Here is a 411,898-nt window from a genome sequence, read left to right as displayed (position 1 = left end):
TCTTAGATTGGATATCCTTCATCACAAGGGTTTAAATTGACTTTGTCCTGCTTTGTGAAACTGGATGATTTATTTATACATTGTATAGAAAAACTGATATGGATGGATTATCTATTTTATGTTTACATTGTCTTAAGGCTTTGCATCCTGGGCCATACATAGACACAAAATGTGAAAAACCCTGCAGTGCACCTGGTATCATTGCATGAATTTTGAGAATTTCTGAAGTGGAATCTATCGTTTTTATGAAAATGTGTCTTTTATGCAGAGATGATTGGCACATGAATGGTATAAAGGAAGTTAAACTTAGGCAACTTATGGGTATTAGTGGGATAAACTTATGTAGAGAAGCATATTTTGATACTTGCTTTGTGCACCTAAACTTTGCCTCTTTTTTTCCCTACATAATAAGACTTATCCAGTCCCAGGACATTTTAAACAAACTGAAGTCATGATTTTGCTGATGTTTAGCCATAACAGTCCTCTTGCCATGCGGCCTTTCTTAGCTGCACTCTTTGCTCAATACCTCACAAGAGGGCTCCAGATTTTGCCTCAAATAATGTGTGTCAGACATGGAAAAACATCAGCTGCACAGTCTACAAAATAAATGTGTAGGTGTTTCTGTTTCCATGGTACGTTTGAGTTGTGTTCTTTTTGCTTTTAAAATTCAGTTGTGGGACGGATGAAAAGACCGTGAGGACACAAATGCAGTACATCATATTCCTATCCTGATCAGATTCCTGTCCAGTAAAAACAACTAAACAGGAACAACCTGATCCACCCTTGGCTTTGTTACTGACCTTATGCCTGAGGGAGAGGGAGTTTCAGCAGGCTGAGGAATTGTAGTGCACTTTTGCTTTGACCCCATGCAGGGGGTGCAGCTCTCAGAAGTTAGTCACAATGCAGTAAGTTATTCCAATCAAAAGGTATCATTTTCAGCTTTTATATTGACTTTATTTCTACATGTCAGGCTGAGGGAAACCCATAAATCACTCAAGTTGGTTTGTTTAATGGGTCTTTTTTTTTTGGGGGGGGGGGGGAGGGTGTTCTTCCTGTGTCACATAGCAGGTATATTTTGGTATTGCTGTGAGCTTAAACAACATTAAAATGGTGTACTGCATGGAATACACATTTCTAAAACCTTTCTTCTCCTTTTCACCTGGAATCCACAGTCCCATAGCTCTGGCCGCCAGCTCCTCCTGCTCTTCTTTGTCTGCTGGGGCCTGAAGAGTCCTCCTAGCTCTGTGTCTTCAGCTGCTGCTCCTCCTGTTGACTGGCAAAGCCTGAGAACCCTACCCACCCCACTGCTCTGGGCCTTGCTCCTCCTGCTGTTCTCTGCCTGGGTTTATATTCAGCTCACATGCATAACTTGAAAAATGACACAGACAGATATAGTTGGGCATATAACGCATTCCACAGTGTATAGATAGTGTAAATAATGCATAAAAACTACAGATATGGTCTACAGAAAACTTGGAACTGTGGAAACTAGATTTCACTTCCAATCAGGGCGCTTTAGAATAAACTAATCTGGTCCTGATTTACTAAGCTTTTTTTCCCCATAGACACAGAATGGGAGAAAAGTTTTAGTACAGGGGTATCTAACCTGTGGCTCTTGCCGTCCTGTCCCCATGGAACTGAGCACCATTGCAGAGGAGAAGAGGAAAGGGGTCGGAGCAGGAAGCACACACAGCAGAATAGAGCAAAGTTCTGCTCACTATTCCAGCCCCTTGCTTTCAGTCCTCGTAGTGGTGCTGACTGCAGCGGAGGCAGGAGAGAAGGGCTGGACCGGGAGGCAGAGGCCTTTCTCTGCTGTACCCTGCTATGCCTTCCCCTCCTGCCTGCAACCACTGGAAGCACTGGAAGACAAGATGAGGGGGCAAGGCTTTGGCTGACCACAAAGAAGAGCCAGTCAGCTCCATGCTTCAAACCCTCCCCATCCTGTCTACCCCCCACCCCACCTGTTGTCAGGAGTACAGGGCTCTTCTCTGTTCTGCTATCCAGAGGGAGGGACTGGTATGAACACTGCCTCAGATCCAGTGGGTCACTGCTCCCAGGACAGATCCGTTTCATATAGGAAGAGAATTCCCCTGAAGTAGAGATGCAAATCATATCTTAAAATGCTGATCAGTATCAGGCAATATAAGTTAAGTTCATACCTTGGTTGTTTTTATGTGCAATACAAAAATTGAAAAAATTATTTATATAACAGAAACCTTATTATTGGAAATACTGCCATAAGTGTATTTATTCACTGATATAGAAGAGGCAGAATTTGTTATGAAGGTCTCGATCTATAGAGAGATTTAAATGCTTGAGAGGTGGATTGTTTGCTGGAATCAGAGTGGTGAGGACATGGTCTGAAGACTGAGGGAGACAAATGGGGACAGGGTGTGGGGGAGGGATTGAAAGAGAGAGTGGGAGGATTGAGAGACTGGTAAAACAGGGTAGTGGAATAGGGAGAGGGACTGGTGGGAACAGAATGAGGGGTTGAGAGAGACTGGTGGGATGATTGAGAGAACTTGGTGGGGATAGGGTAGGGAATTGAGAGAGAAAAAGAGACTGGAGGGAACAGAGTAGGAGAATTGAGAGACTTCTGGAGACATAGTGGAGGGATTGAGAAACTGGTAGGCACAAGGTTGGACTGAAAGAGAGAGACTAATGGAAACAGGGTGGGTGGATTGAGAAAGAAGCAGATTGGTAAGGGGCCTGAGATAGAAATACTGGTAGGGTTGAGGGCAAGGAAGGGATTCCCCCCTCATCTCTTGAAAGTGTGATTCTTTGGTAGCTCCTGATATGTGAAAGGTTGGGCAACTCTGTTGTTTTTTTTTTTCTTTTAAGTAAATCCAGCCCTCTATCACAAAAACTTCAGTGTGGGTTTCCTTGCATTAAAACAAGGAGAATGAATATATAACTCAACTTTTGTTTAACATGCAATTAAGTAGCAATAGAAGTAGAGGAAAACAGTCACTTCAGAAGGAATGGACATGAGCAATCCCTGTTTTACAGATCCCTAAAAACTTGGTGGTAGGACATGAAGGGGTGGGTAAAAGGAGGCCTGGTGCTGGATTAAATATGGGATCTCAGTACACTCATCTACTCAGGATAGCAGAGAACCAGTGAGAAAGAAAACAAAAAGTGACTTGGATAAGGAGCGCTACTCTACAAGCACACAGCTGGCCATTCAGACAGGAATAATTGGACAGACCAGATATGCCCAATTGCTCTTTTTCTACCATCGTCTATTGTGTTAAAATACATCCATACGTATAAGGACAAACTCATTTGCATATCTTTTATGATTCTGTTTGGAAAGCCTTCCTCATGATATCCAAACTCAAGTCTACCGAGGAAAGCAAAATGAATGCTGCCTGAAAAAATGAGACTACAAACACACTTGCTTTATTGTTTTGGATTTTATTTCCTATTGTACACCACCTTGAGCTGCCAAAAAGGTTTTACAAATGTTTTAAATAGACAAATAAAACATTTATGTGTGTGTGTGTGTGTGTGAATAGGGGGCGACCATCCTTGGTCCCTCAGCCTCCTAAGTCAGACTTGTATATATTTACCAGGGGATACAATATAAATAAATAAAATACATGACAGCTGCTCTGAAAGCTTTATTATTTTCTCTCTATTTCTGATGTGTTCTATTGGAGGGCACATAGGTTGATGTACAGTTAAAAAGCAACCACTGAAACGTGACATTTTTTAATTAATGTAGCACGCATACTGCTCTTACCAAATGAGACCACAAATATTCTTGATAGGATCACTTTTTCGAAGTTTCATAATTTGCCCACTGAATTTTGAAGCTTTATTGTCTTGTAACTTTGCACTAGATATCTTCAGTCAGTGGACATTCAAAGCTGATGTGTCAACTGGCTTGAGCATATATTTTTGGTGTGGGATAATCTGTGACATTAAATAGTGAATTTGACGTTAGTTATATACAAAAATGTCCATGTCAATATCTAGGTGGTGCTTTTTCTCTGGCTTTGCATTTAAAATGCGAGCAGAGGAGAGATCTCTTTAAGCATACTAAAAGAACTGGGGGGGTGCAGGCATTAAACATTGGTTTTCACTTTTCGGTTTGTTTTTGGGGATTTTTTTTCCACACATTTCAGTTTGTGGAATGTTTGATTTGTTTCATTTGGGTGAAAAAAAATGAACCGAAAAAAAAGAAAATGGGGCAACCCATCCCTTACCTGGTCCAATGGGGATCCGCCAGTGAGGCCTAGGCGCAGGATGAAGCCTCGACCTTATGAAGGCTGAGATAGGCCAACAGCTTGGCATAAGTCAGAGCCTGGGCCCCGCTCAATGCCGAGGACTCAGTCTGGACCTAGGCCCAGCCTGGAGGCCTCAGAGCATCAATGACTGCATCCTCCTCTTTCTTCTTCTTTCTTTGTAAACTGACGCTGTCCACTGGGGTTGCACCGGAGTGATTTCCACCAGAGCAGGAAAGTGGGCCTGGGGGATCACTACCGGACCAGGTAAGTAGGGGCAGGGGGGATACTGGCTGTAGCATTTTTCCGGGTGAGGGATAGGTGGAGGGGATGGGAGGATATGGCAGGCCCTGTTTTCGTTTTTTGGTTCTTTTTTTTTTTTTTTTTTTTAAACGTTTGACTCGTTTTTTTCCATTCAAATGAAAGAAATCAAACTTTCCACAAACTCCAGCACAACTGCAGTGGATGGAATCAGTTTATAAAGAAAAGGATGGCTGTAGTTGCTGCTCTGAGGCCTGGGCCTGAACCCAGGCATCAGGACCCAGCCTCTGAGCCAGGCTGCGGCATTGGGCCTGGGTCTAGACCCTGGCCTAGGCTGAAGCCCAGGTATCAGGACTCATCCTCCAGGTCAAGCCCGGTTTGAATCCAGCCTCTGGGCCACAGCATTGGGCCTAATTCCAGGCCAAGGCCCTGGTGTCAGTATCTGGCCTCTGGGCTGGGTCCCAGCGTCGAGCCTGGATCCATGCAAAGGCCCTGGCTTTGCGATCTGGCCTCTGGGTCACAGCATCTGGCCTGGTCCTAGGCTCTGACATAGGCCTGGATCCAGGCATGGGCCCTGGTAAGAAATTTTCAGGGGTTTCAGGCGAGGCCCCTTGCATCAGCCCAGACCTAGGCCGTGACCCCTGCTTTGGGCTTTGGCCTATAACCTAAGCAAGGCCCTGGGGCTTTGGCCTAGGCTGAGGCGCCGGCATCACATTCGGACATAGGCCACACACCCCTGCTTTGGGCCTCATCCTATGCCCCGGTGTAGGCCCAATGCATTCTTTATAAACAAATGATAAAGGGGAATGGAACAACTCCCCTATGAGGAAAGACTAAAGAGCTTAGGACTTTTCAGCTTGGAGAAGAGACGGCTGAGGGGGGATATGATAGAGGTGTTTAAAATCATGAGAGGTCTAGAACGGGTAGATGTGAATTGGTTTTTGACTCTTTCGGATAATAGAAAGACTAGGGGGCACTCCATGAAGTTAGCATGGGGCACATTTAAAACTAATCGGAGAAAGTTGTTTTTTACTCAACGCACAATTAAACTCTGGAATTTGTTGCCAGAGGATGTGGTTAGTGCAGTTAGTGTAGCTGTGTTTAAAAAAGGATTGGATAAGTTCTTGGAGGAGAAGTCCATTACCTGCTATTAATTAAGTTGACTTAGAAATTAGCCACTGCTATTACTAGCAACGGTAACATGGAATAGATTTAGTTTTTGGGGTACTTGCCAGGTTCTTATGGCCTGGATTGGCCACTGTTGGAAACAGGATGCTGGGCTTGATGGACCCTTGGTCTGACCCAGTATGGCATGTTCTTATGTTCTTAAATGCAATGAATAAGGTTAGTTTCATTTGGGAGGAACCCCTGAATTAAACAAATTGCTCTTATTTGTCGTATTTTGCACAATCGTTTACCTCTGTAATACTAGACTTAGTTCAAGGTCTGAAGCTTTAGCTGATCTGTAACTTCTACTAGATCTTATCTGAAGAATGATATTTCTCCTTCCTTTATAAAGACCTGAAGTACAGTCTTCGTGCAGTCATGTTGAAGGTATAATCAGGCTGTAAGGGTTCTCTCCCTGAATGGCAATCAGGCCTTTTCTCTCTCTTTCACACTCAAGTTTCTTTAACTGGAAAGTGCTTGAATCAGATACTTCTTAACATACGAACAGGTGGGTCCAGAACATGTAGGTTATGTACCTCTACCAGCAAATGGAGACGGAGCAAAACTGACGTCATGGTACATATACCCCTGCACTGACATCAGGCTGCTTGTATTCTCCATCTCCAGTAGATGGTGGACGTGCATCTCCCTACTGGGATTGCTTAGAAAGTTTTTCAGAGGAGAAAAGAAGAAGGAGATTTATTATACCCTGCTTTCCTGTGGTGAGACCTTATGGTCCCTCCCTCAGTTGAGAATTCCTGAGATAGTATCTTTGGATTCCTCCCTCAGATGAGTGCCTTGGTCCAGTAGCTGTTTTTTAAAGCCGGCGTGAATCTAGCTGTAAAAAAAAAAACAAAACAGCTGAAAGGCAAGCGGGTGCAGGAAGCTGAGGGTGGCGGTGAAAGTCCTTGCCCTCTCCCCCCACAGCCGGAGACTGACCTTGTACTCAGCCAGGATGGAGAAAAGAGTAATAAAAAAAAAAAAAAGAGGGAAGAAGAGATTTGTAGGGTTTCCTCCTCCCTCCGGTCTCTGTGCTCGGAGCTGATTTGACATTTGTTCCCACCTCCAGGGGAGCTTAGGGGAAATGGGCAGCTGGTCTCAGGCCTTTCTTGTATGCTGCATGGTAGGCTGCGGTGGCATTTTCGTGCATTTTTTCCTGCGCATTAGGTTGCCCTCTGCAGTTCCGTCGGTTCGTGCTTGTGCGTGTGGCTGTGCGTCCAGTTGGGCAACCAATTTGGGCGCCAAATTGAACTCCTGGTTGGACTCCTAGTTGGGCGAATAGGAGGGGGGGGGTGTCTATCTGGGTGTGCAGGCACTTATTTATGCATGCAATCTGAGCGGCCTCATGGGAACCCAGTTTTTGGGTGCTCATCAAGGCACAATGTTGAGCGCCTAAATTTTGGGCCCCTAGTTTTTTGCAGCGCAAATATAGCTGGACCCAAGCTTCTCAGACGCCTGTTAAAGTGTACTGACAGACTGATGGTGCTTATAGCAAAGAAACCTAAGCGCCTTACCCTCTGTGCAGCTTCTCATACTCGGGCATCCCAGCCTGGTGTTCCCTCTAACTTGTGTCAGCGCTGTTTGGAGGCGCAGGGGGAATTGCCTTCATCTGATTTTACTAAGCCCAGTTCTTCCCAGCCTGCTGCGGGAATGGGAAAAGAGCTGCCAGAGGGGCTGCCCAACTTTGGAGCTTCCCTAAGTGGATCATCAGCAAAGCACAAGTCAGATGTCCCCTGGTTTTGGCATGGATCCCTCTGCTTTTTCTTGGGTAAAAGTGTTTCAAGGATTGTAGTCTTTTTCTTCAGGCGCAGTCCTCAGCACTGGCCAATCTTAACAGGTATGGGGAGGTAGACGGCGATATCCTGTAAGCCTGTTGCTGCAGTTAAGTGTCAGAATACGGCTCGATCTGCTGCTGGTCTATCCAATAGCGTCCCAGATGGCATAGATGATGAAGCCGATCCTTACTCCCTGGAAGATGGGTAAATTCCTCCGGGATTGGAGCCATTTAGAACTATGTTGTGGTTCTTTCATAGAAATGAGTTACCAACTCTGATTTCCCAGACATTGAAGATGCTGGGAGTACTGGGGGCTGAATCCACGTCTGAGCCAATGAAAGATCCTATTTTGATTTCTCTGCATAAAGCCTCATGTTTCTTCCCTGTTATGGAGGCCATTCAAGAATTGATTGATCTTGAGTGGGGCATCCCGGAAACTAATTTCAAAGGGGACGACTCTTGGAAGGCCTGTACCCCTTGGATCTAGCTGTGAGAGAGAAATTGGGCGTTCTGAAAGTGGATGTGCTTGTGTGAAGTTACCAATCACATGTCTATCCCCATAGAAGAGGGAGAGTCCTTGAAGGATGCACAGGATAGGAGAATGGAGACCATCCTCAAGCAGGCCTTTGAAGCAATGGCAATGAATTTGCAGATAGTTTCTTCTTGTTCCCTGGTGTCACACTCTTGTTTACTTCTCTCTCAGGAGGTCAATGAATCTGGTGTGAATTCTGGGCAGTGATGGAACCAGCAGCTGCCTTTTTGGCAAATGCAGGCTGTGATTTGGTTTGCACTTCAGCCAGAGGGGTGGCTTCGATAATAGAGGCCAGGCGTCAGTTATGGCTAAGAAATTGGTTAGCTGATGCAACTTTGAACTCTAACCTTACAAAGTTACCCTTTAAAGTCAGTTTTCAGGATATCTCTATTAAATATGCATGAGATATATTTGTAGGCACTGCCTCCACTGTATGCAAATATATTTTATGTATATTCATTAGGGTTATTCTAAAAACCTGCGTGGTTGGAGGGCCTCAAGGACCGGTTTGAGCACCATTGCACTAGAGCTGTTAAACTGGTTTAAAGTAAAATATAAACCACGGGACTGCAGCTGACTGCATTTAAGAGCTCTTAAAATGTTTGGCGGTCATACCATTAGCTAGTTAACACAATACTTGGGACCTGCTTATCAGGTAAGCTCAAGAGCTGCTCTACAGAAAACTATTTAAATTAACTGAATTTGTGTGCTACCACAATTGCCACTCACTGACTCCTTTCATGGCAGTCTCAGCATTCAGGCCAAAGATGGAAGGGGCACAGAAACTGTATTACCTGTTAGAAGAAAGTGTCTTCAGAACAGGGTTGAGGCACCCTGGCAGGGCAGTGTGGTGAAGCTTTCACTGCCACTGCTTGTTCTATACCCATTCTGTAGCTAAATGGAGGACTTCAGGTTCCAGTACCATCAACCCAGCACTTCTCATGAATAACAAATTAATCAAAATAAATTTAACAAGGAGGAGAGGGCATCAAAATAAGGATGGAACATGCTGGCTAGCATTCTTGGAAGTTCCATCTGAGTCTACTACTGGGTGTGACATGGCAGTGTATAGAACCATGCATCCATCCTCTCCAACAAGGTCTCTGTGCTGCTCACTTAAGAGATGTGCAAAACATTCTGTAAGAAAAAACTTTCTGCAGGACAGAGCTGAATATCCCCAGCCAATCTACATACCATGGGTGCAATATGAGATAAAATGCTGAGGGATACGAATCTTGAAGACATTTGTTTGTTTATATTAGTCAAGAATTTTGTAGACGTGAGGTCTACAAAATAAAACAAAGTAAAATAAATACAAAGTAAAACGTGAGGTTTTATTGTAACTTTGCTTCTTCTTCAATGTTAATGTTATAACCCCCTTGTTCCTTGTGAACCGATATGATATGATTTGTATCAGGAATGTCGGTATAGAAAAAAAAGAGTTAGATAAATAAATAAATAAATGACTATGAAAATCTCTCTGAAAAAATCAGACATATTTAGCCTTCAAAAAATTCAGTGTTTGAAATGTATTTTGAACTTCTGAACTGAAAGTATGGATTCTAATGATGCTTGAACAAAACCCAGAGTAAATTGCAAAAATCATCATCCTGAGCTTGCTATATTTACAAGAAGAGAAAAAGATGAAGTTCCTGTTAGACAGCACTATTTTTCCATATAGTAAGAGAGAAACAAACCAAACTATTTTAATGAAAAATCCAGCTAGGTTTGTGCACCAAGGAGATACTGCCACCATGTGGAGACCTAGATTTTCCCAGTTTATATTATTATGTCTTCTGAGCCCCACTTTAAGGTGGCAGTCATTACATATTTTATACTGTTTGTGATAATTGTATTGACATATAATATTGTGGATGTGATATTGTACTCCGCGTCAATCAATTGTTGGAGATTGCAGATTATAAAACATGCTAAATAAAATAAACAGGTATGGCAGAATAAAGCTGCTGCCAATGCTTATTTATTTAAAAATGTTTATATACCACTTTTACAATATAAAAATTAATCAAAACGGTTTATATACAGTACACACATAATAAAATAAAAAAAAAAACCAGAGCAGTATAGTATAAAAACTAAACAACAACAAAAACAACATTGGAAGGACAAAACTAATAAAAACTAAAATTAATATCCAGTCTTAGTATTCAGAGTACCAAACCACAAATATTGTTAAAAGAAGGGGAGAGAGAGAGGGGGGGGAGAGAGAGAGAGGTATTTGTATCCCTATGGGAGGCCCACCTAGTAACTCGAGGTGGGGATTAGGTATGAGTGTAGGGGGTTGGGGGCCACTTTCACATTCAACATGAGATGTACGAACAGAACAGTGGTCTCTTGTGAAGATTTGCTGGCCTTCGGAGTGAGGAAACTCCCTCCAAGATGAGATTTGGGCAATGTTGCTAGTTTTGAGAGAACATTGCCCAAATCTCATCTTGGAGGGAGTTTCCTCACTCCGAAGGCCAGCAAATCTTCACAAGAGACCACTGTTCTGTTCGTACATCTCATGTTGAATGTGAAAGTGGCCCCCAACCCCCTACACTCATACCTAATCCCCACCTCGAGTTACTAGGTGGGCCTCCCATAGGGATACAAATACCTGTCTAGGGAGTAGACACTATAGCATCTCTCTCTCTCTCTCTCTCTCTCTCTCTCTCTCTCTCTCTCTCTCTCTCTCTCTCTCTCTCCTGAAACAGGCTGTCCATGGGCTGCTGCACCATAAAAGCCTCATTTGCATGGGAAATGAGGCCCTAAGTGTGTTCTTCAAAAGCTAATTGAAATAGGTAAGTTTTTAACTATTTCTTGAATTGTTGCGAGTTTGAAATTTGACAAAGAGAATATAGTAAGGAATTCCAAATAGATGGACCTGCAAACGAGAAAGCTCTTTTTCAAGTGATGTCCAGCCATGCAAGACGGACCGAAGGGACATCCAGTGAGTTTTTATTTAGAGATCTTAAGGGTCGTGTTGGTTTATAAATTGCAGAATGGAGCACAACCAAGTTGAAGATGAGTTGTGTATGAGTGAATGAATAATGGACAGTTTTATAATTGGATCCTGAATTTAATGGGAAGCCAGTGAAGAGAATAGAGTATTGGAGATATATGACTTTTCAATGAAGTACCAGATAGTATATGATCAGCAGCAGTTGGAGGGGACAGATAGTTGAATCAGGTAAACCCAGATAGTAGATGGTGGGGAAGCAAAGCAGTGAACTACAACTTTTATGTTAGGTTTGTTTTTTTTTTTAATACTAATCTGGGTCAGAAATGCAAATGGCACCAGTTTGATAGTTTAGCAACAGTGTTATGAGCTATTGTGTGTGAGGAGTAGGTTCAGTTCCTTGTGCTGGTCAGGGCTGAGGATGCTGTGAAGGCAGCATGCACAGCCCTAAGGTTGGAAAACGTTTCAGCCACCGTGCTTCAGGGCTATGTACTGGCTGCCTATGATCATGCTTGAAGGAGGCTCCAGAAGGAACCGTGGTTCATGCTTCTCAGCTCCAGACCTATTGGTGCAATGGTTGGGCTAAATGTGAGGAGAAGAAGGAATACAAGAGGGGGAAGTGAGAGGAGAAACCACATGTAACTGTATATGAAGGTTCACAGTGTTGAAGACCAGTTGGGGCTGGTTCCAGTTAAGCTGGAACCACAAAGAAGCACATGCAAGACTTTATGGTAAAATACACAAACTATTTTGGCAAATAAATATTTTCAGTTCTCTAAACAGAGCAGAAAGTCTAATTGACCCAATAAAAAATATATTAATTCTATAAGGGCAGGTAATGTGATATCTGTAATGAGTGTGAGCCCCTGTACAATGGCATAGTTGGTGCAGCCTAGTAGATGAACTTACTAGGCCCATGTTGACAACTGGCAAACACACCCTGGTCTGGGAAAAGCTGGAGCTTCACCTATACCAGCCCTGTTCCCTGCAGGTTAAGTCCTTGGGTTCCAGAGGCTGGCAGGACTTAGGAGGGTCCCGAGAGCAGAGTGTCCAGAAATGGGCCAAAATGAGGGCAGGTGGCAATCAGACAGATACCAGGTACGGGCAGGGGGTCAGGCAGGAAGCAAGCAAGGTGTAGTCAGTGGCCTTAGCAGAGGACCATACCTGGCAAGCAAGAGGAGGACTGGAGACAAGGAAGAAGTAAAGCAGGAAGGTTGGACGAGGCAAGGCAAGGCAGGCTGGGCAGGCAAGGAGCAGGAAGCAACACGCACTGGAACACAGGAGGATCTGTTGCTGAGGAATGAAGGGAAGCATGGTAGGGCCTTATGTGTCCAGCTACGCTTACATCATCATCAGGAACTCATTGGATTTTCCCACCATAGAGTCATGTACATGCCCCTAAAGTCAATATGGGAGCGCAGGGAGCAGCATCCTGACAGCATACCTGCTGTCGATAAAGCAGTCGGCATCGGGGTGGGCTGGTGGTGTTCTGGAATAAGTGCAGCTGGTTGCGGGACATCTTGCAACTCGTCAAACATTATAATATCTTTCCCAATTGAAACTTACAAATATCTATGAAAACAGGTCTTCTAATATGTAAATATTTGGGGGATAAATCACTTTTAACAGCCTCATGCTCTGTGATCTAAAGCTTGAGTAATTTTTAGAAAAAAAACATTTTTACACATTCAGTTAGTCAACAGAGAGCAAGGCTTATGCAGCTCTATTTGTTTTCTTTCCCCTTGTTAACACCATGAAACAGTTATCATTAGAAAACCTTATAGTAGGTTATCACATAAAGAAAAACAGTTGCTGCCCTGTCATATTTAGATTTCAGCAGCTGATTAAGGGCTATGCAACTGGTGCACTCAATAAATATGTGGGAGACAGAGTAGGCAAACATACTTTGTAAAAAGGAGACCTTTTCGTTGTTTAAGTTTCAACAGCAGAGGCTCACCAAAAAGAAACAATCGTTAAAACCAGTGACTCTACTTATTCAGCAATGTCAAACCATTACAAAGTATTTGAAATGCAGAAAGAAGAGGTGTATGGTATGGGTAGGGACCTTCATTTTAAGTTTTTATTTTAATTTGCCTGGAAATTTCAATGTTAAAACAAAAAGGAAATCCGTGGAAAATGACTGATATAATACACAGGAGAAAAATCAGTGTAAAAGTCATTTTTCCACAGATTTCCTTTTTTTGTTATAACATTGAAATTCTCAGGCAAAATAAAATAACTCAAAATGAAGGCCCCTAGGTATAGGCAGGTAGGCTGAATCTTCAGTATTCTGAGCACTGTAAAAATAGAAATGCTGTGTCTGCACCCATAAAGGGAGATGGGTTTGACTAGCTACTGCTGCTGACACTGAGAGACACCCTTGAAGGAGACCTCCCTGCTCTCACATTACTGGAGGGGCATCCCCCCTCCTCATTCTTAGTTAGATTCATTGATATTAATGTCTTCTATCATTCGCTTATTTATTATATGCTCTTCCAGCAGAAGAGATCAAAGTGTGTTCCAGGAAGGCAATATAGGGTCTGCACTACAGCAGTTAACAATATAACAAGGAACAATAAAAATGAAACCGATACAATACTAAAACACCAATATCAGAGGAATAAAGAACAGATACTCTATTGAACATCAGTAACTAATGAAACAAGCAGGGAAGGGGAGAAAACCATTTGCAAGTAATCAACAGCAGAGTCCCAACTGAGTAAACCGACTGAGAGGCATTTCTATGAGAACAAGCTGTAAAATTTACTGGGAGAGCAGTCAAAAGGCAGTAGAGTGCAAAGGGTCTAAATCAAGGACAGGGGGAGAGAGCAACCTCCGCTAAGGGCCAAAGGCCTTAATGAATAACCAGGTTTTGAGTATTTTCCTGTAGGTCAAAAGATCTGGATAGCATCTGATGTCCAGAGGCAGAGAGTTCCACAGGGTTAGAATTGAGCCAACAAAGATCCTTTTCCTTGTGCTGATGAGTCTGATATCTTTGGGGGCAGGAACTATCAATCATGTTTGGAAGCATGGGTAAAAGGCAAGCCGGTGTCTATAAGGACAGTCGGTTTTTCAGGTAGGAAAGAACCAGGACCAGGATGTTAAAGATAGAGTGGTGAGAGATTGGTAACCAATATGTCTTTAAGAGAGATGTAGTTCAAATTTATTCATCAGGCTTATATTTCTCAAGGGGTGGCCTTTAAGGCACAAATCTCTCAATTTGATTTCTATTTGAAATGTACAACAGAGAGAGGTACCTTGACTCATGCATTCTGGTCTTGTCCAGTGATCACAGATTTTGGGGGGAAAATTCTGGATTATGTGGGAACCCTTTTGAGTTGTTTGATTCCCTGTTGTCCAGAACTGGTTCTTTTTGAGATGGGGATGTCCCAATCTGTGGGCAAGGAAGGGAATCAGTTTTTGTTACAGAAAATGCTGACACAAGGTAAGAAATTGATTCTGTAAGTGTGACGTGGCAAAGACCCACTGGCTTTTTGGCAATGGTATAATGCGGGCCATAATATGATGTTTATGGAATTCTATGGTAGCCCGAACTTCATTTAAATTTTAAAAAAGATTTTTGAATATTTGGGGCATATATATTCAAAGTCTATCCAGTAGGGCATGCAGTTTGATCCTAAATACGTTATGATGTCACAGGAAAATGTATAGTATAACAGTGTGTCTCAGACCTCTTAGCGTTGAATATCTAAGTAATTTTAGCAATGGGATTGTGGGGTGGTGAGGGGAGAAATGCATTTCAGGTTATTTTCTGGGGTCTTGATGTACCAGAGTTCAGGCATCTGGACCTCGTATTGTTTATGGCTAAGATCCATTGGGGGGAGGGGGGTTAGACTGTGCAGTATAGTATATATTTTCAGATATTATAAGAAGGCATTTGGGGTGAAATTGTTTAACTGTATACTTGACATGTTATACATCAGACATACTTTACGAAGAACATTTATTGGTTTGTATCATCTCTTTATTTAATAAACAATTTTAAACCTAATTTTCAACTGTTTCATGATGTAGACTTTGGATTAGTTCACATATAATATCCAGGCTGTTAGCACTAAAGACTGGAGATTGGGACAGAGAACTGTTCCTCTGTACTGAATTAGGAGGTTTGGGATTAATGACAATTTAAAAGGTGGAGCTATTGCAAGTCTGTGTAGTCATGGGAAGCAATTTTGGCATGGCCAAAATGGAGCTATTAGAAACATTGTTCCCTTGTCTTTTCTCAATTTGAGAATTGTCTTTGCTATTTAGTGAATTAGTCAAAATGTATATCACAGGCCTTTTTTCCAAGGAATGATAAATGCATTTATCAGCAGTGCTTGGTTGATTAGTTGGTCTTTTGGAACAATACTGCTGTAGTTTGTGATTGAATAGTGGTGTGAAGAGGTCTATTATCGGTGTCCTCAAAGCCTGAAGAGGTACTATAGGGTGTTGTTGTTGAGTGACCACTCGTGTTATTGAAGTTGATGGCTCAACCTGTCTGTTAGGATATTGTCTTTCCCTGAAAGATAGATTGCTGAGATTTGCATTTTCTTTTCTAGTGCTAATTTCTAAATGTTCAGTGCTTCTTTGCAAAGTTGGTAAGAACCTGTAATCCCTTGTTTGTTGACAAAAAACATTGTTAACTGATTGTCTGACCGAATCTGTCCAGTTCTGTTCTGCAGGCAACATTTGAACACCCAAAGGCCATTATAGATCGCTCTTACTTTTTAAATATTGACGTGAAGGGTTGACTTTTGCTTTGTCCAAATTCTTTGTGTGCATACAAAGTCAATGTGCACTTCTCATTCCGTTATCAATATTGTTTCTAGTTGTAAGGGATGCATGCTTTGTCCCAGAGCAAGGTTTGGATATGGACATGAGTGTCCTTCAGGTCTAACAAGGTCAACCAGTCTTGCTGTTGAAGGAGTAGGAGGATTGTACCCAATGAGTTCATTCATAATTTCTCTTTCTTTAGAAAAGCATTCAAATCTCTTAAGAGTTAAGATTGGTCATATATCTCGTTTTCTTTGGGATCAGAAAGTATCTGGAATAAAATCCCTTCCCTTGATGATTTGTTGGGACTAGTTGAACTGCAAGAGGGAATGTAGTTCTTGGGTTAGCACTTTTAGTTATAGATTCGACTGATGTTGATAACAGAAATACTAAAAGAAATGTTAAATATTACATCAGAAAACTTTTTTTTTTTTAAACTAACTGACGAAGAACTGGACTGTAAGTTTTGCACCTCCACCATCTGCTGGAGGCAGAAAAATACTGACGTACTGTAGGTGCACCTCACGGAAGGGGCGGAGTCAGTTTGGAACTTTTTCTGCCTCCATCTCCTGGTGAGTGGACAGAACCCAGGAATCTGGACTGATCCGGGTATGTACAGGGAATAGTGTTTCAGTGCTGAAGAATTTGCAGAAGCCGAATTGGGAAGGGTGTAGCACATTGTGTTTCTCAAGGTGCTCATTTAGTTGCTTGTTTACTACTTTTTCAAGGAGCTTGGCAAGGAAAGGGAGGATTGATATGGGTCAGAAGTTGAGTTCAGCGGGGTTGAGTTGGGTTTTTTTTTATATATGGGTTTGACTAAGGCTCCTTTTATGTCAGTCGGTACATGTCCCTAGGTTATGGATGTGTTGATGATGTCCGCGATGGGTTTGGCTATAATGTTTGGGATGGATTTTAGTGCTTTTACTAGTATTGCGTCAGCTGGGTGTGATGCGGGGTTAAGTTTACGTATGATTGACTCTATATTGGAGGAGGATATAGTCTCAAATTCTTCTAAGATAGCGCCTGGGATTTTGGGGAGAGAGATTTTATTTGCTGTGGTGGGGGGGAACTTGGCCATTATTTTGATGATTTTATCTTTGAAGAAGAGGGCTAGTTCGCTGCATTTTGTTTTGGACTCTTTGTCAGATATAGCGGATGGAGATATTTTAGTGAGGTTGGCAACACATGAGAAGAGGGCTTTTGGGTTGAATTGGAAATCGTGTATTTTCTTCGAGTAGTAGTCACAATTTGCATTGAGGATAGCTGTTCTATAGTTGTGTAGAGTGGTTCTATTTGTGGAGAGAAGGTTGGGGGTGTGATATATCTGCCATTTTTTTTTCGATTTTTCTGAAGGCGCGTTTAAGTTTTTTTAGTTCTGGTGAGTACCAGGTGTTTTTGTTATTGTGTATTGTTATTAGACACCCTAAGTGAACCATCAATCTTGCACCCTTCCTCTTACACATCTGCCTATCAGCAGAAATTCTGGCACGGCATCCCTCTCTTATTCTCCTCTCACCCTCTGCCAAGTCTTACATCCCCATCCCTTTGCCCTCTTGTCCACAGGCTCAGCATCCCTTCTCTCAATCCCCCTGTCCAACATCTGTTTCTTCTCTTTCCAGCATCCTCCTCTTTCTCCCTTCATACCCTGCTCAGCATACCAGAATTACCCCAATCTCTTTGCCCCCTTTTAGCAATGCCCATCATCCTCTCTACCTCTTACCTGCCCAGAATCCTGTCTCTCTCCTTTCATCCACCCAGCATCCTTCCTCCACATCTCTCCCACCCACCCAACTTCCTCTCTGTCTCCTCCTCCTCCCCCCTCATCATATCTATCCAGCATCCGTTCACTCCTCTCTTGTGGTGCTGTGCCTTAAAAGTAGATAGAGGGCACCTAGAGGTTTGCAGAGCTATTGCCATCCCCCAATATTTTGGCACCTTAGGCAATTACCTAGTTTGCTTAATGGAAGAACTGGCCTTGGCTGAAGCTGTGCTTTAACCTGCGAGTTATTATGATTACTTTGATTATCTGGAGGTAAAAATTTATGGTCCTTTGGGGATTACTTTAGTCTGATTATGAAATTTGAGATTTTTAAAGTTGTTTTATGATATGATTTCTCATTCATTTTATTATATGAAATAGGATTTTAATTACTGTATTAGTTTTTTGGTACTGTTTATTTACTGTGAAATACATATAATGTATTATTTCTTCAATTTCGTCTTCAGTTTTAATTGGAAGGATGGAGTATAAATAAAGTTGATGTTGCACCTAGGAATGCCATCTGGTGATCCACAAGGAAATAAAATTGGGGTAAGGCCAAAAATAATATGTTTTGTTATAAGCACTGCCAGCATATAAAATCACATTTTTTGCAATGCAGCAATGAAATGCAGTGAAGAAAATCTTCTGTTCCTTATATGCAAAATCAAGAAACTACTACCATGTGCACCACTATGTTTGGACATTACAGGAAACAGGCAAGGACAAGAATATATCTGTAACAACTTTCACTGAAATAAAGTACTTTGGAGATAGTGATTAGATTTGTTTATAGTTTGATAAAAAAAAATCTTATGAATGAGGAACTAATATATTCTTAATGTATCAGGTTCTGCATGCAAAAGAACACAATTAGTACCCACTAATTGTGGGTACTAATTGTGTTCTTGTGTACTCATTAAATAAAATAAATAAATAATGAATAAAAAAGATTTTGAAGAAGTAAAACAATGGCTCTAAGTCAAGAAGTAATTTCATTAGGTTATACCTTCATGTTAAAATTTCCTTGTAAATGTAGGGTAAAGAGGGGGTCTGAGGTATATATATTTTTCACTGTGGATCAATTAAAATCCTTCATTCAATCAAAAGTCCCTACCACCTCTTCTCCCAAAAATATATAATAAATGTACCTGGTCGTGCAAATTTCCATTTCTATATATAATTGTTTAATCTTGAATATCTCTCAGTATATTTCGGATCTGTCTTGAACTTATACTATATTGATTTATGGATATATAATGGAAATCTTTGATTTATTATTTGTTTAAGCTAATTTCAAGAATGTTTTATTATCTTGACTTCCATTTTGATTTCTGTATTTGCAAAATATTTACTCTTTTGTAATTTGAAAATCAGACAAATAAAGAATAAAAAAAAAAAAAAAAAAAAAAAGAAGTAATACAACCCAAAATACTATAGTGGTAATTTTTCTGCCCTTTTTTTTATTTAAGACTGTACATGTACATTTCTTTCCTAGATGCTGTGCATGACATATCCCATGTCCAACAATTATTGTACAAAAAATATGTAGAAAAAAGAAACTAACTATTCATACAATTGTTTGTGGATGTACAGCAGTGCAATTCTTCACACTGGAAATGGATTCCAGAGGCATATTCACTAAAATGTGGTAACCTGTGCTAATGTTACAACAGGACAATGTGCATATTAGTTGCCACAGGTTGCATTATTTCCAGTGGGGCCAATCCGCTAAATAACATACAAGTTATCTGCATTAATGTTAGCATGGTTAACTGCGCTTTAGTGAATACGCCTCTGAAGCAGGAATGAACTTCTTCTAAAATAAGAAAAGGTCTCTACAAACATTCATTAGACATAATTTTCAAACAACATATTCTCAGATGTTGTACTACCTAGTACTGTGTGCCCCTTGTGGCACTGCTACAGTGGAATAGACTTCATTATAAATTACACACACACACACCAATAATGTAATATGATGTAATCCTCAACAAAAATAAGGGTAACCAAGAAGTGTTCGCAAAGCACATCGGTAGCAAGGATTTTTTTCAGACATTTGCACTTATTTATACTTTTGATTATGTTTATGTTTCAGGTCATGTTTGCTTTGTGAAGTACCCAAGCATTAAAAAACAAACAAACAAACAAAAAAAAAAACAGGAACTGCATCACTTACCTCTTTGGAATGAAAGCCAGAAAGTGAAATGCTAGTAATTTTCAAACCAGAATTTAAAAACAGACTATAATGACAAAGCAGACCTAAGTTCAAGCTGTCCCTAACATATTATTCCATATGTACTAAGTGTTTTTCCCATAAACTCAAAATGGGAAAAATCTTTTAGTATATCAAGCCCCACAGTTGTAAGTGACTTTGCCAGTCCTTCTGAAATCTGCATCAGGTATTCCATCAAAGTGTAGAGCTGAACACTCTGCAGACTCTGGACATACTCACTGAAAAATACATGCGAGGCTGTGGGGTCACCACTGCTCCTTTTTAGTTGTATTACAATTCATCTTTAGGTGTTGACTCTATTTCTTCCTCTTCAGCCTCCGCCTCCTCCTCCTCCTCCCCCTTCTCTTCTATTTTCTCATCCTCTTTCTCTTCTTCTTCCTTTTTCTCTGCATCTTTGTCTTCATCCTCCTCATCTTTCTCGGTAGACTTTGTTTTTTTCTCCTCCTCATCCTGTTTTTTTTTCTTCTTCTTCCTGTTTTTCTTTCATTTTCTTTTCTTCTTCTTCCTGTTTTTCTTTCATTTTCTTTTCTCCATCCTAACATACATTAAAATAGGAATCTTAAAAAGCAAACACCATGAACCAACAAGAATAATGCAAAGTGATGCATTGCATTTTCATGTTTTAACTAATTCAACTTGATTTTTAGATTTTAATTCAAAGCCATATTTTTTCAAGTTATCTTGAAAGAGGGCATGCAGTGAGCAAGACTTAAAGTTTAAAGGTATGGAGGTGATTTTAAAATATGGGCAGAATCCTCCTTGCACTTCAATACTTTTCATCTGTGTTTGTCCTTTCAACTATGCATCTAACTTTGGCCTTCACCAGTTGACAAATCTGTCCAGCAGCTGACAGTCTGGAATTCACCCTCTCAGCATTGTAGGAAGAGGAAAAGATGGCAGAATCATGGCAGCGACTGATAGCTGTCAGCGTCCAACAAGGCTCTTTAGCTCACACAGGCCAACTTATTTTGGGGACCTTGAAGTTTCCTCGTGATTCTTTGGGCTTCTATTCATTCAGAACCAGAGTTGGGTTTTTCCACAACTTTACATACCCTCCCAACTCAAGCAGATCTGTCAGTACAGTGACAGTTTTTGGCTGGAGGACCATGTACCAGGGCTCTTTGCAGAACCCTGCAACCCTAGATCCTAAATCTGGTCACTAGGTGGCCCATATTCAGCCGCTGTGTGGCTCTGCTAGTTAGCCAAAAAAAACGTATCTGGCTAAATAGTGTTGTTGCAGTCGCATCACTGAATATAGCCAACTATCTTAAAATTAGCCAGATACGTTTATATGGATAATTTTAGGACAGCTGTACAGGACAACAAGAGTTAGCCAGATAAGTGATATGGCTAACCCTGAATATCTGAGTTAGCTGGATAACTTATCCAGCTAACTCAGCTCCTCTCTGGAATGCTCCTCACTTATCCAATCAAATTCTAATAGGACAAATAGTTATCCAGCTAGAATTTAGCCAGATACGTGGCCAAATTTTCATTTAGCAGGATAACTTCTTAGTTATAATGTTTGGACTGGATGTTCACTGAGTAAGGTGGGTCTGCTTACCTTTGTTACTCCCCAGGTTTCATTTCCAATTTCTTCAGCAAGCTTTTCATCATTAGTAATGAGGAAATTATCAAAGATTGTACCAGACTTCACCTGTGGGAATGTATATGGGCATTACTGGAATAATCTGCTCATGCATGGCTCACTTGAGCCTATCCCAAATAAAATGTAAAGTTCAGTCTTCTTCAAGCAAGGATGTACATATTCAGGCTAATTTTCAAACAAACGCGCATGTGCCCTTATGCACGCAAGCGAAGATACACTGGAATTTTAAATTGTGCACGCACTTGGGTGCATGTGTTTTTAAATACACCAACCACACGTAATTTTAAGAGGTTACACGAGCACAGCTAGCGTGCGTGTCTTCCATAGGACTTTGTTGGCTTTTACGCATGTATGTAAGCGGATTTTAAAACATGCTCACGCGAGGGACAATCCACTTTTTCCAATTAGTCCACCAGTTTGCCCAGTTAATATTGAGGTCTTCCAGACCCCTCTGATTCTTCATCCTCCATGCCTCCCAGTTGACCCAGACCCCTCACCCTGTCCTGTAAACCCTAAAACTTGAGATCTACAGATTTGCTCCTCATCTGGAGCAGCAGTAAAGTTACACAGATGTCAAACTAATGCATTGCTTAGTTTTAGGACTCCTTTATTAGTTGAACAATCCAATGTGGAAATTAAAATATGCCCTCTGAACTATGCCCAATTCAGGTCGAGTTTTGCCCAATCATGGGACTGCGTCACCATGATAATAGATTGAAACAGCTCTGAGTGCTGATATGCATTTAAGAAGACTGATGTTGCACCAGATTTTTAAATAACTTGCATAAAAATTAAGCTAAACATCTTGTGGATTTCCTAATTGGTGTCCTGAAGATTGTAATTTTTGTTACTTTAAATGGAAGCCCCTGATGCAGCCCCGTGATTGGGCGAAACTCTGCCTGAGTCGGGCATAGTTCAAAGGGCATATTTTAATTTTTACATTGGATTGTAGAGTCCTAAACCTATGGAGATCGGTCTTATTCTGTTATACTTGCCTCTTAACTGGACAAGGAAAATGAGGCAAAGGGGGGGATCAAACAGGAAACAGGAAGATAGACATAATAAATAAAAATCCACATATCTCAGTTCTACAACATTTCTCAACCATATCAATATTTGTTTTACATTGCTGAAGAGGCATTTGTGTTTACTCAGGATGCATGTGGCACTGTCCTGCAGATATTTACTCCTGAGCGTAACTTTTGCACATCTTTGAAATTTCTCAGAATAGAAGCTTAAAGTATTTGAGAAAGGTTAGTTGTTTGTAAGTAAGAAAAAACAGGGTCTGGAGATGAGCACAAGGGTTGTGTTCTGCTGGAACGTCTAGGACTGAGTACTTAACTGTTCATTTTTCTGCTATTTTTGTCATGTGTCTTACTTTATTTAATAACAAAAGAGCTTACAAAGCAGTCCATTCCTGTTATGTGGGCAGAGCAATCCCCCAAGCCTAAGCGCAATGGTCAGAAATTATCCCCAAACAACCATGGGTCAACTCTTGCATGTCTTTTTACTGACACCTTAAAAATGGCATCTGCCAGGTTACTTTTTTTTCGCACTATTTTTTTTGCTATGCCCTCTCATATAGTGCTTGAAATATGGAGCTTGTCTGTTTCATTATTCATCTAGGTGCTTTCTTTTATTGTTCACTAAACTGCAGTTTTGTTATGTTTGATGTACTGGATCAGAACACAACGTGAATGACTTAAATATTCATTTGAATGGTTATTCTAAACATCAATGTTTTATTTTTTTTTATGTTAAAAACTACCAAGTCCAGGACTGGTAAAGCAAAATTGCTTACCTTGTAATAGGTGTTATCCCAGGACAGCAGGATGTAGTCCTCACATATGGGTGACGTCATTCACGGAGCCCTTAAGCGGGAAAAACTTCTGGCAAGTTTCTAGAAGCTTTTGGTTTGGCTGCCTGAGGCTACTGAGCATGCCCGGCATGCCATGATATTCCCTGCCACAGGGGTCTCACTCCAGTCTTGTATGTAGCAATAAGCGTTAGCAAAATAAAATAATAAAGTCTGATGCCCAACTCCGCGGGGTGGCGGGTGGGTTCCGTGAGGACTACATCCTGCTGTCCTGGGATAACACCTATTACAAGGTAAGCAATTTTGCTTTATCCCAGGACAAGCAGGATGCTAGTCCTCACATATGGGTGATTAGCAAGCTAGAGGCTGAGTCATTGTCCATGCAGGTAACCGGAATGCTTTGTTGAAGAAATGAGTCAGCCGAAGAATATAGCAGGATGGATGTAGAAGGAGTTGGGATTAAACTGGAAACAAGTTCTTTAAGACAGATTGTCCATAGGCAGAATCCTGTCTTCCTTCCTTATCCAAACAGTAATGAGCTGCAAAGGTGTGAAGGGAACTCCATGTTGCTGCTTTACAAATGTCAATAATTGGCACTGAACGAAAATGTGCTACTGAAGTTGACATGGCTCTTACTGAATGTGCCTTTACTCGCCCTTGGAGAGGAAGGCCTGCTTTTTCGTAGCAGAATTGTATGCAATCTGCTAACCAATTGGATAGAGTATGTTTTCCCACTGCTTTACCTGGCTTATTTGGATCATAAGAGACAAAAAGCTGATTGGATTTTCTAAGGGATGTAGTGCGATTCAAATAAAAGGACAATGCACGTTTACAGTCCAAAGTGTGTAAAGCTCTTTCCCCTTGGTGAGAGTGAGGCCTTGGAAAGAATGTGGGTAGAACTATCGTTTGATTTAAGTGGAATTCCGTAACTACCTTAGGAAGGAATTTTGGATGTGTTCGGAGAACCACTCTGTCATGGAGAAACTTTGTGTAAGGTTCGTATGTGACCAGTGCTTGCAACTCACTAACCCTCCTAGCTGATGTGATGGCTACGAGGAAAATAGTTTTCCACGTGAGAAATTTAAGGTCACAGGAATCTATGGGTTCGAACGGAGAATGCATTAACCTTGTTAAAACCAGATTCAGGTCCCATTGTGTAGCTGGGGGCCGAATTGGTGGCTTAAGGTGAGTGAGACCTCTCATGAACCTAGTGACGAGAGGTTGTGTGGATATAGGTGCCTCTCCTATCTTATTATGATAAGCTGAGATTGCGCTGAGATGTACCCTGATTGATGATGTCTGAAGACCAGAGTCTGAAAGATGGTACAAATAGTCTAAAAGAGAAGTAGTGGGGCAAGTGAAAGGATCTATATGGTTCTGCTTGCACCAAAAAGTGAACCGTTTCCACTTGTAAGAATAATTGCGTCGTGTGGAAGGTTTTCGGGAAGCTATAAGTACCTGAGAAACATTAGTTGAAAGATTAAGGGATTGTAGGATTAAGCTTTCAACATCCATGCTGTCAGGGATAGGGATTGAAGATTGGGATGACGCAATCGACCCTGATCCTGAGTGATGAGATCGGGAACTACTCCCAGGCGAATTGGATCCTTGACTGACAGGTCTAGCAGTGTGGGAAACCATACTTGTCGAGGCCAATAAGGGGCTATGAGTATCATGGTCCCCTTGTCCTGTTGTAGCTTCACCAACGTCTTGGTGATAAGCGGTATTGGAGGATATGCATATAGTAGGCCGGAGTTCCAAGGGCGAGCAAAGGCGTCCTTGGCTGGGTGGTTCTTCTGTTTGTGCAGAGAACAGAAGTTGTGTACCTTGTGGTTCAGATGCGACGCGAAGAGATCTGTTGATGGTTGTCCCCACCGTTGGAAGATCTTGGTCGCAATGGAGGGATTCAGAGACCACTCGTGCGGCTGGAACTGGCGACTGAGTCGGTCTGCTAGGACATTTTGAATCCCCGCTAGATAAGTGGCCTGCAGGAACATTGAGTGGTGAAGGGCCCAGTCCCAAATCTGTGCTGCTTCCTGACAGAGGAGATACGAACCCGTACCTCCTTGTTTGTTGATGTACCACATGGCTACCGTATTGTCTGTTTGGATTAGCACAGTCTTGTGTGAAAGGCAGTCCTTGAACGCATGCAGAGCATAACGTATAGCTCGAAGTTCTAGAAAATTGATTTGATATGTGGCTTCGAGTTTTGTCCAAGTTCCTTGAGTTTGAAGAGTGTGAAGATGAGCTCCCCACCCCAAGGTGGATGCATCTGTAGTTAATGTTATCTGTGGGATCGGTTTTTGGAATGGTAGGCCCTTGCGTAAATTGTCCTTGATCGTCCACCATTGCAGCGAGGCTCGAAGTTGGTGGGTTACCTTGACTTGATAATATAGCGGTTGAATGGCTTGGATCCACTGAGATCGTAGAGTCCATTGGGTGAGTCTCATGGCAAGTCGTGCCATAGGAGTGACGTGAACCGTGGAAGCCATGTGGCCTAGCAGGATTAGAAACTGATGAGCTGTCACTTGTGGTTGAAGTGATATGTAGTACGCCAGCTGGGACAGCGTGTGTGCACGGTCCTTTGGAAGAAAAGCTTGTGCTAGGTTTGTGTTTAATTCTGCACCTATATATTGGAGTAAATGAGATGGGTGCAGGTGGGATTTTTGATAATTGATGAGGAATCCCAACTTGTGTAGTAACTGTATTGTGCAATGAAGAGAAGTTACTGCTCCTTGCTGTGACTGACTTTTTATGAGCCAATCGTCGAGATAAGGGAACACATGAACACCTTGTTTGTGCAAATGTCCTGCCACCACAGCTAGACATTTGGTGAATACTCGTGGAGCTGAGGCTAGGCCGAACGGCAAGACTCTGTATTGGAAATGTTGATTTCCCACCTTGAATCTGAGGTATTTGCGATGTGGTGGGAAGATTGGAACGTGAGTGTAGGCGTCTTGAAGATCCAGAGAACAAAGCCAATCTCCTTGTTGTATGAGTGGAAGCATGGTTCCTAATGATACCATCCTGAATTTTTCTTTCCTGAGAAATTTGTTGAGATTTCTGAGATCTAGAATGGGACGTAGGCCTCCGGTTTTCTTTGGAATGAGGAAATACCGGGAATAGAATCCTCTTCCCTTCTGATTTTGTGGTACATGTTCCACAGCTCTTGCTGTCAGAAGAGCAGATAATTCTTCTTGTAATTGAGGATTGTTGTCTAGATAGGAGTTTATTGGTGGAAACTCCTGAGGGGGAGATGTGAAGTCTAGTTGGTAACCTTGACGAACTATTGATAAGACCCACTGATCTGTTGTAATATTTTCCCATTGTGTGTAAAATTGGGAAATTCTTCCCCCAACTGGTAAGTGTGGATGAGGGTTTGGTAGTTGGCAGTGTTCTCTGGAACGGGTTTCAAAAACCAGAGGTTGAAGTTGTTTGAGGTGGTGGCTGAGGCCGTGCGGCTCTTTGCTGTCGCTGTTGAGGACGCTGTTGAGTTCTCGCAGGCCGTGGTCTGGTGTTTTGTGGATAATATCTCCTTGGCCTGTAGAATGGACGCTTTGTGTCTCTACGGGGCGGCCTACGTGGAGGATGAGATGATGTGTCCTGTGACAAAGAGGAGAGCTGTTTCAAAGTCTCAGAGTGATCTCTAAGTTGTGCTACAGCGTCTTGCACTTTTGTGCCGAACAAATTGTCACCCTGACACGGCAAGTCCACCAATTTGTCCTGAACTTCTGGACGCAAGTCCGAAGCTTTAAGCCAGGCCCACCTTCTTGCAGAGATTCCAGATGCTGCAGTTCTAGCAGAGGTTTCAAAGGCGTCGTATGCTGCTCGAACCTCATGCTTTCCAGCATCTAAGCCCTTTTGAACAATCTGTTGAGCTGCCTCCTGTTGAGACTGAGGCAGGGAAGGTATAAAGTCCTCTATTTGCTTCCATAAATTCCGTTGGTGCTGCGTCATGTATAGTTGATAAGCAGCAATTCTGGAATTGAGCATAGCCCCTTGATAAATCTTTCTGCCGATGAGGTCTAGAAACCTGTTATCCTTTCCAGGGGGAATAGAGGCATGCGTTCTGGATCTTCGTGACTTCTTTTGGGCAGATTCCACTACTAGGGAATTGTGAGGAAGCTGCGTTTTTTCAAATCCTGGTGCAGTTTGGACTAGATAGGTAGAGTCCACCCTTCTGTTGACTCCAGGAGTTGTGCAAGGGTGCTCCCAGATTCTTTGTTGGAGCTGCAGCAACACCTCATGTACTGGAATAGCCATATTATGCTTTGGGGAATCTACGAATTGTAAGATTTCCAGTGTTTGTTGTCTTTCGTCCTTTTCTGTTTGAAGTTGAAAAGGAATAGATTCTGACATCTCCTGGATGAATGCTGAGAACGATAAGTCCTCTGGAGGGGACTGTTTCTTTGCTTGAGGAGGAGTATGTTCAGATAGAAATTCCTCCGAAGAATGGTCAGATTGTGTATCTGACCATGTATCTGATATGGGCTTGTATTTTTGAGAAATTTGTACTCTAGATGGGGACATCTCAGATGTGCCCTGCAAGGGATCCTGATGATCAGGGGAAGTATCACTTACTTCCATCTCCCTCTCTATTTCTTCCTCTTCTTCAGATCCAACAGGCAGGGAGGCCAAGAGATCCTGGTATCGCTTCGTGAGGAGTGCATGTAGTTTCCTTTCAGTAGATCTGTCAGGGACAGGCTTGGATGTGTGTTTAAACTTCCCTGGTGCCTTTTTTGAGACAGGAATTAGACCGTGTACAGGAGGTGCAGTTGAAGCTATTGTATAGTGAGGTGCCACTGTAGATGAAGAAATAGGCCTAGGAATCCATGAGGATGCAGAGGTCATCGATGCTATCGATGGCTGCAGCGGGATCAACGATGAGGCTATTGATATGGAATCGATAGCCCGTGTAGTATCTGAGCCGGTCAGGATCGTTGATATCGGCATCGTCATCGAGGTCGATGGTTGTAGAGCCACGGAGGTGGATGGTGGCATCGGCATCGAAATCGACGTCGATGATTGTAGAGTCATGGAGGTGGATGGTGGCATCGGCATCGAAATCGATGGTGCCATCGACTGTATAGTCGGCATCGACTGGTCGTTCGGCATCGGCCCGATGGCTGGCATCGACTGTAAAGTCGGCATCGACTCGGTGGTCGGCATCGACACTGAGGTCGGAATCGGCGAAGACGCCGGCATATTTTCCTTGAAGACATCAGTAACTATTTGCTTGATTAAAGCCTGTAAGTCAGATACTGATGTCGATGGCAGCGATTCTGTAACGCTGGTCGATGACTTTTTTCGGCGTTTAGGCACCGGTTCCTCTGGCGGTGGAAGTGGAGGACTTACATGATGTCTTCGGTGCTTATGTGGCGGATGAATTTCAGACGCCGATTTTGTCGACGATGTCGACGGGGTAGGCGAGGAGGCGTCCCCCGATCCTTCGGCGAGGCGTTTGGTTAACAATAACTTTTTTGTTACGCCGGTCGGCGAGGATTTGGAGGAAGTTATCGGTGATGGCGGCGTTTTAATTTGAAAAATTTGAGCCATCTTTTCGTATCTGAGTTTCCTACCTTTCGCCGTCATTTCTTGGCACTGGGTACAGGCCGCGATGTTATGGTCCTTTCCCAGGCAGTGAACGCACTCGACGTGCGGATCTGTAATTGACATAGTCCGGTTGCAGGCCGGACATTTTTTGAACCCTGAAGTTCTGTCGGTCGACATCCTTCGATCGGTGTTTCTTTTTTGAAGAAAAAGTTATGGTGTTTGTCACCAGCCGGTGACAAACCGAATGAGACCCGGTAGGGTGAAAAAAGTTATAAAAAAAAAACTTTTGACGTTGTGAGGTAATCACAGGCTCCTAAGAAGAACGCGATGCAGTCAGCAGCGCGGAAAAAAGAAGACTGGAGTGAGACCCCTGTGGCAGGGAATATCATGGCATGCCGGGCATGCTCAGTAGCCTCAGGCAGCCAAACCAAAAGCTTCTAGAAACTTGCCAGAAGTTTTTCCCGCTTAAGGGCTCCGTGAATGACGTCACCCATATGTGAGGACTAGCATCCTGCTTGTCCTGGGATAATTTTTATTATCTTTTTGGGTGGAGACATTGGGGACCAAATGGATGACTCTCTCTACTCAAACATTTCATTATTATAAAATATACATTTTATGCACCATTATGGAGGGCAGCCTCCCTGATCCAGTGCCAGTTTGGGCTGGATTTATAGAATGGGTGGTTTGGTAACTATACAGCTGTTTGATCGTTTAAAAAATAACTCACACAAAATCATAATTACTATCTGTTACTATATTGTTTATCCCCTTTTTACACACTCAAACTTTGTATCAATTAGTTCTTATCAGAATCAGGTTTTAATTTGATAGTTACATACATAGATTTTTTGTTAAAGTATGATTGAGTGTTGGCATGGGTTTATAAAAGATTGTATGATTGGTTTCCAGCATAATATCAGCATTACACTTTTGGGCAGATTGATTATAGTTGCGTCATAGTGGTGTAATTGCTTCCAAGAGCTGCATAATTTCTCTTAATGTGAGAATCTCTCCTTGCTCATTAACTAGCTAATTTTAAAAGGAATGCGCGTAAGCCCATAAACGTGCATACTGGTGCACATGCGGAGACACGCTGCAATTTTATATTGTGTGCACAAGTACGTGCATCTCATTTAAATCCTCCTGCCGTATTTGTGCGTGTAATCTTAAGAGGCGGCTCAAGTAAATGTCTCGCGTGTATTTCCTCTAGGGATTTAGTAGCTTTTGCGCCTGTATATAGGCAGATTTTAAAACATGCTCACGCAAGGGAAAAAACAGTTTTTCAAATTAGTCTACCAGTTAGTCCAGTTGATATTGAGATTTTCAAGAACTCTTGGGTTCTTCATCCTGTAAGCCCCCCACTTGACCCCGAACCTTCACAGGAGAGGCAGGCAGTAAGCTCCCCACACTCAGCACATCACATGTCCAGTGGCATCGCTGAGTGCTGCGTTAATCACATGGCAAGCTCGAACCGGCTGCAAACAGACCACCAGGAGAACCAGAGAAAAAAAACATACCTCAAGCTGCCTCCCTGCACCACCAGCGCTGGGGAGAACAAAGAGGGACTAATGCTAAATGCTGCCGTTCCCTGCTCTAACTAAGTTCTTTCTTTTTTTTTTTTTTATAACTTTACACAGCAGAGAAGACTAAAACGGAACAGGCTTATCTGAAAGATGGTCCAGGCTTCTTCCGAGCTCCAAGGAGGTGAGGGAACTGGACCATCAGTTTTCATCTTCAAAGTGGTCTAAAGAGCAAGTTGGAGTGCCCAATCCCTGCCCGTGTAACTCTTCGACTGGGAAGGATTGTCCCACCAGGACCTGACAACCTCCGGGGAGAGACCAAAGGAGAACAAACTCCTAGGAAAATTATGGATTCCTCCTTTTTTTATTTTTTTAAGGTTCAGGACTGCAGGTTTTGTACCTCCTCCATCTGCTGGAGACAGAGAAATACTGACGGACTACAGGTGCTACGTTTCGTTATATGCCAGTGGCTGTGAAAGTTTTCTCTGTCTCCATCTGCTGGAAGGGAGGCAAAACCCAGGAGTCTGGACTGATCTGGGTACGTACAGGGAAAGTCAGTTTTTCTAATGGCAAAATGTAAATGGTGGAGTGCCCCATGAATTTGTACTGGGACTGGTGCTGTTTAAAACATTTATAAATGATCTGTTAAAGGATGCTATGAGTGAGGTGATTAAATATGCAGATGAAACAAAATTATTCCAGTTGTTAAAATACAAGCACACTGTGAGGAACTGCAGAGGGTTCTTGTGAGATTGGGGAACTGGGCATCTAAATGGCAGATGAAATTTAATATGGACGAGTGCAAAGTAATGCACATAGGAACAACATTTCCAAACTATAAGTACACAATGTTGGATTCTATGTTAGGCGTTACCATCCAGGAAAAAGATCTTGGAATCACTCTAGACAATACATTGAAATTCTCAGCTCAGTGTGTGGCAGCAGTCAAAAAAGCAATTGGAATGCTGGAAATAATTTGGAAAAGAAAAGAAAATTGAGACTATCATAATGCCTCTATGTCAATCCATATTATGACCGCAGTCTGAGTACTATGTGCATTTCTGGTCACCGCATCTTAAAAGTTTATTTTGAATAGGAAGTCTCCATGTGTCAAATGCTGCATACTTCAACATATTATAAGATCTGGTGACTGGGCAACAAATTGACCAATTTAAGGGCATTAGATGTAGTGTACTTGGATTTCAGTAAGGCTTTTAACATGGTTCCACATAGGTAATTTTATAAACTGAGAAGTTTGTTCTTTACCATTTCAACAATCAGTTTACACTATGCACATCATGAAGAAGTTCCTTATTACTGCCAGCCCTTGAAACCCATGAGCTCAACCTGCGGGGAACAGGGCTGATATAGGTGAAGCCTTGACCTCATCCAAGTTCAAGGGTATCCACCTGCTGTTGGCTAGGCTGTGTCAACTATGCCACAGCCAAGGGCTCACACTCCATGACAGAAGTCCATCTACTGCACTTAAAAAACATCGATAATTTTCAATTAAAATAACTGTTTTATGACTAGAATTCTTTTTAACCAGTAATGTACACATATGTTTACATACTTGCCAGAGATCAAGGCCGATGACACCAATGTTGTCAAATTTATAAACGTTGACTTCTGCAATATACTCAGGATTGTCAATCTCTGGGTGAATCCATGGGCCCTGGAAACTGGGGTTGTCAATCACTTTTTGTTTCCATTCACCCTAAACACAGGAGAAAATGCTAGTATTCAGTCCAATTTATAGTATTAATCATATGCATATTATCTAAATGCTGCTTGCGGATCTATATTCTGTAGAACATATAATATTCTTGGAACTCAGTTATAATACGGTAAATTAGTTTCACGATAAATTCTTGGACAAAGAAAATAGCTTAAAAACTTTGGGTAAAATGTGCTAACATTGAAGAGTTGGAAACACCAGCTGTGATCCAAGAAAGTAACAAATTTGTAGTCAAACTGGAAAAAATAATGCTCTCATTCAATTGTTTTGCATTTCAATAAGACTTCTACAGAGAATCTCACCCCATAATACTGTGGGAAAGGGGAGCTGCCTGCTCCTTTTTCTCCTTCTTTATACCCCTTCCCCAGACAACTAACCTGGGCAAAAATGTTCCCTCGCTGATAAGAGCTGGAGGAGAAGCCTCCTCCAAAAAGGGATCCCGTCGATATCATTCTAATGCCAGTAGGGGATGCTCCTCTAGTGGTAGCCATATTCCTTCCCCAGATCTCCCGCACATGATCTCAGCAATGGATTTGATTCCTGATAGCCCTATCACCATAATGCAAACACTGCAACTAAGCCATGAGGTCAATTTCAGGAGAAGTTTTTAAAAGTGAAAACTTTAAAAATATCACAGCTTCCTGGATCCTCCATCAATAGCAGTATTTTTTCCCTTTCATGGCACAGTTGAACAAATACAGAACTTGCAGTGGATAACTAAGGAAAGATGGAATGGAAGCTTCCAATGAGGCTGAATTCTCCCACACAGTCAGCATGAGGCACTTCGAGCAGCACAGGGATGGGCTCAAGGCAATCTGTTGCCTGAGGTGAGAGATGAGATGGCGCTATCCCCTCCCCTCCCAAAGGCATAGCACAGATTAAGTCATCGAGGGGCAAAGGGAGGTGTCTTTGTAGTCTGGCTCTTTCTGTGATTTCAAATGCTGAGGAAGGGGGAAAGCAGGAGTCATAGCTCCAAGAGGAGTTGCAGGGTGTCAAGGATATTTCTAGGAAGCTGGTAACCCTGCCACACTCCAGGAACTCTAAGACCTGCCTCCCACCTCCCATACCAAATAGCACTAACTGCTAGACTGAAACAAACCATGAAAAGGCAACACTGCAAATATTACATCAACCCCTAAAACATCACTATACCTCCTATTAGGAAAACTCAACAAGCCATATATATATATTCCTATATATATATATATTCCTACACAAAAACGATACCTTAACTAAATACCTCACCTCGGTCTGACACAGGCAGAACACAGACAAACCCTCAAATATAGAATAAATAGACCATAAAGTATAAAGAGAGATACAGTATATAGACAAAACTGAATTGGAAACTGCAACAAGCCAGATACTGTATTCAAAAAACAGAAACACTACTATTCTTCATAAAACATTAAACAATAAAAGCAAGAAATATAAAACAAAATATTTAAACCATACTAAACAAAAGAACAAATACTTAAAAATAGCAGATGAATAGCACATCCAATAATTAAAAACATATATTCTTTTAATTTACTGTTTTGAAAATTATTTTTGGTGTTTGGGAGACACATCAAATAATTAAAACTACTAAGGTTAAAAAAGAATTCTCTGCTTTCCATGCATGGGAATATTTGATTTCCAGTCATCCTAAAATTGCATGGATTAACTGGAGATAGGGAGGGTGCACAATCTTTCTCCTTCCTCCCACTCTCATACACACAAGCAGGCTACCTCTTTCTTACACACACACACAAGCAGGCTGCCTCTCTCATACACACACACACACAAGCAGGCTGCCTCTCTCATACACACACACAAGCAGGCTGCCTCTTTCTCATATAGACACAAACTAGGTTGCCTCTCTCTCATTCACACATACATACAAGCAGGCTACCTCTTTCACACACACATGCACACAAACATTAGCAGGCTACCTCTATGTCATACACACAAGCATGCTGCCTCTTTCTCACCCACACATACCGGAAGGCTATCGCTTTCTCTCATACATACAAACAAGCAGACTGCCTCCCTCTCTCATACAAATACACACACACACACACACACACACAAGCAGGCTGTATCTTTCTCTTTCACACACACAAGAGCAAACTGCCATCTGTGTCTCACACTCAGAAGCGGAATCACTCTCTCTCACAATTGTGCATTTTTTTCTTATTCAGCTGCCACCATCCTGGGCTCTAGCAGTAGTCTGTGTTCTCTTTGTCTTCCTCTGTGGTCCATGGCCTTTTTTTGCTTTCTTAGCCGCCATGAGCAGCCTTGGCCACCACCGGTCTCTTTTTGGCTTGTGGCCTCTCTTCCCACACTTTGACCGCTGCCGGCCTGAGCTCTGGTGGTGGCTTGCAGCCTCTTTTTTGCTTTCTCCAACGCCACCAGCAGCATCTCTTCTATGTCTTTGGCTGCCGCTAACCTGGACTCTGGTGGTCTCTTTATTTTCTTTATTGACTACCACCAGCAGTCTGCAGCATTTATTTCTTTCCTTTGGCGGTGGCTCGCAGTCTCTGTTCCCTTTCCTCAACCAATGGTGGCCATTCACATCTCCTCTGGGCCCTTACTTCTATGTGCACCAGCATGTGGAGAACCAATTTGACTGGCACACTAGTCACTCTATTGGCAAGGTGAAGTGGCCACCCAAGGAGTGTTTTGGAAGGCACTTTTTGTTGCTCCAAAATTTTGCTGCCTATGGTGGCCGCTTCACCCTGCCTCATTATAGAACTGTCCCAGAGCAGCAGACCCCAATTTGAAAACACTGAACTTTTTCAGTAAGCCCAATCTTCTTTTCCCATGTCCAATAAATGGTGAATAACTATACCTTGTACTTAGTGTTTACTATCATTGGTGACTCCCATTCACCATCCATTTCATCATCCCAGTCCTCTGGCTTTTTGGCATCTGGGTCAGGAATATGCTCTGCATCTTCCCAGTCCTACAAGGCGTATTAGTTAAGGCAGATACATTAACATTTTTTTAACATGCATGAAAATCCTGAGTAGCAGTATCTCATAAAGAAATGCTTTACTAATATGTATTGATGGAAAATCACAGTTACCACTTTTATCCTTTATTTGAGAAAACAATACATGCCATGCATCTTTGCATTTCTATTAGCTGTACCACACTTTTGGCGGTCCCTATTATTGGGGGCCAGGAATGCTGCTCATAAATTTTAAATATTTATTGTAGTGTATATCCTGCATTTACTTATTTCCACTTCTTGAAAAGTTATGTGCATTTTGATCCTAGATTTTAATGATGTTATATATTTTTTGAATGCCGGACATGAAAGCAGATTTTTATAACCATGTTTTAATATTCTGAGGATGTGTTTTCCCCAAACAAACCAAACAATCATAGAAATAAGAGTGGAGGAGTAGCCTAGTGGTTAGAACAGTGGGCTACAAGCCAGGAGACTAGTGTTCAAGTCCCCCTGTCACTCCTTGTGACCTTGGGCAAGTCACTTTACCCTCCATTGCCTCAGGTACAAACTTAGGCCTGGATTTATCAAAATCCACTAAATATTGCATGCGATAGGAAAAGGGGTGTGTTTTATGGTAATGGGCTGTTTATCGCAAAGTGCACTACCTTAGCGCTTCACATAGGTATTACTGCAGACTGCGATAACTTTTTCGCACTTTGCAGTACCACAATTGTTGCAATTCCTACCTAAAACCACTGGGGGGAGAGAGAGAGAGCGAGCGCCTAGCTATAAGGCCCTCATACTAGGTAGGTATTATACCTCTATACTAGGTAGCCTCCTATAGATGTATAAATACCTACCTAGTATGAGGGCCTTATAGCTAGTCTGTCTCTCTCTCTCTCTCTCAGCAGGTGTAGTTAAAATCCGCGTTAAAGCTGTGCGGCCCACTTGGCCAGAAATCCCGCCCCAATCTCCTCCCCTTTTGCTAATTTGCATCGCACCATGTGTTATGGTGTTTTCACATGCGTTAAAGGTACTTTTCGCATGTGAAAACGCCATATAGCACTTTGATGAATGACCCCCTTAGATTGTATTTCCCTATCTGAATATAATCCACTTAAGTGCTGACAAAAAGTGTGAAAAGCCAAATATAAAAAAAAAATCCTCTTATAAAAAGAAGGCTGAAGATTGTTGGCTGGAAAATCCTAACATTGTTTTAAGGTGAAATGCCTCAGATCACAGTACTGCTCTGTGTATTCAGGACCTAGTTTGTTTTTGAAGCTAATTTTTTTTCAGTTTCCTCCTGATCCTTTAGGTTTCCAGCTCAGTCTGAACTGGGATGGGATTTGGTGCCATAAACCTTCACCTGCAGTAAGAAAATATATTTCTAACAAATTCTTATAACCAGAACTTGCCAGCATTATAGTCATGATGTCAAATACAATGTAATTTAAATAGCAGTTTAAGTAGTGGCTCACTTCTGGTTTCTTGTCTTCAGGATCATCAATCTTTTCTCTTTCATCCCAGTCATCAGGTTGCTTTGCATTTGGATCCTTGATTTTCTTGGCCGGTAACATATTCCAGTCTTCTTCTAGACTACCAGACTCTACTTTCTCGTTGTCAATCTTTACTTCATAGGAGTTATCAGGACGGACAATCAGAGTGTACAGATGTGTGTATTCATCATCCTACAAAACAGAGAATGCTGCATTTACAGTGGGGCATCACAGAATTTGATAATGTTGCATCACCAAAGACTGATATTTTCTAGATTATTTGCCACTTTCATTGAACTTACTATTTTCACACAAATTCTATATGAAATCTGAGGGAATGTTTTTCTTCATAATGGACTTATATCAGAGGCATAGCTAGGTACTTAAAGACTCGGGGAATGGGTCCATGGGACTCAGGCCATACAGTTTCCCCCAGAGATTTTGATAATTATTATCCCCACATTGACTTTCTCACCCTCTCTCAACCCTTTCATTTTACTCGCCTCCTCTCACATTCTGCCATCTTCTTCAGTTTGTCTTCCTCATCCCACTCTGCCTCTTACCCCCAATAATCCCCTCTCATACTTCTCCCCATCACTCACCCCCAGTCATCCCCTTGCATACTCTCCCTTCCCTACCCTCAATATCCTCTTTGGTTCTCTATCATACATGGTCTCCTATCACACCCTATGGCTCTCTCATACCCCCCATCACCCCTCTTTCTCTCTTAAAGCCTTCCTCTTTCTAATCTCTGGATCTAGCTCTCTCTCACCTCCTCCCACCCCTATAACCATCTCTGGCTCTCTTCACCACCATCACCACTGCTGGGTCTCTTTCACAAAGACCCTTCCTCTCTGGCTTTCTCTTCCACTCCATTACCACCTGCTCTTTTGCACCCCCTTTCCCATGTATTGTGCTCCTGCACCCCCCCATACACATTCCCTCCTCACACATGATTCTCATGAACCTCCATTCCCTGGTTCTCTTCCATCACCTCAGACAGCCCAAGTTTGCTTTGTTGATTTCAGGGAAAGGAATGAAGATACTACATTCACTCCCTTTCTCATGTTCTTCCCAAGTATTCAACCCATCCTTATCTCTCCCCACATTTATCCTCTCACACCCCCAGCATTTTCCCCCTAGCCATCTCACCTCCTTAACATTTATCTCTTATCCCTCCCCATCAATCACTTACAGCTCTCTGACTGTGCTCTAGGACAGCAGTTCTCAATCGGTGTTATGCGACACACCAGTGTGTCTCCAAGCATCAGCAAGTGTGTTGCGCACTTCCTGGTCGCCACTGCTCTTCCCTCTCTCTCCTCACCCCAGCAAGTTCTTCAATGAACACTGCTGCTGTTTCTGTCCATGCTATCAGTACATTCAAACCCAGAGAGGAACAGCAGCAGTGTTCGTGGAAGCCTGCAACAGCAACTGTTATGCGTGCTGCCCACAGCAGCCACGCGGCCCTCTCACTTTCTCAGACTCCAGCTCCTGGCTCCTCTTCGCTGGCAGCAGTGGGCTGCCAGCTCCAACCTCGGGTTCTCTCTGGTCCCTCCGGCTCTTCCATGCCACCCAGTGTTGCCAGCCAAGATGTCCCTGTTCGTCGGGCCTCTCCGTGTGACCCACAGAGAGATGCCGCCATCAGCGCCGCGCCCCCTTCCTAGGCGCATGCATCCTTGATTCTTTTAAAGGGCCCGCGACGGAAACCTGGCCACAGACCCGGATGCTGATGTCAGACTCTTCAGCGTATAAAAGCCCAGGCCTCACTCCATAGCGTTGCCTTTGCAACAGGTTTCCTCGTACTCCGTGTACTCGATGTTGATCCTAGATTCGTCTCATCGTGTGTTCCTGTTTTTCCTGTGGTTCCCGGTTCCTGTTCTCCTTAGTTCCTGTTTCGTCTATGTGTTGGACTGACTCATTGGATTTGACCTCTGCTACGCCTGACTACTCTTCAGCTTCTCTCCAGCCCCGGACCTCCACTACGCCTGACTACTCTTCAGCTTCTCTCCAGCCCCGGACCTCCGCTACGCTTGACCACGCCTGCCTCCTCTGTGCCTTGACCACTGCCTTGATTGACTACGCCTGCCTTCTACGTGCCCTGATCACTGCCTTGAATGACTATGCTACAGATTATCCAGTGTCCAGAGTTCTACACTTCGGAGCCTGATGGGTCACCGAGGGATCACAGGGTGCCAGCAATAACTGCGTCGGGAGGACCCAGAGGAGGACATCGAGTCTGTCCAACAGTGGTTCCAACCTGGGCACAGGCACCAACATCCGTGAGGGCACTGGCCACTAGGGCAGCACCGGCACTGGTAGCAGAAGCACCTGCTCCCTGTTGTGCAAAGTGCATTCCACCACCAGGTTCACCCAACGCTCTAACTCTGTCTCAAAAACCTCCGATGAAAGGACAGGCTGAGAGGGGAAAGGCGAGGCCAGTCCTTCCTCGGGATGCCAAGGAGGGCCTGCGCCCAACACCGGAATCGGTGTGCACAGCCTCAGGCCACCAGACCCAAGGGAGGATGGCACCTCTTCTTGTCGGGACCACTTTGGGGGCAAGGCGGCAAGTGCCGTGGCCAACCCGAGTCCGGCACCATGCGAGGACAAAGACTGGTGACAGTGCTTCTGAGACTTCCCATGGTGCTCGGTCCGGTTTTTCCCCGGCAACGAGGACGAAGATCCAGAAGTCCACAACTTGGAGGAGATCAACACAGGCCGATCCCTGGCGTCCTTCTAGCCCGAAGGCCCAGGGGGGGAGGGGTGGTCACCGAAGGATCGAGGATGAATGGTTCTCACGGACCTTAGGAGTAGACTGTGTCGATGCTGGAGTGGAAGGATTGGACTTATCTGATCCGAATACCTTCTCCATCTTGTCCAGCCTGGCATGACAGCCTTTTGGGATCATCTGAGCACACAGGTTGTATCCTCAAACATTGTGCGACAACCCCAGGCACAAGATGCACACTTCATGCGGATCCGTTAAGGACATAGTCTGGGGGCAGTGGGGGTACCGACGGAAGCCCGACCCCTCCATAAGGCGCAGAGAGCTTGCAAAGATGCAAAGGCTGGCGGACACTGAAGGAGAGGAAAAACTCACTGACTGTCAAGAAAACAACCGGAGAGAGACCCAGCGCAGGAAGAAAAAACCACTTTGTGGAAGGCTTTCCGCAAAAAAGAGCACGAGCTCCACTACCGTGAGATGACAGCTCCGCGGAAAAGAAGAGGCTGATGGATAGTGGCATGCTGGGCACACTCAGTGTGCCAGTCAAAGTTATCCATGCCGGGCTCCATCTGATGATGTCACCCACATGTGAGGACTACCATCCTGCCTGTCCTAGCAGAAAGTGGTTTCCTGATAATGCTGTATGCTAGAATTTGATCATTTTAATTCATTCATGGAGTGCACTGTATTCACTCAAACTCTCAGGGCACAAACCTTGCATCTGATATCTTTGTTGATTAAGTGATTCTTTTGCTTGTAGGTGAAGATAACATGCACCTTCTTGGTTCCTGATCCACAGATATCTGGGCCTGAGAGACAAGATTCAGTAACCATTTTAACAATTTTTGAAACAGGATGTACCCCCCCAGCTCCCCCCCCCCCCAAAAAAAGAGAGAAATTGCAAGCTCTGTTCGCAAAAAATGTATTCTCCAATTTGTATTCTGCTGCTTCCATTTTATTTTTTAATCAGGAACCTAAGGCCATAAACAGAAATACTAAAGAGTTTGTGCAGCCATCATTATGTTCATCAGATCAGGACATAACCAAAGTAGGTTGTGCTAAATGTTTCAAGGGAGTCATTTAAAGCTTTTAAAGAATAATTACTTTATGGTACAGTGTGAGTGCTACTAATCTTTTCATTCATAGTATACACAGAAGGCACAGCTCTCTTTTATTTTGTGAGATGGTTCTGGAAATACTACTGCAGTAATCTAAGAGATGGTAAAGTTTAAACTCAGTGATGACCCCAAAGTCAACAGTTCACTTTTTCGATTATTACAGACAGAGTGTGTGGAGAGAACTATAAGATCCTGTCTTTTTCTCATCAGGGATAAAAGCTTCTACAAATCATCTATTTTTCTTGTAGACCAATATCTTTTGTTGTTTTCTAGTCTAAAAGAACTGAAAACTGCAAAACAATGAACAATATAATGATTTTTTTCAAACACTTTCAGAGATGTTTCAGGTAACTTACCAAACATGATGTAATAAGTGGAATCACCAGACAGGTCCTCCTGATTGAGATCAGCAGGAAATAATTTAATATATCCCCCACCACAGTCAATGTTCTGTTCATGCTTTACTGTAAACTGAATGACTAATGGCTGATCCTCATTACTAAAGGGCTCAAACCTTGCTGACAAAGCATAAAATCTGGCGTCTTGACTAGTTTGAATACCTAGAGAAGGAAAATCAGGAAAGTCACACATTCAGATATAGATACCTATACAAAGAAAACAATTTCATTCACTCATTTAAGCAAAATGTTTACTCAATAATGTACTTTACCTTGCAACAACTCCTTCATATTTAATTGACAAGTGGAATGCGGATTTGAATGTTAATTATGATTCTAAGACCTGGAAGTCCATCTGGGAACAAGCGCACCATAGTTCCATTTGAATTAATGGTGCGACTGCTGCATAGAACGTATCGTACACCGGAATTATTCTAGTCTATTTATTTGACTTCTGATGCCTTGTGCTGGCGGGAGTGCATGGAAATAGGCACTTACATGCAATGTGGTGGCATTTGCCAGGGAGTCTGATAATTCTGGACTCTAGTCATTCAAGGAATTGCGGATATATTGGGCTCCCCGGTGTATATTGCCCCCTCCACAGGTCCCTTGGGAAGGTGGTTTGGCTCATCCATTTCCCAGACTCATAGACCGTTGGTGGGCCAACTTTTACTGGCAGCTAGATTTACGATTGCCACCTTCTGAAAGAGTAACCCTCGAATAGATCATTGGAGGGCTCAAATGCGGGTGGTGGCTGATCTTTAACGCTTGCGCTATGCCCTTCAACATGATAGCTTTAAATAAACTATGATATGGGGAATTTATCATCAGTTTCTCACTGTTTAGTTTACTTGGGCAGTAATTGTAAAAGTTTTGGGAAGAAAGATTGCCTATTTCATGGTCTTTTATGAACTGCTTTTAACCAGAAGTCAATGCTTCTTGCTAAAGGATTGTGTTTTCTCTCTTTGGTTTAAGCCTTAAAACTTATAAATAAAGAGTTGAAAAAAAAATGTACTTTACCTTAAGAAAGGGTTATAATTATAATAGCAATTGCAGATTATGGCAAAAGATGCAACCCATGAACTGTCTTTATCTTGCACATGAGACAGACCTACTTCTGAAAGAGAAGGTCCGTAAGCAAGTTTGAGCGATCATAATTGGTCACTGGGGCAAAAACACTAAAATCATCTGCATTTTCTATAGATTCTCTTTTTTACCTTCCATGAGAAATCTTTTAGTGCAGTTCTGTGGAACCTCTTTATTCCTGATAAAACACACATTCTTGTGATATCACAGACACTCAGGGAATTCAATCTCCACCATTATGAACAAACTAGCATGAAACTAAAAAAAATGCACAGCACTACTTACATGTATGGGCTATATCCTTACTGCGCTGCCAATTGTTCAATTATTTTAGCACATTTTTCAATCAATAAAAATGTTGCATGTAAATAAAGCAAATGCAAAAATTTGCTTTCATTGGTTAATCAAAAATCTTTAAGTGTTCCAATGGTGAACAGAATCACCAGCTTTTCCTTCATTCAATAAATCTCTACTAGCTGGTTTCTAAAAAATATCAGCTTCCCTGTCTTTGATTCTTTCTTATCTTGTTTTTGCTCATATTTCTAATTCATTCTTCTTTATACAAATATATTTTATTTCTAAAATTTCACATTTTGGGGGGAAAAGTATAAAAGCTTTTGGGGGGAAATTTTCAAAGGGATTTTCTGTAGATAAATGGGTGTTTACCTGCAAAGAAAGCAGGGCATTCACCACAGGGGCTTTCTCTACTCAGCTATTGGGGCAAAGGCAGAGAGCTAGACAAAAGAAAGGAAATCTAGGTATCAAGAAAATTCCTGCAGCACTACATGTCCCAAGTTCCCCTTTGTTGAGGCAGGGGACGTGGAAGTGGGAGGAACCAGGCCCGAAGGTCCTGTGTTCCTAATCTAGGCAAGTTTGACCTAGATTAGGAAGAACCCGAATAGTTAGGGAGGAGCTGATTACAAAGAGGAAATAGAACCAGAGCCGAGGGAAGTATAAGAGGAGGAGGCTTCCGGGATGAGTGATAGAGAGGAGGTGGTGACAAGAGATTTACCTGGTGAAAATGAAGAACTGATGGCTATGTCAGAGTAAACTACATTGTTATGCTCGCCGCCCGCAGCAGCCCCGTGGTGCGGTCCTCTCACCTCTCTGCCCAAGATTCAGGCTCCAGCTCTTCGTCGCTGGTGGCAGTGCACCGCCAGTCTCTACTTCGGATTCCCGTTAGCACCTCCAGCCCTGCTCTGCTTCCCAGGACCTCCAGCCAGGATGCCTCTACTCCTCGGGCCTCTCTGCGGGCCTCGTGGAGAGACGCCGCCGGCAGCACCACGCCCCTCCTTAGGCGCACGCGCATCAGTGAATGATTTAAAGGGAACCTGGCCACAGACCCAGATGCTGACGTCAGATCCTTCAGCACATAAATACTCAGGCCGCACTCCCCAGCGTTGCCTTTGCAACAGGTCTCCTCGGTCTCCGGGTCCTGGTTTCCGAGTGCTCATTGCTGCAGTACTTGTTTGTTCGTGTTCCTGATTCTCCAAGTTCCCGGTTCCTGTTCGTCTCATCCTGTGTTTGATTGACTTCCTGGATTTGACCACTGCTTCGCCTGACTTCACCTGCCTGCCTTCTCCAAGCCTGACCACTGCTTTGCCTAACCTCGCCTACCTGCCTTCTCCAAGCCTGACCCCTGCTGCATCTGACCATGCCTGCCTGCTCTGTGCCTTGACCATTGCTATGTCTGACCACACCTGCCTTCTCCATGCTTTGACCATTGTTATGTCTGATCATGCCTGCCTTCTCTGTGCCCTGACCATTGCTCCGTCTGACTATTTTATTTATTTATTTATTATTTTTATATACCGACATTCAATCTCAATCGAGATATCACACCGGTTTACATTCAGGTACTGTAGGTATTTTTCTATCCCCAGAGGGCTTACAATCTAAGTTGTACCTGAGGCAATGGAGGGTAAAGTGACTTGCCCAAGGTCACAAGGAGCGACAGCAGGACTCGAACCCTGGTCTCCTGGTTCATAGTCTACTGCTCTAACCACTATTCCTCCTCCCTACGCTTGTTTTCTCTGTACCCTGACCATTGCTATGTCTGACTACGCTTGTTTTCTCTGTACCCTGACCATTGCTACTTCTGACTACGCTTGTTTTCTCTGTGCCTTGAACTTTGCTACGTACGACTTCACCTCAGACTATCTTGAGTCCAGAGTTCCACGTTGCTTGCTACACCTTCCAAATGCTGCCCGCTTCTACTCAAGCTTGACAGTAACGCCTCTGTCCCTATCCTCTGGACTCAGACTATTAAGGCTTCAGCTTCCTTTGCTCAGGCACCTTCAGTATCCTCCTGTTCCCTGGTGCTTGGGTTTCCGTTCCGCATCCTGTCCGGGATAGGATCACGCTGGCTGCTGTCTCTGAGCTGAACCAGCTACTTCTGATACCCAACCTCGAGGCCTGCCTAAGTCCTGCCAGCCCCGGCACCCGAAGGCTCAACCCTAGGGAAACGTGGGATGGTATAGGTAAAGCGCCAGTGGCCTCCAGCTTCAGTCCACTCCGCCTGCTGATAGTGGGGACCCGTAGGCCCTCATCTACTGGTTTCGTCAACCCCACCTCGGCCCAAGGATCCACTTCCTACGCAACATACATGGAGGGGGGTGTGGCAGCTGGAGCCGGTTCCTTTCTACCTCCTAGGGGTTGACTTCCCCCCTTTCTTGACTGGAGGATGGGTATCTCAGAAGGAGAGAGAGAGAGAGAGAGAGCCAAATAGCAGACGGATTCAACTGCCAGCTTCCTCCGTAAGAGGCAAAGCTGTTATAGAGTGGTGGCAGAAGTGGGATTGGTGGACCGCATGGATTGGGGAAATCTCCAGCATAACAAGGATCATTTCTATTGCTACAGAGCTGAGAGGGTCGGCAGAGGAACCATATACAAAAAATGCAAGAGATTTTGAGCAGAAGGTAAAGATGCCTGATCGGGGGAGGAGAAGCAGGGCGTAGACCAGTCTCCCCCCCACCAAGAAGGAAGGGAGAAAGACAGTGGAGCTAGTAACAGGTACCACAATGGCTGCGGAAGAAATCCTGAAATGGCTGACACACTGGCCACAGCAGCAACAGGAAGGCCTACAGCAGCTAGTCCAACACACAATTGTCCAACAAGCACAACAGCAGCAGCCGTTACTACACCTGCTGGAGGAACAAGCCAAGATGACTCACCAGATGCTGTTTCAAAGAGGGGAGCAAGAGGGAGGTATTGTACCCCCGCAGACTGAGAACTTTGGCAACACAGGTCTAGCTTGAGGGTTGATGTTAATTAATTAATTTAATGTATTTATTTGAAAATGTTTGTATACCACGCTTACACAGGTGGAGGTCTAGGCGGCTTACAAGCATAAAACATACATAATATGGTAAATAAAAATAAAACAAAACTTTAAAACAAAGAAAATATCAAATAAAATTAAAATAGGACTAAAATACAATGAGGGAGGGGGCTGACACTGATGCATTTCTGACAATGTTTGAAAGGACAGCCACTACATCCAGGTAGCCATGACCACATTGGGCCTACCAACTAGCTCTCTGCTTTACCGGGGAAGCCCTGAACAGGCCACAGATTATGATGTGCTTAAGGCTGCCATTAAAGACCGGTTGGAACTTTCGAAGGAATCATACCAGCAGAAGATTAGGGAAGTGAGGATGGGTCCAGGGGACAGGCCCCGATCTTTGACACAGCATGTAAAGTCTTTGCCTAACCATCTTTCCCGGTGGAGTAATGATGCTAAATGCGACTACCTTTATGATCCCGGGGAAAGGGGAATATACATCAAGGTTCCTCTCAACCAAGGCCTCCACCTGTGCCCATTGATCTGGGGATAAACCCAGAGGTATGGATACCTCTCCCAGAGCTATGGGTACCTAGATCCCCTTCCTCACTGCTGGCATTTGTGGTGAGTAGGGCCTCTCAAGTCATCCAAGACTTACCGTACATGTTTACATAAGTTGGCAGGTATCCCCGCCCCAGCTGCACCTGAACATAATTACCAACTCAAAAAATATCACTTAAATAATTTCAAAATAACATTCCCAACTCATAACAACATGAAAATCTACCATAAGACAAGTGGCAATTTTGGTATCATATTTTCTTAAGTGAAAAAATGGCTTGTTAAATCTCAGTTTTTCTATTCCTCAACCTTTCTCTCTGATTTTACCCAAGGCTGCCAATCAGGTGCTTTTGAAGTAATGCGGTCAGTTTCCCAAATCTTATTTAATTAATTTAAAACAGCAATTTATTCTAGTGAATCTGTTTTTCAAACAATGGTCCTATTTGACTAAAACTTGACCTACTGATCCTGATAAATTGAAATTTAAAAATGTTGCTGTAATTAGGAGACAATGCTGCTTTAAGAGCTAAGAAAACCAGCAGCACAACTCTAGCCTACTATTATTTGCATGTCTTCTTTCTCCCTGCTTCTCATGATACATAGAATATCTTATTCAATGAAGAATTTCTACACGATGAAAAGGGGGAGACAACCATTTGTGAGCTAGGATCTCAGAAAGCAGACTTTAGATCTGAACTTTTGCTTTTTATTGTGAGACATGAAGCAAAAATGTAAATGAACCATATCAGGAAAAAAAGATCATGCTAAAAGAACTGGAATGTTGGTGTCAAGTGATTAAAAGCATATCGGTATTTTACCTTTGTCCTTTTCTTCATCTCCATAAAATTTTCCTGCAGATAGTTGAAATTTACCATAATCGGATTTATGTTTCGACTCAATCCATCGTTTCTGCCATCCATCTTGGAAAAAAATTCACAATATTTAACTTTTGCAGTGCATGATTTTCCATTAAAGTATCACAGAAGGGGGAATGCTATAAGAATTACTGTGCTAATGACACAAATACAGGATTTTTAAAATATTGTTCCTAAACTTACCTCATTTTTTATTTGCCGCCTAGTCTGTGGGGGGAGCAAGAAGCCATGTCTCAGCTAAGTCCAGCAGGGGAAAAGACTGGTGTTCTGCTCAACAATGTTTTTCTCACTATTCTACTGTACAGGCCCAAGTATAAGGGTGTTAACTTGTATTTGTGACTGTCTAATAATTAGGCCAACATCATGACTTACACATATGTATACATAAACTCTCATTTCTTCTTTTCTTTTAGAAAGGATGTGCAGGTAAGAACTTTGTGAGGTGCTAATAACAGAACTGCAAAGAAAATCAATAGATATTCCACTAAGTCACAATGTATATTCAGTGGCACGGCAAAGCCACTGAACATACATTTATATGTGCACACTTAGCTGGATAAGTCTACTCGGCTAAATTTAGACCTGCTCTATTGGCATCTAAACTTAGATGTAAACTTATGCGGTTAACTCCAAATATCGGTAGTTAGCCATATAAGTTATATGTCTAACTCGCCCCTGATCCACCCAGTACACGGCTACTTTTTGTGTGTGTAACATTTAGCCATATAAGGGACTATATAAGCCGTACATTATGGTCCCAATATTCAAAGCGTGTTCAGTGCTATTTAGCCAGATAAGCAGGATTTATACGGCTAAGCGGCGGCGGCTGCTGATCGTAGGGGCATATTCAGCGGCTGCTACTTAGCTGCATAAGTCCTGCTTATCCGGCTAAATAATGCTGAACGCGCTTTGAATATTGGGCCCATAATATATTGTACAGACATACTTATAATATTGCCAACAATTCTTTAACCATTATATTGAAAAAATACAAAAAAAAATGAATATCACATACACTTAATTCTATTTATTTTGCACATTTTTAAAGTTTTTAAATTATAATAAATTGCAAAACATGTACAAGTAAATACAACATTTATGTAAGATATAATCCCCAAAATAATCTCATTCATCCATACATTAAAAAATTAAAATGAAACTGTCACAGAGCAAGAGCGGTCTATGGCTTTTCTAGAGCAGTGGTTCTCAACCTTTTTTTGGCCGGAACACACCTGACAGATGGTTCTCACATGTATGACACACTGAACATGTGACCATCACGGGGCTAAATGTAAACATGCACCCTGTATCCACAGGAATCCCCTCAACCCCCAGTAATAAGTGCAGAGCAGATCTAGGGCATTACCCTGTACAACTCGCCATACATAAAAGATATCACCATACATAAAAGATATCACCATACATAAAAGATATCACCATACATCGCCATACATAAAAGATATCACCCTGTACAACTCGCCATACATAAAAGATATCACCGTGGAATTTGCGGCTGGAGACGGCTCAGACGGGCGATCAGGCCTGCGCAATCGGCGCCGGCGTCCCATCGGGGTAAGGCCTGTTTTTCATCTTAACCCTCACCCGGCAGGACCGACGCCGACCGCGAGGCAAGGCAGGCTCCCTTCCTCCCTTGCTAACCACGCGGCGAGAAACCCGCCCCCGAAAGCCAGCCAGCCAATCGACAGACGGCTGCAAGGCAGCCAATAGGCAGAGGCACAGCGGCCCTTTAAATTAAAAACCTGCCAGACGCCACGCGTCGAACGCCACGCGTCGAAGGAGCGCGTCAAAGGGGCTGGCCCCTTTGTGCGCCCCTTAGTGCAGACCTGAGTGCAGACCACCACAACCATCTGGAGAACTACATTCCTTCTAACGCTTTCAATAGGACAAGTGTAGTAAGTACAAAACATCCCTCAACTCCAACTCGTTCTACTGCATGACCTCCGCAAGCAAAATTTGCTCTCCTCATCACCGTTAATCGGTACTTACACCCCAGGAGCATCACTATATCAGTCTAACATCACTACAAAGGACCACATCTAAAACAAGCACAGATAATCAAAACTAAACCAATCACATAACCAAACATGACTGTATCAACCATTCCCATCATCCACAACTTCAAGAGACTCACAACAAAAAAACAAGCTACACCACACTCGTTACAAAAAAGACTCATTCCTATCATCATCTCTCCTCTAAACCAACTACTCGGCCTCTCTCTCTTCACCTTATCACTGTTGAACGCACAGTCCTTGACTAAGAAAACTCACCTCCTGCATGACTACCTGCTGGAAACAAACACGGACCTTTTTGCAGTCACAGAAACATGGTTAAAACCAGAAGACATAGCTACTATCAACCAACTCCCTATGCACTCGCACAACATTTTCTCTATTCCTAGACTCAAAAAACGAGGAGGCGGTCTCCTCCTTGCAGCAAGAAAAACATTTGAAATGGAACTAAAAACTACTATATCATCGCAGTCCCTGGAATTCGCAGTATTCAAAGCAGCCCACCTACAAATAGGTCTCATATACGCTACCCCAGGATACCTAGAATCCAATCCTTCAACTCTAATAGAAAATATAACCAAGCACATCAATACCGACACACCAGCGATTCTCCTGGGGGACTTTAATCTCCACATAGATGTATCTCCTCTATCTCCAAGCTGCGAAACATTCCTAAATGCACTAAACTTCATGGGTTTCAAACAACTAATTAAAGAACCGACCCACAAAGCAGGTCATACGCTGGACCTCATCTTCATCAACCAGGATCTTTCCACCTCCTCCCACCCCACATGCCTCACTATTCCCTGGTCGGACCATAAACTGATCAACACCGTACTAAAAATAAACATACCTACCCCTTCAAAAAAGCAAAATAACACTATCCAATTCAGGAAAATATGCAGCCAGGAGACAATAAACAATAGCCTAACTACTGAACTCAACAATCTGGACCTCACTAACGCGGACTCAGCCATATTATCCTGGAACTTCATCACCAAAAAAGTGGCCGACTCTTCATGCCCAACCATCACCAAAACTGCCCTAGCTAATAAAGACAACAGAAAACCATGGTATACACCAAAACTAAAATCCTTAAAACAGGAGCTCAGAAAAAAAGAACTACTTTGGCGTAAAAATCCAACATCTTCCAACCTCTCGACATACAAGTCCACGATGCACCTATACAGAACATCCATCCTGCAAGCAAAAAAAGATTTTTACTCTCAAAAAATACACCACTTCATCTTTGACCCCAGAGCACTTTTCTCACTGATCTCGTCCCTCACGAAACCTCCATCGACAGCCATTTCAGACGATAAAGCGGCAAGCAAAGCAGAAGAACTGGCAATTTACTTCAAGAACAAGATCCCAAACCTACTAACGCAATCCAAGAACAACAACAGTTACACGCCAGTCTCACCACATATAACCTTCCCATCACAAAAGACATGCCTGAGAGAATTCGAAATGACTGCCTCCTTAGAAATAGAAAACATCCTAAAAAAAATGAAACCCTCCTCACATCCTCAGGATACCATTCCCATCAATCTCCTCATCTCATGCGCTAAAACCATATCCAAACCCATTGCACAAATCATCAATTGCTCCCTATCTCAAGGACTAGTCCCTGACTCCCTCAAAATGGCAATTATAAAGCCGCTCCTGAAAAAACCTAATCTTTCACCAGATATCCCATCCAACTTTCGCCCAATAGCTAATCTACCTTTCATTGCTAAAATTTTAGAAAGAGTAGCAAACAAACAACTCACAGAATATCTAAACGATAACAACATTCTCTCTCCAGCCCAGTTTGGTTTCCGTCAGTCCAGAAGCACAGAAACCCTCCTAATCTCCTTAACGGATTCCATATTACTGAATCTTGAAAAAAGATGTCCTTGTCTACTCATCCTCTTAGACCTATCAGCAGCATTTGATACGGTAAATCATAATACATTATTAGATCGTCTGTCAGACATTGGAATTAGAGATACAGCTCTCAACTGGTTCAAATCGTTCCTCAATAACAGACAATATAAAGTCAAGGTCAACAAGGAAGAATCTCAACCAATCACCTGCGACCTGGGAGTCCCACAGGGATCGTCCCTCTCACCAACCTTATTCAATATTTACCTCCTTCCACTTTGCCAACTCTTGCTCAACCTAAATCTCATCCACTACCTATACGCAGACGATGTACAGATTCTAATCCCTATCACGGAATCTCTCCAAAAAACTCTAGATTTCTGGAATACATGCCAACAAGCCATCAACAACTTACTCACAAGTCTAAATCTTATTCTTAACCAAAACAAAACAGAATACCTACTCATTTCTCCAGATGGAACTCACTCACTTCCCGGCACCAACCTCACCACTCAACTGACACTGTCACCACAAGTCAGAAATCTAGGAGTTATACTTGACAACCAAATGAATTACAGAGCTCTCATCAATAATATAGTAAAAGACGGATTCTTCAAATTACAAGTCTTAAAAAGACTCAGACCACTCCTCCATTTTCAGGATTTCCGATTGGTTCTACAAGCAATCATACTCACAAAAATAGATTACTGCAACTCTCTTCTAGTAGGCCTCCCCGCAAACGCCTTAAAACCATTACAGATGTTGCAAAACGCCTCGGCAAGAATCCTAACCAAGACAAACAAAAGAGACCACATCTCACCCATCTTAAAAAGCCTACACTGGCTTCCCGTCAATTTCAGAATACTCTTCAAAGTGCTTTCATCAATACACAAAGCAATACACAACCTGGCCCCACTGAAGCTCAAAATCCCTCTCCAACTCCACACCTCTACTAGACCAGTGAGACAAGCCTACAGAAACAATCTCCAGATACCACGAATGAAATCAACGTTAAGCAAAAGAGCATTCTCCACAGCTGGTCCCAAACTCTGGAATACGCTCCCGCCGGAACTCAAATCAGTGCAATGCCACATTATCTTCAAAAAAAGACTTAAGACTTGGCTCTTCCACCAAGCCTTTCCATAACATCAGTCTGCTGAACTATCTCTGCCAAGGTCCCCTTTAGGTCATTTCCAATCGAATTATAAAGAGAACTATTTATAAAGAGAACTATTTAAGATCCTCAGTTATTTTCAATAACCTACAAAAGAACTACACAAGAACCAGACAATAACCTACAAGAGAACTACACAAGAACAAGATCCTCAGTTATTTTCAATAACCTACAAGAGAACTACACAAGAACCAGACAAGTACCAGACAAGTACAACCCTAAAAATTCTTTGAACCCTCTATGAATACGCTAAGAACACCACAAAGAATTCTCTAAAGAATTATGCTATTCAACTTCAACTCCTTGGCAGTCCAAAACTCTGCCTACTCAGGCAATGTATATTATATCTCTTGTTATTAACCCCATATATTTATGAATACCCTAAGAATAACCTAAGAATACCACAAAGAATTCTCTAAAGAATTATGCAATTCAACTTCAACTCCTTGGCAGTCCAAAACTCTGCCTACTTAGGCAATGTATATTATATCTATTGTTATTAACCCCATATATTTATTTCCAAGTTATTTATACCTGTTCTTTGTAAGACATTTACTTGTCACTGTTATTGTTCAAAATGTAAACCGAATTGATCAGTAATTCTGTTACTGGAAAGTCGGTATAGAAAAGTTCTAAATAAAATAAATAAATAAAATATTCTGGTTCTGATGACATCTCAGTAAAAGCAAAACAAACTCCCTTTACTACCAGGCAAAATAGCCTTTCTTATGAAAAGACAGTAATTTACCACTAATGCATATCCTATTGAGAAAACACAACAAATAAGACTGATACAAATGCCTACATGCTAGTAAAATACCTCACCTCGGTCATACACCCTTCACCAAGTACAGAAAAACCACAAATTATAAATATGGAGACAGAAACTGGAATAGAAAACCAAAAAAGCCTCTCTGCATGCAGTGCGAACCTGGAGAAATGAAGAGAGATATATCGCACCTAACAGACTCTCAGGGTTTGCAATAATGCACACAAACTAACCCGCACAAAGTTACACCTGTTTTATGGAACACCCTATCAAAAAATACAACTATTAAAACAGGCCCTAAACACTAATACATTTCCTATTGGGAAAACAGAATAAGCCAAGCTGCTATAGAGCCCCACACAGAAATAATTGTAAAGCTATACTAAAAATGTTACAAAACAGCTGCTGAACAGAATAATATCCAACAATTAAAAACTCATAAAAATTATTAAAACATGTCCAAATATCAATGAAATATTTCAAGCACTAGTGTTCTCCAGCACAGACTGCTGTAATACCCTTTTACTAGGACTCCCGAATTAAACATTAAGGCCACTTCAAATACTTCAAACACAGCAGCTAGAATACTAACCAGAAAAAGGAGGAGGGACCATATAACCGAAACCTTGGCAGAATTACATTGGCTACCTATTGAACACAGAATTAAATACAAAGCCCTATGTACCATACATAAACTAATACATGATGAAAAATCAGACTGGCTAAACACAGCATTGCAAGTGCACGTCCCACACAGAAACCTTCGATCGGCAAATAAAGCACTCTTAGCCATTCCCTCAGTAAAAACAGCGAGACTAACTCAAGTGAGAGAAAGGGCCTTATCTTTAGCAGGCCCCACACTTTGGAACACAATGCCCCTCGAGATCAGGTTGCAAAGAGATCTCAAAACCTTTAAGAAAAGTTTAAAAACATGGCTTTTTAAACAAGCATTTTATAAAGAGACTGGAGAATGAGAATGAAAATATACAGGAATAGGCAGAAGAACACCAGCACACAGCACTATTCTAAGAATGTGCATTTTAATAATCTATGAACTCTACCTCACAATAAACGTAATTGTAAACACTAAAAATATGATTTTTACCCGTGAACCGTACCTTACAGGTACACTTGGTCATGACCTACTTCACTAAACAATTGATTGTCTAATAATTTATTGTAACTGAACCTTTTGTGGCACCTGTTAGAATGTACTATAGTATGCATCCACCTACATTAATTTATGTGCCTACATGTAAACGGTTGCGATGGTATATAACTTAGCGAAGGTATAGAAAAGAATTTAAATAAATAAAAACAGCAGACATCGCATAATACCCAATAATTAAAATGGCAGTCAATCAAGAAAAATACATTTAAAAAGCCACCTTTACTTACCCTCTCCAGCAACTCTCCTACTCCTTTCCCTTCCAGGCCAATAGCACTCACCAGAAGCAGCAATGGCTGCTGAGGCTCTGTCCTCACAGTCCTCTTCCTTAGTGCCCACAACCAGTCACTCACACACACACACACCCCAAGACCAGTCTCAGTCTCTCTCATACCAGTTATCTTCCTGACCGGTCTCTCTCTTAATCACACTCATGCTCTCTTATATACAAGCTCTCAATCACACACAAATGCTTTCGCACCCATTCACACCAGCTTTAACCTAGGCACCGATTCACATCCACAAGCTCTCACCCTGGCTTCCATTTACACCCACACACCCAAGCACCCATTCACACCCACACACACACAAGCTCTCACCCAGGCACCCATTCACACAAGCTCTCACCCAGGCACCCATTCACACAAGCTCTCACCCAGGCACCCATTCACACCCACAGACACACAAGCTCTCACCCAGGCACTCATTCACACACAGACACACAAGCTCTCATGAAAACCTACTTCTTCCTTCACTGCAGGGATGGGCTCCAGTTCCGCCGCGGCTTTACTCCGGCAGGCCTTCTTTTTTCGTTGCCACAGGGATGGGCTCCCGTGGTGGCTTTGGTCGGGGTCGGATTTCCTCTTTGCCACCACAGGGATAGGCTCCCGTAGCGGCCTTGCTTGGTCAGGGTCGGGTTTCCTCTTCGCCACTACGGGGATGGGCTCCCATGGCGGCCTTGCTTCGTCGGGGTTTGACACTGCCATTCCGCCCACCCCACTCCCGGGCTATGCAATGCCTGCCTCACCGGCCAATCAAAGGCTTCTTCCCTTCTTCCTACTCCCACTGGCAGATAGAAGGGAGGAGGCTTCTGATTGGCCTGCACGGGGGCAGGCAGAATGAAGGAGGCTTCCCATTGGGCAGTGGGGGTAGGAAGAAAGAGGCTTCCAATTGGCCCGTGGGGGCTAGAAAACAGGAGAAGGAAAGTACAACGGGGCAGTGGGACACTGGAAGACACGACACATCTGCCAGTATTTGGCGACACACTGGATGAGAAGCACTTTTCTAGAGGACAGATTCACAGTCTGGACACTAGTTTTTCTCTTGCACAACTTTATTTTTCAAATAATAAACATACTAGACTACTTACCTTGTAGTACTTCAGCAAAATACATCAGTAGGTCAGTTATGTTATAAAGAGCTACCTTCTTCTCCCCAGTGCCTCTCTTGCTCTCCTCTGAACCTATGCTTTACTCCTGCTCAGGGGAGACACCCTGTAACCAGAATGCCCTGTATTAAGGTAGACTGGGCCCAGATTGCTGGGACCGGTCTATTAAGGTGTTCTGAGGGTTTCTATAGGGCACTCTGTCACAAAAACCCACACATTCAAAAAGAACACATACTCAAGGCTCAAGCTAGCTACTTATCCAATCTACGTTCACACATTCAATTGCCCACACTAAAAAATGGCAGCAGGTTCATCTACCTATTAACTCCTGATCACAACAAGACTCAATCTCACATATAACCTCCACCTTCAAAATGAAAACTCGATCTTATAATTCAAAGAGGTGGCTTTTTCTTAAACAATGGAAATGTGGCACTTCAATAACATAAGAACATAAGAAAATGCCATACTGGGTCAGACCAAGGGTCCATCAAGCCCAGCATCCTGTTTCCAACAGTGGCCAATCCAGGCCATAAGAACCTGGCAAGTACCCAAAAACTAATATTCGACTTCAGTTCAGATCTCATCCACCTTTTGATAAATATCCCCAATCCAATTCAGATATCATCTAGTTTCTAATCATATCCTGACAAGGGAGCAAGTTTTGCCTCATAAATGAGGCTGCTTCAGGGGAATATCCATATCAGTTTAAATAAGGAACTGTAACACCATCAATGAGCACATCAAGGCCTCACAAGGAATAAATCAGTAAACTTCTCATTTATTTCAACTAAGAACCCATACTATTTAATGCAACACAAACACTGTTTCATCCATAATGAGGTCTTTGGTATCATCTCCAATCTAAATCATATTTGGCAGACACCCTCGGGTGCTGTTTCCTATTTTGGTACCAGTTCCTTGCCCTGCAGCCATAATTGTGAGCCAAACCTTACATCAGCCACTAAGAAATATAAAAGACAAGCAGACAAAAAGTGCAGCTGGCACCCCACTTCAAACCTGGTGAGTTTGTATGGTTGAGCACCCACAACAAACAACTCAAGAATCCTCTATCAAATTCTTACCGTGCTTCCTTGGACCATTCCCCATCATTCGTCAGATTGGACCACTGGCTTATCAATTAAAACTGCCACTGACCCTCAAGGTTCATAATGTGCTCCATGTCTCGCTCCTCAAACCTCTACTCTTGTCGTGGCCCTCACAATTCCCTCCTAAGCCAATGAAGGTAACATCAGGGGGGGGGGGGCACCAAATATGAGGTCCAAGAGATCCTTGACTCCAAGAGAATTCGGAAGAGACTCCATTACCTCATTTCATGGAAGAGCTTTGGCACAGAAGAAAACACCTGGGAGCCTACCTCCAAAATCCAAGCCCCCCCTGACTCACTAAAGAGTTCCATCAGTGCTTTCCCAGAAGCCTAAGCCAAAAGGGCTCGGGAGGGGGCTTAGAAGGGGGGGGGGGTTACTGTAATGCTCCAGCTAGTTGCAGGAAGGCCATGCAACTGGTCACACCTATCCCAAGCACTACAGATGCCTCGGGATGCCACCGGAATCTCTGTGTGGCTGGGACACCATCATACATCGGGCCTGTTGTGCTACACCTCCCTCTAAGAGTGTGCACATGCACTCATCCTGCCTTTCTAGGTCCCACAGCAGGAAAGTCCTGCCAGTACCTTGATGACATCAGCTTGGCTGGGTATTTAAACCCTGGTTGTACTCCAGCCCAGTGCCTCAGCAACAGATCCTCCTGCCTTGTAGCGTGTGTTGCTACCTATCTGTGCCTTTGCCTCATTGTCCTGCCTTGCCTCGCTGTTGTGCACTGCCTTACCCTATTATTTCACAGCCTTGTCCTATCTCTGTTATCTTCCCCATTCCACCCTGTCTGTGAATGGTCCCCAGTGCCTTGTCTTGTCATGTCTGCCTGTCTCTGCCTGATTCCTGGTTCTGACCTCTGCTATGGATACTGACTACTCTTCTAGACTGCCACCTGCCCTGCCCCAGCTTGGACCTTGACCTGCCTTCGTGCCACCTGCCCCGACCTTGGCCTGGACACAGATTGCTCACTGCCAGCTCTGACCATTGTCTCACACAAGCAGTTTCACTAATGGTGCATATTTCTTAACTGGAAATAGGTAAAGGTTTGTAGCTGATGCTTATGTATCTCCAGCTGCAAGAAAACTAAAGTAGAACTATGATTCTTTAATGAATGTGATAGGCCATAATGTTAAGATCTCATGGTGCACCATCACTGTCATAATGGAGGACAGTGTTCCTCTCTGGGATCTTATACTATACTGATTCCAAAGAGACACAAGCATCTATATAATAAAAGGAAGTTTTTGATCAGCTTTGGCCAAGGACAGCAAGGCGAGACATCTCCATTACACCAGTGTTTCCCAGCAATCTCCTGGAGGCACATCTAATCAGTAGAGTTTTCAGGATATCCATAATAGATATGCATGAGAGAGATTGGCATACTTTGCATATTCATTGTGGCAGTCCTGAAAATCCAACTTGTTTAGGTGTGCCTCCAGGGGAGTGCTAAGAAACACTGCAGTATACTGTCAGACAAGTTTCTCTCAATTTCCATCCAATGCTGGTATTGGTCCGTTTTATGCCAGAAGAATAAAACCTGAAATTGAGGTGGCAACTAGTAAGAGTAATAATCAGGTAAAGTCAGCCAGCCATCCATCTTCTTTTGCAACTTACTATAGACTCAATTTAATTCTTCTTCTTTTTTTTTTTTTTTAATTTCCAAGTAAATTGCCCAAGTATTTTATTTAGTTTAGATAAAGTGTTTCAGGAAACAAATAGGCATTACAGAGAAGAAATAATGTATTCTATGAAATGTATTATTTATGTATTTTATATAATAATTTTTACAAACCACCTTCTGGCCAAAAAGCCAATCAAAGCATTGTACAACACATTAACATTTTACAAAATTAATATTTTACAATTTTCAAACACATACAGTAAAATACATTATATCATATAAATCAGTCTAATAGATTATATGCACCTATACCAGCTGGCTACATTCTATGCCACTTCAACAAATCCCTGGAGTCTACGTAAGTCTGTAGCCATATGACTTCTCAGTGCCTTTGGCTTTAATAACCCAGAGTCCATTGCCCTGTGTGAGTTCCTGGCATAAAAGATCTCATTTGCACTCTCAGTTTTTTCAGAGACTTCAGGTTTTGTGCATCAAAAATGATTTAGTGGCTGATTATTCAAGGCTTTTATCCCATTCCATATATATAAGAAAATACCTTGATGAATCAGACCTACAGTAGTCAGCTTAAATTTATCAGCATATGGTAGCAGCTAAATATCTTAATTGGAAGGTCATTGGAAAACTAGACACTAGGCTGTGCTCTAGAAAGCTAATAAACTGCATCCATCACTCAGGAGCACTTCTTTAGTAGTCCTCAATGAAATGTTTTAAACACCATTTCACTATGTCTGGGACAGTAATATTCAAAATTAAATTGATTTAGCCTTTTTATCAAAACAATATTGGTTTTCCACAGGAATATGCTGCTTCATTATCTCACTCATTTTTTACATGCAACTCTACCCTCTCCTTTCTCTTTTTGTTATTATTAATATTACTATCATTATTTTATATTTATATAACCTGATGGCATGGACAGAGATGACCAAAATGTTCCTGGCTGGATCATTTCTGGATTAATCATCTGGGAAAAATCAGTTTATACAGACAATAGAATATCGGCTGTAAAGGGTTGTAAAAAAATTAATAAATTCCAAAATATGTCATCTTAAAACTCCCCAAAAGCAAAACCCACACAGAACAGCTCATCCATACCCTCTACCTCTTTTGCCATAATGAAAGAGCTCTATTGGAGGTGTTTTGTGTGTTAGGAAGGTTGAAAGCTCAGCTGTCTAATTGTGTAAATCTGCAGGTTACAGGTTTGAATCATAGGAGGGTAAAATGAACTTTTCTGCCCTTGGTGGGTTAGATAAAATAAGTAATGCCTCCTGCAATGGGGGGTAACAATAATTATTCTAAATGTGACACTCTTGGGGTGAAAGACTAAATGAATAATTGTGACAGTTTGGCTGGAAGGAAATCGGATTTGGGTGAGCGGCACCTGTCACCGTTGGCATCCACCTGCCACGCAACATGGTGCCGAGGCGGAACCTGACAGACTGGGCACGCTACCCACCCACGCACTCTTTATTATTCACAGAGAAGAACGCGCACATTACGCACACACACACACGGAGGATCGGGCGCACGGCCCCCCGCAAGCTTCTCGCCCGCAGCCCGTGCCCAGCTCTGGGAGCCGGGCGCGCGGCAGCCTCACGGAAGGATGCTCTCTCTCTCTCTCTCTTTCTCCTTACCTCCGTCCTCGAACTGTTCCCTGAAATACTGCGTCGGCTCCACGACACCCGCGGCCACCAGCGCGGCCACGATTAACCACTTCATGCCCCCCCCCGCCTCTGCCGCCGCTTCCTGGCGGACGGACTGTTCCTCTCTCACACGACGAGCGGGGGTCCACGTCCTCGGGAAAGCGCCGCGAGCCTCCTTGCACCGAACCGCCGACGTCGCCGGCCTCAAACAGATGGCTCCTTCCCATTGGATCCGGCCGCTTCCCCAGCGCGTGCACAGCGGCCAATCGGCACCGACCACGCATTGGGCAGCGCCAAAGAGGGAGCCAAGAGGTGAGAGGCAAGAGAGGAGAGAGCGACAGGAAGAGGGGGCGGGGAGGAGAGCATCAGGTAGGAGGGAAGCATCAGAGGTGAGAGCGTCAGGCAGAGAGGGAAGGCAGGGAGGAGGCCACCATCAGGCTGAAGAAGGGCGGGGAGGAGGAGAGCATCTGACAGGGGGAGGGCAGGGAGCATCAGAGAGGGCAGCTTATGGCAAAGGGAGGGCAGGGAGGAGAGAAGCAGCAGACCTGAGATCATGAGGCAAAGGAAAGGCAGGGAGGAGACCAGCATCAGACAGAAGGCGAGCAAGGGGGAGAACATCTGACAGGGTGGAGGGAAGTCTAAGAGAGGAAAACATCAGGCAAAAGGAGGGCAGGGAGGAGGAGAGCAGCAGGCAGAGGGAAAGCAGGAAGGAGGGGAGCATCAGAGATGACAGCATCAGGAAGGGAGAAGGCGGGAAGGAGGCCAGCATTAGGCAGAAGGGCTGAGAGGAGAACAGCCTCAGGAAGAAGATGAGGAGCATCAGACAGAAGGAGGGCAGAGATGAGCGTATCAAGAAGCGGGAGGACAAGGAGGAGAGCATTAGGCAAAGGGAGGAGCATCAGACAGTGGGGAAGCCTATGAGAAACGCGATTCATTTTGGTGTAGAAATCTTGTACCTCTGCAGTCACAGGAGCTGTCCAGATTATAGTGCTGAAGTGCGGTGAAACGCCCCTATCGGTCTGTCAGTAAATGTAAACCTGCATATATATATAAAATCATTCATCATAGAGAAAAGCTTCACGAACATCTCTTTCACCTTCCACTGGCCAAATAATGCATTTTAATAAACCTCGAGATTCACCGCCTCCGACCCTTGCCCTTTTTACAATAACAAACATTCTCCCACATAGGCATAAAGCAAAAATATCCTGCATAAGTTTGGATAAACTTCAAACTCCATACAAAAAGACCTACAAGGGAGAAAAAAACAGGAAAAGTAAAATATTAAATCTTAGATCACATGATTTTCATAATTCTATGCCAGAATAACTAAAGTAATAAACAGTTTAGCCATCTTCAGGATAATTAGTTATTACTGACCTAACAGTCAATCTTTTCGCCTTTTCAGAGTAATATAATATGAATTTATCTGAAAAAAATAACTTTTCCTAAACAAATCTCCTCAGTTATTATAAACATGTACATTTCAGACACACTTTTTGGCCTATACAAGTGTTTTGAAAAAGAAAGGCGCACTCTCTTAAAGAAATTGTCATATTCCTATGTAAATTTAGTTATTTTCTCCCTGAGGGAAATTTTCAGACGGTCTGCTTTAGGCAAAGTCTGTAGACAATTTTTTACCCTCAAATTTTGCACCAGGGTCAAAGAAAAAGTGTGCACATACTTTCCCTTTGAAACCTGCAGACTTTTGCACCTGCTTTAGGGCGCATCTAGATTGTATAAGGAAAATAATGCACTTAGCCTTGGAAAGAATCTATGTGCATTATTTTCTGATCCCTTGTGCTCCCTGGGAGTGCCTCTCCACATGCAGCTAAACGTGCAGATGTGGAGCGCTGCACCTACGTTTAGTCAAACTGAGAGAAGGCAATTTTCCAACAGCCAACTGATGCAGGTTGATGGCAGTTTACTCGTGCTAAGTGGCTTTGAAATTCATGCTTCCGTGAACACCTTCCCAAAGCCTATCTAGCCAATGTGCCAGATTCGGGCTACTATTTTGATTTCCATTCCAGAACTATTGAGACTCTAGCAGCCACCAACAGATGTGTTGCCAGGGACTATGCCCCTTTAATTGGCAACCCCAAAAAGCTGTCAGAGAAAAGTTTTCTTGATGTAGGACCTCTAATTGTATTCCTTTTGAAAAAGTGGCACTTAACAACTTTGAGAAATACTTTCTAGCATTTAATAGAAATGGATCTTTTAATTCAGGGAACAAAAGTAATGTTCACCTCCTCTTCCACCTTCTCCTCCCCAAAAAACCTGTTCCAACATGGATAGTCCCTTTTTCTGCCAGGATTTAAATACTTTAGCAACTGTCCAAAGTAGGAAAGTCAAATTTCGTACTTTTGTAATTAGTAGAGGAAGGGTCTTTAACACAACCTTTTTTTTTCCTTATATACATCCCACATTTTTACAGTATGGGCTACAAACAGGTTATCATTGCCAATGAAATTCTTTAATCTTAGACAAATTTACATGATGTCGTTTAATTTACCTCTATAGTAGTTGAATTTCTCTGTTTTGACCAATATCTTACTTTCCACATTCAGTCCCCAATTATAGACTGAGCTCAGCTGACATTCCAGAAGTTTGGCATTTTTTTGGACTCCCAGCCCTCCTTTTAACATATCCATAAATTATTCTTTTGGAAATTCCTGGACTATACAAGTTCTATATACAATCTAAGAATTATTTTCTGCAATGTTTGAAGAATTCCCTCTGGAATTAGTATTGGGAAAGTTTGGACATAGCAAAATTTTTAACACAACCACACCAGGGTATGGGGAATGCAGAATATCTTTACTAACATGCAAAACATTTTACTACTTATTAAGAAAGGCAAGATAATTAGCTTTATCGTGGGATTTTGTTGTGTTTATTTTGATTTAATGTTACTGAAAATAGAAAAACATAGTTCAGAGTATACTTGTTTGATTGCTGACTGATTATGTAATAGGATGTTTGCAAACATTTGTACTGGAGATTTGATTTCTTGATTTTCAAAAAAATCAGAGATTTTATACATCCCCCTGAATATCATTTATTAGGTTTATCCCTAAATATTTAAGACTTCCTTCAGCTCACAAACAAAAAATAGCTCCTATTTCTATCTACTTCTGAATCTTTCAAATTTATATTCAAAGCTATACTTTTTGTAGTTTGCTTTAAAAGCTGAAGCTATATCTGAAACTCCTATTTCTTTTAGTAAATTTGTCATGATAAATTATATATTGTTAAGGCCAGTGCAATGTCATCAGCAAACTGCTAATTTTACTTCCTGGGCCCCTGATTTTATCCCTGTAATATGTATGGCAAAAGGCTCCATCACCAAAGCAAAAATCGGTGGAAACAAGAAGCACTTCTGCCTTGTATATTTCAAAACATTAAATGGTTGAGTTTATCCCCATTGATTTTGACTCTAACTCTTTGTGCTTCATAAGGTTATGAGACACAAGTGGAAAAATGCACCTCTGGCTTTTCTTTTTTTTTTTGCTTAAATATATGCAACCTCTGCTAGGCAAATATTTGTTATGGTTTATGGGTTTTGTGGACCCTTGGCCTGAGGTGAGACTTGTTACCACCTGTGGGGAGGAGCCACACATGTCTACACTGTCAGGGGGCGAGGTCAGGTGCAGCAGGAGCTCTGGGAGAGAGTCTGTGGGGACATCCCGAGGAGCAGGGTGAGAGACACAGCACTGAGGAACCCCACAGTATACAGGTGGGACTGGAGAGCAGTACCTGGGCAGAGACCTCCGAGAGGGTGGTGCTAGGCAGGCCCGAGGAGCGGGAGCGTGAGGCAGGAAGTGCAGGAGGTATGCTGCTGAGGGAACCCTGAGGGGTGGAGCTGCATAGCAAGGAAGGTACTGATGCGATGACGTAGGCTAACTCGCGGAGCGGAAAAGCCTGAGTCAGGTCTCCAGGTAATAACGTAAGCAAACCCGAGAAGCGGGGAAGGTGTGGGTACTGTCACTGAAGTAAATGAAGGCACAGCCCCGAGGAGCGGGGAAGCGCAGACAGTCTCTGGTATAGAATGTAGGCACTGCCCTGAGCAGCGGGGAAGCACAGACAATCTCTAATGGAGAACGTAGGCACTGCCACGAGGAGCGGGGAAGGACAGACAGTCTCTGCTGTAGAACGTAGGCACTGCCCTGAGCAGCGGGGAAGCACAGACAGTCTCTGGTGGAGAACGTAGGCACTGCCTTGAGGAGCGGGGAAGCACAGAGATAGGTCTCCCAAGTGGTGAGAGTGTTCCCAGAGACAACCCCGAGGAGTGGGGAAGCCAGCGTGTAGGACTCCTGGAAGGCGCAGGGCTAGCTTGAAGAGTGGGGGAAGCCAGGAGACCAGGTCTCTGAAGAGAGCGCACGCATGCCCCCGAGGAGCGAGTACCTGAGCCAGGGTCCAGAGTCCAAGGAGGGTCCAAGTCAGTCACCACAGGTCCGAGGAGACAGGAGCAAGTAGAGTAGCGATGGAACTCGTTGCCAAGTCAGCTAGCAAGGGTCGAAGGCGGTGCTTAAGAACCCTGACCAAGTGATGTCATCAGTCAGGGACGCCCCTGAGGTTCCCGCCGTAGCATCTTCAAAAGAGGGCCCGGTGGTGCGCGCATGCGCGCGCCTAGGAAGGTCTGGAGTCAGCGTGGGTGGTGGCAGCGTCCCAGCCGCCACAATGAACCTTGAGATGCGTGGCGGTAGAGGCTAGCCCCCACCTCGAGCAGGCCCAGAGAGGCGAGCAGAGCAACACAAGACATGAGTAGACGCAGTCACAGCCGTCTGCGACCGACGGTCATAACAATATTATGTCCATATTTCCTGATCTGAATTACAGCTGCAATCACATAGTGCTCCTTTTGGCGCAGTTTGTATGTTATTTAGACACACCGGAAATTCTTGTTTGATGTGCCATTCGATTCTGTCACTATAAGATCTAAAGTTGTGGCAAGCGTTTTTGTTTTACTGCTGAATTTCTGTCTGTGTTGTGCTTCTGCCAAAATAAGATGTCCTTTTTTAAAATGTGATTACATTTACTTTGCTATACAGACTTTAGGTCCCTCCCGATGCAGTTACCCTGAAACACAGCCCATGTTGGGGGACCGATGGTTGTGTTTGAAATAATACTGTTGTGTTGATACATCCTAAGAAGTATTAAATCTTCCTTTTTGAACCTACCAATTGACTTGTGGACATCACTATTTGCCAACCTCTCCTTTGATTGTGAATCCATATTGATGGATGGCTGTCTCACCTGTGCTAGGCATACATAAAATAAAAACCCAGGGCCAGTGCTTCCATTAGGCAAACTAGGCAGTTGCCTAGAGCATCAAGATTTTTGGGGCAGCAAAATCCTGCCAGTGTGAATTCTAGAGGGATGCTAATTCACAGCCAATACTGTCAAAGAACAGAGCGCTGTGCTGGAGCCACTTCCACCAGTAGTTAAATTGGGATGGAGGGGTGAATGACCAAAGCTTTACCTAGGGTGCCAAATATGCTTACATTGGCCCTGTAAAAAGCAGGTGCTGTTTTTTTGTTTAACACCCTAGTTTGTGGGTTAAAAAATGGTTGAATAGATGATGCAGTAGATCAGGCTCAGAGTTATCCTCAATGATCCTTCTTACTGGACAGGGAAAACCCTCTCCCCTCTGTGGCTTGAACAGACTTCCCGTCACATCATACCTCCAAAGAATCCAAATCTCATGAAAAAGGTTCAGTTTGCACTCTGGATGGGTGGTTCCAATAATGCCTAATTTATTAAACACAAAACAAGGGTATACAAGTTTCATAAATGTCCACAATAGAGAGTTCAAACAGCAAGTAGTAAAAATAAAACACTTCAGCATCATGACAAAATCCAGCATGGGGAATTCATTCCTGACACATTTCACCACAGTTCATCTGAGAAAATCAGACACTTGTTCCATTTGAGACTGAGATAAATATTGACATTTCCAAGACAGGCTGTTCTCTTTGATGGGGCTCCAGAGTATAACAGTTATTCTCTCCATAGAAAATTGTGTCTCTCTGTACCAGGGAGCATAATGCACATTGCAAGCAGACTAAAAGTGGCCAAAAATTGCTAGATAAAATGAGCATGCATACACTGCAAGTCTCATCCTTTATACCAGGAAGATGTGACTCTATGACATCACCCAGGCTTAAAGGTACAATTATAATTGTACATTCTTTACCATTGAAAATGCAGCCTATTAGCTTCTATGGATTATGTAGAAGTTAAAGGATGAAAACATTAGTGGACATATGGACCATAAATGGGATCTTGGCCACATATACAATCAATAAAACCTGGCTCAACTCTATCAAATGCTTTTTCTATGTAAAGAGATAAGACATTATAGAAACAGAATATGATGGCAGATAAAGACCACATGGCCCATCAAGTCTGCCCATCCATACCTCCTCCATACCCCTTGCTTAGCTTTATAATCCCTTCCTCTCCATCAGAGTTTCTTTCTTGATTTCTGATACTGTCTCTGTCTCCACCACCTCCACTGGAAGTTTGCATCCACCATCCTCTTCATAAAGTAGTATTTTTTTTTTTTAGATTACTCCAGAATTTACCTACTCCAGATTTTATCACATGACACCTCATTCTAAAGCCGCTTTCCATTGGAAAAGATATGCCTCCTGTGCATTTAATCCTTGAAATTATTTAAATGTTTCTATCATATCTCCCTTTTTCCTCATTTCCTTCAGGATACACGTTTAGATCTTTAAGTTTATTTCCATCCATTTTATATTCTTTTGAAGGTAAGTCTCAGAATTGTACACTGTACTCCATATGAGGTCTTACTAGACATTTAGGGGTAGATTTTAAAAGCCCTGCGCGCGTAAATCCTGTCGATTTCGGAGCGGCCTCGGAGGGAACGGAGGCAGGCTATGCAGCTCGGTGCGCAGGCTGCCGATTTTGTGCAGCCTTGCGCGCGCCGACCCTGGATTTTAAAAGATACGCATGGCTACGGTTTCTCTTTTAAAATCCGGCATACTTTTGTTCGCGACGGTTGCGCGAACAAAAGCACGCGTGTATTTTTTTTAAAAATCTGCCCCTTACTGTATACAGATACAATATCACCTCTTTTCTTCTGCTATTCTTCTTCCTATCACTCATTTACTAGCTTTTGCTGTTGCCTTATCTTCCAACAGAGTTCAGGTAAACTGTTGGAGAATTAGTTTGTATTTGTTCAGCAGAAGAGGGATTTCAAGGGTCAGTCCACTGCTGAACCTGGAGGAGCCCATCTCAATGAAGTGCAGGTGTGCCTCATCTGTATTCACCATCACAGGTGCAAAAGTCTTTTTGTAAACCCAATGATCAAATTATTTTAATTTTAAAGCTGAATGACTCACCACAAGTACTTGGTAGGGACCTTTCCACTAAGGCTGTAAACAGTCCTTTCACTGGAATACCTTGAATAGTACAAATTCACCTGGCTGAACATCTGGCATTTTTAGATTGGGTGGACCCATTAATGTTGCAGTTCTTAACCTACTGATATAACTGTGAAACAAAATGCAAAATCAGTTCATCCTGGGCAAAGTCAATAACCACAGGTGATTTTGGCATGGAAATTGTAGGCATGCATATGGATAGCAGATTTTATAACATGCGTGCGTTGACTTGCTCATGTTATAAAATCGGAGCTTCCATGTGTATGCACCAGGAACCACGTGCACATGGATGCCCACACAGCCCTTTTAAAATTTACCCCAATATCTTTTCTACTGTTAATGTGCATACAATAGTTAAAACCCATTGGAATTGTAATACCTTCTTTGGCATGGCTATAAAGTCCATTTGCAGTCTCACAAAAGGGTCTCAAGGGGCTTTCAAATGTGTGGGTGCAACCTGAACCTTTTTCTACATTATGAACTGTGTAGGTTCTACAAATTTAAGTAACATGTTGTACAGCAACACCAGTATTGAGAATTTCATTCGTAACTTTCAGACAGAAAATCTAAAAAAATTTGATAGGCAAATACCTCTCACTGTATAGCACATAAAACAAAAAGAGGTAACAAAATGTAAACCACATCGGGTTAGCATTAACCACTTTTCTCAAGTAGCATGATGTTTATTCTACTAGTGGACTTAGCATCCGATATTGTGCACAAAGAGAGAGATTTTTAAAATGTTGCTTATGCAAAAATGCCCACATACGTATGCATGTGGACTGCACGTGAGCAACGCAGATTTAAAAAAGTCGTGAAGTATGTATATATATATATATATATATATATATATATATATATATATATATATATACCAGTGCATGCAACAAAAATAAGAGGGTGGAAAAGGGGCAGGGCATGGGCATTCCAGGGTGGTACCAACAGTTACACACATAACCCAATATTTGAGTTCTGGGGGCCAGCAGGTCTCATTAGCAGCAGTACATAGTGAGTTCATACAGGCTGGATCCAGTATCATCCAATCAGAATCATACACACCCAAAGTATACGAGCTGAAACACAGTATCCAATATACACTAACTCAATTCGATACTATAAATTTGACAAAAAATGAAGCACCTCGTAAATCAAATCACAAAATGATATAATGTTGCATCAACAAAAAAGCCAATCTATTTTTTTTTTATTCAGTGCAAGAGGATGTACTATGTTGAGATGGTTGCCTCAGGGACTACTGCATGAAAGAACTTCAAGTAGAACGATTCCAGTCAGTGAACAAACAGGTAATGCATACGGTACTCCTTGCAGAAGAGGACCAGAAGGCTCATCTGCATACAGCTCCCAGCATCCCCCGGGAGAGGAGTCCAGAGGTCACTGCAAGCGATCCAGGCTTCGAACTCCACAGCCCCAGCTTCCAGAGACCCCGCACCCTTTGCAGCAGGAGAGGACCGGAAGTGGGAGCATTGAGAGGAGACAATCATCTTGCTGGTGGCTGAAGAGAACTGGTAAGTACTGCTTTATGAAATTTTAGGACTTAAAACATTTGGGGAGAGGTGAAATAGTAGGGTATATTCTTTAGTGTTTGCATGTGTCTGAGATAATAAGCAAACCAGAGGGAGTGAATTCTGTCTGTCTTTCCATCCCTAGCTCATCCTTTGATTTATAGGTGAGACACTTTCTCATTAAAAATCAATCAGGCTCTTATCTATATCACATTACTGTACCAGTCCTTACTGAGAGTTTAATCATCCTCTTGTAGGTCACTACCAGATTAATAGTGAATACATCAATAAATTTAAAGGACTCTAATTGAACAAATTCCTATGGACAGAACAACCTAAATTTAACTAGGAGCTCAACAAAATTAAATGAAGGCAGCAGTCCAGCAGCAAGAGGGAGGACTTCCAGTCTTTTACATAAAGTGTCACATGTGTGATTTTTACCCACTGGTGAGAGATCGTATATGTGCATCCGGTGCAAAGAGCTCCTGGCTCTCAGAGAACGAGTCCAATCTCTGGAGGCTAGAGTGGCAGACCTGAAGGAACTGAGGCAGACAGAGAGGTATATAGATGAGACCTTCAGGGACATAGTAGCGGAGTCCCAACTCCAGTCTGGCAGTCCTGGTGTTGCCTTGGATCAAGAAAATCTGCTGGTCGGAAAGCATCACCATGGAGTAGCAGGAAGTGATCCTATAACAAGGACCTCCTCTCGAGGTGATGCATTGTCCTCTCACACCGTGAACAATTCTCCCAGGGCTACTGCCCAGAAGGGAAGGGTTAGGCTGGCCATTAAAGTTAGAAATGTAGATAGCTGGGTGGCAGGTGAACGAGGACTGCCTGGTAACTTGCCTGCCTGGTGCGAAGGTGGCGAACCTCATGCATCACCTAGATAGGATTTTAGACGCTGCTGGGGAGGAGCTGGCTGTCATGGTATATGTGGGCACCAATGGCATAGGAGAATGTGGGAGGGAGGTTCTGGAAGCCAAATTTAGGATTTTAGGTAGAAAGCTGAAATCCAGACCCTCCAGGGTGGCATTCTCTGAAATGCTCCCTGTTCCACGAGTATGTCCCCAGAGGCAGGCAGAGCTCCAGTCTCAATGCATGGTTGAAACAATAATGCAGTAGATTCAGTTTTGTAAGGAACTGGGTAACCTTTTGTGGAAGGGGAAGTCTTATCCAAAAGGATGGGCTGCACCTTAACCAGAGTGGAACCAAGCTCTGATGCTAACATTTACATAGAAACATAGAAATGACGGCAGAAGAAGACCAAACGGCCCATCCAGTCTGCCCAGCAAGCTTCACACATTTTCTCTCTCATTTAAAAAGGAGATAGATCAGCTTTCCCCCTAGAACAAGGGGGAAAGCCAATAGTTGCTCTGCGGTGCATGGTTCGGAGGGAGGTATCTTCAAAGTATACTAATGAAATAGGAGAATTAAAGCCCCCCCCCCCACCTGAGTTCTGGTGACATCATCTTCAGGCGACTTACTGGGCCTATTTCAGCCATGACCCTGCAGTGCACAGCCACAGGCGTGCCGAAACAGCGCACCCCTTCTGAAGAATTTCTTTGGAGATTATCTTCTTGTACCATATAGGAAAAAAAAAGGAAGAGTAAAATTTCTACTTCCTCTTCTTTGATTATTAGAGGCCCTATGGACTCCCATGTTACAAGGTCTCTCAATTTAACCCTGAGGGGTGAGAAAGAAGAGGTTTCATTTAGCTCTGGAGCCTTAGCCCAGGTTTATCTCTGCCTCCACTGCAGCTCTAGATGCTGTCTTTAGAGGGAGAGTCTTTAACCCCTGAAAAAGAAGGGTTTACCAGAAACTCGCATGTTGGTAAAGGATGTCTCATTGAACATAATTCAGAACAGCCAGTCTATGACTGTTAGCGTTGCTGATGGGGTAATGGTTCAGCCTTATAATGCTCCAATCCCGCCCCCTGAATGAGAGTTTTGAAGATTCTGAGGAGCCTTGTAATATCTTTTTTTAGTGGATGTTTGGAGGGTGGCCTCCAAAATGGCCTCCAAAATGGAAAGATCATGAAGGTCGTTTATGTTCATCTGAGAATGCAGTCACTATGTTGAAATCTCAAACAGCAATGGAGCAAGCTCTAAGAGCTTCCCACGTGAAAGATAGTCTAATCATTCACAACCGATTAGAAAATGTTGAAAACTTTCAACACGGGAAGAATTTACGTTTTTTAAATTTCCCTGTGACTAGATTGATTGCAGCTAATAAAATGTTTAAAAAGTATTTGTGTGAAATCCTTTTTTTTTTTTATGCTGAAAGGCTCCCAATGTTATCAAAAATTTATATTCTCAAAAATAAGAGGAATATTGATCTTGAGGAAGAGCAGATGGATGTGTTAACCTCTAGCTCTCCTAACAGTCCTAATCTGTCTGAATTCTTAAAGATTTCCCCAGATGACATCCCTCTTAGAGCAACTCTCCTGGTATCCCTTTGTGTAGCCCGTGATAAGTATGAAGTCTTTCAGAGATATTTTCTTAATAAATATTTATTTATTTTTAACTTTTCTATACCGATGTTCCTGTATGGAATACATATCACATCGGTTTACAATGTAACTGCAACATTCGCTTGGGAGCGATACAATGAACCAGGGGAATCATTTTAACAGAGGCGTAGGGGACTACTATCTATACATTTAACCATCTATTCATATAACAGCAGATATAAACTAGAACCAACCGTGTAGAATACTGATTAGGCAAGGAGAGAACCGAATTGCTAGCTTGCGAGAGAGATACGGTGGGAGGGGAGAGGATAGATTGAAGCAGGGGGATTATAAGGAATTCCCCGTTAAAATGAGGTTTCTGTGTCTCATCTGTTAGGCAACATTACAAAAAGAATGGATGGAAATGGATGTTCAGCCAAATAAATCATTTGATTGGCAGAATGCACCCAAGAATTTTATAATTTCTCTTTGATAATGGGAATAGGGCTCATGTCACCAGATCCCAGCTCTGGTTTAATTGAACTACAGGAGCAGGAGGAAGTTGTTGCATCATACAAAAGAAGGATATCATCCCTAAGGTTACAGATGGTAATAAGTATATAAATACATGAAGGTATTAATGAAAAAAGATTCCAGTTTCAATATATATCTCTCACCTGAAGGAATCCAATATGAATAATATGCAAAAGAGATTTGTTAAATCTTAATAAAAATCTTTAATTTCTTATTTCTTATTCTGTGGTCAGAAGGTACAAATATTTCCCGATGTTTCCTATGTAACAATGTCGTAGGAAGCAATTTCTGTTGTTGAGACAGAAGGTATTGTCCTTGGGGGCAACTTTCTTTCTCAAATTTCCTTGTAAGTATTTAGGGGTAGATTTTAAAAGGTGCGCAGGCTTCCCAGCGCGCGCACGTGGACACCCCAATTTTATAACATGCACGCGCCAGCACTCGCATGTTATAAAATCCATGGGCTGCGCGCACGTGTGGGCGGTGCACACAGAGGGACCTAATTTTGTAAAAGAACGCGTGGTGATGAAGTCAGGTCTTCCCCCATTCCCTCCCAGTCCGCTCCAATTAAGGAGCGGACTGGGAGGGAATGCGTGCGCACCTTTTAAAATCTACCCCTAAATACTTACAAGGAAATTTGAGAAAGAAAGTTGCCCCCGAGGACAATACCTTCCGTCTCAACAACAGAAATTGCTTCCTCTCCATCCGCTCCAATTAAGGAGCGGACTGAGAGGGAACTTCCCTACCCCCCTACTTAAACACCCTCCCCCCTCTCCTCCCCAGCCCTTTAACTCATCCTAAATACTTACCATTTTTTTGTTGCACTACTACTACTGCAGAAATAGTTTGTGTGCGCCGGGATAGCAGCCAATGGCCACTGTCCTGGCCGGCCTCTGGCCCGGCCCGCCCCCTTTTCAGGGCCCAACAATTATGCGAGTATTGTCACTTATTTGCGCGGCCGGGTCTTTTTGAAAATGCGCACGGCATGTGCAAGGACCGGCCACTCGTGTAATTGACACTATGGGTCAGATTTTAAGTATTACGCATGGGCGTAGATTTGTGCGCGCAACTCGGTGCGCACAAATCTACGCCCGATTTTATAACATGCATGCGCATGTTATAGAATCCAGGGTCGGCGCGCGCAAGGGGTGCACACTTTTGCACCTTGCGCGTGCCGAGCCCTAGGGGAGCCCCGATGGCTTGCCCCATTCCCTCAGAGGCCGCTCCGAAATCGGAGCGGCCTCGGAGGGAACTTTCCTTCCAACCCCCCCCTCAGTTAAAGAAGTTGCGCCTGCCTCTGGGCAGGCATAGGTTGCGTGCGCCGGCCAAGGGCTGGCGTGCGATCCCCTGGCCTAGAAGCCCTACGGAGGCCTCTGGCCCCACCCCTTTTTTCAAGCCCCAGGACATACGTGTGTCCCATGGCTTGCGCGAGTTGCCAGGCCTATGCAAAATAGGCTCGGCGCATGTAAATCCAGCTGGATTTACGCGCGCAGGCCTTTTAAAATCTGGCCCTATTTGCGTGCGTGGCTGATTTAAAATTTGGCCATTAGCATCTTACCAGAAAAATAGGTTTTATGTACTGATCCTATATATTTGAAACTTTCTTGAAGGATAAGACAGAGGAATAATACTCTATATTAGTACGTAACCATTTGGAAAGAGGCTGCAGATTCTAATATATAAGTAATCTCTCATCTCTTGATTGTTTATTTTTCTTTTAATGGATATTTCTTGTTTGCTTGACCCAATATTTGGTGGGCTTGTTCATATACTGGTGGATATAGTTGCCTTTTGAATTTATTCCTGTATGATGATGTGCAATGTCATGGTTTTCTTTAACTTTATTGGATGTAAACGATTTAAATTTAATAAAGATGCAAATTAAAAAAAAAAAGCATTGAGGCCAAATTAATGGCCATCATGGGAGTGCGTGCAGCATTGTCTTTTCCACTCTGGGTGTTGACCAGCAGCATCTTTCTGTAAGGCAAACAAATCAGTTAGGGAAACATTCCCTGGAACCTGTAAAGGAAGTGTCTGTAGAGTTTAGAGACAGGAAGCAGACAAAATAAAAAGTAGGCCAGTCGCCTTAGATACAGGGATGTCTTTATTAAAGGAAGAGTAATTCCACGGGATAAAACATTTAAGTGCCCGACTCAGGCCGAGTTTCGCCCAAGATTAGGACTGCATCAGGGGCTAAAAAACAACAAATGTTATAATCAATATATTTGAACATGTACACAATCTTTAATATTCTATATATAAAATATATTTAATAAATAAGTCAAATTAATTTAAAACTAAGTAAATGTTAATTATTCAACAAAGAAATTCTGAAAAACAGAATGGCATAGATAAAACATCTATATTGTATATGACACAAAATAAATATAAGGATAAATGCATATGAATCAGTTATGTAGAAAAATGAGGTCTAATTGCATGCATGTATTGAAAAATGATATATCTATTGTGAAAAAATCATAAAATGTACGAGTATTTATGTAATTACTGTCGGGATATGGGGGAGCAGATGAAGTTAAGAGGGGAATAAAAGAGAAAAAAAGGGGGTGGGGTTTCCTAATTGTACAAATCAATAGTTGCGATGCAATATCCAACTAAGGATATAATCAATTTGATCAGTGAAGTATATTAGGCTTTTATCTGGGTTAGTAAATGCCCTAAAACATTTCATTTGGATTAACAGTTTTAATGGGATATAAAGATATTATCTTACCCTGTTAGTAGACTACGATAAATCACAAGGTTTTCCTCACAAAAGGACTTGTTTTCCCATATATTTATAAAGCTGAGGAAAAGTCAAGAGTAAATAATTATCACAAATCAGATAATTGTATGGGAAACTGTATAAGAGGTGAACCATTTTCTCAAATGAATGATACTGGTTGAAGCCCATTGCGGGCAACAGCCTGTGCATAACGGTTTTAGAGGACTTACAAATCTGTTACTTATTCCCTTTTCTGATTAGGCTGTTGGTCCTATATAGTTGTGTATTTTTTGTGGCACAAGCAGGACTCATTAGCTCATGTTTCTCTTTTGACCAGATATAATTTTGGCCATGTGCATAACAGAAAGTATGGCTTTGAGATCTTGAACAAACCTGTATTTATCCCTGCCAGATGTCTGGATGGGTACAATGAGAGTACAAGTGCATCTCGCTTCGGATGGAAATCTGGTTTGACCTCTGCCTGGACTTCCGATATGCCTGACCACTTCCTGCCCCTGACCTCTGCCTGGACCCCGGATAGGCCTGACCTCAGCCTGCAGGGCTCCTCCCTGCAGGTAGGGTCAATCTTGCCTAGCCCAAGCTCCACAGACGTAACAGATCTGAGCAAGTTTGGTGGAGGAGGGAAGAAGGGGAGACTTTCTTTTGACTTTTAAACATTTTTTTACATTTTGTTCTGGATAAATGAAACAAAATACATTTACATTTATTTGAATTTATAGACCACCTAACACTGTGAGGCCTAGGCTGTTGCGATTCGGCTGTGGCAGGAGCCACGAGCCGCCTCTTACCTCCCGTGCCCGGATGCCGCCGATGTCGGGCCTTCATCGCGGCAGGAGCTGTGGCCTCTGCTCGCCTCTTTGCGGCCTGGAGGCCGTCCACCAGACTCCTCTTCACCATGGCAGGAGCAGCGGACTTCAGCTTCTTATTCGCGGCTGGAGCCGCCGATGCCCTCACCGCTCTGCGGTCCGGAGGGGCCTTCATCCCTGGTGACTTCCCATGGCTGGAGCCGCCCCCACCTGCTTCCTCAGCAACAGGGAGGCTGTCTCCTGCATCAGGGCCTGCTCGAGGCCCAGCTTCCTCCTGCTCCAGCTCCTGCACAGCAGTGGCAGTGACGCCACTGTCCAGGGTCCTGCTTCCTGTTCTTGCTCCTCCTAGGGGGCGAGGCCGTGCCTCTCTCCCCTTCTTAAAGGGACAGTGAAGGTGCAGTCCAATTGGCTCCACCTGTAGCTCCTCCCAGGAAGTTGCCTCTTCTGCCTTACAAATGGGCTCTGAGCTCATTCAGCCATCGCCTTGGCAAGGAGCGAGCCTCCTTGGGGCAGTCCTCCCTTGGACTGCCGTCTTCTGTTCCTGCCCGGCATCCACCGTCTTGGATGCCTCGTCCATGTTCCTGTGATGTCTTCAGTCTTCCTTGTCTTGACATCCTCCGTCTCCTGATGTCTCCATGACTGTGCAAGTCTCCTGAGGTTCCTGACTTTTAACCTCCCTTGCACTGAGTCCCGCCTCAGTGTTTTGGCTCGGAGTTCCGTCTCTAGGTACCTGTCTCAGATGTCTCCCTAAACTGTGTCCGGGCCCTTGGAGCTCCTTGCTCTTGACTCCGTCTCTTCAATGTCCAAGTCCTCGTCTTCAGTTCCAAGTGCCAAGTCGTCTCTCTAGCTTCAGTTCCAAGCCTTCGTCTCTTCAGAACTCCATTTCCAGATGAGGTTCGTCTCACCGCAAGGGCACACACCACTTGTCCCGCAATCGGGAGCGCCCCCTAGCGCTCTCCACCATCGCAGTGCAACATAGGCGGTGAACAAAATTACATACACAATATAATAAAAGAATAAACATGAGACAGCATAAAATCAATAAAACTAGATGACAAGACAAAGTAAATAATATAAAATAATCTAAAAGCTAACTTGTTAAAATTTAAAATAGATAATAAATGAAAATAAAAAGCAAATCTTTAAAAATCACTAGGCAAAAAAGGACAAAAAATTAACCATAAGCCAAATTAAATAAAAATGTCTTGATTTGTTTTCTAAATTTGAGCGAGTCACATTGCCTGATATCTACAGGAAAGGAGTTCCATAAAGTTGGTGCTGCAATAGAAAAAGCGCACTCATGAGTAATATGGAGCCTGGCTAGTTTGGGAGATGGAATTTCCAATAAGCCTCGCTGTGAGGAGCGCAGCAGGCTCATAGGTCGATAGAATTTAAGAATTGCATTGGCCCAATGACATGTTTGGTCATTAAGAAGTTTGTATACAAGCATTCCAAATTTATATTTAATGGTATCATGTCCGACTAGTTTGTAGTATCATCTGGGCCTCCTCAAGGGTCAGTTTTATCAGCTGCCCTTTTTAACATCTATATGTTTTTTTATGTGAATCCCTTGGTGTTCAATTCAGAATGTATGCCAACGACGTGCAGTTATTTTTTCCTATTAAAGAAAACATTTTGGCTACATTTTCATTTGCCAAAGAGGTTATAAATAAAATTCATCTTTTGAGGCATAGTAACCATTTAAAGTTGAATCCTAATAAGACCAAAGTTCTTTGTTTCTCTCCAACTAAAACATAATGAAATAAATAAAATATTTGATCATAATCTTTCCACTTTCTCTGTTCTAGGAAATCTCATTCCCTTTAAGGAATTAGTTTGAAATTTAAGAATCATCTTTGATGGCACTTTATCTTTTAAAGCTCAGATACAGCAGCTTCTTAGAGGGGGTTACTACAAGTTAAGATTACCGAGGCATGTTAAATTTAATCGTGACCTAGAGGATTTTCAAACTATTTTGCAGGCTTACATTTTAACATGCATCGATTACAGTATTTCATTATATTTTGGGTTACCGAACTCTAGATTAAAGGTATTGCAATTTTATAGACATCTGCTGTCCGTCTTATCACTAACATATTACTCTTAGTCTAAAGTTCCTTCCCTGGCTACCGGTTTTACAAAGAATTAAATTTAAACTATTGGTTCTAATTTTTAAGGTACTAAAGCGTGATGAGCCTGTGTTGCATGTCCCGGCTGTGGCAGGCCCTACTCAGCTCCGATGGCCGGGTCCTGGACCTGGCCCTTCCTCTTTTGCAGCTGTAGGCAGCCGCCTATGCGCTCGCGCTGCTACCATTTCCCCAGGTTCCTCCGGCTGCTCCGCGGCTTCCTCCGGTCCAGTCGGGTCTCCCCACGTGCGCGGGAGACACCACCATGTAGTTCCAGTTATTTTGCCTTAGTCGCGCGCACGCCTTCCCCGACTTTAAAGGGGCCGCAGCGGGAAACCTGCCCATGGCCACGGATGATGACGTCGCCGAGCCCTGCTACTTAAGGCAGGCTGTGCCATCCGGGCTTTGCCTTGGCAACAGGTCACCACGCTTCCTATCGTGTGCTTAGTTGCTACTCCAAGTTCCTGCTCCTGTGCTTGTTTGTTCTAGTCCTGCGTTCCTGTTCCAGTTCCCTGTTCTTCGCTCGTTCCTGACCACGCTTTGGATGAATTCCTGGCTTTGACCCTCGCTTATTCCTGACCACGCCTTGGATAGATTCTTTGGCTCTGACCCTTGCTCGTACCTGGCCTTGTCTCCAGCTGCCTGCCCTGACTACAGCCTGAACGTCACTTTGCCTCCAGCCGACTGCTTGGACTTGGCCTTTCTTAGGCTCTTGCCTACTTTCAAGCCCGGACTTAACCTGTTCCTGTTCACTAGCCTGCCTCAGCCTGTCCGGGCTTCTGTATCCAGGCCCTGTCTTGAACTCAGCTCCTTCGGACCCTGTGTCTCCGTTGCTTCCTGGCTCCCTGCCTTCAACATCTTTCTTGGGACCAACCATGTGGAGGCCTGCCTAAGACCAGACAGCCCCGGTACCCAAGGGCTCAACCTGCAGGGAACGAGGGCTGGTATTGGCGAAACTCCAGTCAGCCTCCACTTCCCGTTCAGCTCCGCCTCCCGACGATGGGGACCCATGGGGGCTTCCCCATGGGTAGCGTCAACTCCACTTCGAGCCAAGGGTCCACCTCTGCAACAGCCTGTTTATTTAAAGTCTTTATTGATCCCTTACTTACTGAGTTGGACATTAGGTTTTAGTGAGAAAAATGTTGCTAGTTTCCTCTCCCGGAGCCACTCACTCAGCACCCGTCAAGCATGTTTTTGTTTCTGTTTGTTGGAATCCTTTGCCCACAGAGATGAGAGAGATTAATGATGCAGTGAAGTTTAAAAGCAGCTTAAGACTTTACTTTGTAATTAGTCTGCTTTTCATTGTTAATATTCTAAGTTTTATTTTATTTTCATTGTGTCATACATTTGTATTTTACGACTGCATTATGTTTCCCTGTACTCCGCTTAGCACTGTTATACAATATTTAAATAAATAAATAACTCTTGTGATATTTAAGCCCCCAATCTTTTTTTGCAGCAGTCTGGAAGATGTTATTACAGTTTTGCATACATTTGCTCATGGCGCATTACTTAAAATGTTAAATAGGTCAAACTTATGAAAACTCTTATTTTAACCATGCTTTAATAAAATAAAAATTTTATATCTGGATGTTTCCATTTGTTGTTTTCTTAAATTATTTTGTTTCCATTCTTTCCCCTTTCCTTTATACCTTTTTTTCCTTCAACTTTTTCGTTTCACGTCTTCAGTTTCCTTCACTTTCTCTTCATCCACTCTCTACGCCAGCCTCTTTCCATTCACACATTTTCATCGAGTTTTTCTTAGCCATTCTCTTTCCAACCCCCACTTCCGCTTGAGGCAGAACGTTTATGCTTGGGAAGTGGCACCAAGAACCCTGTCGGGGGGAAGATGCCACTAACAGAACTCAGAACACTGAGGATTCGGGAAATCTAAATTGGAACATCTACCGGTATCTCACTGTCCCGCCAGCAAGCATCCTTAACCAGGGCACATGCGTACTGAGTTCCAGGCGCCGCCCTTCCGCCGAACACGCCTCCAGAACCCCTACGAATGACGTCACACGTTTTGTTGTTAATCCCGCTCCCAATATGGCGTCAATCATGGAAGGTCCGCTGAGTAAATGGACGAATGTTATGAAGGGATGGCAGTACCGCTGGTTTGTCCTGGATTACAATGCCGGCTTGCTTTCTTATTACACGGTAAGTGTGGGAGGATAGACACCAGAAACCTAATAAACAGCATCTTTCTTACTTTTTTTCTTGGCCTATTCGTGGCTCTTGTTGCTAGGCAGGGGTGAAGGATTTTTTTTATGGTGCGGACCGCCGTGCAGGGGTGGGGCTAGTGGTTGACGAAGTGAAGATCAGCCAGTGACAAAGGGGAAGACACGAGCTGTAGCCAATCGGAAGGTGACTGGGTGAAAGTAATATACGTGTAGCGAGAAAGCCACTGCAAAAACAGGAAGGTGGATTTTCGCTGCTCACTCTTGGTTAGAAGTTGCTGCGTGCTAATGATGTTGAGTTCTGTGCTACTATGTAGCGAATCTTATTCTTGATGAAAAGTTTGGTCTGACTTACAACTTTTCAAAATCTCTGCATTGTTTTGGCTGCGGCGGGTGGGAGAGGGTAGCAAATGTTTTGCACTGTGTGTGGGGGAAAAAAGGTTTATTGTTTTGGAAGACCAAATTGTAACTCTAGTGTTTTAAAACGAACAGTTGAGTGTCATTTCCATTGCATGGTAGGTAATGCTTGACTTTTTTCTGACATTTTAAAAAATACTCCATATTTTATTTAGCTGATGTCTGCTGCTCTTTCATTGAGCGATATAAAAATTGAGTGAGTTAGTGAACTTTAAAATACTTTTTGTCCATTCATAATATGTTGGAGCTTAATAGTTTTAATTTGTTGTTGGAAGTAACTTTTTTTTTTTTGTTTGTTTTGTTGTATCACTAAAAAATAGTTATACAAAACTATGTAAAAATGCCAACAGTGTTACTTCGAGGACTGAAAAATAATGGAAACTAAAATACGGTTCTTAAATATCATTGGAGAGTGTTTATTGTTCTTTTTTGCTGTTAAGAACATCACTGTGATAGCTGTACAGAAGTAAACACAATCCATCTTTTTTGTGACGAACACAAAAGATATGGGTACTAATTTTGGGATGACCAGGCCTTGATGGAGTTTGCTGTAGTAAAGACTTTGGAGCAGATAGGATAACCACAAGAAAACAAATTCTAATAGGGGATTTTACAGAAAGGGGTATAAAATTGGGAAATAGCCTTCCAAGGGTCTCATCCTGTAAGAATGGGAAGAAAAGTCCAGATGCTAACTAAAAAAATGTGAAAAGGAAGATGTAACTCCACATTATCGATTGGAAAGTGCCTGTAATTATCCCTTCTTTACTAGTAATATTGCCCCCAGCCTGTTCATTAAGAAGGTGATTGTAACAGGAAAGCTCCTGGAGTAGGTTTACTCTCATGCTACAAAAAGAATTCAAGAGAGAAGCAAGAAAGGGCCATTCCCTATTCAAAAATACCCAGTAGCCAAACAAGCCGATTCAGTAAAAGTTGTGGGTGAATGCACAGGCCACTCTCTTGTGCGGTGATTCAGAGGGGAAGAAGATGTAACTCCAGCGGAGCACACTGTCCTGTATTGGCCCGACAAGGAGGAAACAAACGATTAAGATTGCTTCATTTCATATCTTATAACAATCTTCACATTTAACCAATTGATCCAGACTGATGATTCAAACAAAATTCTCTGCTGCAGAAAAATGTCTGATACCTTTCTAATAAATAATAAAAGGCTAGGAGGACTTCTTTTTTTTCTGAAAGACCATTCTTGGGGGGGGGGGGGGTGACACGTCTGTTCATTTAATGTAGATAAACTGGTTACTGTGCTGTGAAAACTTTGTTTTTATATGATGTTACTAGGGGTTGTGCCCCTGTTTGCTTGCCAACCTAGCCAATGGACTTTCCACTCTAGGTCTCTTGTCTGTATCTTAAGTGGAAAATGCAAGGATTGGCTGGGTGCGGAAAGTGACTTTAATGAAAGGATGGGTGGGGCAAGAGCTAGAGATTTCTCAATTTAGCCCCTCCTTTTTTTCCCTCTTGACCGGTAAGGGAACCTCCCAAAAGAAGAAAAAGTGTTAACTACATCAAATAGTGTGTTTTTTATGACTCCATGACTTAGATGTGTACATTATCGGTGTTTTGTACTTGCTCTGTTGGGGGTGGAGGAAAGGGGAGCTAGGTGTCTGTGTGTGTGTGAAAGTGGGAGAAGAGAGTGGGGTGTATGTGTGTGGGGGAGCATGTGCACTTTTTGTTCTCCTTGCATACTCCGTTCCTCCCCACCTGAGAGGGATGGTGTATGTATTGTTGGAATGGAGTGGATGTGAGTGGTATTGGGAGGTGTGTATGTGAGGGAAGGGTAGAACCTAATCCCATTTTTTGCCCACCAACCCTCGCTCTTCTCCTCTGTACAAGTGTGGGGATGGAAGTGTATACTCTTTCTCCTGCTCCCCTTCCCCCCCTTGCTATTTTCCCCTTCTTCTCCCATGTACTTGTGTGCGATAGGGGTGCATTTTTGTGTTGTGAGAATGAGGGTATGTTTGGAAGAAGCACTCTTACTCCCTTGAAGTCTCCATAGATTCCCCTTCACTGTGTGTGTGGGGAAGGGAGGATGTGTGTTATGGGCTGGTGTACATATCAAGGGTGAGTGAGCTGGGTGGGGGTATGCAAATGTTCACGCTCCCCTTCACATTCTTCACTTTGCTTTCTCTCTACTCTCCCTCCACGCATCTCTTCCCTTATGCATGTGTATGTGTGGGATGACATGGCAGGGGAAGAGTTCTGTGTATGCATTATGGGATTGGTGTGTGTGTATCAGGGAGTGACTGAGGGTATTGTGTGGAGCTCTCTGGGAGTGACTGGGGTATGTTTGTAGGTGGTGTCAGACTGGGATTAGGGGTATGTGTTCGTTATTGGTAAGTGACCAGAGGTGGGGGTTTGTGTACATGGGAGATACTGTCAGGGTGGGGTGGCTGGGGCTTTGGTGTGTGGACATTTGGTGAGTGTCTGGGGGTGGAGGGTGTGTGTATGGGGAATGACTGTGTGTGGAGGGGTTGGGGGTTTGTATAGGAGGAGTGCTGGGAGTGGAGAGCATTGAAGTGTGGTTGGGGGTGTACTGTGTGTGTAGGGGAGTGACTAGAGATGTGTGCATGTGGGAGACGTTGGGGAGTGGCTGAGGGTATGGTGTATGGAGGTACCAAAGTGACAGGGGGTGTGGGGTTTTTGGGGAGTGACTGGGAATGAGGGTGCTACAGGGAATGCTTGGGGGCTGCAGATGGTGTGGAGCAGGGAGGGACGGGGATGCATCAGGAAGTGATGTGAGCTGGATTTGCGAGTGGGAGATCGAAGGAGAGTGACTGGGGGTGAGGTGTATCAAAGTATGACTGGGGGGTGCTGGTGGGGGGTCATTGGGGAATAACTGGGGGTAGAGCAGTGTCAGGGTGTGACGTGCGTGGGGACAGAGGTTGTGTTGTGCACTTCTCCCTTGTGCTATCCACTTTCTCCCATGTTCTTTCACCTCCTGTGTATGGGTGTGAAGACAGGGGGTTTAGGTGGGTGCTGTATGTTAGGAAGTGGGTAAGCTGTGTATTTAAAAATCTTATATACCACTTCTTTTCATGATTCAGATTCGGTGCAGTTTACAATGAAAGCATAAAATTGGAGACTTAGAACAGCAGCCAGAGGCGATGTGACATTGTGATCTCTGAGGTCTGTGCACTAAGAAAAAATAAAAATTCACTTTTTTTTTCTTTAGGCGTGGTTGCTCTGTGTGTGCAAGGCTTTAGCATAGAAATCCCCGAACTGATTCTATATGTGGTACTGGAAGTGGTCTTGGGGTAGCTAGAGAACAGATTCAGGCTGGACTTTGGCAGAAAGTTTGCATAAACTTTTATTAGTGACAGGAAAACAAAAGCAGCACTACTAATCTTTGCAGTTCAGCAACACAAAGTTAGTAGTCCAGCTTACAGTTCAGCAGTGTTTTCTCTCTAGGCTTCCTGCTCTCCCCTAAGCCTCCTGGGGCTGGCTACTTATACACTTTCAGGGAGCTCTGTCTGAACAAGGGTTCCCTGCTGTCTTAAGGTGGACTGGGCCAGATCTCAGGGGAAGAGCACTCCCTTCCTGCCCAACCCCCTTCACTCTTGTATATAGGTGTGTATAGAGATGGAGGCTAAGTGGGGTGAGGGTATGTTTGTGTGTTTCATTATGTGCATGGGGGAGAGGGATATGGATGTTGGGAGAAATCTTTGCATGTTCTCCTCAGCACCTCCTCCCGCTCCTTTCACTCTCCCGTTCTCCCCCCCCTTTACTCTCCCATTTCTCCCCCACCACCAACTACAATCCTCCTCCCAGCCCCCCTTTTTCTCCCACGTCTACTCTGGCCCTCCTGCCTTTTCACTCCACCACCTTGTCCCCTCCCACCACTGGCTCAGAGGTCATCTCCCAGCAGCCTTTCTGCTCCACTCCTTTCTCTTGTGCTGCTGGTGCCTCGTTTTATTTTTGCTTTTACTGCTGGCAGGGCCTGGGAATCCCCAGCAGCTGTTACCTCCACATCTGCTGCTGTTCTCACTAGCCCCGTGATTCGGATGTTGGTGCTCCTCCCTCCTGCTCTGGGTGATGTCATGATGTTGCCCATGCAGATTTGCGACACGGTGATTACCTGAAGCCCCAGTAATATTATAGTGTAGAGTGAGAATTGATCTTGATAATTTTGTTTCTTCCCCTTGTTTGGCTACACTCTCATTCAGAGCTGCTCTTATTAACAGATTCCTTAACTTTCTAGCGCTACACTATTTCTTCATACCATCCTATATGATTATGTCCACTGTGTTAAGTAAAAGCGGAGAAGCTGTGGCAGCAAAATCATCACTTTAGACGCTACTCCTAGTCTCAGACCCTACTGTATTGCCTACCTGATTTTGATCTTCCATAGAAACTTTGGGTTCTTATGAATTGTTTCTGGTCTGGCATTTCAACATCTGTGGGGGGTCTTGTGGATCCCCAGGTTCCAGCTCCAATTCATTTGAAACTATGATCCATATTGAAGAAGGCTTCAGAAGCTTCACTGAGCCACTAATCAGGCTATTGCTTGGCTGGATGACTGTGCCATGATAGATAAATTGTATAAATCAACTAGAAACTGATAAGTTGGTAAAAATGCAAATACAGTTTAAGGATTGAAGAGGCGAGACCACTTAGAACTTCTGAGAAGGTCATGGATTATCTGTGTAAAACAGAGGAGTAGAAGGAATTGTCCTCCCAAAGAACTTTAATTCATGGCTGAAAAATTGTTGCAGGATACATTGGTAATTGGGGGGGGGGTATCTGTGAAGGAGAACATTTATGACTTTCCAAGACAGGCACTGTGGCCCATGCCCTACTTATCAAAAGTGGAAGTGTCCAAATATTCTCAAAAACTAATGAACTTGTGGAAGAGTATACAGGAGAAACCCCCTCAAAAAGGACTGGATTCAGAGAACTGGCCTAGTCCTCCTTAAGCTTAAGACAGCAAGCAATCCTGGTCTAGGCAGAGCTCCCTGAAGGTGTATAACTAGCCAGCCCCAGGAGGGAATAGGAGACCCAGCCGAGAGAAGGAAGCCTTGAGAGAAAACACTACTGAATTGTAAGTTGTACTACTACCTTTGTGGTGTTGAATTGCAAAGAGTAGCAGAGCTGCTTTTGTTTGTTTGTTTTCTTGTCACTAACAAAGAAGTCTATGCAAGATTTCTGCCAGCCTGAATCTGTTTTATGGCTAACCCAAGACCACTCATGGTGCTATATATGGTATCAGTTTAGGGATTTCTATGCTAAATCCTTACACACGCAGAGAAACTATGCCAAAAGAATAAAAAAAGGGGGGGACATCTTTTTTTCTTGCATGGGCCTCTGAGATCACAATGGCACATCGCCTCTGGTCGCTGTTCTAATGATCCAGTCAAATGCATTTGAATACTGTGTGAACGGATATTTTTACTGCAGCTGTCAAAAACATGTCCTGGTTCCTGCAACTATGATCTCAGATTGCCTAATTTAGCAAAATGTTGCACAGCCGGGGACTAATGGAGCAGAGACTTATAATCAGGAGTGTTTGTGTATCAGGAGTAAAGTGAAGCTCATAGAGCTTGTAGGAGGGCCTTTTATATTTTTTCCTGACCTGGGACTTAATTACAATTTTGGAGTGGAGGAGTAGTCTAGTGGTGATTTATAAAACCGCTATATCTACTTCTAAGCGGTGAACAACAAAACACTCAATAAAATGAATTATTGTATATGGATATGCTTATGTATGTAAACATTTCACATTAAAACAAAATCAATAAACAATTAAAAATGTAAATACTTTATCTAACAGAATAACACCTGGATGCATAGACTCAAGAACACACTCATATGCAAGCAAGAATAAATGAGCTTTCAATTTCCAGAATCTCAATGTGGTTTCAGCCCGTAACTCAAAAGGAAGGGCATTCCACCATCCAGGGCCCATAATACAAAAGAAACTGGACCCAGGACCCTAAGTGAAGGGATATCAAGTAAAATGTGGGATTCAGATCTCAAAGAATGTCTCTGATGATAGAAATTCAAAACAGATGAAATACATTTTAGTGCTAAACCATGCAGAGCTTTAACTACCTTTGAACATATTCCTGTATTTAATTGAAAGTCAGTGCAGGTGTAATGTGCAACCACAAAGTTTATACCTGTAACCAGGGGAGCTGTGACTTCTGTGCACTGTCTATAATGCCTACTTGCTTGATTGTGACAATCCTGTATGTAAACCACTGCAGTAGTCTGTTGTAGAAATGACTAATGCATGAATTATGGTTCTAAAATTTGATTTGGACAAAACAGGCTTTATCTGCTCGAAGCATTTTTAACTTAGAGCATGATCTCTTTTCTACATTGCTGATTTGTGGGATAAAAGACAAAAGATGCATCCTGGATTATTCCCACATTGTGTCTGATTTACAACGTGCATTGGAGTCCCTTCAAAAAGGAAAGTTCCTGGAGCTTGTGCGAGGGGGAAGGTATAGCAAAATAAAGGACCTCAGTTTTATGTACTTTTTAATATGAAGCGATTCTCACATAACCATGTTTTAACAGACTGAAAACACGAAACCACCTTCCACAGTGACTCGTCAATCGAGGAAGAAACTGGCACCAAAAATTGGAGATCATTAGCCATGTGCGTGTGTTCGATCGTTCCATTCATTTTGGCGGTACACACGCTTCCCAAATGGATGACATGTGCATATGTAGGCAGCTGTAGACGTACGCGCCGGCTGTCAATCTGTTAGATATGCGTGTACTGCTGAAATTTGTTGACCTCTGAGAATATAAAACTATATTTTTTTTTGCATCTGACCCAGATAGGAAGGATTCAAATCACTGCAGAATAACAGCCGAGATCCCAAACTGCTTCAAGTGCCGCACCGATAAGACATGGTCAACCATATCAAATGCAGAGCCAAGTCAATCAGAATGAAAAAGGAACCAGTTCTTATATCAAATTCCTTCTGAACTTGATCAGTTAACACTGAAACTTTTATCCTTGTGATTTGACCCAAAACTGAATTGATATTCATCAAGGAGAGAATTATCAGCCAAATAATGAGACAGCTTTATAAGAACAGTCTTTTTTTTTTTTTTTTTTCTAGAATTTTAGCAAGAAAAGGGAGATTATTTTATTTTTATGTATTAGCTTTTATATATCTACATTCGTGGGTACATCATACCAGTTTACAATATAACTGAAGGAGGAAATTACAAAAAACCAGGGTGGGAGGAGAGGGAGCACATAGGAAGAGAGAAGGGACAAGAGAAGAGAGGGAAAAACAGGAAGAGAAAAGGAACGGTACCTAATGGGAAACATAATAAGTAGTAGAGATGCGATTCACATCGTTAATTTTTTTTTCGTGCGGCCCGATCGTGGTTTTGTTTATCGGCTGCGCCCGAGCCGATAAAACCACGACGGCCCACTCTCGGGCCGTCGGCTGCCACTAATAAAAATGGCGCAGATGTCCCTTTGCCCTTACCATGTGACAGGGTATCTGTGCCATTGGCCGGCCCCTGTCACATGGTAGGAAAACTGGATGGCCTGTGCCATTTTTAAAGAACCACAGCACCAAACAGTGGTCCCACTGATTCTGGTAACTGAGAGACAACAGTCTGAATTTTATCAATAAAAAATTGACCAATAGTATTTGGACTTAAAGGTAATCTTTGCATATTCAGATTTAAATGAGATGTCAAAGAATGGACAAAAAAAAAAGTTCCTTAGACTCATTAGGAGCAGCCTGAATTAGTTTTGAATAATATATTAAACCAGTGGGCTTTGAATCAGGGTTCAAATCCTGCTGCTGCTACTGGTGACCTTGGCAAGTCATTTCACGCTCTATTGCTTGAGGTGCAAATTCAAATTGTGAGCCTTCTGGGGACAGGGAAATACCTACAGTACTTGCATGTAATCTGCTTTGTTGATGGGCCTGAAAAGCAGAATATAAATCAAATTATATTATGAGATTTAGACAAACTTAAATATTCTCTGGTTTGTGGTTTTATGGGGTTAGCTCCATTGATTAAGATTTTTGCTTTGTATGTTCTTTTTTTTTTTTTCTACAACTAACCTTGAAATAATATTGCCCAGCTTTTACTTCCCCGAAGGAGATGCATTTGCAAGTGTAACTGTGGCATAGAAATGCTGTTTTTCTTTTCTTCCCTTGCATCTGATCAGGTCGCCACTCTGTTGCCTTCGGGTTTTGTGTTGCCTCTCTTCAGAGGCTGAGAGGACTTTGTCAGCAAATTCCATTTCTGCTTTCTGGCAGGTTTGTAAAGTCTGCTTGTGATGGGATAACTATTAGCAAACTGCAGAGAGAATTCACTTGGCAGTTAGAATAAACACAATCCCTCTTTGTACTAATTTTTATTCTTTTCTACGAAGATGTTGGAGTTCAGTTTTTGAAAGTTGCTCCTACCACTGTGACGCTCAGTGAATCGGGAAATAGCTGTAAATTCTCATCAGAACCCCAGGGTTGGCATTACTCTGTCTGTGCTGTATTCAGACTTTAAATATAGCAAAAGTTCTTAATTTGTTAAAAAAAAAAAAAGACTTTGTTATCAAAAAATAAGTTAAAATAAAATACAAGAAATAAAGTATAGTGTGGTAGATGAGAGAATAGATATAAGGGGAAAGAATAGAGCTGAAGACCAAGTCTGTTGCTAACTTGGACAGTAAGGGCCGGATTTTAAAAGGGTTATGCGCGTAACCCTTAAAAAAAAAACAAAAAACAAAACAACAAAAACCAAAAACCCCTGTGTGCGCCGAGCCTATTTTGCATAGGCTCGGTGGCATGCATAAGTCCCGGGGCTTGCAAAAAGGGGTGTCGGGGGCGTGGCCAGGGGGCATGGTGTCTACTTGGGGGTGTGGCAGTGTCCCCACACAGCGGCCTGTGTCGGGGCCTGGCGCGCGTAAGTTACGACTGCCCGGAGGCAGGCGTATCTTCCCGGATAAAGGTTAGTAGGGGGATTTAGGTAGGGCTGGGGGGTGGGTTAGATAGGGGGAGGCAGAGGGAACAGGCAGCGCGCACAGGGCTTGGCGCGTGAAAGGTGCACAAATGTGCACCCCCTTGCCCGTGCCAACCCCGGATTCCAAAAGATACGCACGGCTACGCGCGTATCTATTGAAATCCGGCGTACTTTTGTTTGCGCGCGCGTAGATTTATAAAATCTACCCCTAAGGGTGATATCTGTCATCCCCTATCTGCGTAATTGCAGTCTGTAGTGACATAGCTGAGAGTACCCAGCATCCAGAATGCAGGGATCATGGATGGCAAGGTGGGGGGTTGCATGTATCACGCACAGTTAAGAACAAGAAAATATATGGCATTCGCAGATCAAATGAAAATCAGACCAGGACCAGGCACTCATACAGTTTCCAACAACTGAAATGTCAGAGGGATTAATAAAGCTTGTTAACCTTTTGTGTGTCTGGTCTGTTTTCATCTGATTTAAGATCAGCCATCAGGCACTCAATTTCCAAATCCCATTTTTATAGCCTGCAGTTTACAGTAGAATTTCCCATTTTGTGCTGCGTGCCGACACAAGACTGAATATTGTTTTTGCTGGAGAGAGCTAAGAAAGCTTCCTGTTTATGTTCTTAATAGGACTAGTTTAGCATCATTAACTGAGGTAGTTGTGGTTTGAATGGTAGTTTCTGAGCTGGCAAATTATACAGAAACAGCAAAGTACATACTATTTTAGTTAAGCAGACTCTGGGGCATAAGCACAACCATCCAAGATGCAAAACTCATTTTAGCATAACCTCTGCAGTTTCCAGTACCTTTTGTGTGTAAAATGCTTCTATAGGTTTTTCTGTAGTAATCAAAATAACAAACTTGTGGCCAGATTCATTAAAAGTACATCATTACCAAAATCAAGTGTATCTTTATTAAAATTAATTACTAATGTTGTAGCTCTGTGCAATGTACAAATAACACTACACACGATTACAAACAAACATAAGAGCTCGCACATAAATATGTCTACTAAAGAAATAATTTTGTTGGCATTATCAGAGGGTAGAAAAAGAGGCTAATTGTTCAGATAACTTCAGAAGTAAGCCAGCCTGGAAAAAAAGCGGCTTTGAGCATGGACCTAAATGTCTTCACAGAGTCCGATTGATGCAGTACTTCTGGAAGCGAGTTCCATAATGTGGGAGCTGCAACTGAAAAGGCCCAGTCTCTTGTGTCAGTAAGATGAGCTTGTTTTGCAGACCCAATGCCACGTAAACCTCTTTTTTTGAGGACCTGAGAGTCTGAGTTGGAAAGAGCATTGGAGCAGGGAGATGCCACACCATTAACCAGTTTACAGAAGATCATGCTGAGGTTATATTGACTTCAGTAGTGGATGGTAAGCACAGGTGCAATATGTTCTCTATGGCTTTTACCAGATATTAATCGAGCAGCTGAGTACTGAAGTCATTGCAATGGCGTAGAACGGACCCAGGTATCACAATAGTTTTAGTGGCAGAATGGATGCTTGAACAATTAAATGGAAGTCAGGTTGATCTAGTACAAGTTTCCACCTACAGAGAACTCATTAACCTTCTTGGCACATTCTGCCTTTCTCATACTCTTCTTCTTGGGGCCAGGACTCTACTACATGCTTCACTTTTGATTTTTTTTTCTGCTACTTTGAAATTGAAATAAGTTCTCCCTCTTACCTTCTTTTTCATGGCCTTCCTGGGTCCTCTCTCCTACCCCTCCTATTCCTTTTGCTCCCTCCTTTTATAGCTCCTTCTGGACACTTGATCCCAGCTTTGGCCACTGGTGGGAGTCTTCAAGAGAAAATTGGCATGGGGCGTGCAAGCTGCTGCCCGTTCACATGCTCAGCAGCAGCCCTGTCCTGCTCAGGGTTTCCGTGGTACCAGGGAGAGGGACCTCCACAGGGTCTGGGTGCATGCCAGTTTTCAGGGCTGGTGCTGATTGGTTCGTATTGCTGAAGGATAGCAGGGAAGGTGGATGAGGCTTTGGGTGCTTAAGTGACACTTCGGCAGTGTGCGTGAGCGAGCTGCTGTGTATTTATAGGAGAATGTTTGGCTAGGTGTGCATATGAGAAAGCCAGAGCAATTTTCTACTTTTTATTTATTTTTTTAATTTATTCTTTTAGTTTTTCCAATATTTGACTATTAAACGTCAATGAAAAAGATATTAGCAAAAAACAAAGACAAAATAGAGTGAGAATCTTAAATTAAATATACATTCTAACCAAACTCTCTGGTTAATTTGTCCTAGTATAACATTAAATATCTGTACCCTGATCATAGATTAACATGAAGTATACAATACTTAATATCCTTTTTGCTATGTAATATGGGGGGGAATCTAATTCAAAGGAGCTCTCCTGAGGCATATAATAAAGAAATAAGGAGGGTAGCCCGTACTTATTTATTGCGATGACCCCTTAGCTTGTGGTGGTCTCTATTAAAGCTTTTGCATCTAGAAAAGACTTAAGATCAGAAGGTTCATAGTATGTATGTATGTGTATATATATATATACACTTTCATAATGCACTTACAGGGATATCTTACAGTAATCTGTGCACTAACTTGTCTTGCTTGTGGCACAAGACTTAGAAATTATTTCCTTTTCTGCTGTGTACATTTAACTACATCTGGGAATAACCATATTTTTTTGACCGTAATATACCTCCTGCCTAATACGCAGAAACAATTTAAGAACTAAATCTCTATCAGAGGGGAATATAAACTTCACAAGCAATGTTCCACGTTTTACTACTTGTTCATCTCCAGATGGTTGTTCCAGCAAAGCGGGTAAGTTCAGTGGCTGAGGTTCTGCTTCACCGTTGCGTTCCCGAGATGGGGGTTCGTCTTCTTTATTAAAAGCTTTTTTATTAATAGCTTCCGGCTCTATTTTAGATATTGTAGATATTTTCTAAACTGTTTATGTGGAGTGACATATTGAATTGGGGGAAAATTCAGAACCCTCAGGTTCAAATACCTGATCTACTTTTTATGCATGTTGTATTTGCTTTGGTGGGTAAGAATTGAATTTTCCCGCAGATAAGCAGGCTGAATTAGCCATGCTGTCTGGGACGGCCAAGGCAGAAGAAGAAAGAAGTCCCCCAGACAGCATGGCTAATTCAGCCTGCTATCTACAGAAAACACTGTTTATGGTAAGCAAACTTGCTTTTAGTTGAAATTATTATATTTTTATAATAGAAGCTAGCATCAAGCAGACACATCATTCCCATTAAAAGCTGAATGGTATGGTAAGACTATGGATGTACTCATTTAGTTTTTTGTTTAACATAGGTGAAAGCAGGTCAAAACGCATGTCAAGGCAATCTGTGAAGTAAGGCCCAATAGGTGGTATTGCAGGAGTTTAAAAAAAAAAAAAAAAGCACATAGGAATTTGGTATTTAAAGTGACTAGGTGGAATATGTGAAATTAGGGATGCAAGGGTTAGTATTTAAAGTGGCAAGGAGCAGTGTTTCTGCACAGCAAAACCAGTCTTCTAAGGGCCAGCACATGTATCTTGATAGGCGGGTTCTGTTCACATTTCTGGACTGTAGGCTGCATCAGAGAACCAGGTTTTAGTGTTTTCTGAAAACTAGCAGGCTAGGCTAGGTTTTTAGTCTGACCAGTGGTAGGGAGTTGTTTGTTGTTGGCACTGATCTTGAGAGAGTTTTTTTCTTTCTGGTACTTGAAGTGCAACTCTTGTGTGTTGGCACAACTTAGGTGGGCTTGTAGCTTTGATTTTTGTATTTTTGCCTGTGCTTATGTTACTTCAAAACTAAGTCATCCAGAGTTTTCATCTGCCTCACTCTGTATCTGAAAGGTTGTATGTGGCCCTTCTGATTTAAAAAAAAAAAAAAAATTTTTTTCTATATTAAATCCGATATTTTCCTGATCTGAGCAAATCTGAAGTGGTGCTCGTGGCCATTGAACGTGACGGTGTGATTGATAGACAGATTCTGCCATTCCCAGCATTTGGCGAGTTTCTTTTCTCTGTGTAGTTGCTTGTTTGTATTTTTACTGCTGCTTTCTGTGTGTATATACCGGATCTCAGTTCTGGCGGTCTGAAAGAAAGCCAACCGGTTCCTAATCCCTCCAAGCCTGAGCCTTCAGAATGGTTGCACCCCTAAAGCAGAAAAGTCCCAACGAGTTTCTTTTTTGTTTGCACTTTCCTGTTGCTTCTGTTCACACTAATGGCATTCTGTTGGGTTTTGTCAGCTCGTATAAAATATTGGTTCACTTGCAGCCGATACAATAAAGATGTGCGGGAAAACGGACGCTCAGTGATGAGTGCCCGCTTTCCTAATGCGGCACAGCCGCCTCTCCTGGGTGCGCGATACAATATTTAAATGAGGGGCCATGCTAAAAATATTAAAATAAATAAAATAAAGGTGCTAGGGACAATTGCACGCCCCTAGCGCCTCCTTGGCAGCAGACGCCCAGGAGAGGTGCCTGTTGGCGTATTAGGAAAATGGATGCTTAGTTTTACGAGCGTCGTTTTCCTAACCCATGCCCTAACCTGACCGCGGAACACTTTTTATTTTTTCTTTTAACCTTTTGGTTCCTCTGACTTAATATCACCACGATATTAAGTTAGAAAAGCAGTATTTTGTGCTTTTTTTTTTTTTTCTGTACACTTTTTTGGGCTGCTCAGAAATTAACACCGGCTCTAGGGCAGGTGTTAATTTGAGTGTAAAAATGTGTGGATCTGGCACACAGTTTATGTATTTTGTATTTGGGGCGAATAACTAATAGCCTCATCAACATGTATTTGCACGTGATGAGGGGCTGCTCGCGCGTTTGGATGCGCTAAATCCCTTCTGCTTTAAGCAGTGCTGAGCGCACTGCAGTGTATGGGCCTGTTGGAATGCAGCGGTGGATGTTGGTATGCAGCGGTGGATTTGGTTTTCTGGGAGCCTGGGCTTTGGGGGTGCAGCAGCTTTGACAATTGAAGTAAGACTGCAAAAGGCGATAACTTGCAGGCTTTGTTGGCTAATTATTTGGCTCTTGACTGCTGACTCTGGATCATCTGGTTAGTAAGTATGGTGCTCCTCATTAATTTTAAGTACCATTCTAAATTATATTAAACTCTGCTCGTACCTGTAAGCCTGGTTACATGCTTTACGTGTACTAGTTAGCACTTTGCAACTAAATTATAGCAAATTTTGGTTTTCTTTTTCTTTCAGTCGAAGGATAAAATGATGAGAGGTTCCCGAAGAGGATGTGTCAGACTTCGGGTAAGTATTTATTTAATTTTATTCTTTTTATGATTTGAAAGTAAAGGCAACATTTAACAAGGAAAGGTAGTTTGCTTTCTATTTTTTTGGACTGCTGAAAGAAGTGACTTGAACAGTTGACTTTTTTTTGGCAGCATAATTTAATCTATTTCCCCCATCAAAGCACGGTGTAAGGGTGATGGATTCCTGCAGTACTTCCATTGGATATGGTGGCGCATGCTTTGGAAACCTTGCAGTGAGACAATGAGGGTCAAGGTAGAAATTTAGGTAGGGTCTACCTTATTGTACTGAGTAGGAAAAACTAGAAAGACCTGGTGGTCATTACTTGTCAGTTTCTATTACAAGCCTATTCCATCTGTGCTGCAATCTATCTAAAAACTGAGGAAAAATCTTAGTTCTGTCTTCAAAGGCATTGCAGCAATATACATCAGGGAATAATTATTAAAGGGGCTCTTGGAATTATGTTAGCCCTAGTTATATGTGATATTTTTGTCTCCTTGATAATGTTGTGATTTAATGTATTGGTTAGGGGGCTGCCCCATGGTGTGCTGGTGAATTCATCTCTTGTAACCGGTGATCTTTTCTTAAACTGCCCTAATGGCTGTTAGTAGAATCTCACATTATGCACAGGGCATGGTTGCTGAGTTAGGCGAGTCAAACCTTACTAATTGAAATAGTTTGCTCTGCCTCCCCTACGAGGGGTTGCTAAGGGTTCTGCCATTTTTGTTCCGAGCATGCTGCTGTCTTTGTGGGTGTAAGACTCAGTCTTGTGAGAGCACCCGTAGAGGATCCAGCTTCCCTGTAGAGCAAATTGAGGCTCCAGGGAGGACTCTGCCATCCAGTCCTGGAATCCCTCTCCATAGAGGCTCTTTTGTGAGCACCACAAGTTCATCTAGCGTGAGTTTCTGATTATGTGAACAGTATGCTGGTTGGGAAGATTAAATGCACCGAAATCAGGTTTCACCATCTTAAGGTGCAGCACCAGTTCAAGATCTTCCTGCTTTCTGGGATTTATTGAATCATGTCAAATGTGTATAAAAAAGATAAACAAGATGGTTGGACTTGATCGGAGTGGCTCCATGTTTCATGTGGAGTGCAGAGGGACTGATAGGGCAGCCCTCCAGTACTCCCTCCTATGGGAGACAGGGTGGGTGTGGGTTGCAGTCATGTGAGGTAAACATATGATTTTATGAATTAAAGAAGTATCACCTGCTCAGAATATACCCAGAAAAGTTAAAATGCCTGTCTTCACCCCCTCAGAGGGAGTCCCTGAGCTTGTACTCTTCTCCCCCCCCCCCTTTTGCTGAGGGAGGGGGGTGTATACCAGCCTGGGAAATCATCACTGGCCAGCATAAAGAATTGCGCTTTTGCTGGTCACAGGGAAGAGGGGGTTATGGATCATAAGGAATGCTCTTCAGCAAAGTGATTTGCATATGGTGTTCTCTCCCATATTAATGATCCCTATCATTTCTGAATTATAATAATCCAAACGCCATCAAAAGGGGAACATGACTAGAATGTTTTATAATGTGAATTGATAGTATTATATTCCTCCTTTTTATCTGTTTATTCTTGGTTTCTTTTTCATTTTGAGAACTGGGCTTCTGGATGTGTATGTATAGTTGGTTTCTAGTGTGGATTTTGAAGGAGACGGAGCAAGGTAAAGTGGACCGAGATGGGGGGGGGGGGGGGGGGAGAAGGGTATGTGGGAGTTATGGAAGATGGACAGCGTAGTGAAGGAGTTAGGGGAAAAGTGATATAAGAAGGTGCAGGTATTAGAAATAAATAGGAGTACTTGTGGAGGGCACTCGAGTAAGTTCGCATGATGTCGTGCATGCACTGCCTCCATTGTATGCAAATCTATATCAAACATATTCAGTGTGGATATCCTGAAAACCAGACTGACTAAGGGGTGTACGGCAGGAGCGGCTTTAGAAACACTGATCTAATGAGCGCGAGAAGAGTGCAGAAAGTATCTGGTCTCTTTGAAATTGCATCAAGACTTTCTTCCCTGGCAGTAGGCACCTGCAGGCTCTCATGGCTGTGAGCTTGTAGATGCAGGGTTGGTTTTTTTTTTACCTTTGGGCAGCTGCCCTGGAGCCCACACAGGGCACTTCTCCCATGATTAGATTGGCAAGTGCTGTGAATCTCAAGCAGCAGAGAAGAGCCCCCTTCCTTCCCAGGAGGGGTGTGGGTAAATCTGGAGCGGAGTTCAGCACTCCCTAATTCAACTGCTTCACTGACAGGAGGGGAAGGGGTGAGGCTGAAGTAGACAATAACCAGAGCAAAGAATAGCCATTCTGCTTCCTTATCCAGCCCCTTACTCTTGTCACACCTCCAGTTTCTATCTGCAGGGTGGCGTAGACGACAAAGCAAACACTTAACTTTTTCTCTGCATATTTCTCTTTCTAATTGGTGATCACTTTCTGTATTGGGGGATGGATCTGTCTGTGTGTCCTGTGTGACACCGAGGTGTTTTCTCTGTGGATATCTGTAGCAGTATGGTTATTCTATTTTCCCAATAGGAGGTTATTTATTCATCAGCTTGGTGTAAAATTAGCAGTGCTGCCATTTCATATAGAGTTTTTTTTTCTTTTCTGTTTGCGTCTTGGGAATTAGTGCTGTTTTGGTATGGCAGGTTTGCTGTGTAACTTCTGAGTGACCTTTTTTGGAAGGGTTTTGTTACTTTGTGAATTATTTGGTCAGGTATTGTGGGGAGCTGGTCACTATTACCAAGGTAAAAATATAAATGTTTCAGAAAGTGTTACTGTACCTGATGGATGCCATCTGTGAATTTGGGGGTAGACTAAACCCCCCCCCCCCCAAGGAACACATAAATGTGTACATTTTTTAAAATATTGATAGTCCATTGGCTGAAGATATTATCTGATCTAAACTTTCCCCTTACTACTCACCACAGGAAAATAAACAATTTTTGTAATTTACTGTTTCAAAAATACAAATCAAAATGTATTAAACTAGGAGTTTGTTTCTATACCCTACACTTTTATCTTGAAAGAACAATTATAGAAATATTCTAAAAATAATTAACAAAAAAAAAAAACCCAACCCTAAAAGGTCTTAATTGCATAAGTCTTCAAACCCAGGATAGCTCCTGTTCAGAAAATTGGCTTAACTAATTGGCGCCGACATGTGTCCAATCACAGTAATAAAGCTGATTTGAATACTTGTGGATGAAGAATTGACCTGTTTCTGCTGAATGAAGTTAATTTGAAGCAGAGGTTAAATCCATGCCAAAAAAGGAGCTGCTAAAAGAACTCTGGGGTAACCTTATTCAGAGGTATAGATTAGGGGAAGACTTTAAGAAAGTGTGAATATCTTTTGGGGTCTCCGTCTGGTCCATCATTGTAAAGTGAAAACAGTTTGGCATGACCAAGATACTGCGGTGATCAGGCTGTCCCTCCATAGTCGGTAGTCACGGCTTAAGAAAATCATTGTGAAGCCTACAATTAATTTAAAAGAGCAGCAGAGGTCTTTGGCTGAGATTACTTCAGAAACATGGCCTGTATGGGAGCATGACAAGAAGGAAGCCGCTGCTGAAGCAAAATCATATGATGTGCCGCATAGCATTTCCAAAGAAACAGGAGACTCTGCATATAGGAGAATGTTTTGTAGTCTGAGACCAAAGTGAAACTTTTTGGTTTCAATGAAAAGTGATGTTTTGTTTTCTGCCAAACATAGCATATCACCCTGTTAACACCATCCCTGCAGTAAAACATGGTAATGGCAGCGTTGTTTATACTGTGGCTGTTACCTTGCAGAAATAAGCACGCACACAGAGAGATTCTGGCAAATAAGTATAATGAAAAATCCGGTGATTACAAGTATGCAATACAACAACAATGTGTACTGATAAGCAGCAGCATTGTGAGTTTATATAGGACCACTAGTGTTTGGTCAGATATATGTAAACTTTAACCCCACATAAACTAACAGCAGTAATGAAACCCAGAGCAAATACTTCCCAGAATCCTAAGCAATATAACCAGTAATGTAATAGCAAAGCAGCAGATAATCTTGTCCTAGCCAGTAGCTAAATATGTTTATGGTAGCATACAAAAACAAAAAGATAGCAATGAAATATATGCAGGACCATTTATGAGAATGGCCCTAGAGAGAGGATATATACAGGAGACACTTCTCTGATCAATTATCCACCGAAACCATCAGTAATGTTTCTGGAAAAAGTGCTCTCAGTGGGGGATAGTCAATGCACTGGATACAGGGGTCATCTTGAACAGGTCTCGTGGTCATTGTTCAAGCTGTGCCAACTGTGTGTTCCGGTCTAAAAAGCATAAAAAGGAGATGACAGTATCTGGCTTGACACAGGTGTAGTCTTATTCTTTGTTCTTTGCTACTCAGAGCTACCAAGCCACCACCCCAACCAGAAAATACAGGGAGAGGGGAGAATAAGACATGGGTCCAGCAACTACTTGCTAGAAGTCATGTACATATTTCTAACATTTTCCTTGCTAATACAGAAAAAATAGTTCCTCATTCTGAACTACAGGAGCCACTTCCTCTTTTTTTGAACCATGGTGTCTCTTAAAATTTAAGCAAAGCTTTTTCCTTCTAAAATATATTAGAGTGAAAATAAGAGCTGTTCTGTCATTTAGCTATAATATTTCAAGGCAGTCTCTTATCACTAAGCCACAGAGTTTCTTCCTACCTTTCTGGGCTTGCATTCCTTAGGCAAAGTAGTTTCTCATTCTCACATTTGCAACAGGGGGGCTTAATTGAAACTTAGTTTCTCTGAAGGAACATGGTTTCCCCCACTAATTGCCTGCATATCTGTTCTAAGTCCACAATGGTGGCAGATCTGCCATTTCTGATCGAGTTAGGTCTCCATGTCTGTACTCTTTTCTCATTGTAGGGAAAAAACTGTCCCTCTTGCACGACACCAAATTTCTTCATATCCTCTTCCCCTAAGATTATGTTGTGAGGATGCTTTGCAGCAGCAGGGACAGGGATACTTAAGAAGATCAAGAGAAACATGGATGATGCAATCTGAAGGAAAATCTCTTCTAGTATGTCATAGACCTGGGACTGTGGAGAGGATTCACCTTTCAGCAGGACAATGAGCATAAGCAGAAAGCAAAAACTGTGGAGTGGCTCAGCAAGAAGAAAGTGAATGTCCTCAAATGGCCCAGTTAAAGCCCAGTCCTGACTCCAAAAAAAAACTTATGGCAATACTTTAGGCTCAGCTTTAGACTGCTGACTAGTCAATTTGAAAGACCTTGAACTCTTGTGCCAAGAAGAATGAGCAAAACCTGCACCATCCCACTGTGACAAGTTGAGACACTCTGACCCTAATCGGCTAGTGGCTATTTTTACTGCAAAATGGGTTTCCACCAAGTATTAATTAAAGGGGTGTGAAGACTTATGTAATCACGATTTTTTTTTTTTTTTTTTTTTTTGTTTTACTGATCTATACAACATATTCTACATCTTCAACATGAAGGAACAATTATAGAAAGATTCCAAAATTAAGGTGAAAAAACCTTCCTACTTAATGCATTTGATTGGTATTTTTATTATTATTTTTTAGAATTCAAAATGTGAAAGATACACGGGTTTGAGAACTTTTTTTATAAGGTGCTCCCGCCTCCCTTCTGGAGTTGGCTTCTGGGTAAATCTATTTATAAATTGTGGAGGCCTGCTCAGCAGTGGCTATGTGGGAACCCCATGCATGTCCAGAAAAACAGCTTAGACCTTGTAGTCAGCTGTACAAATGCTCCATATTGGTGCCATTGAATGATGTGACCTACTTGTGTAGCTGATTATCGTGTTGTCCCAGAGAACACATGTAATGGGTAAGCAACTTGATTTTCTTTTGTTACAGCAGAATTTTGAAATTGTCTTAATAAATTAAAATGTATCTATAGGAATGAAGATTATTGTTGTAGTCATAGATAAATATGGATAGAAATTTGTCTCTAAAAACAAGACTTTTAATCCTTCCATTTACATATTTAATATTGAGGTTGATTGATTTTCACTGTTACTGTCTGTTGGCACTCTGAAGTCCCTTTATGAAAATGTATTAAATCCATGTGGTCTCAGAAGCTGAATAAGATGGAAGACCTTGAAATAATACAAGAAGTAGTGTGTTGGTAACCCTGTAAGGGCACTTTTGCAGTAGTGAACCAGTGCCTCTGGAGTTAGGATGCAGTGTGTGTGCTAACAAGGATAGCGTGCAGGATCTTAAATCCTGTGTAGATTTTTTTTTTGCCTTTTTCCCTATTTCATCCTCCGTCTTCAAACCCCCCTTTCCAAGATGACATGCTTGGACAGTTTTAGGGGAACCCTTAACTAACCCAAGGCAGGAGGCGCCTATCCTCTGAGGTGACCCCTTAGCACTGCTCGTTGGGTGGCGGGAGCTGCCCTGGGAGTAGCAGCATTCTCTTCTCTCTTTCTTTGCCTGACTGCCCTGATGGATGAGGGATTAAAACCTGGCTCTTCAGACTTTAGTGCTACAGCCTGAGCCACAGGATCAGCCACTGTCTTCACATATTTCCTTGGAAATGCCACTGCACTTACTTCAAAGGAGGGTGTGTTAATTCTTGGTGCTAGCTAAATGTTAGTCTAGGCTGCATAATATAACACCTGATGGGGGCAATTCTGTAGGAAGAACTGAAGAAGGTTTAGAGAAAAAAATGCACCAGTCTGTTGTATAGATTCAGTATAGCTAGTATTAACGAGGTTTGTGCATACTGATTTTGTTGTCTTATCTCCGTGAGAACACACATGCTGTACTGGGTCAGACCAAAGGTCCATTAAGTCCAACATAGTGTTTCTCCGAGAACAAGCAGGCTGGTAGTCCTCACAAATGGGTAACATCGTCGGATGGATCTCAAATAATTTCAAACATGTCCTACTGAGCATGTGCAGCTGTAGTTCTCACCCTGCCCCCTAGGCAGAGTCCCTTAGTCTCTTTTTGTCTGCAGAGCCGTGTGGTTGCAGGAGCGGTGTGGTCACAGTATTCAGCTTTGCTCTCTACTCGGTTTAGATGTGATTTTTTTTTTTCTGGAGCTGCAGCTGTTTTTCTTTTCCTTTCCTTACTGCAGCTTTTTCTTATCCTGGCAGTGTTTTTCGCTCCTTCTGGACAGGGGGGTGGGGTGGGGAGAGAAAAGCTAGGGCATTCGTGGTATATCTTAGTGTCTACCTGCAGGAAACGGTACACCACCTTTTCTCTGTCCTTTTGCCAAGTTCTGGCCAGAATTGCCTTTAGCTTTTCATACATCACTGGGTTGACCAAAGTGCCTTCCTGCTCACTTGAGCTATCCTGTGAACAGGATGGATAGGCCTACCCTTTCAGGGTGAGTGTGGGTGAGCTTCAATCCTAGCTTAACTCCCTGTTCGGGAATTTTTGGGCTAGCAGTCCCATTCAGAGATTGCTTTGCATCCTCTCACATTCTTGACGTCTGTCCTGGGTTGTCTGATATGTTGGCAAGTAAGGTCAGCCAGAGTCTTAGCCACTGTTGTCACTTCTCCTGTCCGTTGTGCCTCTTGGCCAGTCATTGGGCGTGCTTCTGCAAAGGCGTTCTGTCCTTCAGATGTTAGTGGTCCGAAGCTTCTTTCTGATCCCAGTGGGGTTTTTTCAGGTGTCTTGTGATACTGAAGGAAACTGTGTGGATTTCATCAGAGTTCTGCTCTTGGTTGATTCTGTAGGTCTTTTCCTGTATCCAGAAGGAACGAGACCCACCTTGCAGTCGGGGTTTGCTGTTCCAAACCCTGGCTGTAATGTATTACAGTGAGGCAAAGTGTGCTTCTCGCTGAACTTGGCATCATGCCCTGCTACGCATTGGGGTATTTGTGCCTCAGTCTGTTCTATGATTGGTTTTTTTTTTTGTAGAATCAAACTCTTTTCCTGCTTAGACCCATTTTTGGGTCTGCTGCCTCACAAGCAAATGGGAGAAAGGTAATGCTTTTAGCACTGTGGCGTTCCCCTCTTTGTCCTGCTCAGGCAGCCTTTAGCTGGGGATTCACCCATGTGTGAGGACCACCATCCTGCTTATCATTGGAGAAAGCAGAGTTGCTTACCTGTATCAGGTGTTCTCAGAGGACAGCAGGATGGTTAGTCCTCTCGAAACCCACCCATCTCCCCTGGGAGTTGGTTTCTCCATTTATTAGCTATATCATAGACTGAGGGACTCTGCCTAGGGGGCAGGGGGATAACTACAACTGCACATGCTCAGTAGGACATGCTGAAAGCTCTAGAATTCTTTAAGATCAAAATTCCATGCCGGGCTCTATCCAATGATGTCACTCATGTGGGAGGACTACCAGCCTGCTGTCCTCTGAGAACACCTATTACAGGCTTTCTAACTGTGGCTATCTATAGTTCTGTGGCTAGAACTATCCTTTACACTTTCATTTACTTTTTGGTAAAAGTGGAATAGGAAGATGTAAGCAGGATAAAACACAGCTTACACATTTACTCAGTGAGCTGGTGGTCAGGTCATATGCAGGGAGAAAAGAACCTGATCTGAATAATTCGCTTTCATAGCGATCTGAGTTTCAGAAAGTAATACAGGATAGAACCAGAAATGTTAGCTGTAGTGGCCTGAAAAAACCTGGCAGCTTAAGCTTTTAATAATTAAAAATAAAAATGCAGAATTGCAAAAACTCAAGGGAGCAATATGGCATGGGGTAAATTTGTTCTGTGCACAGAACAGGACTGGGATATGGGGGTCATCAAAGCTGATAATGTACCCAAAACAGGTAAATAAGTCAATAGCAAAAGCCAGAAAGATGTTTGGGTGTGTAGGCAGAGAAATAGCAGGAAAAAGGTGATATACAGGTATTGTAAATCTCTGGTGAGACCTCATCTGGAATGCTATGTTTAGCTCTGGAAGCTGCACCTTGAAATGGATATAAACAAGATAGTCAATCTTCATCATAAAGCATATGGGGACAGACTTAAACATCTAAGTACATATACCCTGAAGGGAAAGGGTCGATATGATAGACAGCCGGGTTTTATGCATGCAAATGGCTGTATTGAAAGAGCCCAGGCCTGAGCATGTGTAGAAGTACACTCATACTTTTATGTGAATATAGCAGAGGTGTATTGGAAGAGGAGCTGGGGCAGAGTAAATAAATAAGTGCATACTTTTTAAAACTTAAAGTATGTGCTCATGTGTACAAGCATAAGTTACGCCTTCCTAAGAGGACATGTGAATGTGTGCGTGTACTTTCTCACTTACCAGCAAATGTTCAAAGCCAACTTACACGTCCAGGTTCACTTTGAAAATCCTTGGTAAAATCTGCATAGATAGTGTGTACAAGTTTTGATTGCTTTATGGGCCATCTGAAAATGACCCTCCCTTAGTTCATAGCAATGTCATCGAGGCTCTGGCAACCTGATAACTACGTAGTTAGAAATCTCTGACTGACTAGGTCGTTTTCTGTTTAGATTGGGGCTTAGATCGGGGGGGTGACCCAACTCCTGTCCTCGAGCCACAAACTGGCCTGGCTTTCAGGAAATTCACAATGACTACACATGATATACTTGTACACAATGGAGTCAGTGCAAGCAGACTTAGAGTATCTCTTACATATTCTTCATGCATTATTTTGAAAAACCAGGCCAGTTTGTGGGTCTTGAGGACAAGAGGTGGCCACTCTTGGTTTAGATAAAGCACAGCACATAACTTGCAACCTTGCATGTCTGTCTATTAGCATCTGATGAAACACAAGCATGGAAAGGAAAAGTTTGCATTCAAGCATAACACATGCCTTTAGCATCACTAGTGAACAAAATTAAGAACAAAAGAAATTGCCATGCTGGGTCAGACCAAGAGTCCATTAAGCCCAGCATCCTGTTTCCAACAGAGGCCAAACCAGGCCACAAGAACCTGGCAAGTACCCAAACACTAAGAAGATCCCATGCTACTGATGCAATTAATAGCAGTGGCTATTCCCTAACAGGCCGATTCAGTAAAGTCCGTGGAAGAGCAGACGAACGCCCGCTCTCCCAGCGCGCGCACCGGCCACTCGCCGGTGCGCGCGATTCTGTATTTAAATTAGGTGGTGTAGTAGAAACGGGCAAAAGGAGGCGCTAGGGACACTAGCGCGTCCCTAGCGCCTCCTTTTGGCCCAGAGCGGTGGCTGTCAGCGGGTTTGACAGCAGACGCTCAATTTTGTTGGCGTCTGTTCTCGAGCCCCCTGACAGCCATAGGCTCGGAAACCGGACACCGGCAAAATTGAGCATCCGGTTTTCGGCCCGACAGCTGCCGGCCCATTTAAAATTTTTTTTTTTTTAAACTTTTTTTACACTTCGGGACCTCCAACTTAATATCACCATGATATTAAGTCAGAGGGTGCACAGAAAAGCAGTTTTTACTGCTTTTCTGTGCACTTTCCCAGTGCCGGCAGAAGCTAGCGCCTACCTTTTTGGGTAGGCGCTAATTTCTTAAAGTAAAATGTGCGGCTTGGCTGCACATTTTACTTAAGGTATCCCGCAGGCATACCTAATAGGGAAGGGGTAAGGGAAAACGTGCGTCCAAGGGCAGGTTAACAGAGCGCTCCGTCGGAGCACACTCTACTGTATCGGCCTGTAAGTAAACTTGATTAATAGCCGTTAATGGCCTTCTCCTCGCTTCCTGTTAGCTGCTTTATATATTACTGCCTTAAATTAGTGCAAAATAAGTAAATATTTTGTTTGGATTGCTTTTGCCACCTTCAGCCATAGTCTGAATCATTGGCAATTCTCTGTTAAATGAAATGGATCTGTTCAGACTCTGCAGTTTTCTACAGCTTTGAAAACAAACACTGATGCTGTAATAGTGTGATCCAGCCTACAATTTACTTGTATTTTCAGACTACGTAATCCTGAGCTCATGAAAGCAGCATAATTCTCCAAAGCAGTTACAAATATACTGAGTTAGTCATGTAAAAAGAGATCACCTCCAACTTGTTTGTTTTTGACTTTTTTTTATTTAAGCAGATAGAAATCCTCCATTTTTAAGCAGCAGGTCAGACTCTGGGTGGCAGCAGTAAGACGTAAATATAATATTTACTGAAATCAGACACCGATCTATTTTTGGCATTGATCTAACCTTGTTTAATTCATTCCACTTTTATGCTGGGTGTTCGCATTTTCATACTTTGTGCTTCATGGGTTTCACCGCAAAGCCCACTGGGAGTACTTATTGTGTGCCGTCTTTTGTATATTGCTTTTCCTTGTACCCAGCAACATTCTCTGGCTTCCTGATAAAGAGAAATCCTTCTTACATCCATTCATTAATACCAGTTCTATGTTTAGATGCTAGTTTATTTGATATTTTCAGTTTAAAAAAAAAAAAAAGAAATTTCTTTGGATTCATTTTGAACATGGTGACAAACATTTTGCTAATTTATGCAGGAATCTGATGCATTGCAGATTGGTTGGGAAAACGAGCTCTTCCGCTTAAGTAACTGATTATTTTCAAATTGAGTAACATAGTAGATAACTTCAGAAAAAGACCAATTCTATCTGTCTGGTCTGCTCTGCTAAAGAGACATCGACTGCCAGCCATAGAAGCCTGACCACTTATTTTTTTTTTCCTCTTTCTGTCCATACTGGAGAGATGAGCAAACACTTTTCCATACTTAATCTAACAAGCAGAAGACTCTACATTTCTTGCCACTAGGCTTTGTAATCTGACAGCTTCCAAAACTAGACAGACTGTTGTCTGAACTTCTGGCTGCTTAGGTCCTGCAAACTTGAGGGATGGTATCCACCCCTGATCTGCTGGTTGGTTGTTTGTTTTTGTTTTTTTTTTTGGTAATTGTAGCTTCCCCTGTGACATGCAGTGTCACTAGCTCTTGCTTCATTTATCTGCTCATTGATGCTGCCCTTTCACCTTTCCTTTCCTCTTGTCTCTGCCCATGAGTGAGTGGCAAGGTTCACAATATTGATTTATTAGATTACATTTAATAACTTGTTTTCAATCATAAAAATCCCAACATGGTGTATAATCCAAACATAACATTATTTACCCCACATCACACACCTATCCCATTTCTGCCTTCCCCAGCCATATAAATCCTCCATGTACAAGAAACATAATTTAATACATCTCAAATGAACAAACCATACTGCAGCTTTTAAACTAAATCAAAGTGGAAAGCCAACAGTTGCTCAGCAGCCTTTGGTTTGGCGGGAGGTATCTTCAAAGGATACTAATGAAGCATTAGAGTTAGTGCATCCCAACAGAAGTTCCAATAATAAGAAAAGTAGTCCAAGTGCTTATAATAAAAAAAAAACAAAAAAAACTCACTTGAGCTAAAAGATTACAATTTATCCCTGTCAACTGAAAACCAGGATGTCAATACAAACAAAAAACCCACTTTGAAATGTTTGTATGCTAATGCCAAAAGTTTAAGAAGTAAAATTGGAGAATTAGAGTGTATAGCAGTGAATGATGACACAGACCTAATTGGCATCTCAGAGACATGGTGGAAAGAGGATAACCAATGAGATAATGCGATATCATTTGTACCCTGGTATAGCATTGTCAGAGAGGAGCATCTTGGTGGTGGGGTGGTGCTCTATGTTCAGGATGGTATAGAGTCCAACAGGATAAAGATCCTGCATGAGACTAAATGCACAATCAAATCTTTATGGATAGAAATCCCTTGTGTGTTGGGGAAGAGTATAGTGATAGGAGTACACTACTGTCCACCTGGCCAAGATGGTGAGACAGTAGTTTAATCCATTCTCAAGAAGACCAAGCACCTTTGGACCTATTCTTTGGCACCCCGGAGAAGGATCTGAAGGCCATGGACACCCTTGGGAGAAAAGTGTTTTCAGGGAGCTATGCTAGTCGCCTGCATAGTGGCCTACCAGCTCTTCATAGGCTAATATGTGGGTCATCCTGAAGCAGGTGCAGGAATTGGCTGAACCAGCTACTTCAGCAGCAGGACATCTTCCAGTGGTGCATAAAGGTCTGGAGCATGGAAAACACTGGGTCCGTTCGGTCGACCATGTATGAGGCAGCATCAAGAGTCCCTGCTGCAGGGATCAGAACCTGCAGACTCATCTGGCTGTGGGCATTGGATCTCTGTCAGGAGGTGCAGGAACAACTCGCTGGCATGCTGTGCACAGGAGAGAATCATTTTGGAAATAAGGTGAAGGTCACAGTAGCACAAATTCATGATAACTGTGCAGCTCTCCGCTGGCATTCGAGACCTGCTCTCATCGAGAGCCTGGAACAAGTTCAAAAAAAAAAAAAAAAGTTCAAGATGGTTTCCCTGGGCACCTTGATCGCTTTCCTGCAAAAAGAGGAGAGCTTATGCTCTTCTCCCTAGAAGTACGAGATCTAGGGATTCTTATAGATTGCGAATTCTCCTTGAAATCCTGCGTTAAAAAAATCATAAGCGATGGTTACTTCAAATTAAACATACTCAAAAGATTAAAAACTTAAATTCTCCTCTTTCCCCCTAAACCTACCCCCTCCATTCGAGACTAACCTATTTAAATCAAAACATCTACAAATACTCCTCCTCTATGCTCCTCCCGGCTGCCTACAACACAACCTCTCCCCCCTAATCGAAGCCATCACATCACACATCAACCTACAAGAACCAGCCATCATACTAGGAGACTTCAATCTCCATATTGACACCCAACCAACAACTCCCACCTGCGAACTCCTCCTATCTTCCATGACAGCTCTCGGATTCTCCCAAATCATTACCACCCCCACTCAGAAATCTGGGCACACCCTTGATTTAATTTTCATTAACAATAAAATATCTGCAACTGAATCACCCACTACTACTCCAACTCCATGGTCCGACCACTACCTCATTCAAGCCAAGCTCCAACATCAATCGAACACAGCAAAAACAGACTCCTGCTTCATTGAATACACCAAACCTTGCTCCAGTGAAGACCTAGCAGAGCTACTCCCGGAAGCACTAAAAACAATCAACCTACATGATGCCAACTCAGCTACAGACTCCTGGATCTCCATCAACGCTGACATAGCCAACACATTATGCCCCACAATAAAAAAGGAAATCAGATCATCTACTAAACAAAATGCTCCTTGGTACACCCCCGAACTGAAAACATCCAAACGAACGCTCAGACAAACCGAAAAACAATGGAGACGAACACCTACACCAAACCTGAAAGACAAATATAGAACACTTCTACACAAATATACTGCTGACCTCAACACAGCAAAGCGCAATTTCTACACATCCAGAATTCATGAATACCAATTCAACCCGAGGACCCTCTTCTCATACGTCAAAGAACTCACCAACCCAATCCAGAATGACACAATGCCAAACTCCAACAACATCTCCAGTGACAAACTAGCTCAATTCTTCAAGGACAAAGTCGACAACATCATTGCCAAGATTCCCCATTCCCACAACGACTCAACAAATATCCCTCCTCCCATCCACATTTGGACCCAATTCACTCCTGTTGCATCTACAGAAATTGAACCCTTCATCAAAAAAACCAAACCAGCATCCCACCCCGTAGACTCCATCCCCATCAAAACCCTAAAACTCATCAGAGAGATTATTGCCAAACCTATAACCCAAATCATCAACCTATCCCTCGAACAAGGAATCTTCCCAGACAAACTCAAAAACGCCATCATCAAACCAATCATAAAAAAACCGCAACTCGACAAATCTGATCCTGCAAACTACAGACCAGTCTCCAACCTCCCATTCCTAGCAAAAATCATCGAGAAAACTGTCAACAATCAACTCACAGACCACCTCGACGCCCACAATCTTCTCCATCCAACACAGCACGGCTTCAGAAAACTCTACAGCACAGAAACTCTCCTCCTCTCCCTCACCGACACCATCCTCAGAGGCCGAGACAGTGGCAAGACATTTCTACTGATCCTCCTCGATATATCAGCCGCATTTGACACCATCAACCACAGAACTCTCCTCACCAGACTTAAAGAGATCGGTCTGCAAGACACTACACTCAACTGGTTCAAATCATACCTCTCTAACAGATCCTTCATTGTCAAGACAAACTCTTCTGAATCCTCCCAAGTGCCCCTCACCCATGGCGTCCCTCAAGGTTCTTCACTATCCTCGACCCTCTTCAACATCTACCTCCTCCCACTATGCAAATACCTCTCTGATGCCAACCTCACCTACTTCGTTTATGCAGACGACATTCAAATTCTCCTCCCCATCACCAAATCCATTGAACTCACCATGGAAAGATGGAACAAACTCAGTTCAAATTTATCTCAACTGCTATCACAACTATCTCTCTGCCTCAACCAAGCCAAAACAGAAATCATTCACATCCAGGACGACCGTCCCGCTTCCCCCCTCGAGAGCACCCCCTCAAACAACACAGGAAGCGCAAACAACACTGGGATGCCAAACTTATCAAGAACCTCACTCACACCATCCACAAAAAACCTAGGAGTAACCATCGACAGCCAACTCAACTTTAAACGACACATCTCCAATATAATCAAAGATGGATTTTTCAAACTTCAAACACTTAAAAAACTCAAACCTCTCCTCCAACCGCATGATTTCCGAACAGTACTACAATCAATTATTTTCTCAAAACTCGACTACTGCAACTCCCTCCTCCTTGGACTTCCTGAAATCCACATCAAGCCCCTCCAAGTTCTACAAAACGCCGCCGCCAGAATTATCACCAATCACAGAAAATCCTCCCACATCACACCCACTCTCAAAGACCTCCACTGGCTGCCCATCACACAAAGAATCCAGTATAAAACCCTCACCCTTCTTCACAAAAAAATAAACAACAACAGAATGGTCTGGCTAAACAACAACATCCAACCATATTTCACACAAAGAAATCTCAGATCCACCAACTCAGGTCTCCTCTCCATCCCAACTCTTAAAAATGCTCACCTCAATACAACACGCAAACGAGCCATTACAATAGCTGGCCCTACCCTCTGGAACTCCCTCCCCCCACAGCTCAGAAACGAACCCTCACCGCAAGTCTTTAAAAAACAGCTCAAAACATGGCTGTTCTTGAAAGCATTCCCTCCTGAACCCCAACATCCTATAATAAACGCTCTTGAAAGCCTTACCGCATAACTTCTACTCTGCATGAACGCATAACCCCTCCCCCCTTCTCTATCCTCCCTTTTCCCTGTCCCCCACCCTTCTCGTAACCTCCCTCTTCCCTGTCCCCCACCCTACTCATAACCAAGTCATATTGTACATATTGTATATAGACTATATGCCATTTCTATATACCCACATCTAATATTTAATTTTTAATTTTATTCATATGTTACAATGTTCCTTATATTTATTGTTTAATCAACTGTTCTCTTGTTACAATGTAAAATAGGGCAGTTCCGGCTCTATTCAACCTGTTTTCTGGAAACCGATGTGATATCTCGATCGAATGTCGGTATACAAAAGAAATAAATAAATAAATAAATAAATATTCCCTAAAGACTTTAGAACTGTCTTACAGGCCCATGTCTTATCAAGATTAGACTATTGTAACTCACTATTCTTAGGCCTTCCCGCAAATATCACAAGACCATTGCAACTTCTGCAGAACTCTGCAGCTAGACTCTTGACAGGTACTAGAAGATCCGAACATATCGCCCCAATATTAAAAGCACTTCACTGGCTGCCGGTCAAATACAGGGCCCAGCATAAAATCTTATCACTAATAGACAAAACCCTCTACAATGAAAAAATTGAATGGCTAACCTCTTCACTTCACTTCCACACCCCTTCAAGAACCACCAGATCAACCAAAACAGGGATGCTGCCAATTCCTTCCCCCAAAATTGCCCACCTAAATAATGTAAGAGAGAGATCTATCTCTATTGCTGCACCCCTTCTATGGAACTCCGTCCTGCAGGAATTACGACTAGAAGCTGACATCAAATTATTTAAAAAGGGGATTAAAACTTGGCTTTTTAAACAAGCCTACCAAGAGCTGTTAGCATAATTATCTTACACTTCTGATTTAATACCAAGGTAATGTATATTTTTATTTTTATTATACTATCTTTATTCTAACTATACTACCTCTCTAAGTGTTTAAATTTTGATTATTTAGCATACTATTTAGTTTGCTATGTTAATTATATTATGAAATAATGTATTTACTTTCTTCTTTGGAAATGCAAATAATTTTAAATGATTAATTGCTAACTACTGTAAACCGATTTGATATGCTTGCATGAAAAGTCGGTATATAAAAGTTATTAAATAAAATAAAGATGTGAGTGTATACATCGAGATCTTCCCCAGCCAGTGTTCTGCTGTTTGGGCTAGCAACTGCCCTGTGGGTTTCTACAAAATGTCTGGCCGTGGTGGCAGCGACCTTTTGCAGACTGGGAGTTCACATTTTCCTGTATTTGGACAATTGGCTGGTCAAGAGTACCTCTTAGGCAAGGATTGGAAGGTCCATATGCTCAAACATTCGGTTGTTGAAATCATTAAGACTCCTCAACTACTCCATGTCCCATCTGAGCCAGTCAGTTCAATTGGACTTCATCAGAGCCCTGCTAGACACTGCACAAGCCAAGGCTTTCTTGCCGTGGCAACGGGCCATCACACTGATGACATCACGGTGGAGATTCAGCAGAGCCAGCAGGTATCAGCATGGCATATGTTGACTGTTGGGCCACATGGTGGCCACATGGTGGCCCAACGTGTGCCCAGGGAGTACATGTTACTCCCTGGGCACACGTGAAGAACCAGGTGAACCTTGCATGCTCAGTGGCTTCAGGACACTCAGGATCTGTGGGACTGCATCTGGGACTCCTTGTCCTGGTTGTGGGAAACTTCCAACCTGGAACAGGGTATCCTTCCAAATTCCTCAGGTTCAAATTGTCCTAACCATGAATGTGTCCACCCTGGACTGGGGAGCCCATGTAGATGGTCTTACAGCAAATCGCATCTTTGTTCAAGATGCTGCGCAGTGCAGACGTTCATCTGCCCGCCCTTTGTGGAGAGAGAAATTGAGCTGCAGGCTTATCTCCTCCACTTTTTCAGGTGCTGGCACTCAAAATGCAGGATGTTACAGGTTTTAACATTGAAACTCATTTTCCTAAACCTTCACCGTTCTTGCAGTTTTTTTTAAAAAAAAGTTTTCATGCCTTCCAATGTGTTGACTGTGTTAGAGTTTTATAATCATCTGCAAATGAGCAGATTTTCCTCTCCAGTCCCTCTGCAGTACTACTAAGAAAGATACTGAAAAGAACCAGTGCTACTGCCGAGCTCCGGGGTACCTCACTGGTCACTTTACCCTCACCAGAGTGACTACTACTCTCTGCATTCTCTTGTACAAACAATTTCTGTCCTCATCCTGTGCTATCCAGCTTGCTTACCAGTGTCAGAAGCGATATTGAAGTCCTGATGGGTAACACCTTTTGTCACCTCAGTAAAGAACTCCTAATTTGTCTGACAGGATCTTCCCTTTGTGAGACCGGGTTTTGTGATGTCTTGTACTCCTTAATTCTTTCAAGTTGTGTTATTCCTTTTTCTTTCTTCCATAGTTTTGTCCACTGTTGAAGTTAGACTAATGGGTTTGTAGTCTTATTCCTCCTCCTTCCCATTTTTGGGTAGTGAAATTACATTCACTCTCCTCCTTGAAGGACAGGTTGAACAGCGTTTAGGCATGTGGTCAGCACAGAGTTGAGCTCTTTTAATATTTTAGGGTGTACATCATCGGCTCCCATGGCCTTATCCATACTAATTGGTGTAAGTACTTCCTCCTCCTGTGAATAAGTTTATAATGCATGTCATTTTCTTATTCCTTTTCCCAACTTGTTGCTTTCCCCTTCTGTATTTACTGAACAAAAGAACTTTGACCTATCTTCTGCTTTTTATATGTTCCAATATCATCTGCTTTTCAGGCTGCCAGGTTTCCCTTGTCCCAGGCCAGTACTCATATCAGCCTGATCACACCCTAGCCTCCTGCATTCTGACTTGCTACATAATCTTTCTTTCCCCTTCCAAGGAGGATATATTCAGTAGTAGCCAGATCCCAACCAATGTTCCCAGTAAAGACTGGATTGCTGTGAGGAAAAATGTTTGCTGTCATTACTCTGAAGAGCAAAGTTTCCTCCAAGCTGCACGCGTGCACATGCACAACTTTTTATGCTTCGGCGCACTTTTCCTCTTGGTGTACAAACTGGTGGGTTGGCTAAGTGCATGTACTGGTGGCGAGAGGGGACGGCACACACCTACCCTACCCATCCCTCCGTGCCCAGCTGAGGAGCCGGATACAGCTAACCACATATCCCTTACCATCAGATCAACACCATAGTATCCTTGATCAAAACAGTAACACATAACAAACCTAAGAACAGATGAATGACTCTTATACAAATCTTATTGTGAACATGCAGGCAGTCTATAATACTAAAATAAATTGACATTAAACCCAACTAAAGACATATGTCGTCTTTTCTGGAAATCTGTTCAGGAAGAGCTAACCTTATTGGACCTGAAGATAAAACCTTTTTTTTTTTTTTTTTTTTTTTTTAACTGCTTTACTATATATATATATATATATATATATATATATATATATATATATATAGTATTTTTCATTAGTGCATGTAAAACTTTGAAAGCTTCAATTAAAAAAACCCTATATATATATATATATAAGTTTTACATGCACTAATGAAAAAACTCAAACCATTCTGAACATTATGGCTTTAATAGTATAGTTATCAAAAAAGGTTTAAATGAACGCCCATCACATAATTTAAAAAAATAAAGAACAATACAATGAAAAGAAATATTCTCAGAAAAAGGCTATGATGAGAGAGAGTCATAAAGTGTAGCTTGTATTACAGTGTTCTCAAAACTACCAGTCTGACAGTTGGTAGAAATTCCCATAGGAAATAATAGGAAAATACATAAAAACATTATTTAGTTGCCAATAATTTATTTCCCACAGCTGCCCCCAGAGCTTGGCGAGCTGAGAAAAAAAAGCGATATCACATTTAGCATAACTCAGATTTGCCAGACATATGACTCTTTAGGATTTATTTTTAGTGTCCTGCTTTGCGTTTTCTTTTCGGTTAACTTTAAGACACGATGAAAAACCGCGAGGCTGTACACCATGGCACCTTTCCCCTCTTCCTCGACTCAGACGGAGCCTTTGCTGTCCCCACTGCTGCTCTCCTATAGAACGGCGCAAATTTGCTGGAACATCCAGTGGTGCAAGGCTGTGTTGCCTGGCGGCCTTCAGCTGGGCCTCCAGTGACATCAGAAGGGCTGCCCTGCCATTTAAAGGCGAGTTTTAAAGGGAAAGCCTCGTTTTTGGGGCCGAGGCCACTTCTCGTTCATACTGCAGACAAGCAGCTTGCACAAAGCTCAGGCAAAGACCACCACCACCAAAGATTGGTAGCTTCTTTTTTAAACCAGACCCCCACTTCTTGTTTCTTCTGCTGCTGTTACTCGCTTTTGCATTGTCTCCAGAGATGACGAGGGTGTATTTATTTTCTTGCCTTTTTGTTGAGCCGGGGGTTTGCCAGTAGCTCGGGGGAAGATCATCTCCAGCAGTTTGTTTCGAGCCTGGAGCGCGCACACCACGTCTGAGCTGCTACCATCCCTGGGGGCTTTTTTTTTTTTTTTTCCCCCCCCTCCTGTCCTGTCTGACCAGAAGCGCTCCTTGGTTACCCACCAAAAACGCACACTATAGTTCAACAAAAAATTGTGCCCAAGAAAAAAGGGAGCGGGGAAGTTTGGCTGCTGCTACTGTTGGTTTTACTCAATGCACTTAGCTGCACCCACCAGATTGTGCACAAAGGGGAAAAGTTGTGTGCTGAAGCATAAAAAGTGCAGCTTGGAGGGAGGGACCACTGATCCCAACTCTAACTTGCTAGGGATAATTCCTGTTAGTTTCAGCAATGGAGAGAGAACAGTGTCCAGATCCCATGGCAGCATCCTTTAAGGATCGCACATGTAATGCAGAAGCATCTTTTTAATGCAACTTAATGCATATGCATGCTTAAAAAAAAAACAAACAAACCCAACCAGGTTCCAGCTTGCCTCTTGCTAATATTTGCCAGAGATGATAGACTATACAAACATACTGACAAGTTTGTGCTCTTCAAAACAGAATTTCATCATAACTGTCCTTAAGCCAGCTGTAACAAAATGATGGAGCTGCAGTTTAGAGCCATTGTGCTTTTAAAGGCAGAGCAATTAAGTTGTGCTCTCTGAAATTCAGGATTAATTGCATCAATACCTGGTAAGTCGTGGGGTCCGACTAGTGCACCCCCACTGCGGAGGCTGCGCATCCTCAGAAGAACTGGCGCTGTTGATGTAATTCTGACTTCTGTCTTCCGAGTGGTTAAACGGGGAGACTGGCTGCATTAGGGGGTGGGAATTGTGGGGAAGAGAAGAAGACAGACTGAGTTGGAGATGGGGAGAGAAGCTATGGAAGGACTGGTTAGGTAAGAAAATGGAGGACCACCACATGATTTTATAAATGAATATTTATTGTAAAGGAACATTGTAGTGTACTTACCATAGGAGATGGTGATTTTGGAAGTAGTGTCTGTTATACATTTACAGTTATAAATTTTTATAAGAACCTAACCACCAGCATAACTAAAGGAATTGCATGCATACAGGAGCAAAGTTCCCACTTTGGGGAATGTGGCAGCTCGAGCAGTAGGCGGTTTGATAGCAGCCAGAGGAAACAGGAGGCCAACTCTGGCTGTTTTGTAAGTGCACTTTATTTACAGTGAAACAAACTCAAACAGTTCACCTTACTGCAGGTACAACACAGTCCTTAAACTTAGCAGATCCTTACAAACGGCAGCGCTCTCTCTGCTTCCTGGAGCTGCCTCCAATCCTCTGGACCCTCATCTACAGTGATCCACCCAAGCCCAGAATCCTTGCTGAGTTGGGACTTAAGGAGGACCGGTACAGATGGTTATGACTGTCCTTTAAGGTGTTCTGGGGGAGTTTCTTCTATACTCCTTCACAGGGAATAACACAAAAAAATATAGGGATGAGGGTAAAAGGGGATAGATGAAGGAGTAATATAAGGAAATATTTCTTTACAAATGTCTTTCCAAGGACCTGTGGATACTTTTTGTTCAAACTTCAAAGCATGCACAGTCATTAGCTCACAACATCTACCGTAAGTGTGGAATAAATCTAACCAAAGGGAACATAGAACATGATGGCAGATAAATACCTTATGGCCCATCTAGTCTGGCCATCTTTGTGGTATTTCTCTTAAGGGGATAATGATATGAGTGGTTAACATGGCTCTTTATTCAACTCAGGACAATGCTCAACCCATACTCTGAAGAGGAAGTCTTATTTATTGGAGGAATAAACTGTAGATTTAACCTTGGGGGACACCTTGCCTACAACCCACAATTCCTGCTTGGCTTTGTGGTTCCTATGGGTTTGTTCCATAATGATAAATTCATCTGCTATTTTAGAAAGCTCACAGGAGGAAATCATTTTGCAAAAAAACACTACTTGTGGATTCTGCCTTTGATCCAGCCAAAAATTGAACATTGAAAATGTTTTCCTGCAATAAACAGGTTTGGGTTTTTTTTTAACCAAAAATAGGAGTTTCTCACTCTCGTGTTTTGACTCAGTATAGAAAAAGAAAATTTATGATAAAATATAAAGGGAGTCACTTTTTTTTTTTTTTTTTTTAAATCTGAGCCATTTAGAATGTTTGGGAATGACTAAGTGATTTTTCTTGTATTTTCCCTCTAAAGTTGACTGTAGGCGCCTTTGCCAGGTGTTGTGGAGTTTGTGAATGGTGTCTGCAACAATTTGATCATTGATGGGTTATGGGATATTAGTGTATTCGATATCCTTAATTAGTAGGGTTTTTTTTTTTTGTCAATAAGCAGGCTGAATTAGCCATTATGTGTGGGTGATGTCATCCAGTAGCACTGAATGAACTCTTCTTTTCAAACTAGGAGAGCTTGGAACTCTGAGCATGTCAAGACTTGCTTCCTGAGCCTCCTTGGTCATTTTTAGCCAAGCACAAGCAGGGACATATATTCAGTCTCTCCTCCCCTTATTTTTTCTGTAATCTTCAAACTTTGATTTTTCTGTCAGTATATTCTCTTGTGAAGTACTGCAGAAGCAGTAAGGTAATAACAGAACTTTTCAGTGCTACTAAAAAAAAAAAAAAAAAATTAAAAAATTAGGAGAACTTCTTTTCCAGAGACCTTGCCTCTACTGAGCAGGTGTGGGAGTTGCCTTGTGGGCCAAAAGAGAAAACCTACAGTAAGTGGCTTTAAAAATTGCATGTGTGGCAATGTAATGTCCCTCATTGTCAGCCATGAGCTCAACTATTGATGCCTTGGACTTGAATATGGCCAGACAAATTGCTATGCCTGTGGACAAATATCCCCATGCTCCTAACATTTCAGTGCAATTTGAATTGAGGAGCTCCTCCTGCAGTTGTCGTGTGCCTTGTTGTGTAAAGAGTTGAGCAGGAACTCTTCAGCTCTCTCATCACTGTGGAGGCAAGTAATGTCAGCAGTCCTGTATTGAAAAAGAAGCAACATCAGTCTTTAGAGCTGTCAGATCCTGCATTGAAGAAATACAAGCAGTCCAAGTGCTGTTGAAGCGCAAGGTACACAGCTTGCTCAATGCATGAAGCACCGATGCGTTGGATGCGTGATGTACTGAACCATGCCGTACTAGCAGGCTGTACTTCATTGATGCATCTTGAAGCTGCCACTCGCAGCAACACAGCATATCTGTTAGATGCCTGAACCCATGATGCACAGTGCATGAACACATGGTACAGTACTAATGCAGTTGACACTTTGGATTGAGGTAACATCCTCTATCTGCACAGACTTCAACACGACTTGCTAAAGAACCATCAAAGCAATTGAAGCCACATTCTTCCAAGGCCTCCAAGCATTCCACTCCATAAAAAATATTGATACACCAGGCCCACTATCTGGTCCATCAGGCTGCTTTACCGATGCCTAAACAGCCCATCCTAGATCAGTAGGGAGGGAGTCATACTGTACCCTCCAATAGCATCATTGTTGGCATGAGAATTCTTGTTATCGGAGGATCTTTGAAACACCAGATCTAGTATATTCCACAGTTCTGCTTGTCTCTAATAGACTGGCTAATTAGATGCAGGAATCTATCCTAGTTTTAGAAGAGGATGTTCCACCATTCATTCTGGGTCAACAGACACATCAGTCAATTGACCTGATTGCAGGTTTGGTGTGAGATTTCTTTCCATCTCTGACTAAAGAGATGGAAGGAATGCTCCAACCTCTCCTCTCCACGATTACTGTGGCACTTCCTCATTCGCAATCTTGTCTATTTGCCTGAACACATCATCAGAACCTGTAATTCGGGGTTCTTCATATTCACGCTCTGTAGTAGCAGAGACCAATTATTTGGAGGTGATTGACCAGGGTGAATCTCCTCAAATGCAATTAGAAGAACCTTCTGGTTCACCCTTTTTGTTATTGGAGTCCTGGATAAGTTAGCCCTTGCTAGTAGATTTAGAAGAAGACTTAAAAAGCAAATTGTGTGCTGCAATAACAATTTAGGCAACTTTTTTGTACATAGATTTGTGAAAACTATTCTCAATTAAAAGTATCTCTAGTTAAATTGCTGTTCAACTATATTCATTGTTTATGCTATTTGTTTCATTGTTCTCACACATTATCCACTATAAGTGTTATCGCAGGACACAATTCGCTTTTTGATTTTTCTCACTGGTGTAATTTCTGCACATCGGTGCACCGTATCTTCAGCATACTCTACAGGTATACCTTCTGATCCACTTCCAGATCTTTCTGACCGTACTGTGCCCCGGAGATCCTCATCTGTTCTAAATTTGTAGGAAAGATGGGAATTTATGCCCATGTCCATAGAGAGAGAGATTCCTGTTCAGATTTACTGGGTCTACTTTAAATTTTAGACATGCTGTCAGAGCCAGTGGCCTTTCTAGTTCACAGCATTCTCAACATGCTGCAGATTAGAATGTGGGAAATTCCTATTAAAGGTGTTATTACAGTGAGGAAATTTGACCTTTTTAAATACTGAAGTCTTTGGAATTTGGCAGTGTCCAGCTACCTCATCAATCTGTAGTGGTCGAGTCTGCTATGAAAAAAGCAAAGACCATCACAATTCACTCGCTCGCCTCCAAGCAAAGATCATAGACTACATGACAATTTCGGCAAGAGTCTGTTTCAAGGCTCCACGACTTGCATCGTTATCCACCAATTTTGTATGGTACAATACATTCATGACTGTATTCAGAAGCTAAAGCCTTTTGTGCAACCTAAAGAAGGTGGAATTTATTATTTCCAGTCACTTTTGGATGCAGAAGAGGGCAACTGTCACTTTCTTAGCACAATTCTTCTTTACATATAGAAGAACAAATGGATCTGTGCCTTGAACCTAAAGGCTGCATATGCCCTTACTGCACTGATTTTGGAAATCAGCTTAAATTTGGACAAAGGTCTTGCTGTCTGCTTTTCTCGACGTAAGTGCTGCCTTTGACACAATAGATCATCATCTTCTTCTCATTCGTCTATTCCACATTGGTATTCAGGACTCTTCCCTTATCTGGTTCAAATCCTTCCTAGAACAAAGAATGTTCCAAATACATTGGAATTCATTGTCATCTGTTCACTCGCTCTCTTGTGGGGTACCCCAGGGCTCAACTCTTTCTCCTACTCTCTTCAATTTGTTTCTCTCTCCTCTTGCAACATTGATACGTCTTGGTTTCAACAGCTACATTTATGCAGATGATGTTCAGGTTCTTGCTAGTATTAATTTTAAAAAAAGAGAGGGACTCTTTAATAAATTCAATATTTGCCTCTCTGAGATAGCCACTTGACTTTGGTTCTCCAAACTTAAACTTAATCCTGAAAATCTGAGGCTGTTTGGGTCACCAGAAATAGTGATTGAGTGGACTTATCTACGCCTCTCATAGCTGGAACTCCAGTACCTCTGAAGAATACAGTCACACTACTTTAAGGGTACAACTAGATTCTTCACTCATATTCTTTTCATATGTTTCTGCCCTAGTTCAGCGATCCTATTTTTTCTTACAGTTCATTAAAAGACTCAAACCATTTTTAGAAATTAAGGATGTGAAGATACTCACCCATTCTCTTGTACTCAATAGACTAGACTATTGCAATGCCATACCACATGGACTCTCTTCCAACCAAGTTCGCAGACTTGAAACAGTACAGAACACAGCAGCTAAAATTAATCTTCGGTAAGAAATTTGATCAAGTCACGCCACTTCTCATCAAACTTCATTGGCTACCAGTGTCTTATAGAATTCAATTCAAGATTGACTGTTTAACTTTCAAGGTCTTTCGGTGGGGTTCGCCTTCATATTTGTCCAATCTTCTTCTCCCATATTTACCTACATATACTCTACGTTCCTCACAACTAAAACTTCTAGTTCTCCCCTCACCTAAACTGATAAGACTGGAACACACTTGTGAAATCTGCTTTTCTTATCTGGCACCCAGTCTTTGGAGCTCTTTTTTTCCTTTGGCGTTACACTTTAAGAAAAGCTATGCCAAATTTAGGAATCTCTTAAAACTTTCCTTTTCAGAAAGGCCTTCCAAGACAAACTGCTCCTCCTGATTTTACAGATATCTATGTTCTAAGTATTTATATAGATATTTAATTTTAGTTTCTATAGTTTACTATAGATTGTAACAGTTTATCTTTTATTTTCATTGGGTATGGTATGCTTATTTTTTAAATTTATGTACATCACATTGATATATTTATGTAAGAATTGTGATTGATCAAGCCTAATAAATAATGATTTCATATTAAGTTGTATTCGTATTAAATTGCAAAACAAAAATAAAAGGAAAAACAGTATATAAAACAAGTTATATGAGCTATCCAGGATAGTTAAAAATATTTTAAGACTTGCAGTTATATTTTGATAGCTTGATTTAATAAGATGAATTTGATATTGTTTTTACATTGGAAAAAACTATATACATATTTGCTTGTATAATAAAAGTATGTATTTGTATTTCTTCCAGCAGTTTAAAATTCTTTGAAAAAATTATAGAATATAGTTTGCACCAGGTTTTTTGCTTCATACCATGTAATTGATTGGATTTTCTGAACAAATTATAAATAATGTTTAGTAGCAAAGCAAAATGCATAATCTCCTGTTGAGCAGTAGAAATATTGAAGTACTTGTTTGGGGCTAACGAGGGTTCTGTCTTCTTAATGCTGTTGAAGGGAAGTGCTTTGCATGGGAGGGAGTGCACACCGCTGACGTAACTGCTGCCTTATCAGGATTTGTGCTGTCTTTGTTTCACAGGGAGCTGTGATTGGTATAGATGATGAGGACGACAGTACCTTCACAATCACGGTTGATCAGAAAACCTTCCATTTCCAGGGTGAGCTGAAAACAGAGGGCTTTTTCTTCTTATAATTGATGCAATTGCTCCTCTCTTTCACTTCTTGATGGATGTGTTTTAACGTTGACAGCTGAACTGCATGGATGAGTACGCGGGGAACATTCTGGAGAGCAAAGTGCTGCAGGTTAGGCAGGGAATTGTGTGGAACTGAAATGAATACTGTACATGTGTGTTAGAATAAATTGTAGCTTTGGGAGGATTTACAGTTTACAAATTGAAAAGAATAAATCAGTCGAGGGAGAGTGAGAGCCTGATGGCCTGCTATTGATGGGTTACGCTGACAAAACCTTACCGGCCATCGTCCATAGCAAGACGTGGGATTTTTTTTTTTTTTTGTACCTGTTTTGTATGAAGAGAGACGCAGGACTGAAGGGAAGGTTGAAGCTCATGACAATCCCTAAAGTTATAACAAGACCAGAGGCAAGATTTGACTTAAAGGTGCAGCTTTGCTTCAAGGACTCCCAGTTTACATTCATTTCATCTGCATTTCTGTCTTAATCTGCCAATCATCATTTCTCTGCTGCCATTCTGCTATTCTGTGCATAGTAACTAACTCCAATGCCATCTAGCACTGCTATGTTTCGGCATTGCATGCTGTGGTTCACCAGTAGAAAGGGTAAGGTGCCAGATCCTCATTCTCATCTCTTTTGCTCCTTTCGCGTCTGTGCAAATCATTGTGTTCTGCCAGCATTACAATTACCTCTTTTTTTTTTCCTCCTGGCGTAAAGTTATCATTTAAAGAGTTTTGTTTTCTTCCTGTACACTGTGATCATTTTGAGGTCCAAAACTTTGACAGCAAAGGAGAATGAATGCAGCGAGAGTGATCTCTCTTGCTGCTGTTTTTATTCGCAGCGGTGAGTCAGAAGAACTGGTGACCCTTTCCAGACTATCCCAAAACGCATCGCTACGCCATGTCCTCTGCTGTTTCATTTAGGCTTTAGCAGTGTTAGATGCCATGAACAGAGCAAGCTGTTTTTAAGAAACGAAATACTTGGCGTTTCTGAAAGATGATATGGGAACCCCATCCTGTGTATTTTGCCATTCATTTTTTTTTGTTGTTGTTTTGTGAGATTGCTATGCATTTTACTGCATGAAACTCCATCAGACGCACTCCTCATGATGCTGTAGTATGTGGACAGGTTTCACAGATTCTCACATAGTGAGTGCAGATTCAAGTGCTGTTGTATGCAGTTGATCACCAGTGAGAAGTTACAGCATCTCATAACCATGTTGCAGCTTTTTAAAAAAATTCATATTAAGAAATATATAGATAGAGCCTGTCTTCAGTTACTAGGGAAACACTTCAGTGCAGTTCTTGTTGGCTGTATAGAACATCATTTACTTCCATTGTGTTCTCTGTCTATTTTTATTGGGGTAACTGAAGAATCTGAGCAAAGAGTTTTTTATTTTATTTTATTTTTTAATTTTCTCTACAATTATCGTGTTTAACACTTTCATGACTGGATCTTAACTGGCCTACAGCCACTGCATTTTTTTAAAGCAATGTACAGCCACTGAACTGCAGTAGAACTTGATTGTGTCATAGTGAGGAGCCAGTTGTATGGATGATGATTTTTAAAATATGTTTAGATCTGGGTTCATTCTCAGGCTTGGCGTCTGCTTACCAGGCCAGTTTGTGGCAGAAGCAGCATAGTCTCCCTCCACCTAGGGGCCAGTAAATCTTTTTACTGGCCCCTGAGCAGGATGCGTGTGGTTAAGAACTGTCAGTACAAAGGCTGGGTTAGATTGGGGGTGGTGGGGAGATTCCCCTGGTAGCTGTGAATGAAGCTTCACGGCACTGTGGCTTAATAGGAGCTGAAAGGCTCAAAGCAGCAGGAGGAAACTGCCAGGCCTCCCAGAAGTGTTTTTAAAGACATTACGATCCGTTGGGAAGCACTGCGAAAACTATTCTGTTTCAACACAAATTCAATTCTGTTTCCTGTACTGTCAGTATTTGTCTTGTTTATGCCAAAATTAGAAACATTGGAAGTTTGGCACTTACAAACTGTTCTCTCCTATCATTCTTTGATGTTTGTTGCAGTAATTTTCACTGTAGCTGTTTAGCAAGGTCGCCAGCAGACTCTCTCAGGTGAGATGTGAGAGGAGCATTGTCAGGATTATCAAACAAATAGAAATCTCGATTTTTATCCATTAGGAAAAAATGTTCACATAAAGGGAGTCATTTTCAAAAAGGTATGTGGCTTTATGTGCATACATGGCGCTAGTTATGCACATTTCCAAAAGCAGATTTATGCCTAATGAATATTGGCAGACTGCAGCCTATATGGGCTGCTTGAAAACACGTATATATGTAAATCATCTTACTATATAAAAACCAAAAAACCTACCAAACAGTGTCTCGTACATCCTTCGATACCATGGCACATTTTGAGTGGACTTTAGATACAGAGGGTATTTCAGACGGATTTTAACTGGATGTGCAAGAAAAACCTTAGCACCCCCACCACACCATTGGTGTCGGCAGTTACAAATATAAACTGCTAGTTTACTAGGTAGCATGGGTGTTATGGCATCGGTTGATGTACGAGACTGGATATCTTTCTGGTAATTTTTTGTAGTGTTACATATAGGTTGGGGGTTTTGTTTTCACATTCTTTATATGAAAAATGTTCTATTGATTTTTTTTTTTTTTTTTTTTTTACATTTTTTTTGATAATTGTGATGTAGGATTAATTTTATGGCGATCAAGATTGAGCCTCTCTTTTTTGTTCCCTAGATGAGATAGATGTGAGGTCAGGTGAATTCTGCAGGCTCTGTTCAATAAAAAAAAAAAAAAAAAAAAATAGTTGTGCGGGATCCACAGCACAGCTCTTCCTCTGTCTTCAGTCCCAAGGTCTGATTCAGCAGAGAGAAATTCTAAAGGCTTAGTAATTACTGGATGCTGAGATCTTCAGTTTACCCCATACCACTTATCAGAGATCTCGGCTGCATTTTGTTTCTCTTCGGGCTTACTTAGGTACTCCCTTGATGTAAATACTGGAGGAAAAACAGGAAAGACAGAGCTATACTGTCCTTCAGCTAGCCAGAGCTTTAATGTACAGCCACCTGTATTGAGGACAAAGATTAAGAGCACGGAATTTTAAATGAGTATTATACATCTTGGTGGTAAAAATACAGAATAATCATCTTAATATTTTTTCTCTAAAGTTAAGTATTTCATTAATAGCTGAGTGATAACAATATAGGTGTGCACCTTTGGGAGAATGGAAGTTAAAGATCAGTATTTCTTTTCTTTTCACGTGGACATTTTGATGGTTTGTTGCGAAATGCTGATCTTCTCCCATCATGCAATTTAATGGCTACTACTATTAGCTACACCCACAGTTTAAAATTGCAGAGCATAAAACTAAAATAAAATATTCTATAATAAAAAAAAGAGAAAATATACACAGACTAGATACTGTCATGCAGGGCTAGAAAAATGCCAGGTTGACCAGGTATCTAAAATTTAGTGCCTAGCCCCCAGTAGAAGAGGAATTTGTAGCGTCTGCCACTGGTGGGGTCAATGGCTGTAGCTGGGAGAGGGAGGATGAGAACCACAGGGGATGTGAAACATAGAAACATGACGGCAGAAAAAGACAGTACGGCCTAGCTAGTCTTCCTATTCACACAACTGCTCAGTTCTATAATCCCTACCACTCAGGGATCCTCTGTGTTTTCCCCATGCTTTCTTGAATTCAGATTCTCTTTGCCTCTACTGAGAGGCTATTCTATGCATCCACTATCCTCTCTGTAAAGAAATATTTCCTTTTGGGTAACTCTTCAGTCTACCTCCCTTTCACCCTCATCTCATGACCCCTTATTCTAGAGTCTCCTTTCCATTGAAAGAGATCCACCTTCTTTGTGTGGAAACCTTTGAGATATTTGAATGTCGCTCTCATATTTCACCTATCTCACTTTTCATCTTTGTCTATCCCATATGCTTTAGAAAGAAGACCACTGACCATTTTAGTAGCCGCCCTCTGGACAGACTCCATCCTGTTTATATTCTTTTGAAGGCGCAGTCTCCAGAATTGTCCAGAATATTCCTAGTGAGGTTTCCCCAGGGAGCTCTACAGGGGCAGTATCACCTCCCTTTTTCTACTGACCATTCCTCTCCCTATAGAGAAGTTGCAGTGGTTGCTGGGGGGGAAAGGGAGGAGGCCAGAGTTGGGGAGAGGAATTTGTGATGTCTGCCATTGCTAGGGCTATAAAAGAGAATACTGGGTAAGGGGAGGAAACTGGAAGGGAACTGTGGTTGGGGGGAAGAGTGCTTGGAAGCAGAAGAATGCAGGAGGAAGGGTTCCTGGAGGAGAAGGAAAGGGAGAACAAAGGAAAAAAAAAAAATCTTGTAAAAACCATAGACACACAAATTTAAAGAGCAGGACCTGGTGGCTGAGTGGCAACATGCAGCAGTGTTGTGTGAAGGTGCCCAGGTTTAGTTCCCAGTTCAGCCAAGGCTGCTGATCCTGTAGAGGCAGCATTCGTAGCCCTTTGGGAGAGGAAGTCCCAATCCTTATCTAACAAGACTCTTTCTCTGATGTCTGGGCTCAGTGGTTTGGCAGGGGAGAAGTTCCTGGGTAGTTGAAAATGAAGTCTTATGGCACCGTGGCCCAATAGATGCTAGTTCTGATTTTATTGGAAGTGAAAGAAAAATAAATTTCCCTGGCTCTTAAATTTTCTGCCTGCTTTTCCATCCTTGCTTATTATGCAGAGGTTATGTGCTTTCTTTTGGGCTCACACAAATGGATCCTGTGTATAAACCCAAAAAACCCTGAACTCATCTGTCTAAGCAAAAGCCAATCTAAAACTATTCTCCCCCCCCCCCCCCAACATTGATCTAGAAAACTACCTTCTGTCCCCTGCAACTCTTAATAAGAGATCTCTGCATACAAATTGATGAAAATGTATTCATGAAACCTAACATAAGCAAATTAATTAAATCTGGTGTCTCTAAACTTCGAACACTAAGCCGCCTAAAACCCCTACTGACATCAGATTTTAGAACTGTTCTACAATCACTTATATTCTCTAACCTGGACTACTGCAACTCCCTACACCCAGCCAATCATCTCAAAGCTCTCCAACTTCTTCAAAATGCAGAGGTCAGACTCTTCACTGGGAAAAGAAAATTTGATCATCACCTCAACTCTGTTTGCATTGCATTGGCTACCCGTCCAATCCAGAATAATATACAAAGTCCTAACAATAATTCACAACAATTTGGATTCTACCAATGAGCTACTAGAAATGTTTTAATCCTCATTTTAATCCTGCATGTTCTCTTCGATCGCTCAACAAAAGATTACTCAAAATCCCAACTATAAAAAAAACTATCACTTAAAACATACAAGAGACGAAGCTATATCAATTGCTGGCCCACTCTCTGAAACTCATTATCAGAAAACCTACGAACATCTACTGACACCAAGAAATTCAAGCAAGATCTGAAAACCTGGCTCTTCAACATTGCCTTCTCTATTTCTCTTTAATTATAGCTCCCGTTAATCCTCCGATACATCCCCTATTGTTATCCAGTTTATATGGCTTTATTTATTTTTATTCCTTATCTGTTTGTTATACATTATACACTGTTGTAATCTGGTGATTCTCACTTGGAATGATGGTACATAAAAACCTAAATAAAGATGAAGAGAATCTGTGTCTGGCGCAGTATTGCAAAGTGTGTTGATTTTAGAAAAGGAGCTGCTTTCTCCAATCCATCCAAGCTTTTCTTAGAACCAACATGGTTATAGAAGTTTCTTCATCAAAAACCACACTCCCCTTATTTGCGTTATTGAGCATGATCTTCACTGGCATAATGCTTCCCTTAGCTTGCTATAGTGAATGAGAAAGGAGCTCCTCAGCCTGTATAAACAGAAGCAGCCAGGAAACTTTGTATAAAATCCGAAAATATTCATATACAGTGGCTGGCTTGTAAAAGTATTCGTGCCGCCCCCCCCCCCCCCCCCCCAAAAGTACATTTGTGTGGTCTTCAAATAGCACACAGATGGTTCCAGACAATATGTATATTGCAAACCAGTATGCTCTTAAAGTACATTTTCAAAGTCACAATTCATTATTTCTCTACATTTTTTGTAAAATAAAATTAAAAACTGAAAAATGCTGCTTGTATAAGTAACCAGCCCTTGTATTGTGGAAGCTTCAAGTTTACACAGATGAAAGACAGAGCCCTAACAATTAACTTAAAATTAGTCTCTGCCCGTGAATCGTTAAAAAGGTCAGTTTTTCTGGATAAAAGAAGCCCTAATTCCAATATCATTGGTCAGATTGTGAATCTGAAGGAAAGCTGTGAAAATGAAGACCAAAGAGCATTCTAAGGAAACTTTAAAGTTATAGACATGCACAAAATAGGAAAAGGCTAACAAATAATAACGTGCTTGGATATATATCCCAGTGAGAAAATGGAAGCTGCATCATATTACCCAGAGACTGCCTAGACAGGACCATCCCTCAAAGCTCAGCATCAGAGCAAGAAAGAGGGAAGCCACAGGAGGCCAATGATCACTTTGAAGGAGCTACAGAGTTCAGTGGCTGAGACTGGCATGGAGGTGCCCCAGTCAACCATATCAACAGCTCTACATACAACTGACCTGCACGGGAGAGTGGCTGGAAAGAAGCCATTACTGAAGAAAGACCACATCAAAGCACATCTGCAGTTTGCCAAAAAGCATCAGAATGACCCAGCTAAAATGTGGGATAAACCTTTGTGGTCAGATGAGTGAAAAATGGAGCTTTTTGGCCAAAATTCAAAACGCTATATATGGCGCAAATCTAATTTTACTCATTCTTCAGCAAACACCATCCCAACAGTAAAGTATGGGGGTGGCAGCATCAGCGGTGACTGAGTATCTTGTTGAAGGATGGATAAACAGTGTAATGTACAGGGAGATCCTGCAAGACAAACCTGTTTGCTAAAAATCTAAAACTTGGGAGAAAACTCGCCTTTCAGCAGGACAGTGTTCCAAAGTACAAGGCCAAAGCAACACAGGAGTGATTGAACAACAAAAAGATGAATGACTGCAATGGCCACATCAGTGTCCAGATCTCAATCCAATTGTGAGTCTGTGACACTATTTGAAAATTGTAGTCTATAATCTGAACAATCTGGAGCAAATCTGACAGGAAGATTGGGCATAGGTCACTCCCAAGCAGTGTGCAAAGCCTTGATACTATGAAGAAAAACTTATGGTGGATAATCCCAGTTGGGATCTGATCAGTTTGGGAGCCCATGGAGAAGGTGGAAGCTTCCAGGTGAAAGAGGTCTAGTCATGTGTATATGCTATATTTAAAGCTGCTGATTTTCAAGGATTTTAACTTGAAGGCCCCAGAATCCTGCAAATGAGCCTCCAACTATGGAAGCACAATGGAGGATGGTGCTTCTAGCAGCTCGGTGTGTTTTTTGGAGTCTATAGCTTGTAGATGTAGAGTTCCTGAAAAACATCAACTCTAAATATAAGGACTTTAATATAATATCTTTAAGAGGAAAACCCCACTATTAAAGAAAAAGAAATGAGACCAAGAAATAAGTGAGATACCCAGTGCCAAGAAACAGATGCATTGATTAAATAAATATTGGAACATAGTGGCTACTGAAATGGACTTACGTTTGCAAGAAGTGATTTATAGAAACCAGAAAGTAGAGTTTGCTTTACTTATTCCAGTGAGGCCTGCTGGGCATTCAAGTGAGGAAACTCAAGCCTGTTGAAGTTATTTTAAAGCAGGTCAGTGATACATATTAGACTTTCTGCAGTCCCTCTCCCCTGACCTGTTTTGTACCTGTATGTTTGTAAAAAGCTAAAGCTATATGTGTGAAAGCTAAGATGCTTTTTATGACAGTGTGTTGCCTTTTATTGTAGAAATCCTAGTTTAAAATGCAGTGACTTTTTTTTTTCCTTTGGCCTAATCTTACACAGCTCCTGACATTTGTGTGAAATGAATTATAGGGCCTGGCTAGCCATTCAGGGGAATATGGCAGTTTAACCTGAGCTTTTCTGGTCCGGGTTGCAAACGAAAACCCTGCAGTTTTTCTGCAGCTGACAAGTTTTCTGTAAGTTTACACCCCCCCCCCCCGATAAAGAAGACTAGACAATATAAAATCTTTCTGCCTCTCATTGCATTTGTGCAGTGAGATTTGCTTGAGGAGGGCCTTAATTTCAAAAGCTTGCAACTTGAAACATTCTTATGCATTGTAAATAGAGATTTTTGTTTTCAGGTTTTATTTTTTCCCAGGAAGTTATCAGTTTGTTTAAAAACCAAAGAAAAATGGGCGAAAATCATTGGGGGGGATGGGGGGGAAGAAAAATGACTCATCCCAGTTTATTTTGGTGGACAGAAACCAGGACAGTAACCAAAAAAAACCAAGTTAAGCCCTTCAGCAAAAGAGGTCTGGCAGGCAGAGGTTAAGGTCTTGCAGCAGGGGATCCCAGACTTTTAATGAGAAGGGCCACGCAATATTAAAAATGTATTGGCTGGGGCAGATAAACATTGTAATGACCTCTTTCCCCCAACATCTTCCCATTGTCCCTCTTTTTCCAGCCTCCCAGGGCCTCTCTTCTTCTTTCTACCTTTGTCCTTTCCCCTTCCTCCCCAGAATCTTCTCTCCTTGCTCTCTCCCCCAATGTTCACCACATATCCCCTCTCTTTCTTTACTTTTCAGTGCATTGCATTTCAAAATGTTTTATTTTTTTAATTCAAATTTTCACAGAATTACAAAGAAGCTCGGCAAGCATAAGCAAGATATAGCACAGCAAATTATCCATCTTTGTTTGTTTTTTACCTGGTACTGCCTGTTTAAAATTTATTAAGGCTATCCCAAGAGTGCGGTACATTGTCAACGATGGGAAGAGAACCAGGCTTGGATGGCTGAGACAGGTGGCTTCGCGTTGGGCTGTGGCGGGGAACGGGTGTGATGCCAGTACAGTGGGAAGCAGTAAGCCAGGGTCCTTGAAATGCCACAGCAGCAGCACTGATAGATAGATGGACCAAGTGCCAGATCACCTGCGTTCAGTGGCAGTGGTAGATACTTGGGGATGTGGTAGTCGGGCTGTGCTGTTCTGGTGGCACAGGGAGGCTGACAACAGCTGCATGACCACATTCAGCTATGACTGTGGCAGATAACAGTGGGGTATCTTTTTGGCTTCACTGACAGCAGCAGCTGTGAAAGATAGGGTATGCAGTCAGCACTGCCAGCAGGGGCCTGTGACTGCCATTTTTAAAGGGACCCTAATTATAAAGTATTAGCTCTGCTTAGTTGCCTTTCATTTAACTTGGGCCCTTCTTCACAGAGGCATTAAGATGATAGTGTAAATCTGCTGTGCCACACAGTCATTCTGGAAGATTTTACGTTCCACATGCAAAAGAGTTGATGCAGAGTTTCTGAATATCAGCATTGTTGGTTTTCTGGCCCGTTCTTTTGGTGATATCTAGAGTTCCTCTCTCTTTCTTGCCCTTACTTTTTATATTTGTATTTTGTTTTGGAAAGAAAAGTATGCCAAGACTTTGGTTTAAAAATTCCTTCCCTGCATGAATTTACTCTGTGGTGCCTGTGTGGGTTTCTGACGAGGATCAGCGTAGCAATGCCCTGATGGACTTAGATTTAAAATGGTGCGAGTGGTTAAGTAGAAAGGGTTTTCATGAACTAAACAATGTCGTCTTAAGAAGGAAGCTAAACCGGGGAATGTTAATGACTGTAAACTAATTTAGATCATCTTATTTTGCTGGTGTTCCTGCAGTTTTCCTTCTTCCTGAGGTTTGGTTATAGTAGAGATCTAGAACGTAGGTGTTTAGGGTAACCGTTCAAAGACGTTGAGTGGTGTGCCTTGAGTGAGATTCCCAGGGGATGGGTTTATGCATACGGAAAATAGGACGGATTTTTCTAGCAATACTAAATGTCTAAAACTGCCTCGGAATATAGGATTAGATGTGGAAATAGCTGCTGCAGTTAAGTGGGAGTGAATTCGGCAACTAGGGAGTTTGCAGGTACAAACTTGCAAGCTCATTTTCAAAGAGGAAATCCCCACAGAGGTTCCCTATGACTGTTATCCTGACATACACTCGGTGGTTTAACCTCAGTAAGCAGGCTGAATTAGCCATTACAGGTGGGTGACATCATACACCACAATAAGACCACTACAGATACTACAAAACACAGCGGCAAGAATTTTAACTGGGAAAAGTAAAAGAGACCATATTACCGAAACCTTAATAGAATTACACTGGTTACCCATTGAACGAAGAATACAATACAAGACTTTATGCACCATACATAAATTAATACACAACGAAAAAGCAGAGTGGCTGAACACAGCCCTCCGCGTACATACCCCCCACAGAAACCCAAGATCAGCAAACAAAGCACTGCTAACTATTCCCTCAGTCAAGATGGCCAGACTAATCCAAGTAAGGGATAGGGCCCTATCCCTAGCAGGACCTATAATATGGAACACCATGTCTTTAGAAATCAGACTGCAAAGAGACATCAAAACCTTCAGAAAAAGTTTAAAAACATGGCTATTTAAGCAAGCATACCACAAAGAGAATTGAGAGGAGAACCCAGGGAAATGTTGGTAGCAGTCAGTCAAACTCCCACACACACATCTTTTCTTAAAGCATCTGTTTCTCATTTTTTATATTCTAAATTCTTCCTTTTTATTTTTAAACAACAAAGAACTAGAGTTAAGTAGTACTATTTCTTATAGTGGAGTAAGAAAAAAATCTGGACATGACTTATAACACCCACCAAATAATATTTATTATGAAATTGTTACAGTATATTGATGGCACCTGTTTAAGAGTTAGAATTCCAGACACTTTATTAAACATATAGTTTTTGTGCCCTATTGTGAACCGTTGTGATGGCACCCGCTTAACGACGGTATAGAAAAGATTTTAAATAAATCTGGTGGCACCAAATTACTCATCTCTCTTAGCTAGTAGAGTTTTGAGTTCTACTGAGCATGTGAGGGAGTTCCCATGTGAGCATTTCTTCATGAGCTTCCTCAGTCATTTTTTTTTGTCCAAGCACAAACATGTGCTCTATCTCTCTGGATAATTTTTTCTCTCAGTCTTTCCAGTTTGAATTTTCTCAGTATTTTTCTTTAGTTTGTGTTCCTAATTTGACTTGCTGCCTCAAAAAAAAAAAAAATCTTTGCCTCTTCACAACTTTACAAAGAACTGCTATTAATCAAGTTGACTTAGGGAATGGCCTCTGCTATTACTGGCATCAGTAGTATGGGATCTTCTTGGTGTTTGGGTACTTGCCAGGTTCTTGTGGCCTGCTTTGGTCTCTGTTGGAAACAGGATGCTGGGCTTGATGGACCCTTGGTCTGACCCAACATGGCAATTTCTTATGTTCGTAACTGTGTTTGTGCTGGGATTGGGACCCTCACTGAGGGCCATGAGCTGTGCTGTCAATGGCTTCGGCTGGACCTTGACCAGGCAAATTTCTATGCATGCACATGGATATCGCCAAGTTCTCAGTGTTTCAGGGTAAACAGAATTGAGGAACTGTGCGAATCTTCTTGAAGTGCCAGTAGATCTGCTTCTTGTAGTGCAGTGTCATCTGTCTCGCCGGGAAGAGTTCAGCAGGAGTTCCTATAAAGCTCTCCCATTGGCCAAACCAAAGACACTGGTTAGAGTACTGCAAATCTCCCAATTTTGAAGAGAAAGTGGCATCATTCCCCAGCGGAGCCTGCACCAAAGAAGCAGAATATCTCAAAGTATGGCACATTGGCATCATCAGTGCATGGACTACCACTGATGAGCACCCAGACCTTCAAAAAGAAATTAAAGACCTGGCTCTTTAAGCAGGCCTTCACATAACACCTCACCACTCCCTTGTGCCAACATGCGACCCATCTCCCCTGTACATATTCCCCCTCTGAGTTAACTCTATATTATTTTTAATCCAGTTACCTTGTTTTCTATTGCATCACCCCCTCTTTGCCTATACATCCTCCTCTATCCATTAACTGCTTCTCGTTGCTTATTAGTTTAAACAGTTATTTGTTATAATGTAACTTTATTCCCTGATTTCTTCCATTTCCTCCTCTCTATCCATTTTAATGTAAACCGATGTGATGTCCATACGAACTTTGGAATATAAAAGTGTTAAATAAATGAGCCTGCGATGCATGGAGCAGTGGTGCGCCACGATGCGCACATGCTTCATGGCCCATACTAATTGGGACCCATGTTCCTGTGACACATATATCAATATATAGATGCAATTTCTGCTTTATCCATCAATGCACAGCACCAGAATGCATGGTGGCATGATTTCCTTTAAGATAAATTTGATGCAATTGATGTATTCAGCATTCTTCTGCAATTTCCAGGCATTCAGCTCTATCAAAGCCATCCACACATTGAGCATGGATCACAATCAGGCCTACGCAGCTGTATCAGGCCACCCTGTCAGTTGCAAAAGGGGTCAGATTACCTCTGCCCCCCTCAAATTACCAGAGCCCTCACCAGGTCAGAGAATGTGTCACTGTCGTGACCAGATTGTGGGGATGGTGCAAAATTTCTTTACTACTCTATTCCCTCCGATTCATTAGTCAATCTAATCACTCCTCTCTACAGTTGCTGTGATCCCATGAACCGGAGTCCCAGTTTCGCCTATAGGGCTAAACACATTATCAAAACTCTTGGTACAGGTCTCTTCATCATCCCATTCAATTTCAGCAGAATCGAGTATATCAGATATGCTTGTCCAAGGTATTTCTCCTTATGATCATCTGGGCAATCCTTCAGAGTTGCCTTTTCAGTTAATTTCAGGAGTAGTAATATGCGTGTGTGTGTGTCTCTCTTTTCTAGTATACAACATTCTGATCTATTGCTGATGAGAATGTAGGAAATGCTGATTTGAAATACAGAATCTAGAAAGCTCTAGGTAACCTGAAGTGCAGTTTACCTTCAGGGAAAGACCATAAACTACTGGAAAAGACTTTCAGAACGCCACACTACCCATAACCTCTTTTGGATGCGGAAGAGTATAGACATCACCTTCTTTGATCTGTCTTAGAGTTGTTGGACTCTCTCTTTCTTGTACCATGGAAGGTAGGCGAACCTCCCTTGTCTGCGAAGAGTTCCTTAGGAGAAAAAAATTAAAAAAATGGTTGCTTCAATAAAGGAACAAAATGTAGTAGTCCAATCACTCTTGGTGGGTCCTGAACCAAAGCCCCTATTTCAAGACGTGCTTTATATGCTTCCAAAAGGCCACACTTTTGGCTGTCAGCCTAATGCCATGCAGCCAAGCTTAGGTCCAAATTTTGATCCCTCTGAACATTTGTCATCCCTCCGTATTAATAGAGGGTAGCATCCAGGCTTTTCTTGGATGTGTGGTGCCAGATAACCAAGGGCTTCTGTGTCCTCAAAATCATGGAATTTGTATACAGTTTGCATTTTCTTTCCAGCTACCATCCCTTCCACTTTGCTCGACTTTCAAGCCATATCTCTCACTTGATGCAGTTTCACCTAGGAGTGTAAGCACTTCAGAAATAAGTGATAGAGCCAATCCTTGCATCTCAACGTGGACTAGGCTTATGCTCCTGATATTTCTTCATAGCCAAGAATTCAGGAGGATTGAGGCCCATTCTGGATCTAAGACACTTTTAACAAACATCTACTCTTGAGAGAGATTCAAAGTGAATTCCCTCAGCTCAGTTCTAGCTTACATCCAGAAGAAGAAATGGGGGTGTGTTCTTTATTTGAAGGATGCAAATGCTCTTATACCCATCCATCCATCCTTTCCACTGGTGCTACCTTCATTTCAAGGGGGATTCTTCCCACTACTAATACAGGATACTTCCATTTGGCCTTTTGGCAACCCAAAAGTCTCTATCAGTGACGTGTAATGGTAGTGGCACACCTCTGTTGTAAAGCGATTCAAGTTTCCTGTCCTAGACAACTAGCTAATTGCAGCCAGCTTGCAGGAAGAAGTATTCATTGCCCTACACAAAACAATTTCTGATACAACAGTTAGGCTTTTGGTGAACTTTGTCAAGAAATGTAGTTGTACATGTTATGGGTTTGTTCAGTAAGGTACAAAAAGCGGGGGTGGCTTGCCCTCACTCCCGCTGAAATATTATCTCACCGTGTTTATTGTATTGAAAAATTTGAAATCATTTTTATAAAATTTAGTTTTACTGCTTTTTATGTGTTATATTTAATAAAATTCATTCCACTTACTATCAAAGAGGAGTTCTTTAGAAAATGTAGAATCTCTTCTTATAATGCTAAAATAAATATCCCAAGTTTTTAAACTTTAACAGGTCTTAGATTTGAGCGATGCTCAACATCCTATCTCTCGTTAAAGAAGTGCGGATGCCTTACCGGACAAACCCATACAACGTGTACAATTACATTTCTTGTCCCCTTATTGGTTTGTTTCAGTGTATTGTAGCTAGGAGATTTCTTTGAGGCACATTTTGTTATTAGTTAGAACTTTAAGTCAAGCCTAGTGCCAGTCTGAGTAAAATTCATAAGGACATGAATACGCTCGCTTCAGGAGAGAACATTTTTGCCGTCTGAGCAAGCAAACACACTGACAGCTATCGTTCTCAACTTCTGGACTCTTATTAAGTCACAGCCAGGGCAATCCTTATGGTGGAATTAGGCATCTGTTTCTCTCTCGCTCTCGCGCTCTCTCTCTCTCTCTCTCTTAGCAATTGACTCCTCCATGAAGAGATGGGGCACTCACACAGGATCCTTCTGAATCCAGGACACTTGGTCTCGAAGAGACGTTTTCAGATAAACCTTCCTGGAACTAAGGGTGATCAGATATTCTCTGACATTCCCGCATCTCCTTTGGCAGACTGTCATCTTGATTCAAATCAAATTTCCATATTTTATGTCTGCAACTAAAGATGCTCAGGCTTAGCCCTTCTGCTAGGAAAATGTAACTAATTTGGAACCGAGCAATCAGGAATTAAGATGTCCTATGGGTCACCTACCTTAAAGGAATCTCCAATACACTGAAGGACCACCAGAGACTACTCTTACAAATGGTCTTTGTGGCAGTTAACAAAAAATTATTCAATTTATGGTGTTTTTCTGTCAGCCAACCTGCTTCTGTCGGAGCAAAACAAAAACTAGATCAATTCTGCTCATTTCTTTCCAGTGAGCTCAGACTGATTCAGGATGCTTTTCTTTTATATGGAGGGAGAAAACTTCATGTACACTTTTTCAGATACCATTGATCACTATGACAATGCAAAAGTTGTTGTAAGATTGTGCGCACTTGGGGCCAGATTTTCAAAAGGTTACACGCCGGGCCTATTTTTCAAAAGGCCTGGCGGCGCACATAAAGCCCCGGGACGCGTGTAAGTCCCGGGGCTTTACAAAAGGGGTGGGGAGGGGGGCCCCAGGGCTGAAGTAAGTTTTAAAACAAAGCAACAAAGGTAGGGGGGCTGGGGGGAGGGAACAGGGGAAGGCAGTGGGGTTTGGATAGGGCTCGATGCGCGCAAGGGACACAATTGTGCACCCCCTTGCGCGCGCTGACCCTGGATTTTATAACATGCACATGTTATAAAAATTGGGCGTACACGTGCGCCAGCCGGGTAGCGTGTATGTTTTAAAATCTGGCTGATCCTCAAAGCTCAAGCATACCCCAGAGAGTTGTGGTTTCCATATCTAATACAACTGTCCAGTAGTTCCTCCATATATCTGGGTCAGATTCTATGTTCTTAACTCAGGCCAAAGTATTGCTTTTATCATATGAATCTTCCAATCCTTAATCTAATGGCTTCAAGATTGAATGCTCAGTAATCATGGATTTCTTTCTGGCTACAGAGCTTGAAGACATATTTTTGGCTAGAAAACCATCCACTAGGGAACAAATATTTCAAGAGGTGTCGTCAAAATGCTCTGAAACCATTGTTAGGCGAAACAAGTAGGTAATAAATGCTTTGGCCTACATGACTCGGACCTTGCCCATGTCTTCAGTAGGAGTAAATCTCAGCACTATAGCTGCTTACCATGTTCCAATGGATGCTAAACCTACATCTACTCATCCACTAGTATCTAGATTTATGAAAGGGTTATTACATGTTAAACCCTCCAGTACAAAGACTTTTGGGACTTGAATGTGGTCCTTTTACTGCTGAGACCATCTTTTAAACCTCCAGAGATGGCTTCTCTAATGTTCTTGACATGGAAAGTATTCCTCATTGCTGTTGCCTCAGCTACAAGAGTCAGCGAACTCCAGTCTCTAGTATACTATCCATCATATATGCAATTCTCCCTCAACAGGGTGATCCTTCACACTTATCCAAGGGTTCTTTCATAGGTTGTTTCGGCTTTCCATATCAATCAATCCATTGTATGTATTACTTTTCTTTTCAAGACTACATGCGCATGAAGAAGGAAAACTCCATCACACTTTGGATTATTAAATTGTCTTGGCTTATTATAAGAAAAGAACTCCACACCAAGCTTTGCAGCTATTCATTTATACGACCCTAACAGACTTGACATTGTAGCTGCCAATTGTACATTGTCTAACTGGATAGCGGATTGTATTCAACACTGCTACACCTTAGCATGTTTTACATATTGAAGACTCAAAGCTCTTTAAAGGCCTAATTTTAAATCGCCGGCACGTGCAAAAACCGTGAAATGTGCACGTGGCTGGGCCGTCGTGTGCCGCAGAGATTTTAGAACGGCCATGCGCCTATCTCTCAGTATGTGTGGAAGAGCTGGCTGTGAAAAAAAAAAGGGAGGGTTGGGGGAGGGGTCTGGGTGGGGGTCAGCTAGCAAGCGCACGCAACTTACTGCTCCTTTATTGGAGCGGACTGGGAGGGAACTGGGGAAAGGGCTAGTTACGTTGGCGCGTTTTTCTTAAAAATAAATAACTACATAAATAAATGTCCCCCTCTTGCACACACAAGTTGGCACCCGCCTCCAATGCCGATATAAAATCGGGCGCGTATGTGCTTGCGCATGTTATAAAATTGACACGTCCATGTGTGTGCGTGCAGGTTTTAAAATTTACTCATAAGTGAGGGCTTTGGAATCTTTTTTTGTTTATCTTTGAGAGGTGCCCCTCGAAGACATCTGCAAAGCTGTCGCCTGGTCATCAGTTCACATTTTTACAACCTATTATTGTCTGGTCAGTCTATCAAAGAGTGACAGTAGATTTGGACAGGCAGTTATGCATAATCTGTTCTCGTAGTAGTCTACTCTATGGTGGGGTCTCTGCTGCAACCCTTAGCTTGGTACTCCCCACATGCAGTGGCTAATTGGGAAAAAAGTAAGTTTGTTTACTGGAAATTGTTTTTTTTTCATAGATAGGATGAATTAGCCATGGACTGTCTGCCTGCCTGTCTCCCTGGAGACTCGACTACATAGCTAGAATTAGCTCTGATACTGACAAGGAAATTCATGAGACAGCGGCCATGCGAGAACTTTCACGCGTGCTCTTATAGCTAAGAGAGATGAGTCTGTTTAGTGCCACCGGATGACGTCCCCTACATGTAATGGCTAATTCATCCTGCTATCTACATAAAGACTGTGATAAGCAATCTTGCTGTTTGGAGTATACATGTTTTGTACCAGCACTGCTGCAGGCACAAATATATCCCAAAAAGTGATGTCAAAATGAAACAGAATGTAACTTTTCCTTTCCCAGTCTAATCCCATCCCTTTTACCTGCATATAGGGGGCATTTAAAAAAAATTTACATGGGTAAACTCAAATTTTACTTGCATAAAAATGTAAAATTGCCTTCCCTTACTGAAAATTACCCGTGCCACTAAATTGGATGTTTATATTTAGCTGTGAGACGCCACTTTGTTTCTTTGAAGATTTATCAGATGGCTTGCTGGTCCCTTGCCTTTTTGCAGTTGGAGTCTGATGCGCTTTGTATTGATATTTCCATAGCCCGTGATGCAGATGAGAGAGAGAAGTGGATTCATGCTTTAGAGGACACCATTCTTCGGCACACTCTTCAACTTCAGGTACGATCCATTTATTGGACGGATATCTTTCTTTGGTTTCTTTTCCTCCTGAATTGTGTGAACAGAATCTAAAATCAAAGCGAACAAAGGAACTGTGAAATGACTCACAATTTAATGTCTTAAAGAGGGATTATTATAGCAGAATGTAGTTGCTCTAACACATTGTAGAACATTTTGTTTGACAAATTGACAGCATGACAATAAATGAAGACCATCTCCTGCTGAATTTTATAGTCTTCTATGCTTGTCCTAAGCTTTCTTGAATTCAGATACTGACCATATCTCCACAGTTGCAACTCTAGAGGGGTTGGGGGTTGGGTTCCAGGTGGAAGTTTCATCTAGTTTGGGTAAATGCACAAAATCTTTGCTGGGCAGACCAGATGGGCCTATTGGTCTTTATTTGCCATCATTCACTATTTTACTATGTTCCAGGCATCCACCACCCTTTCTGTAAATAAATATTTCCTTAGATCATTGTTTCCCAATCAGTGTGCTGTGCCTTCAGATCGGACCATGTGTGCTATGGGAAAGTCCCCACTGCCTGATGCTTAGGTCCAGACTAGCAGTAACAAGAGACACCAGGTAATTAACTGAGCTGCCTACCTAAATCACTAACTTCTCCAATCTCCTGCACTTGTATGCTGGTCCATCATGACAGGTTCATGTCTCCCCACATCCCTCTTGTTCTTTGTCTTAAAATTGAAAGAAACTGGTGAGGCTTACAGGGCTTCCCTAGTTCTTTTGACTACATTAGTCCTCCATGTCTGCACTGCCTGCTCTGTGGAGGATGGTATACCATAACCTTTTTTAATGTAGGTGTTCCTTGGGCTTTCAAAGGTTGGGAAACACTGCCTTAGATTAATCCTTAGTCTACTCTTTCACACTCATTTCATGACCCCTCATTCCAGAACCTCCTTTCTGTTGAGAGGTCCTCATCCTGTGCATTGAAGGTATTTTAATGCCTCTATCCTATCTCCCCTTTCCTCCAGGGTATCTGTGTTTAGATCTTTGCCCAATATGCTTTGTGATGAAGACCATGGACCATTTTAGTAGCTGCTCTTTGGACTGACTCTATTTGGTTTATATTCTGCTTCTGCTTCTTATAATCAGTGTGGATTTCATGAGAAGGGGCCACAGAGAGGAGGGGCAAGTTGAGAAACGTAAGCATGGAGTTTGTATAAGTGAACTATAGAGTTCTCCACCATATAGACCAAAGAAGACATAACCATGTAACAACCTCTCCCACCATTAAAGCTTAAGTAGCGGTTAATTGTGCAGACCTGGTTATAATATGTAAGTCTGGTAATGTAACTATGTGAGCATTTCAGCCATCTCATATACAGCCCAAAATTTCTCAAACTTTGATATTCTTATCATGTTTTAAAGCCGTGAGCTTCTCCATATAATATACCCTCTCAATCCTGGATCTACAGTTTCCCAGCACCACCAGTAGAGTATTTCACATCTTGTGATTCACACTGTTTTTAAAATGTAATTGAGTTAAACTGTGGATTACGTAATGTAATATCTTTTTAGATTGTGTTTTCTCACTGATTCTCACCTGCTTCTTAATTTGATATGATGTCAGTTGTTTAATGTTGGCAGTTTTTTCCTGTTTGCCTTTTGGAAGAAAAATGCCTTTTTAAAAATAACTTTGCCAAGTGTCACATGGATTTTATTGTAATGCAAATCCAGGGCTCAGATACCTATGCCTCCTAGTTTTGAAGCTTACATAGGTTCATAATTGTATAGCTGGTTTAGGTAGAGAGAAATATGTCAAGTCCCATGTGCTGTTATTTGCATAAGAGCAGTCTATTTGGCAATCCAGAGGAAGTGGTAAAACTCTGCATCTATATTCAGTGTAGAAACTGGGCTAAATTAGCCATGACATTTGGGTGACGTAATCTGTCTTTTAGCTCTACTGAGCATGTGCAGGAATTCCCGCATGGCCATTGCCTCTGAGTCTTCTTAATCTTTTTTTTTTATATCTGAGAAGTTGCTTCGTTGTCTCAACATCCCCAAACAGCACTTTTAGTGCTACTTAAAAAATATATATAAATAATGAGATGATGATGAATTTCTCCTCAGGAATACTGGGCAGTGCGCTGTGCTGGGGCACCACAATGCAAGGGTTCTGTGTTGCTATCCCAGGCCTGCTTCCCACTGGGAACTCATAGACTCCAAGATGAACCACTGGCCTATGGCCCCAGAAGTCCTGGAGCCGTTGTAGCATCTGGCTTTATCTAGCTGTACTCCCTGGCACAGTCGGATGCAAACCTGAGTCTGCTGTCACCTAATCCGGGGATCAATTCCAGCACCAATGTTATCAGCACTGCCAGAGCATACCGAGGTCTCTCTCATCACTGTGGATGCAAGGCCAAGTACTGTACCACCTGTTTTTGTCTCCACCTCCACTGGGAGTCTGTGCCATACATCCACCACCCTCTCTGTAAAGAAATATTTCCTAAGACTACTCCGGAGTCTCTCCCCTTTCAACTCATTGCATGACCCCTTGTTTTAGAGCCTCCTTTTAGTTGAAAGAGGCTCACCTCCTGTGCATGGAAACCTTTGAGATATTTAAATGTCTCCCTCATATCTCCCCCATCTAGTCTTTCCTCCAGGGTGGCGTAAATAAAGAAAAGAATGCATGGGAGGTGGTTACCACTCTTAACCAGTAAGACTTCATACTCGTGATGCAACTTCATGATGGCTCTCTGCTTCAATGGCAGGGGGAGAAAGGGGAACTGGATTCGAATAGCAACCAACGGGGGCCCCAACTTTTGCGGTCTGGGAAACCTAAGTATGGAGGTAACTTGCTGATGTAGTGGTACCTACCTTTAACCAATAAGCCTGATACTTTAATGCAACTCCAACATTTCTCTGCTTCAACAGTAAGTCGTAACAGGGAATTGGATTCAAACAGCAACTGATGAGGGCCCTGACTTTTGCGGTCTGGGAAACAGATAAGCATGGGGATTACCTACACGGCACAGTAGATACTACCATACGCTTGCTGGGTAGACTGGATGGACCATTTGGACCACTTCTGCTGTTATTTCTATGTTTAGATATTTTATCTATTCCCATATACTTTAGAACGAAGGCCACTAACCATTTTAGTAACCACCCTCTGTACTGACTCCAGAGCCTCAGAACTGACCTTAATAAATATACAATCAAATTCTGGAAAATCACCAAATCCTAATAGCTGAATTTTTTTTACTATATGAATTAGTATTAGTTCTGATGTTCTTAAGAAAAACAGTGTGGTGGTTGGGTTAGTTCACTAAGACATAGGCACTAGCTCTATGAGTGCCCTGGCAGCTTCAGCAACTCCAGTATTGGCGCATGCACTCCTTTGGGTTGGGAGCTGACAGCTCCAAGCTGCAGGGCCTTGGCGAAAGGTGAGCAGGAAGTGCTTTTGTCTCCCTGCTACTTCTCCCACTCCTCCTGTGCTCTGTTGGCAGGCTGTGGAATGCAGGGGCCCAGAGAGCAGCAGCAATGTAGGACAGTTGGGCTTCCTGCGGTGCCAGGGGAGGGGGTGAGGGCTGCTGGTAAAGGGACAGAGTAGGGTGAGAGACGGGCGGAGAGAGAACAAAAGGAGAGGGAATGTTGGCTAGGAGATGGGAAGATGGGTTGTAAAAGTGGATATTGACTGGGAGAGAGAATACCATCGAGAGTCTAGGACAGGAACTAAAAGAAGAAATCCTGCCTGGAAGAGGAGGAAGTATGAAGGCAAGAGGGGCTGATAATGAAGCTATGGGAGAGGGAGAGACAGCTGTGAGAAGAGCCAAGAAGAGGAGACACTGGTTGTGAGGGGTTAGGTTAAATGAACTTAAGGCGGAAGAGGTGATGAGTATTAGAAAAGGAGCGGTGTGGGACAGAAAAGAGGCAGGTAACCCAAGAGAGGAGGGGATCAGATTGGTGGAGGAAAGAGGCTTGAAGGAGTGAGAAGGATGGAATTGACAGGAGGGGAGGAGGTGAGAGATGGAGAGATGCATATGGAGGAAATAACAGAAATGATAAAGAAATAAGAGGAAGACCAGAAAATAGGCTTTAAAAAGAAAGGAACGAGGAAACTAAAAGGAGCCAAGAGCAAGTAGAGAGAGAGCATAAATTCAAACTACAGACACACAGGTTGTAAAATTGTTTGGTGTGGGTTTCTCTTCTTGATGAGATGGATCAGAGACAGTGGGCAGGTGGTATCTGCCTTTTACTTTCAGCCCTGCAGTCGCCAGGGTAAACTAGATATTTTACTGGAAGGATGGAGAAAAGGGGAGGAGGCTGTGATGGCATGGGCTGTAAATCTCTCCAGTATTGAGGAGCTACGGTCAGGGCTTGAATTGATGGGGAATGGAGGGAAGCACCATTCCCCTTGACCACAAAAACAACTACATTCCTCTCTTATACCCCACAGGAGACAGCAGTTCTTCTCTCGGGATTCTAGGTTGAGGGTGGGAAGTACCATGTGCAGCTGGGGAGATGCTGAGCTGCCAGGGCTCAGGGAAGGCAGGCAGTGGAGGGTCTGCAGGCAAGGGACTGTGAGTGCTGGGAGAAGTGCTGCAGAGGGTGGCGAGGCAGGAGCAGTTCCAGAAAAAGAGAGCAGGGAAGTAATCTAAGCCTGTGGAGGAGAGGAATCCTGAACTGAGAGATGAGCTGACTCTCTTGCTTGCTGAGGAGGGGGTGAGGGATGGGTGAACCAAGCTTGCTGCTGGGGCATGGAGGGATGGGAGGGGAACAGGAAAGGACAGGTCAAGGAGAAATGATGGGTGGAGCAGGCTAAGAGGATGGAGGGAGTGGAACATGCAGAAGGCTATTAAACCCCCTACCCCCAAATAAATAAGTCCAAGTATTCCCATGCAAAAGGAGAAGCATTGAGAAAATGCAGATCGAGTAAGGAGGGGAAGGGGAAAAGAGGAGGAATTGGAGAGTAGGAGAATGAGAGAAATGGGGAAGGATTGAGAGAGAGAGGTTGGGCAGGTGAGGGTAGAGAGGGGGGAGACTGGTGAGGCCCATCTGGGGTTGAGGACTTTGATTGTTTCCCTAGCTTTTGTTTTGGCCACATGATTTGTCCCCATGTCTGCATTATTTCTTCCTCTCTGGACATTTAAACACAGGCTGTCCTATTACACTCATGACCTACTGTGGTTTTTTTTTATTTCTCGCTGAGGGCGATACAGTGTTTGTTGCGTTCAGTACCCTCAGTCAGTTTCAAAAGCTGACTCCTATGCACTAAGATCCCTAGAAATAAAGTCGTCAAAAGTTGTTGGTCATTCCTTTTTTCTAGGATTTTAAAAGCTGTACTTGCTTCATCAGGTCAAAGCTAAGGAAAGCAGAACTACACATGCAAAGCTGGAACTCTCTCGACCTGTCCTTTACAGCCTGGAGTCATCTACTTTTTGTCCTTGTAAATATGACTGGCTAATTATATGCCAAGAAAGTCCGAGGACCTGCAAGATGGGGAAACTTAAAACCCTTAAAGTTTCCACCCACTGTGTCCAGCAAAGGGTTAAGGAAATCATTCAGGCTGAGCTGGGTTTGCCAGACTTGTGTGTTACAGGGATAGTAACAGCAGACTCTGCTCTTTAGTAATAGGAAATGACAGATGTGTCCACAGCAGACTGTTACAAAAGGATCTTCACCACTTTGGGGGTAGTTTGTAAAGCAATTTCTGCACATAAAATACGGTTTTCTGGGTGTAAATGACTCATACATTTGCCCAGGATTTGTGTGCATAACCTGACATCGCCTAAGCTTTTATGCATGCGGGGGGGTAGAGCTGGTATTTACATGCATATTTTGATATTTAGAAATACACAGACAAATTCACATGTACAGGTTATGCTTTGTAAAGAGCAGGTGTAACTGAGCAGAGTTTGTTCTTATAATTTTCAAAGCACATTTATGTGCATATTTTCACTTTGAAAATTGGTGTAACTTATACATTTTTAAACTGCATAACTTCTGTGGTTGTTATAAAATTACCCACTTTGTTTGCAGTGGTGTGTGTGTGTGTGTAAAAAAGTAATTGTGATAAATCAAAGCAAAGTGTAGGGTTCATGCTTCATGAAGAAAACAAAGCCATTTGGCTTGTAAAACCCTTTAATGTACATTGCTTCACTGTGTAATTGGAGCATTCCTCGTCTGGCTGAAACAATTTCTAGCCTAAGCCTGCCGCTGCAAACACAGGCTGGCAGAGGGCCAGTCAGCTACGTCCTACGTGGCAGCATGTGATGTGCTGCCGGCCAGTCCTGAAGCAGCTTCTTAATAGGTGAGCAGAGCACAGCCAATCATCAGCCAGAGGAAGTGAGACCCTGCCACAGGCTTCTGTGTGCTTAGAGGAAGCAAAGGCAAAATGAAGGAAATGATTTCTCAGTCAGTACGTGTGGGAGCATTGGGAAGAAAATGGCTGTAAAATGATTCAGCAGGTAAGTAAATCAAAGCAGCCCTAGCTTGTGTTTGTGCAGTGCATGCAGTGACTGTCCGAAGTGGCATCGCCGTACACGTTTCTGACACCTGTCTGCAGTCCAGAAATGCTAGCACACAAAAGCACAGCATGGGACTGGCGTAATCAGCAAATCTTGATAAAACAGATGTGGTGATAATCAGTAATTAATCCTAAACTATTATACAAGATTACACTTTTAAAGGATCCAGAAGGTCGACTATCTTATTTTATTTATTTTTTAACAAATATAAACAGATATATAGGGTCAGTTATTGCGTATCGGATAAAGTGTTACCTTCCAGGCACACAGCTTGCAGCATAAATCATAACTTTCTCCCATAAATTAATCCCAGTGTTTGTAGATCAGGATAGGGCGTGCTGTGTATTTGAATAACAGAAGTAACATCTTGTTCTTTGGTTTGTACCAATACGCTTTGGTGCACTCAGGCTGTTTTGTTTGGCTAGAAGTGTGTGTATTCCTAGTGTGCTTGTATTTTTACATTATGAGTCAGATGTACTAAAAGCTTTTTCCTATTTTTATGAAGTCTGGTCCCACTTTTTGAGTTCTTGCATTAAATGCTGCTGTATTACAGTATCCTATATGCATGTCATACATACATTGCTGCTTTTTTTTTTTTTGCTTTTGGTTCTGGCAGTTTACTCCAGCTCCTTTGGGCTTCCAATTCAATGGGAATTGGAGCTGGGATCTGGCTGTACAAATTGTCATGTGCAACTACACAGGACTCTCTCCTATTTTACATCTCCTCTTAACTTTCTTCGTCCAGTCATTGCAGGGGGCTGTATGTAGACTTACTCTCCTTCAAGAGCCCGGCAGTCATGGATCCTAAATCCAGTCACTAGATGTCGCCTTTCCACAATGACTAAGACTCCCTTCTCATCTCCCCCAAACCCTAGGAGGCTGTGATTGCTGCCCTGCAGCTTCTCTAGACCTGGCTGGCCTGTGACGCTGCAGATCTAAGTTGGGCTATTCTTTCTTGAAGGTTGATTATTTTTATCTGATAAACTAACTTGTGGTGTTCAATGCTATCTTTTAATGTCGCATGTAATTTCTTACTGCACTTCTTATTTTTTTTATATAAATGATCAACTTGATATTGAAGCAAAAGAATCCGTCTCTTAATTAGATAACTGGTTTGAATTCAAGCAATTGTATATTTGAGCTAGTTTAAACTTTTAAAGAATTTTTGAAGTGTTATGAATGCCAGCAGTATATAGTGAGGGGGTGGAGGGGTTAGCATAAAGACAACTAAACCTGACAGTCTGAAACTTTTTCTCAGTCTGCATGATAGGGTGCCACATAATCTCAAACTGGGTCTCACATTCTGTAGCTATTGTTTGTGGGGTGTTCTTTTTCTTTTCCATAAAAAGTGCATTGTTTTACTTTAAATTTTAGCTCCCACACTTAAGCTTCCTTAAATCTACTCTGATTTATTCTACTTCTTCTGGTGGAACAGATATAAGTATCATCTTTAAAAAGATGTATCTTATCTTCTATTCTCTGTACAATACTTATAAAAATCATTGAATAAAACCAACCCAGGACTGATCCTTATAGCCTGCCTGATCACTCTCCTCTTTGCGTGAGCTCCACTTATCATCATCCTCTGCTCTGTTACCTAACCAGTTTCTAACCAGCTAAATTCACCCCCTTGAGCTCAGCTTATTTATGGAATAGTATTCAGGAGTAGGCAACGCTGTCCTGAAGTGCCACAAATAGGTTTGGTTTCAGGATGCTGATAATGAATATGAATGAGATATTTGCATGCACTGCCTTTATTGTGTGCAAATTATAGCTTATGCATACTATTCTGGATATCCTGAAACCCAACCCTTTTTGTGGAAGGTGCCTCTGTTCTGCTCCCTGTACAGGTTAGACGGCAAACCAGCCTCAAACGCCCTTGCCAGTCATTAGGGCAAGGTTCGTCTGTACGAGTATCCTCAGATTACCTTAGTGGCGAAGACTCTCTTGAAGCTTCGTGAGGACAAGGGGACTATGGTCCTTATAGCCCTTTATTAGCCGAGACAGGTCTGGTTTCCACTTCTATGTGAGTTGTCCATCTGGAGACCGATCAGTCTGGGGACTTCCCCATTTCTCATCACACAGACTCTGGGCAGGTTGAGGCATCCGAACTTCCAGGCTTTCACTCACAGCCTGGATGTTGAGAGGTTAATCCTGCAACCACCCGATCTTTCAGCAGATGTTCCAGGTCCTTGTGTGGCTTCTAGAAAGCTTTCCACTAGAAGGTCCTACGGACTGAAGTGGAGGAAGTTTTCCATTTAGAGCAGAAGGCCCTAGATCCATTCTCCTGCCCCAAACAAAATAGGCTTGATTACTTTCTATGCATGTCGGAAGGTGGCTTAAAAACCAGTTCCATTAAAGTTCACCTGAGTGCAATTGGTGCATACTACCAGGGTGTAGATGGTATGCCCTTCTCTGTATAGCCTATAGTCATGCAGGGCCTGCTTCAGTTGAAGTCTCTCCTAAGGCATCTTGCTGTGTCCTAGGACCACAACGTGGTGTTAGCTCAGCTGATGAAAGCTCCTTTTGAGCTTCTGCATACCTGTGACCATCAGTACGAGATTAACTCTGCTAAGAAATCCCACTATGCAAACAAAATTCAGACTGCCAATGGTAACCCTTCTGTTCTTTTCAACATCGTTAAATCTCTAATCCGAAATTAAATACCTTTGACAACATCAACAATACATTTTGTAACAGACTGGCACAGCATTTTAGGGACAAAGTCATTAAAAACTCTGACTAATTTTCTCACCTGCCCATTCCCAAACTCAACCTACCCTGTGCCACTAGTCTGCCTTTGCTGACATTGACTCTGTAACCATAGCTTACATCTTATCCAAGATGAACGTTTCCTTCAGTCCTTTCAGTCCTTGCCCAGGTCACCTTTTAAAAGCAATATGTGACCATATCTCCATCCATCTAGCTCAGTTAGTTAATCTTTCCTTTGTTTTTAGTACCTTTCCTGACACACTAAAGCAAACCTCTATTCTGCCAGTCCTAAAGAAAAAAACCTCAGAGCTATCCGATTTCAGCAACCTATGCCCCATCGCCTCTTTAACCTCGCTAGTCAAGGTGTTAGAATCGGTAGTTTTAGATCAACTAACGGATTATATCAATGACAATGCTATCCTTCGTCCAAACCAGCATTGTTTCAGAAAGGGTCGCAGTACTGAAACCGCACTCTTATCCTCATTTGACACACTTGTAAAGCTTACTCTATGCTTATGGCCAGGGACACAAGAACACTTAGACTCAGTAAAAGTATAATGTATTTTTATTAATTAATATAAGTGTTCTCGGGAGATGCTGGGTACTGGGTGCCCTTAGTCTTACAAACTGACCAGCATCTCTCTGGATACAGGAAGTGACCCTTGTTTTATAGATAGCATTCAAATACAGGAAAAGGATAGAAGGTTCTAGAGATTTGCATGACTGCCCAAAGGATCATTTACATAGGTTGTCATGTCAACTGCATGATAAGATTATCCCTAACTAACCCTGATTGGCTTCCCAGGATGTGTAGCCCATTTCCCATGACGTTCTTTGTTCTGTAAACTCTTACTGGTCAAGGCAATCAACACTGTCTGTAGCTATGTTGATTACAAACTCCTGAGGATAGTGCCTGAAGCTCCCCTGTGGTTTCTTCTTTTGTGACTCTATGAATAGACATCACCTGTCTGGTGCCAGCTTGCCTGCTTCCACAGATATCCAGGGACATTCTGTAAGTCACTTAGTCCATTCAGCCCAGGCAGGCCAAAGACACGCAGAGGCTTCTGGGGATTTCCTTCTCCATGTTGGTCTTCTGTTCAGGCATACTTCTCACACTATTACGAGGATTTGATTCTAATTCCAATTATATCTTGGTACTATTAGATATCTCTGCTGCATTCGATACTCTTATAATAGTTCTACAGTTGATCGGCATATTTGACACTTTCTAAAAATGGTTTCTTTTCTGTCTAATTGCCCTCAACAGGTAAATAGCAGCTCTTACAATTCTGACTGGTACACTATTCTCTCAGGTGTCCCTCAAGGCTCCTCCCTTTCAGCCATACTGTTTAACATTTACTTCCACCCTGCTGTCTTTTTAACTGGTTTAGGTGTAAATTTAAAATTTACACAGATGACATTCAATTCTTCATTCTGTCTAGTATCTCATGGTCTAACACTCTGTCCATTGTCAGTCTCTCTATTAGGTCCATCAACTCTTGGCTTTCCCATAACCATCTAAAACTGAAATTTTACATTTATCCACTATCCCTCAGTCCTCTTGTCATCCACCATCTCACCTCATTTTCGATAACCATTCCATTCCCATAACCACCAAAGCTTGTAACTTAGGCGTTGTCTTAGATTCCGAACTTTCCATGTCTTATAATTCCTCTGTGGTAAAAACATGTATTCTATAAGATTCACCTCCTGAAATGCCTAAAACTGCTGCTATATCCCAGTGACTTCTCTACAGTCTCAAGCCCCGATTCTCACAATGTTTAGAGTACTTTAATGCCTTATACATAGGTCTTCCAGACTCTATCTGTCCTCTCCAAAATAATGCTGCTCGCATCCTCTCAGGTACGAAACTCAAAGATCACATTACTCCTGTTCTCTACTCCTTATATTGACTTCCAGTTTCATTATGAATACAATACAAAAGTCTTCTGATTATCCATAACCTCCTTCACAAGAAATCTACCATCTGGTTATGCTCCTCTGTGTTTGTAACAACCCTCCAGATAGCTACACTCCATGAATAAAAGTCATCTTGAAAGTCCCATCAGTTCGAACAGCAAGACTTGACCTCACCAGATGACATGCCTTTTCAGGGACGGGCCCCATTCTCTGGAATTCCATCCCAGATCTTCTTAGGCTCCAATTGAACTTAAGGGAATTCAAGAAAAACAAAAACTTACCTATGCTCCATCGCTTATAAACAAGCAACAGCTGACTAAGTTCCATCTAGTCCACTCTTTGAGGCATACTACCTTACTATCAATGCGACTGTTAGGATATACTGTCTTGTTATGCTTTCATTGATTTCATATTTTATGCTTGATTCTTACTTATGAATGTACTTCTTGTGAACCGCTTTGATCTAACCTCATTGTTTAAGTGGTATATAAAAAATTTTGAATAAATACTTCTAGAACTATTTACTTGCCCATTGCTTGGCTGTCTTGCTTCGTCTTTTTGGTTTTAGCCTTTGGTCTCTTTCTGTGTTCCCTATAAGCTGCAGTCACACACAGAACTTACTTCCAGAAATAGACTGGCAGTGTAACACAGCAGGGTGCAATGGCCTCAGTCTGGCCGAGGAGCCCAACATGTCCGATTCGTTTCTTAAGAGGACACTTGGTCTCTTTTTTTTTTTTTGTCACAATATACCTTCTCCTGAAAGATATGCACCTTTTATTTACATGTCAGGAAGTCTCCTCTTGTCTAGCCTTACCATTGCAGGGGCCATGTTCAGCTGAGGGCCACAGTCTGCTGTTTTCTCTGGAAGCTAGCACAAGTGTGCCCTTAACCTAGCTAAAAGATGGCTCTGCTTAAGCAGCAGACCTGGGGTCAGGGGGAATTGAAGCAAGGTTTCCTGACTGGCAGAGCTGCTACTAGAGCTGTCAGACCAGCCCTGCACCTTTCTGCTCTTATCACATCTCCTATTTTTAGAAATCTTCCCAGAGTCCACTTTTCAACTGATGCCATTAAAGAACTCTGATAATTTATTTATTTATTTATTTTTAGTTTTTATATACCGCTGTTCCTGTATAATATACATATCACACCAGTTTACATGGAAATAAAACTGATGCCTCGGAGAGGCAGTTTACATCGAAACATTTTTAACAGCATAACCAAAGGGGCAGGGGAAAGGAGGAGGTTACAGTGGTTAAAAACTTATCTAGTTACATAGTGATATGGAATAAATAAATAAATAGACAATAACTATTTACATGAGGTAATGGTCTGTCTGAGTCTACGCCGTTATTGTGTTATACTGGTTCTTAGCTCTCCGGGAAAGCTAGAGCGAAAAACCAAGTCTTTAGCTTCTTTTTGAATGTTATGTGGCAGGGTTCGAGGCGAAGGTCTGGAGGGAGCGTGTTCCAGAGAGTGGGGCCGGCTGTGGATAGTGCGCGTTTTCTCAAGGAGGTTTTCACCGGTTGGGTGCGTAGCATATTTCTGTATGCATTTCTAGTCGGTCTCTTAGAAGTGTGTGGCTGAAGTTGATGAGTTAAATTGAGAGGAGAGATGTTATGTAGTGCCTTATGTATCATCATAATGGTTTTAAATTGAATTCTGTATTTGATTGGTAGCCAATGTAGGTGCTGGAGAATTGGGGTGATATGATCCCTTTTTTTGGTGTTTGTAAGAATTCTGGCTGTAGCGTTCATGACCATCTGAAGTGGTTTAGTGGTGCTACCGGGAAGTCCGAGAAGGAGTGAGTTGCAGTAGTCCAATTTCGGTAGTATAATGGCTTGTAGAACCAGGCGGAAGTCTTTGTAGAGTAGTAGTGGTTTTAATTTTTTTAATACTTGCAGTTTAAAGAAGCACTCCTTTGTAGTGTTTATGAATTTGTTGAGGCTGAGTTTATCTAGGAGTACTCCAAGGTCTCTTACTTGTGGCGAAGAGATGTCTTTGGAGTTGATAGTGGATTGGCTAGAAGTAGAATTGTTAGGAGGGACGTAATTTTCAGGAGCGATAAGGAGGATTTCAGTTTTGTTTGTGTTTAGAACCAGGTTGAGGCTGTCCAGTAGATTGTTTATTGACGATAAGCAGTTATTCCAGTATGACATGGTTTTGTGAATAGATTCTGTTATGGGGATGAGTATTTGTATGTCATCCGCGTAAAGGAAGTGTGTGAGCTTGAGATTGGAGAGAAGGTGACAGAGAGGCAGCAGGTAGATATTAAAAAGAGTGGGTGAGAGGGATGATCCTTGTGGTACGCAATGACTTGCACTACTTACTCTAGGTTTATATAAATACGGAATGGGAAGCCTTTTCAGAAACTTTAAACACACAGATCTCTTAAGGAATGAAATATAAATCAGACCAAAAGAGTGCAATTGAGTTTAGTCTAATAGCTGGTTTATCAGATATTGTTATGTGCAGCCTTGCTTGAACATGAAATGGAAACGTTTCAGTTTCTGCCACGGAAAGTAAACTTTTTTTTTTTTTTTTTTTTCGTGGGAGAGGGGGCTGGAAGTAGAGTCCTAACTAAAAATAATAAATCCCAGAGCACGGTACTTAGTCATCTCAGTATCTGCTTTATATAGCAATATTTTACAGGAAACAATTACTAAGGCCGAGCTCCCAAGAATACTGGCAGGCTTTTATAGGAAGAAAAAAATGATAGCAACTTTTGGGTATGCCCAGATTTTTCTGTAGACCTGGGTCACAAGGTCTACAGGTCACAAGGAGCGACAGCAGGACTCTAATTCTGGTCTCCTGGTTCGTAGCCCACTGCTCTAACCACTAGGCTATTCCTCCTCCCCTCCATACACTGTCAGATGTATCCCCTCCATACTCTGCTATCCATACTCTGTCAGAATGCAGGCAGATCATTTGTCAAGGAAGGAATTTTTGTGTGTGAGTGTGAGAGAAGAGGAGCTCCAGGTTTGACACAGACCTGGGTTGTTCTCCCACTGTACCTCACCTTTTCACCCCATGCATCCATTGGATGATCATCAAGGTAGTTTTTTACTTGCTTGAGGAATGATTTAGGCTTCTTAGGAAGAAATATGGGATAACTGTGGGAAGCTCGTCTCAGACATATTGTTAATCCAATAAAGTTATCACCTACAGCCTGCTGTTTTGACCCTTGATCTGTATATTATTCCCTTCATTTCTGATACACTATTAGCAGGTTTTTGATTTTGGGAACAAAATTGGCAACTTATTTCCACCAAGTCACCTGAATAAAGTACTTTGGCTACTGTATCAGTCCTCTTGAATTTAACAAATAGAAACAAACACTATGTATCAGGTGTTACCTTTTTTTATTGGATTGGCGTAATAAATTTCTTGACTAGCTTGAGCAGTTGACTTGGGAAATTGATGAGTGTATTGATTTAAAATTACTTGTTTCCCGCGCCTTCCAAAGTTTGGGGGCGGGGTACAGAGTAAACATACATAAAGTTTTCACCACAATTAAGAACAAAATGCCAAGAGCAATATACTGGACATTGCTGGAAGTTACATTCTGCAAGTGCAAAACCATTATTAGGAAGATGAAATTTAGCAATCTGGTTAAGTGAGTTTTTATCAATAAAAAATTGGAGAAATTTAGTAGAATATAATTAGTTCATTTTTAGTAAATGACAGGGGTGGCCAACTCCAGACTTGAAGAGCAGTAGCTCTTCAAGACTGGAGTTTCAGGATATCCACAGTGAGTATGCCTGAGATAGATTTGCATGCACTGCCTCCATTGTATGCAAATCTATCTCGTCCATACTCATTTTGGATATATCCTGAAAGCATGGTCTGTTTGTGGTTCTCGAGGACTAACATTGCCGACCACTGGTAAATGATATTGAGCAATTCTGCTGCTGCAACCTTCTTTTTACATGTCTAAATGAACTTTTTGTGAAAGAAGAGAAGGACTGATAAGCAGAGTAATTCATTACCTTATGGGCTGGTGGCCAGTGGCTCATTAGCTTTATAAATCTGGGGCCTGCCCAAGTGAGAAATGTTTTTGTATATGTTATATATCTGTGTGATGTGTCTATATTTAAAAGACCAAATGGTCTATCCAGTCTGCCCAGCAAGCTTCTTATGGTATTAAGTGCTGCTCCGTGCAGGATACCTCCTTGTTTCTGTTAAGGGTAGTAATATTGATTGATTTGTTTGATAGTAATATTTGATTGATTTGTTTCCTAACAGGAAATAATATTTCCTAACAGGTAGTAATATTTGATTGATTTGTTTCCTAACAGGAAATTCGGTATATAAAAATTCTAAATAAATAAATAAAATAAATAAATATTAACAATCAAAACCAAGCAACTGTTAAACCCATAATATTACTACTAGCACATTTTTACAGAGTGAGCAGTCTTTCTGATACTCCTTCAATGCTGCTGCTGCTTGAATGTACTTTGCTTCTGGGCTTGGCCATAGAAACAGTCCTGCACTTTTTCCTTATGTCTGCATATCAGTACCCTGGACTGTAAAAGTCAGGGCCCTACGTTGTCCGTCATCTGAATCCAATTCCCCTCCCCCTCCCCACCACCATAAAAGCGGAGAGAGATGCTGCAGTTGCAACAAAATCATGTATTCTAATTCGTTAAGGGTAGTGGTCCCCCTTGCCTTCTGTTAGGGGTGGTAGCTGACACTCCATGCTGGTTCCCCCCATGCACCCTTTTCTTCATTTCCAATTTTAGCCTTTAGGGATCCACAGTGTTCATCCCATGCCTTTTTTATTTCATTTACTGTTTCATCTTCCCACACCTATTCTGGAAGGTCATTCCAGGTACCCACCATCCTCTCCATGAAGAAATATATCCTGACGTTGGTTCTGAGTTGTACCCCTGAAGTTTAATATCATGACCCCTAGTTCAACTGTTTGTCCTGCAGAAAAGGTTTGAGAAATATGCATCAGTAAAACCTTTCAGATACCTGAAGGTCTGCATCATATCTCCCTGCACCTCCTCTCTTTTAAGGTTAGCACATTCAGATCCTTTAGCCTCTCCTAGTAAGACATCACATTCAGACCCCACATCATTTTGATCGCCCTTCTCTGGACTGCCTCCATTCCTTCTCCATCCTTTTTGAGATATGGTCTCCAGAACTGTACAAGGGCATTAGCACCTCCTTTTTCTTACTGGTTATTCCTCTCTCTCTGCAGCCCAGCATTTTTCTGGCTTTAGCTATCGCCTTGTCACACTGCTTTACCATCTTCAGATTGCCAGACATTATCACCCCAAGGTCCTAGTCTGTGCACATTGGTCTTTCACCACCCATCTCATACAGCTCTTTTGGATTACTGCATTCCAGATGCATGACTCTACACTTCTTGGCAGTGAATCCTACCGTAGTTGCCAAGACTTTGACCACTCTTCAAGCTTTCTTAAATCACTTTTCATTCTCTCAGGTGTGTCCACTCTATTACAGATCTTAGTATCATCCACAAATAAAGTTGGTAAATTTTAGCTCATGCCTTTCCATTGGTAGCTCAAGCAAGTTACGTTCAGGTCCTGTTGGTGCCTCCCTGTCCCTAGAGGGCTTATAATCCAAGCTCATATCTGAGACAATGGAGGGTGGGGTGACTTGCCCAAGATCACAAGGAACAGCAGGGGGATTTGGACACCCCCCCTCCACCTTCCCTGGTTCTGAGCCTACCGCTCTAACCCCTATGCAGTCTTTTCCAGGCAGTCATTTGTACAAAAGAGCTAAAACTGCACTTTTATAAACAATTGTGATAGACTTGCTTTTGGCAGACAGGTCTATAAGAAACCTTAGCAGCTGAAAAAGCTGTCTAAATTCACACATGCACTATAGACCGCAGGGTAAGTCGTGAGTATGTAAGTATACAGTATGATTTCCAAGTAGATTATTGGAAGGAAGAGTAATTTCTACTGTTGACAAGCAAATTAATTTAAACAAAATATAACTCTAGAACAATTGCAGGTCATACAAATTTTCAGAAGTCCAGATTGCTGCCAGAGACACGTTGTTTCTAAATAAATAATGGAAATGAATGATTATTTCCTGTTTATACCTGTACACACTGTAGGCTAGTTGTGATTGAAAGTTGCGTCAGGTTGTGTATCTTGTTAGATTCCCCAAGGGGTCGGTTGACAGGATGTTAGCCCCTATGTTCTATAAGTTCTTAATCTCAACAGAAGGCCAAGTAGGGATCATCCTCTGGTTTTAGAGCTCACATAATAATCTTGAACTGTATGGCAATGGTTGGAAACTTCTAGTACTGCTGGATTGCTCTTGCCTGGATGTGTGACTGCAAAGGACAGCAGGACTACTTTAGCTGGAAAACAGGAAAAGAATTGTATTCCAGCTTTAAAAGTGTTGGCGACCTCTGGAAAATATTGAAGCTGTTCTGCTTCTACATTTTTTGTGGTTTTTGTTTTTTGCATTTTGTATAGTTTTGGTTTTTGTTTTTTTTAAGGAATTGTAGTTTTACTGAATTTGAGCTGAAATGTTTGTATTGTTAGCAGCTTTGGCAGAACTGTGTAATAGAATTGATTTTTGCTTCCTATTGGCTTCCCAGTTGTTTCTTAAGAGGTGTTCCCAAGCTTCAGGAATCCAGGTATCACTTGGGAGCATATGCCAAGTAAAGCAGTTCCCTGTGTGAGCTCCATTCAGCATGAGGGTAAGAGAAGAGAGTACAGCTAGGCAGGAAGCAGTGAAGTACCTTTAAAAGTCCTGCTTGCAGAGTCAAAAAGGAAAGGGGCATTGTATTATGAGCAATTTTTAAAAAATCTGTTTTTAACTTGAATTTACTTGCTGTCTTTATTAGCTGCTGGCATGATATGACCGATATCAGTCAAGTTAACATAGAGAAAAGAATGAACCAAAATTAGGTGGAGGCCAATTGATTATGAAGCTCTTAATTCACACTCTTCTGGTCAGGAGGTGCAGGACTTTTGGTTTCAGTTTGCAAAGTGATGCTGCCTTTTGGCTGTACCTAGTTTTTCCCCTTTCAGCTTGCCTTTACGGTGAAATGTTTCCCTACCGAATGTGTTGAAGCAGTAGCTTGAAGAATAACAGCAGGAATGGGTGTACTAACTAGCAGCTCAGAGTTTCTGAGAACTTATGTGAAACGTGCCTTCACGGCAGATGGGAGGAACATCGATCGTTTCACAGCAGTGACCCAGAAGGACTCGGGATGTACGTGTAGCTGACTCCGAAGGGAGCTGCAATCTATAGGCCTCTACTAAGGACTAGGTTGGAGGGGAGGCAGGCAAGACCTCGGGGGAAGAACAGCCAAGGCATTTCTGCTTCACACCACCTGAGGAGTAGGGGCTGAATGTGAGTGAGCTTGGAAGGTCAGGTGTGGAAGTGAGTCAGCCAGAGGAGGAAAGAGAAAAAGCATTCATGACCAAGAAGCAGACTGTAAAATAGTTCTATTCTTAGAGGTGACGTTTGTCTTCAACTGGAAATCTGCTGAACTTTGTACTTGGAGGGAGGTTTAAAAGGTTGACTAATGTCTCCCTCTGTTTGTTTGTTTCGATGAAACTATAATAAAACAATAGAGCGCTGAGCCTTTGGAATGTCTGAAATTCTTACTAAGTGGGTCCTTCCTTTGCTCACTCCGTTTGAGTTACAGATTTCGGTTCTACAGGCAGGTCATATTTGCAGAAGGTAGAGCACACCAGGAACAACATTCACAAATGTACTAATTCATATTCAACAAAGTAATGCACATCTAGGGAATGAGTTCAAGAACATTTATTTCCCTACCAGAGTCCCCAGTGTTCTGGATTTAATCAGGAAGCCCATATTCAGCATTGCGCAGCTCGGCTAGTTAGCCAGCTAAACATGTCCGGCTAACTTACCATATATTCAGTGCAGCCGTTCCTCTGAATATATCTGGCTGACTTTAGAAAAGTTCTGTGGATCAACCAGAGTCAGATAAGTTTTCTGGTTAGCTCAACTCCTCCCAGTTATGCCCCCAGAACACCCTTAACTTATACTACCTGAATGTAATCCACTTTGAAATGCCTGAAAGATGGAATATAAATAAGTAGTTATCCAGCTAAATTTTATCAGGCTATAATTTAACCGGATAAGTGGTTTGAGTATGCCAAATTTGTCATTAAGATGGATAACTTTTGAGTTATTTGTCTAAATGGCTTTTTTCCTAGCATGTAGACAGATGAACTCAAGTCCAGTGGGTTTAATCTCCCCTGCCAGCAGATGGGAGGCAGAGCAAGCTGACCTTATAGTATATATAGCCCTGCAGTGACCCCCCCCAGCCTGCCAATAGTCTCTGTTTCTAGCAGATGCTAGACATGGGTCTCGCTATGGGGATTGCTTTGAGCTTTTTGGAAGGAGAAACTTGAAATTCTGAATTTAGGAAAAGAAAGCCCTGCTCTCCTGCGGTGATACATAATGGTCCCTCCCCCAGTTGAGAATTCCTGAGGTGATGTCTGTGGTCCCTCAGTGATGTGCTTTGGTTCGATAGCTGGTTCCTGGCATGGACTTAGCTGCTTATACAGCTGAAAGGCAGCGGGTGCAGAAGGCTGAGCACAGCGGTGATGGAAGATGCCCTCTCCCTCCTCAGCTGGAGACAGTCTCTGTGCTCAGCCAGTAAGGGCTGAGCTCCAATAAGTTTAAAAAAAAAAAAAAAAAAAGAAGAAAAAGAACTTTACCTACAGAGACAGGGATTTTTTAAGCCTTCCTTAGGTCTCCGTGCTTGGTGTGCTGTCCCGACGTTGTTCCTATTCCCGTTGGGGTTAGGGGAACTGGGCAGCCTGGCAGGTTGAACTGCCCAGGAGGGCTAGGCCTTGCGGTAGGCTTTTCTACCTACCACTGCGTGGTAGGCCATGGTGGCGTTCTTCATGCGCTTATGCGTGTTTTCTGCCCTCTACAGGACGTCGGTGTGCGTGGTGCGTCGGCTCTGCACATGCATTGTGCATGCCGGCTAGGCGTGACTTATGTGCACATAATATTTTTAAGCATAGTGATACGCTCCAGAAGGGCATACTATTGCTGGGGGCGGCTATAATTTGTGCGCACGACTTTTTGAGCATGAGCCATTTGAACGCACAGTTACCGCTGCTCATGGTGCTGATAAACAAGAAGCCTAAGTGCCTTTCTCTTTGTGTTGCCTGTCATATTAGGGCTTCTCAACCTGACCTGGCTTCTAACTTGTCAGTGCTGTTGAGATGCTCAGGAAGAATTGTCTTCCTTGGATTTTGCTAAATCTGGATCCTCTCATTCTGATGGTGGTCAGGTTACGGTTTTGGCTGGAAGTGCACCAGATCTTGGTTCTCCCTTGACTGGCTCCTCTGCTGGTGAGGGCAGTTCTGTGGGACCAGCTCCAGTTCCTTCTGGGCTTGGTCTGGACCCAGCTGCTTTTTCTTGGGTGGAATTTTTTTCAAGGCTTACAAGCCTTTCTACAGGCACAGTCCCCCGCTTCCCCCCCCATTTCTGTCCAGTCGGACCCTCAGCTGGTGGCTCCTCCCTCCTTCCAGTAGTTAAGCACCACTTCCAGTAGTTAAGCACCAGGGCTAGCCTCTGCTCCCTGCAGGTGTTCCTGACAGGAATCCGGGTGGTACTGATTATGAGATTGATCCTGATTCCCTGGAAGATGGGGAAATTTCCTCCAGGGCTGGAACCGTATTGAACCATGTTGTAGTTCTTTCATAGAGATGATCTGCAGGCCTTGATTTCCCAGACCTTGAAACAGCTGGGTGTCCCTGGTTCAGATGCTTTTTCAGAGCAGAAGAAGAATCCCATTGTGGTTTCCTTATGTAAAGCCTCTTGTTTTTTCCCTGTGATGAATGCCATTTAGAAACTGATTGATCTGGAGTGAGATGCCCCAGAGGTAAATTTTAAAGGGGGTAGGATATTGTAAGGCCTGTACCCCCTGGATCCGGCTGTGAGAGTGCGTTTGCATTTTCCCAAAGTGGATGCTCTGGTATGTGCCATTCCTAAGTGGATGACTATCCCTGTAGAAGGAGGAGCGGCCTTGAAGGTTGTGCATGATAGAAGGATTGAGGCTATTCTTAAGCAAGCCTTTGAGGCAGTGGTGATGAATTTACAGATTGCCTCTTGTTGTGCCCTAGTGGCGAGATCTTGTCTGCTTCTCTCTCAGGAGGTTTATGAGTCTGGAGAGAATTCTGGAGTGGTTATGCAGCCTGCTGCTGCCTTTTTAGCAGACGCAGGCTGTGATTTGGTCCGGACCTCAGCCAGAGGAGTGGCTTTGGTGAAAGTGACCAGGTATCAACTCTTATTGTGAAATTGTCAGCTGTCGCAGCTTCTAAAGCCAATCTTACCAAGACGCCCTTTAAAGGTGCACTCTTGTTTGGGAGCGAGTTGGAGAAACTGGCCAGTAAGTGGGGCAAGTCTCTGATACCTCGGTTGCTGGAGGATAGGAAATGGTTACAGTGCCCCTTGGTTATAAGGAGTTGTTTCCAGGGTTCCAGCCATTTTTGCCCTACAGAGGGACGACCTTTCAATGGATTTGGCCTTTCGGTAGGTCTCAGTCCTTTCATCCCCGACAGACCAACAGAAGAGCAGGCTCGGGGGAAGTGGGGGGTGGACCTTCCCGAACTTCCCAACAAAGGTTTGCAGACTCACCCTCCGGAACAGGAACTAGGGAGATCTTTCTCTTTCGCGTGCTCTCTCGCTTTCTCTTTCTCTCTTATTGGCGGTGGGTCGATATCACGTCGGACCAGTGGATCCTGGAGGTTATACGCAAAGGGTAAGCACTGGAATTTCACAGTATTCTTCAGGACATGTTCATGGTGTCCCCTTGCCACGTCCCACAGAAGAAGCAGACAGTGATGTGTGCACGCTTCAAAGGCTCCTCGGACTGAGGGTTGTGCTTCCAGTACCCTTGTCTCAAATGGAATATTGCCCCATACTTTATTTCGTTGTACCCAAGAAGGAGGGCTCCTTTCGTCCCATCCTGGATCTCAAGAGGGTCAATTGTCACTTGAAAGTGATTCATTTTCAAATGGAAACCTTTCACTCTGTGATAATGGCAGTGCAGTTGGGGTAATTTCTGAACTCTTTGGATCTGTCAGAGGCTTACCTTCATATTCCTATCCGATTGCAACACCAATGCTTTTCTATGCTTTGCGGTGTTGGAGCACCATTATCTGCTTTGGGTGCTGCATTTTTGGTCTAGCCACCGCTCCCAGAAAATTTCCAAGATTATGGTGGTGGTAGCGGCGGCTTTGCGAAAAGAAGGAATCCTGGTGCACCTGTATTTGGATGTCTGGCTGATTCGAGCCAAGGTGTTATCCTTATTGTAGAAGCTTGGTTGGATGTTGAACCTGACCAAGAGCAATCTTCAACCAGCCCAGTTGTTGAAGTTCGTTTCAGCGTTCTCTATCTCATTGGAACCCACAGTCTCATGATTATGTAATTCGGCTCCACTTACTGATGGACATCTACTCCCTCATCCAGTGGTAGTTGGAGGATCATCTGAGAGAGTGAGTTCCCTTGTCCTCTCCGGCCTGGTTGGTACTCTTGACAGATGTGAGTCTCCACGGTTGAGGGGCTCACTGTTTAGAGTTAATTGCCCAGGGGTGCTGGAATGCCAGAGTGTCCCACTGGAGCATCAATCGCCTGGAGGCTTGGGTGGTACGGCTGGCATGTATGCAGTTCAGCCACAGGCTGTGGAATCGAGTGGTTCACGTGATGTCGGATAATGCGACAAAGGCGGCCTTTATCAAGCTCCAGGGAGGAACCAAGAGCAAGTGTCGCAAGAAATAGACAAGCTGATGGACTGGGTGGAAAGTCATCTGCAGATGATCTCTGCTTCTCACGTTGCAGGACAAGATAACATAAGATTCGGACTTTCTCAGCAGAGAGTCTGGACCCAGGAGAGCGGGTGTTGTCAGCTGAGGTGTTTCAGCTGACTGAGGATTGCTGGGGCCTTCCGTTGCTAGACCTGCTGGCGACTTCTTCTTGAAATGCGAAGGTTCCTTGCTTCAACAGTCGCAGGAGAGATCCATGGTCCCTGGGAATAGACGCTCTTGTACAGGTCTGAACGGAAGACAGATTGCTTTATGCTTTCCTCCATGGCCCTTGCTGGGCAGGATAATTCACAAGATTGAAGGCCTCAGGGGGCTAAAACTCCAGGTGGTACTGAACTGGCCCAGGTGTCCATGATATGAGTATTTGCAACGACTCCTGATGGAAGCCCCCCTTCATCTACCACCTCACATGGATCTGCTACTGCAGGGACTAGCTCTTCATGATGATCAGACTTGATTCTGTATTACGTTTTGGCCCTTGAGAGGGTTTGACTCTAAATGCGAGGTTATTCCTCTGTAGTGATTGCCTCTTTACTCTGTGCTTGCAAGTTCTCCACTTCCTTGGCTTATGGTGTTTGGAGAATTTTTTAGGCCTCGTGTGAGGAGCAAGGTGTTCTTCCTCATTCAGTAAAGATCCCTCTCATTCTGGATTTTTTGCAGGATGGACTGAAAGAAGGCTTGACTCTTAATTCCTTGAAGGTGCAAGTTGCGGCTCTTGCCTGTTTCAGAAGCCTGGTGAATGGTGTTTCTTTGTCTCATCCTGATTGGCCTGTATTTTATAGGGAGTGAAGCATCTTAGGCCTCCCTTGAGGTTTCTGGTTCCATTGTGGAGTCTTAATTTGGTGCTGGACGTTTTGGCGGGTCCTATGTTCCGACCACTGCGTAGCCTTTCCTTATGGTTGTTGACCTTGAAAACTGTGTTCCTGGTGGCTGTATGCTCTATACGTCTGTTTCTGAGCTGTAGGCCTTGTCTTGCTGGGAGCTGTTCCTTCAGATGACTCCAGGGGCGTAACAGTTGCGTACTGTTCCATCCTTCTTGCCCAATGTAGTCTCATACTTTCATTTGAATTGGTTCATCTCCTTGCTGTCACTGGTTAAGGTCAGGGATGCGGAGAAGTTTCGCCTTTTGCATTCCTTGGATGTTGAGTGTCTTGTCGTGCGGTATCTGGTGGTCTCAGAGTCTTTTCGAAAGGTGGATCGCCTGTTTGTTCTCCATGGCGGGAGTAAGCTGGACACTCCAGCTTCATGGGCTACTATAGCTTGTTGGATTATGGAGATGGTCATGGATTATGTGGATGCTGGAAAGCCGTTGCCTACTCAGGTTAGGGCCCATTCTTCTAGGACTCAGGCAATGTCATGGGCAGAGGTTAGTCTGTTGTCTCCCATCGATATCTGCCGAGCTGCGACGTGGTCCTCTTTACACACTTTTTCCAGGTTTTATCGTCTGGATGTGCAGGCCCGGGAGGATGCAGCCTTTGAATGTGTGGTGTTGACTGGACCACGGGCAGCCTCCCACCCTGTTGGGGAGTAGCTTTGGTACATCCCACTGGTCCTGAGTCCATCTGTCTACACAGTAGGAAATGGAGAAATTAATTACCTGATAATTTTGTTTTCCTTAGTGTAGACAGATGGACTCAGCTTCCCGCCTTCGGCTGCCGCATGAGTGTCTCAATAGTCCTCCTGTGGGTCTCTTGGTCCCAAGGGATTACTGGTAAGTGTTCATCCAGTCCCTAGCTTGGGGTACCTTGAATCTTACATGAGTTCAGTGTTTATGGTTGGTTGAGTATAGTTCTGGTTACCTGTTTTTCATCGTTTTTTAAATCAAGTTTTTTGCTAGTCTGTCCACAGCTGCTTTTGAAGAGAATACTAGTAGGCTGGGGTCACTGCAGGGCTATATATATTGTGACGTCAGCTTGCTCTGTCTCCATCTGCTAGCAGGGGAGCATAAAGCCACTAGTCTTGAGTCCATCTGTCTACATTAAGGAAAACGAAATTATCAAGTAAGTAATTTCTCCATTAATATGGATCTCTAGTAAGCTAGACCTTTCACATCTACAAAATTAAGTAATTTCTAGCTTTTTATGTCCACCTTTACCAAATAAATGTTTCATAGCAGCATATAAAACAATAAGTAGAAGCAGGAAACATTTTATTTTTGATTTGCATTTTTAGAATATACAGTAAGTCTGTACAAGCTGCTTTTAGTACAGTGCCTCCCACCTCAGTTGATCTTTGGCTTTCTGTTTAGATTCTTTGCACAGCAGATTCTTAATTGACAATCCCAGGCAGGGTTTGCGTGAGTCCTTGGTGATGCAGCCTTTTAGGCGAACCTACGAGGCCTTTACTTTTCATGCAAAACCGACCAGGGATCTTTTTTTCCTCATGTTATTTCCACTCACTTCTGTTATCTGGGGTTATATTGATTGATGTGACTGTTGGCCCTAAGTTTTGTTTTCCTCAGAGCAGCCTTCAGTGGCCTTGGCTGTTATTTTCATGTAAACATCTCATCCTTTGATTACATTTAGTCTATCTTCCAGTAGCTTTATTTTCTGTTTAGGGCTGGGGGGAGGGTGGGCTTGCCTGGCCCGACCCAGCAGTTCCTGCTGCTCCTTTGGGCTCCCCCAGAACACCTGTCGCAAATGGAGCTGGTGTGTGGCTGGGATTCTCTTTCCTCAGGGACTGTAAACTCAGCTCTTGAAAGATGCTGAACTGTGTTCTTAAAGTCCACTTGTCAGATGTCTGTGGTTCTGCTTTTGCGGGTATCTATATGATAAGGCTGAGCACAGGGATACCCTGATAAACTTCAATTCCTGTGGCTGGGAGGGGATAAATAGGAGGGGCCCTCAGGAAGTTTTAGGGTAATTTTACAAAGCACAGTTTTATGCACATAACCGGCTGTTGTGAAATTGGCTCAGGCTTATGTATTTTCGGAATACTCGAAGTCTGTGTGCAGAGTGTACCACTATGCGGGCTGCTTGACAGTGACCCTCCCTAATTCTACTATCAAGAATTAAATGAAAATTCAAACTAAAAAGATGGATTTTAATTTTCTTGATCTGAAATGGGTTTTCCCAGTATTACTACTTTAAGCTAATCTTGTGTTTGTTTTTGCTGAACTTTGAGAATATACTTTATATTTGTAAAGGCTTGCATCGTCATTAATATTTGTACAAAACCCTGCATGGTGTGCTGTGTAGTTATTGAGTAACCCTTATTGCCAAGACATATCAGCCAAGGCTGTCAAAGTCCAGATCTGTGATTTGTTTGTTTCCTCTGATTGCTCCCTGCAGTGCAATACCTACTCCTGCTTCACATTAAGCCTCTCTTCCTGCTATCCCGCTTGCGGATTATTTCCCTCAGATTCTTGATTGCCATCCAGGTGTTGCTGTTTGAAGATTTAAAACCAAAATGGCAATATCCAGTAAACTTTCAAAAAGCTGTCATGCAGCAGCCATAGAGCTACATGGGGCCATTGTACTTTCCAGTCCACAGAGTTGAGCCATGGAAGCATCTGTAGCTTGCTTAGGAAAATTTGTGTTCAGTTCGATAGCATTATTTTTAAGTTTTCAGGAAACAGTAACTGGAAAATTACTGAAAAGTAAGAAGGATTCTATAGTTGTTTTTAAAGTGTCTTTGTAAACAGAAGAATGCATATGATAGAAATGTATTTATATATTAGTCACTTGGTGTCAGGCTCAGGGCCATTTACAGTGTTACATATGTAATTCAGAAAGATGAAATAAAACAGCATTTAAAATACTAAAACTTTTTAAAAATAAAATAACAAAATAAAACGTACCCTTAACATTTATAGAACTGTTGACTAAGAAAAAACCTACCCGGAATAATACATTTTTAGCATTGTTTTGAACATCTTTGTACAAATGGTCAAACATAGATCAGCCAGTAGTGGGCCTTTAGGCTTATTTAATCTACCTGGTTTCATTCTTGGTGCAGTGCCATAGACTCCGGATGGCACCTGGCTTTTCCCCTTGTTGGAACCTAAAAAGGATGCTTAAGGACTCTGGGGGAGGAGTTTGAATGGGGGACACAGAAGTGGAATGTTTGCTATTAGGGGCATGCAGAGCGGTAGGGGTCTTGTGACACTATGTGTAGAGGAAACTGAAATTAAAAGGAACTAGAGAAGTGATTGTAGTAGCCGTTTAAATTAGCACATGAGGAAATGGGAAATAAACCAGTTGTTTCGGTTCACAAGCAGCAGTGTACATTCATTTACTTTCAACAGACTTGGCCTTTCGGTAGGTCTCAGCTTTTGCCAGTTGGGCTCTGTTGGGCTGTTTGCCAGTTTGGCTCTGTATGTATTTATTTATTTATTTATTTCTTTTGTATACCGACATTCGATCGAGATATCACATCGGTTTCCAGGTAACAGGTTGAATAGGGTGGGGTCTGCCCTATTTTACATTTAACAAGATAACAATTAATTAAACTATTGAAATAAAAAACATCGGAGATCCTCGGCTTATCCCAGGTTTTCTTGAATTCTCCATGGAGAGACCTTTCCATGCATGCATCAACCTTCCATGAAGAAATATTTTCAGATGTTACTCCCTATTTTACTCGCTTGTTGTAGAACTTCCTTTTCTCTGAAACAGATTTGTTTTTACATGCATTATTTCTCTCTTTGAGGTATTGGGATAGACTATTTATTTATTTATTTATTTAAAAGAATTTATATACCACTTTATAAATTAGTTTTTTGTCAAAGTGGTTTACATTGAAGAAAATACTAAAATAAAAAGGTAATAAATAAATAAAATTAAAAGTACATAAAATTACTTAATAGCTGGAACGAATTCCGGCTAGAAATAAACACGTGTTTACTAAAGTAAATAAAAATAAAACTGTTGCCGTGGAACTTTACTAATAATATGGGAGGAAGGGAAGAGGGTAGAGAAGTGACAAAGTGAGTCCGAAAGCTAGGGAACAAATGGGAAACGAAAGGAAGGGAGGGGAAACGAAATGAAAATGAAACGAGAAGTATGATGGTGGCTATAAATGAAGTGGTGAAGAGTGTGCAGGTTTAAGTCCTTAAGTCTCATCTCACATGGCTTTTGGTTGGAACATACTTACTGCAGAGTTTTGTGTTTAAAAAAAAAATAGCATAATTTTCCATTTAAATTGTGAAGTTGTTACTTAAATGGGATGATTAAAAAATAGAGCTCTGTATTTCAGATATATTTAGTGTGTTTTCCCCCACAAATTTAACAGTACACTGCAGCACTCTGGTTCTAACTAGGACCCTCAGTTTTCTGTAATTGCATGGCAACTGTAGAAGATTTTGCCTTTTGCCTCGGAATATAGCATGAATTGCAGGAAGCTTGTCTAGTGACCTAATGTTGATGCTGTGCCTTCTTCCTTCCCAGCACCACTGTCATTGTGAACCTGGCCACCTTACCTCTCTTCCAGATGCTGCTACAAAGTCTAGCTGGATAGTCCTTTTCACCATCTTCCTTCCCAGTGTGGATATGTCTGGTCTTGGGTTAGGGGTAGTGATGGATGCTGCTGAAAGAGCCTTCAGTATGGTTTCCATTTCAGTATTTAACTAGCAAGGAGTTTCAGGTTGGCCACCATGTGGAAAGGAGCTGGGAAGACCCTGTACATTTCCTTCTCTCCTCCCCCCCCCCCCCCCCCAAAGAAAAGCTAAAGAAAACATTTTTATATTATCATTTGAAAAAGAGTTGATGTACATTTTTTAATTTTCCCACTCTTCTAGTTGTTTAGATACCAAGAGCCTGACATTCAGCACCATTTGTCTGGAAATGGAATAGATGGGGGCCGGCACTTATCCAGCCAACGTTTTAGCTGGCTAAAAAGCTGAATAAGGGGGGGGGGGGCAGGGGAGCATTTCTGGGCAGAGTGAAGTATCTAGCAAACTTCTACAGATAAATGCTGATAATCAGCGTTATCTGGCTAAGTACCTGATTCACTAAGGGTTTTTCCCATAGACACAAAATGGAAGAAAAGCCTTAATGAATCTGGCCGTGTCACTGAATACCCGAGAAAAGTTAGTCGGATAAGCTTATCTGGCCGGCTAACGTTGCAAGCTGGCCAGCAGCTGAAAATAGGGCCCTTGAAATAATAGAGTTGTTCAGTCGCACTTGCCTGTTCAACCTGGAAGACAGGCTGGGCTGCGTGCCAGTCACGTCTGCCCTTGTGGGAGGTTCCCAGTCTCCTATGAGAGCTTGGCTTTTGATGCTGTCGACTTCCATGCTTGCTACCTCTAAAGTAAGTAAATAAATGATAGGATTCTGAAATCGGTGAATTGCTGTTGGGTAGTTTGTTGAATGTTTAAGTAAAATTTACTTGCCTTCCTATGTCCTTTGTGTGTTATTAAGAGAGAGAGCATAATATAGAGCATTGTATAGGTTAGTGAGTAATACGTGAAACATGTTAATGCAATAAAATCCTGTTGGACAGGACTATCTTTAGACCAGCGTGGCACAAGTTCAGAGGAAAATCCCTTGGCTGCCCTTCCCTGTCCCCTTGGCTCCTACACCTGTGAGTGCTTAAATTTGACTCTACTAGAGGGGCGCCTTCCAGGCGAGAGAGCTCCCCTGGGCTTCTGGTGGCAGTGCTGCTGGTCCTTGTTCTTGCTGCCTGGCTTCCTGGAGCTTCCAGCTGCCCTCCTGTCTGGGGTGATGTCTCTGTCTGCGTGTGAAGAAGAGTTGGAGCTGGCTCTGCAATGATTTCCCAAACAGAATTGTGCCTGAGATTGGTACTGCTCCTATGAATAAAGCTAATATGGCCATATGAAGCAGTTTGGAATATCTTGATGTGTTAATTTCCAAAAGTGAGTTATTTAAGCATTACAGAGGCTTGCAGGCGCTTTCTCTTTCTAAGAAGGCTGTTCCTCTCTTATCTGCTTGCTTTTGCCTTTACGGAAACTTGATAAAAATCAAATTAAGGTTGGACATTTGGAGTTGATGCAAAATTTGGAGGATTATATTGAGGGTAAGGCTACATCGATTGCTTTAATTTGTATTGACTCCAGACCATAACTAGATATTGAAGCTGTTTATGCAGAAGGGTAAAACACCGTTTTTAGTTCAGAAAACCTGAAATTTTCCTGACTTCCATGTTGCACAAGTAAGGCAGGAGACTTTATTGTAAGTATGTGGCAGGAGGTTTTGCAGTTAGGACCACTTCTGTAAGTATTTTGTTAAAGTTAAAAGGGGGATGTTTTCAGTAACTCGTGCGACGTGCACTGGTTCTCCTGTACCCACAGACCTCTGAGTTAAATTTGAGGGAAACAATATAGTCAGTTTCCATTTGAAAATTTGCTGCAAGGTACGTGCATACAAGATGCTGACTTGTTTTGTACTTAATGTTTATGCAGGCAGTGGATTGGGCCAAACACAATGTGTATATTTATAGGGTAATTGTACATGTGCTGTTTACGCCTGACTCAAAAGTACACATTGTGAAAGTCCATGTTTACTTTTAGCTAAACTGAGTGGGCAGTATTCACCCAGGGGATTGTGGCTGGGTAATTATTTAATTACCTGGCTAAACTCCTTGGAAAATTGTCCTTCCCACGTATATTTCTTTTTAAACCTGAACACCTGACAACCTATTTGGAGAACAAAACTAAGAAATTAAATCTAGATTCTCTTTCCAGTAATATCCAGTCTGCCCAGTTATTCTGTCCACACTGAGGATACGTCCCGTCTGCCAGCCGCATAGTGTGACCACCTGCAAGATTTTTTCCTTATTCGGGGCTGTCTTCCTTTTTTTGTACTCCATCATTGTAGAACAGTGTCCCCAGTACCCATCTTTCGCATGACTAACCACAAAGCTCTGTGGTGATCTGAATAGCCAGTAATACTAGCGTATCCATTGCCCAGGCGTGCCTCCTAGGTCCCCTGCATAGCTTGCTAGACAGAGCCAGCAATGTGAGTGCCTGCGTTTCCGCTAGGGCTTCTAATTATTACTGTGTTTGCAACCTCCCAGATTCAGCTGCTAGTACTCCTACTTAGAGAGTGAATATTTTGCTGGACCTTTTTTCTGATTTTGTATTTTTTTTAAGCATTTTGCAGTGCAGTGTTTGCAGATTGTTGGCTCTCTTCTGTTTTGGGGGAGTGGAATGGTTTAGGATTATTTTGTTCATATTTCTTGTTAATTGGCAACAGTCAGTTATTGTTATAATTATGATTTATTTTGTTGGGTTTTCTGTTAGATATGTTTACATTTTTTATGTTTGGAAGAGTTCATTTGTAAAATTTGAAAAAGATATGTTAAATAGCTCGTACAATAGTCTAGCTTTATTACTTGAAACAAAAAAGGGGAGGTGGTCTATCAATTTTAGCATTTCAGCATTTGCAATGCCTTGGTTCATAACCTTGTATGTTTTTCACATCCTGCTGACTGAAAAATTCAAATCAAAATAGTGAAAAGCTCCCACTTTAATACAATCTTCACCAAGGGTATTCAAACCAGTTCTTGGGGTTTTCCCAGCCAGTCAGGTTTTCAGGATAACGCTAATGAACGTGCATGAGATTTGTGTACAAGTTCTACCTCCTGTGTATGCAAATATTTCTCATGCATATTTATTAGGGATATCCTGAAAACTTGCTGAAGAAGGAACTGCACAAGAACTCCAGGCTATCGTTATTCAAATGTTCAGATTGGGGAAAAGGACTATAAGAAAACTTCACTGCACCTGAACATCACTTGGGGCAGTCAGTTCGTTAATTGTAAAGTGGAAACAGATTGGCATCACCAAGACACTGACACAATCAGGCCATCCCTCCAAAATCAGAAGCCATGGGTTAAGGAAACTGATGTGAAAAGCCTAGAATTCCTTTAAATCCACTCTGGCTGAAACCAGGGGAAAGTGTTGAATAATTTCAAGATTACTCTGCAAATGTCTTGTATATGGGAGGGTGGCAAGGAGAAGGCCACTGCTGAAGAGAAGCCATATGATGTGCTGCATAGCGTTTGCGGAAACGCTTGTGGGAGAAGACTTTGTGGTCTGATGAGACCACAGTGGAACTCTTTGATCTCAATACTAAGAGGTGAGTGTGGCGTAAAATGAACACAGTACATCACCTTACAGTAAAGCGTTACGCTGGGGAGGTGCTTTGCAGCAGGAGGGACAGAGAAGCTCATGAAATGAAGACAAAGAAGGATGCTGCAACGTACAGGCAGATCCTGAAGGAAAACCTGTTCCCGTCTGCCATAGACTTGTGACGGGGGAGAAGATTCGCCTTTCAGCAGGAAAATGATCCTGAGCACAAAGCAAAAGCAACAGTGGAGAGGCTCAGCAAGAAAGAAAGTGAATGTCCTCAAAGGACCCATACCTGAATCCCATAGAAACCCTTAAAAACTACAAACCACAGATGATCCGCAGCCAACCTGAAAGCTTGAGCTCTTCTGCCAAAAAGAATGGGCGAAAACTCCATCGCCCCACTGTACAAAGTTAGTAGACACTTCCCCTAAATCTCTTATAACTGTCATTGCTACAAAAAGGGCTTTGACCAAGCATTGAGTTGAGGGGGCATGCTAATTTGTGTGTTTTACTCTGAAATACCTTTGGAATATTTTTTTATAATCAGTTTTTCATGATGGAGTGGAGCTATGTTTCAGTGAAATGAACTGCTACTTTTAATGCATCTTGACGTGCAATTTTTAGACAGAATTTGAAAATGTACAAGGATGTGAAGACTTCCGCAAGGCGAACTGGGGCCGATGCAATAAATATGCATAGAAAGCGGGTGCTGAACAGTCAGCGCCTGTTTCTTAAAGTGCCCCCAGGCGCCCCCCTTGGGGGCAGCATGCAATATTTATATTAGGGGGTCGTGTCTGTTTCCCTAAATGCCGCATAGCCAGGGGATTCAGGAAACAGACGCTTGTCAGTTGAGCGTCAGTTTCCTGCACCCGACTGCTGGTCTTTTTTTTTTTTTTTTTTCTTAACTTTTTTAAACTTTATTTAATTTTGTTTTTCCTCCTTCCTCAATATTAAGTAGGAGGCAGTACAGAAAAGCAGGTTTTTCTGCTTTTCTGTACTGGTTTAAGGAGTGCTCAGCTATTAACACCTACTTCAGGCAGGCATTAATTTCTGATCGCTAAATGTGCGATCTACATGCACTTTTTTTTTTTGCATCAGGAGTGAATGCCTAATAGCTTCATTCACATGCATTTGCATGTGATCGCTATTAGATTCACTCTGCGTTGGACGCGGGTGGTAGAGGCGCTAATCATCTTATTGCATAAAGGGATTAATTAGTGCCTATACAACCCGCATCCAACTGCGGGTTATACAGTGCGTTCAGCTGAGTGCACTGTATTGCATCAGCCCCACTGTTTGTGTTCAGCACTGGAAACTCTTGGTACCACTTTTGTCAAGAGTGACATGCTGGTGAAGGGCCAACTCTGGTTTTGTGGCAGTGCTAGATATTTTCATGCAGAAGACCTGGACGTTTAATGGCGAAGGAAGAAACTTAGGATAAAATAAATGATACAGTTGTGTGTGTAGATTTGTGATTTATTTTGTGCGTAGTATTGATAAAATCGGTGAATGTGCTTTGAACTGAATTAGTCAGTGTAGAAAGTATTTCCTGACAGTATGATAGCATTTTTATGGTGGTTTAGAATTTCTGCCCATGGATAGAGATTGTTTAATGAATTTAATTGTGAATGTAGTGATTGTCATTTAGTGGAGGATACAATTTTAATTTGAGAGTATGGTAGAGAGGAGTGATGTTACAGATCAAATTGATAATGATTTTTGTTTTATTTGTGTTTAATGTTTTACTCAAGAATCAACTTGAATAAATAAGCTAGAAAAACAATTTAAGTAGGAAAAATAAAACCAGTATCTAGCACTTGATTTAGAATTTTTTTTTTAAATTAAATGCTATTTTTCAGCTATCTTTGTTGATTACATGTAGAGGAGGTGTTCAGTCATTTCTTCTTCCCTTTTGTGTGGTTCACATTCAAGTCTGAGATGAGCATCTCTGTGAGAACATCTGTCAGAGTATGAAGATAAAAGCAGTGTCCTTCAGATTTTGCCCTGATACCGGCCTTGTTAGATGTTGAAATTCATTGGGTTGGGCTGTTTGTGGTGTGTTTGTTTACAGATAGTTTCAAATTGGTTTTTTTTCCCCCAGTGACTAATATTTGCCAAGTGTGTATTCTTGGGTTTTATTTTTTATTTATCCACATTTGATTACTCACCAGTTTGGCAAAAGCCATCAAGATGAGGAACAGCCCTTAATCATTGTCTCAAATACATAAGCTTAAAATCCTAGCACACATAACCAGATGTCACACACAATACCCTAAGCACTACACTTGCTCAACTCATAAACCTACATACAGATCTTACTCTTAGTGAAAACTACACAGCAGCATGAGTAAGGCAGGAACATTTATGAAATACTTGGGATGAAATTTAACTTTTCATTATTTTGAAGCTAGCGAACTATGTTGTGATATTTGGTTAGATTAGATTTGTTCTAGTGCTTATGCTCTCTGGCTCTGAAAGCATTTCAGAATCATTGTAGGTGCAGAGCACTTCTGGGACTGTGTTCTGAATTATGAACTTGCTTTGGCTATTCCGTTATTCACTAAATAGCTTGCACTAGTTGTGTCATATTTGCACAAGCTAAGAGTATATATTTTTTTGGATGATTAGTCAAACAGTGAGTGAAATCATTTCTTATTTCCACCAAGGTGTCAAAGTCACTAGGAGATTTATGCCATCTCTATCTGTCACTCTAGCCGGAATTTATTGGGGCTTTGCTAGGTGAAAGCCTATGTCCTGGACCAGAAACATAGAATATGATGGCAGCTTAAGACCCTCTGGCCATCCAGTCTGTACAACCATACCTTTTACTTAGCTGTATAATCTCTTCCTCTCCCTCAAAGATTCACTGTGCCTACTTGAATTCAGATACTGTCCTTGTGTCACCACCTCCACTGGGAGGCTGTCCCTTGTGTCCACCATAAAAAAAAAATAAATCTATATTTTCTTAGATTTCTCCTGATTTCATAGGAGCCAGCTTTTCAAAATAATTGGAGATTTTAAATACAACTCCCTAGACACAGTGAAGGAGTTTGCTCAATATCTGGGGAGCTCAAGCACCCACGGAGCAGGCACCTATGCCTGATTCACCCTCATTCCATGACATCTCATTTCAGAGCCTTCTTTCTGTTGAAAGAGTCCTGCCTCCTATGCATTTAATATTTGGAGGTATTTAAATCTCTCGTATCTTCCCTTTCTCTCCTTTTTTCACGTGTATACTTGTTTAGATCCTTAAGTCTAGATCCATAAGCTTTGAGGAAAACTGTTGACCATTTTAGTAGCTGTCATTTGGACCAGCTCTATCCGGTTTATATCCTTTTGAAGCTTCTGTACCAGTCTTTTGGAGATGGAGCCTGTTTTCAAGGCTTTCAGAAACCAGGTGAAAAAGAAAATCCTGTTACTACCCTTGAGTAGTCCTGTACTTTTTGTTGCTTCCCTCAAACAAGACATTTGGGGGTTTTTTTTTGCCTACAGTCATTACTGTTGTCTTTGTTTATAGCTTTTTTTATTTGAAAACAGCCTTTAACTAGATTGTGTGCGCCTCCATTGCGGCTGCTTGTGATCATAAAATTTGAAATGGACTCACCAATAGCATTTGTTCTGTAATTAAAGCAGCTCAGTAGAATCGCACACCTTCTCTTTTTTTTTTTCCTTTTAGGAGTCATTTTCTCTTCTCATGGTCTTTGCTAATCTTTAAACTCTGATACTTGACCTGGTGTCACTAGGTCCTGTGTGGCTCATGCACAGAAACCATTTTTTCTCGATAGTGCTAGACATTCTGATGACCATGCCATGAGGTCACATGACCCATATGATGCGTCCATCAAGTGACAAAGGAGGAATCTTGCATAATTTTGCTCTCTTAGTTTTCATTTAGGGAATGTTGCTCACATTTACCAAGTTAAAGTTCAGTACAAGCTGCTTTTGTAACTGCGCAGTTCAGAGACAAACCTTTTGCCAGTCTTTTGTGGAAAAGCCCAAAGTGAATAATCGAGTTGGTGAAATGAGAATTTGTGTACATGTAAAGCTTGTTGCTGTCTCTGTAAACCGTTGTGATCTACTTCTGGAACGACGGTATATAAAACACCTTAATAAATGTCAGTGGAGCCATAAAACTATAAAGTGTGAGGGAACACTTGCTGGCTAGAATTATTTAATTGTAGCCTTTTTTTTTTTCCCCTAACCTTAGTGACCCCTGTAGATCATTTACCTTTTATAGTTGTTAAAAAGTTAATTAAAATTCCTCAAATATCTGCTTGCATACAATAGCACTGTGGTGATTTTTTGGCTAATGATTAAATACATGTCAGTATAATTGTTAAAACAGTTACTGGTTTTGGAGAGATTTCAGTGGCAGAATTGCAGCATGAAGTATGCATCTCTTGAACACCAGTGTTTGCTCCTTGGGATTTGTGAAACAGGAATAGTAGAAGCCTGCTTGAGAATTGTGGGTTTTGTAGTCTGAGGAGAAATTTTGCCTGTTGAATGAGTAAAGGTTTGAGCAGTCTTTCATTAGTCTATCTTGGTTTATCATCTCTGTAGGGCTGTGTGAAAACTAGAATTGGCATTGATCTTGATTATCAACAACTAATTCACAATCTTAAAAACCTTGAAATAAAGGGCAAGCAGCTTTTCTTTTTAAATAAAAAGTTAATGTTGAAAAGACCATAGGAAATAAAATAGTTGAGGGGGGAGAGGGGGAAGGAGAGAGAGAGAGATACTAATATTTAAATACCCGAAAGGAAATGATCTGACCTTCTGTAAGAAGTTGGAGACCTGCATCTTCCCATGGCTCTCTGATGGCTTTCTGGTTGTAATCTCTTCTTCAGTTAAGTAAAGTGATATCTTTTTGTGTTGGGATATTCTTATTTTATGATTATGCCTTTTGTTTTTTATGATTGATAGTTTGGGGTATATTTTATATTTTGTTTTATGTTCTTGTTGACGCAGGGAAGTGGTTAAATATTTTAAATGACGGCAGCACAGAAATTTTAGGAATGGAAACAATGAGCTATCTTGAGGAAAGGGTACTGAAATGTTGCTTTGAAGCCTGTCAGATGTGCGCACCTTGTGCATATGTTAGAAGAAAAAAAAAACATAGAAGGTACTTGATAACATATGACTTGCTAGACTGGTTCATTCCGAAGGTCCATCAAGCCCAGCATCCTGTTTCCAACAGTGGCCAATCCAGGTCACAAGTACCTGGCAGGATTCCAGGGGGTAGAGAGATTCTATGCTGCTTATCTCAGAGATAAGCAGTGGATTTCTGCAACCCCACCTTAATAATGGTTTATGGACTTTTCTTTCAGGAACTTGTCCAAATCTTTTTTAAACACATACACTAATAGATTTCACCACACCCTCTGGCAATCAATTCAAGAGCTAAACTATGCATTGAGGGGTAGATTTTCAAAAAACGCGAATAGGCGTACTTTTGCTGGCGCATCAGGCGCCAGCAAAAGTACGCTGGATTTTAGTGGATACGTGCGGAGCCGCGCGTATCCACTAAAATCCTGGATCGGCGCGCGCAAGGCTATGAATTCTGTATAGCCAGCGCGCCGAGCCGCGCTGCCTACCCCCGTTCCCTCCAAGGCCGCTCCGAAATTGGAGCGGCCTTGGAGGGAATCCTCTAACGCCCTCCCCTCATCTTCCCCTCCCTTCCTCTATCTAACCCACCCGCCCGGCCCTGTCTACACCCCCCCCTTACCTTTCTCCGGGGATTTACGCCTCCCGGAGGGAGAAGTAAATCCCCGCGCGCCAGCGGGCCTCCCGCGCGCCGGGCCGCGACCTGGGGGCGGGTACGGAGGGCGCGGCCACGCCCCCGGACCGCCCCGGGCCGTAGCCACGCCCCCGTACCCGCCCCCAAAACGCTGCTGACGCGCCCCCGAAACGCCGCGACGACCGGGCCCGCCCCGACACGCCCCCCTCGGAGAACCCCGGGACTTACGCGAGTCCCGGGGCTCTGCGCGCGCCGGTAGGCCTATGTAAAATAGGCTCACCGGCACGCAGGGCCCTGCTCGCCTAAATCCGCCCGGTTTTGGGCGGATTTAGGCGAGCAGGGCTCTGAAAATCCGCCCCTGAGTAAAAAAAAAATTCTCTTTAGTTTTAAATGTGTTACCTAGTAACTTCATTGTGTGTCCTGTCTTTTTACTTTTCAAAAGAATAAACTGATTAACGTTTAACTTGTTCTATTCCACTCATTTTATAGACCTCTATCATATTTCCCCTCAGCTATCTCCTCTCCAAGCTGAAGAGTCCTAACCTCTTTAGCCTTTCTTCATGGGAGAATTGTTCCATCCCCTTTATCATTTTGGTTGCCCTTCTCTGTATCTTTTCTAATTCTGCTATATCTTTCTTGAGATGTGGTGACCAGAACTACACAGAGTATTCAAGATGAGGTGGCACCATGGAGCGATACAGAGACATTATGATATTCTCTGTTTTATTCTCCATTCCTTTCCTATTAATCCCTAGCATTCTATTTGCTTTCTTGGCTGCTGCAGCACACTGAGCAGAAGATTTCAACATGTTATCAACGATGACAACGAGGTATTTTTCCGGAGTGGTGACTCCTAATGTGGAACCTTGAATTATGTAGCTATAATTTGGATTACTCTTCCCTAAGTGCATCACTTTGCACTTTAAATTTCATTTGCTATTTGCATGCCCGGTCTCCCAGTTTTGCAGTGTCCTCTTACAATTTCTCACAATTGTCTTGCGATTTTAAAAACTTTGAATAATTTTGTGTCATTGGCAGATTTGATCACCTCACTTGTTCCCATTTCCAGGTAATTTTTACATATTAAAAAGCATTGGCCCCAGAACAGATCCCTGAGGCATTCCACTATTCACCTTTTTTCAATGGGAAAATTTACCATTTAGCCCAACTTTTTTTTTTTCTTTCCTATATTTTAACCAGTTGGCAATCCACAACTGGACACTGCCCCCTATCCCATGACTTTTTAATTTTCTAAGAAATCTATTGTGAGAGAATTTGTCAACTGCTTTCTGTACATCCAGGTACACTATATCAACTGGCTCACCTTTATCCACATGTTTGTTTATGTCCTCAAAAACAAAAATGTGCAAATTTGTCAGGCAGGACTTCCCTGGACTAAATCCATGTTGGCTTTGTCCCATTAAATTATGCTTATGTATATGTTCAGCGATTTTTGTTCTTTATGATAGTTTCTACCATTTTGCTTGGCACGGACAGCAGCCTCACTGGTCTGTAGTTACCTGGATCACCCCTTGATCCCTTTTTAAACATTGGCATTACGTTGGGAACTCTCCAGTCTTAGATACTTAGATGATGGTACTGATAGTTTATAAATTTCCAAAAGCAGGACTACAATTTCATTTTTCAGTTCTTTCAGCACTCTGGGATGTACACCATCTGATTCAGGTGATTTGCTACTCTTTAGTTTTCAGTTTGCCCTAGTACATATTCCAGGTTCACTTGTTTCACTTCTTCTGAACCATTATCTTTGAATATCATTTCTGGCATGGGTATACCTTTAAAAATATATATGAATTCAAGAGAACACTTTTACCACAAAGATCTTTTTGTTCACAACAAAATGTTTTTAAAAAAATATTTTAATTTTCTTTTAAGATTTCTTTTAAAGGGAATGGTATCAGCTTAATCTGTGCTGATTTTTAATCTATAGGCTCTTGCCTGCAATGGGCTTCAACCAGTATCCTAGATTAGCACTCAAGCTTATGTCCTCTACCTTTCCCCACCATTTTTTTTACTTTCAGAAGAATTTTTTATTCTTATTAATTCTTAAAAATATTAAAAACCTAAATGTTTAGCTTATTCTCTTGAATTCATATATATTTTTCGTGGTATTGTTAATTCAAGATTTTGCTCTTTTTTTTTTTTTTTTTTTTTTTTTTTTTTTAATGGGTATACTTCTTACATATTCCTCAGTGAATACCAAAGCAAAGAATTCATTTAGTGTCTCTGTTGTTGCTTTTGTCATCCCAAGTGCCCCTTAGTTCCAACACTGCTCTCTTCATTAATGGCGGGGGTGGAAGGGAAATAGAATGAAAAAGGTTACTAAGAGCCAAGAGAAACAGATTAGTATGTGAGAGAAAAAAAAGTGCAAAAGTTTGCTGGGCAGACTGGATGGGCCGTTTTAGATGATATAGCCTCTCTCACTTCACCTTTGAGGTAGTTGTTTAGCTTTGCTTCCACAGTTTCTGATGTGTGGAATATATCTGGTTTGGGCTTCCAAGATGGTATTTTTAAACAAAGATTCTTCCAAAAAGGAAAACCTCAAAAAATACCTTTTTGTTCTTTCAACGCCACTCAGTTATTTCTATAGTGAACAATAAAATTATTATTATTGAAGCCGCATCATCGAGCCTGACAACGTGCCTACCCAGTATTCAAAAGGAGGCTGCCGGTCTTTTAATCAGTCACAGTACTACAGTATTTCAAATGGTAGTATTTCATTTGTATGATATTTCATCAACTCTCATTTGACCAGTCACGGTGATATGTTGTTTAGATGAACTTCTATTATTTAAATAAAATATTTTTGACACGTGTTTCTTCCTCAGCTCTATTCAAATACGATATTTTTAACTCATGTATTTTCCATCAGCTGTGCACCCGGCTGATGTTTTGCAAAACAGCTTCATCAGGAGCTGCTGATGTAAATTCTTTTCAGCCATTTATAAATGGATCACCACTTAATTCATATTCTGTTCAGGTTCCTTCTATCAGGATGTCCATCGTCTCAAAAGGTTTGAATCAACGACAGTCTAAGCGTAAGCTGTCAACTTAAAAGAAAACCAGCCAATCAGAAGTTACGTAGACGACGTGATGTCAAGCCTGTCTACAGCATTCTGAACAAATCTTTACAGAAAAACATTTAATTCAAGCCCTACATTTAGATCTTTGAGGTGCAAAGTATCCAATAAAGGTTTCCACTTCTTTTTTTTTTTAATTTATAATTTTATTAAGTTGAAAGAGAAACACGCAAAAAAGATATACAGAACACCACTGTGTTAAAGGTTTCCACTTCTGTTCAGCTTGCAACAATTTCTTATTCATATCTCCTCCCCGCCAATGTGGCAATATTAAACGCACCTATAGTTTCGCATTGCCTAGAGAAGGGACATTCTTTTGATGAATTTGAAAGTATGTTATAGAGCTCCAACAATGTTACTTCTCGCACCAAAACTAGGTCTAAAATAGCTTCCCCTCTTTTTGGTTCTTGTAGCTGCTCCATGAAGCAGACATTTATTTCATCTAGGAACTTTTCCTCTCTAGAATGTCCTGATGTAACATTCACCCAGTCAGTACTGGGAGAATTGAAATCCCCCATTATTATTGTGCTGCTGATTTTATTAGCTTCCCTAATTTCTTTTAGCATTTCATTGTCTGTTAGTTCATTTTGGTCAGGTGGATGGTAACACATCCCCACTACTATTTCATTCCCTTTTTCACCTGGAATTTCTATCCATAAAATTTCAACATTATATTTTGTTTCCTGCAGAACTTTTATCCTGTTTGACTCAGTGCTCACTTTATGTTAGTGCCACTCCTTTATCAATTTGATCCATCCTATCATTTTGCTATAATTTGTACCCTGGTATCACTGTGTCCCATTGGTTGTTCTCTGAGATGCCAGTTATATCTGCCTCTTCATCCAGTACTATACTGTCTCTCCATCTTATTTTTCAGACTTCTAGCGTTTGTATACAGACATGTCAAAGTATGTATGTGTGTGTGTGTATATATATATATATATATATATATTTTTTTTTTGTATTAACCTCATCAGTTGACAGGTAATTTGGAATCTTTTTGCTCTTTACTTAGACACCTGGGCCACTTTGACATTTATTACAAACTCTCTAGTGGGATGCCCTATTTTCCCTGTTATCTTAGTGTCCTTCAAAGATACATCATTGCTAACCATGCGCATCTGAGCGACTGTCGGCTTTCCCCCATCATCTAATTTAATGGGTAAAGAAAAACAAACACAAGAAAGTAATGCACTAAAAAGTGCTCAAGTAATGTTCAAGGTCTGTGATGAACCCAGAAAAGTTTTAATAGACAGAGCTAGGAAACAGAACCAACAATTAAGGGGCGCACACCTAACTTTTTTTTTTTTTAAAGCATTTGTTGCTTGGCCCCTTAAAACTTGCATACTGAGCAATCAAAAAAATTTTTTTTTTCAATAATTGTCATCATTTAAAACCTCATTTAGATTCCCTTTTGTTAACTATTCTGAAAGCTTGCTTTATTTTTTAGGAATTGTTTTCTGAAGAGAGAAAAAAAAGCTTTATTGCCAAGTTGTAGCAGTCTGTCTTGTCTGTCTGTGATCTGCTCCTTCATGTGAAAACTGCGGGAAGGATTTGGCTGAAACTGGGTGGGTTGCCTTTGGGCAGTGATCTCACCCTTGCTATCAGATTTTAAGTGTGTGAAATGAGCAGTTGTCACATTGTGAGCTGTTATGGCTAACGGGGCTTTGGGATCAGTGACGGGGAGAGTTCAGACTGCAAGGCATGATGACGGTATTAGTGAAGAGGATGAGAGGAAGAAATAAAGTGCAGATAAGCACAAAACACATACTATATACACACACGAGCCCACCATATGTACTTCTGGGTCCATGCTCTAAGGGCCTAATTTTCAAAAGCATTTACACACTTAAAACTGGGTTTTACATGTGTAAATACACTTTTACTAGTGTAAGTGGGCTTTTGAAAATTGCTACAATATATGCCATTGAGTTGTCCATAGGATTTACTCGCTTTAAGTGCACTTTAAGCACGTGAATGGCTTTTGAAAATTGCTACGTTAGTATGTTACGTTTATCTGCGTTTCTCCTTTGAAAATTCACCTGTATTATGTGCACCTTTTCTACTTGTAATTTCCCCTCCCTTCTGTATAATCCAAGCATCGCAACGACCTTTGGTCTACAGACAGACGTGTCCCCTGAGTCTGGGCAATAGGTGTCGCTGTTGTATAATGACTGGAAGACCCCCTCCCCCCCCCCCCCCAGCCTCCTGTAGTGCTCTAATTCCTGCTTCAGCAGCAGCCAGGGAAGTGAGCGCAGGTTTCCTGCTTAGCAGTGAGCAGCACTGTCATTAAACCGTCCATAAGTTCCCTATTTCTTACCTTAATGTGTGTTTAACTCTTGAGGATATAGTTTGTATCTAAGTTTTGAAATATCCAACCTAGCCACTCCCACTATGGTAAATCAAAATAAATCGAAGGCTGTTGTGCTGATGGTTACTAGAACCATGCACAGCTAAAGAGAGGATATAGAATGGAGATTTTTTTGTTTTTAAACAGCGGTGTGATTAAAATTAAAAAAAAAAAAAGGCACTTTATTCACCAAAAAATTCTAAAAGTTTTCCAAATATGAATGTGATCAAGAGGACGTAGAGATAAATATGCAGACTGAATGTTAAAGCATCTAGCTAGTTTTGCTTTTTTAATGCAGACTTTACATGTTTATAGTTCTGCCAAATGTAACTTTAACAACTTTAGCAGTACTGGAGAATATCTAGATTGCACTAATAGTGTAATCAATTTTATGACTTGTCAGAGCTTGTGTGGTCATGATGCCAATGTCACTATCATATTTGTTTGTTTTTGCAGGGTATAGATTCAGGTTTTGTTCCCAGCGTTCAGGATTTTGATAAGAAACTTGCAGAATCTGATGCCTATTTGCAGATCTTGATAGACCAGCTAAAGGTACAGTAAACCAGGTTACATAAGCAGCGATTTCTCCCTTTAAATGTGCTACTATTAAAATGATTTGATTTCTATTGTTTTCAGTTAGGCTCAGTCTTACTGTTTGTAAATAGACCATCATTGTTCTTATTTTAGTAGGCTAAAGTCCCGATTGACTAAGCTTTTTCCTATAGATACAGAATGGGAGAAAAGCCTTAGTACATGGGGCTGTAAGAATTGTTAAAGCAGAAATGAATGGAGTATGTGGCCAATATTTTATCCTTACTGGAAGATTCCAAATCCTGTAGCGGAGCTTGAGGAATGTGAAACCTTATTTCATAAGGTTGGGGGTGGCGAGGGGAGTTCGCCCTCCATCTTTGATTCCTACCTGTCCAGATGGCATAAGTGAGCATCTCTGTGAAACCTTGTGGAGAGATGCCTCCTCCTAATGGGTGCCGTCAGTGCTGCTCGCTGGTTGGCAGGAGCTGCCATATATTCTTTTTTTTTTTTTAGATTATATTCCTCTTTTTGGCCCTTCAAAGCAGATGTACTAAATAACAAATGTGTCTCAAGGTAATCCCCTATTGCCAAAACACTGATAACTGAACTACCAAGGGGGGGGTTGTATAAATATCAATATCACGTTGGTATGGGTTTATCTGGTAAGGTTTAAGTGAGGGTGGCTTGTCTTTACACACGCTGCAATATCACCGTACTGATTTTATTATGTAAACTCCTTTAATAAAGCTTTTTAAGAATACCTTATTCAACTCATTCTTCAAATTTTTGTAGGTTTTTTTTGTATATATTTTTTTAGCACTTATTAAAATTATTCCATGTGAAAAGAAGACTGTACTTCATTGAAAGTCTCTTCATGTGGTTTGCAAACTACTAACTCAAGTTCTGGTATATCTCCACTTATTTCTTGTCTCTCGCTGTGCGCATGAATAACACATGTTAAATGTGTTAGCAATGCGATGGCTCTAATGCTTGCTCTTACTCGTTGTTTAAATTGCAATTGCTTCCGCACCTGCCACTGCCAGCATTTTGGCGGATCACCGCCTGCTTCAGGGGCTTGAGAGAGTGAGCTGTCGAGACGAATTCAGTTCAGTCGCCATCAAAGCAGATTGCAGTCAGGTGCTTGTAGGTATTTGCCTATCCGCAAAGGGCTTGCAATGTAATAAGCCGATGCAATACCGTGCGCTCAGGATGGCTCACAGGTCGACGTGCGTTTTGGGCGCGCGTCCATAACCCCTTATGCAATAAAGGGTTTTGCATGTCTAAAATGCGCATCCAAACCAGTGTGCAGCTAATGGTGTTCATCCCATGTAAATGCCATGTTGATGAGGCTATTAGCTAGAACCCCTTATGTAAAAAAAAAATAAATGTGCGCCCGACCTGCACATTTTTACCCTAAAAAATCACCGCCAGACCCGGAGCTGGCATTGAGTCTCGAAATGTTTACAGAAAGCAGAAAACACTGCTTTCCTGTTGTTCCTCTGACTTAATATTACCACGGTGTTAAGTTGGAGGAACCACAGAAAGCAGCAACATGGGGGGGAAAAAAGTTTTGCCGGAGGTCAGGTTAGGAAAACGGATACTCTATTTTTATGAGCGTCCGTTTTCCTAACCCATGCACAGGCACTTCTCCTGGGTGCCAGTGCCATGGACACATTAGGGGTGCACAACTTAATCCTAGTGTGTCCTTTTTAGCGCAGTGGCTCATTTGCATATTGCCTCGAGCATTCAGGAGAGGGGATTGTGCGCGTATTAAAGAAAAAAAAAGTGCACTAGTCTGGACACACGTTTTTATGGTGTCTTTTATTGCATTGGCCTGTGAGTTTGTACCTGAGGCAACAGAGGGTAACGTGACTTGTCTGGTTTCCCTGATTCATAGCCCGCTCCTCTAACCACTAGGCTATATAGTGGCAATCATCAGGTCTGAGCATATGCATATGGCATGTAGTTATGGTGAGGGTGGTGTTCTACACATTTATTCAAATTATCAGGTACTTGCAGATAGACTCATAAATCCAAATTCATTTAAGTACCACTTACATGTTTTACTGGGGTGGAGTTCCCTTCCTTCACCCGTGTTCATTATAGATATAGGGGAGACGAGTAATGAAATGACAGAGGAGGGTAGGACTGCACCAGCCTGCCTTCTATCACTAGCTCAGCTCATGTTGTCTTCTGTTTGTTAGATCTCTCTTTGACTCGTGCCACCTCTTTTCCATCTGTTTTGTTGATTTAGTGATCATATTGTCTTAGTTATTTAAAACTATGAGAAGTCTAAATAGTATGCATGTCAGAGGTAACAAATTTGCAGATGAAAGTGACAGCGTATGTTTGATCTATAATATGTTCATATTGGATCCTGCCCTGAACATAGAAAGGTTGGGTAATAAATGCTTTTAAATAAATAAGGTGTACTATGCATTTTGTGATAAATTGGCCCTTGGTCTAGGATTACCAGGCACGTATTCTATGGTTTGAAAGGAAGACATATCTTTTTGAAAGATACTACAACCTGGTTGATTTATCACATTAATGTATATGAACAGTCTAGTTGTCATAAGTGGATTCTCAGAGGACAAGTAGGGTGGTAGTCCTCACACATGGGTAACTACATCAGATGGAGCCCCAATGCGGAAAACCTATGTCAAAGTTTTTTAGAACTTTGATTAGGCACACTGAGCATGCTTACATGCGAGGTTGCTCTCCAATCTCTTTTTCCGCAGAGCTGTAAGCCTCGCGGTGTGAGTGAGCACACTTTTGGCTGTTTTTGGCCTTGTGGAAAACTTTCCTTTTCTCGCGGTTTTTGCAGGTTTTGTTTTTGCTTTATTCCGTTGCCGGGTTCTTCACTGTGCCTCCCATAGTGTTCCAAGTCAGGGTTTTCAGCGATTTTGGTAAGTTTCCTTTCGTGGTCGATTCCTGTGACAACTGTGCTTTGGTGCCCGCTGGCCGTCGATGTCAACTGCCATAGTTTTTGGTTTGTGCCCATTTTGTTTCATCTGACATGGCCACGTTTGGTTTTCGGCAATGCATCCAGTGCCCTAGGACAATGTCCCATCTCTGATCCGCATGAGATATGTGTCCTCTGCTTGGGGGCATTGTATGATGTCTGGGGTTATGTGCCCAGATGACCCATGAAGGGATGTCAGCTTCGATGCAACAAGATGGAGCAGCTCTTCAGGTCGAAGAAGTCTAAGCCAAATTCATTGGCGGCATTGGCATCGATGGACCAGGAAGCTGTACCAATGGATACTGAGCCATAGACATTGGCAGGATGGTCTGTTTGTCAGCAGATAGGGACACCAGAGACTGACCACCATTGATCTCTTCCAGGCTGAGGACATCAGGTTCCTTGTCATCTGCCTTGGCACTGGGCATTGAGGGAAGCCGAAGAAGCATCGGCACCAGTCCCCGTCAATGCATGGTGCCAGATACAGGGTTGCACCGGCTCATGCCGCAATGCCCCAGAAGCGACTCCTCTGCGAGTAGTGCCAATTCTCCATTAATGCTGGGGGTCCTCAATGGTCTCTACCAGTCTTGATGCCAGTCACCAATCTGCCTTGTGGATCCAAAGATCTGGCCAGGAGGAGCTGGAGCATCAAGTCTAGCTAGCGATGGAGTGGGTGCTGCAGGTCTTTGGTCCTATGACACCAACAGCACCGGACCCAGTGCTTCCCATTCTCATACTGCTACTGGAGAAGCTCATTACCAACCCAGCTGGCATCAGGTCTTGGTACAGCACCTGTACCAAGCGGGGCACAGATACGGTGGTCCTTGCCGGTTTCTCCAAGGAGGAAGCTTCACCTCGGCTGGCAGAAACACTAAGGCCTGCAATCTCTTATCTAGTTTTACCAGTGCCTGCACCTCTCAACGAAGGCTGAGTACCTAAGGCTCCATCCCCAGTAGTTACAATGAAGATGAGGATCCCTATGACCCCTGGAGGGGTGATGCTTCGGAGGGCTCAGAGGGTCTCCCATCAGACCCTTCTCCTCCAGAGGAGCGAAGGAAGTCTCCGCCTGAAGACTTGACTTTCGCAGGGTTTGTGAGGGTAATGGCAGAAGCCATCCCAATTAATTTGTTAACAAAGGAGGATGCCAGGAACAAAATGCTTGAGATCCTCCAGTTCGTGGAGCCTCCTAAGGAGATTGTGGCAGTCGTGGTGCAAGAGATCCTTAAGGAACTACTGCTGAGGATATGGGCACAACCCCTCACAGTGCCTCCCGTTAATAAGAAGGCGGATGGAGTTTACCTTGTCCAGCAGGCTGCAGGATTCAATAAGCGTCAGCTGCCCCACCAGTCGATGGTGGTTGAATTTGCCCTCAAGAGGGCCAAGTGCACCCCCCAGGGAAGGACCACTGAGCGATGCTTGCTCTTAGGATGAAGGTGTTTTAAGGCACCATGCTCATTGCCCGCATTGCTGCCTACCAGCTGTACACGAGCCAGTACTTGCGGATCATCTAGAAGTAGATGCAGAAGGTGGCCTAGCAGCAGGACACCCTCATGTCGCTGGTGCATAAGGGCATGAAGTGCAGAAAACACGAGCTTATGGCAAGTTTTTGAGATGGCATAGAGAGTCTCTGCAGCGGGAATTGATGCCTGCAGAATGGCATGGCTAGGGGCTTCAGATCTCTAACCAGAGGCACAGAACAACTCGCTAATGTGCTTTGGAGATAGGGTGAGGGGGGGGGGGGGGCCATGGTCCAATTTTGGGACCACCATGAAATCCTCCAACAAGTCTCTGCCAGCACTCCAGATCAATCTTTCCTCTTCTAGGAGGCTGGTGAGACAGGGATAGAGGGACGTCTTTCTTTCACCAAAGGAAGTACTATCCTTTGCCCCCTCATACCTGTCAACACCATCAGGGCTCCCATGACTGTCCCAGGCAGCAGAGAGCACCCAAGCCCCAGCTGGTGCCTCAGTCAACACCAGGGGTGTTTGGGTCAGAGGGAATGTAAGCTAGTTGTCCATACCATGGATGATGGACCCTCCAGTCATGGGCAGGCTGCAGTTCTTTGCAAACCAGTGGCCCGGTATAACCTCAGACCATTTCACTTCATTTTCATTTATTAAAATGTATTAATCGCTTAACGCAAATTGATCTAAGCAATTTACAAGTGTTATATTCACAGAATAAAAACATAAAATACAATTAAAGCAAACAAAAAATGTTTAGATTGCAGACAGTTGCATAGAGGAAATCTTAGTTATGCATTACTAGAAGGCTTGCTTCAGCAAAAGATTTTTTAAGCACTTTCTAAACTTTTTAAGGGAGTCTTCTAACCAAAACTCAGTGGGTAGCATGTTCCAAAGGGTCGGTGCAGCAACTGAAAAGGCGGACTCACGTGTAACAGCAAGACGGGCATGGCGAACAGATGGAATATCAAGGAAACCTTGTTGGTAGGATCTCGGCTCTCTAGATGGTTTATACATTTTTAATAGTGCATTAGACCAAGGACAGGAATGTGAATTCAGCAATTTGAAAATTCATGAAGATTTTATAATGGATTCTTTGATCAATAGGAAGCCAATTTAATTTTTCAAGAACAGGAGAAATGTGTTCATACGTGTGTGGTATTTGTGATAAGTCTGGCAACAGAATTGAGAAGAAGTTGTAAAGTGTATAGTGAATTAGATGGAAGACCAAATAGAAGACCATTACAGTAGTTTATATGGGGAAAAATGATTGCACGTACAATAGTAAGAAAATCACAGTAATGCAAAAGATAGCATAAACCAGCCAAAACATGAAGTTTAAATGTCATTAAAATTGGTTTCTATAATGTGTGGACGAAATAAGTTAGAATCGAACCAGACGCCTAAACTTTTGATCGGGGCATTGATTGAAAAAGGAATGTTTTCAAATGAAATGGCTTGATGAGGATAATTTTGAATGAGGCTGATGAATTAGAATGAATTCAGTCTTAGACATGTATAGAGAGAGTTTGTTTTGATGGAGCCATTGTTTAATTGAAGACAGGCAGAGGAGGTTTCGATAGTTTTGTCCCATGTTGGTTACAAACAAATATAAAACTGAATATCATCAGCTTATATTTTGTATCCATCAGTAACTGTAGCAAGTAGTTTAGTTATTGGAGCTAGATGTATGTTGAATAGAACTGCTGACAAAGCAGATCCTTGTGGAACTCCAGATTTTAGTTAATGCTGTTCTGACAATTGATTATAATATTTGACTTGTTGCATCCGGTTGTGAAGATAAGAGAAACCATTTTAATACAGTTCCAGAAATGCCATATTTGCATAATCAAAAGCAGTGGGTTTTTCCATCATTCATCAAGGGTATCAATTGAATGTATTGGGTGTCCCGCCAAGTTGCCCTCCCTACCAGCTTTTGGGGCCGGTAGCATCAGGAGGTACTGCTAGCAGAACTCTCTGCCCTTTCAGTGGCCAGAGGTCAAGCCCATACCACCAGGGCAAAGAGTGTGGGGATTCTACTCCAAGTAGTTCCTGATTCCAAAGAGAACAGGAAAACTCTGTCCCATCCTAGCCCTAAGGGCCTTGAACAAGTTTCTGAAAAAAGAAAAGTGCAAGATGGTTTCCCTGGGTACATTGATCCTCTTTACAAAAAGGGGACTTGCTATGCTTCCTCGATCTAAAGGAGACATACACTCACATCGAGATCTTCCCTGGTCACAGGAAGTTTCAACAATTTGTGGTGGGAAAACAGCACTTCAAGTAAGAGGTATTGCCATGAGTCTTCACAAAATGCCTGGCCATGGTTACAGTGCAGCTCTGCAGGCTGGGAGTGCATGTTTTTCCTTATCTGGATGATTGGCTAGTCAAGAACACATCTCAGCTAGGTCCATGCACTTGACCATCTGGGTGTTGGAGTCACTAGGGTTCGTTATCAACTACCCGAAATCCCATCTCAGCATGTCATTTTAGTTGGACTTCTTAGGAGCCCTGCTTGACGTGGCTCAGGCCAAGGCCTAACTACCTCATCAGAGGGCCAACACCTTGATGACCATCACGGCGGAGATTCAACAGAGCCAGCAGTTGTAAGCCTGGCATACGTTGAGGTTATTTGGGCCCTATGGCCCAAATAACCTCAACGTATGCCAGGCAACGTATGCCCTATGGCCCAAATAACCTCAACAGGGGATCTCTTTAAGTCCCTCTACTTAAATTGTCCCCTGGGGTGGGGAGCTCATGTAGATGGGCTCAGTACCCCAAGGTCTTTGGGCCGCTCAGAAATCCTTTTGTCAAATTAACTTCCTGGAACTTTGGATGATCAGTTATGCGCTATGGGCTTTCAGAGATCGGCTGTCCAACAAAGTTGTCCTGATCCAAACTGTTAGCCATGTGGAATATCAATAAGCAGGAAGGCATGGGCGTGTACTTCCTGTGTCAGGAAGTGGTCTAGATCTGGTTGTGGGCCCTGTACCATGGGATGGTAGCAGACAAGACTGAGTTGTGCCTTTGGACCCCACGAGTGATCCCTGGGCTAGGGAGTAGTGAATCGGATATTCTGCTTATGGGGGAGCCTGGACATAGATCTGTTCACGTCCCTTTGCAACAGGAAAGTGCCTCGGTTCTGCTTCCTGTACAGGTCTGACGTCAAACCAGCCTCGGACACCCTTGCCCGTCTCAGATTCCCTTAGTGGCGAAGACTCTTGAAGCTTTGTGAGGACAAGGGTACTATGATCCTCATAGCCCCTGATTGGCTGAGACAGATCTGGTTTCCATTTCTATGAGAGTTGTCCATCTGAAGACTGATCAGTTTGGGGTCTTCCCCAGATCTCATAAAGCAAGATCGAGGCAGGTTGCGGCATCCCAGCCTCAATCCCCTGTTGCTTACAGCCTGGATGTTGAGAGGTTAATATTGCAACTGATTGATCTCTGAGCATGTATCTCGTGTCTTGGTGGCTTCTAGAAAGCCTTCCTCAAGAAAGTCCTATGGACTGAAGTAGAGAATGTGGTGTGAGCAGAAGGCCCTAGATTGTTTGTTTTTCCTGCCCCACACAAAAACTGCTTGATTACCTTCTACACTTATTGGAAGCTGGTTTAAAAACCAATTCCATTAGAGTTCACCTGAGTGCAATTGGCGCATATCACCAGGATGTAGATGGCATGCCCAACTCTGTACAGCCTATAGTTGTACATTGCATGCAGGGCCTGCTTCAGCTGAAACCTCCTGTAAGGCCTCCTGCTGTGTCTTGGGACCTCAGCGAGGTGTTAGCTCAGCTGACGAAAGCTCCTTTTGAGCCGCTTCGCACCTATGACCTGAAGTACCTGACCTGGAAGGCCATATTTGTAGTGGTGGTCACCTCAGCATGCAAGGTCACGAGCTCCAGGCCTTAGTGACTTATCTACCTTACACTAAGCTTTATTATGACAGGGTGGTCTTTCTTATGCATCCTAAGTTCCTTCCTAAGGTGATGACGGACTTCCACCTTAACCAGTCCATCATCCTGCCAACATTCTTTCCCAGGCCCCATTCGCAGCAAGGCAAACGAGCACTGCACAGTTTGGACTGCAAGCGAGCCTTAGCCTTCTAACTATAGCAGACAGAAGCCCATTGAAAGTCCACCAAACTTTTTATTTCTTTTGATAGGAATAGGTTGGGCATTGCCGTTGCCAAACAGATACTATCCAATTGGCTAGCACACTGCATCTCCTTCTGTTATGACCAGGCGGGACTGCATTTTGGGAGTCATGTTGTTAAGGCTCATTCTGTCAGAGCTATGGCGGCATCAGTGGCCCATTTGTGAGCAGTTCCCATGGAATTCTGCAAGGCTGTGAAGTGGAGTTCTCTACACATTCACATTGCACTATTGCCTGGATAGGGATGGCCGACGCGACAGTAGATTTGGCCAATCTGTCCTTCGGAACCAGTTTGAGGTGTAGAACCCAACTTGCCCCATCTAGAGCCCATTGTTTGGGTTCAGGCTGTCTTCCCCCTCTGTTACCACTTGGTTGGGTATGTGTTGGGGAGCAGCCTGTATCTAGGGATTCACCCATGTATGAGGACTTACCATCCTGCTTTTCCTCGGCGAAAGAGTTGCTTACCTGTAACAGGTGTTCTCCAAGGCAGCAGGATGTTAATCCTCATAAAACCCGCCCACGGAGTTGGGGTTTCTCCTATGTGTTTTAATTATAAATCTGTGTTACCAAGACTGGAGAGGGACCCCCACGTGGACATGTGGTATAGGGCATGCTCAGTGTGCCTAGTCAGAGTTCAAGAAACTTTGACATTTTTCCGCATCGGGGCTCTATCTTATGATGTCGTCCATGAGTGAGGACTAACATCCCGCTGTCCTCAGAGAACACTTATTACAGGTAAGCAACTCTGCTTTCTCTCTTTCAGCTGTTTGATGAAAAACTTCAAAACTGCAAAGATGATGACCAGAGAAAGGTAAATATGCTAATTGATTCAAATACATTTCTAATCAAGCAGCGACTGTGCATTCACATTGGACTCACTACTGTTAGTGGTCACAATAGATGGAGATTGGTGAGCAAGTTCCAAATTTAGTATTGGAATAACTAATCCCACCAAGGATCTAGTTTAACTCCTGCAGTAATTATTCCAGAAGCAGTTAATACAAAGTTGTTTGTAGTGAGTGGATTTGTGGTCAATACCACAACACATTTTGAATACAAATGAAAACTTTTCAACGTTTAATCTTAGAGTATAGTTCTACAGAGTAAAAACAGGGAGTGAATTCAGACTACTAATCCAGAACAGACTATTCTTAGCAAATCCAGAGATAGCATGTCCATGTGTGAAACTAGTTTGTGAATGCACCAGTTGGAATTTCAGGTCCATTTAATCCTTAACAGCTCAGGCTCGGATTCTGCTTCCATTAGGAAGTTCTAATTAAAGGGGGGAAAGAAGCTTGCATAAATATTTCTATGCTTTGTTTTGTTTGCATGACTAGAAATATCCTGCTAATGCTTTCCCTGCAGTTGCAGTTATAAATCCCCTTCTGTTTCAGCCTAAAATACTCCGGGTTCAAGTATATAACCTAGTTCATAAAACTTGTAGGAAAGTCTCCTAGGGAGATGGCTCTGTAGAGTCTACGCAGAATTATCTGCTGGCAGACTCTGGAATGGTTGCAGCAGTTAAAAAAAAAAAAAAAAAACCATTTTTAAAATAGCATCACAAAGTCTTAAGTCCTCCTGCCTTATTGTATCTGGGCTATTCTTTTACTGTAAATGGGGTCCCGTTCAAAGCTCATTCTCTTGATGATTCTGAAGGCGTTCAGTGCAGCTGGGGTCAAGGTGCAATATACACAGCTCTACACGGTTTACAATAACACTCATAATAACCTACATGAAACAAAGTAAAACACAAAAATGATAAATCAATATAAAACATGAAAAGTTCTCAGATAATGCATATTCCAACCAGAGTCTCTGCCTTTCAAATATCTCTTCTCATGATATTGCTGAAATTTGGGGAGAAAAATATGTAAAGAGTGGGTGGGCCCGTGAGAGGTGCTGTCATCCCTCTTTTGGTGGGGCATACTTGTATGCTTTTGGGGGAGATAGAGGGGAGGGGGGAATTGTTGGTGGGAAGGCAAGGAATGATTCAGTATGTTTGTGAAGTGGGTTGTGCTACAAATGTGCATGTTCTTGTGGGAGGTTTTTTTTCATAGTTGGCCTTTATTCTTGTTTTGATGGCGAGTCTTAAAGTGATTTCTTTAAATGTGAAGGGGTTGAATTCCCCTATGAAATGCCAGCTTTTATTTAAAGAGCCTAAGGCACTGCATGCAACAGTTTTTTTTTTTTTTTACAATAAAGGAAACATTTAATAAAGCATTCTGAGAAATTAACGTACAATACAGGGTTTCCTCATATGCTCTTCACCTCTAACTTGATCCATCCTAAACATGGTGGGGTGGGCATTTTGTTTTCAAAAAATGTATAATTTAATGTTCTGGAAGTTCTTTGTGACATGGAGAGAGAGATTTTAGTGAAGTTAAAAATAGCCAATGATATCTATTTCTTTCTCAACATTTATGGGCCAAATGCAGTCAGAGGAGTTCCTTTGGACTATGAGGGAAACCCTTGTTGAACATTTGGAGGGTAATCTGATTGTAGGAGAAGACTTTAGAATTATCCAAAGCAGGAGATACCAAGATATTAAAGTCAGGGATACTGTATCTAAATTCCAGAGGTAAACTTAAATGTTTTATTACCTCTCTGGGATTAATAGATGGCTGGAGGGTGTACAGTCTGACTAAAAGAGATTATACCTTTTATAAGACACCACATGATATCTGTTGGATTCTTTTTTGGTTAGTAAGTGATGTATGTTGGGAGGTAATCTCGGTGGGGGGTTGGTTCTGTAATATGGTTTGCTTATGCGTCTGTGGAGTTTGAGTTCTTTATTATACAAAAAGACATTGGACAAACGATTGTTTATTGAATGATCCTGGATTATGGGAAAAAGTGAGGAGTGCTTTGTAGGAGTAGCTTTAGTTCAATGACCAAAAGGGCACCACTATCCATACTCTGTGGGAGTGTCCTAAACAAGTTATTTGTGCAAAGTTCAATTTGCTGCTATCATGTTCACCTTCGTAAACCATTCTTTTCCTTCCCAGTGTTGATGAAAGAAATGCTGGAATTTGGTAAAGTCTCAGGGCTCAGAGTCGTCATGAGAAAGTCAGAGAGTTCAAATATTAACTTGGCTTCCTTGCAGATTTCCCAGTTAAAGGAAAAGTTTCCCTTTAAATGAATTCAAGTGAGTTTAAAATATCTGGGAGGGGGGGTTAAAATAGTGTTAGACCGGCATGATCTCTTTAATTTGAATTATGCCCTGCTATTTGTTAATCTAGCTAGGATTTGTAGATGTGGTCTCATCTGGATCTCTCCTGGTTCAGACATATTGCAACTGTTAAAACGTTGCTTTTACCTAAGTGTGCTATCTCTTTCTGTAATTACCTCAAAGTTTTATAAAATTTGCTACAAAGAAGGATCTTTGGATTTATTTGGAAGAGACACCCTTCTAAGATTCCGCGTGCAATTATGTATCATAAGAAAAATCAGTGGAGCTTAGCTATCCTACACTGCTCAACTTAGAGCATTATGTGTCTGGAACAGCAGTAATCTTAAGCAATCTTCTTTGGGGAAGATTCATTTAAATATGTATATTTGGTTGCTGAGAGCTTCCAGTAATATTAATTGTATTAATAACTTGTTAGTTATATCTTGAGATAACAATACTATCAGAATGATATTTAATGAAACATTTGCAGGGATAGTGCAGGATAAGAGGCTCCTAAAGCCAAAACTTTCTGCCTAAAAACAAAAATCTCTCTTCTCTGCTCCTGAGTGACCCTTGACAAATCTGGGTAAATTCGTACAGCCTGGCTATGGAAATTAGTATTTAAATTCCAGAAATATAAAGACATAACTTTACTTAAATCCGCATCTATAACAAATGAAACAAGTAACGTGGCTCGTTCAAGAACTTCATATCCAGACGTTTCCAAAAACTGAGACGTTAAATGAAGAAAGCAAATTAGATCAAGAACAAAAGGATAGAAAAATAACCTTATTAATAGATGGTAATGTCTTTGTAGTCATTTGCAAAATATCCATAAAATATCTTCTGATAGAAAGTTCCCCCATAATCTTGGGAAATTTAGAAAAAGTAAATTTGAGCATCTTGAAACATTTTCTAGTATTCGACCCTCCTAGTATTTCCTAGTGTTTGACCATTCTTGGAGTAAATTAGCTAGCTGGACTGTAGTAATTTTAACCAAATCTTGTTTAAAAGTAGCAATCTTATTTTCATGCTCAGTTTTGAATTATGTTGAAAAATCAAGGGATCCACTTTAGAAACAAAAGAATCCAATATGTTTGTAGAAACATTCAAAGCTTGGCCAAACTAAGCCATGATTTCTCATAAAGACTCGAGCATTACTTCTGTCGGCTTCTTGAAAGCTCACCCGAAGACTGTAAACATAAGAATCCAGAATCAAAGTTGACAGTTATTCCACCTGATGCCACTGAAGATAGAAGAGGCTGGTGCGAAATATGCACAGTCAGGGAGAATACATCTAGCATCTGAAGAGATGGTAAGTTGGATGTTGAATCCACCCTGGACTGCATCGTCTTCCTGCTCTGCAGTGACCAACTGAGGAGTCGTGTCTCTGTACAACAAGGAAGCTTGATCGCAGGAGCTGAGGGAAACCTCTCCGGAAGATACCGGAGCTCACAACAGGGACTTCGTCACCTGCCAGTTCATGAGTTTGGGACATGAATGAGGTGTTCAATTGCTGCTCAGGAAGGTAGACAGTTTCAGGGGGATAAATCCTCATCTTCCCCTTACACTATGGGAACCCTGATAAAAGTTCTTTTTCTACCTGGGTAGTTGAAACAGATTATATAGTTTCTCTCATATATGACCCTGGAAAATTGTATTGAGGATACTTGCTGTGGCAGGGGTCAGGATCATTTTTCAATATATGATGGGATTGCGAGTTGGTACTTACATATTGGAGGAAGTGATTAATTTAATTAACCAAGTTCATGTTCTTGTCGGTTGGAGAGATGAAGGATCCAGAGGACAAGGTTTTATGGAGGAAGGCTAATACATGTTTTAAGAGAATTATTTTAGCAAAAAATAAATATTATATGGGTATTATAATCTGTTGTCCTTTTTGGGATAGTGAAATCTTTGGTTGAGGGTCAAAATAAAAAATCTTGTTTATGAGGATCTCCTGCATAGTAAGACTCTGGCTTTTTCCTTTATAGGAAAAGTGGACTTGTTAGTGGGAGGTTTGAAAGAAGAAATGAATGTATCTTTTGGTTTGGCTCAAAGGAGAAAGAGGGATATAGAGGTTCCACAGCTGGCTGTAGAAAAATTGTTTGGAGGTATTTGACCCTCTATCATTGATTGAAGTGAAGCAGCTTGTCACTCAGATTAAACCATCTTATATTTTCTTGGACCCTTGTCCTTCATGGTTAGTTTGTGGTGGTTCAGATAAAGTTGGTTACGGTTTTCAGTTAACTGTTCTTTGGATAAGGGAGTAGTTCCATCTGTTTGTTTGTAAACGGCTTTGGTTTTTCCACAGTTAAAGTAACCGTTTGGATCCTAGGTCTTGTAATAGCTATAGACCAGTATCAAACGTACCTTTTGTTGCTAAAGTAGTGGAATAAGCAGTCATCAACAAATTTCAAAAAATTTTATTTATTTATTTATTTATCTATTTAGAATCTTCAGAAATTTCGGACAGGCCCAGGCTGGGTTTAGTGGGGGGTGTAGTACTGAATTACTATTGTCTTTGATGGATGAGGTCCTCCCAATTTTAGAAAGGGAGGAGTTTGGAAATGGATCTTTTGAGCAAGATTACAGTTGCTATAAATGTTTGTTGCCTGATTTTTCCTTGGCTCAGCTCATCTGTTGCTTTTTCTGGCTCGCCTACCTCTGATAGGAGATTATAGTTTGAGCTGAGTGATCTGTTTTCAGTATGCAGCAAAGGAGAGAGTGAAAGGTGATTTTATTTAGAAAACCGAGCAGCTGTGACTTGGAAGTGATGCACACGCATGGAAGCCAAGCACCACCTTTCAGAAAGTGACTCAGCGTGCAGAGGTGCTCCAGACAGGTATTCTTCTTTTAAACCACAGAGGCATAAAGAGTTCTCAGGCTTTGTAGGTGTGAAGAGAAGGCGTACTGACACAATCTCCAGAGAGGTTTATCTTTTATTAATTATGTATTGTCCCTTAAGAAAATATTTCTCCTCTGCCTAGACTTCATATATGGGTATGTAGTACAGTTCTTTCTTTCTCTCTCTCTCTAGAGAGAGAGAAAGAAAAAGATATATATATATATAGAGAGAGAGAGAGAGAGAACAACATATATATAGTACAGTGAGAGGACAACATATTTTCTTGAGGGATTTGTTCTGCCCTCTTATCTTTGATTATGATTAATGGAGATCTTTACTCTTCAGCCATGCATGTTGAGCAGCCCTATTTCCAAGGGGAATTCAACACATTTTTTTTTTCCAGGTAGCAATCATCAGCTTCATTCGCTGCTAAGCAACTGTTGTTTTTTGAGAGAAGATTCTGCACAACAGCCTAAGGCAGCAGGCACAGGGGTCTCTCTTCTGGAAAACTGGATGGCAAGAAAATGATGCTCGGTATCTCGGAGGGCTTGCAAATATTCCCCAAGCTGGCCTACATGTCCCTCTTGCAGCATGAGAGAAAACAATCTCGTGACACGAGGCCTGTGCCCAGCCCTGGAATTTTACAGAACTGAGGCCAATGTCTGAATCCCATAACAAACGTAGGCCTGTATTTTCTAAAACACCACGGCGGCGTGAATCGCGCGGTGCAGGGGGGGGCGAAGCGGGGGATGGGCCTGCGAAAGCCCGCACCCAATAGCGCCATCATAAAAGGTGGTGCTATTGGGCGTGAAAAGGCTCCTTACCTTTTCGCTGTCTTCGCGGCGTCCGCCCCGACTCCTGCTCTTCTGGGGCAGGCGCCACCCGACTCCACCCCTTTTCTCGTGCGCTAGCTTTAAAAAAAAAATGACCCCCTTAGTCTTCTGGTTTTTTTTTTTTTTTGTTAAGGCATAGCTTGGGGGGAGGGGGGTCTTAATCATGTTATCCATGAAAACCTTGGATTCTTTCCGAAACTTCAGACAAATCTAATACTTTGCCATGATCTGTAGGAGAAATGGTTTTGAAAAGTTAGATATTGTTAATTAATCAGGGGCTTCAAAATAAGATGAATTTATGCCTTTCATTAGTATTTGTTCATTTTTACTGAAACTGGTTTTCTGTTTTGTAAACAGCATTTTTTAGACAGCAGCCATGAATGAAATTCCTTGTACTTGACATGTAGTGAACTTTAAAATATTGTTAACAGAACAAATAGCTTCAGTAAAGCTAATAATTTTCTTATAAATATTTATAATATCACACATGAATGAAAAGTGTTGTAACCAACATACTGTAAGGCCATCATCTTTTTAGACAGGGATTCAGATCTTACAATTTATTTGTTAGCTTAGTGTGGTGGATCAAAATGTGGTCCATTTTGCAAACTATTTCCTCAAATTGATGTCTACTTGCATGGACATGTAGAAGAAACAATACACAAATTCTTTCTTTAAAACTTTCCTCTCCGCAAAAGTTATTTTTGAAGCTTGCTCTTCACCTGATAGTGGTAGAGTCCACACCTTAATGATATATCAAGGCATTGATCAGGGCGGTTTTGTATGTCATTATTAGACAGATCAGAAACAGGTCCTGCCAGGGATGAAGGCACTTAATAGTCATAGCAATGAAACATTGTGTGCTGGGGTTACCATAGCCTGGCAAGAGAGAAGCTGTGATGACTTCTGTGGTTTGTCCATAGGCATGTATCAGGGTCCACGGGGGAGGGCGTGGGCAGTATGAGATGGGTTGGTTATTTTTAGCGCTGCTCCCTGACTGTGGACAGCCCACCAAAAGCTGTATGTTTTAGTAGCAATTACCTATGTTTCACGAAAAATGTGAAAGCCTGGTTATTTGAGAAGAACATAAGATTGACTGGCTGACACAGTTTCGTTGCTCTGATATGCAGCACCAACCTGATTATCCTTTTGCTAATTTTTATTATTTTATTTTTAAGATCTTTACTTTGTAAGGTGGTGTTTCAGTCTAGGCATTTTTATTTTGTATTTTGTTTGTATGATATGTATTGATTTTTATTGGCGTCTCCATGTTGAGTCTAATGGAAAAGTGGAATATAAATCAGATTTGGATAAGAGAGAAAAAGATGACATCACTTTTAGACAACCTTGTTCTCTCTGTCTATTGCATATCAAAGCCTAATGCAACATCTTTACAAATTTTAAATTGGTGAGAGAGCTGAATTGGTATTTCCTTTCACAGTGCACATGAGCACAGCCAGAACGGAAGGCAGTTCTTTAAAAGGGGAAGAAATGCACATGATATGCTTGTGGTTAATTTTTTTTTTTTTATCTTCGAGAGAGAGAGAGACTACCAGTCAGAGCCTCTAATGGGGCATGCACCATGCTCTCTTATGCTGTACTTAAGCAGACTAGCAACAATAAATCTTTTCACAATCCTAAAGAGAAATTGAACATTTAAAAACATTGCTCCTTGAATAATATTGCATATACTGTCTGATGCTCAAGCGTTTCATTGCATTTGGTAATATACAGTAGGCTGGGCAGTGCCTTGTAGCATACATGACATGCACCCTATGAGATAAAAATAACATTACTGTCCATGTGTATTCAGAGTGGTCTCAAGCAAGAATGAACCACATGAGAAGTACTGTGGTGCCTAGAATGCAAATTCATTTGGAGCAATAGATTTGTGGATTAACTGTAAGGTTTTGAAGCAAATAATTTTAGGATCAATAGCTAAATAATTTCAAGTATACATTTTATCAGTAAAGAAGTTTAGTTCACAACCAATTGTGGCAGCATTCTATGTTTCATTACCATCCATCTTAAATGTCTTCATCCTGAAGACAAAAAAAAAATATACACGGTTTGTGTCAGCAAGCAGGGACCAATTACCTGTGACACATGGGTGACATCTGATGGCGCTGACAGGGCTCGTTGGGCGCCATTGGATAACATCTTCCACATGTCATTGCTAATTAATACTGCTATCTATGGAGAACCCAGTTTACTGAAAGCAAACGTGCTATCTTGAATATTCCAAAAAAAAAAAAAAAAGAGAGAGACTTTGTCCCTGGCATTGTCCCACCCTGCATGTTCCTGATGAACAGCAGCAGTCACAACCTGGATTTTTAAGTTAGGTATTCTGCCTAATCCATCACTGCATGCGTTCTAAGGAGGGTTTTTGTTAGAATTTGACTGCTGTAAGATTATATCACGTTGCAAAATGGTACCAACCAATATCTCTGTGTGAGAAATGAACTTTGGGGAAACCTAACAATTTACCATTGAATTCACAGCCTCTGATTCTTTTTCAAGTTCTGATTCCAAGAAGTGCCACGTATCTAGGTTTCAACTCTTGAAACAATCACAAAATGAGTTGTAAATAATTACAAAAGTCCAATAGTCAACTTGTAATTACTTAGATCATGGAGACTTCAAACAGTGACACCTCAACAGCCTGAGTGCTGCGGAGAAACACTTTCATACAAGTCTGTGACCACCAAATTACTTTGAAAAATAGGCAAATAAGTCTTTCTCCAGAAATAATTTTCACGTGAAAAAATCAAAATTTGTCTTTAAATCCAACGGCATAGATGAGAAGTTGTAAGACAAACACCTGATACTTTAACAACAGATTTTTTTCACATAAATGATTTCTAAAGAGTATTTTATTTGCATATTTTTCAAATAAAGTAAAAAAAAATAAAATTAATTTGAGGTTATTGAGATCTCTGATGAACGTGTTTCCCCACAACACTCAGGCTGTTGAGGTGTAACTGTTTGAAGTTTCCATGATCTAAATAGAGATCCTTTTTTTTATTGTGAGTTGGTTACCCACTTTTTTTTTTTTTTAACATATCTTGGTTTACCATTGGCAGGTGCCAACTCGAATCGGATTCCATTCACTTTTATTTGGAAGTTGGATCTGAAGTGGCAGTGCATTTGGCCACGAATGCCACATTTTGCCATGGGTGTTTTGGTTTTGCCCTTGTTGATTAATTAGCAGTGGGTTTATTAAATTACTATGCTGTAGATTTGCATAGCTCTCTTGCCTTAAAGCCTCATTTGATTAACCTTAGCATTGAAACATTTAGGATAGTTGTTGAACAGTAACATCCTTGAGCCATAAAACAGCCAACATTCTCAAGTACACTATAACAGGAATAATCAAACAGTTTGGAATGACAAAGGAATAATACATATGAAGCAGAAATTACAGCGTGAAATAATTTACCTTTTTCTCGTTCAACAGAAAATTGAAAATCTCAAGGAGACAACCTGTGTAAGTTGATTTAGTCATGTACATCACATGTAGTCCTTCCTTACCTGGCTTTATACTTTGTGTAAGTAGTTGTACCTTTGTATGTTGACTAGAAGTTTTTATTTTGTTTTATCCAGGTCCTTGCTTGCCTTTTAATTCCACAACAGCATATAAATGTACATTAGTGACAGGAGTTGATACTTTGACAAGATATACTTGGTAGCATTCTGTGACATGTCTTTGAAATAACTGGATGATGTTTTTCTTGGCATGAACCATTTGTTTTTAGCTTAAATTAGAGCATTGAACCCCTGTTGAAAAATATCATGGCAAGTTAGTTGCTTCCCTGTCTCACTATTGTACGTTGGCCGGGTCAGACATGTGGTGCATAGACTTCCTAGGCTTGGGAATGCCTTTGAACATGCACCCTTAATCCCATGGGAGATGGCTGAGCCAAGCAATTGCAGGAGTAGTTGTGAGGGGGCACTGTGTCCTGTTATCTTGGGCTGTATGATCCTGTTTCAGGAATTGGCTTACAAATGGGAAATAATATAAGAATCATCATACAAATATTAGTTGGACTAGGATAGAGGATGGGTTCCTGCTGAGATGTGTAGATCTTAGTGCAGTGTTTCCCAGTTGGTGTGCCATGGCTGGACCCGCAGGTGTGCCGCAAGAAGAGCCAGGTATGAAATATCGAAATCCCTTCCTGGCCTGCAGGATGTCATCCTGCCAGCAGAGGGCCTCAGAGAGCAGTGCCTATCTGCTGCTGCTTCCCTCTCTGCTAGTTCTTACTTGCAAGACAGGCTGACCTTGTGCTGACTATGTATGCAGAGGAGAAAGCAGCTGCAGCAGGTGATAGGTCCTGCTCCGATTTCTGCTGGCTCTGGGGGAGGGGGGAGAAACAGCTAAATGTGCCAAGGGGTGTGGGAGAAGGGAAGACATAGAGTGTGGGGGTGAGGGAAGGGGATGCCAGGGAGATGAGGGAGGGAAGATAATGGTGGCAGGGGGTGGGAAAGTGGGAAGATAAGGGTTAGAGGGGCTGGGTGGCTGGACAAGGAAAGTGATGATGTCCCAAAGAGGTAGGTAGAAGGGAAGAAAGTGATGATGATGGTGCCAGAGGGGTTGAGGAAAAGGAAGAGAAAAAGGGGGATGATTGCAGAGGGTGGAGGGAGAAGGTGGTGATGCCAGGGCTGGAGGGGGAGAGAAGGGAAGAAGGTGATGCAAGAGGAGAGGGAAGAGAAGTTGGTGGTGATGCCAGAATAGTGGAGAGAGGGAAGGGAAGAGAAAGTGCTGGTGATGTCAAGTGAGTGGAGGGAGAAGGGTTGGGGGAGAGAAAGTGGTAATGATGTCAGGGGAGAGGGAAGAGAAGGTGATGATGCCAAAAGGGTGGTGAGAGGGAAAAGAAGACAGTGGTGATGCCAGGGGAGGAGAGAAGATTAAGGTGGTGATGCCAGAGGGGTGAAGAGATAGAGAAGGGAAGAAAAAATTGGTGGTGATGCCAGGGGGGAGGGAAGATAAGGTGATGATGTTGCCAGGGGGTGGAGGGAGAGGGAAGGAGAGAAGGTGATGTCAGGAGAAAGGGAAGAGAAGATGGTGATGATGCCATAAGGTTGAAGGGGGAGGAAAGAGGAGGTGGTGGTGGTGGTGGTGGTGATGCTAGAAAGGTGGAGGGAGAGGGACAATGATGATGCCAGGGTATGGGGGGTAGAGAAGGGAAGAGAATGATGCCAGGGGATGTGGAGGGAGAGGACAAGGAAGGTGCTGATGCCAGGGCGGAGGGGAGGATAAGGTGGTGATAATACTGGGGGAAGGAAGAGAAGGTGATGGTGCCAGGGGTGGGGGGAAAGGAAAGGAGAGAGATGATACTAAGGGATAGAGAGAGAGGGAAGGTGGTGGTGATTGTGAAGGTGATGGTGTGCCGGGTGTGCCAAGACTCAGAAAAGGATGGGAATGACTGTGCTAGTGTACATCAGAATGTATTTATAATGAGCATTATTTCAAGAATACAGCATTTCCTCTGCTAATTAGTTTCTAACTTGTTAAGACCTTGTATATAAAAAGGTTCTTATTTTTTTTTTCTAGAGCATGGTAGAATCAATTAAACACTGCATTGTGTTGCTGCAGATCGCTAAAGTAAGTCAACTATGCTTTTAATGAATGTTAAAACCACAGACCCTATGATTTAAGAAAAAAATGCACTGTTCACATGCAAACTGTGGAAAACCATGAAAGTGGCCTTTGGATAAGTAGAAATATGCATTGGGTTAACACAGTCTAAAGTATGAATTCTAAATGTTTTCCTTCCAAATCAGAGCATCACATCAGTACTTGGAAGATGCAGAGCTCATTTTCCCTGACAGTGAGGTGGTCTGGCCCTTACCAATGTGTGAGATCCAGAACTTAAGACTGCAAGTTAGCAAACTGGAGCCTTTAGAGAGAGGACTCTTTTTTTTTGTTAACAGTCAAACATTGTCAGCACTATTTCCAGGAAAGTGAGACCTTTGGTAGAATTCACGGTATCCTCTCCTGAAGTCAGGATATTCTTCTGTTAGCATCACAGTCTGCAGCAGGGGAAATGATTATGACTTCAGGTGAGAGTAAGGTACTGGATACAGGGTTAAATCCGCTTGGTGCAAGAAAATACTTGAAATGCTGGTTGCGTTCTGTTTGAATATTACAGTTTGCAATCAATCCCAGAAGCAGTTTACAGTGCCTGCACTTCTTGTAACCTTGGCTCACATTTTAAAGTAAATTAGCTTTCAGAGCCTAAAGTAGGGTCACGATGTTCTTACTGTCTTGTGTTTGATCTTTAAGACATGCCTTTTCACAAATGTGATACTTTGCTTGCTCTTTATGTTGTGCAGCCAAAATAATAACTTAAAATTGGGATTAGAGCTGAGTTTTGTTTTTTGTTTTTTTTAAAGAAGGGGCCATGTGCCAACCTAACGCTACTTGTAGGTCTGGACTCGTATCAACTTTATCTTTCCCCTTCCTTCTGTCCGTGTTTTATAGACTTAGGTCAGAGGTGGACAAACATTTTTTAAACAGGGAAACATTAGTGGCTCTTGTCTGCACCTGGGGCTGGTGGGGAGGAGAAACTTCTCTGGAAAATGCTAAATAACAAATCATCATTCCCAATGAGCGTGTGGGGGTTATGTGTATGCAAGTGAGTACGTGAAGTGGGTATGAGTGGGCAGGGAGTGTCTCAGTGAGTGACGGGAGTTGCATGTATGCAGGCAAATGAGTGGTCAGGGTGGTGCCTGTGGATGCACCTGTATGTCCCACCCACCCCTCTCTCTTTCCCCTCTTCCCATGGTACTCGACATCCAACCTGCTCTCTTGCGTCCCACCCCTCTCTCTTCCCCCTCCTGTACCACAGTGCTGTTGTCTCTCTCATCCCTCCCTTCAGCAGGTTAGTCCCCAGGCTGGATCAGGTTTAAAAAAAAAACCATTCTGCTAAAGAGAGATTTTTTCACTATTTCTTTTGTAGTTTTAATATAAGCTCTAGCAATTAGGTCTTGATGTTTGGTACTGCACTTGCAAAGTTCTGCACCAAAATATTCAAATCATCTCTTAGAAAACAGAAAAAAAATTGAACTGGGTAAAACCTCAGACAGCACTCATAAGGTATGCTCAGCAATTTTCAGCTGCCATCTCGGGGGAAACATCTTTTCAAATATACAAAAGATCTCAAAAATATATTATGCTGGAAACCACTGTGTAGAAACGCATGTTGGTAATTTCCTTTCCTTTTCTCAATAAACAGCAGTTATTCTGTGTATTCTGTTATTGCATGATCGTGTCTCATCCAATAATGTATCACATCTTAGACAGCCGTACCGTACTTCTCTTCAGACAAATCGCTGACATGGCTATGTTTCACTGTCAGTGATGCTGCTTCAGAGCTGTCCTTTTAAAGCTTCCTGTGGCTAAATCCCAGTGACTGAGGCTGATGCAGACGGATTTTCCTGGGTTTATATTAAACTACAAAAAGTAAAAAAAAAACATTTCTTTACCAGTTTGATTAGCTTGTTTGTGTATAACACTGGAAAGGAGACTGTGTGGTGGTTTAAAAAAAAAAAAAAAGCTCTCTCTAGCCAGGTCTACCCTGAGGATTATCCTGCTAGATCTGTTTCCTCCACCCACCAGCAACGGCATCAGTCGCCTCTTATTTTCAGGGATGGGGTGGAAAACTTCAGCAGTGGGAGCATATTTGAGTATGTGGCTGCCACTTTCAGCAAGTTCAGGGCTGTTAAACCCAAAGAGGATCCCGTTCCTGCTGCCTCCAATTGGCTTCCAGAAAAGAGAATGTGCTGGTGCACAAAGGCATTGTCTCTGGGCTGCCGGTGCTCTGGTCTGCATGTCCGACGTTATAGCAAAGGCCTCACGTTAGGCAGGCAGGTCAGCATATCGACAAACTGGAGATAATCCCACTTTAAGCACAGGTAGGTGGGCCAGCAAAGGGTGATAGATTAGTTTTGGCCTGCAGGATGTAGTTTGCCCACCACTGACTTAGGTGAACCAGTGCCAAAGTTTGGTGTCAGATGCTTCATATGAACCGGTGGAATATCTCTAGTTCTTAAAACTTTTTAGAAAGGACCAGTAAAATGACAGGAGCACTCATCCCAGCCATACTATAAGAGATTGTTGTCTATATAATTTAGTAGATCAGGCCCATCCACATATTTGATGGCTATCTCAGAGAAACAAATTCAGTCCTCCAAATCGGTAGAGCAGTGGTGGCCAGCTCAGTCCTCAAGAGCTACAGACATGTCTGGTTTTCAAGATAACCATAATGATTATGCAAGAGAGATATTTGCATGCAGTATTATCTGTCCATTATTCATTATGGATATCTTAAAAACCAGACCTATTTGTGGCTCTTCAGGATCAAAGTTGACCATCCCTACAGTAGAGGCTTAGACCTTTTCAAAGAGTTTTGAGATCACAGGCCATAAAAAATGTGCTCATAACAAAAAGTAGTCCATTTTACGTAGGGTTTCTAACTATAAATATGTATCATTTAAGGATGTAATTTTTAATACTAATAGATGTGTAAATATCCTCTATTTCTCCAAGGACAAGCAGGATGCAACAGTTCTCGCACATGGATGACCTAAGCCAATAAGGCTCAGATCCGAGTTTTACTCAAGCTATACAATTTAAAAAATGCTCCACAAAGCATATGTAGACTTCTTATGTCAGTGGTGGGTGCATGGAGCCCGTCTCAGTTCTATTTTTTTCTGCAAAGCCAGTGCTCCATAGAAAATTTTTTTTTTTATTTCTTGAGGTTTTCAACATGAAAGTGCTTTTTCAGTTGTGGGTGTCTCTATTCTTTTCAAACTTCCTTCATTTATTCGAGCACTACAGTTTTTGCAGAATTTAGCAGCTTGTATGCTAACCGGACATAAAAAGTATAATACTATAACACCAGTACTTGCCTCTCCCCATCAAAGCCAGAATAAAATATAAAACATTAATGCTATTACATAAACTAATAAGCAATCCTAAAGTTCCCTGGCTAGAAGTAGCTGTGCAGATATACATCCCTTCTCATGCCCTACATTCGCAAAACAAAGGACTATGGAGATACTATCTGTTCATCAAGCTCACTTAAGTGAGATTAGAGACCGGGCCTTTTCAGTGGCTGGCCTTACCCTATGGAACCCGCAAGTACTGCACGCCAATTAAATTATCCAAGCATCAAAGGAAATGCAGAAATGTGAAATCAGTCCCAAACTTCAAATTTCATGAAAAAGATTTTTTAATTCATTATCACGGCAAACTCCATTGCTCAGAAGACACAAATGTTCATAAACCAAGGGGTCCCCCGACACGGACCCGTGTTTCTCCAAACGCGGCTGCATCGGGAGGGACAGTAATTTTTAGCGGTATTCAAAGCTATGAACAGAACAAAACAATTTAAGTCAGATATCCCCGGGTCATGATACAAAAGAAGGGTCCCATAATTTTCATAAACTTCGACATGATGGAACTAAGATACAAACTACATTAATTTCCATAACTTAATCCACGGAGAAGCACAAGGCAGAGCTTACAGATCACGGTTATTATTCAGAGAAATATTTGGCGCAAAACAAGATAAAAATTAAACGCACCGTGCACTATAACAATGTTTCATATTTCTTGGTGTTAACGCAAAAAATATATAAAATTATATATACAAACATTTTTTTTATATAATACTTAAGGGAAATAAAAATCAACGAATAAACGGGCAACATTCCCAAGTGACGTGCATAACAGAATAAGTTTCAGTGAAGTAAACACCAGTCGGGTATACATCAGGAATAAATGTTAAAGCCAAAAAGCTGATTTTTAAGGACTTATAAAGATGATTACATTGGCATTCAGTGCACATACATATCAGCAATATTTTAAATAAATTAACAAACTTCCACATTTTTAATCCATATGTCCTAGTCCTATTTATCCCGATCGGGTATCTAACAAAGTCACCATAGAACTGTACCTTTAAATCTTAGCGTCTTGATAAAATTTTCAGCAAGGAGAGCATAAACGCCAGCGTTGCTCGGCATTTAAAGAATAACACAGTTTGACGCCTAACCAAACACCATGCCAGAACGATTAAGAAAATGACAGATAACATTTAAGAAAAAGCCTTAAAATATGGCTGTTCCAATGAAAATTTGAAACAAATATCAAATGAGCAAGTGTTCCAGAATAAAGCATACAGTATGTTCCTATTGCATGACATGTCATCTTAAGAACCTGAATTGGCTCAGATGGAAGCACAGATTTTGATTGCTTCTGTTATGTTTTTTTCATAAGGTCTGTTTTGCTCTTTATAAGTATGGATGGTTTTAATTATGTATGTTAATACTAGATTTTGTAAACTGCTGCGACCATGGGAGCATGTGGTAAAGAAGTGATTTTAAATAAATCAGCTTTGCTTGAGGCCTAATGGCCCAGAGAGCTTCCTCTACAACTATTTTTTGTTTGATGTCCCAAAAGGAACTGAAGGCTGGTAGCTTCAGCAAATGCCTACAGAGATCCACATGATGTATGTGTGGTTTGCCTGGGAAAAAAACACATCTCAGGTTGTAGCTGTTGCCATAAGGTGACTCCATGAGGCAGTTGAATCCATTTTAGATTTCATGGGGGAAATACTTTGTCGAGTAAGACTGATCCATCGGCATCAGCATTGGAAAGCCTCAGAGCTGTACTGGATGCTGTCACTGCATTGACATCAGTGGACCATTGACCTTCATCAAAGACAAGAATCAGAAAGGGCTGAGGAGACAGACCATTTTCTAACTGGTAGGTTCTTCAGAATGGAGACTGAGAATACTGGCTGTTCTCTTAGATTCAGTCAAAACTGCATTCCAAGTTTTGACTGGGGAACTGGTCTATGGCTTGAGAGTCCTCTACTGTCTGGAATAATAGGCCCCTGCTGAGGGGACCGAGAATAATGCCTCCTCTGAAGACAGAAATGCCTCCTTGGCACCCCACTTGGTTGATGTGGAGGTAAAGACAGTAGTGGCTGCAGAGAGGATCAGAAGCGTGGCACAGTGGTCTCTTATTCGATCCACCAGTTCCTTGACCTTATCCCCAAAGAGGCTTTCTCCTTTGCAGGGCACATCTGCAAGCCTGTCCACACCTTGATGAAGGTATGATGGTCGCAGCCATGATAGTCCATGTGCTTCAGAGGCTCTTGATGCTGTCTCAAAGACATCGCAGGTTGTCCTGAGCAGATGTTTTCTACACTCCTGACCCTTGTCTACTATCGACTCCAGCTTGTCACGTTTCTTCTGAGGGAAAAACTTAGGGTGAAGAAAATGAGGGATTCCACTTCATCAGTACCTGCATTGAGGGATATGTTACTGATGCATTGAGCAAAGGTAAAGAAGCATCAACATCCATGCCTGTTGATGAGCAATACCGAAACCAGGAAGATACTGGCTGTGGCTTTATGCCCTCCCAGTCATTCCTGTAGTGGGGACCACTTATCCTTGAGGTACTCCTGGGGTTTGCAACAGTCTCCAGTGGCTCACGGAACAGCCACGGATACACCCCAAGAGACACAGGAAGATGTGACCACGTCTCCTGCTCCCCATGCTGTTTTGGCATTTGGAAGTGTTGAAGAGGCTAGAAGGTGGTAAATCTCAGCCTGGCTAATATTGGTGCATTGGTATTATCAGTGTTGATGCAGGCTGAGATTCATCCAATTCTGGATCCTCTTGCGCCATCTGAGAGTATGGTATTGATGGAAAGACTTGGAAAAGTCTCCATTCCCACTGCACTGATGTTGATCCCTAGTGTATCGGGGGAGGAAGCTCTGTCAGTGCAGGGATTCATTAGAGTCTAGATCTCAGCAGTCAAGGGAAACCTTCATAGAGGTATTGTCTGCTCACCAGGTGCTGCCTAAGATAGTGTAAAATTATATAAATTGTATGATGATGTACATCACTTTGATCAATCATTTTGACCTTGAAGGCTGTATAAAAATATTTAAACACTTCCAACCAATTATTTTCCCAGTATTCTATGCAAAGCAACATGTCCACAAAGGTGAGCAAGCCTTACACAGTCTGGATTGCAGAGGAGCCTTAGCCTTCTATTCGGGATAGACTGAAGCCCCTAAAAACTCCACCCAGATTTTGGTTTCTTTTGATCCCAATAGTCGTGTATCTGTGTTAGCCAAACACACACTGTCTAATTGGATAGAAGATTGCATCTCTTTGTTATGCCCAAGCTGCCCTGTCTCTGGAAGGGACATGTCAAGGCCCATGGTGTCAGAGCCATTTTAGTGTCTCTGGCCTGCCTGAGATCAGCCTCCATGGAAGAGATCTGCAAAGCTGCAATATGGAGTTCCTCCCACAGATTCACTTTTTTTTTTTTTTACTATTTGGATAGGGATTACTACAACTACCACCACTACTATTTAACATTTCTATAGTGCTGCACAACATGCACAGTGCAAACATACAAATATGGTCTCTGCTCAATAGAGCTTACAGTCTAAGACAAACATACAAGAAAAGGTTTGGTCAGTTCTATTTTGCATGGCTTATTTGTGATGTAGAATCTAATGCCATTTCCACTTAGGTCCCTATTCTTAGGATTTTCAGATTGCCTCTTACATGGGGGAAAAAAGATTAACAAAATGGCCAGAATTACAAAAACATGGAGGTCAATATTCAAAAGCCATGTTGACTAATAATTTATCTGGCTAATGTATTCGGCTAACTCTGATTGGGCCACAGACCTGTCCTAAGAGTAGCTGGATGCTCTTATCTGGCTATCTTTGATAGCTGGGTATATTCAGTGATGCAACTGCACCGCTGAAGGTACCCTGCCAGTTATCCAGATTACGATATCCAGCTTACCAGCTGAGCTGCACAGTGGCTGCTGAAGATGGACCCCTCTGATGTTTGTCTGTTTGCATTGTTGTATTTTCTCCCATTTTATTTCAGGGCAATCTGTAGCTAGGACTTCTCACCCGTGAGTATGGTTGTATTCTGCTTGTCCTTGGAGAAGGCAAATTTGCTTACCTGCAAGAGGTGTTCTCTGAGGCCAGCTGGATGCATAGTTCTCACACACTCACCCGCCTCCCCTAGGAGTTAATTTCTGTAAGTTCAGTAGCTTTTTACTGAACTGAGAGGGACCCTGCATGCACTCTGCTGATGCGGGAGGTGCCACACATGCTTAGAGGAGCATTTTTTAAAACAGAGCTTGAGTAAAGTTCTGACCTGCCTGACATCTCTGGAGTATGTATCCTGCTGTCCTCGGAGAATACCTGTTACAGGTAAGAAACATCACTGTTTCTCAAAGCAAGTACTGAGAGGCTGACATTTTTAACAAAACTCCTTTATAAAGTGTTTTCTCCTCTCATTTGTTATTAACAAGAATTTTTCCTGGATAGCTGAGTCTTTGTTAATTTTCATCTGCTTCAGGTGCTTAATTCCCATTGGAGCTTGTTCTCTTTTGCTTGTGGCATTACAGTCATTGTACATTATACCTCTGTCTGCTGATTCATTAATAATTTTTTAACTGTTAGTAGTTGTAATGTAGAAATTCTGAGAATTGAGAGGATGATGCCTTTGAAGTCTAGAATGGTGAGTGATGTGTCTTCACGGATAATTCTTATCATGGAGAGTGTCACTCATGAAGGAAAAGTTAAAATGCTTGTGATCAACAAGACGCAAGATGTTCTAGGTCTGTCTTCGGATGTTCACAAGAGTGACTGCTTCAAAAGCTTCTTTTGAGACTTTCATCAAAATGCCTTTTGAACATTTGAGAATTTTTTTTGAGGACAGACCCAGAACTTTACTGCCACATACCTTGTCTTGATGATATCTGAAGTGGGTTGCTGTATTTTCTCCACCTTTTTTTGTTTGGCAAAATCCTTGTTATGGCATTTTTTTTCCCTTGTGACAATCTTAGCGGATGGCAAGGAGCAGGAACAAACACGTTGTGTCTCATCCTGTTAGTATTATTTTCATGCTCACTCCCTCGGTGAAGGATGAGACAAAATACATTTATGGAAAAATTATGTAGTCAGTTTTTTGCCTAAAACTTTACAAATGTTTTCGACCATATTACTGAGTGAGCGTTTTGCTCCCCATGACAAATTTCCAGATGTCTGCCAGGCTGGCTCTTTTTAAGCTAGAAAGGGCAAATATAGTTTAGTCCATCTAATGGCACTAATATTAAAAAGGCCAAGGTTATTTCTTTTTCTAGTATTTAACCGACCTGTCAGCATCAGACAAGCCTGAAGCTGTTTCTGTTTCCGGAGGATGCCATTGAAATCAGTCAGGTATGCTTTGTAGTAGGAGGTAAAATTTTACTAGCTAAGTTAAAAGAACTCTCTCAAATATTTTTCTGCAGTCTGAATCACTTTAAGATTCACAATCAGTAAGCTGGGGATCAGGCAGATTAGCCAGATAACTTGTCACAGATATTAAGCAGGATAAGTCTCCCACTCAGTTGTCCAGGGTAGTGTTGGAGGCTCGCGTTCCAGCAGGCTGCCGGCGCTGGGGGTCCCGGGGGGGGGGGGTAGGATAGGGCTGGGAAGGGGGGGGTTAGGTTAGGGGGTTAAGAAGTTCCCTCCCAGGCCTGGGAAGGGAACAAGTGAAGGCCGTGAGCATCGGCGCATACAGGGTGTACAATTGTGCACCCCCTTGCGCACGCCGACCCCCTCCTCCGATTTTATAACATGCACGCACATGTTATAAAATCGAGCGTCCATGTGCGCGCGCCGGGTAGCGGGCATACATGGACGCCCGCGCGTAATTTCTTAAAATCTACCCCATAGTGTATGACGGCAGTGCTTATAGTGTATCCTACTAGTACCGCTGTCGCAACAGTGAGGGGAAGGGATGCCCCCGGAAGCAGTACACATGTATTTATTTATTTAACTATTTTCTATGCCGACATTCATGAAAAGTATCCTATCGCATATTGTGCTGCCAGCAGTTCTGGAGTTTTTTGGAGAGGTTGAGGTTGGGTAGGAGTTTGGCTTAGGGATTGCAGGTGGGTGGGGTTTAGGAGGGAGCCCATACCCCATGTGTTTTGAGAAAATTGGAGCTGGGGATATGGGGGGGGAGGCATCTCGAGCTGCTATGGCCGGCAACTTATTTGTGTTGTTTTGGGGGAGGGGATCAGTTGCTATGCCCAGCATAAATGTTCTTGATTATTTAGGGTACAGGGTGGGAGATCAAGCCTGCTGGCCTGGAAGAATTCTTTTTTTTTGCTTAGATTTTGTTAATTTACTGGCTATATTTTGAATATAGCTGGTTAAGGCTTAAGTTATCCTGATACAATTACTTGGATACATTTTAGGACTGCTCTGAGGCAGACTTAAAGTTAACAGGATAAGTTATTTAATCTGATTTATATTCTCCTACATCACTCGTCAGATTACATTCAGGTATTGTACATATTACCCTGTTCCTAGAGGGCTTACAATATAAGACCTCCTACACTGGGTCAGAAAAAAGGTCCATCAGGCCCAGTATCCTGCTTTCAACAGTGGCCTATCCAGGTCACAAGTACCTGGCAGAATCCTGTGGGTAGATAGAGTCCAAGCTGCTTATCTCAGGAATAAGTAGTGGATTTCCCCAAGTCTACCTTAATGATGCTTTATGGACTTTTCCTCCAGGAACTTTATTTAAAATTGAAGTTGTAAAGTTTGTAGTGGTTCACAACAAACATACATAGTTTAAAAAAAAAAAAAAGGCAATGACAAGATGATTAATAAATACAACTTGTCCAAACCTTTTTTTAAATGCAGCTACACTAATAGCTTTCACTACATCCTCTGGCAAGGAATTTGAGTTTGTGTGGATTAAAAAGTATTTTCTCTAATTAGTTTTAAGTGTATCACCTAGTAACGTTGTGTATCCCCTAGTCTTTGCACTTTTTGAAAGAGTAAAGAACCAATTGTTTACTCATTCCACTCCACTCATTATTTTGTAGGCCTCTATCATAAGCCCCTCAGCTGTTTTTTTTTTCTCCAAGCTTCCCTTGGAGGATCATCAAACATTTACAGGGACATTTTAAAGAAAGAAAATACCCCTCAAGGACTGAACTTTAGATCTTAATGCCAAAAAAGATTTTCTGTGTAACTGCGTCTCACGAGAGATGTCTGAGGAAAAATTTGAATTGTTGTTCCACAGAACGTCTCCCTATTAAATCTGAAATATTGCTGGAGTACAAGTTCAGTCAAAAAAGTGACAATTAATGTGGCTCTAGTTCTAATTGTATCTTGGAAGAAAAGCTGGCACATTAGTACTATTAAAAGATATAAGTATATCTAAACCCCTTTCCTCAGAGACTCGTTTCTTGATTTCAGGAATATAAAAACATCTAGAAAGGATAATTTCTTTATCTTGTACAATTTGCAAGATTTCTCTTATATATTTCTTAAATAGTTTGAAAGGAGATATCATTCTAGTTGTTGGAAAATGTAATATACATAGATGTTTTGCCCTTAGTGTAGTCTCAAAAGATTCCATTCTAGAATGAATATAAAGACAGTCTTTCATGTTGGCAGATGATGCCTGTATATTAGATACATAGAAACATAGAAATGACGGCAGAAGAAGACCAAACGGCCCATCGAGTCTGCCCAGCAAGCCACGCACTCAATTCATTTTTTTTCCCCTTTTCTCTCTCCCACCTGTTACTATTGGCTTCCAGTACCCTCCAGCCCTAATTCCCCTCCACCCAATTTAGATACAGAATCAGAAAACGTGGCACGTTGCATCTCAATATTTAAAACTGTTATTTAACTCTTTTAATTTGGAAGTTGCTCCTTCTGAGAAAACTGATAGTTGAGCAATTGATTACTCAAGTTAGATTTATTTCTAGTAACTACTCTCCAGATGTCTTTTAAAATATTTTCTGCTGGTTCAGCCATCAGTTCATTGTCCCCCATTCCAGCTTTGCCAGATGACAAACTCATCCTTACTTGGAACAGGAATAGGCAGAGTTGTTGTTAATGCCTTCTCTGTTGGTGTAGAACTCACCATATCTACACCAGCCTCTGAAGAGGAGTCCAATAGAGCCGGGGCAAGAGTGGAAGATTGAATCATGCCACAGTCCAAAGCACTGGGTAGTAATTTTCCTGATAATACCTCATATGGTATCAGAGATGCTTCTAATGATTCCACTGTTCCCAGTGCATGTCCCCTTGGTCATTGGATAAGGAAGTATTATGAGGTGGTGGTGAAGGAGCTATAAAGTTCAGAGGGGCCTCACCTGTAGAGACCTTCGATATAATTTCAAGTTGCTTAGCTGGGCGAACCGGGTTATTGTCTAATGGTCCTATCACCAGTACCTGGACAGCTGGGGAAGCCAAGATCTTCCCTTTTTCTTTTTTCCCCATTTATTCTGGCCGAGATTCTCCCTATGGGGCATGCCCCTTTGGTGCCCCAGCAGTAGCATGCCGCAGGATGCTGGGTCTCTGCTGTTGGAACATGGGGAGAACGGCAGCAGATTTTGCAGGTAGGTTCACTCTTTACTGCAGGACACTGGGTTAAGAAGAGTCTGCATAGGACCCAGGTCTCTGCTGTCCTCTTGCCTGTTGAAACATGGAGAATGGTAGTGGATCTTGCAGGTAGGCTTCCTCTATCTTTTTCTAATTCTGCTATATCTTTTTTGAGATGTGGTGAATCAGAACTGGGCACATTATTCAAGATGAGGTCGCATCATGGAGTGATACAAAGGCATTATGATACTCTGTCTTATTCTCCATTCCTTTCCTAATAATTCCTAACATTCTATTTGCTTTCTCGGCTGTTGCTGCATACTGAGAGAAAACTTTAACATATTATCAACAATGATAATATGAATAGTGACTCCCTAATATGGAATAGTGACTCCCTAATATGGAACCTTGCATTAAATAGCTTTAATATGGATTACTCTTCCCTAAGTATATCACTTTTCATGTGTCCACATTAAATTTCATTTGCCATTTCTATGCCTAGTCTCCCAGTTCTGCAAGGTCTTCTGCAATTTCTCACAATCTTCATGTGATTTAACAACTTTGAATAATTAGATGTCATTGGCAAATTTGATCATAAGAAAGAACATGGAATAGGAACGATCGTTACTCGTTCCTATTTCCAGGTCATATATATTAATAAAAAAATCAAAACAGTGGACCCAGAATAGATCCCTGGGGCACTCCACTATTCACCTTTCTCCATTGGAAAAATTTACCATGTTGCTCTACTGTTTTCTTTTAACTAGTTCTCAATCCACAGTAGGACACTACCCCTATCCTATGATTTTTTTTTTAACTTCCTAAGAAGTCTCTCTTGAGGAACTTTATCAGATGCTGTCTGGAAATCCAGGTACACTATATCAACTGGTTCATCTTGATCCACATTTATTTACACCCTCAAAACAAAATGTAGCAGATTGGTGAGGCAAGACTTCCCTTGGCTAAATCCATGTTGGCTTTGTGCCATTAAACTATGCTTATCTATTTGTTCAACAATTTAGTTCTTTGATAGTTTCTACCATTTTGCCTGGGACAGAAGTCACTCTGTGTGTCTCCTAGTCAGACTCACTGTTCTGTAGTTTCCTGGATCAACCCTGAATCCCTTTTCAAAAATTGGTGTTACATTGACAACCCTCCAGTCTTCAGGTATCTTAAGATGATTATAATGATAGTTTACCAGTTACTAATAGCAAATCTGCAATTTCATTTCTCAGTTTTTTTTCAGCACTCTGGAATGTATACCATCTGGTCCAGACGATTTGCTACTCTTTCATTTGTCAATTTGCCCTCTTACATCCTCCAGTTACATTAAGATTTGATTCGGTTCTGCTGAATCATCACTTGTGAATATTTGTTTAGCTAGCTCCTCATGAACACACTTTTCAGTACATTGTTTGAGGTTTACCTCATTCTTATCCTGTGTGTCCATTTTCTGTGGCCCTACTCTTAGCCCTTCCTCATTGAAGGAATAGAAAAATAGAATAGACAATTTTAAGCAATTCTTCTTTTTACTTATTAGCCACTACATATTCCACCCCTTCTCCTCTAAATCTTGCATTACTTTTGCACGTCCTTTTATGAACATATCTTAAAAAAAAAGTCTTGTCCCCTCAATTTACCTTTTGTGCTATTTTTTTTTTCTTTGCTCTTTCTTTTCCAGCTTTCCTTACCTTTTCCAGATATTGTTGCCTATCTTCCTTTTTCTGTGATCTCTTGTAGTTTATGAAAGCTCACATTTTTCTTACTTTTTCAGCTAATGCTTTAGAAAACCATAGAAGCCTCTTTTCTAACCTTTATTTACTTTTCTAACAAAAAGATTAGTTGGCCTTACAATAACTGCTTTTAGTTTTGCCTGTTGGTCTGCTTCCTTATATTTTCGCATCCAGATATTGACTCCTTGGGAGACACCCCTATTTTACCAAAGTTAATTTTCCTAAAGTCTAGGTCTCTCGCCTTAAAATAAGTCCTCACCTTCTGCATCTGTAATACAGAACCACACTATTTATTTATTTATTTAATCAATCGAGTTTTATATGCCGTCGTTTGGTTTCGCCATCACAATGGTTGTGATGATTGCTGGATCCCCAGATGACCATCCACTACGATATCAGATACATTGACCCATTGGTAAGCATCAGGTCCAGTATTGCCCCCTCTTCTGTTTCTTTCCATTATCTGTAGTGCATTTTGCAGTTTGAAATACCCTGATGCTGGACACCAGTGGATTATCCAGTTGTCATTATTTTAAGTATGCTATGTCGCTTGCATGTTAGCTGTTTGTGTGTCCTTCCTGCTTTGCTGCATCATGTTTTTCTTATATGCTTGATCATATTGAGGGCAATTTTTAAAGCCATGTATTTGAGTAAGCAGTGATTTTCCCAGTTAAATTGGCTGTCTGAGAATTGCCCACCTTCAGTTTGTCTTCCACAGTGCATGTCTTATCTGGATTAGAAGAGGTGTTCCCAGGGGTATGTTTTGGGCAGGTTAAAAAAAAATCACATGCCCAGGCTGTGTATGTGCTGCTTAGCATTACTGATTGCTGTTTTGCTATTTTTCTTTGCAGAGCAACCTGGCTGTCATTCTATTTAAGCTGGATATATATTATTTGGGTTTATATTCAAGCACCATGCTATTGACAGGCAAAGCTTAAAAAAATGAAAGTAACAGTATCTGTTGTTTAGAAATATTTGTTAATTTAACAATATCTTTTGGATCTCTTTCTTTGGTTTTGATCAGCAGCTGGTTTTTTTGCATACATCAGTGTTTGTGCAAATCAGGATGACCTGGGAAAAAATGCTGACAAAATTACAAATGGCATTTGTATATCATTTATTTTAGAGAAAAGTAAACTAAAATCATCCACACATTATATGTAAATAGAGGCAGAAGCAACAAAGTGTTATGAAAAGAAGTTCTTAATTTGAATTCATATTATGGAAAATATTAAACATGTGAGCTAAAAACACATCAAGGACAAAACATGTGATAGTCATTAAACACCTGTAACAGCTGATGAAATAGTAAGAAATACTGATGCATGTTTACATTTTTAACATTTTTTCTTAAGGACCAAAATAATGAGGACAAGCACGCAGATGGACTTATAGTAAGTTTAAATTGAATCTAATCTTTATTTGCAGAATATCTTAGCTACAATCATCTGAACACAGAAAGACCTCCCTTTCCCTTCATCTACAGCGTGCTATCTTCATTCTGCTGCTTGTATTCTGCCTTTTCATTCTCGCTCACTTTTCTTTACATTAATCTGCTTTACTGGTGTCCATCTTTAATTTGCATGTAGATTTCTCCAGCTGACATTTTTTGCTCATGTTATATACTGTGCATTTATGAAGTATGTCCAAATCCACCTTGTGGGTCTAGTGTACATGTGGAGATGAAGCTGTTGAAATGTGAAATTTAAAAGTGTTAGGTGCACCTCTGTGTCTGATACCAGTCAACATCAGGTGTATGTGTTTGGTTTCCCCATCTACTTCCAGTTCTTCCCACCTCTCAGAAAGTGCTGGAGCTGTATTATGTTTGCTGGATATTTTCCCATTTCTTGACCTTTGTTTTATGCTTACTTTGGAATATGGTTTTCTTGGCACAGTTTATTTGATGACAAAGATCTTTGCCATGTTTCCCTAATAGCAATCTATGCAATGAGATCTTTCAGGTTTTTGTGTTTTCTTTGTGGAAAAGTCCCATCTTAGACAGATTCCTGTATAGGATAATATAACTTCTGCAGAAACTCTTTGGGTCTCAAATACTGAATGATGTTCTGTCCTATCCATACCACATAGTTCATGGAGGTTGTTTCCTGGATATCAAGTTTATTGGTATTGAAGACCTTGACATCGAGCCAGTGCATTCTTCAGCTCCTTCAAAAGAATTGCTCAAGTCTAAGATTTCAAAACTCTTCATGGAACAAAAAAAACAAAACAAAACACCTCAGAGGTCACTGCTTGTGAAACTGTGAAAAACAAGTTGGAGGAGAGCTTGTATTTTTCTGGCTGAGAAGACTCTTATGTCATGGGAATTGTCTCTTGATGCAGAAAGATGTTCATGGCCACGCCACCAGGACCTCTTTCTAGGCAGAAGATAAAGGTTCTAGAATGGTGGCTTCATGGATTTTGAATTCAGCATCTCGTGGACTTGGGTAATCTGATTCCTTGGTTGGTCTAATTACCAATCGGAACTTTTTTATATTTTTTTACCAAAAGGAGGTAGAAATGACATTTGATACCTATAGTGCATGAGCACACTTGAGACTCTTTAGTTTATTTTTTTGTAACCTAGGGTTTCATTTTCAATAAACTGCTGAGCAGTCAAGATAACTGGCTAATTTCAGCTGAACCTAATCAGCTTGGCTTTCAGCTGAAAAAAAACCAGCACCTAAATCTAGCTGTCTAAAATATAGAGAACTAGATTTAGGGCACTCAAACATGGCTGCCTGAACTTAACCAGCTAGCCAGTAAGTCTCTTCCAATAACCCCCCCAGCTCCAGTCTCCCTTGATTTCCCATCACTTCTCCCCAGGTTTCCCTATAAAAAAAAAAAGAATCTTCCCCAACACCCCCTCAGAGTCCCAGTGATGAAAATAAACTACCCCCTACCTCATTGCTCTTCTGCCAGCCCCTCAGAGTCCCCATAAGCAGGCAAAGTCTCCCTGCTGCCCTCAGATATGGTTACCTCTTCCCTGTTCCAGTGCAGCTTTTCTGCAACTAATGGTAGGGAGCGCTAGTCAAAACTACTTTGTATTCATTAATTCACTTTATTAAAAGAGATGTCCAATTCCTGTTCAGAACCTCTGAATGGGGATTACTCAGTTCTTTAAAAAGTGAATAAACTATTACAAAGTAGTGTAGGCTTGGCCTGCAGTGTTGGTCACCTATCTGAGGATTATTTCCTGTGATATAGAGTTCATGCCACACAGTCATATCCCATTACAGTCTGGACATGCCTTCCCAGTAAGACAGTAGGTTTAAGCTGTCTATTCCAAGGGTGGCCAACTCCGGTCCTCAAGCACCACAAGCAGGTCTGGATTTCAAGATATCCGTATTGAATATGCATATGAGAGATTTGATGTACTGCCTGTATTGTTTGCATATCTATCTCTTGAATATTCATTATAGATATCCTGAAAATCAGGCTTGCTTGTGGCTCTTGAAGATCAGAATTGGCCACCCTGTCTTTTCCCTACCATCTCTTTGAGGGGTAGAGCTCAACTCCTTCTCTTCTTGATCCCATTTTTATATGTCAGTGTTCAAAAACAATAGAGAATTTTTTTCCAAGAAATATTTTCTGCCCATTAGCAATTCTTGTTTTTCTCTCTTTTTTTTTTTGTTGTTGGAAAAAAATCCTTGGTTCTATATGCATGATTCAGTGTCTCTGTTTGTCTTCAGAAAAAGTAAAGTTGCTTATCTTTGAACATGTTTTCTGAAGATATCAGTTCCTCAATTACACAAATGGTCAAAAAAGAAAACAGAATGTTAGGAATTATTAGTAAAAGATGGAGAATAAAACAGAGAATGTCATCATACCTCTGTATTGCTCCATGGTGAGACTGCACCTAGAGTACTGTGTGCAATTCTGGTTGCTGCATCTTAAAAAAAAAAAAAAAAAAGACAAAAAAAAACCTGGAAAAGGTACAGAGAAAGACAACTAAAATGATGGGGGAGATGGAATGGCTCCTATATGAGGAAAGGCTAGAGAGAGGATAGTGCTGTTCAACTTGGAGAAGATGGCCAAGGGGGGAGGGTATGATAGAGGTCTATAAAATCATGAGTGAAATAGAATGGGTAAATGCGAATCAGTTATTTATCCTTTCAAAAAAAAAAATACAAAGATATGGGGACACTCGACGTTAATAAGTAGTACATTTAAAACAAGTTGAAGAAAATTCTTTCTCAAAACACACAATTAAGCCCTGGAATACATTGCCGGACGATGTGATAAAGGCAGTTAGCATAGCTGGGTTTAAAAAAGGTTTGGATTAGGTCCTGAAGGAGAAGTCCATAAATTAACTAGGTAGACTTGAGGAAAGCCACTATTATTAGCAGCATGAGATTTGTCCAGGTACTTGTGACTTGGATCGGCCACTGTTGGAAACAGGATATGGCTTGATGGACCCTCGGTCTGACCCAGTATGGCAAATCATATGTAAACCCACCAGGCTCCCCTGAGTTATTCTCCCCCCAGTCAGAGCTAAAGAAATGAAACCAAAGGGAGCCGTAGTGCTGCTGCAGCTATCGCATGTGAGAATGAAGAACTGTATTGCCTTTTCCAGAGGGCTTTGAAAGGTTCCATCTGTGTGGTTCTGAGTACAGTTGTGTGACCCATTTGAGTGACTGCTAGCAAGCTCTTTCTTTTTTCTTTTTTTTTTAAACTTGCATTTTATTGATTTTCAGGACTAATAGAATATTCCAACATGCCATGGATAATATATTAAAAAAAAAACCATAGCATCTGGTTACAATTTAAATAGAAACATTTTGCACAGAGAGGGATAATAAAAGCCAACTGAAGAGTTCCACCCTTATATAACTCTTAATTTTCTCCCACCCTCCTATAATCCTTAGTTTTTTCTTCCATCCTTCCAATGATGTGAGGCAACCAAACACGCGTTCATAAGGTCCCTTAGTAATAACAACCACATACTACTTTATAGAGAAGAAATGTTACACTGGCGCCCAAATTTCATGCATATTATGAGGCGTTCCTCTCACATTTGCTGTCATCTTCATTAGCCCACATATCGTATGAATCCACTCGTCAAAAAAGGGATGATAGGATTTTTCCAATTGTCTAACATATAAGACAGAACTCTTCTGTAACAGTATTCCCATTTCAGCAGCTTATGCTTTTTGTATTATGTGCACAGTCCACTCAAACAGTGATAGATTTATGAAGAACGAATCCTGTGGAGAACTGGATACAGATGAGTAATTTTCTTGTACTTTATCACTCAAGTGAAAGCATAATTAAAATGCCATTTTTTGTAAGTAAACAGAACTTGTTGACACTTGCTCAGAGCATGTTTGTCACAAAACATGCATGGTGAGTGCACAATAGGAATGTATATTTGGATGATCTGAATGTTAAATTTGATACAAATGGGTTTTTTTTGTTTTTTTTTTATTATTTGGGCTGGATCATCCAAATTGAATGGGCACTGTACCCCAAAAAAAATCCTTTTTGGCTCATTTGGTTCAGTCCCATTAAAGTCAGATGCAAAGCTGGTTGCGGATGGGACAAGGAAGGAACAGGACCAATTATATTTCAGCACTTTCAATCAGCCTCTACTATCTGTCTGCTGCATGGTTTAGTTAACGTCATTTTTTTGTTTAAGTGAAAGCGAAACAGCACTTTGATCAGCAGGATCTGAGAGGGAAGGCAGAGATTTTAAAGCGCTTTGCTTCAACATTCCAAAATTAAAGAAAAGATTAGAAAAAAAAAAAGCTTTAATTTAGAAGAGAAAGTTAAGATGTGTGCTTACAATCGCTGTTGCGTCCTAGCTGTGCTGCTAGCAGCAGAAGAAAGTGTAACCCTTTGTCTGATGGTTACAGTGTAATTATACCTAAGCAGGGTAAGACTGCACTTCTACAGCAGGCAGGCAGTATCTGTAAGAATCATACTGAAAGAGATTGAATTTTTCTTGAAGCATACGCAGAGTAGTCAGTGACTGACTGCGATGGGGCAGATTACTTTCTCTGTGTAAAAGTCAGTAACTGTATTAATTCTTGTGTGTCTCTTACACTAAGGGCCTGATTTTAATGCATTTACACACACAAAACTGGATTTTACTCGAGTAAATGCACTTTTCTCAAGTAAGTGGGCTTTTGAAAATTGCTACAATATATGCCATTGAATTGTCCATAGGATTTACTCAGTAAGTGCACTTTATGTGAGTAAATGGCTTTTGAAAACAATAGTTGGTTACATTTACACACACAGTTCCTCTGAAAATGATCTCCTATGTTGTTGTGTGAGCTTGTGCTCCGTTGCATGACTCTAGATATGACAGTTTGGGCTCGTCATGTTCCCGGTGTGGCTAATGGTGTAGTTGATTCTCTTTCTCATTCCAAGTGGGCACTGTTTCGCAAGCTCGCTCCAGAAGTGGCCCATGCGGAGCTTCTGTGCTGCCTTTCATATGGAAATTTGGTTCCCAGATGCATGGAGGCTGCTGTGATCATCACTAGCCCTATTGCTTGGACAGGTGATATAAAGGGCACTAATAAGGTAGTGTCTTTCCTTGCATCCTTGGGTTAGCGATAGAGGCTCGTTCTGGATGTTTTCTTGATATAGTTTATCGAGAAGGCGAGAGCAGATGGTGTTTCCAAGGCATCGGTATCAAGACCATTAATGGGGTTCTCATTTTTTATGCGGGCTCATGGTTGGGGCTTCCCGATGGGCCATTTTCTGGTCCAGTGACTGTTGCTTGGGTGGTTCAGAAGTGTAGTGCGCAGCCTTGATGGATGGCTGCCCATTACACATGATATCCTGTTTAAGCTATGGGATGTCTTGTCGAACATTTGCAGGTCTCTATATGAATGCTGTCTTTTTCACATGGCTTTCGTACTAGCATTTTTGGGGGCTTTTCAGGTTAGTGAGTTGGTGGCCAGGGAGTCAAAAGGGACTGAGCTGATAGGGCTGTTTAGCTAAGCATGTGACCTTGGATATCGATTCAATAATTCTGTACATTCCTAGATCCAAAATTGATCTGTGAAAACTGAATTTCTGTGGGCTGTCCTGGGTTTCCATATGTACCCAGTGGCTAGTTCGTTGGCTTTTTCTCAGATTTGGGCTGCAGGGGGCTCTCAGTTCTTGGTCCATTCTGACCTTCGCCCTTTGACTAAATATCAATTTGCTATGGTTTTAAGGTCTAGTTTGTCTGCAATAGGGTTGGATGCGGGTCAGTTTGGGACTCACTCGTTTAGGATTGGAGCCGCAACTTCGGCGGCTCGTTCGGGCTTATTGAGCAGGTTAATTCAGAGGATCGGTAGATGGAAGTCTGATGCGTTTGAGGGTTATGTCCATCCAGGGCCATAATGAGATGTGTGCATTTTACTGATTGTTTTTTCTTTTCAGGTACTGCATGCTTGGGGCATAATGCATGGATTATTGGACATTCTTTTGTCGTGTGGGCCTACAGGCATGCATGTGGACACCCATATGGGTCTCAGTTGGACTTAACTGAGAGGCATGATAGTTCGATGGTTGGGACACAGGGGAATGCTTTGGGACAAACTCCTCCCATGTTTGCGAAGGGGCTTGAAACGCTTTGGGCAGCCATGTATGCTGATTATTCATTTAGGGAGGACTGACTGGGGTAAAATATCAGGACGTAAATTCATCAGCATTGTCAGGAAAGATTTAAAATGGAAATAAACATTGCTACTGACTGCTGTAATTTGCTGGTCCGATATAATTGCAAGGCTGCCTGAGATGAGCAAAGTGATTTGGCACAGGAATCTGGTGAAGGCTAATCAACAGATTGATGCTTGGCTAAGATTGATGGGGGGATTGACATATCCCTTATGAGTGGTCATGGGTTTTGGGGTCGGGGTTGTTCCGAGAAGACAGGGTTCATTTGTCTTTTATAGGATTGGACTTGTTCTTGAACTCATTTCAGGAGGCCTTGGAGGATTTATTTTGTTAGGACTCGGGGGCTGTGTCTTTGGGGGTCACAGGTGGGTCACCTGTGACCTGTTTGAGGTTTTCAGTGTATTGCTGAATTGCCTGCTGACTTGACAGTGGTTGGGTTTGAACACTTCAGGGAACAACTGGGTGCAGTTGTCCCCATACGGCTCTTTGCTGGGCGGTGGCAGGGGTCGTGGGAGTTTATGCTATTCAGGAACATGCAGGTCTGATGGCCTGTTGGTGATCATCTTGCTGGCTGGAGGCAGATGTTCACTGGGGCTCCTTAAGTTTGGTTCTGGTGGGCTCGGTACCTTGGTTGTTCATATAATAAAACTGCGGCCTATTGATTCCACTTTGTTGTCTGTGTGTGTGTTTGGTTCTTTGTAAAAGGGCGAATGTGGAGGGGGAGGGAAGAGTATGTCCTGGCTAGCCATATTAGTGTGTATGGCTAGCTCGCTCTATGCCTTACGCTGTTCATACCACTGTTGTTGCTCTTTGCCCTGCTTTTGCTGCCTTGGGTGTTCTTAGCTCTCGTGAGGTACTCGGGTGTTGTCTCCTCTTCTGTCGGCAAGTTTCATAAAACTTGGATGGAAAACTTCAAAGTTGGTCAAAAATAGGTTATATGGCTTTCCCCATTGACTTTAGTGGAAACAAATGATCAAATGACCTAGTCCAAACCGTACAAAACTGAACAAAAAATCTGAACTAAACCAAAATGTTTGCCTGAACAGCCCTCGTGCATCGCATTGCTCTTCGAGTTGCCTCTGTTATTTATTAGCAGATAGAAATGGACATTCTGAGGCCCTCTTTCTTTTTAATTTCTGCTTTTCTTTTTATTGGCCATGTTTTGTTTTATTTTTCATCTGCCAGCTTTGTTTCATCTTTGCAACTTGTTTTTTCTTACCAGGACAGACTAAATAGAAACCTTTTTCCTCTGGCAGCACTCGGTGCATTGCAGAGCACTCTGTGAACGATCCCAACTTCCCTTTCTCCTGTAGAAATCTGAAAATAGGGACTGCAGCTTTCATGTTCAAAGGTTTTCATGCTATAATATCTGGTCCTTAGAATTAACCATTGGGGTACTAGAATCCAAATCCATGGAGTACAGAGAAGAGTTGCATTTAGTGACATAATAAATAACAGTAGATAAAGACCCAAATGATTCATCCAGTCTGCCCAGCTCCGTGCAGGTGGCCCCCATGTCTCTCTAAGGTTGTAATTAGTATTCTGTGCAGGTTGCCCCATGCCTGCTGTTCATGGTTGTAACTGCTACTCCATGTAGCTTGCTCCCAATTGCAGAAATTTTACATCTAAAGTTAACACAGGTTACCCTCGTTTCTTAATTTCCATCCTCTAACCACTAAGATTCCTTTGCGTTTAGTGAAGCAACGCATCTCAAAAAAGAAATAGTTGCACTGGAGAAAGTGCATAGAAGGGCAACCAAAATAAGTGGCATGGAACTGCTGCCCTATGAGGTAAGTTTAAGGAAGTTAGGGCTGTTCAGTTTGGAGAAGAGACTGCTGAGGGGGGATATAATAGAGGTCTACAAAATCATGAAAGGACTTGAACAAGTTAATGTAAATCAGTTGGTTATTCTCTCAGATAATAGAAGGACCAGGGGGTGCTCCCTGAAGTTAGCAAGTAGCTCATTTAAAACAAATTGAAGAAAATTCTTTTTCACTCAGCACATAGTTAAGCTCTGGAATTCATTGCCAGAGGAGGTGGTTATAGCAATGTAGTGTAGCTGGGTTTAAAATAAGGTTTGGATAAGTTCCTAGAAGAAAAATCCATAAACTGCTATTAATTATTAAGCAATAGTAGCTTGAGATTTATTTAATATTTGCCAGGTACTTGTGACTTGGATTGGCCACTGTTGGAGATGGGATACTGGGCTTGATGGACCCTTGGACTGACCCAGTATGGCATATCTTATGTTCTTAATGACAGTCGTCATTGATCTTGATGGTTGGTTAAATGTATAGTGGGATAACTGGCATCAGATCCAAAAGCTCAGGATGTTTAGTATAGAGTACAGTTATTACCAAATTAACTACCAGCAGACTCACATTATTCCAGTCACTCTGAAATGGCAGGAAAGAGGCCAAGAGTGACTTTGCAGCTTGGAGAGGTGATTGCCTTTTAGAAGTCGTGCAGATCTGTAAGGTTCTTGGTTTCCTGGCACAGTTCAGGATGGATTCCATGCCACATTTTATATTCATTTGCAGCAAGCTTGAAACAAGAGCTGGGCATCAGCAGGAAGGTACATGGGCAGACTGACAGCGGAGGGCCAAGGAAGGAAATATGTGCGGTGTTATGGTATAATAATAAAATTCCAATAATATCCTGATTAGATGAGCTTAAATTAATTAACTTTAAATGGTACTGTATTCTTCAGGAAAACTCTGATACACAAAACAATATTCCTAATTTTTAATGCTTTTTTCATTTGGGAAAACTTTGCTCTCTTATGCATTAATTATTCCCTACCCGCATGCTCCACCATTTAATAAATATTGCATGAGAAAGGCAGGTATTTATTAAATATAACAAGGTTATTAACTGACTACGCTTCCTTACATGAGATATCATTAAGTTATATACAATGTATATCTGCAACCACCAAATGATAGCAGGTCAATCAGTTTTTTATGTTCCATTAACAATTTGCTGCAACTGTCACTTTGGTACTTTTTTGTATCACAGTTTAGGAATATTACTCTAAATACCTGCAATTTCTTTTTTAAAATCTTTTAAAGGAATTCTTTACTCTAATAGAATTTTAATATGAATTTACTGATTGCAGGAATGTATTTATGGCTTCTCTGTGATGATCTCTATGTGGGAATCGGCAGGTCTCTGGTCCTGGAATTCTTCAGTGCTGCTTGGCTCTGCTCCCTGGATCTTACTTTTGGCTTTTCTCTTCCCCATCCTGCTGAATCTGCAGCGCTGACTCTCGATCTGGCTTTATTCTGTTCTTATTGTACTGTGCAGGAATTGCATGGTGGTAGATCACATGTTGTGTAGTGATCCAGTCACAAAGAGAAACATGAAACCAGTTTTCTCTGGTTCTTGAGATGGAGGGGAGTTTCGGCTGTTCTAGTCATCTGTTTCCTTGCAGGTGATGTGGTCATTTGCTGACTGTTATCATTTCTAGAAACTTCAGTTCCTGAGCACACCCAGATCAGTCCAGACCAGTGGGTTGTGCATTCCTACCAGCAGATGGAGTTGGAGAACAAAAACTTTGGGCATTGCTACATAACCGAGAGTGCCACCTGCAGTCCCTCAGTATTTCTCTGACTCCAGCAGATGGTAGAGGTGCAAACCTGCAGTCTGTTAGTTTAAAAAAAAAAAAAAAAGAGGTTTAGGGAAAGGGGTTTTTCCCCCCCCCCCCCCTAGATTAGGCTAGTTAGTAGTTAGCGGTGTAGCTTCTAGAGATGTTAGGCACCTTCGTGGGCCATCCCTCAGTGGAAGCCGGGCGTCCGGGGGGGGGGGTTGGACACCCCTTCCAGAATCTCACCCGCAACGGTCCAGTGTCTCGACAGCCAGGGGCTCCTGGTTCCCTCGACCACTGAGGAGGCTCCTTTCACTCCTTTCTTCAGGTCCCGGGACTTTTCTGTGTAAAGTTTCGTTAAAAAAAACAAAAAAAAGAGTAACTGAAGCCTCTTTCAAGGTAGGCGGAGTTGCATCGGGGGACGGGCCATGCCGTTTCATTGGCAGGCCAGTCAGAGTGGGGAGCCCCGACCCCATGGGTCCTCACGACGGCCCGGAGCTCTGGGTAGGTCAGCGGGGGGGAGGCCTTTGAGCGAGTGCTAGGTCGCATTTTTGCTATTTATGGCTCCTGCAACCACACGAAGGTTTCCCGGCTTGATTTTTTTCTTTTTTCTGACGACCGCGTGGCTGCTCGGTTCAGTCTGTGGCACCCTGACCCATGATGGGGACCTGCCGCGTGTGTGGCACATCATGGCAGGCGCTAAACTCTAGTTCCCTTTGTTCTGCCTGTTCTACAGGGCAGGAGGGAACTTCCTCGGGGGGAGCATCAGGCAGACAAGGGCTCCGGGCCACGGTCCTTAGCGGGGGAGGGTGACTCACGGCAGGTGCCGCAGGAGGAGGATGCCCCTCCCATTCCATCCCCGGTGGACCAGATTCTTAATGTTGGGGATGACCCTGGGCTACCGGACCCTCCTGTTGGGGGGGGGGGGGTGTACCTATTCAAGGGAGTTCTGTCCTGAGTTTGTGCTGCTACTGCACCAGGCGTTCCTGGCTGGGAAACAGGCAATCCTTAAGAGAGCAGCACAGCCGGATGCTTTGGGGCCTCCACTGAAGCGGGTATCCATGGGGTCCCCGGACCTCCATCAACCTTCACAGGCTGAGGCCTGATCCACCCCCGGGGCCTGAGTTGAGGATAGGTTGCAGATCTCGCTCGGGGATCCCTCGAGCCCCAGGGTGGATCAGGATCCAGGACTCACCCAGGATATGAGTGATGGGAACCAGGACGGACCCGGACCAGGATGACCTCCCACCCTCTGAAGGCGATGATCCTAGCGTGGTGCGCTTATTTAAGCGAGAAGAGCTTGGGCCTCTCATTCCCCAGATCTTGGAGGTTCTGGGGATCAAGGTTTTGCAGGAAGAATCAGACAGCGAAGGAGTCAACCCGGTCCTCAGACATTGTCAGTACTTGACCTTTAGTTGTAGGTTATTATCAGGAAAAATGCATGGAACAATAGGGAAATTAGTCTATCCTGCTAAATGCCCAGGCCTTATGGGCCAAATACTCAAAGATATCCGGTTATCTTAGAATGGATATTCAATAGTATGGGCTTTTGTCTGTCTTGGATTTTCTTTTGCTGGTGCCTTCTTGGACACTATTGCGTTGGGTGGGGGAAGATCATATAATCAATTATTTGCATTCTTAATTTCTTTAGTCATTTCTCTCATGTCTGGATCATATAATATTCTTGCATCAGTATAATTAATAATTCAGTACAAAATATTCTTCATCCTACAGTAGTTGTCAGAAGAAGGTAGCGAGTTGATGGGTGGATATGGAGGCAGCCAGGTGCCAGGATGAGGATGCGACTGCACCTAAGCTGCTATTTGAAAATCTGTGGCAAGACCCAGATTCTGTAACTGCAGAAAATTGGGTTTTGTACTGATGTCTCTTCTGTGTGGGCAGAAGTTGGAGAACAGCAGGGGGAAACTTAACATCAGCGCCAAGATGACCAGATAGGTCTACATCATAAGGGACCAGCTGGTCCAGTCCCAGTTTTACCCCATTGTATGCATGGAGATGAAGTCTTGCTTTTATTGGGGAGATCTGGTATTCTCTAGTAAGTTGGCTAACTTGTCCTGGATATTCGGTGGGAATATCCCCAATTAGTTATCCAGGTAATTGTAGCTGGATATTCTTTTGAATATTGGTGGTTAGGTATAAAGTTATCTGGTTATGGTAAGCTGGATAACTTTAGACAGACGGCTGTATTCAAAAGAACACAGTCTGTTAACTGGTGAACTGCTAGGAAAAATTAAAAAAAAAAAAAAAAAAAAGGTTGTGAGCCTCCTGGCCCAAACAGCTCGCATCTGCTCTCCCGCCCTAGCTCTAAAGACACTGTACTGCTGGGTCGAGCCTAATCCCCGCCCCCCCCCCCCAAAACCCCTTCTACCGTTTTTTGAAAAAAATACACAGATCGGGTCCGTGCTGGTCTCTGCCCTTTCCTAGTCCCTGGTCTGGTACGGTTGTGTAAATGTTTAAATCTGCAGGGCCCCCTCGTCCCTCCCACGATCTCTGTACCTTAGTGTCTGTTGCATCTTGGGCCTGGCTTCCGTCGTAACTGCTTAGCGATGGCAGAAGTGTCAGGCCTGCATTGTGGGAGGCTGCTGCCATGGTCCGGGCTGAAGGTTCAGATGAAATTAAAGTTCAGGGAGGGACCTAGAGATTCAGACGTTTAAAAAAAAAAAAAAAAATGTTCCAGAGCAGGAGATGGGGGAGGGGCCAAGACCTGCACTGATCCTGACGCATGTTTTTTTCAAAACTAGAATGAGTTTTGGGGGGACTGGCAGGGCCGAGCCTTCAGAGGTAGGGTTGGCGAGGGGAGGGGGGGTGCTGTGATGGGGTTTATTTTTTCCCTTCCTAGCAGTTTGCCACTTAACTGGCAATATTCTTTTGTTCTTGAATAAGTTTAGACCTGCCCTCAGGCGCATCTAGAGTTAGCCGGATAAGTTATTTAGCTATCTCAACACCACCCCAAAATATCCTCAACACACCCCTTGCTTATTTGGCTAAAAGCTAGCCAGATAAGTCATTAGCCAAATAAGCAAGGGAAATATTCAAAACTAACCATTTAGCCAGATAACTTATGAGTTTGAATATTGACCCCCTCCATGTATGCCGTGGGATAAATCCAAGACTGGCTGTGCTTGTACAACATGGAGCTGTTTCATCTTAAACATCTTGTTCATTTCTATACAGCAGGGGTGGCCAACTCTGGTCATCAAGAGCCACAAACAGGCCTCCGTTGTATGCAAATCTATCTCATGCATATTCATTGTGCATATCCTGAAAACCTGGTCTGTTTGTGGGTCTCAAGGAATCGAGTTGGCCATCCCTGCTGTAGAGCCAGCTTAGAAAATTATTGGCAAGGTAAGGTTTGCCCCTCTCTGACTAAGGAGCCCTTCTGCAGGAGAGGACCACAGGGATGGTAATTAGAGGCTCTGTAAATTTTGAGCATTGTTGATAGAAGTGAGGAAAAGTAATCATGGAATGTCTTGAAAAATGTAATAATGCTCCCCACCCCAAATCTCAAAAAAAAAAAAAAACTGACTAAAAATGAGGTTTTTCTTGTGTGTGCTGAAGCGAAGTCTGGACACTTAAAAGTAGATTTTTAGATTCCCACGCGTTTGCCAGCGCGTGCACCTGGATTTTTATATTGACATGCATAAAAGGGGGATTTTAGTAGATGCGTGCAGTGACACGTTCGGGCCTATTTCCCTGTTCCCTCTCAGTTCGCCCCTGTAAAGGAGCAGACTTCCTAAACCCCTGAAAGCCCCACTGAGTACCCTAATTTTTTTAATTTAACTACTTACCACAGTCCGTAGTAGCAGCAGCAGCTACTTACGCGGTCATTGGATCTTGGTGCGTGCTTTTGTGCAAATCAGACTTAATGGCGCTGTCCCGGCCTGCCCCTTTTTTTTGCGAAATCCTTTCCAGTGCGCGTACTGAGAGATACGCGCGTGGCTGCGGTCCTCTTAAAATCCGCGCGGCTTGCGCACTTCCCAGTCATGCATGTATCTCCTAGATTTGCCGCGCGCAGGGCTTTTAAAATTCGGCCTTTATTAAGGTAATGTAGATTGAACTTTCCAATTATAGTAACAAATGTGAATTCTGGAGGTTCTGGTTGTTTGAAAGCACCTTGAAGCTGTGAGTAAATACTTGTACTTTGCTGTCGAAGGCTCTCAGTTCAGTAAACTCAGTCAGCATTTGTACCCCTGCATCTCCAGCACCGTAATGTACAATACGGTTATGTTGTCTTCAGCATCTTTCAGACGGTAGGATCTCGCAAAATGCTTTATACTAGCAGGATAATTAATTGCTGCAGTGCAATTTATGGATCCAGGAATGATTTGTTTTTAAAAACTCCATGCAGCAGCAGCTTATTCTGCACGAAGATTATTGATGTGAAAGGAACAAACTTTCCAGTTGTGTGTATAAATTAGTCCTTCTGCTTTCTATTACTCATATTAAAGTAGCACATTAACATAGTAAGTGAGCTCCTGACTCTTTTTTTTTTGTTTTACCCTTGTTTGAAAAGTAATTTAAAAGCTGCTAATCTAGTCTGTTGACTTCCAGTTTTAACAAAAAAGTGTCAGCATAGACAATGCAATCATTTTTTACAGTACAAGAGATTAGTATACAAATATTTAGCACATTTGCAGCCTGTAATAGCACCTTCTGCCACCTTCTAGTTTGCCTCTATAGTACAAGATGGCAGGCCTTTGGATTATTTTGGTCATGTTTTGTTTTGTTTTTTTCAATTCAATGCCAAAGGAATTCTGGGATGAGCTCAATTCTATTCATTTTAAGAAAAAAAATGAAAACTTGGCTTTTCACAGAATGTTATGGGGAAACAAGTTGATGGCTAGATGGTTTGGATCAGGCCTTGTCTGAGAGGTAGCTACAGCCATGACTGCTTACATTAATATTCGTCTTTAGTTGGAAGTTTGGTCTAGGAGTATTGTATTTGACTTTTGTAGGATTTTATTCGGTAAGATGTAATTCAGATCTCCTCTCTAGGGAGGTAGTGTAATGGGCTTTAGGACATATGTTTTTTGATTATTTGGATATTTTATATAGTTGTATTTTGTTGTGAATTATACTGTAACTGGCATAGATATTGAATGATTAGCATGTAATTAAATTTGAATAAATGGAAGTATGAATAGTACTCTGGTATATGTGTGTATTTGTAGATATATGTATATATAGAGTAGGATTTAACACTAGCAACTGCAAACATTTAGCAGAGAAAACCTAGAAAATAACAAACTGTAATCTCTGCATTATATTTTTGTGTGCTTTCTATGTGTTTGGGGTGTTGCGTGTCTTTATGTATAAATTGAAGAGGATTCTATAAATGTTTCTAGGGCTCAGTTCAGGGGCCTTGTCAGTCTCTCTGATGATGGTTTAACAAATCCATTATCTCGTGCTTCCACTAATGCTGATAAAAAAACAAAAATAATCCCCACAACAAACTACGTTTTCCACGCGTTTCTATTTTTTTTTTTTTTGTTTTGGTAGGAAGTGGGCCCTAATGTTAAGGAAAGCAGCACTTTAAATCTGGTGCTCCCTCCCCACAAGGAAGATGGTTAAGGAGTTACCCAAAGTCAGAAATGTTGGTGTACCGTGGCAGCCTGAAGTGGGGAAGCCTCTCTTGTAGCTGTTTAGGCCGAAACCTAGGCCGTTGCTTTCTCTTTCTTTTTCACTTGAGAATGTAGGTGGTCATTTTCTTGTTTCATTAAAACTGCAGTAGATGACACTTAGCAGTGTTCACTAAAATATTAATCAAGGTTTTTGCTGTATTTTTCACACCCTAACATGAGCATAGTATTCTACCTCCTTTTGAACCGTTTGCGTTTCCCCTGGCAGATGGGAGCAGTGTTCATTCCTGTAAATGGTCAGCTTTGAGCACTTGGCCTTCTAGCTTCAGGTGAATGTTACTGAAATAGAAACTGTTCCAGATGAATAACTTGGTTATTGTGAAATGAACGAAGCATGCCCTGAATATCAGGGGTTCACTCTGTCTGGAAATTTAAAACCGAATTCAGTTTGCTATAATCCGACTGCCTTGGTTGTCAGTTCCCTCATTAAAATTTCAGTAGATTGGCTCTCAGCTAAAGTGTAGAAAGTATTTACTAAAATATTTATTAAGATCTATGTGATGACAAAGCTTAACATAAACCCAGGGTGACTTGTGATTTCCAAATATTTTTGGGCCTGGGCAGGTATGTTACCTGTCCACAGCAGAAGTGTTGGTGAACAGATCTAATCACCGTAGGAGAGGATAAATAACCACAGGGGAACGTTTTCTCAAACACATTTCATTTTTCCCTAAGAAAAACAGTTAAAATTTTAAATAATTAGGAGCTGTAAAAGTATCATTCTTACTTCTGTCAGTTATTAGTACTCAGTGGTTAGAGGTGCTACACAAGAGGAGGACGAGGGAGCCAGATCTACTAGCTAATTAAATTTTAATTGTGCATTCTATAAACAGATTCACTTTAGTAAAAATGGGCCCTGTCGTGGTGCTTCCTTTCTGTCAAACTCAGGGCAAAAATTACCTTTCATGTTCAGAGCGTACAGAAGAGAGAGCACATGTACAATGCGTGTCACTGTGAATGCTGTGTATTTTGTATAAGCACTGTCCACATTACTTGGCAAACTTGAAGTAAGTCCATCAGGACTCAGAGATCAATATTCAGAGGCTTTGCCTGGCTGACATTTGGAGTTAGCAGACAGAAGCCAAGACTGGAATATTCCCCTTGCCAAGCAGATAACTTCGTGCACACAACTCCTTGTGCGCACAAAATGTATCCTGAAAAAGCAGTGGTGGTGGAGGCATTCTGGTGTGCGGCTTAACTTCAGCTGGTGCATGCAGATACTGAAATGCAGTGCAGCTAGAGTTACACACACACACACACACACACACATCTGGTCAGAAAAATGCCCACCCTAAAGTCATCCGGATAAATTATACACACAACTTGAACCAGATCTATTCAGCAGCAGACTTTTCCAGGTAAGTCCCACTGAATTGGCTTGCCCAATAAATGATTGCGAGTATTAGAGTTGATCCACAGTGCTGCAGCTCAGTTAGTGACAGTGTTACTCCGCTGCTCCGAATAGAGAGAGAATTAAATTTTACTGTCTCTTTTTTATTTATTTATTTATTTATTTAACAGGTTTTTATACCGACCTTCATAGTAAATAACCATATCGGATCGGTTTACATTTAACAAGGGTATAACTGAAGTAACAATTTAGGTAAACTATACATAACAAAAGATAAGAATAAGTCAAAGTTACAATCAACAAGGAATAGAGAACTTGGAAACTTAAAACAAAAGCTGGAAAGAAGGTAAAGGCTGTAATAATTATAAAGTGATATGATAGTGAATACTGGTTAAAAGCTTAAAAGTGCTTTAACCTGGAAGTGCCCAAGTCCATTTTTCGTGAAGCTAATAGCCAAAGTCCGGGTAAGAGTACAGGGCCACTAGGTTAGGGTTAGGGTGTATCAGAAAAGGCTTGGTGAAAGAGCCACGTCTTGAGTTTTTTTCTGAAAGTTAAAAGGCAGGGTTCCAATCTGAAGTTTGATGGAATGTTGTTCCAGATAGATGGGCCTGCTATCGAAAAAGCTCTGTCTTTTATGTGTAAAGCTGCCTATGAAATAGGCTGTCTTTCATCTTTAGTTAATCATTGCATTGCCCCTAGGCAATTCTGATCTTCCAGTCAACATTTGGTCATGGTTCCATCTATCAAAAGCTTTATTTTGCAAAATATGTAGAATCAGGAATCTTCTGTGGCGGATCCATTGCTATGGAATTCGCTAGAGACCAATTTGCATAAGGAGACAGAATATGTGTGTTTTAGGAAAGAATGAAAAGCTATGTTATAATCAGGCATATGGGTAAAGAGTTTGATGTTATGACTCTTTACTGTTTTATTGTGTGTGATTGAATTGTTTCATGCAGGTTGGTCAATAATAATTGGATGCCTGTGTATATTTTGTTTTACTGTGAATGTTATCATGTAATCAGTACTGAAAACCAATGTTGGAATTTGACCTGATAGAGATTTACTTTGAATTGTGGACGCACTTATAGGTGAATTTAGAGCAAGTATTAAAGGTAGTTTCCACATGCCTCCATACCCTATTTAAGTACATTCTCAAGAGATATATCTTAAGATGGCACCCCAGCACCAAACGGCTAAGGATGTGTGTGATTTTCATGTGAGTTTCAGGATGAAAATGAAGGTCGGTGTGCAGTGGCCTTTTTGGAAATATACAGCCTGTGCGGCAGGGGAAAACCCTTAGCTTCCTTGCATTGCTGTATTTACTAGCAGCTCTATGGTAACTAATATGCTGCCACCGGTTCTGTAGATTGAAACTTGTGTGCCCTACAGCTTGGGCCGAGTACAAGCTTTAATGTTAATACGAATCAGTTTTGTAAATAAAAAACAAAAAGTGTATTTTCTCTTTTATAGTATATTCTTTCTGATCTCTGTACACACTCCAAGTTTGACCAAAAAAGGACAGAGTAATTTTTAATCTCCTTTTCTTATACTTTCATAGGCATTTCTTTTCCTTTTCCCAATGGTACAGAATCCAATTGTAATATCTTACAGTAAGAAGCAGTTCAGAATACAATTAAAATAGACAGCTTTAGGATGGAGTGCAAGAAGTAGATTGGAAATCATCAGCCATGTCCATAAGTTATAGTAAGCAAAGCTATACAGTTCAGAAACCAATTATAAGATGAAGAGTAATGCAGTGCAGAAAATAGAGATCACGAGGCACATTTAACATTCTAAAGCAAATATTTCTATCAGTTCGTTAATTAATGCGCATAGCTACATTGGGAGGGTTAGGTTCCATGTGTGTGTGTTAACTGAATTCCCTGCTTGTAGAAATTGTTTAAAAAAAAAAAAATCTATGGCTGCTTTTTTTAACTTTCTATGCATTTTTTATATCATGGCAATTTCTAAATTTCTTCATAAGAGAACAAGTTTATACCAAACTGAAAGACATTAATAAGAATGTCACTACAAAGAAGTCTGCGTGTGTACTCGTCTGTCTTTTCCTTCTACTGTGGTAGTTTGCGTCTGACAGTGGAGCACATTTTACTGACATCTTACTCCAGGGTGGTGTGTGATGATGATTATTTTTGTTTTGGTCTTTCATCAGAGTACAATTAATCCTGTGGATGCAATATATCAGCCTAGTCCCCTAGAACCGTCCGTGATCAGCACAATGCCTATCCAGACCGTCTTACCTCCAGGTACTTATTACCACAAACATTGTCAGCTAATATTCCTCCTTTACTAGGGTTTTATGTTGCATGTATGACATTTTATTTATCTATGTGAGATGCATGTAATACAGTGCCTTAAGTTTTTTACACCCTTGTATATTTTTCACTTTCTGATGTCTAAAAATTACAAAGCAAAATGCATTGCAGTTGGAGTTTGTGTCTCTGATCTACACAACACACTGTAGACTTTCACTGTGAAAGAACAATTATGGAAATATTCCAAAGGTAATTTAAGAAAATAATCTTGATTGCATAAATCTTATACATTCTTAAGACCGTTCCTTGCTCAGCATGTTTATATCTTCAAATTCACTTCATAGAACAGAAACAGCTTGATTCTTCCTCCACCTTATCTACTGTGTCTGGACCCATTTGGCCTCTATTTAACTTACTATGGGCCTCGTTAAGGCATTTTTGGAACTAGGAGTAATTTGGGTTTGCTATGATAAAGGGCATTCAAGTATGTTGTGTAGATCAGTGAAACACACTCCTGCTTTAATGCATTTTGATTTGTATTTTATAGACAGAATGTGAGAAGAGTGTACAGGGGGGTGAAGACTTTTACAGGGCACTGTGGAAATCCACCAATTACACAGACTGAATAGGCTTTTCCTCTGCAGTTGTGTATGTCTGTGTGAATCTGTGATGCTGCACTGCTGGGTAATTCGTTCTTTTTTAGTGCTTATATTATATTTATGGGGATAAGTGTTTGCAATGCATATGGGCACTTTTAGTTTGCAAACATTGCAGCCCTGTTTTCAAAGGGACACTGACCGCGATCTTCCCTTTGGAAATTAGCAGATGTTAAAAGCGGTTGAGTGTTTTGCACCTGTCTGTGCTGACGGTCAGGCGGGGGTAAAATAGCTCTCCCGACCTAACACCCCCCCCCCCCCTCGGGAAAGCCTCTTTTGAATCCATCTAAAAGTATGCATAATGTAGCAGTCCCTGTGTACTGTTAGGCAGAAAAGGCACATTTTAAACCTGCCTGTTTACCAAGGTAAATGATTTCTCTGAGGATGAGCAGGATGAAAATTCCCTTGGTGATTTCATCGACTGCAGCCTGTGTAAACCTTAGAGCGCTCTCGATGAGCATGTGTGGAATATCCTGCACCGGTGTCATGCGGGGGTCCTGTCCATTTCTCTTCATCTGCAGTTCTTGTCGGACATGTTCTGTGAGTGTCATTGCACTTCAGTCTTTTCTTGTGACCCTTTAGTATGTGCAGAAATGTGGCTTGTTCCCAGGTGGTTGCTTCTATTCAGGTTTACTGACGTTCTGAAGTTCTCTTTCTCTGATGTGCCACTCTGCCCAGAGTTTTTTCTTGCTTTGTGTGAGGCCTGTTAGTTTTTTTTTTGTTTTTTTTTTTTTTGGGGGGGGGGGGGGTTTGTCATAATTAAAGATTGTGGTGTTTGATTTCTCTGCATCCATTTTCCTCAGCATAGAACAGAAAAGATACAGTGGTTTTAAGAAGTTTCTTAGCATACAGACAGGTGAATCCAAAACCAGTGGGTTATGCACCTCTACCAGCAGATGGAGACGGAGCAAAGCTGCCATCCCAGAATATATACCCCTGCACCGACGACAGCCTGTCAATATTCTGTCTCCAGCAGATGATGGACGTGCCTCACCCTACTGGGGATTGCTTTAAGTTTAGAAGGAGAAAAGAAGGAAATTTAATTTGCTCCGCTCTCTTGTGGTGATACCATTTGGAACCCTCCCTCAGTCGAGAATTCCTGAGTTGATATCCTTGAATCCCTCCCTCAATTGAATGCCTTGGTCCGGTAGCTAGTTTTCAGCCGGCATGGACTTAGATTTAAAAAAAAAAAAAAAAAAAAAAAAGCTGATAGGCAGCTGAAAACAAGCACGGTGGTGATGGTATATGCCCTCTTCCCCTGCAGCCAGAGACCGATTCTGTTCTCGGCTGGGACGGGCTGAGCTCAGGTAAAGAATTAAAAAAAAAAAACCCCTATAATCGGAAAATGAGTTTTTGTAGGGGCTCCTCTCTCCTTCGGTCTCTGTGCTCAGTGCACTGATTCAACGTTCGTTCCCGCCTCCATGGGAGTTTGGGGGATGTCGGCAGGTTGAGCGGCCTTTTGGCTAGGATGTACTCTCAGGCTTTTCCTTGTTCAGCGTGTGGTAGGCCGTGGCGGCATTTCGCTTGCTTTTTTCCTGCGCATTAGGCTGCCCTCTTCAGTACCGTCGGATTGTGCAAGTGCTTCCAGCTGTGCATCCAATTGTGCACCTAGTTGGACGCTTGGTTGGGAACCTGGCGAGGTGTCCATCTGTGCACCCATTCACACGCTTATCTGTGCACGCAAACAGCACAGCCTTGTGGGAGCCAGTTTTTGGGCACCCATCGAGGTACAGTGTTGAGCGGCTAAATTTTGGATGCCTCGTCTTTTGCTTGCTGGACACACTCCTCAGATGCTTATTTTAGCATAATGATAGACTGACGGAGGCTATAGCTAAGAAACCTAAGCGCCTTACTCTCTGTGCTGCTTGTCATATTCGAGCTTCTCAGTCTGGCGATCCCTCTAACTTGTCAGCGTTGCTTGGAAGTTCAGGGGGAATTGCCTTCATCTGATTTTACTAAGTCTGGTTCTTCCCAGCCTGATGTGGGACGGCGAAAAGAGCTGCCAGAAGGGTCGCCTGACTTTGAAGCTCCCCTAACTTGTTCGTCAGTGGGCTTAGGACAGGTTTTAGCATGGATCCTTCTGCCTTTTCTTGGGTAGAATTTTTGCAAGGACTACAGTCTTATTTTTTCTTCAGGTGCAGTCCTCTGCCCCAGCCACTGTTACCAGTTCTGGATCGCAGGCAGTGAAACACTGCACGCCTGGTGCTGCTGGCAAACATCGGGGTATGCCTAGATCGGCCGCCGGTCTACCCGATGGAGACCCAGATGGCAAGATGATGAAACCAATCTGTATTCCCTGGAGGATGGGGAAATTCCTCCGGGATTGGAGCCATATAGAACTATGTTGCGGTTCTTCCATAGAAATGAGTTACCAGCTCTGATTTCTCAGACATTGAAGATGCTGGGAGCACCTGGGGCTGAATCCGCATCTGTGTGTTATCAGCATAACTTTAATGCTGGTCCTGATGGAAGAGCAAGTCTGGAGATCTTAAGTTTTAGGGATTTTCAAGACTGCTGAACTACAGTATATACTGGGGGGTAGGAGAGATAGTATGACACTATATACCCAGTTACACTAACTGCCGTAACCACGTCCTCTGGCAATGAATTCCAGAGCTTAATTATGCATTGAGTGAGAATTTTCTCCGATTTTTGTTTAAATGAGCTACTTGCTAACTTCATGGAGTGCCCCCTAGTCCTTCTAGTGTCTGAGAGAGTAAATATAAGATTTTATTTATTTATTAGTTTTTCTATACCGCTGTTCGTAGAAAAATCACATCTGTTTACAACTTTGTTAACAACTGCACAATTAAAAACATTTGAATTTCCAATTACAAATCATAACCATAAAATACATAAAATATTTAAAACATTTAAACTAAACAAGAAGTTGTATCATAGGTCCCCCACAAGTGGCCACAGTTCGTGGTGGTGTACAACCCAAACAAACACAATTAATAAAAACATAAAATTTCATAATATACAAAAGTAAAAATAATTACTTATCTGAACAGATCACTGTAAATACAAACATACATGTTCAGCAACCTTAAGGTAAGTTTACAATAAAACAAAATGCCTTTTATGCACATAAAACTGGGTTTTATGAACATAGATAGCTTTGAAAATGCAGCCCTGTATGAACAGTATAATACGCATTGGACATCCAATGCTGCTGTTTCTGTTTGCATATTGAATTCTATCGCCATCCCCCTTTAAAAAAAAAAAAAAAAAAAAAAAGAAGAAAGTGGCATACTTCCAAAGAAAAGGGCAGTGGTTTACTGCTATTCTGAAGTTTAATTAACCCAGCATCATTTCATGGTTTCTAAATCCTTTCATCTATCCAATCTTACAAAGCTTCTTTAGCAGAATTTTCATTTTCTTTATTAACTGCAATTTATTGTGATTCTACAAATGCATTAGGCTGAATCTTCCTGAGTAAATCTAGATTTTTTTTTTTCTGGGGGCAGGGGGGGGGGACAGTCAGATTAAAGCCACCATCCAAAGCAGACCCTGATTACGAATATTCAACTCAAATTTACTCCGGTAGAGTCAGACCAAGTCTACGGAGATTCTTCTGTCCCAGCTGTGTAATGTGCAAGTCGCAGTGTACATACGGGAGAAACAAAAGGGCATTGTTCAGTTTGATTAAGCTAAAGTTGTGACAGTATAGTGAGAACAGTGTTCTCAGCACTTGACTTTTGCCTTCTACCCTCTCCTAGAACCTGCTCAGATGTGCAAAGCAGAGCAGCGTCCATCATCCTTACCAGTTGGGCCTGTGGTAACATCACTGGGAACGCCAACACCCAATAGTACAGGTATGAAGCCTTTCATTAGGAAACCATTTTTTCTGAATAAAATTGGTGAATATGAGAATATATGTCATTTCATTTATACTTAGGGTACACATACGTTTATAATAAAGTATTTGTTACCAAATCCAAGCCCAGCACTGCTGTGATGGCAACACCTACTCTCTGGCCATAGCTGCATCCTGCTGTCTTGGTGACATGAGTTTGCAGCTGATCTGTGTATGGGAAACTTCTGTGTGTAAGTGCTTGGTGACTCTCTAATGAGAAGGCTAAACATCCTAGCATTTATCTGTGCACTTTAAACGAAATATGGGGAACAAAAGCTACCATTTTTTAAATTGTATATGAAGAAGAAAAGAGATTCTTATTAATTAGAATGTTCCTTCAGTAAGAGAAGAAGAAATCCCCAGACTTCAGGAAATGCTTAAAAACCCTCAGCTGAGCAGTGATGACATAGATGCCCTAGAGCACTTACACACATGGGTTCAACCTGAAGGTGGGCCCATTTATCAAGCGTTTTCCCATAGACCCTTGGTAAATTGGGCCCTGTGTGACTTTAATCACCAGTGGCCTGATCTCAAGTGCTGCTCTGGCAACTCTTCCCCTCCCAAAGAGTGGAAGTGACTTGAGAGCAGGGATGAAACTGAAGGCAAGAAATGAAGTTACTAAAGCCAGGAAAAGGTGCAACAGAATTAGTAGTTGTTACGGCTCATATTTCTCCTGCAGACCTTGCTTTCTCCTAAATTGTGCTTTTAATTCCTTTACTGTAATCGCAGCAGCCATTGAGACAATGTTAACTTTAATTTATTTTCATCAGTGCTCATCTCGCAGTCCCTATGTAGCAAAGAACCTTTTTCAGAAAAACGTTCCTAAGCTTTACCCAACCTAAAATGTATGGGTTTATTTTTTTTCTTTGCCTTCTGTAGGAAGTGGGCAGTCTGCCCCTAGCAGCAGCCTCACCACTCCAAGCCATGTAAATCTTTCTCCAAATACGGTCCCCGACTACTCTTACTCCAGCAGCGAAGATGAATTCTATGATGCTGACGAGTTCTACCAGAGCAGCTCTTCCCCAAAGCGTTGCATAGAGTAAGCAGCCCGGACTGCTGGGCCTCATCCTTATCCACATGTACTTCTCACAGAACTGTGAATATTGTCCATTAAAAATTAGGCAGCATTTTTTATTATATTGTGCTTTTAAAGACATTTTGGGGCTAGTTTTCTACCATCATTCATAAGGTAACCAGCAAATAAGACCATAAATTATACCAGTTTTCAAAGCAAGACTTGCTGTCCCCACTTTTCAAAATTATCCCAGCAAATCTCTCTGAAAATTTGGAAATCCAAACATATGCAAACCCCTCTCCAGCTCCACCCCAGGAATGTCTCAGCTCAATCTGGGTAAACATGCACGCATACATGACATATATACAGAAGTTTACCTACATATCAGGCAGGCAATTTTTGTAACAAGCCATTTCTGTGCGTAAGCAGAATTCCCTTTGAAAATTACTCTCTTGCTTTTAATGTGTAAATGGTGTGTTCTGTAATGAGTTTCTGGACAGCGTTTCTGTGATATGGAGGTAAAGTATGTCATTGTTTTATATGTGAAATTCGTGTTGGATGCTTGTTGGATTAAGACATACTTTGTTTTATTATTATTTTTTTTTTATTTTTTTTTTAAATGACCAGGCTGTCTCTTCCTTTCCCTTTGGGCTTCAAGGTTAGTTGAAGCTTCATTTGCACCTATTTGTGTTTATATCAATTTTATCCCACCTCTCCCCCATTACACCAATCCAAAGCCAAGTATATCATGCACTCTGAGTCGGCCCAGTAGGTTTTGTCTGTTGCATGATGGGTGATGCTGTCAGTGAAAGCTACCTCTGCAGGATCTCTAGCTCCAGCTGCCCTGTGAAGAGAAGCGAGGCCCCGGAATGAAACCCATGTCTCCTGCTTCCTTTGTTTTCTGCTACAACCCAGTCCAGAATGATTGAATTTAATCCCCCATCCAACTGATGGAGGCAGAGCACTAGCTTTTTAAGAAGTTTTAAATGACATCACTACATGCATGCAGTAAATGACCAGCAAGCCAGTATTGCCTTCCTCCAGCTGATGGAACAACTTCTGATGATGCAGCATGTTTCTTACCCTTCTGTTTTTGTAATTTGGTCAAATTTTTAAGCTTTAAAAGAAAATAGAAGAATGGAGTAAAAGATTTAATTTTATTCTTGTCATGCACCTTACATTTCTTCAAAGTAGCGAGCCAAGTTTAACTAACTCCCCATCTCCTAAGAAGGATTATTGGTAGAACTTATCTGATTGGAAAAAACCTGAGTAAGAGAATCTTCTAGAAAAATTTTAAATCCTCCATTTTCCATAAACCTTAGTTTTTTGCCTAAAAAAAGAAATACCAACCCTGATCATTTAAAGTAAGCCTGGGGGGGACTTTAATATGGAGGGAGCTTATTTTAAAGGAGCTCTGTCTAATAGAGCTACAAGAGGGGAGAGAGAAGTGATAACCAAAGAATAATATATTTAACTAGATTTCTCTCTCCTTATGGCTGAGCGCAGACCCTGTGGCAGCAAATGCTCCATAACAAGCAGATGGCTCAAGTTGTGCAGCTGCCTCCACGGAGAAATTGAAATGAAAGAAAATAGTAATGTGGCACAAAAGGCTAAATTAGGATCCGTAGACTCAGGAAAAGGCTCACAAGCAAAATTACTTGGGGGTAGATTTTTAAAAATTGTGCACGCGCGTCCATGTGCATGCGGTACCTGGCGCGCACACATGGACGCGTGATTTTATAGTGTGCACGCATGTTATAAAATGCCAGGTCGGCGCGCACAAGGGGGGGAGGATTTTTGCAGTTACGCGTGGCGACGCATCGGGGCCTTCCCCAGTTCCCTCCCAGTCCGCTCCAATTAAGGAGCGGACTGGGAGGGAACTTCCGAACCCCCTAGCCTGACCCTCCCCCTATCCCTATCCTAACCCCCCCAAAAAAAATCATTAACCTACCTTTTGCGCCTGCTTCGGAGCAGCAGCAAGTTGCGTGTGCTGGCACCCTGCTGACACGCAATCCCCCGGCACAGCGCCCCCCCCGCCCCCCCCCGGACCACCCCTTTCACAAACCCCAGGACTTACACATGTGGCTGGGCCTTCGAAAATTGGCCTGGCACCAGTAAGGCCACCTACATGCGTAAACCCCCGGGTTTTACACGCGTAGGCGATTTAAAATCTGGCCCTTAATGTTTTGTTGTACCCAGAAACAGTAGAGCCCTCAAATTCAGCCGTTGAGACTGATGTAGCAACCATTTTAAAATCTCCTCAGCTGTGTACCAGCTGAACACAGCTACAGTTATTTAAGTGCATTGATCCCCCTGATCTTACTCAGATTCAAAATCTCTAATGGAAACAGTTTGTGAGCAAGGCATCCCATCCATGAATGATTATTCATCAGTTAGTTTTTACCCAAAGTCTTTTGTTCATTGCATGATCAGAGTGAGGACAAGGAATTTCAGAATCCACAAAAGTTACCTTATGAGATGTCTACGTTTACTTGCAACCCCCCCCCCCAAAAAAAATTTAAAAATAAGACTAGATTCAGTAGAAAAAAGTGCAATACAACCAAATGTTCCTTCTGTGTGGACATGGAAAGTCATTATGGGAGATGTAGCTATAATTACCTAAAGGAAGAAGAGATGTTTTGTGAAGGGTAGGAAGATACATAATCCACATTTTCCATAAAAAAGAGATTATAGCATTAATCACACAAGTAAATTCTGCTCTGAGACTTTCAGAAAACAAGATTGAACAGACCCCTGACTTGGGATCCAATAATAAAGGAAATAGTGTCTACAGCTTTTCCTCTTCATTCTGCAATATAGAATATAGTCCTTTTAGAATGGGATTCCCCAGAAGCAAGATTTAAGACTGAGAGTTTTCAATAAGCTCTATCCTTTACCTGTGGAAGCCCAAGATTGTTTATTGAATTACTTATGAGGGAGAGATTGAAGAATCTAAATATGTACACCCTGGAGGAAAGGAGGAGCAGAGGTGATATGATACAGACTTTCAGATACTTGAAAGGTTTTAATGATCCAAAGACGACGACAAACCTTTTCCGTCGGGGGGGGAAAAAACCCAGCAGAACCAGGGGTCACGATTTGAAGCTCCAGGGAGAAAGACTCGGAACCAATGTCAGGAAGTATTTCTTCACAGAGAGGGTGGTGGATGCCTGGAATGCCCTTCCGGAGGAAGTGGTGAAGACCAGAACTGTGAAGGACTTCAAAGGGGCGAGGGATAAACACTGTGTATCCATAAAGTCTAGAGGACGTGAATGAAGAGTGGGTGGCTCGCGGGAATGACGGCTACTACCTGGAGATAACACCCTTATTCAATAAACATACACACGGTTAATGTGACTCCAACATTGCTCTAAGCTTCAACGGCAAGAGGAAATGTGGGAAAAAAGGATTTGCATTCACAAAAAAGCAGGGAGTAGCTTGCTTGTTACGGCGGCTACTACCCCAAACCAAATAAGCCTGATACTTCACTTTCAATGCATATCCAGCATAGCTCTCTGCTTCAACGGCAGGGGAGAAAGTCTGTTACTTCACTTTCAATGCATATCCAGCATAACTCTCTGCTTCAATAGCAGGGGGAATGAAGAAAGGTGGATCTATATACAGACAACCAACAAGGACTGAATTATTTAGTCTGGCTGGGCATGGGCGTGGCTTGCTTATTGCAGCGGTTGCTACCCTAACTAATTGGGCTAGATATTTCAATTAGATACAGTTCCAACACTGCTCTCTCATTAATGGTGGGGGTGGAAGGGAAATAGAACCAAAAGGTTACTAAGAGCCAAGAGTAACAAGTATGAGAGAAAAAAAAAAAGTGCAAAACTTGCTGGGCAGACTGGATGGACTGTTTGGTTGTCTTCTGCCGTCATTTCTATGTTTCTATACCATGTGTTGATGCTATGGTCTCTACTGTGAACAAAAAAACTACTATCCCAGTGGAAGAAGGTGTGGCCCTTAAGGATCTGCAGGATAAAATGATAAAACTCATTTTAAAGCACATTTTTTATTCAAATACATATGTTCATATGTCAGTTAGTACAAGTTATGTATCAAGAACTGTACTTGCCAGATATAACAGCTTTCCAAAGGAGAGGACATGGATTGCTAGAATCAGCAGCAATTTATTTGTCAGATGATCTTTATGATTTAATAAGGGTATCATCTAGCTCTGTCAGTAAGAGCAAGAGACTACTATGACTATGTCATTGGGTTACTGACTCATGGTCCAAAACATATCTTTGTAAGCTGATGTTCAAGGGAAGGCTATTGTTCAGAGGAATTGGAAAAATTAGTTGAAAACTTAGAGGAGTCAAAACTACAGCATTTTCCTTAAGACAGCATTAGAGCCGGTTATCAATTTTATAGAGGATGAGCTCAGAATCGTGAGTCCAGGAGATATCATCCAGAAAAACAATTTGCAACACAACCTCAAAGAACCAGGGGAAGATTGTAGTCCTTTTGTGGTGTGAGAAGATCAAGACTAGAATCAATAAGAGCCTCTGCAGCAGTTCATACTTCCCAATGAAGTTCAGTGGATCCACTCTTTGATATAGCCATTTGGCAGCCTCCTACAAAACTATTTCAAAGAGTGGATCCAAATGACCCACAGATCAATAGGTCTTGAACATTATCCAGAATTATGTTCTAGAACATAATTAGAACTAGATCAGTACAAGAGACATTCATGGTGTTGCCATGGTTAACACTTCTACTTGGATTTCAGCAACGCTTTTGATATGATCCCTCATAAGAGGCTTGTGAATAAAATGAGAAGCTTGGAAGTTCGCGCCAAGGTGGTGGCATGGGTGTCAAACTGGTTTGAACGATAGCGTGTAGTGGTAAATGGAACCTACTTTGAAGAGAGAACTGTGTTAAGTGGAATACCACAGGGATCGGTGTTGGGACCGGTTCTGATCAATATTTTTATGAGCGACATTGTGGAAGTGATAAAAGGTAAAATATGTCTATTTGCGGATGATACTGAGATCTGCAACAGAGTGGACACACCTGAGGGAGTAGAGAAAATGAAGAGATTTAAGAAAGCTTGAAGAGTAGTCTAAGATCTGGCAACAGGAATTCAACACCAAGAAGTGCAGAGTCAAGCATCTGAGATGCAGAATCCAAAAGAGCTATATGTGATGGGGGGTGAAAGACTGTGCACAGACCAAGAGAGGAATCTTGGGGTGATAGTATCTGGGGATCTAAAGATGGTGAGCAGTGTGACAAGGCGATAACTAAAGCCAGAAGAATGCTGGACTGCATAGAGAGAGGAATAACCAGTAAGAAAAAGGAGGTGATGCCATTATACAGGTCCTTGGTGAGGCCTCACCTGGAGTATTGTGTTCAGTTCTGAAGCCCGTATCTCAAAAAGGATAGAGACTGGATGGAGGTGGTCCAGAAAAGATTGATGAAAATAGTATGGGGTCTGTATCAGAAGAGAGGCTGAAGGATCTTAATATGTATACCCTGGAAGAAAGGAGGTATAGGGGAGATATGATACAGACCTTCAGATACCTAAAAGGTTTCAATGATTTATGGACTTTGAACCTTTTCCGTTGGAAAGTAAACAATAGAACTAGGGGTCACGAAATTAAACTCCAGGGGGGATGACTCAGAACCAACATCAGGAAATATTTCTTCACAGAGAGAGTGATGGAGGTCTGGAATGCCCTTCCGGAGGAGGTGGTGAAGAAGAAGAAAACAGTCAAGAATTCAAAGGAGCATGGGATAAACACTGCGGATCTCTACAGGCTAGAGGACGGCAATAAGTGTGAGGTGGGGTAACTTGTATAGTGGTTACTACCCTTAACAGAAGGCATGGATATTATTACCCTTAACCAATATGTTTTGAGGCCTCTAATGCAACTGCAACATTGCTCCCTGCTTAGATAGCAAGGGAAAAAGAGGAATTGGATTCAGACGACAACAGAGGACCCTGACTTCCACGGTCTGGGATACTGATATGCAGACACAAGGGAAAAAACACAGGACTGCTTCTATGGCACGTCCTAAAGGAAATGAAGAAAGCGTGCATGGCGGTAACTTGCTGGTGCAGCAGGTAAAAACACTTAACCAATAGGCCTTGATATGTTTGCAACTCCAACATTGCTCTTTGCTTCAACGGCAGGGGAAAAGGGGAATTGGATTCAGACAGCAATCAATGAGGTCCCAGCTTCTATGGTCTGGGGAACTGATAAGCATGGGAGTAACCTGCACAGAGCAGCAGTTACTACCTTTAACAGAAGCATGGAATTACTACCCTTAACCAATAAACGTTGATGCTTTTGATGCAACTGCAACATCGCTCTCTGCTTCGAAGGAATGAGGTGGGGGATGGAAGGCAGAAGAATTTGGATTCAGAGACAACCAACAGAAGCTATGATTTTTTTTTTTACAGTCTGCGCTACTGATAGGCAGACATTAAGGAAAAAATGACTGCTTCTACAGCCAAGTCCATAAGCAAAGCACATCAAGCAGCACTGATTGATACATGAGGGTAGCTTGCACGGCATGGCAAATACTACCATGGGAAGCTTGCTGGGCAAACCAGGTGGATTATTGGTCCTTTTCTGCCGTCATTTGTATGTTTTTATTTAGAGGAGCAGTCTGCTAACAAGGTTTTCTCTGAAGGCCAGCAGTTCAACTTAGTTATACTTGTTCTTGGCACTGAACAACTTTGAGGTTAATTTTCAAAGGGTTTCAATGTCTAACTTTGAGAGTTAGGAGTCTAATTTTGCTCTCTTGAAAATTGCCTAGGGTGGCGTGCCCAAATTTAAGCCCCTAAAAATGAGTGGAGCTAGGCCAGTTCTAGACTAAATTAAGCACCTATGTTTAGGTGATCAAATAGCAGACATAAAATTGGGTGCTTAAGTTAGACACATTTTCAGCTTATAACTTAGAAGCCTAATTTTGGGTGAAATTTTGCTGAACTTTAAGAACCTAAACCTAGCACCTAGGTCAGATGTTCAGTCTTCTTTGAATATCAGCCTGTTTGAGCCTTCCTTGCCATTGAGCTAAAGTCAAGTTTGTCGAAGCTGGTGTTGAAGGTTTGACCCATGGAGCATAGAAGTACACTCACATCTGGTGGGCATGCAACGCCAAAGAGGCACTCATGCACTTTAAATCCTTGATCAGGATCCTCTGGATCAAGTCAAGGTTAGGGCTTCAAGCGCTCAAGATGAGTGATGTCACTGAGGCTCCCTAGTTTCTGCCCTGGAATTTAACATGTCTAGCCCTGGCCCTGGGAGGAAGGTGTGCAGAGGGATTCTGAATGAATGAATGAGAGATTTTTAGTGCGATCATTTCCTGTGGCTTTAGCTCCTCAGGTTCTGGAGCAGCGCTATCGCACAGCAGCACTGGAACCAGCTTGAAGCGCCCTGACACCACGGAGTCTCTTAACTCCTCCATGTCTAACGGCACGAATGATGCAGGTATGTGCTACAGGTTTGCCTCATTCAGACTTTTGGTTAATATCGGCAATAGAAGCTGATGAGGGCTTTGGTTTCGTTTCTAGACCTTTTTGATACACACGACGACAGAGATGACGATGGTGAGGGGGAGTCGGTGGAAGAACACAAAAGTGTTATTATGCACCTTTTATCGCAGGTTAGGCTGGGAATGGACCTCACAAAGGTAGGAATCGGATACACAGCACTTTGTAAACTATTTGCCTTTAGCAGTTGATCACTTTTTCCTTTCAACCTTAACACTGATGATCATTGTGTTCTCTGCTGTCTTACAGGGTTTGTGTTCTAAGGGGACACATTTCTGCTACAGGCTGAATGGTATTTTGTTAGCCAGTCTGCAAAAAAGGTTGAGTTTTGTTAGAAAATCTGAAAAATAAAATCCATGTTGACCAGTCAAGTTGCCTTACAATACTCTTCAACTCAGCATGAAAAACTCTAGGCATCTGTAGACCAGAGTGAGGGTATTTATATATAATTTGGTAACTGCCTCGTTGATCCGAAAAAAAGGATAAAACGCACAAAATATTCTCAAAAATAGAACAATAAAAGAATAATAATGGCTGCAACACACTCTGAGAGCGAACCAACTCCTAACAAACATTCCTCAACCTAAAATTAAATTAGGTCAATGCTCCTCCCCTCGTTTATGCCAGAGGAGGCATAAAAAAGCCAGGTGACCTTTATTTGATAGGTTAGAAATGAATGACTGCACCTAATGACAGGCAAAGAATTCCACAGAGTGGTTGCAATCATTGAGAAAGCTGAAGCTTGCATTCATCCCATTTCTCTGAAAGATGAAATAACCAATAATGCCCCCCTGGCTTGACATCGACTAACATCCCAGGGCATACTCAACTCAACTTGCTCCTCAAATAATCAGCCCTAGTATTCATCGACATCCAAAAAGTCAAAACAAGAAAGGAAAACTGGGTGAACCACATCTGCTATGCTGCATTCAGGCTGAGTCGAGATAATTTGTGGTAACCTTCCCACACCCCTTCCTAGCCACAAAATAGCACTGCTGTGATGTGACTTAGGAAGCTGGGAGTTTTTTCTTTGTGCATCTGTGACATGAAAGATTAACACAGTCTAAAACCTCCAGCAGTGCAATGAATTGGTCACCGTGAGTAGACGCTGTACATGGATCACGGTAACCCAACGTTTTCTAACTCTTTAAACAGCCTGGACTTCAGACAGTCTGTCAGACTTGGCTGTGTTCAGTAACTAAGCCTGCTCGAACATAATCATTTGAGTAGGAAGCTGTATTCCAGTCCATGCACGCTTTAATTAGAATTGACAATTGTTTTTGTTCCACAGTGGCTGTGAGACACTCGCTAGCAGCTTGTGCCAGAAAAACCATTGATTATAGCATTATTAATTCCTATCACACCGTTATTCTGCTGCTAGGTGCCTGCTCTGTTAGGCTTTGCGGCTACTCGTTATCCCAGAATTAAGTACACACATGCAGGCTTTATTATGCTGCAATACAAATAATTTTCTACATAGACTTCTGGTTTTTATAGTTTATTTAAGGGTTATTTGCTTTTCTTCCTTCTCTAATTTGTCTACAATTATAGAATGAAAATGAACATAAAAAAAAAAAATTAATTGGTTGCTTAATTTCACCAGAATGGTTTCAGCACAAAGGGATACAACATTACACTTTTGGGATTATGTTCTTTGCATTATTACTTTTTTCCCTAACATGGGGGCATATTAGTCGAGTCCTAGGCTTACAAAGCATTTCATGTCACCCTAGTTGGAACATTATCAAAAGGGTTGGGACAAGTTCCCAGAATAAAAGTCCATAAATAGTTATGAAAAAGGTGGCACAGGGGAGGCGAGCAGCAAGAAATTGAATCTACTTTTCAAGATTGGCCACAGTCGGAGGCAGGATGTTGGGCTCAATGCACTTTTGGGGCCAAATTTTAAAAGGTGCGCATGGGCGTAGATTTGTTCGCGCCACCCGGCCCAAACAAATCTATGTCCAATTTTATAACGCGCGCATGTTATTAAAATCCAGGGTCAGCACGCGCAAGGGGGTGCACAATTGTGCAACTTGCGTGCGCCGAGCCGCGCAGCCGTCCTCCGTTCCCTCCGCCTCCCCCCACCTTCCCCTCCCTTCCCCTACGTAATCCGCCCCCCCCCCCAGCCCTACCTAGAACCCCCCCTTACCTTTGTCGGGTAAGTTGCGCCTGCCTCCTGGCAGGCGTAGCTTATGCGCGCCGGCCAATGGCTAGCCCGCGATCCCGGGCACAGCGGCAAATGGCTCCAGCCACGCCCTCGGACCGCCCCTTTTTGCAAGGCCCGGGGCTTGCACGCGCCACCGAGCCTATACAAAATAGGCTTGGCACAGGGGCAGATTTTCTCGGGTTACACGCATAGCCTTTGAAAATCTACCCCTTGGTCTGACCCAGCATTACTCCCCTTATGATCTTATCATTGGCAGTATAAATCACAGGAAATGCTTTCTAGAGGAACAAGAATGATAGAAGGAAATTAAGGTTTGGGTATATATTTTTAATTGCACACCTAATGATATCTGATATTCAGGGTAAGGTGGTTTTTGGTTTTTTGTAAGAACATAAGAACATGCCATACTGGGTCAGACCAAGGGTCCATCAAGCCCATCATTGACCCACAAATGAGCAATATTCAGAGTTAACTTACAGCCTTCACAATCAAATCCATATAGCATTATAACACTAAATTAACAGAAATGTGGTATAGAGAAAGTTTCATCCCTTCCCCTCTCCCCCAGAAGTATCAAACTGTCAACATCCAAAAGGATGAACTAGATTCTGCATGCCATTTCAAGAATGTTTGCCAAATAGTCATAAGAAATTGTCATACTGTGTCAGACCCAAGGGTCCATCAAGCCCAGCATCCTGTTTCCAACAGTGGCCAATCCAAGTCACAAGTATCTGGCAAGTTCCCAAAAACTAAGTCTATTCCATGTTACTGTTGATAGTAATAGCAGTGACTATTTTCTAAGTCAACTTGATTAATAGCAGGTAATGGACTTCTCCTCCAAGAACTTATCCAATCCTTTTTCAAACCCAGCTACACTAACTGCAGTTAGTGTAGCTGGGTTAGTGTAGTGGGGATGTGGTTGTTACACTAACCACATCCCCTGGTAACAAATTCCAGAGTTTAATTGTGCGTTGAGTGAAAAAAAACTTTCTCCGATTAGTTTTAAATGTGCCCCATGCTAACTTCATGGAGTGCCCCCTAGTCTTTCTATTATCCGAAAGAGTAAATAATCGATTCACGTTTACCCATTCTAAACCTCTCATGATTTTAAACACCTCTATCATATCCCCCCTCAGCCGTCTGTTCTCCAAGCTGAAAAGTCCTAACCTCTTTAGTCTTTCCTCATAGGGGAGCTGTTCCATTCCCCTTATTATTTTGGTTGCCCTTCTCTGTACCTTCTCCATCGCAACTATATCTTTTTTGAGATGCGGCGACCAGAATTGTACACTGTATTCAAGGTGCGGTTTCACCATGGAGCGATACAGAGGCATTATGACATTTTCTGTTTTATTAACCATTCCCTCCCTAATAATTCCTAACATTGTTTGCTTTTTTGACTGCTGCAACACACTGAACAGACGATTTCAATGTGTTATCCACTATGATGCCTAGATCTCTTTCCTGGGTGGTAGCTCCTACTATGGAATCTGACATTGTGTAACTACAGCAAGGGTTATTTTTCCCTAAATGCAACACCTTGCACTTGTCCACATTAAATTTCATCTGCCATTTGGATGCCCAATTTTCCAGTCTCACAGGGTCAAGGATAAGCAATCTAAATCTTTAGGAGTAGCAGACAAATAATACATGTAGTAAACTGTTCATAATCGGGGAAGTGAGGATAAAGTAGGTATATGGGTATCTTTCTATAGACAAGCCACCACACATCTTGCAGCACATAATAATTGCGTTATTCATTTTTCTTTGGGATATATAGAGAGCAAATATATTTTTGTGTCCCATGGAACATTCAGCTGAAGTATGTCCATTATATAAAGTTGGATAGCTGGTTTTCATTTTTGGCTGTGCTCACAGCAGGGGCGACAGCGTTTCTAAGAATTGTATTTCTTCTTGAGGTTCTTTTCTTCAACTTTCCATGTTGCTGTAGGATACCAGGAAGCATCCTGACCCCAACTATTCTTGTGCAGAGATGCCTGATAAGATTAGATTTTGTCCACTGTCCCTTTCAGAAGACTCGCCTTTAAGGTTATGGTGGTATTACATTTTCATCCCTGGTGTGATTTTAGGATGCGCTGGCTCCCATAATCAAGAGACTAGTGACCACATCATATTTTTATTTTCTCCCAACTATTTGTCTTACTGTAACCCTTAGCAGTTTGTAAAAAGTAACTTTAGATTTTCTAGCATTGTGTGGAAAAATAAAAATAAACCAGGATCCATGTTATGTTTTTTTGAACTTAGCTTTTTTTGGTTCTTTTTTTTCTTATGGGATATGGACACTACAAAAGAACTATTGTTTACTGTACAGCCATTTATATTTTCCTCAGCTTGTCCCAGTCAGTAAATGTAAGCATTCTTCCGTGTCGTCCTACTGGTGGTTCTGCAGAAGGATGCAGAGCCCTACTAGTCATTCTACCTGGAAGAAATTGGAATGCTAGTAGGGAGGGAGGGATACCAATGTTCAGACTATTACAACCTACTAAGATTGCTGCAACATGAATTAATTGCCTATTAATATTAAAGCAAAGTAACTAGGGAGGATTTTATTCTAGCTATAATTTTACTTGAAAGGAAGATTGACTTTGAAGTAAACATAATGGTACAGCCCAGACCAGATGCATAATATGCAGGATTAATTTGGCACCAAGTGGTATAACACCAAAGACTGCAGAAGTAGCATGCTATGTGTTACAGCTGCGACATTATTCTAAGGGGGCTTGTGTTAGAGTATGGCCTGTCCCTTGATATATGTGTGATATATATGTGTGTGTGTATATATATATATATATATATATATATCAACTTCCTCCTCCTCCTCTATACTTCCAGCTCAGTCGGAACCAGGTCTGGGATCCGTCGCCAGCAGCCTTTATTCACAACTGCTCAGATTTCTCCCCTATTTTATATCCCCCTCCTAGTCCATTGCAGTGATTGTCCTTGGCCTGTGGCCATGCGCCAGGTATCCTTCTGGAACCCTGCAGTCATGGGCCATAAATCCAGGCACTCGGTATTACCGATGCATAATGACTGTAGCTCCCTCCCTGCCCAGGGTCAGCGAATGCTGTCCCCATAACAACCCCAGCCCTGCTCGGCCCAGGGAGAAGAAGACCAAAGCCGTAGATGGAATCCAGGTCCTGCACATAGCACGACGCAGTACTACCAAGAGCCATCAGGCTGGTCCTAGCCCTTTCATTTTAAAGAAAATCTACAAGAGAAATTGGATATCATTTTTAGAATTCCTTCAGCACTGATAGTAACTTGATCTAGTGAAAACTTTGTAGAGCTGATGTGGTTTTGAATGAGCAGGAATGATTCTCAGCCAGAATACATTTATACACAGCTTCTTTCGCTCAAAAAAAGTGGTGATTTCCTAATGTACACCTATACGCCATCCGGTATTAATTGCACTGTCAAGTGATGATCCTAACCCCTGCCGTTCAGCCTTGTTAGATGACATCATACACAGCCTGACCCAATCAGGGTACAGTGCCTGAGCGTTCATTTGTGGCAGTGCTGAGCTTTGCTGCTCGCTGGCGTTCAGGGGTATTGCACTGCACGTATTTTGGTTGTGCTCACTGCACAGGGTGCGTAATAAGTAGTTCCTTGCTTTCTATATGGGTAATTTTTTTTTTTTTTTTTTTTTTTTTTTTTACATATGAATCCGATTCTTCTCCCACCCTCCATTTTCTTTGCCTTTTGGGAATTGATAGTAAACTATGTGAGATATTTCTGTCTATCAAAATTAGATATTTCTGTTCAGAACAGTTTGTCGTATAAATGATTTCAGTACAGCTTGGAATCTGTGATCCTGCACCTCTTAACACGTTACAAAAACTGAAAGACTGTTGTCGTTACCCACCTACACTTCTGATTTGATACTTCAGTGATGTTTGTGTGTTACCCTGCACTGCCTTAGAGCCATGGTGACATTGCTGTCGGTGCTACAGCAAAGCTTGCCAGTCCTTCAGGCCCCTGAAACCTTTCAAAGAAGCTAATTAAGATTTAGTTGTGGAGCAGACCTTTAAAGCAAGGCAACTCTCCATTGTGCATTACATTCTCAGCAGATCCTCTGTATTTCTTCTCAGGTGGTTCTCCCAACCTTTATCCTTGAAAGAAGATCACTTTTAGAAATGTATGCAGATTTTTTTGCACATCCAGATTTGTTTGTGAGGTAGGTGATGTGAGTTTGCTTGAGAAGTCTAATTTCTCGAGCTTACCTTAGGCCTCACTTACTTTTAAGCTCATTCTGTGTGCTTTGTCTTCATAAAATGCTTTATGCTGTGTGTTTGGGAAAGAGGAGAATATTTATTTGACCACTATGACACAGCTGTGCAGCTGCATTTGTTTAAATACTGAGTCTGTAGAAATGCAGGCATAAACGTTCAATGCATGTGTATCTTGCTGTGGAACAGTTCCTCAGCTCCTGCCTGCAGTGTACTTTTTGTGCCGAAAATTCATGTGACGGGGAGTGAGGCTCCTTCATGTGAATAGCCCCAAGGCAGAACAAGTCATTTAATAGCAGCAGTGTTTTCTACAAAGTCTTCATATCTGCGCCACGGTCTAATTGTGAATGCAAAGACAACCCAAGGAGTGATTTTAGCAGATGGGAAGAGGTGGGAGCAGCCTGCCAATGGTTGTGTGGATGAAGTGGAAATAATATTGATTCTCTCCTCTTTCTTCCTGTTAGCATCGGTGATCACAAGGCTCCCAAGGACCGAATGGTGCAGGTGGTGAAATGGTACCTCTCAGCCTTTCATGCTGGAAGGAAAGGTTCTGTTGCTAAGAAACCTTATAATCCCATCCTGGGGGAGATCTTTCAGTGCCACTGGGTCTTGGGCACGGAAAATGAGGAGAATTCAGTAAGTGCTTAGTACCAGACAAGACAGCCGGTAATGTAGGGAGAGGTTTCAGTAGAGGGGGGAGTCCAAAGCAAACGATGGGGGTCTGGCAAGTGCCTTGTGCTCCTAGAAGCTTGGAACAGTTTTCTGGTATTTTCCATACCCAGATTTTGGCATCACATTAGCGTATCAATAACAGTTCGCTATGCAACCCTCCCAACAGCTAGGGACTCCCACCTATTGTGGCTAATTCATGACTGCTTCCTGGAAACGTGTTCTGTGTTGGCGCTGTTGGATGTGCCACCGACGAATTGCTGCCTTAAGAGAGCACCTGTTACATATTCACACCTTGTTTTCTTGTTGGAACAATTAAAGCATGCATTAGACATAAATGGTAGATGATTATCCATCTGTACATCACCTCTTGTGCTTGAAAGCACGTCTGCTAACATGTGGAAAGCTGACTGTTGTTTTCTAAATCTTTTATCTTCGCATCCCCCTGTTAAATGCTTTGCTCCCAGCATGTGAATCCTATCTCATCTGCCCAGTCCTCAAAGGAATTTGGTGGGTTTTTTTCCTTAGTGTGATAAAATGAAAGCTTAATTGGTTCTTTTTTGCTTAAGTTTCATTCTTGTTACTTGGAATGGCTTTCCGATCCATAGAAACAGAAACTATGGTAGGAGATAAGGAGTCCACGACCCATTTGCCTTACCTTCCACAGTACTGCAGGACCCTGCTTGGTCTTCAGCTATGTCATCAACTCACATTTCTTAACTAAGGATTCCTCGTGCTTGTCCAATGCTTTCTTGAGTTCTGAGACGAATTTTGCCCCACCACTTTCATCAGGAGGTTGTTTCATGCATGCCGCACTCTTTCTGTTAAGAAATATTTCTCCTGATTCTCCTCCCTCCAGCCTTGTAGCATGACTTGGAACTTTTCCATGGGAAAATCTTGCTTTTTGTGCATTATTTACACTTTTGAGCTGTTTTGGATATCTGTTGCACGTCTCTGACATCCTCTCATTCAGGGCTTGCATATTTCTCACCTCCACACCTTTTTGCAGCCCTCTACTTTTATCTGTATCCTTCTGGGGGATGCGGCCTCTGGAACTAGATGCAATACATCCTTCTACAGAGATATCGCCATCACCTTGTTTTCCTCCATGTTTATTTGTTTACTTTTATATACCGATATTCCTGGTAGATCACACCAGTTCACAAAATTTAAAAAAAATATATCATTATACAATGTTAAATACAATAAAAACAAAACTTAATGAGAAAATAAATACAATAAAATATCATCAGACATAACCTAATCCATCTCCTGGTTGTAATAGAGTAACATCTTCATGTCACAGCTTTGTCTGCTATCTAAAACTACAGCTTTGCATTTTTGTGCAGGAGATGGTTTCAGAGGGACCAATTCCATGGGCTTCCAAAAACAACGTAACGTTTGTGGCAGAGCAGGTCTCTCACCACCCCCCCAAGTAAGTTGAGCAATCTCCTCCTCCTTATTCCATCACGGACTGCTTTTTGCTTTTCTTCCTTCCTTATATTAGCGCTGTAAGCATCCAGAAGTTTCTCAGGGTGGTGTTTCTGAGCTTTTCGATTGTCGCTTTAGTTCCTGCTGCTTCAAGCATTCTGGCAGGAAGGCATTTGCTTTTCTTAAAGGACAGTTGAGGATATGTTAATATGTACAAATCCCTAAATCACATGCTTAGACTTATTTGATGCTTTGATCTTTCCTTCCTAACACAGCAAATGATTGTAGCTTATGGACCCATAATCACTTTTCTATTTTGTATATATTACAAAAAATGATACACTTAAAAGCAACAAAATAGTAAATAAAACAATGTTGCATTAATCTAGTTTAGATTTAAAGTTGTTTCTACTTACAAAGATTCATGGAAAATCAAATTTTGATTTATTCGTATTTTGAAAGACCTAAGGATTTTCATCATTCTAATGGAAAACAGTGTGTGAACATTTTTTAATGTTCAACTTATTGAAACCTCAGCCCTTTTATAGCAGGGATGCACAAACCTTTCAGGGAAAAACCACCTAGGATATTTCAAAACCCAGAGAGCTGGAGGTGGGGGAGTCGCTGGGTGAGGTGGGGTACAGCGCTCTTCTGAGTTGTTTGCTGGCAAGTGTTTAATGGGGGACCATGTCTGGCCCTTTCGGTGATGTGAACAGGCAGGGGGAAAGGGGTCCTGGGGTGTCAGCAATAATAATTCTAGATTTTGCCAAAGTTGGCAACCCTGCCACACCCCCAGCAAACTTGCCCCAGTTCTCCCCCATTCCCTCTGTACACGTAGAGAAGTAGGGGGAGGGTGGAGGCTGGCAGGATGGGTATGGGTGGGTGTCTGGTGCACTCTGTCTCACTCACACACCCCATGCACTCTTCTTCCCTCTCTCCTGCCTTCCCCTTTATCATCCCTTTCCTCACCCCTCTTTTACAACTTGCTGGTCATGGTATGAGCAAATCCTCCCGTTCTGGAGGGTCTAATCCAGGGAAAGATGCTCAGACTTGGTATCTGGGTTATAGTGAGATGTTTCTGCACTCAAAGCCTGCATCCTTAGAGGACAGTATCCCTGTCTCCTCTCCCACAGCTCTGAAGAGATGGTGGCATGGCTGGGGGCTACTTCCCCATGGCCTGCACCTCCCTTCACAGTACCTGAAAACTGTGTACTGCAGCCTCTCTCCCTGACTTAGGCTCAAGCAGCACTAATACCGGCAATGCATAATATAGCCAATGGGTGTTGCCCCACCCACTCCACTCTGTGCTGCCATTTGCACTTCCGCCTACAAGTATCTGAACTGGTAGTAGCAGCAGAATGTACTCCCACTACAAGCCTGATCAGAGTCCTCTGATCCTGCTGCAGACTGAATCAATCTCCTGCCACTGCTGCATCCGGCTCTCAGGCCATAGTTTGAAGATCCCTGCTTTACAGCAATGCATGGCCTATATATTTTTCTCTGCTTTCCTGTAGACTAGAGTCAACCATTCTCACAATTATTTATTTTTCTTGAAGTTTCTGCCTTTTATGCCGAATGCTATAACAAGAGAATACAATTCAATGCTCACATCTGGACCAAGTCAAAATTCTTAGGGATGTCGATTGGTGTCCATAATATCGGGCAAGGTAAGACATACACCATCTCTTGCACTTTTGGAAAAGATTTGATCTTGTGTATTTTTACAAGCAACAGAGAAGAGAGAGTGAAAGTCCTTACAAAAGTGAGACAATACAAGAAGTCAGAGAACCAATTCTCCAACTGTTCACAACGCATACAATCCACTTCAAAATATCTTGAAAAACAAACTGTGTTGGCATCATCAGTGGAACATGGGCAACTGAAGGCAGAAATGAGCACCGCGATTGATTACAATTAGGGGTAATTACATGGGGCTTAGTACTCTCATGAGTTCCCCATGTTCCATTGATGATGCCAACCTCAGTGTTAACTTGGTTTGTTTTAAAAGCTTTTAACGATGTTTTGAGGTGGATTGTGTGTGTTGTGAACAGTTTGAAAACTGGTTGGCCTTCCACTCGTCGTATTTTGAATTGCATTTAAAAGCCAGCCATGGCGGGTCAGTCAATAGCGCAGTGGCTGCTCACTGCTATGCGGAGGATCTGGATTCACTCCCCAGGGGCTGGGGAGAAATCTATCATGAGATTCAGTGGCCAGTCTTAGGGTCCATGGAGCCAGCTGTAGGAAGGCGAGCTAGTTTGTGACTAGACTAAGTGAGGAAGAAGAAGATATAAAATTGGGAAAAATCCCCTCCACCCCCGAGAAGCTGTGAATAAAGGCTCATAGCAGTACAGCCCAACAGAAGCCAGTTCTGACCGAGCTGGAAGCCACCCCCAAATAAAGGACCAGAAGAAAACTAGGAAACCAAAAAAACCCCAAAACAATACTGTTTCAGGTTCTGATTTTTCACACTGTAAGCCAGCAATACTTGGAATGTCTCTTAAAACCACAGCTTGTTTATTCCTTACTTTACCATAAGCAGTTCTGTTCCAGAATTTATCAAATTGTGTGCCTTGCGCCTGTGATTGGTTTCTCTGTGTTTGCACAATAGGTTGTGTATCCTGTCTGGACTATGATGAGCATTACATTCTCACATTCCCCAATGGTTATGGGAGGTAAGTTTGATGTTTATCAATGGTAAAGCAAAGCTGCTTAACTCTAACGAGCATTCCCTATGGACAGCAGGACAAATCAGCCTCACAAATGGCTGAAGGCATCTGACCACGCTGAGATGGGCAAGCTCCCTCGGACCTCAGCCTGAGAGGATTTTTCTGAGCATGTACAAACATTCCTGTGCGGCCATCCACCGTGTAAATCTCCTCAGTCGTTGTAACAACCTGACCTTCGACTCTAATGGGAGGGGGTGGAGTAGCAGAAGGATGAGGTAATTATTCCTAAGGTAGAAGAGTCGCATAACTGGATACCATGCAAGCATTAAACTCCCTGTTTGCTCCTTTGTTACAGTAGCAGATCTGCTTGTTGGCGGTCTCTGCATCAGTCTAGCTATTGGTGTCTTCTCAATTAAACCAGATGGATGGCGAGTACCATCACCACAAGCCCCCTGAACTCTGTTTATTGCGCAGTGGGAGTTGGAGAGGGAACACAATAGCAGCTTAGTCTGACTGATGTGAGGACATCGACAATCAGGTCTTTTCAAAAGACTAATGCAGGGCCCGTGAACAAATAAAGCTGCTGTTCCTGTTCCTACCCCAGATCAGTCCAGACAAGTGGGGGTTTGCATCCCTACCAGCAGACGGAGACCGAGAATAAAAACCTTTCAGGCGCTGCTACATAACCGGGAGTGCCTCCTGCAAGTCCCTCGGTATTTATTTCTCTGTCTCTGGCCGATGGTAGAGGTGCAAACCTGCAGTCTGGAGTTTTGGAAAACAAACTGAAAGAGGGAAGAAACCACAAGGAGAAGGAAAGAGTAGCAGGAGGCTTCGTGGAAGCTCCCTTTCTTAGTGGGCCATCTGTCAGGGCCAGCAGGGGGTTGATGATCCCTGAATTGGTTCGATCCTCAGCTTCAGGAGGGGGGTGACAGCCAGAGGTCCTGGTTTCCTCGCCCTCTCTGATGCCTTCTCTAGCCCAGCCGGCAACCAGAAGCACCAGAAGAAGGAAAGCATGTTTAATGTCTTGTCTGCTTTCGGGGGCACGAAGGCAGTGCAGAGCGGGGCTGTGCGAGCAGCTGAGTCCTTTGAGAGGATCGGGGTAAGAGAGGGAGCCCACGGCTCCACAGCAGTATTTTGGGGCTGCTTGTTGGTGAAAGGGCCGTTTGGTGTTGGCGGGAAGTGGCTGGAATGGCGGCACACTTTCTTTTTTTTTTTTTTTTAAGTGGGCAAGCTCTGTAGTGATGGCACCTCCTGCGGTGCGCGGGAAAGTGTGCAGAGCCTCTGGTTCATGCCGATCGAGCCTAAATTCGACCGCATTGGTGCGGCCTGTGTCTCTGGAAATGAGGGAATGCTCAGGTCTCATTCCGGAGGCCTTGGGGGCCATATATTCTGCACATCGTGCAAGGCAGGCAGTGTCTAGGGAGCTCGGGGATTCCCCGCCACCTCTCTCTCTCTGATGTGGCAGGAGCCTGTGGAGGACCGAGAGGGGGCAGGGGAACTGCATAAAGGAGGCTGTGGGATAGGGGTCTAGTAACTCTGAAGACTTTTCCTCCGATTTTGTCCTGCTGCCTGTCTGGCAAAACGGGGAGCAGGACACAAGTGCTTATCCCCTCCGAAATCTCCACACCCAGCGAAGCAGCCTAGATCTTCTGCGCAGACCTGACGGGAGGGTGGGGGCTTGGATGTCCATCGGATGGAGACGAGTCCTCAGAAGATTCGGAGGGTGGACGATCTTCAAGAAGATCTGGGACATGACCCTGGAGAGGATCTGCTGGATGATCCTGGGGATGATCCAGCGGCTGATCTTGGTGATAGGGATGGAAAACTCCACTTGTCTGGACTGATCTATGGTATTCCAGGAAGGAAAATTAGCAGTTAAGAACCAGTTTTCCTTTGTGGTCCCTCTCCAGTTCCTACTGGGTAGTAAACACCACCAAGACATTCCTTGGACTCTCTCTGGGCAGTATGTTGGATTATCGCATCAGTCTGCATCCGGCATTACTTGACGTCAAGGATAAGTCATCGTATAGGTATTATTTTAAAGTTTTCCCCTGAAGCAGTCTGTTTTTTTCATTGAAACATGGACATGTTGAGATTTCCGTTTTGCTCTTGAACTGGTTCTTTTATTTTGTTAGTTTTTTGTTGGTGTTTTATAGCTCTTGGATTTATATATTGTATCTTAAATGTTTATTAGATTATTTCATGATAGGTGTTGGATGCTTTCTAGCATCTCATTTTATGTTATCCTGAATTCCAACATTATTCCTGTTTTGGGTTTATCTTTGTGCTGGTGTCTAGACCATTTCTTTCTTACCAATATTTGGTCTTTAAAGTTTGGGTTGAGGCCACTGGTCTCTTACGATTCTAGCTTATCTTTTTTTCCCCCCTGTGGTTCCAAGCTATACATAAGAACATAAGTGCCATGCTGGGTCAGAACAATGGACCATCGAGCTCAGCATCCAGTTCCTGACATTAGCCAATCTAGGTCCTAGGAAGTATTGGCAGATCCTACTGAGAATATCCCTTCATCGTTGCTCATTCCCAGGAGTGGCAATGCTCAAGTTTACTTGGCTAATAGTTGCTACTAGTCTTGACCACATCATCCTCCACAAATTCCACAGCTTAATTGTGTGTGGACTGAAAGAATTCTTAACACTGTTTGAAATCTGCTGCCAATTGGTTGCATGCAGCATCACCTACTCCTGTTACTATTGTAAAGGTTAAATAACTTGACTGTCTGTTCTCCAAGCTGAAAAGCTGTAACCTAACCTGTTTAGCGTTCCTTCCTCTGAAAGCCCTTTACCATCTTTGTTGCCTTTCTCTGTACCTTCTCTAGTTCTTCTGCATCTGTTTGAGATGAGGTGACCAGAACTGCGCGCACACTACTCAAGGTAGCTTGTTTTGTTTCTCACAGATCTATCCTCACAGTGCCTTGGGTGGAGCTGGGAGGGGAGTGCAGTATAAACTGCTCTAAAACTGGCTACAGTGCAAGCATCAACTTTCACACGAAGCCTTTCTATGGAGGAAAGAAACACCGGATTACAGCGGAAATCTTGTACGTATATGCAGTCTGTTTTTAATTGTCTGTCTGGGAAAGAGTACTATAAAAAAAAGGTTTCAGAAAGACATAATCATTACTCACTTGCCAAAATCCTCCTGGAAATTCTGTTAGTTATGGTCCATAGTGTGATAGTCATGTACTGCCATTACTGGAAGCTTTGTAGAAAGCACATTTTACAGGCTCTTTCCAAACGCTGTAATCTTTTTTTGTTACCATTCTTTAACCCCTGCACATAAGCAGTCCTTATGGTTACCTTATGGTTAGTAATGAATCTGAAACTGTCAGGGACAGGAAAAAAAAATCATTAAAAGTGGATTCCTATTTTATTCATGCAAATTAAAATCTTTTCATGGGTTTGATTCATTCAAATTTAGGAGCTGGAAATATTTCCAGCAGAAAGTTATTTACTACTTTTTTTTTTTTTGTTTTTTTAATCTGGTCCTTGGTCAGAATCATATAATATGATCTGCAGAACCCTCTTTATCTTTTTGCCTATATGTAGTGTAGTCTTTCAGCTGACATCACATCTGAAACTGGGTGAGTAAAGCACGCTGAACATGCTCGCATTGTGATGTCAACTTGAACTTAAGATAAGAAGCTAAAAATGCTTGGCCACACTACCTCATTTAAATATGTTTAACTCCATAGGATGCAGTTGGGAAAATATAGCATTTCCAAACTGCTATTATAAAATTCTGCAAACACCCATCAGGACTGAAATTAAGTCTGTTATAGAAACCAAATTAGAATATAGCATAATACCTAAGAGAGGAATATTTTTGCTAATTGTGTCTAGGCTCATTGAAGCTGTTCAAGCATCTCTGAAAGATTAATCAATAAGGGGACAACAAAGAAATATAAATAGCATGCAACACACAGGCTTGATATAGAAATCAACTGGATCAGAGGTGCTGACGTTACCTGCTCAAGATGGCCACTTAACTCTCAGACTCCCAGTAATGGTGCTTTTCATGTTCACATCTCCAACTCCTGCTGGCTTGAAAAACTGCTTTAAATAGTGCTGCAGTACCATATAAGTGGTGAATTATAAAAAGGCTCCAGATCTTCGGGAATTTTCCTTCCCCTGGAGCTCTGCTGATTCCAAGGATGGCCGTGATCTCAACATGGCGCTTGAGGGTGAAAAAAAGGGCGCAGCTGCAGTCTCCGATAAAAACACGCTGAATGCAGGCAGTCTTACCAGAGAAGAGCAACTGACCTGATTTAAAGAATTGAAGGCTGACATTGTATCACTTCAACTTTTACTGTGGCAATGTGAGCTTACAGATATGGATCAGAGGCTGCTAACTGTTGAACAACAGGGCCACAAATATATCCCAGTTAGAGTCGGACGTCCAGGCATTGTCCTGGGATAAATGTGAATTGGCACTTAAACTTCTGGAAAATAGGACCAAACGGTGCAACATACAAATTTGAGGAGTCCCTGACAATGTTTGTGCAAATTGCCGAGAAATAGTACAGTCAATTTGTGCTTCTGTTCCGAATACTGGAAATGCTGGAGAAGCTCCAAGAGAAATTTTAGTGGACAAGAGCACATCGATCCTGGGCAGACTGCAGCCTAATAAATCCAGAGATATAATCGCTTGCACAGTTTTGCAGTGAAAGAGGAGATAATGAGAAAAGCTAGAGCTGTGGGTACTATATTTGGCGTGATAATGATGTTACTTATCCTCACAAACTCTGCAAAAGAGGAGAGATCTGAAGTCTGTCACTGATGCCCTCCGGTCGGAAAATATTTGCTACAGGTGGCCATATCCTATTGGTTTGCCCTTCTCTCTTAATGGCGAGTTTTCTAAAGTGACGAATCTCTGAAGCAGTGTCAGCGTTGGCAGAGGCTGTCATTACTGTAAAGCCACCGATTGCTGACTCTAAATCCAAGGGATTTAGAAGGGAAACTTTGAGATGGCAAAGAGTTGGAAAAGGTGTCAGCCGATTGTGAAGAAACTCCGATGGTGATGTGCCACTTTCTGATCAGGCATCTGGGCACATTTTCATCTGCGGCAGTTTGATTTCACTTTTCTTCTACATCAGCAGAAGATTTGAGTTTGCTATAGAACACTTTGCCAGTGGTTGGATGATCTTTTCAAGGAATGTTTTACAATCATTTTTCTTACAAGTTTTGTTCTTATGGAGGTTGGGGATCCCTATGGGACTATATTACTGTTTTTATCCTAAATTGAGGATGGTGCTGTTCTTGGGAGGTAGTGTCATACCTCTGTGATAAAGCGTGCAATATTTTATGCACACAATTGTTGGTGAGGTGTGAGGGGAGGGGTACATTTTGAAAAGGGCTCTGGCAATGTTTGTAAGGGATATATTCGATGGATGTTAAAGGTACGCACCCCATTAGATAACTTCTAACATGCGTGATACATTGGTTTACTAGAAGCTATTTCTTGATTTCTCTGTGAATCTTGTTTTTCTCTTACCTTCCTGCACCTTTGGAGTGCTTTCGGGGGCTAGATTGTGGTTCTACATTTCTGCTTTACACAAAATGGCTCTTAAAGTTGTTTCTCTCAATGTTAAAGGAATGAACTCATCGTTTAAAAGGAACCTGTTATAGCGGTTGTTGCAGGAAAAAGCGATAGGGTGCATTTGGATTTCTTATTTAAAGTGTTTGAGAAAATGGGGATGGGTAACTACATTCAGTGGATTCATAAATTATATGATGCACCAGAAGCATGTATTAAAGTTAATGGGGGCTACTCTGGTTATTTTAAAGTGAGCAGAGGCCGAGATTTTATTTCCATGTTGAAAAATGTACAAACATAGGGTGAACTTGCTCCTTTGTACTAATAAACAGCCAGTTTTAATTTACGAAATACAAGCTTATCCAATGTAAGAGGATGGAGAGATATGAAGCAGTATTGGGTTTTAAAATTAATATGGATAAATATGAATTATTGGGAATTTATTTGGGCCAGGATTTAACTAATACATTGAAATCAAAATTCTGCTTTAAATGGGCGTGTCAGCTTGAACTACTTGGCAATACAAATATGTTCAAACCATAAGGAATTGTTTCTTCTGAATTATCCAAAAGTCGTTACTAAGATTTTTAAGGATCTGGATATATGGGAGGACTATAATCTTTCTTGGTTGGGAAGCATAGCTATTATTAAAATAAATGTTCTACCTAGGTTATCTTAGTTTTTTCCAACCCTTCCTATTTTTTTCTCAGATGCTTACCTTAAAAATATTCAAAAGCATGACTTCAGCTTTATATGGAAGAGGAGGCCACCTAGGATGGCTCAACAGATTCTTCATTATCCAAAGAAATTGGGAGGTCTAGGGGTGCCAAATCTAAAAAAAAAAAAAAAAAAAGAGTGTGTGTGGCTCAGCTAAGGGCCATTGTAGATTGGCGTTTACAGAGGAATACTAAACTTTGGGTGGACGTGGACAAACTAATATAGGAAATGCGCCTTTCAGAGTGCAATTCTAGGTGTCCAGGAAATGTAGGTATCTATCTGAGCTTATTCCTCCAAACACTCAGCTTACTCTGAAGGTCTGGGATAGATGGTATCCGCATAGTATGGGACTTCTCTAAGTCTTTAAGACACCTTTATGTTTCAACAAAGGTTTTTTCTCTAGGTCTGGTTTCATCAGCTTTTTGAAAATGGGAAGACTTGGGTTTGCATTCCTTAGAACAGTTTTGGAAGAATAACTCACTTATTAGTTTTGAATCGCTTAAAGAAAACTTTGGTCTTATTACCTTACCTGCAGGTCTGCCATTACGTGTGATCTAAGCAAGTTTGCACGGATGTGTTAAAGGGTAAATCCTTACTTGAAGGATTATACAATAGTAATGGTAAAATTAAGGGAATTAAGTCTAGAATTTATAAAAATGTGATAGAATATGCTTTGGTTTAGCCTGTGGTTTACCTATCTTGGGAAACTGATATTGGATCGGATTTAGATGAAGAGACTTGGGATCTCTGTTTCTTATCTGTGGGTAAAGGATTTATTTCTTCACTCTTAGTGGAACATGGTTACGAAGTTTTGTACAGTTGGTATTTAACACCTCTCAAACTTAACAAAATATATCCTAGGATTTCCCTGAATTGTTGCAGCGTAACAACATAGACTCTGTGTTTCATATTTGGTGGGAATGCCCTAGGGGGGGGGTGATATATTGCATTTTATCAGACAAGTCACCTCACAAGAGATTCCCAGCGACCTCAGATATTTACTATTTAGTGTCCCAGTACCCAATGTGTCTACATGGTTCTCTATAACGTTTAATTCTTCAAGTTTGTTGGCGGCTTGAATTTCATTGGCAGCCCCTTGTTACAAATTGTTAAAAAGAGGTTACAGGATATATTTCTTAGGCCGCTTAACTGCATTGAAATATGATAAACGAAAAATTTGACAAGATGTGGGAGAGATATATTACCTGGCAGAATGAACAATAGTTCTAATCTTATTTGCTTTATTGTGAATATGACCTGGTGATAGTTTGTGTTGCTAGCACTCATCGTAGCATTTTTATTTGGATTTTTGGGTTCCAGAGAGGGGGAAGGGGGGAAATATGCAAGCAAGTTAGGAAATGTATGTTAGCAACTCTGTAAAATATGAAAATGTTCAATACTGACTCTCAACAAACTGCTTAAGCATCTGTATTACTGTTGACATGCAATTTTGTTATTTTGTTTTGCTATTTAATAAAATTAATTATAAAAAAAAAAAAAAGAAATCCAGCTGGATCTTATCACTAATCTAAAATTTCAGTTCTAAGCCCTTTGGAGAAGGAAATTACCCCTGTACTAAATTGTAACTCGCCTTGATTTTGGAAAGGTGAGGAATTAAATCTAAAATCCAAATCCATGCTCATTGACCTAACAGGATACACTGAAGTACAAGAGCCGCCCACGCCTTTAGTCGCCGGAGAATGGACGCTTTACCAGACACCCGCAGACAATCAAAACTCTGCTGCTTAATCTGTTTGCTTGCCACAGATCCGTGTATTTGCTGTTTAATTCTTATGGCTATTTAAATGTTAATGCGCTGGTTTTAGCTCTGTGCGTAAAGGTGGTTTTGTGTCTTCCATTTAGTCCTCCTAATGACAAGAAGTCCTTGTGTTCAATTGAAGGAGAGTGGAACGGTGTCATGTATGCAAAATACACAACAGGGGTAAATTCATCTTTTACTACTGATATTTATATACAGATACTAACTCTTAGAGCATTTATTGCTGGATGCTAATTCATGTTTGTGCATCTCCTGCTGGAAATCTGGACCCTGTGCCAGGATGATTCATCTTGCAGTGCTTTCTCAGGTAGCAATGGATGGTGCTTAACCTTTCCAGGATATCTGTAAGGAATATACATGAGGTAAGAGTTGCATATAATAGGTCTGTCTCGTACATATTCAGTATGGATATCCTGAAAGCCAAACAGGTGAGCCTCTGGGATGAGACTGAGAACCACTGCTCCAGAGAGGCCCTCTGAAATAATCCAGCTGAAGCGTAGATTGGTATACCTAGCTGTTTGAAAGAAAAATATGTATATTTTAGTGAAGGATGAGTCCATACTCCAAAAAGTGTAAGTGTAACAAAGATTTGAAACAATCAGCAGGTGTATTTGGCCTAATAAAAGCCCCTCATTAGGTGATTTTACTTGTCCTGATCCCAGTTTTTGCTCAACACATGAGAAATGCAAATCTGAGGCAGCTGCAACAGTGTCTTTCTTTCTGAAAGTGAAATAGATGCTGACAGGGCTTTTCAGGGAAAGTCACTCAGCATGGTCAGTATTAGCATGCTGTGAGCATGGCTGCTTCCTGGAAATGAAATACAGAATTGCTGCTGTTTATTAATTAGATTGATTGCCTGCCTGTTTGAATGAGAGAGTCACCCTCAGCAGTGTAAAATCTGAGATCAGGTAGTCTGAGAAGGGTGCACAGACAGGACAACTTGAAATAGCTTTGGAGATTTACTGTACTGTGGCTGAAGGGGTGAAGTTTGATAAACACATTCCTACTTAAGGCAGAAGTGCTAGCAGAAAAACGTGTTATGGCTCATTAAGTCTCTCCTGCTGTGTTTTTTTTAAAACACCTCCCAAATAATCATTCCTATTATGAATGCAAGTGAATTGAGGTGAGAGTGCGCTGAATGTCAGCATTCATTTAATCGTAAATGTAGCTTGAACAGCAGGATAGAAGGCTTTTTTTGAAGACAGGAGATCTGGCATAATTAAAGGGGAGCACATTGTTTCCCAGAAAGTGTGCTCTTATAAGAAATAGAATGTATTTGAACAGAAACAAAAGGAAAACTTACAAGTCCAAATTAAGAAACGAGAGACCCAAGAAATGGGCATGTCAAGAATTAGAAAACTCATCTTGTGCTGTTGCTTTAAACTAGAATTCTTGATTGATTGATGGTCCAGCTTTTGGAGTTAATCTTTTGTAACAGTGTCACTCTTACTTCTGTATATAGGAGAATGTTTTATTTATAGATACCAAGAAAATGCCTATTGTTAAGAAGAAGGTGAGAAAACTGGAGGATCAGGAGGAATTTGAATCTCGAAGGTAAGAATGTTAAATAAGGTTATTCTCATTATGCTAATGATGGTATTGTGGTGATAAATGTCAGATCACTGAGAATCTTGCCTTGTATCTACAATATGAATGGGCTCTGACCGACGGTCCGCAAATGCACAGTAGAGAGCACGTCTGTCAGAGCGGAGCAACATGGCACTGGGAGGAAATGGAGCCGTGTGAGAGCTGCTTTGGAAGCGGCGGGGAGGAGCAGCGGCGACTGTATTCAAGCATCGGGCGGGCCAGCAACGAGCCCGGTGGTGAGGCACGCATTCTGGAGAAGAGAAAAAGAGGGAGTGGAGGAGGACTGAAGGAGAGGGAAGGGGTTGTGGAGGGAGGTGGGAGGGGAAGGAAAGGGAAGATGAGAGGGGATGGAAGGAAGAGGATATGAGTGAGTAAGTGGGAAGGGTAAAGTTGTGGAGAATAGAAAAACGGAATGGAGGAGGGCAGAGGGAGAGAGGAAGGAAAGGGAAGATGAGAGGATGGAAGGAAAAGGGAAGAGGATGTGAGTAAGTGGGAAGGGTAAGTTGTGGAGAAGAGAAAAAAGAGGGAGTGGAGGAGGGCTGAGGGAGAGGGAAGGAATTGTGGATGAGGTGAGAGGGGAAGGAAAGGGAAGAGGATATGAGTAAGTGGGAAGGGTAAGAAGTTGTGGAGAAGAGAGCGGCTCTGACCGATGGAATCGCCCGTTTTAACGGGCTTAACGGCTGGTCTATCATATAACGCGTGTGATCTGAAGAGACGCACAAATCCAAGTAAAGATAAATCACGCTGTAAGCTGACTAAAGAAATCTCCAGGATTTCTGCAATATTAAACCGGGAGTCTCAGGGGGAAATGGTGTTTCAAACTGCCTGGGAGGTGTCCTTGAAGACACAGTGGGATCAGTGTTTCTCAGCGATTTCCTCTTCCATCAAAGAAAACGGGTGTAAGGTACTACCAGGGGGTATTTAACTCCAGCCAGGGTGAGTAAGATGTTTGATGGAGCCCAGGGCACATTTATCCACTTGTGGTGGGAGTGTCCGGATAGTGGGAAATTGGGGGATGCAGTGTTTCAATGCATTCACATTTTGGGAGGAAGGATCCCAAAGTCTGTTTATTGTGTGTCCCAGCAGCTGTGGGAAATGTTTTTTCAACGCTGGGTTCAACAGGTGGTCACAGCTGCAAGATGGCTACTGGTGGCTTAAATCCACCGGTCCATCCCTGAACGGATAGTTTGTTATATGGGGAAATGAACTGCTATGGAGTCCTTACCTACAATGGAAATGTAAAGAATAGCCGGGGGTGGAGTTTGGGGAATGGAGGCTGTTCAGGTGTTACTGCTATTCATGGACAGGATCATTGGGGGTTGCTGAGGTTATTGCTAATGCTTCTCTATTGTGGGTTGTATTCATCCAATTCCTTATGGTGTATTTGTGCTATTTCACCGGTTAATAAAATCTCAATTATAAAATAATAATAATAATACCTTGGCTGTCTCTGGTTACACTCCGGATCATCATGTGGGAGCCAGCTGCAGGCACACTGCCCTTTTCTCAGCTCCTAGTTAAAGTAACCGGCCCTGGCATACACAAGGTGGTTCCTCGCCTTATGCACAGCAGCAGTTTTGACAAGTAGAAGGCACAACTGCTTTAAACTTAAAAAATACTAATAATAATTTACACATCCTTGAAGATGACTTATTTGTTACTTAGCTATAACACAAGTTTAAGTATTATCTATTAGTAACAGTTTGATGGCCAGAATAATTGTCTTTATAGTGCACCCTATTTAATCTTTGGCGTGTAATGCACAATGCTTTTTTGCTAACTGGCATGAAATAAAAGTCTATTTTGTTGATAGATTTTATCCCTGTAGTATTTTTAATAACTAATGCAACCATTATGGAGTTTGAGTGCTTTATGCAATTTTGATGAGTGCCGAGCTCGGGGTGTATCCTTGGCTACGGTGGCGCATGCAAGTGCTAGGGCCACTAACTTCAGTGCCAGCATAGGACGTGAGATTATATATTTTGTGCAGTCTTATCGGCAAGTGCAATGTCTTGTCCTCTTAAATGTAAACTGCTTCTTACTGAATGTAGCCCTTGTGCTGTAGTGTGACCACACTTGCTTGCTGCTCTGAGTTGCATTGCTAGTCCACATATTTTCTGTCTCGTCTAGAGCATATGATCAGTTTCCAGCATCCCAGATTGCCCTTTCCCAGATATTCCCCTCTTCCCCTCCCAATCCTGTCCAGTATTCTTCCCTCTGTCATGTTCAAATCCCTTTGACCTCTGGCATCCAGTTACTGAGCCAGAGTCAGAGGCCTCCTCACCCCATCCTACTTTGCAGGTGGTGGATGTGGTCAGTCACGGTGGGCTCTGCTGACACGGAAGAAAAAGGAGCACTGGAGGGGAGCCTGGGTATCCTGGAGACTACCATGAGAAAGTGGCAGCAAGGAGTAGCAGGCTCCCATCTCCATATAGGCAGGCATGGGTCTGTCGCTGGGAACGGAGCAGCCAGGGGCATGAATTAGTTGGCTGCGAGGGACCAGCTCCGATTGCTTGAAGGCCTTAGGCCTAACCAAATCAAATATAGGCATTCAACATGGCTCCCAATTTAGTGTCTGCTCCGAGCTGCACTCCCACTTCAAAGGGATGGGCTTGGGGCCCTGTTGGCTCTCCCACCTTGATTCTCCGGAGCAGCAACAAAACTCCAAGATTGTGTCTGCATGGGGCCTGCAAACTGATGTGCGCTCACAGGCCCCGTGACTGCTCGTCCCTCGGTTACCAGGGGAGCTCTGCCACGAGGCCTATACATAGGTCCCGAGCCGACTTCCTTAGCAGTGGCCCTAGTGTCTGTCATAATTTGGTACCAGAAACAGTTATTCAGCCCTTACATTGCCATACAACTGCAAAAGGCTGCACTGAACCCTTAAAAGTCTGGTTTGTCAGGAATATTTTTCCATTCCTGATGCAGGGGGAGAAATCCTTTTTTTTATCTGAACTGGGATCTAAATGATTAAAGCCACAGGAAGGTCTGGCTCCCTTGCTTCATCTCACTGTCCTGTCATTCTTTAAGATTATGGAAAGATGTAACCAGCAATTTAAAAATCAAAGATATTGATGCAGCCACAGACGCAAAGCACAGGCTGGAAGAGAGGCAAAGAGCTGAAGCTAGAGAGAGGAAGGAGACAGAGAGACAGTGGGAAACCAGGGTAAGTGCCCACAAAGTTTCTTGGTCGCAGGGATTGGGAGACTGAAACTTTCAATGTCTGTTAATATAAGAGACAAATAGAGCATTTGACCTGCTGCATTGTTCTTGCCCATGCTGCTGTCATCCTGATCTTTCACCCTTCCTACTGGTGTCTGTGCTATGATCTTCCATCTGACAGCCCTACATGCTCAGCTGCCTGCAGGGTGCTGCTTACAGTGGGAGTGCAGCCAAATGGTCCTGCTTCCTCTAAACCCAGAACTGTACCCGAGAGCATATCAAAGCTTTACCTCTCCCGAGTGCTCAATGCAGCCAGACTGCTGCTCAGTGCAAGTCAGCTTGGTTTTCTCCCTTTTCGATCTCTCGCATGCATTTCTATACCTAAAGCATCACCCAGGTCCTTTGCTCCTCATTTTTGTCTGAAATGTGCTTGGATTCTGGTGAGATGTTGCTTTCACCTCTGCAGGGAGACTCGGACATCCACCACTCTCAGTAAAGTAGTGTTTCCTCTGAGCCTCTTCCCTCCAGTTATCTGTCATGAGCAGAGGATATGGTGAAAGCTGTTAGTGTGGCTGCATTTAAAAAAGGCTTGGACAAATTCCTGGAGGAAAAGTCCATTAACCATTAAGGTAGAGTTGCAGAAATCCACTGCTTATTCTTGGGATAAGCAGCTTGGAAAATCTCTACCTACCCCGTGGGATCCTGCCAGGTACTTGTGACCTGGATTAGCCACCTTTAGAAACAGGATACTGGGCCTGATCGACCTTTGGTCTGACCCAGTATGGCAAGTCTCATGTTTTTATGACCACTTGACCTCGAGTTGTTTTTTTTCTGTATAAAATGCTGCCATCTTGCACGTTAAGCTATTTGGATGTTTCAGTCACACAATTCCTTTCCTCTAGAGGATGTTTTCAGTCTATAGGGTTTGTATTTTAGGTCCTGCTTCAGTCCTTTTGTGTCCATGCAAAGGTATATGACTGAATAGCTCCTGTTGGTGAACCTCTCTTTATGCAGCCAAGCGTATCGTTAGCTTTCTCTGCTCTTGTACTACACCAGCTGACCCCAGAATAATTGCCCCTAGCTCCCTCTCATGTTTTGACAGTTGCCAGTTCTTCTCCTCCTAATTGCAGAGTGGGTAATGAGTTGTTTCACTCCATGCACATGATTTTATATTTTTGCTATGAAAACTTCTCAGAGCCTTCATGTTTGATATTACCTTCCCCAGTGTGTCTGCCCCATTTAGAGAATTTTGCATCACCTGTAAACAGGCATGTGTTCCCCCTTACGTCCCTCTGTGATGTCCCTAATAAAGATATTGAAAAGAACCGGTCCTAGCACTAAACACTAGGGTGTCACTGGTCATTTCACCTTCACCATCATGGATTGCATTGAGTACCACTCTGCATTCACTCAGTGAACTTCCCTATGGGTTAGTTTGAAACTGTTCCACCAAGACTTGTATCTAAATGCTTTACTAAAATCCAGCTGCACCACTAGGCCCTCTACTTTGAGAACCTCACCAAAGAACTCAATTGCATTTATTTGAGCAGATCTCCTCATTGTGAAATCCCATTGTCTGGGGTCCTGTCATGTATTCCTTTCCTTTACATAAGTCTCATAAAACATCTGTTAAAAACTGTTTGGCTGATAACCACATCTTTGTTTTATCTAGTTATTCCACGAAGATGGCGAATGTTGGGTTTACGATGAGCCACTGTTGAAACGATTCGCAGCCAGTAAACATTAAGTAGTTTACATAAGTAAAAAAAAAAAAAGCCCACAAACTTCATGCCTTGAGAAAAAACAACAAATTGACGTTTACACCAGTGTTACCATGTTCAAAATGTAGTGCTACTGAACGCATTCCCTTCGATTACAGTGGTTCCTATCTCAGGGATACTGGACTTGCTGATGCAGATCAACGATTCTAAGCCGTCTCTCAAGTTCTGGATGCTACAGTAATCACTGACTTCAGATGGAAGAGATTTACTCCCAGTTCTAAGGCACTGGCTAGATCGGTTTGACCCCCCCTCCCCCATTCTCTCGCCTACCACTGTAAAGGCGCACTGCAGAAAACCCAACCCGTTTGATATCCATTTCGTTCTCAGTCATGGTTCTATACATATCTATATATAGATTTACCTAGATGCAAGACTTCACGTAAAGTTATACATATCTATCCAATCAATATTTTCAATATGTAAATAGAGTAAGGATTGGACAATTTATTAGAACATTATGCATACATGTTATATTTAGCAAATGTACTATAAAACTGATTTAATTTTTTGGCATTTCCATGTTTAAACCAAAATTTTTTAATTTTCAAGATTGTACTGTTTAAACTGTAACCATAGATTACAATTGAATTCTATTCAGTACATCTTAAAAGCTTCATAAGATTAATTTTTCAAAACATGTATTTGTATTTATTTCTTAATAAAATCAATGCAACAGTCTGCCTTTATTATTGAAACCAATTCTAATGTATGATTTGCTGTTGAATTATGAACTGTATGGCATAGTTAATAGTTACTTTTAAAGTAACTTTGGTAAAATACCGATTCATTTGGCCAGTGTTGTGCACCTGCATGTAGAGGGTTCCTGGTTTCATCTGGAGTCCAGGCTTCTGCTCCTCAGTGACTGGGGCTACTGCAGAGGTGGCGAGCTATGGGCATTGCTTAGGTTGAGTTACTTGGTCCTGCCTCGGGACTATCCCTTAATGACCAGAGTTGGTATAGTGGGAGGTGAGAATATGAAATAAAGGAAAAGTTCCCAGCTAAGTACAAATGAAGGTTTATAGCACCAGATCACAGTCCTGGAGCAGCAGGAAACCTCCTGGTTAAAAACATGTCAGTGCAATTATCTGTAAAATCTGCCCATTTCCTCTATTGTCGATAGTTTTAGCTAAAGTTGTCCTGTACCTGCCTAGCTGAGCTGTAAAAGTGCTTGCCTGCAGTTACTCTACCACCCTGTATGGGAACTGAGCTCATCCCCCCTTCCTCCATGCTCTACACTACACCTGGCCTCTGTGTGCACTCCCTATTCCCACTCAGCCTAAAGTGCAGACTACAGCTATCTCCCATGCGTGGAGTAAAGAAAGGGCATTAAGGAGCTAATCTACTAAAGCATATTAGCAGTAAGTAGGGCTCTTTGTTTTCAGCTTTTATTTTTCCTAGGAATTTCAATTGGATATAAAAAAAAAAAAGTGGAAAAATGAGTTTTACACTAACTTTTGTCCTACGTTATAACAAAGTAATTTAAACGCTGCTGGATGGTGACAGCTTGTTGAAAGTCCAAGCAAAATAAAATAACTGAAAATGAAGGTCTTTTCCATAATGTAAGCATAAATGTACATTAAATACCTCTCATTTAGGGCAAGTACTGTGTTAACAGCCCACTGAAGGTGCATAAATCAGCCCGTATTAGTGTTAATGCAAAATCTCTACTGAGGCAGTAATGAGACGCCAACGCAGTCATTACCTACTCGAGCAGCACAAAAGTCTGCTTTTTAAAATATCCAAAATGCAATGCCTTGAACAGTACCTTTTCAATAGTTGCAAGTGCACACATGTATGTAGCCAGAGGTGTGGCCATTATAAGATGTACATATGATATAAAATTGACTGTGCAAATGCCAGCTCTACCACATAAGGGGGGGATTTTATTAGATATGGGTGCTGATGCAATAGCCCTTTTTCCACTTTCTGCTCAGTTCACAGATCAGATTTCCTAAAAGCCTCTTCTTATTTATCCTTCCTTTTTAACACTGACCCTTAAAACCCTGCTGACTAGCTTTTTTTTTTTTTTTTTATAAATAATATTTACATGCTGTTGCTAGAAGTAAAGTTGCAGGGTGAGATCCCAGCACATTCTTATGTGCATAAATACTTAGGAACACATTTCAAGGTAACTTGCAGGAATGCCCATCTCCCACCCTTTTTAAAACCCACATAGAGTGCACTGGCCAGACATGCATAGCTCCCAGCTTTGGTGCACATAGTGCTTTTAAAATAGAGCTATTGGGGAGGTGGACTTAGCATTACCAGCTGCATTAATGTACATACATTGCAGTGATGTGTACCTTGTTTGCATAATCATTAACATCTATTAAATGCACATAGTAACATTTTAGTTGCAGATGTTCTGAAACCTGTCTTTGGGGACCTCCAGCAGGTCACATTTTCAAGATATCCACAATGAATTTCTGAGAGAAGTTTGCATGCACTGCCTCCATCACATGCACATTTTATCTCATGTATATTTATTGTGGATGTACTAACAACCTGACTGGCTGGGGGACACCAAGGACAAGCTTGTGAACTGCTGCTTTAATATACTGACCCTCTGGATGCAATAGACAGTGCAGGTCTGAAGGGACCAGTGCAATAAGCACCTGTGGGTATCTACAGTCCGTGGGCAATTTATCTGGAACGTCTCTGCATCAATAAAGTATTTGGAAAAGATAACGGCATCTATTCCTTTTGTGTTCACCTGACGGTATCATAGATCGCTTAATTCTTCAAATGATACTGCTTTGGTAAATGCTTCAGTGAATAATGGCTAGGTCTAACAGCGTCCTTAATTGTGTGAGCCTGAACCCTATGAGGGTGGGCCAGGGTCCACCTGTAGCTACACCAATGCTATCAGTTGGGAACAGGTTACAAGGCAGGAAACAAAGTACATCTAACTGGGTAGTTCTTGCAGTGGAAGACAGTAAATAGTGCAGGGGCCCAGGGATCTGTGTCCACAATCCGGAAGCTGTCAGACTTAGCTGTTATCTATAAAAGCATTTACCAAAACACTGAAGCAATTTCAATGGAAGAATTGGACAAAGAGAATTCAGCCATGAGATAAGTAACATTTTATGTGCAAATAAAAACAATAAGGCCTCACCTGATAACCAATGATTATAACAAGAGAGATGTGGTCTACCTCGTGCCCAGATAGTCTTCCTTGTATAAGATCATATTTAATTTGTCTTCTATAATTTGTCATAAATTGTTTAATATGCTATTATATTCACTGGAGTGGGTTCTTTTTTTTATTATTTACTGGTACATATAGGCCATTGGTTTAATGAAGAAAAAAACTAGCTCAGCCAGGTCACCTCATGCAAAAAATAAATGAAAGATGACTGTCATAGGGGAAAGAACATCCCAGCCAGGGTTCCCCCTCCCTAATAGGAATAAAGCTCGATTATACTTGCCATTGACATGAGAATCAATGGAAACCTAGAAGTGATGGCAGAAAAGGACCCATCCAGTCTGCCCAGCAAACTCCCATTCAAGCCGATTCAGTAATCTGCACGGGAGAGCCGGTGCTCCAAGACGAGCATCTGCTCTCCCAATGCATGCCCAGGCCACTCTCCTGGACACGCAATTCAGTATGCAAATGAGGGCCCCTGCTAATAAGGAGGTGCTAGGGACACTAGCACGCCCCCAGCGCCTCATTGGCAGAAGCAGCGGCTGTCTGTGGGTTCGACAGCCGATGCTTAATTTTACCAGCATCAGTTGTCGAACCCACTGACAGTCATGGGTTTGGAACACGGATGCCGGCAAAATTGAGCGTCTGTCTTCCAACCCACGAACTGATTTTTTTTTTTGGGCCTCTGACTTAATATCGCTATGATATTGTCAGAGGTATACAGAAAAGCATTTTTTTCTGCTTTTCTGTACACTTTCCCTATGCTGGCAGGAGGTAATTTCTGAGAGTAAAACATGCAGCTTGGCTGCATGTTTTACTTTCTGTATTGAGCAGGACTAATAGGCTCATCAGCATGCATTTGCATGTTGAGCGCACTATTAGGTTTTTTTTTGGGTGGGGGGGGGGGGGGGAGATTTTCCACATGCTATTACCCTTTACTGTATAAGAGGTAACAATAGCACATCCAACACACACAGCCAAACGGAGGCTAACAGTGCGCTCGGCCTGATTGTTAGCAGTTTCTCAGACCACCAAGCTCAGGGCTCTGGTTGGTTTCTGCTTGAGTCTAATTTCCTTCCTCCCTCCCCCCGTCACCACCACTGAAGCAGAGAGCAATGTTGGAGTTGCATCAGAAGTTTACCATCAGGCTTTTTGGGTAAGAGTAGTAACTGCTGCAGCAAGCAAGTCACACCCATGCTCTTGTTGGTTACTGTTTGAGAACCATTCATAGCCATTCCCACACTAACAAACATACTGCAATCACTCCCCCTACTACAGCCATAGTCCCCTTCCCAAAAAGGCATCACCCCCAACTCTACACAATCGATAAACCAAGAATCCATGATAAAAGTAAGTAGAGCCTGAAGGTCGCTCATCTGCTTCTCTTGCCCTGTTTGGTTCACATGCAGTGTTGGGAGGCTCTGGAGATCAGCCAAGGACCAAGAAAAAAGGAATGAAATATTAGAAACCATCACTAAAGAGAGTGTAATTACAAACAATTGAAAACAGCCTGATGGAGCAGAAGAGGCTATTTAAGGAAACAAAAATCCAGTGATGTCAGATTGACCATGTATATTTCAACCCCTGCTTTGGCCATAAAGAAACAGGTTTTCCCCCATGCGAAATCTTTAACCTTGCAGGGAATTGTAAAGTGAATTTTATTCTCTTAGGAAACGGCCAAGAGCAAAATGAAGTTAGCTGACACCTACCAACCATTATACAGGCAGAATAATCTGGAGAAATCAGCAACTGTCGATCGTTATAACGGTTCATTGTGTTTGCGATACATGCTAATTTCTTGGATAAAATGAGTGCTTAAGATATGTCAAAATGACGCCTCTATTTATTTGCAGGAACCCCCCCCAAAGAGCCTATGCAAAGTGCACGCTCCACAATCATTTGGTGGTCTGAACCATCCAGCGTCAGGAAGTGCAACACCACACCACACCCCTGAAGCACAGCCTCGCCTTGTGTATTTTCTGCTGGCACCACGATTCTTAGGTTGTTGCTCCTGCTCAACTGTTTTAGGTCTAATTTATCCTCCAGCATCCAGTTTTTCTGCTCTGCTCGACCATTCCTCCCACTCCCTCAGCGACCCCCGTGTTTATCCCATGCGTTCCTGAATTCAGCTGCCATCCTTGTCGCCACGGGGAGGTCATTCACAGCATCCACCACCCTTCCTGTTCAAGGCAGATAATTTAGTCTCATGCCTCTCAACACCATTTCCAATACTTCAAGGCAATTATGATTGGCTTCTACTTTCTCATGGAAGGGTGTCGATGGAAGCCTGGATCCTTCGTAGCTTTTCACTGAGCGCCTGTGCAACTGCTTTGGAGAGCTCCTGCAATAAGGTATCCTGTGCAAGGTCCATATCTGCCACCATCTTGTCCTCCTGTAACAGTTTTCTCTTGCCCCACTTTCTGGGGGTCTATGAATATTTCCCTTATTTCAGCAGTAAAGGTAGGCCTCACAAAAAATAACCAAGTGCTCCCAATGCAATGGCATGCAGGCTTTAGCTGGAAGCTGATCCCCGAGAGCTCAAACACCCGACCTCTTCTCAGCAGTGTGTTATTGCTGGAAATCACTTGTAGGCTCTTCTCTTAAATATTCTTTTCATGTAGTAAAATTATCTTTTTCACTATTGTTTGGTTTTGAGTAATTGTGAACCAGACAACCTTGCCAGTGCTAGGTACTTTTTGCTAATGTACTGTCTACGCATGCTAGGCTTCCTCACGCTCACACAGGAGCACACACCAACAGACACATAAAAGTGGCTTCCCCACTCACACATACGAGGCATCTTGATCAGGCACCACCAGCCCCCTTTGTCAGCTGCCACAGGATAGGATCCATGGCAGCCTGTTCCTTTGGCTGCCGTGGAATGGGAACCATGGCTGCCATCCTGCAGGCCTCTTCCTCTGGTGTTGGGCAGCTCTGCTTGTGTGAGCCTGAACTTCCTAAGCATGGGGCCATGGCCCACCTGTAGCTACAACACTGTTATGGATTGTGAACTGGTTAAAAGGCAGGAAACAACAAAGGAAGAACTGATCAGTTCCTGCAGTAGAGGACAGGAAACCATGCAGGGCCCCCAGGGAGCTGTTCTGGAACCAGTGCTTTTTAATCTTCTGTAACAAGCGCTATATAGTATTCTCTAGAATTGGGCAATGACAAACAAGTAGTAGTCAATGTAGTTTATAAAGCAGTTCCCTAACTTTCTGTATGCTTAATTACTTAAACTTTGTTTTCATTGGTGGTTGATTTTAAAATTTGGCTGTTATGGACCAGACAACCCAAGCAACAATGGGCATTTTTACCTGGTCACATTTCATGGAGAAAAATAAAAGGCACCAGAAAATTAAAGGAATGCATTTTTATTTAAAATTAAAATACTTCCTATCTTAGAACACACAGAGGCCATGTTTGGAGCACACGTTTTTTCATTTATCACTTCCATAGAACTGCAGACCTGGCACTGCGAGTTGTGCAATAGTCTTCCTGCAAGAGAGCATTTACCTGTGCTCCTCCAAGACAAGTCATAGTGTAAAAACGAGACACTAGAGGTAGCCAAAGGTGGTTGTCTGTTCTGGCATGAGCACCTCGTTTGCATGTAAGCTTTTAAGTTGTTTTAAAAAAAAAATTAAAACATTTAGGCATCGGTGTGACTGGTATCTGTTCCACTCTGGAGCCTGCTGTTGCTTGTTTTGGGGGGGTGTGGATGGGGTGCAGCTATTTGTTTCTGCAAGTCTCTTTCAGAAAAAAGTATCCCACATTGCTGCAGTAACCTCCAGCCCCTCTATCAGCTCCAGGAAGGAGAGTGCAAACAGATCCCCTTCCAACAATAGAGGATTTTTTTTTTTGTTTTGTTTTTTTTTAATTGCTCCTTTTTGAGAAGCCAATGGCTGAAGGCCCAGTCCATCTTCAACACAAAACAGAGCCCTAAGCTGAGGAGAGAGACATTTCAAACTTTTCTGTGCACTTACTGCATAGTAAAAACATCTTACTCTCCACTTCCTTTCATAACAGCAGGTAACCTGATGACGGCTGTTACCAACCCATAGCTATATAAAATATTTTAATTGGTAAAAGTAGCAAGGCCTGTAGACACACATACAAGCCCAAGGCACATCTTTCTACAGCAACTTGTCAGGGGGAAGAGAACTCTTCAACGTAAGAATTGCCTCAAGAGAAACCGGTGCTGTAGACATAACTATAACACCCTTTAGGAGCAGATGGAATTTTGGCTGATTATCTAATAAGTACAATTCTGAGGATAGTTCCTTCAAGAAGACCCAACCAAAAAAATTAAACCTTTTATAGCAAACAGCAGCCCGTCATGGGAGTGTGAGTTCTCTCTCCTAATCATGATTGTAGGATGAATATTCATTGAACTCCCCCTTTTTAAATTACAGTCCTCGGCCAAGCTCTGCACTTATTTCACTTTATTATCTTATGGTACGGGAACAGGTTAAGTGTTGTTTTGAAAGCCCGGATGTCTGTGATGGGCACAGTCTCAGCCATCAGGGGGGAAGCAGGTAGGAAGATGAGGTCCGTGACCTCTCCAGAGGAAGAATCTTCAGCTTCTGCCGAGGCCGCATCAGCTGCTGTGTCCAACTCGTGCTCGCCAAATCCAACCACCTGAAAAAGCCACAGATGCAAAAGGAATGAGAGGGTGGGAGGGAGCAGCTTCCGAGTTACTGCTCTACCATTCATAATTCTGTGCAGGAACAGACTGGGCTGTAACTTAGGATTGTGTAGTGTACCAATTTTACTATGTGAATTGACATTAGTGGACAAACCTTGGTTTTGGGTTAGGATGCTAATATGCTGGAAACCACCTACCAGTTTGTATTAAAACTTGAAGCCCCCACCTTCAGCAGTTAGGACAGATAGAGGAGTGCATCTGAATGAAATTCGAGCTGGTTAGAATAGCTAAAGTACTGAACGGACATTTCCATCTCGTCCTGCTATTTCCTCCTAGCAGCAGACACCACCGATTTCTCGGAGTCAGTAGTCATTTTGGATTCACCCGCACGCTCAAGCTTGGATATCAGCAAGGTGGAAGGACTCAGAGCATAAGGGGATTAGGTAGCATCTATACCACCCGCGTTAAACAATGCGCTCGGCATTACATCGGCCCCATGTCTGACCAGTGGGTGTTGGAGACAGATTATTCAAGTTATGCTCTGGACCTGCATTGTCCCATACGAGATGTCTTTATGGTTTCACCCTGTTCCACAGCAGCAGGCTGTTTGCGAGGTTTTTCTGAAACTATACAGCTTGTGAGCAGTGGTACCTGTTCCTCTGTTAGAGCGGGGTCAAGGGCTATTATTGCACTTATTGTGTGGTGCCCAAGGAGTTTATTTCATCCCCTCCTGGATCTCAAGGGCGTGAACTGCAGTCTTTGGGTGTTGCATTTTCACATGGAGACTCCGCGGGCTGTGCTCATTGCAGCTCGTCAGGGAGAGTGCCTATGTTTCATTGGATCAGTCTGAAGCCTACCTACTTATTCCCATTTGGGACAGGATGAAAGATAGCTAGGGTTCTGTGTGCTGTAAGAGTGCTTCAGGTTCCAGGAGCTGCCATTCGGTTTGGCGACTGCCCCATGTGATCATGGTGGCAGTGACTCGCTGGTGCGAGGGAATCACGGTCCACCCCATCTCGATGCTTGGTTAATTTGAGTGCCATCTTATTAAGAGCCGGAGCATGCAACTCGTCGAGTGGTTCAGCTGGTAGAAGGCTTGGGCTGGGTAGTCAATTTTGCCAAGTATGCTACAGCCCGTGCAGTCCCTGGAGTATCTGGGGGCACAGTTCAGTCCACAAGCGGGTAAGTGTTTGTCACAGGGGGGACAAGATTCTCCATCAGGTCCAGTTCTTTCTGAAGTCACTGAACCCATTTACGTGGGAAGTTCTGCAGACACTCTGATGGTGGCGACCATGGATTGGTCCCCACAGTCACAGGATACAGACTTTCACTGCCTCTAAGTCAGCTGGTGCACCGGTCACTCTGCTGGTGGATGTCCCATCAAATTTGCTGAAGGGCAATCAATCTAGTCACTCAGTCCTGGTCTTTGTCATGACAGACACGAGCTTCTCGGGTTGGGGAGCTCACGGTCAGGATCAGGTGACCCAGGGGGTTGGTCTCCGGCTTCAAACACCAGCTGGAAACCAGGGCTATTCGCCTGATACTTCTCCAGTTCCTCCCATTGCTCTGGGGGAGGGTCGTTCGGGTCCTCTCAATCAATGCTATTTGAATCGTCGGGGAATGACAGAAGTCACGGTGTTTTCGGCAGGGATGTCATTACTGTTCGCAGGAGCAGAAAAGATCTGGCTACTTTCGGTGGCTCGCATAGCCAGCCAAGACAATGTACAGGTACAGTTCCTCAGCTGAAACATGCTATATCCTGGAGAATGGGAGCTGAGTTCAGAGGCCTTTCACGGGATTTGTCACAGGTGGGTCATTACACGTGAATCTGATGGAGACGGGAAGATGGCCAGTTTCTTCAGCTGCCAAAGGGAGCAGGAGTCAATGGGCATCGATGGCTGGAGGGGCTGCTCCTTTACATCCACCTTCCGTGAGCGCTCGTAGGCAGACTGCTAAGCTGCGTAGGGCTAGAGGGCAACAGAGTCATTCTGTTTGTGCTAGACTGGCCACACAGACCTTGGGAAGCCGATCTATTGTAGCTCCAGTGGACTGGCCCTTACGACTTCTGAAGGCATGGGGGGGCTTAGAGGCCCAAGCTCATGGAGGATCTGACTCCAATCTGCCTTACAGCCTGACTCTTGAGTGGAAATGATTCTGCAAGAAAAAGGTATTCTTCAGTGGTTATAGCTATACTGTTGTAGTCTCTGAAATGGTCCATGGCCTTGGCTTACATTCATATCAGGTGTCTGTTCAAGCAGTTCTGCTATTCCAGGTTTGTGTCCCCCTGGCAGATTGATATTTTGTTTTTTCTTTAGGGCAGTCTGGATAAAGGGCTGGCCCTGAATTCTTAAAGGTGCAGGTGGCAGCTATTTCTTGCTAGCAGGGGCCGCTAGTGGGTGTTAGCATCCCGCTTCTTGAGGGGCATAAACACAGTTGCGGCCACTGTTCTGGCCCATTGTTCCCTGTGGGACCTCCGGTGCTGAGAATCCGCACAGGGACTCCCTTTAAGCTTCTGAAATGGAGTTCCTTGAAGGGATTGTCACCGGGCTGCCTTTCTGGTTGCAGTGTGTTCCTTGCGCTGGGTCACGGAGCTTCAAGCCTTATCGTGCCAGGATCTCTTTCTAGCAATTTTGGCAGAGGCGGTGGTTTTTCGGTCAGTGCCGCCCTTTCACCCAAAGATGAGTTCCGCCTTTCATATTAAATCAGCCAATTTCACTGCTGTCCTTCTCTTGGGAGAAGTGTGGACTGGAGCATCAGTCCCTCAGGTGTTGGAGATACAGAGGGTTCTCTTAAGGTACTTGGAGGTTGATGTTTTTCACTAAATGAATGTCGGTATAGAAAAATCCGCAATAAAATAAAATAAATAATGCCTTCCGCAAATGGGACAGGTTGCTTGTCCTGTTTGGAGGATCTGCATAAAGGTGACACGGCCTGTAAGGCCACCCTGACTCAAGGAGACAACTGGTTCAACTTCTCCAGAAGCCCCAGAACTGGTGCACACGCACTCCCCCAGGCCCCAGTCAGCATCTTGGGCGGAGGTACACGCAATTGCAATGTGCAATATTTGCAAGGCGGCACACTTGCGTGAGGCATTATCGGCTGAATGTGCTAGAGCGAGAGGACGTAGCTTACAGTGGAGGGAACTTTTGGAGCCTCTCGCTTCGTCTTGCCCAGGTAGATGAAGCTTCTACTTGTCATGGCTGGACTGGTGTGGCAGGATGAGATGGAAGGAGACATTTTATCACTTGCTGGTTTCCTTTCCATTAGTCCTGCTACACCCACCCGGGAAGCAGACTATTTCAGATGGTTCTAGTTTCAGCATCAGGTTGAGGACTTTGCTCTCTTCCTTGTTCCTTATGTTTAAATTCCTCTCTTTGTGAGTGAGAAGAGGTTTCCCTGCTACCTGTGTTCTAGTAGAACTTGAACTTGGGTTTACTTGGTGATGGAGAGGTCTGATCTGACGTTTTGTCAGAAGGATACTGGATTCTCATTGCTAGCACCACCTCCTAAGTAGTGGCTATTAACAGGTAAGGAAATGTCTCCTTAAGAGCACTGTAGCAACAGAAAAACTGTAATAAAGGAGTTTTGCCCAGGGCTGTCCTAGAGCCTCACTGGTCTAGGTAGATTTGCAGACCCTGGCTTTTCACTATAAGCAAATCTCTTTCCTGCAGATTCAGAGTATATCTATTGAGAACCTGAGCTGTTAGGTGAAACTTTAGCACTGAGAACCCTGCACAGTTCTTGTCTATTACAAGAGTACTTCCTTATCCAGCATCTTGCGTTTAAGCATAGGAGGGATACGATAAACTTGAGACAGACTCATACTCACATGCACACTAAGGATTTTACTCAGAGATCCTCTATGAGCCTTGAACCAGTTTATCATATCAGACTTGGTAAAGGATTTTAAAGCTTCAATCTGAAAAACATACATAAAAAAAAAAAAGTTAATTTTCAACAAGAGTGGAGTAGGTTCTTATTTCAAACAAACAATCTTATAAGTATTTGATTCTGAAACGCCAATAAAAAGTAAATAGTTTTCATCTGTGAAGAATCAGGGTTAAATGGCTGGGTTCTGTGCTCCAGCCCCAGACTCCATTTCTGCACATCAGGCCAGTATAGAATGGGGATACTGTGAGGCAATCCCAGCTCCTGCATCCCAGTGACAAAGCTGGGACAGTTACAGGCCAAGGTGAACTTGTTCACAGATCCACCTCAGAATTTAATGAAAAACTAAAGAGGAAAAGAAATAATTATGTGGACCCCTGCAGACAAAAAGAAGATCACGAACTACCTTTTTTATATAATAAACTTTATATTTATATCAAGGGGGTTTACAAAGGAAGCTCTCTTTAGCACCATGCAAGTACTAAGAAGGGCATTAACAGTAAATCTGAGACACTGAGATCCTACACAGCTTTTCTGTTAATCCTCCTACTTAATATCGTTGCGATATTACGTAGGAGGAACAAATCTTTTAAAAAAAACTAAACAAAAAAAAAGCGCCATCAGCCGGGTTCAGGAAACGGAATCTCAGTTAACAAGCATCCATTTCCTGAACCCCTGGCTGTGCGCCAATTAGGAAAACAGACGCCGATAAATTCGGCATCTATTTTCTTAACCAGCGGACGGACGATTGCTCTCGGGCTCCCGTTCTCAAGGAGATGCTAGGGGCGCACAAGTGACCCTATCGCCTCCTTGATAACGCAACTCCTAATTTAAATATTGCATGGTGCCCCCAGGAGGGGCGCGTTAGGAAAGCAGGCGCTGAGTGTTCAGCGCACATATATTGCATCGCCCCTAGATGTGAAATGTAGCAGAGAATAAATGGGATCTGGAGTCTCCAAGTGTAGCCCTTGTTCCATTAATTTTGTTGGCATAAGGTGGGGTAGAGGTATCGTATCCCTCTCTGTCCCATTAAAATCTTGTGTAAGCCTGCATGCAGCTGTGCTGGAAACACTGGGTACATGATGTAGAGGATCAATGTGATTCACAATCTGGGGCTTGAAGCATCAAATGCATTGCAAATTCTTGCATCAATGGTGTTGATGCACCCAAGGCTTGGTGATTTTTGTGCATGGGCTACTCTGGCAGCTCAGCAGAGTGGTGCCACTTTCTTCGATGCATGATAAAAGATACAGAGAAGGCTGTCCAAAATGATTTATTTATTTATTTAACATTTTTCTATACCGAACTTCATGACAAGCTTCATATCAGGCCGGTTTACATCAAACTTAGGGATTAACTGAACATAACCATGTAACAGGAAGGCCGAAGCGCAGATACAAATAACAGGGAGAATGAACTTGGGGGCTAGGGTAGCCAGGAAACAAAGGACAGAAAAAACTGGAGAATGAGAACGTATGAAAATACAGTGGCTGGGTCGGTCATTTAGTCTAGTGGGCTAAATGAAAGAGCTGTTGCACTATTAGGCTTAAGGGAAGGCTTGGATGAAAAGCCAAGTCTTGAGTTTTTTTCGGAAGGTAATCAGGCAGGGTTCCAGTCTTAGATCAGTCGGCAGGTTGTTCCAGATGGTGGGGCCAGCTGTGGAGAATGCCCGTTCTTTCGTGGAGGTTAGACGAGAGGATTTAGTTGGGGGGACCTTGAAGGGTTCCTTTGTGTGCCGCTCTGATGGGTCTTGCAGATGTGTATAGATGTGTATGATAAAGGGGATGGAACAGCTCCCCTATGAGGAAAGGCTAAAGAGGTTAGGGCTGCACAGCTTAGAAAACGGACAGCTAAGGCGGGGGGGATATAATAAGAGGTCTATACATTCAACAAGTAAATTTGAATAGATTGTTTACTCTCTCAAAAAACACAAAGACTAGAGAACCCACCATGAAGTTAGTAAGTAGCACATTTAAAACATTGTTTTTCATTCAGTGCACAGTTAAGTTTGGAATTCATTGTCAGAGGATACAGTAAAGGCAGTTGGTGGAGCTAGGTTTAAAAAAAGGTATGGCCAAGTTCCTGGAAGTCCTCAAACAGTTATTAACCAAGTAGATTACTTATCCTTGGGCGTTAGCAGCATGGGATCTTGCCAGGTACTTGTGACCTGGATTGGCCACTGTTGGATAGGATACTGGAATTGATGGACTCTGTCTGACCCAGTACGGCAATTTTTATGACCTTATGACACTTACTCGAACCTGAGGATTCAGCCTGTCCTGCCCATCGGGGGAGATACTTCTCATTTCCCAGAGAGCCAGATGAGGCTGTGCTTAGGGAGGAGGACCAGCTGCAGCTTCTATCAGACTTATGCAGTTCCTCCATTTTCTAGGCCTCAGATTTCTGAGAACACGGAAACATCAGTCTGCAATTGTAACAACTGGCCTGGTCGTGGTCCAGTCTAAGACAGTGGTAGCAGAGTTTGTGGCCATCTGTGATGGACATTCTCCTGCCACAGAGTCCTTGAATCCACCAACTATGGATTTCTTCTTTCCAGACATTATGAAGAAAATATGTTCTTGATTTTTTTGCCTTTTTTTTCATAGCATTGAAAAGGGCTGTTTGTGGGCTACTGACTGAGACAGTGAGGCAACTTTAAAGAAAAAAGTAAAAGTTTTCACAGAAAAAACAGACAGAGGTAGAGGTACACGCCCATACTAGTATTTAGACAAATGAGGGGGCTTAGGAGACAACACCCATCTGAGAATTCCTGCACCTGCTCAGTAGAGCAAAAGCTCTACTAGACTAAGAGAGGTCCATTCGGTGCTGCTGGATGACATCGCCCACATCTTGGCTAATTCAGCCTTGCTTACCAACGATAAAAAAAAGAAGAAATACTTAAGGGGTATTCATTCTAATTTTAAACTATGGGATTATGTTCAAAATTGCGAAGGTTTACACATCCAACAATATTCTTTAATATAAAGAGAGACCCAACTGCTAAAAGGGTTTTATACTGCCAGTTATGGGGTAGATTTTAAAAGCTGCGTGAGCATGCTATAAAATCCAGGGGGCCCGCACACTTGTGCGTGCAAAGGGGGGTGGGATGGGGGAACACTTTCGCAATTCCCGTATGGTGACGCATCTCGGCCTTCCCCGGTTTCTTATTTTGTTGCTTGCTTACTGCTTCAATGGAGCGGTAGCAACTTGCGCACGCCCTCACTCCCTTCCCTGGTACAGCAGCAAAAGGCCGCTGTACCGGCTGCCTCCAGCCCGGCACTTCTGCACTTAACGGGAATGATGCGCGTGGCCTGGCCACGCCGGCCATTTAAAGTCTGCCCGTATATGCACGGCAGAGCGGGCCGGGGTAACATAACATAGCAGATCTAGAAGTAAAGCTGATGATGGCCTTTATAACCATGACCAGCAATCATCAACTTGTCTCTCGGCAGGGCTCTCCACCAGAGAAAGTTATGTCAGCAGCACTGGTGGAGATCTCATTAAGCAGATGTATGCATACAGTAAAAGGACTGATTTATTGTAAGAAGTGCATGTAATCTGGAATCGTTGCCAGTATTCATAAACATGCTCTGCCCTATGCCGCTTCACCAAAACAGCTCTGCTACAAAGCAACCCTGAATTACTCACAGTCTCATTAGGTGTCAGTATGGGTTACAGTGCTACAGAGAACCATCCTGAACTATTACTCTCTCTTCTGCTTATGAAATGATTTTCAAAACCGTTAACTGAATACTAGAGAGGCTGCCAGTCTGATAAATTGAACAGTGCTAGAAGCATTATGAAAAAAAAAAGACATAAGTGCCTGGGAATTTAGCAGATTGCTTACTTGACAATAACTGACGTGTATGGGAGTCATAGAAGCAACAACTCCGAGACGAAGTGAATCTCATTTTAACTTATTGGATAGACGTGGGTGGAGCACGTCCTGGTGCTGGCAAACAGAGGTGGTCTCACAGTGGCACTAGCTTGGCCTTCTGCGCCACTGATGTCACCACGGGTCATATTTTGTGGACAGTGCCGACAGAGAAAACCTGTCCTTTTTCTGATCAGCGCGATGGGAGGAGAAGTTGTGGTCGTCACCACTCAGAGACTCTGAACTTTTTGAAAGTAGTACCAGTCTCCTAAAAGATCCTCCCTTCTATGAAGATGAGAACATTATTTCAACTTCAGGTCCCTATAGGCACGAGTTCAAGGGGCCAGGAACTGAAATATTAGTTGAAATATCCACAGTTGGAGGAATCATGAATTGGACCCAAACATTTCAAGCAAGCTCACGATGGTCTTGGCTCCCCCATTTTGTGTCTACATTTAATCCACAGTTCAAAGGATCTCTCACCAGCCTTAGAGGAACTATTTGACATTGAGAACACGAAGGAAACACTTGAAGAAAGCAAAGAAAGAAAACACAAAAAATAAACCTTGAGAAACACAAAAAACACCAGCAGAAAAAGAGTAAGAAACCATTCAGTCTCTTGGGCAGAAGAAAAAATGACAGAGGAGACTTGCAGAGCAGCAGCTGTACAGGATCATTCTCTCAGAGCTCAGGAAGACCTAGAAGTCTTTCTAAATATACACAAATATATTCCACATCAGTGCCATCAGTGATGATACCCACTTGTGTGGCTGTATTTGTACCTGCTTGTCCATGGAGATATTTTATTTGCATTGATAAAAAATAAATAAATTCACACATACACACACATTCTAATGGGTTTTTCTGTCAAATTGTTTTATCAATTTTGACATGATTTGGCATTCTGTATGATACCTAAAATGTCTTATTCTCCTGTGCTTTTGGGTCCCCTCCTTTCTTTAATATTTTATAATTGCTTAGTGTGGTCCATTTGCCTCTTCCTTTTGCACTGGTTTTCTTTTTTACATAGCTCATGTCCTATAGCAGTACAGGTAAGTATTGCTCGTGTCAGTCTGCTGAAAAACCCAAGAAAACCACTCTACTGCCAGAAATGCTGGCCTGCTGTGCAACACATCAGATAGGTGGCACGAGCTGCTCCAACCTCGACACAAGACAAAGCTTACTCTTAATCCTGAAAGCTGGAAATCTTTAAAATTAGTCAATAAAGACGGTATAGCAAAATCTGAGAGATTTCACAAGGCTTGCTGCTAAGATTTTGTGCAGAACAGCAATTTCCTGCGAATTTTAGACACTTCCTGGATTTGCACCAATTTTGTCCAAGGTTTTAAAGCAAACAGACCCGCAGGCATTCAACGTTTTTATGCCCCTCAATAGCCCAAAACTTATATCTGCCCCTATATTTCCTTTAATGCAGATTCATTAAAAGCACACACAATGTTGCCAGAAGTCGGATTCTTAATGACTGTATGTAGTCAATTTGGGTGTGATATTGGAGTTTCCTTCTCAGTCTTATGGGTTGGGACTGGAAGGTTTTTCTTTTTGCGACTGGAATACAGGGATGTGTATCTAACTGGAGGGGACTGGGGCAGAGGAGAGGTTCAGAAGTTTATTCAGCTAAGCTCACTGATGTGGTAATGTTTACTGTGGTTGAGATAAATAAATGTTCACTTCATGCGGTGGGTAATTAAAGTACGGTTATCAACCACACCTAAGTGGGTGGAGGGGATGGGGGGGGGGGTGGGGGGAAGTTGGGAATCCATTAGGATAATTTCAGGGTTTCATTTTGTGGGCTTTAGCAAGATTTATTCATAGTTGATTGTTTATAGTTGTAGGTGGTGTAAGACCATTATGTAACTTGCCTGGAGGGCCTAGTTATAGAGCCCTCTTACAAGGGGAGAGGTCATATGTTGTGTTTCAAGAATGCAAAGTTGGTTGTGATGCTTATGCCATTGTTCAATGCCTACATGTACTGTATATGTTGGTTTCTCAATAAAAAACAAATAAACTAAAAAAAAAAAGCACACACAAAAGAAGTAAAAAAATATATATTTTCAAAACAGGAGGCGGAAGCTATTAGAGATGTGAATCGGAACCAGAATCGGATCCGATTTCAGTTCCGATTCACATCTCTATAGATGTGAATCGGAACCAGAATCGGATCCGATTTCAGTTCCGATTCACATCTCTAGAAGCTATTATGTTTGGGTGAGAGAAGCTGAACTCTGAGTAAAACTTCACATTCCTACCTCACAGGCAAGCCGGCTGAAGAGATACTGTTGGGTAAGGACTTCATTCCAGTTCCTCTCCACCTCCTCTCCCAGATGGGTGTCCTCACATTCTTTAAGCTTGATTAAAGCCGTGATCTATGGGAACAAACATAGGAAATCATCAACTGAAGGAGCTCAAAAGTGGGGTCACACTAATGTGACTGTCAAGTAATGGACAAAAAAATTGTACTCGTGCAAATGAATCTGCAATTGCTGTCGTTTTGCCATAGCTCCTTTTCACTTGGTCATAATTAATAAAGAATTTCTAAATATAGGAGAACAGGGCAAAAAACGTGCAGGAAAGAAACATACAATTGCAGAATATGTCAGATAAGCCCCATTTGGTCCACTCAGTCTGCCCACTGTACCATCACAGGTCTTACTCGATCCGAGATCTTCTCCCTCTCTCTCCCATCCACCACTATGGTCTTTTTGTGTCTGTCCTATGCACTCTCGATTTTCTACCATTGTTTTGGCTCCTAGAACCTCGGCTGGAAGTCTGGACCAGATGTCCATCAGCCTTGTCGGTGGAAGAGTCTTCTCGTGCTCCTTTTGAGCCTCCCTCCCTTCGGCTTCATTAGATGACCTATTGTCCTTCAGTTTTTCCATTCAGAGAGGCAGGTAATAGGACAGGAGTTTGTAGCCCTCTTAAACGTCTATAGGTCGCCCTCGAGGCTTCCGTTTGTCACAGACCACCTTACTGCCAGGCTTGTCAGTTAATTAACCATTTCTAAAGGAACACAGAAGGGAGATCGTATTTGGTAGCAGAGCAACTGGCACACCAAACCTATAAACCAAGATCACTTCCTCTACAATTTCTGGAACCAAAAAGATGGTAAGGTATTCCAAAATCCAAGTCTAGCTCCGTTAATGTTGGGCTAGTAGGGCAGTGCTTTTACTGGTTAACAGAAGATGAAAAGGAGAATTACAGTAAATATCCAGTGCTCCAGACTTTTCTGTTTCAAGGCACTAACAAAACGGGAATATTACAAGCCTCTAAAAAGATCATGTAATAGGAAACATAAGTATTTATAAATAAACTAAGGCTGGTATTGTATTTTACATAAAAGATTAAGAAAATAATGACAATAGTCCCAAACAGCAAGTTCAAACCATCAGTTACAACATTTAAGCTCGGCTACGTAGCAATATAGCAAATGGTGGAAGCTAAAGACCAAATGGTACGTTCCTAGAATTATTCAAACTTTGAGAAAACAAAGTTGTAACATGTGGCCTTGAAAAATGCTTTTACACATAAAGGGGGCAACAATGAAAGCTTTTTACACAGGCTGACGTGTGTTTACCCTCTTCATTCACATCCTCTGGATCCATAAAGTCTAGAGGAGTGAATGAAGAGAAGAGGCATGGGGGTGGCTTGCGGGAATGACGGCTACTACCTGGAGATAATACCCTTATTCAATAAACATATGCACGGTTAATGCGACTCCAACATTGCTCTATGCTTCAACGGCAAGAGGAAATGTGGGGAAAAGGATTTGCATTCACAAAAAAAGCAGGGGAGTAGCTTGCTTGTTACGGCGGTTACTACCCCGAATCAAGCCTGATACTTCACTTGGAAAACATATCCAGCGCAGCTCACTGCTTCAACGGCAGGGGGAATGAAGAAAAGATGATTTATATTCAGACAACTACCAACAAGGATTGAATTGCACAGGCTGGGTAAACAAGCATGGGAGTAGCTTGCTTATTATGGCGGTTACTACCCCTAACCAATTAGCTAGATACTTCACTTAGATGCAGCTCCAGCAGTGCTACCTACATCGATGGCAGGGGTGGAAGGGAAATAGAACCAAAAAGTTACTTAAAAGGGATGAGTAACAGATAAGTATGAAAAAATAAGTGTGAAAGCTTACTGGGCAGACTGGATGGACCGTTTGGTCTTCTTCTGCCGTCATTTCTATGTAAAAACACGTTCTGAATATTGTCCCCCTCCTCTTCCCCAAGCAGTGTGCTTACTTTTAACCGCATAGTAAAGGGCGAGGGGAGCAAAAGCACATGCAAAGATTTCATTTTCAAATCTCTGCAAATGTTTCCATGCACTTCTGTTCGTCCCCATGTTGCCGGCACCAGCCAGAGTTTAAAAAGGAAACTCCATGGGGAGTTTTCCCTTTGATAATGACCTGGCAGTGGTACCTGTGGGGCCACAAGATGCGCAAGCAGGATGAGAACTCTCAAAAAAAAAAAAAAAAGAGTCAATATAGACTACAGTTAGGGGTAGAAATACCAGCTGCCTAATAATATTAGTGCACAGATACTGCGATTCTGCCATTTTCGAGACACAAGGTGGAGAGAAAGCAACTGCATCTGAGATAAGGCCATCAGCCTTCTCGGATGCAATCCCATTGTTTGTCAAGATGCACATGGGGTACATCAGAGGTGGCAGTTTGTTTTTTGTTTTTTTACCTGGGTTTTGAAAGCATCATCCGTCAAGTCCTCAATTGTCTTCTCAAAGAACATGAGAAATTCCTCAATTTTGTTATCGACCAATTCAGAGCTGAGGGAAACACAAACCATTTGGCAAAATTTAAATACATTTCCACTTAAAGCGAAAAATCAGGTATGAGAAACCAGAAGGGGGAGAAGATACGAGTTTGGATATACGAGATCTTCTTTCACTCAGATTCCGAAGTTATTAGTGACAAAAATCAAAGCTACCGTTATGAAGGTTTCTATTTCTAAAGCAATAAAGGTTCTAAGTCAGGTTCATCTTCCCGCTGAGAACCTCTCCAGGAGCAGGAGCCTGGCTGCAGGCCTAGGAGGCACACAGCAGTTCCTGGCAAGAAAGAGGAGGAGAAGAACAGACTTAACATTTCTTTTTCCACTACAAAACAGCCCCTGTTTACCCAGGAGAACGTTTCGGTGGATTTTGTTCATGGTAATATACTGCTGTAAACATGGGGCGGATAAGGAGCTGGAAGTCAAGGCGCTCTGAAGCATAGACGGTCGTAAAAAATTCCCAAGAAAAGGAAAAAAAGCCACGTTGCAATTTCTAAATGGTTAACAAGTAAGATAAGCACAAAACAAAACAAAAACAAAAAAAATGAATGAGCGCTCTGCCCAGATTTCCTTAGCTTGCCTGGTGAGACGCGGGTTGCTCTGGCTGAGTATTCCCCAGTGGCCCTGCCTAAGAGCGTGAGAAGCACTTCTCTCCAAACCAATCCCGCAGACAGCACTAGGACTCGGGTGTGGATACAGAGCCAGGGAGATGGAATAGGGAACCGGGCAGGAAACAGCAAGCCGGTGGGAAGCCAAGTGTGCCCTGGGCATTCCTGCTATTTCTACATCGTGGCCGACAGGGCTCATATCACAGGAAAACCTGCCTTCTGCTGGTCATGGAGCTGGAGCTACACTGAAAAGCTGACAGGAAGCGAGCGCTGGGAACCGGTGGCCCGAGAGCAGACATGCTTCAGTCAAGGCTAAAAATGAGATTCGTGTGCATAAGCCGGAAATACACCAATTTACAATTTGTTACTGGTACCAGGGAACATGTTTACAAATGCACAAGACAACTGGGCTTTCCATGGTTACAGAACATTCAGAGGACACTGAAAAATGAAAATATTTAACACACACTTAATGAGAAAAACATCAATAATCCAAAGCTAACAAGGCCGCTCCTTCAAAACAATACTTTTCCAGGAATCTTAATTAGGTGGCTATGATTCATGGCAATGGCTAATTTGCATCATACGTGACAAAATACAGAGAATCAGGACAACCAATTCGGAATTTCAGAAGAAAAATAAATATTTTAAATCGCACAAGGAAGATTAAGAAAAAGCAGCTAGGTTTGTTATAACCAGGAAGTTTAAATTCTGCTTCGTGCTCCCCGTGGGGGACCCTCTCCCCGCCATACTGTACGGTTCTCAGCCTCAGTCAAAGGTTGAGGAGGGAGCAACCTCAGCTCACAGCTCACCCCCCTGCACTTGGGTCATCGTCAAAAAGACTGAAAAGCTGCACCTCCTTCACAAATAAACCTCAAAGCTGCCCAGTACAACGGACTGGAAGGGAAAGCTGTCGATTTTTCTATTCTATTTTTTCGTTACAGAAAAAAAAAAAAAAGACCACCACCACAAGTTAAAAACAAAAAGCTTAATCCCACCAGTTAAGAAGAGAAATTACTCTGAGGAGGCCGAGCCATTCATGAAAGAGATTTAGGAGACTACTTTAAGATTCTTCAGGGGTAATGTCAGGTACCTCATGGGGAATTTCACAAACCAAAAATGAGAGAAACAGGTAGTCATCCAACATCCAAACCGTACGATTACCTACGGCTGGGCATTGAAAATAACATTTCATCTGGGGGAGGGGGCGTCAAGGGCCTTTCCTCTTGATTTCCCAGTTTAGCACGCGGTAATGAATTTTAACATGCATTAAACTGGAAAAGCAAAACCAACATGTAGTTTCTTCCTTTGTTTTTGTTTTAAATCAACGTCAGTGTTTTCAAGTTTTAAAGGACAGCACCATCCCACTAAACAATTACTAGTACAGCTGGAGGGGGGAGGGGGGCGGGTAGAGCTATCCAGATGCAAGTTTGTAGCTCTCTCTCTCCTGGCACCACATGTGCAGCGTAGGCTTTGACATTACCTGGGAGCCGGACGGGAGGTACAGAATGTGCTACCTCCTCTTGGACTTCCTTTGGCCGGGAGTTGGAGACTTAGGTTGTGGGGGAGGAACAGGGGAAGGAGATGGCCTTTCTTAATATCATCAAAAACACAGGGAGGATTAATTATCAAAGATGGGAAAGTCCTTGGGTACTTTTTATCCTTGTATTTTCAAAATGAAAGCATGCACATATTTTTAATTTTGAAAATCCTTGGAAAGCACATGCACAAACTCCCAGCTGCTCCTGGCATGGCATCATTTACGCACATACTTTTTAAAATCGGAAGTTTGCACCCAAGTCCGCACTCCACCCCGCCCCTCCCTCAAAGCCTTTTCATTGCACGCACCACGACTGGCCCATTTAACCATCGCAGGAGATGGGGCTCTCTCTCTTGCAGGTCTGTGAATATGGAACCCTCTACCTGAAGCACTGTGCTCCATTTATTGCACAAAAGATTTCAAGAAAGCATTAAAGACTTATGTTTTCTCAGGTTTATGAAGCTCCAGCATGACTAGATCAAGCAGAGAGAATTATATCCCAGCTTTCTCATATGACACTTTAAGAAGAAAATTATTCCTTACCTGCTAATTTTCGGTCCTGTAGTACCACGGATCAGTCCAGACTCCATTTGCTGGAAGGGGGACATAATCCACTGTCTGGACTGATCCGGGTAACATACAGGGAATATTTTTTACTCATTATGTATGTGGAAACTTGTAATCCACTCTAAATGTAATGGAGAAATAGGGTCATTACAAAGTTATCCTCGTAGAGGATAATTTTAAAAGCCATGTCCATGGGGAAAACCATACTTTACTCGCAGAAATGACCTTTTTGAAAACTGCCCGCCCTGTAGGTGGATAAAGGTACATGCATACAGCCTGTGTGTGCGCACTCTGACCCACAGTGTGAAGAACCATTCCCTGGAACAGGACATCTTTAGAATCAGAACGGGGTTTTTTGGGGGGAAAACTGCCTGTCCAAGTCAGCAAGTGAAAACCAATGTGGGTAACTTTCCTGGGACAATTTTGAAAATTAGTGGAAAGTCTACGGTTAAAAGATACCCAGGAGAGAGACTTTAACACAACCCAGGAAGTAAACAAAATTACCCTCATCGAGGGCAAGTTTCCAAAGCCACTCCCCAGGTAAATAGCCACTGATCCAAGTAAAGGAGCTTCTGAAAACCACCCATCCTTTCGTTAGGTAAAAGTGTGCACAGGGGTCAACCAGGCTCATACTTTCATTTGCAGAAAAGAGGCAGGCTGGCTCAGAGAAGGCAATAACGCACATCGTTTTGCATTTTTCAGTGGAAAGCCGGCAAGCAAAAACATTCACAGACTGTGCCCCTATGCTGGCTGTTTGGAAAATTCTTTAGCTGCTCTGGACAGTGGCTCACCATGACAAATCAAGATGATCCCGGTTAAAGACAAGAACTGCTTAGCGCTCTTGGATTTCTTTGCAAACACAACCACAATTGTATGTGACTGCAAAGGTACATTTACATGGACTGTTTGGCCTACAGAGATTTCAGATTGTACAAAACAATGGGAAGAGGCGAGGATTTGTAAAATTCACAAAAACAAAAAAATACAAAGATGCTAGAAGCAGCCCCAATTCCCTTTTGTTATCCGTGAACAGAAAATGCATTGGCTGTTAGCAACAGGATGCCAAGACTACCATGCCCATGTGGTTCTTTCTAGAGGACGGTGAATTAATCCTAATATAGAACTCATTTTAAACTCTGAAATACAGTGGAAGGATAAATATTACTGCCACAATACTGTGGGACAACACACTTAGGCCAGTTTCTGAGTGCTGGTGAATTCCAAGGGATTTCATGGTAACACTAAAATGAATCAATCTGAAATGCAATAAATTATTTAATGTCACAGCTCTTGCGGGAAGGGAAGGAGACGGCCTTCGCACAACGGCATCATCTGGCAGCTAGATTCGGGGTATATGAGCTGGGATCTAGGGGGCTAGGAAGGGGGTTATAAATTGGGGGGAAACACCAGGTTGCTGTGACTGCTCAAAAAATTATAGACCATTAGAGGCTGGTTCTGATTGAACAGGCACCTTAAAGCAGCAAGAAGAAAATGCCAGGACAAAAGAAAAAACAAAAAAAACTTACTTGAATTTAGTTGCTTGGGTCTCCACCGTAACAGAAAATCCAAGGATACCGTAAGTATTTCTACAGGTGGGATAAACATGATACCTTGAAAGAGAAAAAAAAAAACAGAAGGCAACAGCACATAAATGCTAAGAAAGATCTACGTGGATGAGATATATTGACTTGAAATTAAAGTGAATCATAATCTGAAATGCAATAAATTATTTGTCACAGCTTTTAAAATTAAAGGCCCAGGCTTATTTTTCTGGTGATTAAAAGGGAGCTAAATACTTATATATTAGTCACATTACAATAACATTCTACTTTTATGGAAAATAGCATTCCAGGAGCTCAAGAACCTGAGCATGAATCCCATCTATAATCGGAGGATTTTTCTGGGGGCAGCATTTACTGCAACCTCGGACCTTGATCCGATAAACCCCATTTGCTGGAAAATGCATGGATGATGAGTGAGAATCATGATCCTGACCCTTGCCCATCTCTATGAGTATCCAAGCAGGGTTTTCAAACCTTACCCCAGGGTTTGCTTGGTTCTCAGGAAGTCAAAGCACGGTTCCTCCATGTGCATCTGGAAAAGAACGAGCTCAAAATAAAGGCTTCACCACAAAACTGCTGCAAGAGTACCTCTCCATACTGATGCCTTGAGAAAGCACACACTTCCATTTTAACTGTACCCAAATAGGAATATTGGTTCTTACCTGCTAAATTTTGCTCCTGAAGTACCATGGATCAGTCCAGATGAGTAGGTTTATGCATCCCTACCAGCAGATGGAGACACAGAACAAAACTTTGAGGCACTGCTACATAAGAGTGCGCCACCTGCAGGCCCTCAGTAAGGACCTATATCCAAGCCAAGATGTCTACCTCAACAAACTCCAGGCAAACAGAGACGTAAAGTTGGAGGCCCCTGCAAACTAGGCCCCTTGATTTAACACAAAACCTATACCAAACTATGCACACTTCTTCTTACTCTGAGTCAATCATAAACTAGCTCAGCCACATCCAGAAGCGAGGAAGTCTTTCGACAAATGGGGACAGGTCTCTGGACTGATCCATGGTACTTCAGGAACAAAAATTAGCAGGTAAGAACCAATTTTTCTTTCCTGCTCGTACCCCGGATCAGTCCAGATGAGTGGGATGTACCCAAGCCCCTCTATTCTGGGCAGGAACTCGAAAGACCCACGCGCAACACATTTTCCCCAAACATTGCCTCTTCTGGGGCCTGCACATCCAAGCGGTAATGCTTGGTAAAAGTGTGCAAGAGAAGCCCATGTCGCTGCATGACAGATCTTCTGCAGAGAGAGCAGCTGACACTCCACTCATGAGGCTGCCTGCGCCCTAGTGGAATGCACTCTCTACCCCTCCAGCACTGACTGGTCTTCACAGATGTAGGCCGACGCTATCATCTCTTTTAATCCATCAAGCAATAGTGCCCTTGGCAGCCTTATTTCCTTTTTTTGCTCCACTGAACAGGACAAACAGATGATCCGATCTCTGAAAGGCATTTGTCACCTTGAGATATCGCAAAAGAACTCGCTGCACATCCATTAAGTGAAGCTCCCTAGCTACTGGATTATCGGCCGTCAAGTTTGGAAAGGCCGGAAGCTCAACAACCTGATTAAGGTGAAAAGAGGATACCACCTTCGGCAAAAAGGAACTATATGTAAAGAAACGCCATCCTCCGACAAACGGAGGAAAGGATCCCTGCACAACAATGCTTGCAGCTCTGATATTCACCTAGCCGAGCAGATGGCCACCAGGAAAATAGTCTTCAGAGTTAAATCCTTCAACGACACCCTCCGCTTTGGCTCAGAGGGCCACACAGTACCCAAAGAACCAAATTCAGATTCCAAGCAGGGCACAGATGTTTTGCTCCTTTTAGAAAACGAACCACGCCCGGATGAGGCGCCAACAGCCTACCCTGAATCTTGCCACAAAGGGAACCTAAGGTTGCTATCTGGAGTCGAAGGGAATTATAGGCCAAGCCCTTTGCTAAACCACTCTGCAAAAAAGGCCAGGCCCTGTGGAAGATTCACCTTTAAAGGCTGCACCCTGTTCTGCAAACATCAAGATTCGAAGACTTGCCACACTCTGCTTCAGGCAAGGAGACCTTCCACTTTGATGGCTTATGTCAAAGTAGCAAATCACCAACTCTGAATAGCCCTTCAAACAAGTTGCCACCTCTGAAACGCCAAGCCGCTAGACAGAAGCAATCCTCCTGGTCTGAAAATAAGGGATCCCTGCCCCAGCAACCCCAAATGGAATGGAACCATCTATTGCCAGACGCAGGTGATATGCAAACCATGGCCGACACAGCCACTTGGGTGCCACCAGAATCACCCTGCCTGGATGAAGTTAGATTTGCCACAGCACCTGACCTCCTGACCTACAAGAAGCCATGGGGGAAAACGCATACAGCAGCAGGTGTGCCGGCCACAGCTGAAAGTGTTGATGTCCTCTGACCCAACCTCCCTTCTGTGATTGAAAAAACAATCCGCTTTGGCATTCACTGGAGTCATCATGAGGTCCATCACTGATCAGCCCACTGTATCCTGCAGCAAATCAAAGGCCTCCGCTGACAACTCCCATTCCCCCATAGCCTCAGACTTCCTCAGACTTCCTCAGACTTCCTCAGCGGATGCTGTCTGCTGAGGAAGTCTGCCTGCACATTGTCCACTCTGGCCACATGAGAAGCAGTTAACCGCACCAGATGTTTCTCTGCCCATCCGAACAATTCTTGCCACCAGACAACCTCTAATGCCACCAGACAACTCTTCGTGCTGCCCTGCCGATTGATGTATGCTACCATTGTCACATTGTCGGAGAATACTCACATTGACTTTGCCCAGATGAGCGGAAGAAACACTGACAAGGCCTTGCGCACCGCCCTGATTTCCACCCAATTGATAGACCAAGTCACCTCTTCCAGCGACCATTGACCGTTGACTGATTTTCCCTGACAACTCACCCCCCCCCAGCCCGAGAGGCTGACATCTGTGGTCACTGTCGGGCTCTTCCAGATCCATCCCTTTCTCCAGACTGCGTCAAGACAGCCACCATGAAAGACTGGACCTGACATCTTCTGGCAACGGTAAAGGAAGAGGAAATTCTTCAGACAGCAAATTCCAATGGGATAACAGAGCCCCCTGCAGAGGACACATGTGAGCAAAGGCCCATGGCACTAAATCCAGCATAAACGCATGGAACCCAGCACCTGCAGGTAATCCCAAACCCTGGGAACCAATAGGTCCAGGAGCCGAAAAACCTGGCTCTGCAACTTGAGGACTCTCTCCGTAGTCAGAAACACCTTCCCTAGCCAGGTTTCGAAGCAAGCTCCCAGATATTCCAAGGATTGAATCGGCTCCAGATGACTCTGCGAGTTTGTCACCCAGCCCGATGACTCCAGATGCCGCAGTACCTGCTGGAATGAGAGCACACTCCACTTCTGACTTTGTATCAGCCAATTGTCCAGGTAGGGTGCACCAGGATACCTTCCTTCCTTCGAGCCGCCGCCACTACCACTTTTGTGAAAATGCGCGGTGCCATCGCCAACCCAAAGGGAAGAGCTCAAAACTGGAAGTATTCCTCCAGTACCATGAACCTCAGAAACATCTGGTGGTCGGTCTGAATGAAATATGCAGGTAGGCTTCTGACAAGTCCAACGACGCCAGAAATTCCCCTTTGCGTACCACCGCTATTACCGTGCGGAACGTCTCCATCCAAAAATCGGTACCCGGAGGGCAGCACTGATCTTCTACAGATCAAGAATGGGCCAAAAGGCACCACGAAGTACACGGAGTATCGATCCTGCCCCTCTCCAGATGGGCACTGGAACAATGGTGCACAGGAGCTGCACACGTTGCAAAGTCTCCCACACCGCCTCACGCTTGCTCCGGGAGACACAGTGGGAGATTACAAAGGCGTCCCTGAGCGGCCAAGAAAATTCTGAAGCTTAGCCTCTTACCACCTGCAGGACTCAACTGTCCGAAGTGAGCTTGGTCCACTCCTCATAAAAGAGGGCTAGTCTCCTTCCAATAGTCTCTGGAAAGGAGTGGACCAGCATGCCTTCATTGCCCAATCTTGTTTCAACCCCCACTTTGGGACCCACTGTCCCTCAGAGGCTTGCATTGGGCTTGAAAGTACTGCTGTCAGCCAGAACTCTGCTTTGGGGAAGCCAGTGCGAAACCTCGTCTCCTGAAATTGAGAACGCGGAGGAAAACAAATTTCTTGGGGTTCTTCTTGTCCTCAGGCAACTTGCTACCCGTCGACTCCCCCAATTGCTTCATGAGCTGCTCCAGATCCTCCCCAAACAACAGCTTCCCCTTAAAGGGAAGGTTAAGACAGCTGGGCCTTAGACCACACATCCCCTAACCAGTTTTGTAACCACAGATGTCTCTTCGCAGCTACTGCCAAGACCATTCTTCCAGCAGAAGTCCGAATCATGTCGTACAAGGCATCCATCACATAGGCTGCTCCCGCTTCCACCATCTCCACAGAGGTCCCAACCTCTTATTGTGCTCCTTCTGAACCCAGCACAAACAGGCTCTCTGCATCAGACTCCACAAACCGCTGCAAGCAGGTGCAGAACTGAAACTTCAAACAGCCCCTTAAGGAGGATTTCCAGTTTCTGATCCTGAATATCCTTCAAGGCCGCTGCGCCTGGCACCTGGATGGTAGTCTTCTTGGTAACTGCGGATACTGCAGCATCCACCTTGGGAACTTTCTTCGACTCCATGGTCTGTTCTGGCAAGGGATATAATTTGGCCAAAGCTCTGGCTACCTTCAAGCCCACTTCGGGAGATTCCCACTACCAATTCACCAAATTCTTCACCATCTTAGGCATCAGGAAAGCCTTAGGGGGTCCCCGCAATCCCTCCAGGGCTGAGTTCACCCCTTCTCATTGTCAGACTCCTCATGAGCGACCTTAATCCCCAGCTCTTCCAGAACCTGGGGGGGGGGGGGATCAACAGGCCCAACTCCTCCCTGCGGAACAAACGGATCTCCCAAAGATCATACCTGTCTGCAGCCTGAATCTCACTGGATCCTGCAGAGGATCCCCTACAGCATTAATAAGATCCTGACTGATCCTGTAACAGATTCAGCAACGTACCAGCAAGGTCCCTGCCCGGATCTATCGGACCTCCCTGCCCCTGATCCAGATCATCCTTCTCAGACGTGTTTTTCCTCCACCGTGGACCTCTTGAGACCCAAAAGCCTCAGGAAACCTCCAGACTCCATCTGCCTAGACATTTTTGCCACCCAGGACTTCCTAGGCAAAGACCTCTTGGACCCAGCTGCCTTCCTGGCCAGATAGGCCTTGTGTGTCAAAAGGCCAAAATCCGGAGATAAAAAGTGTGAGAGGAGAGACCTGAGGCCCTGAAGTAGAAACCTGGCTCCCAGCAAGTGTGCACAAAATGGCCACCGGTTCCTCAGACACCCCCCCCCCCCCCCCCGCGGCCTCCAAAACCTGCCTGCCGAGCAGGGGCTCCTGCTGTCCTCTGGGGCGCCCGCAGAGGAAATACTTCCATGCTTCTGGCGAAGGCTGAGCCCAGAAAGGCGACAAGGACCCAGAGGGGATGAGAGAACCGTAACCAGCAGCTATCACCCCCCCCCCCTTTGAAGTCAAAGGCTGAGCCTCCCCCCAAGGGATCACCAACCCCCTTGCTCTATCCGAGGGATGGCCCTCGAAGGAACCTAACACCTCGGGGAGGCGAAATCTTCTCTCAAATCTTTCTTTTTGAAAACTCCAGCCTGGTTTGCACTTCTGCCATCTGCTGGAGACAGAGAAATACTGAGGGACTGCAGGTGGCGCACTCTGTGATGTAGCAATGCCTCAAAGTTTTGTTCTCTGCCTCCATCTGCTGGTAGGGATGCATAAACCCACTCGTCTGGACTGATCCAGGGTACGAACAGGAAGCAAAATTTAACATATACTCAATTTTAAGGTTATTTTATAGACATGAACATTTCACCTACATAATTTTCTTATGTACCCACAGCATGTCTTACAGGTACTTATAGTACACCCCAAAATACTCCTCTCTCTTAGCAAACATGCTAAATTAAGATAATTAAAATATTCAGGTTTGTTCCGTTGAAACAACTCCTCAGCACCTGAAGCCTCACTCCTCTCCCAGCATTTTAGGATTTTTTTAAATCAGCACCACTGTCAATTGACTGTCAAAGGATCCCCCATCCATCTCTTCTTGTGGGGCAGGCCTGAGCTGGATAATCAGTCACAAGTTTCAGGATCTTTCTTCCAGGGCAGCCAGGTCATGGGGGGGAGCAATTTTCCAATACCTACTTTACCTGAATCTGCTTTGAACTGGCTGAAAAGTGGAACATAAATCAAATAAAAATAAGCGCAAGCTACTCAGGTAAAAAAAAAAGGGCCATCTGAAAATTACCCACCCTGTACGTGGGTGAAAGTATGCACAAGGAGGAACAACACGTAGGCTGTTACCCCCTGGAAAAGCAGATGAGATCAGAGGTAGAGTTAAGTCAGGAGGAGCCAACATGCCTAGCGCTGCATTTAAAAGGTAAAAATATCTCTGCAGATACTTTTTCCCTAGGCAGCTTTCATAAGGGAAAGCGAGAGCATGCTTTCCCTTTAACAACTGGTGGCGAAGTCTGCAGGGAAAAGCAGCCGCTGGCTTTGCTACAATCTGCAGCGGTTTGGAAACCAGCCCCCAGCCGTTGTACTTTCTCCAGACCCTAACCTCACATGTGCAGCAGGCAGACCCTACTCCCGTCAGAAACACCCAGGATTGCTGGCTCTTACCAGAGCAGTTGTAAGGTACATTTCCCTATCCAAGCAATTTCAGCACCAGAGGCCTGGATGAGAGCAGTCAAACCCAGGGCTCCAGTCAGGCCTTTTGTCTTAATCCTAGACCTACACTGCTGGCCTTCCTCACGTGCACACTGCATGCAGCTGTAGACAGTAATTGGGGAGGGGGGAAAAAAAAAACCCAAAAACCCGCCACCACTTACCACAAGCAGTTCCATGAGCGCGTATTCTTGCAAGTTCTTAGCCCCTGACTAAATAAAAACAAAACTCCATCAGCACAGGCACCAAATACCAATAAATTTTAAAATTTGTATCATACTACTTAGCAGTTATTAAAGTTATCATACACAGCCAAATAATTCAGCAGTTAAAATAGGCTGCTGTATTCCTGCAGCAAATAATCAGATGCCAAGATCGCAGGAGCAAATTTCAAAACAAAAAAAATCATCAAAAAAGAAAGGATCGATTTTAAAATTGTTTATAGCAATTATGGCATTCATTCACAGTAATCTTCTTTGTTTCTAGGCTTCCTTTTACCTTTTTAAACAAAGGATTACCAAGGATTTCTTTTTTTTTTTTCCAGTAAACTGATGCCCCTTCCTACCATCTTGGTAGATCTATTTACATTGATAGCACACAAGGGCAGACTAAATATGCAAATTTAATGAAAATAACCAAACTATCTGGACTTAACGCTGTATTATGTTTTGGGGTTTTTTTGTATTTCTTGACATTGTATCTTATCTGAAATGCTTGCCATGCTTTAATTCAATGTAGAATGGATTATCTAAATGCTAAGAAATAGTAAATTAAAAACAAAAATAACCAATGCATGCAAATTATCCTACTTCCCAGACCAAAATGTATGCAAATATGTTGCATGGGAATACCCTGAAAAAATAAGACCCTTTTAAAAATGCACAGTCGAGTCTCATCGGACTGAGCAGATATTAAAAACAAGACCACAGAACATTTGTCGGATGCCCTGGTTAGAGCCATGATCCAAAGGTTTGGGAAGGCAAGACATCCTTGGTGAAAGGAAAAAGTAAGTGGAGGGACCAATAGTGATGAACGGGCATCCCTGCACCCGTTCCTCTTTAGGTCTGTCAGAAGACGACATTCTATGCTGGAAGACTCGCACGAGGACTCACCTGATAGTAAACAGTGACCTCAGAGTTGGCATCGTTTTTGTTCAGGGCTTTTACTTTGCACAGATGGTGGGCGCTGGGCAACTCGACCACTTGAAACTGCACACGCATCTCTTCCTCCAAAGGCTGGAATTGCAGCTTCCTGAAGAGACATCAAACAGCACTTGGTCTCAGGTTCACGAGCAGAAAGGCTGCTAAGGGATACATTTACCAACAAGCTAAGGCATGGTTGGTATCTGACGTGACCAAAAGCGGAAGACACCACAGTCTGGCAATCCGGATCATAAAACATGGTGCTTAGCGAGAGGCCACAACTGCCATTTCCTACAGGATTTACTGAAGTTGCAGCAGACACAGATTTCAGAGGTGTCCATGGCCTCTGTATCGCATACTCTGCGTTAAGAATGCATCTAAACCTGCTATGAATAGCCCCAACACACGAATCCTGCACAGGAATCATGCAGGCACACACTGTATCCTCTGCACAAGCCGCACGCAGAAACCAAGATTAACATTTTGCATTCGTTACCAGATCATTTCTTCCCAACAACTAAAGGGGAAAAATACAAATACATTTTTTTGTATATAGACTGTGTTCACAATTTACTTCCCAAATTTTTCTTAAGCATGAAAAGAGCCAATACTCACTCAATAACATAGTTAAGAAATTCTGTTGATTCCTAAAAAGATAGAAACAAGTTTAAAAAGATGTTATTTTAAATTTATTTTAAGTTATTTTTATTTTAGTTTGTAATTTTAGTTCTAACCTTATTATGTATGCATCTTTGTAACCCACCCCAAATAAATAAATAAATGTTCTGGTTTACACCGTGTTAAGGTAGATTTGATAGTTATGGAATTATCTCCTGAGAGGCAAAAAAAGTTATTTTCCAAAGAATGAACCTCTGTGCAACAGGAACTGGGATGAGTCCTTTTTATTTTAAATTGAAATGTAATTCTACCACTTGACTTGTAACCCAGCACTTAATATTTAAAAGAAAAAGGACACATATCTTTTATCATAATATACAGTAAACAGACATCCTAGTTCAGTTTCTTCTCCAATATAATCCACCCTCCCTCCTCCCATGCATCCTCAGCCTCATATACGTTCCACATTTCTACCTTGAGAGCGAGCGATAAGAATCCAACCATCATCAGCATAAAACCCAGCTTTCATGTGGCTTCTAAATAGTTTGAAATGCCTGCATCCTATCACTCCCCGTAACAGTTAATTTCTCCATGCAATGCACAGGTCAAAAGATGTCGATTCTAAGACGCCACGGAAGGTAACTTTTTACTTCAGCAGCAGCTCTGATTTGGGAGATCAGCTTTATTACCCTTAACGAGGGGAAGAGGTCATTTTTATAAAGTTTATATATATTGTATGTATACATACAATACTGGCATTATTGAAAAGTGATGTTTTATTTGTTAGGACACCAAACAGACCAACGACCAGCTGCCAGTCCCACTGGTCACTGCAAGCCCGCGTTCTCAGGTAAGTACTGTCTTTGCAGTGTATATTTACAACGGCCCCCATGGAATAAAGGTGGGCTAGGCTGATTCAACAAGGCGGTTAGGACAGGAAAATGCAAGTGCCGACATGTTTAACGTTCAGAAGCGCAGCCACTGGTTCTCCTGCCCACTGGACCACGATCAGAATATTCACACAGGCTCAATTCTGAACCCTAGGAGTTCCTCCTCCCAAAAAAAAAAAAAAAAATGGTACTGATTTTAACTCAGAACTGGCCTTTTTCTCTCTCTCTCAAACCTTTTGCCTCTGCTTACAGGAATTTCCAGGGACTAAAGAGGTCAGAGCATGCAATCTCCTCTACAAAAAAAGGCCGCACGAGAGATCTCAAGCAGCCGGAGCCCAGCTCTCCTGGATAAGAGAGCGCCGTGTACGCCGGGGCCCGGTTCGAGAGGAGAGGCGGCGGCTTCCCAGGAACAGCAAGAGCAAAATTCTTACTTGGCAGGTGAAATTTCCTTGCACCAGTCCTTCCACGAACATTCGCGTCTTGAAATCTTTAACAAAGGCAAGCAGCGACTCCATGCTGGGCCCCTTCATCAAAGCCCGGTACTTTTCAATCATTGACCAGCGGCCATGCTCCAGAATCAGGAGGCGCACGTCTCTACGAAGCAAGGAAACAAAAGTTAAAGAGAGCCAAGCCCAGCTTGGGCTCCTGCCGGACAGCGCACACGTGCCCCCACGTTAGAAAGGACCGGACAGGACAATTTGATGGGCCAAGTCGGCGTTTCCTGCTCCTGCTACTTGTTTTCCCGACGCGATACAAGAGGCGCTCGGCGCCGCACAGACACAAACACGCACCTCGGTGCACTGGCCAGGAGCTGGTATTGAATCACATGGTTTTAATTCTTCGCAGAGACTTCAGAAACCTGGGCGCTTTAACAACAAAGTCGTGTGTCTGATCCCAAAACATTTACACTTTCCGCAGGGAACAGTTTATTCAGGTTATGTTTAGGGAGGGTAATGGGTTTTTTTTTGAACGTCGTGCGCCCTAGATGCGGGTAAAAGCACATGAGCAGGACCTCTATTCACAAACTTTTATCTGCAGCAGGGGGGGGGGGGGGGAAGTGTTCTCGGGGAAAAAAAAACTACTCACACAAAGCAGCAGCGAAAAGCACGTGCAGGTGCTTTTACTGGGATAACTTTCGAAGGGAAAGCACACGCATACTTTCCCTGTGAAAATTAGTTTAAAGTACTGGGGTAAAAAAAAATACACACAGACTTAAGAGCAATCCGGGCAGTTTTAAAATGGACACTTAATGCCTCTAAACTCACTTTGCCAGCTTCTCTGGCTTGATCAGGATGTTAAAGTAAGTTTTCTTCAGCTGTTCGGCTATCATCCCAAAGACGGCAGGGGCAGAGGAGAAATCAGCCAAGTGATCAACGATGAGCTGAAAGAGCAGCTGGAAAAGCAAACAAACAACCATAAGCAAGTCTTCTGCCACCAGCAGCAAGGGGGGGGGGGAACATGTGCAGGGAAATGTCTTACAAGAAGAGAGGGCTAACAGGAAGTATGAACGGCTCTGTGGAAGTCCCAATACAAAACTGAATTTAAAAAAAAAAAAAAAGGCCAATCTTAGTGGCAGGCTCTTTGCAGTTTTGTGGTCTTGCAAGCCCTACCCATTCTCAAATTTGGTTCTTCAGGGGCTTATCTGGATTAAAACGTCTCCTCCTCGTGCGCATATCACCTCTGCAGCTGCCCTGCCATGGCTCGTTTGTTCATAGCATTGCTCTAAACTTAAATCCTGGGCCCAGAGATCTAGCGAGCGTGGCTTCACGTCACAGGATTTAGAGATGCCCAGAAATATCAGGGAAAGGGACAGTGCTGTTTACATCCAGTGACTATAAAACCACCAAAGAAACGCAGAGCCTGAGGTGAAGGCAGAGGAAGCCCTAGGGCCCATGCACATCTCCTGCTCGGTTTCACAGTCCCCTCTCCCTCAGACATCCCCTGTATTTGTGCCGCGCTTTCTTGAATTCTCACGCTGCCCCCATTTCCACTGGGAGGCTGTTCCATGCACCCACTGCCCTTTCTGTAAAGAAAGAGGCCCAGCCTTGGAGGTATTTAAATGGCTCTATCACATCTTCCCTTTCCCTCTTCCAGCACGTGCATAAGGAGGGTAATTTTATAATTCTGCAACTAACACCAAAGCTTGCGTGCAACTTTTACAAGCAGTCTTCAGCCAACATTTTCAGAGCAAATGAGCGCACATGTTTGCTTTAAAAAAAAAAAAAAGCTCAGGTTAATGGCCTGGTACATGCATAGATTAACTCGCCCCAAATTACATCTCCTCTTCAGTGGGCATAACTTGTGCACATTAACTAATATGCAGACTTTTTTTAAAAATCAGAAGATTTTAAGTTACAACTTGCACCCCCCCCCCCCCAAAAAAAACAACCTCCCCCCAATCGGTGTGAAAGTGCACCTGTAACTCTGTTATGCACGTACTTTATATGCCCTTAGGCCCAGCCAAATTTATAACAGCCACTGATGCACACAAATCAGCTTTGAAAATTCATCCCCTATTATACAATCATTAGGTGCATTCCTAGAGTGACCCAGAGACTGCTAGTACTTTATATCCAGCACTACACGCACAGGACTGAATGTTCCATAGCAGCTCTCAGCCTCTCTTCCCCGCTGCACAGCAAAGTTTGTGTCTTTCTGGCATTCTACCTCGGTCACGCAGCAGTGCTGAAAGCAGAACAAATCACCGAGGAGGACAGAAACCGAGGACTGCAGAGTAACGTGGCACTAACGGAAGTGTAACTGAAGATTTCCACTTTCATTCAAAGCAGAACGGGATGGATGGCTGCGGCAGAAGTGAAAACAATTTCTAGAGTATTTCCTGACACCAAGAGCAAATTTCCAAAATGTGTTTGAAAAGCATGCAGGAGTTGTGAATGGTTCTGTGTGTGTGTCAGATTACATGCATGGTTTCCTGTATGGGTCAGTTTAAGGGATGCAAGTTCCATTGCACAGGAAAAATACAAGATTATATGAAGTCAGAAGTGAGAACAGATACCATCCTGCTGCATCTGATATAGCTGACATACACGCTCATTTTTACAATGCCGCAGAACATGTTCGCCTTATTTTGCAGGAAACAAATGGCATAGATGGAAATCTGCATCGACTTAAAGCATTCTCCAGCAGTTCTTAGTTAAGAACACCTACAAGCTGAAGGTGGGCTGCAGTTTGCTCAGGACGGCTATTATCCTCTTGCTACATCGCAGCTTAAATTTATTTCACCAGATTATTCTCTATTTGGGAGTCAGTACTTTAAAAACTGTATTCAGTCCCTGGATTCTGAAAAACAGCAAGCAACCAACCATTTCCACTGCTGCCCCCATTATTCAGACAGAATACCCAGGTGGCAGACGAAACTCTAGCTAGCCCTGACAGCTGGAGGGACATCTTCTTTTAAGAATGGCACCAAGGAATAGCCTACAGAGCCAGCCAGGGCCCAATCACCATAACAGCAGCTGCCTTCCCTCCCTGAGCAGCATTCCTGAGCACAGTTGACTCCATAGGAAGGCAGACTCAAATCTAAAGTCTGCTGTGACACAGTCAACAGTGCTATAGCCCTCAGCCATGAGACCTGCCCAGTGATCCAACAACTTTTACTCACGTTTATCAAATCAATGGTTAATCTTTACATATTTGGACATGAAACAAGATGCCTGGTTACAGGGAATGAACACGACTGAGGTTAATGACATGCTGTTCAAATGAAGACCAGGAAAAGCAGGACAGTCACTCACCCCTAGTTTATGGTTGAATCCCTTCACTTTAATGATCAAACCATGTTCTCCAGCTACCAGCTTGTATTCCAGCTGAGCAACATCTGCCTCGTATGCAGGTTCAGCAAGGTTGTGAGCCAAGATATTCACAAAGATATCGAAGAGCACCAGACTGCAAGAAGAAGAAAAAAAAGTTGGGAAAATGCATGTTGGTAGCGATGCACACGAGAGGCGCTTTTCACTGCTTCTATGGGGAGATGACCAATATTTGGCACAAATGACAACATTTCGGCATGGAACTGGAGCGAATCTCTCTCAACTCCCATTTCATTCAAACCCAGCCAAGCAAAGAAATGTGTAAGTACGTACAGACAGACAAACACGACGATACTAATAGGCACTTTCTTTGATTAAAATAAAACACGTATAGAAAAGCAAAAATCACTCCTTTAGATGAACACAGATCAGTATTGTACAGTTTTGTTGGAGAGAGACAAAACAAAATGGTCAAAAGGTCAAATCATTTAAAGGACAAATGACCTTCGCCCCCATCTCTCCATGAAGAGTGTCGAAAATAATCCTGATCTCCTTTGATAGTCGAGGACTAAAAGGGGAGTTTACTTTAAGAGAACCCCCCTAGCATCACTGGAAAGCCATCTGAAGTCCCCAACCTCCTCTAGTGGCCCAAATGCCCTCCCTCTATAAAACGTACATGAGACACCTCCTCACTTAGGTTCATTTGTATTTAAAATACTTGCCTTTCCAACCCTATGCTCGAGGCCAACTACAATTCAGGTCTACATTTAGAAAGTAGGGAGGTTTGTGATATAAATTTGTACAACCTGCACTTTTCTACTTCCAACTAGCAGGTAGACGTATATATTGTCATCATCGTCAACATACATTACACATGTGACCCCAAATAACTCTCCTGAAACTGCACACAGCAAGGTTTTACTTCGCATTCTTGCAGAGATTGGTGTCCTTTGAGCAGCGCAATAACAAAGTTACAAATACTATTTCATTGCGCTTACACTAGAATACAACAATTCACGCACTACACAACAGGAGGTTTCCCCCATAAAAGCTGTACATTACTATGAAATCCTGCAAACTTATGTTACACCTGCTTCCTGTAAGACATGAGCACAGTCTGCAGGTAGGAAAGTTCCACTGTAAAGATTTCTGCCTCAGGAACAAAAACGGGAGAAGAAGAAGAAGTGTCTCCCTTCTTAGCATCAAGATGATTAATTACTCAAGAGATTTCCCCCCCTCCCCTACACACGTTTTTTTTTTTACGCCTGCTACACAGTGGTGATTTTCTGACAGGTCACTGACCTGGAACTCTGACCTGAAAAAGGAATGTGTCCACTCTGCTGGTAGGACACGGCTCTCTTTCCTTTCCTGGGACATCAAACAGCCCTCCCCCCACGACCTCCCCTAGGGGCCGATGCTATAATGTTCACAAGGGGGGGGGGGCGCCATGCAATATGTAAATTAGGGGGTCGCGCTAGGAAGGAGGCGCTAGGGTCACTTGTGCGACCCGCCGCAGCTGCCGGTTATGAAGACCACCGCCAGTAAACTCGGCCTCGGTTTTCATAACCTGCCTGTCTGCCACTAAGGAAAACGGTCTGCCGAGTTATTTTCTATTTTTTTTCTTTAAAAAAAGTACAGAAAAGCAGTTTTTTCTGCTTTTCTGCACTTCTTTTCAATGCGCTCAGCTGAGTGCACTGTATTGCATCGGCCCCCTAGAATGCCACCATGTGTGTTAAGAGGCAAGGAATGCGTTTAGTGCTTATGTGAGATTATCAAATTCCCATGGTAAAACACTTGCATCAATACTGTACATCAGGGGTGGCCAGCTCTGGTCTTCAAGACCCACAAACAGGCCAAGTTTTCAGGATGTGCGCAATGAATATGCATGAGAGATTTGCATACAGTGGATGCAGTGCATGCAAATCTAACTCATACATGTACAATGTGGATATCCTGACAATATGGCCTATTTTTAGCTCTCAAGGATCAGAGTGCGCCATCCCTGTAGATTAAAAAAATATATATATATGAATGACTCTAGGCACATCCTAAGTTAACACACATTTCTGGGCTGGGTATGTTTCACCTTCTGAGCCAGTCAAAGCAGACTGTCAGATGCACTAGACAGCAAAGTAAGTACTCTAGTCCACTGCCAGCAATATGTAGCGAAACCTTAAAAGTGTTTCCCAACCCTTTGCTGGAGGCACATTTAGCCAGTCAGGTTTTCCAGATTGCCACAATAAATATGCATGGGATAGATCTGCATACATTGGACACACAGGGTATATAATCTCTCTCATGCATATTCATTATGAATATCCTGAAAACCTGACTGGCTAGGTGGGCCTCCAGGAGAGGGTTAGGAAACACTGAGTTACAGCATGACGGCTCTCTGCACACAATGCACAGGCTTACCAAACAAGACTCCCCATAGCAGATTTTACCTATTATATCTTAGCTACATGTGCAACTGAAGTTTACTGTTACCAGGCACTTTTTTTTTTTTTTTTTTTTTTTAATTATTTCATATTCTTCAGTTGGAAATGTATAAAAAAATTTCTTACTTTTCTGGTGATAGTTGCATCAAGGGAGATATCAAGTGGAAACGTATATATGCTGAAAAATAAAAAATGTATTTAAAATAAAAGTAAATTAAATAATCTGACAGCTGAAGCTGTGACTTCTCTAAACTTCCTTACTTCCCTCACCTTAAAAAAAAACCAAACAAAAAACAACTTTGGAAGCTTCAAAGAACTATCAGCCATCAGTTCTGCACCCCTAAATGTCTGTGTGCTTACCCTATGACAAATCTAAAGTTTGATTCTATATTTCACATACCTTTTGGGATCTTGAACTTATTATCCTTCCTGTACCACAAGCAGCCTTTTTGCTCATCCAGTATTTTGACTGGGTATTCTGTGTCAGGGGAGTCTGAAACCCTCAGGGCAAAATCAGTAGCTGAGGAAGAATTAACACAGATATATGTTGCAGGTTCACTCTGTGTTTATGGTATAAAAAAAAAACCCACACAACACACACAAGGCTACAGTTTCCCAAGCAACTCCCCTGGTGAGATCCACTACCTAACACACAAGACTAGTATCCTGCAGGCTTTCTTCCTGATGAGATCTGCTTCACAAAGCACTTCACCTACTGAGTCAACACAATTGTAGATTCCAGGATAAGCTATTTTTATTACTAATGCTATGTTATGCTTCAGAAAGCAATGTAGCAAAGATAATAAACAGATATAGCAAAGATAATAGTTACAATAATGTAGTACAAATACTTTTCTTACGGTTATTAGGTGGGCAGCTTAAAGGATCGGGATTCTATCTGCCCCTTACCCTTCTTCCTCTCATGCCTCTTAATTATACCCTTTTCGTCTGCATATCTGAAAACATGGTTTTGAGAAACATCTGCAATTTCCCAAAACATAGCAATCGTGAAAACTGCTCGCTTTCTCTTGCTACTGAGCCTGCACATCAGTTGTTTACTTCTTCCTTTCACACATTTGTTGTATAGGCACATAATGCAGAGGTCAGTGGTGAGAACACAGAGTCCAGTGAGTCTACCTTTTGAATAATTTCTAAACCAAGTTAGTCAGGCTTAGTCCAAGCAATCCTATAATCAAGATGTCATGCAAAACAGGGAACAGCTAAATATTGCACTGCCCCCAAAAAGCAATTAATTTTAGTTGAATCAATACAACTGCATTTTAACCTCCCTTCAAGGCAGAATGGAGGCCATTAACAACCAATCAGGTCACCCAATCCATTTTTCTCATCTTAGTTGGCCCTCTTATTTGTAAAGAAGCTTATGCAAGCACTTCAACATAGAAAAGCAGGAAAGAGAGGGCAGGCAACCTCAATAGATTTGAGTGGAGAACTAGACAATCACTAAAAATACTGCTATAATTGTGTAGAAGGAAGGTCAGGCAGCTGAGGCTGGGCACAGAGCTGAGAAGACGACTTGTACTGTTTAGAGACAAGGAATAGTGAGAGTAAATCCTCTACTTAAGCTGGTCATCCAACCATGGGACAGATACATTATAAAGACGAACATGGATGGTGTCAATGGTAGAGCTTTGGTTTCTTGAAATATGGCATGTTCTTCTGAGACAAAAGCCTGCTTAATAAAGATGGGAAAATCTTGTAAGGAAGAGAAAGAGTGCCTTTGGCCAAGGGGGATACTTGAAGACTTTAATAAAGTTAACAAAGGCAATAGAAAGTATTTTTCATAGAATAAGCTCATGAAGAAGAGGGTCATTAAATGAAGCCAAAAGGGAAATAAGCTTTAGGGAAAGTTTAAAAAACCCCCACAAAAAGACAGGATCCACAACAGAGACAGAATTCAAACATACGTGGGACAGACACAAAGGGACCTCAATGGCAGGGTAACAAAAGAAGTAGAGCAGAGGTCAAGAAGGATGTATGAAAACATTGAAGACTGGGAGTGAATACCACTGGCCTACAACAGCCGCCAATATATCAGGTTCTCAGGATATCCTTAATGAATATGCATGATATGGATTTGCATACAATGGAAGCAGGTACACGCAAATCTCTGTCATGCGTGTTTGTTGATATCCTGAAAACCCAATCTGGGCTGAGAGCGAATATTACTACAATAGCTAGACTAGGGAACAAGTGGTCCCTATCTGCCAACGTCTTCTATATTTCTATAAAGAGGCAAGAGCAGAGGTAAAAAAGTAAAAAGTAGATGATTCAGATAAAGGTGGTAGAGGAGGAAAGAAAAAAAATGTAAAAAGTAAAATGGTGAGGAGAATCAAAAGCCAGGGAAGTGTTACAGGTCTATATTTTGTCTAGATAGTAAACTAAACTCCTTATGAAATTTAGTATTGAAATGGGATTAAAGTAATTCAAGTTAAAAAAAAAACCAAAAAAAAAAACCCTAAGTATTCTCCTTACTACATCACTTGTGAAAATGTTCTTTACTGAATACATTCTTCAGGCTGCTTACACACACACACATACCCACCCACACCCCCCCCACACACACACACACCCACACCCCCCCACACACCCACACCCACTTCCTTGTATGTACCCAGATCAGTCCAGACTCCTGGATTTTTGCCTCCCTTTCAGCACAGAGACAGAGAACGTTTCATTGACACTGCCACATAACCCGAGGTGCCACCTGCAGTCCCTCTGCAATTTCTCTGTCTCCAGCAGATGGTGGTGACAGTCAGACTAATGAAAAATTAAAAAAAAAAAAAAGAAGAAGATTCTTGGAGATTGCCTCCCAGGGGATTGTTTTTTGGTTTGTTTTTTTAAGGTGGGCAAACAGGGGTTGGGAACCCTGTATTGCTCAATCCTTCATCACTGGTAGGGGCAGAGAGCTGGTGGTCCAGTTCCCTCACCCTCAGAGGACAGACAGCTTGAAGTCAGTCTTCTGTGTCAGGGAAGTGGTCTTTTCCTTGCTTGTTGCGCTGCTAAGACTGATTAATCTTTTTTTTTTTTTTTTTTTTAACGAGGAATGGTCCAGGATCATGTCAGACCAGTGGCTCTTGTGATAAGAAAAGGTTACACTTTAGAATTTACTCTGCCCCTGCACTGCTTGTTCATCGTCTCCCCGTGCACGTACGAGAAAAAGAAGATTGCGGTACAAGAAACCGTCAGTTGTCTTCGCACGCTGGGCGCCACTGTCCCGATCCCCCCTGGAGGAACGGGGAACAGGCCGCTACGCCACTTATTTTGTCGTTCCCAAGAAGGAGAGCACATTCCGCCCAATCTTGGATTTATAAAGGGTGAGCATAGCTCTCAAGGCTCCTCGGTTTCGGATAGAAACCCTGCATTCGGTGATTGCGGCAGTGCACAAGGGGGGGGGGGGGGGGGGGGGAATTCCTGGCGTCTCTAGATTTGACCAAAGCGTACTTACACCTCGGCATCCTGCCTGATCAAAGATGTCTGAGATTCACGGTCATGGGTAAACATTTTCAGTTTTGCACTCTGCTTGATGTGCGGAACCAAAGGGTGGATACCATCAGGGCCTCAGTGGCACATATTCTAGCATTTTTATAAGATGGTTTATCCTTCAACTCCCTCAGGGTTGAGGAGGCAGCTTGGGGCTGTTTTTGAGGCAAGGTTCGAGGCAGTGGCGTAGCCACGGGTGGGCCTGGGTGGGCAGGTGCCCACCCAACTTAGACCCAGGCCCACCCAACTGGCACCGGAACTGCAAGGCTGTCGCGGGATCCCATCCCCGCGACAGCGAACAAGAGAACCCACGCCTCGCGCGCCATCACGGCACACATGGGGAAGCACTGCTGCGGCTGTATAGCCAACCGGTCTTCCTGTTCGGGGGGGAGCGGAAGCGCCGCGCGCAGCTTCCGCTTCCTCCCCCAATGCAGGAAGATCAGCTGCCTCTCCTGCTGCCACCCGTTCTCCTGCTATCTTCGGACCAAACGGCCCGCCGAATTTCCTGTTTGGGGGAGCGGAAGCGCCGCGCACAGCTTCCGCTTTCTCCCCCAAAGCAGGAAGATCAGCTGCCTCTCCTGCTGCCACCGGCCTCCTGCTATCTTCGGGCGTCGGGCCGTACTGCCCGCCGATCTTCCTGCTTGGGGGGGGGGGGGGGGAGGGAGGAAGCGGACGTTGTGCGCTGCGCTTCCGCCCCCCCCCCCCCCCCCCGACAGGAAGTTCGGACGCCCGAAGATAGCAGGAGTCCGGTGGCAGCAGGAGAGGCAGCTGATCTTCCTGCTCTGGGGGAGAAAGCGGAAGCTGTGCACGTGCTTGAATGTGTATGTGTGGATGAGAATGGGAGTGTGTGTGGGTGAAAACTGGAGCCTGGGTGTGTATGTGGGTGAGAATGGAAGCTTGAATATGTGGGTGAATGGGAGCTCGAATGTGTGTATGTGTGGTTGAGAATGGGAGCCTGGGTTTGTGGGTGGGTGAGAATGGGAGCTTGAATGTGTGTATATATGGGTGAGAATGAGAGCCTGGGTTTGTGTGGGTGGGTGAGAATGGAAGTTTGAATATGTGGATAAGAATGGGTGCTTGAATGTGTGTATGTGTGGGTGAGAATAGTACCTTAAATGTGTATATGTATGGATGAGAATGGGAGCTTGAATATGTGTGGGTGAGACTGGGAGCATGGGTTTGTGGGTGAGAATGGGAGTCTGGGTTTATGTGTGTGGGTGAGAATGGGTGCCTGGATGTGCGTCTGTGTGTGCATAAGAATATAAGCCAGGGGAGGAGTGAGAAAGTGAGAACTTGAATGTGAGCTTGGGGGGGGGGGGGGTGGGGGGGAGAGCATATGAGAGTGAGAGCTTGAGTGTGTGAGAGGGAGTCTGTGAGAGAAAGCGTGTATGTGTGTGTGTGTGTGTGTGTGTGTGTGTGTGTGGAAGGGAAGAAGACAGTAATAGAAGAAAGACACTGAAAAGGAATTAGGAAATGAGCTATAAGGGAAAAAATGGGAAAAAGAGACCAGGACCAACTGATTAGAAAAATACAAAGATCAGACAACAAAGGTAAAAATATATTTCTATATTTTGAGATGTTAGCAATTTAAATATAAGCAACACAACCGCTCTCTCAAAATTTATGGACAGGTAGGAGCCGTGTATAAAATCGTAATAATAAGAAGGCTAAAGTACCACAAATCACCGTGAATTATGTTTGTATCATTAAGTAAACCTCATACTTAGGCGTAGATGTGAATGCTATGCTGCATAATTTGGCATTATTTATCAGTAAAAAAAACAACTAGTAGACCTGCATGCCTACAGCCCACCCATGTTAACCTTGTGCCCACCCAAAAAATCAATTCTGGCTACGCCACTGGTTCGAGGAGGGTCCCTAGCTGCACCGCAAGATGTGATGCATTTTCTCGGGGGGAGGGGGAGGGCAAAGCATTTATGGCCTCCGGTTCGGAAGTTTTGTCCATCCTGGAGCCTTAACTTAGTACTTAAGGGCATGTGTGCGGAGCTGTTCGAACTGCTGAAGAGAGCTACTATGAAAGATCTCATTTTGAAGGTGGTTTTTGGTGACGATTTGTTTGGCTCGCCAAACCTCAGATCATCAGGCCTTGTCATGTAGAGAGCCTGTTTTGAGGTTTCCTTGAGGACGGTTCCTTCCTTTCTGCCAAAGGTGGTTTCGTCATTCCACTTAAACCAGTCAGTGGCGTTGCCGTCCTTTCCACAGCACCTCATGCCAAGGATCTGCATCGCTTGGACGTGAGGTATGCATTGTTGCAGTACCTTGAAGTCACCAACAGCTTCCGGTTGTCCGATCATCTTTTTGTGCTATGGAGTGGTGCAAGAAAGGGTCATAAAGCGTCGAAAGCTACAATTGCACGGTCGTTGAAAGAAGCTATTGGATCTGCGTATATCTGTCAGTGTCGCCCAGTTCCGGAAGGCTTAAGGGGTCATTCTACCCGTTCTCAAGCAACTTCCTGGGCCGAAGGTCAACACGTTTTGATGCAAGAAATTTGCAGGGCAGCTACTTGGAAGTCTCTGCACACATTCGCCAGATATTATCGTTTGGATGTCCAGGATCCAGGAGCTATGGGTTTTGGCGAAGGTGTATTGTGAGAAGGACTCTCATGGTCCTACCCCATTTAGGGAAGCTTTGGTACATCCCAAGAGTCTGGACTGATCTGTGGTACTACAGGAACAAAAATTAGCAGGTAAGAACCAAAGTTTCCTATACATACATATATACAGAAAGAGAAGCATGTATTGATACGAGTGATCCAAGATAGTACATTAAAACTTCTGCTAAAACCAATTGTGAATAGCTGCCTTCTGTAGATCTGTCCCTACATGCAGAGGCATTTTGCATTACAGAAACCAGATTTCCACTGACAAAGCACTTTTTATAAAGAGCTGAAGAAGAAAAATGTGTCACTCACCTATATATTTGTTTTCAGCAGGAAGGTGAAGATCTGGATTTAGTTCAAAGTCACTGGCCCACATATCAGTCCACTTCTCCTCGATATCTGTATACATTCAATCACCACGCCGTTATTTTAATGTCCGTTTCTGTGTCCTAAATCTCTACCAAACTCTTTCATAAAGAAGAAACTTTTACATCAAGAGGTAGCAAAGGAGTCCACGAACCATAATCAAGCTTAGCATCAAAAGGGTCATGTTTGACCCTGAAGGCAGATGGAACCTCATGAACCATCATGGAAGGCCAGGAAGAATACGGATATAGAGGTCAATTTTTAAAGGACTTAGATGACTAACTTTGGAAGCTAGGCTACTCAAATGACATAGTGAAATTGCAGACCAATAAACAAATCAGGGAGCACGAGCCATCAGAGTAGGAACAATACAAAACTGGGTTGTGTACAGCTGGGTATGCACTGTTGCAGAAACCTTTGCCGGTCTGCTGTTTTCCCCTCTTTTGATCATCTGAATAAAGCTGGAGTTTTTAAATGGATGGCGAGCACCCTCCATTCTTCTGCTGTGATGTATACCTATGGAGCATCGAACATGTCCTTACACTACTGACAGTGCCCGGAAGCAGAGGGGACCTGAGAATGGCGACACTGTTAGGGCGAGTGTTTGATCTAATGCCCTGGTGGGTTTTTATTATTATTATTTTTTTTTAACTTTACATTAGAGACTTCAGGAAGGCTTGTGCATGATTGGATGGACCGGACCTCTAGGATCCAATGTTGGTTTAAGGAAAAATAAGAGGGTATTTTGGATTATAGCAGATCAGTCTTGCTGCTGTGTTTTGAACTATTTGAAACACACAAAATCTGGATGCCAAGAGACTAATCAATCAGGAAGCCCAGCTATCACGATTTGTGAACCCAAATGCTAACCACTTAGGGACAATTTTCCATGGGATTCCTACAGGGATTCAATGGCCTTTAAAATACCCCTCTGCAAGGAAGAGATACAGCACTGGGGAGGGGAGGGCAGGGCGAGGGCGAGCCAGGTATACAGTACACTCAGGGATTTCACTTGGAAATCCCCCCCACACTTCACACCTGCAGAATACATGGGATGAAGCATTTCCACGGCAGCAGCCCACCACGAGGTCTTTAAAGAGAAACACTGCACAGAGTTTCCTTTTGAAAACTGGCATGCAGATCCATGAGGAAAATGTTTAATGCACATGTAAGATGGTTATCTCACAGAACTATTTTCAAAAGTTTTTCCAGTCTGCTCCCCCTAACACACAAAGCTCTAAAGGTTTCATTCCCATTTGTTTATAGCTGTCCGCCAATCTTTTCCACGAGGGTGCTGTCTGCCCATTTCAGTAGCCCTCTTCTCTCTGCCAAACCCCATATGCATGCACACACTTCAAAACTAGAACATCCTCCACAAGAACAATCTCAGTCGTGGAGCTGAACGAGAGAGTATATTCCTAACTCTTGATCCACTGCAATCACTGGACACATCTATTAATTTTAGGCCAGTTTCTGATTGGTCATGTTTCTCAAAGGCTCTGGAAATAGTAGTGTTCAACTAAAAAACCTTTGAGAAAAATACACTGGGCTTACCATCCAAAAACTGTTTGTCGAGGCTACAGCATGGAATCGACATTGTACCTTTTTTATTGAGGCAACCAATCTAAAGCTGACAAAAGGAAAAGCTGCACTCATTGTCTTTTTAGACATCAGTGCGGCCTTTGATACAATCATTTGCTCTTGATTCTAATATTAAAGGAACTCAGAAGATAAATCAGTCTAAAATAGTTCCCGGAATACCTGAGTCAATGCTCATATAGCATGGCCAACTTTCAACTGTCAAATTTTCGAACATTTGGGGATGCCATTTAATATCTTCGCTTTTGCACAGGCTATTTCTGCCGCCTCTCTTCACCAATAGCAAACCACAGAAAGATTATAATAGCAGATAAGGACCCTTCTAGTCTGTGCAGTTTACTTCCTACTACAAGTGTCATAAACCCTACTTGATCTCTGGGTTTCCCTTCACATCTTCACAATTAATGATCCTCTGTATGTGTCTCATGCTTTCGTGAACGGTTATGGTTTTTTGCTTCCATCTCCTCCGTTGGGAGGTTGTTCCATGTATCCGCCACCCTTTTTTCGAAGAAATATTTTCTGAAATTCCTCTGTTTACCGCGTTGCAGCCCCATATCATAACTATTAGTTCTAAAACTTCTTTACTCCAAAACTTTTGGCAGCTCAGGAACCAAACTACTCTTTTGTAAAATTTTTAGATTTCTGATTAAATCATGGACTCAAGTCTATGTAAGTTACACAATACAAATATATCTAACACATATCGAATATAGAGTAGGTATCAATGCGCAGACTGTATTTATTTAAAACAGTTTGTAGACCGCTTGGTCCAAGTTCAAAGCGGTTTACATAAACACTCACAAAATAAAGTATTATGGTTTGAATAAAAGAGGAGGATTGGATGTTAAGCTGCAGCTGGACAGCTATAATCAGGCCATTTACGAATATTTTAGCTCTCTGCACAGTATACCCAAAACCTATACAGTCCAGGAGAAAAAAAAAAATAATAATTTAGGATAGCTGGCAACCCTACACTCATACAAAGTAAATTAAATTTAAAAAATTGTCTCCTCATCCACTGTCATGTGGCATATTCCAAGGTTCTGTTTTGTCTCCTGTTTTATTTAATCTCTTTGGCGGTTTTAATTCAGGACCTTGAGTTTAGCTGTCTTTTTTTTTTTTTTAAATACACTGACGATGTTCAAGGCATTGCACACTTGAATCCTGACTGCGATGAATAATTATTTAAAATTTAACGAGTGCCTCAACAAGATTGCTAGACGGCTTCATTCTCACAATCTGAAGTTTAAACCTAGCAAGTCTGAAGCATTATGGGGGATTAGAAAGACCATGCTGTCAAAGCCTTCACCACAGACTGGAGGGGCAACTATTTTACCTAACGAGTTACTTTCCAACCTGGAATCTCCCTTTTAGTAGCCACATTCCCACTTTTGTCCAGCATTCATTTTATCATCTCCATCATATCCTCCATTTAAGATCATTTTTAGATTGTTGAGAACTTCAAACTCGATGTTTAGATTACTGCAATGCTCTTTTCCAGCGACTGACTGTTTTTGGAAGATTAAAACTTTTTCAAAATATATTGGCTAAATTAATCTTTGTTTCTAGAAGTTTGACCAATGTTACCCTCTCCTAACGGAACTTCCCTGGTTGCCTGGCTTTTTCGCGGGTGATAAGAGTTTTACAAATTTTAGATGTTATATCTTATGTTTTCTCTCGATAGGCAGTTTCATTTGTTATTAGGTTCATATTTCATAAGGAAGATCTGGTCTTGTTGTTTAATGATTTAAGATATTTATGATGATGTTCTATAGGTCTATGTCTGTTGCTACATCTCTTATGCATTTTATTGTGTGTGTGTGTGTGTGTGTGTGTGTGTGTAAAATAGTTCTGCTTTGATATTTTTCTTACAAAGCAGATTAGTTCAAACTAAATTATTCTGAGGACTAGGAGTCTGCTGCATGGCAACTTTCTATACATGGCACAATCCAGTTCAGCACTCGCAGAGCGATACGCTCCGTCCGTTAAGAGGTCTGTGTACTAAAAGGCATTAGTGTGGACAAACATGTGTGTGCAATAACATTACAGCATTATAAAACAGTAACACACACCTCCCCCCCCCCAAAAAAAAATATATATACAAAGCCCTCATTAGATACTAATGCTGGATATACTGTACCTCAGGAAGCTAATGTGGCCTGTTATGACCGCTAAAGATAACTTGAATCTTAAGAGACCCAAAACACATCCATCAAGCTTCCATGGCCCTCCCCAACTGCCCCTATGCTTCTCCCCCAACCCTACACAAACACACGCCATAATACTGTCAGGTCTCCCTGGCCCACAAAACCACAACAGATGATAAAAAAAAAAAAAAAGTAGTAACTCCAGGCTCTCCCCTCCCACAACATTCAAAACCCTCCCCAATTCTTCAGCAGAAGGAGACGGCCAATTTCCCTCCTGTCAACCACAGCGTCAAATATTTGGCATCACTGGCACTCAAATATGAAACTGTAATTGGAAGCATGATGTATTACAGCCTTATTTCTTTAGTTGATAACTCCAAAATGTGCAAACTATGATCACCAAACACCAAAACAGCACAAAATAATTTCTCACGTATAGACTAGAATGTAGGAGAGGACTGCCTTACCTTCAACCTTATACCGAGTCCCAAACCACTTTTCCTTCATATTACACTTTCCATCATAGGCAGGAGACAGCAGAAATAAATTGGCTTTTTGAGGCGTGAGCTGATTAAGGGCAGCGGTAATTACCTAGAGTTGAAAGCAACATCTCAGGTGACTAGTGACTTTAACCAGTCCAGTCTAAAACTATAAAAGGGAATTTATAATGTCACACCACTGCAGTACTGAAAGGTCCTTTAATGTAGGCGAGCAGGAGATCACATCAGTGCCTTTGAAGCGACAATAGCTTGTACAATATATTCAGTCTTTACTGGCTACAGATGCTAATTTGCAGACCTCTGCCTTTGATCAAAGATTACAATTTTAAACATGTTACAGTTGATGTTGTGCTGTCCTGAAGGAGCACAGCTCTTGAACAGTAAATCATAAATGAATCAAGTTAACTATTCAGCTCTCTAATTCCTACCACTCCCCTTCAATGATCCCCATATATAGTTTATCCCATGCTTTCTTGAATTCAGATACTGTCCTTAATTCTCCACTGTTCAATGTATCCACTACTTTCTCTGTAAATAAATATTTTCTTAGATTACTTTCATCTTTGTTCTAGAATTCCCTTCCTTTTGAAAAAGGCCTGGCTCCAATGCATGGAAACCCTGGGAGGTATTTAAATGGTCTCTTATTATACCACACCTGTCTTCCCTTTCCTCTAGGGTATACACGTTTAGATCTTTAAGTCTGGTCTCCATGTGCTTTAAAATGAAGACCATTGATCAATTTGGTAGCCACCTCCTGGAACAAATCCAACTGGTTTATACCCTTTCGAAGACCTGGTCTCCACAACTGTACAGAGTGAGGTCTCATCCGGTACTTATGGAAGGGCAGTTATCACCTCCCTTCTTCTGCCAACCATTTCTCTCTCCCTATGTAGCCAAGCATCTTTCTGGCTTTTGCCGTCCTCTTATCCACCCGTTTGATCACATTAAGATCAATAGATACGCTCACCCTCAGGTCCTGCTCTTTGATGCTTAGAATTTCATCCCCAACACTGTACCTCTTGCTTGGGTTTTTGTAGCCCAAATACGTCTGCATTTTTTAGCATTAAATCTTATGTGCCAGGCTCTAAACCTTCCCGCAAGCTTCGCTAGATCCCGCCTTATGTTTTTCACATCTTTTGTGTTACAGATTTTGGTATTATTCCTAAAGAGAAACTTTTCCCCGACAATCCTTCCACAATATCACTCATGAAACTGATTCAAAGAACCAGTCCCAGGACCATTCCCTGAAGCACGCAGCTGGTAATGCCCCTCTCTTCAGAGTGAATTCCAGTTACCAAATATCCTTAGTTACCCTCCCACACAGCCAGTTTCTAACCCAGTCAGTCACTGTAGAGTCCCTACCAAGAGTGCTCAATTTAGACGTCGCCGATGCAGAACCATGACGTACTGAAATCCAAGTACACTACCTTCTAGCACTCTCCGGTCACCGACTCAAAGAAACTGATCAGCTTCATCAGGAAGGGGACATGAGTAACGGAAAATACTCCAAAGTATTACAAGATAATTTTCTAGCAGGGAAAAAAATAAATGAGCAGGCCCAGATTTAGGCATGGGAAGCAGGTCTAGGGCACAGATTTTAAAGGTACCACACATTCAGACCAAAGAGAAGCCTGCTTCTGCTTGCTTCTGGGCATGTACTGGCACAGCTTCAAAGGGACACCATGACAGCATTCTGCCTATGGATGCCAAATTCTTAAATTCAGACCTGATAAGGAGGCAATCCGTAGGGTACTATCTGCCAACACTGTATTTAAGTTACAAACTATCTTCGGTCTATCCCAGTCTGTTTACAAATTAGCTGTCATAGAAAAGCTTACTTAGTCATGGGAGACAGGGAAATGAATTACAGTATCTGGGCAGGATACTGGTCTCGAATTAATGAATCTTGATTTTTATCTAAGTGACAGGTCTTCTGTTTGGTGAAACATTGAAGCATGGGGAGATACCTGTAGTGCACATTTGACAGTGGAAAGTTTGTTTTTTTAATATATTTACTTCATATTTTTAAGTGTATACTATGTTGAATTGTGTTTGCTTCTTCTGTTTTATATTGTATAAAAGCTGTTGTGTTTGGTAAAAAAAAAAAAAAAAAAAAATACCCATGAAAAAAATATTTGTTGAAACAAGAGCCTATCTTTTTTAAACTACAGAAACCATTAAAAGTTTGGTTTTACTTACTTCAGGCTTGTACTCAAAGAGTAGCTGGTCTCCAGTCAGAAAGTCCTCCTTTGCAAACAGCTGCATGTTTTCACAGACGTTTTCCACATACTCAATAGGATCAGTCTGTTAAAAATAAAACATCACACTTTCATTCTAACAAGGTTAAATGAAATTGCAATGCAACAAAAACACTGCAGTAGAATATGGAAAAAAAAAGTATACACTTTTACCCTCATCTCAGTCAAATTTAAATTCTCCCACAAAATTGTTTCTTTCTTGGCCTTCACTAATACCCTGTGAGAAGTCCTAATCACTAAGTCACAGAAGAAAAAGCTGTGGAATATTAGAACAATTAAAAAATAATAATAATAAGATTACTCATGCATGGCAGGCAACCACTAAAGGATGACAGTACAGCTGCTGCAGCAGTGCTAAGGACATATGGCTTAAGAAGCAGAAACGTTCTAGCTAACAAATTCCTGCTTTAATCATATTCAGATTCTGAAGACATTTCAGCAGGCACTCAGGACTGAAATTAAGGGCTAATCCTCATGGAATGGAATCTCTGTTCTGAGGAAGAGAAAGGTGTTATCACTAAATTTCACACACACACACACACACACACACACATACATACGATTTGCTCGCTTCTCAGCTTTTCCAGCTGGCTAAGCTGATGAAGCCCTTCTGAGGGTCCTTAAATCGCCAACAGTGCTCTTCCCAACTCTGGAAATCAATATCTATGTCAACTGTACTCAACAGTGGAACATATTTCAGTGTAATTTTTCCCAAACAGAACACAGTAGGGTAGGGAGAGGGGAAACATCCCTGTTACAAAAAAAAAAAAAAAATCAAGGAAAACCAATGTACTGCACATGGCAAAAGTCATGACAGGAAGTTCCTTTGCTCAACCACTGCAGAGTGTTTTGGGTGTGTTAAGTAGCCCATAGTCAAAAACTGACTATGGGCTACTTATGGCTTAATGACATTAAGCCATAAGTGCATTAACAGGGATAAGTTTATAATAATAAAAAACAACCCAAGACGAGGCATGTCATATCAGTGTTTCTACTGTGGTTTACAAGGGTAGCTCACCAGATAGCCACTATTGAAAACCATATTATGACAATCATCTCTCCAACCCCCAAGGAGTGTAAGAGAACCCTACATATCGCATAAACCCCGTTCTCCGTTCAGTACCTGCTCCTGGTAATGGAATTCGTTAGCCTCAATCTTCTGAATTTCTTCAAATATTCTGTAAAAATGGAAAAAGATGCTCATCTGTTATACTACTTTTTATAAAACAACAACCTTGAGAATGGTAAAAAAAAAATAGATAGATTTTAACATGGACCGTTACCTATGCTGTGGCCCCATTTGCTGTAACATCTTCAAATACTGAAACACGATGTGAGTAACCTTAAAATGAGACAGCGTACTGATAAATAAATGAAACAAAGCAATGGCGAAATCTTTTAAAAAACAGGCTTGTAGCTATTTCTCAGCACAAGGAAACAAAAAAAAAAAAAAAGGACTGAACGCCCATAGCTCCCATCTAAGAAACTGCACATCACATAGGGCAGGTAACCATTCTACATAAATACAGTAAACCACAAGACAGGTACCTCATAGAAATGCTCGAAGCCCGCATCAGTCAGGGTGATGGAAACGCTGAAGATAGAGTACGTTGTATTTTGTTCAAAGCCTATCTCACTGTTGCCTCCATACAACGCCAAAGCCCAAAACCTATTTAAAAAAAAAAACAAAAAAAACCACAATTCTCCATTTTTAAATCTGGCTGAAAGTAGGAGATGCTGCTTGGCAGAACGGGTAATCTTGACACTTAAGTGATGAAGTCAAGTAGCACCACAGCATTTTTCTACGCTGCAATAAACAATTAAGTTATTTAGTTCCCTTGGCTACAAGGACATGGTATCTCCTGATCTCTTTATGGAAAGTAAGCCAGGGGGCAGATGTATTTATCAGTGCAAAAACAGATGCAAATTTATCCATAGAAATAGCCCAACAGGGTTTTGGGATTTATGTTTTTTCCCCATAAGGTTGATTACCATTTATTATCTAAAGGAAAATTAGTTCTTACCTGATAATTTTCGTTCCTGTAGTACCAAGGATCAGTCCAGACAGTGGGTTATGTCCCTTATCCAGCAGGTGGAGACAGATAATCCTAGTCGCTGTGACAATAAAGTGTAGTGGAAAGGGGCAATGCCCCAACGAAGCTCAGATTTCTGCTGGCCAATTTGCAGCATAGTGAGAAAACGGGTTTGATCGTCGGTACAGGTGTTATATCGGGGAGATTTTGTTGCGCAAGATTAACTGCTTAAAGCTGAAACGCATGCAAGAAGCTGTGGCAAGGGGAGAAGACGTGAAGCTTGAAGATTTTAAAAGGGAAGCACAGCAAAGCTGTAGGCTCTGCATGAGCAGGCCTCGCACAAATCAAGTGACTTGAATCAGAATCTTTGCCTGGATGAGTGCTGCGCCTGCTCGTTTTGATGCACTGTAAATTCCAGGATAACTTTAGCAATGGCCTGAAACTAACTTAATATGCAAATCACTCATGCTCACTGTGTGGGGTGTCTCTTATCGGTTCTTTATAATGGTAGAGCAGAACCAGTATTAAAACCTGTAAACAAAAAAAAAAACAAAAAAACAAAAAAAAGACTTCTTGTATTCAACAACTTTTCAGGAGATTTGGAGCAAGAATTATGTTCTTAAGCTGTGTTCTGTTTGTATTCCACTAGATAAGCGTGCCTATGTGAATCTGTGACAATTTGAATAGGTGGATGTGTTCTAAGCTTTTAGTCCAGATACATTTCAGTTCAACAGCAGGATTAGCTAAAACTGTATGCAAATGCTGTGTAACATATGAGTGTTATCTGGCAATTAATGCTAGGTCCCATATATGATTTTTTTTTTTTTACTTTATAATTTGGCCTATGATAAAAGCAAAATCGCACAATAATTTTTTTTCCTTTTACATACTATGCAGGAAACAGCAATGACCACTATTAGAAAACAACCATACTAAAGTCCTTTTCCCCAACCTCTCCCCAATGACTCATATCTGTGAAAATATACACACTACTGTATGTATGATTTACTGAATCTGCAATCTAACCAAACCATTAACCAGATTTCTATAATAAAGTAGAGTCTCAGTGATTCAAGATGTGTGCCTTCCTGTACAGACAGCACTGGCAGTGAGGGAGTTGGGAATGATTGCATATTTTACAGAAATATGCAAGTTTCTTCTCTTAAGTTATCCTTGCAAACGTAAAATATACCAGCACAAGGTTTAAATAGGATTGGGGTTTTTTTTAAATGGACCAGTTGTCTGCTCTTTTGGAGAATTTATTATGTGGACCCAAGGATGAAATGCTGGTTCAAAATCTTTTTTTGGAAGATTAAGTTTTGGTTTTTTGTTAAATTTCTGCTGGCTTACTAGCTGACATACTGCTTGCCGTCTGGTTTTGATTCTCTATATTGACAACTTAGATAGGAAGTCAATCTTTCTTTTTTCTTTGCTGTCTTAATTCTGTAAAACTTGAATTAATGCAGTAATGTTTGTATAGATTGACTTCAATGAAAATAAAAAATATAAATGAATTTTTAAAAAAAAAGTTTAATTTTAAAAGTGTACAGCAGAGTGTCTTTATTAAGTTTCTCTAACAAGTACTGTTATTACATTTACAGGCTACTTTTCTCTCTCATACTTGGGTAATTACTCTGTGCATAGTTTTTTCAGTGTTTAATTTGTCATCTGTGAATAAGTTTGAAGTTTTGTGAGATGTGCGTGTCTAACTATTAAGAACTTTAATATCTGCAAGTTTGCGTTGCTGAACACAAATCAAAACACAATTACCCAGGGTAACGCTGCAATCTCTGCTGTGCTGAGAGTTCTGATTCGGATCAGGCAGGTCTTTATAAGATTTGTACAACTGTCTCCTTTGGTCTAGTCTGTGGTTACTTTCCCCTCAGCTGTCTACTCAATTCTCCTGCCTTCATCTGGTCATGCTCTAATCATGTATCACACACTTAGGCATCAAGTGCAATTAAAGTGTGCATGGTCCATTTCCCAGTTTCTTTAAAGTTACAAACATCAAAAGGAATATTAAATGCAATGCTTCGAAGCTGTTTTCCCAGGCCATGGGGCAAGGCTACTGGATTTCATCAAGAATATAATGATAATACTTGCACTCTGAGGAAATCACAAGAGGGAGGATATTAGACTCTTGAACCAGAGGTTCTAACATCTCCAGGCAAACCTTCACCAGACACAACAGAATCATCATCAGCATGGTAAAAGAAAAGAAAACCCACTGAGCAATGACCAGTACAATAGGGTGAGAACCAGGTAATGCATTTACAGCAACCTCCAAGCCATTAGCAAAGTTTGTGAGACATGCCTGCATTCACCAGATGTTCACAGATGTGAGTGGAATTGATCAAATTGTTAAAAAGCCACCAAGGAGCGATTAAGATTTAAAAAAAAAAAAAAAAAAAAGTGTGTCAATTCCAGGAACTAGAGACAAGTCTAAAGCTTTCATAAGACCCAGATTCAAAGCATTGCTGGTAGGGGTATTATGAAAAACTGAATTCAAGCACTTTGTGCAATATACAAGCTAGGAATGGCACAATACGTTCCCTCAGAGTGATTAATGGACGCTCGGCCTTTTTTCACTACGGCTGGTTGGAAGTCAGAGAAAACTGCATTTGTTCAGGAACTCCCTGTCATATGTGCCAAATACAGTTGGTACACTGTGTGACCTCTACTAGTAGCGGTGTCTAATTACCGATTTATTAGCATCAAATCCATATGAAATGGCCACTGGCCTTCACTACTCAGTCTTAAATGGAAAGTAGTAATAGTTGTCAGAGGCTAAAAAGAGCCGGAAAGTGGCTGTATAGGAATACCCTCCATTAATGTCCAATTCCTTTGAGATTAAAAGGAAAGAAGAGCGCAAACCAATTATTTAGGGACCTTTTATTTTGCCTTAGAATTTCAATATTAGAACAAAACAGAAATCAATGGAAAAATGACACAGCCACCGATTTTTCTCCTGTGGGTTATAGCAAAGTCATTTTTTCACTGATATTTTTCGTTATAACATTGGAATTCCCAGGCAAAATAAAATAAGAATTGAAAGCATAAATGTCCCTACATATTATTAAAAACATCTGGAAAACCCCAAGCACCCAGCATTTGGTGCTCGATGCCTGGCCACTGCTTTTGTGACACAGTCAAGGCCAAGGGGCACAAAATCCACTGTTATGGCTGGGCCAGAGGTACAAAAGCTGCCACTGTAGCCAGGCAGGTCGAGGCCAAGGGAAGAGGCTCCACTGGGGATAGCAGACTGGAAGGAATAGGGATGACAACAAAAAGCTGAAGGATGAGGAAAGCAAAGAGTCAGAAATAGGAAAAAATTAAATAAGCAAAGAAAAAAAAAAAAAGTACACACATGAATTAAAAAAAAAAAAAAAAGAAGGGGGCACAAAACAGCAAAAACAAAGTTAAATGCCTCCTAAAAGTCCATGGCTAGCTCTCAAGTTTTCTAAATAACTATTTTCCTACTCCTGCTCATGATAATGCAACCTGATCCCAGAACCCATCAACCAATACACATTACAGCTTGTTTTCTATGAGATCTCTTCCATCATGTGTGTAACATTTCTCTTTGGACAACCACAAATACTTAGGGAAACACCAGTACCAAATCTCAGTCAATATGGTAAACAACCACGCTGGGGTATTCTCTTCTAAACTTCTGCTGTGTAGAAGAAATCCACAATGTTCCAAAAACATTTTGTTGCGAGGGGAAAAGGCCTGGGCACTGGTTGGAAACATATAACACTGAATCCAAAAAAACAATGATTTTACTCTATGGGTTTTGTACTTGTACAGTATGTGGGAGCAAGAAATGGATCTGAAGACATCATTAAGCACTACTGGGGGAAAAAAAACCAACTCCTCCTCCAATAAAGCTCATTTAGCTACAAGTCTTCCAGAAACCAAAGTAGTATAACATTAAATGATTTACAGTAACTGCCAGACCAGAAAGCCACACTGAGATTTTATGGAATACAGAAGTCAAAGTATGCAAGAGAGAAAGACAAGAAAATCAGTCAGTCAAGGAGCTTTGAGGTCTTGAAAGGTCATGCACAGACAGCATCCTTCTTAAGGTATCAATCAATAAGGGCCTCTGCAATATTCCTGACCAGCCTAAGAGGCCAAAATGTTGAAAGATAACTCAACTTGTCGCATGTTTTTCCTCATCCCATGCAACGAAGAGTCAGATTTGAAAAGCTACTGTCCAGCACAACTTTTGATCTCATAAAGGTCTGCATTATCGTGCATGGATGCCACTGCTTAAACGTAAACCGGTGACCGATTCGGAGTTTCTAGCAAGTCTACAGAGTTCCAATGAGCGAGGGGCACTTCATTATTAATCTACTGTTTTTCATATTAGAAAATGCAGAGCAGTAAAAAAAAAAAATAAAAAAAATAAAGAATTTATTTAAAATTGTTTCTATACCGTTAAGTTAAATACCATCACAACAGTTTGCAAACAGGCACATAAGAATATTAAAACTGAACTGGGTAATACGTTATACAGAGTGCCAATAAGGTTCCGGTTACATAGATTATCGGGATAAATACTATTTGATTAGTGTCATGGATATTGCCCTTTTCTTACATGTAATGGTTTTAAATTTTACATGTAGAACTCTATTACTGTGTAATTTTATCTAAGGTTAGCGGTGAGTCATAAAATAACAAATATGCACCTAGAGAACTAACCCCCTCTCTCTACTACACAAAAACATTATAAAAATGTAAAGGATTTACTTATAAACAAAAACTGCATTTCACCGTTTTTTGGACAGAGAAATCTGGCAGAAGCGTAGCACTTACTTCTTTCTCAGGATGGAAAGGATACTGCCTTGACCTTCATGTCCAATTAGCCAAGAGATGTAATGAAGTGGTTTCACCCTAATAATTCGGAGGGCAAAGGAAATTAAAATCCCAACTATAACAAGTATTATACATCTTTCATCTCTTTTTCCAAATCTGGTACAAGAGCGAATTTCTGTGAACCCTGGATAGCTCATCAGTCAAATTATTTGCCTGAATATTCAATGAGATACGTTCAAACAGCAAAACCTGTGCTCGCCTAAGTATTTGTGGCTATGTATAAAGATGGCTCCCAAATCCAGTTTTCAGGAACCAACAGGTCTGGTTTTTAGGATGTCCACAAAGAATATTCAGGAGCCACACTTAAAACACAAATAAAGTTACTTCACATATTTAGGTTGCACTGAAAACAACATGACCTGTTAGCGGCTCCTGCAGTCTGGATTTGGGAATCAGTGTGTTAATAGGATGTGTTTTCAGTCAGATGATACACACAGATCACACCTGGATACTAGCAGGGCTTGTAGGTACTACTGTACTTAGAGGGACCACCCACCTCTGTGTGTGGACAAAACCAAAAATGTACCTCTTTAATAAAGGTGGACTGTAGCAAAAGGATTACACAGAGTTTAGTGTCTTCAGGCTGTACAGTCACATGCATTATGTCCATTAAAGAAAATAAAATTATTGTGCTGGATACTGCATAGAGGCAGTACAGAGTTTGTTGGATCCCCAGAGATACACGCCAATTTATGATACAATAAAAAAAATCCTGCTGAGGTGAATGGTACCACTAGCTTCTACACTGGCACAGTTAAAAATTCCCATTTTAGACAAACCATTCCAGTTTCAAGCTCTGCACGTACAGTAACACACACACATCCCCTTACCTGTAAAACTCCTCCTGAGAAGGAAGGGCCCAGCTGATGGTCAAGGCATGAACCTTCCTAACTGGAACAACTAAACAAGAAGGCATCTGTTACTTACTTCTCTTTATACACTTTTTTTTTTCTTATTGCACAGCTAATCTTACAGATAAAACAAATCATGTAATATAATAATGCTCCCAGTGCAATCCTCACTTTGGGCTTATAAGCAATTCTAAACAATAAAAGTCAAAAGAAAGAATCTGGGAGGAATCAGACTCACCTTTATAGAGCTTGTTGAAATCAGGTGTATCAAAAGGCTCAGTCAGGTGACTAAAGTTAGGCTTCTGTAAACCACTTTAAATATTAAAAAAAAAAAAAAAAAAGCACAGAGAAAATCATTTTTTAAAATTTAATGAAGTCCATATTCAAAGGCTTTGTCAACGTACGTTTTTACATGTGCGCACACACAGCAATTCCTGGTTTGTTTCTAAATAAAACTGTTTGCTGACTCAGTTTTGCTGCTTTTGACCAGCTAAGACAGGTTGGCCTTCCACAGTGTAACATGCCAGCCCCATTAGCAATTATCTAGAGCAGAAGAGTCTGATTCTTCATCCAAGAGTCACTGATACGTCTGGTTGTCAGAATATACTCATCTGTACTGAGGCAGGACTTATTGTGGAAATCCTCTAAATCTGCTGAAACACTCCTAACATGCAATAGCTGTCAGGGAAGGTTACAAATTTAACTGTGCCAAGCACGGATTTCATGAACCACATGCTCACAAATCTTGCTAACAGAGCCTTTTAAATTTAATACACTTGGGCAACGGATTCACAGACTGCGATGTTATTTGTGATGCTACAGCCACCCACGCAGGTGATCCCTTACAGCGTGCTCAGAGAGCTTCTGAACGTGCCACACGGTGCACAGAACGTGGAGAAGCTCTTCCAAGGTTTTGGGCTCGCAGGAAGGTTTGCAAATATGCACAGTAAATTCAGAACCCAAAGAAATACAAAACAGAAAAGCATTATTTTGCATGCCACAGAGATGTTTAAATTAGAGCTGTGTGTGTAAAAATATCTTACTTGTTTGGAATCTGGGAGAAGATCTCTCTCACCCATTCTTCTAGGGTATCCAGAGATTCTGCAGCAAAAGGAGAAAAAAATAACTCAAAATAAAGCTGACTGACAAGTGAATATGCAAGTCCAATGCTGTCACTGGGCTGCTTCCCCATCCTACACGCTGTGAACGGACAATTTCAGCTGTGCAAGGATCTCCAGCAGTGTCAACATCTACCCGTTTCTGTAGATGTGAATCGGTTATTTACTCTTTCGGATAATAGAAAGACTAGGGGGTACTGCATGAAGTTAGCATGTGGCACATTTAAAACTAATCAGAAAAAGTTCTTTTTCACTCAACGCACAATTAAACTCTGGAATTTGTTGCCAGAAGATGTGGTTAGTGCAGTTAGTATAGCGGTGTTTAAAAAAGGATTGGATAAGTTCTTGGAGAAGTTCATTACCTGCTATTAATTAAGTTGACTTAAATAATAACCACCGCTATTACTAGCAATGGTAACATGGGATGGACAGTTTTTGGGTGCTTGCCAGGTTCTTGTGGCCTGGATTGGCCACTGTTGGAAACAGGATGCTGGGCTTGATAGACCCTTGGTCTGACCCAGTATGGTATGTTCTTATGTTCTTATAACAATGGCCGACAGGTCTCTGTATTCCACAATATTACCAGGGACAGGATTGGTGGGGGCTTTCACTACTTTTACAATTTTTTTTTCAATGCTATTACACAATAGAAAATCTGACAAGGAGAAGGCAGCGCAGTAGCAGTGTCAAATTGTCAATCCTTCAAACACAACATGGAGGCAGCACTTTTAGATATGGAAAGCCATTTCAGGAGCTATCCTGGGTCCACCCCCTTAAGATCTGCATGCATACCCAATGGATATGGTGATCAGAACAAACACACACAATGAGTGGAACCTATCAGGTGTGCAAGGCAGGACATGAGCCACTTGCCTCAGCTTGAAGCCCTTTCAGGAAGAGGAGGATACCAAGCAATCTTCCAGAAGCTCCACATAAAATGCCACCATATATGAAAGATCAGGTCTAATAAGCCACATGCTAAGCACGACCTCTGCTGGAACTTTTCTCCCCAGCAATTCTAATGTGCATGAATTTCACCAATATTTTAATTGGAAGGTACTAGTTCATTACCTTTTGACTGGACTGCTAAAGTCATGTAGTGCGCAGAGTAGTAAGTCTTCCAGAAATCCCTCAGCCTGGTATATATATCCATTTTCTTCTTCTTGGGCTTATGCTTAAGGGTCTGTGCATTACCTGAGAATGATTAACAAAGCAGAGTTTCTCGCAGATTTTGATACAGAAAGCTTTGAACGGTACAATAACCAAAAATGCCAACCCATAAAAACTAAGGTTCTGTGGTACGTACCAATGACTTACTATGTGGGAGATCCAAATTTAGGAAGTAATAAACCTGGGGCAGATTGAGCAAATCACTATAAAATGCTCTATGCTGCTGGAGGGAGGGTCTTGTATTTGAACAATCCCGGACCACCAGCCAAGGAAGGACTGAAACAGCTGCAGTAAAACTACAAAGCCCGATACCCCACTAGGCACTGCTCCAGGCTCTCTCAGAAAGCTAGGCCAGGAGTGAACCTCAAGTCTCTTCTTCTTGGGAGAATCTCAGGGTGTTGAGGGGCCGCCAGCTAAAAACACCACAACTTGTTAGGTAAAAGCGGGATGCTGAAGCTTAAAAGGATGTCGCGTGTCCTCTCCACCATCAGCATTTTACAGCAATGGAAAACAGACCCAGTGGGAAAACTGACATCGTGAGATTTATCCTCAGATTGTCCAACGTCCATTCCCTGGAGCCCTGCTGGAGGCAGAGTACTGGGCTAAACCCACCAGACCGTGAACAACCAACAGATGCGAAAGAGACATAACCCCACTGGTCACAGAGGAGGAAGAGCACCCAAAATCTCAAATCCCATGCCTCTCCCCACCAGAGAGCAATGACCGCATGCAGTACTCACCCCAAAAGAACTTGCCCATAGGGTGTCCAGGCTTGGCCAGACTTCCAAAGAGCATTTCTTTACGGTTTGCATCAGAGGGTATTGCCAGCTGGTACTCTGTAAGAGATTTTTAAATTTAAAAAAAAATCTTAAATTTAATCTTGTTAAAGAGAAGACAAAAAACAAACATCACCGCTCACACACAAGTCATTCTGATGCAGATGAGTGTACAAAGGCAGATATTGTGTTGTTTTTTTAACTGATTACTTGTATAGCCTACCTGAAATGACTATTAATGATCATTATCCTGCTCTTCTGGCATTTAGGTTTAGAAAATAAGATGGTCTACTTAGCACATTAGGAGCCCAGAAAAACTCAATGCTGGCAGAAGTCTGCCATACAGTTAACATCAAATTAAAATGGATAAAATAAACCTTACCATAGGAGAAAGGTTTTGAAAGCTAAAAAGACAGGATTAAGGGAGAGATAAGAGTCCAAAGATACAGATGAAGTAGAGGCAATATTCCAGGACCTTGCTTTATAATCAGAATTGCTGTCTAGGTAGCCAATAGTCACTTCTACCCTACCGAATGCAATAGCAGGTTCTGTGGTATTACCACCCTACACAGCAAATAATCTGAATAGCAATCCTGCAAGAGAATTAAAACACTATCCTTACCACTGTCGACAGCTTCCACTTCCCTGTCAATTGCATCCCTGATCATTAATGGAGAAATAAAAAACTGTGCCCATCTGTAACACAAAAGGAATATATCTATTTTTCTAAATACCTTAAAAATGAATTTGCTATCAAAGGGGCAGGAACTGAATAAGCAAATGGAATTTATTTTACACCGAAAGCAGAACAAACTACTAAAGGAAACAGAAGTCATTTGGATAAACAGGTTTAAAAACCAGCCTCCATGAGTATAACGGCATTGATAAAAAGGAATTGCATGTAGGAACTGCTAACTCTGGAGGCTGAAAGAGCTGTATGACCTGGCAGCATTTATGTTTCTCTGAAGGTGGTTTATAAACCCATTACATTAGCATATTTCAGACTCTAAACATCGTTCTTGGAAATGGTGAAATTACTTCTTACCTGATAATTTCCTTTCCTCTAAGGAAGGCAGGCAGGCCAATCCACATCAGTGGGTTATGCACTCCTACCAGCAGATGGAGATGGAGTAAATTGACTCACTGATATCACAGACATATAGCCCTGCCCCCACATCCTCTTTTACCCGAGCTCAGCCCTCCCCAGCTGGTAGCACGACTGGGCCAGCAGCTGCAGGGGGGGAGAGGACACAAGCCTTCACTTCCAAGCCTCCCCCTTGTCCTCAGCTAATCTTTAGACCCTAAATCTATCCAGGCATTGAGGCTCAACCATTCAACTGAGGAAGAGACCAGCCGGGTAACACCTCAGGAGCTCAACTTCTTTTCTTTCCTACTCCTCTCCTTCTCTCCCCCCTCCAAACACAAGCAATTCCCACTAGGGAGGTGCCCATCTACCGTCTGATGGAGACTGAGAATACTGGCAGGCTGACGAGGGCTGATTAGTTGCCCCCACATCTGCTGGCAGGAGTGCATAAACCCTCCGGTGTGGACTGGCCTGCCTAAAAGTGCAGAGGAATTCAAGTTATCATACCAAGTCCTTTCTGTGAATGCAATTACAAGTATCCATTAAATTGTTTAAACTATCACTGGACTTGTAAGAATTTGCCAGATTGAATTTTTGCTTGCAGGGTTTTTGGTTTTTTTTGCTTTTATATGAATACATGCATTATTAATGGCATTCCTTTTTCTCAATTTAAAAATAATTCTTGAACTGTGGGCCAGCCCGCTGCCTCAATGGCAAGTACTGTGCACGGTCATACAACAGGCACGGGTTCAATTCACAGGTGAAACAGGGCTGCGGAGATCACTCGATTCAGACACCTAGGAGGTAGTCTCAGAGTCTGCATTTGCTGGGATCCAGAGGCAGGCATGGTCACTGCAATGGATGAGCTGAGAGGGAAACACAAAAATTAAGGGGGAACCTCCCAGTAGGGCACCATAGCCCAATAAAGGTTAGTTCTGAATTAGCTGTGACTGAGAACAGTATAGAAATAAAAGATAAAGCTTACAGTCCAAAAGGAGCAGGAGGAAAGGCCAGGCCAAAACCATACTTAAACCACAAAGAATTACCTATCCAGTGCCTCCTTGAAATATTTCCTTTGGACATCAAACTGGAATATTGTCCGTTCACAGTCAGTTGAGGCATTATCGCTGCCGCCATGTTTCTTCAGGAAGGCATCAAATCCATTCTCATCTGGGTACTTCTCACTCCCCATAAAAACCACTGAAAGAGATGGATCAGACCAGGTGAGCGACACATCAAACACAAACTGCACTCAAACAGGAGCAGAAAATAAAATGCATGCTGTGCAAATATTACCTGGTACAATACTCAGCAGGGCCATCCTGGATGTCAAACAGAAGGCATGGACTAGATTCAAAGCTGCTAATCCATGTGTTGGAAAAGCTTCATAAGCACTGTCCCTCTGTTTTCACTACTGCCCAGGTGAAAAGAAATGGGAGTCCCCAGCACCACTCTCATGCTCAAATAACTTTTGGAGCATTCTTGATACAAATGAAAATCACTCATTTTTTTTGTCCACACAGCCAAAGTAACACTACAGGAGTTACAGAATCACTAAAGGCTCTAGTGCTACATTTATCTAGGTGCCCCAAGAAAGAGAGAGAGGATAGAAAGACTTTCCCCAATTACAGAATTCAGAATACACTATACAAAACAGCTGAAAACTGCACTACCTAGACCAGAGTTAAATAAACTCCATCTTCCCTCCATGATACAACCATAATATGGAAAATCCTCCATAAGATTTTTGTTGGTCTTCCCTGTGATGGGCCTATATCAACAAAATGGATGGCTAAAATCTTCCTAGAAGTGAACAGCCGCTTATGGCTGCTCTTGTCCATTTTCTAGAAGAAAGCAACCAGTTTAAAAAAAAAAAAAGTTTTTCAAGGGATTCAGTCAATAGAATGGTTCATTAAGCTTAATGTCCATCCAAACTCTAAATCAGCACCAACAAAAGTAAATACAGAACCTATGCTATGCAGACGTGTACGACACAATTCTCAGTCTGGATGCTTTGGGACTTAAGAAATGAGTTAAGTCACCCTATATTTTTACCTATTTTAATGGCTCTGCAATTATGTAATACTCACTGTGCTCTAAGAAATGTGCCAGTCCAGGTAGGTCATCAGGATCACTAAAACTTCCAACTCCGACACACAGGGCAGCTGCAGACTGCATTAAACAGAAAAGCATTGCACAGTAAGTCATTCCTCAAGTCACAAAACATCTTTCTGGAGATGCACAGAAATAAAGGTCAAATAAGTTCTAGATGATACCTTTTTATTGGACTATCACCTTCTGCTTGTTTGCGGACCCTTAATTTCTACATATCAAGTAGATTAAATATGGCACATTTAAACGCTGCCAATTGGAGTGTGTGTATGGAATGGTCACCAACACATTATGTCTGGCATACCCAGATAGGAAACTACTAGCAGATTGGTGAATTGCAATAACAATAGTTAGAAAGAAGCCATTAACAATAGCTGATAAAATACAGCAGGAAATAGCCAGCTGCACACACCAGAAAATGAAGCCAAAGGCATAGCGCTCCTGGTACGGAACTAGCTTAAAAACTGTGGAAGAGCAGAATGGAAAATCAAGGTGGATCAATACAAAAATATCAGTTATTACCCATAAGGCATTATCCTATTTTCTTCTGTTGGATCCTTCTTCCAATTTTTGAATGAAGATCTTTTGGATAAAATAGCTTCCTTCACCTCCCCTTTTAACCATGCCGGTAATCGTTTTGCCTTCTTTCCACCTTTTTTAATGTGTGGAATACATCTGGACTGTGCTTCTAGGATGGTATTTTTTTTAACAATGACCATGCCTCTTGCACACTTTTTACTTTTGTAGCTGCTCCTTTCAGTTTTTTTCTAACTATTTTTCTCATTTTATCAAAGTTTCCCTTTTGAAAGTTTAGCACGAGAGCCGTGGATTTGCTTACTGTCCCGCTTCCAGTCATTAATCAAATTTGATCATATTATGATCACTATTGCCAAGCGGCCCCACCACCATTACCTCTCTCACCAAATCCTGTGCTCCACTGAGAATTAGATCTAAAATTTGCTCCCTCTCTGGTCGGTTCCTGAACCCATTGCTCCATAAAGCTATCATTTATTCCATCCAGGAACTTTATCTCTCCAGCATGTCCCGATGATACATTTACCCAGTCAATATTGGGGTAATTGAAGTCTCCCATTATTACCGCACTACCAATTTGGTTAGCTTCCCTAATTTCTCTTAACATTTCACTCAGAGAAAGAAGACATCTCTGTATATCCAGTTTTGAAGTACCTGATATGCCCCACCAAAGAATATTTCAAAATAAGTGTAAAAGCAGAAGTAAGACAGGAATTTAGAATTATTCCATGTTACCTCTGTTACCCTTAAAAATCCAAAAACAATACTTAATACAGGAGGGATATGCAATCGCACTAAATCCAAAACAAACCAAAGTAAAATAAAACGAAAATAAAGAAATATTTTCTGGCTGCACATCTCCATTAAACAGTATATGTTATGTAATATGTAATTAACAATAGTAATTGTAAGAGGCTAGTTTAATTCTTGTCATTATCAAGTTTAACAATCTGATGTCCAAAATAAATGATAGCTTCTTCCAAATTGTCTTAATTAGAATAAATCTAAATTTATATGTACATATACATCTAGATGTGGCTTCTTTTATATAACTGTTTTTTTGTTTTTAATAAACTTTGGCAACACTTCAACCACTGATTCAAGGTATGGACTGAATTCTTTGCCGGGTTTTAGTTTCACTTGAGGTAGAGGATGTAGGGGGTCAGAAGACGCCAAGGACTTTAGGGGAATTGTCTGTTCATCCACAGAGGGGAGAAGCCACCTTGTCTAGTAAAGAAAAACCTCCAAGCCCAGTCTACTGTATCATCTGTTTAACCATTTTATCAGAATCCACTGACCAATGCAAGGACTGGAACCCCATAGCAACTGTTTGGGGGGTTTTCTTTTAAATATATGTACCCTAGTTGGGGGTTACATATAGAATACACTGAGAAATAACCAGAAAGTCGAGAATAAACACAATAAATGAAATATCCCTAGAAATACATGGAGAATCAGAGCTGCAAATATCCTGGGCATCAGGTCACCAGAGTACCTAAGAGACATAGGCAGAGCCGCTGCTGCGGCCACCTGAGCAGGGTCCTGGCCCAAGGAGGAGCGCTGCAGTCCAAGGCTCGCCCCTGCCACTGAGCCATGTAGGATGAGAGAAGACAGAGCGCCTGCAAGCAGGGGAACAAGCTGGAAGAGGAAAGAAAAAAAAAAAACTGGAGAGCAAACAAAAGCAAAAAGGAAAAGAAGCCAAAAAACACAAAGAAAAAAAATGGAAAAATAAGAAAAATGGAAGAACGTCGGTGGACAATAAGTAATTTCACTCCCATTTTTGTTCATTATAACAAACACTGATAAATTCCAGGGGAAAATAAAAAAATAAATGAAAATTAAGGTCCCTAAATATAAAAACAGAGGACGGAAAATAAGTATTTAAAAAAATAAATACAAATATACTTTGGTCTCCAGCCATGCTATACACAGAACTGAGAACCAAGACAGTGCTGAAAGCACTTTATGTAATCTATTTTAAAAATCAATATAAAGCAATTGAGTAAAGAAATATTAAAGAACATGCCATACAGGGACAGAGCAAAGGTCCATCAAGCCCAATATCCTGTTTCCAACAGTGGCCAATCCAGGTCACAAGTACCTGGCAGGATCCCAAGGGGTAGAGAGAATCCAAAGCTGCTTATACCAGTGGATTTCTGCAACTCCACCTTAATAATGGTTTACAGACTTTTCATAGATATACAGTAGCATAGAAATGACAGCAGAAAAGGAACAAAGGGTGCATCCAGTCTGCCCAGCAAGCTTCTTATGGTAGTATCTGCCACGCCATGCAGGTCACCCGCATGTTTCTCTTAAGGATAGCAACTGCTGCTCCATGCAGTTATTCCCAAGCCTTATGATAACCCAAAAAAATATACTGCTAGCAACATTTTTACTGGGTGATGAGCCTTCTTGGGAAAAAAAAAAAAAAAATCAGACAGAACCGCTTGATGTGCTTTGCTTATGATGAAGCAAGTTTGTGCCTTACCGCGAATGAAAACCAGGCAGACCTACGGGCTTGGTGGAAAACTTCAACAAAAACTTCTGCATCTGCTTGAGGGTTATTTTGGAAAATGGCAAGATCTACATCTCATTTTGGCCCTATGTATTATTTGCAGTCTGCAAAGTTCTCCAGAGGTCAACAGGCTTTTCCTCGTGGGAGATGGATTCCAGATTTAACCCTGGAAACTTGGGAGGAAGAACAGACTTACAGACAGAACCTGGTCGACTATGTAATCCGTATGCAGGAATGAGCAAGAAAGGCCAGAGAAGATGCGCACCTATGCTTAGAGAAAGCCCAAGATTCCCAAACCCAGGAATGTAAATCGATCTGCTGTTCAACGGGTCTTTCAGCCCAAAAAATTGTGTTATCCTCTTATAGTCTTCAGAAAGTAAACTACTGTCTAGCTGGCAAGGTTCTTATCAGTTAGTAAAGAAGATGGGATTCCATAGGCTACATGGAAGCTCAGGTCAGGTAAAAGGAAGGAGGCCTAAATCTTCCATGTTAACCTCCTAAAGAAATTGATCACACAGACATGTGGCCGGAAACCTCATCAAATCATGAGCCATTACCAGTCTCTTTCTGGGACCAAATCTCCAGCCCAGAAAAGAGTGGATCTAGACCAGTTGGTAAGCCAGAATAAGGATATCTTTTCCAATGTTCCCAGCAGAACTCACCTCGCATGCCATGATAGCATTACTCCTCCAGGAGTAGTGGTTCAACAGTAGCCATACTGGATTTTAAAGGCTGAAGCAATAGAGATCCTCGCCCTTTGTACTGGTTCCTGAACTAGACAGCAGCATCCAGGTCCATATAGACTTCAGAAAAGTCAATGAGGCCTAGAAGCTCAATGCCTACCCAATGCCCTACGGAGATGAACTCAACAAGCGGCTGGGGACAGCAGTTTATCTCCATGCTGACCTATTATTTTATTTAAAATTGTTTGTATACCACCTTTACAATACAAATTGGTCAAAACATACATAAAAATCAGACAAATACAAATTTAATACTAAAACAGCAGTTAACAGAAATAAGCAAGTGAAATGACTTATGACTGATTGTGACAGCAGACGGTTAGTTGGGATTGTGTGATGTGAAAATTGAAAGCTTTGGAGAATAGATAGCTTTTTATATTTTTCTTGAAATTTTTAGAATTGGGGTTTTGACATAGTCAGGTATGGAATTCCCTAACAAAAGGGTACTAGCAGGTTCCCCTCACACCAGCAGCAAAACAGAAAACTGTCTTCTCTACACCAGGAGGACATTTCCAATTTACAGGAGTGCCTTTTGACTTCATGGCACTCCAGAGGTTGGTCAACCACCTACTAAGCCCACACCAGGGCTACACCACAACCTATCTTGATGACACTGTCATATATAGTGGCAAACGGAAAACACTTGAGCCAACCACAGGCAGTGCTTACAAGCCTATATAAGGCTGGCCTTACAGTCAATCACAAGAAATGCCTGCTAGGGGGCCAAGAAGTACAATACCTAGATCAGGTGTGCCCAAACCGGTCCCTATGGGCCACCAGCCAGTTAGGTTTTCAGGATATCCCTAATGAATATGCATGAGATTTATTTGCATGCACTACCTCCTGAAAACCCAACTGGCTGGGGGCGAGGGGTGGGGGTGCTGTAGGACTTTGGAGGTTTGAGCTCCCCTGGCTCAAATCTCTCTCTTTCTGGCTTCTCTTTTAGTAGCAGTGGGGCAGGTGTCTCTCTTCTTCATTGGTGATGGAGGAAGGATGATCTTCCCTAGCACCTCCTTATTAGCGGCAGCTGTCAGCAGGTCAGACAAGTGACGCTTAATTTTGCCGGTGCCTGTTTTCAAACCTGACAGCCACGGGTTTGGAAAACGGACACCAGCAAAATTGAGCGTCCGTTTTCAAACCCGCTGACTGGTGGGCAGATGATTTTTTTTTTTTTTGGCACCTCCGACTTAATAGCACCATGATTAACGCCTTGGGCAGGCGTTAATTTCTGAGAGTAAAATGCGCGGCTTGGTCACACACTTAACTTTCAGTATTCTGGTCGTGATGCGCGCTATTAGTTTCGGGTGGGGGGGGTTGGCCGAGTGTTTTCCACGCACTATTATAAGGGTAGATAACAGCGCGCACTGTTCTGTATCAGCCCGTAAGTGTTCTAAATTTAAGTGGCTGAAATAAATAAATTATTAAACCTTAGACTCAGTAAATGTTTCCCTTAAAGCGCTATTTAAATACTGCCTTCACTTTTAGTAGCCTGCGAAACAATTAAGACTGTTCAGTCTTGTGCACAGGGTTCGCAGTGAGCCGAATGTCACTCTTCATACCTGTTTCTCTATGCGAGCTCTCTTTTTTCTTGAAAACAAGTTTTCCTCTGAATCAGCATCTTCAGAATCGTCATCATCATCCTCGTCTTCGTCCTCATCTTCAGAATCTTCATAGTCGTCGTCGTCGTCATCCTCATAGTCATCATCATCCTCTTCCACAGATTCCTCCTCCTCCTCCTCCGAAATGTCCCCAGAATGTTTACCATCCATGCTGTTCATGTCTGAAATAAGGAGCGCTTCTAACCCATTTTCAAGCTTGATGTATCTGCATAAAAACAAATAACCTTTTACTAACATTGGCTCCCAGAAAATGCAATTAAGTGACAAGGCAAAGACCTAATCAGCTAGCTCCAGTTCTCCCAATATCAACTTTCTCTCTCAAAAAAAATGAAAAGCTTATAAAAAATAAAATCTAGCTGCCAATGAAGTGGCATGCTTAGCATCACTAGTATTTCCACTTTGCTTTACTAATGAAATTGTACTTAATGTGGCTTAATTGTAATATATTTTAAAAGCTCTTTTGGTTAAAAATAAATAAATAAATAAATAAAAATACCAACAACTTACTTACATAACCCACCTGCAAATAGACAAGTTCCCAAACTGCTGGGGGAAAACCTGGGGAAACAGTTCTCAAAAAAAAAAAAAAAAAAATCCTTCTAAAGAATAAACCATAGAAATTAAAAGGATCAAAAATATCATCAGTGAAAAAAATTAAAAGATTAGGGGGCCTGTCCAAAACAGACAAAATTCTGAAAGAGTAAGGAGCTTGTATTATAATTGACATATAAGAAACAATAAATAATCAGATGCACTGTTAGAGTAAGGAAGAACCAGGTCACTAAATCACACGCCCTTTATTACAACGTAGCAGATGGGAATGAAAACAATAAATAAAGCAAATGCTGAGACCAGGGTAGACTTGTATTTCAATATTTTTCTATTGTTCCCCATCCTGAGCAGCCACTGGAAAGGTGAGATACAAATAAGTGGCATTTTTTATTTGAAACTTACACCAAAATCCCAACAAGTGTTTTTTTTTTTTTGACCAAGTGCGACAAGGAAATAAATCTGCAATGTTAAACAAATGCACTATGACAACTTTCAGTTGTAATTCTTAACACAAAAAGCCCACACAATTTGGGAGAGCACATTCTTCTGTAGCACAAATTAGGCATGTTCCTTTCCCCTCTCAGCAAGCTCTTGAGTAACTCATGGATGTCACAGGGCTACCTCCCCAGCTTACTTTTACCAGGTCTATCCATTCATTCTTCCATACCTAAGCAGTCTAATGCATGCGTACAGACTGACGAGTGAACAGGTACAGCAATGTGCCCAGCTAATTCCTTATGAACGGCATATAATAAAGAAATAAAAGATAACCATGCTCATTCATACTTCATTTTCTAAATATTAACACAGGTTTTGTAAACTACTCCCAAAACAATTATCATACAACACTTCACATTCAGAGCTCAACTAACAGAAGCCTGTCAACTGCATCCAAGATAAACAGATGCTTTCAAGAGTTTACATTCACCAAGGATTTTTTTTTCCCTTAAAACACAGAACAAAGAAAACTGTTAATACAGCATTTCCCAAGTAATGTGCCATAGGAAAATTGGTTCTTACTTGCTAATTTTCGTTCCTGTAGTACCACGGATCAGTCCAGGACAGCTGGGTTTTGCCTCCCCTCCAGCAGATGGAGACAGAAAAAGAGTTTGCGGACTCTGTCCTATACCCCTGAGGTGCCACCTAGTGTCTGTCAGTATTACACTGTACCCAAGCTGAAATTATATAAACCATAACGGCAACCAGAAAACAACTTCCCCCTGAAGAGCAAAGGAGATGAAAACAACCTGAAACTTCATGAATGAACGAAACATGCCCCCAAGATCTTTCCCGAAAAAAGGGGGCAGTCAGAAAAACTTGCAGAAAAATTGATCAGCTACCGGCCGAGCGGACTCTCCATTTTCCCCCCGGGCGGGCATCTGGACTTATCCGTGGTACTATAGGAACGAAAATTAGCAGATAAGAATCAATTTTCCTTTCCCTGTATGTACCCAGATCAGTCCATGACAGCTGGGATGTACCAAAGATTTCCTAACCAGGATGGGACAGAGTCCCACTCGGAGTTCCCTGGCTCCAAAAGAACCAGGCTCTGGGGCCCAGACATCCAGTCGATAATGTCTGGCAAAGCTATGCGGAAACTTCCAGGTAGCCGCCCTACAAATTTCCTGTGGCGACACCTGTTGACATTCAGCTCAAGAAGCCGCTTGTGACAGAGTAGAGTGAGCCTTAAGACCAGACGGAATCAGACGACCCTGAACCAGGTAAGCCGACAATATAGCCTCCTTCAACCAGCATGCGATCATGGCCCTGGAAGCCTTCTGCCCCTTTCTGGGTCCACACCACAGCACGAAAGATGATCCGAGAGTCGGAAACTGTTTGTCACCTCCAAGTAACGCAACAACACTCTTCACGTTCAACTTCCGCAAATCTCTAGACTCTGGAGATGAAGAATTTAAACCTGCAAAGGAAGGGAGTTCTACGGTCTGGTTCAAATGAAAAGAGGATACGACCTTCAGAAGAAAGGTTCTCAAGGAAATTCCTGCCTCAGAAATCCTCAAGAAAGGTTGCCTGCAGGATAAGGCCTGTAGCTCGGACTCTCGCCTCACAGAAGAAATAGCCACCAGAAAAAGAGTCTTCAGTCAGATCCTTCAGGGTCACTCACTTCAATGGCTCAAAAGGGGCATTTCAAAGTGCCCACAGCACCAAATTCAACTTCCACGATGGACAAGGGCTCCGGACCGGAGGACATAGATGCTTAGCTCCTCTTAAGAAACGAGCCACATCCGGATGAGAGGCTAGCGCAACCACCTGCACCTTTCCTCGAAAACAGCCAAGGGCCGCCACCTGCACCCGCAGAGAATTGAAGGCCAACCCCTTGGCTAAGCCTGCCTGTAAAAAATCCAAGACCTCCGGAATTGACGCCCTGGATGGCTGTAAGTGGTGGTCTATGCACCAGGACTCAAACACTCCCCAAACTCTAACATATGCCATAGAGGTAGAAGTTTTACGGGAATGTAAGAGCGTGGTCACCACCACATTAGAGTAACCCTTACTCCTCAACCTACGCATTTCATAAGCCATGCCGCTAGATAAAAGCGATCTGCCTCTGCAAATAAACGGGGCCCTGATGCAATAGAATCGGAAACGGAGGAAACCTCAGAGGACCGTAAACCACGGGCACCTCGGCCACTCCGGAGCCACAAGAATCACCCTGCCTGCGTGCCCCTCGATGCGGCGTAGAACCTTTCCGACCAATGACCACGGTGGGAAAACATACAAAAGTATGTCCTTTGGCGAGGGGAGGACCAGCGCGTCTACCCCTTCTGCCCCAGGTCCCGCTGCCTGCTGAAGAACCAGGGAGCCTTGGCATTGTCATACATCGCCATCAGGGCCATGACCAGTCTGGACCACCAGTCACACAGAAGATGAAAAGCATCGGAGAGTTCCCACTCCCCTGGATCCAACTGGTGACGGCTGAGAAAATCCACCTGGACATTGTCCACTCTGGCTATGTGAGAGACAGCTATCCGGTAAAGATTCTGCTCCGCCCAGTGTATCAACAGCTGAGCCTCCATCACCACTGGATGGCTCCTGGTTCCACCCTGACGATTGATGTCGGCCACCGTTGTCACATTGTCAGAGAACACCCTCACCGACCTGCCCTCCACCATTGGAAGAAGGGCCTGGAGTGCTAACTGCACTGCTTTGGTTTCCAAGCGATTGATCAACCAGGAGGCCTCTGTTCTGGTCCATTGGCCCTGGACCGCCGTATCTCGACAAACCGCTCCCCACCCAGAGAGACTGGCATCAGTGGTCACCACAACCCAACAGGGAATCTCCAAATCCACCCCCTGGCGCAAATTGTGCTGTGAAAGCCAACACAGAAGACTGAAACATGCCACATCAATCAGGGGCAGGACAAGATGGAAATGCTGCGAGAGGGGATTCCATCAGGAGAGCAAGGCTGATTGAAGAGGACGCATATGCGCAAAGGCCCATGGTACCAGATTGGTCGTTGAAGCCACTGAGCCCAGGACCTGCAAGGAATCCCAGACCGTGGGTTGAGGTAGAGAGCTCAAGGACTCCACCTGTGACGTGAGCTTGGAAATTCTCTCTGTCAGAAAACCCTTTCCCAAGGTCGTGTCGTAGCGAGCCCCAAGAAACTCCAAAGTCTGGGAGGGAATCAGATGACTCTTATTGGGGTTGACCACCCATCCCAACGAGTCCAACATCCAGAGCATCCACACCACCACGGTTCTGCATAGGCTGACTTTGCTCGAATTAGCCAATCGTCCAGATAGGGATGCACCAGTATCCCTTCCCGTCGCAAGGCAGCCGCAACCACAACCATCACCTTGGTGAAAACCCGGGGCGCCATTCATGAGCCCGAACGGAAGAACACAGAATTGAAACTGGCACCCGAGGATCGCAAACCGCAGATATTTCTGATGGTCCGAGTGTATCAGGATGTGCAGGTATGCTTCCATCAGGTCCAGCGACGCCAAGAACTCTCCCCTTGTACACCAACGCTATGACGGAGAGAAGAGTTTCCATCCGAAATCGGGGTACCTTCAAGGCACGATTCACCCGCTTCAAATTGAGGATGGGACAGAAGGTACCATCCTTCTTTGGTACCACAAAGTAGATGGAGTAGTGCCCACGGCTTAGCTGCTCTTCGAGCACTGGAGCTATGGCCCCCAGATCTTGCAAGCGCTGTAGAGTGCCTCGCACCGCCCTGCGCTTTAGGTGGTACGCGCAAGGGGACACTATGTAATGGTCCTTGATCGGTCGGGCAAAATCTAAGACTTAGTCGTGTTCTATGATGCTTAGGACCCATTGGTCGGAGGTCAATTTGGTCCACGCCTCCCAGAAAAGGGTTAACCTTCCCCCGATCCTTGGGACGGAAGGGTGGACCAGCCTCACTTCATTGTGCGGTCTTGGAGCCCCCATGGGACTGCGGAGCACTGTCTCTGGTAGGTCGGCGGCCCCAAAAGGACTGGTTCCAAGAAGCCTGACGGCTGGTGCCCTGGTGAAATGATGACCCTGCGGACCTTGAGGAGCGGAAACGACGATTTCCCCGAAATCTCGCCCGCTGAGGAAAGAAACCTCTGGATCGAGGCCTATCCTCCGGCAACCTGTGGACTTTGTTCTCCAAGTCCTCCAGCTGTTGCCCATAGAGGAGCTTCCCCTTGAATGGTAAAGAACTCAGCTGCGCTTTAGAGGACCCATCAGCCGACCAGTTTCTGAGCCAGAGGGGCCTGCGGGCGGAAACCTCTGCAACATTGTCCTGCCCGAAGTCTACAAAAGATCATCCAGGGCATCCACGCTATACGCCACTGTTGCCTGCAGACAGCTAGCACGCAGCACTGCCACGTCCGAGCAGGGAGCCTCCTCCTGCCAATCCTAAACCCAGCGAAGACAAGCCCTCTGCACAAAACTGCTGCACATAGCCACCCGGACCCCAAGGGTCAAAACCTCAAAAAAAGTTTTTAGCTGCAGCTCCAGCTTACGATCCCTGCAAGTCTTTCAATGCAGTGGCCCCCGCGACGAGAATGGTGGTCTTCTTTGTGACCGCGGCATCCACCTTGGGAATCCTGAGCAGATCCAAAGCCTCCTCCGGAAGCAGGTACAATTTGGCCATAGCTCATCCCACCTTCAAGCCAAGGTCTGGAGTCTCCCACTCCTTAAACAAAACATCTGTGGCAGACATATGAAAAGGAAAGGATCGAGCCGGACCCCGGAGGCCCACCATGATCGGATCCATAACTCCGAACCTGGAATCCTACCTATATGAGCACCAAAAGTGTGAGAACAGCTGGGTCCTTTTTGCAGGGGCATTTCCTCCTTTTCCCCCCTTATAAGTCTCCTTCTTTGAATCTGTACATCCTCTAAGCGCCAGATGCAATTCATTCTGAGTGTTGGGAGCAGCAGCAGTGGGGAAGCTCTTGTAGCCGCATACATCATCACTGGTAGCAGCTAAGGTAACTAATCAAGCCAGATACCCACACTGAAAGAAATTCTGCCTGTTCTTTCACTTGCAAAGAAGGAGCTGGAGTCTGGGAGTGGGGAGCCACACATGACAAGGAATTGAGAGGACAAGAGAGGGAAAGGGTCCAGGCTTAGTAAAGAGTTGAAGATAAGGAAGAAGGGAGTCCACAGGCAGTGAGGAGTGAAGGAAGTAGGAACATCTACAAAGTGAGAACCCAAAATAAGTGGTCAATGGGTCTGGGTTAAAAGACAGCAGAGATCTCCATGCCCCTCCTTTCTCAGTATTGGGAGACAGCCTCCTAGTATTGTGTAAGCAGAAATTTGCCGTGAAGCATGCCATTATAGACTACATAGGAACATTTCTGATCCTGCCGTTGCTATTGCTGTTTCTAGTTATTTCATCGCATTCGCATACTGTGCAGTGTGCAAGGGGGGTGGGGTGTGGGTACATTGATAAAAGGTGCCATGAGTTTGGCATTCTCTCCTGTTATGATACTGTATTTTGTACAAGTTTGACACCAATAAAAATGTTTATGCAAAAAAAAAAAAAAAAAGACAGCAGAGACTGGAGATATTGAAGCACAGAGCAGCAGCAGGATACAGGAGAGGACCCCAAGGTGAGACCTGATTTTCATGACAGCAGTGCCAAATTGTGGCTGAAACCCCAAGAAGCATTACTGATAAGCTGAAGCTGTGGGTAACCCACAAACACAATGTGTACTTCATCATCCAGTGCCAGATGCGCCATGGAGATGGAGGAAAAATTCACAGGCAACAACTGGAGGAATAAAGCTAGAGGAAAATTAGTTCTTACCTGTTAATTTTCGTTCCTGTAGTACCAAGGATCAGTCCAGACCGTGAGTTGAGCCTCCTGTCCAGCAGATGGAGACAGCCCAAAACTGAAAGGGTATCCTATATCAGGACAGAGCCTACCCTGAAGCCCTTCAGTATAACCATTGTCAAAGCAGATAAGAATAAAGATAACCAGTAAAAGATCAAGCAAGTAACAAGAGAACTCAAGCGAGTAACGAGAGAACTCACTGAAACTAAATTGCAAACATTGAATGGACTCTGAATAGGATCGCTCTTCCATATCCATTGTCATCAAAAACAGATGCTTCCGGTGCCTTTAAGGATGAACACAGATGAAAAAAAGAGCTTCGAGAGGACAGCAGACAATATATATGGGGAAGGGTGTCTGGACTAATCCGTGGTACTACAGGAACTAATTTTCCTTTCCCTGTAGATACCTGGATCAGTCCAGACCGTGGGATGTACCAAAGCTTCCCTACAGAGGGTAGGACCAAGACAGTCCCACTCGAAGCACCTGCCAACCGAAGGAACCAAACACTGGCGCCTGTACATCAAGGCGGTAATGTCGAGCAAAGGTATGCAGGGATTTCCACATAGCGGCCCTGCATATTTCCTGCGGAGAGACCGATTGACTCTCCGCCCAAGAAGTAGCCTGAGAACGCAAGGAATGAGCCTTGAGGCCCTCCGGAACTTCCCGGCCTTGGCAGATATAGGCCAACGAAATCGCCTCCTTCAACCACCGAGCGATCATAGTCTTAGAAGCTTGGTTGCCCCTATTTGGACCACTCCACAGGACAAAAAGATAATCGGAGACCCGAAACTCATTGGTGACCTGGAAGGTAATGTAGTAAAACGCGTCTTACATCAAGGCGGCGAAAATCACCCCCAACTGTACTTGCGATATCCTCAGGAGAGAACGCGGGAAGCTCCACCGACTGATTGACATAAAAGGAAGAAACGACCTTCGGCAAGAAGGAAGGTACAGTCTTGAGAGAAACTCCATAATCAGAAAACCGCAGGAAGGGCTCCCGACAGGACAACGCTTGAATCTCCGACACCCGTCTGGCGGAGCAGATAGAAACCAGGAAAACTGTCTTGCGCATCAGGTCCTTAAGGGTAGCCCGACTGAGAGGTTCAAAAGGAGCCTCACAGAGAGCCCGAAGAACTAAATTAAGACTCCACGAAGGACAAGTGGACCGGACGGGCAGCTTCAAATGCTTGGCGCCCTTGAGGAAGTGGATAACATCCGGATGCGACGCTACTGGGTGACCATCAACGGTACCTAGACGAGAGCGGACACTTGAATGCGCAAAGAGCTGAAGGAGAGACCCTTGGAGAGACCCTTCTGGAGGAAGGAAAGAATCACCAGAACCAGAGCTGAATGAGCCAATTCACCCGATTCCACACATACAGTTTCAAAAACTTTCCAAATGCGGACATAAGCCAGAGAGGTAGACTGATTACAGGCACGGAGAACAGTGGATATAACTTCCTCTTTATATCCCTTCTTTCTCAGTCTTCGCCGTTCAAAAGCCAGGCCACTAGACAGAAGCGATCCGCCTGGTCGAAAAATACAGGACCCTGCCGGAGTAGGCGAGGGAGATGGCCAAGACGAAGAGGACCGTCGATTGCCAGGTTCACCAGATCCGCGACCCACGGTCCTCGGGGCCATTCGGGTGCCACGAGGATGACCGGTCCCCCCCTGTGAAGTTCTATTCTTCAGAGAACTTTTCCCATGAGAGGCCAAGGAGGAAACACGTACAGGAGAATGTCGTGGGGCCAAGGAAGGACGAGCACATCCACTCCTTCCGAACAGTGCTCCCTCCAGCGGCTGAAGAACCTGGGAGCTTTGGCATTGCTCAAGGTTGTCATCAGGTCCAGGTGAGGGGGGCCCCAACCGACTGACAATCCAAATCCATCGCTCCGTCTGACAACTCCCACTCACCAGGATCAAGGTGCGGATGACTCAAGAAATCGGCTTGCACATTCTCCTTGCCCGCTATATGGGAGGCTGCTAGACGCTCCAGGTAATGTTCTACCCAGGTAAGGAGCTGGCTGGCTTCTAGGGCCACCAGGCGACTCCGGGTGCCCCCCCTGTCGATTGATATAAGCCACCATGGTGGAGTTGTCCGAGAGCATTCGCACCGCTTTGCGGCGAATCAGAGGAAGAAAAAAAATTGAGGGCCAGCCGGACCTCCAGGCGATTTATGTGCCAGCGGGATTAAGCTGGGAACCAGTATCCCTGTATGGGCTGCGACTGGCAGACTGCTCCCCACCCAGAGAGACTGGCATCTGTCGTGACTACAATCCACTGCGGAGTCTATAGGGACATCCCCCTCAGAAGGTGCATCAGCGATAGCCACCATTGTATGTCGGCAATAGTAGAGTCGGAGAGCGGGAGAATCGCCCGAAACTGTTCCGACACCGGCTTCAAGCGGGTTAGCAAAGTTTTCTGTAATGGCCGCATATGCGAAAAAGTCCAGGGGACCAGGTCGATAGTGGAAGCCATGGTCCCCAGGACCTGAAGGTAGTCCCATGCCATGGGACACCTGAGTGTCCGGTAGGAACACCTTGCCGACCCGGGTATCGAAGCGCGCCCCCAGAAATTCCAGAACCTGGGAGGGCTGCAGATTGCTTTTGGGAAAATTGACTATCCAGAGAGAGGTGAGGAGGGTAAGGACCCGGTTGACTGCCAGCGTGCAGAGAGTCTCCGACTTGGCCCGCACGAGCCAGTTGTCCAGGTAAGGATGGACCAGGACTCCTTCTCATTGGAGGGCGGCCGCCACAATCACCATAACCTTGGTGAAAGTGTGTGGCGCGGTGGCGAGGCCAAAGGGCAGAGCCCGGAACTGAAAATGCTGGCCCAGAATGTTGAATCGGAGATACTTCTGATGCTCGTGGCGAATCGGGAAGTGTAAATAAGCCTTCTTCAAGTCGAGAGAGGCTAGAAATTCGCCGGACCGAACAGCTGCTATGACCGCCCTTAGGGTCTCCATCCGAAAATGCGGTACCCTGAGGGCCCGGTTGACTCTCGAGGTCCAAGATCGGACAGAAGGAATCGTCCTTTTTCGGCACGATGAAGTAGATGGAATACTGGCCGGCGCCTTGTTCCTCCACCGGGACTGGGACTATGGCTCCCAGCTCCTGGAGCCTGGCAATAGTCTGGCATACGGCAGCCCGCTTTCGATGTCCGCAAGGAGAGACTATGCACAGATCCGGCAGGTCTCAAGCAAACTCCAAAACATAACTTCTCTCTATTATTTCGAGAACCCACTGATCCAATGTAATTTTGACCCATTCCTCTAAGAACAAGGAGAGACGACCACCTAAGCTTGGAACGGAGGAATGGGCCGGCTGGATCTCATTGGGAGGTGGGCTTTGCGGCGGAATGCTGTGGGTTACCATCTCGGAAGGCACGGCGGCTCCAAAAGGAATGAGGTCAGGACTGGGATCTGGAGGAATTTCCTCGAGAGAAAGTATCTCGTGCCCGAGTATTATACCGTCACTGGCCCCTGAAGCAGGAACGTGTAGGGAAAAAGGAGCGTGACTGTTTCGGGTAGTCCTCTGGCAGCATATGGACCTTGTTCTCCCCCAAGGACTTAATAAGCTGTTCTAGGTCCTCGCCAAAAAGCAACTTACCCTTGAAAGGAAGTGTGCCCAACTGAAACTTGGAGGAAGAATCCGCCAACCAACTGCGCAGCCAGAGGAGACGTCTGGCCGACATCGCGGAAACCATGGCTTTGGCCTGCACGCGGAGTAAATCGTAAAGAGCATCCGCCCAATACGCTATAGCGCCTTCCAACTGTTCAGCCTGCTCCGCTTCTGCAGACAGGATGTCCTGGGTACTGAGCAATTGTTGAAACCACCTAAGACTTGCCCGCTGCATGAGACTGCTGCATATCGTAGCCTGGACTCCTAAGGCCAGAACTTCGAAGATACGCTTGAGATAGAATTCAAGCTTGCGGTCCTGCACGTCCTTCAATGCCGTGGCTCTCACCACCGGGACAGTGGTGTGCCTGGTGACCGGAGACACAGAAAAATCCACCTTAGGGATTTTAAGCATCTCCAGGCAATCCTCGGGGAGGGGATAGAGCTTATCCATAGCGCTCCCCACCCGGAGCCCTGTCTCGGGAGCCTCCCATTCTTGGGAGGAGCAGCAGCTTGTGCATAGGATGGAAGGAGAAAGTACGTGGAGGAGCCCCGAGTCCCGCCAGGACAGAGTCCATGTGAGCCAGCATCATGGCCATAACGGTATCTTCCGAAGGGATCTAAATCCCCAGCTCCTGAAGTATGAAGGGAATGAGCAGTTCCAGCTCTTTCCTCTGAAATAAGTGGAGCACTCGCGGGTCATCCCCCTCTGGGAGGGGGGGGGCAGGCACTGCCAAATCCTCATCCTGATCTGGTGTTACCGGTGGGGCTGGAGGATCCGGGGGTGGGGGGACCCCCGGTACCACTCGAACCCGGACGGACCCCTGCGCATCAAGCGCCGTGGGAGCAAGCGTAGGGGGCATGCGGGGAATCTTAGCGGGGGGAGGACCTGGGAGAGGTGCCTCCTCCTCCTGTAGACTGGCCCAAATAAGATTTGTGCATTAAAATCACAAATTCCGAAGAAAGATGTGGCCTAGATGTCTGGGGGGGGGGGGGGCAGGGTCCTCATCCTGGGCCTGCGCTGGGCTCAAATCAGGGGGAGAAAAAGAAAAATCCGGCTCCCCCGAGTCCTGCAACCCCAAATCGGGAGCTGCTGAAATCCGAGATGTCCGCCATTTGACGACCTGGGAACGGCCTGGCCACGCGATCAGAAGACTTCCCCCGGGTGGTAGATTTTGCCGCTGCCGGTGAGGGGCCCTCCCTACCCGGCAGGCACCCCGAGCAAAGGCCTTCGCGGGAGAGCCGCAAAGCAGGCTCCCCGCAGGCCAGGCACTGATTAGAACGCGGCATGACAGAGAAAAAAAAGCCGCGAGGAGAGCCAAAAATAGCTGAGCTGTCAGGTGCTGAGGAGCGAGTGCAGGAGAACGAACCCTGCTCACTCCTAGCCTAAAAATCACAACGCTGCCAAACAGTCAGCACTAATGCCGAAAGTGCCCCAAAAATCAGAAAAAATCTTTTTTTTTTTTGTTTAAATGCAGGGGAATGAGCTTCCCTGCTGGCCCAGCCGGGGAATGAAGTGTCCCGGGAGATAAAGGGGCAGAGGACAGCTAGATAGGGGGGAGTGACTGGACCACCAGTATCACCCCAAAAAGGTACACCGGGGAAGAGCCTAGGCTGCTTAACAAACAAGGGGTAAAACCCCCCCTTAGGCCCCCAAGAGCAAGGAGACAGGTGCTGTCTCCTGAGGAAACAGTCTTTTCTGCTTGAAAAGTTTTATTTTTTTTTTATTTATAACACTTAACAATTTTGAAATACTTGCTTGATCCGACAAGAATAAGGAAAGAGAGCCCAACAGGGCAAAGGCTAAGAAGATAAGCCAGGGAACCGCAGGGCGAGCTGTCGCATCTGCTGGAGACAGACAAATACTGAAGGGCTGCAGGGTAGGCTCTGTCCTGATATAGGATACCCTTTCAGTTTTGGTCTGTCTCCATCTGCTGGACAGGAGGCTCAACCCACGGTCTGGATTGATCCGGGTACGTACAGGGAACAGAGGTTATCTGGATTCTGTCTGTGTCTCTGTCTGTCTCTGTCTGTCTGTCTTATGGCTCACCCACACTACCAGCTTTAAATGGGTACGGTTATATACCACACCTACTTAAAACTGAGAGTGCAGGTGAACCACCAAAGCCCTCTGCCCTGACACAAGCATGTCAATTAATTTCTCCGTTATTTTAACTCATCAGTTTCCTCCAGCTCCATCAGAACCAGGGCTGAAATTTGGTATCACTGCTTGGTATCACCCTGTGAATGCTGCCTCTACAGCATCCCCAGCCAATTCAGGGAGGGGAAAACCTGACTTAAGAACATAAGAAATTGCCATGCTGGGTCAGACCAAGGGTCCATCAAGCCCAGCATCCTGTTTCCAACAGAGGCCAAACCAGGCCACAAGAACCTGGCAATTACCCAAAAACTAAGAAGATCCCATGTTACTGATACAATTAATAGCAGTGGCTATTCCCTAAGTCAACTTGATTAATAGCCATTAATGGACTTCTCCTCCAAGAACTTATCCAAACCTTTTTGAACCCAGCTACACTAACTGCACTAACCACATCCTCTGGCAACAAATTCCAGAGCTTTGTTGTGAGTTGAGTGAAAAAGAATTTTCTCCGATTAGTCTTAAACGTGCTACTTGCTAACTTCATGGAATGCCCCCTACTCCTATTATTCGAAAGTGTAAATAACCGATTCACATCTACCCATTCAAGACCTCTCATGATCTTAAAGACATTAAAACCATTGCAGTTACTTCAGAATGCCGCTGCCAGAGTACTGACTGGCAAAAGAAAATCTGACCACATAACCCCCGTACTCAACAATTTACATTGAATTCTATTCTTTTCTCTACCGGTAGCCAAAGTCCTTACAATTCTACACAAATCAATTCATAAAGCAGACTACACAGCCTTGGATAACTTCATACATATTCAAAAATCACTTCGTATGACAAGAACAAGTAAACTTCAACTAGAGGTTCCTTCACTTCCACATGCCAAACTATCTCCACAAGAAACAGAGCCATCTCCATCATCAGCCCGAAACTATGGAATTCGTAACCTCATCACCTGACCTCTCAAGAATACATTAAATCTTTTAAAAAAGATCTAAAAACCTGGTTACTCAGCCAAACTCTCATAGACGGCTCTCTCAAAGACTCCAAAGGATAAATCTATAGTCCACTCCTATCGCATGTCCCTCCTTCGGCATGCAATCTTCCTCCATTATTTACCTTCTGACTCCCAGTAACCTTCCCTTTTTTCCCTGATTTGAGCATTGATATATACCTTAATATATTGCATATCTTGATTGGTATTAAGCTATTGTTCTATACCAGTTTTTCCGTTTTTTCTCTGTTAAATGTAACATGTTGTTGTAAATGTAAACCGGAGTGAAGGCAATTCTGCTATACCTCGGTATATAAAAAAATGCTAAATAAATAAATAAAAAATAAATAAATATCATATCCCCCCTCAGCCATCTCTTCTCCAAGCTGAACAGCCCTAACCTCTTCAGCCTTTCCTCATAGGGGAGCTGTTCCATCCCCTTTATCATTTTGGTTGCTCTTCTCTGGTACCTTCTCCATCGCAACTATACCTTTTTTGAGATGCAGCGACCAGAATTGTACACCGTATTCCAGGTGCGGTCTCACCATGGAGCGATATAGAGGCATTATGACATTTTCCATTTTATTAACCATTCCCTTCCTAATAATTCCTAACATTGTTTGCTACTTTTACTTTTTTCACTTGGGGATCAAATCAAGGGCTTTTCGCATGGCAGTGTGCTGCACTACCACTGAGCCATCAAACCAGCCTTATCTCAGTTCATTTAAAAAGCCTCTGGAACACCGCTCCACTGTGATGGGTCTATGTGCATTTCTGCGCCATCTCTCCCTTTGCTTTAAAATTTGGAAGAGAGACTGGTGGGGCATTCAGTGCTTCTGTAGCTTCTTTTTCAGGCCATATGAGTCCTTTCTGTGCCTGTACTACCAGCTTGCAGAAGCTGGGGTGCCATACATTTTTTGTTTATGTACACAAGTCTTGGGCTTGACAAAGTTGGGTAACACTTTGTTAATGAATAAGTATGTAGTTCCAGAATACTATACTCAAAATTTACTAGGCCAAACATCTTTAAGTACCAGTTTGGCAATTTATAGATGACTAGTACTCAAAGTACTGTATGAGTCAGGTTAGCTTCATAACAAATCGGAAGCTCCCAAATGCTATACCATGACATTTTGGGCCCCTGAGAAGAGCAGGTTACAGTAGTCCACTGGCAAGTATTCCTCTCTCTTTCCCTCTCTCCTGTGTCCCCTGAAAAATGGTCTATCAAAAGCAGAACACAAGCATGGTGCCTTACCTACTGTTGCTGCCTCCTTTATCAGCTTCCCACTGAAGTCAGAAATGCGGGAAGCTTGCAGGTATCACAAAACTATGGGGCTCCACACGGTTCCAACTTCAATGGGAATCTGGCAGAGCAGAAGGCAACAGCAAAGAGGGCTATTCACCTAATTCCTCTTGCCAGATGAAGATGATCCCAAATGAAAAAGGGAAGACTAATTACAATGATGTCAGGGAGGGAGAAAAGAGAGAAGTCATGATACCAAGGAGTGAGAGGGAAAGATATGCTGAAGGGGCAGCAGACAAAAGCCATGACAAAAGCAAATCCAGTACTGGGTATGCCACGACATTAAAAGGGTTGGGAACTACTGCCATAAACCATTTAAAGCCCATATTCATCATCCTTATTTAAGAAAAGAAATCTTGCCCATCTCATGGCAAATACAACTAACAGGTCTAGCATAATGTGGAGATGATGTCTTAGAACTGAAAAAAAATCATAAGCCGTTCAGTCACCTTTTCTAGCCCTTCATCAGTTGGGCTATCATAAAGCGCTGTTTAGAATTTCGGCTGCTCTTGCACGGAGATTTGAGTTCTAATCATCAGGACAATGTTTCTTGCTCTCCCGAGACCTCTTTCCACAGGGATCCAGGACAATACATCATCCCCTGGAACCGCCAAGGCATCCACCTTATACGTTGAACCCTTCGCTCAGTCCTCTTTCCTGACATCCCGCCTCTTACACTTTGGTGAAGATGGTTCATTTCATATTAAAGAAGCAAGACCACAACTACCTCTCTACAGTGCAGTGCAGTGCAATGCCAGAAGCCTTCCTCCAGCAACTTGGCTCGCTTAGTATCTCTGCTCTCTCCCGTCGCGCCCTCCCATACTAACCTGTACTGCTTGGGGTCACTGGGAGACTTCACGATGTCCACATCGCCGACCTCCAACCCGATGTCCCCGCCCCCTCTCCCCGCTACTTCCGCACAGGGGACATCCTCCGGTGCCACGGCGCGCGCGGCCAGAGAGCTGCTGCTGCTCACGGTCTTAGTCTTGTTCCTCCCAGGCATGGGTGCGGGTGCAGGTGCGATGGCGGGTACGGGTGCGGCGGGGGGTAAGGGGGCACGCACACACGTAGTGTAGAAGAAGAAGACAGTCCTGCGTCCCCGTTCTTGGTTACACAGGAACAACCCAGCAGCGCGCCTGGACATTCAGCGAGACAGCGAGACACATTCCCGCCACCCTGCGACCCCCTCGCCGACGACAGCTGACACGAAACCTCGTCCCACAGGCAGCAGCGCCTCCACTCTTCCCTCCCGCCCCCTCCCACCCCAAGGCAGCCAACCGGATGCGAGCGTCTGCTCACGTGACTATCCTTAACCCAATCAGAAGGTTGTACTTGAGCCGGCTGGGTCCTGTGAAAGCACTGCCTCCTAGCCGGAAGTGCTATGTCTGTGTGATCCTAGCACGAGCTTTATGCGCTACAGGGTGACGTCACGAGAGAAAGGAAAACCTTCCCAGAGGGTCGGAAAGTGGCAGTATGTGACCCGGAAGTGCTGAGGCTCGTGCTTCGCAGTTCCTTGAAAGCGATATGTTCGGAGAAGAGTGTCGGCTGAAAAAGACCATGAGGCCTAGCTTCAGATTCAGATAACTTTATTGGCATTACAGTTTTACATGTGTTGCCAAGGTAGTATAGATAACGATTAAAATAAAGAGGAAGAAAAGGCAAAATTCCAAAATAATAGCAGTGGAGTAAAATTGCAGTGCACAGAATGTACAAGAGAGACAACATTCAGGTTTTGGTGCTGGACCATTGTGTCCCTGTTTTAGACCCCTTGTTCTACTCCATAATCCCTACCTATCACTCCCTCAGCTCCCCTGAATTTGTCCCATGCTTTCTTGAATTCAGATTCTGACCTTTTCGCCATTGGCATAACTGGGAACTCTCCAGATCTGATCTGGAGACTCTGGAATTCTGAGGGAATTACCAGGCCTCTGGGCCTACCCCGAAAATCTCAGCATGCAGCTGCTGAAGTGGCCCACAAAGGCACCGGCCTCAAAAGAACTTATTTGGGCCTGTGCTGGTGAGCAGAAATAGCATCAGCTATATTGCCAAAAGAAAGAGCTGGGTCAGGGTCAGCATGCATGGATCCCAGAAGAGGAAGTCACTTGGGCCAACGCCGTTAGGTAAATTGAGGAGCTTTGACTGCGCAGTCAGAAGCAGCAACAGGGAGAGCATCTACCAGCATGGGCTAGGAGCAGTGTCTGTTAGGTTCTGGGCCCCTTCTTTATCACCCGTGGCTCTTGCTCTGGACCAAGTCCCCATATTGCCACCAGGTAAGTTTGTCACAAATAGTCTTATCTCCCTGGATGCCAAAAGAACTTACTGCTGCTACCTGCTTAATGCTGCCTCTGGAGCCAGTCCCCATGCATGGCCTGACTCAAGCAGCTTAAACCATTACTAATCTGTTATTTGTATGTTCTTAATGTTCCTTATTTAATTATGCAATAATTGTAAAGCCTGTTGCTAAGTTCTGTTCTATGTAAACCGACGAGATGTTCCCAACGTTCGTCGGTATATAAAAGTTATTAAATAAATAAAAAAAAATACTCTTCCCTTCAGGAGCCCAGTGGTACTGCTGAACTCATTGCCAGACAGGAAGAGGAAGAATAAATAGTATGTAAGTGAGAAAGAAAGTGTGCATGTGGGAGAGAAGTGAGAATGTGAGTTAGCATAGGTGTGAGAAAAGAGAGGAGAGAGTGTGGGGAAACGGGCTGAATTAGTGATTATTATAATTTGTTTTAGATATTATATATAAAAATCCTAGGTTGCAAAAATGAATAATGTGGGCTGCAGTATTATTTTAGGATTGTTTTATTGTCTTTTAAATTAGGATTTTAATTTGATATTGGTTTTACATTGTAGCTATGATTTTAGAGTATTTGATTTTGTTTATTGTAATTTAATTGGAAATGTATTTGAGGTACTGATAATTATTTTCTGTACTGTAAACCGACTTGATATCTTGTGAGGAAGGCCGGTATATAAAAAAAAAAAAGGTTTAAATAAATAAATAAATAAATACTTCCTCATTTTACTTCTGATCTTCTCCCTCATCCTATGACCCTTTCATCCCAGAGCCTCCTTTCCATTGATACCTTGGAGATATTTAAATGTATCTATCATATTTCCTTTATCCCAAATTTCCTCTAGAGTATACATCTTTAGATCTTTAAATTGGTCTTCATTAGTATGAAGACCAATGATCATTTTAATAGCTACTGTGTGGACCAGTTTATATCTTTTTGAAAGTGCAGTCTCCAAAATTGTATACAATATTCCAAATCAAGTGTCACCAGGGATTCACACAGGCAATTTCACGTTTATTCTGCTAACCATTCCTTTTCCTATGTACCCAAGCATCTTTCTGGCTTATGCTGTTGCCTTATCCACTTGTTTGGCCACCTTAAAATCAAATTAAATAAATCAGATATGATCACCGCCAGATCCCATTCTTTTTTCATGCATAGAAGAATTTCACCTATACTGTATCACTCCCTTTGGGTTTTGCAGACCAAATGCACAACTTGTGGGGATTGGCCTGTACTCAAACAGGCCAATCCCCACAAGTGTGGTATGCACCTCTATCAGCAGATGTAGACAGAGTAAAAGCTGACGTCACAGATACATAGCTCTGTCCTGACCTCAGCCCACTAGTATTCTTCGTCTCCAGCAGATGGTAGACATTCATTTCCCTATCGGGGCTTACCTGTAATAAAAAAAAAAAGAAAAGATTATCACAGCACTTGTACTCCTGAGTTGACACCAATGGGTTCCTCCCTCAGTTGAGTGCCTTTAGTCCGGTAGCCTTTTTCAGGCATAGACTTAAAAAAAAAAAAAACAGGCGGTGAAGGCTTTCGCCCTCTCCCCTAGTAGCTGGAGACCCGGTCATACTCGCAAACAGGTGAAGCGATTGAAGAATGAAGGAGGCTTAGCGGTGGAAGTTTTCGCCCTCTCCCCCCATAGCCAGAAGCCCGGTCGTACTCTCAGCTAGGGGTGGCTGAGCTCAGGTTAAAAAAAAAAAAGCTAAAAATAAATGAAGACAAGTAGAAGGCAGAGAATAGGGAGATTGTATTTCCCTGTTCCTTTTTTACCAGGTCTTCCTCGGTGTGAGTGGTCAGCGTAATTTCCTTCCTCCTCACCTTTGTGGGGAGTTTAGTGAGGTTACTGTGGTGGCGCAGGCATGGCTGGTTGAGCAGCCTCGGGCTAGGCCCCGCTCCCAGGCTTGATTTTTCGAGCGGCAGCACTTTCATGCACTTGTTTGTGCCCATGTTGCCACACTGCGGTGTAACAAACGCGCTCGTGCGCTTATGGGTGCACACAAGGTCACAGCATATCTTGTGGTGCGCCTATTTGAGACTGAGTGCCAACTTGAGATGCTGAGCACCTACTTAAGCATGAACTGAGCACCTACTTGAGCGTTCACTGAACAACGACTTGCACACACTGAATACCTACCTGAGCACATATGGAGCATCTAATTGAGCATGTACAAAGCACCTACCTGAGCGCGTACTGAGCGCCTACTTGAGCGTGCTGTGACTGTGCTTGAATGCATCATTTATTTGGGCACACAAGTGAAGCGAGGCACTATGGTGCTGGTGACATAAGTCTAAGCACCTAGTGATATGTGCAGCTTGTCATGTAAGGACAATTCAGCCAAGTATATCTGCGAGTTTATGCCAGCTCTGCCTGGCTGCTGGGCCGTTCTGTCTGTCAGAGGGGGACTGGAGTTGAAGGTAACTCATTGCAGGTGTCCTCTTCTTCAGTTGACCCTTGGATGGAAACGTCTTCAGGAGATGTTCCATCTGAGGATGTCAGTCTGAGTCCTATAGGTCCTGGTATAGGCCCATCCTCCTTTTCCTGAATAGGATTTTCCAGGGACTACAGTCACTTGTGCAGGGGCACCAGGTAGAGACGGCGATACTTTCAAAGTGGAGTGACGTACCTAGTGGTTATTACTGCGTGCAAGAGCTGTGATACAGGGGTCCCTGCTGATAGAGGATGTCTATCCAAATCCGGATCTAGGACACAATTTAGGTCCCTGCCTAGAATCACCACTTCACCCCCTAGCTTGGAATATCCTGCCATAATATTTGTAAAAAAAAGAGTGATCATACCCTTCACTGTAATAATTCGCCCTTCCGCATCACACCGTGAATTCAGGGATAAAAAAGGTACCTAAATATGCAGCAAAGAAAACATGGGAATAACAGCCTCTTCGCTCTTTGTCAGACATATGTATCTCCTGAAGAAAAATAATTTCCCCTTTAGACCACCGTAAATGGGACAAAACTTTTTCATGCTTGATTGGGTGACCCCAGCTACAATACAACATAAGAACATAAGAAAATGCCATACTGGGTCAGACCAAGGGTCCATCAAGCCCAGCATCCTGTTTCCAACAGTGGCCAATCCAGGCCACAAGAACCTGGCAAGTACCCAAAAACTAAGTCTATTCCATGTAACCATTGCTAATGGCAGTGGCTATTCTCTAAGTGAACTTAATAGCAGGTAATGGACTTCTCCTCCAAGAACTTATCCAATCCTTTTTTAAACACAGCTATATTAACTGCACGAACCACATTCTCTGGCAACAAATTCCAGAGTTTAATTGTGCGTTGAGTAAAAAAGAACTTTCTCCGATTAGTTTTAAATGTGCCCCATGCTAACTTCATGGAGTGCCCCCTAGTCTTTCTACTATCCGAAAGAGTAAATAACCGATTCACATCTACCCGTTCTAGACCTCTCATGATTTTAAACACCTCTATCATATCCCCCCTCAGTCGTCTCTTCTCCAAATGAAAAGTCCTAACCTCTTTAGTCTTTCCTCATAGGGGAGTTGTTCCATTCCCTTTATCATTTTGGTAGCCCTTCTCTGTAGCCCTTCTCTCATTCTCTCCACTCCTTCCAGCATGTCCACTCTGTTGCAGATCTTAGTATCTTCTCTGTAGCCCTTCTCTCATTCTCTCCACTCCTTCCAGCATGTCCACTCTGTTGCAGATCTTAGTATCTTCCGCAAATAGCCAAACTTTACCTTCTATCCCTTCTGCAATGTTGTTGAACAGAACCGGTCTCAACACCGATCCCTCTGCACTCCACTTAACACTGTTCTGTCTTCAGAGTTCGTTCCATTTTCCATCACATGCTGTCTTCTATCCGTCTACCAGTTTGTAATCCATGCCACCACCATGGCGCTCATTCCCAAGCTTCTCATTTTGTTCACGAGTCTTCTGTGCAGGTTTGGATGATGATTTAAAAGGTGAGGGATTTGTGGCTCGGTATTAGCTGCTATCGTCAAAGCATGATGGTCCTATTTAAGCATATTTATGCTTCGGTTAGTGTAATGGGTATCAGGCAGTATTTTGATTCATTATTTATATTCAATATTCAAATAATATATCAGGCTGACATATTAAAATATTTTCAGAACAGAATATTAAAAATATTGTTGCACTTAAGTGACCAAATATAATAGACTTTTTCCAGCGAGATACAACTGTTCATGGTCCTGCAAAATAATCTATCCATTTCTCTCCTTTGTCAGTTGTAACAAGGTTTTTTTTTTTCATTCTTTGCTTATCATTTTTCAAATAACAAACACAAAATGTTTGCACATAGAAATAATAATTGAATACTTTACAATCCTTTACCAAAAAGAAAAACATTAAGAGAAATAATAAGAAAAATATTGTAATTAATGTATCCAATCTGGTTCATTATATAGAAATAAAAAGAAGGGGAAGAAATGCAAACAAAAAGGAGATATTACAAGAAAAAATAATTATAGGAAATGGCATTAACATAGCATACCAAAACCAGCTAAATATTTATCTATTTCACCTTCCCTTAGACTGCAGGGGAAGAGGTATTAGGGCTACAGACGTCTGTAAAGAGACGTCATTGCTCAAATGTGGAAAAAAAAAATGAAACATTCGCTACCCCTCTTAATTATACATTTACAGGGGTAGCATAAAGTAAAGGAATAACCTAAAGAGGCAATCTCCTCTCTAAGGGAAAGGAACACTCTTCTCCGTTGTTGCATTACCTGAGCTAAATCAGGAGAGATCCTCACAGCTTGGCCATAAAAGACGATCGGAAATTTCCTAAAGAAAATACGCATGACATTATTTAAATCAATAGTAGAAATAAAGGATACTAATACAGTATTTCTCTCCAATACTTCTAAATATGAGTCCTCAAGAAAGCTAGGTAAGTTTCCTGATGGTTGTTGAGCATCATTTGTAGATCTTGAAGCTGTTCTTTTAGGCAAGAAATGACAAAAGTTAACTGAGGGAATATTTTCTTCAGTAAAACTTAATACCTCCAAAAGAAACCACTTCAAAGTTACAAACGGAATTTCACCCGCTATCTTTGGAAAATTCAACATATGGAGGTTCAAATTTCTAGTGTTGTTTTCTATGAATTCCAAACGCCTGGAAAAGGCCAACTGTTCTTTAATAATAGAGGCAATTAAAGCCTGAAATTCCTGGATCTTTTTTTCATTAGCCACAATTTTGCTAGAAGCAGCACTCACCATTTCTTGTACCTCCAACATTTTTTGATAATAATTCAATGAGAGAGAGTCCATTTTTTGCTCCAAACCTTTAAAGAAGACCTAAAACCTGCAGCCAGGTCCCAAATTGCCTCTAATGTGACCTCTTCCGGATGAGATAGCAAAACCTGGGACTCACCCTCTGCGCTGGCAGAGCTCTCCACTTGTTGGCCGAAGGGGAGACCTGTCGGCGAATCTGATGGCAACACTCCGGCCCAGACCACCTCCATGCTCCCAACTCTCGAGCTCGTCTCCGTTTCGGGGCCAGACAGCTCCCCTGCACTCAGCGTCGGGCGAGGCAACATCCCCTCCTCCTCAGGCGCTCCAACCACGTCATCGGTGAGCACCTGAGAGAGAGCCACACCGGGGTCACGCTGCACCGGAGGAGGGTGAAGATCTGGACTAAGGATGCCTCACTTGCCAGAGAACATGCATGATTTATTGTTGTGCCATTGGTTATAACTTTTCATCTTTTCAGCATAAGAAAATCTACAGAAATTGTATACGTCCTCCTGTTACTGTTTGCTTCTCTGGATCTTCTGCTTTCAACTCAAGACAACTGGAAATAGTCTCCACTTTCACAAATTTTCTACCCTCAGTACAGAAAATCCGGAAAGCACCTCCACACACAAGTCCTATTGTGCCTTTATGGCTGCTCGAGAAAGCCCCAGGAAATGTTTCCTATTGTCCAGCAGTGTACGAGTAAAACTGTGGGGGGGTTTAACTTCTTTTCTATGCCACTGAAAACCGGAATAATCATATCAGCATTAAAGTGAGTGCCATTGCTGTTATTCCAAATTCAGGTCAATTGATTTACAAAATTATTTTGTCCTTCTGCTTGACCTTGCTCTGTGCTGCTTGGTGCACAAGATGGCACTGCTGTCTTTCGGTAGCAGATTCACAGACAAGACCGACCAGCAGAGGTTTTTACCCTTAATTTTTCCCACTTTCAGCTTACCCTGGACATATTTAACAGGTTTAGTTCTTGAAGCTCAGTTCACACCTTGATAACCAAAAGAGAAAGGGGCACTAATGTGTCATCTTACAAAATGCTAGTCAGGTACAAAAAAAACGTTTTATTAAAACAAATTTATATACATTTTAAAACATATACACAACATTCCTGTATACTTCCTAATTCTTACAAGGATTTATATACATGCACTTAAAAAAATGCTATGCCACACCCTGTGCACAAACAAAACATCACACATACTGCAATCATACTAGAGCAATGCACATCTTCATAAATTACAAAACATTAAAGATGCTTAAGATCATAAAGAATATATCAAAGGACATTATACAAAATTTTGAAAGAGCATCAGTCAACAACTGATGTAGCACTTACAAACAATAATACATAGGTGGTGACATGGAGCAACTTTGCTCTGAAGATCCCCAACAAGGACCTTCTTTTCACCTGTCAGCTTCTTCAGGGGAAATTCTACATAAACAAGCACTGTGACTTACTAGAACAGGGGTCGGGAACCTTTTTGGCTGAGAGAGCCATGAACGCCACATATTTTAAAATGTAATTCCGTGAGAGCCATACAAGACCTACCAAATTAATTTACTACAACCCCCCACCCTCCTGACCCCCCCCCCCAAGACCTGCCAAAAGTCCCTGGTGGTCCAGCGGGGGTCCAGGGCTCGCAGAAAATCTTTAATACAAAAGTAAAAATCTAACAAAACCCCCCACCCTCCTGATGCCCCCCAAGACCTCCAAAATTAATTTACTACAACCCCCCACCCTCCTGACCCCCCCAAGACCTGCCAAAAGTCCCTGGTGGTCCAGCGGGGGTCCGGGAGCGATCTCCTGGACTTGGGCTGTCGGCTGCCAATAGTCAAAATGGCGCCGACGGCCCTTTGCCCTCACTATGTCACTGGGGTTGACCAATGGCAGCGGTAGCCCCTGTGACATAGTGAGGGCAAAGGGCCGTCGACACCATTTTGATTACTGGCAGCCGACAGCCACGGGTTCGGAAACTGGACGCCAGCAAAACTGAGCGCCCGGTTTTCAACCCGTGAGCTGCGGGCCGACTTCAAATCCTACTAATATTTGAAGACAATAGAAATGGAAATTATGTAACACAAACCATCATATAAACCCTTGTGTTAACATGTTTTTACATATTTTTTTATTTTTTTAAATGTTTAAGAGTATTGTTGACCTATATTATGACTGCCGTTTTTGTAAACTGTTGTGATCTTCTATTGGAATGACGGCATATAAAATGCTTAAATAAATAAATAATAAACTGCATGTGATCGAAAAGGGGAGAACAACAATGAAAGTAAAACACATTAGGGACTCCTCTTTATTTTACCATTTCTAAACTTTATATTATCATGATTTCTAATACACCCCACCCATCACATAGAAACATAGAAATGACGGCAGAAGAAGACCAAATGGCCCATCCAGTCTGCCCAGCAAGTTTCGCACTTTTTTTTTTCATGCTTATCTGTTTCTCTTGGCTCTTAGTAACCTTTTGGTTCTATTTCCCTTCCACCCCCACCATTAATGTAGAGAGCAGTGCTGGAGCTGCATCTAAGTGAAATATCTAGCTTAATTAGTTAGGGGTAGTAACTGCCGCAATAAGCAAGCTACACCCATGCTTATTTGTTTACCCAGACTATGTAATTCAGTCCTTGTTGGTTGTCTGTATATAGATCCACTTTTCTTCATTCCCCCTGCCGTTGAAGCAGAAAGTTATGCTGGATATGCATTGAAAGTTAAGTATCAGTCTTTCTCCCCTGCCGTTGAAGCAGAGAGCTATGCTGGATATGGTTGAAGTGTCAGACTTTCTCCCTTGCTGTTGAAGCAGAGAGCTATGCTGGATATGCTTGAAGTGTCAGACTTTCTAACCTGCCATTGAAGCAGAGAGCTATGCTGGATATGCTTGAAGTGTCAGTCTTTCTCGCCTGCCGTTGAAGCAGAGAGCTATGCTGGGTATGCTTGAAGTGTCAGACTTTCTTCCCTGCCGTTGAAGCAGAGAGCTATGTTGGATATGGTTGAAGTGTCAGACTTTCTCCCCTGCCGTTGAAGCAGAGAGCTGTGCTGGGTATGCTTGAAGTGTCAGACTTTCTTCCCTGCCGTTGAAGCAGAAAGCTATGTTGGGTATGCTTGAAGTATCAGCCTTTCTCCCCTGCCGTTGAAGCAGAGAGCTATGCTGGATATGCATTGAAAGTGAAGTATCAGGCTTGTTTGGTTTGGGGTAGTAACTGCCATATTTGCACACTTAAGGGAGCAGGTAGTGCTGGCTCCCTGGTATTTTACTTTAAGATAATGAGCTTGAATGTAAGGTCTCAAAGCCTGATGATAAATCTAAGTTGGGGAGGCTGGCAATTGAAGAAGAAAAAAGCAATCAGATACCAGGTTCTTTTTTTTTTTTTCCCCTGCAGTATATCTGAACTAAGGGATAGCAAATGCCATGGAACACAGGTTGGGAATAGTCGTGAAATAACGGTGCCTGGGGCAGAAGAGAAGGAGAGACAATTAGTAAATGGGAAAAGAATTTCAGAATTTTCGCGCCCTCGTAGTCTCTCACGTTTCCTTTCTCTAGAATGAATGACTTGGACAGTCAATTGCCCTTGCTGGCAGAGAGAGGACCGGAAGGAAAAACTCCTCTTGCACCCAACCCTCCTAGGATGTGGTGTGACATTAGGGAACACCCTCATCATTTCCCCCCTTGTGAGCCTGAGTACCACCACCTCCCTAGTACCTCAAGGGGGGGGGGAGGGGTTTAGAGTCTCTTCGCTGCCCTATTTTCTTACTGGCAGAGAATGCATTAGGCATCCATTAAGTTAACTACAGCAATCCCAGGGAGCTTTATGAACACTGAACTTAATAGGCAACAATGTAGCATGCATGATTTCTGGGCAGCCACACTGTGTATGACCGGTGTACAGATGTAATCATACGGACTGACTGGAAGAGCAGCAAGGAAAAGAGGGTTTAATTGCCTGTGACGTTATTGTTCTGCTTCTTTTGCTAAGTGCAGGTATGCACTGGGCTGATCTCTCCAGCTGAAATCTTAAAACCCACGTACGGACGCACATGTGCATGCAGGTGTCGGCCTGTGCCCAGGGACACGGCTATTTTATAACATACACGCGTGTATATGCACATGTCATAAAATAGCCTGGCCACGCACACATGTGCGCCCACTTCTACCGTGTAAGTGGGGGGATTTGCCAGCTTTACCAGTTCGTTCCCAGTTTGCCCAGTTAACAGATAGGTCCTCCAACCCCCCCTTGTTTGCCAGGCTGTACACCCCCAGTCACCCCAGACCCTTTAAACCCCTCCAAAATGCCTTGTTATTTTGTTTTTTTGGACTTGCACGCCGTCTATAGCAGAAGTAAAGTTACACAGCAGAGGGTCTTGGCGCGCGCTGGATCACGTAAGTATTTACGCACAACTTTCTGGTTAAAGTTCTGAAATGCCCATGCCCTGCCCTTTTTTTGGGGGAAGTTCCGATATGTGCGTTCTGCGGCATTTACACGCGTATCCGGGCAGCTTTTACAATCCACTCAGCGCACACGAGCCCAACATATTCCCGTATCTCCTAATTCCAGCATGCATCTGGCTTGTAAAATTCACCTTGTGCTATTTATTTATTACTTCTTTGTTTATATTCCACCTTTCGGCACTTCAGAGTGGAATACACTCAGGTACTGTAGGCATTTCCCCATCCTCGGAGGGTTCACTGTCTAAGGGCCTGATTTCCTGAGGTTTTTCTCCCATTCTGTGTCTATGGGAAAAATGTTTAGTAAACGAAGCTCTAAGTTTGTACCTGAGGCAGTGGAGGGAAAAGTCCCGAGGAGTGGCAGTCCGATTTGAATCCTTACTTCCCTGGTTTGCAGCCACACCGCTCTAACCATTAGGCCTGCCCTTCCACTCCAAATCTCAGTGTAAAGCTATGACTCAGATGTCTTTCAATTTTGTAGGAAATGAACCTCAGCAATTTCTGACTCTGCATCGGTTTTGGAGACAGCTAACATAGTCTCTACCAATTATATCTGCCGTTTGCAGCCTGCTAAACCTATGAGCACGCTAAAACATGGGCTCAGCTGTAATAGCTGATTTGTTGATCCGAAAGCCTTGCAATTCAAAGCTAAAAACATGACCAGGGCTGACAGCTGTCTCTTGAGACAAGGGACTTATATTCCAATTGAAGGTGTCGGCTAGTGGAGAGAGATTATACCACAAGCACGGACTGACTCATCTAAATGAGCAGCTCCTGTACAGGCTCTGCAGGTGAAATACATAACACTCTATGTATGAGACCATTTATATAACTTCAATGAGTTTGGGAGAGGGGGCACAGCGATCACTGCTGCCCCCAGGGCACAAACGTTCTTCTGCCTGAGTTCCAATTTGTACTGGAGATGCAAAAATTAGTCCTTTTTTTTCACACCATCAAGGAAAGTGTTTTTACCACCCAAGATGCCCTCCGCCTCTCTCCTATTTTCAAAGTCTTTCTACCCCCTATTCTGTAATTGAAATGCGCTATTGTCCATGCATAACTGTGCAAGTGGGCATTAACCGTGGCAAACCTTCTCATATAACGACCAGCATGTCTGACTGAACTGATTGCCATGAGTTGTAAATTTATAATTCTAGCTCGAGAGAAAGCTGGAGAGTAGATTTGAGACACAGGTGAGGGAGAGATGGATGAAAAAAAGGGGACAAACATAGCAGGGAAGAGAAAACGGAAAGGAGAACCAGGAAACAAAATTAGAAGACATACAAAATTAAAGCCGAAAAGAGATTGATGGGAAAAGGCTAGGGTGAGATAACGTTGTACAAAATTTCATCTTTGTGAGACTTTCCTCACACCAAATGAAGTCAATTCTTCACCAAGGTGTACTGTGCTGTTTGTACATCTCACTCTACATGCACAACTGGCCCCTAAACCATCACCAACATCTCACCTCGACCTATCAGGCGGCCCTCCTATAGAGATATAAATAAGTGCACACAGTGAGGCCCTCCCCAGAGGCACTTTCTCTCTCCTCCCCTCCCCTCACCCAGAAATGGCCAAAATGCAATTCAAAAAATGTATTGCGAATTGTGTGATGGCCATTTCAGGCATATCACACAGCCTAATGCCAGGGAAAAAGGTGTAGTTATTTCTGGCGTTAAAACCGTGTGAGAGCATGGTTTATGCTATTGCATGGTGCAATATTTCCCCTCATTTTACTAAATCCCACCCAAACTCCTCCCCGGATCCCGCCCCTCCAAAAAATTGCATTCGCACCATGCGTTATTGTTCATAACGCATGCATTATGGCGTTAACGCATGCGTTAATGGGTTATCGTGTATGTTAATGCCATAACGCATTTTGATGAATGATCCTATTTGTTTGCAATTCAGGTCATTTCTTGAAATGTATTTGGAACATGCATAAATTAAAAAAAAAAATATATATATATATATATATATCAAAGCAAGATAGAAAGATAGGAATAACATCCAAAGAGCACAAACACATCTAGTAATATGCAAGTCGATGTTTTAAGAAATCTTATTAATGCCGCAGTATTAATGCAATGAAAAAGGGTCAAAATGGTCATAGGGGAAGGAAGAGAAGAGACAAATAAAGTAAAATCACAAATTTAGTATTCCCAATCTTTTGGCAAAAGTATAATATAGAATTGTCCCAGGAAAAATTATTATCACCCAATCTGTGCAATACCAAGACATAGTCCAGAGTCTGATGCTGACAGCATTGCAAGGCTGAGTCTTGGGTGACAAGTTCTTAAACAATGTATCTGATGGATTACCTACAAACATATGGTGGACTTCATCTTTCTGCAGATTTACAACAAATATTTCAACAATTCCTCTTGGGTTTTTTCACAGAGTTCTTTTTTTTTTTTTCTGAACGTTGATAAAGGCAATCAGGGCAAAAAGAAGGTGAGAACATCCAAAAGAAGCAACAAGAACAAAGCCCCAAGCCCCGCCCTCCCTCTCCAGGTTTGTTATGCTCTCAAATCTTTCTTCCTCAGTATCTTCTGTGATTCCTGCATGTCTAAGGTATGTGACATTACCTTAAAGTTTTGGAAGAGGGTCATACAGTGTCTGGGCAAGCTAGTGGGTTATACAATACCTTTATTACCCGAGTTGATATTGTTTGAAAAGGATATTTACAAACATGTTTTAAAACGGGAGGAGATTCTTTTTATACGTAAAGCTTTTCTATTGGAGGAAACAATCAATATTGTTGATGTGGCAAGAAAATGCATCGCCTTCTTATCGGCAATGGAGAAATAGAGGTGAGGACAGTCAAGGTGACACAGCTACTTGGGCTGATAAGAATTTCTCCGTCTCCCAATCTGCAACCAACTTGTTCACCTCACTCGCTACGTGACACCATTTTACCCCATTTGAGAGGAGGACTCTCAGTTTCGCTGAGCATAACAGCGCGAACTTCATGCCCGTGTCAATGCAATTTAGAGCAAGCAGGCAGTGGCAACTTCTCGTCTCTGATCAGCCAAATGAGTTGAGAAGTCCTCGCAGATTAACACTTTGTTGTTATCATGTTTAAGCAACTTACCAGCTCTCCACGCCTGGAGAATCTCAGATTTGTGGGAAAAATTCAAAATCTTTGCAGTCACCACCCCCAGCTTATCAGCCCTCTCTTTCTTCGTGCCCAAGCGATGAGCCCTCTCGATGTGCAGCAGGCCACACAACTCAGAGAGGCCCAATTCTGCAGACAGCCATGTTTCCAGGAACCGTGCCAATTCCGACTCACCAATGGACTCCGAAATCCCGATAAAGTGTAAATTGTTGTGGCGAGATCAAGATTTTCAAGCCACTCATCTTGTTTTTGTTTCAAGGATTTTAAAGCAGCAACGTCTTCTGTCACAAAGCGAATGGTGCCCTGCTTATCGGAGACATGCTGTTCCAACTCAGTAAATCGCTGAGCCTAAGTCACTTCGTCGAGTTTTTCCACAATTTTATGACATTCTGGTTCAAAGCGCCTCCACTACCGCAGTTTTAAGCTCGACGATTGCCAGCGATGCCGACCTCACCATCCTTTTGCTTATCTTTCTCTTTGTCCTTTTTTGACACTCTCGTAGTCAAGTCAAAGTTCCTTGCCTACAGATGAGCAAATGTGTATTTCCTCTTACCCTGTGTAGGATTTTTAGCAGCTTTAATCGCCGGTGTGGGATCAGAGCAAGGCGAACTACATCCTACTTTGCTCACTGCACCTCATGATCTGGCATTCATTTTTAATTAATGCTCATCCCTATGATAGAACAGCCAGAGTCCAGCCTGAGTCTGTTCTCTGGCCAGCCCAAGACCACTCACATTGTCACATAGACATGTTCTCCCTTTCCACCATCTCATCAGCAGCAGCTTGAAATTACCTTCTTCTGTCCCTTGAAAGCATTTCCTCTCATATTGTGATGTGTGGTTTCCTTTCTTGTACTTTCTTGAGAAGGAACAATGCTTTGAAATGCTTGATTCCCTGCTAATTCATGTGGATTGTTTGGGACGAAATGTCTCTTTTTTTCTTTCTTACTCTTAGTTCTGGACGGGGAATTAGTTATGGTGGGTTTGAGAGGTTATGGCTGTTTGAACCTGTAAAAAAAAAAAAAAAGAAGTAGGCTTTCAATTTCTTAAAATAGTTATTCCATGATTGGCGTTACAGTAGGTTATTTGCGTAGGTATAATATTGAAAATGATGAATCTTATTTGAATAAAGGACTTTGTCCCCATCTTGGCCTGTGAAAAATATCCCCATTGAAAAAGACCCATACTGGGAATGCTAGCTGTGTTGGTACCTTGGCACCTGGTTCTGCTTGTCAGAAAACCATGAAGAATTAAGCTGCAATAAACATAATCACCAATGTCCCCTGGCTGTGCATCTTCCTTTCATTCTCTTCTTTAATTCTTTCTCTGTTATCAATGTTATGATGGAATCCTTGAATTGAATAACCAGATATTGTGTTAATATTATTGTTCTGCAGTATTATTTGACTCATTATTCTTTTACAGTCTACAGTTCTACATAATAACGTGAAAGTCAGTAAGAAAGATGCTCAAACATCCTGGAAAGGAAGGTAATGCAAGATCTCCGTGTGTGGGAGGAATTATTACAGAGCTAATCTTGCTACCATTCACGTTCTCTCTAGGATGAAATGTCATGGCAGGATACTTGAGTTTGTGACTTAATGGCAGAGGGTTGTTTTTTCCATAAGCTTTTAACACTCACATCCTTCCCCGCCTGGATGTGCTAGATGGTAGAAGAAAGGAGCAATCAGCAAAATAATAGAAAGTGATCAGAGCCAGTTCTCTTTCTTTATTTCAGCCTGGTGAATTCTTCTGCTCCCTTAGGCTTCCAGCTTAACTGGAACCGGCCTCCACTGGGAGCTTTAATTCACGGGCCCCAGAGGCTCATGCAAAGCCACTGCTGGATGGGCCGTATGGTCTTTATCTGCCCTCATGTTCCTTGGAGCAGAGGGCAGCTTGGGTTGCAATCTTAAATTACAAATTGCTTTCCAAACCTGCATAGTAACAAAAGAATATAAGAACATAAGATATGCCGTAGTGGGTCAGAGCAAGGGTCCATCAAGTCCAGTATCTTGTTTCCAACAGTGGCCAATCCAAGTCACAAGTACCTGACAAGTACCCAAACATTAAACAGATCCTATGCTACTAATGCTGGCAACAAGCAGTGGCTATTCCCTATTAATAGCAGTTTATGGACTTCTCCAGGAACTTATCCAAACCTTTTTTAAACCCAGCTACACTAACTGCTTTAACCACATCCCCTGGCAATGAATTCCAGAGCTTGATCATGCATTGAGTGAAAAATAATTATTTCCTATTTGTTTTAAATATGCTACTTGTTAACTTCACGGAGTGCCCCATGACCTTGTATATATGAAGAGGTAAATAACCGATTGACATTTGCCCATTCTAGACCTCTCATGATTTTATAGACCTCTATCAAATTCCCCCCTCAGCCGTCTCTTCTCCAAGCTGAACAGCCCTAACCTCTAGCCTTTCCTCACTGGGGAACTGTTCCATGCCCTTTATCATTTTGGTCGCACTTCTCTGAATGGCACTAATTAAGAAATTCACCTTGTAATTCTTTTCTTGTTATTATATTGTAGATATTCTGCTAATAATTCCCTAGGTGCACAGATATAAACAAGCACCAGGTTTGGTATTCAGAAGATATTTGTTGTGTTTGTTTGTGACAGAGCAGGAGAGAGCCTTTCAGAAACTGAGCCCACCCCAAGCACCTAATTAACCAGACTGCAGTTAATCAGGCTGCTCTTCTCCTTTCTGTTCAAATTAGGGGCTTTTTTTTTTGTTCTTAAGCTGGCACAAAGTCACTATACTTGAACTTCATCTCAGTTTGGTTTCTGACTTTAGATCAGAATCAGTGAAGTGGATGCAATCTTGAAAGAGATGGAAGTCAGAAGGAGAGAGCAGAAGAGGAGTTGAGCATTCCGGATTTTTTTGTAAGGCGTCTGACCCTGAAGTGATTTCTGGGGGCAGCCACCAGATGGAATCCGAGGAGCATGCCATGCCTCTGTCTACTTTCTAATCTGTATCCTAATCTTATTCAGAACATCGTAGCTGTGCAATAATTACAGCTCTATTGAAAGCTAGGAGAGAGCATCCAGAAATTACAGTAAACCCTTTATAGGCTGCTGAACTGCCATCCTCGTCTGGCGAGGAAAAGAAGACTTTATTCAGTACCGTGCTCTGCCTTCATTATTTTATTTGTCCGGGGAAAGGGACTGAAAGCTTTGAAGACAACGGTCATTAAAGCCTCCTGACTCCTCTGCCCCAGGGAAAATGCTCAGACACAAGAGCAGCAGCTCAGCCACGACCCTGTGCAGACACACAGCACAGTCCGAAACCTTCTACCACCAACTTCAGAGACTGTGTTCCCTGCATGCGGCGCGTGACAGCTGCTCTGGGTGTGTGTCATGGGCGTTGCAGGGGGAGGGGGTGATGCACTCTTTCCTCCTCACACTCTCCTATATTTGCTCTCCATCTCCTCCTTTCCCTTCCCCCTCCTGCCCTCTTTCCATCCTCCTCCTCCTCCTCTCCCCTCTTGCTCCCTCCTTCTCTACTCACATGTACCCACTCTCTTTCTCCTTCACAGCCCCTACCTTGAACGCCAGCAGCTCCTCTTTACCTTCGGGGGGGGCCCCGTCTCCATTCTGCTGGTGGCTCCTCCACTAGAACTTAGTAACGACGGCGGAAAAGGGCTGAATGGTCCAACCAGTCTGCCCAGCAAGCTTCTTATTGTAGTGTCTGCTGCGCCGTGCAGGTTACCCCATGCTGCTCTTAAGGGTAGCAACTGCCGCTCCGTGCAGTTATTCGATGAGCTGCCTTGAAAATTCAGACAGTGCTGATGTGTTTTGCTTATGGACTTGGCCTTAGAAGTCGTCCTGTACTTTTTCACTTATGGCTGCGTAAAAGTCAGGGCCCGTGTAGGTTGTCGTCCGAATCCAATTCCTCTTCCAACCTCTCCCTCACCCCACGCACTTATGTTCTGGGTTTACCTATCTGCCTGCTGCTACTCTCTTCCCTCCGCCACAGACTGATGGGCAGTGGACAAATCTAAACGCAGCAGTTTCCTTCTTCAGCTCCCAGGGCCAAGGGAACAACGTCCGGCCACGGGGGCTAACCTAGCTCTGACTTTGGGCTCTTTCCAACAGGGCAAGGCAAGGTGCACACTTTCTCCTCCTCTGAAGCAGCATGTCCCCACCAAAATCGACAGCATGGTCAGCGGGGCCTTAACAAGTGGAAATTGCACAGCCCCTCTCTCACACACACTCTCATTCATATCCCCCCCTCTCTCTCACACATACACACATAGGCTGTGTCTCACACACATAACCTCTCTCTTCCTCGCTCTCTGGCTCTCATACACATACACACACAGGCTGTGTCTCACACACGTAACCTCTCTCTTCCTCACTCACTGGCTCTCTGGTTCTCATACACATACACACATAGGCTGTGTCTCACACACATAACCTCTCTCTTCCTCACTCACTGGCTCTCTGGCTCTCATACACATACACACACAGGCTGTGTCTCACACACATAACCTCTCTCTTCCTCACTCACTGGCTCTCTGGCTCTCATACACATACACACATAGGCTGTGTCTCACACACATAACCTCTCTCTTCCTCACTCTCTGGCTCTCATACACATACACACACAGGCTGTGTCTCACACACATAACCTCTCTCTTCCTCACTCACTGGCTCTCATACACATGCACACATAGGCTGTGTCTCACACACATAACCTCTCTCTTCCTCACTCACTGGCTCTCTGGCTCTCATACACATGCACACAGAGACAGAGGATTTTTTAATTTTGATGGTAGGAGCCTTGTGAGATACCTGGGTCTCTCCTAGGTACGGGCATGAGAAACCCTGTGTTTGGAGCACCCAGGGATAGGGAAGGTCTGCCCTTAGAGGTGGTGACCCACTGCAAGGAACAACTCCGGTGTTAAGATCAGTTTGGGGATAAAAAGTCATTTATGTTAGAAGATCTGGGACAAAGGTTTTGGCTGCTCCTTCTTCCTACCCTGATAAAGGAATATCGAAAGCTGCGAGTTCCAGAGGATCCCTTTCCAACTTGGCATTCAAGAAAAGAGAGTGGATCAAGAAGGACTGAGGAAAACTGTAAGACCAAATTTTGAGTTACTTCAGAGGAAACCCCCCCCTCCTTGGATTCCTCACTCCTGGCAGAGAGATAACTGGCAATAAAGTGCAGAGACCGTGTGATAGATCTTTGGCCAGCTGGAAGGGGTTTTCCATCCCAACAAGGATATCCCTGCCCACTTGGGAACCTCATTAATTCAAGCCCTGGATGGTGAGTGTTTCCCTTGCCCTGGACCCTTGCACAGACAGAAGGAGAGAGAACTGTAACAGCCGCCTGTGGGAACTAAAGGATTTACGTTGAATTGTGCCATTATTTCATCTGATTACCCTCCGTACCTGCTTTGATTTTGGACACTCAACCCAAAGTCTCCTGTGTATTCTTTCTGGCACCTGCAGAATCCACAGTGTGGGGAAAAGTGTTCCTATCCCAGGGAACACAAATAAGAGTCACCCCTGTCACACTGGGCCCTGAAAGTAAACCTCTCCCCCCTCCCCCCTACAAAGGATCCAGCCTTGGGGGAAAGAGGGAGTGTGAGAGAGTTAGCCGGAGAGCGGTTCCAGCCCCAAAGAGACAAATTCTTTTATGGCTCCATTGGTTGCAGTCCACATATTTTATTTATTTAAAAATTTTTCTATACCGTTGTTAAGTTAAATACCATCACAACGGTTTACAGAAGGGCACGATAAAGAGAAATATGGGTGGTATAGATTACAAATTACTCGTGTGCCATCATAGTACGGTAACAATTTAAAATAATAAACTAGGTGTGTAAATTAAACCTGATTGTTAGGAACAAATTAGGCAGTTTGATTTTAACATTAATATGCTTATGTAGGTTAACATGAAACTAAACTGGATGGAGGTCTGGGTGTCCCAAATGCTGAGAAATATTATGTAGTTTCACAGCTTAAAGCAGTTGAGGAGAGCCATAAGATTGTTAACTGTAAGCAATGGGTGGGTAGAGAGCAGGTTCTAGTAGGTTCCACTCCTTTAAAGGTTCTATTTTGTATTTCCTAGAACATAGAGGTTGGTGGATGTACCAGTTTCCCAGTCTACTTTGTGTACACTACAAGTAGGGGATAAATGGAAAGAGAAGGGAGTAGGTCGTAGAGTCTGGTGCTATAGGACCCCGCTGAGACAGAACAGTGATTTCCCACCAGGTAATGAGCATGGAGTTTTTCAATCTTGAGAAAAAGCAGGATTGGAAAGGATGGGTAGCCAAAAGGCACTGAGCTTTGAAAATCTGACTGAAAAATAGAAAGTACTGGTACAGGCCCTCTATACCTTATATTCAGATTGCACATGTTGTACATTCAAGTAAAGTAAACGAGGATTTGTTAAGGGGCAAATTGCTGTTTGAAGCTTACTGTGAAAAGGCTCCTGAGGGAGTTATTTCCACAATGTCTTCAATGTTGAATGAAGCCTTATTGGACAAACCTTGGCAGCTGAAGGCGTGGGCAATGGATTCGGGGGAGAAGCTGGATGATGGGAAGTGGAATCTTTGTTATATATCGACAGGTAGGTGCTCTGTATGATTGACAATGGTTGAAAATGGCTATTAACTCTTATGTAGATGGTATCTGACTTTCTCGCAACTGCAGAAAATGTTTCCAGGTGCCAGTGGAATGTGTTGGTGTCCAGGTGGGGACTGTGGGACGCTTTTTTTTTTTTTTTGTTTCCTATTTGGTGGTTGTGTCCTGTTATCCAGCATTGTTGGGATCAGATCATTAAGTTAATGATGGACATTATGAAATGCAAGGGTGCCACAAAATCTCTCTTCTAACCAGCGTTTGTTCAAGCAAATAGCAACCACTGCCAGGTGCACTGCAGTAGCCTGGTGGAAAAAGTCTGAGGTACCACCAATATCAGCAGTTCACCAGACGCTAAGGATGACTCACTATATGGAAAAGTGGACAGCTTTAAGGCACGATACGCTCCCTAAATTCAACAGGGTAAGGCAGTCTTGTACTGTGTGGTTGGAAAAGAACAATACTTGAGATCAGAGGTCTAAACGTTATTATGGTCCTTATTGTATGTAATCCGAGAAGTATGTGCTGCAGGTCTGGTTTGAAATCTCGAGTAAGGTACTGTGGTGTTGGGGGGAGGGATGAAAGGAGAGGGTATGAGATGGATTTGTAACAAAAACTGGACTTCAAATGGTTGTATTATTGTATTTCTCACAATTTGTTGAATAAAGAAAAAAAGCACAGGCTGCTTTTGGATGTCATCAAAAATCTCCAACGAACTACGGGCAACATTTGGGAATGATATCGCTAACTGATTATTTAAAGAATCTTATTAACTGCCTCTTGACCCAAATGTGCCACCCGATGTAGTGTGCAAAATAATAATAATAATAATTAAAAAAAAAAAAAGACGACATTTAAAGGTGAATTTTAAAAGCCTGGCACGCGCCAAAACCGGGAGATACATGCACAAGCTGCCCAAGTACACGCATGTCTCCCGCTGCGCGCACTAATGAAAAGTTAAAAAAATGGGACGGGGCCTGGCGTTCCTGAATTTCAACTTGAAATTAGTGCATAAATGCTTACACGCACATGCCGGGAGGTCCTGTGCTGTGTAACTTTACTTCTGCTTTGGAGAACGTGCAAGTTGTAGAACAAAAAAAAAATCTAGACAGCAGGGGTTTAAGGGTTGGGAGTCCTATCCCTTAGCTGAGCAAAATGGGAACGAACTGGGAAAACAGCTAATGGGGTCGGCACATGTGAACTTTAAAATCCCTCCCCACACACACACTTACATGGTAGAAGCAACTTTGCACGCCTAGACATGCGTCCACTTAAAATTGCGCTCGGTCAGGCTGTTTTACAACATGCATGCATAAACACACGTATGTTATAAAATGGCTGTGTTCCCTGGCGGGTGCGCCCGGGCGCCTATTTAAAAGTTACCATCATAACAACATTACAAGGTAACTTCATGCACCTAAAAAGAAAACTCTCAATGCTGGAGTAACTATCTAGGTGTAAGTGCCAGACCCGACCGCTGCTTGAAGGAGACGTCTCGCGGTCCCTAGCAGAGAGAGTCCCGGACAGCACCAACAGCAACAGCTATGGCCGGATGTACATTTTCAAAGACTTAGGAGGTAATTTTAAAAGGAGTTACAGGTGTAAAAGTAACATACTATCGAAGCAATTTTAAAAAGCCATTTATGCGCACAAATTGCATTGACGTATGAATATCCTATGGACAATTCAATGGCATATCCTGTAGCAACTTTCAAAAGCCCGCTTCCACAGGTAAAGTGCATTTACACATGTATAAAACTATTTTAGGCATGGAAAGTTTTGTTTTTTTTAAATCAGGCCTAGTCAGCATCTGTGCACAGAAAACAGGTAGATTTTCTGAATCCACATCAGTAAATTCATCGCCCGAAAGTATGCGTGTACTTGAATCTGCATTAAAAAAGCAGCAATCCAAGGAAACATGCCTGTGTTCCATTTTTAAAACTGTGTGCACACGGTCAGCATGCTCCCAAAGTGCGCACTTCGCTCCACCATTCATCTCCACGCAAGCACACAGGCCTGCTTTGAATTGCACATCCATGCTAGAAACCACATGCGGTCACTGCTGGTCCAGTGGCCTTCTGGATAATGGACCCCACAAATGGGAAAATCCCTTTGGTGCATCCAGCGCTCATGTGCAGACTCAGGGTGCACGCTGACTGGGTTTCAGGATGCGCCACAATCTATGGTTTCTGTCCGAGGGCAGCAGCTATGATGATTTGGCTATATAGGTTTGGAGGAAGGTTTAAAAAAAAAAATTAAAAAAAAAAATTAAAAAAAAAAAACAGGTGGGAGAAGGAAAATAGAAAGCAATACAAAATAGTAAAGCTTTTTATAAAAACCCTTTCTCCCCGAGGAGCTGTAAAAATAATCCAGTTTTACCAATTAATTTCTCTCACAACTCATCATTAACAAATGATGTGCTTTAATTTTTTCAAATGTTTTAATCTGTACATTTCTAGAATTACACCAAAGGTAAAAACACAACATATAAATATTTCTTGTTTTTCACAAACCAGATTTCCATCATTATTAGAGTCCAGACTAACATCACTGCACAGACTGGTGAGCACTGGATCAATATCCATAGAAGCAAGATGGTTCTCACAAAAGCACTGCAAATTATAAATGGGTTTTTTTTTTATACTGTTGTCTGAGATTACAAGGGGAAATATTTCAATAATTGGAACGTAGAATTCTCCTTGGTCTATAGAGATAGGAGGGGGAATATTTCAATAATCAGATCATACAACCCTAATCACCTGGATAGGATCCTTTATTACTGGAATCTTTTCACCAAATTTCCCTTAACACTGATGTGAAATTATTTGCATCTATTTTGGCTTCCCTGTTGGGGATTTCTTTCTTAATAGATCCTGACCAAGTTGGTTTTGTTCATGATAGGTTTTCTTTAACTAACGTAGCTAAAGTTCTGTTAGCATTGAAGTCTGAACAGCCTTTTAAGTTTAGATGCTGAGAAAGCATTCGGCAAAGTAAATTGGTCTTATCTAAGTATGGGTTTAATGGGGTTTATTTCTCCGTGGTTTAATGGCTCTTAAACCTCCCCAAGTGCACAAATTTGATATTGTACTGTTATGCCTCTTGAATAAAGAAAACGTTATAAAAAAAAAAAAAGCACATACAATCCTCTTTAGTCTGCAGAGATGGCAACTTGCTGTATTTCTGCTGGTCAGTCTTGCTTTACCTCATATGCATTCATGAATGTGAAAGGTTCTGATTTCACTGGCCAACAAATTTTCACAAAAGTCATGTTACGGAAATGAAATTAGTCAATTCTTATACATTTCCATGTGCTAAACATGAATGTGACTGTGAAAATGCAAAATTGGCTCTAGGTTTTTTGTAATATGCAATAATATAATTACATCTTGAATCGTATGCCAATAGTAGGAGACCTACGGTTAATACCATTTGAAAAATGAAGTCAGACTACATCTTAGATTTCTTTGCTTGTCTCTTGTACACCTGTTCGGGAGCATCTCTGCGGAGTGTCCAGCAGTAGTCAGCCAGCATGAATATTTCAAATGCTCACCCTTTCTGACTGGGCTTCATATAGTACACTGCTGACGTCAGCTTACTCAGCAGCAGCATGGCAGTAGAACTACATTGCATCAGAAAATGATGTAATAAACTCTGGATGATGTGTGCATGATGGTATTATGCAATGATGCAATATTACATCATTCTAGGCTTATTTACAGTCCTACTGGATAAATTTACATGACTAAACCTAGAAAGTGAACTATATTACATATCTTCAAAATGAGAGCCAATAAAAACTTTTCATGGTCATATTCATGTTCAGCACATCAAGATACTACAGAGTAGGACCTTTTTAGGTCAGTAACACTTTCATTATTGCCCAGTGTTTTCCTGTGAAAAGCCAGACTGGATCTACCTGCAGTAATGGAGGCAGCTGCCAACGTATGAGGAAGATTATAAATCACTGCATAGACCTCCGCATTTCTTCTTAGGCTTGCAGAAGGGGATGTTCTGTAACTGCTGAGGACTGGGTCTAGCAACCCATGGCCCAGCTCCTGCTGGGAGCATCCAAGCAACAACAGAGGCCTTTCTCCCAGAATCTGAAAGTGTCCCCCATCCCAAAATCCCTAGGTCCTCTCGCAGACCGCAGACCGCGTAGCACACACCGGACTTACAGGGTGGACGTGCTTTGAGCTCGGGTTAGTTGGAAATGCGTGAATCACATAAACGACGATGAAAATGTTGCGTGCAGGTCTCGTTTTCAGAGGGGAGGAGGGGGATTAATTTTACCACTGCCAGAGCAAAAAAAAAAAACTTCCAGCTGTGCTCTCATCTTTCTTTTAGTTTGCATTATCTAAAGGTTAGTGCAGAAAGTTCCAGACCAAAGATACCTGTAGGTAAACATTCAGGGGCAATGCATCAGAGCCTTAACGCCCGCTATACACTTGCATTATTCTACTGCCAACGGTTAACTCATGATAACAGCATTGTTAATGCATGTAAATTAGCCTGTGTTAGTATTAATGCAATTTCTTTGGCTAATGAGGTAATGAGATGCAGAAGTATGCAAAATGCTGCCTTATATATATATATTAGTGCACGGAAAACACGCAAAAGGCAACAGCTGTCATTAAGCTTTTGTGTTGCCGTCCATGTTGACAGGTGCACTTTTGTGTCTGTGGTAATAAGCACCTCATTTGCATCTCACTAACATGGGCCATTAATATTAAATACCGCATTAAACAGCTGATGCAAGCACTGCCTAATACAGCGGCCTCTTAATGCAGGCAATCATTTACACAACTGGTGGGAAAGCTTCTTCCTGTCCAGTCCTTTCGTTGATGGAGCCTCATCGCCAGTCTTTGTACAACTGACATACAGTACACCATTGTTCCTTTTAAATATTACAGTGGCTCATTCAGAGCAACAATTATTTGAGTTTAAATCTTTTATTAATGATCAGGGACACAAAACACTGTGCATAATTTTTTCTTTTACATATCACATTTTATCAAAACTTACAACACTGTTGGTTAAGATTTTTTAATTTTCTGTAACTCCCCTCCCCCCCCCCACTGAGACCCATCCTAAGCCCTCCCCCCACCTTGATTGCACAGAATTGCATACATTACAGTAACTGTAGCTTATCCCAAACTAATACATTCAGACTTCATATGATCATTTCTTGAAGATTCAATATAGTATTAGCACATTTGGTACTGTTTATCACACTGCAATTATATCCAAGATGATAATATCTTGATGATTTTTAATAGTTAAAAAATATGGCATGAATACTGTCCAGTAATGACAATAAATAGCTATCTCAGATCTTCAGAAATTTCTAGATTTCATCAAATCTAGAATGATTCAAAGTCTTTGTCATCTGGTGCACTTGAAGTTTCCAATTAATCAGATATGGAGACTCCTCAGATATCCAAAACCTCAAAATATTCTTAACCATCAGAAAAGCCTTCCGAGGGTACAGTCTGAACCATATTTGACCTGGCCCTAGATTGCTTAGATTCTCTGATAAACACATTTGTATGCTCGTGTCAATTTATTATTTTACATTTTGTTTAGATATTGCATAACTGCACCAATTTTTGTAGAAGACTAAAAACTATGCGAATAAGTCCCTGCATCTTACACTTTACGCATATATCAGTATTGGCAATTTTTGCTTTATGGGCTCTTTTGATCTCTGTTTGTTTGTTTCAAAAATGGAAACTCTGCCTCTTTAAGGGACCTATTTACTAATTTGCACATTAATGCACCATTTCAGTGCAAGCCATTTTCCCTGGGATTTACTTAACCGCGGAGAGCACTGCAGTTTAGTAAAGCCCAAGTTTGGAGCAGGAATGTGCACTACCGCAGCCAGAAAAGTATACGCCTTCCTGGCCCTCCCTCCTGAGCCAGGATTTTAAGGGGGCAGCTAGCCCCCAGTGAAATACCCTAGCCCCCATAGATGCCAAAAAGCCTCCTAATACACACCAAATACCCTCAAAGCAAATCCCCCCCCTCCCACCAGGTAGCCACACCCTGGCTCCAAAGTCCACCCCCTGGCTGTACAAATAAGTGCATCTCCCAAATGCCCCTCCCTGTCCCACTTACTTGCTGGAGCTCCCCCCGTTCCTAATGGAACAGGAGCAAAACCAAATCCCACAAGAGGGTCAGAGGGGAGTCTGGTGTCAGCCAGCGCCATTTTGGATTACGGTGCTGGTGAAGCTGGTCCAGTTTGGGATCACTCCTGCCCCCATGTCATCTGGGGGGGGGGGTTTCCAGTGGATAAGGAGGAAGATGAGGGGGGGGGGGGGAGAGAGAGTTTGGAATTTTGAGTCTTAACGATGATCATGCAGAGCTTCGTTTACAAAAGCTTTGCCCCAGACATTGACCAGAAGAAACAGAGAACCTGCTCACGTTAAATCCTCTAAACCAGTCGTTCCCAAATCCACCCTTCATCAGGTCTGGCTTTCAAGACAGCCCCAACGAGTATTCCCGAGACATCTCTGCTGCTTAATCTGTATGTTTTTGGTCATCATAAAAACCAGATGTGTTGAGGGGTAACTCTGGAAACGTAATTTGGGAGCAGCTGTTCTAAGTTTAGACTTGTTTACCCCCCAGCCTTAACCTGCAATGTTGAACTAAGAGAGAGATTGACTAAAGTGACTGAAGGGTGCACGGTGGCGAAATACGAGAAAGGCTTTACTAATAGACTCCAACCTACTTCTAAGGCTCAGCAAGCCCTTCAGGTTTTCTGAAAACTGGCAATGAGATCTGCATTGTGGATATCCTGAAAAGCAGAGCAGGCCTCGAGGACTGAGTTGCATACACATACAAAGTTACAGTTTTTGATGCAGCTTGCTATTCACAAAAAAAAAAAAAAAAAAGTTAGTTTCCTTAGAATAATTTTCTCTCAAAATATCTGGGGTAAAATCCCAGATATATCCTGTCATTAGGATAGCAACTGAATAAAATGGGGGGAAAAAAAAGTACTAATACTGTCAGATTGTTAAATAGAAAGAATCTAGCCCCCTCTATGTATTTTGCTGTTTACTTGTTAAGATTAAATTATAAATTCATCAGTTTATAAAATGTCATTTAAAAACAAATGCAGGCTTGAAGTTTGGGTATGACTGAAATGGAGGACTTGTAAAGAGAAAAATCAAGAGCTCCTCCAATCTCTCTCCAGATACATAGAAAATCAAATATATAAAATATTAAAAAACAAAACTGGAGCACAAGATACCAAGGGACATTCCAAAGGGAAGAGAGATACTCTAAAAGTCACCTCTTCTCAGCCATCCTGACTTCTTCAGAGCTTCAGTCAACCAATTTATTTATACAACCACCTTTCTTATATTGAAGACGACCATCATGCTTGGCTGACTGAGGCAGCTATGACGCGGTCAACCTCACTTACGCCAAGACGCTGCCATACCACTGCTCTGATGCTGCTCCCAGGCGTGCACACACACACTTCAGGGGCTTATAGGTCCCGCGGCAGGAAAGTGCCTCCATGGTGCCAGCTGACAGCCAGAGCCTTCACAATAGTCTTTTGCGCTGCAGTAGTTTGTGGCTCTCCGTCATAACTGTCCTGGCTCCTACATGTTCCCGTCTCCTGCTCCTTGTCCCAGATTGTTCCTGCCCAGTGTTGTCTTGCCTTTGGTCTTCTTCCTGCCTTCCAGTTCTCCTTGTCCTGCCTGTGTTGCTGTCCTTCCCTTGGCTTGCTACTTTGTGCCTTGACCTCAGATCGGACTTGGGACTTCTCCTTGCCAGCTGCCTACCTCGCCCATGGATTGGACCTGGACTTCTCCTTGCCAGCTACCTACCTCGCCCGTTGATTGGACCTGGACTTCTCCTTGCCTTCAGCCTGCTTTGACCTTGGATTGGACCTGGACTTCCCTTTGCTCTCTATCTGCCCTGACCTTGGCCTGGTCTCGGACTCCATCTTCACTTGGCTATTCAGCATACAAGCCCTGCCGGCTACCAGAACCTAAGGGCCCAAGCTAAGAGGGAAGTAGTTGGTCAGATGAAGATCCTGTCTAATGGTGAGTCAGCTGCCACCTGTTAAGGCATATCTTGTGCTTGCACAAAATAGGCTAAACAAACTTAATATAGTGTTCTAAGGACTCATGAAGCTGCCTTGTGACAACAATGTCAAAGTCATCAAATAAACATTAACACAAACAAAAGATACAATATGTCAAAAATATAAAGACAAAAGTAAGAATAAGTAAAAAAAACACCAAAAGACAAATCATAACCAATTAATCCAAAGCAATTACAAAGTACAAAAAGTTAAATCTTGTAAGATATAATAAAAATAACCACCATTACCGAAAGGAATTAAAAGCCAGGAGGTTATTTTGGTTCTAATACTACAGCACTCTTTAAGAAGAACAAGGGAATCAATAGCATCCCTGAGGGAGACATTTCAGTTTCCCAGCGAACTTTCTGTAATCCCTACTGATATCAAAGTGAATGCTCCAAAGCCTCGAGTAAGCCATCTGCTTGTAATGTTTGTAAAAGCAGAAGTACAGCCCAAAGCCGTTTAAAGAACAGAGGACCAGATGTAATAAGCATGTTTCCCACAGACACAAAATGGGAAATATCCTTTAGTCATTTGTTGGAAGTTCCTTCTATTCGAGTAATCGGCTTGGCTGAATCTAGAGAGAGAGAGAGAGAGAGAGGGAGTCACGTGATGTGGTGAGCCAGGCAGGAGGGAATTGCCCAGGCTCTGAGGGTCCGCTTATCACCCATAATCCTCCATAACGTGCTGGGAAATTGCTCAACCCTCTTGCTACACCTCAAAGGCATATGTCCATTGAACATTATATGCAGAGGGCTTCCCCCATTATGTCTTTGAAAGGAAGAAAGAAGGACAAAGAGAAACCGCACGGCCCTGATTCTAAAATGGCGCCCGGGAGTGACTCTGCTAAGGTCTGCGAGCCCAGCAGCAGCAGTAACTATAACTGATATCAAAGACATTGTCTGTGCAGCGCTAGATGAAAAGCTAGTCGCAAAACTGCCTCTCAACTTACTGAGGGGTTCAGGCTGCCCTTGCTGAAATAAACCCCCATATTGATCAGGTGGAAGGCCGCATAAGCATTTTAGAGGACGACTTGCTAGCATGCACCACCAAGCTGGCAGCGCAGGGGAAACAAATCGCAGACCTCAGAGACAAGTTAGACGACCTAGAGAAGAGGGAACGCCGCTCCGACCTCCGCTTCTTAGGGTTCCCAGAGGCTGTAGAGGACCGCGCTTTGGGGCAGATATTAGAAACCCGGCTACCCCCGGTCCTGGATCTGCCCGAACTACAAGGCCGCCTCATAGTGGAGCGTGCGCATAGAATCGGGGCAAAAAAAAAAAAAAGAACTTGCAAAGGCCTTGCCATCACAAAGTTCCTCAACTTCCAGCACAAGCAAAAAAGATATGACAGGCGTTCTGGAAAAAGCAGAACCCTGCTTATGAATCGCACCAGGCCCGCTTGTTCCAGGACTACTCACAGTCCGAGTATCTGAAGCGCGTAAGGGTTTTTCCCTAATATGTACCTCGCTCCACCAAAAGCAAATTAAGTTTCCCCTGCAGTTCCCGGCCAAATTGAGGATTCGGCATCATGAGCAATCGCATGTTTTCGAAACCCCTGAAGCCGCTGACGCCTTCCTGGCGAAAATCTAAGGCCTCCCTTTCCAGGTAACCATACATTCCTAATTACAGCACAGGGGAATGAGTCTGTAGCGATAGGAGCTGCATTCGGAATTAACACAGAACCCTGGCCCCGATTCCCCGCACATAGCGGAGCGCTAGAGAAGAGGGGCACAAGGACAGGGCTCTCTGCCTCGGTGACCTCCCAAGACTTTACAGCTGAGAGTACCCCGGGGCTCCATGGGAAACTGCTAGCGGGAGACACCGGCATCTGTGCCACTGACCTACGCAACACCATCGGACTTGAGGACCTGGGTTCTGGATACCTCGCCACACAGATTCACTATTTCCACCAAGACTGTGCTCTCTTTTTTATTGTTTCTCGGACAAAAAAAAAAAGGGGAATGCGTGCCACGAACGAAACATGAGACCAGCGGCCGGCGAATAATGAGGCCCTAGCCCACAACATCCATTGCAGTCGTTAAATAGACTCGAGGAATGGCTCGCAGGTTGAAGCAGGGGCCCACGTATGCCGCAACCGAGAAATAAAATATTAGGGGATATCTGATTGCGCTATACTCTATATGTCAAAACTCTACCTTCCCCCAACACACCAACAGGATAACGTTGCGACCGGTCTACGACTGCTTCGCCCCGCCTACCTCACTCTTCTTGAGGCTCCTCCCGCGGGGTCCGTCTGCCGACCTTCTCCGGTGTCCCCGGACCTCCTTTGGTGCTGCTTCCCGCCATGCTCCTCCAAGGTACCATAGGGCGCGCACGCCGCCCTCATCTTTATCTCCTCTTTGGTGCGAACCTCAGGGGCGTCCCCCTGAGATGACGTCACGCTGCCCGGATATTTAAGCCTACCTCTTTTTTGCTAGCTAATCGAGTTAGCAACAACTCGGATTACTACGGAGGGGATTCGCTCTCCGTACCAAAGCTACTCTGCCACTCCAGCACTTTCTGGGGTACCCCCGCTCCTCGGGGGCCCCTTCAGGTGCTATCAGGAAAACGGTACTCGCTCCTCAAGGGCCCATGATCCCCGAGTCGCGGCCTGCATCTACAATCCTTTCTACTTGGAAGACTTCACTAACAGTTGTAAGGGCCCTTCGCCACCGCTCCGCCAATCTGCTGCTCGCCCTGTCCCAAGACGCCTCTCACGCGAGTCACACCGCCGCCTCCTCCACGCTGTCCTGCCGTCCACCAGGCTGCCCGGGGCTTGGCTCAGCCCCGCCGCCCCCTATCTGGGCTTGAGGTTTCTCTCAGTGAGAGCACAAGGCCTAGCCCCCTCACTCCCAAGCGATACAAAACAAAAGTTTGAAAGAAAAACGGTTTATATTGCAGTTCCACGGTGCTGCTCCTTTATCCTCTCGTGCTCAGCGAGCAGCTTCCAGAACAATGTCCTCCAGCACTGTGTTCACTCTAGCCAGCCACTACCGCTCCCACTCGGGGAAAACACACAACACTCCCCCCCGTCTTCCCCTCTTGTAGTGCAATGGTTAGGGCCTTCCCATGCCAAACTAGTCCTCCAGGATAAACTCAAAACATTCTTTTAAACAAACTTTCCTCTACCCATTAGGGTTACTCACTCTGTGTCCATCCCCGAGCTGGAGGACTGCTGCATCGGAGAGCCCATCTCCTCCTGTTCTGCAGGGCTAGATTTCTCTGGCCACTGCCACCACCCTGGCATGCCCTCCTCTTCTAATTCCATGGATTCAGCTGTGACACAATCGTTACCTCTCAATTCAGACACCTGTTCCAGCTCCTGCTCAGCCCACTGGTCAGGTGGTGGCTCTAAGAACCTGGGAGTTGTAGTTTTTGCTGCCTTCGGCAACGCCCTCTGCTGTCTGGTACCTTCCTTGTCAGCTGCATCACATCCGTGTGATTTTCTTCAGGCCTTCTCTTCTGTGCTCCCTGCGGGATGCAGGGCACAGTTATTTGTCTCTTTCGGTGGGAGAGCGGGCTGGTGCCCCTCTCCCGGGCACTTTCGTACGGTCTGAAATAGGCCCTCTGCTGTCTGGACCCCGCTCTGGTTGTGAATGCCCTGGGCTCCCCCTCAGGTGCGCCGATGGCTCATAGAGTCCAGGACCACATGGGTCGGTGATCTCCTGAGCACAGACCGGCGATATTGGGTGTCCCCAGAAGCGCTGGCCCAGCGTATGGGCATGGGGCACCCATACGTAGCCAGTCACCTGCTCAGGGAGATACGGGGCCTTTTTACCCCCCGACCCCTCCAGCCCGTACGAGGGGGTCCTTCAGGCCGGGAGACCCCCCCCCCTGCCGGTCCCTCCCCCTATTCTCCCGGACCTGCTAATTGGCCCGCCGCAACACCTTCAAGGACCCCCTCGGCCTCCCTGTCCCCCGCCCCCCAGCCTCAGTCGACTGGATACGCTCCAGCAGCTGTCATTCCAGGACGCCCCGAAGGTAGCTGTCAACTTACTGGTGCACCACCGAGTGCACCAGGACTCTCTCTCCAGCCGCTCAGATACCCCCTGGCGGAGAGTGTTGGGCGATGCGCATAAACCCCGGTGGGAACAGTTTTATTCGGAACTGATTCCGAAGCCCACCGGGGACCTGAGCTGGCGCATCGCCCACGGGGCCGTCGCGACTGGCAGCCTGCTGGCACGCATCAGGGGTACGGGAGGGGGGTGCAGTTTCTGCGGGGAAGAGGACTCACTGGAACATATCTTCCTGCGATGTCCTCGCCTTTCACCCTTCCTCGCGGAGCTGAAGGCCCTCCTCCTCCACTTCTGGCTGCACTTCAGCCCTCACCTCTTTCTCTATGGCTGCACCACACCCGGGAACAAGCGGTTGAGGGCTAGAAGCCACCTTGTAAACTATCTTCTGGCCACTGCCAAATATGTCATCCATCGGACCAGGCTTGTGGCGTTGGATGGCTGCAGCCCGGATGACTGCACAGCCTTCTTCCGAGGTGTGGTGCGGGCCAGAGTGGGGGCTGAGTACGCCCACGCTGCGGCCACGGATACGTTACGCTTGTTCATCTGGCGCTGGGCGGTGGCTGACGTCCTCTGCTCGGTTCGGGATGGACCCCAGCCTGCACTCACCGTCCACATTTAGGCCTTTTGTTTCGGGCAGTAGCGCACGCCCTTCGACAGGAGCGCGTGTACGGGAGCAGTGAGGCGTTCCCGCCCTTAGGTAGCTACGAGCCTCGGGGTCCCGCTTGGGCAACCGGGAGCAACCCCGAAGCCCCCCCGCCAGGGTTACGGTTTCCCTTCCCTCTTTCCCATCCGTGTCATTTTGAGCCTTACAGGTGCAAGCCTGGCAGTGGCCCCCCCCCCCCCCCTTCCCCTCACCTTTCTCCCAAGCCTCTGCGCATGGTACATCTTTAGCCAGCTGTGTCACGTTTTTGTGACTTTGTTCAGACCTTTTCTTCTGTGTTCCCTGCGGGATGCAGGGCACAGTTATTTGTCTCGTATTTCGGTGGGAGAGTGGGCTGGTGCCCCTCTCCTGGCCATTTTTGTACGGTCTGAAATAGGCCCTCTGCTGTCTGGACCCCGCTCTGGTTGTGAATGCCCTGGGCTCCCCCTCAGGTGCGCCGATGGCTACAGTTGTTATACTGTAAACCGGAGTGAAGGCAGATAGCTATACTTCGGTATAAAAAAAGACTTTAAATAAATAAAAAATAAAATACAATCCGGGACCACACGGGTCGGAGATCTCCTGAGCACTGACCGGCGATGTTGGGTGTCCCCAGAAGCGCTGGCCCAGCGTATGGGCATGGGGCACCCGTACGTAGCCGGTCACTTGCTCAGGGAGATACGGGGCCTTTTTACCCCCCCGATCCCTCCAGCCCGTCCGAGGGGGTCCCTCAGGCCGGGAGTCCCCACCCTTGCCCACCCCTCCCGGACCTGATAATTGGCCCGCCTCGACATCAACAGGGACCCCCTCAGCCTCCCTGCCCCCCTTCCCACAGCCTATGTCGGCTGGCAGCGCTCCGGCAGGTGCCCATTCAGGACGCCCCAAAGGCGGCAATCCAGTCGCTGGTCCACCACCTGGTGCACCAGAACACCCTTCGCAGCCGCCTCGATACACCTTGGCGAAGGGTGCTAGGCGGTGCGCAAAAGCCCCGGTGGGAACAGTTCTCTTCTGAGTTAATTCCAAAACCCACCGGGGATATCAGTTGGCGCATCGCCCATGGGGCCATTGCTACTGGGGGCCTGCTGGAGCGGATCCGAGGCTCGGGAGGAGGGTGCGAGTTCTGCGGGGGAAGAGGATACACTAGGACATAACTTCCTCCGGTGTCCACGATTGGTGACCTTCCTCGCGGACCTCAAAGCCCTCCCTCCTCAAGTTTGGATCCACTTCAGCCCACACCTTCTCATCTATGGGCACATAACCGCACGCAATCCCAGGCTGAAAGCGAGGGACCATCTCATTAATTTCCTCCTCGCTACCGCCAAACAGGTTGTCCATCAGTCCAGGCTGGTGGCACTGGACGGCGGCACACCGTCAGCCTGCTGGACTGCTTTCTGCGGTATTGTGCGGACTCGCCTGCAGATGGAATTCAGTTCTGCTGCAACGGCAGACAGAGTCCCGGAATTTATTTGGAAGTGGGCGTGTGATGATGCCCTGTGCACGGTCACCCCTGGGCCTCAGCCTTCCTTAGAGCTCCAACTGTAGGCCGATAGGGGTTTTTCTTTTGGGGCAGTGGCGCACGCCCTCCTTCGGGAGCGCGTGCACGGGAAGTGCGAGGCGTTCCCGCCCCAGTTATTGTCATGAGCCTCGGGGTCCCATGTGGGCAACTTGGGAGCAACCCCACAGCACCGCCTGGGTTACGGCGTCCCCTCCCACTCTTCCCTTCCGTTCCTCCCTCCCGGGCTTTGCAGCCGACTGCCCCATTATGCAGGTGACGCATTTTCCCTCTCCCTCCTATCCTCCTCCTGCTCAAGGCTCATGGGCCTGCACCCTTACAGCTGGTCACGAAACACCACCTGTGACTTTATTTTCAGTCTTTTTCTGCCTACCCTGCGGGATGCAAGGGCGCATTAGTTGTATTTATTCACTTTGAAGGGGGGACGGCCACCGTGCCTTCCCCCCCAGGTCTGTTTCGACTTGGACTGAAATATGCCCTCTGCTGCCTGGACCCCGCTCTGGTTGTGAATGCCCTGGAGTCCCCTCAGGTGCGCTGATGGCTCATAGCGTCCAGGACCACACGGGTCGGAGATCTCCTGAGCACTGACTGGCGATGTTGGGTGTCCCCAGAAGCGCTGGCCCAGCGTATGGGTATGAGGCACCCGTACGTAGCCGGTCACCTGCTCAGGGAGATACGGGGCCTTTTTACCCCCCGGCCCCTCCAGCCCGTCCGAGGGGGTCCTTCAGGCCGGGAGTCCCCACCCCTACCCCTGTGTCTCCCGGACCTGTTAAATCGGCCCCCCGATTCAACAAGGACCCCCCTCGACCTCCCTGTCCCCCTTCCCGCAGCCTAAGCAGGCTGCAGGAGCTGCGGCAGGTCCTTTTCCAGGATGCCACGAAGACGGCCCTCGCTGAACTGGTGCACCACTGTGTGCACCAGGACACTCTCTCCAGCCGCTCGGACACTCCCTGGCGGAGAGTTCTGGGCGATGCGCGTAAACCCCGGTGGGAACAGTTTTATTCGGAACTCATTCCGAAGCCCACCGGGGACCTGAGCTGGCGCATCGCCCACGGGGCCGTCACGACTGGCAGCCTGCTGGCGGGCATCAGAGGTACAGAGGAGGAGGGGTGCGTGTTCTGCGAGGCCAGGGACACGCTGGAGCACATCTTCCCGCACTGCCCCCGCCTTACACCCTCTTCCTGGCGGGGCTGAAGGCCCTCCTCCTCCGCTTCTGGCTGCAATTCAGCCCTCACCTGCTACTTTACGGCTGCACCACGCCAAAGAATAAGAGGCTGAAGGCTAGGAGCCACCTCGTCAATTATCTCCTGGCTACGGCTAAATTTGTCATCTTTAAAACCAGGACGATGGCGCTAGCTGGTGGCACGCCAGAAGATTGCATAGCCTTTTCCAGAGGTGTGGTGCGAGCCAGAGCGAGGGCTGAGTACATCCATGCTGAAGCCACGGACACGCTAAGCCTCTTCATCTGGCGCTGGGCAGCAGCTGATGTGCTCTGCACGGTTCGCACTGGACCCCAGCCTTCATTGACAGTGCACATATTTAGGCCTTTTTGTTTCGGGCAGTGGCGCACACCCTTCAATAGAAGCGCGTGTGCGGGAGCAGTGAGGCGTTCCCGCCCTTAGGTAGCCACGAGCCTCGGGGTCCCGGCTTGGGCAAACGGGAGCAACCCCGAAGCCCCCCTTGCCAGGGTTACGGTTTCCCCTTCCCTCCTTCCTATCAATGTCCTTCTGAGGCTTAATAGGTGCAGGCCTGGCAGTGGCTCCCTCCTCCCATCCCCTTACCTTTCTCCCAGGCCTCTGGGCATGAATGCACATATCTGGACAGTCGTCACGACTCTGTGACTCTTGTTCAGGCCATTTTTCTCTGTGTTCCCCGCGGGACGCAGGGCACAGTTGTTCGCCTGCATTTCATTGGGAGAGTGGGCTGGTGCCCCTCTCCCGGGCAACTTCTGTATGGTCCGAAAATAGGCCCTTCTGCTGCCTGGCAGAGCTGAAGACCCTCCTCCTCCGTTTCTGGCTCCTTTTATGGCTGCACCGCATCTGGGAATAAGAGGCTGAAGGCCAGGAACCACCTCATCAACTATATCCTGGCCACGGCCAAATTAGTCATCCACAAGACCAGGACGGTGGCATTGGATGGTGGCACACCGGATGACTGTACAGCCTTTTTCCGAGGTGTGCGGGGGGGGGGGGGGAGGTGCGGCCTGAGCCGCAAACACGCCGCCCGGTGTGACACGCTGGCCACGAGAGACATCCGCGAATACGCACTGGCTGCAGCTAAGGTAGTGGGGGGCGGAGAACGTGCACTCTCTGCGAGCAGGAAAAGCGGCAGGGCGGTGGTCTACTTCCGATCCTTGGCCGCGGTTCATAAGGCCTTAGTCACTGGGATCGTAGTGGATGACATTTTTCACATTCTAGAGTCACTGGACGCCCAAGGGGTACGTATAGTACTTTCTAACGTGCCACCCTTCATAACCGAAGCAGGGCTGAGGCACAGGCTTGACTCTCTGGGCGACGTGAAGTCTTCCATCTCTGTCCTTCCCCTGGGCTTTAAGTCAAAGGCAATGAAGCACGTGGAGTCTCATCGACGTCAAGCGTGGATAGTGCTCCCCAGGGGGACGGAGAGCATCGAGGGGTGGTTTCCTGTGTGGGATGGGGGCTGTTCTTACAAGATCTATTACAGTACGATGGAGGACTGGTGCTTCCTCCGTAAGGAGGTAGGTCACAAGAGGAGAGAGTGTCCTCGGCGGCGTGGACAACTACCGAAAGGGCACGAGGTCGCCCCCGAAACCGGTCCTCCTAGAGCCACAGAGCTCGCGAACGGCACCCCGGACGCCAGGATCCCCCCACCCCTGGGAAAGCCATCCAACTCCACCTGTTCCACGTGCCGAGCCTCAGAAGCAGAAGACGACTACTAAAGCTGTTGTGCCTCAGCAGGCCTCGGAGGGTCCTGACCCCCCGTTGAAGGGTATGGGCGTCCAGTCTACATCATCAGACCTAGAAATGATAGTCAATAGGAATACCACTGGAAAAGGAAGGAAACCCGAGCCGCTCCCTGCTCGCAGAGTGGACCTTCCCCCCCCCCCCCCTTACAGCAGCATGGAGGTGACCGGGCCTCCGCCTAAGAGAGGTAGTGGTGTTCTTGTTCAGAAACAGGGGGCTCAGGCTTGTGACAGCACAGCCCAGCCCAGGCTCCATCCTGTCCCCTTACCCCCTGAGGGCTTCTTCGGCAGTGGGGAACAGAACAGCAGCATCAGACCACGTGGTGGGTGACGGGCACGTTCCTGAACGGCAAGCACTAGCTAACACCAACAGTGTCATGCCCATGCAGAATCCTCCCCCCCCCTCCCCCCACCATTGCTTCCAGGAATAGGGGACTCCAGGACCGTGAGTCAGACCAGGGGATACTACGAATGGGTCGGTGTGGTCCCTAACCTCTGAGGCTCACCCGTCTAGTCCAAAGAGGAGGGCCCCAACGCCTATTCCCGGCCTTCCTGTTCTGGATGCCTCCGGAGTGCCAGTCCAGAGTTGGGACGCGGATAGTTTTCTCGAAATGGTCTGTGGAGGGCCACTGGTATCTCCCTTCCCATTTACTGCTGCCCTGGACCTCCCCCTGTATAGCCCGCTCCCTGGCGAGGACACGGACGCGTTAAGAGCGGGTTCTTCTACCCCCCCTATCCCACTGCAGGAGGTTCCCTCCATCTGCTAGTGCTGTGGTGGAGGGAAGGGGAAGACCTCCTGAGTCTGCGCCAGGGGCTGGCGAGAGCACAGAGAGCCCCATCGCTCCGTCTGTGTCTCGGCGGGTTGAGGAGTGCACGGGTGGTGGTACAGAGTCCCCTCCTACCTGTTCTGCAGCTCCTGTTGAAGCTGTGGGAGACTCATTCTATGGAGGACTTGGGTGCTTCTTCGAAGTGCGCTCCTCAATCTACAGAGCCATTAATTCTCCCCCCGGATTCCAGGGGGAGGTCTGATTCCCTTACCAGGGAGGCAGGGAATGAGGGTCAATCCCCTGAGGGAGGGCCTATGGCTTCCGCCGTACCCCTTGGCCTCCCGGGACCCCCTCATTCTCTTAGCTGAGCCGACCCTCCTCCTGTCATCTGAGGAGGTGCTCGGCCAGCATGACGGGCTGGAGATCGAGGACCGACATAGGGCAGACGACACTTTGTAAGTTACCACCCCAAGTGACCGTTTGCATTGCTGATAGAGAATGGCTCTGACATTCGGCACATTGAACGTCTGCGGCTGCAGGAGGGGTCTCCGGAGGCACTGGGTGCTCTCCTTCCTTTAGGCGGGGGGGGGGGGGGGGGGGGTACTCTGTGTCCTTCCTTCAGGAGACTCCTTTCCACTCCAGAGACCGAGGCAGCTTGGCTCCTGGGGTGTTGCGGCAGGGTGGAGCTCAACCACTCCGTCGGGCTATCCGGCGGGATGGCCATCCTGCTGGCGGAATCCCTGCAAGCCGAAGTGCTGGATGTCCGAGCTGTTGTGCCTGGTCGCATGCTTCACCTCCGGGCCCGGATCGAGGGCTGCACGATTAACCTAGTTAACGTGTATGCCCCGAACGCCGGACCCGAACGTGAAGTATTCTTTCACCGGATGTCAGCCTACTTGGACACCCTGGACGCCGACGAGGAGGTCGTGCTCGGGGGTGATTTCAACTGCACCCTCGAGTGTGGCGACCGTACGGGGGGGGGGGCGAGTGGCACCCTGCCTCGTCGGCCGTCCTGAGGGAGGTGGTCCATCGCCTGTCCCTGGCTGACGTCTGGCGAACGCAACACCCCGGGGCATCTGACGGCCACACCTTTATCAGGGTGTGGCTCGGATGGGTGTCTCGCTCCCGGATCGACCGTTTTTATTTCTCCTTCGGGTTGATGTCACGAGCCCTTTCTAGTGCCAATGAGGTGGCGGCCTTCACCATGCGGTGACCGTGAAGGTGAATTCGACTCAGTCGAGCCTCGTGCTGCCTACTGGTACTTTAACAACTCGTTTTAGAGGAGAAATGGCTCGTGACGGCGGTCTGGGTGTTTTGGGGAGACTGGCGCGATCTTGAGTCAGACTTCCCCTCACTCACTGAATGGTGGGATGTGGGGAAAATCCGCCTCAGGCTTCTCTGCAGGCAATATGCTAGAGACGTTAATGGGGAGCGGCGTCTCGAGACGGAGTGCCTCAAGGGGGAGCTGCTCGCTCGTGAGGCGGGGGTCTCTGATGCAGAGCACCAGCTGCAGGCAGAGTATGAGGAGAAGAAGCGCACCCTTCGGGACTTCGTGGAGCAGCAAGGCAGAGGGGCTTTTGTACACTCGCGAGTCCAGTTTTTCTGTGAAATGGACTGCAGCTCTCGCTTCTTCTATGCACTCGAGAAGAGGAGGGTGAAGAAAGGGCGGATGATGTGTTTTCTCTCCGCCCACGGAACCCCCTTCACGGAGCCGGAAAGGATCAGGGAGAGGGCACGGGAATTTTACTCTGCCCTCTTCTCTCTGGACCATGTCGATCCCAATGCCTGTAGGGACTTGTGGGATGGGCTTCCCGTGCTCAGTCAGTGCGACAGAGAGAGGCTGGAGAAGCCCTTCACTCTGGCCGACCTCTCTGCCGCGCTGGGTCAGATGCCCAACAATAAGACACCGGGCATCAACGGACTGAGCGTTGAGTTCTTCGCCCGTTTTTTTGATCTCCTAGGAGCTGACCTCCTGCGGGTCCTAGAGGAAGCCTGGGAGACCGGCGCCCTTCCTTTTTCCAGCCGCCGCACGGTGTTGACCCTCTTGCCCAAGAGCGGTGACCTGCACGACATTCGGAATTGGCGTCCGGTCTCCCTGCTCTGCACAGACTATAAGATCGTAGGCAAAGCGATGTCGCAGCGGCTGGGGTCTGTGCTGGCAGGTGTGATTCACCCCGATCAGTCCTACACCATCCCGGGCCGGACCATCTTTGACATCTTTTTCGTCCGGGACCTTCTTCATTTTTGCCGTGGGGCCGGTCTGTCGGTAGGCTTTTTGTCCCTTGACCAGGAGAAGGCCTTCGATCGGGTGGATCACACGTACCCTCATGGGACCCCTGCAGGCATTCGGATTCGGCCCCCGTTTCGTGGGTCTTCTCCGTGTCCTGTATTCTTCTGCAGAGTGCCTTGTTAAGGTCAACTGGTCCTTGACTGTGCCTCTGGCATTCGGTCGAGGAGTGCGTCAGGGGTGCCCACTCTCCGGACAGCTCTACGCCCTGGCCATAGAGCCGTTTCTGTGTCTTCTGAGCAGGCGGCTCGTTGGCTTGGTGCTGCAGGCGCCGGAGATGCGGATCACCCTGTCAGCCTATGCTGACGTACTCCTTATGGTCCAGGACCCACTTGATTTGGAGAGGGTGCGAGCCTGCCAGCGGGTTTATTCATCTGCATCCTCAGCCTGAATTAACTGGGCCAAAAGCGCCGGACTTTGGGTAGGGCCACAACAGGTGGATACACCCCCCTAGCCAGATTGCTAATTTTTCTTGGGGCAGGGGGACCCTGAAATATTTGGGTGTCCACCTCTCCGCTGCGAAGTCTGCAGCCCCGGCGAACTGGAAGGAGTTGGAGGAGAAGATCGCAGTTCATCTGGGGGCGTGGAAGGGTCTGGTCAAGCTCATGTCCTTCCGAGGGAGGGTCTTAGTGGTGAAACAGTTGGTGTCCAGCATGCTGTGGCACCGGCTGGCCGCTCTGAGGTCGCCCTCGGAGTTCATCTCCCAGACTCAGAGGAAGTTGCTGGACTTCTTCTGGGCCGGGAGGAGGTGCTGGGTCTCCGCAGGTGTCCTGGGGCTCCCCCTCGGGGAGGGAGGGCAGGGGGTGGTGGACATAAGATGCAAAGTCCACACCCTGCGGCTCCAGGCCTTGCGGAGATTCCTGTACGCAGACCCATCTCCGCAGTGGCGCCCGCTGGGAGCTTTTTCCCTCCAGCAAGTGGGCGGGGTGCGGTACGACTGGCAGCTTTTAGTGATCGATACGGAAGTGTACGCTCGCAACTTCCCGTTACTGCCAGTCTTCTATCAAGATATTTTCAAAGCCTGGAGTGTGGTCTCCGGAACACGAGATCCCTTGACACCCCTGAGCCTGGATACTCCAGAAGAGCCCCTTATTCACAACCCCGCTCTGGTTGTGCCAGAGCGGGGTTGTGAATATATACCCTGGTAGAATATATTAAACGAGAAATGATCCCTAGGGGTCTTCGTGTACAAAAAGGGCCATTGGTTTTTCAAGAAGACTTAATCTTTGTGGAGCGGTGGATATCCATCTTAAATAAATGCTCCTTAGACTTGATGCTTCTGATTGTGGCGCGTACTACTGTGTCTATTAAGGAAACAAATAAGGAGATAGCAGATATGAAAACACACTTGTGTACTAATATAGATCATGAGCATCCCAGAAACAATTGGAGCAAAATATCGCTCAGTTCAAGAATCAATTGAAACAATATAAAGTCCAAAAATTCAGGAGAGATGAAGAAGATTATAAAACGAATAATATATATTTTTGGAGAAATAAGAAAGGATCTAATCAACCTCCCCGAGTAACCTTCCAGGATTCTACGGATGACTCTAGTGGCAGTGATGAAGATCAAAATAAGCAAGTGCACCCACAGCCTCAGCCTTTTTTAGGGCAGACTCAGGGATCGTATCGAACGCAATCACAAAGGGGACGGTCACGACCTCGAACATCGGAGTGGGTAGGACCCACGACCAGGTCTCAGCAGCGCCACCAACAATTTTATTAGCGGAGCCCATTAAAGATGGGTCGGATATTTCAAATTCTGTGGTCACTTTGTCCAGTTTGGAATTGTCGGAAGAGACAGTGCGTGCATTGAATAAGGGCCTTTCATTCGTACCTTATAGTAAATATGACCCCTTCCAAACAAGGATTGAGCTATATCGTTTTTTTAGAAGGTTACAGCTTAAATTATTTTTTGCAGATTCCCAGACTTATTCGTGTGGAGAGTCCATTATTTCTCCTAAATCCACTTGGATCCCACCGGGACCTATAGATCTGGCCATTGCTGTCTTTATTCAGCTAGTGCTGAAGGTTGTGAATTTACTAGAAAATTCTGGTAGAAAAAACAGGCAATCCTTCTCTTCTGAGTGGACTTTTGGTCAATACTCAGCATTAAGACAACTTAGCAATCCTAATGTAGTGGTCAAACCTGCTGATAAGGGCGGAGCTATCGTAATACAGGACACTACAGATTATGTTGCTGAGATTGATAGGCAACTGAGTGATCAGGATTTCTATTGTGAACTCCAAGAGGATCCGTCTCAAACTCTCTCTGATTTGATTGATGACGTAACCACGGAGGGACTAAATAGAGGTTTTTTGCTAGCTCGCGAAGCACGGGCTTTGAAGAGGAAAAATCCGGTTTACCCGGTTCTTTATACTCTTCCTAAAATTCATAAAAATCTGAATTCTCCTCCGGGTAGACCTATTGTTGCTGGTAGAGGATCCATTTTGGAACCCCTTTCGGATTACTTGGATTTTTTCCTAAAACCATATGTGAAAGAGGCTCCTTCCTTTCTTCAGGACACATCATATGCTTTGCGACTAATTCAAGAGCTTCCGGATCTACCAGAACAATGCTTTATTGTGACTTTGGATATTACCTCTTTATATACTAATATCCCCCAGGGTGAAGCATTTGATCTTTTGAAAAGTATATTCCAATCCTGTCCACGTCCACACCGGGTACCTACAGGTTTTCTGTTGCAGCTCCTCGAATTGGTACTATGCAAAGATTTTTTCAAATTTGACAATAAGTTTTACCTTCAAACTCAGGGAGTAGCAATGGGGGCCACAGTGGCCCCAGATATTGCTAATATTTATGTGGCACATTTTGAAGCAACCTGTCTATATACGTCTCAATGGTATAATAAAATGGTCTTGTGGAAACGTTATATAGACGACGTATTATGCATATGGTCTGCTTCTGAGGTGGAACTTATACAATTTTTGGATTGGTTAAATGGTCAAAATTCCCACTTACAATTCACAGCACAGTACCATCAAATGAGAGCCTCTTTTCTGGATATCAATTTGATTCGAGATGGTAGCAGGATTGAGACCACATTATACAGAAAAGAAACAGACAAAAATCATTATCTTAGATACACTAGTTATCCTAAAAGACTGAAAGATAGTCTGCCTGTGTCTCAGTTTCTACGTCTACGAAGGATATGTACTAACGTTGAAGAATATCGCTATCAAGCTATGGATTTAAAAACTAGATTTACACATAAAGGATATCCGCGTTCCGTTATCAACAAAGTTTTCAAATGAGCATTATATGCTAACAGATCTATTACTTCAATATAAACAACCTTTGAAGACTCAAGATGTGACATGTGTTTTAAAATTTTCTGCCCATTCTCATAATGTGGTTCAAATAATAAAATCCCACTGGCATGTTTTAACACTACACCAAGTTTTTGATGCCTTGCCTAAATTTGCGTTTTCTCGAGCCCAGATCAGAGACATGGTAGTAAAATCTGCCTTTGATTCTTCTCCACCGTTTCCAAAGGGAGGAGGCCACCAAGCGTGTGGGAAATGTGATTTTTGTAGTCAAACGCTTACGGGCCAACAATGGACATCTCCCACTTCAAAAACCATCATAAAATTAACAGCTACGACCTCATGTGAGTCTGAAGGAGTGATATATGTTCTACAATGTCCTTGTGACCTGGTATATGTGGGCCGAACAAAAAGAAAAATAAGAACGAGGCTCATAGAACATCGCAGCTGCATTAAGAATTCTAAGATCACAGCTCCTGTGGTACAACATTGCATGACAGCCAAACATGATTTTATAGATCTTAAATGGTCTATCATTGAGCAACTTCATTTGGGCACAAGAGGGGGTGATATACAACAGCGCCTCAATCAACGGGAACAGTATTGGATCTTCACTCTGCAGACAGTAGACCCAGGAGGATTGAACGAGAAAATTAATTGGTACACTTTAACCTGAAATTTGGTGTTATAAAGGATATCAGTGTAGTATTTTGTGGGATTTTACGGTGGTTTCAAGATGAGTCTGATTATAGAGAAAATGAAAACAGATTATTTAACAGAGGTTTTGTACTTTGTCGTAAAAATAAAAATAAAAACAAAAATAATTTGAACGACCTGATAGGAGACTTGAACTTGGAAGATTGCAATACGCATAGGACGTCCCCCACAGATGGGATTTTTTGACAGATCCGAGATGTGGTTTCTTTATGGAGAAGTGTAAAGTTTAATTAAAGGACCAGATAAGGTATTTTGTCATTAAATGTGATTTGAACTACCGGATGGTAGATTTAATATGGAAGATCGCAACACGGAGCAGACGACCTGTTAGAGGACTTTCCATTTACTCGTAAGATTGATTGACATCTGAGTGACATCATCTCCGCAGGAAATGTGTATATATACCCTGACAGTTCGCCATTTTAAATTAAGCGGGTTCGAAGACGGACCGCCAATGAAGATTTGAGATTTAACAACGCTAGTTTTTGCCGTTTCGGGAATGAGTTCCAGCAACCGTAAAGGATTATCAAAAATCGACCCCTGAAGCAGGACCCTGGGTGGTCCGAAACGTGATCACGTCGGGACTTCATCGTTGTTTCTCGGCTTGAAGATAAGTACTGCAATTTTTGGCTAATGATTGTTTTTTGAGACGAAAGCTTGTGTGACTTTGTTTGCATCTAAGAGCACATTTTTCCCGTGGCAATAGAATTTTTGAAGAGTTTTTGAAAAATTTTTTGATATTAATAATAAAGTAAAGTGACCTCTCCTATGCCGGGTCTGATTGCTATACAGATCCCTTTGGTAGCAGTCCTACAAACTAAAACATTGACCTTAAGAATGTGTCTTTGATTTTTGGCGTGTAAAAATTGAAAAAAATAGATCCAAAAACCACTCTTTATTGTTGTGGACACCATAGGGTACACCAGACTACCCTCTCTAGCTGCTCAGGTACACCTTGGCGGAGGGTATTGGGCGGTGCGCCAAAACCTCGGTGGGAGCAGTTCTACTCGGAACTGATTCCGAAGCCCACTGGGGACTTGAGTTGGCGCATCGCCCACGGGGCCGTCGCAACAGGCAGCCTGCATCAGGGGATCAGGAGGAGGGTGCGAATTCTGCGGGGAGGGAGACACGCTAGAGCACATTTTCTTCCGATGTCCCCGGTTAACACCATTCCTCGCAGAATTGAAGGCCTTCCTCCTGCGTTTTTGGCTGCAATTCAGCCCTCACCTATTCATTTATGGCCGCACCACCTCGACTAACAGGAGATCGAGAGCCAGGGACCACCTTATTAACTACATCATAGCCACGGCAAAGCACGACATCCACAGGACAAGGACCGTGGCGTCAGAAGGTGGTGCCCTGGAAGACTGCGTGGTCCTTTTTCGCTGCGGGCCAGGGTGAGGGCTGGGTTTGAACACTCTGTGGCCAAAGATGCACTAGATGACTTTCATCTGGAAGTGGGCAATTACGGACGGGCTCTGCGAGGTTCTCGGCGGACCCCAGCCTTCACTGCTAGTCCATATTTAGGCTTTTGTTTTCGGGCAGTGGCGCACGCCCTCCAAGGAGCGCGTGCACGGGAACAGTGTGGCGTTCCCGCCCTTAGCCAGCCACGAGCCTCGGGGTCCCGCTTGGGCAAACGGGAGTAACCCCGAAGACTCCCTGCCAGGGTTACGGCCCCCTTCCCCTCCTCCCAGGCCTCTTGCAGTAACCCAGGGAGTATACCCGACAGTGGAACCCCTGCCCCTCCCCCCCCT

The 411,898-nt window shown here is 43.1% G+C and overlaps 3 protein-coding genes and 1 long non-coding RNA gene across 5 annotated transcripts; 1 reads left to right on the top strand and 3 right to left on the bottom strand.

Moving 5' to 3' along the window:
- Window positions 1-18,901: 18,901 nt before the first annotated feature.
- LOC115100272 (calreticulin-like) lies at window positions 18,902-59,509 on the bottom strand. The gene is given in 10 exon segments (XM_029618648.1): window positions 18,902-20,159; window positions 20,161-20,229; window positions 21,259-21,351; window positions 31,769-31,912; window positions 34,767-34,880; window positions 36,350-36,559; window positions 39,804-39,898; window positions 40,564-40,767; window positions 46,354-46,455; window positions 59,199-59,509. Coding segments are annotated over 10 exon segments (1,311 nt in total). The 5' UTR covers window positions 59,284-59,509; the 3' UTR covers window positions 18,902-19,964.
- A 13,699-nt stretch (window positions 59,510-73,208) lies between these two features.
- Window positions 73,209-78,769, bottom strand: LOC115100158. The gene is made up of 3 exons (XR_003858979.1): window positions 78,453-78,769; window positions 73,857-73,928; window positions 73,209-73,315 (listed from the first exon to the last, which is right to left on the bottom strand). It is a non-coding gene; the product is annotated as an uncharacterized LOC115100158 (long non-coding RNA).
- A 63-nt stretch (window positions 78,770-78,832) lies between these two features.
- OSBPL9 (oxysterol binding protein like 9) lies at window positions 78,833-276,597 on the top strand. 2 transcript variants are annotated; one of them, XM_029618433.1, is made up of 24 exons: window positions 78,833-78,960; window positions 93,550-93,600; window positions 120,923-121,001; window positions 138,927-139,003; window positions 182,609-182,704; window positions 192,024-192,071; window positions 201,568-201,597; window positions 203,662-203,712; window positions 218,643-218,681; window positions 237,669-237,762; window positions 242,150-242,245; window positions 243,166-243,325; window positions 250,637-250,749; window positions 250,833-250,951; window positions 257,085-257,170; window positions 257,687-257,858; window positions 259,241-259,325; window positions 260,879-260,989; window positions 261,931-261,994; window positions 264,903-265,043; window positions 270,119-270,197; window positions 271,498-271,589; window positions 274,653-274,788; window positions 276,457-276,597. In XM_029618433.1, exons 1-24 carry the CDS (start codon window positions 78,850-78,852, stop codon window positions 276,529-276,531), a joined length of 2,205 nt encoding a protein of 734 aa, XP_029474293.1. In that variant the 5' UTR covers window positions 78,833-78,849; the 3' UTR covers window positions 276,532-276,597. The 2 variants fall into 2 exon arrangements, with proteins under 2 accessions (XP_029474293.1, XP_029474294.1); XM_029618434.1 differs by lacking the exon at window positions 218,643-218,681.
- A 6,468-nt stretch (window positions 276,598-283,065) lies between these two features.
- Window positions 283,066-365,398, bottom strand: NRDC (nardilysin convertase). The gene is made up of 31 exons (XM_029617976.1): window positions 364,967-365,398; window positions 349,212-349,476; window positions 343,839-343,920; window positions 342,795-342,948; window positions 341,287-341,360; window positions 340,629-340,724; window positions 339,790-339,912; window positions 338,644-338,701; window positions 337,839-337,912; window positions 337,580-337,649; window positions 336,690-336,767; window positions 331,384-331,504; window positions 331,119-331,177; window positions 330,959-331,013; window positions 329,777-329,881; window positions 327,545-327,668; window positions 323,278-323,364; window positions 317,245-317,364; window positions 316,971-317,022; window positions 314,392-314,542; window positions 311,902-312,029; window positions 311,068-311,230; window positions 309,744-309,775; window positions 309,099-309,237; window positions 308,151-308,198; window positions 301,676-301,728; window positions 301,161-301,244; window positions 296,827-296,917; window positions 294,382-294,498; window positions 288,182-288,271; window positions 283,066-284,345 (listed from the first exon to the last, which is right to left on the bottom strand). Exons 1-31 carry the CDS (start codon window positions 365,281-365,283, stop codon window positions 284,145-284,147), a joined length of 3,411 nt encoding a protein of 1,136 aa, XP_029473836.1. The 5' UTR covers window positions 365,284-365,398; the 3' UTR covers window positions 283,066-284,144.
- Window positions 365,399-411,898: the final 46,500 nt, after the last annotated feature.

The sequence above is a fragment of the Rhinatrema bivittatum genome, chromosome 10 (assembly GCF_901001135.1).
Source record: "Rhinatrema bivittatum chromosome 10, aRhiBiv1.1, whole genome shotgun sequence".
Taxonomy (NCBI): Eukaryota; Metazoa; Chordata; class Amphibia; order Gymnophiona; family Rhinatrematidae; genus Rhinatrema; species Rhinatrema bivittatum.
Note: the sequence above shows the minus strand (reverse complement) of the source record. Positions and strands in the feature narration are given on the sequence as shown.

Excerpts from the sequence above, each read along its gene's own strand:
- OSBPL9 (XM_029618433.1), top strand. The coding sequence starts at position 78,850 with ATGGCGTCAATCATGGAAGGTCCGCTGAGTAAATGGACGAATGTTATG. Across the intron at positions 237,763-242,149 it reads CCAGACCGTCTTACCTCCAG|AACCTGCTCAGATGTGCAAA; the intron begins GTACTTATTACC and ends ACCCTCTCCTAG. Across the intron at positions 257,859-259,240 it reads CGGAAAATGAGGAGAATTCA|GAGATGGTTTCAGAGGGACC; the intron begins GTAAGTGCTTAG and ends ATTTTTGTGCAG.
- NRDC (XM_029617976.1), bottom strand. The coding sequence starts at position 365,283 with ATGTCCAGGCGCGCTGCTGGGTTGTTCCTGTGTAACCAAGAACGGGGA. Across the intron at positions 312,030-314,391 it reads GATTCAACCATAAACTAGGG|CTGCTCTTTCAGCTCATCGT; the intron begins GTGAGTGACTGT and ends TTGCTTTTCCAG. Across the intron at positions 284,346-288,181 it reads GTAAAATCCTTAGTGTGCAT|GTGGTTGGATTTGGCGAGCA; the intron begins GTGAGTATGAGT and ends TGGCTTTTTCAG.